The 576,716-nt window shown below is 40.4% G+C and overlaps 4 protein-coding genes and 1 pseudogene across 15 annotated transcripts; 3 read left to right on the forward strand and 2 right to left on the reverse strand.

Annotated features, from left to right (window-relative positions):
• Positions 1 to 395: 395 nt before the first annotated feature.
• On the reverse strand, positions 396 to 67,901 carry SPMIP2 (sperm microtubule inner protein 2; the record flags this gene model as incomplete). The annotated part of the gene is made up of 4 exons (XM_079770247.1): positions 396 to 591; positions 24,381 to 24,439; positions 36,756 to 36,988; positions 67,841 to 67,901. The coding sequence occupies 4 exons, from the start codon at positions 67,899 to 67,901 to the stop codon at positions 396 to 398; spliced, it is 549 nt and encodes a 182-aa protein (XP_079626373.1).
• A 3,450-nt stretch (positions 67,902 to 71,351) lies between these two features.
• On the forward strand, positions 71,352 to 95,911 carry LOC307099033 (large ribosomal subunit protein uL11-like; the record flags this gene model as incomplete). The annotated part of the gene is given in 7 exon segments (XM_079770248.1): positions 71,352 to 71,361; positions 75,301 to 75,362; positions 89,391 to 89,544; positions 90,561 to 90,638; positions 95,436 to 95,755; positions 95,758 to 95,774; positions 95,776 to 95,911. Coding segments are annotated over 7 exon segments (777 nt in total).
• A 32,254-nt stretch (positions 95,912 to 128,165) lies between these two features.
• Positions 128,166 to 373,594, forward strand: RAPGEF2 (Rap guanine nucleotide exchange factor 2). 11 transcript variants are annotated; one of them, XM_079771531.1, is made up of 31 exons: positions 128,166 to 129,076; positions 199,389 to 199,459; positions 204,593 to 204,649; positions 223,006 to 223,089; positions 258,064 to 258,139; positions 260,217 to 260,384; positions 262,749 to 262,766; positions 321,633 to 321,764; positions 329,687 to 329,864; positions 335,867 to 336,003; positions 336,867 to 337,025; positions 340,576 to 340,728; positions 340,983 to 341,147; positions 343,355 to 343,462; positions 343,552 to 343,755; positions 343,857 to 343,965; positions 344,684 to 344,930; positions 352,546 to 352,703; positions 353,331 to 353,571; positions 356,024 to 356,407; positions 358,132 to 358,343; positions 358,697 to 358,820; positions 359,431 to 359,454; positions 360,482 to 360,705; positions 362,192 to 362,389; positions 364,115 to 364,267; positions 365,125 to 365,247; positions 366,451 to 366,676; positions 367,238 to 367,797; positions 370,300 to 370,605; positions 371,491 to 373,594. In XM_079771531.1, the coding sequence occupies exons 1-31, from the start codon at positions 129,008 to 129,010 to the stop codon at positions 371,514 to 371,516; spliced, it is 5,094 nt and encodes a 1,697-aa protein (XP_079627657.1). In that variant the 5' UTR covers positions 128,166 to 129,007; the 3' UTR covers positions 371,517 to 373,594. The 11 variants fall into 11 exon arrangements, with proteins under 11 accessions (XP_079627657.1, XP_079627662.1, XP_079627661.1 ...); XM_079771536.1 differs by having other exon boundaries at positions 128,169 to 129,076; positions 365,125 to 365,199; XM_079771535.1 differs by lacking the exon at positions 359,431 to 359,454 and having other exon boundaries at positions 128,169 to 129,076.
• Positions 373,595 to 383,555: 9,961 nt separating this feature from the next.
• On the forward strand, positions 383,556 to 384,104 carry LOC307099123 (hemoglobin subunit alpha-like). The gene has a single exon (XM_079770313.1). The coding sequence runs from the start codon at positions 383,678 to 383,680 to the stop codon at positions 384,008 to 384,010; it is 333 nt and encodes a 110-aa protein (XP_079626439.1). The 5' UTR covers positions 383,556 to 383,677; the 3' UTR covers positions 384,011 to 384,104.
• Positions 384,105 to 439,208: 55,104 nt separating this feature from the next.
• Positions 439,209 to 440,163, reverse strand: LOC307100586 (glyceraldehyde-3-phosphate dehydrogenase-like; annotated as a pseudogene). Its single transcript has one exon. The product of its transcript is annotated as a glyceraldehyde-3-phosphate dehydrogenase-like (transcript).
• Positions 440,164 to 576,716: the final 136,553 nt, after the last annotated feature.

Genomic DNA, 576,716 nt, shown 5'->3' on the forward strand with positions numbered 1-576,716 from the left:
GTAGATTTGAACCTGGTATATGCTCACTCTGCTAGCCAGTCTGTAAGGGTTTTAAGAAGGTTTAAAGTTTTGCCTCTGTTACACAGACTGGGCGCTTTCTCGGGTTTTGGAAATCAAGGGGATGGCCTGTGTCCAGGTTAAACTAGATGATCCGTAAGCAGTCGTAAGGACTGAACCCCACAACCTCTTGTATTCTTCAGCTACAAAGTGGGAAGAATACCTACCTACCCACAGGGCAGATGCTACTGTGGAAATCCAATATCAATTACAAAATGTTTTGATAGGTTAAAAGCAGCTGGAAAACCTTAGTTGCTGTATTACTGTTGAATAGCATTCTCTAATTCGTAGACTGAAAGAGCCTGGTGTCTTCTATGATGAGTCATAAAAGCAAATGCTCATACCTCCTCCTTTCTCGGCGGCGTGGGCAGCTTCGGGGGTCTGGAGGCTCCAGGCAGTGCTGCCTTGTCCTGTCTGACGAGGGTGGCCCCTCTGGAATCTCTCCGGTCGGTGTTCTCAAAATCACCCATATTCCAGGCGATCTGCCCACGGCTGAATTTTCCTAGCATGTCCATAATAGAAGGTTTGGGTTGCCTGAAATAGGAACAAATTGGTTGGTTATCAAGTTGGAAGGACCTAGAAACAAGGCCACCAGTTTTCAGATAGTTGAGATTTGTCTGTTTCTCTTGGGATTTGAAGAGATTTCTAGCCACGGGCTTGGGAAAGCGAATGACCTGAGCCATCAGCAGGTGTCCTGAGACGTTCCCGGACCCCGCCCACTCCGCTCCACCGGAAACCCAGGGGCTGGAGATGGGGAGCCACCTCCCCAGATGGACATGTGTCTAGGAACCTGTGGGTGCATTTGCCCTGTGTCATGACTGCCCCTCATGTCCTGCAGGCCTGGCATGCAAGATGCTGAGAAGTGCAAGGTGAGATGCTCAGGCCGAGACTTCACGAGACCCACAAGTTCTGCAGGACATGGTCTGTTCATGCTGAGAGAGAGCTCAGGGAATTCAGGAAAATACCAGTTTCGTGATTCCAGAGTCTGCCCTTGGACAGTGTATTGGAAGAATGACCTAGGCGTTATTCTCTTTCCCCAGTGAAATCCTTGCCTAGCTCCCAACAGCCCTATATTAGCGTATTATCTAAGGACTGCCTTCGGGGGGGGGGGGAGGGGGGGGAGAGAAAAAGAATCGCAGGATAAGGATCTGCCATCTCACTTGGAAGGCTGTTTCACTCTAGAGAGCCCCATCCCTCCACTGGGTGCTCAGAGCCCCGTGGCCACTGCACACTTCCCTTCCTGGAATCTGAGTTTCATGGGTGCCCAAGTCCTTCGGACCAAGATTTGTGGCAGGTCTGCCTCACTCTCACCCATTCAAGAACATGCACATAACCATAGCTAATAGTACATGGCCGAGGAGGCAGCAATGTGGGGCAAAGTACCACTTATCTTAGAGCAAGCATGTCAAACTCAAAGGCTAACATGGGCGAAATAAACAAGGTTTTAAGTTTACGTGGGCCGCAAAAAAAAACAACAGCTTCAATTTTCATAGAAACGTAGGTTTATTTCAATAGAGACATGCTGAATACAAAGGGCTCAAATAAATGAGTAATCATTATCATAAAATAATAGAACATTTTAATAAAAATTAATATTTTTTCTTGAATGTTAACTTACCAGACACTGAATAACTGCACAAATTAATAAGCGTAACACAAACAAACCTATTTTTCTTGTTCTCCAAAAGCGAAATATTTCCTGTTGTGCACACCAAACAGGTCAGTGCAAGACTAATGACTAATGACGTGGCAATCGGCTGCTAAAATATTCGCTGCCAGTATTAGTGGAGAGAAATGTGCGCCTGTGTGTAAGTCGCATAAGGGAAATGAATGCAACACGATTATAGTAATCAGTCATTAGCGAACATTGTCATTCATTATTAATAATTATGTATAACAGGATATTGTAAAAATTAAGTTACGAAATTTTTATTAAAACGTTTCCTATGTACCGTTATATTGGCTGGGCCACAAAAATATGCATTATAGGCCACACACAGCCCGCGGGCCGTGAGTTTGACATACTTGCCTTAGAGTGTATGTACCAGTGGGAGACAGAAATAGACATGAGTAAGTCAAATGTTTGGGTAGTACCATGAAGAAAAATAAATCCAGGTAAGGAACAGAAAATGCGGGCATGCTATTTTTGTGAGGGGAGGCAGGAGCGGGGGAGGTAACACTAAGCAGAGGGCTCAGGGCAGAGAGAGGCCATCCATCCTCAAGGCGCACAGGGCAGACACTCCCGCCCCACTGGCGGGAATCACAGAGTGCCTGCGGGGAGAGAGCTGACCTCACTCTCCAGCACACCCTCCCTGACACCCCACAGAACGAAGTTCAAACTCTTCAGCTGAGCGCACAGGGGTGTTTATTGTTGCTATTTGCTTTTTGACTGTTTTCTCTCTCTTTTTTTTAAATGGTGTACCCACAGGGGCCTTTCTGGCCTGCCCTCCCGCCCTCCCTCCTCTCAGACACACACACACACACAGAGCTTCATTGTGCCCTTAGCCCCGCTGTGAGCTCTGGGAGCCACACTTTCAGACCTTCAGACTCTGCTTCAACCTTTCTTTCTGCTTGTAACCCCTCCCGCCTCCTTTCCTGGGCTTTAAGTCAGCTTTTCTGTGAAGACTTTCCCTATGCCTGTCAGGCAGCAATTTCTCTCCTTCCACATCACATGACATTTGAATTCTTTTGTAGAAACTCTTAGAATAGACTTAAATTCCCAGGGCAGCAGGCTCTTGCCTCCAAACCCAGTGCTCCTTAAAGGGCCCAGAACATGTCTCATTCATCATCGGCTCCAGTGCCCGTTACCCTGCCTGACACATAGCTGACACTCAACTAATCTGTGATGGATAGAGTAATGAGGAAGGGAGGGAGATCAGAATGAAATTTCTTTTTTTAATCAAAAACGATGATTTTTCAATAACAGTTTACATTCAATATTATTTTGTATTAGTTTCGGGTGTATAGCACAGTGGTTAGACAGTCATATTTTTGACTAAGTACTCTCCCCAGTATGTCCAGTACCACCTGGCATTACTTTCAAGGTGATCCCACCCCCCTCCACTCTCCTGCAGCCGCCTCCTCCCCTCCCACCAATGGCAGGTGTGCAGGAATGGATCCTACAGTCTGGTTTGTTATTTGCAGGTACAGATCAATAGCTAGGGATAATTTCAAGAAAGTTGAAAGGGCAAGATAGCTAATGGTTAGAATGTAGGGACGGGCATTATTTATAATTCTAATATATTAGCTTGATGAATGGTTCATAGGAAAACCATTTCATGCAAATGTGCTACATTTTCTTAAAAGTAATGTGTTACAGAAGCAATTATACTGAATAGTTTAGAAAAAAAAACACATTGCCTGTAGTTTGCCTTCATTTAAGCACTAAGATATTTTATAATCTTTTTTATTTTTTAAATTCAGACTACCCTGTGTCCCTGAATCTTGAATCACCAGGAGCCATGAAAGTTAAAAGTTAGTTGTAATTCAAAGATTTTAAGGGTCTTAAAGAAATAGTAGCCATGTTCACTATGGAGAATTACACACACTAGTTCTGATTTACAAAGGAGCCACAAAAGTCAAGAGAAGGAAACCAAGAAGCAGCAGGTTGGGGTCCAGCTGGAGCGTGAATGCCAGGCCATGGGTAATGGTTCGCTGTTAGTGACAAAGGCCCAACAGCCAGCACACACTCGTGCGACCCCCCAAAAAACAAACAAAGCAACCAAACATTCTTAGTGTAACATTCTTACTATTAACTTAAAGGGTCAGATCTTTTTCTTTTTGATAATTTCAAGCTTATACAACGTGCAAGCACAATACAATAGTGTTTTTTTTTTTCCTGAACCACTTGAAGGTATGTCATTGACATGATACCCATCATCCCCAAGTACTTGGGTATGGCATTCCTACAAACCAGGACCTGCTATACAACCTCAGTATAACCATCAAAATCAGAGGAACTCAGAATGTTCACTTGTTTGAATGACTATCATGTAAGCCTCAGACATGAGTCCCATTTTGCCAATTGTCCCAACAATGTCCGTTCTGTAAAAGGATCCAGCTGGGAAGCACCCGTTGCCTTTAGTTTTCTCCTCTCTTCAGTCTCCTTCAACCTGGAACCAAGTCTCAGTCCTCCTGTGACCGTCACACAGCCGTGAAGCTTTTAAGAGCACAGACCAGTTATTTTGTAGATGTCCCTCAATGTGGATTGATTTTGTTTCTCCTTGATTAGCTTCAGGTTAGACATCTCCGAGCAAGAATAACACAGAATGGCCATGGCGTGACTGTCCCAGGTCTGGTGAGGTTCCCGTGGGTCACTTGATTAAAGTAGTGTCTGCCAGGCCCCTCCCTTGTGAAATCACTTGTCCCTTTTGTTATTAGTATTTCGTCAGAAAATACTTTGACATTATGTAAGCTCTCATTCCACGTCAAACTTTCAACTTATTCATTTATTTTTTTTAAACTTTAAAAAACACATTTTATTGATTTCAGAAAGGAAGGGAGAGGGAGAGAGAGAGATAGAAACATCAATGATGAGAGAGAATCATTGATTGGCTGCCTCTTGCATGCCTCCTACTGGGGATCGAGTCCACAACCTGGGCATGTGCCCTTGACCGGGAGTCAAACCATGACTTCTTGGTTCATAGATCAATGCTCAACCACTGAGCCATGCTGGCTGGGCCATTTATTTCTTTACATCAATAGGATCTTGTGGTTTCTTATTTTATGCAATGGATTATAATCCATTTATAATGTTCATTTTCATGTTTAAATTGTCCTAGATTTGGCTGGTGAGAGCCCTTTCAATCTGGCTTCTGTGTCCTTTCGACATGTCCCTGACATTCTTTGAGCATTTCCTTAAATTTTTAGCACAAAAAAAGGTTCCAGGTTCATCATTCCCTGCCCTAGCCCTGGAATAATCCATTTCTTGAAGGAACCCTAGTTCCTTTTAGTGGAAAATGGTATTTAGAATTCAAGATCTGATTACGAGGGTTGTCACTGTCCTGCAGCCATCTCAGACAGCACTGCACAGGGTTCATCAGAGGGCTCATTCTCCCGCTCTCTCTCGTCATATTTGTAACTCTTTTCTACAGTAGGAAACCTGGCTCTCCTTCTCTGTATTTACTTATTTAACCAGTCTTTTTGTCTATAACCAATCTCCCATTTCCATCCCCCACCCCCATTATCTCTCATATTGCTTCATCTATATTTCTTTGGGGAAGAATCTTCTATTCCTTTTGTTTCTTTACCATTGGTATTCCCCAGAAATCCCCATGATTCTCATATCTTGGTACACTATCACCCATCTCCAGACCAGGCAGGGAATAGTATTTATACCTCAGGATCTAACCAATACCAACATACTGATGTTTAAAATCTTTACTTTTAGCTCCATAACCTACACATAAATTCCCAGCTTTTTTACTAAACCTAATACCAGGATATCTCATAGCTGACAATAACATCTAGCACTTATTCAGATACATGAGCTTCCAGATAATATGCTAGTTGCTTCATATGCATTACCTCTAATCATATATATATATATATATATATATATATATATATATATATATATATATATATGAGGCTAAGTGACCGACCGTCCATCCGACTGACTGAACGGCCAGTACATATGACACGCACTGGCAATTTAAAAACGTTGACTCACACATACGCAATACATATAAGGCTCTCGCTGGCGCCAATCACACTCGATGCCAGAATGTATCTGAAGACCAACTATTGGCACAGCATAACTCTGAAGCTGAAAGAAAGCGTCGTCATCGATATACTATTTTGACATGTAATTTTTTGCAGTAACGTAATTACCGCACGAATCTTTCTTCTAATTAAGTTCCTTTCAATGTGCACGAATCCGTGCACCAGGCCACAAGACTTCATAATAATCCCAGATGATAGGTATCATCTCCTAGTTTTTACATCTGAGATTAAATTGAGTAAGTCATTTATCCAAGATCAAACAGTTAAAAAGCAGTAGATCTGGGATTTGAACTCAGAGTTATCTGATTCTAAACTTATGCAAATACTTCATCTGTGAAATGGAGATCATAATATTATAACATCTACTCTTTAGGAGAACTAAATGAGTTAATACTTACAAAGCACTTAAAACAGTATCAGGGACATATTACAAATTCAGTAGATGTTGACTATGTTGTCCTCATAGGATGCTGCCTCTCAGTTCATCTCCACACACGTGCCCTGCTTCCTCTCCATCTGGCCCCAAATGCCCTCTCCTTCCTCTAGTTCATATTTTTGGACAATGACATAACCATACACCCAACCACTCAAGAGACATATCAGAATTGCTTTTGACTTTTACATCTGCTCCATTCCCCTACATAGAGTTGCTTGCCAAGTCTCGCTGAGTCTTTTTCCAAACTGTCTCACCGTCACAAATTTAGGCGCCCATCATTGCAAGTATCCCAGTGCCACTTAATGTGTCTTCCTTCCTTCAGTTTCTCCTTCCTCTGCTCCATCCACTCAGTAAACAGTCTTCTACGGCTGTTCCATGCCAGGTATTCTTTCTAACACAAGGTTTGAGTATATTACTTCCTTAATTAATTTTTTAAAAACAACAGTCCATTGCCTATAGACATTAGCACAAGATCTTTAGTATGGAATTTAAAACACTATACCATCTGTCCCCTGGACTGCAATTTCCCCCAGACCCCCCAAACCAATATCCTATGTGTTACCCATCAAACAATGAGCCATGAAGGTCCACTTCTCCATGTGATTTCTTTTGGCTTACGTGATGTGATTCTTAAGGCTGGAATTTCGTTCCTGGCCCCACCTCCAAGCTCTCCTTTTGCTTTCCCACTCAGCCTTAAAAATGGAACTCATGTTACCACAGAGCATTCCTGAATGGTGACCCGAGCTTCAACACGGGGCCACAACCATGACTGCGGCGTTCCCACAGAACATTGTTCCCACCTGTTACACTTGATGTTCTGTTGACTCTTGCCCGCAGTAAATCTGTGAGTAAAGGCAAGGTTCCATGTCTCAGTTTTTTCAGTGTCTAGCAGAGATCCTGAACATAGAACATGTTTTCAGTCGATTGTGCTTGCTTCTATGAAGACACAAAAATATGTTCTGTATTTATCCCCAGCGAAGGAGACTGTGAGTACACCTGATAGGGGATTTGGAGTGAAGTGGAACTGATTTCACATTCATACACTCTTTTGTTGTTTGAATTTTTAAAACTGTGAGCATGAATTATTTTTACCATAAAACATGTCCATATTTTCCTTTAAAAAAAACCTGTTGGTTATTTGGGCAGTGGCTGGAATTTTCCTAGCAGCCTGGACAGCCGAGAAATGGAGTGAGAAGATAAAACAGACTTCGGCACTAAGTTAGGACATGACTGGCTGGACCTTGCTTATGTAACTGTCTAAAGGCAATGGGACAAACTGGACTTTCATCTGGACACTGCTGCCAGGAAAAATACCGTGGACAGCTGACGAGGGGACTTGTTAGGGGGGTTGCTCTGCTTGGTCCTCGGGTGCCTGCCTTTCTGTGACTCAGTCTGGGCCTGCAGGAGACCCCGGGGCAGCCACTTTGATTTATGACCAAACAATTCAATGAACTCTCTGTATGGTGGCCAAAGAACCGGCGTGAATGAATGTTTACCTAAATCGATCAAAATAGCTGCTTATTCTGGAGATTGACCACCCAGCGTCAGTCTTGCCCAAGAACAAACCTTTTTCTTCTGTTTTGAGGTCTCCTGGGTTCCCTCTGGTTGACTAAAAATAGTTCTATTAAGTGGTAAAATTAATGTCTTTGGGATTCCAAAGTTAAAGAAACAAGTTGCTAACTGTGTGAGTTCCAGTGAGTCAGTCTGGATATATATATATATATATATACCAAAACCGTTCTTCACTTGAGTCTCAAATAGAGAAATATGAGGAACCTTCCCCTTAGGGCTTCAGCTTTTTTCTTGCAGCAACATAAAGTGATGTAACTCTGTGTATGTCTAGCCTGTGAAGAGAACTGTTACCGTGTCTATATTGTGACTTAAAAGCGTGACTACCTGTTTTCCCAGCCAGCTAGTTCCCTTAAATGTTTGCTTTCTCACAGGGTCATTGATTTCTACCCCTTCCATTTCCGGAAGTATTCAAAAGCCACTGATGGCCCATGGAAATTTTGGAGAAACACATTTAGAAACCCTTTGGCAGGATCTGTGCTTTCTGAGAGAACAGCCCTTCTCTCCCTGTCATTTTCTCTTTGGAACATTTGCAGGAAAACAAGGCTCCTGTTTTTTAAAGATCTTTCTGCATTTGTGGTGTAGTTAGTCTATACCTCAAGCCAGAATCTGCCAAGGAATGAAAGCCCTAATTGGGGCTTTAAAGATGTTTTGAATAGAATTTTTGTTTTCGGAATTGACTTTCTGCATAGATGGAGTGGGTGTTGCTATGACACAGGCAGGTGCAGAGGTGGTTTAACTTCAGAGACTCTGGCTGCCTGAGAAAATACTTCCTTCTACCCTCCTTTGCTGCTGCCTTTTATTCTACAACCAGACACCAGACTTCCAGTGCCCACAGGCAGGGAGTGTTACTATAAAGCATTATGACCTGGCCCTTTCTAGAGAACATATCTTGAAGGTACCACAAAGGAGGACCTGAGGAAATTGGGATACTGTAGGTCACTTTCAGCTATATCATCATTTAGTTAAACACAACCTTATTTCTTACACATTGATTTTCCTTCCCTCCCTGTCCTTATAAAATCATATGTGAGGAAGTTGTGTCTTATTTTCAAAAGATTTTCATCTTAATCCTCTGGGATAACACTTATTTGATTCTGAATCAATCGCTGTCATGGAGATGAATAAAAAAATGAAATTATCTTGATATTTCATACTTGGACAAACAAAATGAGTGCACAACTAAATTTAGCAGTTACCAGTAGAGAAAAAATCATAATGCTAATGGAATCTCTCCCAGGTTAGTTGTTGCTCAGGAGACTCTTGATGAATAGAAAGAGACAGAGGCTTATAAAAGTAAGCTAATTTTTAGTAATTCATATCCAAAGGAGTTTACACAGGTTTATCTAGAAGGCATGTGTCATGCTTTCTTGTTTAATTTTCAATTACCTCTGAGTTATAACTTAACCTGTTTAAGATAAAGGGCCAAAGTAATATCCAAGTGGGTGATTAGGACAATATTTGAGGAAATTTATAGCCTCAAAGATCCAGAAGTTATCTCTATTGTTGATCCTGTCTTTAGATAAGAGTCGTAGCCAGAGTGTACTGAGCAGACACCTGGTCTGTATGGGTTTGGTATCCCTGGGAGACCACACAGGAAGCCAGTAGTCTATGTAAGATGGACCCATGGCAGAAGGACCAAGATATTAGTATATGAATAAACAATTGCTCATTTACTGCTGTACCTATGAATCAGTGAAATGGCTACTGGGAGGTTATGTGATTGCAATAAACATCCAAGGTTAACCATTCATGATAAAATGTAGAAGATAAAACTTATACCTGCTTGAATTTTTTATTCTTGTTTATTAGTTCCCTCCTTTCCAAGAGAGCAAACGTGTCTTAAGTGGGTCTGTGTTATCTACAGGCACAAACTATTTTGCAGAAGTAGATAGGGTTATTTTAATTTATAAACACGACTGTGTGAGTCATCTTAGTATGAAACATTACTGTCTCAAGGGGGAAAAAAAAATGAAATCGCTTCCCAAAGAAGTGTTTGAGAAAACACAAGGGAAGTCTTCCCAAATTGCTAGTGTGGCTACTGCAGACAGAAGAACATTGCTTGAACGCTATTTTTAAAAGACAGAAAGAGATAACTACAAGCAAGACTATCTATTTTCCTTTTACATAGAAAAAGCCCAGCCCTGGATGCAGCTGGGCAAGACACTGAGAACTGGAAGCTTGGGGCGAGAAGACGCTGCCTGGTCTGGTGGTCCCTGTAGCTGAGTTCCTGCCATGGCAGCACGTGCCAGAGGGTCGATGAGGACTGACCTTCCACCAGTCTCCATCTCTCCTTTTTGGATCACCTATGGCTGGCACTGGGGCCCAGGATACACTGAGCTTGGCTGCTTTCATAAACATGTACTCTCAGCATCCCTTCTTTCTTCTGCACCACTCAAGCCACATCACGCTGCATCCCACCTGAAACTGATGCTGAAATGCCCTTGAGGCTCGCATAAGATGGACAGCCATTGCCAGTCAACTGATCCATGTCAATGTTTCTTCTCTCTCTCTCTCTCTCTCTCTCTCTCTCTCTCTCTCTCTCTCTCTCTCCCATCCTCCTTCCCAACAGTCAATAATAAATAAACAAACAAACAAATAACAAAATTAGGGAATAATATGGGGCCAGTGTACACTCATCTAATAGCTTATATTGTCCTTCCTGTCTAAGATTTCACCCTGGAATGGTAATCTTGAATCTCTACAGTATCCTTAATCACAAATGTCCTTAATCAGAAAGAAATGAGTCTCTTCTAGGTACTCAACTTGATTTCTTCGTAATGTAAGAAAATGTAGTCTTCCAATATAGAAAAGTGTTCTTGCCTATGAAGGGGAAGTGCTGTTGTTAACTATTTGTCCATCAGTTAGCTGGAAAATTCAACTCACCCTAGTCCCTGGAGCACACTCATTAAACAATGTTTACTTAAAACATTTCCTTTTTTGGGCCATTTTTATTTTTTAAAAACCTGGGCAGGTAATTAGTACATTTTTTATTTGCTTCATCTATGCTATTAATTATATAATATTGTATGCGGGTGTAACATTGTTCATTATCTTCAATTATAGATTCAAACCATGAAGTTTGATCATCACTACTCTCTTTGAGCCATTGTGCCTGTTTTAGAACATGCCCCCAAGTACGGAGTCCTTTGCTCTGTACACTGACTATTGCATAAAAACAAAATTCTCACACACACGCACGCACACACACACACACACACACACACACACACACACGAAAGAAATAAAAAGCTTGCTCTCGGGCTTTCTCTAGGAGAGCACCTAAGGTTTGTGTGGTTCTGGAGAATGACACACACCATATGCTTCAAACCTCAGGTCGTGATACTTTTGGTTCGACTTATTGCTTTTATTTCACAGGCAATTGAACCACTGTATTTGAAAGGCTTGTGTATTCTAGCACTACATTTAAGTAAAGAATTAATAGAAGCAAGCGAGATCTCACATTACCCGAAGTGAACACGTCTTTGTGACCTTGCCAAATTGTCTCCCCCGAGCTCCAGAATGGGGAAAGTGCTGTCCCTGCCACAGCCGCGTCACCAGCACTTGCCGGTTGCCCTTATGGGCGCCAGCTGGGCTTCCTGTGACGGGGGCTGTGCGATCTGAATCAAGCATGTCACCTTCCTCTAAGGAGGAACATACTCCACAAGGTTCCTGTTGCCAAGCGTCTGTCCACAATGTAGAAATACAGAAAGGTGTTTACTGACTTCCATTCAGTATTTTTTAATGACTGATATGAAGTGACTCTGGGACAGCTGTCCAAAATCTTGCCAGAAATGCAGTGTACCAGATGGCCTAGGGTCACCTATTAGGAATGTTGACTATAATTCCTGATGTTGTCAGAGATGGGAGAGAGTTTATATAAGCTATGCAGGAAGGACTGCCCATCTCCACAGCTCAGGGCTCCTGAGATAACAAGTCCAGGGCCTCTCTGCTGAGGGCCGCTTCCTGGGCGTCACTGGCTTATTTGCGTGAGTATCAGAAAACAACAGAAGGAAGGAAGGCGAGCTGTGTTGATTTATGTGGCTTGGCAGCAAGGCAGGTGGAGGTGAGTTGGGAGACTATCACAGTATTGAATCAATTTAGTTTGGGGACCAGCTTACCTATCCAAATGGAACATCTTGACCTTCATGAACTAAAGATAAAGCTGATAGTTTTCTTCAAGGTGACTTTGGAAATGTAAATATACCCAAAATAGTTTAAAGATTCCTAAGTACTCATCACCCAGCTTCAAACATTATCAATTTATAGCCAATCTTATTTCATTTCTATCCTGCTTTCTAATCCTCCTATCTTTCTGGTATAACTAAAAAATATAAAAATTCCCTTTTAACATAATCACAAGGCTATTTTTTCCTCCAAAAAATATAACAATTTTACCAAATATTCAGACTTCAAAATTCTAATTTTCTCATAAATGTTATGACTTTTGGCACTTTGTTTGTTAGAAACAGAATCCAAATAAGTTTCTCTTCTCCTTCTCCTCCCCACTCCTTCTCTTCCTCTTTTTCCTCCTCTTCCTTCTCCTTCTACTATTGGTTGAAGAAATAAATTTTGTTTCATAAAAATGTTGCTTCCATTTGTCCTATAAAATTTCCCACAATACATTTTTCTGACAGCATCTCCATGTTGTCATTTAGCATTTTCTGCTGTCTTCTGACTTCCTATGTATACATTGTTAGTTGGATTTAGAGGCCTGATCGAAGTAGGTTTTGGGGACAAGACTACTGTATAGTTGGCGAGGGCTGCCATAATGCAGCACCACGGACTGGTGGCTTCTACAACAGGAAGGTCTTTTCTCTCAGTTCTGGAGGCCAGCCGTCCAAGATCAAGGTGTCGGCAGGGTTGGTTTGTTCTGAGGCCTCTCTCCTTGTAGATGGCCATCTTCCCATGTGTCTTTCCATGGTCATTCCTGTGTGCTGGCCTGTGTTCCAATCTTCCCATAAGGAAGATTCCCACCAGTCATATTGGATTAAGGGCCACCTTAACGACCTCATTTTAATTACCTCTTCGAAGAACCTGTTTCCAAATACAGTCACATTCTGAGGTCCTAGGGGTTAGGACTTCAACTTATGAATTTGGGAGGACAACTCAGTCCATAACCACTACTTTCCAGGTGGTGGTGTGCTTTCATCAAGAGGCGCATACAGGGTGGGGCAAAGTAGGTTTACAGTTGTGAGAAGTGAAACACAGTTTATTCTTGTTTATTATTTATTAAGTATTGTATTATTTTCTATATGAACAACCGGAAACCTACTTTTGCCCCACCCTGTTCTGGTTTTGGCAGCCTTTGATGATTAGTACCTGGATTTATTAATTTATTAGCACTTGCAAAATGATGCTGTCCTAATTCCTTTATTCCTTCTTTATGTGTTAGCTGGATGACTTGATTTTTTTTTAAGTCCCCTCATCATCTATTAGGTTTGCAGTGGTGCCATTTGTAGTGGAAAGGCAGAATTAATGTTTGATTCTTTCCTTTTATTTACTCATTTTCAAAATAAGTTGATTCATGGGAATCCTCCAATGTGACCAGTTTGTTGTGGGTTTTCAGGTGACATCATGAACTCATGAATGTTCATGTATACGTATGTACAGGTAGATGAATCTGAGTCCATTGCAGTCACCACACCTTTCTTCAAGGTGCATATTTTGGGCAGGTGGGGGTCTCTACAAGTTTGGCTTCTAAGTCCCTTAGACAGGACTGTGGTGGTCTTGGCTGGCTTCCTCACCTCGTATGGCGGGGAGTACTAGGTCATATTTCCCATTTCCTTCTCCAAATACAGAATCAACCATTTCTCCAAGAAGCCTGATTCCTTTTGTGGAAAAGGTATTTGAAGAGTAGAACCAAGTAGTAGGGGGGCTCACAACTACTGAGTTGGTTCCCATGCCTAGGCCTTTATGGTGAATAGAGCTATGAAAATAGATACATAAATGCACACTATCATACACATATATACACATATATCTTCCAATCAAATTCAGGATTTGTTTTTTAGCTCTGTTATGTTAACATCTATATTTTCTTTCTCCCACTCTAAGAATCCTGTTACTCAACCAAACCAGGAATAATTGAATTCTAGTAATCACGTCATTGCCACATCACACCCAAGCAAAGCCAGAGTAACATTGCCAACACTTCCACCAAGCTCTTAGCAGTTGTTGTTATTCTTAGAATACACCCCACTAGAGGTTTATACTCAAATTTCTGTGCTTTAAAAATCTCTTCAAATAATTCCTTTCTGTGGGTTAAGTCATCAACCTGATACTCATTTTGTTTGTTTTTAAACTTTGTATTTACTTTAAGCTATTTTATAAATGAGAAGTCAGATATAAGGTACATCTCATAGGTAAGATGTGTCAAGCCAAGTGTGGAACCAGTAATGCTTTGCTATTTTTTTTTCTTGTTGTCATTATCATATACATCTAGCGTTGGGTGGTGTCATGGTAGGTTTGGAGCAGGTGCTGCCTGAATCCTGTCTTACTGAATAGCTGCGAGGAAGGACTCTAATTCTGGGAGAAACTGTCTTGAAGGCCTTATCTCTGCTCAGTGAAGAAAACATTTGTTCTGCCACCCACCATGTACCTCAACTTTGAATTTTAATGAGTTAGCCTTTAAGCTGCTAGCCAGAAAACAAGCTGCAAGGCTCTGTAGAAACCCTGCCATCTTTATACATCACGATAGAGGCTAGAAATGAAATGTTTTTATCAAATATGTGGTAATTGTGCTTCAAGGTAATTCATCTGAACGTGTGAAGTTCCATCTCTAAAATAAATACATAAGAGCATCTTGGAACCTAAATACAGCAACTCTAGAAGCTGACTCCTACCTGTCCTCCAAGCTCAGGGGACCATAGAGAGCTTTTCTGACCCCTTCTCCAAGTTTAGATTTCCAAATATATATTTCCATTGTGCCCACTAAAATACTCCCTGTTGTAACAGGCATTACACTTAGTGGTTACACTTTGTTAAATATCTAAACCCAGCATCAAGCAGAGTGCTAGACACAAATAGGTAATCAGTACATATTGGTTGACCACATATTTCCATCACTGCGTGCGTCCTGATATACCCTACTATAAGTATCTGTTTATCTGTCTCTTCCTCCCACTATCTGGTAAGCTCTGTGAGGGCAGGAACTGTGTCTTATTTCCTGGGTACTCCACTTCTCCGTAATCTGGATGGAATAAAGAACGAAAGTGATACCATTGAAAACTGAATTAGAATTATGAAGGATAAGTACAAGATGCTCTTGAGGCTCATATTATAAGTATGAGGCAACATCCTACATAATAAAATGGTAATATGTAAATTACCATCACTCCGCTACGCCCACGATTGGGCCAGCAGGAGGCGCAGGGGGCGGGACTCAGGGTGGCCGGGGTAGCTGATTGGGCCAGAAGGACGCTGAGCTCGCGGCGCCTCTGGCACCGCGAGCTCAGCGTCTGTACCATGGCTGCCGGAGGCTTTCGGAAGGCCTGGGGCGCCGGACAGGTCCCCCGCGATCAAAGGCCAAAGCGGGGGACCTGGCCGCCTGTCTGCTCCGGCGCAAGGCCTTTCGAAAGCCTCCGCAGCGCCGGAGGCTTTCGGAAGGCCTGGGGCGCCTGCGGACAGCCAGCCGGACAGGTCCCCCGCGATCAAAGGCCAAAGCGGGGGACCTGGCCGCCTGTCTGCTCCGGCGCAAGGCCTTTCGAAAGCCTCCGCAGCGCCGGAGGCTTTCGGAAGGCCTGGGGCGCCTGCGGACAGCAGGACAGGTCCCCCGCGATCAAAGGCCAAAGCGGGGGACCTGGCCGCCTGTCTGCTCCGGCGCAAGGCCTTTCGAAAGCCTCCGCAGCGCCGGAGGCTTTCGGAAGGCCTGGGGCGCCTGCGGACAGCCAGCCGGACAGGTCCCCCGCGATCAAAGGCCAAAGCGGGGGACCTGGCCGCCTGTCTGCTCCGGCGCAAGGCCTTTCGAAAGCCTCCGCAGCGCCGGAGGCTTTCGGAAGGCCTGGGGCGCCTGCGGACAGCCAGCCGGACAGGTCCCCCGCGATCAAAGGCCAAAGCGGGGGACCTGGCCGCCTGTCTGCTCCGGCGCAAGGCCTTTCGAAAGCCTCCGCAGCGCCGGAGGCTTTCGGAAGGCCTGGGGCACCGGCGGACAGCCCGCTGGTGCACCAGGTGCATGATTAAATCATGCACTGGGCCTCTAGTTAAAAGATAAAGTGATGACATACTTATAATCTCTCAACTGTGGTTTAATGCCACAGCCTGACCTCTGTATCCTCAGACCCTCTCTGTGTTGGATCCGTGCCGGGGACTTTACATAACGTTGACTTCATCCTCAAGACAACTCCAGGTGGTAGCTATTATCATTCTCCTTTTTACCCTTGGAACTGAGGTGCAGAGAGCATCTACATTTCATAAAATAAGGGGATTAACCCAATTAGGTCCAACTCTAAAGTCTTGCTTATAGGACCTTCCAGTTATGAAAATCTGAAATTATCAGCAGTCTTAAAAGAAACGTTAAAAAAAACACACACACAAAAAAAAAGCAGAAATGATAGTAACATGTAAAAATGGAATGGATGATTACGATGTTGTTGTTTCATCTGGCAATATAGATATAAGCTAAGTGATATGATTGACTTTTTGTTTGGTAATAAAAGAAAGTTTGAAATTACCATGACCAGGACATGTTTGTGGCTTTACAAAATTGAATAGATAATAGAGAAATAACAACAATCCAAATATTTGTAACAGGTTGTTTTGTTTGTTTGTTTGTTTTGCATTCTTTTCAGTACATGAAGTCCATTTGCCTGAGCCTAACAGCTTAGCCCCTCTGTTTATTTGTAGCTGGTGGTCATTGCAGCGTCTGCTTTGTCAGTAGCCCTAGTCTCCTGAAACAGCCTCTGAGAGCCACAGTTCTGATGTGTGAAATGCTGAGATGCTAGGCCAGTGGGTTGACAGTGCTTCTTTCTAACGCACTTTGATGTCCGTTTAGCTCATCAATTACATGAGAGTAATTTGCCGTGAAGGGCCACATTCTGAAATGAACTGAATTTTTCCCCATCTGGGCAAGTGACAGCCTGGTAAGTTTTCTTCTTAAGAATCCCAGCACTGTCCCTTCTTCAGCTACTTTTTCTCTCAAAAACAGTAGTTTTTCTCAAATGGTTGCATCTTATCCTTTTGTCCTAAGTTCTCCATCCTGAGATGAGCAATGTTCATTCATTCAACAACAAATACTGCTGTGCCTCCTGCAAGTAAATTATCAAGCATATGCTAGGCTGCTTCTGATAGGCTATAAGGAAGCAGGACCTGGGTCCGTCTGGTTCACTCCTGAAAACCCAGGCCTGGCATGGTGCCTGGCACATAGTTGGAAGTTGTGTATTTATCATAACTGGGCACCAACTACCTGTGTGGCACAGCAGCGACACGGGAGCTCTGCCTGACCCTACGGCACCCACAGCTTCTGGGAGCCCTCCTCCCTCCCCGCCCAGCTGAAGGGCAGAGGAGGCTGGGGGAAGGAAATGTGAAGATTGCTGTTAAGTTACAGACCTGAAGGGCCAAAGTAGGAACGGGTGCTGATGATCCAAAATTCCCAGAACTTTGCTACTTAATGCTCACGGAGATCCCTCCACTGTGCCAGGCGCTACGGCCTTCAAAATAGAAAGCTGTCAAGGTTGATGGCTGTTTTGAGGAAAACAGCTCCAAGAAAAACATGCATTTCTGTACCAATATATTTTAAATCGTGGCTGTCATTAAGTCTGTGCTGGTCTAACAACCTGGTTTGGCAGCAGTATTTCATTACGGAATAAAACAGGCCATTCTCTGGGCGCCGCCTAATGCGGGCCAAACACAAGCACACGTTCCACCTCTGCAGAAACAGAACGCCCTGTTCATTCAGGGCAATGACTAATTTTTTAATGCTTTAGGTCCTGGTTTTAAACAGAATGTTTTCAACTTAGGAGTCCTTCGCTACTAAAATCATAGTTGACTATTGCTATTTCTCCCATTTTATAAGTATTGTGTTTACCAAAATAAAACACTTGAACATTGTGCTTAAGGTAGTGCTAATTTTTTTTTCAAGTTTAATGTAATCATTTAGGCCCAGGTACATAATGCATGTAAGCAGTAATAAAATGCTTATAATACTTTTTAAAAATTCCCTTTCTCCCTGCTCCCTGGCCAATGTTCTCTTCCCCAAATGCAGCCACTTTTTAGCTTATTTGGTTCTTCTGGAACTTAACCCAAATCGGTACAGAACACGTGTTCACTCTGGAGTCCTCACTGGTCCCGCTCCTGTCGGAATCGGTAGTCCTCTAGTTCCCTGCGTGGTCACGTACCTGGTACTTTCCTTTAAGGCCATCTTGGGGATTCCCTTTGCCTGTCACGTGACTCCTGTTTCTTGGATCAATATTCCTTTCTCTTTCCTTTATTTATCCCCCCTTGTCTTGCTAGATAATATTCTCTAGTTGCTTCCTAGGGAAAAAAAAATGCTTTGAGGTGGTTTTCTTTTGTTTGTTTGTTTGTTTTGTTTTTTTAGCAAGTACATGTCTGAAAATGTCTTTTTTCTACCTTCCTGCTTGATTGTTTGGCTGGTTATAGAATTATAGGTTGAAAGTCACTTTCTGTCCGACGTGGGAGTCACTGCCTCACAGTCTCTAGAGTCTGGTATTGCTGTATATACAATGATTCCTGATCCTTTGTAAATATATCCTAGTTTTTCCCTGGAAGGCTTTAGAATTGTCTCTTCATCCCAGTATAATGAAGTTTCATTGTGACATAGCCTTGACAATTTAAGATTTTAAAATTTACTTTGGTGGAGGCTTTCAATCTGGAAATTCATGTTACTCCCTTCTGAGAAATCTTCTTGTATTATTGATTTCCTTCTGTTTCCTCTCATCTCTTACTAGTTAGAGATTAGACTAATTTAATTGTAATTGATTTTTTAATGTTCATATTTTTTCTTTTATTTTTTCCCATCACTTGGACTTTTTGTTCTACTTTGGGGAGATTAACTCAGATATATAGTATGAAATGTCTAACCTGTTTTGAATCTCTGTACTGATTTGTTTTAACTAAAAATACAATATGAATTTCAATAGATGCATTTTGCTACATTATTTTAGTGTACTTCACTTATTTAATTCATAGATAACATTTATCAATAGAGTGGCCTGATTTTCTCAGCATAGTTTCCTTGTGACCATTTCAATTATTGTCCTGTTTTGCTCTCCCAAGTGTCCTGTTTTGAGTGGTAAATGACATGGTCACACTATTTCCTGAGTACTGAGTATGCACAAAGTGCTTTTCTAAGTGCTGTATATATAACAACACGCCTATACAACAACCCAGCGGAGTAGATCCTGTTACCATCATTTTAAAGGTTGAGAAACTGAGGCATAAAATGCTTAAATAACTCCAAGATATCACAGCTAATAGGTAGTGACGCTGGGACTTAAACTCTTGCTCTTAATCTCTGTATAGTTACTGATTCATAACTGCTTACTATCCCCTATTTGAGGGGAGGGGTGGTAGGTTATTTCTGACTTTGTATTACTGCAAACACTTTGGAGCTTCCTTGGAGCTAAACTTTGTGCATCTCCTCTATTATTTCTTTGGGAAAGATAAATCCCCAGTGAAACCAGCTTTCTTGATTTAGCACTCTTCCAGCTATGCCATGTTGTGCACCTCGTGACAGTGGGTGCTCACTAACAAATCTTATGAATATGTCAAGGCAACTGGGAGAGCCAACACTCTAACATGAGCTGTGTCTCAGGCCCTGGCTGGGGTGGCTCAATTGGATGAACGTTGTCCCATGCACCGAGAGGTCACCAGCTGGATTCCTGGTCAGGGCACATGTCCACGTTGCAGGCTCCTTCCCCCGTAGGGGGCGTGTAGGAGGCAGCCGATTGAGGTTTCTCTCCCTTTCCCTTCCTCTCTGTCTCTCTAAAATCAATAAAAACATATTTTAAAAGAGCTGTGTCTCTGTGACTCTCGAGTAAGTGAGAAGTTGGGGGGGGGGGGGGGGGCGGCGCTGTGGTTAATTTGATCCTTTAATGCTCACGTGGCTCTTCCCCTCCATGGCTGACATCCAGTTTGGTTGTCCTTACCTGGGAGGTGACAGCCTCCTTCACACCCCCATCTAATGACAATGGAAGATTATGGGAACTTGAAGTTCCTTAAGACATCATTCTCAAGACAAATCTATAAGCCGGCAAATAAGTGGCAAATATTTCAAGCCCCCAGTTGGCAAAGAGGCAACTTGGTCGTGACATTAGGTCAGAGGCCTGTCGGCAGCTCCTTTATGGAATGCTGCTTACCCGTGAGTAATTCTGTCGGTTTCATAATCTCAGCAACTCTTTCATTTGCATGGATAAAATTTTCACTCAAGGAGACAGCCAGAGATTTTCCTAAAATTTTCTTTCTAAAACCAGCTTAACTTTGGTCTCTCCCAGGAAGTCATCACGACTTGAACTCCTCCAGCTTCTCCAGCCAGAACGATACCAACTTGGGCTGTTATGACGACAAGAAGGACTGGAGTTTGCAAATATGTATTGAATGCCCCATTTTGCCAAGCACTGTGTCAAGGGAAAAAGAAAAACAAGATACTTCCATGCCCCGCAATTTTCAGTAATGGTGTGTAACTTCCACCGCAGTCCTTACATCTTCAAACAAACAAAAAGCCTTGTCCATCCACTGCTGTACATTCTCTTATGGCCTCTTAATTGGACGGTAAACTGGTTGTCCATTTCCTATCTGTGCTTTTTATTCTTTTTGTTCAAATTAGAAATACTGTGTGTATAAATTGGAAAACACCAATCGCAAACAACTGTATGAAAATGAGTTAACCATCAAGTCACATATCTAGAGAAACTTCAGTTATTTAGCACAAGAGGATGTTTCAATTCAGAAGGAAATAAAAAGAGTTTACACACACACACAATTACTGCAATCATTCTCCATCAATGTACATTGTATGGAAATGTGCTGTTTGTGTCAGTCTGTCCTGAAAGTCTGGGAGCTACTTGAGAGTGAGGACTGTGCTTATTAATTTTTAAAATATTTTTATTGACTTCAGAGAGGAAGGGAGAGGGAGAGAGAGATAGAAACATCAATGATGAGAGAGGATCAAGCCTGCAACCAGGACATGTGCCCTGATGGGGAATCCAATCGTAACCTCCTGGTTCATAGGTCAATGCTCAACCCCTGAGCCACTCCCGCTGAGCTCCGCTTATTAATTTTTAATGTTCTGAGCACCTGGCTAGTAGCAGCTCTTCGTTTAACGTTTGTTGGAGTATACTTTTATTAGGATGCAATACATTGTATGGCACACCATTGATTTAGTAACAGGTTTACATGGGAGGAAAGAAAGAGGAGCCAGGTTTGTACACTACACTTATAAACTATTATAAAACACATCCTGATTTCAAGAAAGTTAAAATTTTTAAAGTACGTCTCAGAATGGAGGAAATCCTGTAATTGTCCTTTACTGGACTTCTAGTCTCAAAAATACTGAGGATTTTGCCTCCGTTATGTCAGCAGACAGAAATTCTTTAGCATTGGTTATATTGACTAAAATCATCCTAGTCTTCCTACAATGTTTTTTTTTTTCTGAGACCACATATTTGTCTGTTATTGTTTTCTTGAATTTCCTTTTCCTTCAAAATTCTTCAATGACTTTTTATAGCCTTCTGTTGTCTGAAGGGCCCCACTGTTAAGCTCCTTTTCTGCTTTAGTGGCCCTCATTCATCTTGTCCTCCGTGTGGGTACCCCTGCCCCCACCCAAGGCTCAGTCCCCATCTTTTCTCAGTCTTCACTAGTGGTACTCAACCCTGGATGTGCATCAGATTACCTGAGGAGCCCTTTAAAAACATCCAAGCCCAGATCCCAACCCGTGTTAATGGACTCAGTCTACTTGGAGTGAAATGTTAGTTCTGGGGCCCTGGGGCCCTTGGTCATGTAACTGAACCTCTGAAATCCAATTAAGATGATGTTAAAATCTGCTTCATCCGAGTAGTGAACACATTCTAACTCCCCATCATTATAGAAAACTTTTTCTATGTATGTAAAGCCCAAGTTTCTTTGAAAGCTCCATCAAATCCTTCGTCCTTCCCACAGCCCTCCGTAATCACTATTTATTTTGGCCCGTTTGCAAAGCACACTGAAAATGGAAGATGGGCCTGTTAAAAATGAAATAGTTTCCTAGTGCATCTTCTTATTACTGTTCTTGTCACCTTTCAATCCATTCTCCACAGAGGACTCCAATATTCTGGTGATCTTAGGAAAAAATTTGAATCATGTTGCTTCTTTTTTTGCATCTTCTAATAAATTATCTTTGTTCCTAGATTAAAATCCGAATTCTCTAATCTGGACACAAGATCCTGCAAAACCTGACCCTCGCCTTGCTATCCTCCCATTGGTTTCTGTCGTCAGCTGCACTGGTCCTAGTTTGATATGTTCTTTCCTACCTCGGGGCCTTGTGCATGTTGTTCCCTCTGCCAGGAAAGAGCTTATACTCACCTTTTCAAAGTCAGTTTAACAATTACTTCTTGGTGAGCACTTCTCCGATCCTCAGTCCAGGTAGATGTCCCTAGTAAAGCCTCTTTACACCCCATAAATAGCCTTTGTAATGAAATGTCTTATCATAAACTGGGTGGAATAGAGCAGAATATAAACTTTTTCTTGATCTACTGCTAACTAGTATGTTATTTGATTTGTTGCCACAAGCATGAATTACATTGTACTTAAAATTTTTCATTAAAAAGCATCAAACACAGAATAATGTTCCTAAGTCATTTAGTTGTTTAATGTCTCTCTCCTCCCCTAGCATACAAGTTCCAAGAAGGGCCTATACGGGGCCTGTTTTGTTCACCACTGTGTCCACGGGACCTAGCATTGATTCAAACACAGGAAGTGCTGAATTTAGTGAGTGATGGTTGTTGACTAAGAAAGTCAGAACATGAAAATTAACTGGGAGGCTAAGCACTAACCTTGCCCGGGAAAGAGACAGCCCTCAGTCACACTCAGAGAATGCAAGGGAGTGGGCACACCTGGGCCTGTCCTAGTCAGTAGCCTATTCAGGAGCATCTTCCCAGTCTTTTAAGCACTTGGATGTGTGGAAAGTCTCCAGAGGGAGGCAGCACTTTAGATGATTGACATCTGAACTAGTTACAAATAGGACCTGAGCCAGAGGCTACTGACTAGCCCAGGGGGTCATCAATACACTAAAAAAATTTTGGTTTTAACTTTTCTAGTTATAACTATCATTATTAATTTGTCACTCAACATATGCAAATTAGTTTTGTTATTTTTTTCATATCTATCTACCTATATATATCCAAATTTCCAATTGAATCTATAGTCCCCTAAGTACAAGGTCATTTTCATAAATGTTTTGAATCCTCATGACCTGGCACAATCTGTATCATATTCCCTGGAATGAATGCTGCCAACATTCTTTCATCCATGGGAAATGTTCCAAGCTTCAATATTTCTCAGATACTTTCTAACAAGTTTTTTATGTTTAAATAAATGCAGCACATTTTCACACTTATATCACCAATGCCTGTTGACGTTTCTTTGATTTTCAGTGGCCTTTAATGTGTTTTTTCAAGGGGGGGGGGGGAGTTGCTTGAAATCTTTTGTAGCACATTTGTAGGTAGATGCTTATAATATTATCTGAGCAAAGTGGGATATTTTAATGAGAACGTGTGTTTAACGTGCAATAAATTGTAACTATTTCCTTATGGTTTTAAACATAGGCTATGCTTCATGTATAAGTGATAGGAATTGCCTAATGAGATCTTTTGTGGTCCTGAGAGCGTGTTGTAGTAACTAGTAGACTTTTGACATAGGGGTGGAGGGTCTGTCTCTTTTTGGTTCAGTTTGTGTTGTTGTGTTATAGCAGAAAGAGCCTACAATCCGTTCATTTTGCACATACTAATGCTGTATCCTCCAACAGTGAAAAATGACGTGAATTAGGCTCCAGAAACCCTTGCCACCCAAAAGCTAAGGCCAACAAAGACATTACTAAATCCCAAGTCTTGTAGAGCCGTGCTGATGGATCCTTCCCCTCTTAGGAATCCGGATTATATGTTACATCCAGGTGACAAGCCTAGATGTACTCTTTCCCTGTAATTTAACATACCTTGAGCCAGACATGTTTAATTTAGGTTACAGGCAGCCTCGAGATAGCGTGAATTCAAGCCATTGTGTGACTTCAGTAGGATTCCATTTATTAACCAAGATTACCCACTATGATGGTTTCTAGGCCAACTGCATGACATGAGCTTTTCTTTTCTTCTTTTTTTTTTCCCCCCAAAACAATTATATTGTTGTTTTCCACTGAAAGTAGTATTTATATAGTAAAAGCTACCCTGCTCATCCAGTCCCGCTGGTTCTCTTTTTCTCCCCTATAGTCAATGCTGGCTTTGCCCATTTCCTCCTTTTAATTAAAATCTAAAGATAGTGAAAATTTTGTGCTTATTTGGAATAAAAAAGAAATGAAGCGGTAATATACTTAAAAGTTTTTTAAAAAGTAACGCTTTTATGAATTTAGGAAGGAAACGAATTAATTGAAAAATCATTCATATGTGCTTACCATGGGTTTTGGTATCTGTGGCTTATTGCTTCACTAGCAGCTCGTCTTTGTTCTTTATGCTGTAAAAGGAAGAAAGTTAATGTATCTGAATTCCAAGTTCAAAAGGCACCAACATGTTCCTAATCAAAAGAGAAGTGAGGGTAGGAAATTAAATAGGAAATGCTAAATTCAGGTACAAGAATATGGTGTTTTGATTTTTTTCATTTTTAATCTATTTATATAAAAGTACTGCACCATTCAAATTCTTTGAATAAGTACACATTGAAAACAAGTAAACTAAAATTATGACAATACCACTTTTTCTTTTTGAGAAGAAAACAGAGATCATCAGTTGTCTCATTCATAGTTGGGCATAATTTTCCCCAAAACAAAGTTAAATTTGCATTATAAATTATCAAAAGTATATTTTATTTCATTTTTTAATTAGTTTACCTTCAATATTATTTTGTATTAGTTTGAGGTGTACAACATAGTGGTTAGATAATAATATACTTTACAAAGTGTTCTCTCTGATATTCCCAGTACCTACCTGGCACCATACATAGTTATTACAATACTAGAGGCCCGGTGCATGAAAATTCATGCACTGGAGGGGGGTCCCTCAGCCTGGCCTGCCCCCTCTCACAGTCCAGGAGCCCTCATGGGCAGGAGGTGACCCGGCAATCAGGGGAAGGCGACGCCCCCATCACACCTCTGCTGCTGCCACTGCTGGCAGCACAAGCCTCGGCTCACCCTGGTTACCTGTGCCTCAGGCCAGCCCTGAGTGGCTGGGCAGCCGCCATCTGAGGCTTGCCTGCACCTCAGGCCTGCCCTGGGCGGCTGGGGGACTCCGGAGACAGGTGCAGCAAGGCCTGGCCAGGCAGGCCAGGCCCCACTGTAAACCTGCTGCCCCGGTGGGGCTGAGGGGACAGAGCACCGCCATCTTGTGACTGTGGGCGCCGCCATCTTTGAAGGCATGACAATCAATTAGCATATTCCCTCCTTATTGGCTGTGGGCGCCATCTTTTGCGATGGTGTGAGGTCAATTAGCATATCCCCTCATTAGATAGGATTATCGACTATATTTCCTATGCTGTACTTGACATCTCTGTGACTATTTTTAAGTGCCAAATTGTACGCCTTAATCCCTTTGCCTTTTTCATCTATCCCTTCAAACCCCTCCCATCTGGCAACCATCCATCTGTTCTCTGTATCTATGAGTCTGTTTCAATTTTGACTCTTGAACTGAGGAGAAAAAGGTACAAGTGAAATAAATATGATCCTATGTGATTTACTTTCTATCTCTGTAAAAGTATTGGGTAGCAAGAAGAGCGTCTTCAGTGATCTCTGGGCTCCTTTCTCTCTTTATGAGTCCGTGTCTAAATAAACAGGCTTTTGAAACTACTATTGGTCAGTTAGACTCAAAGAGTTGAGGTCTCTTCACTTTACCTTCACAGAATTAGAAAACGTGGTGGTAATATTGTAGGAAAGAGCTGAATTACACATAGATAGCTGTGGTTCAGTGTAGATCTGGAAACTCCTTTCAGAAAAGCATAATTTGATAAAATATTTGGCAGCTTAGAACCAGTTCTCACATTAAAAAAAAATCCCCTCACCCTCTCGAGTACACGGAAATTATCTATTATCACTGAATAAGTGACCTCTATATACTGCCTCCTTTTCCCCAGGCACCAGTCAGTGGATGGCACATCTTAGGCCTAAACTTGGGGGGTAGGGGTGTCACATTTACAATGACAAGGTTTTGGTCTGTAATCATTTCTAAGTTTTCCATACCTGGGGTGGGAAACAATGATATGGATTATCAAACATATTTCACTTCAGTTTGGAATGCATTTTTTTGTTTGTATTGATTTGGAGTGCTATATTCATACAAAGTAGCAAATCATATTATGATAATTTCAACATCAGAGGAATGACCTAGTACTTTTTAAAAAATCTTTCCTTTGCCCTGGCCAGGTGGCCCAGTTGGTTGGAGCATGGTCCCAAGCACCAAAGGTTAGGGGTTTGATTCCCTGTCAGGGCACATACCTGGGGGGTTGGATCCCTGGTGTGTGTGTGTGTGTGTGTGTGTATGTGTGTGTGTCCCTCCTTCCCTCCCTCCCCTCCCTCTCTAAATTCTTTCCCTTCCCTGCCCCCCCCCTCCCCCCTTCAAGCTTTGGTTTAGAATAACTTTCCTGATCAAGAGCTTCAGAGTTACTTGTTTTAGAAAAGCAGATCTGTGTACCTAAGTCATCTACTTGGGGATGAAGACCTGAAATCTTGATCACTTCTGGCTCTTTAATGTCCATGTGTAGAATAAATGAAGTGACAATTGAGATATTAATGCAGGGTTTCCCCACTATTCCACAGAAAATTTGAAAAGTCATCATCTGTATAATGGAAAGGTCATGGCATAATTTTATTTCTTCAATTGATTTCTGGCACATTGATTCCCTGAAAATTGACCTTATCAATAGACTTAAAAATAATTTTATTATCGCTTCTGGACAAATTTTCCAGGACTTGGATGATCTTCTGTGATCTTCATTCACATTTTTAATAACAAAAAAATTGCATCTTCTTAATCTGGAAAGACTTTTCTTAAAACAGAATAGCAGATCCCTCCCCCCCTCCCCATTTCTCCTATGTATTAGTGTATAACATCATAAAAATTTCGTTAATATATCTAATTTTGACTTTCCTTACTAGAAAGAACCACTTCCCATCTCTATAACTATGAGGTCTTTCTCTCCAGTAGAATGAATACAATGGCAATGCATTTTAAGAATGCATAGACACTAGGGTTTCTCTTCTCCATCCTCCTCTGTAACATAGAGCTCTTAGTACCAAACATTTGAGTGGAAAATCCCCTAAGGCTACCTTTTCTTATGCTAATAGGGTTTTTTCCTTCACTTACCTCAATTTGCAAAATATTACTGTTAACCCCTTAGGTGTCTTTCTTCCCACAGTCAGTGAGAAGCATTCTCTTTGTTGAAGCTGGATCACCAGCTTGCATAATGCTGCCTATTCTAGACTTGAACTGTTGAAGGAAGCAAGGGGGCAGAAAGGCCTTTGTGTGAATGGGGCATTTAAAGTATTCATTTTATATTCAGAGCATGAGTAGAAACAAAACAATTCTTTCTGAAAAATGTCAGTGGTTAAGGCATGGATTCTGAGATGCATTTTTCTTATTAAAAAGCAAAAAATGAACAATGCAGAGAGACTCATACTTCATTTTATGACATATTATATATGTGCACCAATATAAATTACATTCTGGTCTCTCTTTTTTTTTTAACTGCACTGTTTTTAAATAATTTGAAAACATACATCAACTTTCAGCACATAGACTAAACAATAGGTTTTGTGAGTTTGTTTTTTTGTGTGTGTGGAAATATCCAAATAATTAAAAAAATCCATGTAGGCAGGAAAATGGAGTGTATATAGGTATTAATGACACTAAATCCCATTTACTGAGACATTACACTAGATACTATGCTAAGTGCTTTACTCACATATCTCACTTAATCCATTTAACAATCCTCCAAGATATTATTATTATCCCTGGGGTAGACAAAATTCTAAGACAGATCCCCCAAGATTCTCACTCCTTGGTATACCTACCTTCTCTCAGGCATTCGACCAAATACTAATCCAGGAACTTTACTGCTGTGAAAGGATTTTGCAGATGTAATTAAGATCCCAAATCAGCAGACTAAGAAAGGGAGATTAACCCTCAGTGGGCCTAACTCTTACTGGCAAGGGAGATTTAGTGAGAGAGGGATTTCACATGAGGGAGATTTTTTTGTTGCTGATTTTAAAGATGGAGGAGGCCACGTGGTAACTTCTAGATGAAGAGAATGGCCACCCGCTGACTAACAGCCAGCAAAGAAATGGATCCTCAACCTACAGCCACAAAGAACTAAAATCTGCCACAACCACATGAACTTGGAAGAAACCGCTAGCCTCAGATGAGATCAGAGACATAATAACTAAAACCTTGATTTTAGCCTTGTGGGACCTGAGCAAAGAACCTGACCCTGCCTTCCCAGGACTTCTGACCTATAGAAAAGGTGTTGCTTTAAAGCAGCTAAATTTATGGTAAGAAAACTAATACAATCCCCATTTTATAGATGGGAAAACTGAGACATAAAAAACAGTAGGTAGACAGATAGCATGCAAAGAGAGAGAAGAGAAAATGAAAAGGTTTTCAACTGGCTACTTTCACTTATGTCACATTCAATTTTTCACTAAGGCCGTACACATAGATTTACCCTGAAAAGCATTATGCATACTAAGTTGCCTCACTTATGCTCAGAGAGAAGGCTAATACTTATTTTTTCTCTGTACTTCTCCAGGGACATAGATGTTTTCCTTATTCATATATTACTATGAATAATTATTATTCATAATAGTATTCCCATAATTCAAGATACACTAGGATTTTCTTTGAAAGCAAGATTAGAACTCATTCTGTGGGGAATTGTTAGGATTCGTAACCAATCGTTCTGCCAGGAGCCTTTATTCAGAACTTGTTGATGATCCCTACCAGAGTCTGAAATCTGAGAGGATTCAACTATTCAAGCTACTCAACAGCTTCCTAAGTCTCTATTTGTACTCAGTGCTCAGTTTCTGAAATGTAATCAAGTGCCTGTTTTGCAACTGCTCTCACCCTTGGAGTTTTCTAAGATGTTGGCACTATTGTTCATTCAAAGGTGAAAAAGTGTGCTTCTCCCAAGTTAATTGTCCAATTAGCCTCAGAATACAGAATTACACTAGGGGTGGCAGTTCAGGCATTGTGAACAGTAATAGTAGAACCAAGTTTCAATGAAAAATTACGTGGCAAATAGCTTTCAAATGACTACTGAATAAGCTAGGAGTAGAATAATAATGAATCTAAAATTAATTTAGATTACTTAAAAATTCATTACTTAAAAATTTGTTTACTTAAAAATTCATTTCTCCTCTTCTGCAACTTGGTCTCTTAACAATGACACTGTATGAGAAAAAAAGCAATCTCAATCTCTATCTCCCATCCTACATAATAAAAGGCTAATATGCAAATAGACAAAATGGCGGAACAACTGAACAACCAAACAAACAAACAACCAGTCACTATGACATGCACTGACCACCAGGAGGCATGTGCGAAAGATGGCGGGTGTTGGCAGCAGGCAGCAGAGCATGGAGCATGGCGGGCGTCGGCCGCGGGGGGGATGTTGGAGTAAGTGAGTGGGGGTGCCAGACCAAGGCGGGGCGCTGGTCGCTGTCATTGGGGCGAGCCTCCGGTGGTTACTGGAAATTCTTTGCTCCCTTGTGCCCTGGTTCCGCCCAGTGTTCGCACCTGCTGCTGGCACTGGAGCTGCCGCTCGCACCTGCTGCTGACTCCCGGCTCCAGCCCCAATCGCTAGCCGCTGTCAGCGAGTGAGAGCGGAGCTGGCACCATCAGTGCATGGGAGCAGGGATGCCAGCAGAGAGGGGACCGGGGGCTGCAGTGGGGGCGGCCAGGCAGGGACATGGAGGTTGGACCGAGACCTGCCCCTGTGCCCACCGCAGCCTCACGGCCCACAGTTCCTTTCAAGGTGCACGAATTCGTGCACTGGGCCCCTAGTATTTATCAATAATCGTCTATCAATAATTATTTATCAATAATTGTCAGTACAAAGTCAAATAAAACAGATCTGAACCTCAGTTTGCCTAAAGCCATTGGGGATGTGGCTGGGATTGTGCAGTCTAATTGCTAATAATAGTCACACTAAATACTTCAACAGCACAAAGAAACTCTCCTATGAATTCTTCCCCAACCGAAGGAACTCACATGAATTCCTACAGTACTTACTTTCAGTGCCATTTTTTGTGTGCCCAGAAACATGGCTGGGACGATACTGCAAGGGCCCCTATATTTAATAAACTGTTTCTCCCAAAGGTCTTAAAAAGCCAAGATAAATGCCAGATTTAGAAAACAGATGTTCTGGTATTTTAGGCACCTGTGCTTCAATCACGCCCAAGTTTTAAAATTCTTTGATAGTATATTTAAAGGGGCTGGGATACGGAGTCAAACCACAGGTTGATTAGAATCCATTCTAATTTATACAATTTTTTTCTTAGCCCTGAATCTCCCCTATCATCAGCAAATAATATTTGTTGAAAACCTATGGCATATGCTTAATTACTAACTTCAAGAAGTATAATTTTTAAAAAAGGTGAAGTTTACATTAAGACACAGACTCAAGATGTTACATCAAGCCCCACAAATGTTACTAACTACCATGACATATTTTTAACCTTCTTTCCTTAACTAAGGAATAAAATCACCCACTAGGTTCTAAATTGCATTGAGCTCCTTTTCCTTCCTTCTTCTTCTTTTTTTTTTTTTAATTGATTTTAGAGAGGAAGGGAAGAGAGAGAGATAGAAACATCAATGATGAGAAAGAATCACTGATCACTGCCTCCTGCACGCCCCCCACTGGGGATGGAGCTAGCAACTGGGGCACGTGCCCTGACTGGGAATCCAACCCTGACCTCCTGGTTCATAGGTCCATGCTCAACCTCTGAGCCATGCCGGCTGGGCCCTTTTCCTTCTTTCTTTTCCATGCTTCTACATCCTAACAACAGGTATGAAAATTAATAGGTATTTTCCCCCAATTTGCAAATAATTATCTATAAAGCAACCTCAACAAGTGAGAGGAAGCCCTTTGTTTAGCTGAGGAGCGGGGTCGCAGGGGCTGCGGCGCCCAGCGGGATGTGGAGGTGGCGGTGGCCCTGGCTACCCACAGAGGGGCTTCCCTTTGCAAACACATTCCTCACCGAGGGAGCGGCTCTGCACAGAGCGCTGGGAGCGCACACCAGGGGCACGCCTCCCTGGTGCTTTCCCGGTCTGCTAGAGAAAGGAAGCGTCAGACAGAAAGTTTATTTACAGGTGTTCAGACACAAGTAAAAGTTTATAAGGAAATGACTTCCTTCCATTTATTCGAGGAATCTTATAGAGTCAAGGTTTGTAAAAAGGGGAAAGTATAACGTCTGTGTATAAGGAGGTGCATGGTGCTAATATATTATTTTGAAGGGAAGGTTCTTTGGCCTCTGTAGGCGATGTTTCTCCCCACAGATGGTCAGCACGTGACACTTCCTTGCTGAAGGCTTCCGTGGCCTCAGAAAGTGCATTGCGCTATAGGCACTTCAGGAGGAAAGGTGCTGATGGAAGTATTTTTACATTAAGCCACAAACCAGTGCAAATAACTCTAAGAAGTATAAAGTGAGAACTGAACACACACCCATTGGGGGAGGAATAGCAACAACCCAAAGATGTGCCTAATTTTAGAAAAGCTATTTTCTATTTTGCTTGCATAACTCGGTTGAAAAAGAAAGCTTTATTTATCTTTTTTAAAGTTTTCTGGATTGAGCATACCATCTGGAGACTAGGACTGTGAGACTCAGAATTGGTGAATGTGATTCAACCAAATGAACCTATAGGTAAGTAAGAAATTTAGGGCAAAAGACACCCAGAAATTCTGAAATATGTGATTGGTGGTCTACATACCAGTCAACTCCACAATGGTAATATTTCTTTTTCCAGGTGAATTTGAAAATTGTCCCGGACACTGTCGTGTGAAGGTGGACAGTTTGGAAGACCGCACGGGGTCAGGCTGGGACAAGGAAAGAAGGTAATCTTTGGTAGGACCTCACTGTCTTCTCTATTTCTTCCCATAATGCCAAAGATTGTATTTGATCACCTGTTTTTGAAACATTACCAGGTGTTTATTAAATAAAAATTCAAAAATAACTGTTACTAAGCTATACCTTATTACATCAACTATGTGGGTGATATCTACTAGTAATTGATGTTAATATTATAAATGAAGTACATTGTGTACAAAGAATGCAGAATGGGAAGCTGGGAGAAAGTGGAGGGAACATGAAGAAAGGATGCATAACTTGTAAGAGAAGGCAATTGGAATTGAGCCCAGCCAATTAAAGAAAAATAATAACAAAACGTATACTCTATGCACATTCAGTCTGATGATCTGACTTCCTTTCCTGTCATTCATCTCATGTGCGCTGTATCTCCTCTAAGTCCTGAGTTCACAGCCTGAGTTCAATTCCTGGCTCCACCATTTACTGGCTGTGAGGCCTCAGGCAAGGGCCCTCACCTGTCAACACCTCAGTTTCCTCATCTGTAAAATGGAAATAATTACAGTGCCTTCCTCACGTAGTAAATATTTAGTCAATGGCAGCTTGTTTTATGTTTACTTTCTCTAAATAAATCACAGTGAGAAAAATGTCTGACGAAACAACCAGCTGAGGGTCCATTTATTCGACAGCCATCAAGAAACTCAACGTCAGACGTCTGTTCAAATGTCCATAAAACTGTCCCAAAGAAGCCTCTATATTTAATAACTGTGGAGCATGTGCCCAATTAAAAGTGAGGCAGAAGTTTCAAAGCCTCAAAGATTTTACTTTTATTATATTATACTGTACTGGTGGCCCGGTGCATGGATTCGTGCACATTGAAAGGAAATTAATTAGAAGAAAGATTTGTGCGGTAATTACATTACTGCAAAAAATTACGTGTCAAAATAGTATATATATTATTATAAAATTAAAACATGCATGCGATTGGCACCAGCGAGAGCTTTATATGTATTGTGCATGTGCGAACCATTGTTTATTTTTAAATTGCCAGTGCACATCATATGTACCTGCTGGTCGGTTGGTCAGACGGTTGGATGGACGGGTGGTCAGTCACTTAGCCTTTTATATATATAGATTACATGTAAATATGGTTATAAGTTCCCATAGTTCTCATAGTTCTCAGATTTTTCAAGTTGTTAGACTGTATAATGACATAGTGGTTGTAATATATGTCATGATTAATTGACTTAATATTGCCTTTGGATTCATACCTAGGAAGAGTTAACCATCAAATCCAGTATAATGTTGTTTCTGTGGAACATCAAATGGCTTAAATCATTAGGTCACAAGGTCAACGCACAGGAGCAGAAAGTGGACATGAGGAAGCCCACTGATTCTGTCCAGGTTTGGGTTAAAGAAAGGCCGGGAAAGAGAAGACGTGCCCGGCTAAGCAGCACTCAGAATTGTCCTCAATTTAGCATGGGGCTGAAACCAAAGGAAATGTTTCAAAGGTCTCCGCATATTCTTCCAGAAACAACATATATAGCTTGGCAGAGACCAATCCATTAAAAAAAAAAAGTACTGCTCTTAAATCTGAGATAATAACAAAAGCAGGGATCTTTGCTGGCTTACACCCACATGTATCATTATGGCGTTGTAACCCACACACGAGTGAGTAGGAAATAGCTAAACACAAAGGGATCCAGCAGAGAAACCCGATATTGTGATTTTTACTGACCTCCGCAATGTGGGGAAATTTTTCACGTGTCACTCAGCCTGGAAGTGATTATTTTTCCACCCAAATCCAGATGATCTGAACCCTCTGAGTGCCCCAAATAGGAGAGACCATCCCAGGTAGGAAGCAGCTGCCCCAGGCCGTGTTCCATGTGTCTACTGGAGGGGCGTGAGCTTTCCTAACTGTGAGCCTCCTGCAAACCTGGAGCAGTAAATTAGGAAGGGCAGCTGCGCATGCTATAGAAACCCACCAGATAAAGGTTTATGCCTAAAATCCGAGTTCCAGTGTTGCAGCGAGAGACACGGAGAAGTCTCTGAGGTTAGACTGAAGCAGTGCCCTCTTGACTGGGACTGCGGGTAAGGACGGCGGAGGGTGTGATAGAGGTCCATTAATAACAGAACCAGAGGACGAACAGGACATGGACCAAAACATTTCCTTAACTTACATCACATCAGGGAATTTACCCGCTCCTCTCATACAGTACTTGTAATTAGGAGCTTGTTTGCATGCATGGAGAGTGTATGTGTGTGTGTGTATTTATCAGCTCAAACATCAACTCACGCCAAGTCTAATTGATGGGAAGGAGCTGGATGAAGCACTGGGTGGATGAGGAACCCTAGTCTGAGGCTGGACTGGATGCCGAGGAGAAGTGTGTAGGGTACACTTGTAAGAGTAGCAGCCTTACATCAGAAAATTATATCGGTTCTTTGCTAATATGTATTATCATTCTAAATGAATTTTTTTGCTCTCATTATAAAGCTCTAAGTCCAAGGAACCCTCAGGGTTTAACATTGTTACCCAAAGGGCCTGGCTGGGTAGTTCAGTTGGTTAGAGCAGTGGTCGGCAAACTCATTAGTCAACAGAGCCAAATATCAACAGTACAACGATTGAAATTTCTTTTGAGAGCCAAATTTTTTTAACTTAAACTTCTTCTAACGCCCACTTCTTCAAAATAGACTCACCCAGGCCGTGGTATTTTGTGGAAGAGCCACACTCAAGGGGCCAAAGAGCCGCATGTGGCTCGCGAGCCGCAGTTTGCCGACCACTGCGTTAGAGAATCATCCCCATACACCAATGTTGTGGGTTTGATCCCCGGGCAGGGCACATACAAGAATGCATAAATAAGTGGAACAACAAATTGATGTGTAGGTGTTTCTCTCTCTCTCTCTCTCTCTCTTCCCCCCCCCTCCCTTCCTCTCTCTAAAAACCAATAATAAGAAAAGAAACAATTACTAACAAAATTCAAAATGCCAGGGCCAAGAAAGTGCAGAGATGAGAAGCAACAGCCCTGACAGCTTGTGTCGAACCAGACCAACTCCTGAGTGTGCCACGAGTTGGCAGAGAAAATGATCGTATGGCTCGCACTCAATCCCATGGGGGCTAAGAGGCCAGGGCTGCCAAGCAGAGGGTGACTCGGAGCCACCTGTGAAATCCGAATGGGATAAACGCCTCCTGGAAGGCGAAATCGTGGCTGACATCTCTGGTGGGCTCCCAGCTCGCTTCAAAGACCAGGCATGCTTGAAGGCACGCCATTTGAGCAGACCAATGTGTTCTTAAGTTAAAGATGAAAAAGGAAGAGAAGCTATACGCACTCAAGACAGGCAGACAGAGGGCTGTGCTCCAGAGCAAGGCGCCGGCCAAAGGGTACCCACACGGCAGTGACTGTTCGGGACGCTTCCAACCAGCTGCCTTGCCTTGGGGCTATACTCTCCTTGCTGGTGGCCAGTTTTGATATTTAATTAAATTTCGGATCTTTGTCTTTAGTGCCTAAGTGGAACAGGACACAGCTGAAAACCTGGGCATTCATTTCATCTCACTGGCACTAAGTAACATTAACCACAACCACCGCAGTACTGATAGCCGACAACCCAGTGCTAAGAGCTGAGATTTGGATGTCAACCACGTGCGATGCATCATGCTTAGTGCTTTCCTTGTGTTCTCACATTTAATACTCACAACGTAACAATAATAATAACAGCAAACACATAGAGCACACTGTTCCCAGCACTTTGCAAATATTAACTTGTTTACTGTGTACAACAGCCCAATAAGGTAAATAAGATTCATAATGAAACTGAAGCCAGAGAGAGGTTAAGGAACTAAGGCCACTCTCAGCTAGTAGGTGGCAGAACTAGAATCGGAATTCAGAGATTTTATGAAGCGGGCTCTCTAAACACTGCCATGAGGAGAGGAGGGGGCAGAGACACAGAGCGGTCAACTCCCCAGCCCAAGGTCACATGCCAGACCTACCTCAGGGTCAGCATTTGAACCCAGGTCTGTCTGATAGAGACTGAGCTCCCAATCACTCTCCTGTACTGCTGTGCAGGTTGGGCCAGAAAAGGGCTTTTCCTTTTGTTAAACTTGACCGTATGAGGCTGTACTCTATTGCCTTAAGATTCAAGGAAATCCAGTCATTGCCTAATTGATACAGTGCATGTTCCCTTTTCAGATAATGCAAAGGCCTGCTTGGGGGGGAAAAAAAAAGTCAGAATGCTTAAATTTTACTTCTAAAATCACCTGTGCTGTCTTCCTCCACAGAGGAGACTGTATGGGCTCTTCCCTGCATTTCAATCACCAAGAGGAATAGACAAGGTTTCTAAGGTCCCTCTGGACTTTTGACCTGAAGGCACTAGCCACACTGTGGCTTTCAGAGATCTGGGACTCATCTGTTCGCTGTCCATCCAGCCCAGCCTGCTTTTACACCACCCACTCGTAACAGAGTGCTGGGAGGGGCGGTGTGTGAATGCCGCAGCATGCATGTGAATCTGAAGCATCCCCAAGCCAAGCACCAGTGCGTTTGTGTTACCCACGGCTTCATTTTCTCCACACCTCTCCTCTCACGGTTTAAGGGGCCTAAGCGGGAAGGGTGGTAGCGAGTACATTTCTTCACACATTTACTTTTCTGCGAAACTCAAATGCCATTCTTTCTCCATCACAGACCAAGATCATGTCGTTTCCTATGGAAGCAAACCCGGGAAGCATTCAGATCAGGCAACAGTATGCTCTGAAGAACAGAAATTTAAGAGCAGTACCTTGATGTGAAAGCCACTCTCGCGCCTCGTTTTGTTGATAAAATCATACCCTGGTATTCCCCAGCCGACTTCACCAACATACACGTGCTTGTATCTGGCTGGCAAGCTGCCGCATGAGGCCGGCCTCCATAAGTAGCCGAGGTCTCCAGATTTCTCTAATGCCGGACGCAGTTCTCCTACATATGAGGTGTGCTGCTGAACTCTAGGTAGATAATCCTTTTTATAATCTGGGCCTTAAAAAGACAGAAAATAAATACTTAAAAAAATCTCCACACTTTATTCAAAGATGCTTTTGTTATCTTAAATGGTAGAAATAACAATAGCTAATAATTTTATCATGTTCTAGGTGTTATTATAGGCCATTTATGCGTGTTAATTCAATTAATCCTTATAATAACCGAATGAGGCAGGTGGTATATTTTCCCCAGGTGGTAGGTGGGGAAATGAGGCCCAGAAAGATGGGTTATTTGTCCAGTGTCACAGCTAACCAGCTCTTCATTCCCTGACAGGCGGTCCCACAAACCGAGCCTTTCATTGCCCCACTAAACGACTTTGCTTATAATCAACTTAATACAGACGCACTTTATACATTAAAAAACCTCACAAGGGGGTGTTGTATCTAGATAGGTAAAACCTGAAATAAGAATTAGAAAATCCCCCAAATATATCAGAAGTAATTGGAAAGTGGAGAAGACTGTCAGGTGAGAAGGACCACTTATGACAGGGGATGATCCAAGGCAGGGGTAAATGTTTTTTACCCCAGGGGTAAATGTTTTTTAAATACATTTTAAATCAATAAAAATGTATTTAAAAAACAAAATATTGGTTTGTTTGTTTTTTAAATACATTTTTATTGATTTCAGAGAGGAATAGGAGAAGGAGAGAAAGATGCAAACATCAATGTAGAGAGAGAATCATTGATCAGCTGCCTCCTGCAAGCTCCCTACTGGGGATCGAGCCTGCAACTTGGGCACGTGCCCTCACCAGGAATCAAACCGTGACCTCCTGGTTCATAGGTCAATGCTCAACCACTGAACCATACCAGCCGGGCTAAATATTGGTATTTTAAATGTAAGACAATGAATAAGAAGCAATCGATGAATTGTGAAAGTGGATGAAACAAGCAAAAAAAAAAAAAAAGGAGAGAAGGTCTGGGGAAATATAATGGAAATAAACTTGGTTGTGAAAGTTGATGATGTGAAAATACAAAGAGGAGCTAAGACTTTGGGGAAGAACGGTACTGACTACAAATAGGCAACGAGATGCTGGCCCAGGGAGAGTTTCAGAGGCCCCAGGACCAAAACGTGTGCAGGATTGTACGGGCAGAGCTGGGACTCAGAGGAGGAACTTCATTGCAAAGACCTCAGAGGCAGGAGCTTCTGTGGTCACACTGTGTGTCACCTGGACCCCTGCTGGCCCTGTGGCTTCCTTCACTTTGCTCTTGGATCAGCGAGCTCGGTATTTGCAGAGCACAGACGGGCTGGAGTCGACCAGGTACTCCGATGGGATGGTCCATGTCACAACAAGCCTGTGCTTGGAAGAGTAATCTAAGCGTTCCAAGGAAGTTGAAAACATTCTTCAGACACGATTTTGGCAGATGTTTTCACAGCTTCCTAATCTCCTTTGCTCCCCATGACGCATTGAGTATTTACTGTGGCTAATTTCCCTGGATGAATACATTGTGGCTTCCATTTTATTGGCTGCAGGCTTGCACTTTGGTGTAGCTGCTTTGGTAACGTATAGAATGGTCAGAGCATGGAAGTCTATTTTCTCTTGAGGTCTCACCTACAAGACTCCTGTCATAAGGGAATTTTTGCAATCTTTAATAGTATAAAATACAGAAAAACTGTGTCCATTTTGCTGGGATTTCAGTGTATGTTTTAGGCCAGTATTTTTCCAAATGTTTCATCAAACAATGCTCGCATGCTTGCACCTGAAAAATATGTATGGGTGGGATGAGGTGGGGTAGCTGGGGGTGCTGCATAATCAATTACATTTGGGAACACTGTTTGCTACCTTTGCCTTTTAGAGATTCGCAGCACATGAAAGTATATTAGAAGTTCTGAGAAATCCCATGATAAATAAACCTGTTTACAATTATGCAGTGCAGAGTTTCTCAATCTTATTTAAACATGGCACAGTTCCCCCCGCTGGATCATGGGGTCATGTGTACGAATCCCACAGACTTGGGGAAATACTGATCCTGTGTGTGATGTTCCCATCGTCCTTAAAATTTTGTCATCACCACACTCTACCACAAATGTTAGAGCAGATATGTATCTGCAGTTAGTTCCTTAGTTAGTCCATTCTGTGGACTGTAATACATGTTTTAGGAGAGCCACCACGCGACAGCTGAGTCAAAAGCACTGAGTTGTGGACAGCGGAATGAAAAGTGCTGGTGCTCGGCAAACAAAAAGTGTGTATTTCAGGGGTGGGACGTTAGGGGCGCTCCAATCAAGTTCTCTATGGCTTGGCCCAGCTGGTTTGGCTCAGGGGATAGAGCAGAGGTCTGCAAACTGAAGGGTCCTGGATTTGATTCCGGTCAAGGGCACATGCCTGGGTTGTGGGTTCAATCCCCAGTAGGGGGCATGAAAGAGGCAGCCGATCAACGATTCTCTCTCATTGTTGATGTTTCTCTCTCTCCCTCTCCCTTCCTCTCTGAAATCAATAAAAATATATTTTAAAAAAAGGTCCTCCATGGCTTTAGTCAAGTCACTGGACTTTTCTTTTTAAATGTATCTTTATTGCTGGAAGTATTACAGATGTCCTCTTTTTTTCCCATTGACCCCCTTCGCCCCAACCCCCCAGGCCTACCATACTATTGTCTGTGTCCATGGGTAATGCATATATGCATGTACATTCTTTGGTTAATCTCTTCCTGCCCCCAGCTCCACCCTTCCCTCTGAGATTCATCAGTCTGTTCCATGTTTCCACGCCTCTGGTTCTATTTTGTGCCTCCGTTTATTTTGTTCATTAGATTCCAAATGTAAGTGAGAGCATGTGAAACTTGTCTTTCTCTGACTGGCTTATTTCTCCAGGTCCCTCCGTGCTGTCTCAAAGGGTAAGAGATCCTTCTTTTATACAGCTGCACAGTATGGTCCCTGGACTTTTCTAAACCATCATTTCTTCATCTCTGCTTTAGAACTAGAGTGACGCGATGGGCATGACATAGAAGATTCCTGGGGAAACCTGGCCTGGCCACACAGCTGATTCAGGCACCTGCCGGTGAAGCAGCGGCAGCTGGATGCCATGATCTGAGATGGGCCCCACATTCCCAGCGGATCTATAGCCAGCCCAGTGTTCCCTAACCACCCAACCAGCCACACGCAGAAATGTGGTTTCCCTAATGAGACCGTCCCACAGGTGTTTGGCTTTAAATGGCCCGTTTCCCCTCCCCCAGGCCTCATCCTCCAGAGCCTACTAGACTCTATGCTGGATCTGATTCTTTTAAGTGCCCTCACCTGCTTAAAAGTAAAGCTTCCAATTCATGTTCAATCTATGTTCTCTTTATTTTCCCTTTAACAGTTATCCCTGTTCAACTACTGTTGTTACATCCCTTAGTGTGTTTCTGGTTAGTTGGGTTTTTTGTTGGTGTTGTTTTCCTATGGTAAGTATTCTTGGATCTTTCATCCTCTTCCCCAAAACTCCAGCCCTCGTTTTGCCAACGATGAAGTTGGCAGCTCCTGGGTTAACAAAACCCTCACCTGCCTGTCTTTGGGGTTCTCTTTCATGTTCAAGGGCTAACCTCTGGTGGGTTATTTGCGGCTGTAACGCTTAAATAGAACTGCCGACGCTGCTCACGCAGCCCTGACGCCTCTTCCACCGCGACGGCGGGGAAGGAGATGTGCTTCCATTAAAACCCGCACCAGGCGTCATGGTTCCACATCTCTCCATCTTCCCGCCCTGGAAAACGGCAGCTCCAAAGACGGTAGGAAGACCCCAGCTCGCCTCTCTCCTATGTGCCTGCCCAGCATTACTTGCTCACTTGTGTCTGAAATTCTAACGTTACAGTTAAGGATGTGGTTTTGAAGCTAAACTGCTGTGGGTTCACAGGCTGGCGTTGTCCTGTGTTGGCTTTGTGACCCGGGGAAAAAATGATCCAGCGTCTGAATTACAGGTCCCTCCTCTATAAAATGAGAAGAAGGAATCTGTCTTGCAGTGTCGTTGGAAGGAGGGGAGAGGATCAATTTTATGTCAAATTTTTTAAAAGGGTCAAATAAACATCAGGCAAAAACACTGCTATATACATTTGTTCTTCTTCCAAACAATAAACCTCCTGTGGACAATCGGAAAACATTAGGGACAGCTTCCAAGAAACTCAAACTGCCTCCAATAAGCTCATGGGATTATTGTGTTAAAAGGGTGTTTTAGAAAATAATTATGCATAGAATTATAAATTGGAATTGAGTTATAAAGAATTAGAGAATTCGCTTGATATGCATAGCTCAAATAATGATTCTACTAATATTGATGACACCCTACTGTGTGCCTGGGTCAGTGTGAAATGAACAGAGATTCATAAGGCGTGGCCTCTGTGTTTCTGATTTCTCATATGCTAGTGGCTGAATGTTTGTGTCCTCCCCCAAATCCATATGCTAACTCCTAAGGCCCCATGTGGTGTATTTGGAAGTACGGACTTTGGGAGATGATTAGGCCATGAGGGTGGAGCTCACACGCATGGGGTTAGTGCCCTTTTATAAAAGAGGCCGGGAGAGCGCCCTCACCGCTTCTGCCACGTGAGGTTATAGCGAAAAAACGGGCCGTCTCTGAACCAGGGAGCAGCCTCCCACCAGACACAGAATCTGCCCCTCACCAGATGTCTTGACTTGGGACTTCCCAGCCTCCAGAAGTATGAGCAATAAATTTCTGCTGTTTACAAGTCCCCCGACTATGGTATTTTATTATAGCAGCCCCGAATGGACTAGCACCGTGGTCGGCAAACTGCGGCTCGCGAGCCACATGCGGCTCTTTGGCCCCTTGGGTGTGGCTCTTCCACAAAATACCACGGCCTGGGCGAGTCTATTTTGAAGAAGTGGCGTTAGAAGAAGTGAAAGTTTAAAAAATGTGGCTCTCAAAAGAAATGTCAATCGTTGTACTGTTGATATTTGGCTCTGCTGACTAATGAGTTTGCCGACCACTGGACTAGCACATCATACAGTCTGAAGGAGACCACACTCACCTCCTCTAGGAAACAGTGTCTGCTCTCAAGACAGACATCGCTGTTCACTGAAACTTTGAAGTACAGTTTGACCTGACATGTGTGCGTGGGTTTCCGGGCTGTTTCATGAGTGTGCGTCTCGTCGCTGTGCTTGTCAAGCAACCTCTTACTCGTGCCCCTCAGAGACTTAAGCTCCCCTATTTGCTCTGTCACTTCCCCAGTAACTAGAGCAGCGCGATACTGTTAGCAAATGCTTGGTGAGGTTTGTTGAAAGAACAACTACTTTCTCACTGACGTTGCTGATGTAATCCAAAAAAAAAACCTCTGTATTTTTCCCAGTGAGAAAGAAGGCAGGATCCAAAGTTTTACCCACACCCCCGGACTTTTAAAAACAACACTGACAGACTCACCGCGACAAAACTCTGCATCCCTATGACTGTCCACGTGTCCCTCTCACCTGAAGGGGAAAACTAAATATATAATGAAAAACGGGTTTCAGTGTTCGGGGGTTTTTTTGGTTTGGAATTTCCGTACTATAAATGTGCATGAAATGGTCCGTTTTAGTATAAGAAACTCTTTACCATTCATGGAGACAGGCTCCAGACGTTCCCATGAAAAGGGATATTAATAAGATCTATGAATGTAGAACTAATAAAAACCCATTCCTGCAGGTAACAGGAAATCCTTCACAAAATGGATGAGATGAGGAAAATTATGTCACATAGTAAGATCTGAGGCAGGCGCGCCCGGGGCTGTTTCACTCCATAGGTCAGGGATGTCGTTAGAATCATGGGTTCTTCCCACCTCCGGGCGGCATCCTCAGGGCGCCAGGTCGCCCTGGCCGTCAGGCCGCTCCTCCTCAGGTGTCAGGAGGCTGTGGCAGCGTCAGGGACCACATGCAGGCGTCATCATGCCCGAGGGGGTGCCGGTTTCATCAGTGGAGCAGCTTTTCCTAGAAAACCCCAGTGGATTCCTCTCGTTTCCTCTCGTTGGCCAGCACTGAGTCATTCATGCTCCCTAAGGCGGCGCCCTGGCAGGAGGATGGGGATTTCAGTGACTGGCTTGGATGAATCAGGGTGTAATCCTGAGTCATGTGAGGCCAGGCTAGACACCCAAACAAAATGCAAGCTTTCTAGAAAGGAAGAAGCGGATTCTGGCCTCTGGGTTATCTGCTGCAAAGCATCAAGGGCAACACTTCTCATAGAGAAAAAAAATCTCAATCTCTCTCTCTCTCTCTCACACATACACACACAGTGCAACTTTTTATTGCTGTACAATCTCCTTTTAAGACGGCATGAGATTATTTTAAGTCACTGCCTCACTCTCCTGCGGTTCTTGATCACGTGCTAAGCTGTAATTTGGTGTTTATGCTCTCAGACTTGAGGATATGGCTTTATATGGAAACAAGACAGAGCAACTGAGGCAAGCCAGGGCGCCTTCAGGAAATGCAAGGGAGAGGGAGCAGTTGGTGGTGGTTCTCTTCAAGCCCTTTGATCCGAGCACACTTTTCTGTAAAGGGCCGAACAGTAAATGCTCTAGGCTTGCGGGCCGCGCTGTCTCTGTCTCAACTCCAATGCTGCCATCACAGCGCAAAAAAAGCCATTGACGATATGTGAACTATTGTGTGCCTATGTTCCAATAAAACTTTACTTATGAACACTAACATTAGAATTGTATACTATTTCACATGGCCACAGATAGTCTTTTAATTGTTCAACCACAGTGAGTGATCATTTTAGCTGCAGGAAACCAGGCATCATCGAACCAGATTTGGCCCACGGGCTGTAGTTTACTGACCACCACCCCCCCCAACCCCCGACCCCCCGGTCTAGAGTGTGTCTCATATTTGCCTTTTGTCCTCAATGAATATTTTATTTATTTTTACTATTTTTTAAAAATACAATCTTATTGATTTCAGAGAGAAAAGAAGGGGGATAAGAGAGAATCACTGATAGGCTGCCTCCTGCACACCCATCTCTGGGGATCAAGCCTGCAACCTGGGCATGTGCCCTGACTGGGAATCGAACCGTGACCTCCTGGTTCATAGGTCGACACTCAACCACTGAGCCACGCTGGCTGGGCCTTCATGAATATTTTAGATAGGAAGCTTCCTCTTCCCTATTTGTTAGAGTCAAATGGTTGACTACACCACTGCGAAGATAAGGTTTTCATTCATGCACTGGTATAACTGCATGAGAGAAGTCACTTTCTGTGTGCACAGCAGGTCCCAGCTGAGAGCGTTGCTTTATCTGACCTTGCTGATGTTCGTTTGGCCCCATCTCATCTCTGACTCTGTGATCATTGATTTTCTTATTATTGGAGTTGCATAAGTGGCCAGTGAGGAGAGGCAAATATATCAACCTGCCAGTACAAATAAAAAATAGAAAAGTGGGGTGGGACACTAAATTATACAGGCTTGCCTGGAAGAAATAACAGGTGAGAATGACACTGATTTTGCCTGTGCTGGAAGGAACTGAGAGGCAAAGCATTGCTCCATGAGTGCTCTGAGAAATGACAGTATTTACTGCTGAATCCAAAGAGAAGAGGGTGACTAAGAGAAGAGGGGGGAAATAGTGCTATGGGATGTCAAACACACTGTTGAGTTAATACCAGCTTTGCTTCAAAAAAGAGACGAGAAAAGAAATGTACCACTTTAAACATAGGCATTGACAGTAAGGCACATCACAATTATAGACCAAAGAAAATGTGTAATTTATTAAGAAAACACTTCTTAGCCTACTTGAAATATGGCCATTTCCTCCTCTGTTCCCCGGATAAACAGTACATTAGGGCAGGATTGTTTATTTCTAGACGGCAGGAAGTGACTTCAGTCTAGACCAGGGCCGTTTAGACGAGGAAGTGGTATTTCTCAACCTTGTAAATTATGTAATAAACAAGTAGAAATGGCTAAAGGTATGCTGTAAGAAAAACGTGTGAACATGCTATTTGGATTATTGAGAAACGTTTTATTGTAAAAAGCAAGGAAGTGGTAATCAACAGATAGGTACTATTTACAACAGAGAGGTATCTTTCATTATACCTTTACCCTTCTCTATGACACGGCTCCCAGACAGTTAAGAGAATAGAAATAAAGTGAGTCCTTGTTTATTCCAGGAATGGATTGCATTATGTGGCAACACTTTGCTATTACAATGGATTTGTGAACAGGTGAAAAATTAGATTCACAAAGCCACGGGAGCAGAGATTAAGAAATTATAAATTATTTAAAATTTCTTTTTGAGGACATATGTGAATCTCCTTACTTTAGGGATCTATTTTCCCATTCCTGTGAGCAAACATTTTCTTCTAGAATTAACGTGGTGTAATAAAAGGAGCACATAGGTGGGGAGAATGAATGGCAATTGGGATTTTAGTCTTGACCTTGCTGCCATTGGCTGAGAAGACTTGGAAAGTCATTTCATCTTCCTTGGTTCACCCCAATTCCTTCTTATTTCCCCCCAATAACTTTATTGAAGTGTAACTGTCATACAATAAACTGCATATATTTAAAGTGTACAATTTCTTAAGTTTTATGTATGTGTACACACATGAACAAGGTGACCAGATAAATAAAAAATATCCATTTAAATTTGAATTTTATGTAAACAATAATTTTTTAGTATAAGTATGTTTCAAACATTTCATAGAACATATTTACACTACAAATATTCTTTATATTAAAATTCAAATTTAATTGGGTGTTTTTTACTTGCTAAATCTAGCAATCCTATCCATGGAAATACCACCACAATCAAGATAAAGAACAAATCCATCGATTCCCTTTGTAAATCCTTCCTTTCCCACTCTCTGACCTTTCCCATACCCAGGCAACCACTTATCTGCTTTCTGTTACAATGTGATTAATTTGCACTTTCTAGAATTTTGTATAAATGACATCATACTGTGTTCTCTCTCTCTTGCCTAGCTTCTTACACGAAGCATAATTATTTTGAGATGATCCTTATTATAACATGTACCAACAGTTTTTTCTTGTTTATTACCGAATAGTATGGATGTGCAACAAGTTTGTTTTATCCATTTACCTGTTAATGGACTTTTGGGTTATTTTCAGTTTGGGGCTGTTACAGATAAAGCCACTATGAACATTTCTGTATAGGTCTTTGTATGGACAAATGCTTTCATTTCTCTTAGTTGAATACCTAGGAGTGGAATGGCTGGATCCTGTGGTGCGTGTATTAAGAAACTGTCTAATTGTTTTCCAAAGTGATGCTACGCTTTTTCACTCCCACCAGTATCTTCACGCTCTGGTTGCTCCACATGCTAATACTTGCTGATTTTTGCCATCTTAATAGGTGTGGAGTAGTATCTCATTGTGGTTTTAATTGGCACTCACTTCTCTAATGACTAATGATGTTGAGCATCTTGTGCTTATTTGCCATCTGTGTATCTTTGATGAAGCATCCAAATCTTTTGCTTATTTCTTAAATTGTGTTGTTTTCTCATTGAGAATTTTGAGAGTTATTTATATGCTCTGGATACAAGTCTTTTGTCAATACACACTTTGCAAATAGTTTCTTCTAGTCTTCCCTTTTGTTTTTATTCTCTTAGCAGTGTCTTACGGAGAGTAGAAATTTTTCATTTTGGTCAAGACCAATTTATAAAATTGTTCCTTTATAGATCATACTTTAGGTGTTGGGTCTGAAAAAGATACTTGTCTAACCTAAGGTCACGAAGATCTTCTTCTATGTTTTCCTTTAGAAGTTTTATATAGTTTTAGGTTTTTCACTTAGGTCTATGAACCATTTTAAGTTAATTTTTGTATCGGATGAGAGATATGGATTGAAGTTCAATTTTTGTGTGTATGGACAGCCAGTTGTTCTAGCACCACTTGTTACACTATTCTTTCTTCACTGAATTGCCTTTGCACCTGTTTTAGTGAATATATATGTATATATATGAATATATATCCCTAAATATATATATCATTAAATATATATGTCTGTAAATATCTCTCTCCCTCTCTCTCTCTCTCCCCCCCCTCTGTCTCTCTCTCATTCTCTCTCTCTCATACACACACACACACACACACACACACACACACACACACACACACACAGTGTTAGTTAACTGAGTCCCGTGTAAAAGGTATTTCTATCTATGGGCTGTAATCAGAAAAGTTTGAAAGCTACTGACATAATGGTCACCAGGATTACTTTTCCTCTCTCCTTTGGTCTCTTAATCATATTTGTCACTTCTATACATTCAGTCCTCCCCACTGTTTCGATGCCCACTGTCCTCTGAAACTTCATTTCCTGTGGAAGCACATTTATGACCACCCGAGGAAAGCAGTTCCCACTGCTTCTTCCATCTTCTCCTCTTCCTTTGCTACAAGGGAACAAAGGAAGAGGAGGTTTTATTTCTCCCCACCAACTTCATATCACTCTCCGTGTGATTCACACTCTGCCCTTCCTTCACTATTTCTTGTGGTTTGCAGCAAACCATTTCCTTTTTCATCTGTTTTGCCGTATTGGGAGGCATCGTGGTGTGGAGAAGAGATGGACCACACACTTCATCTAAATTCTATTTCATAATAGGTTTGTAACCTTCTTCACAATACTTCCTGTTTCTCAGGCTCAGTTCTTTATCTGGAAAATGAAACATCTTACCACCTCATACAATTGTTGAAAGAATTAAGAGATATATTGTATATAGCATATGTATATCATATCTAGACATGTACCTGGCACAAAACAGATGCCTAATGATAGTTATTATCAAATTATGTAACTTCTAACGCTTTCTGTTATTTCTGTCACCTTCTACCATGCCCATACCTTCTTCTATGCTAGTGCTATTGTAGCCTATACAATATTGGGCCTGAGGCGATTAGATGCAATGCCCTGAACAACTGTAGTGGAAATGTTTAAGGATGTTATGCAGGGAGTATCATGGTGCCAAACAGATGGAAATCGGATTTAATTTTACTTTAAATACAAAGATTCTTCTTCCACAAAAGAGAACCATTGTGAAAGTAGCCAGAAAAATACTCCTCTCTAAAGAGAACACAGCTACTAGAAATGCTAACCATTCAGCAAAGAGGTTTAAGGTAGTTTAAGTAGATCCCACCTCGTTATAAATAACTAGAGGCCCAGTGCACAAAATTCGTGCATGGGTAGGGTCCCTAGGCCTGGCTGGCGATCAGGGCCGATCAGGTTTCTCGCCTTCCCGCCTCCCTGCCTCCCTGCCTCCCTGCCTCTTCCTTCCCTCGTTCCCTCAGCACCCCGCCACTGCTGCTGGTCACCCGCCAAGTTCTGCGCCTCCCCTTAGTGGTCAGTGTATGTCATAACAAGTCATCGAACTCCTGTTCTCCCGGTCGAACTCCGGAGGGGACACTTTGTATATTAGCCTTTTATATATATATAGATTGAAATTCTGGAAGCTAATATGGTTGTTTCAGTTTTGCACTGTATTGCAACTTTAATAAATTTACTCATTTTTAAAAAAATATATTTTATTGATTTTCCACAGAGAGGAAGGAAGAGGGATAGAGAGCTAGAAACATCGATGAGAGAGAAACATCAACCAGCTGCCTCCTGCACATCCCCCACCGGGGATGTGCCTGCAACCAATGTACATGCCCTTGACCGGAATTGAACCTGGGACATTTCAGTCCGCAGACCGATGCTCTATCCACTGAGCCAAACCGGTTTCGGCAAATTTACTCATTTTTATAGTTGTTCTTCACCACCATTCGTTCATTATTATTTATCCTAACTAGAGGCCTGTTGCACGATATTCGTGCAAGAATAGGCCTTTCTTCCCCTGGCTTCACTCCCAGCTGCCTGGGAGCCGGCAAGTCCCCGCTCCCTGGCCGCCCGGGAGCCAGCACCTCCTCGCTCCTGGGCTGCCTGGAGCTGGCAAGTCCTCGCTTCTGTCTGGAGCACCACTCCAGTAGCTCCCTCCGCTGCCACCCATTCCCCTCATAGCAGGCTTCACTCCGCTCCGTGCCTGCATATGCAAATTAACCTCCATCTTTGTTGGGTTAATTTGCATACTCACTCTGATTGGCTGTGGGTGTAGCAGAGTGATGGTTAATTTGCATGTTTCTCTTTTATTAGGTAAGATTATAAGCAATGACCTGATATAGAAGCTATAGGTCAAGAGTGTTTGTTTGATATTCCATTCCTAGAAACTTAGGAATCCCATCAACTGGGGTTTTTAGATACTGGATGTTCCAATATAATATTAATATGAGCTTTAAACAAGTCTAAAGATGTACTCTCTATGCAGTAGTCACCAGCCACACATAGCTATTGAGTAGTTGTTATGTGATTAGTCCACATTGAAATGTGCTATAAAGTGAAACACATACCAGATTTCAAAGTCTTAGTACAAAAGAAATAATGTGTAACATTCTTTAATAACTTTTGGTATTAATTTCATATTGAAGTGACAATAATTTGGAGGTATTTTCATTTATTTCTGAAGTTTATTTTCAACTGTTTTAGTTTTTAAAATGTGGCTACTAGGAAATTATTAATTCTGTATGTGGTTTGCATTGTATTTCTACTGAACAGTACCGGCCGAGAGTTTGTAAACTAGTGAAATTCTATTTAGTACATACAACTCACGAAAGAGCCAGACAGAAGCAGTCTAGAAAGGTCCATTCAGTAGACCCAAATGAAACCAATTTGAGCAACTCTGTTTATGTAGGGAAATGCTCGTGGCTTTAACATGTGTATAAACATACCACGCCCTGTCACTGTGCTGTAATGTTGAACTTGTTACTCATCCCTGAAACCTGCCCCCAGGTTTCTGTAGCTAATTGCTCACAGTTGGATTCCTTTTAAAGTGAGATTTCACTCCCTACAGGATATGTTGCACATGCTGACATCCTGAGAGTTTCTAAGTTTTCACTCCACATAATGCTCATTTTAGGTCATATCGTGGCTTTGAACAAAACACAGAGCATGAAAGATGAATTACAGGCAATACTAAGTGGTGACAAGTAGAAATTCCCAGGATCAATACTAGTTGTGATCAAATAGTTACTAAAAAACATTAAAGACAGAAGTTTTTAAGTCAGAGCAATCATAGACTGATGACCTAATAATGATGTGTAAATAAAAAAATACGTAGTAGGTAGGTCAACCTCACGGAAAGATAGAAATTGGGGAGTCAGAATGGCAAACTATGATCTTATTCACCCACCAGAAAAGAGGGCTGCGGGGTCTTGAGAAGTGTAGCTCAACAGAAGAGAGTTAGGAGGGTCAGGCTATTGTGCTTGAATGCCATCAAGCCAATGGTTAGCATTGTTTTCCCTGGAATGCCAGTATTCTTCTGGTATTGTTTTGTCAATGTATTGATGCCAATTGGCATTTTCTTCTAATTATCATTAAAAATATATTTAAGACTATAGTGATTAGCCCAAGCTGGTTTGTCTCTGTAGAGTGTTGGCCCCCAGATTAAAGAGTACCAGGTTCAGTTTCGGTCAAGGGCCTTAGTTGCAGTCTCGATCTACAGCCCTAGTCCCAATCGATGTGTCTCTCTCACATTGATGTTTCTCTCTCTCTCTCTCTCCCCCTCCCTTCTACTGTCTCTAAAAATCAATGGAAAAAATATCCTTAGGTGAGGATTAACAAAAACAAAACAAGACTATAGTTATTATGTAATAATAATGTGGTTATTATTAGTAAACTGTCTTTGAGAAATGCTGTATGTGAGATTTCTAAGACATTTACATGTGAGATCACACGAAACATGGCTGCCTGATATTTCATAAATATTGATATGTAGATATCATATACCTGTTACTGTGACTCAGTTTTTCTCATCTATAAAATGAGGATAACAGTATCTAAGTGACATATTTTTATAAGAATGAAATGAGATAATTCATGTAAACTTAGAACAGTATCTGACATATTTTAAGCAGTAAATGCTAGATGGTGAAGATAATGAACTGATACGCACTTTTGTTTATTTTTTAATCTTTGATGCGCACTTTTTAAAAAATATATATTTCATTAATTTTTTATAGAGAGGAAGGGAGAAAGAGAGGGAGTTAGAAACATCGATCAGCTGCCTCCTGCACATCCCCTACTGGGGATGTGCCCGCAACCAAGGTACATGCCGTTGACCGGAATCAAACCTGGGACCCTTGAGTCCACAGGCCGACGCTCTATCCACCGAGCCAAACCGGTTAGGGCTGATACGCACTTTTAAAAAATATTTTTATTGATTTCAGGGAGGAAGGGAGAGGGTGAGAGAGATAGAAACATCGATGATGAAGAGAGAAACATTGATTGGCTGCCTCTTGCATGCCCTCTATTGGGGATCGAGCCCACAACTCAGGCATGTGCCCTTGACCGGAATCGAACCCAGGGCCTTCAGCCCACAGGCCAACACTCTATCCACTGAGCCAAACCGGCTAGGGCTTGATAATGCACTTTTAATGATCACTGGTTTATGTTCATTTTCATAATTTTAATACACATTTATGAAATGGATCAAATCTTGAATATTTCTTACAGCAAATGACTAATACATGAAACCATATTTCATTGTCTGCTTTAATCCATGCTTATTAAATCCTTTCAGCACATTATAATTGAAAAAATACTGCTGTGCTTATGTAGCCAGGATTCAAGAAATATTTATAAATCCATGAGTGAAGTGAATTTGAGCAATGTTGCATTAGACATTAGATCATCCAATATTTTCCTTCTGCTGTGAGTCTATAACAATGGTTTGGTAAATATTTAACACTGGAATTCAGAGGAAAAATATTATGGTGTTCGCATATACCAATATCTGTGGTGTAAATATTTCCACCATGACCAGTTTCAAACTACCAAGCTGATGTCACTGAATGCAGAGTTGAAAAGAGTTGCTAACAATCAGAAGGTACAAGCCAGCTCCTGCACACCAATCCTGTAGACACTAGCAATTCACTGATTATAACATGGCTTCTTATGCTGTGTTCATTCATTCATTATATCAGTGGTTCTCAAAGTGTGGTTCCGGACCAGCAACATAAGCATTTGAGAACTTATTCAAAATGCAAAATCTCTCGCCCCACCTCTTATCTCCTGAAACACAAACTCTGAAGGTGAGCCCAGCAATCTGTGCCTTAAACAATCCCTCCACGTGACTTTGACACATGATAAAGTTTGACACATGGCTTTATACCATCGCTATTGTTTCTAAAGAAGTAGAAGTGCCAAGTCACTTTTCTGACGTATGTTAATTAATATACCAAGACTAACCATGTTGGTGTTTTGATTCTTAAAAGCATCTAGTCTTCTGAAATTGTAACTCATATATCCTCAGAATCAAGAAAGGGTATCAAACTAGTACTCTTATGGGAAGATAGGAAGGTAATTTCATCTTCAAATATTTCCATGTTTCAGCTGCCAGTCAGAGGCTCTGAGGGCAGTGGTGTAGTGCTGCTGGTGGTGATTTCTGGTGGCTTCTGCAGTAGAGGCCACGGCCAAAATTCCTGTGCTAAAATAAATAGCTGCCCTGTTGTACTACTAGACATATTAATCCACTTGGGTTGCCAGTTGGTTGTTTGGAAATCACATGAAGACAGCCCTAAATCCAGTTACACTAACCACAGCATTGGCAGAAAGGACGCGTTTGCAGCATGTTCTGGGAGCTTGGGGTTGCTGCAGCCTCTGGTGGGGGGCAGGTACAACCTGTACCCTGGGTTCTCTCCCTCGGCTGGTGCTCATCCAACTGCCAAAATATTTCCAGCCACAGAAGCACATTCTATTTTTGGACAGGTCTAATTATTCTTCCATATGCTGAACTGAAATCTGCTTTGCGGTAGCAGTCACACATCCATCGGAATCCTAGCGGACAGTCCTCTCCTTGGTCAGCCGGGCCGATACTGGGAAAGGCTCACACTAAGCTCTTGGGTAAAGGAGGCGTCCTCTTCTTTTGGGTGCTCTTCGTGTAACTGATTCTCAGACTCTTCTCCATCCTGCCTCTCGATGCTCTTCCATGATTAACATCTACCCTTAAAGGGCCTCACTCAGAACCAAAAAGAAGGCTGCAATGTGGTCCAGGCAGGGCAGAGTCCGCTTGTTTGTGGACCACAGAGCTCTGTGATTATGTCAGCTATGTCGGAACCGTCTGGGCTCATCTTGAGTTTACAGTCAGCTACGACCTCCACACTAACCAGTCACACGAGTGTCTTCCCTACCCTTTACTCGTTCTGTTGATTTTTAACCCCAAGTGCAAGGTTCATATTTATTCCTGTTACATTCTAATCTTGTTAGGTTTAGCCCCTAATTCTAAAATATTATCTTTTACAATCCACATTGTCATTTAATTTTTACTCTCCCTCTCTCTCTTTCTCCTAGGACAACCCTAACCTAACGCTTATTAGGCCTTCTGCAAACCTAACAGCAAGCTTTCTCTTCCTCTATTCAAATATCGGAGAACAAACACAGCAAACTCCTGCTTCTCTCCCTCAATCAATTATTAAACATCAAAGCTGGAAACTAGAATAAAATGTCCGAGTGAAGTACCAGTTAAATATTGACTTTCACTTGCCAATTTTACTTCAGTCTGTCTTTCAGCTGAAGTGGCCTGAAAAACGAAAGTGCTACAATCACTGTAAATGATTCCTAGGGAACATTTAGAATACCCGACAGACATTAAATATTTGAAGTACATATCCCCTTTCTTAGATTGTGCGGGAGGAGGCAGTTTAAGAATAGTATAGAATAATTAAAAGATTTACTAGTTTTTCTGAATTAGTTGAAGTATTTGGAGAGTGTTGATACTTACTGAAAAATATTGCTACAAATTTTTTGAAATTTTTCCTCTGAGTTAATTATTTTTATGCTTATGAAAATTATTCCTCAATTGACTCCTTGAAGCTATAAAAATTGAAAATAATTAGAAGGATTTTAAAAAGATATCCTACTTAGCACAGATTTACTTGCATTTAGAGCTTACAGACTATGTGAAGAAACATTTCTAAACTCCACTTACGAGCTATAAGATTATGTAAAGTGTGGAGCTGAAATCAAATAACATCATGTTCACAAATGCCATAATTTAATTCAGGAGGGGGGGGGGGTCCCAAGATGCTATCTGATCTGATACTTTTGGACCAGATATCTTTAGATTAGAGACTATATTTTAGTTGACTCCGGTGAGGGCACTTCGGGGGAAGGGGAGGTGACCTTGTTATTTTCAATACGAAGAACCCTGGCTAACCTCGCACCACAGGATGCTGGAACAATTTTTTATGAAGTGATGCTCATACAAAATGGCACCAAATGATTCTGCTTATTTTGAATCCCCCCTCCCCCGGCCTCAAAAGTGGTATTGTGTACTGATGCATTCTTGCTTACAGAAAAGCAAATTAACTTTCCACATGTGAATAGGTGGTCAATGGTTCCAAATCTACAGTTGTGACTGAGTGATCACAGGTTTCTCACAGTAACCAAATATCAGATTAAACATTTTTCAAATGAGAGATACAGAAAAATTGGAACCCTTGTGCATTGTTGGTGGGAATATAAAATGGTGCAGCTGCTGTAGAAAATGGTGTGATGGTTCCTCAAGAAATTAGATATAGAATTACCGTAGGATCCAGCAATTCCACAGCAGCATTATTCGCAATAGCCAAAAGGTCAAACAACCCAAGCGTCCATTGATGGATGGGCAGATAAACAAAATGTGATATATATGGGTGTGTGTGTGTGTTAGGGCTTTTACTAGTATAACAAAATACTAGAGTTTCTGAAACAGCAGAAACCTCTTTTCTTATAATCCTGGAGGCTGGAAGTCCAAGACCAAAGTGTCTTCCAAGGCCAACATCTGGTGAGACCCCTCTGCTTCCCTCTGTGTCCTCACATGGCCTTTCCTCTGTGCATGCATGGGGAGAAAAAGAGCTCTGGTATTCCTCTTCCTTCTTCTTTTTTTTTTTAATATATTTTTATTGATTTCATAGAGAAAGGGAAAGATAGAAACATCAATGATGAGAGAGAATCATTGATTGGCTACCTCCTGCACGCCCCACACAGTGGATCGAGCCTGCAACCTGGGTATGTGCCCTTGACCAGAATCGAACCTGGGACCCTTTGTTCTGCAGGCCGATGCTCTACCCACTGAGCCAAACTGGCTAGGGCCCTCTTTCTTCTTATAAGGGCACCAGTTTCATGGGATTAGAGTCCCATCCCATGACCTTATTTAACCTTCATTACCTTCATGAAGGACCTGTCTCCAAATACAATTACATTGGGGATTGGGGCTTCAACATATGAAATTGTCAGGGGGAAGGGAGGACAAGTCAATCCATTAAAACATGCAATGAATCATTATTTATACAATGAATCATAAAAAGAAAGGAAATGGTGACACAAACTACAACAAGATGAAACTTGAGGACATCATGTTGAGTAAAATAAGCCAGTCACAAAAGGATTCCATTTATATGAGATGACTAAAGTGGTCAATTTTATTGGGACAGAAAGTAGAATGGTGGTTGCCAGGGGCTGGGAAAGGGGAAATGGAGAGTTAAGTGTTTAATGGACACAGAGTTTCAATTTTGTAAGATGGAAAAGTTCTGAAGATGGATGGTGGTGAGGGTTGCATCGAAATATAAATGTGCTTACTACTACAGGACTGTACGTTTTAAGTATTTACCATGTTAGGAAATCTCTCTTAGATTAAATCATTCCTGCTTTAGTAGGTAACCCCAAATGGCACTCCCTCTTGGTGGATCTATTCCTCTTGAAATATATTTAAATGCTTGATGTGCCATCGGTCTATCAACCAGCAGTCAGTACTTTGTTTTATGCTTTCTTTCTACATGGTCTTTCCAAATGTATGAGATGGGTATTTCATCTTCTACATCTACCTTTTTGTAGAATCTCCTAAGTTTTCACTTTGAATTGCAACTTAATTTTTCTCAAGTGCTGTCATCACAGTGATGGTAATAAAATCATATGTTTACTGAATTACAGGAAAATCAGTTTGGGGACTCCCAAGCCCTACAAGAATGTAAATAATTGAACAATATTATTAGATGTTAATTGGCTCTAAACGAGCAGAATTGGCAAGTCCCAGAGTTGTTCTGCCTTTGGTCTCTTTCCCTTCCTCGACCAATATGCAAATGCAGGGAAAGCCTGGGGCCTGGCACACAATAAATATTTGTGGAATAAGTGAATACGTGTGTGATATGCATGTGATAGAAAGAACTCCCTGATTGGAGGAAGGGAGAAATCCACTGTCTCATGTGAACCAATCAGGTGCAGACCTCTCAGCAAGTAGTATTATACTTCTGCAGGAATAATTCAGTTTGTGTTTTTTTAAAATATATTTTTATTGACTTCAGAGAAGAAGGGAGAAGGAGAGAGATAGAAACATCAATGCTGAGAGAGAATCATTAATCGGCTGTCTCCTGCACGCCCCACACTGGTGATCGAGCCGCAACCCAGGCATGTGTCAGGCTGATTCAGTTTTTTAAATACAGCTAATAATTTGTCACTTAGAAATACTTTTCTTTACAAGTGTAGCAAAGCATTTAGAATTGAAATTTAATTATTGCTTAGTCTTTTTTTTTTTTTAATCACAAGCCAGGAACAATAGTACAACTTTCGGGCATTTGTCTTTATGCCTTTGCAAATATTGTAATACAAAGGTGTCAAGATTTGCTAGCTCAACAGAAGGGAAATAGTTTGTTAGAAAGCAGAGAGTTGGAACAAAAAAATGCAATTTTTTATATTGCTTTGCAATTTATGCATAAATATGAATAACATATATTAAAATGCTGACAAAAGATTAAAACCTAAAATCTTGAGAAATTAAACTAATGATGATAGCTGTTTAAAAATTACCTAAGTGCTTACTACATGCTCAGTGTTAGGCTGATGAGGCAAAATGATCAGGCTTGATCCAGCCCTCAGAGAACTTATAATCTAGCTAAGAAAACTGTCCTACACACTGATCAGCTAGCCCAGAGCTGGGCAAGGCTGCCTTTCATTAAAAGAGAAATTCAAAGAAAGGTGTGATCGATGAGAATTAGTCGTGGAAAATGTGGGCCTTGTGCAGGACTTGGAGAGATCAATGAAGTCAACACACAGGTTTGAAAAATTAGAATTTGTAATTTAAAAAGTATAAGTCTACAATCAAATGCATGTGAAATGTGGGGATGGGACTTGGTTCAATTTCCCTGCTGTCTGTGTAAGAGAAATGGAATGTTAAGCAGATTTCCAATATCACTGCCAGTGTCCATTCGTCAGACCACTTCGACATGTGTAGTTTCATATGAAACATCTCACAGTTGTCCACCCTCTTCAAACACTGGCTATTGCTTGCAGCAGACGAAGAAATGAAAGCGATAAACATGGACCCATTAGCTGAACTCTCTTTAACCCACTTACTATTGCAGTGTCCACAAATTACAAAATGACATTATTTTGCTCCATCTGGTGCTAATTATTAGTGGGGAGAAATGCAACGACTTAACAATTACAGATCTTTTTCTAGTTTCTAATTTCTAGTTAATAAGAAAAGGGAGGGGATGAATTCTGTTATTTATTTATTTTCTCTCTTTTCCCTTCTCTCTTGGGGAGGAGGGCTTTCTAGATTGTCATCTTTTCTGAGTTATTTTCCTACGTTTTCTTCGGTAACCCCTTGTGGTTGCAGCCTACTTACTTCACACTTGTTTGTCACTTAAAAAGGCTAAAGTGGGGAGTCCTACTGTGCTCTCCATTTCTCGTTTTTCTTACAGCAGACTGCCTCCCACAGAGAGACGCTGTGAGCAGCAGCTGGGCCCCTGGAAGATGGAGGGGGTTAAATGCATTCCCTTTGAACCATCTGATTCCCTCCCATTGCTTCCCACAATGCATCTGCAATATCTTTACTTTTCTATTTCTACTAAAAAGCAAATCTCTGTCTTAAAAGAGCAGGAACATAAGCAAGCAGCGCCCTGGAAAGCCCTGTAGGAGCGTGGAGAGAGGAGCGCCTGGGTGCATAGAGTACAGGTTGGAGGAAGCAGGTGGAAAGAAGCTCCTTGTCTAAAATCTGTTTCTGGATGTTGCTCTCGGCAGTGCTCTATTAGTGGACAAACCATATGAAACATTGAGAAAGTAGTGTTGAATGAGAGAGGAAGATCTTGTGGAGGACTCCTTCTTCTTTCCAACAACACACTAATCTACTCCAGGGAAATAAATGAACAAAAATAGTGAACAATGATGTGTTCCTTCTGCATTGTCCTTTGTGCTGAGATCATTATTGACCCGGTTTAGAGATAAACATGTATCCAGAATGACTCTCTCGATAGCAGAATTATTGGTGAAACATCTAAATTGGTGCCTATAGATAGTACGATGAAGGAAAAGGCCTTAGACTGCAAACTTCTCAAGGAATTGTCAACCATTCAGCTCATTCACCCCTTCCCTCCACAAACGTTTTTTAGTGTACTCCACATTGGTGGCCCTTGGTGCCGTCTGCCTAGCCTTTGAAGCTGGAACCAGAAAGAAGGTGAGTCCCAGAAGTCCTGCTCCTCACCCCCAGCTGGAGCACCAAAATACCCAGCTTCACAAGAACAGCTCTGGCCACGGTATACCCAGCACTGAGCGGCGACCCCCACCAGGTCAGCAAAGTGATTCAGATGCTGGTACCAAGCAACACATCAAAGCAATGGGTCAAGGCCAAGTGGGGTTGTAAGATAAATGGCAACCTACAGGGATTAACTGGACCCAAATACGTCTCTTATGCCTCTAAGCCTCCAAATTCATTGATGCAAGTGAAAACTGGGCCTTTTTGTCACAGTGCTAAATACCTGGCCCAGAAATCAATGAAGCTGCCCAACCAGCATGGCTCAGTGGTTGAGTGTCAACCTATAAACCAAGAGGTCATGGTTTGATTCCCAGTCAGGCACATACCTGGGTTATAGTCTCCTATCTCCAGTGTAGGAGGCAGACGATCAATGATTTTCATTATTGATGTTTCTATCTCTCCTCCCTCTCCCTTCCTCTCTGAAACCAATAAAAATATATTTAAAAAAGAAAAAGAAATCAATGAAGCTGAAGAAGGAAGTATGGAATGCTCTGAAGGAGCTGCCCCATATCAATGAGGTGAGCCAACGTATCAGCAACAGTGGGCATGGGCTGCAACATCACCTGGTGTTGCACCCACCTTCTGAACATGGCAAAAATTTTTCCTTTACTTCACATCCGCCTTCCACATTGCACACAAATGTCTTTTGTGGCCCAGCCTACCCCAAAGCTATGCAGAGCAAAGCATTCTGGGAAATACAGTTCTAGCTTAGGTAAATTGATAACACAAACCCACCACATTTAGGTTGTGGCCACGAGTTCAGTGTAGCTAACATGTTATGGTGGTCCTCTTATTTGCACTTGACATGATTTATTTGACTCTAATATTAGGTAATACATATCAACTAATGATGGGAGCTAGACAAATACATGAACAGCTATCATTAAGCATGGCAAAAAAATAAAGTTAAAAACATAAAAAGGGAGAGATTTTATTTTTTTACCCCAAGCAAGTATAGTGGCCCAGAATGCTGGTCTTGCTCTCTTTGAAAAATTGGAGGCCATATTGAATTGCTGGAAAGATGTTGAGATAGATTCAGGGTCTTCTTCTTGGGTTTACAGTAGATGTGCTGATGCAACTGGCCTTTAGTCAAGGGGAACAGCAGTTCCAAGTCAGACAGAGGTAAACAGGCCAGTGATTGCCACCTGTCTATAACTGGGCAAGATTGCCTCAGAGTAGAGGTGGACATCTACCTGGCGATTCCTGTGGAATAGCCGGGACCTTTTCCTCTTTCTCTGATGGAGTGCGAAGGAGGACGTTGATGACATATACGTATATGAGGCAACTCTTGCCTGGTGTCCTGACATTATGAACACTTCCCATCCTGCTTTGTGCAGAACTCAGATGACAAATTCTATCTGCACCTTGACCCGGGGAGGCTGGCCTGGCAAGGGCAGCAACTAAGGGTCAGAGTTAGGGTGACCAACTCCTCCCAGTCTTCGCCCTGAAAGCTCAGTGTCCCGGGAAACTCCGTGTCCTCGGTAAACTGAGACAGTTGGTCTTCCTAAAAATGTGGGTGTGACTACAACACAAATTCTCAAGTGGGATAACAGGAGAAGCGAAAGCCAGAGAAGAGAGCAAAGTAAATGTACAAGGAGGCGACACTAGCCATCTGGCCTGCTGGATTTGCCGGGTCGGGGTTAGAGTGGGCACAGTAAACCAGCTCTGTACTGGGGCTGAATTTCAAAGCTCTGATCAAGATTCCCTAAATGTCTCCTTTGGTATCAGTTTTTTAAAAATGTAAACGAAGATCCACTAGGGTTTGTGATGATCTATGCACAGCTATTTTTGTGACAGTGGAAGAGAAGAGAATAGGGAGAGATTGGGAAGTGGGTTCAGGGGTTAAAGGTCTATATCAGTCCTTTGGTGAAGGGAGGAGATAGGAGATCCAAATACTTGTGATCCCTTTTGATGAATAGACTACAGGATGGCCATCACGGTAGACACTGTTGAAGCTGCCATAGGTAGGAGTCCCTTGCTCAAAATCTTATCTACTCCATTGTGTCTAGTTGAGATGTGAGAGAGTGAGTGCCGGCCAACTGAAGTAGCCCTGACCTTGGACCCTCTGCCCTGGGCCTGGCAGGGGTGTGGTGTCTTTCCCTTTCCATTTATCTGTGGCACTACCCTCTCCCACCTTCCGTGAACTCTGCTTTAAGAGATGGCCCCTTCTGTTCAATACGTAATTTGCCTTTGGGCACACTCTCAGCCCTCAAATGTATGTTTCAAAGTCAAAACCTTTTAAGCTAAGACACTGTCATCATGTCAGGTGATTCACAGTGGTGAGGTGAACACTCACATGGAGTTTCTGTCTGAGTTTGTTACATCATCACACAAAAATGGCTGCACAAACTCTCATCCAAATTTGGAGATAATGTTTGAGACAGCCCTCAGAGCCATGAACACTGTGACTGCAGCCAGATGAAAATGCTGTGGGCCAGGACGCCCCTGGTCCTCAAACCCCAAACCAGGAGTGCAGAGGCTTGCAGCCTTCCACGCTGGTTGTGAATGAGCTTCTCCTGGCCGCTGTCAGGGCTCAGAGCGCCCTGGGGGAGGAGCAGCAGGGAGTTGTTTATTTAACAATGATTAATGGGGTTCTTGACCTGTAGGTAGACTAATGTAAATAACTTCCTAGTGTATAGTCCTCACACAGAATAATCCGTACCTAGACAGTGTTTCCGCAGCACGCCCCTCCCTGGGAAGCAAAGGTGGAGTTATCACAGTATTGGGGATTTACTGCAAACTCTCATCTCAATATTTATCTTCTGAGTAATTATATGTCTCAGGTCAATGATAAGCAATCTTTTTTTTTTTTTTTTTTTGTATCTCTGAAGACAAGAGGCGTCGACATTCCTTAGGGCATTCCCACACGTCAAAGGGTGTGTGTGTGCGTGCATAGGCACATGCATACCGTGTGAAGGGTGGTGGTGGGGAAATGAGTGTGGCTCTAAGGTGTTCTAAGTGGCCACACAAGCCTCAGGAAAGGAAATGAATGAGATTTACCACGTCAGTTCCTAGTATTGTACAATAATAGGTTTGCTTTAAAAAAAAAATTCTTTATTTAGCCCACATGACTAGCATGTCTACTTTGTTCTGCTTCTGTTTTGTGAAAAGAGGGTGGTAATAGCTACTTAGCTTGTAAATTGGAGTTTGAAAGAGTCTGAAAAACCTCTAATAGAAAGAAATGTAGGAGGTATTATTTCCTTGCTATGAACAAAGAATTTGTTGGACGTGAGTGCTGTCAGCATTTATTCACTAATCTTCCTAAACTTCAGATAGCTTTGTTTGCATACGTTTTGACTACTTAGATTCCTAATTATCCTGTCATCATTGACATAATTCATTGGGATGAAATTTTTATTTCATTTTTATATAACCACTTACAGAATGATATAATGCACATGAATTTGAAGTATACAAATGTTTATATTCTTCTTTTTAAAATTGTGGGCTTCTAAATTACTTTTAAAATTCAGTGGCTGTGAGCTGAGACTTCTGATCTTCTAACTGGAGGCAAGTTAGACCTCACAGAGTAATAGGATTGGAGGGTGTGTGAGCTCCCAGGAGCAGAATGGGCAGTTCCTATTGCCCTGGGGCCTCCTATGTTCCCCTACTGGGTCACGTGGAATCCTGTGTCACTTTCTCTTGGTGTGCTTGTTTAACATGCAGGTTCTAGGGCCCCAGAAACTCCCAATTTTTGGGCATTCTGCATTCAAAAAAGTCTCCAGCCCTAGCCGGTTTGGCTCAGTGAATAGAGCGTTAGGGTCCTGGGTTCGATTCCTGTCAAGGGTGTATGTCCAGGTTTTAGGCTCAATACCCAGTAGGGGTTGTGCAGGAGGCAGCCAATCAATGATTCTCTCTCATCATTGATGTGTCTCTTTCTCTCTCCTGTCACTCTCCATAAGTGGTTCTTAAGCATATTAAATTTTGAGAATCAGTGCCCTAGATTTGGGATTGTGGTTAGCTAAGAGACCCCTTCAGGGAGATCTTAGTTTTATTGGCAGTAGAATGTGACCAAGAACCCCAAACTGGATTTGGCTCACATTTCATGGCTCACCGTGGATCTTTTTTCCTCGGTAGCCACCTCCCTCCCCCAATTATGCCCTGGTGAGTTTCCATCATTGTTTACTGAACTTGGGAGCTGCTGCATATTTACTCCAGCTGCTTAGGGTTCATGGCTCTGCCCTCTGGTGCTCCCACCTCCCTCCCCAAGGCAGGTCCCTTGGCAATGAGAATGAGGTTTAGGAATAAAGCAAATCTCCCTTCGCCTCTACCAGATTTCTTCAGGTGGTTCTAGGTCCTCGTCGGAGAAACTCCGTCCTCCTCAGACTCTGCTTGGAGAGGAGGTGGTAGGCCTCCGTGCGACATCAGAGCATGGTTACAGAGCAGGGGCAAGCAGTGTCCCTGTTTCTTCTCTTAAAATGACCGCCTCTCCTGCAATTCTGTAGTTTCCAGAAATTATTCCCTTTCTTTTAGAAACTGCTGCCCCACATAAATGATTTGACCAGATACGCGAGTTGCGGTCTATTCCTGTGACGTTATGCTTAGAGGTATGGATAACCTTCTATCTGCCTCAGACTTTTCCTGGAGCGTATTTCTCTTAAAGATGATACTTGTGGTCAAAGGGACCTTTTATTAAGCTCTGTGAAAGGTTCGCCCTTTTCTGAGATAAGTGCTGGCAATTGGGGTTAGCAAGACAGTGCCGCGTTTTATTTTTTATCACTTGTCGTGAGTGAAACAGACAAGGATCAGGCCCAGCAGGTGTCAAAGGTAAAGTGCTTCCTTGCTGGAGTTCAACACCTGCTTCCTCTCCTCTTACAGGAGACGGGGGACAGAAGGAGGAAACAAACACAAAATAAAGAGACAAATGTGATGTCTGTAGTGAAAGACTCCCCACAGGGGCACCCGATGCAGCTCTTTCTATTCTTCCTGACCATAGAATGGCATATCATTTCATCAACTGAGGTTACATGCATTCATGAGGTTTATAAGTAATATTCCAAAATCTGCCATTTCTACCATAATACCTTTTTCATGGAACTTTTTTCTTTAGTATTATTTAGGTCAGATTTATAGGAAAACCCAAAAGGCCAATAGTTAACAGGTAAAACAAATATATATCTTCGTGTGGGCTCTAATGATTAGAAACACCAGTGCTTCTGGGCCAATGACTTCATGGCCCGCCGTTTACTTATATTGCTAGTGTCAGATGATAATAGTTAACACATACATGGCGGCACTCACCACATGCCAGGTACTGTTCTAAGTATTCTGTGTACATTGACTCACTTGAAATTCCCAGAAACCCTATGAAGGGGGTATTATTGCTGTTGTACAAATGTTATAGCTGAGACACAGAGAGGAAACTATCTTGTCCAAGGTCACAGTAGTAAGTAGTGGAGCCAGATGAGTTTAGATCCTAGTTACTCAACGTGTGGTCCCTGGACCACAGCGTGGTAGAATTGCAGATTCCCAGGCTCCCAAGTCCAGACCAGCGGAACCAGCATCTGCATTTTAACAAGATTCCCCAGGTGATTAATATGCATATTGCAGTTTCAAAACTACTCGTTTAGATCATCTTATATTATTGCTCTCTGTACCCTTTAAAAGCTTGCTTAAAGCTTCAGACTTTGGGAATAAACTGTACTTGGTTGGTTTATTATGAAAAAATAGAATTTTAAGGGTGATTTTTGTGTTCTCTCCCAGCACCTCCCTCCTCCAGATAATGAGCTTCTCAAGGAAAAAATTAGTACAACTATTTAAGAAAAATAAAAGTTCAAAAAATGTTGTTAAATTCGTAGTCTATGCAGGCACCTTCATTTCATTAAATCATCATAGCAAACCTTATGGAATAGGTACTACTAGCCCCAAGTTACAGATGCGAAAACTGAGGTCAGAAAGGGTAAGAGGAAAAGCCAAAATTATGTCTTAAGTTTACCACCTTGGTTTCCTGAAATAGGATCTGCATGCTTGCTTCCGTTTCCTATAAGGTTGCACACTAAACAATCAACTAATCTTTGACAAAAGAATTAATTTTTTCAAGCATGGTTTCAATAGCAACATTTTTTTTTTTTGCTTAATACTGAATATTTCTTCCTGATCTGATTTAAAGAGGCTATATTAATGTAATCTATAAGGCATCAACTTTGGAAAGTTAAATCAAAATCCAGAAAGGCAAATAAGTCTTTCTTCCCATCTTAGTTTATATAATAAAGGCATTTATTATTCTAAACACACACACACACACACACACACACACACACACACAAAACAACACAGAAAAACTAGAGTATGAGACAAAGCTTGTCCTTAGAAGTTCTCTTGGTTTAGATGTTTTCAAAGCGGTAGCAGCAACTAATGATTTTTTCTTGCAAATCCCATTGGCGACGACTTAGATGACCAGCAGTTTAGGGAAGGATTGGCTTGGAACTGCTGTCCCTCAGGCAAATCACATTCTATGATTATAGAATAAAATGCAAATTAGCCAACCAAATGTTTCAGTGCCCTTAAAATGTGTAAGCTTTTGTCATAATTTCATTTTTAAAAATCTAAACTATTTGCTTCGTGAATTATAGTGGTAAGACTTACACTGAATTTGCAGTCAGGAATATTTTATTCTTTCTTCAAAAAGGAAACCACTGGCAGTTCAGTGTGAAGTCATTTTCTATTTTTAAAATAATTGAATTCGAGACATTACTATTAGTGTGGCAGTTTCACGGGGCAAAAAAATGAGATGAATAAATGGGTCTGAAACCCAGACTAATGGAGCAATGCTTTTCAAAATTACATACACATTTATGTAGTATTTCTCCTACCACTTATAGTTTCATTCATCATATTGCTTTCAGCCATGTCCTAGAGAGTATTTCCAATTCTAATACATTTCTAACAGAAATTGTGATCATTCCTTTATAAGGTAGAATTCTGCAATATTCCTGGTTTACATGAGCAGATTTTCTAGTAGATATAGGATGGCTGAGTAAATACATTCTTATTTTTATTTAGTCAGATACCTGGATGTAATACACATAAATACATCATATAAAAAGGGGGCAGGCAGAGGCTTACATCCTTCTGATCAAGGCTGTGTGATCCTGAGCAAGTCACTTAGCTCTCTGAACCTCAGCATTCCCAACCGAAAAATGATGGGTTAAATTAGATGATCTCTTATGGTGCCTTTTAAGTTGAATATCCCCTATTAATTATTCCATAAATCTCGTGGATTTGGACCAGAGTCACATTCCTAGGTATTTACCAGATTGATTTTGAAAACACAGCCACACAAAGTCAGCACACAAATGTTTATAGAGCTCTTTTTCAGAATTGCTAAAAACTGCAAGCTATCCAAACTTCCTTTCATAGGTGAATAGATAAACAAATTGTGGTACATCCAGACAATGAAACATTATTCAGTGATAAAAAGAAATGAAGCCACAAAAAGACATGCAGGAACATTAAATACATATTGGCAAGTGAAAGAAGCCAATCTGAAAAGGCTACATAGTATATGATTCCACCTCCACGACATTCAGGCAAAACTATAGAGACAGTGAAAAGATCAGTGGTGAGGACTTAAATAGATGCTTTTCGAAAGAGGACATACAGAAGGCCAAGAGACATATGAAAACTTGCTCAAAGTCACTAATCATCTGAGAGATGCAAATCAAAACAACAATGAGATACCATCTCACACCTGTCAGAATGGCTATCATCAACAAATGACAAGTGCTGGCAAGGATGCGGAGAAAAAGGAACCCTCGTGTACTGCTGGTGGGAATGCAGACTGGTGCAGCCACTGTGGAGAACAGTATGGAGTTTCCTCAAAAAATTAAAAATGAACTCCCATTTGACCCAGTGATCCCACTTCTAGGACTATATCCCAAGAAACTAGAAACACCAATCAGAAAGGATATATGCACCCCTATGTTCATAGCAGCACAATTTACAATAGCTAAGATTTGGAAATAGCCTAAGTGCCCATCAGCAGATGAGTGGATTAAAAAACAGTGGTGCCCTAACCGGTTTGGCTCAGTGGATAGAGTGTCAGCCTGCGGACTCAAGGGTCCCAGGTTCGATTCCGGTCAAGGGCATGTACCTTGGTTGTGGGCACATCCCCAGTAGGGAGTGTGCAGGAGGCAGCTGATCGATGTTTCTCTCTCATCGATGTTTCTAACTCTCTATCCCTCTCCCTTCCTCTCTGTAAAAAATCAATAAAATATATTTTAAAAAACACACAACGGTGGTACATCTACACAATCTCATTTAGGAGATTCCAGGAAAAAATTCAGTCTGTGACAAGAGAATCTAACTGTATTAAACAGCCTCACTGAAAGTGGGGAGAGGGGGAGGCGGGGAGAGGAGGTGACCTAAGTAACTTTGGAAATGAATAGAACCTGTATATTTTAAGCAAAGGGAACTGCAAGGAAGCACATTACTCCAGTTGATAAAGTTCTTTTTGTTTTGTTTGTTTGCTTGCTTGCTGGTCATGGAGTACAGGTTCACAATTCTGATACTTGTATACATGTACATGTAAACAAGTCAGTCAATGGCAAATAGCTGGGGCCAGATTTCTGATGACTGGAGTGGGAGTAGACACATAAGCAAGGGGATGTGCTTATAAAATATGCTCATTATTTAAACCTATAAAGGAAATAAGGTGAATTTTAGTTTCTTTCTTACAGACTTAGCACAACTAGTAGATTCTATTTAATTACATCTTATTCTAATTCTACACACATACACCACCCAAATCATTTTGAACAAGTTAAAGGAACAAAATGAAAGCCAACAATTTTAGTAGGTCAAATGCACACCCTGCTCAAAGTTTTGTCAAGCAGATATGTCAAATTTATGAAAGTACGTGAAGCTTAAATCAATAATAATTAAAATTTGATCAAGGTATACTTTTTATTAGCATCAAAGTAGTTCCTCTTACACAAAACAAACTTTATGGTATAAAATTTGTGAAAGCTTAGCTATAGTGAGAACTGGGATGCTACAGATCCATTTATGGAAGCACGGTGTTGATGCCCAGGCTGAGTGTGCACAATAAGAGTAGCAATATCATACAAAATAAATATATATAGAATGATTATGTCATTCTTTTTTATTTATTGGTTGATGAGAGAGAGAGGGGAGGAGAGAGAGAAACATCAGTTTGTTGTTCCACTTATTTATGCATTTATTGGTTGATTCTTATATGTGCCCTGACGGGGAATCAAACCCACAACCTTGGCATATCAATGACACTCTAACCCATTGAGCTACCTGATCAGGGCCAATTCTTGTATCCATTATGTGAGTATCATATATGAGCATCACATAGGTGAGGGATAAAGAAAGTTTAGATCTCCTTGTGAAAGCATACAGAAAATCTCTTTACCTGTAAAAATCATGCGTTTTCCCACTGTGGCAGAGATGGGCTCTCGATACGCAATAGACATTATGGCCACGGCCTGAACTGTGCCGCTGGATTTGGTTCCTCGGCTTCCTCAGACCAGTTTATCTGCACCAGCAAGACTCAAAGACTCTGTGGTCTTTACTCTTCCTGTCTATGGCCTCAACAGACTGGTTGCTAAGGACTCTTTATGACAGAGAGAGGGTGTTCCTTCCAACAGAGTTCAGTATTCCAACCTCTAAGAACGGACAGATGCAGTGGTAGCATTCCCAGGAATTGCATCCAATAATGTAGTATTTTCCTTATCTATCAATATCAAGTCAGAACAGACCTGCTCAGATACTAGATCTAGAACAGGCTTGTCACAGATGGCCTGGCAGGGTCAATCAACATTGCCCAAAGAATGTTCTGCAGAGGGGTGTTTTTGCAAAAAAAAAAAAAAAAAAAGCAAGCAAAAACCTCAAACCATGGTTAACTGCATTTGGAAAACTTGGAGTAGACAAAAATTTTTTTATGTTGACATTATTGCAGATGTCCCCCTACTTCTCCCCTTTGCCCATCTTCACCCGCCCCTGCCTCCCCTTCCTTTGGTCTTCACCAAACTATCCTATATAATAAAAGCCTAATATGCTAAGTGTCCTGTCGTCCGGTTGGCCATTCAATCAATCAAAGTGTAATATGCTAATGATATGCTAAGGCCACTCAACCACTTGCTATGATGTGCACTGACCACCAGGGGGCAGACAGTTGACTGGTCAACCAGTCACTATGATGTGCACTGACCACCAGGGGGAAGACAGTTGACTGGTCAACCAGTCACTATGATGTGCACTGACCACCAGGGGGAAGACACTCTGACTGGCAGGTGAGCTTGCTGCTGGGGTCCAGCTGATCAGGACTGAACGAGACCGGCTGGACATGCCCTGGAGCACTCCCAACGGTCCCTCCCTGGCTGGCCAACCTCCCACGTCCCTCCCTGGCCTCAATAGTGTATTGATTGGTTCCCTCGGCCTGGCCTGCACCCTCTCATAATCTGGGACCCCTCAGGGGATGTCAGAGAACAGGTTTCGGCTCAATCCCGCAGGCCAGGCAGAGGGACCTCACTGGTGCATGAATTCGTGCACTGGGCCTCTAGTTGTATATATATTTCTTTCCAATCTTAAATTCTAATACTTCCTTAAACACAATCTGTGCCCTGGTCATAAGCAATCTATTTATGGTCCCCATAATATGGGAAACTCTTTCATTCTTCTGAGCCTTTACACATGCCATTGGTTCTTCCTATAACTTTGTATGCAAATACTTCTTGTCCTCCGAGCCAGAGCCCACACCTCCTCTTCTAGGAAGATGCCTGCAGGCATAGCTAAGCATTTTTCTCCTTCACGCCCCTTTAATTTCTATGGTATATTGTGTATACCTATCTTTCTAACTCTTGCCACTTTGTTTTGTCTATTTTGTCTGCCTTCCCACTAGAATCTAATTTCCAGGAGTTTATGGAAAAAGCATTTTTATCCATACTTTAATTTTCAGAGACTGCTATGCAATAGATATTTAATAAATTTTTGTGAAATTAATGAATGAACAGCTAATTCCAGCCTGCCCAGAAATACACTGAGTGGCCAGATTATTACGATCTATGAACGCATAATAATCTGGCCACTCAGTGTACTTCTCTTGAGTACCTCATTTATTTGATATCAAAGATGCTATAAATCGTGCACCTGATCAGTTTTCCCCTTTGCACTGGCTGATAGAAAGCTCAGGGCAAATAGGTGGTTGATCTCCAGCAAAAGTCTAGAATACTTTTGGTACCCGTTTGAGATACAAATACACTGAGTGGCCATATTATTATGCGTTCAGAGATCATAATAATCTGGCCACTCAGTGTATAATGCTGATCACCTGATAATCCATGGAATATAAATTCTAATAGTAATTTCAAATCCAGCATTAAGTATATGGGGCTCTCTTTTGTTTGTTGAGAGAAATCAACATAAAACCCTGTGTTAACTATGGAGACGTTTGCTAGTGCAGTGGGCAGAGAGATGCACCACCGGTCCCCCTGCAAGGAAGGGCTGTATCTCAGCTGTGGGAAATGCTGTCAGCAGACGGCCTCCAGCTGTCAGCAAGTTCAAGGTCTATTTAAGCGGCAGGGAGCTGCCTCTTTTGTCTGAGGTCAAGCTCTATTAGCGGGCAGCCTGTGTCAGGGGCCTAAGGGAGGTGGGGCTGCAACAGCCAGTCATGTCCGCTGCTGCTTGGACAGTTATTTCCCTGGTGGGCGGAGGCTTGGCTGAGCCCTCATCACAGGTCAGCTTCTTCCGCTGCCCAATCCTGCTCCAGCCTCTTTCTGTTCACAGATGGAGATCCCAAATAAGCATCCTGCCCCGCAACTTCCAGAGAACTGACTTGCGACACAGACAGGAGTGCTTCTCGTTCCAGCCACTCGTCTTCTCACCAGAGTCCGTCTTTGGCTACTGATCTTCCTCAGTAGAAAACGCCTTCCTGGCATGTCCTTCGGTCATGACCTGCGTGCCACTTCTTTATCTCCACGTGGGCCTTCTGCAGCTTCGGAAGCTTGCCTGTTCTTTCTGAGGTGACCTAGTTCTGGTGACTATAGTCAAGGGGTCTCTATGGTCAGGTGAAAGCTTCTTTCTGAAAATGACCTATTTGTGTCCTTGGAACTGGCATGTCCCACAGCATCCAAGTTTGAAATCTCCTAGTGGAAGATGGGAACCTGCCCAGTGGGTACGTCATTTGAGGTTTTCATGATGCTGAAAAGAGAAAGGAAGGAAGAACCGGAATGAGGAAAATTAATTTTTTAGTTACAAAAGCAGAAAATAGAGGAGATCATGGTTTTTGGCTAGGGACCTCCCATGAATCTATCATGGGAAATGCAGGCTTCCGCTTTGCCTTAAAGACTGTTACAAATCTTACAATCCACTGCAGGCTTAGGGTCAGCAATTCTGGTGGCAAAAGACTGGAGGAAAGTAAAATAGAGGAGAAAAATCAGAGTTAGTTCTTCCTTATGAAATTATTCTGCCAACTCACTACATATTTAGGTTCAATTGTTTCATTTTTTAGAGATTTAAACAATTATTTTATTTTTAAAATACGTTTTTATTGATTTCAGAGAGGAAGGGAGAGGGGGAGAGAGATAGAAACATCAATGATGAGAGAGAATCATTGATCGGCTGCCTCCTGCATGCTCCACACTGGGGATCAAGCCTGCACCCCACAACCTGGGCATGTGTCCTGACCGGGGATCAAACTGTGATCTCCTAGTTTATAGGTTGATGCTCAACCACAGAACCACACCGGCCTGGCTAAACAATCCTATCTAATAATAGAGTAATATGCAAATTAGACGTCACTCCACGACAAAAATGGCAGCCCCCATACCCACAAGATGGCGGCGCCCAGTCCCCTCAGCTAGCGGGTCCTCGCCAGGGCGATCTGGAAGCCGCCTGGAGTTGGGGGAGGACCAGGGCCTGACGCCATGGCGATTGGTAAGCCCAGAAGCCTGCGGAGGACCAGGGCCCGTAGCCGTGGTGACCGGGAAGCCGCCTGGAGCTGGCAGAGGAGCTGGGCCTGTTACGGGCGATCTGGAAGCCGCCAGGAGCCGGCGGAGGACCAGGGCCGTCGCCGCAGCGATTGGGAAGCTGCCTGGAGCCTGCGGAGGACCAGGAAGCCGCCTGGAGCCTGCGGAGGACCAGGAAGCCGCCTGGAGCCTGCGGAGGACCAGGAAGCCGCCTGGAGCCTGCGGAGGACCAGGAAGCCGCCTGGAGCCTGCGCAGGACCAGGGCCGTCGCCGTGGCGATCGGAAAGCCGCCTGGAGCCTGCGGAGGACCAGGAAGCCGCCTGGAGCATGCGGAGGACCAGGGCCTGTGGCCTTGGCGATCAGGAAGCCGCCTGGAGCCTGCGGAGGACCAGGAAGCCGCCTGGAGCCTGTGGATGACCAGGAAGCCGCCTGGAGCCTGTGGAGGACCAGGAAGCCGCCTGGAGCCTGCGCAGGACCAGGGCCGTCGCCACGGCGATCGGAAAGCCGCCTGGAGCCTGCGGAGGACCAGGAAGCCGCCTGGAGCCTGCGGAGGACCAGGAAGCCGCCTGGAGCCTGCGGAGGACCAGGAAGCCGCCTGGAGCCTGCGGAGGACCAGGAAGCCCCCTGGAGCCTGCGCAGGACCAGGGCCTTCGCTGCAGCGATCGGAAAGCCGCCTGGAGCCTGCGGAGGACCAGGAAGCCGCCTGGAGCATGCGGAGGACCAGGGCCCGTTGCCACGGTGATCGGGAAGCTGCCTGGAGACTGCGGAGGACCAGGAAGCCGCCTGGAGCATGCGGAGGACCAGGGCCTGTGGCCATGGCAATCAGGAAGCCGCCTGGAGCCTGCGGAGGACCAGGAAGCCGCCTGGAGCCTGTGGAGGACCAGGAAGCCGCCTGGAGCCTGCGCAGGACCAGGGCCGTCGCCACGGCGATCGGAAAGCCGCCTGGAGCCTGCGGAGGACCAGGAAGCCGCCTGGAGCCTGCGGAGGACCAGGAAGCCGCCTGGAGCCTGCGGAGGACCAGGAAGCCGCCTGGAGCCTGCGGAGGACCAGGAAGCCGCCTGGAGCCTGTGGAGGACCAGGAAGCCGCATGGAGCCTGCGCAGGACCAGGGCCGTCACTGAGGCGATCGGAAAGCCGCCTGGAGCCTGCGGAGGACCAGGAAGCCGCCTGGAGCATGCGGAGGACCAGGGCCTGTGGCCGTGGCGATCAGGAAGCCGCCTGGAGCCTGCGGAGGACCAGGAAGCCGCCTGGAGCCTGCGCAGGACCAGGGCCGTCGCCGCGGCGATCGGAAAGCCGCCTGGAGCCTGTGGAGGACCAGGAAGCAGCCTGGAGCCTGTGGAGGACCAGGAAGCTGCCTGGAGCCTGTGCAGGACCAAGGCCGTCGCCGCGGCGATCGGAAAGCCGCCTGGAGCCTGTGGAGGACCAGGAAGCCGCCTGGAGCTGGTAGAGGAGCTGGGCCTGTTACGCGGCGATCTGGAAGCCACCAGGAGCCGGCGGAGGACCAGGGCCCATCGCCACTGCCATCGGGAAGCCCAGAAGCCTGCAGAGGAGCTGGGCCTGTTGCTCGGCGATCTGGAAGCCGCCAGGAGCCGGTGGAGGACCAGGGCTGTCGCCGCAGCGATCTGGAAGCCGCCAGGAGCCGGCGGAGGAGCAGGACCCCTCGCTGTGGTGATCAGAAGCCCAGGAGCCTGCAGAGGAGCTGGGCCCAGCGCGTGGCGATCTGGAAGCCGCCAGGAGCCAGCTGAGGAGCAGGGCATGGAGTCTTCCTGATTGTCGCTGAGGCGATCGGGAAGACTCCAGTGCCAGCAGAGCAGGGCATGGCGGCTTCCTGATCTCGGCAGCTGGGAAGCCGCCAGACCCTGCAAAGCCGGGCCTGGTGGCTTCCTTAGTGCGGCAGTGGCAGGGAAGTCCCCAGACATGGCAGACAGAGCCCAGACAGCAGGGCTTGAGGGCTTCCTTAGTGGGCAGTGGCGATGGGAACACCCCCAGGTCCCGCAGACAGAGCCTGGACAACAGGGCATGGGGGCTTCCTTAGTGTGTCCATGTCTGGGAAGCCCCTAGGCCGGGCAGACAGAGCACACTGCAGGGCATTGGGGCTTCCTTCACATGGCACATGGCGGCAGCAGGCAGAGAGTGACAGCAGGGCATGGGGGCTTCATCTCCATGGCTGCAGGGAAACCTTCAGGCCCCGGAGAGAGCAAAGAACCATGGGGAGTGGGCCTAAGCCATCAGTAGGATATCCTCTGAGAGCTCCTGGATTGTAGAGGGTGCAGGTTGGGCTGAGGGACCCCGTGCACGAATTTCGTGCACCGGGCCTCTAGTTATTTTATAATTAAGTAAAATATTTACATGGTTCCAAAGTAAAATCCTTAAAATCAGGGATATTTATTCAGAGAAGTCTAGTTTTCCTCCTTGTCATCTCCATCTTGTTAATTCGTTTTTCTTGTAGGAAAATTTGTAAAAACTATAAATATATATTTATAACCATACCCTCCCCTTTCTCAGAAAAACAGTAGCAAACTAAACACACGTTTTTTTCCAACTTGCTTTTCCACTTAACACTTTTGGCAATCACGCTAGGATATTACGTAAAGGTATTTTTCATTTTTTAAAATTGTTGACACTATTACAGATGTCTCCATCCTCCCCCCCACCTTTGCCCACTCCCACCCAGCCTCTGGCCCCTCCTCCCTCAGGCCATCACCAGACTGTGTCTATGGGTAACACATATATGTCCTTTGGCTAATCTTTTCGCCTTCTTTCATCCCATCCCCTCCACCCCTATCCCCACTGAGATCTGTCCATCTGTTCCATGTATCTATGCCTCTGGTTCTATTTTGTCCGTTTATTTTGTTCATTAGATTCCACATATGAGTGAGATCATATGGTATTTGTCTTTCTCTGACTGGCTTATTTCACTTAGCATAATAATCTCCAGGTTTATCCATGCTATTGCAAAAGGTAAGAGTTCCTTTTTTTATGGCTGCATAGTATCCCATGGTGTTAATGTACCACCGCTTTTTTATCCACCCATTTACTGATGGGCACTTGGGCTTTTTCCAGATCTTGGTTATTGTAAATAATGCTGTATATATTGTTTCTGATTGGTGTATTGGTAGTCTTAGGATAAATTCCAAGAAGTGGGATCAGTACTTCTCATTTTTTGTACAGCTTCAAAATACTCTCTTGTATGGAGTTATCAGAATTACTCAACTAGTCCTCTTATGGTCATACGGGCTGTTTCCAATCTTTTGCTATTACAAAAAGTGCTATAAAGTATAGCTTTCTGCACACATCTTCTCATATATTTTACAGTACAACTTTTTTTAAAACATATTTTTATTGATTTCAGAGAGGAAGGGAGAGGGAGAGAGAGATAGAAACATCAATGATGAGAATCATTGATTGGCTGCCTCCTGCACGCCCCCCACTGGGGATTGAGCCTGAAACCTGGGCATATGCCCTGACCAGGAATCAAACCAGTGACCTCTTGGTTCCTGGGTCGACACTCAACCGCTGAGCTACAGCCGGCGGGGCTACAGTACAACTTTGAGATACATTGCTAGATGTGCAACTGCCAGACCAAAAACGAAAAACATAAATAAAGTTGCTTGATGTTGCCAAATTCTCTATGCTGGTTGTGCCATCATGTATTCCAACTAGCAGTGTCTGAGAATGACTACTTCCCCATAGCCTCACCCAGCGTATGTTGTCAAACTTTTGCATTTATGTCACTTTGACGGGTAAGAAACAGTGACATAGTAATTCACATTTTTCTTGTTATCAGCAAGATTGAACACCTTTTCATATGTTTAAGGGCCACTTGCATTATTTTCTATCATATCTGATCATATCTCTTGTGTATTTTACTACAGGCCATTGGCCTTTTTCTGTTCTACTTTTAAAAGGATTAGCTAACATTCTAAAGAAGGACAACAGATGCATCAACAGAGAATTACAAGAAAATGTAGTGAGGACATTGATGGTTAGAGTAATACAGTTTTAAAAAATAAAACAGGCCCGGCTGGTGTGGCTCAGTGGTTGAGCATCTACCTATGATCCAGGAGGTCACGGTTTGATTCTCAGTCAGGGCACATGCCTAGGTTACAGGCTCAATCCCCAGGGAAAGCTGTGTAGGAGGCAGCCAATCAATGATTCTTTCTCATCATTGATGTATCAATCTCCCTCTCCCTCTTCCTTCTTCTCTGAAATCAATACAAATATATATATATATTTAAATACCAAATTTGTTCCTGGAGACATGGGAATGAAAGGAGGACGCCCTGAGTCAGCAGGAGCAGAGGGTGAGGGCTCACAGTGTGGTGAGGCAGGGTTTCCCAGAGGAAGTGCCATTTGAACTGTAGGCGAGGAATGGGAGGGGGCTGGAGGATGGGGTGGGCATGGAGGGTATTTTGGACAAAGGGGACGGCTTGAGAAAAAGGCTCAGAGGGGAAAAACAGCTAACAGAACTGTGCATAGCAAAAATACAAGTTCATCACTGCAGGAGGTCATAGTCATGGTCATGGCCAAGAGGGGGAGATGGGGCTGCAGAGCTCTCAAAGCCATTCCAGGGGCTTGGACTTGATTCTGTAGGCAATGAGGACCCTTGTGGGTGTTAAACAGGCAGAGTCTGGTCAGTCTTGGGTTTACATAGAAGATGCTTGACTGTGGGGAGAAGGAGCTTGCGGCAAAAAGCCTGGGGACAGGGCCCCAGGAGGCAGCTGTTGAAGTGGTTCAGGGAAGTGACAATGAGGACCTGAACTAAGGCAGAGATGACAGGAATGGAGCAGAGACGTTTGGGAAATGTGCTGAATAGAGGTTACAAGGGGTCAGATGACCTCCGTTTTCCTGCTTGGGTGACTGGCAAGTAGTAGTAGTACCACAAAATTAGACAGAGAAAACAAAAGTAAGAAAGAAAACCAAGGCCAATCAATAAAGCGAAGTGCGGATTTGTGTATGCTGCATGGCAGGCTACCAGGGCAGTTAAAATTCAGCCCAAATTATCTTAAAATGTTGTGACAGCTACTGAACTTGTTACAGGGGATTAAAGATGATTTCCTGTGGCCACCAGATGCATTTAAAATTTGCATGGACAAAATGCCTTTTGTTCATGAAACAATAGCAGCCTCCTCTGCTGAAATAGGGTTTGCTGCTTGGCACAAATGACATTTGGCTATTGTCTTGCTTCGCTAATTTAACAATGACTCCAGAGTTGATCACCACTTCCACAGTACAAGGTGGAGGCCAACGCAGCATCCCTGCAAAGCACATCCTGGTCCAACACTTAGGAAAGCATTAAGTTATACACTGTAATGACGTAAAAGCAATGGTAACTGGAAACTTGCGTTCAGCAGTGGTATATATCTCTAGGCAAATATAGGTCAGAATTTGCTAAAATTACACACTAGCGTTCAAATATCCTATTACTAAGCACACTTTCCAAACTGGGGAGCTTTGGCACCCCGGTACTAGTAAATCTTTCTTTATAAATTTCAGCACAAAATATTTTTTTAAATATGTTTATTGATTTCAGAGAGGAAGGGAGAGGAAGAAAGAGATAGAAACATCAGTGATGAGAGAGAATCATTGATCGGCTGCCTCCTGCACACCCCCTACTGGGGTTTGAACCCGAAACCCCAGCATGTGCCCTGACCGGGAATAAAACCGTGACCTCCTGGTTCATAGGTCAACACTCAACCAATGAGCCACACTAGCCGGGCACCTCCTATATTTCCGTTTTCAGGCAACAATCATGGAAAACACATGGAATGGAGTCACAGACTTGGCTTTAAATCTCAACCACTCTTATTGTGTAACACCGACAAGTTGATTTTTCTGTAAAATGAGAAGTGTTATGCCTACCTATAGGGCAAAGGAGATAATGTATATAAAATGCTTTTCACCGTACATGACACATAGTATCTGCTCAATAAATATTTGCTATAACATTAGTCTTGTCACCCCTCTCCTTCACCTTTGCCACTCCCCAATATTACCTTAGAAAACACACACACAATTAACCCAAATTTAAAGTGTGACCACCATGACCTTACTTTCTATATTTGGGTTTGCAAGGCCCAGCTCACAAAAGGGTCTATAGTCTTCCTCCTACTCATTTAGCTAGAATTCAGGTAAGTTGGCACCACAATTACAGTGGTGTTATTTCCCGCCCGTCCAGTCAACCCAACGTCCCACAGTTGCTTTTTCTATAAAAACACACAGTTTTTAAACAATGAAAACCACAGGACATTATCATTGCTATCTCCTAATTGCTAAACCATACATTAAGAAACAATAAATAATTAAAGCAAGTGTTTTAGCAACAATAATGGCCACATCTTCCAAATGTGCAAATAGTTATTGTTACCAGAGACTGAGCCCCTCGGGGTTTTTTCCCAGTGAGCCCCTCGGGGTTTTTTCCCAGTGAGCCCCTCGGGGTTTTTTCCCAGTGAGCCCCTCGGGGTTTTTTCCCAGTGAGCCCCTCGGGGTTTTTTCCCAGTGAGCCCCTCGGGGTTTTTCCCCAGCAATCTGATACAGGGAGAGGTTGCCTAAGGAGCTAACCAAAAGGTACAGGAGAGCAGGAAGCAGTCAGGACTACAAGCCACCCTCTTCCCTCCAACCCGGGGAGCTTTCCTCCCCCCTCTGGCTTACAAAAGAATCTGTCCCGTCTTTTTCTCATGCAGCGCTGAGGATACCAAAAGCCTTTGGAATTTGCTCTAATGTTTATGTGGTCTTCCTCTGCACACCGGCTTAATGTTCCGTGAAATCGTCTTCACTGAGCAATGGACAAATATAATTGCAGGCTTCCTATGTGCCAGACACCGTGCTGAACACTTCCCCGGAAGTTTTCTCATGATCTCCACAGTGATGCTATGGCACAGAATTACTCTCCCCTACTTGTTGATAAGCTCAGTGAGTTCCAGGGGCTAGTGTCACCGCTGTGCTTATTGTCCCCGAGTGACCAAGAATGTAGAATCCCAAGTCTGGTTAATTATTTCTGAGTTGTTATAGCTGAAACCTAAGTTTGATTATCAACAAACACATTTGTCAAAATGGTACTGTTGTTGTTAATCCTCACCCGAGGATATTTTTTCATTGATTTTTAGGGAGAGTGGAAGATAGAGGGAAAGACAGAGAGAAACATCGATGTGAGAGAAACACATCGATTGGTTACCTCCTGCACAAGCCCCGACCAGGGCCCGGGCCGGGGAGGAGCCTGCAACCAAGGTATGTGCCCTTGATCGGAATCAAACCCGGGACCTTGGTCCACAGGCTGATGCTCTATCCACTGAGCCAAACCAGCTAGGGAAAATGGTACTTTTAATAGGAGTGACATCCTCCCATGTGGTCACAGGTAGAAGCTATTCTCTGTTGTGCTATTGTAACTTCCCGGCCTGTGAACGCAGTGGTGCAACAGTAACATTCAATCCTCGGCTTTCTTACCGTAATACCCCTCCTACCTTTGAAATCAAAGAAAATCAATCTACTTCCAAATTTCTCCTTTTTTCTCTCCACCAACACGAATCTCTGGAAGTCCCACATGCTTCCTTTACTGCTATCCCATATACCAGTGGTGAGCAAACTCATTAGTCAACAGAGCCAAATATCAACAGTACAACGATTGAAATTTCTTTTGAGAGCCAAGTTTTTTAAACTTAAACTTCTTCTAATGCCAATTCTTCAAAATAGACTCGCCCAGGCCGTGGTATTTTGTGGAAGAGCCACACTCAAGGGGCCAAAGAGCCGCATGTGGCTTGCGAGCCGCAGTTTGCCAACCACAGCCATATACTGTTGCTCTTCACCTCCCTCCCCATTTTAACTTTAATTTTTCTATTACATTTGACATTCAATATTATATTCGTTTCAGGTGTACAGCATTGTGGTTAGACTTTTATATCTTACGAAGTGATCTCCCTGATAAGTCTAGTACCCACTTGGCCCCATACATAGTTATTATAATAGTACTGACTATGTTCCCTATGCTGTACTTGAATCCTCATGACGGTTCTGTAACTGCCAATTTATACTTCTTAATCCCTTTACCTTTTACATCCAGTCCCCCAAGTTTCCTCTCATCTGTCAACCCTCAGACCATTCTTTGTAACTATGAGTCTGTTTCTATTGTGTTTGTTTGTTTATTTAGTTTTTTTAGATTCCATGTATAAATGAAATCATATGGTATTTGTCTTTCTCTGTATGATTTATTTCACTTAGTATAATATCTGGTAGGTCCAACCATGCTGTTGCAAATGGTAAAATTTCATTCCTTTTTATGGCTGAGTAATGTTCCATTGTATATGTGTACCACTTCTATTTTATCCAGTTGTCTATTGATGGACATTTAGGTTGATTCCATATCTTGGCTATCCTATATAATAAAGAGATCGTATGCAAATTGACCCTCACACCCTCACAAGATGGCCGCCCCCACATTGTCATAAGATGGTCAGCAGGGGAGGGCTGTTGGGGGTGACCAGGCCTGCAGGGGAGAGCAGTTGGGGGGGACCAGGCCTGCAGGGGAGGGCAGTTGGGGGTGACCGGGCCTATAGGTGAGGGCAGTTGGGAGTGGTCAGGTCGGCAGGGGAGCAGTTAGGTGTCAATCAGGCTGGCAGGCAGAAGCGGGTTAGGGGCAATCAGGCAGCAGGCAGGTGAGCAGTTAGGAGCCAGCAGTCCCAGATTGTGAAAGGGGTGCAGGCTGGGCTGAGGGACAGCCCGCCCCCATGCACGAATTTCATGCACCAGGCCTCTAGTTGTAAATAATACCACAATGAACAAAGGGATGCATATATCTTTTTTAATTAGTGTTTTAGATTTCTTCAGATAAATACCCAGGAGTGGAATGGCTGGGTCATATGATAGTTCTATTTCAAATTTTTTTAGTAATCTCCATACTGTTCCCCAGTCTGGCTGCACCAATCTACATTCCCACCAGCAGTGCACGAGGGTTTCCTTTTCTCCACATCCTCACCAATAGTTGTGGTTTGCTGATTTATTGATGATGGCCATTCTGATAGGTGTGAGGTGATATCTCATTGTGATTTTAATTTGCAGTTCTCTGATGATTAGTGACTTTGAGTATCTTTACACACAGGCTCTTGCTCTTTAAGTTCTCACTTGGCTGTTGCTCAAGCCAGTGAAGTCCCTCTCCACGTTGGCCCCTAGCCAAAGAATTCAGGTAATCTCTGCTCCCGACTGCTTCTGGGCTCCCAGCTACCCCATTCTCTGTGCCACCATTCTGACTCAGACTCACACCAGGAAGAGAGATAAGAGATGACCCCTTGGAGGGCCACCAACAAGACAACACAATTTGTGTAACAGCTCTTTGGATGACTTAATGAGCATACTACTAACACACAGGGTCAACTAGACACCACTGATTTGCACACCCCTCTACGCTAACCCTCAGGTCTTTAGTTGAATACAATGCCCTTTGCCATACTTACCTTTTGCTCCTAATGAATGATCTCTGCTGCCTGGAGAAACCTACCTGTGGGAAATTTCTTTCATCACACCCTCCCTCCGCCCAGCGCCCTTTTCCTGTCCCTCACCCAGCTCACCAGACGCGCTTCAAGTTATTTTCTCTAGAAACTCCCAGGTCTCTCTGAAAACACGGGGTGTGGTGAGCTCCCGGGAGGAAGCAGAGAGGGAATGTTTCCCCGTGCACAGCCAGGAACCAGCCCTTCTTACTTCTCCGAGGAGATGTACTTTCATGATGGAATATAAATATTTACTTTCATTGTTTGTTCATTTATTTTGTTCTTTTGATTCCACATGTAAGTGAAGTCACATGGTGCTTGTCTCTCTCTATTTCACTTACGAAGTGGAGTGTCTTATATTCGTCTAGCTTCCCAAGATGAAGCATAATTTACAGTAGTTCCTCGTTGAAACGTTTCATGTCAATGTTAGACCTTTGACACTGAGAGAGAAGACAGAGCTTCTTACTATTGGCCAATCACTTGCCGAGCCATAGAAGGAGCATTCCAATCTATGGAAATTGATCCTCAAAGAGGGTCATTACAAACATTCATAAAAGTAGCTGTCACCTTTTACTTGAAATGAATCAGACACTAGTTTATAGTCTGGGTATTTGGTCTAGTCTTAAGAAAACACTTCACTTCTTTGTAAATTTATATTTTTTAGCAAATTCAGCAGGATTTCAATGGGAAAAATAACTTTTATTATATATTTTATGTGGTTTTTTAAAAAAAAACTTAATCTTTTTATTCAACTCTAATGCAACATTTAAAATGTGATTTCAAATGTCTGGGAACAGTTTGAGCTGAGGAGGGTGACATCCAGGAAAGAACACATGGCCCTGGCTGGCGTGGTTCCGTGGTTAGAGCATTGCCTGGCACACTCAGGTTTGATATCTGGTCAAGGGGACATACTTGGGTTGCAGGTTCGATCCCTGGCCCTGGTTGTTACACATGCAGGAGGCAACCAATTGATTTGTCTCTCTCACCTCTCTCTCTCTCTCTCTCCCCCCCCCTTCCCCCCCCCCTCCCCCCGCTTCCACTCTCTCTAAAAATCAATGGGGAAAATATCCTCAAGTGAGGATTAACAACAACAACAAAACAACAACAAAAAAGAAAGAACACAGGAATGTGTCTGGGACCTCAGTGTTGGGAGAAGTTAAGACCCCTCCCGAATCCCCACTACGACACAACCTGAATGAGAGAAGTTTAACCCAAACCAAGTTAAATTCTCCGAATCAAGGAAAATAAACGTTGTGGTGGAGAACGAATCGTGGACTAGAGGAAAAATAGCAAGATGTAAGAGAAGGGTTTGGGAGGCTGGGAGGCAGCGAGGGAGGGGCACACAGGACCCCGAGGAGGTGGATCACAGCAACTTCCCCAAGAAACTGGAGAAGGCTAATTGCAGGCAATGTCTAATTTTTAGTATTAAGTTGTTTGTTATCTGTGCTTTGCTGTATTCCATTTGGCAGCTTCTTGTTGGTGGCATTTGGGGGAGTTTAAGAAAGCGGGCAGGGCCTGTCGTAAAAGAAAACTGAGGGCAAGAAGAGCACCTCAGTGGCAGGTGGGGTGGGGAGGGGTGGGGGATGATTCCAGAGAGAACAGTGACAAAGGGAAGAATAAACCTGCCGGGGACCCTCCAAAATCCTAGAAGAGAGGATTTCCACAATCAGAGGGAGGGGAGTAGCACAAGGCATTTCATTAGGGGTATTGCAGTAACAGCTGAACCTTAGCTGGTTTTGCTCAGTGGATAGAGTATCAGCCTGTGGACTGAAAGGTCCCGGGTTCGATTCTGGTCAAGGGCACATACCTCAGTTGCAGGCTCCATCCTGGCCCTAGTTGGGTTGAGTGTGGGAAGCAACTAATTGATGTGCCCCTCTCACATCAATGTTTCTCTCTCAGTCTCTCCCCCTCCATTCCACTCTCTCTAAAAGATCAATGGAGCCCTAGCGGGTTTGGCTCAGTGGATAGACCGTCAGCCTGCGGACTGAAGGGTCCCAGGTTTGATTCCGGTCAAGGGCACATGCCCAGGTTGCAGGTTCGATCCCCAGTAGGAGGGGGCGTGCAGGAGGCAGCCCATCAATGATTCTCTCATCATTGATGTTTCTATCTCTCTCTTCCTCTCCCTTCCTCTCTGAAATCAATAAAAATGTATTTTTTAAAAAAAGATCAATGGAAAAATACCCTTTCGTGAGGATTAACAAAACAAACAACAACCAGCGGAGCCCAGAGGCTGAAAAGCCTGAGGATTTCAGGTACTGATATCTCACACCTACATGTAGCCATAGTCCAAATCAAAGGGTAGGCCAAAAATAACGAAAATATTTGAAAATAATGTTTTATTACTATAAAAAGTTTAAGTAATGAGGGCCGTGGTTGTTTAATCATTGGGGTGTGTAATCTCAACTTTATAAAATGTATGAAAGCTGGAGTATTTTTAAGTTGATGAAATCATAGCTACATTCCTTATTTTGGATGACTCACAGTTTCTTTATATAAGCTGAACATTGTTCTTACAGCAGCCAGCACTGGAGTTTCTCTTTGGTTGGAAACTTAATTATTTTTTGGTCATTTAAGGTGAAGAAGGAGAAGCCCTGAGGTATGGTCTAAAGGAGCCTATGAAACAGATAGTTTTAAATCATTCCACAAAAAAATAAAAGGAATGTGGGGGGTGGGAATGGCAATGAGAGAGGCAGGGCAGGAAGGAGGAAGTGATGTGGACTGAAGAACTTAGAAGGATGGAAGTGGACAGAAATGGTGTGTTAGTTCATCTGTTGCTGTATCACAAAATATCCCAAAACTTAGTGGCTGTTTCCTGCAGGCCCCCTACTGGGGATGGAGCCTGCAACTCAGCACGTGCCCTTGACTAGAATCGAACCCAAGACCCTTCAGTCCACAGGCTGATGCTCTCTCCACTGAGCCAAACCAGCTAGGGCTAATTGTGTATTTTTAAAATTACCTCTGATTTTCAGGGCAAAATTTAAACAATTTTAAATTCAAAAGATGTCATCTTGTCCCGTGGCTTGATTAATTATATTTTTTAATCAGCTAAAACTTATCCATTCCTAAGAAACCCGGTCTCCATTAGCCTCTATCTTGATCAGTTGTGTCCCAAAGCCACATTACAACAGATTCTTGGTCATCTGAATACCAAAATGCTCTTAGATAATTGGGGAAAAAAGACACACCAGCCGGGCCAGAGTGTTCAGTGGTTGAATGTTGACTTCAACTCCCCCTCAGGGCACATGCCCAGGTTGTGTGCTCCATCCCCAGTACGGGGTGTGCAGGAGGCAGCCAACCAATGATTCTCTCTCATCATTGATGTTTCTCTCTCTCTCTCCTTCTCCCTTCCTCTCTGAAATCAATAAATATATATTTTTAAAAAACCCCAAAACACCAGTGAGTAGAATTTCTTGCATCCACCAAACAAGCTCTCCAGGGGAAACACAGTAAAAAACAAACAAACAAACAAACAAACAAACAAACAACAACAACAAAAAAGCCACGAGGCTGGAACTCGATGTTGACATTATCCAAGCACAGTATGGCCTATCCTGCTCCCTGGTGTTCGGTGATGTTGTCCTCAGGTTTCCAAAGTTCTAAAATAAATTAATGTGCATAAGAAGAGGGGGTTTCAAACACGAGAACCATGCTATGATAGCACATCACAGAATCGCATTTACTAGAGCGAAGCACAAGGAGGGGGAAAAAAGTAAACCAGCTCCTCCTCCCAGCATTTAGAGGTGACACGCAGTGTGGGCCTGCTCACCGTCACCAGAGACTGTTCATTCTGCAAGCGGTTTTGGTAGCACACAAAGGCACTGTTTGCCCTTATCTAAGCCACCTGAACTAGCTCAAGTAACCACCGGGGATTCATTCTCGTCCCTCCTCCAGAGCAGGGGAGCTGAGAACAGACCTGGCCTCTGTTTCAGACGGAAGTCATCGACCCTTTCGTGCAACCACACGGGGCGGGAGGCGAGCCCTCCTGAGCCTGTGCCCATCCCCTGGCGCGGCCAGATTCTGAGCCCAGCGTGCGGGGGGCGCTGGAATGCTTGGCAAGCGTCCGCGCCGTGAAACGCGTCATTGTGCTGAGCATGTTCCCACGTCGGACTCTCAAAATGCTCAGTTCCCTGGAAAATGTTCCAAAGAAGTTTCACTGTATTAGGCTTTGTCTTCTCATCTTTCACAAAGGCCGTCGGCCCTCTGTTCAGACGGGGGTTGCCTTTCCATGGGCATTTCTGTTGGCCCCGAGCCACGGAGACGAGAGCCACAGTCACGGGGCCACGGAGGGGGAAGGCTGGGGGCGGGGGTAACGCGCCCCAGTGTTTGCCCCCACAGTCACCATGCGTATCTGTTAGTTTTTGAAGATATTGCCAAAGAAATTTGTTTACAGTGATCACTCATCGTTGTTTTTGAAAAGTGAAGTAATTGACCACATGATAAAGAGTTTGAAATTAGTTAATGTCAGAATATAAAGCATCAGCTTTTAGGTTGAAATCTACGATTTGAATTATTTAAAATACAGACGTCAAACTGTTTAATGTCAGATACGTGCATTATACTTAGAAACTACCAACCACTAAATTTTCACAGAAAGAAAATAAAAGAGCTTTCTGATTATTGTAAATTTACAAAAAAAAAAAAAAGATAGGGATTTCTGCAAAATCACTGTCAAGAAAAATAAAGTAACACCAATTGGTCACATTTCAGTGGATTCTGCCTTCAACGCAGATTAGCTTATTTCTTTTAATTTAAATAAATAAGAAGGCACAGCTAGGCCAATTAAGCATTTTGTTTTTCTTTCACTGCACAGAAATCTAAGTCATCTTTATTGATTTTCTGAAAGCAGCGCATTTAGCAGCTTTGAACATTATTGAGAGAATGTCAGAAAGAAGCTTGAAATGCATTAAAGATATCAAAATACTCAGAGGCTGATTAAAGGGTGGGGTGCCAGCCAAGAGATTTTATTTATTTATTTATTATTTTTTTTTTTAAACCAAGAGATTTTAAACACAGTCACTTGTTTGATCCCAAGGTAAGACTTTTGGTCAACTTTTTTTGAAGGTATTCTTTAGAGTGTTCTGAATTATTATGATTCTTTTGGGAGTGTTAGTCACTCATTCTCTTTTTTTTTTTTCTATGAGGTCAGGATCTACTTAAAACTTATTTAAAAGCCATACAAATTTTGTGTCTGGAAAATAGGGTTCTACTTCCACGGATATCCCAAATATAGACTGCATTATATCGCTGACGGTTAGCTGTCACGGAAGAGACAAAAGTAAATCTGATCGTGGAGAAGTCTTGGTAGGAAATGGGCATTGAGGTAAAGACAACTTTTGATTCTTAGAATTAAAAATTTTTAATAACTATAAGGTGATTTTCTCTCCACCTGAGGATATATTTAGAGAGAGAGAGAGAGAGAAACATTGATGTGAGAGAGAGACACCGATTGGTTGCATAGGTACACCAGGCCAGGAATTGAACCCCGGAAACTTTTGGAGTACAGGCCAATGCTTCAACCAACTGAGCCACCCAGCCAGGGTGATCTAAGGCGATCTTTTGATAACATATCAAGTAACTTGGACATTATTTTCAAAATTGCATCTTGCTAAAAGACACTCCTCAGTGTCAGCACAATTCTCTGGCCCTGTACTGCTTTTTTTTTTTTTTTTTTTTTTTTTTTTGCTTTTTTATTTGGACCCAGTTGGGGAAGCAGTGAAAATAAAGTTAACGTGGCATTGATCAAACCTCTCTTATTTTGAGAGCATCTGGATCTCATTCTTCTTACTGGGTAGTATTACCATTGTTCTGCTTTATTTTTTTTGACTGTTTGTGTGGAAGGATAACCCCAGCAGGCTTGACAAGTGGGAAGACAGGTGTGACTACCTGACTTTGGTGTTGGCCTGCTGAATTGAGTGGCAGAGAGAAATGCTAGTACTTTTTAATAAATATGTATGAAATACACGGCAGTATAATAATAATATTAAAAGGGGGATGGGGGAAAGGAGTGTGTTAGGAGAAAGGATTACTGTCTACAGTAATTGAATCCTCCAGCCTCAGAGAGCTGTAAGATTAGATAAATATAAACACTGTTTTATTGCTTAAAATCTTAAAGATACTTCTAAGAAAATGCTCTTCGTTTTATTTTCTTTACAGAAACATTAAAAAAAGTGGCCATACAACAGGGTAACAGAGAGTTTTAGTAAATGTGGTTTGAATTATGTTCAGATGAATACAAAGGGACATGTTTTCTGGAAGAAGTGTCTAAGATTTTTTTTTAATTGCTTAAAACGGTTTAAGATTTGATATAGGCTTTGTGGGGGAGCTTCAGTCTTCTTGCAAATCTAATACCGCTAGACTGTAAGCTGCTCAAAAGAAAATGTGGCATCCCTCCTCTCCCTGCTCCCCCGCCCCCCGTGCCTACTACTTTGTACACAATAGGAGCTGAGAAATACTGTTGCCTGAATTACTAATGCATAACAGTCAAAAGCACTTTCATTACCAAATGAGAGCATTTACACTACGGTTATCCCCCAAATCTCTTGCTGCTCATTTATGAAATCCTATCTGCCATGAGATGCAACATCTACTTAGAACAATGAAAACAGAATATCTTTCTTGTATTCCGTATTCTCCTTTCACCGTGGATTTGTTTCCATGATAGCAGACACATTTGCCTTGTTTCCATTACTCAGTACAGTAAAACTGTCTGGGTTTGTCAGGAGAGATGTGTATCCAGCTGTGCGCCGAAATACAGTACACGACTGGCATGCTTGTCGCAGTTGCTCTGTGGCCTATTACTCTCTATTGCATTACTGTGTGATATTTACTATGCGTGCCATCAGCTCCATTCTTTCCTCTCCTTCGTGGGCGGTGCCTGTGCCTGGTGCTTCCAAATCCTTCCTTGCTCCCCCTTTCTGACCCCTGTGCCCCCCAGCTATCTCCTATCTAGCTCATCCCAGTCTAGGATGCTAAACAAACAAACAAACAAACCAAGTTTCCCTTGCCGGCACTTACTGGTAATGTCCAAAGTCCCAAAAGAAAGTGAGAATGACTCAGATGAAGGGAGATAGACAAAAGAGAGGAGGAATCCAGGGACAGATATTCCGATCAGGTGAGTCTCACGGGGAGAGAGGATGAGGAAGGGGGTACAGGCATGATCGCATCTCCTTTGTACTTTCTCTGCGAATAACCCTGGGAGGAGCCAGGTACACAGACGGCAGGCTGAGGTCTCACAGCGGTGGCCAGTGGGTTAGTGTGCACACTGTTGTGATTGCTTTTCCTTTTCAAATGCACCACTATGAAAACAGCAGACTGCGTGTACAAATGTCAATGTCCAGCTACTCTTGAAAAGCTGGGAGACCTGGCCTCACCTTCCTGCATGGCAGCGGTTGGCTGGAGCTGAGCAGAGCTTCCTGCACCCCATGGTTTAAGGAGACCCTGAAACACACACACACACACACACACACACACACACACACACACACACACAACTCTTGCACACAATAACAGATTTATTTACCCAGATGTCACAGACTGAGGTTACCCAGTTGTGCAGATAAAACAGACTTAAAGTGGCGAAAAGTTTTGGATTTAGAACTCGGCTCCTCCACTCACTTCATTACCGTCTAGAGCAGTGGTCGGCAAACTCATTAGTCAACAGAGCGGCAAACTGTGGCTTGGGAGCCGCATGTGGCTCTCGAGCCGCAGTTTGCCAACCACTGGTCTAGAGGTGAGCCTCGCTCTGCCCTTCTGTAGATGGGGAGGGGATGCTGCTCTCTGCCCTCACCGGGTCGTCATGGGGATCCAGCATGGATGGACCTGGAGAGCGTTATGCTGAGTGAAATATGTCAGAGAAACACAAATACCATATGATTTCACTTATATGTGGAATCTAATGAACAAAATAAACAAGCAAACAAAATGGAAGTAGATTCATAGATACAGAAAACAGACTGACAGCTATTAGAGGGGAGGAGGTTGAGGGATAGGGTGTAAAAGGTGAAGGGATTAAGCAAAAAACAAACAACAACAAAACCATCTTATAGACACAGACAACAGTGTGGTGATTACCAGAGGGAGAGGGGTGTGGGAGGAGGTAGAAGAGGGTAAAAGGAGGTATAAATGGGGATGGAGGAAGACTTGACTTGGGGTGGTGAACACACAATACCGAATACAGATGATGTATTATAAAATAGTACACCCAAAACCTATATAATTTTATTAACCAATGTCACCCCAATAAATGTAATAAAAATTTAAAAATATTTTACTTTAAAATAATGATTTAACTGAAAGTACTGAGTACCCACTCTGTTGCATGTTTTTGTTGATCATTCCTTTGGGTTGTGTTATTCACTCTGTGAAATATTTTAGAATACAAATAGGCGTGGGTGTAATATGGCAATTTAGGTATGCATAATGGCACCTGGGAGAACAGAAGATGGCTATGGCCAGTTCAGGGTCCTTCAGGACCCGGCACCTCACATTCTGGGGTTCCTTTACCCCACATCTTCCTGCTTCAGGTTGCCTCCAAGGACCTAGTGTGGCTCCTGGAAGTTCAAGGTGTCGTCTGTTTTCGAGTTCCTCTTCACTCCCCACCATTTAAGCCATTCCGGGAAGATATGGAGCACAGTGCTCCCACTCCTGGGACCCACTCCCAGCAGACTGAAGCCTTAGGTGACACAGGACAAGCCACAGAGATTTTCTTTTCCTTCCTTCCTCCCTCCTTCCCTCTCTCCCTCCCTCCCTCCCTCCCTCCCTCCCTCCCTCCCTCCCTCCCTTCCTCCCTCCCTCCCTTCCTCCTCCCTTCCTCCTTTTCTTCTCTTCAGTTAGAAATGAATCTATACTTTAGCAGTCCCTATTCCAGTTTATCATCATTTCAGCTCAACTCTGTCTTTAAAATTCCTATAATAATAATCTTCCCTCCCATGCTCATCCCTCCCCCGAGTTACATGGGTGCAGGACACGCAGCCCTGACTCCTAACAATTCCGAGAAGCCGGGATCCTGGGCCCGTGTTCTCACAAGCCCGTCTGGCGGCCCCTGGCCCCTCTCCCTCCGCAGCACGCTCACAGCTTCCCTGCCACCTCCTGTGCTAACACCTCTCTCCAGGCCACGTCCCTCCCAGAACACAGACGCAGGCTCCCTCCTGTCCTCCCTGCCCTGCGCACAGAAAGCTGCCGGGTCCCACATTCTTTCCTGGAGGGCGGGCAGCTACAGAAGAACATTGCACACGTGATGGAAAACCACGGGAGACTCAAGGTTTAAAAGCCTTGTTTGCAGAGGAGCGAGGCCGCCTGCCTGCCTTCCTGCCTGCCTCTGCCGTCCAGCTGAGTTGCTGAATCTTGGAGCCCGTCTTGCCTCCTTGTGTAGGAACTGATGTCTGTCAGGGTCTCATTCCCCATCCCCTCCCACCCTGCCCTCCCCACGCACACGGAACATGCTTCAAACGCGATCATCTCTACAGCCTGCACTCGGCTCCCACTGGAATCGGCTTTTTAATCCTTGAGGACAGCATTGAGCACCAGGCTAAGGCATCTCCGTGTGGCCTGTTCCCCTGGCCCAAGGCTTCCACCAGAAACCCTGCCTCTCAGAGCCCCGCCCCGACGCTGTGAGTTCGCCTGAAGACCACATTGAAAGCCACCAAAGACACTGAGGTCTAGGGTCAAAGCATTTGGGTGCTTTTCTATTTCAGGAGAGATCCTGAGGGTGCCTTGGACCTCCTTAACGGAGGGCGCATTCTCAGGAAAGAAGGGCAGAATTCAGTTCGGAGGTAAGCAGGCTTTGACCCCCTACTGTATGTGTATCGGTGGTGTGGCCTTCGGGACAAAGGACAGAACATGGGGTGCTCTCTGGTGCTCCGACCACACTCCCTGACTCTCTCCTTTTCTTCTCCCTTTTGAGAATTTCCAAATGACGCAGGAAAGCGAACCATGTGAGTGAAACACAGCATCCGGAAGCTTTAGTGTTTGTGGTGTCTGTTGCCACAAAGAATGAAAAAAAATAAAATCTTGAAGGCTGATATTTATATGGTGAGTGTGGATAGCAATTATGTTCTGCTCAGGTTCTGAATTTCCAGGTGGATAGTAGAGGAGTGTGGGTGTGGGTGTGGGTGTGGGTGGGGGGGGTCCTAACCTCCCCCAGCCCCCGCCCCCCAGGACTGCATTTTTCAAGCAAAGAATAAAGGAAGCTTTTTTCTTTCTTTTTTTGCAAAGGTTGGCTTCCAGCTCCCATTGTAAATTTATGCCCCTGACATCCAACAATACGTTATCCGCACCTGTGTCAGACAGGGGAGGAGCGGCTTGTCTCCGCTTAGGCTTCACCAGGCTCACAGTGATAACCAATTTTTCCAACACCCGCCCCCTCCCCATTCCTCATTTCCTTGTTCGCTCCCAGAGGTATGTTGTATTTCATTTTAAAGTGCTTAGAGACTACAGCAATATGCGCTATATAAATAATAAATGGAATGCAATCGAATTGGAAAAAGTCTTGGACCCCTGATTTTGGCTTACCTCCCAAAACAGACAGATTGTAGACATGCAAAAGCTGCTTCTTGGACAGGCTGGGGTTTATTTTTCTCTCCCTTTCTGAGGACCGTCGTTTCATATACTTGCGGGGATCCTGGTGTGCCTGCTTGGAGGTTAGGGGAAGTTCAGAGCCTCCCATCTCCATTGTTCACGGTGGATGTGCTCAGCGTGGAGTTTCCCTGCCGATGGGATACAATGAATAAAGTCAGGGAAGGGAGAGCAGGGGGAAAGGGCGGCGTCTAATAGGGTGGGATCAGACAAAACCAACAACAAGCAGGTGCTGACTTTGTACCAGGCATTGTGCTTGGGATACAAAGAACACCGAGAAACCAGCTCCGTTCCCAAAAGACAAGCGAGGCGCCACGCACAGTTATCACAGGCAGCCACGTATGATCGATGCTCGGAGGGAGGCGGTGGCCCGGGGGGAGGCGGAGTCCATTTCACTCTGGAAAGGCTGCCTACTTGGGTCTTGGATCGGATTTTGGAGCCGTGAGGACAAGCACTTGATGGAGAAAATAGAGTAAGCGGAGGTATAGAAACAGAAAAGCAGCAGTGGGTGTGGGGAACCCATGGCGGGGCATAAAGAGGCTGAGCCCAGGCTGAAGAGCAATGAAAGGAAGGGCGTCACTTCAGGAGGTCCTTCCTTCCGGACGCTTCCTAACGAATCCTCGCCTCATCGGCTACACAGCCTCGTGAGATGGATACTCTCATTCTCACTGTGCACAGAAGCAAACCCGAGGGTGACGTATTAGCACAGGATGGGACTTGAACCCGGGCCTTGTGAGTCTGCAGCCAGGGCTCGGTTACTGCTGTCCACACGCCCTTCCCATTGCCTCAGAGCCAGGACTCAGGGTTTGGGACTTGCTTATGGACAGTAGGAGCCACTGAAGACTCTTTCAGGAAGGGAGAAAGAGAGCCAGGTCAGAAAAGAGAATCTTCTTTAAAACGTTCAATTCCTACCTGTATGAAAGGGCCTCAGAGCAAGGGGTGCGGATGGGGCAGTCGGCAGGCAAGGGGCAGTGCTCATTTCCCGACTGCCCTGTTAATATATCTGATCCACTTAACAATCTGATAGAAGATTCCAGACCATTCTCTAGTAACCTGACGTTAGTCAAATGTTTAAAGTAACCTGGTGTGTGCAGCAGCGGAGGTGATTTCCCCCCCTCTTTCTTTGGTTTTCAGAGGCTGAGTCGTATTAAAGGCACCTCTTCCAAACTTAGTGCAAATTAAAGTCACTGAAACATCCAGAGCCAGAGCACTCGTGTGAGCCTGGTGATGGAGGAGCTGGGGGAATCACTGGGAAAAGTAATTTGAAATTAGAGACCACGTCCTACAAATATTAATTTTTGGAAATTTGGAAACCTGTGTAACCCAACGTGTTTATTTTCTCATTATGTAATAATAGAAAGTAAACAAAAATTGTTGTATTCCCTTAATAAAATGTTATATATTTGTTAAAATAGAAGATATCAGCACCGGATCAGATTATGGAAATATTTATAATGTAATGTTACATGAAAAAAAATGAGTATATGATTATAGTTTTTTAAAAATCTGTATATGTATTAGTAACTACAGGATAAAATAGAAAAAAATGGTTATTGTATTGACTTGCACTTTTTTTTTCTCTAAAATTCTGGTTCTCTTGTTTTGAACATTTTCTAAGGGTATTATTTTCTAAATGTCATGGTTGTAGACAGAGGCAATGAGGGTGAAAGGGGACAGGAAACCCATTACTAAGAGCAGTAATATCAAACCGCAATCAATGCCTTTTACTCTGAGTACTAGCAAAGGAAATGCAGTTGTTTGTTTTATCAAACCAGAAATGCTTGGTATTGAATGCAGGGAACATATAGAACCTCTTTTTTTAAATGTATGCTTTGTAGCTATCATCAGGAAAACATTCCCTTTATTTTTTTCAGTTGCAGATGTCTTCATCTGTCTGAATAGGTTTATTAAGGGCAGCTCTGCCTAAAGGCAAAGAAATGGATAAGAACGTTAAAGTCTCTTTTAGGGGTACAATTGTATGACTATCACCCTAGACATTCACAGCTATTACAGAATAAAGAAAATAAATAGCCGTAAAGGAAGTAATGGAAGCATGGCTAAGAGTGCTTTATCTCTGGTTAAAAACATGATTATAATATGGAGAGAAATACGCCTTTTTTCATTTTTACTGGTACATTATAAAAATGTAATAATGTAAGAATAACTGAAATAATAACGAACAATATTTTACAAGGTACTTTCATACCCATTACCTTTACAGTTTTATATAAAGTACCATATTGGTCCACAAATGACTATAATGCCCTTAATTTGCCTTCCCACTTTAATTTTAGGATAACCATTATTATGAAAATACAATAGTTTAAAAAAATCTAAGTGTAGATGTCATTGTGATAGGTACTTTCCAGAATAATATATCTTGAACATAGATCTAACCTGTGAGAGTTTATGTTCTAAAATGGATAGCGTGGATGGAGACGTATATCAGAGGACAGACAGCTCAGTAAGATGAAGGACAAAGAGAGGAAAGACAAAGGCATGGCTTGGAGAGAATTGCCCGTAGACACATAAGAGTCGCAAATACAATACAGGTTCTCACTTCCCTATGCTTTAGAGTTCTGTGAAAGGCTGGCTGTTGAGTCTATTCTTTTTTTTTTTTTTTTTTTTTTCAATCCTTACCCAAGGATATTTTTTCCATTGATTTTAGAGAGAGTGGAAGAGAGAGGGAAAGACAGAGCAAAATATCGATGTGAGAGAAACACATTGATTGATTGCCTCCTGCACGTGCCCCATCCAGGGCCCGGGGAGGAGCCTGCAGCTAAGGTATGTGCCGTTGACAGGAATGGAGCCCGGGACCCTTCAGTCCGTGGGCTGAATGCTGTATCCACTGAGCCAAACCGGCTGGGGTTGGTTGAGATTATTCTTTGGCACAGACCCCAGAAAACAAGTTTTCCTGATTCCACATCCTAAAACATGAATGTGAATCTAAGAATAATAAAATATGGGGTCAAATATTTGTAACATACGGTAGACGTTGATAAGAGCTGATTTTTAAATGCAGATGAGTTTTGTGAACAAACATTGGGGCGTGGATAATGTCTGAGCAGAGAGGGGAGACCATCACTGGGTTAAATAATGAGACATAGAGGACTGGCTTCCAAGAGATGGGCAGGGGGCAGACGTGGTGGGTTCTTCCCGCTAAGGGTATACAGATGCTGTGTGCCTGGCGCTAGAAGCTGACCTCAGAGACTCTTTGGGGTGAGAGCAAGCACCAAGAGCACGCATGAGAGTGTTCTCCAGACATGCCGAGGCCCAGTGCAGATCCGAGGGGAGACAGCAGGGGCCCCCGGGTGCCCAGGCACAGCACAGTGAATCCTGCCATGGGTGGGCTGTGCAGACTCCTGCCAGACCTAACCGTTGAGCTCAGGGCGCCCACCAGCTTTGGGCGGGCCAAGTTAATATCCGGAAGGAATCACGTATGTTCTGAAGTTGCCTTGAGAGGGACCAAGACAGATTTCTAATTTTTCCAGCCAGGCCAGAGAAGGGAATAAACTCGGGAGGGGGGACTCTAGTGAGGAGTCCAATGACCAGGATGGGACCAAAAAGGACACCAATTCAGAGGCTGTATGGGGCGAATAGGGCACTGCTTCCCAGTCAGTGCCACACGGGATTCCCACTGATTCCCACTGGGGATCTCCGTCCTTGCTGCCCACGTCAGAACCGGAGCGCAGCTGAGCCTCCCGTGGTGTCAGGGGACCCGCACCGGGCAGGTGAAATCCACTCTCAGAGGAGCTGGAACCCGAAGCCCCAAGATTGGACCTGGGGGCTGAGTAGGAAGGGATCGCATTCTCCCAGACATTGGGAGAGACCTAAGAGTAATGGTGGTTTAAAGGGGGAATAGTGGGTGGAGATGGCGTAGAATAGGAAGGTAAAGCATGTTCTGGCTTTTTCGGCTTTCAGCTCAGAAGAGGCTTAGGTGCAACTTTCTTCGGTCGTCCAAAATCTGGGTTCATCCGAAACCACCTTCCTCAAAGTCCTATACCTGAGGTGCACTGGTGGGGAAGTGGGTGCCACGTCTGCCCTGGCCCCCAAGATCGGCCCCCTGGGCCTGTCTCCAAAAAAGGCTGGAGATGACGTTGCCAAAGCAACCGGTGATTGGAGGGGTCTGAGGATTACAGTGAAACTGACCATTCGGAACAGACAGGCCCAGGGGGAGGCAGTGCCCTCTGCCTCTGCCCTGATCACCAAAGCTCTCAAAGGACCGCCAAGAGACAGGAAGAAGCAAAATAAGACAAAACAAAACATTAAGCACAGTGGAAATATCACTTTTGATGAGATTGTCAGCATTGCCCGATAGATGCAGCAATGACCTTCAGCTAGAGAACTCTCCGGAAGCATTAAAGTGATGCTGGGGACTGCCCAGTCTGTGGGCTGCAATGTTGATGGCCACCACCCTCATGACATCATGGATGACATCAATAGTGGTGCGGTGGAATGCCCAGCTAGTTAATAAGAACTACAAAGGAGCCCTAACCGGTTTGGCTCAGTGGATAGAGCGTCGGCCTGCGAACTCAAGGGTCCCAGGTTCGATTCCGGTCAAGGGCATGTACCTTGGTTGCAGGCACATCCCCAGTAGGGGGTGTGCAAGAGGCAGCTGACCGATGTTTCTAACTCTCTATCCCTCTCTCTTCCTCTCTGTAAAAAAATCAATAAAATATTTTTTTTTTAAAAAAAAAGAACTACAAAGGAAAATGTTGCAATTGAAGATCATTTGACGATTAAAAAAAAAAGGGGGTGCATTTTCTGAATAGTTGTATCTAGAAGGAGCTGCTAACACGTGAATGTCTGAGGGTCTCTGGAAGAGCGGAGAGGTGGACCTGCAGTCACCCTGGGACTCAGTCCTGTGCAAAGCAAACCAACAGCATCACCTCTCCCTGTGACATTCCTAACCACAGGCAAACTCTACTCCCAAGGCCCTTTCATAGAGTCGTATCAAGTGCCTAGAAAGCATGGGTTCCATGGATTTGAAACTAACATAATTGACTTTTGTTGCTACATTAAAGTAATTTAATTTGTTTAACATTTTCCCTTATTAATAAGCCACTATTTTAAAATACCTACTACATGCTCATCATTATGATAGGATAGGGGGTTTACCCATATATAAAAGACTTCACTCTCCCCCTTTTTCAGGCAAGGAAATCGACACTCAGAAAGATTAAGTGAGGCTCAAACCCAGGTCTGGTGCCTGGGTCTCAAACCCAAGTTTTCGCACCGTTCCCCCACCCTTTTACTTTTATTGTGTAAAGTGTGATGTCTCAACTGACTCTCTCAGCTGGTCTTGAAAATTGCTCTTGCTACGGGTCCATTTATCTCTAGTTCATTCACACTGATTGCGCTTTTAAATCCTCTGTACCCAAAACAAGTCAATAAAAATTTGATTTAAGTGTATCTACTTATGACTCAACCCCACAAAGATAATTGCAGAATAAGATGGTAGGGTGGCTTTGCAAAGCATAGTTTCAGTGCTTTTGTTTTCAAGATCAACAAAAGGGAAGATACTGAGCAAAAACAGGAGGCGTGCAGCTTGTACTGAAAGCCAGACTGACTCAGTGGGTTATTTAGCTTCTTTGTGTCCCCAAAATAATGAAACTTACCTTGAAGATAGTGGTATTTTCCTTGTCTTTTTTTCAGTGAAGTTTATTCCTTACGCTTTCATTTTCATTTGCTTATTTATGCACATACTTGCAGGGATAATGTCAAAAGATAGCTATAAGAGTGTCAACTTTAATATTTGAAATGTATTATTAATAAGAGTTGATGTATAAATAATGAATAGCGCAATGAACAATGAATATTTTTGAATCAGCAAAATCGGTTGAGCAGTGGTCAGAGCAGAGTGTCTGATGCCTGGTGTGCCATGGGCTGCATTCTCCAAATTTTAGCAAAGCCAAGGATCATGTGGAACCAGAAAAACATATCCGGGAACTTTGAAACATTACTAATGAATTGTCTGCAAAGTCTTTCTGAAAAAGCAAAAACAACTTGTAGGGAAGTTAAAGGAACCTATTAGTGGCCTCATTGCTATTCTCTCTCAATGATCAGTTTAGTATTGAAAAGAAATTCCTCCCTTACATCTTCTATTTTAATTTGCAAAATGACAAGTCAAGTAGGCTAGAAATTACTAAGGAAAATCATACTGCTGATGCCAGTGAGCGTCTTGGAATTCTTTGTTGTTTGTTGTTTGAAAGAAATACAGATGAATAATAAATATTGTTTTTCTTTTATCTTACTCAAAAACGAGGCTGCCAGGACTGTTTAAAAAATCATTGTTGGCTTTCATATTAATTTCTTCATATATATATTGCTTAGCTCTCAAATTACATTAATGTAACACAACATTGAGTTTTCTATTTGGTTCTATACCTTTGCATTAATAATGCATGCAGTTATTTGCAAAGAAAATTTTACATTCCTAGGGAGATGTATTTGGTTAAGGGACTTTAGAGTGTTTCAACTTATACCTAGCCACATACACTTTAAGGCTACCTCTGTGCTAAAATGCTCATTAATCCATAGCTCTGAGCATTTGCATTTTTATTATGGAAGGGCCCTGAGCAAAGGTGCCTTGCTCGTTACTCTCTAGAAGGATTTCCTTTTAAGCCTTTGCCTTAGTCTTTTCAAAATACCATAACAAAATAGCATAGGTCGTGTGGCTTATAAATGGCAGACATTTATTTCTCTGGAGCCTGGGGAGTCCAAGATCAAGGCATTGGCAGATTCAGGGTCTGGTGAGGAGCCCACTTCCTGGTTCCTAGAGGGCCATCTTCTCACAGTGTCCTCGCGTGGTAGAAGGGGCCAGGGGTCTCTCTGGGGTCTCTTTTGTAACGGCACTAATTTCATTCATGAAGGCTCCAACCTCATCATATAATCACCTCCAAATGCCCCACCTCCAAATACCCCCACGTTGGGAATTAGGTTTCAATGTATAAATCTGAGGGGAGAGGGGACACAAACATTCAGTCCATAGCAAACTCATAGCTGATTTTGTGTATTTCACAATGACTAGAGGCCCATTTTGAAGCACCTATTTTGGAGAGGGAGGGGCGGGGTGGAATCTACTTTCTAGCTTCAAAGTAAATGACCTGGATATCTCTAGATGAGTTCATCATAACCTGTTTCATACCATGAAGGAGAATGTCTTTTCATAGTAAATAAAACTGAGATTTTTGATGTGTTTATTTCTTCAGTCAATTTTTTTTAAAGCTGTTTTTCTCTATAGTACATGAGTTTCATAACAATTGAGGACGTTTGTGTTTTGGAGACTGGAAGTATTCGAGCACTATATTGCTTTCCTCTTTCTTTTGGCACGGTTGGAAGTGAAATCATACCATGTTAATTATGTGTTTAGAAGTCATTTAAAATGTATAACCAAAGGGGGCTTGTACTCCTATATTCATTACAATCAGGTAGGTTCTAATTGAAAATAAGTCTGAGATTTTAAGGAAGGAAACTTTTGACTGATTAAAACACTGTAAAATATAGAAAACTCACTGGGAAGTTGATTTGTGTTACCTTCTGTGAGTTCCATTGGATAGTAAAAATATCATATAAGAAAAGATTGCTTGAAAACAAAGGTAATGTAAATAATTTATTGGAGAAATAAGTCATTGCTTTCCTTCGAGAGGAAAAATGCCACATCTGAGTAAACAAGATGCAGACAAGGCCTTCAGAGCAGTTGAACACCACTTGTCTGATCAGAATAACAGTGAACCGGATTATTCCTATGACAGTTGTTCTCTCCTCTCCCTCTTCCTCCAATTACGTTGCTATTTCTAGGCTCCACCACATCTCCCAGCCCTCACAATTAGAAACGACATCCTACCTTTCCCCAAATCTGAATATCTCCTTCTCCTCACACAACGTTTTCCAGCTAGCCTTTGCCTTCTTAATGTCTACCAAATGAGTATACTCTGACAAATTATTTATAGCAATCTGATAACCTTCTAGGACACTTGTGGAGGCGTGGTTAAAAATGAGACCAGTGATTCAACAATTGAAAATTACTAAATGGTTTCTCAAGGGAAACTGTTGACAACTGCTTTAAGTTTTATTTGGGATGATTCCTTCCCTCATAACCCTGAGAGTCTTGAAGATCATAAGGAACAAGTGACTGTAAATCTTTTATAGCATCTTTACGTGTTTTGCTGCTCTTCTGAACGTAAGGTAGGTGCCATGGAAACAATGACAATGGCTAAACTCAGCTAGAAATACTTGCTGTTATATATGCCACGTGTCAGACATGGTTCTTTCCTTCCTTCAAAGCAGGAGGGAGGAAATCTGAAGAGTGAGTAACATTCTAATGACACTGTAATTCATTCATGTTCATTGCAAGGGCCATGTCTTGAGATTTTGCTATTTGTTGGACCTTATTGCCTTCATTTATAAAACATATATATGTTTATTGATTTCAGGGAGGAAGGGAGAGGGAGAGAGATAGAAACATCAATGATGAGACAGAATCATCCATCAGCTGCCTCCTGCATGCCCCCGCCCCTCAGCGATTGAGCCCACAACCAGGCATGTGCCCTGACCAGGAATCCAACTGTGACCTCCTGGTTCATAGGTAGACGCTCAACCACTGAGCCGCTCCGGTTGGGCTGCCTTCATTTTTAACACAAGGAAATGGAGGTTATGAGAAGTTAAAGAACTTTGATAAGGGTCACTTAGATAAGATCCAAATTGGGGCAAGTCTGATATCAGACTCCTCTGCTATGTGTCCCTCAATCATTAGTGGCTCTGTGTGTATCTTTACTACCCTCATTGCCCACTTCTTTCTCAATAATCCTCAGTGGTTTCCACCTTTTTTATTTCACAGAAATGGTCTTATTTAATCCTAAAATTGTTTTAGCAAAATTTGTAATTTTTCAGTTCTCGAAATTCTAGTTACATTTTACACAACTTCCAATTCCCAGAAATGTGACATATTACATAAGTTGAGAAATTGTTGCCATAAAACACCTATTATTGCTGAAAAGAAATAATTAATACACAGCTGATTTGTAAGTGATATCTGCAGGAGATAAAAATAAATAGTGTAGCAGCTGTAGGTGCTACAATCCAGGGAAATGTGGTGTGGCAGGAATGTGTGCTTTCCTACATCTAGGAGTTGGGATTTAAATGTGCTCAGGGTATGAGACCTTAGGCTGTGAGCTCATGCAAAATGCAGAGTTAAAATCAGTAAATCTGCACGAATTCAGGACCCTCAAAAAGCTTTGTCTGTAGTAAAAGTATGAACTATTTTTAAAAAGCCACCTTCCCTGTAGCACATGGAGTCAACAAAGAAGCTTGTCAGTTTGGATTCTAAGTGGAAGGAAATAGTCTCCCCTGAGAATCTGTAACCTTATCCAGTTCTTACTCTGGTTTGGAATTTGAATTTATACCAGGGTTTGGAACCATTTTCCTTAAAGGAAATGTAAATATTACCAGCTTTAAGGGCCACACAGTCTCCATTGTAGCTATTCAACTCTGCCATTGTAGAATGAAAGCTGCTGTAGATAATATGTAAACAAATGGGTGTGTTTGTGTTTCAATAAAACTTTATTTACAGGCCGTGGGGGAGGACGAAGAGGGTAAACGGGGTCAAATACATGGTGACAGAAGGAGACTAGTTTTGGGTGGTGAGCATACAATAGACTATACAAATGTATTATAAAGTGTACAAGTAAAATTTATATAATGTTATTAACCAGTGTTACCCCAACAAATTTAACAATCCAATTAAAAAGAGAGCAAAGGACCTAAACAGATACTTCTCCAAAGAGGACATACAGATGGCCAATCAACATATGGAAAAAATGCTCAAAGTCATTAATCATCAGAAAAATGCAAATTAAAACCACAGTGAGATACCACCTCACACCTGTCAGAAAGGCCATCATTAATTTTTTAATCTTTTTTATTTTAATTAATTAATTTTTAAAAATCTTTATTGTTGAAAGTATTACATATGTCCCCCTTTTTCCCCCATTGACCCCTTCTAGCCTTCCCCTACCCACCCCAGGGCTTCACCACCCTATTGTCTGTGTCATGGTTTATGCATATACGCATACAAGTTCTTTGGTTGATCTCTTCCCAACCACCCACCCATCTATGCCTAATAAAAAAATGTAAACTTTATTTACAAAAGGGGAGGTGGTTTGCTGAATGCTAATTTAAATGTCTGTCTGGTCCAAGAGCCTACAAGTCAAAACTCTGATATAAAAATTGGTCCTGTCCAGTGATAACTCTAAGGCTCCTGGACAAAGCAAACATACTGCTCTGAAAGGATCACCTATTCACTCAGGCTGAGGGATGCCCTCACTGAAGATGAACACACACTCCTGGATACAAAGCCTGCAAGGAAACAGTTCACCATGTCTGAGAGTCTGCAGGCACAATAAATAGGAGGATTAGGTTTCCTGAGACCTTCAGATAACAGAACTATTAGATAAGGACTATAAAATAAATAAAATGTGAGTAAGGGCATAAAGGATTCTAAAATATGATAAAATAATAAGAGTCTAGAAAAAACCAACATATTGATTAGAAAAATAATTAAATGTAACTTCTATAAATGAAAAGCAACAGTCATTGAAATGAAATATAAATAGAAAAGTTAAAAAACAGAAGAGAGCCTTAATAAACTCTAAGTTATGTCTGAGAAAATTACTTGAAGAGATGGAATATATAAAAGAGAGGTACATTGGGATGGAGAAGAAAATACCTAATTTACTACTACCCTTATACAACTTATGGGTCTCTTGAGAAAGAGAATCAAGACAATGGGAGAAATGTAATAATGGAAGATATAATATTGGAAAAATGTTTAGAATTGCCAAAAGATGTAGTTCTCAGATTCATGATTCCCAGTGAGACCTAAGCAGAATAGTTTAAAAGCGATTAGTGAAAAAAGACCAATTACTGACAAATGAGTGATCAATTCTTTGGAATGACTCCAGACTCCTTAACAGTAAAAACAGAAGCAAAGGCAGTGGAAATAATTTTAAAGTACTGAGAGAAAAATCCATGTCAGAATTATGTATGCAGTTAGATAATCATTTGAGGGTGAAAAAAAATTAATGTTTTAGACCACCACTTCATAATACTTATTATTTTATCCTTCTTAAAGCTCTCTCTTCCTCTTTCCTCTACCTTCCTGATTATCCATTTCTTCTTAGTGATGATGTCTCTGTTCTTTTCCACCAAACTGTGAACATTTCAAGAAAACTTCTTGGCTCTCTGCCCTTCTTCGTCATTTGCCCTCAAGTCTTCACGTCTGTGTGACTTGTAGATTCATGTTTCCTTTGCCCATATGTCACCAAAATTCCAGTCCTGGGTCATAAGGCAACAGGAAATGTCCAGTTCATTGTGTGACTGAAAGTGTTTCAAGTAGCATTTACCATCTCTCCATGTTGCCACCAGTGGCTAAGTTAGGTCTCTTTTCCCATGTCTCTATGTCTTTCAATGCCATCATCAATTCCCAGTTACCTACCGTTAAAACGTGGGAGCTATTGCCCCTCTTCCCCTCCATTCTCATAGCTGATCTGTTACTACAACTTCTTATATTTATTCAAAACATTAATTTGTTCTTATTATAACACCACCTTAATTTAGGTATTTTGTTTCTATATTCATGAAGTGGTCAATAGCTTCCCCAAGGATCTCCCGATCCTGGTCTTTACCTCTTCTGATCTAAACCAAAGACTAGTGCCAGGTGACAGCTACTTTCTTCTTGGTAATCACCTCCCTTGGTCTCCATGCTTCATAAGTAAGTATCCAGCTTTATCACATCGACATTGAAATGTCCTGATGTCCTGGACCTGTAGTTTGAACTCACTTTATCAGTTTCATAATTCCCCTTAGATACTTCTGCATCTTATTTGGGACCATTTTGTGTTTCCTTCCTTAACTATGTTTTTGTTTCATGTCTTATATCTCGTGACCTCAGAACCTTGTTTTCATTTTGTCAAGACTGAAACGATATTGTATAACTGTCTGTATGAGCCCTCCTAAATAATAATATACATATACTGTATAGTAGCATGGGGCTTTATAGGGACTGTGTGTGTGTGTGTGTGTGTGTGTGTGTTCCACATCTTTACCTAAATAGAAAGTCTGAACTGGAAGGATGGCTCTAACAGGGAGGACTTCAGAAAAACTGGCAGACCAAGGGAAGGGATGTCCTGAAAAAGAGGGAGCCTTTGTGGCCCCTCAGATCAGATCGCTGAGGCTGCTGTTTCCCAACTCGATTAAAGTTCCTTAATAATTAAAAAGAATAGCAACACTGTCCTTCACCACTTTTGCATCTCCTTCCTCTTCTCTATAGCTAAGTCTGGATACATAGAAGGTGCTTAATAAATGCTGGTTGAATAAATGACTAAGTATCATTTGTGAGTATCATAGCACAACTTGGTGAATCTTCCAACTGAACTGAGGTAGAGCCTTTGGGAGTCACCGCGTCAGGGTTAATCATGAAACACCTCTGAGCAGACCTTTGGTATCCTGGGTTACCTCTTAGGTTGGTCTCTCCCAGAATACATTTCCTTTTAATAAAAAAAATGACATCCTAGCTCTGAGATGCTTTCAAAATTAGGCAACGGCAGAGGTCTTTAGGAAGTGTGGATTTATATTTGTAACTTATTTCCCATCAAACGTGATATACCTTGATGTGATATTAGCCCTTTTCTCATACTCTTTAGCAGCTCATTTTTATCAGTGTAAAGCATATGTATTTTTTTCTTCAGTTTTTAAATTTTTTTTCTGTGAAGCAAATACCTGAGATGCTTAATACAAAATGTAACTTTTTGACTAGCCATTTAGATATGGTCTTCATTTTGTTAGACGCTGATGTTAGCAAGGGTGGCTTCCATCTGTCTCTCACGGTCTACTGGAAGCTTTGGAACCACAGTCGCAGAGATTGCCTAGTTGGTGCCACAGAGAACAAAGCCTGCGAGGTTTTAAGCACCATTACTCTCCAAAAAAGGCAATGACTGCTAGCCTCCTTCAAGTACCAGTGAAGAGATGGTGCTTTAAAACAACAACCACCATTAATCATGACGGAAGGACTCAGATGGGAGAAAGGACAGATGGTTCTCTTCACAAACTACCCCTAACCTGAATTGCCAGTGCCCGACCATCGGTAGAACGTTTGTATGAACACCGAGAGAGAAAAAATATATCAGAGAGAAACATCTACAATGGTTTTTGCCATCAAATTTTTAGATGAGCCGAAACCGGTTTGGCTCAGTGGATAGAGCGTCGGCCTGTGGACTCAAGGGTCCCAGGTTCGATTCCGGTCAAGGGCATGTACCTTGGTTGCAGGCACATCCCCAGTAGGGGGTGTGCAAGAGGCAGCTGATCAATGTTTCTCTATCATCGATGTTTCTCTCTATCCCTTTCTCTTCCTCTCTGTAAAAAAATAAATAAATAAAAATAAATAAATTTAGGGTAAATAAAAAAAAATTTTAGATGAACGTAATGATGAATACATTTATAACACAGTGAATACTGTGACGTTAGAAAAAAAATTTGGCATAATAAACAGCAACAGTCAAGTATTTAATTGATTCAAAGGTAATATAGACATTGGCAAAGGCTCAAATGTAAGCATGTTTAAGTTATTTTTAAGGTTCACTCTAGTATTACCATCATATTGCCACATGTAATGCCTCTTCCACAATAACCTTGTGTGGCTTTAATAGTTCACTAAGACGTGCCCAGCTGGTGTGGCTCAGTGGTTGAGCGTCGATCTATGAACCAGGAGGTCACAGTTTGACTCCCAGTCAGGGCACATGCCTGGGTTTCAGGCTCGATCCCCAGTCTATCAATGATTCTCTCTCATCATTGATGGTTCTCTCACTCCCTCGTTCTTCCTCTCTGAAATCAATAAAAAATATATATATATATATTTTTTTTTTTTAAATACGGTAGTTCACTAAGCCTTGGCCTACATGGGGAAAACTTTTCTGAACGGTGATTAAGCTTTAATGCCACATGATCCCTGGACATTTTCAAATGTAAAGATGCACATAGGGTTTGGGAGAATCTTAAATTATTAATGTCAACCAAGACATCGATAGGTGAATATTTTGCTAACTTTGTCGCTATTTCTTAGCTTTATATGTAAGTCTCATTAGGTGGCCAAGAGTAGGGCAATGTGTAATGTAATACAGTGTATGAGAAAGGGTGCCCTCACCCCAGGACAAGCTTTTTATCACTTAAATGTGTGCATTCTCGCATATTCAGAATTTCCAGTATTGGAAAGGTAAGAGTGATGGATGGCTCTGTGCGTCAAAGAATACACATTTATGTGGCGACGATTGCTTTTTATGAAGGCTGTAGAAGGGAGAGTTGCCAAGTGAGGGCTCATCTCTTCAGAACTCTGCATGATGTGCTACAACCATTCATCCCGGCCCCGGGCCAAGCCGCGGTGGTCAGCAGTGATGACGAGCGCTGCTGGCAACAGGGTTTTCGGAAAGAACAATCACTACAGGCTCCGTTTGTTGGCCCGTGGACGGATTCCAAGAAACATTTTGGTCTCTGGATGATCAAAGCACGGTCTGATAGGCTAAGAATGCAATCATTGATATAATTAACTAATAATGTTTCAGCAAAAAAAAAAGTTATTAGTGACCACTTACTAACTCATTTGCATGCTATGTTTTTTTTGGGGGGAGGAAAAGAAAGGCTTTTGAGACTTTTTAAAAAAAATACATTTTTATTGATTTCAGAGAGGAAGTGAGAAGGAGAGAGAGATGATAGAAACATCAATGATGAGAGAGCATCATGGATCGGCTGCCTCCTGCACGCCCCCTACTGGGGATCGAGTCCACAACCCAGGCATGTGCCCTTGACCAGAATCGAACCTGGGACCCTCAGTCCACAGGCCGACGCTCTATCCATTGAGCCAAACCAGCTAGGGCAGAGACTTTTTTTTTTTAATGTTAGAGTTATTTCTGGCTTGAGTTGTTGAGATAACATAAAGGGATTGTGCGCAGGTACCTAGTGCTCAGAGAATCCTGTGAGGTGGCTGGTAGAACCAGTGTGCGGTTCCTGGCACCTCACCTCAGTCGCCCGGAGTGACCTTCCCCTGAGGCCCTAAGGCAGACAAAGGGCAGAGGGAGGGGCGTAGCCTGGGACTTGGAGATTCCATTATTTGCCAGAAAGAAAGAAAGAGAGAGAGAGAGAGAGAGAGAGAGAGAGAGAGAGAGAGAGAGAGAGAGAGAGAGAGAGAGAGAGAGAGGAGAGAGAGAAAGAAAGAAAGAAAGAAAGAAAGAAAGAAAGAAAGAAAGAAAGAAAGAAAGAAAGAAAGAAAGAAGATTCAAAACACCTGTTACCTCTCATGCTCACAAAGCAACACAGCTATTTCTATTAAACTAAACCAAACACAGCAGCAGGGACCAACTTACCTGAAAGAAAATGAAGCAAGTGCCTGGGCGCAGGCCCTTTCCCAAGCCCTGAAAACCGACTCATGAAGATCCCTAAAACGTGAGGCACTGCTTCCTGTTCACAGCAGTTTCCCGGCAATTCCTTCTTCTTTTGTCACCATGAGGGACGAGATTCCTTTCCTTTGTTGGCCCAGTAGGAGAGAAGACTAGAAGATTCCACCCCTACTTTCCATACTGTGGGTTGAGGTGAATGGTGGCTTGGGAACTAGGGGGACACCCCAGCATCCTGGGCTGCAGGTTGCCATGTTTTCCCTCAGGAACAGCAGGGAACTAGAGTTCTTTGGTGCGGCTCCGGCTCCGTGGTTAGTAGGCTTACAAGGCCTGCTAGAAACCCAACCACCACGTAAACATTTTTTAAATTTATTTTTTAATTATAGTTGACATGCAATATGGTATTAGTCGGGTGTACAACACTGTGATTAGACATTTGTAGAACTTACAATGTGATCACCACAATAAATCCAGTACCCATCTGACACGTAGTTATTACAATATTATTGACTATCTTCCCTATGCTGTATTTTACATCCTGTGACAATTTCTATAACTTGCAGTTTGCACTTCTTAATCCTCTTAACTTTTTCACTCACCATTTTTAACATTGTTTCCCTAAGAATAGTTCCCTCTAAGTTCCAAATGGATTCACAAATATTTATTTTGAGAGTAAAAAACAGCAGTTGGTAGATTGAGGACAACTTGCATTTGAATGTCTCCCTTGTTCATCCTCTCCTTGGGGAATATTTGTCTAATATTCCCCAATTATTGACTATATTCCCTATGCTGTATTTTGCATCCCGTGACTATTTTTTATAACTCGCAGTTTGTACTTTTGAATCCCCTTAACTTTCTTGCTCACCATTTTTAACATTGTTTCCCTAAGAATAGTTCCCTCTAAGTTCCAAACGAATTCACAAATGTTTGTTTTGAGAGTAAGAAACAGCAGTTGGTAGATTACAGACAACTTAAATTTGGATGTCTCCCTTGCTCATCCTCTCCTTGGGGAATACTTTTCTAATATTTACCTAATATTTCCCAACCCTCCTTAGTGGGCATTTCTTGTGTGTGTGCTTGTGTTTTTTTTTTTCTTTTCTCTTATGGAATTTTAATTAATGTTCATTGTTAATTTTATAAATTCCTATTTCAGGGTCCCAAATTCTTCAGAGAACCATTGTACTAGTAATGGTATAAAAGTTCTAAAACTGAAGTTAGAATTTTAGTGGAAAGATGTGCTTTGGTAAGTACAACAAAAGGTGGTGAGTTGTGAGTTATGTTGGCTTACTACTTCTAAATGTATGAAGGTCCACTCTTATTAATACTTATGGACCATTTCCTATCTTTATAAGGGCTTTGTTAGTCTCACAATGGTGCTGCTAGGGAAGTTAATATACAGCAAGTTATTGTGATGGAGTACACGCCCCATTTGTCTTTTGTGCTGCCTTTGTGCTTTGCTGGAATACACACAATGTCACACTTACGGAGAGAAGGTACATTGTTTCGGAAAAAATAAATTTTCTTCTCCTATACTACCTAATATTCCTTCAAGATCTCTTTAATCAAAAGTAAATAAGTAAGTAAGTAAAATTCCACAATGGGTAGTAAAACCAAGACACTAGTATTAATCATTCATATATAATCAAACTTGAAAATTTTAAAATGAAAGCTCTCCCCTCTTTGCTCACCCCATTGCCATCCCCCCCCCACCCCCAGTTCAGTCATTTTCCCTCTGGGAAATAATCTGGACTAAGAATATGTCCAAAATATGTCCTTAAGCAAATTGAATTTCAGAAGAGGCTTTCTGAAGCCTCTTGGTAATAAAAAGCCCCATTGATGTTGATGTCTATGTGGATCAGGGTGTTTCTAGTGCATTTCTCGCCAGCATCACCGAATTCTTCAAGAAAAATTGGATTCAAATGTGAGCAACACATCAGTTGGCAAAGTTTTTGCCATTGTTTTAATCAATACTTTTTAAAATATTGCATGCAACAGAAACTCCAATTAGAGCAAAGAAATAGGAGACGCAGTGTATTTGTTCTCGTAGCTGTGAAGTCAATTGTCAAAGAGAGCGGCACGGACCAGGGGCTTGGAGTTTGGAAGTGAATGTGATGACCCCAGGAACCTCTTCTTAGTATCATCTTTCTTTCATTTATTCCCTCTTGTCTCTGCTCACTTTCATTCTACAGAACGTGGTACTTGAGAACAGGGAACATGGCCATAGAGAGCCCCATGGTTACTTTCAATGGTTCTTAGTTCAAGAACTATTCAAGAGGCCAAACTTTCCCTCTCATTTGGAAAGATCTGGGTGAAGAATCCATATCCTCTGGCTTAGATTGCAGCTTCACCACGTGGATTAATCATTATTCCGAGGTGGGGGGCAGTATTGATGCATTTGGACCAGCATAGTCCTGCGGTGGTTACTGCAGTAAGGCAGTGTGGAGTGGATGTATATTTTACAATCCCAACAGCAGAAGGAAGTTCACTAGAAAAAGGAGCCTATTAAAGCTGGGAGGCAGATGCAAATACTATTTACACAATCTATTACATCATTACTACTAAGAACATAGATATCAATTAGAGGGTCGGGACAAGTAACATAGACACTCATATTGGGTAATTGGACTATTTACAAAGGTGAGAGGAGGATACTGGGAAACCACAGTGATGCAATTCTCTGGGACTCTTAAGAGCAAGGGCCTTACCCATCTTGAGCCCACTTCCTCTCACAGTGACCTTTTTAGGGAAGGATATGGGGAATAAATACTCCCATGTCTTGTTGTCCCCTATCTCCCATCTCCTGCTGATGTACCTACTGGCTGAGCCTATCTAGAAGCCAGTGAACAAGGGAGTCCATCGATGTAATCTTTACAGGTCAGCCTATCCTTTCAGAGCCCAGAGTGGAAAAGGGTAGAAATCTAGAGGGACAAACAGAAAATTTCCAGCACAGCCTTACATATTCTCTCTCTCTCTCTCTCTCTCTCTCTCTCTCTCTCTCTCTCTCTCTCTTTCTCTCTCAATCTCTCTCTCTCTCTTTCTCTCTCAATCTCTCTCTCTCTCACTGATAGGAACACCATGCAATTGAATATCCAATAAGTAATATATATAGATATGTACCCTATACTATATAATAATTATAATATATTACCACATATATTGCTTGGAAGAAATTCAAAGAGACCGTATGGTGTAATGAAAGCTTTTAGAGGCAGGCCAACTTGCATTTGAGTCCTCTGCTCTAATTTTGGTCACTTCAATTTTGTATAGGCCAACACTGGGTAGGCCAAAGCAGTTCTATCTGCAGACTAGACGAGTCAAAGCCCAATGTTCTGCAACCTCCACTATACATAAATCAGCCACATTCAAATGATTAGATCCAATTAAAATAGTGATATCATGTTGATCAAGCAGAATCTCATTTGACTCATTTATTTTTAAAGTTCTAAAATCTTTTTGGGTGTGTTGTAATGAGTTTGGGTTTTCGGTTATGAAATTCCAATGAGTACTGGACTGGATAATCCTAAAAATTCTCTTAACTATTGGTAACAGAAAATAACCCTGGTTAGTGAGACTAATTTTTTTCATGTAGGCTAGAAAGTTTTGCCAATAGCTAGGCCTTTAAATTATTAGTTGATTTCCAGTTTCTTTAAAGGAGGCCATGATGATGATGATCATGATCATGATGATGATGATAATGATGATGATGACATTTATGGGACTCTGTACTATGTCTTCACACATATTAATTCATCCAACAACTATGACTCAGGTACTATTATCCCCATTTACAGGTAAATAACCTGCAGTTCAGAGGAGGTTAATAAAACAAGATCACACTTCTAATAAGAATTAAGACCATTTTCAGATTCTGGTCTGTCTGGTTCCAATTCTTGTCCTGATGGCTACAGAGTATTGACTCCCAACAGATTGCTCTTCTGACCTATTGTTTTAATTCTGGATGACTGATTTCACAGTCATTTCTGGTTATTTTTATAAATTTTCTATTTCTATTAGTTAAAAAATATATAATATCTCATTACTAAAATTTAATGGAACAACTACTGTATCAAAAAAAAAGTTTCTTTTAAAATAAACATTTTTACTCACAAATTGAATATCTCATTATTTAAAACATGAGAAAAGCTGGGGTGAAATCCAGATGTCCATAAGAAAAAGCTGTCATAGAAACAATAATAAATACTTCAAACAGTTTTTCTTTTAATGAGTTTTTCTCTTAGGAGAGTGTTTGGTAGGGAAAGGGAGTTGTTTCTTTGGTTTTTGACCCAAAGTTTGAGTTTTGTAACAGTTTTTCTAAATTATCCTCATTATTTCATAAGCTTAAACACTATTTCAATTGAGCTATATTAAGAATGTATGATCAAAATATTTTTCACAGTTTAAAAATTTATCTAAAAATAATTCCCTACATTAAAACACACCTCATTATACTCAGAAGACCAAAGTTCACTGCATGACTCATTGAAGACTTTGCATTCAAACATGATATGAAGAGGTCTTTAATTACAGAGACAAAACCTCTTCAGTAACTGAGTGACGGTGATTAACATCTGGGAGGGAAAAAAACCCGGAGGCTCTGATTTAATGGAGCAAAGTATCACCCTCTCAAGCAAACTACTTAAACGTGGACATGCAAAACGGTGCTATCGTGGGGGCTAGCAGGTGGCACTTTCATATGTCTGTTCATTTAGTTAAGAGGGGGTGTAATCAGGACTCGCCAGTCCATAATAAATGACAAAGAAATACAGTCAAGGTGTCTCTAAAAATAGTATTTGAAACGGAGGGGAAAAGGCAGAGGCCTGGTGAGACAGGTATTTCCAAGTTAAATCTAACCTTTTTTATTTTTATTTTTTGTTTGTTATTATTTCAAAATTTAACCAGTAAGAAGAGGGGGGAAGGAGAATAAACAGCGTAGGAATCATCGTTGTTAACGAAGTTTTCACTGTTGCTTCTTGATCCCTGTGCAGCCAGGAGCACCAAGCGGCTCTGAAATCCCAGGACAGTGCCTGGCCTGTAGCAGGTCCCCCCAAACTATCTGTAAATACATGAACTTACTATCCGGAGCAATCAGCAGGAGTCCAGAGGAGAACAGGATGACACTGGCTTTGCATCAACTATTTGATTTTCAGGGCGAGGGGAGTGGGCAGTGCCCACGGGTGTGGGAATGGCCCTGTCCCCATTGCAGATAGCGCACCAGCTGAGAATCATGGGGGTTTCGGGACTTATTTGTGGTGGAAGTATTTCCTCCGGGCAGCACTTTTCGTCTTAGGCTGATTGAATTTTTGAGGACTTTTCCTAAGCCTGGTATTAGTTAGCAGAGAATGGATAGATGAGGGTGAGGGGGCAACGAAAGCTTGTGGGTTGTATGCGTAGGACACCAAAGGAAAGACTGGAAGTAAAAAAAACAAACTTTCTCACTTTCCCTGTGGGGATGGAGCTGCTCATAACACAACACAAACAAGACTTAGTGACTAGTTCAGTATTACTAATTGAAAAACCAGTGTGTTATCTAAAATCCAGCTGGAGACACTAAAACATTGATGTCGACTCAAGAAGACGGGATTTTTGTGGTTGCTGTTTGGTTGGCAAATTGGTTGGTTTTACCAGCCAGAGCTCTACCATGTATTTAAAGCACAATTTTTGGAATACTGACTTTCATCTTAGGTTCTCTTTTAGGTTGGTGTTCTATACAAGTAACTGCATGAAAATTGTCCCTCTTTCTATGTCTATCTACCTACCTATACTTCCTTTTTTTAAAGAACAAAATTGGCATATCATTGTAAATTCAGGTTTGGAGCCTACTTTTTTCTCACTAAATATAATGTGAGCATTTACTGATGTTACTAAATAATCTTGAAAATGTGCTTTTAATTGCTGCATAGTATTCTATTGCTTTAGCACAATTTATGTATAAACCCTTTGTTATTGAATGTTTAGATTGTCACCACTCTAAAAATTATTGTAAACAGTGATGCAAATAAATCTTGATTATTTACTTATAATCAATTTCTGGAAATGAAATGATGACTCAAGAAGGGTGTGGAGCCCTGGCTGGTTTGGCTCAGTGGATAGAGCATCAGCCTGCAGACTCAAGGGTCCCAGGTTCGATTCCGGTCAAGGGCATGTACCTTGGTTGCGGGCACATCCCCAGTAGGGGGTGTGCAGGAGGCAGCGGATCGATGTTTCTCTCTCATCGATGTTTCTAACGCTCTATCCCTCTCTGTAAAAAATCAATAAAATATATTTTTAAAAAAAAGAAGGGTGTGGAATTTAAGGTCCATATAGTGTTGGAATCTTGATTTTCCCATCCTTTCTTGTCAAATCCCCATTGAGACTCAACCCTTGGTTATTTAATGCACCTGGTTTACTGAGCGTTCTTTTGTAGCTGAGGAGAAGAAAAACATAAAGAAAAAAATCAAGCCGAAGAAAGGATAACCTAAATCTGACAATTTACCTTTTCTTTTTTTTAAAATATATTTTATTGATTTTTTACAGAGAGGAAGAGAGAGGGATAGAGAGTTAGAAACATCGATGAGAGAGAATCATCGATCAGCTGCCTCCTGCACACCCCCTACTGGGGATGTGCCCGCAACCAAGGTACATGCCCCTGACCGGAATCGAACCCGGGACCTTTCAGTCCACAGGCCGACGCTCCATCCACTGAGCCAAACCGGTCCTGGCGACAATTTACCTTTTCTTTGTATGTTTGTGTGTGTGTGTGTGTGTGTGTGTGTGTGTGTGTGTGTGTGTTTGTGTGAGAGAGAGAGAGAGAGAGAGAGAGAGAGAGAGAGAGAGAGAGAGAGGTGTTTTGTTTTGTGTTTGTACCTGAGTGAATGGTCAGAGAGTTGACCAAATATGAGCTCGGCAAACACGAAGGGTCTCAAGACTGGAAGTGGGAAGTCAGGAACGATATTGGGTGACAAGCTGTAAGTGCTAAAACATTAGCTGCAAATAATGTACAGTTGTAGTCAAAATTTTTTAAGTACATTTTTATAAATGTAACTAATCTCACTATAATCAGAAAACTAGGTTGCAGGAACAGTTCTGACTCAAATTGGCAGGTAAACAATCCCTTCAATTCCATAGCTTACGGTAAGTGTTTTCTACATATGAAATGAAACTTGTGGCTCTGCCTGCCCCAACCCCTTCCGTTTGTCTTAGTACCTGACAGCATAATCAGTGATGGATTTCTTGACTCCTGGTATTTTAAGTTAGATTTATATTTCTATTTAAAGGTAGCCTTTTGGGAGTTTATTAATCATCTGGAGGATAGATTCAAAATGGTGCCATTTTCTTCTTTAAATTGTGTGCTTAACTCTTGTCAGTGCTAATCATACTATGTGTGCACATCAAAGTAAAGCTATGAATGTATGACTAGGCCATGCCTTCGGAGATAAAATGGTACAGACTTTTCAGATACCTTCAGAAATTGCCTTATTTCTTTCATATTTCATTAATTCACTTGAGTCCCTCTTGTATCCTAAATTTTTGTATAATTTTTGAGGTTAAAATGCTATGTTGTACTAGAAATCATCTTTTCTGAAGATTCAATAGGCTTTGTTTAAGACTATAGTTTTGATGCCCTGGTCAGTGTGGCTCAGTTGGTTGAGCGTCATCCCATGCAGCACCGGTTTGATGCCCGGTCAGGGCACATGCCCAGCTTTCAGGCATGATCCCCAAGGGTCATGCAGAAGGCAGCCTATCAACGATTCTCTCTTATCATTGATGATTTTCTCTTTCCCTCTCCCTTCCTCTCTGAAATCAATAAAAATGTATTTTAAAAAATAAAACCATAGCTTTGAGGAGCAGTCATATTTGGGAAACATGTCAGTTTGCCATACACATCATCATCCTTCTCAATTCTGGAAAAAGTATGAAAACCAGGACAAGTTTGTTTTAATTAATATTCTCATAAATCTCTCCAGAGTGCAGTGCAATTTCCATTAATTTTAAAGAGCTTTTGGAACCACAGGGGATAGCGTCCCCCAGTTTAATTGCATAGTTACAAGTAAGTGCAGTAAATGTTAGTATGGTGTTTTGATTTCAGGGAAAGTTGAAATGACTCAAAGCTTCTTGGTTGAAAAACTAAGGATTGGGTCTTGCGTACATGTCTTTTATGAATCAGTTAGCTGTCTACAAATGTAAGAACACACACGGCGAGGAATTGTCTTGTGTGTGAAATGAGGAGGTGTGCCAAGAGCAGAGGTACAATTACACAAGTTAGTGAACTATCTCTATAGAGTGTAGAGCAATCAGTTCGTTTGAAATTATATGTAGGACAAAGCTATCAAATGTATTTTGTGTTACAAAACTTCCTCACAGAAACCAGAACAATATTTGACAGCTGAGTGTTAAATAGGGCTGAGATGACCCTGTATATACTAGGCAACAATCCACCACTTACCCTGTTATATAAAAATTATATTTAGTTTTTTAAAAAAGCATACATTTGGCCCTAGCCGGTTTGGCTCAGTGGATAGAGTGTTGGCCTGCAGACTGAAGGGTCCCGGGACCGATTCAGGTCAAGGGCACATGCTAGGGTTGTGGGCTCAATCCCCAGTAGGGGGCATGCAGGAGGCAGCCAATCAACGATCCCCCTCTCATCCTTGATGTTTCTATCTCTCTCCCTCTGCCTTCCTCTCTGAAATCAATAAAGATATATATATTTAAAGGCCATTGATCTTCTGGAATATTTAAAAAATAAATGCATACATTTTAACTTAGGCACTTTTTGTGTGTGTGGCTGATATCACCCTCCTATTGTGGTCCTTGAAGACAAGAAAAAATAACTCACATCACAGTCACATCACATAGTTGTTCCTGGTTAAGTCAGGTGCCCCAAATCATCCTGGACTGCCTTTCCTGTCACAGCCAACCAGGCCTGGATACAGACCCTTAGAAATCCTAAACATTGAAAAAATCATGGTGCCCCACCCCCACGTGAGATTCTAAATAAACACTAATTTGTAAGATAGTGTCGAACCAATTCTGATTTTTCTTTTAACATTGTCTCCTTTTTATTCTCTTTCTTTGTTCTTTTCTCCCTCCCTTCCTTTCCATTGAATCCTTTCAAATCTTTTTATTTTTAAATGCCCCTGCTGTGCTGATGCCCTAAATATTTGTTTAGTTTGTCTATTTGGTTACTCAACACCTCCTATTAATGGGCACATCTCTAAATGTCCTAAGTTTGCTACAACCCATCTCTAGTATGCAGCCCAAAAAGATACGTCTAAATTTCTCTGCCCAGTCAATTCATGATGGTGAGTCCACCGTGGCTCCTTTCTCCAAAAGTGAAAAGAGCCCGGCCTGCGTGCTCAGTGGCTGAGCATCGACCTATGAACCAGGAGGTCACCTTTTGATTCCCTGTCAGGGCACGTGCCCAGGTTGTAGGATGGACCCCCAGAGTGGGGCGTGCAGGAGGCAGTCAATCAATGATTCTCTGTCATCATTGCTATTTCTATCTCATCCTTCCTTTCTGAAATCAATAAAAATATATTTAAAAGAAATTCCTATGCTTCAAGTGCAATTAAAAAAAAAAAGTGAAAAGAAACCAAGTGAGATGCATAACCCTGACTGGAATCACCACCATCATTGAAAAGCTATTTTAGGACAACTGAGTGACTGAATTTTAGATATTATTGAATTAATTTTCTTAGGAATTACACTGGTATTGTGATTATGCAGGAAATGTTCTCATCAGTGGGAAGGAAATGGGTGCTGAAACATTTAGAGGTTCAGTGTCATGATGTTTGTAGCTTACAAATTGCTCAGCAAAAAAGAAAAATGTGTGTTATGTGTGAGCATATATAGAGACAAAGAGAAAGAGATGGAGACAGACATAGGGAGAGATTACAGATGTGGCAAAAATGTGTTGAAGTATGTTCTAGTTTTTCAACTTTTTGTAAGGCACCCCCCGCCGCAAATTACCAAAACTAGAATACCAAGTATCAAAACAACCATAATTGATATTATACAGAGCTTAAGATGTTTGGGTTTGTTCATGGTCTGTAATGAGATTTTTGGGAGGCTACAGTTTTGATTTATTAGAGTCACCAAAGCTGAATTTTTAAAGATCACACTTTTAGTCTTTTAATTTAGATAAATGGACTTAGGCACCTACATACAAACACACAAAGCCCTGAGTTCAACCAACCCAAGAGGTCATTGGCCGAATGCCCACCGCTTTCTGAGGAAGTCCAGTCCTGTAAAAGCCAACTGGTTTCTACTGATGAATTTCTTCTCCAACATCGGCTTTCTATCAGACTAGAACCTGTTAGGAATCAATAAAGCAATATTTATTTTACTCCCCTAATCAATAAAATACACTTTCTTCCTTTACGTATCCAATTACTAAGATTTACTGTCTACTCAGTGCCAGGGCTCGTGTTAAGCTTGGAAGGCAGACAAAGTAAAATACATGGGCCCTGTCCTCAAGGAGTTCAGAGTCATTGGAGAGGCAGACATTTGAGCTATGATTAGAGTAGAATATAGAAGTACTACAAAATGGTTCGTGTAAGCTGCTATGAGGGCATTGAGCAAAACGCACAATTCACCTGGTAGGGGAGGGAGGAGGTGAGGCATCAGGGAATAATGAAACAATAAGAAGTAATAATGGTAACAGTAATAATAGAGGTCATATGCCAGGTGAGTCCTAAATATAACAGCTGTCCTTATGGAGGGGAAGGGAGGGTGGTCAGTTGGTGGAGGCCAATCCAAATTACCAGTAGGGAACGTACAGGACATATCAATACAAATCTTGGGTAAAAAATATTAGCAAGTCCACCTGGGAAGAACATTTTCGACATTGCCACTAGCTCCCTTCCCACATGCCCCCCATAGGTTATCCAGATAATATTGTCTCCATGTTAATGGGCCCTAAGGCTCACCGGAGGTATGTGAGTTGCCTCTGGACAAGCAGCTGGAATGTGACCAGATAGAATCAAGGTCACCACTCAGGTATCTCTTGTTCCATCTAGTTATGCAGCATCGTCTGCCCACAGACCTTTGCTGGGGAAGGTCTTGAGGGAGGAGTAGGAATTTCACAGATAAACCACATAGAGAAGAGAATTCTATGCAAGGCACGACAGAATTAGAGAGTTTTGCAAATCCTCGTAGGCCCGGTGGTTACCATGATTGGCGTAGCAGCTATGTGGGTGGGAAGTGGAAGGAGAGAAAGCTAGATAGGCATATCTGGGCCAGAACACTTAGGACTCTTCAATATATTGCAGAGGGGCCTGCACTTCACCGAGGGCTGGGAAGCCACTGGAGGACTTCAGGCTTTGGAATTAAATAATAGCTTTGCTTTTTCAAAAGATCACTCTGTGCAAAGGCCCTGGCAGTTTCTAACAGGAGAGGAGCCAGCCTGGGGTGAGGGCCAGGCACCCACCAGTGGTGGCGCCTGCGCTTTGACTAGAGGCCTCTGGCAGGAGAAAGAGGCCTGACCCTTTGCCTGCATGCTCTACACTACTTATCTTCTTTCAACACGACGTCCTTCCATCCTGATCGTAAAAATCATCCTGTCAACATGTTCTTTTAAAAAATCTTTTGTAAATGGCACCCAGGGAAGCAGCGTTTCCCTTTGCTACTTCTATGGGGACACTCCGAAGTGTCCATGCACAGGAGAGAGGGGTCAGGGGAAAGAGTGCCTAAACTAGGCCAATGGCAATAGAGGGTGTGGAAAGGATTGGATGTACGATTTGACATAACTTCATGATGATTGAACTTAGATGTATCCCTAAGGACTTCATTTGTGTTTGTTGGAGATGTTGGTTTTGAGGTGTCTGGGTACATCTGCGTGCAGACGACCTGCAGGCAAGCGTGGAGGTTGGAATGTTGTCTGGGCTGGAATTCAGGGTAAGTATAATTACATTATTCAGGAAATGTCACATTTCTTAGGGATAGACAATAGGGCTGAGGATTAAAAGTCACCTTCATTACCAACAAATGGTTAATCCGGGCACTTGATGTTCTAAGTTTAAGAAATAAGTCAAGGAAGACCTGAGAACCTCCACAATGAGGGCTGAACACATGCACTTGGGCATCAGAGTATGTGTGTAAATCCTGGCTCTGGGACCTCCCTAAGTCTCTGTTCCCCTAATTGTAAAATATGGGTAGTATAGTATAGTATAGTATAGTATAGTATAGTATAGTATAGTATAGTATGCATTTCAGAGGGCTGTTGGAAGACTAAGACAGGGAAACTGGAGACACAGAACAGTGCTTGGCATATAGGGAGCACTCAATACCTTTTAGCCACTGATACTAGTTACATGAATAGATTGCCAGGAGCCTGTTGTAGGAACGCTTTAGGAAACACTTTAGTCTGTAAGAGCCCTGGCACTGTTTGGTAATGACTTGATTTTCACAAGAAAAGATAGTATTCACTGATTGTGATCATTTTTCTTGCATAGGATATGCCTGGGTCTTGGTGCCCCCTTCCAAAGATAAACTACATGAAAGAAAGAATATGTAACATCTGAAATTCCCTGCTGAAAATTTTCTTTTATAAACCATTCCTGCTTACAATTTCCTTTTTAATCCTTACCCAAGGATATGCTTATGTTGATTTGATTTTTTATTTTTATTTTTTGAGAGAGAGAGAGAGGGAAACATCAATGTGAGAGAGAAACATTCATTGGTTGCCTCCAGTATGCAACCTGGGTACATGCCCTGACCAGAATCGAACCTTCTGGACAGCCTGCTGTGCTGCTGTGTTCACAGCTCCCCGCCGTTTTAGATGGAAGTTGTGCTGCACTGAAGAAAGCAGGTCTTGAAAGTGTTTTTTCTTTTCTTTTTTTAAAGGCTCGCCATAAAGATAAATGAGGGGAAGAAAGGCTTCAGGTGGTTTTGCACCGATTCCACTTGGTTAGTTACTTGTATTGTCACACTGCAGCCAGCCTGGGGAGGGGAATGTGGACAGGTGCCTGGAGCTTCATTCTGTGGCCCGTGGCCAGCCAGGGGGAAGCAGATTGATGGGGTTTTAAAATCTGATAAAAATCTGGAAGTTGCCAGTGTTACATACCACTGTGGATATTATCTATGTATGTCGTAATTACATGGGATCCCTCTGGTTCATTTAGTTTTATGCTACATTTATTAGGCTTAGTCTTTTGAGTATCTTGTGTACACTTACACATATTTATATTTGGAATCAACAATTCTGACACTTAAAAAAAATGGGACAATAGAACAAAAATTAATATATGGCAACGATCCCTTGCTTTTGGAAATGGACATAAACCTGCCAATAGACTCCATATTTGGAAGAGTAAATTCTAGTTTTTCATTTATTTGATAAAGGTGGAGCCACCACCAGGCCCAGCGTGACAGAGACAAGCAGTGCCTGTCCTGCCCTGGGAAACAGTAGAGGTTCTCCCGGGATCGCCAGCTGGACCCAGTGCGGCTCTCAGCATCAGGAAGATGCTGCTCACCCGCACGTGGGAACCACTGGCCCAGGTGGAAAATTATTTGCCTTTGAGGCTCTTGGCTATTTACCATAAAGCAATAGAAGCTTATTTTAGTTCTCCAAGTTCAAAATCTATACCAATAAAAGGGCAATATGCTAATTAGACCAGACGTCCTTCCAGACAAAGCCATGGTGGCGGGGCCAAGGCAGAGGCAGTTAGGGTGATCAGGCCGTCAGGGGAGAGCAGTTAGGGGGACCAGACTGGCAGACAGGCGAGCAGTTAGGAGCCAGTGGTGCCGGATTGTGAGAGGGATGTTCGACTGCTGTGGGATCAGGCCTAAACTCTCAGTTGGACATCCCCTGAGGGGTCCTGGGTTAGAGAGGGTGCAGGCCAGGCTGAGGGACAACCCCCCCTCCTATGCATGAATTTCGTGCACCAGGCCTCTAGTTCTGTATATAAAGTTAATTAGGCAAATCTATTTTTAATCTAAAATCTTTCTTTCCTAGAGACTTGAAGGGCCCTATACATATTGTCGGAAGGTATTCCTTTCAGGGAGAAGGAAGAGATGAGAAAGAGTATTTCCTTTTATAAATCCTGTTTTGAGTCATGGTCATATTATTCATCCAGCAAGGAAGAGATAGCTAACAACATTTTAGAAAGCTAGAAACAAATCTGTCTTAGCTCAAAGATGTTAAGTTCTTTCTCAAAGGGCACAGAGCTCATGTACAGCAGAATAGGCTTTCAAATTCGGGGCTGTCTAACAGTGGATTCCAAGGTTTTTCCACCCCATGGCTTATATCATACATTCCACTACACTCTTATAAAGCTGCATTTATGGACTCCACTGAAAATACTGGCCCCCCCCACCCCACCCCACAGCAAGGTGATATAAAGTTGTTAATCCAATCACCTGTATGCTCTGTCTCTTTTGTGTCTGTGAGGCACCTGGCCAGGTCAGGGTGGAGTACTGTGGGTTTATGTGGGTCTTTAACTTAATTATCTCTGGATTCTTCCAGGCACTATGACAACACAGGCTCATTCCTTGTAGGTGAGATAAGCGTACGGTGGAATGGAACAGTTTCAAATGTCTTACCAGCACTTAGCACTGGTCATAATTTTTATGTGATAAGTAAAATGTTAGTGTAAGAAAAACACTGCAGATGGGCAGGACCAGTTGTGATACGCCTCTCAAGGGCTCGGAGAGTTCTATTTTCTTCTGAGCCGTATCTCCTGCATTGTCTTTCCCGGGAACCACTGGCCAGATCTATGCAGTATGGGCTTTAAAAATCTATGCTTTTCTCCTTTCGGCCTCTACATGGATACATTTTGCCATTTTTATATTTCAGGTTTCCTTCTTCAACTTCCATAAAAGCCAAGTGCTTTTCTCCTGTGAGTCGCCTCCTTTAAATCTTTGTGTTACAACACCAAGGACTATCTGATAGTTAAAACTAAAATAACAATACAACAAAACAGCCTCATTTTCTAAGTGCAGGTTTCCCATGCCCTTGTTGGCCCTTCACTTCCTTTGCCTAAGTTAGATGTGTAAGCTCAACGCACAGGCACTTTGTTTATGTACATCTGGTGCCTAGCACTAGTCTTGGATTTAACAAACATTAAATAATCGTGACTTCAGAATGATTATTTGTATTGGCATTTTAAAAAATCACAGCTGGCCAAGAATACAGCCCTTTTCACTCAAGTGCCCTTGTCTGGTTTTGACGCTCCTGGAGCCGACAGCTGTATTATAGCACACGTACGTTTCCCCTGGAAGGTCACGTGGAGACCAGAGCTGGCAATAACTGTGGCCGCTCTCTCTCTCTGGAACACATTTACAAATTCTGCTCGGCATACCAGCTTGCTTGTGGATGTAATTTCAGTTGCGTATAGGTAATGACCTTAACCTAAGTAGAGAACCCCAGATACAATTTTATACAATGCTCCATTATGGTAGAATTGTCTCACTGGGTTAACTTTGGATGTTTGTAATAGAAGGTTGTTTTTTTTTTTTTAATTTTTACATTATTAACTTCAGCATTCATGACCTGCAGTATGGACTTTAAAAATCTATGCATTATGTACTCATTGATTGTCTAGTGGCATGTACATTGTTAAGTTTTAAAGTGAAGTCCTTAATTGTACCTCTTTTCAGGTTTAAAAAATATTAGTCTGTGTATCTTCCCTAAACCCCTTTAAATTGGCGGACTGATTTTGGACTACAATTTTACAGGGCAACTCATAAAAATAAGTGCCAAACACTGGCAAAAAATAGAAGGAATTGACGTGGATCAAAAGTTTAACAGTGCATTTCCTTTTAGAAATGTCAGCATCCACTTTCTGACAATCCTATCAAATAAAGAGGGAATATGCTAATTGACCATCACACCCTCACAAAAGATGGTGGCGCCCATAGCCAATAAGGAGGGAATATGCTAATTGACTGCCACACCCTCAACAATGGCGGAGCCCACAGCCACCAGATGGTGGCATCCAGTCCCATCAGCCCTGCCGAGGTGGCAGGCGTGCGGCACGGCCAGGCCCACCCCCAGGCAGGTCCAGCCGTGCCGTGCGCCCGCCTCCGGAGTCCCCCAGTCCCTTCAGCCCCCCAGTCCTCTAGGGCCAGCCTGAGGTGTGGGCAAGCCTCGGATGGCAGCTGCCCAGCCACCCAGGGCCACCCAAAGCTCAGGTAACCAGGGCTGGCAGAGGCTTGCGCGGCCGGCAGTGGCAGCAGCAGAGGTGTGATGGGGTGTCGCCTTCCCCTGATCGCCAGGTCATCTCCCGCCCCTGAGGGCTCCCGGATTGTGAGAGGGGGCAGGCCGGGCTGAGGGACCACCCCCTCCAGTGCATGAATTTTCATGCACCAGGCCTCTAGTAAGGAAATAAAGAAGGTTGTTCTCTCCACTGGTCCAATATTTCAAATGTGAACAAATCAATGCAAGAAAGTAGTTATGTCAGTGTGAGGGATAAAATAATGTAATTAGATAGAACAGTTTTACTTATTAGTTTAAATATTTTTGGATTTACGTATTTATTTAAATTGTATGTTGACGGCAGAACCAAGGTTAACAATATTGATACATGAGAGAAGAAAAAAGGAAGGTCTTAGAACCAGTCCTAAAACACCTAAGCATTTACATGACATCTACATTAATGTCTTTCTAACTTACGTGGCAGCATCCTCAGAATGGAATTTATTATGATTTATGTAAAATCAAACCTAAAAGTCTGATTCTAATTGTGCTTTTGATGCACTGCATCTAAGTGGTTCCATGAGCTCTCTCTTATGAACACACTGTATCTCTCTCCCTGGGTGCCTGTCACTGGATTCTCCACGGGACTCTCATGAATGCTATTTGCAGGTGAATACATTATTTCCTAGCAGAGTGTGCTCACTGAGAACGATACAATGTCTAAACGACAGCCACTCTCCTCAGATTCTTACTGCCCTGACCACCAGGGTAGAGGTTGCTGCAAGACGATGGGAAAAAATGTGTTGTGAGGAGGGGAGATAGGTGAGGGGTGTCTTTAATAGAATTCAACCTTGCCCACTCTAGAGCTTGTCTTGAGAGGGTTGGAAGGACCTGAGAAAATGGTAACCAGAGGAAGTGCTTGTCTTAGCAGAGCAGGGCAGCTTCCTGGTGCTCTCTCTCGCCCTCGCTATTGTCCCAGGCAGGGTGAGTAAATGAAGCAAGTGCTGGCACGTGGAACCAGCTCCCACAAGGCCAGGGAAGGGACCATGTTTGTCTTATTGACCATTGGTATTCCAAGCAGCAAGATCAGTACCTGGCACACAGCACATAATAAATATTTATTGACTGATTGAACAGTAGACACTCAAGGTGAGTTTTGTGTGTGTGTGTGAACAAAATGATCCTCTCTCTCTAGTTAGATAGATAAATAGACAGATAGATATAGATATATCAATCACTAATCTTGTGTCATAGTTGGACTCGTGGGAATTTAAAAAAATTATTTTAACAGAGTTTTAAAGATGACTCTAAACATCTAATTTACATGATATATTTAGGAATGTATTAGATTTTACGCTTGGAAAGACCCGGGCTTTTAAAGTTACAAGTAGAATGGTATTTAGGCCAGGACTTAAAATGTATTTCTAGACTTAAAACCCTATGTTCTATGTACCCTCTAAGAATTCTCTAGATAATATGATGGTTGTAGAGACAGAACAAAGAAACTCTCATTTTTAAACCTGCCTTTATGATACAGCACAAGAGATGGTTTACCTGGATGATGGCTAGACAGTTTATTTCAGATGAATTGGCAAATTCTGTGTCTCATTCTGTCGTCCATGTTATACCAAGCACCCTGTTGGTGCTCCAATGGTAATAAAACAGCAATGCATGCCCATATCAGATGTCCTAGATGTTCAATGGTGATTAGCATTATTAACATATGCAGATAAGTAGATTATACATAGGGGGGAGATTAGCTTTAATTGAAGTTAAATGATAGCTTAGAGGTGAGTTAGTCATTTTGTTGGTGGATCAGATACTATTATGCCTTACCTGAGGTCATTGGTGCAATTTAGTATCACAGGAGAGCATTCAGAAGAAAAGAGCTGGGTTGGCATCTGCAATTCATAACTTTCTGGCGGTGGGAACTGGGGTTCCTGCCTGTTGCCCACGCTTTGAAGGGCCCTGCCCTAGCTTTACCCTTCCACACGCCTCAAGGAGTTCCCAACTGTCTGAGCACCTGGAACCCTGGAACTTACTGTCCTGTCACTGGGAGGCCTGATCTTCCAAGGCTGCAGGACTCACCAGTGGGTGGCTTTTGGGAGGGGTCTGATGGAGTTTCAATGTGCCGACTGGGGTGTCCTCATGGGTGTGAGCCTTTTTGTGATATGGGATGGAGCTGAGATGGGAAGGACACCGGGTGCGAGTTTCAGGCCGGAAGCCAGTACTCCCTGCAGCACCATGTTCCGGTTAACGCATAGCTTTAAGTATGTGTGATAGGGTATATGGATCTCCATTTGTTAGCTTGTCCCAGGCCCTTCGAAAGTTAAAGGCAGGCCTGGAACGAGGGCAAGTCAGGCCGCCTATTTTAGTCTCAGTTTCCTCATCTGTAAACAAGATAATAACTGTTCCACGAAGGAACAGGATGATGAGAATGATCTTAAAAATAACTACCATTTGTTGAGTGCATACAATGGTTCAAGCACTATGCGGGGCACTTTGCATACATTATACTAGAGTCTTACAAATCTTCAGGGCATGCAGTTCTTGTGCATTTTTTAATAGAACAGAAAACAGGCTCAGGAGGGTTTCTCTCCCAGCCCGCCCCCCTCCCCCCCCCTCCCCACCACTGCCAGGGACACAAATGAGATAATATATGTAACAATCTCATACACACAATGTAATACCATAGTTATTCATTCATTTACACTGTGTCTTTGGAAATAGCAGTGAATAAAAGGAACAAGAATCATTGACTTCGGCAGCATACATTATAGTGGAGGAAGACAAACAATAAATAAAACAAATTATATAATATGTTAAGATGCTGGCAAGGAAAGGAAGAGAACTAAGGCACATGTTACAGGGAAAAGGACACTTGAATAAAGACGTGAAGGAGGTGAGGAAACAACATCCTAGGTTTTGTTCTGTCTTGGGTGGGTTGGGGGGAGCGCGGAGATCATTCCAGTGGGAGAGGACCAGCAAAGGGGAAGGCCATGAGACGGGAGCTTGCTCATTGTGTTTCAGAAACAGCACGGAGCCCAATGGGGCTGGGAAAAACGAGTAAGGGACACAGCAGTAGGAGATGGTCAGAGAGAGAAGGGGTCCATAGGTATTTAGGCCATAGTAAGGACTCTGGCTTTTCGCTTAAATGAGATGGGGAGCTAGTGGATTCTTTATTTTTATTCTTTTTTTTTTTAAGCAGAGGAGTGACTTGAGCTGGACTGAAAAGACTCAAAGTATACTGCTGGAGGCAAGCACCAAAAGAGGGAGATCAGGTAGGTGGTTATTGCAAAGTATAGGCACAAGTTGATGCTGACCAGGGTCATGGCAGCAGAGGTGGTAGGTGGAGGTTGGATTCCAGATATGGTACTTTGAAGGTTGAGCCGACAGGTTTACTGACCCTGTGGGGTGTAAGGGAAAGGAAGGAGTCAAGGAAGACTCCAGTGTTTTTCAGCTGGGCAACTGGAGGGGTGTAGATGGCACTGACTGGAATGGGAAGGCTGTGGGAGGGCGCATTGGGGCAGGTAATCTGGAGCCTGGTTTGCACATGTTAATTCCGAGACGTCCATTAGACATCAGATGGAGGTGTCGGGTATTATTTTTTCACCTCATTGGATTTGATTTTCTTCCTCTCTCCGGACAGTGCTATAATGACACTTATATTCATGTTCTTTGCTCTCAAGGTGGTGGTCCACGTCATGGAGAATTGGATGCTAGGGTTCAACCAAGGGGTGAAAGAAATAAGGGGAAGCAGTTTCAGGAAGAGGAACACAAAAGGGTCCAGAGATACAACTTTAACTTGGATCCAGTCTCACAGGCTTGCACACAGCCCCTTCTCTCATTAGCAGCCACACAATTTGTTCAATGCCACACCGGTCACTTAAGGACCCCCGAATGTTTGCTCAAGAGTTTAAAATAAACTAGATGTTAGAAAGGTATGTTTGAAAATTCGAAAACAGTTCTATATATTAGGTCATAAGAGTAACAATCCTCCTCTAAGTATAGCCTCCACCGAGACATCGGAACATGAACTTGTTGGGAAAGGAGGAGGTGGGGAGACAGATAAAAATAAAACCCCAGGACCAGACCAGCAGAGCGGTTGCTGGTGCTTGGCTGACCTCACACACCTTGACCTGGCTCAGGAAGGGAGAGGGAGGGGGACAAGAAGCGGCAGGAGTGGTAACATCTTAAAGGGCTAGGTTTCGGCGTTCTCTGCTACCAAGCGAGTCCCACTCGAAACTATGGATCAAGACGTTTGCTCTGCCTAAGGCAAAGCCCGATTGGTCCATGTCTCCGATTATGCCACAAAACCTTCCAGGTCTTCACCAACACCTTTACATCTGGCATGTTTGCGTGTCTGGGGTGGTGTTGGGTCTAGTGTTGATCCTGGCACGTTTCCATCTCCTTAATTTCGTGGTCGTTAAAAGTGTCTGACGGTGCCAGAACGAACGCCTTCCCTGCAGCAAGTGACAAATAAACAAAATCAATCCTTAGAGGATTTATCGCCTCGGGAGCGGCTAAGGCGCCAACCCCTGGGCTCAAAATGATGGCCCAGTGCGGGGGACCAGGACACCGGGATCCGGGCCACCTCCTCGGGGCCAGGGGGTGCGGGGCTGTGACCAGCTCCTCCGAGGGCGCGGCGACCCGCGCGCGGGCCCCGGCTCTGGGCTCACCTGGCCGAAGCCAAGAAGGTGAGGCTGCGGAGCGAGGGCGCGGCCGGCGGGCGGGCGGGCGGGCGGGCGCCGAAACCGCGAGGGGGCGGGCCCCGGCGCCACGGGCCGCCCCGCCCCGCGATGATGCAGCGCCCGCCGACTCGCCGCCTCGCTGTCACTCACGCCTCACCATGGTTGCAGCACAAAGCAACAAGCCCGGGAGGCCGCTTCCTCCCTGAGGAGCGGCTCGGGCGGCCGGAGGAGACGCCGGGAGGAGGAAGAGGCGGAGGAAGAGGAGGGGAATCGCCGCTTCCCAAACACTCTCCGCGGGGGCTGTGCGCGGCTCGCGGCTCTCCGCCCTCGGACGCCCGCCGCCGGGAGTCGGACCTGGGCCGCCCGCGGTCCCCCCCCCGCACCCGCTCCCCAGCCCCGCCCGGACCTGGAACAAAGTTGCTGAGAGCGACTGGGCCGGAGGGCTGCAGCCCGGGCCGGGCGCTCTGGCCGCGGCGGCGCCGGCGCCTGGGAAGCTCCGCTCCGGGCGCGCGGATGGGGGGAGGCGGCGGCGGCGGAGCGCACGGCGGCGGCCGGAGCTACGGAGGCGGCGGCGGCGGCGCGGCGGCCCGAGGGGATGCAGCAGCAATCGGGAGGGACGGCCGAGCCCAATAGACGATCCGGAGCGGCTGGGACCGCGGCCGAGGCGATCGGGCTTCGCGGCGCCCGGACCTGAGCCAGCCTTCCCCGCGGCGCCCCGGTGCCCGAGGACTGGGGGCGCGGGCGATCGGAGCGTTTCCCGGGGCCCCTGAGAGGAGGGGGCGACCCTCCGCGCGGGCGGGGAGAAGAGGCCCCGCCTGCACGCAGCCCTACCCCTCCTCACCGTCGCCCGCACCTCCCTAAAAATAACTCCGGCTCGCCGGGGCCAGGAGGAGCCGCCACTGTCCCCCCAACGGAGCCGGGGAGGCGTGTCCAGCCAGGGCCCGGAGGGAGCCGGGCGCGCCAGGAAGCCTTTCCCGGCCCAGCGGCCAGGAATAGGAGGAAGGGGACTTCCCGGCCGCCGATCCGGCCGCCGATCGAGCCGCAGCGCCCCTCCGGGCGGCGGGACTCCGGAGCTGCGCGCCGCCGGCGCCCCTCGCGCGGCCTCGCTCTCCCGCCAGGTCTCCTGCGCGCCTGTCCCGCGCTCCGGGCCCCCGGGCCCCGCCGAGCCGCCCCCCTACGGGCCCCGCCGCCGCCGCGGTTTGGCTTATTAGCCGCGGGCGGGCGGCCGGGCGGGCGGAGCGCGCAGGGCGGAGGCAGCGGCTGCGCTGGGCTGGGAGGAGGCCGACCCGGGTGCGGAGCGGCCCCGGCCCGGGCCGCGGGGAGAGATGGCTTCCTACGTGGATAACAGCTTCCGCCAAGCGGTGATGAAGAACCCCGCGGAGAGGACCTCCCAGGTGAGACCCGTCGGGACTTGGCCGCATTGGTGCCTCTTAGGCTGCGCCCTCCCCGCCCCCCTCCCCCCTCCTGACCCGGTTCGCCCCGCGCATCCCACTTCTCCCGATGGGACCGCCAACTTCCAGTGACATCCCATCTCCGAGTCTTTCCCCCTGGTCATCCTGGGTTTGTTTTTCCGCCTCCTGGATTAGTCTCCTTTTCGTTGCCCTCCCCATTCCTGACCTTCCCCCCTACGCGTGCCCAGCGGAGGGAATTGGCTAATTAGCTTCCCCTCTCCCCAGCCGCACACCCGGCCCCGTGAATCTTGGGGGGCCTTGGGGAGAGGAGGTGGTCCCCTCCCCTGGGTTGGCCACTCTGGCCGCGGGCCCCTTCCTTCTCCTGCATGTGGCCCCTTCTGCCTTTGGAGTTGGGAGGTGTTTGAAGAGGTGTTGCAGGAAACTTGTGTCTGCGAAAGACTCTCCGTGTTGGCCTTCTTCTAACGTAAAACATTGAGGTGTTTGTGTGTTTATTATTTTGCTCTTGTGAAAAAGGGATGCAGCTTTCCAATGAAAGGGGGAAAAAAGTTGGGCAGCTAAGGTTCGTGCTTTTAGTTTAAAATGCAGACCTTCGCGCAGGGCAGGCGTTTCAAACCCACCCCCGGGAAGGGCACCGTGCGGATTCCTTTGGTGTTGCACAACCTTGTCAAAATTAGATAAGTTTGTTAACCTTTATGCGTTCGTTTACCTTCAGGCTTATTTTCCTCTTCCTTGAACTGGAGGAATTGCCGTTGGCATCGGATTTGGTCGTTTCAAGTTGGACTAGCGAGGGGAAATTTTATAAAAATGTGGTGGTTTGATTTTTTTTTTTTTTGCTCTTAGTTGCTGACTAGAGAATGACGCATATTCCTAAGCGTTAGGATGGTGACTACAGGATATCTCGTTGCCAACCCTCTTAAGACAAATAAGCCCTTCTGATCCTTGGGACCATCAGACATGTAGGATCTAATTCTTGAAAGAGTTGCTGCGCTTGTTAAGTGTTGGATGCCATCTGTTCAAATCCAAATGCTCTTTCTCTGACGTTGATTATTATTACTTAATGTGGGGGAGAACGGAGTCAAACAGAATCTTCCATTGGCTGCCTTGGGACAAGGCCCAGCAATGGCACCTGGTACCGTTTTTTTGATTTTCCTTGACGGAGCCATCACACCTGGGGGAATCATAGATGGCACGTATTTTCCAGATGTGTCGTGTGCCTTCCTTATCCACGATTAGCTTTAAAATCGACCACCGAATCAGTCTCCTGAAAATGTGCGTTCCCGGTTAGTGTGGTGGAAGAGGCACATTTCAATGAAAGAATCCCATTTTGAAGTGCCAAGTGAAAGCACACATGCTGGGGATATTAGAACCTAGCAAGGCAGGTCAGAAAATGATATCAGAGGCCTTTAATGGAAATTAGAGATGGGGGAAGTGGTGTTGCCTTTTGTCGATTAATTAGAATAGCAATGATTGGAAACCTACTGGGGGGGGGGGGTCTATTTCACCAAACAAGACTGTAGGAGACAAAACCTTCACTGTGACAGCATGTGGATTGTGCCAAGTCAATGAACTGTTAAACTTTCCTGTTGCTGTGCCAGTTGTGTAGAATAAAAACGGACTCGGCATAGAACTTGGCCTGAGTCAGAAGTGGGCCAGTGACTACTGACACCACAGGATGACAGTTTCATTGACAGTTGGAAAGCCGCACATTGCCCCCACCCGACCTTCATGGACAAAAGTAAACAGAGGGAAAGCTACCAAACGTTTTGTACATTATTTTTTTTTTAAATCCATTTTTTTCTTTTATTTCAAAGAAAAGGGAGAGGGAGAGAGAGATAGAAACATCAATGGTGAGAGAGAATCACTGATTGGCTGCCTCTTGCACACCCCCTGCTGGGGACCAAGTCTGCAGCCCCGGCATGTGCCCTTGACTGGAATTGAACCCAGACCCTTCAGTTCGCAGGACGACCCTCTAGCCACTGAGCCAAACCAGCTAGGGCCGTTTTGTACATTCTTCAGTGTCAGCCCTATTAACCTTGATGTTCATTGGGTTATTACTAATGCAAACCCTCACCCTTATCTGTGTTGTTTTAAAGAGAAAGTAGGTTTGAATGTGAATGTTTTCCAACTTCACCTGGCTTGACATTTGAAATGGACTCAGGTTAAAAAAAAAAAGGATAAAGTTTTAGTTGAAGGTGCTTTTTCTATGGAGTGCCTTGTTAATGCCAGGGCTGGGAGTTTTTCTGTACTGTCTTTTTCATGGATGCTTGAGAGTTAGAATTTTGTGATGTAAGAAAAGCACACATTAAAAGGCTTGATATCACGAACAGAAGGATATGAACTAGGACAGTTTTGCTGTCATGCTTCCTTCTGTTTCTCAGGATAGACTCGGTAAAGGCGTTCGTATGATTCTCATTACAGGCAAAAGGAAGGGGCTTCAAAAGAAAAGAATACAGAAAAATATAGAAATAATTTTTGTTAAATTCGTTTTTTTCCTTTTTTTTTTTTTTTAAAACCCCAGCAATCCAGTTTTCCTCCAAAACTTGGTGAAGACATACATAGTTTTGTATTTAGGTTAATCCGTTGCCTAGAAGTCATGGTGATGTTGCTAGTGTCACCTAAGTAGTTAGCTAGAAGAGAATCTGTGCGTGGTGAGAACCCCAGTGGAAACACGGGACTTGGACAATTAGGGAGCCTTTCAGGCCCACCTGGAACATAGGAACACATTTTATTTAGGCATGTCATTAGAGAGGAGGAATGGTAAGGAGAAATGGAAAAATTGCCACCTGACCTTTCAGCGACATCATGAATGTCGCTGTCACTGTTTCACCTGATATTCTGAGAGGAGGAAAAAAGTCGCCTTGTTAATCCAAGTGGGTCCCATATTGTGTGTCTGGAAACCTCGCTAAGTTCTAGTCAATGGGGCGCTGTGTTCTGAATAACAAACCTTCTTGTACATGATGAACACTATAAGCATTCTACTGGTACTTTTCAGTGCACCTCTGTTGAAAAACAGGGCTCTTAAGTAATTGCTTTATTAAACTATTTGGGTTTATGTCTTTAATCACTTAAATGGGAAGCGTGATCACCAAAGCAATTTAGTGAAGTAAAAGACGTAAATAAATTACAAACAGCTTTATCCCTCAAGGCTTCAAACAATAAAATGATTTTTCTAAACCATTTTATTAAGTTGTTGAGTTCAGACCCCTTGAAATTGCTTCTGTAGAGTGTTTAAACACATAATGTTTTCAGTTTTTCAGGTGAAACATCTATTGTGTAATTGTTTCCTCTTACTTTAAAGACCTAATTTATTGTGTTTTTAGCTAGCTGTAAAAGTTACTTTTAAAATTGGTGAATGTAAAATGGCTTTACCTTATCCCCTTCTAGTTAATTTTACTTTGTCCTTACCTATTGGTAAACATTTTTTGTTTTGGCTATTGTACCTTTTGATTTAATTGGTAACGCATGAATTTGTGAACTGGGAGTTTCTAACAGTCCAAGAAAGACTTAATTCCTTGCAGAGTCATTCAGTAGAATACATGTTAAGTTGTAATGAGAGGGCTGAAAAATACCTTTAGCACAGAGAACTTTAAATTATGAGAATCTGCACAAAAGAGTTTTTATGGTAAATATTTAACTTTCAAATCTAGTGGGAAAATTGTGTCTGTTATATTCACATTTTCTATTTGAGTTTCTTTTTTTAATCATTGTTTGTGAGCAGTCTCCTATTTTCATTTGACAACTTATACTTTCATTATAGTTTTGCTCATTTTGGGGTTCTTGTAATATATATTTGCTTCTTAAGCAGTTTTGTTCATAAAACACAACTAAATGATCTGTGAGCAATTTTTGAAAAGCATGTCTCCTGAAATTATGCCTTTTTGGTCACAAGTATTAAGTTTACATAACAATGATATTTGAATTTGTAGGTTAACAACACTACATATTTATAACTGAAATACTGATTTCAAATTGTATTGGCATGTGACTGTGAACAGTGAGAACTTAAATTTATGGTAAAAAAATTATTGACTTTTTTCCTTCTATATTAGTCTCCTTCAAATAACCTTTTAAGCATTTAGTAATTAACAGTTCCATAATTAGCTTTGCATATCTTGGCTGAGGTTCAACAAGAATCTCTCCCAACTGCAGTGCTGTATGGAGAGACTGGATTAACGCAGTCCTTCCCAGACCTTGGGCTTTCACAAAACACTTAAAAAGCAAGAAAGGATCCCTGGCGGTGTGGCTCAGTTGGTTGGAACATCCCACCAAAAGGTGGCAGGTTCTAGTCCAGGTCAGGGCACATACCCAGATTTCGGGTTCAGTCCCAGTAGGGGTGTGTGCAGGAGGCAATTGATTTATGTTTCTCTCTCTCTCCAATCAATCAGTCAATCAATCAAAATTTAAAAAAGGAAGGACATTAAATAAGAAAAACATAAAACAAAAACAGCTATAATCTATCATTGCCATTTAATAAGAAAGGTAGGACTCACTGTCACTTCAAAGCTCAGTTTCTGAAGTCAGATTTTCTTTGCTTCATAAGAAAATGCACTGGGTTTCTTCTTCTTTTTTTTTAAATTTACTGTTGGCTTGAAGAAAAACTTTATCTGGGTGGATTTTGGGCGTGAGTCACATGATTACAATAAGATCTGCCTTTGGTGATATTCGAAATTCAAGTAAAGTAGTGTGACAAAGTAATCGTGGCATATGCCTCAAATACAAATTAACTCTGAAATAAAGAACTTTTAAAACCACAGAAAGACAGTGCTTCTTGAGTCATTTGAAAACTTACTTTTTAAGGAATTGTAATTACCTGAAGTAACTTTGGTCTAGAAGACTTAAAGAGATAAAAATGTGGACACTGGTGATAGTTCCTTGATACCTGCATTTTATGAGCTATTCCTTCTCACCCCATTTTGGTAGCAGTTTCCTCATCTGTAAAATGGGGATAATAGCTTCCTGAGGTTGTTTAGTGAATGAAGTCAAAGAAAGTCATTTATGTCCTGCCCTAACCAGTTTGGCTCAGTGGATAGAGCGTCAGCCTGCTGACTGAAGGGTCCCAGGTTCGATTCTGGTCAAGGTCATGTACCTTGGTTGCTGGCACATCCCCAGTAGGGAGTGTGTAGGAGGCAGCTGAATCCATGTTTCTCTCTCATTGATGTTTCTAACTCTTTATCCCTTTCCCTCTCCATTCCTCTCTGTAAAAAAAAAAAATCAATAAAATATATATTTTTTAAAAAAGTACATTTACTATTTAGTGCAATGTCTAATGATGGTCCTTTCATATTGCAGCACATTTTAATGCAATACCTATTATTTTCCAAGCCTCGGGAACTCAAAAGATGAAATGAGACTTATGTCCCGCAAGTAATTCACCAATCTATTGTATCCTGTAAGTAGGATGTGATTCATGAGTGCTGTAACAGCTGTCCTCTGCCAACACGGGAGAGGCGGTGGTCTTCCTACGTGAGTTAGGTGGACTGAGGCTTGGGTGAGTAGGAACTCACCTACTAGCGGACTAGGAGACATGAGGAAGAGTCCAGACTGACACACTGCCATGAAAGTAGCACACATGATTGTAAGAAAATATATGCAGACCTTCGTGCTTGGAGCCAGTGAGTAGGGGGTGGGGAGTGACTCCACTGGAGCGTAGAAGCTTGTGGTTTGGAGGCGAGTGAGAAGAGCCCAGGAGATGTCTGTCTGTCCTTTAGGCTTGCGGTGGTTGGGCGCCTGAGTTACACAGTGGAGACCGACCAGAAATATGCAGTAGACTCTGCTGGACAGGCTGGCGGGATGTGTGCACGTTTATGTCAGCTGCTCATTGCACCCAACTACGCTCACATTATGCCAGTACATTTCAGTCATGGCAAATGACAGTGATGGATATTTCCTAGTTTGTTGGGGGAAAACCCCAGGTTGTTGCATATAATTTTCTTGTGTGTGTGTGTGTGTGTGTGTGTGTGTGTGTGTGTGTGTTTTAATTTACACTATTTTTTTCCTTAAACTTTGGTATCTTCTATGTGTTCAGTTTGGAATCTAATATGAAATGTCTGATTTATCCTATCATTGCTAAATACATGACTTTTTCTTAACCTGTAAGGATAACGTGACTCCAAAGCATTCTACCTGGGAAGAGTCGAGGAGTGTCTGAATTTAAGCAGGGAAAAAGTGAATTCGTCTATCCTAATAAAAGGGTAATATGCTAATTCGACCGGATGTCTTCCAGACATCCTTCTGGATGTCCTTCTGGACAAAACCACGGTGGCGGGGGCTGAGGCAGACGTGGTTAGGGACAATCAGGCCAGCAGGAGAGAGCAGTTCGGGATGATCAGGTTGGCAGGGAGATCAGTTAGGGGCAATCAGGCTGGCAGGGGAGGGCAGTTAGGGGTGATCAGGTAGGCAGGAGGTGAGTGGTTAGGAGCCAGTGGTCCCGGATTGTGAGCAGGATCGGGCCTAAACCCACAGTTGGTCATCCCCCGAGGGGTCCAAGATTGGAGAGGGTGCAGACCGGGCTGAGGGACCCCCCCCCCCACTTGCATGAATTTCGTGCACCGGGCCTCTAGTTTATAATAACAATTCGCAATTGACTTGGGATGTAATGATTGTAGTGAGTCTGAGAACAGGTCCTTATTCTTCCCCTACACTGTTCTTTATTTAGATAGATGAATGTTAAATTAGGAAGGAGAAGCAGTTTGAGTACATATAATTGTAGCTTTGTTAGAGCTTTTGAATACATATAGTTAAAATGTCAGCCTTTGTAGGGGGGAATGATAATCTGATTGCCACGTTATTTTGGTTTAGGATTTTTAACTTTTCAGGAAAAATAAAAAACACCTTTATTCTCACATGCTAATTAACCACTTCTTACTGAACCTTATGAAGTATGTGTTTCCTGCTGAATTCAGGTACTTCCTTTTCTTCTTCAGTCAGTGAAACAATTTATCTTTAGTGTGGCTGTGGTGGGTGGGGTAGTTTTGGTGGAGCAGAAAGTTTAGCTTTTGCATTTTAAATTCTCTTGGCTCTATCATTTCTGTGTTTTCACATTCGTTAATCATAAGATGTGTGATTGATGTCAGTGACTTGAAGGAGAAACTTGGTTTCGCCATTGGAACTAAAACCCTCCCTCTTGCTGTAATTTCTCATTGCTTGTGCAAGTTGGAAATCATAGATTGTGGAGGTTTAGAATTTCTCAGAAATTTAATATGAGCTACATGAATTGAAATACCATAACATCTGGCCCTTGGCACCTTTCTGCTCTCTATTCTAGCTGGTAGTATTTGTTCCCACCTAACATAAAAGCTGAGAAAGGAAAAGACCCTAAAGAAGAATTAGCCATTAGATGTTTTTCTGCTGAGGCCTGATTTTAACTTTCCTAGAAGCTAAACTAGCAATCAGTGGATCTAGGGGTTGGGGCACTGTGCTGTTTATCTGACTTCTGAGTATTCACTGCAGAGTTAAAACTCATTACTCACTTTAAAAAATAAACTTTTTAGGTTGAGATAATTGTGGATTCACATGCAGTGTGAAGAAAGAATGCAGATATTACTAATATCTTGCAAAACTATATAGTACAATGTCACAACCAGGATATTGACATTGATAGTCAGGATACACAACAATTCCATCACCACAAGAATGTCTCTTGCCCTTTTATAGCCACAGTTACTCCCCACCCTGCCTCTGGCAAAGGTTAATGTGTTCTTCACTGTTATAATTTGATCATTTCAAGAATGTTATGTAAATGGAATCCTACAGTATTTGACCTTTAAGGATTGGCTTTTTCTCACTCAGCATAAGTAAGTCTCATTACCTTTTGGCTAAAATGAATTTTTGTCACTGAGTGGTTTGGGTTTATGTTCCTGAAATACCAATAATATGTGGGGATTGTGGGTTAGGGGGTGTGTGTGAAGATGAGATGGATTTAAATAGTGACAATGGTGAGAAAATTCTGTAATAATGTATATAAAATAAAGACCAAAGTTCATGAAATCTTGGCTAAGCAAGAGGTATAATAATAGTACAATTGTTTGGGATATTTCAATATGTACATTTTTTTTCCATAATGGAAGTGATAAGAATAATCTTAGCCATCAGTGATTCCTCATTCAGAGAAATTACTTGACCTTCCCCCACTGAAGTGACATTTTTTACAAGTCAGAAGGAAATCTAATAGATGCATGTACAAATGCATTCCAGTGGCCAAATTGAGGACAATTTGAGCAACAAGGTAAATAATGGATTATAACCTCTAGGGAAAAAGTATTTCTTGAGCTCATACTAATATAAGCAAATAAGGGAATAAATAAATAGTTGGGGGAGAAGTTCCTTGTTATAGTAGAATTCCAAGAAAAAGTGCAGAAGGAGCCCTGGTTGGTGTGGCTCAGTTGGTTGGAGCATCGTCCCATGCACCGAAGGGTCTGGGGTTCAAGTTCCAGACAGGGCACATGCCTAGGTTTCAGGTTCGTTTGATCCCTAGTTGGGGAGTGTGCAGGAGGCAACCATGTTTCTCTTACATGAATGTTTCTCTCTCACATGAATGTTTCTCTCCCTCTCCCTTCCTTTCTCTCTCAAATCAATTTTTAAAAGTGTGGAAGGAATGATGGAAATAGAAAATTATCAGTAGGCAAGCATCATAGCATAATTGTTACAAGCCAGAGTCATCGATGGATGCCAAAATTAGTAGGTGAAAGTATGATGAAAAACATGCTATCAAATACCAGAAATACTTGCATAATCTCAAAGTATTTTTGCCACAAGATTAATTAATTATAAAAGGAAGTAAATACTTTTATAGTGAAGAAAACTGGCAGACACCAAATTAACCAGGTGATCATGGTTACATCACCAATAATAAGACATAACAACATCATGATTCTCTGAGAAGGGCACATCTGTGGTCGGATTCTTACTAAAAAAAAACTCTGATCTAAGTGTTGTAAAACATTAGACAAACTCAAATTTAAGGACATTATATAAAGTAACTGTCAAAAGTGTCCAGGGTATGAAAGGAAATACTAAAGAACTGTTACAGGTTGGAAGAGACTAAGGAAACGTGATAACCAAATGAAATGTGGGAAGCTGGAGACCAGAAATAAGTTATTAGGACAAGTGGTGAAATTTGAGACACACACACCCCACACCAATAAATAGACAAGAGGACTAAAACAATAACTTAACTATTTATTCATCTTTATTCCTACCTGAATTTTGTAGAAATTTACAAGATAGAGTATATTTTACTACTTTTGAATATTTCATGATTTCAAATTTAAGTAAACTAGAAGATTTGGTATAAGAAAAAATGTGTAGGAAATAATGTACCTCATGTACATTAAACAAAATGGAAAATAAATTGTGGTAGCAGCTTAAGGAAGTCAATCCAGGTGAAATTAAGGTTGTAGGTCCCACCACACCCCCCTTTTCCTTTCCTGTGAATTAAAAAATTTTTTTAAATTGTTTTTTTTGGTAGGTGTGAGAATGGAAGGGGGAAAGGGAGTGCCAAAGGTATTTAAAAAGTCTAGTCAGAGACACAGCTATAGCTGTAGATGATACAACACTAGTCTAAATGGAGTGTGTTCAGTGCTTTCATTTAGACTTTTAAGGTCTTTTTATGTTAGGATTCAAAAAGGGGGGGAAAAAGAAATTTCTTTTAAAATCAGCTCAAGGTAGAAGTATTTCCACAAACCTGCCCTCCCCCTCCCCCCCAATGTAAATACTTAGCATTTCAATCCTGGAGCACCGCCCCCGCCGCTCAGCCCCCCTCCAGTTAGCCACCCACCTTCTCTTGTGGGAAACACTGGGGAATGCATTCTGTTTTTGTGGCCTTTGTACTGTTTTGGTGTAACTGAAATTGGTGCTGGAAGATGGATTAAAGCATGTGGGACCTAATGTTTGAGATCACTACAAATAAACTATAAGCCAAGGAGGTATTTACTGTTTTCAATTATAAAGATATAAAGCCATTTCTTTTCTTTGTTTTAAGAGAATTTGTCCCCCTCCTGTTTGATGCTTTCAGGAATAAATTGTGTTTGAGGAAACAAGTGAACAAGAAAAGACCTGGCCAGGCTTTGAAGCAACTAAATCTTATAAAATAAGAAATGTGAAAATGGTTAGGTGTAGACTAAACCTGTTTAACATTTGTCTAGTTCTGTATATAAGGAACAATTTGAATCCTTCAAGGCAATAAGTTTCTGCTTTCTTCCGGTGCATAATCCTTACATTATGTAGTCTTGCAAACTCCGTTTCCTTTTAAGCACACTCAAATTCATTAGAATAAGCTTGGTCAAATTGTTAGAAATATTTGGCTGAGTTACATTTTTTAGCCATTAAGAAACTGCTTGATCAAACATACACTTCCAAACAACAGTTTAAAAAATTGAAATGCAGTGGCATAAAATGTGAAGAATTTGCCTGCATTTCAGTTTTGTTTCCGATCTTTATTCATGTCTGATCCCCCTACTTTTTAAAAAATCCTCATCAAGGATATGTTTATTGATTTTAGAGAAAGCGGGAGAGAAAGAGGGAGGTAAAGAAAAGGAGGGAGAGAGAGAACCATTCATCAGTTGCCTCCTGACTGGGAATCGAACCCACAATTTAGGTATTTGCCATGACCTGGGAATCAAACCCAGGACCTTTTGGTTTATGAGGTTACACTCCAGCCAGCTGAGCCACACTGGTCCAGGGCTGATCCCCTACTTTTATAGAGCTGGAAGAAATTGAGGAGCAAGCTTTATGGGCAAATGTTATCTTCATGCCTGCTCTGCTCCTTGGATTTGAGATACCACAAACTTTTTTTAGACACAATGTATGCAGTTCTTTATTCCCAAATGAGAACCTCCAAACCCTAATCATCATCTGAGACTCAAGTTGGAATGGTGGGAATTCCTGTCTTGATCCCCTCCCCTCCCCCGGGCTCTGGTATGGTTTAAGTCTACATCACACAGAGAAGCTCTATGGGAGGCAACATGGTAAAATTACATTACATGTCCTTGTTCCCACTTTATATATCCTGGGATGGCTGTTTTCCTTTGTAGTTACACATTTATATCTTTAATGGTTTTCACAGAATAGTTCTTTTGAGTTTATTTAGTGTATTTCCTTCATGTAACCTAGTGTTTATGACCCTGGACTTTGGTGTCAAACAAACTGCTTTTTGGTCCTGAGCAGGTAACCTGGATTCCATGGACCGTTATAATTTCAAAAAACACTGGGCTCAGCTATTGATTTGTTACAGATTTACTTTGCCAACTAAGCATGTTAAAGTGAACGTAAACTTGCTCTTCATTATTCTCACTTCATGACATTTTAATATCATAAAATTAGAAGGGTCATGATCTCAACAAACTTAGCTATGTTTTACCATATTATTCTGTTTTTGTCAAGGATTGATGAAAATTTTACCATGGGTGGGTATGGTAATATTACCAACATTCTATGGTTTGAAGATTACATACATTCATGTACCTTAAAGTTCTTTAACAGTCTCTGGCATGGAGTGTTTAATAAATATTTGTTATTATTACTGTTATCTTTTATTTAGCATAAATATGTATACCATTTGTTATTATATTATTAATATTGCTGTTACTATTATTACTATTAATAGTTGCTATTTATTTGCTCTCTGCTGTTATTTGTTTCCTTAGATAATTTTACATCATTAGTGTATCTTATAACTAATTCACCAAAGTGATATATAACACAATTCAAGTCAATAGGCTTGATTCATAGCATACATTGTATTAGGATCGCATTAGTCTGCAAGTTACCCAAAACTGCACATATAACAGGCTTAACTAAGGACTTATTTTCTCAAACAAGAAAGGCATTAAGCCAAACAAAAACAAAAACAAAAAATACCTCAAAAAAAAAAAAACAAAAACAAAACTCATAGACACAGACAACAGTATGGTGATTACCAGAGGGGAAGCCCTCTTAGGTTAGGTACTTGTTATCAGTCAGAACTATATCACATGGATACTTCTAGTTACCAAGGAGGCTGGGAATTTGAGTATTTTGCTTGTAAGCCTGTATATTACAGAAGGGCAAGAAATAAAGAGATTAAGGTTAATGAGTGATATGCCCTGATAGTAGTTGTCCAACTTACTTTGCATAGAAAATAGATGATTGTAATAAGTTTATGCAGTGATTCTCAGGAGACCTCTTTGAAAGTCTTACTGGATTGTAGAGCTACATTACTGTAGCTAAATTATGGAGTCATATAGATACATTCAACTTCTTGGTTCATTTATTAAGTATATGGTTATTTTCTGAACTGCAGCCTCTTACTCGAAAATAAAGATAAAAATACCAGTGGGTGAGCATTATTATAAGTGTAAATGAAACACTGAATCTAATTTTTAAATAAAATTATTTTTAAATGGTAACTATTGATTGAAATATTGATTTAAAATACAATGTAGGCTTACATTTTCTAAATTCATTTGGTTTTGATTTATTCTGTGTTTAAAATTCTAGAAATTTTATTTCATTTTTAAAATGTGTTCCATTTGTGTGTTCTCATATTTCTACTTGTAGTAATACTTTGTCATTTTTCTAGGACTTTCAAGTTTCAATTTGTCATCACTCCCCAAAGATGAATCATCACTTTTTATAAATAAATATATATTTGTATATAAAGTATTTATAAAAGATAACTGTTTAAATAGTTTTCTGTAATTCGTTGAGTTCATATTTATATCATAAACTCATTCTTATGTCTTTAAGAAAAATGTTTTCATATTGAATGTTATACAAGAGTAGCTGTAATACTAAAACTTTAAGTATGTACTGTGTTCTGCCTTAGAGCAATTGTGTTTAGTTTTGGCGTTTTAGGATAGCATTCAAGCTTTATATATATATATATATATATATATATATATATACTGCTCTTAATGTGTGGTGGGGTCAGTTAGACAATTTGCTGTCAGAAGTTAATGGCTAGAAATGTTATTGGAAAAAGTTGAGGGTATTTGTCATTTAAAAAATTTCTTTGTTTTCATAAGTTGTTTGTGGGGGTGTATTTAATACATGCCTGAGTTTGTAGTTTAAGTTAGGATCCTAAGTTAGGACACTCCTTAGCATAGAATAGGAGCTAAAAATGTTCATTAATGACTTGATGTTTCTTTCCTGAGAGCCTGAGATATTGAGGAAAAGTAATTATATCCTTTTATATTAATAGCAAATTGAATAAAAGCTGAAAAGGAGTTAAGTTTCAGCAGCACATAAGTCCTTCTTTATAGAAACATAACTTTGTGGAACAAACATTTTTAGTATCAGGCAGTTGTCTCCCTATAAATTTAATCACTTTGGTGTTTACATTTTGAGCTGTCATGTACATGGTATTTCACTGGTATTTAAAATCTTCCTCTGGGCTCCTATAACATTTTTATTCTATTTTGCAGATTTTTATTACTTTGAGATTTTGACTATCTTCAAGGACAGTAATTTAAGTCAAACTAAATTTTAAAATTAAACTCAATGCTAGAATCTAGAACTAACTTGCTGATGAACTTTTACTATGTAGAGGTCCTAGCTTTGACCCATTTTAAGTAGATATGATCACTTGTTTCTTAAAAAATGTATTTTCATTGATTTCAGAGAGGAAAAGAGAGGAGAGAGAGAGATAGAAACATCAATGATGAGAGATTATCATTGATCAGCTGCCTCCCGAATGCCCCACACAGGGAATCAAGCCAGCAACTTGGTTATGTGCCCTGACTGGGAATTGAACTGTGACCTCCTGGTTCACGGGTTGACGTGAAACCACTGAGCCATGCTGGCTGGGCATGACCACTTACTTGTTTTTTAATTGTATAATGATTAACATGCAAATACGTTAACTTTTTAAGGCTGGTGTCAGAAATAGATTACATATGCACCATTGAAATATTATTTAATGATTATATATAAAACTTTAGAAAACAGTAAGCTGTAGTAAAACATATTTAAGCTTTTTTTTTTTTTAAATAGATTTTTTAGCAAGAAACATCTTAAGTACATATATAAAGTAACTCGGCAATGTAGCAGGATACAAAATTAACACCCAGAAATCTATGGCCTTTTTATACACCAATAATGAACTCTCAGAAAGAGAAACGAAAAAAACAATCCCATTTACCATTAACCAAAAAAATTAAGATACTTAGGAATAAACTTAACTAAAGAGGTAAAAGACCTGTTCTCGGAAAACTACAGGACATTGAAAAAAGAGATAGGGGAAGACATAAACAAATGGAAGAACATACCATGTTCATGGATTGGTAGAATCAACATCATTAAAATGTCCATTGTCTTCTACTTTTCACCTGTTTTATTTTTTAATTTTGATTTCTAACTGCTTTTCTTTATTGAAGGAGAGACAGTGTGATTTCTGGAGTCTCCCAAAGGCCCCTAATCCATAGAATGCTTCCCTCACCTTTTCACGATGCCTGTAGGACGCTGAGGAAGACAGATACAGCAACATTGGTTCTTGGTATTGAATGGACCTTGGAGATCAGCTGGCCAGTGGATTTCACATTGTTTCACGGACCTGTAACTGGCCCCAGAAGGTTCCCAGGGCCCTTTAGGGCGGCGTGGACAGCTAGCCTGGCCTGCACACTTTTATCTTTATTAGCAAAAGGAGATTCACCACTAAAACATGGTGAAAATCCCTGATCTAGTTTGGACTCCTGAGTAGAGGAAGTAAGTACCAAAAGTAGTGAAGTGAATTTCTTCATGACACAGAGACATAGCCAGCAAACTTGAAAATTTAATCCCCTGCCTACACAGAGGTGAGCATGCTTGGCCCACAGCCTGTCGTTTGTGTATAAAATTTTATTGGAGCACAGCCAGCCTTCGGCCTTACGTATTGTTGGTGGCTGCTTTCACATGACAGACTCTGAATTGAGTTGACAGAGACAGCCTGGCCTGAAAAGCCCCAAAACAGTTGCTGTCTAGCTCTTTTCCAGAAAAAGTTTGTTCTTTCCTTAGACTCGAGTCTCTGTAAAAATGCAAGTACCTCTGGGAGAGTGTGGGTGTGGGGCGATTATTCAGTGCTGTTACCAGTTACACCTCAGAAGAGTGGAGAGTGACGCAACTTTGCTAGGAAAGCATATTTTATAATTTTGAGGGACTGAGTCTGTTAATAATATAACATTGTCATGAGTAAAAAATGTGTATTTTTAACAATATTCCTTAAACTTGTGTTGTGTTTTCTCAGTCAAGTATTAGATTAATGCAGAGTTATTTTAGAGTTGTTTATAATGTAGTTCTGAACAGATTTGGTTAGTTAACTTTCTTGAATGGTTTGCTCTGTACAGTTTAGACAACTTCAAAGACAGAAGATGGGATGGAAAATGGATATCATATTTTTCAAAACATTAAGTCACCCGACCATTATTTTTCTTTCTCACTCAGTGTTATTCTAACTCTGGTTTTATTTTTGTGTAAAATTATTTTTAGGAAATGTCAGAAGTAAGTTGTTTAAACTCTTGAAGTGATTATAATTAGGAATATTATAGTTGGTATTACTAGCCAACTTACAAATGAAAACTTGAGGAGTTTTTTGAGGTGTAAACCCTCATTGTAAATTAATTTTCTTGGCATGTGGCACATGTCTTTAATCTTATTTATTTCAAGGCCAGATAACTTGATGAAAGTTGTAGGTTGTTTTTTTGGTTTCACAGAAAACAAATTCATTACCTTAGAAATAAACACTGTGGTATTCTTGAATTAAATTGATGTGTTCAATAATATAGGAAATGAAAATATTGATTTTTCAATTCTATTAATCCATGAGTTTTATGTTCTACTTAAATAACTGTAGATAAATAAATTATTTTAGTCCTTAATTTTGCCAATAATAACATTAAAAACTTAGGAAACATTCAAATTAAATATTTAAAAAGTTATTTGGTGGGATAAATTTACTCATTGATCTTAGCAAGAGAGTTTCTCCTTTTGTGATGGGATGCTTAATTAGGTATTTCTCTTTTGTTACACTGAAAGTGTGAATTTTCTCATTTTGCATATCTATACTAATAATAGAGGAATATGCAAATTGGCCAGGATGCCGTCATGTAACGGCCAATCAGGACGGAGGCGGGGCTGCAGCAGAGAGCTCTCAGCATGCCTGTGCTGGGGGTCCGAAGGGAGTGGAGAGGAAGGGAGAGCAGATAGGCAGTTAGGGGGATCAGGCCAGGAGGGGAGCGCAGATAGGCACTTAGGGAGATCAGGCTGGCAGTGGAGAGCAGTTAGGCAGTTAGGGGGATCAGGCCGGCAGGGGAGCAGTTAGGGGCATCAGGTAGGAAGCGGAGAGCAGTTAGGCAGTTAGGGGGATCAGGCTGGCAGGGGAGCAGTTAGGCAGTTAGGGGGATCAGGCCAGCAGGGGAGCAGTTAAGGGCATCAGGTAGGCAGGGGAGAGCAGTTAGGCTGTTAGGGGGATTAGGCCAGGTGGGGAGAGCAGTTAGGGGGATCCAGGCCGGCAGGAGAGCAGTTAGGGGCTTCAGGCAGGCAGGCAGGTGAGCGGTTAGGAGCCAGTGGTTCCAGATTGGAGAGGGTGCAGGCTGGGCTGAGGGACCTACCCTCCCCCCATGCAGGAATTTCGTGCACTGGGCCTCTAGTATTCTATAATATTTTATAAGAAGTATCTTGCTATCTGCTCCTGTGGTTAAAAAAATGTGTGTTTCACTGTTTTCTGATTGGCTTGCTGGCTTGAAAAGTTTAACCATGCCAGATTAAGAATTTCTAATTTATTTAATGTTCAGTGGGGGCTTTTGAATACAGGCATTAAAAGTCAGCATAGTGCTTGAGGACAGATAATTGAGCAGTCCTGGGATGAACAGGAAGGTTGTGGAGGCTTTTGGAATGCTTAGTCTGGGTACATTGGACTAGCAGTTACTCAGAGATGGGTAAGAAACAGGTCTGCATTCCTTTGAATTGAAACAGACAAACGTTGGAGGAAGAGGAACCAGTGATGGTTCAGGACTGTCTCTAGTTAATGACTTTGAATTATTCTGTCTATTGTGACTATTCTGAATAATAAGTTACAGTGTGAGAGCCGGATACGTGACCATTTTTCTATTTTACGTTAAGAGTAGGATGTTAAGAATAATGTCTTAACAGTTAGTTTCCATTGGCTGTAGACTGGGACGATAAAGTAAATGAGGCAACTTGCTTTCTCAGGAAAATCAAAGAGGAGTTTGAAGGAGGGGGAGTATGGGTAGGAATTATAGGTTCTTACTGTTTTATCCCCTTTTGGGGGTGGGGGACGCATTTAACACATAAAGAATAATACTTGTAACCACAAAGAACAATCATCTTTCATTATCTTGCTGGTAAACTGGTCCTGTGTTTGAATTGATTTTTATAAAAAGCTAACCCTAGAGTTTGGGAAAGAAAACATTAGTTCATTTTTCTTTGTAGTCCTCTTTTTCTATTCTCACTGATATCGTTCTTGGGGCTTTATCATTGTCCCGTAAGTGAGGCTTTTCCTTTTTTCCCTTTTTACCCATTTAATGCTGACCGTTCTCCCTCACACCTATCCTGGTCATTTTTTAAGTACTAATTTAAATGTTCATATAAAGCCTTTTCTGGTCAGTTGGGCTAGAGGTTGAATTTTTCTTTATGGATTTTTTACTGTTTTTAGCTTGTGTATCTCTTGAAGGGATTTCTCCTGTGGTAATTATTTCATAACTAGTGGCCCGGTGCATGAAATTTGTGCATGGGGGGGGTCCCTCAGCCCAGCCTGCACCCTCTCCAATTGGACATCCCTCTCGCAATCTGGGACTGCTGGCTCCTAACCGTTCACCTGCCTGCCTGCCTGATCACCCCTCACTGCCTCTGCCTGCCTGCCTGATTGACCCTAACCCCTCTGCCTGCCTGCCTGATCACCCCTAACTTCCCTCCCCTGCCGGCCTGATCTTGCCCCAGCTGCTCTCCCTTGCCGGCCTGGTTGCCCCCAACTGCCCTCCCCTGCTGGCCTGATCTTGCCCCCAACTGCCCTCCCCTGCCGACCTGATCTCGTCCCCAACTGCCCTCCCCTTCCGGCCTGGTCGCCCCCAGCTGCCCTCCCCTGCTTGCCTGATCTCGCCCCCAACTGCCCTCCCCTGCTGGTCTGATCTCACCCCCAACTGCCCTCCCCTGCTGGTCTGAACTCGCCCCCAACTGCCCTCCCCTGCCAGCCTGATTGCTCCTAACAGCCTCTGCCTTGGCCCCCACCACCATGGCTTCATCTGGAAGGAAGTCAGATGTCCGGAAGATGGCCGGTCGACCCGGTCTAATTAGCATATTACCCTTTTAGTAGTATAGATAGATTATATAGGATAGGATTGCTTAAATGGGGGGAAACCCTTTTTCATCAGGAGGAGATGCTCTTGGCAGACAAAAATACATAATCCCTATATCTGGACTGATAGCCAGCCATATGCACTATACTGCCAAACCGGTCATTAAAAACTTGAACTGCTTTTTTACACCTTACACCAAACAGCTGTTGCCCTTAAAACCCCTCCTCAGCCCCCACCTTAGGTTCTGCCTTTGCAGTTCATCCAGATTAGGTTCTGATTGGTTGCTTTCTGTGCCAGTCAGTGTCAAAAGCTCTGCCTCCTAGGCAGCCATTGGCTCCTCACAGTTCACCCAGATTTGTTTCTGATTGGTCAGTTTCTATGCCAGTCAGCGTCTCCGGGCCTATCTCCAGGCCTGATCAGAGAGGAGGGGCTGATTAGCAGCCCCGCGGAGGCCTGGAGAGAAAGAGAGGCATGGCTACTGGCCAGGCCCGGAGAGAAAGAGAGAGGCATGGGCTGATCAACAGCTGCCATGGAAGCTATGGATCAGACCCTGTTTGTCTCTCCAGGCCTCTCTTCGGGCCTGATCCTCAGCCCCCTCGGCAGTCAGTGCTGGGTAGCTGCGCCCACACCGGCAGCAGTCAGTGCTGGGTCGCTATGGCAACCCAGCACTGACTGCAGGACCGACATCCGGTCAGTCGAGCCTTCGGTCGTTTTGGATGTTACGGACCCTGGGTTTTTATATATTAGGATTATTAGGTGTACATATCTTAGCTCCTAATTTAAAGTGCAGAAGTCTTGGAAGGTGAAATTGTCTTATCGACATTTATGTTTCCATGGTGTGTTATAATATGTCAGCATTCTGTAAATATTTTAATGTATAAAGTGTTTGTCAGACATTCTGATAGTAATTCAATAAGCCATACTGATGGGATACAACCGAGTTTGATACAATTTTAAAATTTAACTCTTAGGAAAAGTTAAATTATTTGGTTGTAACATAATTTAGGCTTGTGATTATTTTAAGACTGAGCCAAAATTGATTCTTAGAATTGCCTAGTTAGGTGATAGTGATTCAAATTTTGCTTAGTCACCATGACTTGGGTCAGTCACAGAAGCAAATCGAAAGTAAAGACCTGAATCCTAGGCATAGCATTATGAATTCCTAAGCTCTGGACTTCAATTTGTTGCCTTGGATTATATTTGGGTATGTATACATTTGCTTTCACTGGATTCTGACCTCTTTGTTTTCTACATCTACCTTGCAACCTTTTTAAAGTTAGGTTAGCAATATTTTAAATTGAAGGTTCAACTCTTGTAAGATCCAAAAAGAAGAAAATTGAGACCAATAATGCCTTAACTTCTTTTGCATCAGTGTCATGCTAATGATGTCATTTATTTTGGGGTCTTGGATTCTAATAAGGAAGAGTAGCCAGAGGAGAGGGACTGGTGTTATACCCCTTATTCTCTGTGTGACTTCGGCCACTGTCATTGGGCCTTATTTTTCTGGTCTGTGAAATAGGGCACACTGTCAGCCTTACCTGTTTTCCAGGGTGGTTATAAGGCTTAGATGAGCATAATGTATGAGAAAGTACATCGTGGATGGAGAACTCTAGTGTAAGGTATTACTATCATCGACACATTTAAAGTGTTAGTGCCATAGAAATTGTGAGTCATTTATAAAGATAATAGACTAAGATACTTATACTTGGCTAGTAGCCTCTATAGAAGTAGGTCTCTTTGTGGTGTAAGGCAGTAAGGCCATGTTTTAAAATTAGTTCTTTATTTGGTTGTCCAGGTTAATACTTTTCTGGATCATTTTAGAAGCATAGGCTTCATGTTGAGTCTGGTAAAGACCTTTACTTAAAGCTTTTTCAAACTTCAAAGTACCATTGTGTAAAAACTCGTCTACACCAATGTGTTTCAAAGAGTTTCAGTCACTAAGTAAAAAAGCTGAACCCCCAGTTCCTCACATTCAAAAGTGCTCAAAAGTGGCAAAGCCTTTCCATATGTATCACATGTTTATATGTTCTACTTAATGTGTTTATCAGAATCCATATTTTTAGAATAAAAGTTCTATAATTATATGCTATGAATGGGTATAGTTTTCTTTTCTTTTTTGATTATTGAAACCTGTCATGATTTTGCATTTAAATTTGGATGCTGTGTAAACCTAGACATATACCCAGAAACTTGCATTCAAGTGTTAATAGGAATAAGAATATGTCATAGAAACCTCATGATGTTTTTTGAAGAATTTGAAGAGGAATTTGAATTTCATAATAAATGCTCCACATTGAAAGATGCAACATTAAATGAATCTTTATAGTATGCCTCTAATCATCCATCAATAGGAGTTACATTGATAATGCAGCCCTTTTGGAAGTGACATATTAGCTGGTTTAGGTTGCTTGCCAGTGTCATAATACATAACACTTTGTGTTGTTTGTTGCTCCTTTTGTATTTTGGGAGAACATAACTCAGAAGACGGTTATGTGCCAGAAAGTCAACTAGGTGTTTTCTCCTATTTTTATTTAAGTTCGTTTTTTTTAATCAACTCAGTGAAGCAGGAGGTGCTGTCTTCAGTTTACCAGTGAAGAAACTGAGTGACAGGGAGATTAAGTACTATGCTTAAGGAATTACATCACTCTAATTTATGTCTATGTATTTCCCACTACTCTGAGCTCCCTCTACAGTAAGATTGGTATAAATTACCTGTATTGTTGTTAATAAGGACTTTTACAAAATGAAGTTCTGACTTTCTTAGGATTTTTTTCTTTATTCCAAATGTCTCACTCAGTTTCTTACACTTTCGAGATGAGCTTCAGGTTTAAAGTCTAATTTTAGTAAAGTTTTATTTTTAAAACAATTGGAGTTAGCAGAGTGGGGCTGGAATGTCTACTTTTAAGTTAGATCCCGGTGCTTATTAGCAACTAGATTACTTTTAATAAATGTTAGCTATTAGTATTTTAACTGTACTTTTTCGGTAGCCTGTCTTAATCTTCAGGTTTATCTGAAAATAATACTTTTACATAATGGTTTTAATAGCATCTAATATGTATGGATTGTTGATTTTGTAACTAGACACTGTGTTAAGGATGCAAATATATTATCTGGATATCTTATTATTTGCTATTTGTTTTTGATTTGTAGTTTTTTGTTTTTGTAGGTTTAAAAAAATAATCAACTACAGTATTAAAGATTTTTGCCAGTTGAAGAGGAATTCTGTTAGAATACTTTGGTTTTTGGAATGGACAAACTGATACCTTTCAAATTGTTCTGCATTTGGGAAAGTAACCAGTTATTCTCAGTAGTAGCACAGCCAGGCATCTGCTGGTTTGTAGGAAACACAGAATTGTTATATCTCTTTATTTCCATTGCTCATGAAACCTCAACATGGAGTTACTTCAATGCTTAGTCTTTCTGTGTAGGAACACTGCTGAGAACCTTGGTTTTCAGAACTGACTGAAAAAGACAGGGCACAGGTTTGGGAGGTTGCTACCAGGGACCAGATTTGAATGGTTATAGTATAATATAATCTTTGTATAATCTTTGCAGCTGGCTGCTTGGAGGGCAAAGCATTCCTGGCACTTTTGCTTTTGTAACTGTGGCCATGAGGATGCCTCAGCTTTTTCAGTGAACTTTGTTGTCTGGCCACACTCTTCAGCAAGGGGCTCTTTGGACTAGACTTTGGCCAGATTTCAGAAACATTTATCCAACTATGCTAAGAGTTAATTCCTGTCTTGCACAGAGCTACTATTTAACTTATCTAGCGAGCTCTGACACCATTTTATGATTGTACTTCACAGTCTCAACTGCAGAATGAAATGCAGACTGTTAGATTTTGGAATGTGAGATCTTATGGAGTCTTAAGTGCTTCTGAAATACTAAAATAACCCGTCCAGATGCTTTGGTTGTGCTGGGTGTGCATCTGTGTTTAAATGATGTCTTTGAGTTGTGAGGTTGCAGAGGACTTGTGTCACCTTGTGTCTGTGACGGGAAGTCTTACTTCCTTCTCTTTGGCCCTTACAAGGCATCCTATATAATAAAAGGGTAATATGCAAATCGACTGAACGGTGGAACGACCGGTTGCTATGACACACACTGAGCAGGCAGGCAGGTGAGTGGTTAGGGGTGATGAGGCAGGCACGTAGAGTGGTTAGGGGTGATGAGGCAGGCAGGCGTGTGGTTAGTGGTGATGAGGCAGGCAGGCAGGTAGAGCGGTTAGGGGTGATGAGGCAGGCAGGCGAGTGGTTAGGGGCGATGAGGCAGGCAGGCAGAGCGGTTAAGGGCAATGAGGTAGTCAGGCAGAGTAGTTAGGGGCGATCAGGCAGGCAGGCAGGCGAGTGGTTAGGAGCAAGCAGGCAGGCGAGTGGTTAGGAGCCAGCAGTCCCAGGTTGCAAGAGGGATGTCCGACTGTTGGTTTAGGCCCGATCCCTGGGCGATCAGGGCCTAAAATGGCAGTCGGACATCCTTCGAGGGGTCCCAGATTGCGAGAGTGCGTAGGCCAGGCTGAGGAACGCCCCCTCCTGCACGAATTTCGTGCACTGGGCCTCTAGTCCTATATAATAAAAGGCTAAAATACAAGTAGACCGAACGTCAGAACAACCGAACAACTGGTCTCTATGATGTGTGCTGATCACCAGGGGGCGCGCGCGTGGAACATGGCGGGCATTGGCAGCAGGTGTTAGAGCACGGAACATGGCGGGTGCTGGCTGTGGCAGGATGGTGGAGCAGGTGAGCGGGGGTGCCAGACCAAGGCGGGTGCTGGTCACTGTCATCGGGGCGAGCCTCTGGTGGTTACTGAAAATTCTTTGCTCCTGCGTGCCACGGTCCCGCCCAGCGCTCGCACCCGCTGCTGGCGCTCAGCCCCAGTCCCGATTGCTCGGCGCCCTCAGCGGGTGCAAGTGGCGGCTGCCGGCCCCGATCGTCCCTGAGAGCTTCTCCACCTCTCCCTGCTCCTGAGGGGCGATTGGGGCAGCAGCTGCAGCTTGCACCTGCTGATGGCGCTGGCCCCAATTGCTCTGCGCCATCAGTGGGTGCGAGTGGGGTGGTGCCGTCAGCATGTGGGAGCAGCAGGGGTGGGAGCGGGGCTGCCGGCAGACGGGACTGGGGGCGCAGACGGGACCGGGGGCCACAGCGGGAGAATGGGCCAAGACCCACCCCTGCGCTCACTGCAGCCTACAGCCCACAGTTCCTTTCAAGGTGCATGAATTCGTGCACTGGGCCCCTAGTAGAACATGTTACTTGAGAGATGGAAGAGCACAGCCCGCCAGGACAGAAAGATGGAGGGCTTTCAAAGGTGTAACATGTGCTTGGCTTTTTCAATCTGAGTTTTCTCATTTACATCTCCTTTCAAAAAAAATTATGCCTTTTCATTCTTAAACATTCTTTGTTCTCTATTTCTTATACTCATCCTTTTCTTCTATTTTTGGGCGTCCTGGGGTCAGAAAGAAAGGTTAAGTACATAGTTTCCTATGTGGATTGCTCATTTTATCCTGGTAATTGAAAGTTAACTGGCATTGTAAGTGTACGTGATCATGTCTTTTGTCTCTGGACTGTTTCCAGTGTTCCAAAAATGTTCATAATTTTTACTTCAACTATGTATTTTAAAGGTTCGTGTTTTAAATATTATTTACTTAGGTTTTGTTTTTTTTTGCATGGTTCACACATAAAAAAAAGTATAGAGCAGAGAGTCTTATTTCCTCCTCTGTGCACATCTGCCTAATTCCCAACCCCCTAATGATAGTGGGTGATTTTAGTTGCTTGTTTATTCTTCCAAAGATTAAAAACATCCATATATAGACCCACAGAAAATATATCCCCCCACTTTCAAAATTATATCTATATACCTGCCCCTTGCTTATTTATTTAACATAAGATGTAATTTGGGGATCTTTCTAGGACAGTACATGAAGAGCTCCCTTGTGTGGTGATGGTGTGTGTGTGTGTGTGTGTGTGTGTTGTGTGTTTAACCATCACAGAGTGTTCACAGTGCTACAGTGAATATCCCTTACATACGTAATCTGGTAAATTTCTGTTAGGCCAAAGGGTGCTTGAATCTCTAAATTCAGTAACTATTGTAGTAGCAGTTTGCACTACTACCAGCACTGTCTTAGGAATTAAAAAAAAAAAAAATCAAGTTGCAATTAAGTTGGATGCAACTTTTTCAAAAGTCATATATTTATACAGAGTAGATTTTTAAGTGTAAAATTCTATGTGTAGTCAGTCATAGCTGCCACCCCAATCAAAACAAAGACATTTTCATCACCTTTCTTGTAGTCTGTCCCCTCTGATGAGCCCTGCCTCAGGCAACCATTGATGTGATTTCTGGTCTTATAGTTTTGCCTTTTCCAGAATGTCCTTTCACATCGAGTCATATAGTGTGCATCCTTTTGTGTACCTGTCACAACCATGGCATACTTGTCAACACTAAGAAGTAAATATTAAAACAATACCACTTACTAAACTAGAGACTTTATTTGCATCTTACCAATTTTTCCACTAATGTCTTTTTCCTGCTCAGAATACAGTCCAGGTTACCACATTGCATGTAGCATTTTGAAAAATTTGTTTTTTTCTTGAGTTGTGAGAGTTCTTTTTTTTTAAAATATATATATTTTATTGATATTTTACAGAGAGGAAGGGAGAGGGATAGAGAGTTAGAAACATCGATGAGAGAGAAACATCGACCAGCTGCCTCCTGCACACCCCCTACTGGGGATATGCCCGCAACCAAGGTACATGCCCTTGACCGGAATCGAACTTGGGACCTCTCAGTCCACAGGCCGACGCTCTATCCACTGAGCCAAACCAGTCAGGGCAGTTGTGAGAGTTCTTTATGTATTCTGGACACAAGTCCTTTATCTGATTGAATGCCACTTTGTAGCTTGAATGTTTCTATATAAAATTTTTACTTGTAGCAGAATCATTACTTATTCTAATGTTTGCCTAAATGCAAATATATATATACTTGATGCTGATTTAATTTACATAACATTAGAGGTATGTAGCTTCCCCACTTATATAACAAGTGGATATGTTCTAAAAATTGTGAAAAAAATTTGTATTTCTTTTCAGATTCCACTATAATTTGTAGATATGTTCTCAGAAAAATATTTTCTTTTTTAATCCTTATCCAAAGATAGGATTTTTCATTGATGAGAGAGAGAGGGAGAGGGAGAGGGAAACCTCGATCAGTTGCCTCCTGTAATTGTTCCAACTGGGGATTGAACCCCCAACCTAGGTATGTGCCCTGACCTGGAATTGAACCCACATTCTTTTGGTGCACAGGACAATGCTCCAGTCAATGGAGCCACACCAGCCAGGGCAGAGAAAATATTACCTATGTGATGTGAATCATTTTTTGACAAACATTGGATGTAGCCACGTAGAAAGCCTTTAAGGGTCTAGGAGGCTGGCCCAAGAACCTTTTGCATTGAAGCAGATGGTTTCTTAATTTTTTTTTTTTCTTTTACAGTGAACCTCACTGCAGAAATTTTTGTACTTTACCAGATATCAGTAAACATTCACTGCTTCTGTGAGTCCTTATAATAGGATTTAATTAATTTGACAAATATATACAAGGGTCTCCTGTGTACCACTCACTATTTTAGGCATTGAGGATACAGCTGTGAACAACAAAGTCCTTGCTTAGTCCATGGAGCTTACATTCTAGTGAGGGGTGACACACAAACAAGAAAACAAATAGCTTGTTAGATGTTGATAAATATTATAGAAAAATATTAAGTTGAGACAGACCCCGTTTGGAAGGCTCACGGATAATGAAGTGGTACTTGAGGGATTGAATGAAGCGGTGGAGCCAGCTTTGTGGTGAACAGAGGAGGAAACGTCACCGACTTTCTAGGTGGGTCTGTCTGGGCTTGGCTGGAGCAGTTAGGACGTGGCAGATGGAAGGTGTTGATACCAGAGGGTTAGCAGGAGAGGCCCAGTTAAGGAGGGACTTGGGCATTTATTCTGAGGGTGGTGGGGAACCATTGGAGGGATTTGCGTAGAGGTGTGGTAAGATCACTCTGATGAGAACAGTCCATGGAGGGGAGAGGGGAGAAGCAGGGAGACTGATCAGGGCGGCTAATGTAGACAGCTCATTGTGACAGCAGGTGGTGGGAGGGGAAAACAGTCACATGTTGGATGTATCATAAAAGTAGAGCAGACAAGATATGTTAGCTATGGGTATGAAAGGTAGAGGACTCGGGGATGACTCCAAGGTTTCTGGAAGGATGAGGATGATACGTTTTGGAGAAGAGGACTTCGGGAAGATCGGGCTCCATTAAACAGGGATGGCTGGGTGGTGCTGGTGGTTGAGAGTGAGGAGAAGTTCAGTTTCAGAACAAATAGAGTTTGCGATGCCTGTTTATCATCAAGTGAGGAGTTTGGAGTTCACGGGGCTAGAGTTTTAAGGCTATGATGCTTTTTCATTCACACCTGGCATCTCTTAAGTGGAAATCTCAATATTGTTTTCTGTAATGACATATTTTACTCTAATAGTTTCTGGTATTTGATGTATGTATTATTTTCTATCAAATAAACTTTAATAAAATGTAACTTTATGAGTAGTAAAGAGGTTTGATCACCCTTTGTAAGCAGCAATTTCGGGAAATGTGTAGACATTAGAAAGCAGAGCATGCTGCTGAACTGGAGCAGCTGAACTTGACACTGCCCCTCATAACCTCTGTTCCTGACCATCATCAGACCTGCTGTCCTCAATGGCCATTAACAGCCATTACTTCCTAATGCTCAGACTGTATAGGAAGTTACATTTATATGCATTGTAGGTTATTTTTAATCAGAAAAAGGGTGTTGGTAGTAACTGGATTTGGCTCTGTTAGGTGGGCTTAGAGTTCCATTTGAGTATATTATTTCCCTGTGCTTTTGAAACTTACTTTGGCCTAACTCTGTGGTTGGCAAACTGTGGCTCGCGAGCCACATGCAGCTCTTTGGCCCCTTGAGTGTGGCTCTTCCACAAAATACCACGGCCTGGGCGAGTCTATTTTGAAGAAGTGGCGTTAGAAGAAGTTTAAGTTTTAAAAATTTGGCTCTCAAAAGAAATTTCAATGTTGTACTGTTGATATTTGGCTCTGTTGACTGAGTTTGCCGACCACTGGCCTAACTTGACTGGGTTTAAGAAACTCACTGTATTCATCTATTCAGGCTGCCATAACAAGGTAACGTAGGCTGAATGGCTTAAGCAATGGGAATTTATTTTCTCGCAGTTCTGGAGGCTAGAAGTTTAAGATCAAGGTTCTGACTGACTCAGTTTCTGGCGAGGGCTCACTTCCTGGCTTGCCGAAGGCCACCTTCCTGTTGTTCTCACAAGGGCGTTCCTCTGTACCAATGCAGAGAGAAGGGGAGAGAGCGCTGGTGTCCCTCCCCCATTTATAAGGACACCTATTCCATTGGACCAAGGCCCTACCCTCATGACCTCATCTACCCTTGATTGCCTCCTAATGGCTCCATCTTCACATACCACAGTGGGGGTTAGGGCTTCCCCATAGGAATAGTTTTGTTTGTAGCATTTACCATTTATAGCATCTTTAAGTACTGGGATTATTTTGCATTTCTACTGAGTGTGACTTTAAGAAAGAACACATCTCTAGGTATTTATAGCTGAGGAATCACTCTAGGTAATGAAAGTGAGTTTGTGAAAAATAAATGGAAAAATAATACAAAGATTTAATTTTACTGAGAAGGGTAATTTAAACTTCTGAAATGCCTACATTTCATGTAGAATATTTAAATACATGTGACTTATTAGCTACAAAGCACAAAGAATAACAATCATACATGTAAAAAAATGTCTCTTCATCCTGGTGGAATGATTTAGTGAATGAAAAAATTGTTCATTTGTAATTAGCATTCAAATAATGTGCTAGGGTTCTTAAATTCTTTTCTTAAGTAGGGTAAATGTGCCCACATATAGATTTAATTGCATTATTAATTTGCTTAACGTTTTCATGGTGTAGTCGACTTTTGCACAGACTGAATTACTAATTAGTGGAACCTTAATGAATATGGTTTAATTTTACCACATAATGTGGCCTGAGACATCATCATTCATGAGCTTTCCCTAGGGAGGTATTGGACTAAGAGGCATCTCCACAGAGATACTACATTGGTGTCTGCTTCTTCCGACCCTGACCCTCCTGAAGGGACCTGCGATTGGGAATAGATGGAGACACACACACACACACTCTCACACTCACACACTCACACACACACACACACACACACACACACACGCATCTAAAAGCGTTGATACAGAATTCCCTTCTTTTTGATAAAAAGCAGACAAGGATAGCATTCATATTTTTGTGTCTCCATGTTACCCAGCTAAAAATAACCAAGACTGTGATACAGATAGTTTGGTTATAGTTTTCACTGCCACATTGCATAAAATTTTATCTCCTTTCAGCTTTTGAAATTTAGGCACGTATGGGTAAAAGTCAGTTCAAACTTTAGCATGTAGGGTAAGCCTTGTCAAAAGATCACTTTGTTCAAATGAACAGATGTCAGTACACCACTAACCGCGCTCCTTCCTGTGACGAGTTAGTTAACTTGACTTTTGGGACAGCAGTTGCCAACCTTTCGGACCTCGCGGACGACCAGTTGGCGACTGCTGATTTGGGAAGTATTGTAGAAAGATTTATATGCAGGAACGGTGTTGGGGGAATTCTCCCCCTCCCCAGCTCTATTGTTTTTTGAAATGATGAAAACAAGAGAATTTTGAATTTATATTTTGAGTTTGGCTGATGGAAAGGATCAAGAAAATGCAGTGTAATAATTGTATACCATATCTTTGTCTACTACATGCTGTTTCACTGTTTGGAGTGTAAAATTGATCTCTGAGACCCTTTGAGCCAAAAATAACAGGACCGGGGCTTCAGTCCTGTGGTCCTAGATTAGAGTTAGTCCATGCCCACTGAAAGGACACCCAACATAGCAGCCACCTGAAGGGGATTTCCGGACAGGAATGAATTGAAATAGCGGAGAAGTCACTTTTCCATGAAATAGGGTCTCAGGCAATTTGGTGCATCTGGCTAAGGTTTTGAGTGAATGTGGGAATTGCAGCATGGGCCATAACAGTGTGAAATTCTAGGAGGCACGCTCCTGCGTCCCGGAGGCACATGCGAGGTATTTTGAGCACTCCACTGTGCTGCTAGGTGCATTGGGGAACACAGGTGAGTAAGACATAGTGCAGGGAATTCCCAGCCCAGTGAGGCGGTGCTCATCTGAGGAGCATTCATACAGCGGTGTGGAAGTGTGTGATGAGGTGGTGTGGAAAAGAGTGAAAGGAGCTGTAATGTGTAGGTGTCAAATGATAGACTCCATCCATAGCTGTTTCTATTGAAAGGATCGTTGGTTCCCAAGCAGCCTCTCCTCTATACTTTCTTCATCTCATTTCATGTTATAATTATTCTTAGGGCTTTGAGCAGAGCATCCTACACAGTGTAAAGCAGGCATTTAAAGCAGAGAATAAAAGAAAGGAGATTCTGAGACATTTTGAGCAGTGTTTCCTGTGCTGTCACATACACCCGAAGTATACAGAACACTTTCATCTGTTTCTTAAAGGCTATTTTGGTGATTTGGGATATTAAGTTCAAAATTATTTGAAAGTAATCTTTTGTTAACTAGGATTTGTTAAAAGATTTTTCTTTGTTCAATCTTAGCAAGTGGACAGTGGACAAAGCAGGCAGTTTTTGTTTTTTGTTTTTCTTTGTTTTTGCTAAGGCACAAACAACTTTGCATCCTACTGATTAAATAGAAAATCCCTAAGTAAATGTCTGTTCTAAAAATAGATTCCTTCAGGTTTGTTGGTTTTTGTCACACCAGGGGTGGAGTCATTAAACAGGAAGAAGGAAATCCAGTAAACAGGAATTGCGTGCTGAGCTATTTCTTTTGGAAGGGAAATGGAGGCCCATGCTCTGAGAATGTCAGCGGAATATTTCACCATTATGAGTACCTTTTTAAGAGTGTTGGGCTTAATAGCATGCCAGTGGTCTTTTCTTCCATTACCACTGCGGATGATGAATGACCTTCACTAGGACTGCATGTTGTGCTTAAAGATTTGAAAGTGAATCTAATTGTATTTTCACAGATTAATCCATTGTGGTGTTTAGCCTCAATGTTTTCAGTGCTTTATACTCTAAGGATTTTTTTCCATGTTAGGTAAAGATCGTTTTAGTATAACCTAGACTATTTTGGTATAGCCCCGTGTGTGTGTGTGTGTGCGCGCGCGTGTGTGTGTGTGTGTGTGTGTGTGTGTATTCAAGAAATTGAGAAGATGCCAGATATTTACTTCTTTAAAAATTTTTTTAAAATTTATTTTTTCAGTTATCATTGACATACAATATATTAAGTTAGTTTCAGGTGTACAATATAGTGACTAGATATGTATCCAGGTATTATATTTAAAAGCACAACCCCTTTCTAGAAATCCAGCAGGTAAACAGCAAATGAACCTCAATGTACCTTCCTCTTTTAGAGCAGTTGTTTTTGGAAGCTATATGTTAATTCCATAACATTATTATTTCTTAAAGTATTTTGTGGGATGTTTCCTTTGTAATGCCAAGTGTCCAGTTGTGCAGTGACAGCTTTAAGTGTTATAAGTGTCAGAAGATTCAGGCTTTTCTAATTATGGGGCATGGCGGGGAGGAAAGGGTTTCGGTGATAATTTTCTCGTCTACCAAGGAGTAGAAAACAAAATCAAGGAGACTAGCATGTTATTTAGCAGGTGGGTGCTGGGAGGAGAGAATTTAACACTGACAATGCCAATTTAATGTCTGATCTTACAAGCAGTGATGTTGAATCTATTTTGTACCTCATTTTCCCTAGAAATACTAGTACATATTAAAAAAAAATACACTTTAGAACCGAATCTAAAACAATGTAAGTGAAAGAAAGCCTCCCTTCTGTATACCACCATCCCAAAGTCTCTAATAAGATTTTTGTACACTTGGAAACAAAGTTTTATCATCCTATCAGTATATTGAGATTTAAAAAAATTAATTTAAGCAAGTGGAGTCATTTTGTACATGTAGTTCTTGCCTTTTCATTATTCCCGTGAGGGGATCCGAGGTCAGCCTCATCCTGTCCAGAGGGTGCACAGTATTCCTGGGCTTCATCGTCATGGATCTCAGTTGTCCCCTAAGGGTGGACATTCATGGTAGTTGTGGATTCCATGTCCCTTTACAAATAGTTCTGTGGTGAATATCATTAAATGTGTGTGTATGTGTGTTTTTGGATATTTTTTGTGTGTGAATAGATACATAGATTAGATTACTGGCAGTAGAATTACCAAGTCTCTCTCTCTATATATAAATATATAAATTTAACATTTTGACAGCTATTGGCAAATGGCTCATTGAAAAAGTTGTGCCAATTTATATTTTCACCACCAGTGTGTAAAAATCCACGCCAGTGATAGCTTTCATTAAACGTTTACAATTTTGCCAATCTGAGAAATGAAAAATTGTGTTTAGATAACAATTCTTTGATTTTGGGTGAGGTTGAACATATTTTCATATGTTTACTGGCTAGTGTTGGAGGGTATTTCAGCCAGTTTTACCTACTTAGCAACAAGACATGCTTGATATTAAGTGGCGACAGACTCCACAAAGCGGGGACCCTGAGAGCCCAGCACCTCGGTAACGTTAAGTGCTCATCTCAGTGCATCCGTGTTGTGTGGGGCATGTGTCCAGAGCGGAAGAATTCCCAGTGCTTTCTGAGTACATATGACCAGATGTCCTTCCATGTTGTGTGCATCTAAGATGATAGGAATAGCAACTTTATAGCAAAGATTGTTATCTAGGACGCTTGGAACAAAGACTTAATTTGCATGTTTATTTTTCTTTCTTGACTCTGAAAGTAAAAGAAGAGGTATCTGAATGATACTCAGAACATTAAAAATCATGGTAATATTTTGTTTTATTTTTCCCTTTATTGTTGTCATCCGAAGTTAATGGATTTATAGCTCCGACAAAATGAGAAACATTTTTCTCATATATAATAAATCCAGATTGATTTCTGACAAAACCAATAAACAATTTGTTTGCAGTATTTGAACATGAATTACAGGACGGAAAAATTCTACGGGTACATTGGCAAGTGGATGGCACCAGATGATCCAATATTTCATTTCTGTGCCTACATTTCATAAGTCAGTTTCACACAACAGCTGCTATGGAGGAAGGGTTGATTTGCCAGAATACGTCATAGTTTATTTTATGTTATTTAAAAAAAATAACACACATAGAAAATAATATGAAATGCATGTAGGCACAAAAGAGTAAACCAAGCAAGTTTATTGCTAACGAAGTAAAAAAGATCACTTAAAACATAGAGTTCTACAAAGAGCCCTCTTTTCGTGTTTCAGCGTTTTAAATTATAGAAAGCAATGGTTAATTTTTAAAGTCTTCTAGCTTAGAAGCACTCACAAGCTAATATCAAGCATGTGTTGGATCCTTTCTGTGTAAAACATTTCACCTACATTATGTAAAGAACATACTATCCCATTTTTCAGAAGAGGCTTTGGAAGTGCAGTGGCTTGTCAGGGCCGATGCCGATGGTAAGGGGTAGACCTGGTGTTGGAATTCAGGGACTTTGCTTCTGGAACTTGTACTCTTAAGCACTGTGTTAGATTGCATCCACGTAATCAAGACGAATGCATGTCATTTCCTGTTTATTTAAAACATTAAAAATAATTTTAATCCTTGGATACTTTTCAAGGATTAAGGAGACATTCTTACTCTTGGTTCCTATCTTAATCTTCCCTTGCTGGAGTCTCAAAGGTTATGTGAGAACACTCACTGTAAAGGGAAACCTGTAAAAGTGAGAGACATAAACATACATGCTTGGAATCTTTGTTTTCTCCATCTTCTTCCATACTCATAGAAAAAATATTTTTGTGCACAAAATATTCCACTGGGCCCATACAAATTAATTAATAAAAGAAGGATTTGTAAAAACCGTATGATATAATAGTTTTTCTCGACGGAGGACTTGGATTAAGTTTTACAAATTTTTTACACCTGCAAGGATATACATATAATGCTCTAGATAAGAGCTTTTATCAAATGTTACATGTTTTTAAGTTGATATTTGATGGGGAGTGAGTTGTATGGAGTATGTATTTCTGGCCTTTTTTTGTTTTTCTTTAGATGGGCAGGGTACCTTTTGGGGAAGTGTTTTCTCTGACTCTGAACAAAGGCCTCCTTTTTTGACAGACCATGCTGTTGCCATGGAGACCTTAGGTTCTATAAATGTAGCTTCCAGTAACAGACAAGCATATGACATTGGGCTGTGTCTCTGTGTATACTGTGACAGCATAGTGAAGCCTCGATGTGTGTGTATAGTCAGTTTGTTCACCGAAGTTATTTTTTTACAGGAGCCAGAAGCCTGTTTATTTTTTTGCAGTCTCCTTTTTTCATATTCTTTCCTGTGTGTGTGTGTGTGTGTGTGTGTGTGTGTGTGACATAGGAACAACAGGACAGTATAGAGAAAGACCTTTCCTTTTTTCCTTCTCTAGTCTCATACTCCTTGCTCTCACCCAGTACCAATCACTGTTGAGAATTTGGTGGATGTCCTTGCAATATGTTTTTATTCTTTTATTCTTTGTGTCTTCATAAACCATAGTTTTGTGTTTTAAAAGTTCATTTAAATCCTATAATGCTGCTTATGTCATTCTGAAACTTGCCTTTTTCTCAGCCATATTTTTTGAGGTCTCTTCATGTTGATGTATATTGGGTTTGTTTATTTTAGTTGGTATATAGCATTCCCTTGCATCACAGTTAATCTAGTCCCTTAGTAATGGATGTTTAGAATGTTACTCGTTGTATTTCTCTGTAATGCTTCAATTTCATTTCTTCCTATCCTTTCCATGTCATTGAGTATAGGAACTCAAATACTTGATTTGGCAAAAGCTATCTTTACTTTGTTCTCCTATTCTTTCCAGTAGTCTCAGTTCATTTTATCCTATCAAATAAAAGAGAAACATGCAAATTGACCGTACCTCCACTATCCCCCACAAGCCACACCCACCAACCAATCAGGAGCGAGTATGCAAACTAACCCAGCCAAGATGGCAGTTAATTTGCATATCCAGGCACAGAGCGAAGACTGAAGACAGTGTAGAAGGAAGCCAAGCACTATAGAAGGGAGCGAAGCTGCGGAAAAGCAAGCAAGCGGGCGGTGGAGAAGGGAGGGAAGCAGGTAGGGTGGCGGAGACTGCCGCAGGAAGCCCTATTCTTGCAGTAATCTTCCTGCAAAGGGCCTCTAGTTAATAATAAAAGTATTTTAGGTATCCTTTAGTCATTCCTTCTCTCCAGATATTCAACCTAGGAGAGTTGAACTGTGATACATATTACTCAGGTACTTATAGCCTGGTCAGGTTCCAGGATGTCTTGATTATCTTTTCAAGTTGTAGGTATACAGTTTTCAGAAGAGTACAAGTAACAACATTGTGATTGCAAGAATCTGCTTGTCACATCTTGGTGGGTCTAGGATTTATAGAGAAAGCAAAGCTATAAGCTCTCAAATACTTTTGATCAAGTTTCACGGATGGTTTTACTTATTACACAACTTGCTTTCATATTTTTTATTTCCTTATTATCACAATACTGTCCAGAAAGTACTGCTGAGGACTCAGTATTTGCCCAGTGTTTACAATTGTCAAAATACAGGCTGTATATAGATCAGTGCTGTCTGATAGAAATACAGTGCAAGCCACGCATGTAATTTTAAATTTTCTAGTAGCCACATTAAAAAAAAAAAGTAAAATGAAACAGGTGTAATGAGTTTTATGTCACAAATTATTATATTGCTTATTGAATTGGAAAATTCAGAAAATTACTTATTTGATGTTGAAAAACAGCCTTTCAATCACATTTACATGTAATAGTACTTATGCAGATGGATTTTATTGAATTCTAGGGCTATCTTTAAGGTAGGTGGTTGGGTGAGATTCAGTACAGAAGAATAGATGTTGAAAATTGTCAATGCTAGTTCCTTATATTTATTTTCAGGAAAGCTTTTATTTTGAATTAGGCAGTGTTGTGACCTCTTAATAAAGAGATAGTCAAAATATCAGATGATTTGCTAGTTTTGGAGGTTGCATATAATGTTGTTTCAAATGACTTTTTCTTATTTTAATTTTGCCTCTAAATACTCTGAAGTACTTATAATACATATGGTGGTTCATATTTACTAACCACCTATGAAATGCCTACTCTTTTCATTGAAAATATAATTTCACTGTGATTTTTTTTATGGTTTTTCTTATAAACCACTCTTAGGCTTGTTAGAAATAAGGCGAGCCCCAAGTCAGGGGTTCTGGTAGAATACAAAACATACCCGGGAGCCAGGCAGCCAGGCAAACATATTTACTTCTGAGTAGAAGGGAGCACACACATGGTCTGGAAGCGCGTGCACACCGAGCAGGCGGGCTGCTTGGCTTTATAATCCCTGATGCTCATGACCTGTCTCTTGCTCTTGATTGGAGCACAGTCTTTTGCAATTGGCTAATTGAAAGGGAGAGGTTGGCCTTTACTGTTTCAAGATGGTGGCCCCCAGGGGAGCTGCAAGCCATGTGGTCAACATGGCGGCTGCCAAGTCACGCAGTCCAAAATGGCGGCTGTCTAAACTGTTCTTTGACGGAAAAGATGATTTGTTTATTCTCACAGGTTTGACTGTACTTAGGCACTGGGTGCAGGAGGCAATCTTGATTTCATATTACATTTTCTCAGGAGGAGAATGTACATCTTTCTGCTTATTTGTTGTGTTCTGGTGGGACTTGGACAAACAGGCCCAGAAGAAACAAAAGTAAACCTAATTTGTAAGAATAGATTGCTTTATGTTATGCACATTTTCTCTATAGTATATTTTGTGAAATGTTGACATTTTACAAAATGTTTATTGCTATGTCTCTTGAAATTATTTTTTGGATCCAAATTAAACTTGGGTTAAACAGATTTATTTACTACAGCATTTTTGGAGGCCTCGATTTTTAAATCTGCATCATGCCTGAACTATCTATCCACTGAGTAAGAAGTAAAATTGGCTCTTAAACTGTACTGTGGACACTTTAAGATAGCAAATTTAGTTAAATTTTTAGTTTTAGTTTTTCTTTTTCTTCTTTGTCCTCCTGTTCCCCATTCATAACGCCTTCTACTTTTTTTTAAATTAGAGACTATTTCATGTAAATGATGAAAAAGAACTAGAGAATTACCTGTTTTATTTTCCTAAATAGATAATTTATATGTGCATTAGTAATTTTGAGTGCTCAAAAATGGCTTTAAGTATTAAATGTTAGACTGTTCAGTTTTGCGTAAGCATTTCATAAAATTGTTTAGGATTGGGTAGGTTTGCTTCTTGTTTGTTTTAGACTAATAATAATCTGAAATTCATAGGGGACAGGTTGTTATCACAAACAGATGTGACTTAGGACATAATTTTGAATCTTTATAAAATGTTGTGGCATTAACACTATTCTAAAAAAATAGTTGGGCACAGGTAAAAAGTTGGATCTAGAAAATTGCCCCTGTAATCTTTTACTTAGAATATATATATATATATATATATATATATATATATATATATATATATTTGAAAATTCTAGAAGCTTCATCAGGTAATATTAATTTACATGATTATTAGTTATGTTGTTACTGTTATTATATTATATTAATTTATCTTGTTACTTATGGTACTTATAATCTATTAAATCATGGAGAGCACTGAATTAGCGAACCATGAGCCATTTCTCCTAGGGCATATACAAAGTTAGGTTCCTGCAAACCTCTGGTCACAACCATTTTGTCAACAAATCAATATATAACTTCGTTTTCTGTGTAAAGATACCTCATTTAATATACATGGGTGGGTAAAAGTTGGTTTACAGGTGTGAGTACACAAAACAGTTTATTCTTGTATTGTATTCTTATTTATAATTTGTACAACTGTAAACCTACTTTTGCCCACCCTGTATATTGTTGCTTCATTAGCATTGAACTCATGAACAGCACTAGAACCCATACCTGAAGGAAGAGTATCTTCTAGTGACAGGTGCATTTTCTCCCTAAGTTACATTACAGCTTTCTTGTGTTTGGGAACATTAGCCAGTACTTATGCTTGGGGGGCCTTTGTAAACAGTGAAATCACCAACACGAAGTACAAAAATTTGAAAAACGTGACACGAAGTCTACCTCAAGAAGGACTGGTTTACATAGAAGAGCTGACACAAGAAGGCTGAGGAGTGCCCTAGTTCCCCCAAGGCGGGGCTGGTGAGATCGTGCCTATAGGATGACACGTTTTCCACCACTCTGTGCATGTCCCTGAATGACCTTGGGAGTAAGTGCCTTGAGTATTGAATTTTGGGGTTACAAACAAATTTTAGCAAGTAGGTGAATTCACAAATACGGAATCCACACATAATGATGATCAACTGAATATGGATTGTTTTGGGATCAGGTGTTGAGCCAGAAGGTTCCAGGTAACTCAGGCTCCTGTGTAGTTGACTGTTCCACCTTCCTTTCCTCCTTGTTATTCACTGTCGGTGTGAGGCATGTGCTTTTTGCCGCTGACCTAGTGAATAAGAAATATAGGATGTGATCAAGTAAGGAAATCTGAGTAGTGGATGGAACTTAGGGCTTGGCTACAAAAATTTTGCTCCTGATTTTGCCCCAAATTGTTGGATAAATCAGAGATCTCTATTGTGCTTTCCTAGTCCCTGTACTTTAGGGGATAGTGGACGTTATGATGGAGATCATAAATACTGGTTTCAAAGGTAGACCAGAGCAGAGCCACACAAGTCTGTAACATACAGATTGTACTTACAGTTCTGCCATCCAGTTGAATGGCCCTTTTTTCTTCCCCTTTGTGGTCTCACAGTTGCTCACAGCTGCAGTCAAAGATAATGGCTTATCTCAGAGTCTAATTCAGTTTGGCGCTGGTCATCTGAATTCGTATGACATTGAAAAGATGACTTAAATGCAGTCAGATGATCAGTTTTGAGCAGAGCTTGTTAAACTGATTTTTAAGGAGGTTTTTAAATTATTATTTTTTATTTTCAAATTGATTTTATGTGGGAACTAAGTTTTGCAGGATATTAGAAAACATGTATTAAGCACCTGTTTTGCACAAGGTCCTGTGTTAGTCAGTGGAGAATGAATCTGAATAAGTAAGACCTGCTGTTTCCTGTTTTAGGGAGCCCACAATCTGATACAAGATGAAAAATATTAAACACAAAGAAACAAAAAGCAAAATTATTGTGGGCTTTCGGGAGCAAATTATTTTGATTAGCAAATATGGTGCTTGGGGAAGGGGTAGTAAGAGGTTGGTCAAAGCCAATATCAGTTATTACTTTATGGTGCGTGCGTGCGTGTGTGTGTGTGTGTGCGTGTGTGTGTGTGTGTGTGTGTGTTGTCTGTGTTAAAAGTCTGGTGTTATCAAAGGTTTTTAAGTGTTTCATTTTGGAAAAATAACAGTTGTGTGAAATTGATAGGACAGGAAAAGATTGATGGTAGGGAGACAAATTACTGCCTCTACATGTGGATGAAAGCCTTAAAATAGATGTTGGACGGTGGTAGCGGAAAGGAGCAAGAATGAGTAGGGTCGCGATCATGGATGTGGTTAAGAAGAAAGGGGAAAGTAGGTGGTTTAGGCTTTCAGTCCTTTGGAATGATGAATGTTCCTTCTTTCCAGTCTAAATCATTGCCAAGGTTGAATCCAAATTCAGAGATTCAGAGGAAGCATGCCATTGCTGAACCTTTGGAGTTTTTTTGCATTGTTATTATTTTTTAACTGTGATGCTTTTTTTTTCTTAGATCTATCCTCATGCATATAGTTTTTTTTTTTTTCAAAAATAAAATTTTTACTTCAGAATGATTTTAGATTATATACATTGCAAAGAGAGTATAGAGAGTCCATATATATCTCTCACTGGGTTTCTCCTACAGTTAACATCTGACATTACCATGATTCATTGGTAAAAACAAAGAAAGCAGTACTACAGTAATGTTCAGTAAACTCTTGACTTTATTCGTATTCTTCTAGTTTTTCCACGAATACGTCTTTCTGTTCCAGAATATCCCGTCCAGGCTATCAAGTTGCATGCAGTCATCACGCCTCCGTCTCTTCTGACCTGTATTACTCAGTCTTCCCTTGTTTTTTTATGGCTTTGATGGTTGGGAGGGACAGACTTAATGATGAGTTATTTTGTAGAATGTTCCTCAATGGGGGTTTGATGTTTTTCTCATAGTGAGACGGTGGGTGTGAGTTTCTGGAGGAAGCCCACAAAGTGTTACATAATATCAGGGTCACGTGTAACCTGGGTCACGCTGCTCAGGTAGTGTTTGTCAGGTTTCTCTGTGAGGTTCTGTTATCCCCTCCCTCCTCTTGCAGACTCTAGTCTGTGGAAGCACAGCTTTAAACCCAGTCCACACTCAGGGGATGGGATGGGGAGATTTAAGTCTCACCTCATCTATAAATCATTTGAAATTCCTCTCTAAAAAAAAGATTACCCGTTCTCCCTCATTTATTCAATCAAGTATTTATAACACGATGGATTCAGGCACATCAATTTTATAATTTGGGTTATAGTTTAATGGGACGTTATTTTATTGTTCAGGTTTTTCCATCTTTGGGCATTGCCACTTGATGTGCCTCATCTTTCTTTTTCCCCTTAAACACTTTCTTACTTTCTGATATGACTAAATTCTTCAGCTTCCTCTGGATTTTCCTCACCCTGGTTCTAGAATTAGCCATTTCTCTATGCACCCCTGGTGTATTTGATTGGAAAATGATAGTAGAAACCAAGATCTAGGTTGTTGGATGTGCTCATTGCTGCAAGGTTATTCCCTCTTCTGGGCCCTCTCATTGGACAGAGCTAGGATATAAGTGCATATATTCCTCTGACTGGTTTGGCTCAGTGGATAGAGCGTTGGTCTGCGGACTGTGAAGGGTCCCAGGTTCGATTCCGGTCAAGGGCATGTACCTTGGTTGCCGGCACATTCCCAGTAGGGAGTGTGCAGGAAGTGGCTGATCGGTGTTTCTCTCCCATCGATGTTTCTAACTCTCTATCCCTCTCCCTTCCTGTCTGTAAAAAATCAATAAAATATATTAAAAAAAAAAAGTGCATATATGTTTGGGGTAGGGCAAAAGGAGGTTTACAGTTGTTTGTATGGGAAATAATATAATAATTAATAAATAATACAAAATTAAACTCAGTTTTGCATACTCATAACTGATAACCTACTTTTGCCCCATCCTGTGTACACACACACACACACACACACACACACACACACACTGATACACATAGCAAGGGATTTATTAATAAGGGAAAGTTAGGGAAACTGAGAAATTACCATATGGCCTCATGTGTTGATAAATAATTTTGTAAGTGTTATATAGCTTAAATATGTTCTTGGCTCAAATTGTCTTTCTTTTAGCTTTTAAATTTGGGGGTTTTGCTGCCATACCTAGTTTGTTAGGGAATATTCAAGTGCTTGCTATATACCACTCTGATTATTCACACTTTTACATTGGTGAATTACTATATCCTTTCCATAATCTGCCATTAACAATTACATTGCTAGCCTTTATTAGCATTAAAATTGCATGGCTCAGTGGACATGAGCTGACTTAGATGAGAATTTTGGAACTAGATTGACCCTAGAGATCATCTGGTTCAGTAGTGGGGTTTTTTATTGTACATTGGAAACATCTGGACAGATTTACTCATGCTGGAGTCTCACCCCAGAGATTCGATTTAATTGATTTGGATTGTGGCCTGGGCACTGGACGTCTTAAAAAGTTTTCCTAGTTTATACTGAAGTACAGTCAAAATTGAAAACCACTGTTACAGTTTTTCATTCTGTGGATAACATAAAATAAGACCCACTCTTACCAAATATTTTCTATTTTGAGGATCCAAAATCTTAACAAAATTGGTGCATTCAGTATAGCCCTTAAAGTAGTAGACTCTTAAAAGCATTTTGGTGGTATAAATAATTTAGAAGCGTAACTCAAGATGAAAGTCTATTTTCTCCTTTCAACTGAACTATCAGTGGTTTTCTAAGGTGCCAACTTTGCATATCAGCACAGGAGTGGCTGGATTTTCCCGGGGTATGTAGCATGTCCTTCTCTGCCTCTCTTGTGTCCCCAGCCCTCAATTTTAAAAACAATTTCCTGAATTGGATCTTTGTTGATTCTTTGAGAGAATGTCCACTCTGTGGAAGTTATATATTTAATTCTTTTTTTTATTCAAAATTCATTCTTCTTATTTTTTTTACAGTATACAAATTAAATCTATTGTAGATACAAAATAATTAGCCATTTACATGCAGTCAACATTAATATTTCAAGAAAAATGATTTTAAATATAATGTTACATGTAATAAACATTCATATTTCAAGAAAAATATTTTAAATATAATAATATTACCAAAACTGTACTAACATAGTATAAAAATCACAAAAATTGTAGGAGATATTAAAAATCTGCAAATAACAGATTACTTCTATTTTATTCTAAAATATATTTTTTTCTCTGGCTTTATTTTTGTTCATCAGTTTATGTTGTTCCTTAAATTCTATATAATTCTTATAGGCTGTTCAAGGAAGGCTACTATGCAAATTTGTGAGTAGTGGAGTAATGGATTTTTAAAGTAAAGCTGTGAATTAGTTAATCTTACATTAGAAGGAAGCCCATCTCTGCAGCCTCCTTTTCAATTTTTTTCTATGGTTCTTTTGTCAATCCCACCACCTTTGTAGATCAGACGGCCAGTAGTAGACTTGCTGAAATCTACATGTCCAGTGATGACGATGTCGATATGAGTCTTTTCCTTTCCCATTTTCGCTTTGATTTAGTGGTGGTTTTCATGATGCCTGTGTTCTGGAGGTAGACCCGTTGTGGAAAAGCTAACTTGCTTAATTTCTGTAGGCTCTAGTTTGCTTATAAAATGAAGAGTTGGACAGATGCTTCCTAAGGACTTTTCCAGCTCTAGTATTTTATGATCCAATAACCATTAATATGACAGTATAATTTTAAATAAGTGATTTTATTTCCTGAAATTCCAGAGGGGAGAGTATGCTCTTAGCGGGTTAGTTAGGAGGTTGTGGAGCTGGAGTCAGAACTAGACAAGCAAGTGAGACTCAGTGCTTTAGTGAAATGGCAAGAAAATTTACTAGGTAGATAGGATTTGGAAAGGACACTAATAGAGGTTTATTCTCTCCTTGAATACTCCTAAGAAATAAAGAAAGCATATTATATTATTGCCCAACTATTATTTTCTTAGGTGTGTTTTCATCTTTTGAAATCCTTTCCCTCATAAAGTTGGCTCTGTAATTTGAAAAATACATACTCCTAGTATCATTGAACTCAGGTTACAATCATGCTCTTATGTAATCTCTCATTCCACTCATGTTACCTTTGTTTCTCCCCCTTTTTTTTTTTTTCTGTGTTTTTAATTTAGATTACCTTACAGACTGGTGACTACATTTAGCATTTAAGAAAGATCAAGCGATTGGTGATAGATGTTTGGCTAGGTTAATGTACTTGAAGATTAGTAAAATGAACTGTCTCTGGAAATAGGTAGGAGTTAGTGACTGACTAAGGAGATTCTAGAATGTAGAAACCCTTGACTTAATCATTTTTAGAAAACACATTTGGAACCAAAGATGCAGAAGGAATCAGTGACTTGCTCAGAACCTCAAGATTTGATTCCAGGTCTCAGTAATTTCCTTTCCATGTCACTACATGCCTTTGTAAGAATTCTATACTAGACTGAGTGGGTGAAGAAAGATGTTCTGTTGAGATAGTACAGGTAATTGTTATGAGGATAATCCATGTACCATAGGTACAATTCTGTTTGCCTAGGAAGCCAATAATTTTATAACCTATTAGAAATATATAGCACTTTAGCTTTTGAGTAGCTTACATATTCATTTGAAGCAATGATTTTCAGGGATGAAACATTGAGTAATGATATTTGGAATTCAGAAAATTCTATAACTTCCATAATAAAAGCCACAGAAATTACCATGGGGAAACATTTAGCTGGTGTGGGTACAGTAATTCTCAAATTGGGGAGAGGGGACAACCTTATACTATGGTAGAGAGACAGTGAGATTTTAAAGTTTTCCAAAAGTGTAGATGGGTGGGAAAAAGTTGAAAAACTTAGCATTTAAAGCCGATATGGAATTCCAGTTGAGCAGTTTTAGTTTTTCATTTTAATAGTCTCTGACACATTTTTTAAAAATTTCCTCTTCTGTGTTTTGACAAGATCTAAACGGATTAGAAAATCGAATTTCTGTTTAGGCATTTCTTCTTCCCTTTGGACTTGAACAAAGGTGGGAATGTTCAATAATATAATTCTGGCTTGAGAAGGAGATAATGGGCGTCTTTGTGAGAAAAGTTTCCGTGTAATGAAACATATGTGATGTTATCTGTTTCTCTAGTAGGGCCATTACTGGGCATATTTTTCATTGTTTTCTATCTGAATTGACTCTATTTAGAACAGGAGGAACTCCTGGAATTAATGTGGGTGATATTGCGAAAGATGGGACAATTCTCAAGTGTGTCTTTTGATTCCTTCTTAAGGAATAACACAACATTCCCTGTCTCTTGGCAGATCTGTGCCATTTAATTAGTAAGTACATCCTTAGGCTTCAAGGTGAACTCATTTTTAAGAGAGCAACATGATTGATCTGAAAAACAACGTACAGTAAATAAGTACTTTGAAAATGGTCACCTTTTATATACTTGCTTTGAAACTCTTGAGAAAAGTGTTTAATTAAAATATAAAGATTCATTGCCCTTTGCGACACATTGGATGGATCTTAAGAGTATTATGCGAAGTGAAAGAAGTCAGATGGGAAAGGACAAAACCATATCTTTTCACTCATATGGGGAATAGAAAACAAAAATAACAAATGAACTAACAAAGCAAAACCATAGATACAGACAATAGAACAGTGGTTATCAGAGAGGAAGGGAATTAGAAAAATTGGATAAAGGGGGTAAATATATATGGTAATGGAAGGAAACTAGACTTTGGGTTGGGAGCACTCAACAGATGCCAAATTATAATGTATAGCTGAAATTTGTATAATGTTATTAACCACTGTTACCTATTACTTCAAGAAGTTTAATTAAAAAAATTTAGATTTTTCAGGCAGTCAAAAATTTATTTCATCAAGTTGAATTATTTTTTGGTTTATGATGTCTCCTTTCTGGCTCTACTCAACTCTTCTCAAGATTCTAACCTAAAATGAAGTCATCATTCAAATTCAATTATTGGATTCAATAATGTCAAACTCAGTCCTGACTGGGTGGCTCAGTTGGTTGGAGTGTCATCCCCCTGCACCAAAAAGGTTGCGGGTTCGATTCCTGGTCAGGGCACATAACTAGATTGTGGGTTCGATCCCCTGTTCGGGGTGCATACAGGAGGCAACTGATTAATGCTACTTTCTCCTCTTCCCTCCCTCCCTCTCTCCCTCTCTAAAATCAATAAACATATCCTCAGGTGAGAATTAAAATAACAATAATGTCAAACTCATAAAAACCACCTTTACAAATTGTTGTCTTCTAACATAATATAAAAATGCAAAAGTAGGCAGAATAATTGTAGGCTTGCTTATTTAGGTTATCACTGCTCTCTATGGATAAAGTTAGTGGAGTACTAAGTCAAGCTGAAATGTTGATTGTATTTTTTGTAAATATAAATTATAATTATTAATAATAAAGTGTAGATAACTCAGGCAGAAAGCATTCTAAGCTTGAAATTTGGGCATGCATAGAATTAAAAAAAACAAACACAACATATACATTGGCAAAAGGCACCAGGATATCCTTGACCAACCAGATGGGATAGATAAATGATTTAAAGAGGCAATTCCTTTTAATGTTCTGGGGAAGGAGTATGTGTGCACCTAACTGAAAACATAAGATCTGTTTTTACCAGCCAGGATCCTGGATTAGCAGAGCTTTGGAGGAAAGGACTAAAATTTATTCTGGGTGTTCTATTCTGGAGATACTTTGTTTATCATAGTAGGTTAAGAAGGCTAGATTATCGCTTTCTTTTATAAGCTGTGTGAATTTGGGCGTTATAACTTGTCTGAACTTTCTCATCTATAAAACAGGATACTGAATAATTTTGATTCATAAGACTTTTCTGAGGATTGAAAATGATCCCTTTCAAACAGGTGGCTTTAATGAGTTTGACACTACTGAATCTAATAATCGAATGTACATAATGGCTACATTTCAGGTTAGAATCTTGGGAAGAGTTGGGAAAAAGAAATTATAAACAAAAAATAATTCAAATTGATAGAAATTATTGGTGGATTAAAAACAATAGGAGGGGGTGCAGGAGTGGGGTGGAAAGGGTCAATGGGAGGAAAAAAAGAGGACATCTGTAATACTTTCAACAGTAAAGATAAATTTTTAAAAAGACAAAAACTCCCACAACAATAGTTAGAATAGCTTAGAATAGTATCTAGTATAAGGTAGTGCTCAAATATATTCATGTTTAAAAATTTATGGTACAAGTATTTCTTATTTAATTATAATGGTATAACTATGAAATTATTATCACCCCCTTTTTATAAATGAGACTCAAGACTACTTTAATCCAAGTTTTTAAATCTCTGGCCACCACTACTCAATATGCTTATGTATCTGTTTTCCTAAAAGGACTAACAAATACATACATTTATTACAGAAATTTAAGTAGGAGCTTGCTATAATCAATCATCCAATCATTAAGATGTCTTCTGTTAACATTTTCAGTTTAACTGGTTTATGGCATCCTTGGTTAGTTATGTTACTGTATGATAGCTATAAAGCTAACTTGCTGTAAAGAAAAACTATGATTTTTATATCCTGTCTGGAATATCAAAATTCTAGTATCGCTATGACATCTAAACACTATGAGGAAGTACAGTGGTAATTAAGTGCTTTTGCAGATTGACAGGAAGCCAATAATTCCTTCAAATGTTCCCTTATTTTCCTATGTTTCCCAAACTCATCTGATTATATTAATTACTTAGGGGTGTGGGAGGCATAGATTCTGCTTATAATACATACTAGAGGCCCGTTGCACGAAGATTCGTGCAATAGGCCTTCCTTCCCCTGGCTGCTGGCACCGGTTTTCCTCCAGCACCCGGGACCCAGGCCTTCGCTCCGGCTGCGGCAGAGAAGCCAAGCCTCTTCAGTCTTTGCTCCGTGCCTGCATATGCAAATTAACCCATCTTTTTTGGTTAATTTGCATGCTCCTTATTGGCTGGTGGGTGTCGTGGAGGTACAGTCAATTTGCATCTTTCTCTTTTATTAGTGTAGATCTATTCCTAGGTCTCCAGAGTTAATGATTTATTTATTTTTATTTTTTAAAATTACTTTATTGATTAAGGTATCACATATTTGTCATCACCCCCCCCCCCCCATTTCCATCCCAACCCCCCCCCCCCCCCCACATGCATGCCCCCATTCCCCTGTTGTCCGTGATCACTGGTTAGGCTCATATGCAAGCACACAAGTCCTTTGGTTGATCTATCTCCCTTGTCCCCACCCTCCCCTACCTACCCTCTGAGGTCTGACAGTCTGATCAATGCTGTTCTTGTTCTTCAGTCTATGTTGTTCATCTTTTCCCCTAGATGAGTGAGCTCGTGTGATACTAGGAATACACTTATAGGAACCGAAAATGAGACAAGCAATAATGGTTATGCTGAGAGACAAATGAATCAGTCTATAGTGAGTTTCTTTCTGGGCCAACAGTTCTTTTGAGTCCCGATTTCTATGTCCAACAGTTGTTTATGTGTACATAACAGAAATGATATTTCAGTTCTGGATGGTGGACAAATGGTGGTAATGCAGGTCCGACCCTCTCTGGTTTGGTCCTGGGCAATCTGCAGTGACGCATATCTGCTGACTGCTAGTATGGCAAGGCATGGTCAGCGTCTTCCATCCCTGGACTGTTTCTCTTCTGACTTCATGGCTGGAGCACTCCTGTCAATTCCTCTCTGTTGCAGGAATCCACATGGTCTCGGAGTTGTTTTCTGAAAATATACAAACATATTCTCGACCAAAAGTTAATAAAGGAATATTTTCTATAAATTTGACTTGCGATCCTTTTTCATTTTTTTCCCCAAACGATTTTCCTTTGGCTTGTTTTGACACCATGTATGTTTTACCTGGGTGTCTTGCTGTTAGCATTACAAATGAAAGTTAATTTTCTAAAGTAAAAATTTTCTAGATGTAATTTATTTACAGGATATTTTTCCTTACATGATATTCTTCTACTATCCCCCCTTTTTTGGTTTAAATATTGGGAGGCTTTTGGAAATTTTATTCTGTAATCTTGATAGCTTTTAAATTTTACTTTTTTGCACTAAAATGTGACTGCTTTAGGTTCATTATATGTTACGCAATTTTACCATGAGATGAACTACCAATGAAAATTTTAGTTAACACTTTAGGAACAGCTTTTTTGTCCAGTACAATTGATTTTTCTAGAGTATTTGCTTATTTTGATTGGCCAATTTAAATTAGTCTGAAAACTTGACTACTATTTTACTGTCAAATTTAATACTCGAACAACCATCTTGTTTTACCCTGTAATTATTAGTGGAGAGGATTATTTGCCTTCTTGAGTAGGCCCTAAGCATTCCTGGTGCTAGGCTGGATTTAGATATCCTAAACCCCAGTTCCCCGGATCATGGGTGCAAGACATCTCCATCAAGTCTTGTTGCAGTGAGAGGGCATCTTCTGTCGGCCAAGTCTCTGTTACCTGGGTCCTGATTTGAGCTGGGCATGTGAAGCTGAGCAGCCCAGAGTTAATGATTTAATACAGCTAGAGAGGGGCTCAGGAATATGTATTATTTACAAAGCTCATCCTGTGATCCTGATGCTCACTTAAGTTAGAACCATTTCCCCACTTGCCATGTAGCTTGATTCAGTGGCTGTTCACATTATTTGGCTGGTCAAGATTCTTTATTCAAGGTGAGGAAAAGATAATGCCCTATTGTACCTTCACAAGGAACTTCACGATCTATAAAAGTCAGTAAACACACAGACTCCATTAACCATGTGGTTGGGACTGCAGCTTTGCCCTTTGTTGCAAGGATCCCTCTCACTCAGATGGTTGTAGAGGAGTGACCCTTAATGAAACTGTGATGTGATAGCAATAAAAATGCTGGCCTAGAGGGTGGACCAGATCAGTGGCAATAAAAGAAAAAAAAAATCAACAGGGTTATTATACAGCTTGTGGGAGAGGTAGGAGCCTTAATGTTTTCATTCATTATTACTGATACTCCTAAGTTATGTGTTTATTGTACTCATCCGTTATTGCCATTACTCCTAAATGTTATTGCTGACTGATGTGTTTATTGTATTCTTTACTTTCCAGTTTGGGAATTATTAGCCTGTGACCCTTTAAAGTGCTTTCTAGGGTTTCAAAGTCATGTCTTTGACTTAACTTGACTATACCTGTTATCCAAGATGAAGAAGTGGCATTTTTTTTTTTTTTTTTTTAAAGAAGAACAGGTTTTACAAGACTACAAGTTTTGTTGCTCTTGGTATCTATAACCTGTTGGTGAAAAGCAATTCTTCACTAAGGACGTTCTTCAGGATGAAGGGAAAACGTAAGAGATAACAATGTTATTATTTGTATTACAGTGGCTTTCCTTGTCCTTTAAAATGAACTGGAGTTTGGGGTATGAAATGAGGCAGGTGGCAGCGCCAGCAAAGCATAATGAAATGTCTGTGGTAATATTAGCACGTAGTCCCTGTGGCTCTACCATTCAAAATGCTGATTTTCCCCAATTAGTTGTTCTCTCAATTTGTTTATCCAGCATTTCAGGGTTACACTGAAAATTGATAATATTTTCTTTTTAAAGGAGGCAAGTAGGAACCGGAAGGTTTTAATAAATTTTGTTCTTAGAAATGTCGGCATTGCACTTCTTAAAAAAATGTATTTTTATTGATTTCAGAGAGGAAGGGAGAGGGAGAGAGAGAGATAGAAACATTAATGATGAGAGAGAATCATTGATTGGCTGGCCCCTGCATGCCCCCCACTGGGGATGGAGCCTGCAACCTGGGCATGTGCCCTCGACTGGAATCGAACATGGGACCCTTCAGTCCACAGGCTGACGCTCTATCCACTGAGCCACACCGGCTAGGGCTGCATTGCACTTTTGCTTCTTCTCCCCACCCTCCCAACCCAACAATCACTTCTAGGAATTGCAGTTCAGTGATCTTTTATCTTTCATTGCTTTTCTTATCTGTGAAAACATTATTACTTAGGTGTAAATATAGATTAAAAAAAATTATATTTGAACAAAAAGCAAAGGAAGGCATGTAACTGTCCTTTGGTTCTCTTTCTTGACTCTCCAGTCTTCCGTGGGGGCGGTACCTCCACCATCTTTATTGAAGACTAGAGGCCCGGTGCATGAAATTTGTGCATTGGAGGGGAGTGTCCCTCAGCCCAGCCTGCACCCTCTCCAATCTGGGATATCCCTCTCACAATCCAGGACTGCTGGCTCCCAACCGCTTGCCTGCCTGCCTGCCTGATTGCCCCTAACCGCTTCTGCCTGCCAGCCTGATCACCCCCTAACCACTCCCCTGCCAGCCTGATTGACACCTAACTGCTCCCTTGCTGGCCCGATTGCCCCCAACTGCCCTCCCTGCTGTCCCAGTTGCCCCCAACTGCCCTCCCCTCCCGGCCTGGTCACCCCTACCTGCCCTCCCCTGCAGGCCTGGTCACCCCCAACTGTCCTCCCCTGCAGGCCTGGTCCCCCCAACTGGCATCCCCTGCCGGCCTGGTCGCCCCTAACTGCCCTCCCCTGCAGGCCTGGTCACCCCCAACTGCCCTCCCTTGCCGGCCTGGTCGCCCCTAACTGCCTTCCCCTGCTGGCCTGGTTGCCCCTAACTGCCCTCCCCTGCTGGCCATCTTGTGGTGGCCATCTTATGACCACATGGGGGCGGCGATCTTGTGTGAGGGCATGCCGGTCAATTTGCATATCACCTCTTTATTATATAGGATACTTAAAAGATGATCAGAAATCACTCAACAGATTCCTACCTAAATCTCTCTGCTTTTAAGTAGTAGATGCCTGTTATTTACAGTGTCTTGTTGAACATGTTATGCAAACGCTCTCTTCTTTGTGGGGAGGAAGAAGAAAGTAATTTCCAATAGCAATCCTTCATGGTTGGCAAAAAAGAAAAGAAAGTAGAGTTTACTAGTCATTCAGGAGAGCGTCCAAGGTATCTTGAAAACCATACGTAACTGAGTCTTTTGCTCATTTTGTACCATTCAATCTTATCAAAAAGGATGAAATTTTACTAGCAGCACTTTCTATATTGGACCTGGGAACCTGAAGGAAGCAGAAGTTGTCATCGGCCACCTTGCTGGAATCCCTTACTCAAGTCTCAGTCTTATTTGGCATTATGGAGTCTAATTCTCCCCCACCCCCTTAAATTGGAAACAATAGCAATAGCTCTATAATAGCTGCTGTGTACATGCTTTATATAGCTTATCTAATTTGATCTTGCTAGCAGCATTGTAAAGTGTAGGCATTATCCTCAGTTAAACTTGGAAATGTTAACTGTCCCACATCTCACAGCAATAAATAGCAAAGTCAGAATGGACAACTAGGTTCTGCTGCCAAAATACTTCCTCTTAATCATTATCCTGGCCCACCTCTGTCATTTGCAGTGACAATTTACAGTATCTCCTTCAACCTTTGGCTTTCTGGATCATGCCACTATTTATCTTTTGCATCCTACTTCCATTTTACAAGCAAGAGTGTGTAAATTCAAATTCCACTGTGGCAAAAATGGCAGGGCATTATTATTATTATTATTTGGCAGGGCATTATTATTATTATTCTCGGGAAAAATGTGTTGCCTGAGTGTGTGTAGACAAAATTAGTTTATTTATTTCCTTTTCTTTGATTTTTGTCTCATGCTGAGGTCAGGCTATGGGTATTTTCAAGAAAACTGAGCATTAGTGGTCTTGGCCAAGAAGTCAATTAAAAAAATAGTTCAGAATCGAGTTTGACCACTGAAAAATGATCTGAATATATTATGGCAAACTAAATTTGAGGCATTGTATGTTCTTGTCTTCTAAGTTTCAACTACCTGCCTTGGCTCAGTTGGTTGGGGCATCGTTACATACACCAAAAGGTGGTGGGTTTGGTTCCCGGTCAGGGCATATGCTTAGGTTGGGGGTTTGACTGCTGGTTGGGGCGTGAATGGGAGGCAACAGATCAAGGTGTCTCTCACTCCCTTCCTCTCTTTCTAAGATCAGTAAACCTATCCTTGGGTGAGGATTTAAAAAAAAAAAAATCAACCGTCTGTTATTTAAAAGGATATATACATTGGCTAGGCCTTGGTAGATCCACCCATTTATCAGCTCATTCATTGCTTTCTGTGATTTGTTTTGCTCTTTTGTTATGGACTTTCTTATGATTCAAACAGTTTTCCTCCTTTTAAGAAAATTAGCATAACATAAAATTTTTACAACTTAAACTCTTCATTAGCTGTGTGGAAGTAATTTTAATTGACGGTGTGAACAATAGCTTCTCAGTTTGTGTGACAGCATCCTATTCATAGGGGGAAGCGGCTGCATCCTTTTTCTTAACTTAGGAAGAAGGCATGCTACTGTATTGTCCTCCCATCATCAGGTGAATGCTCCTGTGGGAAAATGCGAGACAATTATGACATAGGTATTATTGATCTCCCTCTAACCAGGCTTTTAGTAATCCAAGAGGAAGGAGTATTCATTTGAACTCTCATACCTCAGTATGAAATGTGGCATTGGCTTCATGTTAATTGGATACTTACACTTTTTAGTTTAGCAGGATTTTTTTTTTCCATCAAGAAACTACCTTTGTTCAACATCCCATTAGTATTCTAGCTGTGCAAAGGCTTTGGAAGTCTTTTGTTATGTCAGATATAATGGACACATGTCTGTGTATCATCATTTTAAAAAATTATTTATTTTATGAAATAGATCTTTTACCTATTGATACTTCTTCCCTGTCAATAACTGATAGTTGTTCTCCTATAGAAAATGTTAACAATAGCTAATATCTAGCAAGTTCAATCCTCTCTCAAACCCGATGAAGAACATATGTTTATCCTCATTTTACAGAAGAGGAAAGTTAAGGAAATTGCCCAAGGTCTCAGACCTAGTAAATGGTAGAACTAAGCCTCAAAATCTCTCTCTGATTTTAAAGACCCACGCATAACACAAGAATATTCTTGGTAGTTTTGGAACTATGGCTTGGAAGTGTTTGTTTCATTTATTTCAGTTTCAATAGCACACATGTAAAGAAAGTCTACTTCAAAGTTGATTACATTACAGCTCAAAGAGCTTAGACTAGAGTCAGATGTATATCCTTAATATGATAATGTAATTTATTTTTTTCTATATGTAACAGGCTGTATGGGTGAACATCTGGTACTTTTGTGCTTTAAAGTAATGACTCCAAAAGTAAGTGGACTTGATTTTAGTGAATTTGTAATGCACTCTCTATGTAAGTAATCCAGTAAATCCCCATTTTCCCTCCTCTTTCACAGTGATGCTTTTTGAATGCAAGGCAGTTCTTATTCACGTAGAGTTTACTTATCCATATTGAGCTTTCAAAGGTAAAAATACTATAACAATTTCTTCTATCATTTGTCCTATGCTACATTTTTAGTCTTGCATATTCCTTGTGATTACATATTTGGAACCAATTAGAAATTAAAGTTCTTTAAAGCTGTAGGTTTTGAATTCATAATAGCTTTTGATCAAAGATATGTGATTGCATTGAGGGGAAAAAAACATGGGAAGAGGGAAGAAAAGGATAGCAATTTGAACGAGGACATTCTTTAATATACATAATTTTAAAAATCTAGGATATAATCATAAAAAAGTGGATTGCTATGTAGCATTCTAAATATTTTGAGATAGATATGTTAATTCGTTTTTCTAAATTGATTACTCAGTATGAATTTTAAAAATTCTGTTACTAAAATGGAATTTTTGTTGTTGTTAGTCCTCACTTGAGGATATTTTTTCCATTGATTTTTAGAGAGAGTGGAAGGGAGAGAGGGAGGTGGGGAGAGGAGAGAGAGGGAGGTGGGGAGAGAAGGAGAGAGAGGGAGGTGGGGAGAGAAGAAGAGAGAGGGAGGTGGGGAGAGAAGGAGAGAGAGAAGCACTGATGTGAGACAGACACATCAATTGGTTGCCTCCCCCCTATCAGGGGTGGGAATGAACTGCACTTTGGGTACATGCCCTTAACTGGGAATTGGGAATTGAACCTGAGACCCTTTGGTGTGAGGGCCGATGCTATACCACTGAGCAACACCAGCCAGGGTTAAAACAATTTTAAAATGAATTTCTTCTGTGATACTGGGTTCAGAAAGCAGGTGGTTAAAAGAGATCTGAACTGTATTTGGAGGTAGTTTTCTTTTAAAACAGTTAAATTATATTTTCAGAAATTAGCATCATACATAAGTTGTAGTTCCCCTATAGTTTTTCTTTCTGTAAAAGATGTTCATTGCATTAAAGAAACAATTTAGATTGTGATGACAATTGGGATAGTTTGTTAATTCTAGCCATACATAATTGCTTGTCTTCATCCATATTGAACTTGATCCCTGGTGTGCAGGTTTGATGAATAAATTAAGAATGGCGACACCTTTCAAGAATCTAATGGTTGCTTAGTAGAGGCAGTTAAGACCTTTTTTTGAGAGCTATGGCAGTTTAGATTATCTCACAGATATGTCCTAAATTTGTATAATCTTTTTAAAGCATGCATTATAAATTTCTGGGGAGAAGACCTTCAGAATGTAAGCCTCCATTCTGCTCGTTTAAATGCTGTCTCTAACAAATTTTTAAGTGTTTATTAAAAATCTGGGAGTCTATGTATATTGAAAAAATTCATCTGTGATAACTGTCATAATTGTTATTAGAAAATAACTTTCCACCTCCAGAGAAGCATGCTCAAGTCTTCATACTTAATGTTCAGTTTGTTATGCACATTAATGAACCTGGACTAGAGGCCCTCTGTAAACTGACCCACGTCTGTAAATGATGTCTCCCCACTAGCAATACCGCACCTATGGGTTTTGCTGGTGTTGTCTCATGTACTCCTCACAACAACCATATGGGTTGAACATTGGTTTTCTCACCATTTTTCAAATAGAATTGATTTTCAGGTTAAGTAACTTTATGTTGGTTTGTATCAAGGCATGCAGTCTCCTATACATTACAAATTAGTTTTTGATTGATATGTTACGATTGGACTTAATTTTAGCTTTCTGGAAAGGTGATTGTTGAAAGGTTATCGATGAAACAAAAGCAAGACTAGTTGTAAGTTTTTATAAAGTATGACTTTAGTTTTAAGTTTGATGATTAGATAAGTACAGCATGTACACCACCAGTAACTTTTTCTTTGTTAAAGTGGAGGAAAAGGGTGAGGGAGACGGGGAGGGGAGAGGAGAATACCTATTTGATCTACTGTAGCATATATGTAATCTTGCTCATTATGGAGTCTGATTTTGTGTGTGGGTGGGTCGAAGGAGCAATTTTAAAACTACCTGTGATTTCTCTTCTTTTGATAATTATTAGATACTAGAGGCTCGATGCACGAAGATTTGTGCAAGAATGGGCCTTCCTTCCCCTGGCTGTGGCACCGCCTTCGCTCTGACCAGAGCCGTTTTTCCACCTTCCCATGCTGCCCAGAGGCCCGGAGCGGCTGGGGTGGTGCGGAATGCCTGTGTTGTCACAATGGCGCGTCCCGCCCCGCCCTCGGCCACTTGGCACCTGCATATGCAAATTAACCCACCGCCTTTGTTGGGTTATTTGCATACTCACTCCTGATTGGCTGGTGGGCGTCGCAAAGGTACAGTCAATTAGCATGTTACTCTTTTATTAGGTAGATAAAGTATTACATATGCGATTGTTGTGGAAATTAAAGATAATAGATGTAGAGCATCCAGCACAGTGCCTGGCATATAAATAGGTAGTTGTTATTGTTTACAAATAAGTTACCCTTCCAACCCTGGCCAGGTATACCCCAAGGTTTGTGGGTTTGATCCGTGGTAATGAGCATATAAGAAGCAACCAATGAAAGTATAAATAAGTGGGACAACAAATCATTGTTTCTATCTCTCCCTTTCTCTCTTGCTTTCTCTCTCTCTGAAATAAAATTATAAAAATAAGTTCTCCTTCATATAACATATACAATACAGTAAAATGGCTTAAATAATGTCTTGAAACAATAGGTTTGAAAGCAATATTTTTGTTTGATAATTTATATTACTAAGCTATTGAGACATGGCATCTTTACAAAAATAATAAATAGAATCTAATATCAAAATAATAAACTGAATACCAGATCATAAAAATACAGGTGTTCATTGTATTTTGTGACTTGGTCCAGTTTGCTATTTTTGTTTTTGTCTTAAAGATAACAAAGCTCCAAGGCTGTGAAATATTACAAAAACACACAGTATGGCACAAAAAAACAAAATATACTCCTCTGAAAATCTTTGTTATGATGTACTCCTGCTGAAAATCTCTAATATTGGAATATATTCTGCAAACTTAAAAAAAGATCTAACACAAAGAGCCTTTTATGTTTCTTGAAGGATTTTTTTTTTTCTTGGGGAGTTGAGAGGGGGGAAACGGTCTGTGGAATAAGTTTATTTAATATGACATCGGTTGAATAAAGCCAGCTGTGTGTAATTATGTCTGATATTTGATTTCCAGCTGTTTTGTTGAACTGTTATTGGCTCTCAAGGTATTTGGATATTAATTAAATGATAACTTATTATAAATGAGTCTTGTTTAAAGTAATGTTGCCTCAAACAGAACATTTAAAAACGGGCCATGTGGTCTCAAGTTTTAATTCTTTCCGATGCAACTGTTATTTTAAAGTCAGTACAAATATGGTTCCTCTCTGGGAGCATCTGGTCTTTATTGAGCATTGCCTTTATTGACTTGTTCCCACAGATATTTCACATACATATTAAAGAATACCAACAGTAAAAACGAATGTATAATAGGTTCCTTATGAAAGATGCATTAATAAATGCCTAGGAGGCCAGAGGAGGGGCGAGTTGGTGGAGGGGTCTGTGGTCTGAAGGGAGCTGCCCATCGGATGGATCTGTGCGAGGCAGGAGGAAGCGTGCTGGGAGGCAGAGGCCTTTGGGGTGGGGCCTGGAGCCCAGGAACCCTGGGAGCAGGCTGGCCTGGGACCTCAGGCTGTAGCAGTGGAAATTGGGTGATTGGTGGAAGTTTTTCACTACGCAGGGGGACAGCCTAAACACTTGGGGATTCCTTATTTTGCTTATGTTAGGTCTGATAAAATGGGAGAGGACCCCGAAACTGTTCATGCCACTGGAAATAGAATGAAAAAAAAAATAGGACAGGATACTCCACAGGATTTAAAAATGAAATTGAATACATGTAAAAAGAGGAAACGAGCTGCTATCAGAACAAGTTGAAGATAACGGTTGGGTTTTCACTGGAATCGCTGGGGCATTAGTGCCAGTGACAGCAGAAGAGGAACCTGGAAGTAGAACTAGTGTTTTTTTGGGGAAATTTAGCGTGAATTTTAGTTACCCTTTGAAGCGATGCTGGTAATTGCGGGAATTTGGAAGACAAGTCAGGGTCTAGGAGTCACGGGTCAAGGTGGGCCGAGAGTAGATGTGATTTCTAAGGGAAAGGATCCTTAAGAAGAGTGAGGCTTGGGCTACTCTTGGAGAGAGCTGGTGCCGCCCGCTGAGCCCTTGAAGAGGCCTGAGGACCTAGGGGAGGGATTGGTCAGTGCTGGCCACCTTTCTGGACATTGCGTACTCTCATTCCCTTCTTGTTATTGTACCTTCTTCCTGCTTATTATTGACAAACTTTTAAAAATACTTGTTCAATCTTTCTGTCTCTCTAGATGTAATATCCACTGGACTGCAATATCTGCGAGAATAGGGGTTTTTGTCTGTTTTGTATACCAGTGCATCAGGGCAAAGATCAGATTCCGAAAGGTTATACAATAACTGGGTAGTTGGGGAAATGGACCAAAAGGGCGAACCTCTCATTCCAGAAGCTTGGCCAAGAAATACAGCTGTTTAGGAAGGGTCAAGTAAAGGTTTTCCAAGGCAGGAGACTTGTCCATTTCTAAGAAGAGAATTGAAAAGGATACAGAGAACACAACGTTAGTAGTTCAAAAATCTGGGTGTGTGTTATTAGCTCATATGTATTTCTGTAGGCTTGAGACTGATTTCAGAAAAGGCATGCAAAAAGATAAGGTAAAAAAACTAAGTTCTCATTCTTGTTTTTCTCTGTGCTTTTTTTATTTGTAAGAATTTAGTTTTTGCTTAGGGTACTACTATTAAAGGCAGAATCAGTGTGTGTGTTTTTGGGGAGCGGTTTCGAAGAGGAGTTTACTGGTCTGTTTTTGCACTTAATCTTCTAGTCGCAGGTTAATTGGTTTCTTTGGGCAATACCTGTGTATTGGGTGGAATCCTCACTGACGCAAGGGTTTGCAGAGGTTGCATGTGGGTCATTTCAATGGCACCTGATGTTGACTTTCATGCATTAAACAATGCTTTGGTTCCAGAAGGATAAGAAGTGTAACAGTAGTATTTGTCTGCCATATATTCGAGGGTTTAAATGACACGGGAACAAGAGTGTAATGTAGTAGATTTAGTTCCATAATTATCTGTTGTTTCATTTTTATTTACTAACATTTTCCTACTAAAATGAAGATCAGCTATAACGAAATGAAGTTTATTTAAAACAAGGCAAGGCTTATAAATCTAGCTAAGTGTTATCCTTAAAATTTGTCACGTTTCCAAGTAATACAGTTTTCTATAAAAACTCTGGTGCTGTCACCGAAAATCTTTTTAAGACTGTATCCTGGTGTTATCATCAGAGTTGCTTAGTGAATACCACGAGGAAGTTACCTCTTTACTTCCTATAATTGTATGTTATTTTTGAGCCTAATTGAACTTAAATAACCAACTTGTTCATTAGGCTTAGTTCTGGGTGAGTGCTGGATGTTTTCAAAAGCCAAATCTCCCAGAATTACTACTAAGGATAACATTCAAAAGAATGTGCTTACAGATATTCTTAAAGCAAGCAGCTTATGCATTACATTTAGCAGGGAGAACATTACTGTCAATAACAGTGAATGCCCTGTGGATAGAGAGGAAGAGATTATGTCCTCTGCCTTCCCCTTTTCTTTCTCTTTGTCTATCCCCCCCGCCACCCCAAGTTCATTGCAGAGTTGACTTTTAGCTTTTTAAAAAAATATATATATTTTTTTATTGATTTCAGAGAGGAAGGGAGAGGGGGAGAGAGAAACATCAGTGCTGAGAGAATCATTGATCGGCTGCCTCCAGCATGCCCCCTCTTGGAAATCGAGCCTGCTGCCTCGTCATGTGACCTCCTGGTTCATGGGTCAATGCTCAAATCACTGAGCCACGCAGGCCGGGGCAACTTTTGTCTTTGACAGCAGACTAGGTGCAGGGCCGTGGAAGGCCGGGTCCCACACAGGCTCAGTTCTGCTAAGTGGGTTTTCATCCCCAGAGGCACACAGGTTTACTTGTGCTTTTTATCGGAAGCCATTGCTGTATATTTTATTATTGAGCTGTAATAAGTTAAATAACTTGATAAAAATACACGTTGGAGATTATATCATTTCTGTAAAAGGACTTGGTGCTACGTATAGGATCTAATCACATTTCCTTATGGGGAGTAAATACTGAAGAACGGTTTGTCAGATGAAGGTGTGAGGTTATAGGTATTTATGATTTCTGGTTTAATCAGTTTGCTTAATTTGTAGTCTGAGGGGAGAAGAATACATGTGATGTGATTTAGAAGTTCTGATGTTGACTGGTAGCGGTGGCAGAGTGGTAGAGAGCACCCGTTAAACTTGGGAATAAGAAGCCTTTTGTCTGCTGATCCCTGCGACTTATAATTGGATTTCTATCTTGCATTGTAGCCTTTCGTGAGGGTGTTTTATCTACCCTAACAGACTCGGTTTCTCTGAGGACCGGGATTGTGTTGTTCCAATCTCGTGTCTCCAGGGTGGCCTCCTAGCACAGGGCTCTGCCCAGAGCAAGTATTTAATATGTTGGCTTTACCTGTGACATGGGAGTGCAGGGAGGGGATGACAGCTGAACAGATTGAAATGTGGGACTGAGTAGAAGTCTTCATTAAAAATAAGAGCCCTGTAGATGGCATAGAGGGGATAAAAGGGGAGGAATACATCTAAACAAGTAAGTAAGTAAGTAAATAAACAAATAAAACCAGAAAAAATTTACAATAATACATATAGAAAAAAAAATAGGCCTGTTTAACATTCTTCATTACATTTCTTTTTCCTCTTCATTACTTTTCAAATCCTGCCATTCTTTATTCCTTAGGCCCTCTACTGTTAGAGCATTGTATTTTACTATAAAACCAAAATTATCTAAGTAAGAAAACAAAACTGAAAAACGAAAATGCGATTTTGTTGCAGATGAGCAAACAGCTGCAGGGCGGCTGAGTGGCTTGACAGGGACGCAGCCCTGGGAAATGGCAGTGCGGTTCGCTGGCCTCAGACTCTCCGCCCGGCAGTGGCTGGCAGGCAGATACTGCACCGGGGAGGGGCCCGCCCGGCAGGGCTGGCGCTGATTACCTAGCCAGCCCAGAACATCTTGCCACATTTTCTGCAAAATTTACATTCCGTTCCCAGAGCGCAGAATTCCACCAGAAGTTTCTAATGTTAGAGATCTCTTTAATGAAAATTTATTGAAAAATCCCTTTTGGGAAGGGTCGAAATACCTGGAATGCTTTTCTCTGGGAAGTTTTGAGAATAGAACTGTAAGGAAGAGCTGAATAATTTTGGAAACTTGCAATCACTTTCTCCCCCTCCTCGCCCGCCCCTCCCCCCTCCTGCATTGATAAGATTGCCTTAGTGGGTGTCCCGATGTTTTGGATTTCATCGAGTAAGACTACTGACCTCCCTGCCACCATTCAAAAACCAAGATATGATCGTAATTTGGGCAGTTTAAAAAGATTTTTTTTTTCTATTAATGACTCGAGATAAAACAGTGACCTTACTATCATCTAGTAACAATATGATTTCAAAGCATGACATACAAGCAAAAAACAACAACAAACAAACAAAACCCCAGCTGGTTTTAATCCCCCCGGTAAAGGAGAGCCCTTTACATGGCACACATTTAGCTGACCAGGAACTCTTACCACACTGGCTTTATGTCCCATTTTGCCACACTCGGGTGGAAAGTCTCCCACGGACCGACGTATGGAAACCCCTCACTGGTCATCTTTGGAGTTTGTCCTTTCCCACGGAAAGGGGATCCCACCCACGGCCTCCTTTCCTTCCTCCTGTGCGGCTCCTCCAGTTCTAGGATGTGGTCGCTGAGATGCCAACCCAGCTGCCCTTTGTAACCCTGGCTCTGAAGCAGCAAGCGTTTTTAAGGGATGGACGCGTATTTTAGGAATCGTGGTGGTGGGATGCACCTTCCCACGGTTCTTCTCATCTCCCTCTGTGGTTGTGGTGGCCTCTCTACAGCAGCCGACTTCCCAGGGTGGTCATCTCCCAGGGCTCTCTGCATCCTTGTGATTTCTGGAGAATCTTGGTAATCAGTGATGCTGAGGGCTCTGGGGTGGGGGGTGGTGGTGATGTCAGAGGATTGTTGTTAGGAAGGGCAAAGGTCTAGTTATTTCTGAGTGTAATGGGCCCCGGCACATAGATCTCATGTACACGTGCACTGATTTAAGCTGTCATGCATGCCTGGTGCATCCTGTACAGTCAGGGGAGGCAAAACAGGTACAGTAAGTAAGTAAGTAAGTAAGTAAGTAAGTAAAGATGTTCGATTTTAGCTTCAAAGGAGAGTTCAAAACATGATGGGAAGGTGGGATGCTTCAGAAACTGCCCTGCTATTCTTTCTAATGGAGCACTTGATTGTAATTGTATACGTAGCCCCTAATCCTTCTCTACAGTCTGAGGACGCACTTCTTGCTCTATAACTGCCCCCCGCCCCCCCATCCCCCAAGTATGTATCTGTTTGGATGGTTCAACGTCCCCTCCTATGGACAGATTGGAAAGAGAGAAATTTTGAGCAGCACCTAAAATTTCTTTAGCATTTAGTTCCTCTCCGACTAACAGCGCTGGAAGGCTTTAATTACACGTGTAGAATATTTTCATTTGGCCCTTCCTCCAGAGAAATAGAAACGTTTGAGAATAAGCAGCACCATTGGCGGTTGACTCCCTGGTAAAACATTCAGGATGGGAAAAACAGATGTCATATTATTTTGGTCTTTTGTCCTAGAAAAATGGCAGCAATGAAGTGTTCTATATTTAAAACCTGCTTCTATTCAGAATCACTTCCTTTTCACTGAGGCAGTCAAGAGCCGTGTCCTCAGTGACCTGCTCCGAGTTGCCTTTGTTACGTTAGGACTGTCTACGCTCCACCCCTGGAGGAGGACTGACATTTGTGCAGTGAATGGTTCAGAATAAGAACTGTTAACTGAGCCCTGGAATCAGGCCGGCGTTTGAAACGTGAGGCATCCTGAGGGTGACTTGTGTAGACTCCAGGGCCCCTGGTTGTAGAGACGGAGTGCAGTGGTGAGCGTGGCAGCCCCGTCTGCCCACCCGGACTCGGCGAGACTTCCACAGGCTCAGCCCGAGCCAGGCTGGCTGTGGGGAATGTGTTGAATACCAAGCCAAAGGGGAGGGAATATGACTGGGTTGATTATTTTTTTTTTTTAAATCGGAACGAAAGATAGTTCAAGAATCATTTGATGAGAGCAGTGTGTGTGTGTTCCTAGTCAGATGTTTAAAGGTTAAGTTAAAACGTAGCCACGCACTGCCTGCTAACTTCTCGATAGAGAGGAAAAACAAGGCTAGCGTTAAATTTCCTGCACACCATTTCCTCGTGAGTTAATCCTTGCATGTGAAATTAAGATTCGGCGACAGTTTCCAATTGGAGCGATTACGATAAGTTGGTTATTTTAAAATGAAGACATTTTGATAAGTTGGTTCTTGCTTCCTCGGAGGTGTGGGTTCTAAGGAGACTGGTGGGGGCCTGGGGATCAAGCATTGTTCTGAAGGGGACATGCTTATGCTGACTCTCCAAAACAGGAATTAGGGGCTGATTTACACACTCGGATATTTTTCTTATTTGTGCACAGGGTGAGTTTCTAGTTACAACTGACGTGTTGATTTTTCTGAGAAACTGTAATCTTCACCAATGAAAGGATCTGCTTAGATAATTGTTTTTCTCAGGACATGACCAGGCACACGGGGTAAGGTGCATCCGAAGTTGCTAAACATAGCATGGCTCACTCAGGAATCCTAAGAAATTCCCTGTACCATCTTCATTTAACTTGTGCGTTTTCTTCAGTAAGAGCTAAACTCTTTGCGAATGAGGATTACAGGCGGCACTTCATCTGTCTTTGAGAATTTATGAAGTCCTTTCTACCTTCTTCAACCCATGTCCCCCGAAACGTGACTGCTCTCAGGGTGTCCCAACACCAACTTGACGTGGAGGAGGCATGGGCCCAGAGTATGCTGTTTAAGGCAGATGTCTTTTGACCTAGAAAGGACAAAATTACTTTGTAATTTTCATGGTTAATTTAAGAGGTAATTACTTTATAATTGCTTTTGTCTCAAGTTTAGGGACTGTCCCAAATCCCCCCACCCCGTTTTTTTATATCCTCACCCAAGGATTTAAAAAAAAAAATCCATTGTTGTGGTTGTTTGTTTTGTTTTTTTAGAGACAGTGGAAGGGAGGAAGGAAGGGAAAGAGAGAGAGAGAAAAAAATCCGATGTGAGAGAGACACATTGATTGGTTGCCTCATGCACAGGGCCCTAATCTGGGCCCAGGGATCGAACCTGCAACACAGGTACGTGACCTTGACCGGGAATTGAACCTGTGACCCAGGGGTGCTTGGTCTTTCGCTCCAACCACTGGGAAAGACCGGGCAGGGCAAAGCTCCCTTTTTTAAAAAAAGATAACGAATGCCTTTTCTTGTGGAAAATTTGAGGAAATTTCAGGCAAACAGAATAGCTGGAATCTACCTTTCAGTTCTGGAATTCCCAATCCATGGGCCTTGCTGAGATGCAGTGGGTAAGAACCTGAGGCTGAAGACCTGTCCAGGCTGCGTCATAGATGACAACTAATGGGATCACCAGGCTTTCCTGGATTTGACATGTGACTTTGAATATCACAACTCTGGGGATTGTTTTTCTCTTGGTGTAAATTAGTAAACTCCGGAACAGTCTTCATAGGATTTAGGATTGAAATCATACATTGGAGAGTTTTACTGAAAATCATATACTCCTCCAGGGTTCTTTTCTTACGTTTCCTGATGTATGCGAAGAGCCCCCTGGGCATGAGGGACTGGGATGGCACACAACACCCCAGCAGTGTAGTGATTTGACATTTTGGTTTTAAATGCTCTGGAGCTTTACAGAGACGTGTGAGGTGTGGAGGCTGGTTTAAAACAAGGATGGTAGAAATTAAACAATTTTAATGGGGGAGCTGATGGACTTGTCTGCTCTCTCCTGTCCCCCTTCATTAGGGGCAGGAAAAGACTCATCATATTCCCTGAGATGATCTTAAGGAATACGATTTAAAGACCCAGATATCTTAAGTATTTATAATGGAAAAATGTATCTATGAGACCCAATGACTTGAGTTTGCTAGTCCCAGGAAAGGACTGTTGGCCTGGTCTGCCACCTTGTGGCCATTTACAGAATTGTCTTACCCTATACAGGTATGAGTTTCTTCTCACAGCTCTGAACACCAAGATTGAAAACACATTTCCTCCCCTCCCTCCCTCCCTCCCTCCCTCCCTCCCTGTGATTCTCAGGAGTTTTCACTTTAAGTTTGTGCATACCACCACCCCTGGGAACGTTGCCCTTCTCTTTCTTTGCATGCAGTGCATCCCCTGTGGAGCTTCAGAAGCAGGTGTTTTGCTGGCGGTGGCAAAGGGCACCAGGTGTCACACTGTAGGGTTGGACTGGACCTGGGTTCAGCAACGGTGCGCAAGTTCTGTCTAGGATCGAATTCAGAGCCAAGACTCAAACGATAAGAGAAAGCTTATTTAGAAAGTCCCAGAGGTGGAAGAAGTGAGCAGTAGAAGAAATGGGCTGAGGAAACAAGTTACTGAGGCAAAAGAAGGGCCCTTGGAGCTTAGGAGAGAGGAAGGTGATGGTGATGGTAATGACCCTGGGGGGGGGGGTAAGAAGAGGGGGAGGGGAAAGGCTTGGGTAGGGCTGTGCTTCTGGGATCCTAAAGGCTTTTATGGGTGGGGGTTTAAGGGAGGGTGTTAATAGGATATTGATCAGCTTTCCAGGTGTGTCCTTTCATGGTCATGGTCTCCACTGATTGGTCACCGCCAGGGTCATTAGTCAACTTGGTCCTGAGGTCGGCCCTGGTGTCTCTTGTCTGGTTTTGCTGCTTTTCTGGTCCTGGAGCTGAAACAGAACTGAGGCCTCCATGTTTTTGATGCAGCTCAGAACCTCATTGTCCTGAGGGCTTAATGTTTAAGGGCAATTCTCTGGCCCGCTTTTCGGTCCCCCAAGATTGTCTACCACATGGCGAGCAACGTGCCAGGGGGAAGGGAAGGTCGGGGCGGGTCCGAGTGAGAAGAAAGGTCAGAGGATCTAAACCACATGACCAGCCGAATGGTAGGGGAGGAAAGGTCACCCCGGGGGCGAAGTCCTTGTTTTCCCAGTTCCCATTGCAAGTCATGGGGGCTTTCCGCGCTGGTGACCTTCTGCACCTGGCTCGGTGTCCTTGCTCTGCTCTTGCCTGCCTAACTGCCTAACCTCAGTTGGATGTGATATTCTTGAAACGATGCCAACAGATAATGTGCTCTGGAGGCAATAGGCACCCACTGCCCACCAAACCTGACAGGATTGCTAAAGCAGATAATCTAGGCGCCCTTTATATGTTTTATATAGATAATTCATTTAACTTCTTTGGATAGAGATAGTTACATCTGAAAAGGATGGATTAATTTAAAGATTAATACATTCCTGATGTATATACATTTCAGGAATGTTTTAAGTCTGTATTCTTTTTGGTATTACTCTGTGCTTGTATTAATATCTCATAGATAGTAATAAGATCAACTACCATTTTTTCGAGGGTCTGTATATGCCATGTGTTGTTATGAAACTGTATATCATTTTAGCCACGCAGCCTAGCTGAGTATATTACGCACCGTGATTGGCAAGTATAGTTTCCGTAACACAAGCAGGTCACACCTCTCCGCAGGGATGGGGATGAGGGTGTAAGCTGTGCCCCATTTGACACCAAAGCTCATAGTCTTCCCATTATCCTTCTTAGGATAGTTGTTTTATATGTTTTAGTGTAGAAAAATGTGGATCTCCCAAATAGAACTTAACCTCCGCGGATACAACGTAGCTTGCAGACTCCTGCCTCCTCCCCCGATTGGCTGCAGACAGGAGTTTGAGTCTTGGCTATTCTAGCTTTTCACCCCCTTTTACATAATGTTCAAGACATAGCTCTCTGCGTTGCTTGCTGGTGATACTTGGTCAAGGGGGATAAATGAGTGTATTTGTTTGTCTTTGCAAGAGAGCATCAGTTGGCATCAGTACCGTTCCTGGTCCCGAGACTGCTGTACTTCAGAAAAATCTTTCTCCTCATGTTTAAGCCCAAAGGCACTTACCACTAGAGTTTCCTTCCGCCTGCTAATTGTACCACAGTCTTGGCCTTACTCTCTTTGATGATTGAAATACAATCTTTTTAAACGAATGAATCTTTTTTTTTTAATGTATCTTGTAACTGGAACACTGTACCTTTTGTCCACTTTACTTCTGATTATAGTTTACGCACAGAGCTTCATTTCTAAAACAGAAAAACTAGGTATATTTTTTTCTCCAAGTACAGGGCACTGTTTGCCGAGGCCGTAGAGAGAGGGTGTGTGTGTGGGGGGGTGTGTGCCGGCTCCAGTTGTGGGAACACTTGGCTCCTCTCTGCTCTCCAGCCATCAGAATACACTGTGCTGTGGTTGGCGAATCCCCGATGCTGGTGAACAAGTGAAATTAAAAGCTCGTTGTAAGTGAATTATAAGTTTGGTATGAGGCCTGTTACCTTCTGAATGAGTCTCCGAGGAGACATTAGGCGTGGGAGGAAGAGCTCATGATGCAGAGAACATTCCCTCCGACTTGTATATGCGTGCGGAGTGCACAGACCTGGGCAGGAGGGTTAGTTAGGCTGTGAGCGATCACGCTCCTAACTAACAGAGGGGACGGATGCTTTTGGATTCTCATACATGGTTTACATTTGGGACCAAAAACAGGTCTTTTTTTTTTTTTTTTTTTCATGGAAAACTGCATTTGGCCTGCCAATATCTTTGTCTACTGGGCTCCATTGTTTTTGATAACTTTAATCTGCTTTCAAGTAGCATCTGTTTTTGAAAAAAAGGATGTCCTTCCTAGGCTAGAAGGAAAGGCTTATTGTTCCAAAAAAACACCACTTCCTGAGGAGAGCAACGTGTTCCTGTTTGTACTGAAGGCTAGAGAATTATTCGGGGGAACATAGCTCACATCTTTTAAGGGTTATTTAAAATTGTAATGGCCACGTGAGCTCCATTTGTCTTGGGAGGTGCGGTGGGAGGTTGGAGAGTTCTCCGTTTGCATAGCATCGTTTCCTGACAGGTGGAAGTTGGAACGCGGGAGGTGATGTAGCTCTCCAGTGGGCTTTTATCTCTCTACAGCCAAGACAGGGGAAACATAACTTCACTCTGCGAATGCCTCTGGTCGGTGCAGAGGGAAAAATCAGGATCCAAGAATATAACTTCCTGAAGGCCGTGCGTTTCTTTGTTCGGCGTAAGAGCGAGAACTCTTCTTCTGTTTTATGTAGTTTTCATGGCAGGTTACCCATTTCCAGCGGCTCTGGAGAGCAGGGCTTCCTCCGCGCCTCACGCTTTGGCCTGCTTGTTTCCTAGCTGGGCAGAGGCAGTTCTGTACCAGCGTGTGGATTACTTCAATACAGGCCAACCACTGGGGGCAACGAGGGTTGAGACATCTGTGTGAAAGGGGGGGGGGGGTGGTAGTTCCCCGCCTTGCAGGGCTCTCATGCCCTCACATCTCCCCCCATGCACTGCTGATCTTGGTTGCGCTGCCTTCGATCTCATACTCCTTAGAGATTTGTTTGGGAAACCCAAAATGGGGTCAAGTCTGAACTCGTTGTCTTACAAAACCGAAGAATGGATTCATGGACAAAAATGGTGGGAAGAAAACAAAATTTATTGGGGGGAAAAACAAAGCTTAGGGGGGGGCATATACAGCCCCAAATGGGTTACCGCTTAAGCTCTTTGTCTAGGGCCGTGGTCGGCAAAGTGCGGCTCGCGAGCCACATGCGGCTCTTTGGCCCCTTGAGTGTGGCTCTTCCACAAAATACCACGGCCTGGGCGAGTCTATTTTGAAGAAGTGGCGTTAGAAGAAGTTTAAGTTTAAAAAATTTGGCTCTCAAAAGAAATTTCAATCGTTGTACTGTTGATATTTGGCTCTGTTGACTAATGAGCTTGCCGACCACTGATTTAGGGAATATTCATATCCAATTATATCAAAGTTCAAGTTCCCGCCTATGGGAGGACCTGATTGAGGACTGCTACTTTAGGTCCAAGGTAACATCACTGTTCCCACCTAGCCGGGTCAAGGGTCAAGTCTTCCCCCTCCCCCGCCCCACCCGGTTCCTGCCCAGTTAGTTCTAGGTCTTTTGATTGCCTCCATGTCTGACTTCTCTTCCCCTGCCTCCATGTGGTCCCTGTCCCTGACTGCCTACCTAGCCCTCTTTTTCTGTCTCTTCATTTGGACTATGGAAATGCAAACACTGGCGGATGGTTCCTCTATGGAAGATTCAAGGGCCCCCACTGACCACCCACATCCACCCACATCCACATTGGTGTTCAGATTGTCTTCTTTTAATTTTTAGACCAGGGCACGAGGCCCCAGAACGAGGTTTATGGTGATGGGAGGCTGCTGGGCACCCTGGGAGAGGGTAGAAAAACTAATCAGAAGATTCAAAAGGCTGTATTCGCCTGTTTCAAGAAGTTGCCCAGTTCACCTTGGCCCTGGGAAAGGAGAGGCAACCTGGTCTTCCTTTTTGCCTTCCATTGCTATTTATTTTACTGGTAATCCCTAATCCTTGGTAAACCTAGTACTTGGCTACTGGGCTCTTGAGTGTGGACGAAAAGCTTAGCCACAGAGTCCTCCTTCCTGTAGTTTGCATTTCATTTATTCACATCCAGTCAGATTTCTTTCATTCCTCGGAGGCTGAGAGCAGAGGTTTCCTGATGCCTTTTCCATAGCATCTCTGCTCTTCCTACTTCTCCCAAATCTGTGATGGCCACGTTCCTGCTGCACAGTGAAACATGACATTTATGTGCTTGTTCTCTGCCATCTGGATACCAATCTCTCAGCATCCCTTCTGTTAGTTACAGTTAAGAGATCTCAAGTTTAGATAGAATCTGCCTGTAAAGTCATCTCATTCGAGTTAGATAATATTGCCTTCCGTGCAACCGATTCCTGTAGAATAATGACTTCTCCTCTGGTTTATAAGCTCTCTGTGGCATAGGCCATTTAAAACAAGTTTCTCTAAGGGTACACTCTGGAGATAACTGTTAAATTCCTGTAGCAAGTTTATGTCTAGTTAAACATCTAAAATCCTCACATGAAACAGTGGCAGGGATTTCCCTAGTTGCGTATTGCTTGCGTGGCCATATTTAAACCTACCCACCCCTACTCCCCAAACATCATGATTATGATGTGACTGTTTTAATTTATGCAGCTATAGACATGTAGATGGAAAAACTACTTTTCAAACTTGGCCATGCAGTAATGGTATGATGCAGTCTCTTTCCTTCACAGTCTTAGTTTTATAATATAGGCTTCTTGACCTTATGTCAGTTATTTATAGGTGGCAAGACACCATTATTCTACACATTCTTATTAACTAAGAAACAATCTTTTGCATTTGCAAGTTATAATTATACACATTGTTTTAAGATAAAGGTATAATGGTGGTAGTTACTGTTCACAGATATAATCTATATAGTTACACAAATTATACATTCAGACTAAGTTCACGCATATAATACTGACACATGTAACAGCTGTGACTTAACTTATATAGAAGGGTAACTCCTATACAACTATGGAATTCCATAATGTTGAGAAATAACAGACTAATGCCATGGCCCATGTGGTTCAGTGGTTAGAGTGTTGGCCCAAGTACTGTAGGGTCTCGGGTCCTATTCTCGGTCAAGGGATGCACCTCGGTTGCAGGCTCTATTTCTGGCCCTGGTTGGGGGCGTGCAGGAGGCAACTAATCGATGTGTCTCTTTCACATTGATGTTTCTATCTCTCCCTCTCCCTTTCTCTCTGAAATCAATTAAAAAATACATACACACACATGTGTGTGTGTGTATGTGTGTGTGTGTGTGTGTGTGTGTGTGTGTGTATATATATATATATACATATATATATATATATATATATATATATATATATATATATGCTTTTGTATATATCCCAAAGGCAGTTGTAATGGATGGCATTTGTGCAGCTTTTCTCTTAATAATGCTTATTTTTTTAAAGTTTTTTTAAAAATTTTTATTATTTTTTTAATCAGAGAGGAAGGGAGAGGGAGAGATAGAAACATCAATGATGAGAGAATCATTGATCTGCTGCCTCCTCCATGCCCCCCCCCCCCCCCTCAATTGGGGATTGAGCCCGCAACCTGGGCATGTGCCCTTAACCAGAATCGAACCCAGGACCTTTCAGTCCGCAGACCGATGCTTCATCCACTGAGCCAGACTGGCTAGGGCAATAATGCTTATTTTTAATGTCTTAAGAAAACTTGTATTTTTTTTTAAAAAAACAAACCTGTCTTTAACTTGGTCTATAAATATAGTGACTTAGTTAGGAAGCCTTTTTTCCTGGCAAGTCTAATGATTTCTATCCTTTTTTTTTCCATACAGGATCTGGAAATAGTGTATTCCTATTTACATGGTATGGAAGCCTTATCAAACCTGAGGGAACACCAACTTAGGTAAGTCATTTTAATATTAATTACAATAGGATGCTAGAATTTTATGTGATCGTTTATTATAGTTAAGAAGTAGGATTAAAGATAACTTACTTATGAAAACCCTGCCTCTTTGAGCTTCTGTACTTGGCTTTATACGTTTTAGAAATTGAATTCAGTTTTATGCATATAATAATTTTTTGTACATTTGTGCCATAGTGATACCCTCTCTCCCTTCTACCCCTCTCCCTGCACCCTCTCACCTGAATAATAAACACTACTTGGTGAATATACCAAAAGGAGCATTATTTGCCATCCTGGCAAGTAAAAACCTACATCTTAGCACTCAAGAAACGAGAATGTTTTTAAGTATTCAAAGAATGGTTAGGTTTGTTATTTTAGTATGTTTTAGGCCTTTCTACTATATTTATTGCATTAAATTGGCATACCCCTTTCTGGGAAACATAGCCTATACCATAGTTATTTTTATATGGCCCACTCATAAATATTTCATCACTTCTATTGCACAGCTATTACCTTACCGATGGTCACCTGGCTTCATATTAAAAGATTAAAACATCTTATATAATTCAGTGAGTTCTTTTTCTTTCTCCATAATCAGAACAGAAAATAAAGGACCTTGGGAAGATGGATCACACACATCTAGGACATAGTGGGAAGGTTTTGTTTCCTCTAGCTGGTTGTGAAACCAGCAGTTTTTAATTATGAAAGGAGTACTTTTTCTATATAGTTCCCCTTTAATCTTTAAACACTAATTAATTTGTGAGCATGTAAATTTCATATTTAGTTGTTAATTGAAAAATGTGTCAAGAGGATTGACTACTTCTAAAATTAAAATTTTAATGAAAATCGTTTAAATTAAAGTAGATTGCAGGTTAAGTGTTTAAAAATTCAGTCAAGTTTTATTAGAAAGGGCAAAACCACCGGGAATTTAGAAGATGGCTCAAATTAAAGCAAGAATAATTTTTAAAGTGTGTAACTTTCATTACATATTTTTTGATACCAACTATTCTAAGAAATAAAATTAGCACCAACTGTCAATTTAATCAAAGGCAGTTAATCTTCAGATGCAGATGAATGAATTAATATGGAAATACAAATATTTGTTCTCGTGCGTATAAAAGCACACATGGATAATTAGATGTAATGATTATACTGTATGTACAGTATATGTAGTTATTGAATTATTTAGATACTAGGAATTCTATGCAATAGAAAAGGAAAAATTTTAATATTTACAGGAATGTTCAAAATTACAAAAGTAGACGTAATAACACAGTGAAGTTCCATCTACTTATTAACCAGCTTTAGAACAAAACCAGCTTTAGAATCAATTTCCTGCTATTTCAAAGGTAAATTTTGATTAGAAATAACTGATGAACTCAAGGGTATAGTTTAGTTTATTTATACCTTAGGCTTAGAAAGTCTGTTTTGGAGACTATACAGTTTTGTTTGTTGACATGAATTTACAGGGAGGAGGAGCCTTTAAGATGTTTATCTTATTTTGCTTATGTTAAAAAGTCATTTGTTTCTCTCATTTGTGGAAAACATCAGCGGAAACTATCTTAAGTCCGTTTTTAGAGCAAGAGCAGAATACCCAAATGAAAAATTAAAAAATGAGGTTCACATAAACTCAGTAATTTGGATAAACTGCTTTATAATAATAACCATTTCTGGGAAAAATACATCGTATTTAGATAAGTTCCTTTGAGTTTTTTAAATAAAAGTTTTACCCCTAGGATTAAATAGAGAACAGTTAAGACTTCTACATAATACAGTTTTCCAATTTTAGGGGGGGAAAGCAGCTCTTAATCAGGATTTTCAGTCTGTTTATTCAGTAACAGGCAGAAGAACAATGTTAGACTTCAGCTGGGGGGTGGGGAGGACACGACACAGGCTTTTATTGGAAAGCCTCAGCTTTGTGCACTATTGTGGCCCATTCACATGTCAGCAATCGATTCGGAGCAGTTGATTGACTGTGTTTCTATACGATCACACACTATGCAATGTGAAGGTTTTCAGATCTTCACTTAAAAATTATATATTTTTCCAACACAACATTATTTTTAAAATATTTACCCTCTTAACCCATGTGGATTAGAAGCAACATGTTGGCCAAAGGGGAAGAGGATACAATAGTTAGGAGTGGAGACCAAAATTTCTAAAAAGCAGAGTAAGTGTCTGGGGCCAGTAAGTGTTGGAAACAAGAGCCTGCTGAACTATATGCAGATAGTCTTCAGCGTTATGGTGGAGTGTAATTCATACTATATGGGAACTTTTAGATGATCACAAAACAACTAAATTAGGGTTAGTATATTCTTTAGGAATTTAGTAAAGATCAACATGCTTTTAATAAAACATTCCCTAACAGTATTTAAAGATAAAACAACTTTTGGTACTTCTTTCATTTAGTAGAACATTGTCATATAGGAGATTTTATTATGCTTTTTCTTTTATGGAACCAGTTAAATTTATTTATCCAGTCAACTGTTATTCCTTGTGTGCCTACTGTATGTTAGACACTGATGTAGGCCATGGAGGTACAGCATGTAGTAGGCCAAACTGCTGCTTTTGTGGAGCTCACTGGTACATTCCTAGTGGGGCAGACAAGATTTAGGGGATGGATCAATGTTGCTTTGTTCAGATGTGCTGGGCCTGGTAAGAATGGGTGCTGTGTAACCAAAAGGAGGTGGTAACATTGAGCCGGGCAGATGGGCAAAGGGCTCTGCAGTGTAGATGGGTCTCAGATGCTCTGTTATGGGAACAGGTTTCAGGTACGAGAAGACAGGTGTGGTGGCAAAGTAAGATTGACTAAGTGATTATAGTAAGTATAGGCCCTTGTATTCAAGATTTAGGAGTTCGTATTTTGTCCTAAAAGTGGTGGAAATTAAGAGCAGAGGTCTGAGCAGATCTGACTTAACATCTGCAAAGATCTGTCTGGAAGTTATGTGGAAAATGGGACAATAGGTTGCAAAAGTAGAAGCAAAAAAAATCTTCATTTGTAGTCCTGGGAATAGATAATAGTGGGATAATTGTGCCTCATGCTAGGTTTTCACAGGGGAGATGGTGAACTTGGTCACTGTGGGAGGGTATATTTTGGAAACACATGCTGGCAGAAAGATGGGATGTGAAGAAAACAGAGGAGTCAAGGATGAGGGCTTCAGGTTTCGGGACTAAACAATTGGGTACTGATTGTGAGAAAGCAGATTTTAAGGGAAGAAGTTCAACATCTATTTTGACATTTTGAACATGAAATGTTCATGTCACAGCCGAGTGCCTATCTTGGTGAGAGATTCGGTTTGGGGCATTGCTGTGAAAGTCATCAGTTTATAGATTAAATTTGGAATCACAGACTGGATGAGATGACGTGGTGCAGAGGAGAGGAGGGCTGAAGGGCCCTGGAGGTGATAGATAACCTTTAGAAGTCGGGTAGAGGGGTGGAGCGGGGGGCACATCCAAAGGAGACAGAAAAAGTGACTAATGAATTATAAGAAAAACCTGGAGACGGAGGACAGGAAGCCTGGAGAAGATACTGAGAAGATACTGCTGTAAGGAAAAAGGAGTCATCGGTGCTGCCGAGAAGTGGAATTAAGATAAGGACAGAAAGGATTTAGATAGCACAGAGGGTGCTGATAACGTTTTAGAGCCTTTTCTTTGGAGTTTCAGGAACCAAATGGTGGGGGAGTGGGAAGAGGGTGAGAAAAGGGAGTCGTGTATAGGCAGCTCTAAAAGGAGAATTTCTGTCATGGGGAAAGCAAAATGTGGATAATAGCTGGAGTAGGATGCGGGGTCAAGGGAGGTGTCCCCCTCCCATACACAGTAGATGATGCTAAGATGTGTTTCTATGTTGAAGGAGGTGATTCAGGAGAAAGGGAGAAATAGGTGGTGATGGAGGAGAAGGAGGTGAGCTTTCAGGAGGGCAGGGCCTTACGGAGGAGAAGGGATGAGATCCAGTGAAGAGGTTGGGGCAAGGGCCCTTCTTTCATTCCAGCAGGAAACAAGGCAGAGCCTGCTACTTGATTCAAGACCAGCTATTTTGAGACCCATCACTGGTGACTGTCATCCTTTCCTATGAGGAGTTCATGTGGTTCTGTCCATGAAAGAAAACTGTATGTTCAATGGTGTGTGTTCAAGATTGGATGCTACCTGTTGGAGTTGTGCCATTCAGCTTGAATGTTTGGAGTACGGGATTGAGGGGATCTCTAAAATAGGGTGGTGGTAGCAGAAAGAACAAGGAAAAACAGTACCCAGGAGAGTTGTTTTCAAGGGAAAGATCAAGAGCATGTGGTGTTTATTGGATTAGCAAACAGAGGAAAGGAAGATGGGTGGGGGTGGAGCCCAGTGTTTCATGGACTGGATACTAGTAGCCTCACTGACCAGAGGAGGTGTTGAAATAGTCACTTATGTAGACAACTTTTCTATGTACTAGATCCTCCACAAGATGACATGACAACATCACTCTATTCTCCTTTGCATTTCTCTGTTTTGGGGAAATTTTACTTGGGCTTAATATAATAGTATGCTTTTTGAAGATGCTGCTCTTGAGGTACTTTTGAACATTTAAACATTTATTCATGTTTTCCATAATTTACATAATTTTTTTCCTCAGGGATGAGTCAGCTGAAACAACAGTTCTTCAGAAGTTGTAAAGCCTCCATTTAGTCATTAGTCATAAAAATACTGAGTTAATAAAAGCCTACTTTTGTCTGAAATGCCATACTGTTAAAGTAACATTAATGTTGAGCTGTGAATGATGCCATCACTTTTAAAATTACTAGGTTTTCCTTTCTAAGGTTCCTTCTCATTTTCGGTTTACTTTGGAGAACACGAATCTGTCTAAATGTCATTTACAAAGTATAAAAAACACATACAAGTTTGTTCCCTATAAAATAAATGTGACAAAGTTGACATCTAACAAAATGGTTTTTTTCTCCTAGCATCTCTTTACCAGATTTCATTTTATTTTATTTTGTTAAGCTCGACACCAAAAATACTCTTCTTGAGGCTAGTAAGTGACTGTGACAAGCTATAAGTAATCTTACCTTTCTAGGCTACATGGCTCATTTGTGCTTTTAAACTATTGGTGTGATATTTTTCATGACAGATGTTGAGCTCATGTCTTTATTTCTTTTACAGGTTAATGTGTGAAACTGTGAGATATGAAAGACACGAAGCAAATGAAGTTTTATACTAGTAGGTGTTTCCTTTCCCTTTGTATAACGTATAATGCAATAACTAAAGACTTTCCTTAAAGAATCAAAGAAGTAGTATTACCAGCTTGTTGTGTCAGCATTACCTTATTTTTGCATTAACTTGTTTTTCATAGTGTAGAAATGTGAAATATTTCAGCTCTTTCTGACAAAGTATATGTTTACAGTTCTTTGCTGATAACTTCACATCTGTAGCTGTACCTCTCATGTGTGATTCAGAAGTATTCTTTCACATTATGCAGTATTTTGATATTTTTATCATTTTGAAATAAGAAGTATGGTAGTCTTTTTAACAGAACAAAATACATATTCCTACAACTACACCAGATGAGATGGAAAGGTAGCATAAATATCATATTTTCGCTTATAATCTTTCAGAAACAGAAAAATAAGTTGCCCACATCTCTTTAGGCATAGTTTCTTCTTTAAGTAATATTGATTTTTTTCAAGATGTATAACATAGTTTTTGAAAATAATCACAACTCATTTTTTAAAGAATGTGATAAACATACAGTGGGTAAATATTATGTTAGTGTATGTAAACTGTGACTTACCAGACATCTTATTTTGTTAATAATGTTTGCCATGACTGATGGTTGTTCTGTTGACTTTCCTTCCTGTTTTCCAAAGCAGTTATTAAATAATTACTTTCCATGCCTATTTTAGGGAGTATTTATTGAAGTAAATAAAACACAGCTTCTGCCATTAAGGAAGCCATAATCTCTTGAGGGAAGTAGAAGTAGAATAAAAGGGAATCAACAACAACAAAAACTAGCCAAGATGACTGAGGATACAGGCATGTACGAAGGGCTGAGGGAAGTGCAAGGGAAGGCTTGGGGGAATGGGGAGCGTCTCAGAGAGGTGGCCCTTTGAACTGACCTCAAGAGTGTGGCCACTGCTCTAGAGAGACTTTCTTGGCGGAAGAAGCAGTATATACAGTCACACAGAGAAGAGAAGGGCCTGGCTGGATGCTTTGAACATTGTGGCAGGATTACGATGACTGGCACTCGGTGGGGTCAGGATCTGAGTCAAGAGAAGAGGCAGCCCAGTCATACTTGCTTGTGAATGTGTAATTTAAAAAAAAAAGGGGGGGTCTTGATTCTTTAGGCAACTGAAAATGAGTATTTTCCCCCCTCTTACAACATGTTATTGTGGGAAGTTACAAATGTTCCCAATATTGGAGACAATAGCATAACAGAACCCCATGTACTCAGCGTCCAACGTTGTCAATTGATAGCCAGTTATGTTTCATCTTTTTACTCCCCCTCTCCCACAACTGGATTATTTTGAAGAAAATCTAGACATAGCAATTCATTCATATTTATTTTGATACATATCTTTATAAAGACTTTTAAAAAACTTGACCACAATATTATTTTCAAGCTTAAAAAAATAATTCTTTATGTCATGAAAATACTCCAATTTCTTTGTCTCAGAAAATTTTTTCAATGGTTTATTTATTTGAATAAGATCTGAATAAGGTCCATCCATTGTGATATCTTCTTAAAGTCTCCTTTTATTTTATTTTTAAAAAATTTATCTTTAATAAAGTCTCTCTTAATCTGTAGCTTGGTGGCCAGTTTTCCAGCAGCAAAATAATGTGGCCCAACACCTTCCAACCCCACTCATCCCCTCAAGGATACAATCTTATCTGTGCCTGTTTGAAAACGGGAAGGGTGGATTAGGTTGAGTGATGGGCAGGGCAGTCAGTAAGGAGACAGTTATGTAACCTGAGGTCACAAGTGCTTGCACTGACTCAAAGACTGAAGGAATGGGGATGACAGGGTGGATTAAAAAAAAAAATGTACAGGTGGATACCATCTAGGATGATTCACAGGTTCTAACTTAGGAAATTTAACCATCATTCTAGGGGATTTTTAGCAGGAAGTTGTAAATATCCTTCTAGGGCTTAAAAGAACAGACACCAAATATATAAGAATAGTAAATAACCAAGACATAATTAATGAGAGGACTAACACCAAGGGCAAATGCTTTTTAACGTTGAAGAAATTAAGCTGTAAATAACTTAGAATATTTGCTTCCTTTAGGAGCAAGTAAAAGCTATCAGTGGAATGGGGTGTACAGATGTCAGGGTTGGAAATCTCTTATGAGTATTATTGACATGTATTGAAACAATCTAGTGGTAGTAAGCATCAACTTTCTGTTCTTTTGTCCTTCCCTCTGAAACATGGTTTTGGTGGTATTGATGATGATGTAGTAACAAACATTTTACAAGCACTTCCTATGCCCTGCGTATTCTAGTAAGTGCTTTAGGTGCGATCATTTACCCACTCCTTATAGCTGTCTTGTGAGGTGGATATCATCACCCCAGTTTTACACATGAAGGGGCTGAGGCTTTGAGAGGATGAGGAACTTGCCCAAAGTCTCACTGCTCCAAGTCGGACCTGGCTTTGAGCCCAGACATGGTGATTCTGCAGCCTTAGCGGTTACCCCACTCACCAGCATTTTCTAGCCTTTTCCATGTCACCATAAAAATGGCACCAGAAAACAAGATGGTAGATCTTGAGAACATCATGCTAAGTGAAATAAGTCAGACAGAAAATGTTAAGAACCATATGATTTCACTCACATATAGGATATAAAACTGAAAGCAACAAATGAACAAACAAGAAAAATGAACAAAAACTCATAGGCACAGACAGCAGTATGGTGGTTCAGAGGGAAGGGGGATGGGGGTTAGTAAAAGGTAAAGGGGGTCAAATATGGTGACAGAAGATGATTTGACTTTGGGTGGTGGGCACGCAGTGCAGTATACAGATCATGTATCATAGACATTTATACTTGATACCTATGTCCTCTTATTAAACAAACAGCTAGAGGACCGGTGCATGAAAATTCATGCACTGGAGGGGGGGTCCCTCAGCCCGGCCTGCCCCCTCTCACAGTCCAGGAGCCTTCAGGGGCCGGAGGCGACCCGGCGATCAGGAGAAGGTGACGCCCCATCACACCTCTGCTACTGCCACTGCCGGCAGCACAAGCCTTGGCCGGCCCTGGTTACCTGAGCCTTGGGCTGGCCCTGGGTGGCCGGGCAGCCGCCATCCGAGGCTTGCCTGCGCCTCGGGCCAGCCCTGGGGGGCTGAGGGGACTGGGCGCCGCCATCTTGTGGCTGTGGGTGCCACCATCTTTGAGGACGGGATGTCAATTAGCATATTCCCTCCTTATTGGCTGTGGGCACTGCCATCTTTGAGGGCGGGGCAGGCAATTAACATATCCCCCTCTTATTGGCTGTGGGCGCTGCCATCTTTGTGATGGTGTGAGGGTCAATTAGCATATTCCCTCTTTATTAGATTGGATGTCACCCCAATAAATTTAGTTAAGAAATAGGAAAATTTAAAAAAAAAAAGCCAATTCTTGTATACCTGTTGAGATAAGCACATTATCTTTCCCTACTGCTAGCCTCCCCAGTGGGGGAGGGGCAACTGAAACCCAGCAACAGCTCTGCCTTCATTATCCTGACTCCCTGGCAGCTTTTATTTATTATCCATTTAACTTGAAGGTAGATTACTGTGTCTTTAAATATACCTAGGTGTGTTTTTCTTTAAAGTCAGTTTAGACAGTGAATATGAGCTATGCTGATGATGCAAAGCCATGTTTTAGATAATCCTGAATTGAAGGCACTTAGGCAAGAGTGTGAGGCGAGAGTTGATTGTAACAATTGCTCATTTTTGACTAGTTAGAATTAAGTGACATGTTAGTAAGCAATGAAAAGTCTGTGGGTGTTCAGTTGGTCATGACTTCATAAGGCCAAAAATTCAGAGACTAATTGTAGATTGACTTAATCAGATTCCCAGTATTTGGCCAATCTTGTGATGAAAGGTAATTGTATCATTTTTTTCTGTGATCCTTGAACCAACACGTTTCTGCCCTTACCGATTTGTGTAGGTGCAGTTTTGAAAATGAAAGAACCCTTGTATTTGTGGTGTATATAAATCTGTGATAACTAATACCACCCCTCTTTTTGAGACCTGTTGTTATTACCTCACGGGGAAATGACTTGTCTGTTCTTGTTCTCCTTGAGCTTAAAGAACATTGTGAATATCAAAGACGTCAGACTTTGGTTTTACGACCAAGAGATGATTACTCATTTTCCTTATTGTGCTGGTGACTTCTAAGTCTATGGTTTTAATAATTTCACCAGGTAAATATAATATCCTTTTGATCTACCTCTGTGCCTCACTTTTCTCATCTATAAAATGGAAACAATAATAATAGTGCCTACTTTCAGTGTTGATGTGAGGATAAGATGAAATGCTTTGCATGAAATATTTAGAACAGTACATACATAGAATGTGCACAAAACATTAGCTGCCAGCATCATTGTCATCGTCATCCTTCTGATAACTTACATTTTGGTCTCTCAGCTTTTTTTGACTGCTTTAAACTTTTGTTAGGAAGGAATTATGGTAGTGAGGCTCTAACTCCCATAGTGTTACTGTTTTAACAAAAATCAACAGGATGATAAAAATGCCACTTTAAATTGGTTCCGATAAAATTGGATTTTTAAAAATTTAGAATCGCCCATTTAGAACCTAGTGGTATTTGTTTGCACTAGAAAGTTACATAAAATTAGTGGGACTTTACACAATGGACAAGAAAATGAAGTAATTTCTCTCTTCCTTCACTTATCTACTATATGCTAGCTGTTTTGCAGGCTTGGCAATACTGTGGTGGATAATGTCAATTCCTAACCTGAGGGACCTTAAGACCTCTTTATTTAATAATTTAATCTGAAATGAGTCCCCCCCCTTTTTTGGGGGGGGGGGGTAATCCTCACCCGAGGATATTTTTCCATTGTTTTTAGAGAGAGTGGAAGGGAGCGGGGAGAGAGAGAGAGTAACATCATTGTGAGAGAGACACATTGATTGGTTGCCTCCCGCACATGCCCCAACCAGGGCTGGGATGGAGCCTGCAATCGAGGAATAGTCCATGGGCTGACGTTCTTACCACTGAGCGGCCGGTTAGGGCCCCTATCCCCCCACCCCCCGCTGGTGTTGCATACTGGTTGAATGTCAACCCACGAGCCAAGAGTTCTTCGGTTCTATTCACTGTCAGGCACATGCCTGGGTTACGGCTTGAGCTCCAGTAGGGGATGTGCAGGATGTTTTTATCTCTCTGTCCCCCTCTCCCTTCCTTTTATCTATCTCCCTCTCCCTCTAAAAAATCAATAAACACATTTATATATATAATAAAGTGCTAAAACCTTTGGTTCAGAAATTCAACCATTAAAAAATGTTAGGTGTATACCCACACTGCAAATATGAGTGACTCTGTACCTAAATGCCCATTTCCCACATATACTGTGTCTGCCTGAATGCTTTGGTTTTCTAGAGTTTTCATGGCAGTTTGTTAAGTACCGTATTTTCCAGCGTATAAGACGACCCCCAACTTTTCCAGTTAAAATGTAGAGTTTGGGATATACCCGCCCTATAAGATGACACCGGGCGTATAAGACGACCCCCGACTTTTGAGAAGATTTTCCTGGGTTAAAAAGTCGTTTTATACGCTGGAAAATACGGTACTTTACGTCTGTTTATTGCAGGAGAGGGAATTATTCCTGCATTAGAAAGAAAAAGCTGCATTTGAGACCTATTGAGTCTTAAAGCATTTTCATTTAAATCTAAATGTGCAGTTTAGGACCTCAAGCCTCAGCTGCACTCTCATTGCTTTAGCAGTCTTTTCGCTGTTGACTTGGTTTCCTGGTTTCACAGCAGCTTTTCCCAAATCACTTTTCTGCAGATCCACCAACCCAGCGCCGTGGGCTTCATGCTCTCCCACTTGTCCTCCCGCCAACTCTGTCCCATATTCACTTTCTGTTCACAGTCTTGTTCATCTGCAGCTGCATTTGCCCCAGCAAAGCGGGGGTGGGGGGTGGGGGGAAGAGATACAAATAACGATTAAACTTTTTGATAAATCTGGTAACAGAAACAGTGTATTTGAGAAAAGGATTAAAATCATTAGTGCCTGAAAAGCCATCTGCAAAGTGGAAGTTCTTTTTTTAAACGATGGAACACTTTGTTCATAGGAAATCCTACTCAGTTCAGCATAGTCTCTCTTATGGTGGAAAAAGGGCTGGACAGCTGAAGTCTCGAGGGGCTTGCAAAGTGCGCATTGAAACTTCCGATCTGAAGTGCTGGACTCCTGAAAGGACAGAGGGTAATGTGTTGTAAATGAGGAAAGTCATTTTCACTTTGGTTTTTGGCATAACCGTATATTGGAGAGTACACGTCTAAGCCAGTCTGAAGAGTATAATGACAGTAGAGGTGAGCAAAAGCGAGGGCTTCAATGAGAGGGGCTTTGAGGAGCACCGACCGAATGTGATAGTAGGTTGTGGGGAGAGGGAGAAACTCAGGGGGGCTTTCTGTGTCCTGGTCCTAACCCTTTGGTTGGATGATGTTGCTGGGACAGGGTATACAAGAAAAGAAACAGCTGTTATTCTAGTTTGGGTCACTGTGGCTGACCCTCTGGGAATCCTTGCTAGTTGTCTCCACTGAGTTCTTGGAAATTGTGATAGTCTTCATTTTATTTCCCTTTCCGGCTTTTTTTTTTTTAGCTCAAGATGTGGGGCCAGTAGCCCTAGCGTGGTATGAATTCTGTCTCCATTTCTCCCTGATGCCAGCAGCGTTCTTTGCTTTGAATATGAGATAGCATCCTGGGTAGCAGAATGCAACCGTTCTTTCTAAAATATCCCCCCACAATCAGTGTTGATGTTACATGTAGTCTCGGTTGTACCTGATCCCCTCTGTGACCCGTGTATCAACCCCCTCTCTGTGAATGGTCTTCCTTACCATTGTGTCTGGACATGTCACTGGTGTCTTATCACCCATTCTTATTGATCATGGGATTGTCGACTTTGTGCTTCTCTGTTTTATTGGTCTTGTTATTGTTGCCCCTGTTAAGCATCGTACAGGTGCCTCTTCACTCCTGGGTCGCTCTGGCCTGTGCTAATGCCATATTGCACTTGCTGTGCCGAAGGAGGAGGATTCCCATCCTGTCCTTCCAATGCCCTCCTCTTGCCATACTTTGTTGGGATAAACTCAGAAAAGCACTAACTCCCGGTCCCAAATTGTTTGGATTGTACCTGGGTACTATTCTTTCTGTTCCTATTTGTTTTCCCACCCCCGACTCCCAAACACTCAGATGTATGTATTTGTGGCTTGTAGGAAGCCCATTATGCGAGCTCCGAATCTTCTGCCCACAGCCATCTCCCCCACTCCCGACACTGTGCATATAATCGTTGCTTTTGCTTTCATTAGCATTTATTTTATGCCGGATTTACTCCCGGCCATACGTTGTTGTTTCTTCGGTTTCTTCTGGGATATCTTTTTCTTCTGTGCAGCCTCCTCTTCTGGCTTAGGAACCATCTGCTTCTTTTCAGTAGGATCATCTCCGTGTGGCAGGGGGAGCTCCTGTAGGGTTAATGCTCCCATGAGCTCTGTAAGTTCTGCACAGCATCTTGGGGAGCTTTGCTCACCTGGATGTGCTCAGTGACCAGAGACTCTACATCTAAACCCTTAAGCTCTGCATTACTCTGTGTTTTTAAGCATGTGCAGCAAAAATTCAGCACTCTTTTTGGGCCACCGATCTTGTGTCCTGCCCCATTGTTTTTAGCCTGGGCACACCTACCAACTCCACCCCTGTAACAACGAATGGCACGCAGTGCTTCCCGAAGTGACGTCCTTCAGGTTCTTGGTGGCTTTTCGGATATTCACACCCTTGATGGCCTGGGCAGTTTCATGAGTGTTCTCAAAATGAACACAGCCCTAGCTGGTTTGGCTCAGTGGATAGAGCGTCGGGCTGTGGACTGAAGGGTTCTGGGTTCGATTCCTGTCAAGGGCACATGCCTGGGTTGCAAGCTCAATCCAGTAGTGGGGCGTGCAGGAGGCAGGCGATCAATGATTCTCTCTCATCATTGATGTTTCTCTCCCTTTCCCTTCCTCTCTGAAATCAATAAATAATATATTTAAAAAAAATGAACACAAAGATCTGAACTCTTGTTTTGCATGATTTTGTGTGTTTTTTCAGGGTCAAGTGAGTTGCAAACAATTTTCAGAGGTCACCTGAGGCCACCTACAGGAAGAGCATGCCACTCCCATTTTGTTAGTCTTTTCTTAGCCCCCTGGCCTTCAATGCCATATGCAGCCTTTTTGGCTGATTGGGCTTCTCTTAAGTTTTCTCATTGTAGTAACAGCTGAAGGAAGTGGCTTTTTCAGGTTATTTTTTTGCCCTCTAATAAGCGCCTTTGCTGATTTAATCAGTTTTCTTTTGATTTATTAACTTATAATTCTTTCAGCCGCTTTGTCAGCTTGTAAGCTTGATCACTTGTATTAGCTTCCTGCTTTACAGATAGGGAATGTGGAGCGGCGCACACAGCTCTGTCACAGGGAGACCACACCACCTTGTGGACTTATAGGATATTACTGTGGACGTTTTATAAGCCCAGCTTCATTTCTCCAGTTACTGGTATATTGAAACTCACATCTTTGTCTTGAAGACCTCTTAGCACTGTATCTGAGTTGGTGTCTATTCAATTATTCATTCCTTCGTTAAGAAAAAGCTAAATGCCAGTCGGGCCTCCTATAGTGGATGTGTTGGGGGTACTGATGAGCTAGAGAAGTTTAAAAGCTAATGGGGGAAGACTCCTAAAATAAATCATTAGGAGACTCTGGCAGCTGCTTAAGAGAATGTGCAGAGTGCGCTGGGGACCCACGAGGAAAGTGACTCACTTTACTTGGACGATACTGAAACACTTCTCAGGGGAAGTGTTAGTTAACCCGAAATTCAAAGGATGAGTAATAAGTTTATTAGACAAAGGGTACTATTTAGAAGCTGGAACAGCGGGTTTATTCAAAGGCCCGGAGGCACAGGTAGGAAGAAAGTGTAGAATAGCTGAACGGGGTGAAGTTTGCGGCATAGGATATGTTGGGGTTTGGAGCAGAAAGTAAAGTTGTAGGTTGGCCCTTTCAGGGAATGTTGTACGAGAGGAAAAGAGATGAGGAGAACTGGTATTTTTTATGTACCGGTGGATGCAAAGTATCCATATATATTGTTTCATTAAGTCAAAATATTGAAGAACAAACATATTGATATCCCCATTTTACAGTTGAATAACAAGCATCTCAGAATTTAACGTCATCAAGATTCATGACTAGTATGAGAGGATATATGTTCCCAAACCTTCGCTCTTTGCATGGCAACATATTGCTTACCTTACATGCTAAGCAAGGGGTTTGGACTGTCTCCTGTTAAGGACCCTTAGGCCATAGGAGACGCATGTCATGATCCGACTTACCTGAGTAAACGCTAACTGAGACAGTGTCCAGTTTCTATGAGGCGTAGCACACATTTCCTATCTAAAAGAATGTTCAGTATTATAAAATAGAATAGATTAACCTTTTGCACTTGGATGTCGAGTGTGACTTGACACAGAGATTAAAATTACTCTTTGAATGTATCAATAATTTGAAATATAAAAAAAATCCAAATAAGTTTGTATGAAAAGAAACTCCAGTTTTTTATTCTACTGCCGCGCTTTGTAAAATCTGGGGTATTTAAAAAATTAAATCCCGAGTAGAATAAAGGAATCGAGAAAAAAGCAAGCGAGTGCAAAGGGTTAAATGGGGTAAGTCTTTTGTAGTTTGGAAAACGGCGATTGAGAAGATTTTATTAAATGAATAGGGCTTGAGCCATTCGCACGAGGTAGCGATTTTCAATCTTTTTCATCTCATGGCACACATAAACTAATTACTTAAATTTTGTGGCACACCAAAAAATATATCACAGTTTTTGCTGTTCTGACAAAAAAAAAAAAAAGATATAATTTTGATTGTTCACACCAAATGGCTATTGTTGTGTTGGCTGTTGACATTTAAAAAATTTTTTTAATAACATTTTTAGTGATTTCAGAGAAGGAAAGAAAGGAGGGAGAGAAATATAGAAACATCAGTAATGGGAGAGAATCATTGATTGGCTGCCTCTTGCATCTCCCCTGCTGGGGATTGAGCCCCAAACCTGGGCATGTGTTCTGACCGGGAATCAAACCATGATCTCCTGGTTCATAGGTCAGTGCTCAACCACTAGCCACGCTAGCTGGGCTCATTCTTTTAAAATGTGACAATCTAGCCCTAGCCTGTTTCGCTCAGTGGATAGAGCGCCGGCCTGCAGATGGAAGGGTCTCAGGTTCGATTCTGGTCAAGGGCACATGCGTGGGTTGCAGGCTCGATCCCCAGTAGTAGGGGATGTGCAAGAGTCAGCTGATCAATGATTCTCTCTCATCATTGATGTTTCTATCTCTCTCTCCCTCTTCCTTCCTTTCTGAAATCAATAAAAATATATTCTTTAAAAAATGGACAATCTAAGGGAAAAGAGGTCAGTGCCCCTGACTAAGTAGTCAGCTATTGCATATTTTAAAAAATCTTGTGGCACACCATTTGAAAATCACTGCCATAAGGTATAATGTGATGTAGGAGGTGGAGAGAGGCAAACATCTTAGGCAGATGGGCAGTTTGCGGAAGGAACAGACAGGAGAGCAGCAGGTCAGCAGTGGTGGGTTTGACTTTGGAGGAGCAGAAGGAAGTAATGTAGGAAAAGAGTGGGGCGGCATTGTTTGCCTCTTCCCCATTATTCCAAGTATTCCAAGTCATGTAGACTTGGAATGATGGACAACAGGGATCATTCGCTTGTGATCGCTCCAGGGTCCTGTCCGATTATGGCCGGAAGGTGGATTGAGCATTTTGTGATGGTCTGTTTATATTTTGTCTGCTTGTTTTGTTTGGCTTTACTCATTCCTCCCTGTTGATGACAATTAAAAAAAAAAAAAATAGGAGCCTTTCTGAGTGCCTTGTCATACACCTGGGCTTTTATGACTTTCATTTTGTCACTGTAGCATGGGATGTATTGGAATCAAATCAGTTGTCCATTATAATTCTTAGCTTGGTCTAAAAATTGTAGGTCTTTTCTATGTGTCCATTTTTGCTGATCAGAGAGACTTGCAAAGTGCTGCTTTGCTATGTGTACTTTTTTAATCTTTAGGTTTCTCTTTTCTACCTATTACTGGTGGTATAAGACTAAGGCTGTTTGGAAATGCTCAGTCAGGGTTATTCCAAGATTTAACTTTTGCCATTTCAACAGCCAATGAAGGGACTCTGTAGCTCATCATTTTAAAACATAAAGCAGGTATTTGAGAAAAATTGAAGTAACCTTAGTGAATTAAACACATGCAACTAATTGCATAGATAATGATAAAATTGTAAGTTTCTTTTTCTGCTATTTGTTCTTGTTTGAGGTTGGATATTGAGACAGTTTTTCTCAAGGTTTTCCAGACTTGATAAGTCCATACATAAAGTCAACTGAGATATTTGTTTAAGAGGTATGGTGATGGCTCTCCCACCTAGTGATCAGAAACTGGGGAGGAGGGCCCCCGCACGGGCGTTGGGTGGGATGGATAGATCCTAGGAACATACATTTTTAAGTCTCATCCCAGGTAATTCATATGCACATTGAAGCTTGAGAACCACTGGACAGAATAAAATGTCAGTATTAGTCCTAGATAATGATGATAATATTAACTAATAATAATAATTATTATTACAACCTTTTGTTAGATTCACTGCCAGTGTTTGCAAGCAGGATCTCATTTATTTTGCTTTCCCTTTGAGTGTCGAAAAGCTTGATGCTGGTGCTGCTGCCAAGTACTGTCCTTAGAACTTTTTTTTCATCTTTTATTTTTTTCAAAAAAAGAAACCCACCCTGAATAATCATCATTTCACACATACAAAGTTCCTCTAAAGCCCCTCAGGTGACAGCCGCACTGCGGGGAGGGAGTATTTGTGGACCTTGAAGGGAAGTAGGTTATACCCCATACTGAAATGCTGCCTGCCTGAGGCATAATTGAAAGCGGAAAAAAGTGCGTGGGCTTAGTACAGTGATTGCTAATAAAGCCAAGAGAATTTTCTGGACAGTTAAAACTAGTAATAAGTAAGACAGTTCGTGGTGGCGTGTCATAGCAAGGACTTTTCAGGACAGAAACCAGGCGTGAGTTCAGTGGGGGATGAGTAGGAGGAGAGGAGGACTGCTAGTTGACAGCTATTCCAGAACATCTTTAAACAAGAGTGTTTTTATAGTCTTCTAATCTGGTTTTGTAAAACTTGAATCTTTAAAAGAGACAAGACAGTAGTACAGGAATTTACAATGATCTTATCTGGCCTAGGAAATGCTCACTGAATTTAATAAATGTTTGTTGACGGAGAGGTCATTCTCTGCAAATGCCTACTCAAGCAATTATCGCTCTGATGAGTTAAAGTTTGAATTTTTTGGGAAAAAGTAGAGAAACTATCATCCATAGGTAAATAAAATTATAGTAAGTGGGAGATATTGAGACGACCAGTTTCTTATCTTGACTTCCTTCAATCTTTCCCAATATCAAATTTTCCTGATATTGTTGGGGTGGTGGGAACAATACCACGTATTAGACCAGTAGGGTCAGACTGGACCTACCAGTTGGTACTTGAGTTCTGACTAGGAGAGAATTCAGATCCAAGACTCAAGCTATAAGAGAACATTTATTTAGAAAATCACAGAGGTAGAAGAAGTAATTCCTAGAAGAAATGGGCTTAGGAAACAAGTTATAGAGGCAAAGGAAGGCCCTTGGAGCTTAGAAGTGAGGAAGGTCTAGGTGAGGCATGTGGGGGTAGGGGGAGGAGGAAGGGAAAGGCGTGGATGTGCTCCTGGGAGGGAGAGCCTGCTGGGTCCTCTGTCCTAAGGGTGAAATTTTAGGGGAGGGCAGGGGAATATCTATAGAATATTCAGCAGTTTTCCAGGTCTGGCCTTTTAGGGTCTAGGTCTCCACTAATTAATTGGTCACTGCCAGGGCAGGGGGTCATTATTCATTGTAGCTGGTCCTGATTATCTGGTTTTGCTGCTTTTCTGGGCCTGGAGCTGAAGTACAACTAAATGAGGCCTAGATGTTATCCCTAGAAAGGAAAGATCAGGGGGTCTGACCCAATGATGAGTGATATGTTAGGGGAGGAAAGGTCAGCCTGGGGACTGGAACCCACCCTGCAATTGTCCTTTACTAGGCACTCAGGGCTTTCCGCCCTGGTGACCTTTTGTACCTGGCCCATCGTCCTTGCTCTGCTCATGTCTGTCTAACTGCCTACCACAATATGAAGAGTCAACCCTAATTACAAGGTAATAAATGAGTATTCAGGTACCATAATATTTGCTGTCACAGTGCTTTATCCACTTTAAACATTGGTTGCCTTTTACCTCATTGGTTTTTATTTTTAGAATATATTTTTATTGATTTCAGAGCAGAAGGGAGAGAGAGAGAATGAGAGAGAGAAATATCAATGAGGAGAGAGAATCATTGACTGGCTGCACGCCCCACACTGGGGATCAAACTAGCAATCGAACCATGACCTCCTGGTTCATAGGTCGACGGTCAACCACTGAGCCAGGCAGGGCAGGTATTTTATGATCAGTGCCAGGAAAGTTGATTTATAAGGATTTTTTAAATCCTTAGTAATTTTGCCTTCAAAATGGATAAATTACGTAATAACTGTAGTGAATGTTTGTTATAGTCTCTATGTCACATTTAATCTAGACCTTGGTGACATTTATTGTACTTTTTAAATGTGATTGAAATCTATAGAATAGTTATTTGCATTTAATGAGCATTGCTCATTTAATCCTTACAGCAGCTCTCTGTAACTTGCTCAAGCCCACAGATAAGGGCAATCTGCCTTAACTTCCTTGTTTTCTCTATTTCATTTCTGTTGACCAACCTTTGGTGATAAGATGATCATTGTAAGAGCAGATTAAAATAACTATAAAATAAATCCTTTTTTCTTTTTATTCCAATGTCATTACTTACTTGAAAAAATTTAAACTGTTCTTGCAACTGGCAAAACACATTTTTACTTGACATAAATCAGTATTAATAATAATGCTGTCATCTTACGTTAAGAACGACAATTTTCCTCCACCCCTCAAACTAGGTAAATGATTGTTCATTACAAAAGCTAATGATTAAAAGCTGAGGAGAAGGGGTATAAATAATTGTTTTTGAAGTACTTTGCATTTTCATTTGAGAAATCATTTTACTTTTATGGCTTCCTTGGAACAACACTCTTATTTGACAATTTTTAAAAATGTTTTCTTGAGGCCGTCAGTAGTTATGAAATTGGTTAAGAGTGGACTTGGGAGAAACAGTGATCAACTGCTGATTTGCTTTGGAGGCAAATAGCAAAATGAAAATGATTAGGTGATAGTGATTGGTGTTTTAAATAACTTAGGTATTTAGAATTGTAAATAGAATTGAATGTCCTTGGAAAACTTTTGAAATCTATTTACAAAGGAAAAAAAGGACTTGGCAGAGACTTTGCAATACTTCCATGTGATTCGCTGGGATCTGAGAGAAATATATGTACGTAATTGAAAACGAAAATAATTTTTAATAAAGAAATAAAGAAATGGGGTGTGCTTTGCCCTTCCTTCCCACCCGTTCCTCCTGCTGGAATGTGGAGATGGTGGTGAGATTTGGAGCTGCCACCTCAGCATATGGGATGGAAGCCACGGGTTGGGAATGAGGGAGCCACACAATAGAAAGGGCCTGGGTCTCTATACCAGGATGCCACCGTATCCCCCTGGGGCTGGCGGTGCTCGGCCTGTTCTGTGTGAGAGAGAAATGAACTTCCTTCTCGGTTAAGCCATTGCTATGCTTAGCTTTTTGTTTTAACAGTAGCAGAGCCTGTTAATAAACTTGACTCTATAAAATAAAATAACCTAACACATGGCAAAAAGCACAGCAAACAAAGTCGAAGCATAAGCCACACACTGGGGGAAATGGCACTCATGTTTGCAAAAGGCTGATGTTACTGAGTTTTAATAAATGTTTCCAGATAAGAAAAAATTAACACACCTGAATAGGAAGTCAGCTAGAAGTTACAAACTGATTTCACAGGAAAATAAATAGATATGGCTCACAAAATAAGAAAAAAGAGTGCTCTTATAACAATAAGAAAAAGAAATGAAAAGTGAAATTACACTAAGATATTGTTATCGAACAGAAAGAGTTTGTCCACCCAGCGCTAGCAGAGCCAAACACTGAATGCCGAGGGTTGCAGTGGGGGAAATATTGGCTGTTTTATGATGAATGGCACCACCCAGGAGAATGGGAAGCTAATGCTCAAAAGCCCTAACACCCTGATGGTATGTAGGTTATAGATTATGAGGCCAAAATTACAAACCACCATTGGTGTGGGGCTCGGGGTCGGGCCGGGAGCTGATTGGTAGGAGGTGAGGTGCAGATAATAAAGCATTTCTTCAGGTCTTGAGACAGCTCTGAGGTCTTTTCCAGTATCCCTCTGTCTGGTTTCATGGGATTGTTCCACCTTAGGGCTCAGGAGCTGAAACATAACTTAGGGCAAGACGTTATCTTTAGCCTGCCAGAGGTCCAGGGTGCGTGGCCGTTCGTGAGGTCCGGGACCAGACCATTAGTCAGGTCCGGCTACTGTCTTCCGCTGCCTCAGGGATTATCTGGGGGAAGGGAGGCCAGGGCTCTGAGGGGTATATCCAGAGTGGGACAAAAATAGGTTTACAGTAGTGAGTACTCGAAACAGAGCTGATTCTTGTATTATTATTTATGCATTATTGCATTACTTTCCATATGAACAACTATAAGCCCACTTTTCCCCCACCCTGTATGTGTATGTAGAGAGAGATGAGGTCTAGAGCTAGGATTTAAAGCTAAATCCAATCAAAGTTATAAGGACCCTTGGTTTCAATATCCTTTTCATCAAGCAGATGGGCAAAACCCCAAAAGTTTAATTGAAAGCCTCTGTGGTGGAAAGCCCTGAGGCTTGCCCTCGCCCGCTGTGCTTCAGCCTCACCGCACTGGCCTCCCTGCTGGGCAGTGTGAGCTGGTGGCCTCTGCCCTTCCACTGGAGACCCTCCTGCCCTGGGCCTGGAATGCCGGTTCCTTCGCGATCCTTCCACTTGGCTAATGCATCTCCTTTGCTCAACTGCTCTTCTCACAGAGCTTGCCCTGACCACCCATCTAAAACTGTAATATGCCACCCCCTTTTCCTTACTCTATGCTATTTTTCCCTTTAGAGCACTGACTTAAAATGTTTTCAGTTTATTATTTTTTTATTATTAACTAGAGGCCCCATGCACGAAATTTGTGCAAGAGTAGGCCTTCCTTTCCCCGGCTGCCAGCACCGGCTTCCCTCTGGCACCTGGGACACGGGCTTCCCTCACAGTCCGGGCTTCGTCCGGAAGGTCGTCCAGAAGGGCGTCTGGTCTAATTAGCATATTACGCTTTTATTATTATAGATGATCTGTATTGTTCCACCAGAATATAAGCTCCATGCAAACAGGGATCATTTTTGTTGTTGTTCTCTGAAGTATTCTAAACGACTTGTATAGCCCTCATCATAAAATTGTTCAACATTTGTTAAATAAATGTAACACAGAATAGAAAAGATAGTCAATAATCTCTATATATAATATGCAAATTGTCCCCTTGGGAGTTTGACTGGGAGACCGGGAGTTTGATCGCTCGCTATGACATACGCTGATCACCGGGGGGCAGCGCGGAATGAAGGAATGCCCCGGCCAGCAGCTGGAAGGCCCTGATTGGCCCTGATCTCTGGCCAAGCCTTAGGGACCCTACCTGTGCACGAATTTCATGCACTGGACCTCTAGTATTATAATAACTATGTATGGTGCCAGGTGGGTACTAGATATATCAGGTGGAACACTTTGTAAAGGATATGATTTTCTAACCACTACGCTGTGTACTTGAAACCCATACAAAATAATACTGAGTGTAAACTGTAATTGAAAGGTAAAATTTAAAAAATAAAAAAAAAGAAAGTCATCTGTTGTCAGCTATCCTCCAGAGATAATAAATGTATGTTGTTTTAAACTGTTAAAAAATGTAACAAGCTGCCCCAGCAGGTTTTGCTCAGTGGATAGAGCCCTGGCCTGCGGACTGAAGGGTCCCAGCTTTGATTCCGGTCAAAGGCACATGCCTGTGTTGTGGGCTCAATCCCCAGTAGGGGGCATGCAAGAGGCAGCCAATCAATGATTCCCTCTCATCATTGATGTTTCTATCTCTCTCTCTCCCTCTCCCTTCCTCTCTGAAATAAATAAAAATGTATTTTTTATTGATTGATTGATTGATTGATTGATTAAGGTATTACATATGTGTCCTTATCCTCCATTGTCCCCTCACCTTTCCTTCATATCCTCCTCATACCCTCACCACCCTGGTGTCTGTGTCCATTGGTTAGGCTTATATGCATGCATACAAGTCCTTTGGTTGATCTCTTCCCCTTACCCCCACCCTCCCCTACCTACCCACTGAGGTTTGACGGTCTGATCGATGCTTCTCTGTCTCTGGATCTGTTTTTGTTCATCAGTTTATGTTGTTTATTATATTCCACAAATGAGTGAGAACATGTGAAATGTAACAAGCTGTAATAGTAAGGCTGTGGTGAAGCAAGTAGGCAAATAAATTGTTAATCACCTATGGAGGACACTATAACAAGATTTATCAGAATGACAGGGTATGTACCCTTTGGCCCAACAGTTGCACTTCTAGTTACTGGTTACAGTTACTACTGTATATACAAAATTACTCATTGTGGTTTTTATGTTTTTGAAAATAATTGCATGCTATTAAAAACAACTGAAATGATTGAGTAAGGGGTTACTTATGTCAAGTATGGTGTGTTCACAAGACAGCGATCTGATGCCAAGATCTCTAAGGTTTAGCACAAAGGAAAGAACACTGTAGAGTATACTGTCTTCTGTAAAAAGGAAATAAACGATGGTGGAGGGAATACGAATAGGTGTCCATTTTGATGTGCATATGCATGAAGAAGTTCTGAAAGAATATCCAAGAGGTGTGGTGGAGAAATGGGGGAGGTTGGTAGACAGGGAAAGGGTTGGGAAGACCAAGTTTTACTGTTTACGTCTTTATATTTTTTGTTTTATGAAGCAACAGAAAGTATTTTCAGTTTAAAAAGTTAAACTAAAAAAATAAAACTGGGAATGGTCAGTGTTATGCATCAAAGGAACATTTAAAATATTTAAATATACTGACAAATATACTTAGCTTATTTGGGCGATAGAAAATAATTTTAAAAATGATTTCAATTGTCAAATAATGGTATTTTTATGGACATGTTTTATACTATTTCATTGTCCTTTATGATTCTGAAAGTAATATGGGTACAACACTTTGTGCTGTGTATGTTTTGATTTTTTTGTTGTTATGGATAATCATCTGATTCTATTCTCTTTTCTTTTCAGTCCTGATGATATTGGGACCTGCTGGTATATCCTTCTCTCTGGTTCCGTGTTCATTAAGGAATCCATGTTTCTTCCAAGAAGCAGGTATCGTATAGACAATCGCTAATAGGTTATCCATGGAGCTTGAAATCCTCTGGCAGGATTGAGTTGTTTTGTAGAATTATTTTCTCTTCCTATTTCCTCCTCTGAAACAAAGCAAGTCAGTGCCTTGGGGTGTTAAATGCATAAATCTTTAAGAAAGGACTGTTTTATGCTGTAAACACTGTTCCAATCTCTTTAACAAAGGGCAGGAACAAAAGACATGCTGGTGACATGTCCATTTGTTACATGAACATGTCAGGCTAATTTAGGACATGTGTGTTCATAGAGAATAAAATCTGCCTCTATTACAGGCAATCTCATAAGCATCCAAAGAGAGGAAAAGAAAGTTCATTGAGACCACATGGGACTAGAAATGGAAAGCCAGGAACTGTGGTTGACTTTTCTGCCTCTCAGGACCATATGGTCTCTCAATTTTGCATCTGTCTGTGGACTAGCTTCCCGCTCTCTAAGGCTATTAATGTCTTTCTCCCTGTGACTTTGGCTTGTATGTGCCAACTGTTGATTTATGACCTTATGTCCCTACTGTTTACACCATTTGACTGTAGTGCCTGTGTCTTTTCTTTGGATTCTTCAGGCTACCGTCTGATTGGCTTGGCATGGGGCCGATGTGTTCCAGTTCCAATCAGCTATGGCCAAAGAGAGTTAGGACTCATCTGTTATAAATATGGCAGTGTATTTCCAGGTTCCCTGAGTGAGGGTATCAGCTACGAAGTTTCAGTAGTTGTGTTTTCCAATTGTGTATTTTTCAGAAATACATATTTTTATTTTGACTCAAGACTCTAAAAAATTTTAACTGCTTAAGTATCTGTCAAATTATTAAATATTTTATTTAAATGACTAAATATATTAAAGATGAGTGCTCTCCCTCCTTACCTTCTATCACCCAACCTAATGTTAAAATATGTTCTCGATAAATGGGTCAAGGACATGTTAAGAATTTATTTTAAAGACGTAAACCAATTTTTATAAAAAGAGTCAGTGAGATGGGGAGAGGTAATGTGGTCCTGGATGTGGTAAGAGAAGGAACGGAGATGGGTGGTTGGCGGCCAGCATGGTCGTGAGACAGTGCCAGGGACACATTGCGTCTCATGAAACACAATCTCTGGTGCAATCCCGATGCCTGTTCGCCCTTCCACTTCTCGGAGATCAGATTGGCAGGCGTTATTCCCTTTGGAACATGGCCCCATGGGAGTGGGAAGCTCAATCAACTGTTTGTTGTTCTTATAGTAGCAATAGTTATCGTAATAGTATTTGCGTTGGTGGTGGCAATAGTACTACTAGAAGAAGCAATAGTTGTTGTAATAAAAGGATGAAGGAAAAATAGCTTAGTCTTTGGGAGTGCTTTCTATTTGCCAGGCACCATTTTAAATGTTTTATATATATTGAATCGTTTAATTTCACAACTGCCCTTTGAGGTAAATACCATTTTTACCTGCATTTTATGACTGAAGAAACTCGGGTAGTGTGGAATTCCTAGAATTCTGCCTGGGAAGCTTGCAGTGACCCTCTGAAACAGTTCCTGTAATTCTAGAATTCTCGTTCCCAGAGGAATGGAGAATTGAATAGCAACCCTTTTCTACTCCTTCAAACACAGGACCTGCTGTTTGGTTCCTAACTTGGAGGAAGGAGTAGGAAAAGAATATTTAAGGATTGGCATATTTTAAAAATTAATGTAAAATGTAATAATAATTATATAAATATAAATTATCACAGATAAAGAGAAGGAAAAGCGTCACTTCAAATCTCTCATCCAAGATAATCAGCCTTTAATATCTCAGTGTTTTTCCATCTTGTCTTGCATGTACATGTTGCACATGCTAAAGAACATACCTTATAAATAATTTAATGTCTTTTTTATTTCAATTAATTTGTATATGCATTGCCTCATAACATTAAAAACTCTTTGCAAAGACTTACTCTTTATGCATTTTAATATCTATTTAAGGTTCAGTTATTTGAACTTTGCACAAGTTAGTGAAGGGTAAATTATGCTCTAATGAATGTGATTTGAAATTGATGCATCTTAAAGAGAACAGAGCTAGTGGCTCCTCATCATCTTGTTGCAAGGTCTGTTGTACAAACTCAGTCTGCAGCCCACGGCGCTAGCACCCTGGAGGAGTCTGAGGTGGTCTTCCTGAACTACCAGCCATCCTCAGCTCATCAAGCAACAGCTCGTTCTAACGTGTGGAACGGGAACCTAATGTTCAGAAAGCTGTTGTTCTAAAGGAGAGAGGACTTGCAGTTCAGACCTATTTCATGAACACATGTTTTGGACTCTATGTCTAATTATTTTAAAAGATGACATAAGTCACTCTTCCCCTGGCTGCATGTCAAATGCTTGCAAGTCAGTACGTTAATGGGATGAGGGAAGGAATGGTGTTTCAGGCTGAGTGACGAGCTAGGACTATATATAGGTTATTCCCTCATGTTGCACCTGGTGACATTTGCTCTTTCCAAGTTGTTTGTTTCCTTTGGAGATGTTGCCTTCGGAAGAGTGCAGAGACTCTTTTAATGTGAAAGAGTCTCTACGTGGCGCTTTGCTACAAGTTGACATTAGTGGGTCATATATATTTCTCTCTCCAGAAAATATTGAGGTTTGATTAAAGTATAATATGGCTTAGGTGTTAGTAATAGTCTGCTGGTTTTATAAAATCACGAATTCACAGATGATTCTTCACATTTACCATGATTTTATGTTAGCCTAGTAATTGGTTATCAGTTTATATGGTAAGTAATTTGATCATTCTCTTTAAATTTTGACTTATTTTGACAGGTAACTTACCCTTCCTTACTAGTTAGTTATAAATCAAAGTACTTTGAACAACAGTTTCATATTTTTTAACTATTTCTCATGAAATTGCTTTGAGACCGATAGCATCACTTGAGAAGGGAGTTACACATGGCAGAAAATCTGTCATTTGGCTTCCAGATTTTGTTAGCTGTATTGAATTCCTCAATTGCCATTTAAGTCAGCCTTTTATGTTTTTTATTATTTAAAAATTTATTCATTTTCTCTTTAAACAAGAGAAAAGTTGTTTTGGTTGATTATTTTTACTTTGGTTGTTCAGACATGAATGTTATTATTCCTTGATGAGGTTTATAACATTTATGGAGCTTCTGACTTCCTGTGTGACTTCCAGTGACAGCTTCCTCACTCTTCCTCACTCTAAGCAATTCCAGTGATACAAATGTTGTTTTTGTGATTTTTCTTGTAAATCGAATTGATTTATCAAGTTTTGAAACATTGGTATTTGTACAAGTGGCTATAATATGGTGTTACATGTTATGTCGCTCTAAGATAGAGCTAAACTCTTTATTTGGAATATGATTTTTATTCTTGCGGCAGTTTATGATTTATAGTTCTCATTTTCTTAAAGTCTTACTTAAAAGTAAACTCAGTTTCTTCGTATGATCAGAAAGACAGTGGGCAAAGGTAATTTAGGAATGCAGCAAAGGTTGTTCTGATTCTCATTTAGGAACATGCCAGAGGGGACATTGGCCAGAGAGGAATATCCAAATGGTGTGAACTCTGTGTTTTCCCTGTAGGCAAAGCAGTGCGGTCACTAAGTTGTGCAAGCTGTGCGCTGCACGATTCTATGACATGCTATTGACACCCATAGTCATGGTAGGTTGATATATTAGGACAGTGACAGGCAGAAAGTAGTGAAGTATCTTGAAAAGGTAATTTTTTCAAAGGCATCATTTGCAATAGCAGTGGGGCTGGAAAGCAGTAGATGAAAATAATCTTATAGAAAGTTGCAGGTTTGGAAATGGTTTTCTTAATGTACTTTTGGTTTGTTCTGCACAAGGGCAGGAAAATATTAATAATGTTTATTGCCCTACTGCGGTCTAAATCAGTGTATTTAAGGCACTGCAATAAAAATGGTTATATACTTCAAAATTTCTCACTTCTAAAACTGCCTGGCTCTTTAAATGTTGAAGCCTATTTTATAGTAAAGTCACAATATAATAACTTGGACTAGTGTTACTTTTTGGCCGCTGTCTTCTTTGAAAGGTTGAGAATTCTAGTTTAGATATTAAAGATAGGCTTAAGGCTTAGACTGTGTTTCTAAACTTTCAACTTGGTGTTTGGATTATTTGTTAGAGAAGGGAATCGTTTACCTTGGTTGTATATTAACTCATAGAGTTAGGATCTTTTTCTACTAATATAGAAATCGTTTTTACATCTATTTGCAAAAAACACAATACACTGGATATTAATGACAGGAAGTGCCTTGGCTGGTTTGGCTCAGTGATTAGAGCGTCATCCCTCGGACCGAAGGGTCGCAGGTCCGATTCCTGGTCAAGGGCACGTAGGTGCAGGTTCCCCAGCCCTGGTAGGGGTGCCTGTGGGAGACAACCAATTGATGTGTCTCTCTCTCATATCGATGTTTCTCTCTCTCTCCCCCTCCTCCCTCCCTTCCACTCTCTTTCTAGAAATCAATGGGGAAAAAATATCCTCGGGTGAGGATTAAAATTAAGACAATAAAATCAATAAAGACACGAAGCATTATTGTTATACAGATACTTCTTTGAATCTCTGTTGGTCACAATCCTGGAAAATAATCACTCATTAAAATGTGGAGCCTGGTTTTCTCAATTGAATCAATTTTACCATAGAGGCTGCCCAGAATGGTCCTTTTAATAGGAATTGTCTTACGCACCATATTTAAATCATAAACAATATTTTTATTGCTCTGACAGTAAAAAACATTCTGTGTGTTTCACAAATAGAGCAATTGGTAAACAAGCTCTTCACTTCTTATCAGTGTGGGGCCAGGGTAGGGGCAGTAAGGTTGAAGGGAAAGATAAGCCCGGCTGGCCGTAAGTCTTGGAAATTGGGAGATACCAAGAGAAGGGTTGTAATTAAGCGTGGGAGCCAGAGGGATTAGGGACAAACACCTCTAGGGAGGGCTGGGGCCTCCAGTGCATGACGTGAGGGTCCAGCTGCCAGGTTATGTCAGGGGCAGACGGTACAGATGTCCTGAGAAATGATGTCTCTATCTGGCCAGCACTGTCCATTGAAACTGCTGAAATGCCACCAGAAGTTAGGATTGGTTCATGGGTCCCTTTAATGTATATGGATTCTTCTGTCTCATTCTTTTTTTTTTTTTTTTTTTTTTTTTTTTATTTGATTTAAATTTTTTTTTTTTCAATTTTTTTATTAAGGTATTATATGTGTACATATCTTACCATTGCCCTCCCCACACCCCCCTCCCATATATGCCCCCACCCCCCAGAGTTTTGCATCCATTGGTTATGCTTATATGCATGCATACAAGTCCTTTGATTGATCTCTTATCTCCCCCACCTCTCCCTAACCTTCCCCTTGTAATTTGACAGTCTGTTTGATGCTTTACTGTCTCTGTATCTATCTTTTTGTTCAAGATTATAATGTTCTTTATTATCCATAAATGAGTGAGATCATGTGGTATTTTTCTTTCATTGACTGACTTATTTCACTTAACATAATGTTCTCCAATTCCTCCCAGGTTGCTGCAAATGATGAGAATTCCTTCTTTTTTATGGCAGCATAGTATTCCATTGTGTAGATGTACCACAGTTTTCTGATCCAGTCATCTGCTGACGGGCACCTAGGCTGTTTCCAAATCTTAGCTATGGTGGATTGTGCTGCTATGAACATAGGGGTGCATATATCCTTTCTAATTGGTGTTTCTAGTTTCTTCGGATATATTCCCAGGAGTGGGATTACTGGGTCAAATGGGAGTTCCATTTTCAGTTTTTTGAGGAAACTCCATACTGTTCTCCACAGTGGCTGCACCAGTCTGCAATCCCACCAGCAGTGCACGAGGGTTCCTTTTTCTCCGCATCCTCGCCAACACTTGTCGTTTGTTGATTTGTTGATGATAGCCATTCTGACAGGTGTGAGATGGTACCGCATTGTTGTTTTGATTTGCATCTCTCGGATAATTAGTGACGTTGAGCATGTTTTCATGTGTCTCTTGGCCTTCCTTCTGTCTTCTTTTGAAAAGATTCTATTTAGGTCTGTTGCCCATTTTTTTATTGGATCATTTATCTTCCTTTTATTAAGTTGTATAAGCTGCCTGTAGATGTTGGAGATTAAACCTTTATCAGTGATGCCATTTGCAAATATGTTCTCCCATGCAGTGGGCCTTCTTGTTGTTTTGTTGATGGTTTCTTTTGCTGTGAAAAAGCTTTTTATTTTGATGTAGTCCCATTTGTTAATTTTCTCTTTAGCTTCCATTGCCCTAGGGTCAGTGTCAGTGAAGAATTTCTTTTGGCATATGTCTGACATTTTGCTGCCTGTGGATTGCTCTAGTATTTTTATGGTTTCCCGTCTTATGTTTAAGTCCTGTATCCATTTTGAGTTTATTTTTGTGTATGGTGTAAGTTGGTGATCAAGCTTCATTTTTTTGCATGTATCTGTCCAATTTTCCCAACACCATTTATTGAAGAGACTGTCTTTATTCCATTGTATGTTCATGCCTCCTTTGTCAAATATTAATTGAGCATAGTGGTTTGGGTCAATATCTGGATTCTCTATTCTGTTCCATTGATCTATATGTCTGTTCTTGTGCCAGTACCAGGCTGTTTTGAGAACAGTGGCTTTGTAATACAGCTTGAAATCTGGTATTGAGATCCCTCCTACTTTATTCTTCTTTCTCAGGATTGCTGTGGCTATTCGGGGTCTTTTTTTATTCCAGATGAATTTTTGGAGAGTTCTTTCAAGGTCTGTGAAATATGCCATTGGTATTTTAATGGGGAGTGCATTGAATCTATAGATTGCTTTGGGTAGTATGGACATTTTAATGATGTTGATTCTACCAATCCATGAACATGGTATGTTCTTCCATCTGTTTACGTCTTCCTCTATCTCTTTTTTCAGTGTCCTGTAGTTTTCCGTGTATAGGTCTTTTACCTCCTTAGTTAAGTTTATTCCTAGGTATCTTAATTTTTTTGGTGCAATGGTAAATGGGATTGCCTTTTTAGTCTCTCTGTCTGTAAGTTCACTATTGGTGTATAGAAAGGCCATAGATTTCTTGGCGTTAATTTTGTATCCTGCTACATTGCCGAATTCATTTATTAAGTCTATTAGTTTTTTGACGGAGTCTTTCGGATTTTTTATGTACAATATCATGTCGTCTGCAAATAAAGACAGCTTTACTTGTTCTTTTCCAATTTGGATGCCTTTTATTTCTTCTTCTTGTCTAATTGCAATGGCTAATACTTCCAGTACTATGTCAAACAGGAGTGGTGAGAGTGGGCATCCCTGTCTTGTTCCTGTTCTTATGGGAAATGTTTTTAGTTTTTGTCCATTGAGTATGATGTTTGCTGTGGGTTTATCATATATAGCTTTTATTATGTTGAGGTATGAGCCATCTATTCCCACCTTGTTGAGAGTTTTTATCAAGAAAGGGTGTTGGATTTTGTCAAATGCTTTTTCTGCATCAATTGATATGACTATGTGATTTTTATCTTTCAATTTGTTTATGTGATGTATCACATTTATTGATTTGCGGATATTGTACCATCCTTGCATTCCTGGGATAAATCCTACTTGGTCATGGTGTATGATCTTTCTGATGTACTGCTGGAGCCGATTTGCTAGAATTTTGTTGAGGATTTTGGCATCTATGTTCATGAGGGATATTGGTCTGTAATTCTCTTTCATTGTGTTGTCTTTATCTGGTTTTGGTATTAGGGTGATGCTGGCTTCATAGAAGGAGCTTGGAAGTGTTCCTTCCACTTGAATTTTTTGGAATAGTCTGAGGAGGATAGGTTTTAGTTCTTCCTTGAATGTTTGGTAAAACTCTCCTGTGAAGCCATCAGGCCCCGGGCTTTTGTTTGTCGGAAGCTTTTTGATGACTGCTTCAATTTCGTCCATAGTTATTGGCCTATTGAGCTGTTTAGATTCTTCTTGATTGATTTTTGGAAGGTTATATTTTTCTAGGAATATGTCCATTTCCTCCAGGTTGTCCAGTTTGTTGGAATAGAGTTGTTCGTAGTATTTTGTAACAATCCTTTGTATCTCAGCGGGGTCTGTTGTTATTTCACCTCTTTCATTTCTGATTTTGTTTATTTGGGTCCTCTCTCTTTGCTTCTTGGTGAGCCTGGCTAGAGGTCCATCAATCTTGTTTATCCTTTCAAAGAACCAGCTCTTGGTTTTGTTGATCTTATGTATTGTTTCTTTGGTCTCTATGTCATTTATCTCCGCTCTGATCTTTGTTATTTCCTTCCTTCTGGTTACACTGGGCTTTTCTTGCTGCTCTTTTTCTAGCTCTTTGAGTTGTAGGGTTAAGTAATTTATTACCATTGTTTCTTGTTTTTTGCAATAGGCCTGTAGAGCTATGAACTTCCCTCTCAAGACTGCTTTCGCTGTGTCCCATAGATTTTGGATTGTTGTGTTTTCATTGTCATTTGTTGCCATGATGTTTTTTATTTCTTCCTTGATCTCTCTGGTGACCCAGTCCTTGTTTAATAGCATGCTGTTTAGTCTCCATGTGTTTGATTTCTTTGGATTGTATTTATTGTAGTTGATTTCCAGTTTTATGCCACTGTGATCTGAGAAGATGCTTGATATAATTTCTATCTTCTTGAATTTGAAGAGACTTTGCCTGTGACCCAGCATATGGTCTATCTTTGAAAATGACCCATGTGCACTTGAGAAGAATGTATATTCTGTGGCTTTGGGGTGAAATGTTCTGGAGATGTCAATTAATTCCATCTGGTCTAGTGAGTCATTTAGGATTGCTGTTTCTTTGCTGATTTTTTGTTTAGAGGATTTGTCCAGTGGTGATAGTGGGGTATTAAAGTCTCCTACTATGATTGTGTTGCTATTAATCTCTCCCTTGATATCCTCCAGGAGTTTTTTTATGTATTTGGGTGCTCCTATATTGGGAGCGTATATGTTTACCAGAATTATTTCTTCTTGTTGGATTTCTCCCTTTAGTATTATGAAGTGGCCTTCCTTATCTCTTGTTATGGCATTTACTTTGAGGTCTATTTTGTCAGATATAAGTATTGCTACCCCAGCTTTTTTTTCATTTCCATTTGCCTGAAAGATATTTTTCCATCCCTTCACTTTCAATCTGTGTGAGTCTCTTGTTCTGAGGTGGGTCTCTTGTAGACAGCATATATATGGGTCATGTTTTTTTATCCATTCAGCTACTCGATGTCTTTTGATTGGAGCATTTAGTCCGTTTACATTTAAAGTTATTACTGAAAGGTATTTGTTTGCAGTCATATCTATTTTTGTGTCTGTATTTCTTCTTACCTGTTTATTTCTTCTTTTTACAGTATTCCCTTTAGCAATTCTTGCATTGCTGGTTTGGTGGTGATAAACTCCCTGAGGCTTTTTTTGTCTGCAAAGCTCCTGATTTCCCCTTCAATTTTGATTGATAGTCTTGCTGGATATAGTATTCTTGGATTCAGTCCTTTGCTTTGCAACACTTTGTATACCTCCTTCCATTCACTTCTAGCTTGTTGTGTTTCTGATGAGTAATCATTTGACAATCTGATGGGTGTTCCTTTGTAGGTAACTCTCTGTCTCTCTCTTGCCGCCTTTAGGATTCTCTCTTTATCATTTATATTTGCCATTGAAATTATGACATGTCTTGGCGTGGGTCTTTTGGGGTTGATCCTGCTTGGGACTCTCTTTACTTGCGTAACTTTTATCTTTCCCATATCCGGGAAGTTTTCTGTCATTATTTCTTCAAATAGATTTTCTAATCCCTGCTGCTCTTCTTGTCCTTCTGGCAGCCCTATTATACGCATGTTACTTCGTTTCATGTTGTCCCGAAGTTCCCTTAGGCTTTCCTCCTGCTTTTTAATTTTTTTCTCCAATTGCTGTTCAGCTTGAGCTTGTTTCTGTACCTGATCTTCTAACTCACTAATTCGGTCCTCTGCTTCTTGTAGTCTACTGTTGAAACTTTCCATGGTGTTTTTGATTGTAGCTATATCACTTTTCATTTCTTCCTGATTCTTGCATAAGTTGTTGATTTTCTCATCCATCCGATGTATAAATTCCATGACCATTACTCTGAATTCCTTTTCGGTCATGTTGCAAGCTTCATTTTCACTAATTTCCTTTCTTGGCGACTCCACATTTTCTTTCCTCTGTGAGTTATTTCGTTTCCCCATTCTGGCTATTACCAGAAAGCTCAAGCTTCTGTTTGCGTGGACCTGGGCCGTGTGCTGTGGGGACTTCGCTCCACCCTAGTTTCACTGAAGTGCTCTGACACTAGGACGTGTGGCTGTCTTTGGTTGGTGGGAACCAGACTTGCCCAGGATCAGTGTCCCCAGTGTTCTGTGTGGTCTCGTGTGCACATTTAGAATCAGGGGCCCTGTCTGCACCACACTGTTGGTATGTGCCGAGAATGAGATCCTTAGCATGTGCCAGGAGTCAGAGTTTCCCTGTGTCTGCACCAAGACTCGAGTGTCAAAGTCTCTGTTGCCTTGTGCGGTTTCTCGTTGAGAATCAGGGTCCCTGTGTGTGCACGCACCAACAATTGGGGTCGCTGGCTCTTAGTGTGAATGCGCTGTGAGTCAGGGATCCCAGGCAGCTGTGTCCGGCGTGCCAAATTCCCTGAAGTGGAGCTGCGTCCTGTGTGTGCTCTCTCTGCTGAGCCAAACCGGCTAGAGCGCACTTTCTTAAAAACCTGAAGGTGAGCCGGCTCAGTGCACTCTCCCAAAGTCCCAGAAGGGGGGCGGAGTCCGTCCTGCGCGCCAAATTCCCCAAAGGGAAGCCCCTCTGTGCAGGCTCTTAAGAATCTCCGAAGGGGGAGCTGTGACCCGCGAGCCAAATTCCCCCAAATTCCCCGAAGGGGAGCCCTCTGTGCGCACTGACAGATTTCCCCGACGGGGAGCTGCTTCTGTCCCGTGCGCGAGCGCGCGCCAAATTCCCTAAGAGGGAGCGCGTCCCTGCGCAAAGCTCGGCAGCTTGGGCCGGGGGCGGGTCTATCAGTTACTATGGCGCTGTCTGGTCTGTGCGCGCTGTGTGCGCTCCTGTGAGCAGCTAGGGCGAAGGGCGCGTCTATCAGTTACTATGGCGCTTTCCGCGCACTGTGGGCGCTCAGCAGCTTGGGGGAGGGGCAGGTCTATCAGTTACTATGGCGCTATCAGCGCCTGCGAGGAGGGGGATAGGCTCTTTGACTCACGGAAATCTGCCGGGAAGTCTGGATTCTTGTTGTTTGTTTGTCTGAAGCTGTGATAGCAGTTCTCTGTCCCCGGTGGCTGCAGGGTCCTGGTTTGTGTCAGAAGCCAGGATCTGAGTCTCAGGCAGCTCTGTTTCTCAAGATGGCGTGGTCTCTGCGTCCGCACCAGCCGCCGAGAAGTGTCCGCTTTGTGCGCGGGGCTCCGCCGTCTAGGGCTGCCCTGTTCGGGAGCCCCTTGGAAGACCTGCAGAATCTAACTGACCCTATCTCATACACACACACACACCACACACATCTACACTCTCCTCTATGGGTTCCTCACTCACACTCTCTCTCTCCCTACCTTCCTGCCGGTCGCCATCTTTCCGAGTCTTCTGTCTCATTCTAAAATAGATTTGGTAGAGTTCAAATTTTGAGGCATATTTCCATCTTATTTGAAACATTGATTGAAACTTGTATTAAGTCCTCCTTACTGTTGGTATCTGCAGTACGTTTTGGAGTATACAAAGGAAGCAAGATGGTCTACTCCATGGCGTCATGTAGCTTAATTTCTGGTTGGGGAGAGGAGGCAGTTTTATGTGAAACATGAAAAAAATTGCCCAGTTTTATGTGAAACATGAAAAAAAATTGATATGGCGAAGACTACTAAGTATGCAAAACCCCTTCAAAGATAGGGGTATTTTAATGTATGTGGGTGGTAATTAAGAGTGGCTTTAACTTAGGGAAGTGAATTTTGAGGGGATTTTATGATTTAGATTGCTGGGCAGTGGTTGGAGGTGAAATCTGAGTGTAGTCAAGAGCATGAGTAATGGCACAGAGATAGGATTGAGAGCCGGAGTGAAGGCACAAGAATAGCATCGAATTACCTAGAATAGAAATGCATTTTAGGGCATAAAATAGTTGGGAAGGCATTAGTGATTTTGGCATTAACGAGAAGTCTAGTTTACAAAGCTGCATAACTTGGCCAACTGTTGGTGAATTAAGTCTCAGGTAACGGCAGGAAGTTGAGAAATGCGCACATCATTTATTTGTACTATGTTGACAGTGCCCATTTGTAATTAGTGCTTCTCTTTCATTGAGACCAAATATATCCACAATTTAAAAATTAAAATTTTGCTATGGTCTTCTCCAAGATCATATTTTAAATTAGAGCTGGCAGCTTTCATGAAGATAAGTGGGAAAACAAGACATTTAACTAATCAGTTCTGAGAGGCTGAAATACTATTCTCATTATGATTCACATGACAAACAATGAGCTACTTGAGTTTAAAAAGCACAGGCCTACTTTATGCTTGCCAGTGCTACATGGTAAGTTAATTGATTGTGCTGAGAACTTGGTGTTTTTTATAGTAATGAAAAAGAGAGAAACAATGTGCCAATAATTCTGTATGCAGTAGAGACTGAAGACACATTACATAGTATTTCTTATTTTATGTGAAGAGATATGTAGGATTAGAAAATCATACTCTTTAAAGGGTATAAATTTGTTATGTCATGTGACACCTTTTTGGAGAAGGGAGTGTGGCATTTTAAAAATAACTCATTAGTGAATTAAGTGATGGAAAGGCGGGTAACTTTACTGGACATTAAATTTATCCAAAAGGTATGAAGAAAAATGAGATCAGAGTTCTGAAAATGGTATATTAGAGGTAAGATTGACCTTCAGGTGTTGGCAAAATCACAGCAATGGGAGCGCAGATTAAGCATGGAAGGGAAAGAGTGGTTATTGAAGAAGGAATGGGAAAAATAAAATAAAATAAACCCTCAAAAGAAAAACGATAAATCATCTTAAACTGTCCTCATTGAGTTTTACAAATGATGTTTTGGTCTTATATACTTTCTCTCCTGCCATGGGAAGAAACAGGATTAAATGAGGTGCTGCATAAGTTAAGAAGTTTTCTTTTATAGCCAGCATTGTTAGAAGCTGCTTATTTCTTTAAATGAAAAATGTGTCCCTTCCCTTCCAAGAGAAAACATAAGACCTTGTTAAATTTATATTTGGAATGACCTAAAGTTAGTGGATGATGGCAGAATTAGTAAGCACTGACAAGTTGTATAAGAACTCATTATCTCAGGCATTGTCTTATACTACCCATTATCACATTATTTTGTAGAAGCAGTTGTTTGGGGTCCTGTATATAGTTGGCCAGCTAATGACAATAGTCAGTAAATAGAAATGTTACTTCTATTTTTACTTAAAAATGTTCAACTTGATTTATACATATGAACATCTATATCGTAAAAAGCCTGTGGTCGTGACGCCATCATGGTGTCACGACCATACCAGACTCACCAGGAGGTGCATTGATGGGTCCCGTGGCAGGTGGGACTTTTGGAGCATTGCGGGCCGTCGGCAGCGTCCACAGAACGTGCGAGGCTTTGCTGGGCGGTGGACATGGCCCTGAGGGCAGGTTAGGCCTAGGGGACCCTACACATGCATAATTTAATTGTGCACTGGGCCTCTAGTTTATGAATAACAATATATAGTTGAATTGAAATATATATATACACACACACACATATATATATAAATAAATATGGATGTGTGTGTGTCTTCTACAGTTATTTCCCCCCACATCTACTCCAGCGGCAGTTTTAAAAAAAACCTGACATATCTGTATCAAGAGTGCTAAAGTATTCTACTTCATAGGTTAAGTAATTACTAAGTTAGAGATAGTTATCAAGAATGAATGGTAATTGTGTTGTCCTTTTAAAATATTAATGTGTAAAACCTAATCACCACAAGAAATAGTATCCCAAAAAACTTCATATCTTAAGAGAATTGTTTACCAAAAGGATTATCAAAAAAGTGATGAGTAAAATGACTAGAGCTAATTTCTAGAATTAAACATTACCTTCTTAGGCTATGAGTTGTCTTTTCAAGAGAGTCATCAGCTTGATGCCTAATTAATATTAATGAGCCCTTCTCTCCCGACCTGTCTTCTGAATTGCTCACCTGCAGTTCTTTATATGCGGGTCCTTGTCTTACTCATTTACCCTACAAATGTTAAGTGCCTTTCATGTGCTGGCCTAGAATATGATGCAGCTTGTGTGTCTTCAGAGCCAAGAGATAAAGTGCTGCTTTGAGAAGGAAGAGGGGTCATTTGTCTGGTGCTGCAGGATATGCAATAAGGTGGAAATAGAGACATCACTTTGGTTGAGGAGACAATGGGAAGATAAGGAACTGGCCAAAGAGAAATTTCATCAAAAGGAGGAATTTTATTGTGAAGAGAAGCAGGGAAACAGGGGTGGTGGCTGGGAGCTGTGAAATCAAGAGGAATTTGTTTCTTTACAATTAGAAGATGCTAGTGCGCATTTGTATGTTGGCGGAGATTTAAGAAGAGTAAATAGATAGGATAGGAAAGAGCGGAGGTCATTGCAGGTGTGGATGAAACCCACAAGGTGGAGAGCACCACCCTTTTCACACAGGTTTAGGATAAAAGGCATAGGTCCGTATATGTGGGAGTTCAGTGGTGGGTATTGAGGAGTTTGAAAGAGAGAGAGAGAGAGAAATTGTGAAACAAAGGTAATGCTGAGTGCCCACTTGATATTTGTGGTCATAGGTTTATTTACTTTTTCTTCTTTTTTCTATCAACTTTCAGCTGTTTAGGGGCAAGCATGGAGAAGGTGGGTGGTTGGGTGGTGCTGGAGTTTGTACTTTGCCTGTTGCATACACTAAAGGGAGAGGAGGGTGTAGGAGTTAAGGGTGTATGTGGAACACTTGTATCTCTGTGTGAATTTGCTCCAGGTCCCTTGCACTCTAGATACCATATCTGGGATGCAACAAACGCCTGCAATTCTGCTTGACCACCTGCTTTCCCTATCTCTAATGCCTTCAATAGCCTGCTTGTCACTTACTGTAGAAATTTCTGTGAGTCTCAGTTCTGACCTCACTTTTGTCCCCTGACATTTTTTTTTTTTTTAAAGTAAATAACACTTCAGAGTTAGACTTGACAGTATGGATCAGATCAAATGCCTCAATCCACACTCCACTGCCTTTGTTCAGGTGTCACCTGCTTTATTTAAGTAGCTCCCCATATGCCTTCAATCCTCCATAGTGTCACCATGTCATTGTTAAAAAGCACAGACATTTTCTTGTTGATCCCTTGTATAATGAGCTCAGATGACTTATGCTAACATATTCCCTTTTAGGAATAATTATGTGGTAGTCCATGATTTATTGGATGTCAGGTTAATGGAGAGAAGAAGAATCAGGGAAAAGAATGAGGCCGCAACATAATGGAAGAAGGAGTCTGGGGCAAGTTCCTGAGAAGCTGGGACTAATCCATCTGTGCAGGAGTGCAGTGAGGGGGGAAGGGCAGTTGGCATATTGTTGGATGTTATTTTGCTTACTGTATCAATTACAGCTAGTTTTGGTTGCATAGACACAGCAGGAGCTAATTGTTCTCTCGTGTAAAAGAACCCTGAAGGTAGTTGGTCCAGGATGGTCTGGTGGCTCCACAGTATGAAAAGTTTTACAGGCTTCCATATTTCCGCCAGCTCATAGCTTCCGTCTTCAGGTCGTGGGTTCATAGTGCAGGATGGCTACCCACCTCCAGCTATGGTGTCTGCGGGGGAAGCCAGAAGCAGGAAGAAAAGTTAACTTCCATCCAGATCAGATTTTTTTGAAACATCCCTTTTTATAGCTCATTGTCCAGAATGTAGTGTACAATTCAGGCCACCCAGGAGCCTAAGATATGTAGTGTTTTATTCCGAGATGCAATGTGCTGCACTAAAAATAGTAATATAAAAATACCCTTCTAAGGAGAATAGACAACCAGTAGCCTCTGTTACACTTGCTCTTTAGTTTTCCCTCACGTTCTCTTCGTTTAATTGCCTTTTTTAAAAATTTTTATCGCCAGATCATTCTTCTCCTTAGCCCTAGGCTCACACTCTATGAGCTTAGCCACACTCCTTCAGGTCTTGCATCATCCATAATTCCTACTTGTCCTACCTAAAGTTGACTCAAGTCCAGGTATTCCCACGACACATATGAGGTAAAGATATATATTAAAGATTTTTAAGGATATGCTGGGAGGGAGTGCCAAATAAGGCAAATAAAATGATGAAACCTGTGAACTTGGTTTGACTTGAGTTGATGTATTAAAGGGAGAGTTTAGTTCCACTTTACATAAATATAATCTGTGTTAAATTTTAGATAAGATAGGTAAATTAAAGGAGTAGAGTTAAATATGTAAATGATAAAGTGGAGTATACTAAAATGTTCCCCCTTTGGGGATTAGTTGTACTTTCTGCTCCAGTTTGAAATGCCTTCATCCTGGAAAGCTAAAGTGATTTTTAAGCATTTTTTTAGACCACCCCTGCCCTTTTAAATCATATTCTGATGTGATACCTGATGCACAGAGCAAAACGGTTCTCTGGAGAGGGAATTCAGTTGCTGGATCAAGTTGGGAATTTGGTTGCTATAACTACAACTTCACAGATGTGCTGTACGTATAAATGCAAGCTCTCGTAGTCCTTGGAATACTGGCTTTGGTAGTGTCTCAACAAATTAAGTACGTAGCCTTACAGAGAGGGACTCTGCTGTTTTTTTGTGTGTGGTCGATGTGATATCTCAGGTCATCTTATGCTTGAGGGGTCTTCGGTAAGGGAATTTGTCATTGATGATCCTTGGTGTATGTGAGTATGTGAGTTCACCCTAGGAATCCTTATTTGCAGTGATATTGGGTTTCTCTTGCAGAAGTAAATTTTATACACTGAGTGGCCAGATTATTATGATCTCTGAACACATAATAATCTGGCCACTCAGTGTATTTCATAAAGGTTTCAAAGTCTGATGTGTGTGTCAGTAAAATACAGTATTTCTCAGTAAAGTGTTTGAATTGCTTATCTGCTGTTAGCTGTAAAGGAATTCACTACCCTTGCTTGTGCCAGTTATTTTGGAGGTGGGTATGGGTTGGAGAGATCTGTGAGTTACTGTCTTACCCTATGAATTCAAAGTCTCTTACATATATAGCAACTAAATTTGTTTTTGTTTAAAGGCACACTTTCAGTACTGAGAACACTGACAAAATAACAAGAGGAAAGATATTAAGAGAAAGATTAATATGTGAAGGAAATTATATGTGGTAAAATCAGAATGTCTTTATAAAACTAAAATTTCGAATTAATCATAGTTCAGGGATCCTTTTTTATTTTTATCATTAAGTTATATATATATATATATATATATATATATATATATATATATATATACACACACACACATATAAAATCATATAAATGTATTTATATAAAATTAAATGTATGTTAAAGCCAACAAAATTATATATTTGAATGTTAAAGAAAATAAATTTATTGTATATTATTTTTCTGACTATTTTTTGTATGTACTGAATATTATTTAAGAGTACTTGAGTAAAAATAGTTGAAATAAATAATGTGAAATAATAGCTTAGACATGCATATTAATTTCTTGTGTTAAAATTTAAATATAATGTGGGTTTTAAAACTATCAGCTTAATATTTATTACTGATTAGAATATGAACTATAAGTCTAACATATTAAAAGTTACTGGTTTCCTTAGATATTTCTGACTTTTGCCACACATTTATGGTTTCATAGGGGTTAGGTGTTTTTGCAATTAATTTTATTTTTTTATCGATGGCTTACTTTATGTTTTAAAACTATAAACTTCTTAGTGTGTTAGTTTCATTAAGATAACTTTGTCATACCCTGGCCTGCGTGGCTCAGGGTTGACCTATGAACCAGGAGGTCATGGTTCGATTCCTGGTCAGGGCACATGCCTGGGTTGTGAGCTCGATCCCCAGTAAGTGGCGTGCAGGACTGGGTGAAAAAGGTGAAGAAGAGATTGAGGAGTACAGATTGATAGTTACAGAATACTCATGATGATTGATATAAAGTACAGCATAGGAAATATAGTTAATAATATTGTAATAACTATGTATGGCGCCAGGTGGCTACTAAAATACCAAGGGGATCACTTGACAGTTGTCTAACCACTATGCTATACGCCTGAAACTAATAGAAAATAATATTGAATGTAAAGTATAATTTTTAAAAAGTTGAACTTATAAAAAGGTTTTATTACTTAATTGAATATTGTTATATAAATAAAATATTAGGGCATTGGTCAAAATCTTCCAAATACTTTTCTATTTTTTTAAATTGTTTTTTGGATGAACACACAATGTAATATACACATGATGTATTAGATAATTGTATACCTGAAACCTATATAATTTTATTAACCAATTTCACCCAATAAATTTTATAAAAAGTAAAAATAAATAAAATTATGTTTTGGTTTATTAAGGTGAATTTAGAAAACCATCATTAAATATTTCTACTTAATTCAGTTTTACAAATAGGAAAATTTTAAGTTGAGAGTATTTCATTTCATCAGTGTAAATCACATGTATTCCAGGATTTGTATAGGCATATACAGTACATTTAACGAAGAAGCTTGGCAGTGTCCTTTCCTCTTGAATTTTTTGGAATAGTTTGAGAAGGATAGGTGCTAATTCTTTGAGTGTTTGCTAAATTTACCCATGAAGCCACCTGGCCCAGGACTTGGGTTTGTTGGAAGTTTTTTAATTACTACTTCAGTTTTGCTAGTTGTAATCAGTCTGTTCAGAATTTCTGTTTCTTCTTGATCCAATTTTGGAAGATTGCATATTTCTAAGAATTAATCCATTTCTTTGAGATTGTCTAATTTGTTGGCATATAGTTGTTCATATTTTCTTATAATTCTTTGTATTTCTGTGGTGTCCGTTGTTACTTTTATTTCTGATTTTATTTATTTGGGGCCTCTCTCTTTGTTTTTTGATGAATCTGGTTAAAGGTTTATCAGTCTTGTTGATCTTTACAAAGAACCACTTCTTGGTTTCAGTGATCTTCCGTATAATCTCTTTAGACTATTTCATTTATCTCTACTCTGATCTTTATTATTTCCTTCCTTCTACTCACTTGGGCTTTTTTTGTTCTTTTTCTAGTTCTTTTAGGTGAAAGGTGAGATTGTTTATTTGAGATTTTTGTTTGTTTCTTTCTTGAGGTAGGCCTGTAGTGCTATGTATTTTCCTTAGGAATGCTTTCACTGTGTCCCATAGATTTTGTGTTTTGTGTTTTCATTTTCATTTGTCTCACGGTGTCTTTTGATTTTTCCCTTGATCTCATTGTTAACACATTCATTGTTTAGTAAAATGTTATTTATCCTCCATGTGTCTGTGTGTTTTTCAGTTTGTTTGTTTTGTTTTGTTTCCTTGTAATTGATTTCTAGTTTCATACCACTGTGGTTGGAGAAGATTCTTGATATGATTTCAGTCTTTTTAAATTTATTGAGACTTATTTTGTGTCTTAATATGTGGTCTATCCTAGAAAATGTTCTATGTGCACTTGTGAAAAGAATGTGTATTCTGGTGCTTTGGGGTGAAATGCTCTGAAAATACCAATTAAATTTATCTTGTCTAGGGTGTTAAGACTGCTGTTTCCTTGTTGATTTTCTGTCTAGATATATCCATTAACATCTATAAAATATTAAAATCTCTCACTTTATGTCCATCAAGATTTGCTTTATACATTTAGGTACCTCCTATTTAGATTCATAATTGCTTATAAGGGTTATATACTCTTGTTTGATTCCTTTATCATTATATAATGTCCTTCTTTGTCTCTTATCAAAGTCTGCTTTAAAGTCTGTTTTTTCTGATATATATTTTGCTACCCCAGCTTTTTCCTTTTTCTCCTCCCAGTACATCTTTATTGATTTCAGGGAGGAAGAGAGAGAGAGAGAGAGGCAAGGAAAGGGGAGGAGAGGGTAGGGAAGGGGGGGAGAGGAAGGAAGGAAAAGAGAGGGAAACCTCAGTGATGAGAGAGAATCATTGATCGGCTGCCTCCTGCACGATTAGGGGATTAAGCCCACAACCTGGGCATGTGCCCTGACTGGGAATCGAACTGTGACCTTTTGGTTCACAGGTTGACACTCAACCACTGAATCACTGCGGCTGTTTTTGTGGTGGTTTTTTTTGTTTTGTTTTTTAATTACATGAAATATCTGTTTCCATCTTTAGTCTCTGTATGTCTTTTGTTCTGAGATGGGCCTATTGTAGACAGTATACATATACGTCTTGTATTCTTATTCATTTAGCTACCCTATGTCTTTTGATTGGAGCACTTAATCTATTTACACTGAAAGTAATTATTGATAAGTTTGTATTTATTGCCATTTTATTCTTTATAACTATGTTCCTCTATTTTTTCTTTCACTTAAAAAAATATTGTTTTATTTATTTCAGCGAGGAAGGGAGAGGGAGAGAGAGAAACATCAATAATGAGAAAGAATCATTGATCATCGGCCTCCTGCACACCCCACATTGGGGATCGAGCCCACAACCCGGGCATATGCCTTGACCAGGAATCGAACCGTGACCTCCTGGTTCATAGGTTGACATTCAACCACTGAGCCACACCAACAGGGCTGCTACCTTGTCTTCTATATCACTAATGCTATGGGTACACCAATTCCAGCCACCACCCACTTAGTGACTGCAAACCTTTGTGGTGGGGCAGGATTTCAGGGTGCAATTTGGGTGAGTGAAGGAAAAATGGCACCTTCCCTAGAGATAAACAGTTCATTTTCTCCCCAATTCTGTCCAAACTTCCTCAATAGCCTTCCTAGAAAGTTTGTATCATAGGCCCAAGCTGGCCACAGCTGGCCACAGCTGCTGACAATTCTGCAGGGTGCAATCTTGGCAGGGTGGGCATTGGGTGGGTGGGGCTAGTGGATCTTCCCTTCAGGAGGCACTGGTCAGGCACTAGGCTGGGAGGGATAGCCCTCGCCCCAGAGCAACACCACTCAGTTTCTGACACCCCCTGAGTCACTTGGACCTCTACTCCACGGGCCAGGCAGCTGACTCTTCCCCAGGGCATGAGCTCAGCAGGGTGAAGCAACAGAGAGGGGGAGTTGGGCTATTGCATTTCCCCAGGCTGGTGCCACATGGAGGGGAGTGCTTGTTCCAGGAAACACGGTTTCTGTGTGCAGTGTGGGAGACTCAGCGCAGGGAGTCTGGGGGCTGTCCCTTTAGTTCTCTCTCCAAGCCACACACTCCATTATCTCTCCTCACATGACTTCAGTTTGCTCTGAGTGGCCTTCCTCCTGCTGGAGTCCTTTAAGAGGGCGCCTGGGTTTCTACCAGACTCCCATCTCTCCCTAATGGACAGATGTTATGTGGACACCTCTTTCCAGCTCTGGTGCGTTGGGCTTGGGAGTCCAGCATGTGGGTGCGGGCTAGCCCTTTTCATCTTTGCCCTGCTTTACCAATCTTGATGTGGCTTCTTCTCTAAATTCTTGGTTATAAGATTTCTGTCCACCTAGTCTCCAGTTGGTTATTCAGGTTGATTGCTCTATATTTTAGTTGTAATTACAGTTTGGTCCTGGGAGGAGGTGAGTGTAACTTCCACCTACTTTTCCATCTTGAATCCCTCTCTGCCTTTTTCTTAATTATGCCTTTTAAGAGTAAAAACTTTGCATCTTAATGAAGGTCCATTATGTTAACGTATTCTTTTATAGTTTGTACTTTTGGTGTCCTCTTTAAGAAATTTTTTCATAACCTTATGTCAAAGGCTTTCTCACGTTTTTCTAGAAATTTAATAATTTTAGCTTTTCCATTTAGGTATGAGATCCATTTTGATTTAATTTCATGTATAATATAAGTTAAGGGTTAAGGTTTATGTTTTTACATACAGATATTTAGTTGTTTCAGGACCATTTATTGAAAATAATATTTATTCATTAATGTGCCTGGGTACATTTGTTAAAAATCAATTTACCATAGTTGTTTAGGTCTATTTCTGGAATCTTTCTTCTGTTCTAAATTGCTCCACATGTCGTACCTAATACCGCATTGTCTTCATTTGTGTTACTTTATAGTAACTTCTGAAATTATGTAGTTACATCCGCATCTTTGTTCTTTATAAAAATGGTTTTAACTTTTCTATATCTTAGCCTTTCATTTTAAAATCAGCCCATCATTGCCAAATGTTGTTAGGATTTGATTGGAATTGCACTGGATTTATAGATCAATTTGGGAAGGTCTACTATTTTAACAATATTGAGCCCTCCAAACCATGAACCTGGTATAATTTATTTGTCTTATATAATTTCCTTTTGCAGATTAGCATTGCTTTGTAGTTGTTAGTGTACAAGTCATGCACACCCTTTATCAAATTTATTCCTCAGTATTTTATTTTTTATGATAAATAGTAGGTTTTTATTTCCTCTATAAGGGAAGAGCTGAAGCAGAGGTTAAACAATATGCCAGTGTTATGTATTGGTAGAATTAGAAGGAAAAATTACCTACAAAACAATTACCCTACAAAACAAAATGAAACAAGATAAGTATGGCTTCTGAGTAATGTCCATGTTTCATTCAGATGCTTTAAATAAATTGACATTTGTTACTTGATATCTTTGTAAGAAATTATATATGTATGTGAGTGTATGCTTTTCCTTTCTTGGAAATGTGGTTTTTATTAACTTTCAAATTTTATTAATGCAGTATTAGTCAAGTAGACTGAATTATTCAGGTTCACCCTTAGAAAGATATGCCAAGTTTTTTGGGAGGCCGGTGGCTTAGTTTTGGTGCCATTCATATGACTTTAAAGAATATCAGACTTTTGGTTGGCATTCTTGAGATCCTGTTTGATTCTTGAGATCAGTTCAGGTTCTTTCTGATTTAGGGCTAACCTCAACAATTCATTTGAATTCATCCACCATTTTTCTCATTGACAAGTTACATAGATCTTTTTGGTCATTTTTAGATAATATTTTAGAGCTAAGCTTCTTTGTCTCTTCAACACATACGCGATGAGCTGTGCACAATGCAAAGTGAACATTTAACAAAGGCATTTTTGGATAAAGGCGTGTGTCTACACGCTGAAGGGGAAAGCTGTTATGGACCATAACTTTTATACAAGCTGATCAGCTGCCATCTGTGTGCAAAGCACTGTGATCAGCAGAGACCTGCTTGTGCCACTGTGTAGACTGATAGCAGCGGATCAATTTAGCTGAGCTGTTCTCTCGCAGTGTGGTCACGAGGACATAGACACTACCAAAGGGTAGTCCTCGTCCACCACTGTCCTTTGCTGGTTCATATTGTGGCAAGGGAGAAAAACTGCTTGCTCTCTTCACCCCAGCTCAGCTGTGAGGTAAGCTCCACCTTTTTACTCTTGAATGGAAAGACAGAGGCAAAGCAGCTTCTTGCAACTTTTCCCCGTGTTGTTTTGATATAAATTTATGCTAGTCTTTTCCATGACAATCCCTCAAGCCAGGTATACAATTCAGCGTTCCTTTGGTGGAGAGCCATGTGTGTAGCACAGCTTGGGTAAATTTCAATAACAAAATTGCACTGCAGAGCACATCTAAGGATTTGACCTTGAAGACTCATAGGAGAGTAGACATTGCAGATTTTCCTACTTGCCCTTGACTTACAAGAGAGTAGATAATGAATTAATAGAAATTGATAAAGAGCGTCTGTCAGGCAGCCGCTGAGGTCATGAGGCTGGTATGCGGAAGCAGTGCCCATACAACATGCGTGACACAGAACTGCAGCCAGGAGGGGTGGGTGGGTCATCGAAGCAGGAAATTGGCCGTCAGAAGGAATGTTGGCTCTCTGCTCAAGCTCCAGCCGCCGCGTGGACTCACTGAGAGAAAATACACTGGGAAATGGGGAGTGCTCATTGCTGCAGAGAAAAGAGCTCATGGAAGGTGGCAGTGCCATTGCTGCAAAGATACTATTGAAGACAGTGCAGGTTAGATTTTTTTTTAAAGGAATTAAAATGTTAATAGCATAAATATCAAATGTTTAGTACTTCTGTGGTTACATAGACAGCAGGCTACCGAGACTTGAACAGAGGGGGAAAACACAGCTATGAGGCCCTCGCTTGTGATTTTTTTCCGTGTGCTCTGTTTTTATAAGCAAAGGTTAGATGTTGAGATTCACTGAGCAGCGGAACAAACTCCCGTTAATTTGTGCAGGGTGATGATTGTTAAAATATTTCTAAATGAGCCTTGAGACAAATTTAGGGAAGCTTAATTGTATGCTTAGTTTTCCCCAGTAGTTACTACTGAAATAGGAGCCTGTTAAAGACCATGCTTTATAAACAGTTTGTAATTTACACACACAACTTATATGTGTGCTTGGTGTGTATATGTTTTTGTTTTAAATAGCTGTTTTCTTTTTTGTTGTTGAACAAATGAGTGAGGATAAAATATTACAAAAAGATTAAATGCATTTTTACATTGTCTTTCAAACCACTTTTTTCTTATACTTCTATTAAAATTTATTCCTGTATATTCTACTGATTTTTGAGAATGGAATGAATGGCACCAGCAGTTTCTTGTTAGATTGTTTTTCTTAAAGTTAATTGCTCCTCTGCTATCTAAAGACAATGTCATGAATATTGTTTGTAAGTCCAAAATAAATACATAGATTTTGGTTTAGGAGCATCGTTACAGTCGTTTGATCAGATTTTAAAGGAAGAAAGTAAAATTTAGTAACTGCTTATCATTTCCTAGAAATGAAAGTATGAACCATTCATATCTAGAGTACTACATTTTTAATCATTTTGTGCATTAGGATTGCCTGCCAGTATAATCTCAGTATGGTTGCTGTGTAATCCCCCACAGGTTATAGCCTGGCATGAATAAGTTTACATTCCAGTACTGAGGCATTGCATTCCATGGGGCAGTTCTGACGCACAACAAGAATGTGGAGGCCCATACAAAGGGCGCGTTTAGGGACCCTGATAGAAGAGGCTTCTGTGCTCAGCGACTGCCTTTCGTAGAAACTCACGTTGGTAGAAAGTGCTCTTGAATCAACTTGGGTGGGGATCATGTGGCAACAGAAACTTAGAACAGGATGGCCTGACCAGAGCAAGAGCCTGCAACACCCTGTGTGGTGTGTCACTACCTATGGGTATCTATGAAAACTAGGTAAGACTTTATATTATCAAACGTCTGTGCTTCCTTGTTGTGTGCCTTGAACTTGAAAGAATGTTTACCAGGCTATTCGGTGTTTTCTTCTGCACATTTTTGATATTATAAAGTCATTCATTTTTCTACCTGTGAACATGTTGAACTTATTTCAATTTTAGGAGCAATTTGTAATTCTTAATTTGTACTGTACAAAAAGTTTAGCAAAAGTTATGTAACGGGAATGCAAATCTGGATTGTTAAACTGCTTTTTGAGGAAGAGTTCCTAAATTAGTTGTGCTGAGGGAATCTGAGCATTTAGGAATACTCTGCTTGTTACCCTGCAAGAGGTCTTTTCATTAATCATTTGCTGTGAGGTGGTTTTTATTTATTTATTTTTATTTTTTTAAATATCTCAGAGAACCGATAGATTGGACCAGAGTGAATCTGCATCACTTTTAGTTGTCACTTTTGGTTGTTTAAATGTAAGATTATAAGGACACTGAAATCCATTGAGGTTAAATAGTTGAGAGGCAGGCTTCACAGTGTATTTACACAGAACAATTTAGAAGGATTTAAAGGTAGTCTGTAATAATTAAATGTTCATGCAGTCTAGAACCAGAAGACTGTCAGCATTCTTAAATACATATACCATACTTCTCTGTCTCTCCCTCTCTCTCTCACTCTCTGATTTTATAGCCTCTGATGAAAGGCTGGTATCTAGTATAGAAAGGGCTCATAGGCTTTTATGCTAAGTCTTTCAAACCACTTTCCTAACAGGCCAAGTCTCATTAGTAACTGTTACCTACATCTTGCTTGTTTTTGAAAGACAATTATTCATATATGTGTATTCATATTTGTGTCTTGTACAATAGATAAGTATGCACATGTAGAAGGACGGAAATGATTAGAAGACTGCGATTAATTTGAAAAATATTTTAATTCAAGATTTAAAAAGAAGCTATGTCACTTTAAAAATTAAGGAGTTTAAACTTTAAAAATATCTTTGTTTATCTTGGTATGTGGTATTATGAGTGGCATTTCAAAGAAGCAGATGTTCCTCTGGTTGAAGTTCTGGCAGCAGCTGCCGAACAGGCTAGGCTTTTATAGATTTGGCATTCAGATCTTTGACGAGTCCAGGGTAACCCTCAGGTTCTTGGTGGTCATTTGTACTTTTGCTGCATTTGAATTGCCTTCTAAATTCCAAAAGCTGATTTCTGTTTCTCACTCAACTAGCTAGTGTGTGAGCCTAGCCAACCTCTGAGAATCCACCATCCAGCAGAGCCCTGTTCCCCACTTGTCATTGGGTTGGTGCTGTTTGGGTAAATGTGGTCACTATGGAGTATTCCTGAGAAGGCCCTGGAATTACTCCGCATAAATGTGAAGCTTCAAAGACTAGAGATTATGTTACTGAATGTGGAAAAGGGCTATAGAAGAAAGCAAGAGAAAGGGTAAGACCAATAACAGACTCCTGCGCTTACAGAGTCTGGCATTTCGGGCATCTGCTTTAACCTAAGGCTTTTAGGTAGGTTGGCTTAGTTTCTCCAGTTGTGAAATGAGAATTGACCTGGAGGGGCAGTTCTCATGGGAAGAATAGGATCCATATTATAATCACTGGAGGCCTTTTTCTAAATCCAGAATGTTTCAGGACCTTTGAGTAGCACATTGGATGATGGCGTACTTTCAGGTGTAAAACTGAAGGGAAAAAATACAGAAAGACATTTTACTATATAATTTTTAAAGTTTTTTTCTCCATTTTGAAATTCTATAAATTCATTTTGGCTTTGTGATACAATTGTAGGAGAAAATATGACATTGTTTTTATTAAACTCAGGATGCTAACTGTTCTGCCTGTTATCAGAGCTTCTTATGTACTTATCTTCCACAGAGTACAAACTACTTAAGAGTAAGGACTAGCCCAGCCAATGTGTCAGTGGTTCAGCTGTGACCTAGGAACGGTTTGATTCCTGGTCAGAGCACAGGCCCGAGTTGCGGGCTCGATCCCCAGTAGGGGCCATGCAGGAGCAGCGGATCAATGATTCTCATCATTGATATTTCATCTCTCCCTGTTCCTTCCTCTGAAATCAATAAAAATATATTCTTTAAAAAAGAATAGGGACTATATTTAGTGAGTTTCTTTTAAGCTCTGTATTGATTACAGAGTTTATATTGATTGTATAATGTGTCCAGTGATTATTTGGAAGAGGACTAGGAACAAAATGTTCTCTCTGTTTCCACATATATGTAGAGATAGGGCGAAGGTGAGGGTGGCCTCTAATTTATGGTCAAGGATAAAATGAGATTAATGCTGGGTAACAGAGAAATGGCTGTCTTCCTAACTCTGGTTTAAAATATTTCAGTATTATTTGTTTAGTTTTTCTCATCTCTTCCTAGTTTTTTGAACTACAGCTACTATTACTTCATTGCTTAATTAATGTAGAGAAGAGCTTGGTCCCAGGTTTATCAGTGGTATAATTCAGTCACAAACTTCATTCTTCCTCTGTCCCTAATGGTTTGTTGTTCTTTGGTTAAAGTGGAGTTTCAACTTTTTCTTATTCAAGTCCTGAAATTTTGCTAAGAAACCCAGAGCCATTAATACAAACAAAAATTCTCTTGATAAGTTGGTCTTTTAAAATCACCACCCTTGGGAGGAGATTTTAGTGTTGTTGCTTTCTTAATCGTTTATTGATGAGAGAGAAAGAGAGAGAGAGAGAGAGAGAGAGAGAGAGAGAGAGAGAGAGAGAGAGAGAGAGAGAGAGAGAGATAGATATGAGAGAAATATCGATTGTTTTTCTCCCGTACGCTCCACGACCAGAGATCGAACTTGCAACCTGGGCATGGGCCCTGACCAGGAGTCGAACTGTGATTTCCTGGTTCATGGGTCAGCGTTCACCCACTGAGTCATACTAGCCAGGCTACTACTATCTTTCTTTATGAACTTGTCTATTCTAGATATTTCATATGACTGTAATCATATAGTATTTGTCCTTTTGTGACTGGCTTATTGCAATTAGCATAATGCTTTCAAGGCTTATCCATGTTGTAGCATATGTCAGAACTCCAGTCCACTCTGTGGCTAATATTCCATTGTATATATGTATGTATGTGTATGTATGTGTACGTGTGTGTGTGTGTGTGTGTGTATGTATGTATGTATATCACACTTTGTTAATACATTCATCTGTTGATGGACCCTTGAATTGTTTCTACTTTGTGGCTATTGTGAATAATGCTGCAGTGAACATTGGTGTGCAAATATCTGTTTGACTTCCTGTTTTCAGTGTTTTATTATTTATGTAGCAGTGGACTTGAGGGATCTTTATGGAAATTCTAGGTTCAACTTTTAGAGGAAGTGCCAAACTGTTTTCCACAGTGACTACACCATTTTATACTCCCACCAGCAAAGTTTAAGTGTTACAATTTATTTGCATTCTCTTTATCACTGGTTATTATTAGTTTTTAATTGATAGCCGTTCTAATATCTCATTTACATCTATTATCAGTTGTGAAATAGTATCTCATTGTGGTTTGGATTTGCTTTTCCTTAATGACTAAGGATGTTGAAATTTTCATGTACTTTCTTAAAATTTTTATTTTTCAATGACAGTTTACATTAAATATATGTTGTATTAGGCAGTCATATACTTTACAAAGTGATCCCCCCGATATTTCAAGTACACCTGGCACTACACATAGTTATTACAGTATTATTGACTATATTTCCTGTGTTGTACTTTACATCTCTGTGACTATTTTCTAAGTACCAATTAGTACTTCTTAATCCCTTTACCCTCCCCCCCATTCCCCTCCCTTCTCACAACCATCAGTCTCTTCTCTGTGTCTGTAAGTCTGTTTCTATTCAACATTTCATTTTTTTAAATTATTGATTTTGAGAGAGAGAAAGAGAGATGAGAGAGAAATATTGCCTCTTGCACACACCCCTACCTCAGATTGAACCCACAACCTTGGTATGTGCCCTGACAAAAAATTGAACCCACCACCTTTTGGTATATGGGATGACACTCCAACCAACTGAGCCACATAGCCAGGGCTCAACTTTTCATATTCCTATTTGCTAGTTGTATATTGTCTTATTCAAGTTCTTTGCCCGCTTTTTAATTGGGTTGTTTGTCATTTTGTTGTTGCGTGCTAGGAGTTCTTTATATATTCAGGACATTAAACCCTCCTCAGATATATTATTTGCAAATATTTTCTCTCTTTTTTTAGATTGTCCTTTTAGTTTCTTGATAATGTTCTTTTTATGCACAGAAGTTTTTTTAAGTTTGAAGTTAAGTTTATTTTTATTTTTTGCTTTTGGTGTCATGTCTAAGAATCCATTGTCAAATCCAAGGTCACCAGTGTATTTATCCTTATGGTTTTTTTCTAAGGGTTTTAAGGTTTGGGCTCTTTTATTTAGGTAAGTGATCCATTTTGAGTTAATTTTTTGTTTATGGTGAGAGATAGGAGTCCAACTTTATGTGCAAATACAGTTGTCCCATACATAGTTGAAGAATTTTTTTTTTTGCCTTAGTTGGTTTGCTCAGTGGTTAGAGCACTGGCCCTCAGACTGAGAGGTCTTGGGTTCGATTCTGGTCAGAGGCTGGTCGGGGCTCAACGAATTGATGTGTCTGTCCCCCTTCCTTCTTCTCTCTCTGGAAATCAATGGAGAAAGTATCCTTAAGTGAGGATTAGCAAAAAAAAAAAAAAAAAAAGAAAGGAAGAAAAGAAGCTTTTCTTCCCTCATTGAATGAACGTCACACCTTTATCAAAATTCATTGGCCGTAGATATATGGGTTTATTTGTGGACTTTTAATTTAATTTTATTTTTTCTGTCCTTGTGCCAGTACCACACTGTTTTGATTACTGCAGCTTTGCAGTAAGTTTCAAAATCAAGAAGGTTGAGGCCTGTGACTTTGTTCTTTTTCAAAATTCTTTGGCTAATTAGGGCCTCTTGCAGTTCCATATGAATCTGGAGATCAGCATTTCCATTGTGCAAAAAAGGCTTTTGGAACTTTAATAGGGATTGCATTGAATCTGTTAGATCACTTTGCATAGTTTCTTATAAGACGTAATAACAGAAAGGAGTGCATTTGATGGGACTAACTGTGTGTTTCTGACAGTGGCACCAAGGAATATTTGTATGTTTGAGTATGGGTAGATGTATATAGATATTTGTATGTTTGTTTGAGTATGGATAGCTGTATATAGATATTTTAAAAAGAATTTTTCAGATATGCTAAGTATGATTCTGTTTTTGATTTTCATAAAAACAGAATTTTGGAGCAGGGAAGGACTTAAGTTAGGGCCTACTCTAACCTGATAATCTCAATAATGAGTAAAATGTAGAATGTGAGATCACATATTGGCTTGCTAGAGATCACAGTGATACAGTAAAATATTGACTCTCCTGTTCTCTTCATCTTACATGACTTTTTCACCATAAAGTTTGATGCATTAAATGTCACTATTATAAAGAGGATTGCAAACAGAACAAGAATATCCATAGGAATCACTCAAAATGTCTAACTTGGAAAAATTGCTTGATCAAATAGTTCTTTGGAATAATTTTTTCTCATATTTTTTATATTTTTCTCAAAGATAGTTTATTAAAAATGGCTACTAAAGTGTTGACTGGAGGGAAGGAAGGGAGGAATTTGGGAGTAGTGAATGGCAGGGATGGGAGGTGCAGTAGTAGAACAAGTCAGGATTACCTAGCTTGGCAGGATTTTCTCTTCATGGTTTTAGTCATCATAGAGCTGGGCCAGAGAGAATCAACCTGCTCTGGTGTTAAGATGGGAGTTCTCACAGATAGCGCAAAGGTGCTATGTCTGAGTTCACTAGTGCAAAGTTTTCAGGAAGAATGGGCAGTTAATATGCGTATCCACTTAATTACTTCTATAGTAAGGAAGAAGAGTTTAAGTTGAATACCGTTTTCTTTAAAATTTAAGCATGAATTGATTTGAAATTTTAGAGAAGTAAATACACTTTTTAGGTGCAAGAAATTTTAACCTAAGCCGCTTAAGTTACAGAAGAGAATTACATACACTCTATACTTGTTTGGATTTTTCATAATTTTCCATTGATTCTATTCCCATTCCTATTATAATATTCTAAAGCTTCGCCTAACTGGGAATGATTTAAAACAGCCTAACTTAGAACATATTTATACTGACTCTCTTTTACTTGCATTATTAATTGTGCTGGAATTTTCCAGATAAATATAGGGTATCTCAAAAAATGTATACATATACTCTGAATAATTTTAAAGGCAGTGTTTATTTTTTAATCTAATTTTTAAAAATCTTTATTGTTGAGTATTACAGATGTCCATACCCCCCTCCCCACATTGCCTTCCTCCACCTGGATCCCCACCCCAGACCCCTTCACCACCCTATTGTCTGTATCCATGGGTAATGCATATATGAATATAAATTCTTTGGTTAATTTCTTCCCATCCCACCACCTCTTCCCTCTGAGATTCTTCAGTCTGTTCTGTGTTTCCATGCCTCTGGTTCGATTTTATTCAATTCAGTTTATTTTGTTCATTAGATTCCTTGTTTGTTTATTTTGATTTTTAGGTTTCAATTGTTGATAGATATGTATTTATTGCCATTTTATTGTTCATATTTTTTATCCTTTTTTTTTTTCTCTTCTTCTTCTTGAAGAAGACCCTTCAACAATTCATGTAATACTGGTTTGAGGTTCCCTGGTGGTCTGGTGGTTAGAATTCAGTGTTCTCATGTAATACTGGTTTGGTGGTGATGAACTCCTTAGCTTTTTCTTGTCTGTGAAGTTCTGACCTTCAATTCTAAATGATAGCTTTGCTGGGTAGAGTATTCTTGGTTGTAGGTCCTTGGCTTTCATTACTTTGAATATTTCTTGTCACTCCCTTCTGGCCTGCATAGTTTCTGTTGAGAAATCAGCTGACATATGTATGGATACTCCCTTGTAGGTAACTAACTGCTTTTCTCTTGCTGCTTTTAAGATTCTTTCTTGCCGAAACCGGTTTGGCTCAGTGGATAGAGCGTCAGCCTGGAGACTCAAGGGTCCCAGGTTCGATTCTGGTCAAGGGCATGTACCTTGGTTGCGGGCACATCCCCAGTAGGGGGTGTGCAAGAGGCAGCTGATGGATGTTTCTCTCTCATCGATGTTTCTAACTCTCTATCCCTCTCTCTTCCTCTCTGTAAAAAATCAATAAAATATATTTTTTTTAAAAAAAGATTCTTTCTTGTCTTTAACCTTTGGCATTTTAATTATGATGTGTCTTGGTGTAGGCCTCTTTGCTTTCCTCTTGTGTGGAACTCTCTGCACTTCCTGGACTTGTAATTCTATTTCTTTTACCAGATAGGGGAACTTTTCTGTCATAATTTCTTCAAGTATGTTTTTAATTTCTTCCTCCCTCTCTTCTCCTTTCAGCACCGCCATGATGTGAATATTGGTACGCTTGAAGTTGTTCCAGAGGCTCCTTACACTGTCTTCATATTTTTGGATTCTTTTTCTTTTTGCTCTTCTGATTGGGTGTTTTTTGCTTCCTAAATTCTAAATCACTGATTTGATTCTCAGTGTCCTCTACTGTTGGTTCCCTGTGAATTATTCTTCATTTCAGTTAGTGTAGCCTTCATTTCTGACTGGTCCTTTTATGTTGTTGATGTTTTCACTAATTTCCTTAATTCTCACTAAGTTCCTTGAGCATCCTTATAACCATTGTTTTGAACTCTGTATCTAGTACTTTGCTTGCTCCCATTTCATTTAGTTCTTTTTCTGGGGATTTCTTCTGTTCTTTCATTTGTGGCATGTTTCTTTGTCTTCACATTTTGGCTGCTTCCCTTTGTTTGTTGCTATGTTTTAGGTAGAGCTGCTAAGTCTTCTGAAATTGGTAGAGTAGCCGTATGTAGTAGGTGTCCTGTAGGGCCCAGTGGCTCAGCCTCTCCAGTCACCTGAGCTGGGCATTCTGGGAGTGCCCTTATGTGCACTGTCTTGTAATTGAGCCTTGATTGCTGTTAGCGTCACTGGGAGGACTTGACTCCCAGGCCAATTGGCTTTGAGGACCAACTGTAACTACAGGGGAAGAGCTGCTGTGTAGGAGCTGACCCCATGGAGCAGGACTTGCTTCAGTGGGTCTTTAGTGCTCACCAATTCCATCCCTTGAGTGTATTGCTAGTGGATGTGGTAGAGTTGTAATCTGCTATGGTATGAAGCTGTTAACCAGGCGCACTTGCTCCTGGGAGGTACAAAGTCAGCCACTGCCTGTGCCTTGTCAGGGGTCACCCAGCACGAGCTACAGAGTGATCTTAAGATGGCAGTTACTTGTATTGGGCTTGGAGGTGCCCAGGAGAGACCAAGCTGTGAACCTTGGCAAGCTGCTGCAAGTGCCAGGTCTGGGTCCAGTTATCTAGAGGTATGGGGCACACTGAGTTCAGCTCCTACTTGTTTGAGAGCTTTTAGGAAAGTCTAAAGCCTGATCCAGGATGGGCCATTCATATGGAAAAGACACTGCAAACAGCTTGGGTGGGGCTGCAAATAATGTGGGCCAGGTTGATGGAGACTCAAATATGGTGCCTGCCACTCAGCTCTGGGAGTGGGGGGAGGGTCTCAGCAGAGGAACAGTGACCTCTCTGCCAGCACTTTTGTCTGGAAGAAAGTTGCTCCCCTGTTTCCACCCTGATGTCAGATAATTTTGTTCCTCCCTGTATGTCCCTGGATCCAGTGCTGGAGCTCAGAGGGAGTGAATCTAAGTTAAGTCTGTGCACGAGCCCTTTAAGAGGAACTGCCTGGGTCTCTGGCTGCCTCTGTGTCACTCACCTACAGTCCCTGCTGGTTTTTCCAGCCCAAACTTACAGGGGACTTCTCTTACCAGCTCTGGAAGCCTGGGCTAGGGGTCTGGTATGGGGCAGATACCTTCCTTGCTCCTCAGGGGAGGCCTTCTCAGCCAAGATAACCCTCCCGATTAAAAACACGCCACACGTGGGTGTCAGACCAGCCGTTCCACTCCTCCACCCCTCCTACCAGTCTTAATTATTTAATTCTCTAGTTCAGTGGTCGGCAAACTCATTAGTCAACAGAGCCAAATATCAATAGTACGATTGAAATTTCTTTTGAGAGCCACATTTTTTAAACTTCTTCTAACGCCACTTCTTCAAAATAGACTCGCCCAGGCTGTGGTATTTTGTGGAAGAGCCACACTCAAGGGGCCAAAGAGCCGCATGTGGCTCACGAGCCGCAGTTTGCCGACCACGGCTCTAGTTGTAGGGCTTCCATTCAGCCAGATTTCAGGCAGTTCTGAATAATGGTTGCTCTGTATTTTAGTTGTAATTTTGATGTGTTTATGGGAGAATGCGAGTACCATGTTTATTATGCCACTGTCTTGATTCCTCTGTAAGGCAGTGTTTATTAAAATAACATTTCAATTTCAAAATTGAGCTATCAGTCTGACTAGTGTGGCTCAGTGGTTGAGCACTGACCTATGAACCAGGAGGTCACGGTTCAATTCCTGGTCAGGGTACATGCCCAGGTTGTGGGCTCAGTCCCCAGTAGGGGGTGTGCAGGAGGCAGCTGACCAATGATTCTCTCTCATTGCTGTTTCTATCTTTGTTTCCCTTTCTCTCTGAAAGCAATAAATATTTTTTTAAAGTGTCATTTTTAAAAAATTGAGCTATCCGCTGTTAAAGTGTGAATACATTTTTTGGGACACCCTGTATATGTCTGAAATTTAACAATTTGAATTGTTCCTTGTCATTCTGTGTAAATAATGATTAAAGATAGTTAATCTTTCTCCAATGTGTATTTCTTGTATTGTTTCTAGTTTTTATTAATCTTGAGGGTTGGCTTAAATTTTATATTTTTAAATCTTTTTTTATTTTATTTTCTAGTTTTGGCAAGCGTTCTGCAGGAAGCTTTAGGCGTGGCTGTGAATGCATTGTTTTAGAGCCTTCTGAAATGATCGTGGTAAGAATATTCTTCTGAAGACATTCTTTCCCCCTTTAAAAAGTTATACAATTAAATTACTTTCACAAACTACTTATAATAGTGTATTACATACTTTATAAGTGTGGATATATTTATTGTATAACTTTTATTATAAGTTTGAGTTCATAATCATAATTATTTACAGGATTCGATTAAATGAAAAAGATAGAAAATTTAAAGGGCATAAGTGCCTAAATGTTTGCTGATTGAACTTTGTAGATCAATCTATGATAATACCATGTAATTAAGATTTGGAGAGAATCTCTTTGAATTACAGGATTTTAGCTCTCCAAATATTGTTCAAAATGAGTGAGATACTTACCAGTAAAATGAATCACAGTGATATGTATTCAGACAACAATTACCATAAGGAAATCACTTCAATTTTTTAAACTAATTAAAATAAAAATGGGGTACTAGTTTGCTGGTTAAGCAGTCTGTCAAAATCTTAATCTCTCATTAGCCGAACTGTGTGATTTAAAAACTATATTTAGATAAGTCATATACATAATAATAATGCTAAATAGATATTAGTAATGTTTTTTAAAAATATTTTTTATTGATTTCTTAGAGAGAGCAAGGAAGAGGGGGAGAGGGAGAAACATCGATGTGAGAGCAGAACATTGATTGGCTGCCTCTTGCACACCCCCTACCAGGGATTGAGCCTGCAACCCAGGCATGTGCCTTGACCAGGAATCGAACCAGCAACCTTGTGGTGAATGGGACAACACCCAACCAACTGAACTGCGCTGGCCAGGGCAGCAACATTTTTTGATGCTTTATAAAACACCTGTCACATTCGTCCTTAATATATAAAAGTGATTGTAAAGTAGCTTACTATGTATCCCTTTTTTTAAAAAATCAGCAACTAAAATAGAATGATGGCAGGAATTCCCAGTGTAGACATTCAGTTGATGTGATAATCCAGTTATTCCTCATCCAGCATCCTTCACCAGGAAAACCTAGTAATATAGGTTATTTTGGAAGTTTTTAATTCACATTTAATAAAGTATTTGGTAGACTACCACTCTATTTAGAGATAACAATAGGGTTTTCCCCTACAATGCAGGAAAATTCCATCAGAAATGAGAACTTCCTTGTCAAAGCTAGCGAACACTTTTGGTAAAATTTCACAAAATTTACTCTTAAGTGAGGAAGTGGCATGGTGGTGACTAAAGATTTAGGATCGAAAAAAATGTAGGCCGATAAATAGAACCTTGCTGAAACAGATCTTTAAAAGGTTTTAGATACTTCCTAGAAATTTTGACCTCCATTAGTGCTATTTTGGGGTTTCTCTGAAGGCTTTTTGATCTTCAGCATTTCCTTTAGAATTTTATACTTTCTGATAGTATACAAACTACCGGGTTGCCAGTGTGAGAATAGTTTTAGCATTGAAATATGCCTCTAGTATATTGAGTAACCACATTTTGTTATATCAGTATGATGAGGATTAACTTAATGTAGCATATTCTCTATTAGTCCATTCACCAGAGTTTCTGAAATGTTTGAAATGAGGATTTTTTTTTAAACAACACTATATAAAAAAAAGAAACTGAATCCACAGAATGAGAGTAGGAAGAGGAACCCTTAGGGAATCTACCAAAGCCATTCTGCTAGCAGTTCTATTTCAGTCATTTTGGATTTGGGGGTTTTTACAGATTTACTCATATCCATCAGCGTTTTTGTGCTTTAGTTGACAATGGGGCAGTTGCTTTCATAATGTGTGGTAATATATCCTGTGGTTCTTTCACTACTAGATCAGTACAAAGACTAACTGAAAATATCTTTCCTTTTCAAAGTACAGGAAATTCAAGAATTGCCCATGTTGTCCCTAAGTGGAACTGAAAATGCCTCTTTGTAAAAGAAAAGTTACTCAAAACCAATCCGTTCCAGAGAAGTTCCAAAACACTTAAGAATCTGTTTAGATAGTTTGGCTACAAATATCTTTGCAAAATGAATGAATGTGGACTATTTGTACGTTTTATTCTACATATAATCTTGATTTAGAATATCATGTTTGAAGAAATGAAATTTTTTGGGCTTTTTTTCCCTTCAGGTGGACTATATGGATGAAAATGAAGAATATTTTCAGCGTCAAGCTTCTCATCGACAGTCTCGAAGGAGATTTAGAAAGATTAACCAGAAAGGTGAAAGACAAACAATTATTGACACTGTGGATCCTTATCCTGTGGGCAAACCACCGTTGCCTAGAGGCTATCATACGGTAAGTCACACATGTATGATATATTTATTTATCTTTCGTTTTTTGTTTGGAGTGTTGTACAAAGACAAAACTTTTAATTTTCTATTTAAACTTCCTATTTTTGATGAATAATTCTATACTTAAATTGCAGTTTTTGCTGGAAACACACATAATGTGAATAGTTTTAAAGAGCATTGAAATAAGACATCAAAAGACATTGTTTAGCCTTTTTATTGCTTAAAATGTTCTCTGAAGATCAGTTTTGTGATCAGCATGTATAATTGTGACTGGGATATTTTAAGTTCTTATCTTAATCTAAAATTTTAGCCATCCCACATCTTAATGACCGCTATCATAGCTTTTTTTAATTCAAAAAGTAGCTATATAAAGATGGTCTGAAGTATTTCTAATAGGTTCAAAGATCCTCTTAAATGCTTGATTATCATTTATTTATAAATATTTGATAAGGAAGCTATTTTTTGTTTGAGAAAACCAAGACACAGATGAGTGGTTTGTACTAGACCACAATAGAGGCAATTTTAGAACCTTTTTTATTTTATTTTTTTTTGCCTGGCTGTACTATGCCATATTTCTCCTGATAGCCAATCTAAAATATTTGCAAATATACTTAAGGATTTATATTTTCAAAAAGAAAGTAGCTTGAATTCTTATATATGTCATAATATGGCCAAAGATGTGTTATCTATATATGTAATGCCATTAAATGAATAGTCATTTATATTAATTTTAAAATAAGAATATGAAAAAAATAAAAATAGATAATTGACAACATTACATTTCACCTTTTTCTAACCTGTCTTTTTCTTTCTTTTTACAAAAAACTATAAGTGCAAAAGGTGTGGGAAAATGTATTTAGACAAAATTATGTATTTAATTTTTAGTAACTTTAAGTGATATATTTTAAACCCACACTTCATATGTTCTGTTTGTGAGAGCTCTTTGTATTTGAATATTTAAGCACTTTTGATCACCAGCTACCCTCCTACTTCTCTCACTACCCATGTACTATTTTAATTTAACATGAATTTTAGAGTTGAATCCTTTCATTGAGCTCATTTGGGTTGCTTTTTGCTCATCATAAAGACAGCTTTGTTTATTGAAGAGACTTGGTATATTAAAAAAAAATTATAAAAGGTTTTTTGTTTCCATTGTCTATAAAAGAAGGTAGTATTTTTAGTGTTGATGGAACATCATGGAAGAAGGAAATATAGATTAAAAATAGTTGTACATATTAATAGTATAATATATTTTAGCCATGTACTAATATTAATCTTATTCTTTCTGCTTTAGAATTATTTTTCCATATCAGATTCCATACTAAGATAGTTAGTGGGAGTATCAATTAATTAAAATTTAGTGTTAAACCTGATTGGTTTAAAAATTTTTAAGTATGTTTTTATTGATTTTAGAGGGATTAGAGAGAGAGGAAGGGAGAGAGAAAACATCGATGAGAAAGAAACATCGGTCAGCTGCCTCCTGCACGCCCCTTACTGGGAATAGAGCCGGAAACCCAGGCATGTGCCCAGACCGAGAATCAAACTGGTGACCTCTTGGTGCTTAGGATGATGCTCAATCCACTGAGCCACACCAGCAGGGCCTGATTCAATCACTTTCCCTTTATCACTGCCCTTTTTTCAACTAATTTTTAAAAATATGTAGTGTTGTGTGTGTTTTTATTACAAGATTAATTTTTTAAAGTTATTTTGATTTAAAAAATGTTGTACCTGGTCAACAGGTACTTTTGTTAGAGAAAATTCGTACTAGGATGAAACATTTAACTTGATTGCTAATGGATCATGTACTTGTTTACTAATATGTGAAATGTTGCTATTAATTTTACTAAATGAGTTCAGATGGGCCACAACATGGCTTTAATTGAAAATATTGGACCCTGTTTTGTGTGTGTGTGTGTGTGTGTGTGTGCAAATTGTGTTTTAATTATATAATATTCATTGATTTACCGAATATATTTTAATTTAAGGAAACAATTTTGTATATATGATACCACAAAATAAAAAGAATAAAGTAAAAATAATTATTCTTTATTAGCTCTAAGTCATATTTACTTATTCTTAACAGAAATATTTCTCTCTGAAAGAAGCCTGGTAGGGTAGGACTGAGGGTGCAAAGTTTATTTAAAGGATGCATGATCATACTTCACAGGTGGTTTTAAATGATTGCAAGTGCATTTCAAGTGCATGGCTGAAGAACAGAGAGGATGTTATACATATAGCCAATTCTATATGGTCATTCTTAACCTAATATTAACATTATCTTCATTTTGGCAGATGTACTATAGCATGTCTGATAATGTTCATCTTTTCCTTTCCTCCTCTATGGCACTCATTTCATTTTGGCTCAAAGGAATGCACTAAATCTCAGGTATTGTAATTTGTGTGTGGTCTCCTAACACTAACCTAATTTTATTTGTAAATTTGCACTGTAAATAATGAGTTTATAATATTGATATGTTTTGCTTAGTCTCATTTGTATTTTCCCCTGAATTAGTAAAATCTCTTAAAAATCTGAAACTACCAGTGGCTTAGGTGATGGCACAGGCTGCATTATTTGTGCAGATCTGGGGATGAATTGCCCACTTTCTTTGAAGGAAGAATAAAAGTACACCCTACTTATTTTTAAGAATGAGTGAGGCACTGTTCTTCACCAATCCTCTTTACAAATAAAAACGTGAAAAGAGAAAGACAGACAGACATAATAGACGTTTATTTGCTTTTTGTGTGAAAGCTTAGGTAAAATTTCCTTAGAAATTTTATTTTAAATGTTATAAATGAAAGCTTTAAATTTTGGGAATCTCAATGTGAGAGCATTTTGAGAGACCACTGGTAAAATGACAGAATAAAGGCTGAGTCAAAAGGGAAATAAGAATTAAAAATTGCTTATGTTTTCTTACTTACACTTTATTTTTAACCAGATTTCATGCTTTTATTTCATTCTATATTTTAATCAAGAGGCCTATAATAATACCTTTGCTCATTTTCATGCCAGTACATGACTAATTTATGATTTTCAGTGATACTCTTTTGAAATTATGGGTCAAATTTTGGGTTTATCAGGAAATTTGGAATCAAGGAATTAAAAATGATTTATCTCTGGAAACTAATTGATTTAAGGAACTAGTAAAATTTTATGGTTGAGGTTTCTTAATACACAGGGAAAAGGTTGTAAATAATATAATTCACATTAGAAGTCTATCATCAATATAATATCTTTGGCTATTATTATAACCTTGCCTGATAGCATGAAATATTTATATAATTTTTAAAATTAAAATGAGGCAATTATTTTATGTTCCATACAAAAAAATACATACATATTAAAATGCCACAGGAAGCATGATTGCTATATTATATTTTAGAAGCACTGCTAATTTTAAAAGGATGTGGTAAATCCAAAAAGAATTGATAAAATTTTAAAATTTTGTATAAAAAATTTTAAAAATACACCAGTGTTTTGAGCTTTTACATGGTAAAGGTATACTTTAAAAAATATATATAACAACATTTTAAAAGATATATCAGTGTGTAATTAATCCTCCTTTTTTTAATGTGAAAAATTATCAGTCTAATTCCTATTGAGAACTAGGAATTGAATTAAAATGTGCACTGAATTTTGATGTATACTTTACGTACACTTTAAAAAATTTGACTTGTTGCAGTAGTTTAAAACAGATTATAATAATTTGATTCAGAAACATGAATACCCATGTAGTCCATGTATAGTGTTATCAGGACATTTTTTTCAAGGCAAGTGTGTGAGGTTTGCCGAAAGAAAAAATATTTTAAAATGCAGTGAGAAGAGAAGATTGGAGATGGCTTTTATTAGCATTTCCTTACATTTTGATTATATTCTTAACTAATTTTGGCAACAACATGGTCATAATTGAAAATATTGGATCCTGTTTTTTGAAGGTGCATCTGAGGCTGTATTTAAGACAGCCAGAAAATGGGATGTGGCATGAATTGTCAGTCTTTGAGTGAGTAAAGATGTAGAGGCAAGTGGTAGGTAGGTTCCTGGAAGAGGCTGGAAGATTTGGAGATTGACAGGGCTTCGGACAGGTTTACCTTGTCTCCAGGTTTAGAATAGGGTGGGTGGCGGGGGGGTAAGTTTTTTTATTTTACCCATAATGAAGGCCCTCTCTGCATTCATGGGTAATTGATTCTCTAAGTTTATGTGGGAAGGGAAGTCTGAGTTCCATGTAAAAATGGACAGGAGAGGTGGTAGGACTTAAGGGGAAGAAGGACTGGAGTCATGGAGAAGCCGGTACATGCCTGTTCTGTCATCTTTTTTATTTTTCCTTTATTTTAATGAAAAAAACAGCTCTACCATCTTCTGAGTTTGGAAAGAGCAAAAATGATACAGCGATATTAGGCTGAAGGCTGAAGAAAAGTTGTCCTGGCTACACTGTGGAGGTTATGTACCAATGGACATTTCAAACATTTTCAGCCTTTTTAAGGCTGGTTGCATAATTAAAATGCTCTTCACACTTGGAAGTTATGATTGACTTTTCACTCCCACTCCTACTCCCCCAGAAAAGTGAGGCTCTGTCCATTGTGTACAAATTTGAACTATGAAGATTTGAACACAGTGTAACAAAATTTTAATTTTTGAAATAATCAAAACCCCTTGGGCCATCATATAAAAAGATATGTCCCACACATTTTATTTGTAGTCCTTTACTACAATATGAATATATACTTCAGAGTACTGTTTAATAATTATGTATTGAGTCTTTTAGTAGATTAGGCTTAGTTTAAAGTTCTTAGTACAGGTGTACAAAAGTAACAAAAATACTGTATAAAATTAATATAATGTAAGTTGTATTAAATGTAATATTACAATATTATTTGAATTATTTATTATTATAGTCAGTGATAATACAATATTTATAAAATGTGGCAATCCATGTAATATGATTGATTCTTATATGAGGCTTATGAAAATAAGTCCCAGTTTTTATAAGGTTATTCTTTATAATAATTTAAGACAAGTCCTTTTTCTTATCACCTTTATATAGTTATTCCTAGATTATATCTTATTGATCTTTGAAGTCGTCTTTTTTTTTTTAAGAGGTAGATTTAAGTTGGTTTCATCCTCAGTTAAGGACTTCTTGATAGTTTTGATTAGTTTAAAAAATTGTTTAGTTATTGAAACATGAAAAATTACAGTGTAATTATACACTTTTACTTGAAACTAAACTTTTTGACTTTTGCTATTGTTTTTGAATTAGAAATAGGTAATAACTATACTCATATCATGACTTTGCTTTGCCACTTATTATTTATTTGATTTTTACTGAGGTCTTGGTTCAGTCTAATTTGCTTTTTAACAGAAAGAGAATGTGCTTTGCATAATATATCAATGACTTGTATATCTACTAAATTTCTTGAATATTAAGGTCATAGAATTTTAATTTATAACAATCGATTTATATCCACCTGACTAATTTATTCATGTGATATTTTAAAACCTGTTTATATGCATATACAGAAATTATTCAAATATAGACAGTCTATTAATTTCAGTACTTTGATTCTTCTTTAAATTTATCTATTTCTTAATTGAACCTAAACCTTTGTCTTAAATATTGTCATCGATGCCTGTTTGCGAAATATAACAGGATGGAGTTAAAGAAAATTTGTGTGTTCTATTTCTTACAGAGAGGAAAACTTAGTTAGTATTTTCACTTACATTTTTTGTTCATTTAACAAATATTTATTGAATACCTACCTTGTTTTAGGTCTGTGCCATAAAGGGTCTCTGGGGCTATAAAGGTTGACAGGACACACAGAATCTTGCTCTTAGTGACTTTATAATCTCACAGGGAATACAGACAAGTAGAATATAGGGAACTACATTATCAGATACAGGGAACTCTAGGTACTTAGGGGCACATAGACAGGGTGCCTTGAGGAATCAGGCATGGTTTGAATGGCTTTAATATTTTGGCTCAAAGAAAAATATTTTTAATCCAAAAAGCCCAATAGAAATGTGCAGACTGAGTCAGGGAATGAAAAATGGAAAGGAGTGTGTGTGCAGAGTGTTAGAGAAGAGTGACATACACACACTCACACACACCAAAAAAAAAAAAAATCACAAATTTTGTTAGATACTATTTATCATATTCGTGCCTGATGTTTTATTTGCATAAGAGAGTTTTTTTAAAGAGGAGTGCCCAAAGTATCCTTTGCTTTTTCACGCTCATTATTAGCAGGTTTCCTGGTTCCTCTTCACTTTAGATCATGTTGCATTTTAAAATCCTGCAGAAAGCTCCCTGTGGAAAGGTCTTTGAACAATAGGTGGACATAACAATCCTGTGCCATATGTGCTGCAATTTCTGGCAAAATGCAGCGTGTTAACACTGCTGCCGTGGTCTCTATCTCCTGGCTTTGGAGGGGGGGCTGTTTCTCTTCCTTGCAGTCATAATCAGGTATTTATGCTGATTTAATTTACACAGATTGGAAAATTACAATATAGAGGATGTATAGAAATTGAAATGTAAATCAGGAAACAGTTTAAAGAATAAAACGATTTCTCTCGCTCTATTAACAACATGCATTGCAAATTCATGCAAGGCAGTTGAGAATAGTATGCACTGTGCTGTTTACCCAAGTTTCAGCTTCTGTTAGAGGATGTCTATTTTTATGTATTACATCATCTCTGCTGCAGAACTACCGTGCCCACTGGGATTTACTGTTCTTTCATTCCCTTTTGAAAGAAAGCTTGTATTGATGTCATAATTGGACCCATCTTTTGGTTGCACTTGGAAATTGAAAGTAATAAGGGTGGGTGTTGTGTAGCAAGTCATGCAATATTTCAAGCAATTTATTTGTCAAAAAGATCACTGCCACTTTGTCCTGCCTCTAATTATGAGCACTGGTGGCTCTCTGTGCCTGTATACGTCTTAAATATACTTGGCTAAAAATTTAGCAAAGATCCTTTTCATCTTCGACTGTTTCATTTCTTATCATGTGATTTATGTTTGGTCATGAGATTTATCAGTGCTCTTTGCTGATTTGAAAAATGTCTCTTTTCTTTGGAAAAATCTACTTCGATACTAAGACCTACTTGCTGCCAGTGCTGAATTGATCTTTTTTATGATTTAAGTTATCAGTTGTATTGAGTGTCTAGAAATGTTCTCTTTTGATTTTGAATCCAGTGTTAAAACATTAACTTGCAATTCTTTTCTGTTAGCTAGAAGATATTGTTGGCCTGTGAAAGAAGCTCTAGCCTTTTATTCAGTATGTAGGTGTTAGGTTTAAATTACTTGCGAAAGGAAATTTTAATTATTTAAATTAAAATAATTTCAAAATGCCTACTATATGTTACACATATTTGTGTACATAAAATTTCCCCCTTATTTTCTCAAGAAATTAGTCATTATCCATATTTCAGTAGTAAATATTTTTCCTTTTTTTTAAAAAAAAACACCTAATTAGGAACCAGTCCATACTTGAAAAAAAAATAGCTTTATTGAGTTACAGTTCAGCTATTTAAAGTGCATAATCAATTATTTTTTTATTTTTTTGGTAAAAAATATAGCATTAAATGTACCATCTTAACTGTTTCTAAGTTTACAGTTCAGGATTGTAAAGACCATCAGTAGTAAACTTTTGACTGACTTGAATACAGTGATTCACAGATATGCCTAGCATCCCATGTGATTGTTTAGGTCAGACATAGGCTGAAAAATAACTTTAAGATATTTTGGGGGGAAATAATTGTACAATCTATTGGAAAACAAAAAGCCTTGCCAAATAATGGCTTATATTAAAGCAAGTTCTTATGGACTTAGTATGGGATCAGGTGGCTTTTTAAAAAAAAATTTAATTTTCCTTTTCCCCTTTTAAGTGGAATGATCATAGGGATAGTTGAATGTAATGTGGTATTTGGAACTACTAGTCTGGAGGAGAAATGATGTGGTAGTGGAGTGGGCCAGATCTGAAATGTGAATTATTGGTTGAGATAAATTTTGGGGGGCAGGGTAAGTCAGAAGGGAAGAAATTGAGGATGAAAAAGAAAATAATTCACATTGTCTTGGTTTTTTTACTCAGATGTCTATGAGACTAGCAATAATATTTGGTCACCTGTGGTTTTGGAGTAACCTAGAAGGCATTTGGTAGTGTTAGACAATAAAGTTAAAATCTCAAATTGTAACATTTTTCTTTCACTAATTATTAGTATACTTTTTACTTTCCATCCATTTCTTTATATGTATTTTTATGAACCTTATAAAAGCTGTATTTTTATGAACCTTATAAAAGTTGTTTGAATCATCAGGAATTTTGGAATACTCAGAAAACTTTTAGAAAAAGATCATGTTGCCATTTGCTAATTTGTGAAATAAGCATATATATCCTCAGCCAAATGGATGTAGGGAATACTTGGGTATCATTGATATTCTTGATGGTATTGATGCCCTTGACAATCGGCATTATTGATGAGCACTTGATACCTTCAGTCTTTTTTTCTCCTTGGGACAAATGTTTGCCTGACTTTTGGTCAGTCTAACTTTAGTTAGACTGGAACAGTGTGAACAGTTAACATTCTGCAAGTGGATTAAGTCTTTAGAGGGTTCAGCTGAAGTAGTATTTTATGTAAATATAGGACTTTGTCTTAATGGAATCTAAATATAACTGAGGATTCTTTAAAAGAGCTAAGCCCTGGCCAGGTGGTTCAGTTGGTTGGAGCATCGTTCTGTCCACCAAAAAAGTTTGGGGGTTCAATTCCCAGTCAGGACACATACCTAGGTTGCAGGTTTGATCCCAGTTGGGCTGTGTAAGGGAGGCAACTGATCAATGTTTATCTCTCACCTCTCTCTCTGTCTCTCTCTCTCTCAAACTTAATAAAAAAACAAACATATCTTCAGGTGAGGGTTTAAAAAAATGAACTAAGAGGCTGATTATTTTCCTAGTTCATCTCTTAGAACACCAGTTGTCAAACTTTTTTTTTCCTCTCAGAACTCCTTAAAACTTTTTGAAGACCCCAACAAACTTCTGTTTATGTGAGTTATCTATATCAGTATTTGCCATATTAGAAATTAAAACTGAAAAATAAAAAATACATATTAATTAAAAATAATAAACCCAGTATACATTAATATAAGGGTTTTAATGGAAATGACTATTTTATAAAACAAAAATTATAAGAAGAGTGGTATTGTTTTATACTTGGCAAATCCTATCTAATAAAGAGGGAATATGCTAATTGATCCTCACGCTGTCGCAAAGATGGTGACACCCACAGCCAATAAGGAGGGAATATGCTAATTGACTGTCCTGCCCTCAAAGATGGTGGCGCTCACAGTGAATAAGGCTGTGACTCAGGTAACCAGGGCTGGCCAAGGCTTGCACTGCCGGCAGTGGCAGCAGCAGAGGTGTGATGGGGCGTCGCCTTCCCCTGATCACTGGGTGGACTCCCGCCCCTGAGGGCTTCTGGACTGTGAGAGGGCTGGGCTGAGAGACCCTCCCCCCCTCCAGTGCATGAATTTTCATGCACCGGGCCTCTAGTATATTTAATATTTGGCTTAATAGAAGACAGTTGGATTCTCATATCTACTTCTACTTCAATCTGTTATGATATGCTCTTCTGGTTGAAGTATGTAAGGTATATGAAGAAAATCTGGCCGCCCACAGGTAGTTGGAAAAAGGAGAAGTATTTTAACAGTTTTTCAAGTAATATTACTAATATACTATACCAAAAGTTGACAAGTCACAGTTTCTTAAAGGTCTGCTTGCAATGAGGAACATATAACTATGTCAGTGAAGTTTTCTTACTTTCTTTTATTAAAAATCATTAGTTTTACATGTTGAATGACTTTACTCCATGCATGATTTGGAAATATCATGCATTGCTCACTGAGTTAAGCAGTCTTCCAAATTTTGGCATCTTATACAACATTAAAAAAAAATCACATTTGATAAGTCACTACCAGTCTTATTAAGAGGCCTTAATTTTGGGGAAGCTGTCAAGGTCATGGTGTTCCAAAAGTCTAATTTTTACTTGAAATCTGAAATTTTATCATTGACAGAGTACTATCAGCTGTTTTCCTTGCAGTGACAAGCTCAACTTGTTCATTTTCAAGAAAATACCTGCCAAATACCCAAGTCTGAATAACATCATTTGTCCATTATTTGTTCCTTCGAGTAAAAATAGTGTTCCATGAAAAAACAAGCGCAGGGGTCCTTCTGAGCGCAGGGCCCTGTGTGGCTACATAAAGCACAGGCCTGTGGCATTGGCCCTGACTTGGTTTTCCTGTCTTATTTCTCTCCTTACTTCCATTTTCTTCTTGATGCTTAATTCCCTTTTAGGTTCTAGAAGAAAATGGAAAGTTCCCAAGCTAACTTGGGATGGAATCAGAAGAAATTGAAAATGCTTTACATTAAATAATTGTGTTTTAAGTATATTAATTGTATGGGATGCTTACCAACAATCCATGGTTGTAGTTACAGTAGTGAGCTTCCAAGATTTTTTTACTTAATTGATTTAGTATTTCTCATTTAGAGCATTTTTCTCTTCAGGAATTTTCTTTTTGAAGTCCCTTTCTGGCCACCCCCTCCCCCCCCGCCCCCCAAAAAAGTTGTCTATCTCCCCTTCCCTGTTAAGATAATTAGCCATTATGCAGAATTTTAAAATATTTAAAAATTATATATGCAAATGCTTGGTATGAAAGTATGCTACTATCAGACTGGAAATGTCCCTGCTCCCCAAATTTGAAATGGTGTGTTTCTCTTGATGAAAGAGAAATGTCCACATGAATATTCTTCGGGGTTAGTGATCACTGTAGCTTCCTGCATTATTTTTAAGAGAAATTTCTGCGTTAAATAATTGTCTAATTTTCTCCCCTACTATATTTTTACCTCTATTGTAAATACCATGCTTCCTAGTTGTTTGCATATGATATTAATATCTTATTAGTTTTGGTCTTTGTCTTTTATCTTAAAAGTTCATTGGATTGAATGGTCCGTATATTTTTAAATTTTGGTCCAACAGATTATTATTTTGCTTTATGTCCTTGAAATAACATTTATTTTCTACAAAATACAAGCCATCAAGAAAAATGGATTTTGTTACACATTTGCTCTGAGGTAATCTTTTAGTAATTATTTCACATGGTGAACAATACATTTGCTTATGTCATACACACTGTTGAACTCACCAGGGTGGTTTCTGAAGTTCATCCCTGATTCCTTTTTTCTGTACTATCCATCTCAGTCTTGGGGTCAAGTGTAGAATGAATGAGTGAATGCCTTATTCTGTTTAGTGCTTCATTATAGGCTTATGGTTGTGTGTTAATCCTGTGAATTGCTACTTTATGGCACAACCAGGAGATATAATCTTCCATGAATATGACCCATCTGACCACTTGTGAGCAATTCTAACAATTGTAATTGTTGGATATATAATTAAATATTCTAGTAGTATCTTTTAAAATATCAGCATGGTAGTAATTAAAAATTTCTAAGTGCAATTAAAATATAAATAGGTAAATATTCTGTTTGCATTTTTTACAGCTTTTAAGGAGAGGGACAACTTAGATGTATGGGTTGAGCTTTGTTTATTCATTTATTTATAAGGAAGACTGAACGTTGTCATCTTAAGCTCATGTGGTCCTATTGATAGGCTGGCTTCTTTTTCAAGAGAACATTTAAAGAATTTCTGTGGCATCTAAAATATTTTCTATTTTGAGACAATCTTCTAATTCCAGGCAAATTTACTTGGAAGCATTTCCTGTCTGGAAAATATTTAATTATATCAGAGGGGCAGTCAGAATTCTGTTCCTGGTGGCGAACGTTGATTGCCACTTCCATTTATAAATTCTGTCATTTTCTTTTAGGATGAACATTCTTGAACCATCATGAAAACTTATATGTTTTGATATCTATTTGGAGACATTAGGTGTTTTGTTTTTTTAAGTATTAGATTTTAATAATGGAAACATGTTTGTTAAAAATTAAATTTCTGAAGAGTCAATAGAGTCTTTGAAAGCTGACAGTATATTGTATGCCAATCTATACATTTTGTGAGCATATAATAGATGCTCAGCAGTATCTAGATTATATGTTGATGTCTTTGGATCAAACTCTCAGAATTGGCATTAGTTTATATTTCTATGAATGGCATTATAGATCCATCTGCATTAACAGTTCTATACAAGCATATTGGCACAAGAATATCAATACCAGACATCTGTAGAACATTAACTAATGGTTTGCCCAAACCTTGAATGCAACTGCCTTTTTAGAGTATCTTAGAAGAATAGAATTGATCCTTATTGAATGCTTATGATATATACCAGTCAGCTAGGTGTTTTCTCATATGTTTTGTCAATTAAACTTCCCTGCAGTTCTAAACTCTAGGTAATGGTATCTCTATTATTAGGAGGTAAGAATGCTAAGGTCAAAAAGATGAACTAACATGTTCAATTTTCATGGTTACTCAGGTAGAGTCAAACATGGACATAGGTCTTTTCACATTCCTGATACATAAAATTATTTTAGATGCCTACTATTTAAGAACCTTGAAAAGAAATAGAATAGAGCATAGTCTGTCCAATATGAAGAATAATTACTGAGTTCATTTGCAATTATGGTAGGCTTTGTTTGATTAATCAATTTTTTGTTGCAATTAAGTGTTTTTCCATTTTGAACGATGTATCTCTCGTTAATCAAGCCCAGAAATTTTTTCATTTTAACCTTTCTAGTTTTATTCCTATACAGACATAGGTTTTCACTGGTAAGTAGTACCATTTCATAACAAATTAGTGTGTTTTAAAAGTTAGATTCACTAATATTATAAGTAATAAAAGCCAAATCTCGCTAAAAGATCTTTTCTAAAGTATGACTTTTTAATGAACCAAAACTACTTGCAGATATCTAAAAGTAGTCATAGTTTTCAGAGGTGAAAAACCACCATCATAAAATTGCTTGCTTCTGCACCAGAAAATATTGGAAGTGTTTTGGTAATATTTAAGAATATTGAAAACATATATTAAATAATTTCAAGAGGTTTTAAAAACTCTCTATAAAATGGAATACCTAGTTATGCACAATTTTTAATAATTCAAATTATTGGTAGCATTAAGAAAATTATTTTTTACTTACCTTAAGTTTGACAAATTTGGAAAGTAAGGACGTTAAAAAGAAAACCTCTAAACTATTGTCTAATTGTCTCTATAATTTTTTCAAGAGTAAGAGCATTTTAATATTACCCTCTGACTGCCTAAGTAGGAAGACAAAAGTCTCAGCATAAAGGATAATTTCTACCAGGAAATTTTACCCCAAGATAGATTAATTTCCATTCATGTGAACTTACTTTTACTATAATTCTATATCATATTATTCCTTCTACTGCCATTTTACAAGCAGCTAATGTTTGGTAACAGCCGTGTTAGATAAGATAACTTTAAGAACTTGAAAAGATTTTAGGAATCTCCCAGCCAAACTATTTAATTAAATTTATTTTTTCCTTATAATCACTAACATTCAGTCTCTGCTTTTAAATTACAGTTGGACTGCCCTAGCCGGCTTGGCTCAGTGGATAGAGCGTCAGCCTGGGGACTGAAGGGTCCCAGGTTTGATTCCAGCCAAGGACACATACCTCGGTTGCAGGCTCCTGGCCCTGGTCCTGGGCATGTAGGAGGCAACCAATCAATGTGTCCCTCTCACATGGGTGTTTCTCTCTCTCTCCCTTCCACTCTCTCTAAATATCAATGAAAAAAATATCGTTGGGTGAGGATTAAAAAAAGAAAAATTACAGTTGGACTGATATTTGCAGGCTAGTCCTTAATATCATGTCAAAATTGTACCTGGTTGCCTGGTACAAAGTAAGGGTTTAGTAAATCATAGCAGTTATTATTTATTGTAGAAAAAGGCTAATCATGAAGAAAGTTTTCCTTATGTTTAGCTGAAACCTTTCTGTAATTTTAGTTCATGGTTCTGGATATGTTCTAAAGCAACATGAATGAATATTCATATTACATTTCATATAACTGTGCTTCAGATATTTAAAGAGATCCTACTCCATTAAGCCTTTTCTCTGGATTAAACATTCCTGCCTTTAAAAAAAAACACAACATATTTTTATTGATTTCAGAGAGAAACATCAATTGGCTGCTTCCTGCATTCCCTTTCCCCCACTGGAGATCAAGCTTGCAACCCAGGCATGTGCCGGGAATCGAACCATAACCCCCTGGTTTATAGGTCAATGCTCAACCATTGAGCCACTTCCTGACTTCTTGTAGCTTTCCTAAGCACTTTATCTTATCATTTAGGTTTCCTGCTGTTTGAATACTACAGTTACTGATTATCTCCCCTAAGTCTTGATGTCAAGGGGAGATAATGAGTAATAAAGTCTAGAACTGGTTGCTGTAACTTACATAAGGTCCTACAGGGCAGATTACAGTAGAACTCCCTGTCTTCCTTGCTATGGATATTTTAGCTGATAATGTAACTCCAGATGATATTAGAGTTTTAAAGCATTGTGCATTGGCTCATAAGGAACTTTGGCCAGTTCAGTTTTACAGGTAACTCTTCCCATCTACCTTTCCCCATGAACTGCTCCTCCAGTTTGACTTCCCCTATCCAAAACTCCTAATTTTGTCAGTAAACGAATTGGACATCATTTATGGTTACACAGTTATCCTATGTGTGTGTCCTCACCCTAAGGCTGGTATGATAATACTTGACCAGTTAGTTTTGAAAAGTTTTAAGTGCAATTACTTAGGCATTCATTCTTTGAACCATTACTGTCTGTTAATTACTAGAGATACGCATAACTTACCATTGACAGTATTAGATAAATAAAATGTTGTATGGTCCCTGCCTTCAGCTAGCTTATATTCCAGTTTGTGTTCAATATTCCTCTTTTTTGTTCAATAAAAATAGAGCAATAATTGGCCTTGGCTGGGTGGTTCAGTTGGATAGAGCATCATCTTGATACTCCCAAGGTTTTGGAATTGATCCCTGGTCAGGGTACATACAAGAACCAACCAGTGATGCATAAATAAGTGGCACAAATTGATGTTTCTCCTCCCTCCCTCCCCCACTCTCAAATCAATTAATAAATAAAAAATAGAGCCATAATTAACAATTCATTGTTTGTGCAAACATATTAATCATAAGGGGATATGTTACATGCTAAATTAGTAATAAAAATAGTAATTGCTGTTTACATTTGGAGTGTTGCCTTAAGAAATACTATGGTAAGGAGCCTATTTTGAAGCCCTTGTCCCTAGAAAAAGCAGTATGATTGGCAACTCATGTACAAGTTCTCTCCACCTCTGCAACCTTGAGCACTTCAAGATGAGGTCTGCTCTTTTCTTAAATAGGTCCTAGGAAATGATGTAAGCTTTGTTAAATGAGCTATTAAAGTCTGCTCAGTTCTTAAAAATTGTATTTTTAAAAGGCCCATTCTTTATGTTGGAATTTCTCAGACTTACAGGCTTCTTTATTTTTTTTTTCTTCACATCTTCATCTCATACAATGTTTGATTTTTTTTCTCTTTTAATATTATATATAAAAACAGAGTGGGGCAAAAGTAGATTACAGTTGGTCAAATGGAAAATAATACATTAATTAATAAATAATAACACAAAAATAAACTCTTTTTTCGCATACTGGCAACTACAAACCTACTTTGCCCCTGTATCGAGTGTATTTATTATGAATAGGTTATTGCATTATTTTTCCAACTCTGAATCAGATACAACATAAACAGTTTGTTAGAAACTTGCATTAAAGAAGAATAGTTTCAATATTTATTTGGAACATATTTTTGGAGTATTTCTGGGTGATCTTTCTTGGACTCTCAATTAGATCTAAGTGCTAATTCAAGTAACAGGTTTCCTGTACTAGTATTTCTAAAGCCAGTGTTTTAATTCAACTCAGATAATTCTTCAGTAATTATTATGTGCCAGTCTTTCATTTTATTTAATAATTAAGTTATTTTTTAACAATGTACCTGAATTACCATTTTATTTGGTCAAAATAGAAAAAACTAAAACTTTAGCCGGATTTCTTCTATGATTGCTTTGGATGGATATGTGTGGAAGACCTGTCAGAATTGCACCCAAGGTTGGAATACATTATGTGAATATAGGATTGAATTACACATATAAAGAATTTGTCAGATAAGCAACTTTTTTTTTTTTTAGAAAAAATTATAATACTAATGGGATATTTCGTTTAGAAAAAGAGAACTAAAACTTCTGACCAAACCTAATACAGTAACTTAATTTTGCATTTGCTTAGTGCTTAATTGGTTTGGTGTATTCATATAGAAAATAGCATTTTTTTAAATGTCATTTCTTTGGTGAACAATAAAACATTAGGAATCAAAATTGTAAAATTTTTGTTTCTGGATGTCAAGGAATAAATTGTTTCTGCCTCTCCCACAGATTTTCTCCAACCTCTATAGCTTTTCCTTTGGGATAAGGGGAAGAGGGAAGAAATCAATATATAGTGGATAAGTGAAGTAAATTATATTAGCAACCTGGAGTTCTGTTTTATATTCTTCTAAATTGCTAACTCTGTAAACTTATATACTTAATTTTCCTATGAAAGATGAATACATTACTTTATTGCTTCCCTTGGGTTTTGACCATGTTTAATTACATGTTTGCAGAGCACATTAAAATCTATGGGTAAACACTATAGATATTACAAATAAATATCATAAATAAATGAACACATTAATATTAAGTGTGATTCATTATTACTGAGAAGAATGGACCGTTTTTTTTCAAGTTCACAGTAATTAAAAATGGAATAATTTAGGTGATGAAATATGTGAATAGAATGGCATTAAATTTATCACGGAAAGGTTTTGCATTAAGCAGTTTCCCAAACTCTGTATGTAATCTCTATCTTTTGAATCATTGTTGCCGATAATTAGAAGTCATTAGTTGTTCATGAGACGGGGGCAGAAAGTTGTTACATGGCCCTTTTTCTAGCTGGGTCTATTTAATGCTACTTGCTAAATCTAGGTAGTTAACAAATGGGATAAATATAACTCATCAAATTAAGGCTATTTTAGGTAAGCGTGATTTATTTATTGTTTGTGTAAAATCTGTAATAAGGGATTCTCTTAAATCTTCAGTTTATATTTCATTTCTTAAGAAATGTGTGGCATATTATGTACAATCTGGCGTAATTGTGCTTCAGTGTACAAGGTAGTATGGATAGTAAAATTTCAGTGTTACAATCATGAGTTTTAAGATATGTAGGTTGTAGGCATGAAGCCAGGTTGTGAGAGAAATCACACCTAGTCTTAGCACAGAAAAGCATCCGTGCCTGAGGAAGTGTGATTTCCTGACTTCATCTGCCAGGTTCCCATTCGGGTAGTTTCCTCCTTGAGAGAAGTGGCACGTTTTCTCCAGAGAGAGGCAGGCAATGGGAAACCTTCCCTGGCACCCGCAGCATGGGGGTAATTTGATGTAAACGAGGAGAGGAGTTTTTGTTATTTGGGCTAAATGGGTGAAAGTTGTAGAACTTGATTATTTAGTTCTTGAGTTGCCGTTTACTTTTTTTTTATATTGTGGTAAAATATAGGTAATGTTTAAATTGGTCATTTTAACCACTTTTTAAGTGTACAATTCAGTAGTATTAAGTACATTCACATTGTGATGCAACCATTGCCACCATCATCTTCAGAATTTTTTTCATCCTCTCAAACTGGAAGTTCATTCTCATTATTATTTACCCCTCACCCCTCAGCCCCTGACAAAACCAACATTTGTTTCTCTCTATTCACTTGATGACTCTAGGTACTTCATTTAAATGGAATTGTACAGTATTTGTCCTTTTGTGACTTGATTATTTCACTCAGCATAGTGTCTTCAAGGTTGATCCATGGAGCTTGTACAGAATTTTATAACTTTTTAAGACTGAATAATATTCCATACTATGTATATACCACATTTTGTTTAAACATTCATAGATGGACATGAGGTTGCTTCTCTCTTTTGACACCATTTATTTAAAAAAAACACAACTATTTTTAGAGCAGTTTTAGGTTTATAACAAAATTGAGGGTAAGATACAGATACTTTCCATATTCCCCCACACATGCATAGCCTCCCCTAATATCAGCATCACTCACCAGAATTATATATATATATATATATATATATATATATATATATATATATATATTTTTTTTTTTTTTTTTTTTTTAAACCAAGGAAGAACCTACATTGACATTTCATAGTCACTCAAAGTCCCTGCTTTACCTTACGGTTCATTCTTGGTGTTGTACATTCTGTGGGTTTGGACAAATGTGTATGGCTATAAGTGCATCGTTATAGTATCATACAGAGTATTTTCTCTGCCCTAAAAACCCTCTGTGCTCCATCTATTTATCTCCCATCAATTGGCTTTTTTCACTTAGAGTTACGCATTTATAAGGTTTCTCTGTGCCTTTTCATGGCTTGATGACTCTATTTTTAGTGCTGAACAATATTCCATTGTCTTGATGTACCACAGTTTATCCATTAACCTACCAAAAGACCTCTTGGTAGCTTCCAAGTTTTGGCAATTATGAATAAAAGTTTATGAAATTATGAATATAAATAATGAATATAAACATTATAATTATAAATATTCATATGCAGGTTTTATGTGGACATACGCTTTTAACTCATTTGGGTAAATACCAAGGAGTATAATTGCTGGATTATATGGTGCTATGTTTAGTTTTATAAAAAACCACCACCCGCTCTTCCAATGAATGGGAGTTCCTTTTGCTCCACATCCTCACCAGCATCTGGTGTTTCAGTGTTTTGGACTTTGACCATTTTAATAGTCATATTGTGGTATCTTATTGTTGTTTTAACCATGTTTAATTACATGTTTGCAGAGCACATTGAAATCTATGGGTAAACACTATAGATATAGTAATAATAAGTGTGATTCATTATTACTGTGAAAAGATGCTGGGCATCTTTTCATATGCTTAATTACCATTCATATATTTTCTCCAATGACATATCTATTAACGTCTTTGGCCCATTTTTAAATTGTTTTTGTCTTATTGTTCAGTTTGAAGTGTTCTTTCTATATTTTTGATGAGTCCTTTATCAGAAGTGTCTTTTGCATATATTTTTTCTTAGTCTATGGCTTGTCTTCTGATTTTCTTAAAATAATCTTTCACAGATCCAGATGTCTTTAATTTTAATGAGGTCTAGCTTATCAATGATTTTTTCATGGATCCTGTCTTTGCTGTTGTATCTAAAAAGGCATTACCATACCCAAGTTCTTCTGGGGTTTTTTTTCTCCTGCTATCCCGTTATTGTGTGGATTTTATAGTTTTGCATTTTACATTTAGGTCTGTGATCCATTTTGAGTTAATTTTTGTGACAGGTATAAGGTTTGTGTCTTTTTTTTTTTTTTCTTTTGCTAGTTGATGTCTAATTGTTCCAGTACCATTTGTTGAGGAGACTATCTTTACTGTATTATATTGCCTTTTCTCCTTTGTCAAAGATCAGTGCCATTTGCTTTGAAATAATTTGTCTATTAAAGAAAAGTATTTGAAATTTTGATAGGAACTAGTTTACAAGATCAGATATGATCTTGCTAATGTCCATCCCCAGTCAGTGGAGATTTTATTCATTCAAGAAAATGTGAGTGCCTACGATATAAACCATGCTAGGTACAGGGGCTCACAAACACAGTACCAACCATCATGGAGATTAGAGTGTAGTAGGGGAAGCAGACACTACTTCTTAAATAATTTCATGATTAAATATAAAATCACAACTCTTATAAGCCCTACAGGGAAGTGATACGCAATATCTAGATAACTTTGAGGGCATTTCACCAGTATATATATATATTTTTAAAATATATTTTATTGATATTTTACAGAGAGGAAGAGAGAGGGATAGAAAGTTGGAAACATCGATGAGAGAGAATCATCGATCAGCTGCCTCTTGCACACCCCCTCCTGGGGATGTGCCCGCAACCAAGGTACATGCCCTTGACCGGAATCGAACCTGGGACCCTTGAGTCCGCAGGCCGACGCTCTATCCACTGAGCCAAACCGGTTTCGGCTCACCAGTATATTTTTAAGGGTGGAGTAGGAGTCAATCTGGAAAGGGAGGGTGAAGGAGAGCTTTAGGCAGAGAGAGGAATCAACATGTGAAAAGGTCCTCTTGCTCATTCTAGGAAGCCTGAGCAGCCCAGGTGACTTAGAGGCCGTGAGCGTGGTGTAAGTGTTGAAAACATACATCTTGCAGACCATAATAAGAGTTTTAGTCTATACTGAGAGCATGTGTTTTAATTTGAAAAAGGGTCTTAATGGATTCAATCAAAATGATAATATTTTGGTTTTTAAAAGACCCCAGGAGGTACTTTGTTAAACTGGTTGGGTGAGTGGGGTTAGAATTCAATCAAGACAGTTCAGTAAAGAAACGTTTGGAATTTTCCAGGCAAAATTAATGATTGGCATGGGATGGTAGCAGAGGTCAAAAGGAATCTAAATTTGAGACAAGGTGGAGAATTTAGTTAATGGATATTGTGATGGATTGGACATGGAGAAAGGTGGTGAGGCTAACGCCTAGATGTATAAATTGTATAACAGAACCCTGATGGTCCTTCATCTGCGGTGTGCGTGGAGTGAGGAAATGGTGGAAGTCAAAGTAGGTAATTCTTGAGAGATTTGGTTGTGAAGTGGGGAAGAGATTAGACTGTAGCCATGGGAGCATGTAGGATTCATAGAAGGTTTCTGGATTTTGTTTTGTTTTTGAGTTGAGAGATGCCTGAACATATTTAAAAGCCAGTGCAGATCATCTCTAGTTAAGGGGGAGACATTGAATATATGTGGAGAAAGAGGGAAGATGGGTAATGTTAGAAGTCTATGAAAGGGGTCTGTTGGAGATGGATGGGGAGAAAGATCCAGCATAGTGGTGTGGAGGGAATGGTTGCCTTTAAATATGAGGGGTAAAGCAGAGAGACTAAGATGGGTGCAGTGTTAGGTAGGTAGGCAAGAAACACAGATTAGCAAATCCTGATAATTCCAAAGTTGATTATTAAAGTTGCTAGATTTTTCATACCTATGTTCTATTATGTATACCATTCATAGATTTGACTGTAAGAAAGTGACCCATGCTTCAGAGTTAAAATGTCCTTATTCCTTGTCATGTTATGATGTCTTTCAAGTAACTCACATAGGTGATATGAAGAGTTTATGATATAATTAAATTAAATTGGAGCTCTTTTTTAAAAACCCCAAGTGGGTTTATTTTGATATTATTTGCAAGGCACTGTGTGTGTGTGTGTGTGTGTGTGTGTGTGTGTGTGTGTGAAAAATCACATCTTCTAAATTTATATAAAGCATATTAAATGTGCATTTTGTAAATTTTTAATAGATACTTGTTTCCTGTAGCACAGTGATACCTTAGGGTGGGGAAGAGGTCGCTCCCATTCCTTTATCTTCACCTTGGTGCAAAATCATGTTTTAGTTCAAAGCTGTTCAAGTAAGTCCTTGCTCCGTTTTCCCACCCTGTCTTCAGTGATATTATTTGGAGTCAGCAATCAATGGATTCCATCCCTCTGAGACTTTGCTTAACCTACAGCCGCTGATATAACACAGGCAAGAGCTTGTTACTTTATCTGAATTGTCCATCGCTACCTTAATGAGTGAAATGGTTAAGTAGAGGAGGGGGCGAGCCTTAAGGAATGTGCGTTCCATTTGAGCTGAATATTTCAGTGTATATAGGGAGAGGGAGGGTGAGAGAGAAATCTACTTACATCACTAGAACTGCATTGAGTGTGAGCCTTGCAGGTTAAGAGACAGACTACAGTGTCTTGCTTTCTGCAGGAAGCAGCAATGCCGTTTGTTTCCTAAGAGGAATTTTTTATTTAGGAAAGGAAGCTTTCTCTCTACCCAGGAAATGGCTTTCCTTGTGCGTTGCTATGCCAACTGCCTGCAGCCATGGTCCTCCAAAGTAAGCACAATAATGTAATTATATTGGTGTGTTGCATTCAGACTCATGATTCTCGAGATTGTGTGTGTGTGTGCATGTGCTGTGTGTGTGTTAGTGACTCTGTTGCTAGCAGTCATGCTTGTGTTGTGAGAGACAGACATCATTAAATTAAATGTCCATCAGTGTCATGCTGCTAAGATTAATTGTGCAAACTTGGTTAGTGGAGTGGGACAGAGATCACTGGTCACCACTGTCAGCATCATTAGCAGCTAGGGAGGAGGTCCCGATTCACACGCTCTGCCCTGCTTTTTCTTTCTCTCTTTTTCTCTTCTCCTTTTTTGTTGGTTGAAGGGGTTCGTCTGTGTGATTGCAAATGAAACAAGAGTATTAACAATGCTTGGCTGAATGCTAGAGACCGGTTCTCATACCACCCTGACTGCTATAATTCTGTATTAAGCCTTTTCTAGGGGAGTCTGTGTGCAGTCAGCCATTTTAGCTTTTTTTTTTTTTTTTTTTCTTCTTTCCTCCTTTTCTTTTGCCTCTCGTTCTTCAGTCTCGGAAATGATCTTCTCTGGGAAGACTGAGAGCTGTCTAAGGTTTCCTCAGCCTTGTCAGAGCCTAAGATGGTTAGAGTTCCGATGTTATAAAAATGGACACCGTGGCTCGGATTCCTTTTCTGGTCTACAAGTGTGAGGGTTTTTTTAAGCTTGCCAGTAGTGACACTTTAAGCTGCCGCATGGTTTCCTCCCCCCTCTTTTTTTTTTTTTTCCTTTTCCTTTTCTTTTTCTCCTTTCTTTTAATTTAATGCTGTAGAGGGTGACTTGCCATCCATGAGAGATTGGTACATGATGTGTAAATGCAGTTCAGCATATGTTTCTTCATTATGAAACCACTAGCAATCCCAGCTAACCATGGAGTTATGGGCCAGCAGGAGAAACACTCAGTAAGTATCGCAAACGCTGCTTGTGCTTCGGGAGCACGTCATAGAGAACTGCTTTAAAATGGGAATTATTGCTACTTCTCCTCAGGGAAAACAGGTTTTTTAGAGGGTATGATAGTCCGCTTGGAGGCGGGAGGGTAAGTTACAACTGGCTTGTTCTTCCAATTTTTGTCATGATTTAAAAAAAATATTTTTTAAAACAAGACCAACCTATTTGTTTAAAACAGAATTAGGAACATTGAGGAATATTGGACAGCTGATTTTTAGGATCAAAAACTACAGCTTGACATTTCCTCTTTAACTTAATACTCGAGTAGGTTTTTTTTCATTGAATTTAATGAGAGATCATGAAAAAGGTTATTGGGAACCGGTGTCTGTCGAAAGGAATTCACATGGAGGTTTGAATGAGGGAGGGAGAGCTTTGCTTATTGATTTGCTAATCAAATGATTGGTGGGACTCCTTTGACTTCTTAACCTGTTTTAATAGGAGATGAACACACAGAATTTTTTTTTTTTTTAACGCCACAAGTACTGCTTTTGTATAATTGATCCCATGAGTCGGCTATGCATTTGTCATGCTGGAAGCCCACAGGCAGCTACTGCTGTTGGTGAGAAGCACTTTCTATGGCTGACACCACGTCTCAGCCTCCTGTTCCAGGAATGTGAGTTCTCACGGTGCTACTTTTATGTCCGTGGTGGAAGTTCCTGCCATCATGCTCATGCATATGTTTTATATGTGTGTACATCTTTAGATCCCCAAAATGAAAGTGCATAAATTTGGGCAGCATACTAGTATATTGTAGTAGCCTAAGTATTTTTGAAATGTCTGTTTTCACACCCTAGAATCTAGGTGGCATTATATTAGGGTATAGGATTGATCTTTCACATATTCCAAAAAGGGTGAAATGTTAAACTCAAAAATGGAGATAAATCGCCGGGGCTTCAGAAACTTATAGACAGAAAGCCATGAGTTTGGGAGTATAAGATGCTTAGGTTTATGTGTATAATTTGGTCTTGTTCATCATTAGGAACACAACGATTACCTAAACCCAAGAGATTTGCAAGTGACTCCATGGGCATGATCTCACTTTTCTGATGAACCCCAGGATGTTCTTAAGTCAGTGGTTGTGTTGAAAGCGTGTTATGATGCTGCGCCGAGAGCCCAGCCCCCTCATAATGAGATCCTGTGGTACCTCACTAATTAAATCTCTTCGGATCAAATGCAAAAAAAGACCAGCCTTCTACTTAATTCCTCTAATAGGAAAGGTTGTTACAGAGAAGTTCCACTAGCGTTCGATTTTATTAAGAGGGTCTTTGAAGTGATGCTGCTCTGTAGTCATGGTTTTTTTCAGGGTGAAGTGAAAGTATTACTTAAACTATACTTGAGGACCCTTAGAAGCAAGTTTAAATCACAGGGGTTTTGTTTACCTTTTTCCATATATCATTTCTCAAGATGGAGGGAGGGAGTATTTATTAATAACACTGTAATTTTCACGAACAAAGAATTGTTAAAACTGGTAGGGGAGGAAAAAGTATTACTAGATATGTGAAAACAAGCACTTGGCACAGATAATCCTAAATAAGCATGTTTGTTTGTATTTTACTGAAATTTAGGGAAATGCTGTGACTTTTATGGCCCCTAGCCATAAAAATAGCCGCGAATCAAGCAATTTCTGGAAAGCACATAAGTGGTGTTTCTCGTGTACTTTCGTTACAAATTGAAGTACTAGAATTTCCCACCTCAGACCATCATATGCAGCAGAGTGGGCAGCTTATGATATCAAGATCTTGCTATATACTTGTTGATGAGTCCTTTGGTTATCTAGACTTTGCTGTTTCATGCGCGACCTTTAGGATTTTAATTATATGCAAGGAGTTGAATAGGAGGATAATTACTCTGGCTCTCACATAATAGGTGACTCAGAAAACAGTTGTAGAGCAAAAAGGAGAGAAAATGCCCTCTTTTGACCTATAAGGCTTTATGAACATAATGTCAGAGCTAATTTTGAATGAGTAAAATTTAGCAAATTCAGAAGTACTTCCGTGTTTGCTTCTTCAAAATGTTTGTGACTTTTTTTAAGTGGCTTTGTTTCTTTGACTACAGAAGGGAGTGAAATACTGAAAAGGAAAAAGAAAGACATTAAATTGGGGGCACAAGTAGTAAACTCAGTTATTTTACTTAGTTAGAATCTTCAGATTCTGGGCTTTTTCTTCTTTATTCATTTTCTATGTGGCTCAGTGCATTTCTCAGTTGCCGGCACATGGTAGGTATACAATAAATAATCTAGAATTTCTCTTTTATTGCATTTTTGGATTAATGAAGTCTCATTTAACCCTTTAAAGTAGTAAATTTTAAATATTTTATCATTTCTCCTCCCCCTCCCCATTCTATTTGGTCAGTTGATAATACTGAGATGAATGTTGTGTCGCCCAACACTCAGCCAGCACTGGGCTTTATTCTTATAGTCATGTAGTGCCTTCAGTTAGTCCTCAGAGGAACCTTGTGATTTTGTGAATTTTTAAAATAAAAGGAGATTATTAACACCGAAAAAAAAAAGTAATACTGCATTTTCCAAAAGAAGAATGTTAATAGATGTTACATGAAAAAAGTTGTCCAGGCTCAGTAAGTTGGGGAAAACTTTGGGATAACATTACAGGTGTTATCGCTCTATTTATCAACCGTTCTGTTTTTTACCTGCCTCTCCTCTTTTTGGCCTGCCTCAGATTATCTAATGGGAATAGCATTCCTTATGCATGCTTTTGAAAATTCTGCAGTAGAGGATGACTTTGAAACTTTGTAAATTAAAAAAAAAAAGAATCATTTAAAATAAATCAACTTGATACTATCAAACTGATCATTTATTTTCTAGTTGTATTTTTTTTTTTTAGAAACTATGGGTATATGTAGTATGCTACATTTATTACAATAAAACCTCAGTCATAATTAGATAGTAAACTTTAAAAGCGGTTGATATAAGGAAATGCTTACTTAAATGTAGGAAATTAATAGCAATAGCTATCACTTCTTGAGCACCTATTATATGACAGGCACTATATTACATATTATCTGACTTAATAGTTACAACAACCTTTTAAAGAAAGGTTTTTTTTTATCAACTTTTTGGAGATAATGAAACTGAGGCTTAGCAAGATTTAAAAAGTGTATATATTTAAAGACTGGTAAGTGGTGGAGCCATCATCATTGGAATCTAAGTTTGTCTGATTTAACAGTCTTTCTTTAACCATGAACCTATTCTATCTCCTTATATAGACAAATTTAGTCTAAATTAGATGTGTAGATTTAGCAGGGGTGGGGAACCTTTTTTCTGCCAAGGGCCATTTGGATATTTATAACATTATTCGAGGGCCATACAAAATTATCAACTTAAAAATTAGCCTGCTATATTTGGTCAACTATTTAATTAACTCACCTCTAATGCCTTGGCAGGGCCAGGCCAAATGATTTCATGGGCCTTATACTGCCCTCAGGCCTGATGTTCCCCACCCCTGATTTAGAGTTATGAGAGCTGGTATTAACTCTCGTAACTCTCAGTGAAACACATGGTTTGCAAAAAAAAAATACTTTTCTCCTGCTACTGTTTTTCCTGGCATGTGTGACATTCCAAGCATTGAATATAAAAGAGCAATAATATGATCAAAATTATTTTATAAAACTTATAAAAATAGTTTTATAAAACTACATATTGACATACAATTAATAATGCATCTATCCTTTTTTTTCCAGAAACACAATTTTTCTTTATTAACAATTTTTAAAAAATCGTTTTGCCTCCACACAAAAAAGAGGTTTTCAGATATTTATCATTAAGCTTAAGCTTAGTAAAGTTTTGTAAATCCTAATTGGGTTTCCCATAACTTTAAATCTAGTAAAAAAAAACATTGCAGATGTTTGCTTTCTAGTTCTATATGCTTTTCTTTTAATGTCTTGCTAAGTATGAAGAGTTCATACCAATTAGTAGCTAATATCTCAAGTCATAATAGACACTGCATAAGGGTCATCATTAATGATTGTGGGATAAGGCCTTATTTTAACTAAATTTAAAAATAATTTTCATATTTTTTATTAATTGACATTCTGATAGAGAACTCTTCAGTGACTTTAACCCTGTAATATGACTGATGAAGAGCTTGTCTAAGTGGGAGAGACGTGTCTGCCTGTTCTGCCATTTTTTTTTTCATTGCTTACTTGGGCTGTGTTATTTATATTAATTTCAATCTGTTTCTTTCTTTTTGATATTATCTTGAGACTTGAATTGGCATGATCAGGAATAGATGCCATTCAGCCCAATTCCTTCCTCCTCCTCCTTTTTTGTGTTTGGCCCTATCATATACCTTGTCATTTTTTCTGCTTAATTCTTTAAATATAAACTCAATGCCTCAGCTTGCTCTGTTGCCTTTGTCATTTCTGACAGTCTGACCTTGGTCCCTTGTACTCTATTGGAAGCACGGAGTGTTGATATTTTGTCTCCCGTTTCTGCTTTAGTGAAGTCTGCCTCTCTCTTGGAGCCCAATTCATGATCACCTTTCTGAAGTCCATACTGCACATGGCTTATTTGTAGCCATAAATATCAATTCCATTATTTCATAAGCCTCTTAATAAAGAAGGATGTAATATAGCTTAGCCATATGTCAACATTTCTGTTGATCACAAAGGCCCTCTTATTATCTATATTTTCTCCCTTCTGAATTAATTTCCCCCCGATTATGATTTTTTTATTTTAAGATGATCTGATTGCAAGCACTTTAGGCCCACTTTCCTGTTTTCCAGCTTGCAGTGCTCTTTGCTTAAGTTTCACTTGCTCCTTGTCTCTTCATATTCTGCTTTCTCTGAATAATGATTTATTGGCACTTAATATGCAATGCTCAGTTTTCTTAGTTCTTTTAATTGGTGCTTGTATATTGGTTTGGTCTCTGCAGTTAGGTGAGAAATCATACCTTGAGTGAATTCTCCCCCTTCTTCATGTTATATATTTAGGATATGATTGGGATTCAAAACTGTTTGTCAACTGTTTAAGAAATACCGTACAGACAAGGAGTTTCTAGGATGGAAGAATAGCACGTGAGGGTCCAAGGCAGGAAGGTGTAGAAGGACAGGAGGAATCAGAAGGTCATGAGGAAAAAGTAGTGAGCTAATCACTGTTGGAATGATTTGTTAGGGAGAGCAGGTTGATCCAGGTGATGGGGAGGAAGGTGTTAGGTTACCTGACAAATTAATTTCCACATTTCGGGATCCAGCAAAGGTGTGTAATAACCTCCTCTCGTCTTCCACCCTCTTACTTCCTTCCCTTTCTATCTTTAGCTAGAATGGATTTAAGAAAACTCAATTTTTAAAACATTGCTTTTATCTACCATGACAATTTGACCTTGTCTGTAAACATTGGGTACAGTGAATCTTTACTATAATTTGATTGATTCATTTTCCTTAGCGATGTAGAAAATAGCACCAAGATTAATTATAGATGTTAAGTTATTCCTCTTTTGGTTAAGACTCCACCTTTTTTGTATCTGATCTTTATTTTGTTTATAATGACTTATGTATTTCCTGAGATGAAATAAACTTATCTCTTGGGGAAGTTTTTCCACTGTGCTAGCTAGCAGAAAGGCCGGAGAGGAAGCAATATCCTGTTGTTTTATTCAAGGACAAGGTCATCTTGCCTTGGATTTGGGCCAAGAAACCCTAGCAACAAATAATAGTTCTTTTTACCCTGTTAGAAGGGAAGAAATACATTTCAGAAACTTTTTAATGTATTGTGTACACATATGTATAGAAAAAAGCTCTATCTCATTGTAAGACCTATTGAAGAAAAGATCTTTTAGTTAAAAGAAGAGGTGTACTTCCCATTTTTTGCTTTGAAATATTGTTTAGTAATTGTTTAAAACAGAACTGTATAAAAATAATATCAATAAGGTTAGTGAGAAAAGAATGATCAACTTAAAAAAAGAGTGCTCAAAATGCATCATTAGAAACTCAAATTATTTTTTCTCCTTTAGCTGTTTAACTATTATAAGAGCATCAATCATTTTTCTTTCATTTAAAATATAATATTTTATATGTTTGAAATACTGACTTTTAATTTGCACCAAAGTAAATGCTCTGTAAAGTTGATCATATTGATGTAATTATCCCTGAAATATAACCTGAAATTACTCTAGTCCATTTCCTTGGTTTTAGGCCTGACCACACTCTTAAATATTTTATTCAGGTATTCTATTTAGCAATGTTTCCAGTGTGATGGTCAGTTTTCTTCATTTTTCTGTGTTTAATAAGCATGTAAAAATTTTTTTATTTAATTTAAATTCTTAATTTTTGTTTGTAAATTTTTGAAAACTTTTTCTACTTAGATCAAATGACCATTTTATCATCCATATATTCTATTTGGATTATGGTTTGTGTATGAACTTTTAAAAAAAAGATTTTAAAAAGAAAATAAAAATTAGTGCTTTTGCTATCCATAGAGATATGGGAGAGAGGAGAGAGAGAGAGAGAGAGAGAGAGAGAGAGAGAGAGAGAGAGAGAGAGAGAGAGATTTAAATGAAAGTTTGTAAATGAGTCCTTAAGGTCTTATTTTTCTTTATCATTAAGAAGTGGTCTTTATTTTTGAAGTCCTGACACATGCTTGTGATCAGTGCTATTTACAGTATTAAAATGCCAAGTCTATTAGTACACTTACTAGGTATACCAGTTAACAATGCGGATTTTGTAATCAAAGAAAACACGATAATTTCAAGAGAAACATCAAAAGTGCTTTATTCAAAGTAATGTCCATCGCTAGCTACACATTTTCCCCATCTTTAGGTAATTTGTGGATACTGTCCCAATAGAACTTATCTTGTTTTGAGGCAGACCACTCAGAGACCCAATTTTCCACTTCTTTGTACGTTTTGAAGTGCTGCTCAGAAAGTGCGTGTGCCATCAATCGGAACAAGTGGTCATCTGAAGGAGCAAGGTCTGGGGAATACAGCGGGTGGGTTAATACTTCCCAGGCAAGATCTTTTAACGTGTCTTTAACTGGTTTTGAAGTGTGTGATGGTGCGTTATCATGAAGCAAAATTACTTTGCAGAGTCTTCTGGTCCATTCTGGTCGTTTCACAATCAAAGCATGATTCAAATTGAGTATTTGTTGTCGGTAGCGATCAGTATTAACGGTTTCACCTGGTTTTAGAAGCTTATACTACACCACACCTTCCTGATCCCACCAAATGCAAAGCATTGTCTTCTTTCCAAATTGATTTGGCCTTGCAGTCGATGTTGATGGTTGGCCTGGATCAACCCGTGATTTTGTGCATTTGGGATTCTCAAAATAAATCCACTTTTCATCGCCAGTCACAATTTGATGCAAAAAAGACTTTCTTTCGTGCAGTTGAAGCAACATTTTACTGATGACTTTTCGGTTTCCTATTTGTCTTTCGTTCAGTTGATGTGGCACCCATTTTCCTTCCTTTGAAATCTTTCCCATTGCTTGTAAACGATCGGAAACAGTTTGCTGAGCAACGTTTAAACTTTCTGCAAGTTGTTTTGAGTTTGACATGCATCTTCATCCAATAATACTTGTAATTGTTGGTCTTCAAACTTTTTTGGTTGACCTGGAGGTTCTTTGTCTTTCACATCAAAATCATCACTTTTAAAGCATTTAAACCAGCGTTCACAAGTATCTTGAGATGGAACATGTTCACCATAAGCTTCCCGAAGTATTCAGCAGCACTTTTCTTCAAAATAAAATAAGGAATTATACCTTCCCACAAATGCTCTTTTTTTGGCACAAAATTCGACATTTTTTAAGCGTAAAAATATCTATGATGTTAACACCTTCAGCACATTTGACATGAAGTTTGAAGCTTGTTGTCAATACAACAAAATAGCATACATATCAAATCGCATATATATCAACATATGTGCAACTCCATCTATTGAAAAAAATCCGCATTATTAACTGGTACACCTAGTAGGTGTTACACAGAACAGTTAAATAGTATAATGCCTGTTCTTGGAACATAGATAAGACACTTGTACAAAGACATACAAGAGATCATAAATACATTTATACTCTAAAGAGCATTAAGAAATTATACTAGCAAAGCAATTCTCACAGAAGCAACATGTCCCTCCATAGATGCATTACACAGCTAGTCCTCTTAAACCCTTGGTTCCTGCCCCTGCCTTTCCAGTTGGTACAGAAACACCCTTGCAATGGGGTGTTTGTCAGTTGTCAACCTCTGCCATTTTCTTATTGATTGAACCTCTGGCATAGACCTTTTATGTTAGTTATGTTGTATTCTCTTTCTCGTATAGGGTGTCCCCCAAAATGTATACACATATTTTGAATAATTATAAAGGCAGCATTTATTAAAATATACTTCATTTTCAAAGTTGAGCTATCAGCTATTAAAGAGTGTTTACATTTTGGGGGGCACCCTGAATAAGTGTACATATATAGTGTGTATATGACATATAATGATTGATTTTAATTGTTATATTATCTTTCTCATAGATATATACATACATACATACATAGTATATGTATATGATTGATCTTATTTAATTGCAGTCTATGATCTGTGTGATGTCTGCATAACTTATCAGTTAAAACTTAATCGGTTTATTTTGTACATTAAGTCCATATAAATATTCTTTAATATATTTACAGTGACTTCAATCATTCTTTAAATCTTTCATTCCATATTAGTACACCAGATCCTCTTTTATAATTTACTTCACATGTTTATTATAAAGGATGTTCTTAGAGACATCTTAGTCATGGATTAACCTTACATTTATTGATTGATCGACTGATAGTCTGAAAAACATCTTTAAGTTACTAAGGTGTATATTCTCCTTTAGTGAACTCGAGGGAAATATGTTATTGGTTTATAATATTGACTTGGTTTGATTATTAAATGAAACATACTCTACCCCAGTATCTATGCATGCATTCCATGCATATGTGTGCATTTGTGTAAATATAATTAATCCATAATCTCATTTTCATTCTAGGTATGGCGGTTAAGCTAGAATTTAACATTTTGCATAGTTTATTATTAGTAAAGGCTAATTTTCAGGAACATATGCCCTATCTCTTGTGATAAATGGTATTTTCTTACTGCTCTCTATTAGAGATTTAAAAATACAAATTACGATGGGGGTGCCTTATTTGGGTTATTTCCAAAAGGTCAACATTTCACTAATTTTAAGTGCTAGCATAACAACTTCACACCTTTTATAATAAAAAAGATGATGAAACATAGCTGTAAAAAATGTAGAATTGTAACCTTTTGATTGCCTCCATTTTCCTAGGAAAAAAGAATGGGTGCAATCAGATGTTGTTGCTTTTTTAAGTATTTTTAAGAAGTGAAAGCACTCTTTTATTTTTCTCAGTAATCAAGAAAAATTTGGAATTAAGTGGGAGTATTTTGACATGTAGTTTTTCTGGATTTTATGGTACCTTTAATATTAGTGAAAAAGAAGATTGCTTAGAGTTTTCATTAAGGATTAGAAGGATTCTATCGTCACTGGGCCGATAGAGGTTGGTTTGGTGGGGGTGGGGGAAGGCTAGCAGAAATTGAGTGATAAGTACAATTTACACCCCAGGATTCCAGTGATTGAGAATGTGAAGGATGAAATTACTTTATCTTCGTGGATAATTAATCTTACAATTATTTATTTCCCTCTAAAAGTATACTTTTTTCATTTTAAATGGCAATTAAAAATATGAATATGTTCTATAATACATTTATATTACATTAACATATAAGGCTTCCTGCTTTTTGAAATTAATTCCACTTGTGCAAACAATCAAATGTCAAAATCATACTATGTTATACTTTAGGGATAACATATTCCTAAATAAAAGTAATTTAAAATTATTTTCTTTAGAAGATAGCCTTTGAATAGCTAACCTAATTATCAATGCTTGTTTTGGTTTGTATTATGGTTATTTGGGTGGCAGTTTGGTCTACGGCTTGTCTGTGTTTTCAGTTTTGTGCATGATTCATAATTTTAAAATGCATAACTATATGTTCATTGAACAAAGATAGAAAACAGATAAAGACAAGGGCAGAAAAATAATCACAATTTTACTACCTAGATAAAACCATTGGTACATATCCTCTTATTATAGAAATGTTGTTTATATTATGCATATAAAATCTGGTAATGATAATTGTTCTAGATTTTATTCGCCACAATATATGCTGAAGATATATTTATGGACAACTGATTTAAGAGAAATGTAACTATTATGACACTTCTATCATAAGCTGATTTTTCTACTTTATACTTTTAAAGTTTAAAGTAAAGCATAATATGTATGTATTAGATATATATGTATTGTAAATATTGAGAGAAAAAAGTTATACGTAAGAGCTTCTTCAGCTAGTGTAAGAATTCCATCCCAAATGTGGGATAGTAAGAATGCAATGTGATTTTTTTTTTTTAATTTTTAATGATTTCGGAGAGGAAGGGAGAGGGAGAGATAGAAGCATTAATGATGAGAGAGAATCATTGATCAGCTGTCTCTTGCACGCCCCCTACTGGGGATCGAGCCCACAACCCGAGCATGTGCCCTTTACCAGAATGGGACCCGGGACCCTTCAGTCCACAGACCTACGCTCTAGCCACTGAGCCAAACCAGTTAGGGCTGCAATGTGATTTAGTAAAGCTTACTATATCCATACCATTCATTGTACTTTTCTGGAAGTTTATGCAAAGTTTTAAGATATAAGAAATGAACATTAAAGTGTTAAAAGAAAAAGAAATGAACTTTCGAATAGCTTAGACAAGGAAAATATAAACACCTCTGACATTTCTATTCTCTTTCCACTGTATATTGTGTCTTTTATTACTGAAATCTTTTGTATTCCTTTTTAGTTGTGCATATTCCCAGATTTTTTTTACCTTTCATTACCCTATTTTTAATTGGGCCCTGCCTCCTCCCCGCCATTAGCAACCTAATATAGATAAGATTTAAAGCATGTCTGCTGAAGAACAAATGTCCAAAAGTTGACAAACAGTCCTTGCTGGTGTGCCTCAGGGATTAAAGCGTTGGCCTGCACACGGGAAGGTTGGGTCTCGAGTTCGATTCCAAGGGTACAGTCAAGGGCGTGTACATGGGATTCAGGTTCAATTCTGGCCCAATTGGGGAGTGTTCAGAATGCAACCCTCTCCCTCCCCCTCCCTCTTCCTCTCTCTAAAAACCAATGGTAAAAAATATCCTCCGGTGAGGATTAACAACAACAACAAAAAGTTGATAGACAGTAGTGGTATTAATGAAAAGTTCATTTTGTTCTAGAAAAAGAGATATGGATGACGCAAATATATCTGTAGAGTTTTTTTCCCCCTCAGAGCAAGACTACTTAAGCTCTATCTTTGAATAGAAGAGGAGACTATAAAGGTTGTAGTTCTTATTTAATAAAAGTGTGTTCAGTGTTAGCTGAATAAAATGTGAAAATAAACAGTACTTACTAAATTTTTGGCTAGTCAGAAAAGAAGCAAATCTATATTTAAATTAAAACATGGATTAGCCCTCTAGCTGGTTTGGCTCAGTGGATAGAGCGTCAGCCTTCGGACTGAAGGGTCCCGGGTTTGATTCTGGTCAAGGTCACATGCCCAGGTTGTGGGCTCGATCCCCAGTAGGGAGCATGTAGGAGGCAGCCAATCACTTATTCTCTCTCATCATTGATGTTTCTATCTCTCTCTCCCTCTCCCTTCCTCTCTCTGAAATCAATAAAAATACCAAAGAAAACCAAACACATGGATTAAAAGAAATAAATTTTTACATAAGAACACCATCAACTAGTGCAGAAGCATTTCCAAACCATTGTAAAAAGTGAACCATACCTTGGGATAAAAAAAAAAGGCACCAATGTTATTTACATAACTGTTGTGGTGCTTTTCCATCTGAGAAGTTATGTTTTGAAATTATGTGTTCTGCTTATTTGCCTTTTGAGAAGAGAAAATTAATAACGAAACCATATATCATGACTGTTTTCTTGAGGGTTTTATTCAGATTTCCATAAAAGAGGTTTGAAAACTTTGCATCTGGTTGGAGTAGCATATATTTACATGCTGGGTAAGCAGTATGGACAAAAAATACATAGGAGTGCACAGGCAGGATTGTCACATGTAATTTGATTAGTCCACAGAGAAGGAAGTAAGTCTTGAGCTGTGCCTCAAATCAGCAAGATGTGAAGAAAAAAGGAAATGGGAGAAATTTTTGCAAGGCAAACAGAATGAGCTAAAGCATTGAATTAAAAGTGTTAATGTACATTGAGTAGATCAGCTGGGCTGAGGTGGAGGGCAGCTGGAGGAACACAGGTTGAAGAGAGAGGGGTTAGGCTGTAGAACTTTTGAATGTTAGGTCAAAGAGTTTTGACCTATTACTGTGGATTCAGGTAATAATTCGAAAGTTATTAATGGTAAAATAAAGTGAAATAAAAGTGTGATGTGACCAGGGTACTGTTGTGGGATTGTAATGTTCATGAGTTAGATTTCTGAAGCACAAGGATTTGTTTAGGTCTTCATTTAGGGTGGCTAGCAGTCAAACCATCTCTCTCTCTCTCTCTCTCTCTCTCTCTCTCTCTCTCATCCTCACCTGAGGATATGTTTATTGATTTTTAGGGAGAGAGAGAAGCATCAGTGTGGGAGGAAAACATCGATAGTTGCCTCCCATATGCACCCCGACCAGGGATGAAACCCACAACTTTTTTGGTGTGAGGCTCCAACCATCTGAGCCACCTGGTCAAGACAAACCATCTCTTTTGATCTGGACACACTAGTAGCTGAATGAATCATTTCTCACTTCTAACTATATTATGTGAGCAGATGAGAAGGATCAAGAGTTCCTGGGGATATTGTTCTTGAAAATTTAACTATGTATTTTAATGAAAATATCATTTTTCACTAAATCTAAGACCATTGATTGAGTCACCTTACTTTAAATAACCCAGTATTTTCTTTCATTGATTGCAAGATGGATCCCAATTTCAAAGATGTTAAAAGAGAAATTGTGGATCTTAGAAACAATGAAATGTGGTGTTAGCCACATTAATATATTCGTGTGTTTAATACAATGACATTTGTCTGTGACAGTAATAGTAGTGTGGTGTGTAAATAGTTATGGAACTAGATATACTATGTTTTGCCAGTTTTCTTACCACAAAATTACTTATTTAAAGAAAATGTGTTTTATATTTGGTCTTGGTTATATATGAATAAGACTGCCTGTATCTTAAAGTTGCTCACAGAATAGTAGCAGGAGAGAGACCTGCTGACATATGCACGAAGTGTTATGTATGGGGTCTAGTAGAGGAATGTTCAGGGGCAGCTGGGGCCCACCAGGTGGCTATGGGTGCACAATAGAGAACAAGGGCATTTCAGACAGATGGACTTTGGAGGTTTTAAGCAACACACCAGAGTCATCCAGAAGAGCTAGAATATAGGGTTTAAAGAAACCCAGGGTGAAATAGAGTTGAAGATGCCCTACTCCTATATTGGTTTCAGTGCTGTACTATTGTAATTTATATGCTGTTATTTTCCTGCCCCCAAAGAAATTGGAAACAATATATTGAAATAACGACCTAGGTAGCCACAGGAACTCAATGGGGGGTGGTGAGTGGGGTGGGGATTGGATCTTTCTTAGAAAAAGAAACTACTGCTAGTAACTATAAAAATCTCCTAACTTGGGAAATAGTTTGTACATGTGATAATGAAAACTGTATGACCACTTGTAACCTTTTTGAAGAAAGTTACTTAAATAGAAGGTAGTAGTAGGAACCGTAGCCTAGTGGTTTGTCACAGGAGGCTCCAGAGCAGGAACTTGGATTTATATTCTGGCTTCCTATGTTCTAGGCCGGGGGTGGGGAACCTTTTTTCTGCCAAGGGCCATACAAAATTATCAACCTAAAAATTAGCCTGCTATATTTGGTCAACTATTTAATTAACTCACCCCTAATGCCTTGGCAGGGCCAGGCCAAATGATTTTGTGGGCCGGACATGCCCCAGTCCTGTAATCTAGGCAGTGTTTAAACTCTTTCAGATATTAACACACTTAATCCTCACTCCTCACAATATAAGTATGCTGTCCTCTTTTTATACATTAAAAAACAATCAAAACAGAGAGAGGTAAAGCAACTTTCCCATAGTTACACAACTGACACATGCTGGAGCCACTGGCAGTCTTTTCTTGTGTATACACACACACACACACACACACACACACACACACACACTCACACACACGCATGCGCACACACACACGTGCACATGCAGATCTATTTTTGGAAGTTGTGTGAAGTATCTTAACTGCTCCTAGTACATTGTTGCACTGATGGACCAATTTCTTGTTTTCTATATGTCCCATGGATTATACTACGTGTTCTGATTAATAATGAGGATTTTGTAATGAAAGAAAACATGATAATTTCAAGAGAAACATCAAAAGTGCTTTATTCAAAGTAATGTCCATCACTAGATACACATTTTTCCCCATCTTTCAGGTAATTTGTAAATACCATCCCAATAGAACCTTTCTTGTTTTGAGGCAAACCATTCAGAGACCCAATTTTCCACTTCTTCATACGTTTTGAAGTGCTGCTCAGAAAGTGCGTGTGCCATCTATCGGAACAAGTGGTAATCTGAAGGAGCAAAGTCTGGTGAATACGGCGGGTGGATTAATACTTCCCAGGCAAGATCTTTTAACGTGTCTTTAACTGGTTTTGAAGTGTGTGATGGTGTGTCATCATGAAGCAAAATTACTTTGCCGTGTCTTCTGGCCCATTCTGGTCATTCTACAATCAAAGTGTGGTTCAAATTGACCTGGATGTTCTTTGTCTTTCACATCAAAATCATCACTTTAAAAGCATTTAAACCAGTGTTCACCAGTATCTTGAGATGGAGCACGTTCACCATAAGTTTCCCAAAGTATACAATAACTTTCAGCAGCACTTTTCTTCAAAATAAAGTAAGGAATGAAAACTTCCCGCAAATGCTCTTTTTTTTTGGGGGGGGGGCACGAAATTTGGCATTTTTAAGTGTAAAAATATCTATGATGTTCACACCTTCAGAAAATTGGACATATGACGTTTTGAAGCTTGCTGTCATTACAACAAAATAGCATACATACCAAATCGCATATATATCAACATATGTGCAGCTCCATCTATTGAAAAAAATCCGCATTATTAACCGGTACACCTAGCAATTCTCATAAAAAAAAAGATTGAGAACAGGTTATTCTGCCCCCTACATCCAGAGGTGATTTTCTTTAGTATAAGTTTCAAAGGGATTTCACTTGCGTGATGTAGTAACTGCTATCTCTATCATAAAAGGGACAGTAACTTTACCTTGATCTTGAAAGGAAATAAAAGCAATATATTTTATCCCCTTTTAAGCTTGGCCAGAATTGCAAAACTATAGTTTTGTATTGAGTAATACTCTTTAACACTTTACATGAAAGTTTTCTCTTGTTAATTGAACCTTTTATGGGGAGGGCACCATGTTTACCGGAGATTTCCCATCTGTGTGGTTCTCCAGAGGTCTTTCTTATTGCCCTGTTTCTAGACTTGAATATAGAAAAGAATCCTGTTTCTGACTTATTGTTTGGATGATATAAGAGCTCTCTTAATTTGTTTTCCGTTAGATAAGTAATTTATAAAGGGCTAATATTAGCACATAGCCAAATAGAGTTTTGTCAGACAGACAGACTTAGCAACATTGTCTTAGCCATTTAAAATACAGAAAAATGAGTAATCATTAGGCCCATCTTTATCACCATTTCTTTAACCTTCAGCACTATAACAGGACTATGGAATATAATTATACCTTTTTAAAATACACTTTAACCTGGCCACGGCAGAGAGACCTGACATTCAATGATCATGGTCTATGCCTTAAGAACAGTCTTTTCTTGGTGGTGCTAATGGCCCTAGGCTCCCTCAGGCCGGATGATGGGCAGGGCATTGTAGTCGGCAGGATTAGAGAACCTCTTTGAAGGCTCTGTATCAAGTACTGGCTTTGTCAGCCATGGGAGTATACGTTACTCACCGCCCGCCCCCTCCCCCCACCATTTTGTTCCTGCCTTTAAGTGTTATTCAAAGATGCTATGGAAAAGGATATTGCCTTCAATTGGTTGTACTAAAGTTAATGAGTGGCTTTGAAATGTTACCCTGAACCTGAGAGCAAACCAGTGATGTAGCTTCTTAACAGTGCTCATTGCATATCATCCTCAAGCATGCTCATAGGGATATTTAAAGCAAAATCCTCTTTATTTCTTCTGTGAAGCTTTCCCTATAGTAATAGAAAAGAACTATTCCAACTAGGTTTGTTGCGTAGTAACACAATGCAATACTTTATGTACAAGGAACTTGCTTTGGACTAGCTGTGTAACTGTTAGGCAAATCATGTAACTTCTTGAAGTTTGTTTTCTCACTTCAAGGTCCAGATCATGAATACAATACCGATCTTCCTCACGATACTCTTTTGAACACTGTTAATAATTACAGTAGTAGTTACAATAATTTTACTAAGTGCTTTACGTATATTATTTTTCTTTAATCATCAAAACAATACAAGGAGCGAAGTGTGAGATTCTCTGTTTTACAGATTAAAAACTTGAGGTTTAAATAAGGAAATATAAAGAGTTAACGTTTCAGTCTTTTTGCAAACTGTGAAGCCTTGGTGAATGTCAGTTATCGATATTAAATGATATGCTCTAGAGCAGCGGTCGCCAACCTTTCAGACCTCATGGACCACCAGTGGTCTGCGGACTACTTACTAGTTGGCAACCGCTGCTCTAGAGTCTTGGCATGTGGATTGGAATGCTAGCTCTTCTTTTATAGCTCTGTGACATTAAGCGGGCTACTTCAGTGTCCTGTTTCCATTGTCAAGTGCAGTTAACCATGTGTGCTTCATAAGGGTTACATGTCTGGCACAGGGCCCAGCACACAGTGGCATCCATGAGTTCGATTCCTGCTTTTCCAGCTAGAAAAATTTTTTTTCCCTTTCTTGGTTTTTAAATAGGATGTTGACACTGATTCAGAGCTTTATTTTTCTTTATCTAATTTTAACATGATTCTCTATGGGACATCATAGGTCAATTGTGATTTGCTTTAAGGTCCTTCATTAGCGACTTTTTTACAAATTGGTACTGGTTTCCAAAATAGCTCATAAAAGATCATAGTTGCTATAAAAAATCTCTGTTAAATTTTCCCTAAGTACTTTAAAAATTTCCTCCACTTATTAAGTGATTTTGTGCAAGCAGAGCTGCTTAGTAAGACCTGTCTTTGTAGTCATTTCGCGTGCGCGCGTGTGTGTGAGTGTGTGTGTGTGTGTTTGCAAGGAGGTATTTTTAGATAGTTTAGCTGAACAGCAATCTGACGTCTTTAGAGGAGACATCAGTTCATTATGTGGATACAAATTCTATGCTTTCGGCTTTTATACAGCAAGTCAATATAAATCTGTTCTTGCCTTTTCTAACGAAAGAGACTATATCATGGTATGTATTCTGTTTCTTCCTAAGGCTGGCCTTTCCAGTTAACCTTTGCTTAGAGAAATGATCAAGGTAGAAATGGCTGTATTTGCTTACAACTTAATATAGATTTATAGAAGCATGGAATTTTGGGTCATATTTAAATATGCCATTATACATTATGCCACACAGTGTTTTTCTATTGCAATGTGATTCAGGGGATTTAAAATAGTCATGTGGTTTATAAATGCTGCTTTCTTTTAAGTAGAACAATTTAAAGGCCAGGATGTGGGAGTTCTATACCTCTTAACTGTACGTCTTGCTTTGTCGGTCAAAAAAAATGCCTTTGCTTTATGAAAGGTAATTTAATGCTGAGCATGTACGAGGGGCATGGTTATTTGCTTTCTGGTTGCTCTAAACACAGTGTTGCATATAAAGTTATGATAATATTTTCTTTTATCTGGTTCTGTTCACTTCTTGAAAATCTGGGGGGGGGGAGCTCTTAAAGCTTAAGCAAATTAATGTTAGTTGTTTGTGACACTTGTTCTCACAAAAGGATGCCTTTGGTTAAAAATAAACACAGAACTTATACATGTGTTTTTCTGATTTTACTAGAGCCCTTTTTGGGAAACTATTCATATAGAAGTTCAAAATATTTTTAAAATTAATTTCAAATACATGTTCTTTATTCATTTTCCAAAATTCAAATTTTATATCTACTTCATCTCAAAATGTCGAAGCTTGAGTGAAAACTTTTGTTATTCATTCAGATGTGTTATCTGCATGGTGTGAAGCATCCATGACTTTAAGCAGGTAACTTCAAATGTCCTGAACCATTTTTTCTGGTCTGTTAAGTGCTGTTAATGATGCGTGCATCATTCATTGGTCGGTTGTAGGGGTGACATGTGGTTTCTAATTTTTAATTCAGTTATTTGATATTATGTGAACCAATTGGAATTTTAGTGATATTTTAATTATTGCAGTGGAATTCCTCATATTTTAATTTATCTTTGTAAACATATAACATTATCGTAGGGAAGTAAGTTACTTAACCTAAAGAAAGACATGATCTCGGAGAGTCAGGTTAATTATGGGCATCTCTCTGAAGATGTGGAGATATTTCATTCTGTAAGCAAAAAAGCAATATGTTTTACATATATATGTATATAAACATATATACGTATGTATGGAAGGGTGAGACAGGACATTTTGTAGTATGAGAAACAAAAGAAATCTTAAAGATATTTTTTTTAAAAACAAACAAAACCTTCTTGTTCTTAAAAATTAGTGTGTTATGTAATCATTTAAGAATTTAGCTGAAGCCTAATATTAAGTGACTCAGATTCTTAGCTTCTTAATGATGCTTCTTTACAGTGAAATTCAAGCAGTTGCCAGATTCTTAAGCCATGAGTTCATCCTCTCTCCTTGCAAAATTTGCATGCAATAAAAATTGAGAATCTGTGCCAAAAGAGGTGTTAGTGCTGAAATTCTTATATGCTAAGTGTAACGTATTTTATGTTAGGCTGTTTCTCAGTGAAATCATCTGTATTTCAATTTAAGAAAGGTGACCAACTTTAGCCTAAAGTGGCGTAAACGCTCCAAATATCTGGCTTTATTGGCTCCCTACTTCTCACAGCACCTCCGCCAGATAGCCATTGTAGTTTCAGAATTGTTTTCCTCAAGTCAATCGAGAAAGGCACCTACCTTTTCCCAACCTGGAATGTACTAACCATTTCAATAAGCATGCTATCATATAAGCCAGGTGTTCTCTTGTCTAACCACTGACTTGGAGGGAGACACAGACAAACTTCTTGCGTACTTAGCCCTGAGGAAGTCTTCAGGTATTATTGTGAAATTGAATGCTTCAAGAAGTTTTCCTGAGATATGAGGTGATTCTAACAAGCCTGGAGAATGCCCAGTGGAAATATTTAAGGTGTTGTTAATGTTTGCTTCCCTGCCCCCAAAACACACACACACACACACACACACCCTCACGCATGCGTGCGCCAGGCAGGCATTTGCATTGAGATAAACGAAGCAGTGTCCTCCTGGGATATGTATGTAGTGCCTGACTTCTTAGGAGTTTATTCAAATTGACACCCTATCCCCTTTTCCTGATTAAAGGTCATTGCCTCTTTTTGCTGTTGTTCAGTTCACTTCAAAATATCTCAGAGATTTGAACCATTATTGACTGGAATATATAATTCTTGACAACTGTGTAATTTATCACCTTTTCCCTCCTTTCAATTTGTAAGTCCGTTACTCACTTTAGAATTAAAGATGTCTTAATTTACTCTCTCTGCATTGACTAGAGATTATTTTCTACCCCTATTATGCTTCATTTCTTATTCTCCAGTTTTCCATTTTCCATTGGAATACATTTCTCATTCCCCAGTTTTCCATAGTTGGGAGAGAATACATTAGAATAAGCCTGTTCAGTCTTGAAGATATGCCTATAGGGGTTGACAAAAGTAGGATTACAGTTGTTCATATGTAAAATTATTCAATAATTAATAAATAATAATACAAGAATCAACTCTTGTTTCACATACTCACAACTGTAAAACCTCCCTTTGCCTACCCCTGTTTATCTACTTTGATAGAAAGATATCTAGTTTATAAACATCAGAGAATAGCAGGTGTCAGACCATGACTTTCACTGGAGGATACATAAAAGAAATCAGAGTTTATGTCTGATTTGCTTGATGTATTTTGTTATTGGTATCTTGGTTGCTCTTTAGTTTTTCTTGATTTTAATCTAAGTGAGTTCTTTGAAATAAGATATGAAAAGGAGATTTTTATCTCAGGAGATATCTTAATTCTGTTGATAAAATTGAAAGCATTGAAAAACAGACTTTATTTATGAAGGCCATTAAGTCAAATGACAAACACATAGCCAAGTTCATATCTCACTTGAACTTTTATTAGGTTTATACATTTGGAGGAGGCACTAGCAACTTCTCATGTTGTTTAAAAGAGTCCATAAGCAAAATCTAGATGTTTAATCTAATTTTATTTTAAGTTTTAGTGTATAATGCATTTCTATTTTACACTTCTGTGGGCTTTTTCTTTTTGCTTATATTAAGGGCTTTGCTCAAAAGGGAGATAAAACTTGAGGCCTTCTACCTCTTGTTACCCTATCTGTTTATTGATTTTAAGAGTTCCCACCCCATCACAGTGTGGTTCGAAATATCCTCTTCCTCACCATCATAATCATCTTGATCATCATTTATTATTATTTTTGTACATATTAGCATGTAAACACTTAATGAGCAGGTGAACAGTTTACTAAATTTTGCCCTGAAAACCAGACATTCATTGGTTGATTATAATAAAATTTAAGACTGTATGTTTATTCACTGCCCACTACATATATTGATGTGAATATTGTCACTTCAGATTTGACATGACCAAAATATAACTCCTGAGTGTTCTTCCAGTCACCACCAAAGAAAAAAACCCAACCAACCAAGCAGGCAACAAACTCTTATGGTTCTCCAATCTTCCTTGCCTATCATAATTGGCATTATCATCTATTCAGAAGAAACCCAAAACCTATGAGTTATCTTTGGTTCTTCAGGTTGCCCCAAACGCCATATTCTTCAGCAAATCTTATTTGTTCTACCCTCCTTATCATGAATTCATGATCTTCTCTCCATCTCCATTATTACCACCCTGGTCCAGCCTACCATCATGTACTCACTTGGACTATCCCAATTGACTCCCAGTGTTCCACTTATTTCTAAACTTGCCTTTCACACCCTTTTTCACAAAGCAGCCTGACTTATCTTAGAAAATGTGACTTGGACCATATCATTTCTGTGCTTTTAAAACTCTTCAGTAACTCTCCACTGACGTGGAGTAAAACCTACACTCCCTACAAAGCTATGCGTGAAATAGCTCAGACTTGCTCTTCTTACCTCACCTTGTACAACTTTTCTTCTTATCTGCTCTACTTCAGATGCCTTGGCCTTTTGTTTATTTAACAGACCAAGGTCTGAAGTCTTTCCTGCAGTTGTTTCTTTTGACCAAACTCAATCTCCTGTGATCTTCATCTGGCTGGCTCCTTTACTCTCAGATCCCAGGGATAGGAAGGTTTCCTGGCTGGCCAGCCCAAAGTAGCCACTCAGGGAGTTCTATTGCACCATATTATTTAAATTCTCCACCTAGCATTTACTATTATGTTTTTGTTATTGTTGTTCATGTTTTTACAGCTTATTTATTATGTCTCTCCCCATTGAACTGTAAGGCCTATAACAGTAGGGAAGTCATATGTAAGATTCAATACTCTATCTGGAATATCTAGGATGTGTTAAAGTCATGAATGTGTGAGAGCTAAATCAATAAAAAGTTTAAAAATACAGATATAGGCAGATGTCATTAAGTTCAGAGTTAGTAAGTAATTGTTTCACCTTGGGAAGATCCCTCTTATCCCCCATGGCTAGATAAACTTCGATGACACTGAATATGGTATAAAGACTGAAGGCAGTAAGGAGCCTTGGACATCAACCACTGAATATTTACATTAGGATTAACATTGTTAACTATCAGAATTTTGTTATAATGAGTCATGGAATTCTTTAACATTTAAAATATGGAAATGGCTATTATTAAGCAGCAAGCTTTCTGGTGCGAGCTGCTTTGGAATTTTGGATGATACAAAGTTTTAGACATTGAGACATTCTGTTTAGAAAGAATATTAATATGGATTATATTGAAGAGCAAACTATCTTTTTTATATCCTTCAATGTAATTAAATGCCATAAACTAGGTAAAGGTACTTGTGTGTGTCCTTCCATGAGAATTTGACCATCCAGCATTTTGAGAATGATAATGCTTTTCTAACAGCAATCATTGTCTTACTGTACATGTATCATGAAATTGAGGTTAAAATTAATCCTGTGTTAATTTTGGCTTATACAACATAATAAATCATTACTAAATAATTCTGAATGATAATTTAAAGTTACATTGAAATCCAAGTTTCTCTTTAAATATTTTTTTTCAGAATAGTTGTTTAAATTATTAATGATATAATTTACATTACAGAAAGTTTGGAAGCTATTCAAGTTAATTTTTTTTCTATTCATAAAGGATTCTGGATTCTAGTTTTAGCAGTGCCATAGCTAGTTCACCTTTCTGGACATAAGTTCCTAAAACTGTGAAATGAGGAGATTATGCTGAATGAATTCCTAAAAATCTCTCTAGGTATCTCATTGTACTTTTATATAAAAACTTGCATTTGTATAATACTTTATATTACTAGATTTCTTTCACATTTGTCCTCCATTCTCTTTTTAAAAATATATTTTATTGATTTCAGAGAGGAAGGGAGAGGGAGAGAGAGATAGAAACATCAATGATGAGAGAGAATCATTGATTGGCTGCCTCCTGCACTCCCCCCACTGGGGCTCGAGCCTGCAACCCATGCATGTGCCCTTGGTCGGAATCAAACCTGGGACCCTTCACTTTGCAGGCCGACGCTCTATCCATTGAGCCAAACCAGCTAGGGCTTGTCCTCCATTCTTAACAACTATCTTGTGATAAGGTTAGTAGGACCGACCTTATTATGTCTATTCTATACTGGTGAGGAAATTGAGCTGCAAGAAATTAAAATGATTTTCTTGATTCACACAGCTTGGAACTAGCCATGTATTCTTTATATCTTATTATAATCTCTGACCTCCTAATGCTAATCTGTGGTTAGGTTCTTGGTCAAAATAAGTATTTATTTTGTTAAGATACTTAATAAATTACCACTCTGTAATAACTTGAGTATTTGTATAATCTGACCCCTTGATCCTTGGGAATTTTGTTAGGCACACACATTACTCATAGAAGGCCAAAGCTAATTACTAAAGTATTGTAGGAATCAGTGACAGATAACTAATCACCTTTATGGGACTTTAGGTAGATGGGATTTTTAAATTTTGGAAATATAATAGTCTTACAGAAGCAAGACAAGGATAGTGCAGTAGCATAAGAATGAAGTGGGATAATCTTTGCCAATCCCATATTAGAGTGTCCTCACCTGTAATGTGAGCTTAGTTAATTTTGTAAGTTCTCGCTTTTGCTGAAGGTGAATTGAAGCTATGTAACTTCTAGGTTATGGCATTTAAACTGTTTCTATCTAAAGACATTTTCAAGTTATTAGTGCATGTGTGTGTGCACACATTTGCACAGGCATACACTATGTGACACAACAGATTATATTAAACCAGTCATAAGATTCCCTAAGTGTATATTAATGCTATTCTATTACCCCGATTTAACTTATGTAATTAACATGCATACACATATGCACTTAACGGAAAAGTTCAGAAAAAATAGTTGGCGTTTGAGGAAAGTAAAAGCTTAATAGAGTGATAGAATACTAAATATTGGTGTAACTTTAGGAAGAATGTGCTTTCTAAGAGAGTTGCTCAATGATTATGTAAATAAATCTTTGCAGATGACTGAGAAGGTCATGAAAAATGCTGGAGCATTGGCAGAAGTGAGGGTATTAGGAAGGAGTCTTCTTATGAGGTAATGTGTGCTTGATTGTGTCTTAGTAATTCAAGCTTTCATTTGATGATGCAGTGTCTAAGGTTTACCAGTCTAAACAAAATAAACAAACAAAAAGGAAAGATGAAGGAAAAAGAAAAATGTATAAGACTTCTTGCCATTTATGCAGTATGTTTGCTGCTGGCCCTGGGCCGTGAGTGAAGCACCACAAATGTTTGGTCAGTTCTCCCACAGTACCCTCCAGACAAGCTAAAGCGATAAAATTATCTGGTGTGCCAGGGTTGACAAAGAAAGCCCTTGAAAGTAAACGCTAAATTAAATGTCTGATCTTTTAAGGCCTTGGAAATAAATGCTAAAAATGAATATCTTTATCGTTGAAGTAAAAGGAAAAACTGACATACTAGACGTAAAATTAATAGCTATTACTTTTGTTAGTAACTTAAGAGGGATAACATATGATTATATTTTGATTTGAAGATTATTGTCTAAGTTGTAATACTCATCACGAGAAAAGTAGATGTGTGGAGTGTTTTAATAAAATCTAGAAATGAACCATTAGAGATGGGATCTGAGATATCTTAGAATTCAGGTAGTTTCCTGTGTGTGTGTGTGTGTGTGTGCGCACGTGCGCGAGCGAGATATAGAAGAGGATTAGTGTGAGATTTTCAGTAATAAAGCTTTATAGCCAATGTACCCATAAATGATAACTTATAATAGACACAGCTTCACAGTTGAGTCACTACCCATGGTACATCCATCAAGACAAGCTATGATATCCAGTTGACAGTGTCTTGATACAAGTTGTAATAAACATCATTTTCTGTTTAAGTTATGTGGAATTATTCTTAATTGTTTATCAAAAAGTAATATATGTTCATATTAAAAAATTTCAGAAAAATGTTTTAAATTCATGATGCATGCATTGTTAATGCTCAAACCCATCCAAATAGCTTCCCATCTCATTCAGAATGAAGTCCAAAGTCATTACCACAGCCTTCCTCCATGATTTCACCATAGAATATCTCTCTGTCCTCATTCCTTCTGGTCTTCTCAGAGCTTGTGCTGACCTCCTAGCTATTCCCAAAACATGCCAAGGCCGCCCCTAATCGTTGGCTTTTGCTCTTGATGTCCTTGCATATGAAATGCCTATTTCCCCACTATGTATCTGCAGGGTTCAGCCATTTACTCCATTAAAGTCTTTACTCAAATGTTAGCTTAGCAGTGAGACTATCTACCCTCTATATCCCATATTCTACTTTATTAATTTTCAAATTACTTATTTCTATGTGACATATTATTATTTGTTTAATGCTCTTCCCCCTCCCCGCCCCAACTTTGTACTGTCACACACAAATACTAAGACATAAAGTCTATGAAATCAAGAATTTTAATACATTCAAACTTCTTCCTAGGGAAATTAAGTTTCATTAATTCATATTTTTAAAAAGACAACAGCATAAATTTCAATAAAAGTTTTTTGGTTTTTGTTTTCTCAAGCAGTCTGTTCAATGAATATTTCAGTACTCAAAAATCAGTTGACTAAGTTAGGTGGCTTCTACACTTAGTTTTCTATTTAACCTACTAAGCAGTACTTTTTGAGAACAAATAATTATTTGGAAGCCTTATATTTTCATCATATAATATTCGTATCATGAAATTTGAGTGGATATTAGGGCTCTTCAACTCAAAGGGCACTGAACAACTTTGAATATATTTTATACTACACTTTGGTTCATAAAACGTTTAGTAATTATATTCCTTTGGCTTAATGATATACTAGACAAATGTCAGTTTTACACAGACATATATAAATATAACATATGCTTTATAAATATATGAAATGTGATATATGTTATATGTAAAGTATGTGTGTGTATACATATGCATATATATATATATGATGTGTGTGTGTGTGTGTGTGTCCAGTAAATACGGTATGATTAGAACTATCCCTTTAGAAAATAATTGAGTATAAAAACAATTTTCTCACCTCAATATCACCTCTTAGGTCACAACAGTCTTTTTCAGTCCTTGTCCAATGAAGTACATATCACTATTTGACTGTTTTCTTTATTTTCCTTTTATTATTTGTCTCCACCCACTAGTTGTAAGATCCATGAGACCAGGGAGTTTCTCTTACTGCTATACTAGTATAGGTCTGATTGAATAAGTAAAGGAACTCAATGCTCATTTTACCCAAATTGCACACAGTACCATGAGGTCAGGATGTTAATCTGAGTCCTACCTACCTTTCCCTAAGCAATTTAGAATTTCACTATGGAAGATTTTTCACAAATAGGTCACAAAAGTTATTACAGTAATTGTATGAGTTAAGATAATGCTAGCTGATGTACCAAATAAACAAACAAAAACACACACAAAATACATAGTTCTTCAAACACAATAGAAGTTTATATCTTTTTTGCATAAAATCCAAAACTAGCACTTGGTCACTTAGTGGACAGTGATTCAGGGATCCAGGCCTCTCCATTTTGTGGCTCAGCTGCCTAACATTCAATGCAAATCTCCCTTGTCTTCCAACAGAGACTGTCTCAATAATAGGAGATAGGTCATAGCAGGTCTTGTTGGAAGCTTTTCATAAATGAAGTGTGGAAATGGCATATGTCACTTAAGTGTTCACACTCCAAAGCCTTGAGCTCAATTATATTGACACTAGAGGCCCGGTGCATGAAATTCGTGCATGGGCAGGGTCCCTACACCTGGTGGGCAATCAGGGCCGATCTGTGGGACAACTGGTGGGGCAACCCTGGCACCGCCCGCTCACTGACCCCACTGCCGCCGGTTAGCTCCCTCTGCGGGGTGATGGGGGAGGGAGGGACCCTGGCACCCACCTTGGTGGGCCTGGGGACTGTGGGCTGGGGGCAGCTCTTGGTTGAGCGTCTGCCCCCTGGTGGTCAGTGCACGTCATAGCGACCAGTTTTTCTGCCATTCGATCAATTTGCATATTAGGTTTTTATTATATAGGAAGTATGTAACAGTAAGGGAGGCTGGGAAATGTAGTCCAGCCCTGTTCCATGGCTTGCCACTCTCCTCTGTTTTGTGGTATTTTATTGTGTAGAGACTGAGGTATACTAGTATTTGCCTTTGGGCATAAGGTAGCTTTTATAATTTCTAAAGAATTCAAAAGTACTTGTGTGTTACTGTTTTTAATTCCGTGTGAGGCTTTCTTCCCAAACCAACTGTTTATTTTTTGTTCTAAAAGAAAACACCTTCGGATCCTCCATGGATTCCATAGGAATCTTTTTTTCTTTGACTTTAACCACTTACTTCCCTAACTCCATATTCCCCTGAGCATTTGTACAGCTGGGATAACTAAGCACAGTCCCTTTGGAGCTCATCAAAGTTGTTGTCTAATTGGTCATAGTACTGTCTTCTGGTATTGCCAGCAACTCCCTTACCTCCCCAGGGACAGCTACATCATAGCACCAATCTCACTTGGTCCTGGAAAACAAGAGACTGAGAACTCAAATTTTAGTATCATAAATTTTGCTAAAAAATATGTATTTATGGTGTCCATTTTTGCATTAGGAAATTAAGCTACTGTTATTATTAGTGTGATGTTTCTTTACAGTGCATACTGTTTAAATAAGGGGGAAGACATGTGCACAGATTGGGTTAGAACATAACCCCAGACAATAAATATCTAGAGTCAGGGTGCAGAGTAAAAAGGGGGTAGATTTTTTAGCCAGCTGTTGGAGTTTCCATTTCTTCCGCAGTTAGGGCAGCATTTGGGCTCTTTATAAGTAGAGCAAACAGATGTCAGATGTTCAGCACATTGCTTGTTACATAGTACCTGTCCCCCAGATAATGGCAGTAATTATTACTAACATATAGAGAAAATGCACAAAAGCATTTAGAATTTAAATAAGTGAAATGCGAAGATGATTTTTAAATTACCTGACTCAGTGCCAACAGTTGCCATGCATTTTATTGAAAGTTTCTTGGACTGACTGATTCAGAATTTTTTTTTGGAATCCCTTGGAGAAATGTGTGCTTTTCAGATCAGTGGTTATTGATGGCCGCAAATAAATTGAAAAGGAAAAAGGGATTATGTGCTGTGTGTGTTTGGGGTGAGATGGAGTAGCTGTCACTTGAAAACCATCATAAAACTGTGTTTCTTAACAGGCAACAGGGCATTTCATTTGGCCATGTGTACATGATCATTAATCAATGACCTCAGTATTTCTGTGGAAAATTATATAAAGTTTGTCTTATTTTAGGTTCCACGTAAACATTTTTATTTTGGAAAAAAACACACATAACTGTTTTTCAGATGACAAACTTTCAGTGGTTCCGATATTTAATTATAAAACTGCTCTCACTATGCCAGGTGTCTCTCCGTGGGGTGATAAAATTAGTTGATTTTAGTTTATATTGTAACTAGCTCCGTGTATGTGTATGCATAATTCATCTTTCTGTTTTAATAAAAAAAATACTCTGCGATAAGGAACATAAAGCAGAGAGGACTTCAAGCAGTGCTAGCTTGGAATGCTTGTAGGGTCACAGGATGGAACGCGTATAAAGAGGTTAAAGAAGTTTTATGGCTTCCACGGATTTAATAATGCTTCCTGGATATGTGACCCCAACATTGCCAGTACCTCAATATTGCTGTAACTTCTCAGGATTTTTTCATACAGGAAATAGTGGTTTTGTAAAGAATCTGCAAGACAGATGCAGAATTGTCTTTACTGATGCTACACAGTATCATATATCAATTCAAAAAAATGATGTATCTCTAATAATTGAGAAAGAATCAACACACCTGGATGCCTCTAAAAGTGGCTTCATGACGTCAGACACATTGATGATGGTGATGCGGATTATAAAGTTTTAATAAACTTGTTTTAGTAAATTAGTACTTGAAATTTGTGTAAGCAGCTATATTAATACATTGATATAAGCAGCCATTGGACCATTTCATCAATACCCATGAGACTTTTCAAGTAAACGAATAGATTGTAAATGTGTTACAGTTGCATGCTTACGTGTGTGTGTGTTTTGGAGCCAGACATCCAGGGCTGGAATCTAGCTCTGCCACCTTTTGGCTGCATGGTCTCCTTGCACATCACTTAACTTTTCTGTGTCTTAGTTCCCTCCTGTCCAAAATGGTCATAATTGATACGATTGTTATAAGAATTAAACGAGCTAATATATCCACAGGTGCTTAGAACAGGGCCTGGCACGTAGTAACATACACAGGTGATCTTATGTCCTTCTCTTTGAGAAAAATCGGTCATAGCCTTACATTTTGGAATATATGGTACTTAAATCAGATCATACACTTTCTCAACATACTAAATGAATCTACTTTTCTGTTTTAAGTAACATTTGTGTTGACTTCCTTTTAGTCAGTGCTTTCTTTCAATATCCCATAGAAAAGGCCTTCTAACACTACTTTCTTGAAAACATCAATTTTTTAACTGATAGCCTTTCAATCAATTTATTAGTTTTGATTGTGTATTTTCCTCAACAGGAGACTTGGGTGTTCTATGTATATTCAAATGTCCCCATTTCGTAAATGTAGGAATTAAATTTTAGATGCATTATAATTTGTCTAACCATATCCGTAAACCACACCTAATAGCCAATAAAGTTTGATTTATTTGTTACTAACCCTAAAAAATACCATGAGGGTGACCTTTTTGCCCTGGGGAGAAGGCTAGGTCACTACCACATTTCAGTAGCTATTTCTGACACATAAAGAACGATGGACAGAAAACCCTGTGCAAAATTCATGTAGATGAGCTATATGTTAATATCAAATCATCTCTGTTACAGCTCCATCTAAAACATTTAAAAAAATATATTTTCATTGATTTCAGAGAGGAAGGGAGAGGGAGAGATAGAAACATCAACAATGAGAGAAAAATTATTGATCGAGAGAAAAATCATTGATGGGCTGCCTCCTGCACACCCCACAGCTCCTGCACACCCCACATTGGGGATTGATCCTGCAACCTGGGCATAGGCCCAGACTGGGAATCGAACCATGACCTCCTGGTTCATAGGTTGATGCTCAACCACTGAGCCATGCCAGCCGGGCTAAACGATTATTTTTAAGGTACGAAAGTAGCCGGGAATTTTTGAAGTGAAGCATGCTCTCACTTGCACTTTCTACCTGCACAGGGATGTTGCTGTTCAGACTGTCCTCCAACAGCACGTGTGCCCAGGATGGCTAGAATGAACAGCTGTGGTTAAACCACATCGAGTTGGCAGCATATGCCTGGGCCTAGTACATGACTATTTTTGAAGCTTTTGCAGTAAAACATGATAAGACTGTACACACAAAAGCAAAACTCTCCAAGGTGTTACCACTTTGAGAGTATTCTTAGCTATGAAAATTTCAAATTTACCAAAGGAATTGCATTCTGAGCAAATCAGGACAACGAGGTTGTTTACTTTGGAAATTTAGTATAGTCTCCTAAGCAATGAGCTCCTCCATATAAATATATGATTTATTTAAAATGTAATATATAAACTTTTGGGAGGGATGTATATAAATAAACTGATATAAGTATAGTGTTAGGAATGACAGTGTCAAAAATAAGTTAGTTTTTGCCCTAGCTGGTTTGGCTCAGTGGTTAGAGTGTCGGCCCTCGGACTAAGGGTTGCGGGTTCTATTCCAGTAACCAATCGATGTGTCTCTCTCACATCAGTGTTTCTCTGTCTCTCCCTGTTCCTTCTACTCTCTCTAAAAATCAATGGAAAAACTATCCTTGGGTGAGAATTAACAAAAATAAGTAAATAAATAAAATAAGTTAGGTGTTTTTTTTTTCCATTGAATTTGAAAAACATAAGATGACTGGACAAGTGACAGGGAATGAAAAAGAAGAGAGAGTCATCTATAAGGTCATTTCTATAGGTTATAATGATTAATGATTAATCATTTGGTCATTATATTATATTATATTTATTTTATGGAAGAAACTAAGGTGCAAAGAAGTTAATTAACTAGTTCAAGGTTAATTTGACTTAGGAGGAAGTTGGCCAGAAGTTAACTCCATATATGTCCAAAATGAGGCGTATGTCTTTCGAGGCTGGCAGGAAGCTGGGAAAGTGTTAAATTCTTACAAAAATTGTTAATTTTTGGCAGGTTTCTTTAGTAGATATAAAGCAAACTTTTGTAGAACCATTTCTGTAAAGCTTAGTCATATCAACATTTTTAAATGTCTACATGAATTTTAATGAGAAATATTATTAGATTTCTCAGTTTATTAAGTTATCTCATGGCACTTTTGGCAAAACTTTGTTTCTTGCCTTTATATATATTTATACACAAAAGAAATTGTATGTAGTGCAAAAATCTTTCTCTCTGCTTTATGGAACACTGATGAATGCAGTCCTCAAGGATGAATATTTGATCTAGAGCATATCTTAAGAAGGTATAAGAGAAACATAAATTATTTCTGATGAATAGTATTCAGGAGTCCAAATGTTTACTTTGTCTGGTGTTCTTAAAGAAATATTTTGATTTAAAGAAATAAAGGTTGACCATCCTACCTAATAATAGACAAATATGCAAATTGACCGTACCTTTGCTATGCCCGCGATTGGCCAGGAGGCGCGGTGGGGCGGGACTCGGGGTGGCCGGTGTAGCCAATTGGGCCTGCGGGACGCTGAGCTCGCGACACCAGCGGCGGCTCGAGCTCAGCGTCTGCGCCATGGCTGTGCTGCGGCACAGAAGGGGCCTCTGGGGCAGCGAGCTCACGTCCCACCGTGGACCATCAAAAGCGGGGGAGCTGGGTGCCTGTCCGCTCAGGCACCAGGCCTTTCAGAAGCCTTTGCCGCGCTGGAGGCTTCTGAAAGGCCTGGTGCACCAGCAGACAGGCACCCAGCTCCCCCGCAATCAAAAGCAAAAGCGTGGGAGCTGGGTGCCTGTCCGCTGGTGCACCAGGTCTTTCAGAAGTCTTCGCCGCGCTGGAGGCTTCTGAAAGGCCTGGTGCACCAACGGACAGGCACCCAGCTCCCCCGTGATCGAAAGCGAAAGCGTGTAGGGGACCCTACACGTGCATGATTCAGTCATGCACTGGGCCTCTAGTCCTATATAATAAAAGGCTAATATGCAAATTGACTGAACGGCAGAACAACTGGTCGCTATGATGTGCACTGACCACCAGGGGGCAGATGCTCAACGCAGGAACTGCCCCCTGGTGGGTCAGTGTGCTCCCACAGGGTGAGTGCCGCTCAGCCAGAAGCTGTGAGCCCTGGCAGGAGCCTCCCCTGCCTTCACAGCAGCACTAAGTTGGGTATTCCCCCGAGGACTCCCTAGACTGCGAGAGGGCGTAGGCTGGGCTGAGGCTCCACCCCCACCCCCGCCCCGCCAAGTGCACGAATTTTGTGCACCAGGCCTCTAGTATTATATGTAAAATGGCTTTTTAAATGAGCTACTAAATAAAAATCCTGCCTTTTCAAGCTATATGTAGGAACAGCTCAGTGTTAGAACTAGTAGTATCTACAAAGATCAGTAGTAAAAGCAAAAGTGGTGTGAGTGGGTGTGTGTATGTGTGTGTATACACTCAGAAAGAAAATGTGAACTACTTTTAAAATATAACTTGAGTTCTGAAATGGGAATGAGAATAGGGTCTGTGGCTGGGTGACTTTGGCCTAAACTCCTTTCTGGGAGTAACTCAATAACCCACTGGCATCTCGTCTGAGATTCCAGCTACAGGAATTCTAGAGCTGGAAAGGACCGGTGTCTTACACAGAGTCTAGCAAATGATAATTTATAGCCAACACACTTCTGTGGTGATTCCTGTGTGCCAGGCCCTACTCCAAGTGCTTAGGCTCAGTCTTTCATTTAATCCTCACAACAGATTTTCAATAAATGATGAGTGAATGGAAAATGTAGGAGACTATTTTCACTAACACCTCAAAGAAAAATAGGAAATTTCTTGCAGAGCTAGAAAACATGAGCATAAAGAGCACTCACCAAACTCCAGTGATGATATGGGGAAAAGAATGTTCATTTGGGTAAATTCTTAGTTTTTAGACACTAAGTGTGGTATTTAATTTACCTTACGTAGTGTTCATCAGTGTTAACTGCCAGGGATGATTGCATAGATTCCAGCAATCACCCCAAACCTTGTGAGTTTTGTTGTAACTATTTCTCGAAATAAAGTGATTCTAAGGTTGAGAAAATTTTCAGTTAAATAAATTTCAACTGATGGTTGCAGTATTTTTTTGTTTTGTTTTTAACTATTGCATTTTTCAGCATTGTGATAATAATGCACTATGGAACATGAAACTTACATTTCTATTACATGTCCAATAACATACTGACTCTTCCTCACTGAGCTTGAAAACATGACCATAAAATCTTTGGGGGAAGAAGGGCAGCCACGCTAGTCTCTACCACCAGTTCAACAAAGTATTTACTTAGTGGTATCAGAAACATCGAGGCATCCACACTCATGGTACTTCTGTTCAAAATAGAGTTTATTGATTAGCTAGTAATTTTATAAATGCTAATCATTAATTAATAAATCAAAGATTATCAAATGCCTGTTCGTATATGAGACTTACGTCTTTTGTGTAGTACTTCTTTAAATCTAATTGTTGTAGCATTCCTGTTTCTCCCCAAAAAGATAGCAAAACAAGATATTGTAAAATTAGTACCCAGATTTACAAAACTATGATTAATTTTAAGTTTTATATAACTTTATGCATTTAAGAATCTGATTTAAATATTACTATTGTTGTTTGTTATGTAGTTAGTAGTGTTTATGGTTAAACAATGATTTAGTCATTTGCCTAACAGTAGTTTATTATAGTTGTGATAAGTACTGTATTTTTCAAACCTAGGTTGCTTTATCCAGGAAAAATTTAATGAAATATTAGAATGAAAATATTTAAGTAAAAAATATAAGATCTCTTGGCTGTGAAATATATTGATGTTAAGACAAAAATGTATAAAATGGCCCAGCCAGTGTGTCTCAGTGGTTGACCATCCACCTATAAACCAGGAGGTCATGGTTCAATTCCTGGTCAGCACATGTAGAAACCTTGATCCCCAATAGGGGGGCATGCAGCAAGCAGCTGATAGATGATTCTTTCTCATCTTTGATGTTTCTGTTTCTCTTTCTCTTCCTGCCTTTCTGAAGTCAATAAAAACATAAATTTTTAAAAATGTTTCAATTTCGCCCTAACTGGTTTGGCTCAGTGGATAGAGTGTCAGCCTGTGGACTGAAGGGTCCCAGGTTCGATTCCGGTCAAGGGTATGTACCCTGGTTGCAGGCATATCCCCAGTAGGAGGTGTGCAGGAGGCAGCTGATTGATGTTTCTCTCTCATCGATGTTTCTAATTCTCTATCCCTTTCCCTTCCTCTCTGTAAAAAATCAATAAAATATATTTAAAAAAAATAAAAAATAAAAATGTTTTAATTTTCCCTTTAATTATTTAATTATTATTTAATACTAGAGGCCCGGTGCACGAAATTTGTGCACGTGGGGGGGGGGGTCCCCTCAGCCCAGCCTGCACCCTCTCCAATCTGGGACCCCTCGGGAGATGTCCGACTGCCAGTTTAGGCCCAATCCCCAGGCAGTCGGACATCCCTCTCACAATCCTGGACTGCTGGCTCCTAATCGCTCACCTGCCTGCCTGCCTGGTCGCCTCTAACTGCCGGTTCCCCCCCCCCCCCCCCCCCCCCCCGCTGGCCTGATCGCCCCTAACTTCTCCCCTTCCGGCATGGTCACCCCTAACTGCCCCCTCCCTGCTGGCCTGGTCGCTGCTAACTGCCCCCCACCCCTGCCAGCCTGGTCACCTCTTACTGCCCCCCCCCACACTTGCCTGGTCGCCCCAACTGGCCCCTTCTGCTGGCCTGGTTGCCCCTAACTGCTCCCCCCACCGGCTGGGTTGCCCCAACTGACCCCCTGCTGGCCTGGTCATCCCTAACTGCCCCCCCCAGCCGGTCTGGTCACCCCCAACTGCCCCCCTCTGCCAGGCGGTTGCCTCTAACTGCCCCCTCCACACACTGGCTGGGTTGCCCCCAACTGCCCCTCTGCTAGCCTGGTCGCCCCCAACTGCCCCCCTGACCAGCCTGGTTGCCCCTCATGGTCCCCCCGCTGGCCTGGTTGCCCCATGCAGCCTGCTGTTCAGTAGTTTGGTCGTCCTTCACTAACCACCCTGCTGGCCTGGTTGCCCTATGCAGCTTGCTGTTCAATCGTTTGGTCATCCCTCACTAACCCCCCTGCCGGCCTGTCATAGGCAGCCATCTTGTGAGGGTGTGATGGTCAATTTGCATATTACCCCTTTATTATATAGGATGATTTAGGTAATTGCTATATATAATACCAGTTTCAAAAATTTTTTAACAAATTTATTCTTATAAATGGTATCTAGAGTCAGATAATTCACGGCCTCATTTTAATCTGAAATTTGATATACTGCTAGTAATTTAAATAGGCACTGGGTCAAGCCTAGAAAAGTGTGGAATAGTTAAGTTACATTGTCGTTGGCATGTTGTGCTCCCTCTCCCCTCCTTTTTGGTATATTTTACTCAGACCATCAGTTACTGCCTCCCTAGGTTCTGTGTTACCTGTTGCCCTCAGGTTAAACATGGGTGCCTGTGCTAGCGTTTGCCCCTGACTCCCAGTCCCTATGCAGCCCATTTGCCTCTTGGACCCATTTTCCCTTGGCGTGGGTTCCATGCCACCTCTTTTCTATTAGTGTTGTGGCTGGGCCACGTCAGTGCATTTCAGGCTCTTTTCCCTAATGGAAACAACCTCCAAGTTTCCCCCATTCAGTAACCTTGGCTGATGTGTACTGTCAATGAAATTTAATAATTATACTGTTATTCCAATTTATGGGAAATTTTTTAAGTTTTTGTAAACATAGCATCTGCTTACTCAAAGTTTAATGTAGTATCGTTTCAAAGAACATAGGAGGTATTGGGGAAATAAAATCCATGTTTGAAAAATGGATTTATTTTTTCCCTCTTATGCGTAAAACCTATTTCAATGACTTTTTGGATAGTAGAAATTACATTTGGAATTAGGAATGCCTTATTCACCTTGATATTCCCTGTTCTTAACCAAGTGTCTGACATAGCAGGTACTCAGTAAGTATTTATAAAATTAGAATTGAAATCTTAACAGTGAAAATATTTCTTCTTTTATTTTAAACAGTCTTTATGGTTCTTAGCTTAACATAGCTATGTAATTCTGGTATTTGTGGTTGGAAATAGGCATAGAGAAGTAGATTGTGGTCTATATAAAGGCTGGATCCATGTCCCTCTATTAGATTTAGAGCTCTTATAACTGCTGTTGCCTTTCACGGAGGGAATTCTTAGGAAAGATGAGTGGCTGATGGATACTTAACCGAACAGTCCTATGAGACTTGAATAAATACTTATTTAGTGACTGAAAATTCATTAGATAGTTACATCTTCATTTGATATTTTTAAGTTAATTTTTAAAAATCATACTATGTGGCACATATCTACCTGACTCGTGTCTATAAAAGATAATCAGTAGAAAGCATTTTGGTGTTCCGTAATTGCATGTATCGATTGATGCCTTTTAAAATCATTGAGCCATGGAGTAATGTTCCCCAGTTGCCTTCTGCAGTGAGTGACTGGATTAGATGCAAATGTAGGTAGAAAGATGAAGGCTTTTTATCCTGGCTTTGAACACATTGTTTTAATATCTGATATTTATTGCTGAGCTACATGTAAAATCATAATCATTAATGCATCTCTGCAAATTTCTATTTTCGAATATTTCTGTAGAAATACTGCAAATATTTCACTAGCCCACATTGTGAATAAAACATATACATTCTTAATTTAGAGGTATATGCCTACCTATTCCTTATAGGAAAATTGTTATTCTCCTAAACTTTATCTGACATTTTACAACATCTTTATTTATTTGGGAAAAAAAAAAACACTCTTAGTGATATACATCATGTTTGTAATGACTTACACATTTCAATAAATGTCTTACTTCTCTGAGCTTCTCCAACAAATGTGTTTTTATCCATTTACTTGGCATATCATCATATGTCCCCAAAGAAATTCATATTTAAATCTTTCCTTTGGATACCTTGTCTCTCATGAAGTTCAAAAATACTCTGTATAGACTATACTAACTGTTACTATCTTAATCTTTTTATTGGGTCGTGTCTGAATGATTGTGGGATGTAAATACATTTTGCCTTTTTGTTTGGGACTTGAAGGTGTCAAACCCATTGGTCATTGTTGTAAACCTGAATCACCTCCCTTGTGTGGTTTATTCTAAACTGTGGAATGGCATCATATTTTTTGAGGGGGAGAAGAGATGAGGTCAAAGGAAAAGAAGGGAATGTTGTTATTTTATTTTGACAGTTAGTTTGTATGTTTATTAATATTCAACAGCTAAATAGGACCAATATGCAGGCAGGAAAGAGAATGTTATTAGGACTGCATGATGTTAAAGTTAGCATATATTTTTAAATGCCATGTGTATTCTTGGCCAGTAGTATTATAAGTATTGTAAGTGTGGTATCATAGATAGCATCTTTTTTTTTTAATTTAAAAGAATTAGTAATAACTTGTAAGAGCACAAGATACTTAAGGGTAGTATTTTCTTTGTGTCTCATTCACTGACTAACACGTAGTAAGAGGAAGAGGGCTCCGGAAATACTTGCTCATTAGGCAAATGTATGAGTGTTTTTGTTTTCAGTGCATTTTCTCAGTTATATGGGAGAGTGGTGGAAGCACTTGAGGGATGCTTAGTGAATCTGTTCAACATTTATTTATGGTTTAAACATGAACAAGTAGAAAATTGATATTTATGTGTATTTGTATAGATAAGTAAATGTTGTCCATAACTTTTTCACTTCTAAGTTCTTTGAGAGCATTCTTTTCTGACTTCTCCATAGAGACTAGCAGTTACTTGTATAATAATATACTTCATCAATTCTAAGATGCTTCATTTTTTAAATCTTCAAATATTATTGGAGGCTATAAAAAACCTTCAGTCTTTTTTCTTATTTAAGCTGTCTCTTGTCACAAAGTTGCATTTGTGATGGCTAACAAGTAGTAGTAGTAGTAGACTAATTTGCTCTTGGTGTGTAATTTGACATTTTTATTTTAATTCATTAAATTAAATGCTTACCTGACTTCATCTTAAATCACCACACCCACCTATTTGCACGTTGAATTTGGAATTATTTGAGGTTCATTGACTGCCCATGAACTTTCAAATTTTCTTTTATGATTTTTGGTCAATAGAACAATCTTCAGTAATTTCTGAATTTTAAAAAATGAAGAATCTTTCCTAATAATATATTTGGCTAAATAATGTACAGTATAATATCATTTTTAAATGTCTTTTTGGAATTCTTGATTCAAATTGTAATCCTGGTTTTTTCTGCTCCTTCCATAGCTTCCTGCAGATTTCACAAAACTACACCTTACTGATAGCCTCCACCCACAGGTGACCCACGTTTCTTCTAGCCACTCAGGATGTAGTATCACTAGTGATTCTGGAAGCAGCAGTCTTTCTGATATCTACCAGGTAAGAAGGTGTTTTTCTTGTCATTTCCTTCATTTTCATGCATTCCAAGGAGCTTTATGATTATCCATTGATAGAACCTATAAAGTAACTATATGTGTTCATATTGTGTGCATCCACAAACGTAAAGTGTTAATGTTTATGCTTCATACAGACATACAGTATAGTATGTTGTAGTTTGTTTTAAGAAGTAGAACTACTATGTAATTGTATTTGCCTCTGCTATTACCAGTTATCAGAATTTTTAATGGAAATTTTTACAATGGAAATGTTCCTCTTGACTTTAAATATTAATTTGAGTATAGGTGTATTAGGTTTGTGACTTTTTAAACTAAAATTGTAAGGGATGACTGCATAATTATGCTCTCATAGTGAGTTTTTCTTATTGAAGTCTTGGGCATGACAAAAAAGGAAGAGATTATTAAGATTAGATCATTGTTTTCTTACCTATAGATATAGTTACATGTTCAAAATAAATTTTTATGATACCAATGAATAGAAAAGAAACTGGAACTATGTAATTTAAAAAATGTTTTAAAAGCAAAATAATTTAAATTTTATTTAATTGTTAATAATTAATTGAGTTAGAAAATGCAAATTTAGGAAAAGTGACTGAAATATACAAAAAAAAGCCCTTTGGGTGGGGTCTTTATATATTGCTAATATGGAATTTTGGATTGTTTGAAACAAAAATAAAATAATACATACTTTACAAAGTGTAGTTCTTGGCTTCTTAGGAATTGTGATATAAGACTGATAAAAGTACTTTTTTAAAGAAACATAGTTTTTAGGGTCATTGATGTATTTAGGCAGTGCTAAGTCTCTATTTTTAAAAAAAACACCAAAAGTAACTCAACAATTAGAATACCATTAGGGCAAAACATATTTAAGTCCTAAATTGAATAGATCTTAGAAAATTAATATTCTTTTAAGGAGGTAATGTGTTAGGTACACACTTTTCTATAATTCAAGGGTATTGTAGAAAGCTTACAAATGCAAGTATTTGAAGATTCTTGACTGATTAAGAATTTCTCTTACTTTGTAATAAGAAATATAACTAATCTGGCTCTTCAAAGTAACTTTTCAAATGTCTGCTTTAATGAATTGTTAGCTTGTATTTAAATCTTTAGGAAGTAATCCCATTTTCAAATGTTAGAGGAGGAAAAGGTGGGGGATCAGGGTAAATTTACTCTCCCTCCCATCCCTACCCCCATATTGCCTATTTTTAGAAGTTGATATATTTTAACAGTTATTCAAGAGTGTCACTAAAGTACAGCTTTTACTTATACTGTAAAGTAAAAGCTGTACTTTAGTTGATATTAATTGTCTTCTAAACTTAGAGATGATTATACATTTTAAATATCTATAGTGGGAAACAGCTTGAGGTTGTAGAAGTTACCACAGCTTTCTTCAAATATATACAGACAAAACTAAATTGATTAAAAAAAAAAAAGAAGTAACTTGTGTATATAATTTATTAAGACATATTTGGAGGGGAATGCTTGTTTTTTGTGCTCTTACCTTGAGTAGGCTGGGGCAATTCCATGAGAAAAATCTTGATGGTACTTCTGCTATACTGAGCTACCACCAGAAGGTCTGGGTATCCGGAATGTGGGTGAGAACTCCAGATTGCCTTGATGTGGTTGGAGCTTGCAGCCCGCAGTCTGACTTTATCTTGGGGTGTAAATGGAAAAGAGGATCCCCATGTATTTGATTCATTTTAGTTGAGTTTAAAGGCTATTCATTTCAAACTTGATGGCAGGTATGTCGCCTGTAAGATTATATATCCTTCATAAGGATATAAATCCATAGAGGTACCTAGATTTAGTTATTGGCTATTCACAACTAAACATTGAATAGAGACCCCCAATAGACCCCATCTATCATCTTTAAGTCAGAAATTCTAAAGCTGAGAAGAAACCTGACAAATGCACCTGGCTTAGTAACCAGTCTTGTATTTGAATTCTCTACTACTTTCCTGTCAATCAAGCGTCCAGTTGATTCTTGAACAATTCCAGGGATGGGCAGCTATCTCTAATGGCAGCCCATTTGATCTTTGTACAATTCTGACTTAGGAGAAAGCTGTCACGTTAAAGTGAGTATGAATATTCATGAGATGGACACAGAGAGGCTGAAATTGAATGCTGTGTACAAGAGAGGAAAGTGGAGAATAATTTTTCTGAGAGGTTGGGAGGAGAAGAATTCAAGAGCACAGTGGAATAACTAGCTGTAAGAAAAGAAACCCTTTTTTGTTTTAAAAGGGACATACCATGGTGGGTTTGGAGTGGGAAGTTTGGAAAGAGGTTCTGTCTGATGGCTTCTATTATTCTCTTGAAGAATTGAGTTCAGTTGTTGGGGTGAGAGGTTTGGCTGATAGAGAGATTTAAGGGGAGAGAAGTTTTGAAATAGCAGTTTCAGAGAGTAGGAAAGCAAATTGACCAGGGCAGTGCAGCTCAATTGAGTTGGTGCCCTTAAATACAGAACGAATTTCCTCTGCCCTTTTAAGTAATGTTCTCCACACAAAGAAAGCAAAGATTTGGCTTCACTTGTGACTGACGTTTTGTTATATGAGTGTAATACGAAGACGGATGGAGCAACATGCCAGGCTCTTCCTAGATGCAAAGCTTTGTTTTTGCCTTCTGACTGGCATGATTTCTCCTAACGTGATCCTTTTTTTTTTGTCTTCTATTTTAAGTACTATTTTTTCAGGGTTTTTTTATTTTTTTATTTTTTATTTAATTCCCCTCTAAAAAGTAGGTCCTATATTTTGGTTCCTTCCTGGTTAGTTCTTTTATTTAGATTTTTAATTGAAAGTATTACTACTTTCTGTCTTCCTACAAGAATGACAGCCTCAAGAAGTCGGGACTTCTCTGTTTTGTCTCTGTTTTCTCTCTAGAGCCTAGTATACTGCCAGAAAATCATGGCCATGCAGTGCAGATGCGTTTAATGAATGTGATTGAAATATTAAACTAGGAAATATTAGCTGAAGGTGTGAGAGCTAGAGATAGGAAGTAATAGAGTCTTGAAGATCATGCTTCAGTTTTTTAAAGAAAGGTTACCTTGAAAGCAGGTGGAAGCAGATGGAAGATGGATGGAAGCAAAACAAGTAGGTGGCTGTTGGTAATAGAAGGCAGAAATGGCTAAGTTGGTGATATGAGACAATACAGTTTCCAGCCTTGATAAGGTCCCAGCTAAATGGTGTGATTAGCAGAGCAATGACTTAGGTGGACTGGAAATAGTTGTACAGAAATAGATCAATAGAACAGAGAGTTCAAGCAAAACGGAATTGGTGTGTAAGGATTGTAGTAATAGAGGAAACCTCTCAAATCAATGAAAAAAGTTTTGGATTTTTCAATAAATGGTCTTTGGGGTGGAGGGGTCATTTTATAATCTCACTTTATACCATAATTAAGATTAAATTCCAAGAATTATCAAATTCTTAATGGTATAATGAATGGTCAGAAATTAATAATTATAAGATCAACTGAGACCTGTAAAGTCAGACTATAACTAACTCACTTATACAAATTAATAAGAAAAATACTCAGCTCATAATATAACAATATTCAAAGGGCAAGAGTAGGTAATTTGCAGAAGAGAACACGCAAATATCTATACCTTCAAACATTAGTAATTGAGTATATGAGGATGTAAATATGAAACTTTTCTATCAAATTAGCAGACTTTCTTATAATAAATATTTATAGATAGACATTCTTATACCTATTAGGATTGTTAATTTTTGGAAAGAAACCTAACAATTTACATTAAGAGCTTTAAAGAATTATTCTTTTCTTTTAGGTATACATATATTTTTAAACCCTATATTGAAATAAAAATGTTGGTGGTATAAGATTAGGAACAGTATAAATTATGATACACAAACTAGATTAATGCAAGCATTATATTTATTTTGAAATGTATTTTCATACTTTGTATGTATTGGTTTTGTCTGCAGTTCCTACTCACTTTGGTCTCAGTTAAATTAGTATCAGCACTAGCATTCACTATAACTTTCTAGCCTAAATTTATATCTAGCCTAAATTTAGGTACTGTTTGAGTTAAATATGTATGTTTGAAATTCTGCACAAAATTTATTTAAATCAAGAATTCTATTAAACAACCCTCTTAAACATGGGTATCCATGTGTGGGATATTTAATGAGCAAAAAGTTTTTTCATAAATGATTTTTAAGTACTTAATGTAAAACATGTATAGTAGTTTTTATTTTTCTTTAATTCTCAACAGAGTACATGCTGGGAGAGAGAGGAACATTGTTGTGATAGAGAAACATCTATCAGTTGCCTTTCTGGAAGCTCCCCTACTGGGATCAAACCAACAACCATTCAATGAATAGGATGATGTTCAACCAACTGAGCCACTCCAGCCAGGCACTAGTTATTTTTATTTTAGTTAAATTAAACTTCACTAAAGCTGTATGGCATGTAATATTTCCTCAGTTTGTTCTTTTTCTTGATAACCTTTAAAAATGAAAAGTAGCCCTAGCCAGTTTGGCTCAGTGGTTAGAGTGTTGGCCTGCGGACTAAAGGGTCCCAGGTTCGATTCTGGCCAAGGGCACATGCCTGGGTTGTGGACTCGATCCCCCCCAGTAGAGGGCGTGTAGGAGGCAGCCAATCAATGATTCTCATCATTGATGTTTCTATCTCTATATCCCTCTCCCTTCCTCACTGAAATCAATAAAAATATATTTAAAAAAATAAAATAAAAATATCTAAAGCAACTTTAAAAAATGCAAAGTAAATTGGTAAATTGGTTTTAAGAACTATATTTTAATAACAATATATTTTGATTTACATAAATCATAGAGCTTTCAGTATTGATCTGATAATGTTAATAGATTTTTGAGATTATGACTATAGCTATAATGTGCATCTAAATTTATATTAGGTTACATATTTGAAAGATAAATTAATTTAGGACAGAAGTTATTTGCCTAACTAAAATATATAAGCCTTTCTTCTTGCTCCTGAGACAAATATAATCAGATACCTTTGAAATATATGCAATTATTTAGAATTGCATGTCATTATTTAGAATAAAAGACCTTAACGACAAGTATTAATCTTAGTAATATTATAGAGAAACTAGAAATTAGCAAATGATTTATGTTTATATGTAAATATATATTTTAAACGTTTCGTGTTTTATGACGTAACAAAGCAGAAAACGTTTTATTGCTTTATTATGTTTTAACTTATTTTCTTTATGAAGACATTCTTTTGAGAAAACTGGGCAAAGTATTATAGTGCAAAGTATTTATTTAGTAGTTTGTATTGGTTAGACCAGATTTTGAGTTCCGGCACAGTTGCTGGATTTATTTTGTTTTAATTTATTTTGAACAGTTTAGTTAATTTTCTTTAGTGTTTTTTCATCTAAAAAATAGGAGCAATCTGCCCTGGCCAGTGTTGCTCAGTTGGTTGGAGCATGTACTGAAGGGTGTCAGGTTCAATTCCCAGTCAGGACACATGCCCGGTTTGTGGTTTTGATCCCCTGAGGCAACCGATCTCTCTCTCTCTCCCCCTCTCTCCCTCTGCCTTCCTCTCTCTCTAACATCAATTTTTAAAAGACATATCCTTGGGTGAGGATTAAAAATAATAGGGGCAATCTAATTTGCTGAATAGCTATGAAGATTATTTTCTATTAAAAACATCAAATATTCTAGATACATGGTAGTCATGCAATATAGAATCACTGTTTTTATCATTATTTTATGAGCCATTGATCCAGAATATAATGGATGCAGTTAGCCTGAGAAAAATTTTTTCACAGTATGTAAGGGGTTAGGGTTCTACCAGAGTTTTGTGGGTTTTGGGTTGTGTGTTTTTTTGTCTTTTTTTTTTACGAATTCTGCTAATACAAATTGTGCGAGGATCATAGCAGGGATGGGGAGAGGTAAAGGTATGCAACTACTGATATGAAAAATGTCCCCATGAAGAAGGAACTTTTTATGTAGCCTATGTAATTGGCTTTCTTTTCCCTATTTGATCCAGCAGTCCTGTGAATGGCAAGATCTAACTCCAGTTTGCTGATAATAAAATTGCTTTCATAGAGGCTAAGGGACTTTGCTAAAGTCACGTAGTGAATGGTAGAACTGATTGAACTATTAAACTATGAGTTTGTATATTGATTCAGCAAAAAATAAAATTCAGTAACTACTAGGTTCCAGGCATTCCTCTTAAGTTGAGTACCCTTCTGTAGACCAGTTAGTGTTCATTAAACTTTAACTTCACTCTGTCTCCAAACATCTCATTGCTCATGAAAAAGTGATATTATGAAATTAGTAGGTTCCTGGCAAGTTATTGATTTAACTTCAAACATATTATTAAAGGGAATTCTGTAGTATTTTTAAATAAAATAAATATTTATTTAAATAAAATAAAAATCATCTTCAGGTTTAGTGAATGTTATTTTAAGCATAGTTTCTTAAAGAATAGGATACACATAACAGAAAACAAGTAATGATCATTAACACGAATGGGGTGAGGGTTCAGTTTTGGAGGGATTGATCCAATTCACAGTTGAGTCTTTTTTATTCTATTTAAGACAAATATAATTCATTTAAATAATAAGATTTCTCTGAGATTGTATTCATTTATTTTTCATCTCTTATCATATGTTAGATGTTTACAAATTAAAGAAAAACCTTGTTATATAACTATGGTATTTAAAAGAGTTTTCTGTTTTTATTTCTTTCTTCATTAGTGTCCCTTCCTCACCCTGAGCTAATATTAAAGAATGTGTATATAGCCGAAACCGGTTTAGCTCAGTGGATAGAGCGTCGGCCTGCGGACTGAAGGGTCCCAGGTTCGATTCCGGTTAAGGGCATGTACCTTGGTTGCGGGCACATCCCCAGTGCGGGGTGTGCAGAAGGCAGCTGATCGATGTTGCTCTCTCATCGATGTTTCTAGCTCTCTATTCCTCTCCTTTCCTCTCTGTAAAATATCAATAAAATATATTTTTTTTTAAAAAGAAAGAATGTGTATATAGAGGACTGATTGTAAATTTGAAAGTATAAGGTGATGAGTAATCATCTTCAATGTAGAGATGAAACAGGTAAAAATGTAGTCAGAACAAGCATTAGCAAATTGTCACATTTCTAGACGTCAGACATAAGGTGCCAATAGCAACAATGCTGGCTTAGATTCTCTGCTCACAGCCTTGGCATACTATATCACAACAAGCTCTACTTCATTTCATTCTAGAATTTAGAAACAATTCTGTGGATTCTGAATTTAAATTAGGCGGTTTGTTTCTGAGCGTGCCACAGTTGATTCTCTCTGCCTCGGCCACAGGCCTTATTGCTCTCCCAACTGGAGCCCCTCTGCTCATGATGGTGTTTGTTAGGTGGTATTTATTAAGGCCTTGCTTGCAGAGCTGTCCTGCAGACATTTTCAATGATCCTATATTCATTAGGTATTCTGTCTTCAGTTATTTTCCCACTAGGTTTTTCTTATAATGTACATATGTATTTTAGTTCAGGTAAATGGTACCTAACAAAGTGAAAATGTGATTAAAATTCTTTTTGTTAAACTTTAGAAAATGTTAACATGAGCGTAAGTCATTCTCTCTTTTAAAAATGGATTGAAAACATAAAACTATTTTTTTCTTCTTTACTGTGTTTTAAATATCATGATAGCTTGGATAAGAAATTAAAAATATAGAGAAAATTATTAATCCCAACAAAAAATTTAATAGGGAATAAAGTCACTCATTTTGTTGAAATAATTATTTTACATAGTGCTGGGTACATAACTACTTGTTGATGTTGATACATGTAACTTTGTTACAGAAAAATTGATATAATAAACATTTTAATATTTTAAACTAGATTTGTTCTTGTTTCTTTTGGGTACAAAAGATTTACTTAAAACAGTTAAAAAATTGTCTTTTTGCTCTGTGTTTAGGCCACAGAAAGTGAGGCTGGTGATATGGACCTGAGTGGGTTGCCAGAAACAGCAGTGGATTCTGAGGATGACGACGATGAAGAAGACATTGAAAGGGCATCGGATCCTCTGATGAGCAGGGACATTGTGCGAGACTGCCTGGAGAAGGACCCCATTGACAGGACAGACGATGACATTGGTAAGTTTGGAGGAGAAAAGGAATCTGAGAGCAATTTAAAGTCTTTAGAAGTGAAATTACCCGATAGAACAGAACCCAAGAATAGCAGGCTTGAAAAGCCATTAATTTTATCAGTTTCCTTGTGTAAACAGTAGCATTTCTTGAAAGCATATTTTTGTAATCAATTTTGCTCAGTCAATTTCTTTAAGAACCTACAAATAAAACTTTCAAATAAAACAAACTTTCCACATAAGCCTTTTCTTAGCTTACTTTATGACAAAAAAATTAAAAGTCTTGCAAAATAACATTAGTTCTATTAGTTTTCTTGTGAGCACTGTTCCTATTAAGCTCATGGTTTCTGTATGTAAACACTAGTCAAGTGGCACTTGGGGAAATTGTCCTGTCGAGGACTTTGCTTCTACTCTGATTCCATATGACTGAGTGGAAGAAGACAGCAGAATGTCAAGTTGCAGCATATGAGCTGTGGGAGTTGTCTTTTTTTAAACACACCCTAAGGTTAAAAAGCTAAGTAGTTTAAATCCACTCTCCCTTTCCTTGAGGTACCCTTTCCCCACCTTTCCCATCAGGCCACAGTGGATTGTGTGATAATGGTTTAGTGTTTTGAGTGCGCCTTCTGCACTCTGACTTCTCAGCCTACTGGAGTGAGAGCAACTTCTCTTGGAGTCTTCTCTCCACCACAGGTCTAGAATCTGTAACCATACTTACCTGAGCCCGAATTATCTGTTCTATCACTCCCCCAACTCATTTTGCGCCAGTACGTATTTGAAGAGAAAGTCAAGGAACTGAATCTATTGAGGTTGCTTAGAAGACAGTATAGGCATAACTTGAGTGGCTTGTTGCATGTGTGTTTGAGGGAGACAAACATTATGTCTGAAAAACAGTTTTTATCATTCAAACTATATGCTTAGGCAAGGAAATTAAAGATGAAAAAGCAAAACCTGGGATTAGATATTAAAATATAATAAAGCCACTTATAGGGCTTGCTAGCTGCTTCTAGATGAATATCATATGGTGATAACCATTGGATTAGATTGAGCACCTTCTATGTATGTACTGAGCATTTTTCTAGGTGTTGGCCTCAGTGGGTAGGAAGGCGGATGAGGTCCTTGCTCCATTGCAGTCTGAAGAATAAAGTGGAATTCGGGGGGTAATGGAGGTGGGGGAGTATAATGAACAGGAGCCTGTTTTAGGAAGGTGGAGCCAGTAATTCCCTTTAAAGGGCTCAGAATTGAAGAAAGTGGCCTCTAATATGAAATGAGTTCTGCATTAACCTTTTCTGGATAATTATCGCCTATATCTTTGCTGGAGTAAGGGATTTGACTGCTTCTCAAATACACACCTCTAGTTCCTTCTCATTTTAGCCCATTTCCTTCTCTACATTCACCACTCCTCGTTCCAAAGGTGCTGGTAGTGTCTAAGTCTTTTGAGGGCCCTGCAGCATACAATGGAGTGGTTTTGTTTTACCCCCTGAAAACATAGGGCTTTGCTTTCTTTGATACCACATGTTCATCTGATTTCCAGGGTCCAAAATTATGTTTCACTCTCCTCTTCTCTTTGTCTTTGCCAACTTCTTTTTAAAAATCTCCTTATTGTAGTTTTAATGAGACAATAAAACTGAAGTGTGTTCAACTTGCTGTTATATTCCAGAATCCTTGCTCATAGCATGTTTTAAATTAGATTGAACGGCTGCTTGTGAACAGACTGATGTGGAAGTTACCCTTTTGTGAGCTAATGTATCTTCTCTTTTTGAAGATGTTCGTTTTAGTATAGTTATGGAAGAAAATGATGACTAGTGTCAAAATATATGTAGCATGTCATTCTTAAAAATGTAAGGCTTTTACTTTATATCTGAGGTTTTTCTCCTAGCATTTCTGGAAAGCAAGAACTAGGCTGATTCCTACAAAATAATGTACTTGTTGATATAATCTCTACAGTGAATAACATTTCCTTGAATACCAATTCTCTTGCAAGCAGCAATGATTTTGATGCTTGCTCTTATCAAATATACTTTCATTATCATTAAAGATAAGGCCTAATGAATGTTGTTTGGTCCACAGGGGATCTTAGATCTTGTATCTATCTCCTCAAAATAAAACCACACATGAGAATTCTTTAGCCTTATCATTTGCTGTTACTGTTGTTAAATCTAGCTCATCTTCCAGTATTTAGTTAAAACAAGCATCTTTCATATGAACTACAAAATTATACAAATCTGGATAATTGATATTTTCTCTAAATGCCTCTCTTCCTATCCACACAAGAAAAGAAGGGATGGTGTATAGTTGGGGGGGAGAGGGGGGAGTATTGAATCAAATTAAATTGCTAATATTTTATCATATTTTTAAAACTGCAAGAATTACAATTTCCTCTTTGGGTTACCCTAGATTCTTAGGTGTACCTTTGTTTCATTACTTTGAAGGAAGGGACTTGATTCATTTTTAGTTTCCCAACTCATAATTTGTAGGTAGCCAATGATTGAATGATTTTAATTTAATCTTTTGTTTTGAGGCCTTGACACATTAAGGTAGGAAAAGGACTTCCCTTTCAAAGAATTTCTTTTTCCCCCATCATGTACCACCAAAAACTCCATAGATTTTTTTAAAAAAAAACATTAATATTGTTTCTTACATAAAATTAAGCCAAAGCAAATAAGGTAAGCTAATTTTCTGAATTGACTTCAGTTTCTGATCTTGTAAGTTGATTATTTGGTTTTCCACTGTGTCACATTTACTAGGAAAAAAAGTTTTTTTAAATGGCTAATATTTTTCATAAACAGCAATATTCCCTTCCATTAATGAATCTTTAATAGTCTTAAAAACTCTTAGATGCCATCGGGTTAACCATTTATTTGTTTTTTGTTTTTCAACTGAGCCTGAAGAATTATGGACATTTTCTATTATTAGATATTTTCTTCCTCCTTTATTATTTATCCTTAGTATATGTGATGCACACATATTTTCCATCATGTTGTATTTTTTTAATGTTAGTCACTACTCATATATCACAAATTGATTTTATTATCTACTAATGGAGTAGGAATCTGCCAAAAAGCAAGAAAAAATGTCTGTGCAAGGCACTTAAATCATTATAGCAAGTATTAGTGATTATATTTTATACTTCATATTTGGATACTTCAAATTGTCCCATCATACTTGTGTTGGTAATTTGACTTTTATTATTGTCTAAACATTATATTAAGTTGAAAATATTTCTGGCGACTTCCAGTCTCATATTTTTCTTAAGACCATGAATCTTTGGCTTTTACTCAAGGAAAATGGGCCCTAGCCAGTTTGGCTTAGTGGATAGAGCGTCAGCCTGAGGACTGAAGGGTCCCGGGTTCGATTCTGGTCAGGGGCACATGCCTGGGTTGCAGGCTTGATCCCCAGTAGGGGGCATGCAGGAGGCAGCCAGTCAATGATTTTCTCTCATCATTGATGTTTCTATCTTTCTCTCCCTCTCCCTTCCTCTCTGAAATCAATAAAAATATATATTTTTAAAAATGGGTGGTCTATAGATGATACTTTCATACCTTATGATGAGGAGTTGGGGGTGGGAGCTGAAGAAACAGGCTGGAAACAGCAGAGCTGTAATGTGTTAGTCAGAGGACCACGACTTGTTCATTTGCCTTTATGTTTTAAACCAAAAGGTCAGTGTATTTGTAAAACAATGATTCCTACCTCGCATATGTAATAAATATGGGTCATTTCTTACAGTGGTTTCAAAATTGCTTTATTGCTGTCCCCAAGAATAAATAACACAAACACACCTACTCATCCTTTCTGTAAGTTATGTGCTTTAATGCTCTTTCTTCTTCACTTAAAAAACAACAACAGCCGGTTGCAATAGTAAAATAAATTCTTGACACATCAGTCAGTCTGGGTCAAGTTGAAGAACACTGTCCTGTTGGACAGAGTCCCTGGGTACCACCTATGATTATTATGCGCCTGATTACCAAAGCCACCCTATGTAATGAAACGTCTTACACAGGAGGAATGACGTAGGGTCTAATCAGAGCAGACATTACCCAACTGAACTAGAGAAAATCACCCAGTCTGACCTTCTGGAAATGTAATATACATTCATATGTAGAATATATCTTTCTATTCTACATTGTTTTTGCAATTAACAAACTATATACAGCAACATAAAATTTGTCATAAGATAGAAGGAATATTCAAGGGGAGAATTTCATTACGTGGGAAACAAACAAAAAAAATATCGTGGAATTTTTACTTAGCTAAAAATTTGAAAGATAAGACTATAATAAAGACATTAGTAGCTGTTTTCATTTATTAAATACTAGAGGCCTGATGCACAAAAATTCGTGCAAGAGTAGGCCTTCCATCCCCCAGCTGCTGGCACGGCTTCCCTCCAGCACCTGGGACCCAGGCTGCCGGGACCCGGGCTTCCCTCTGGCCACCGGCAGGCACCCGGGACCCAGGCCGGCTTCTGTTGGGCCGCCCGTGGGCACCCGAGACCCAGGCGGGCTTCCCTCGGGTCACCCATGGGCACCCGGGACCCGGCGGGCTTCCCTCGGGTCACCCATGGGCACCCGGGACCCGGCGGGCTTCCCTCCTGCCCTGGCTTTGTCAGGAAGGACATCTGAATGACATCTGGGAGACATCCAGTCTAATTAGCGTATTACCCTTTTATAATTATAGATTTACTCTGTGTTAAGGACTTAACCTTTATTGCATTTGATCCTCACAAGTGTCCAATAAAGACGTGTATTATTTTTTAACAAATGAGAGAAATATGCCTTAATGGAATTACATAAATATTCCCAAAATAATATAACTAGTAAGTATTCAAATGATGTCTGACACACACCTTCTGCTCTTCATCACTACCTGTGATGTCCAGCGTGAACTCTTGAGGCAAATGTTCCTGAATCATGTTACTGCCACCACCTAATTATATGGCTTTGAGTCTCTGTTTCCTCCCTGTGAGATTTTTAAAAAACACAAGCCTGGCTGGTATGGCTCAATGGTTGAGCGTGGTCCTATGAACCAGGAGATCACGGTTCGATTCCCGGTCAGGGCACATGCCCTGGTTGCAGGCTGGGTCCTCTCTCATCAAGGATTCTCTCTCATTATTGATGTTTCCTTCTCTCTCTCTCCCTCTCCCTTCCTCTCTCTGAAATCAATAAAAACATATTTTAAAAAACAATAAGAACAAAAACAGCAACAATCGTGTACCTCATAGAGCCATATTGAAGAGTAAGGAAAGAATTTAGTAAGTAATTATTAAAGCTGCCTAATAATACAGAAAATTAAAAATCGAGACCACAGGACTTGAAAAGACGGTGAAGTCATCCATCTCACCAACAGCTAGAACAAAGTAGTAGTGCTCTTCCACAGTATCGCCAGTTGAGTGGTCAAACGTGTCTTTCTTTTTTGTCCATCTGTGGGATAAGGAATGATACATTGTCACTTACATGTTACAATATAAAGTTTTAATTGACCAGTTTTCATAGATTTGTCTGATCCATTGAAAACACCCCCATCCTTGGTTTCTAAATCCTGGAATATCTTTAGATTGAAGGCAGCTATTTCTGCTCACTGTTTTGGGCATCCACTTGCCCAAAAGGCACTGGAGTGGACTGAAATGGACTTCAATGGCTTTCGGAGAATTCTCAGAGCTCTATTTCATTTCAGCTTATCATTTCACCCCTTAATAAGCCTTAATAAAATCACAGCTCATTTTCAATAGAAATTTCTCATTTGAAGTCTATTAATTTAGTCATTCCCATTAGAATTTGAATTACAGTGTATACTATTGGTCCTGACACAACAAGGAAATGACACTATTTTCATAATGACAGAAATCTTTGTAGACCTGCAAGAAAGCCAACTTGTACTAAAGATACTTAAAGTAATTACATTTTTTCAATGGGTCGAATCTTAGGTCATTTAAAAATAAAGAATCCTAGAGCATTCTTTTTGATTGCTTGTTTTTAAAAAAACAATGTAATTTTTACACTGAGTATCTTTCCTTTTCAGAACAACTCTTGGAATTTATGCACCAGTTGCCTGCTTTTGCCAATATGACAATGTCAGTGAGACGGGAACTCTGTGCTGTGATGGTATTTGCAGTGGTGGAAAGAGCTGGGACCATAGTGTTAAATGATGGTGAAGAGGTTAGTAAATATTTCTTCCACTTAAAAAGTTTCTGTTTGAGGCTCTGTCAATACAGCAAATGAACAAAAAGCCAGTTCTTACTTTTTCCCCCTTAAAAACCAATAAACAAGTTTGAGTAAGTCAAGAGTTATGATATGCTCGTTATTATGTCAAAGTAGTCCAAATCCATTGTTTTATTTTCAGTTATTTACAATATTTCAAATGATATTGATAAAGATACTGTTATGTGTTAACTTTACAGATGTTACAACTTAAATGTTTATAATATTCCTTTTGTCAGAAGAAACTAATGTTCTTATTCAAGCAGTGGTGATCACTTTTTCTTATTTACTACATGTGTTATGGGGAACAGAAGAAATTTTCCCCTTGTATCTTTTTTTTTTTTTAATATATTTTTATTTATTTCAGAGAGGAAGGGAGAGAGAGAGAGATAGAAACATCAGTGATGAGAGAGAATCATTGATTGACTGCCTCCTGCACGGCCCCTACTGGGGATAGAGCACGCAACCTGGGCATGTGCCCTTGACCGGAATGGAACCTGGGACCTTTCAGCCCACAGACAGACGCTCTATCCACTGAGCCAAACCGGCTAGGGCCCCTTATGTCTTTTTAGAGAATAATATGCAAAGTCATATTGAGAGAGCAGAATGACATACACCCTGTGCTAGATATAAAAATATGTACTACATACATGGCTATGCTTTGTTCCTTGTTCTGTGAATTTGGTTAAACCGTTAACTTTATTTATTTGTTCCATCTTTAGAATGAAAAGTCTGCTAAATCATGTGTAGGGAGTATTCTGTCTTTTACAACTGCATGATCATGATGTTATTCTCTGTTTTGTATTTATTTTTTGAACTAGCTGGATTCCTGGTCAGTGATTCTCAATGGTTCTGTAGAAGTGACTTACCCAGATGGCAAAGCAGAAATATTATGTATGGGAAATAGTTTTGGTGTCTCTCCCACCATGGACAAAGAATATATGAAAGGAGTAATGAGAACAAAGGTGGATGACTGCCAGGTATAAAATAGCATTTTTTAAAAGTTTATTTTATGCTTAATAAAGAACATATATCTGTAGTTGTGGTAAGACTTTTATGCCTAAATAAATAGGTCAGCTTTTAGATTTATAAGTAAGATTTTAAAGTAGAACTGATAATTGTAGTGCTTTTAGTGTTATCCTGCCCCAGGAAATTAAAAATAAATCTCTCTTAAAGTTATTTGAACTACACAAAAACTAAGTGTTCTAGAAATATGTCCTCTTAAAAAGAGTGTTCTATACAGATGGTATTTTAAATTTTTCCATTAATAATTGATAATCTATTCAATTCATCAAAATATATGGGAGTAAAACTCACATTCTAAAAATAAATTGTATAAATAGATTAATAAAGATGATCTGGTACAGTTATACAGTGTTTTTATTTAATATAAACAAGATAAGGAATTAATTTTAGAAGTCGTGAAAATTAATCTTAGTATGACTCAGTAGAAAGACTTGCTAGTAAAAATTAATTGCTGACATAAGGAAAATACTTAATAGCTAACATGTCAGTGCTGAGACTATGTTAATATTCATTATTTAAAAACATTTAATTAAAGACTAGAGAAAATATTAAGACCAAATGTGAAAATTAATTTGATTAATATAAATTGTGATGTCATGTGCCCAAGAGAAAATAATACTGTAACATAAACTGCCATTGGCCTTTTATAAGCAAAATCTTGTTTGGGTTTTTATTTTATATCATAGTGCCAAGATCATAACGCATACTTTTATGTGTCAACAGCTGTCTGAAAGTATAAACCTCACCAAAACAATTCACAAATTGAATTTATTATACCAGTTAAAATTCTATTTTACCTGAATTTCTCACTAGATCTGTAAACTTCTTAAAGCAAAAATAAATCTAATAAAAATGTAGATAAATGTTTTCATCTTAAATTTCTTTTTAGATACCAGCTCTGTATGGCCATATTAGAAATTCAGTTTGGGATTTTTCTTTTTTTATGGCATTTTAGTTTGCTGAAGAAATGCCCAAACTAGAAGCAATGTTCTCTCTCACTTTCCTGCATGTGAATGAGGAAGCTTGAAGCTCAGTTGTCACTGGCATGCATCCTAGAGTCATGAGGAACTTGCTTTAGATTGAAGTCCAAACTTTAGATAGAGAGACCAAAAGAGCCTGAGTCCTTCATAATATACACTGAGTGGCCAGATTATTATGATCTCTGAACGTATAATAATCTGGACACTCAGTACATATATATATTTTAGAGGCCCGGTGCATGAATTTGTGCATGGGTGGGGTCCGGCCAGTCTGGACAGGGGGAGGGGACAATGGGCGGTTGGCTGGCCTGCCTGCTGGTCAAACTCCTGGTCGAGGGGACAATTTGCATATTAGCCTTTTATTATATAGGATATACACTGAGTGGCCAGATTATTATGCGTTCAGAGATCATAATAATCTGACCACTCCGTGTATTTGGTTCATTGAGTCAGTCAGTGCTAAGCCCACCCTTAGCTTTGGATTTAATGCAGATGTGAATCCTTATGCATAAGTTTGAATCACATATTCTGATAGTTGCAGACAAAAGCATATGGAATAAACTGGAGAATGTCATTTATATCTCTAAAGCAAAAAAATAAAAAATGCCCAAACTGTCTGTCTAGACATTGAGAATTTTAAATCAAACTTATTTTAATTTTCTTAAATTCTTAGTCATGAAGATTAATTTTAGTACATTTCTCTTCAAAATACTTTTTTTTTCTCTGCCTACTTAGTCATTTTAACTCAGGAATATATTTCTTTTTTAGGAGATGAATGAGAAAATGATAGAATTATGTTCTCTAAAACTAAGTATAAGAAAGAACACGGTTATTTGAAGATAGGGGAAACAATTTTTCTTCCTTGAAAAAGTTTTAAAAAATAAAAATATTTTTGAGACCAAAGATTAAGCACCATATATGGGGTTAGTGTAATGGAAATGTTTTGGTTTTTTTTTAAGGAATTTTTTAAAATGAATTAAACTATGTATAATTACTTACAAGGAAAGCCTATATCTTTTGAATTTTAACTTTTGATTCTAAAATCTTAATAGAAAAATTAGTGATATCATCCAACTCAGTGGAAGAAACAGTTTTGTAATACACTATTTCTCGTATGTGAACTGCTCCTGCAACTTAAAAAAAAAAAAGGAAAATATAGAAAAGTATATTAAAAAATGAATGTCAGTTATAATTTGCACTGCTTACAAATAATTAACATTTTGTTATATTTCCTTCTAAGATCTTGATATGCATATACAATGTTTCTAAATTGGCAAGCATGTAATTATGGGACTTTGGGTAAATTAGCAGCCGATGCTGCAGTTGTGTCCTCGTCTGTACAATGGAGATAATCGTAGTGCCTTCTTTATGGGATGATTTGGGGGATAAATTGAGGAAGTCCTGTAAGGTTACTGCAAAATACTGAGAAGGAGGATGCCATTATAAATATTACAATATTTGATTTTTCACCTTAAAAATATTTAATGTAGTATCATGAACATTAAGCCAGAACTCTAAATGTCCTATGAAAATATGATTTTGGATGGCTTTCATATTTTATCTTATGTATGCTATAATTTAACCATCCCCCTTCTTTTTCATCTTTTCACATTAAAAGAGAAAAAGAAATGTTCATGCTTTTTTATCCCAAAATGATTTCTTAAATAAGAAATCATTCAAAATTCAGATGCAACTGTGGCCTTGGTTAATTTGTGTTATAGTTGATTTCTATAATTCGTTCTTAACTTTCCTTAAAACTGCAAAGAAATGTAAGTAAGTGCTTTGCCCTAAGCCCTGACATTTTATATATATATATATATATATATATATATATATATATATATATATATATATATATATATATATGGGTCATGCAGGAGTAATGGCTTGGTGTGTATTGTTAACTTTTTCTTTAAGAGCAGGGATCACCCTTAACACCTGTTACAAGGAATAATGATTTAAGCTTAACAAGTATATGGCTTGTTTTGTGGACTTTTTTTTTTTAATAGACTTTCTAAAATGATTTATCAATATAATTAGCAAATTTTTAATATCTATTCCACATATCCATGTATGGAATTTCAGTGTCTTTTTATTAAAACCATCTTTATTTTAAAATCTTGCTTTTAAGATTTTTCCAAACTTTTAAAACCCACTAAATGGTGATTATGTTTTTATGTCTGTCCTCTTAAGATTCCACTCCCCTCCACTAATGCTTTTTTAATTGTCAAAGAAGAGGCATGAGAAAGGACTCCTAATTTTATCATCTGATTTTTTAAATTGTTAGTGTTTTTAATATAAACTGCACATAAATATTCTAAAAAAATGAAACTTTTCTTGAACAAGGAAGAACTACATTAAAAAGTAGAGCACTCTGATTAAGGTTCATTACTGCACTCATTAGAAAGTATGGGAAAGACATAGAAAAATGTCAGAGTTAAATAATTAAAATACTGAGTTATTAGTACTGCTAAGTCTCTTGCAAGCACTTTATCATTAACACGTGACTTATATTTTATTCTAGTTTGTCTGCATAGCCCAGCAAGATTATTGCCGTATTCTCAACCAAGTAGAGAAGAACATGCAAAAAGTGGAGGAAGAAGGAGAAATTGTTATGGTGAAAGAACACCGAGAACTTGATCGAACTGGAACAAGAAAGGGACACATCGTCATCAAGGTAAAACAAATATGGTTCTATTTTATTGGCAGTATCAGGTGTGACAACTTTAGATTCCTCCACTCAATTTTTAGGCATAGTTTTTCTTAAAAGTTATCACTTGTAAAAAGTCTTTATATTTCCTGATGAACAGCAGTTTTGTTAATTATATATGTCACTACCCAGTTTGTCTTATATTGAAGATTTGAGTATTTCAGGGTACAGGACAGATGCTGTTTCTGCAGCATAGTGATTAAGCCTTTTGTTTGTTACAGGGCACCTCAGAAAGATTAACAATGCATTTGGTGGAAGAGCATTCGGTGGTGGATCCAACGTTCATAGAAGACTTCCTATTGACCTACAGGACTTTTCTTTCTAGCCCAATGGAAGTGGGCAAAAAGTTATTGGAGTGGTTTAATGACCCGAGCCTCAGGGATAAGGTTGGAAAATATATTCTAGTTTGACTTTTAAGTATGAAATATTCATGTATAAACAAGTATACTTTAGTATATTCGTCGTGCCAATTACGTTCAAGTTATTTTAATGGAATAAGAGAGTGTACTTTTTAAGCAAAAGTGATACAAATGTTAGTTCTTGTTATAGGTTGCTAGGTTCAGTCCTAGAAATTATCATTTTTATGCAAATGTTAGTCAATTACTGACAGATGTTTAAGTTTTAGTTCTTTTAGCACAACCCCCAAACATCTGGGTTCCATAGGAATCTGTATCATCTAGGTAGAGGGTCAGTGTACACCAGATAAAAGAAAAGTTACAGTTTTTAAATTGGCACCATAGCAGCATTGCATGACAACCATTGCTGGCTGGTAGGTCTCAGTAATATAATTCTAAACAGCCCCTCTTCAGCATCTCTTTGCGAGCCGTGTCAAGGCTAGATTGGATGGTAAACTACATACTCTCATGAAGTTTGAGGGTTCATCATAGTCTGTACTTCTCCTTTCCGTGTGCAGTGTGATTTACGTGAGACAGACTTGGGAGAGGCAGGGTGGGGAAATCCAGAACAGGAGAAAAGCCCAAGCTCTAGTGCTGGTCCTGCTACTCACTAACTGTGTGGCCTTAGGGAAATCATTTGGACGGTATTGCTTTTCAGTTCATGTTCTGAGAGCCACAGGCCTAGATCTCAGCCAGGCTCGTCAGCTGTAAAAACTTGATTTGAGTAGTATTGCCTCTGTCATTTACCTTATATGCCATCTCACCCTCCTGACACTCATTTATTTACTTGTAAAATGAATAATCAACATCCGTTTGGGACTGTTGTGAAAATGAGTAATAGAAAATAAAGTTCTTTATGTAGTACCTTGCTCAGAGCCAGCACATCCTAAAAGTTGCTTGCTGTTGGTGGTAGTTTTCACTGTATGATTTATGAATCTCGTTTTTCTAATGTGTAATATGGCTAGTGGACTTTCAAGTTGGCTTCTCAGCTGCAAAATTATAATTTTATAGGAAAGTCAAGAGTTAGATATCATTTTAAGGGCAATCATCTTATATGTTTCCTACATTTGAAAAATTGGGCAGTAGTTATGGTAAATGACATAAAATTAATGTAAATATCAAGATTTGACTCATGAGTGATTAGGTTTATACTATAATTTATCACAGTATATTAACAATAAATAGTATTTTAAACTATGGTTAAAAATGAACTATATACCATCGTCTCTTTTTCTTTACTGGTAGAATAGCTTGCTTAATTTTTTTCATTTTAAGAGGTTAATATTTGAAAACAATTTTATAGAAAATTTATTTTATCTTTTATTCAAATTTAGAAATTAAACTCATATAAGAGAAAACAAGTAGTTTTATATTTAAAGTTTGCAATTATCTCACTTCATTTAGTAAAATTTTAATGAGAAATTAAATCACTTCATTTAGTAAAATTTTAATGAGAATTAACTTTATGCCAAGCATTGTTATAAGTATTAAGGATGCCCTTAGAACATAACAAAGTTGTACTCATGGAACTTACAGTCTAATGAATATTACATAGTTCTTGCTGGGTACAAAAAAAAATCCATAACTGAGAGTGTATATATTGGCCTGTATGAAGGTGTTAGGCTGTGTGAAAACATATGTGTAGGGTGAGAAAAGGCTATTCATTTTTCCTGAAGAATACGGGTGTTAAGAGGTTTCTAAATCTTAATGTTAACAAGTAATATGTAACTCCCTGTAACTCCCAGCTAGCTTTTTCCTTTTATAACTTGTTCCCTTGAAGATCTTTCTAGGCTTAATATTGTTCATTCCTTGTGTCTATCCTGCCCTCTACCTTTATTTTTTTTTTAATTTCTGTCTTCTTTATCTTGTATTCATTTATTTTGGTTTTACTATAGCTTTGTTTTTATGGTAATCTGTTGCAAATATATTTTGAGAATAAGTAAGATGTAAGTGTATTACCATCCTTCACAGAGTCAAGAACCTTCTTGGCAAAAACAATCTTGAGTCAATATTCAGAGTATAAATTTTTAGAAGGTCATTTCCTTATGAATAAAATCATTGCTGAGGCTTTTTATACTTAGTTTATTTTCTTATTTGTTATTACTAGGTTGTTTGAATGTTTTATTTGAAATCACTTTAATTGCAAATTTTTAGCACTGAATTTTTAGAAAACCTATTGAAAACAATTAATTTTTCAGGTTACACGGGTAGTATTATTGTGGGTAAATAATCACTTCAATGACTTTGAAGGAGATCCTGCGATGACTCGATTTCTAGAAGAATTTGAAAATAATCTGGAAAGAGAGGTAATAGTTGTGATTATTTTAAAAACCATCGGTTTTAAGTTCATTTTATTCAGCCTGTCTTTGAAACCACTCTTTCTGAACTCTTACAGAAAATGGGTGGACATCTAAGGCTGTTAAATATTGCATGTGCAGCTAAAGCAAAAAGGAGATTGATGACATTAACAAAACCATCCCGAGAAGCTCCTTTGCCTTTTATCTTACTTGGAGGCTCAGAGAAGGGATTTGGGATCTTTGTGGACAGTGTCGATTCAGGTAGCAAAGCAACTGAAGCCGGCTTGAAACGAGGGGATCAGGTATGATATTTCTAAATCCAGATTTCAAGGGTGAATATTGGTGTCTTTTTTTCTTCAGTTTATTGGGATATTGATAATTAATTTTATAATTTTATGTTTAGATACTAGAAGTAAATGGTCAAAACTTTGAAAATATTCAGCTGTCAAAAGCCATGGAAATTCTTAGAAATAACACACATTTATCCATCACTGTGAAAACCAATTTATTTGGTAAGTATTTTTGCATACTTTCATTTTTCTCCTTTTGATCTTTATAAACTTAATCATAAAATTAAGTTTATAAGTTACATTTTAAACATTATAGGAATAAAAACATTTATAGTAAGATTCATAGATTTATAATTAATTATGTAAGTATGTAGTTAGACCTAAATCAGAATCTACTGATGTGATGACCATAAAAATTATGTCTTATCAATGTGTTTATTCATAAATGTTTTGAATACCTATACATTTAAATAATATACTACTTTAGCCCTGGATGGTATGGCTCAGTTGGTTGGGCATTGTCCCATATACCAAAAGGTTGCTGGTTCAATTCCCAGTCAAGGCACATGCCTGGGTTTCAGGCTTGATTCCCTGATAGGGGACGTGCAGGAGGCAAGTGATCAATGTTGCTCCCACACAGGGATGTTTCTCTCTCTTTCCCTCTCCCTTCCTCTCTCTCTCAAAATCAATTTTAAAAATCTTTAAAAAAAAAAAAGTTACTTTATTTTAACTTATCCTGAGTGGGAATGAGAGAGCAACATTATAAAGCAGATTCCTGTTGTCATTCATTCATTGGAGTAGAGTTTTCCTATAAGATTACAGTTTTGATAGCTGAAGTCTATACTACTCATCTATTTCCAAGTTCTACAGTTGCCTTTGAATTGCTCCAATTTCTTATAATGGGTGTTCTGTGGTGTTTTGTTTTTTTTTTCCATTTTAGTATTTAAAGAACTTTTGACAAGATTGTCAGAAGAGAAAAGAAATGGTGCCCCTCACCTTCCTAAAATTGGAGACATCAAAAAGGCCAGTCGCTACTCCATTCCAGATCTTGCTGTAGATGTGGAACAGGTGATAGGACTTGAAAAGGTAAATAAAAAAAGTAAAGCCAATACCGTTGGAGGAAGGAACAAGCTAAAGAAGATACTCGACAAGACTCGGATCAGTATCTTGCCACAGAAACCATATAAGTAAGTGTCTGTGTAAATTTTGTGTCCATTATTTTTTGTTATAATAATATGCAATGGTAATGATGTAATTAATATTTGCACGAGTCTGAAAAAAGGTTTTAAGCTTTTTCGCCTGAGCTATCTTAGAAGAAATCTTGAACAATCAATTTGTTTTAATAATGTTTTTGCCATTTACTTGCCCATCCCAATCTTCATTAGAGAGAGCTATAGCACTTCCTCATTTGAACTATTTTTTTTATTTCTCATTTAGTCTTTAAAAATATAATGTTGCATTTGCTCCCATCTTACCTTATAATAGAGAAACATGCAAATTGACCGCACCTCCGCTATGCCCCCGATTGGGCCAGCGGAGGCTGAGGGCGGGACTCCGGGTGGCCTGTCAACCGTTGATAAAATTAAGATGGCGGTGCCCAGTGGCCGCGCCCATGGCGCCGCTCCCCGGGGTGCCTGGGGCGATCAGCACCCCGGGGGGGCGTGGCCGGGCCCATGGCGCCGCTCCCCGGGGTGCCTGGGGCGATCGGCACCCCGGGGGGGCGTGGCCGGGCCCATGCCGCCGCTCCCCGGGGTGCCTGGGGCGATCGGCACCCCGGGGGGGCGTGGCCGGGCCCATGGCGCCACTCCCCGGGGTGCCTGGGGCGATCGGCACCCCGGGGGGCGTGGCCGGGCCCATGCCGCCGCTCCCCGGGGTGCCTGGGGCGATCGGCACCCGGGGGGGGGGGGGGGGGGCGTGACCGGGCTGGGAGGTGCTGGGGACCCCATGCTACCATCCCCTCCCAGAAGCAGCCCCCGGTGTCAGGCTGGGAGGTGTCTGTCCCCCACACCGCCATCCCCTCCCAGAGGCAGCCCGGGGTGTCTGGATAGGAGGCGCCCAGGACCCCACGCCGCCATCCCCTCCCAGAGGCAGCCCGGGGTGTCTGGATAGGAGGCTCCCAGGACCCCACACTGCCATCCCCTCCCAGAGGCAGCCCGGGGTGTCCAGCTGGGAGGCGCCCGTGAACCCACACCGCCAACCCCTCCCAGAGGCAGCCCGGGGTGTCTGGATAGGAGGCGCCCAGGACCTCACACTGCCATCCCCTCCCAGAGGCAGCCCGGGGTGTCTGGCTGGGAGGCCCCCGTGACCCCACACCGCCAACCCCTCCCAGAGGCAGCCCGGGGTGTCTGGATGGGAGGCATCCGCGCCCCCACGCCGCCAACCCCTCCCAGAGGCAGCCCGGGGTGTCTGGATAGGAGGCGCCCAGGACCTCACACTGCCATCCCCTCCCAGAGGCAGCCCGGGGTGTCTGGCTGGGAGGCCCCCGTGACCCCACACCGCCAACCCCTCCCAGAGGCAGCCCGGGGTGTCTGGATGGGAGGCATCCGCGCCCCCACGCCGCCAACCCCTCCCAGAGGCAGCCCGGGGTGTCTGGATAGGAGGCGCCCAGGACCCCACGCCGCCAACCCCTCCCAGAGGCAGCCCGGGGTGTCTGGATAGGAGGCGCCCAGGACCCCACACTGCCATCCCCTCCCAGAGGCAGCCCGGGGTGTCTGGCTGGGAGGCCCCCGTGACCCCACGCCGCCAACCCCTCCCAGAGGCAGCCCGGGGTGTCCAGCTGGGAGGCGCCCGTGAACCCACACCGCCAACCCCTCCCAGAGGCAGCCCGGGGTGTCCGGCTGGGAGGCATCCGCGACCCCACACTGCCAACCGCTCCCAGAGGCCGCACGGGGTGTCTGTATGGCAGGCGCCCGAGCTCCCACGCCGCCAACCCCTCCCAGAGGCAGCCCGGGGTGTCTGGATGGGAGGCATCCGCGCCCCCACGCCGCCATCCCCTCCCAGAGGCAGCCCGGGGTGTCTGGATAGGAGGCGCCCAGGACCCCACACTGCCATCCCCTCCCAGAGGCAGCCCGGGGTGTCCGGCTGGGATGCACCCGCGACCCCACGCCGCCAACCCCTCCCAGAGGCAGCCCGGGGTGTCTGGATTGGAGGTGCCCGCGACCCCACACTGCCATCCCCTCCCAGAGGCAGCCCGGGGTGTCTGGATAGGAGGCGCCCAGGACCCCACGCCGCCAACCCCTCCCAGAGGCAGCCCAGGGTGTCTGGATAGGAGGCGCCCAGGACCCCACACTGCCATCCCCTCCCAGAGGCAGCCCGGGGTGTCTGGATAGGAGGCGCCCAGGACCCCACGCCGCCAACCCCTCCCAGAGGCAGCCCGGGGTGTCTGGATAGGAGGCGCCCAGGACCCCACACTGCCATCCCCTCCCAGAGGCAGCCCGGGGTGTCCGGCTGGGAGGCCCCCGTGACCCCACGCCGCCAACCCCTCCCAGAGGCAGCCCAGGGTGTCCGGCTGGGAGGCGCCCGTGACCCCACGCCGCCAACCCCCAGAGGCAGCCTGGGGTGTCTGGATGGGAGGCGCCCTCAACCCCACGCTGCCATCCCCTCCCAGAGGCAGCCTGGGGTGTCTGGATGGGAGGCACCCTCAACCCCACGCTGCCATCCCCTCCGAGAGGCGGCCGGGGGTGTCTGGATGGGAGGCGCCCGAGACCCCATGCCACCAACCCCTCCCAGAGGCAGCCCTAGGTGTCTGGCTGGGAGGCACCCGCGCCCCCAGGGAGCGAGTCAAGTACTGATGATTCAACCAAAGGCAAAGTTTAGAGAAAGAGAGGATAGAAAAGGAATAGAAGGAGAAAAGTAAGAAAGGACAAAAGATGAAACATCAAGAAAAAGAAAGAGAAGAAAAAAAGGAAGAAACAACCACAGGATATCACCTTTCCAAGTCTCATGAAATTCCTGTTTAAGGAGTTTATTTTATGACTCTTTTAGTTTGGGTTTACATTTTTACTGTTTTGTCAAGACCACAGCAGGTACACTGTCCAATATGTTTTTTTTAAATAAATTTTATTGATTTTTTTACAGAGAGGAAGGGAAAAGGATAGAGGCTAGAAACATCTATGAGAGAGAAACATCGATCAGCTGCCTCCTGCAGTATGTGCCCCCAACCAAGGTACATGCCCTTGACTGGAATCGAACCCGGGACCCTGAGTCTGCAGGCCAACACTCCATCCACTGAGCCAAACCAGTTAGAGCTGTCCAATATGTTAAAGAAAAAACCCTATCTAATAAAGAGAGAATATGCAGGGGAGGGCATTTGGGGGTGACCGGGCTGTCAGGGGAGACCAGTTGGAGATGATCTGGCTGGCAGGGGAGCAGTTAGGCGTCGATCAAGCTGGCAGGGGAGTGGTTAGGGCAGTGATGGCGAACCTATGACACACGTGTCAGCACTGACACGCGTAGCCATTTCTGATGACACGCGGCAGCATGCCGAGGATGAAACATTTGCTGCTCCTGAGGATGAAACATTTGCGACTAGAGTCTTGGAGTTAGTTTTTTCCTCAAAGTGACACACTACCCGAGTTATGCTCAGCTTTTTGGCGAAGTTTGACACACCAAGCTCAAAAGGTTGCCCATCACTGGGTTAGGGGGTGATCAGGCTGGCAGGCAGAAGTGGTTAAGGGCAATCAGGCAGGCAGGCGAGCAGTTGGGAGCCAGCAGTCCCAGATTGTGAAAGGGATGTCTGACTGCCTCTTTAGGCCCGATCCCTGTCGGGCCTAAAGAGGCAGTCAGACATCCCCCGAGGGGTCCCAGATTGGAGACTGTGCAGGTTGGGCTGAGGGACACCCTCCCCCAGTGCACGAATTTCGTGCACCGGGCCTCTAGTATTCTCTATAATTGAGAAATGGGGTTTTTTTTTTTTGCTACCATTTCTTTGTTTCTGAGTGTCTTCTCTACCATCAGCATCTCCTCTTTGCCAACCAAATCTTTGCTTCTTCCCATTGCTGCTATTCATCCTTGCCATTCTCTTCTTTCCTTTCTTTTCTGTTTGCAGTTATTTAACCATTGCCAGTATATCACCAACCAAACACAGAATCCTTTTCTTCTTCCCAGTGTTCTCTACAGTCAGAATGTCAGGTGTATCTTGAATTTCTCAGATCTCTTCTTGGCTGTTTATTCATGCCAGGAGCTCAGACTAGACAAAGTTGTTGGTTTCACTTTTTTTTTTTTTTTTTTTTTTTTTTAGCTTTGCTTGTTTGCTTGGTTATTTCTTTGTTTTAGCTTCTTCTTAGTCTAAGGATGTTTTATATAACTGTTACCATCAGTCAAAAAGTTTTTAATGTTAAATAACATTGGTGCACCAAATTATTTATTATATATTCCTCAAACTATAGTGGTATAAGAGATAACTTAAAAACATGTTCTTTTCTTTCATTTATAATTAAAGGAGCAGTAGTTACAGAGATTTAGGACTATATCAAGCATTTCAACTTGTATTGTCCCCATTGAATTATGATGATTGATGTTTTTGTATCAGCTACAAAAGGCTTCTGTAAAAGAGTCTTAAGGATAAGCAATGAGTAAGATGGTTTTATATATAGACTTGAGAGTGTATTTATATTAAGTTTCCAAGTGGCCGTGGATTAGGTCTGCGTTACAGAAAACAGAAGTCGATTTTGAAAGTGACCCTTCTTGATTAAGCACAGAAAGGCATGCATATAAAGACTAAAAGTATTAATGTTCTGTGAAACATTCAAACCTTCACATTGTTAGTAGGATTATTGGCAGCACAATAATAATAAAAGACCTCAGAGTAATCTTTGACCATGAGTTAAATATGAACCTAAAAAAAAATCAAATGTCAGTGTGACCCTGGCAAGTATTAATAGAAATGTGACATGTAAGAACTGGGATGCAATCCATTCACAGTATAGGATGTTAACAAGGTACACAGTATGAAAGTACTATGTATAATTTTGTTCTCTGTGAACTTAGAAAGGTACTCAAAAGCTAGAGAAGGGGAAAGAAAGACAATAATGAGAGGTATTGAATTTAGAACACTGAGGAAGCATCTTGGTTTGCAGTTTTAAAAAAAGTATGTATCATTTATGTATTTTATTATGTAAAAATTATTTGCTATAATTTATATTGCAATGCAGTAGAAGGAAATAATTAAAAGACTCCGTAAAATGTAGGATCTATATCAGGGGTCCTCAAACTTTTTAAACAGGGGCCAGTTCACTGTCCCTCAGACCGTTGGAGGGCCGGACTATAGTTTAAAAAAAACTATGAACAAATTCCTATGCACACTGCACATATCTTATTTTGAAATAAAAAAAAAAAAAACGGCAAAAACACCTGCATGTGGCCCGTGGGCCATAGTTTGAGGACGCCTGATCTATATATTGGTCTGATAGACTTGAGTTAATACTGGTAACTACTAAAACTTTTCTCTCCTAGAAATCAGCATGTGTTTGCAAAGATTTCTTTGTTTTTTTACAAAGGCACTAAACTAGTCAATTAGAGAAATCTTCTAGATATGTCATTTTGTTTTGTCCCCCCCCCCCTCTCAAACATTATAAATATTATGGAAACTAAGATGCTGAATGATGGCAGACTGCCAAGGATAGGCATGAGATTGATGTAAATAGAGGGGAAAGGAAGGGATGAGGCAAGAGGATTGTAGGATTCAGAACTGTATGTCAGGAAAGTAGTGAGATACTGATGAACCCAGAGAAAAGAGGGAGTAAGTCAATAATCTAAAATCAACAAAGGCCAAAAACCAATTTCAGTAACAGTGACAGAGTTGGAATGGTTGAACAATACGAAGATGTGTTCAAAAACATTTCTGAATTGTCTTGAATATAAAGCAGTTTCAATCCTGGAGCATCCCCATGTCTGTGGATAATAGAGATACAGGCAAGAGGAGAGAGTTAGATCATATTAGGTGTTAAAATGCTGAAGGAGACATTTCTTAAGAGGGCATCTCTTCTGGGTGTGCCTGGAGTATACTAATATTTACAGCCATTTGTGCCGGGGTGGCCCAGTCAGCTATATCTTTGGCCTGAGCCCATAGTAGTTATCTCAGCTCATGTATTACATCTAATATTTTTGGCAGTAAAAATTGGCTTGTATGGTTGAATATTAAAACTTGACTAACAATGTAAAAGTTTGGATGTTTCACAGAACATTAACACTTTTAGTCTTTATATGCATGCCTCTATGTGCTTAATAAATAGAAATTTTGGCATGGACTTAACCTATAAATTTGAAAGAACTTACACTAAAATTATCTTTAATTTTTTTTTTCAACAGAAAGCTCTTGTCCTTGCTTATTTACCTTTATAATGTCTATTTTACCAAGGGAGAGGAAAGAAGGGAGGGAGGGAGGGAGGGAGGGAGGGAGGGAGGGAGGGAGGGAGGGAGGGAGGGAGGGAGGGAGGGAGGGAGGGAAGGAAGGAGGGAATGCTACGGGGTATCTTTTTAGCAGAACCATTAAAAATAGTTGGTATTATGGTCAAGCTCTAATGTCTGAAAACCTAACTGACGCTAATTGCCTTAATTTTATTTATGACATTCCAACCTTAATATAATTTTCTTTTTTCTTCTTTCAAGATATTTATAGAAACTAGATAGAGTTCTAACCATTTGCTTGTGATATAGTTGTTTTTTTGTGTGTGTGTGTGCATATTGTTGTATTTTGATGTTTTAAAAACAGTTGACTCTTCAAATCTATAAATATTCTTTATTATTAAATCATGTTTCAAATCTTTGTTTCTAAAGTTGTCCACAGTAGCAGGTATTTTATAAATGGAAATAAATTTGTAGCTATGCATAAGCATTATTTCTCTGGGAACTTAAATGTGTAACTAGAAAATTTGAGTAGAGAATTAAAAGTGAGTCACTGGATTTTCATTGCCTCTTCTTTGATGCCAAGAAATGTCACTCTGCACCGCTGCTTTCTTATGCTCTGTGTGATTAAGAAATAATGTCTGTGTCAGGGTTCATTTACATTTGACTCCGTAGTGATCTCATTTCTCTGAAACACTGAAGAATGAAATTGGGACAGTTTGGATTTTTTCCCCTCTATTCATTTCACTCAGTTTCTTCAGTTCTTAAAGATCAGATTATAAAACAATTTATCATTCTGATGCGGAAGCCATCAGCTGAGTGAGAACTCAGTGTGTTTTTTATATGTTTTTTAATGTACTTTTTAAAAAGTCTGTTTCCGCCCTGACCCTTGTGGCTCCCCGTGTGGCTCAGTTGGTTGAGCATCATCCCTTGCACCAAAAGGTCACCACTGGTTCGGGTCCCGGTCAAGGCACATGCCTGGGTTGTGGGTTTGATCCCAGGTCAGAGTGCAGGCGGGAGGCAACCAATCGATGTTTTTCTCACACAGAGATGTTTCTCTCTCTCCCCACCCTCTCCCTTCCTCTCCCTCCAAAACCAATAAAAACACTTAAAATAATAATAATAAAAAAGTCTGTTTCCATCAGAAACCAGAGCTTATCTTTTCTTGAAAGTATTTCTGTACTGAGAAACTACTATTTGTTATGATTCGTCTTATTTAAAAGACATAGGTTTCAGAGAAACACACTATACACTTAAGAAACAGCAAAACAAATGGAGTTGGATACAGTCTTAAGCAGTAGCTACTTTTGCAGTTCTCAACCAAATTCATCAATATTTTTACATTAACTGCATGTTCTATGAGATGTGATTTACTTACGGTCTGTGTCTGTTATGTCTTGATGAGTTAAACATTCTACCTGGTTGACTGCTTGTTTTCTATTTTTCCTGTGTGTTCAGTGATATTGGGATTGGTCAGTCTCAAGACGACAGCATCGTGGGATTAAGGCAGACAAAGCATATCCCAACCGCATTGCCCGTCAGTGGCACCTTGTCATCCAGCAACCCTGACTTACTGCAGTCACACCATCGCATTTTAGACTTCAGTACTACTCCTGGTGAGCACTGCCCGTGCTGCTTTTGTTTAATTGCAACAATCTCTTTTCTTCTAATGCATTGGTGGTAGCGCTGTACGTATCTCTCTTGGTTTGCCACTGGATTTATCAGATGCTTAGTCAGGGTGCACCTTCGAACAATTGGAACCAGCTCTTTTTTGTTCTTCAGACTACTTTGATACGGCTGTGGGCAAGTTAATCTCTCTGCAATTTGTTTTCTCTTTCCTAAAATGAAGGTGATACATACCATGCAGGCATTACTAGGTCATATGAAGTAAATAGAATACAAGGCCTATTTTAGGTCAGCTTAATAATGAGCTTTTCAGTATATAATACAGATGAATTTTAGATTTAATTTTTTTTTTACTTTTTGCTATGAACTGATGAGTTTGCATTTGTCTGTAGATCATGTGTTTATCTATAGGGGAAAATGCGTCCTTGCAGATTATCAGCATGTGGACTGGTTGCATGTTTGAAGAAGAGTTATAGTAAACGAGAGGGGAAATTTTAGCATTCTCTTTAATAAAGAGGTGTTGTTTTTTTTTTAATTTTTTTTCAGATTACTTCACTTAATTGTATTACCATATATTAACATCCTTTCTATTTACATATGGCTTTTCTGTCCCCCAGACTTGCCAGATCAAGTGTTAAGGGTCTTCAAAGCTGATCAGCAAAGCCGATACATCATGATCAGTAAGGACACCACGGCGAAGGAAGTGGTCATTCAGGCCATCAGGGAGTTCGCTGTGACTGCCACTCCTGATCAATATTCGCTGTGTGAGGTCTCCGTCACACCTGAGGGAGTCATCAAACAGAGAAGGCTTCCAGATCAGCTTTCCAAACTTGCTGATAGAATACAGCTGAGTGGAAGGTATTCAATATCTATATTTTTGGGTTTGTTTACCCGCCCCTTCAAACCCACATCAAAGTCTAAGAGATGTACATTTTCAAAGGGTTTTTAAAATGAGTAAGGACCTCCCAGCCATCTCAGTGGTTGACCGTTGACCTATGAACCAAGGCGGTCACAGTTCAGTTCCGGTCGGGGGGCATGCAGGACGCAGCCAATCAATGATTCTCTCTCTTCACTGATGTTTCTGTTCCTCTCCCCTCTCCCTTCCTCTCTCTGAAATCAATAAAAACATACTTTTTTCAAAAAAAACCTTTCTTTAAAAAAGGGGGAGGGTAAGTATCCATGCAGATTAAGAAGTTTTCCCCCTTCATCGGGAATTGCTTTATCAAAGTAAATGCACATAGTAGAGTTTGACCCTCACAGGGATCTCTGAAGGACTTGTTCAAAGCAAGGGCACTGTGGCCTGCATGTCGTTAACTGTACACCAGTGTGCAGGCAGTAACTTCTGATGCTCGCTCTTTAGGGCCCTGGGCTGGCAGAATGGTAAAGAAAGCCTGATGTAGAGTCACAGATCTCACTTATTCTTGGAAATGCGCGTTCACAAAAATGCTTTCTCATAACATTCTATTGTCATTTGCTCCTGCCTATGTGCCTCTTGTAGGAGTTCATTTATGTAGGCGGAGACATCTATGACAATGTAATTGAATTGGCTCATGCTGTGTATTGTATGTTATACTGTGAAAAACACTTCTTAACTCTGGCACCAAACTTTAGTTGCTGCAAGCTTGGTCCGCTGCTGAATAAGTGCTTATGTAACACATGCAGTTTGCAAGAAAACATTGTACATGATTTTGTCAGTCCTTTGAATGGTATTTCTATTGATAGATATATGTAATTTGTATTCTCAAAGCATAGATTAGTAAAAAGTTGAAAAAGTAGTTAAGTTTTGACTCTCATTTAATGACTAGATTCTGCACTGACTGAAAATTACGTGGTTCCAAAGATCACATTTTTTTCCATGTTACTCACCATATGCAGTGTTTCATTGTACTTGAATTTTTCATGCATCTAAACCCTGATAAGATTCATTCAAAACTCGTTTTCTTGCTGACACCTATAACCTTCCACTTTTCTTCACTTTTACTTCATTGCCAACCCTGCCACTAACAGGTAGTTTCTTTTATTTGGAGGTCGGTTTTTTCTCATTATTATTTCAATGTACGTTGATATATCTATAACCACGATGGAGTGCTACAAATCCCCATTGAGGTGAAGGTTCATGATTCACATTCATTATTCAGGAAAGTTAGAGATGGAGAGATGTCATGGGCTTCATCAGTAGCTAAAATCAGCATGTCAGTGGCCCAGGGTGTGTGTTCTTTGCCATGTTTGCTTGGCAAAATATGCAAAAGACCAGTTTGGCAGAACTCCCTCTGTACTCATTCTGTTGCTTCTTTTATGAAATTGGACTTAGGGAAAGCATCTGTTTAAAAAAAAAAAATCAAACATCTGGATTCTATTTTCAACAAGTTGCTTACAAAGCAAAAGGAGCACTATCTCTGAGTTCCTGTCTCTGCAACCGGTATTAATTAGTCATTGATCTTTGGTAGCCTCTGTTTCCTCATATGAAAAATAGGAGTAATGTCTGCCCTACTTACTGGTAGGGTTTTTGTGAAAATCCGATATTTAACAGTTAAAATCTTGTTTTAGTTTTGTTCTACTCGTTGGATCAAATAGGGGGGAAATAGCTTATAGATTTTTTTTTATTTTTTTTTTTTGGTATTTGAATAACTAAACTGGGATTGATTCAATATGAACCTATCAATAGCCACAGATTCTCTCTGGGAAAGTAGAACCATGACCTGTGTCTGATCTTCCCGCTTCCTCCTTAGAGCCTATTTCTTTATTTAAACTGAAAATTTTAGTTTAATTATTTTCTGTCATTTTTAGCAAAAAAAAAAGTAAAATAATGTAGAAATCAAGGAAGGACAAAAGAAAAAGGAATTACAACTGGTGCACACAAAAGTCCATGTGATTTGTTAATTTTCATCAGTGACTTCTGAATAGGTGGTTCTATGATCTGGTGACTGAGGCAGCAACTACATTCTTTTTTTTTTGTCCTCACCAAGGATATGTTTTTATTGATTTTCAGAGAGAGAGAGAGAGAGAAAGAAACATTGATGTGAGAGAAACCTCGATTGGTTGCCTCCTATATACGCCCAGGCTGCAAACGAACCCACAACTTAGGTATGTACCCTGACCAGCAATCAAACCCACAACCTTTTGGTGTACAGGACGACACTCCAACCAACTGAGCCATCTGGCCAGGGCAGCAGCTACATTCTTATAGTCAAATAATTCTTCCATCATTCGATTCGGTGTTCTTTCAAATGTTCTATAAAAAATAGCAATGTTCTTTTAAGGAATATCATGAGACTGTTGCTTAGGCTTTGAATTCTATGTTTTTTTATAGATATTACTTGAAAAACAACATGGAAACAGAAACCCTTTGTTCAGATGAAGATGCTCAGGAGTTGTTGAGAGAGAGTCAAATTTCCCTACTGCAGCTCAGTACTGTGGAAGTTGCCACACAACTCTCCATGCGAAATTTTGAACTCTTCCGCAACATTGAACCTACTGAATACATAGATGATTTATTTAAACTGAAATCAAAAACCAGCTGTGCCAACCTGAAGAAATTTGAAGAAGTCATTAACCAGGAAACATTTTGGGTAGCGTCTGAAATTCTGAGAGAGACAAACCAGCTGAAGAGGATGAAGATCATTAAGCATTTCATCAAGATAGCACTCCACTGTAGGGAATGCAAGAATTTTAACTCAATGTTTGCAATCATCAGGTAAGAGAACATATTTGTCTTAAGATTCAATTCACTTTGCAGGTTAGAAATATGTATCAAACCAGGAACACCATATAATTTGTCTAAGTGTAGTCATTTTAATTGAATTATACTGAACAATTCTTTTTCTTGGAATCCTGATCCTGATCTTTAATTTTAAAAATCTCCTATATGCTGATTTGGAGCCCAGAAAATTTATATCCACTTTTTTTTTTTTTTTTTTTTTTAGCTCTGTAACCTTGGGAAAATTACTTGAACTTCTCTGAACATCAGTTTATTTCTCTGTAAAATAACAATTTGCTAAAGAGTTATGGAACAGATTAAATGATATACAGTAGTCCCCCTTATCCATGGGGAATACGTTCCAAGACCCCCAGTAGATGCCTGAAACCATAGCTCGTTCCAAACCCTACATATGTTTTTTTCCTGTACATATATACCGATGATAAAGTTTAATTTATAAATTAGGCAAACTAAGAGGTTAACAACAATAACTAATAATAAAATAGGACAATTATAACAGTGCTAGAGGCCCGGTGCACGAATTCGTGCACACATGGGGTCCAGCCGGCCTGCCCTGATGGGAGCTGTTTGGGCAAGGCCTGGGGCGGGGCAGGGACTGCGGGAGGTTGGCCAGCAGACCCCGCCCCCGATCGGGGCTTGGGGGGGCTGACCAGAGGGAGGGTCCGCCCCCCAATCGGGCCGGTTGGCTGGCCACAGTGCACGTCATAGCGACTGGTTGTTCCGGTTCTAGTCATTCCAGTGGTTCCAGCGTTCCAGTCCCTTGGCTTTTATATATATCGATACTGTAATAAAGTTATTGAATAGCTGTGAGGACATTAATAAGTGAAATAAGGGTTACCTAACACAAGCACTTCGATGCTGCAACAGTTGATCTGATAACCCGGAGGGCTGCTAAGTGATTAGCAGGCAAGGGGCGTATACAACATGGCAGGCTGGACAAAGGGATGATTCACATTCCAAAGAGACAGAGCCGGAATTCATCAGATTTTATTATGCTGCTCAGAACAGGGTGCAATTTAAAACTTATTAATTGTTTATTTCTTGGATTATTTCATTGAGTATTTTTGTACTGTAGTTAGCCACAGGTAACTGAAACCATGGAAAGCAAAACAGTGGGTAAGGGGTGGACTGCTGTAATGTATGTGGAATTCCATCAGCCAGCACAATGAAGATGCCCAGGAAATGTTCATTATTTTTCCCTTTTGATTGCTTAGATTGAGGCTGGAGGAAACTAGAAGCTGAAGCAGTTTATATTGATGTTGATGGTGATTATTAAATTAGTCATTTTCTCTGTCTAGGAGTTTGATCATATTCTCATTATTATTATGGCTTTTGTTTTACTTTATTACTGTTAAGATGTTTGGCCAGTCTGTTATGTGCCAAGCACTGCTCTATGTATAGAGATAAACAAGGAAACAAAATTCTGTCCTCATGATACTTTCATTTTAGTGGTTTTGCTCATAGTAAACGGATCAGGAGGGTACAAAGGGAAGAAGAGTAAAACAAAATCCCCTGATGCTTCCATCTTCCATTCTCATCACCTGGAGTTAGTAATAGTTTCTTATGAGTTTTTCTGTAAATTGTTATCTAGGATACACACAAAGGTGCTATATGCTAATCAACAATGCACTGTTTCACTTCCTTCATTTCATAAGGATGAGTCATTTAATTTTCTACCACTTTTCCTTTTTCCCTCTTAGTGGCCTAAACCTGGCACCAGTAGCAAGACTGCGAACCACCTGGGAAAAACTTCCCAATAAGTATGAAAAGCTATTTCAGGATCTCCAAGACCTATTCGATCCTTCCAGAAACATGGCAAAATATCGCAATGTCCTCAATAGTCAAAACCTACAACCTCCCATAATCCCTCTATTCCCAGTTATCAAGAAGGATCTCACGTTTCTTCATGAAGGTAAATGCAAAGTAGAGGATTTCTTCCTTCACTTGTGGAAGCATAGAATAAACGTCAGGGATTAAGAAGTACAAACTGGTGGCTACAAAATAGCCAAGGGGATGTTAGTACAGCCTAGGGATTGTAGTCAGTAATATTGTAGCATATGTCTGTGGTGCCAAATGGGCACTAAAGTTCTCGGGAGGATCACTTTTTAAATCTATAATCGTCTAACCACTACGCTGTATACCTGAAACTATAATAAAATAATATTGAATGTCAACTGTAATTGAAAAATATAATTTAGGAAATAGAATTGTTTTAAAAAGGGAATAAATGCCAGTGATTCCCTTTTTCTCCTTTGCCAATTGTAGGAAATGACTCAAAAGTCGATGGACTGGTTAATTTTGAGAAACTAAGGATGATTGCAAAAGAAATTCGTCATGTTGGCCGAATGGCTTCGGTTAACATGGACCCTGCCCTCATGTTCAGGACTCGGTGAGTATGTCAACTTCAGTGGCACGTGTGGGATTAGAGAAGGTTGAGTTTAGCTAATAAATGAGGGAAATTTGAATTATTTATATTTGTAGCTTGGCAGAAATTCTCTTAGGTCATGCAAAGAATCTCCACTGAGCTCTAATGTGGAATAAATATCTTATTCTGTATCAAGAGTATAAACAGTTTGTCCTTCAAACATTTTTCATCTAATATGAGGCACAATTATTTGTTCCTTATTTTTCAGAACAATTACTTGTAGAGATAAATTTCATAATTGGTAGTATGAACTAAAATATGTAAAGAACCCAAACAGCATTATTTCAATATGCACACGATGGATTTAGCTGTCAGCATAGTAAAAAATGATTAATCCTATGAAAGAGAGAACAGGAGTCAGTCTCCTTTTAAAACAAAAAATTTAAATACATGTGTCTTTTGAGCCACATAAATATTTCTGGTCAAGCTGTGTGTGTGAGGTGATTATGCAGTTTAATGTTTGTGGGCTTCTTATACTGCTTATTCAGAAGTCTAGTCCTTTCTTTCTGAGCTTGTGATCTTTCTGTCTCTCTTTCTACACCCATGCTTCAATCTCCATGGCTCTCACTTACAGGAAGAAGAAATGGAGGAGTCTGGGGTAAGTGGTGGAGACTTGCATACCCACACCCAGTTCTTATTCTGCTCATTGCATTGTTTTCTTACCTGCTGTATTTCCTGATGCTTTGCATTTTTGCATTTTTTTCTTAACCCTCTTGCTCTAGCCGCATTTCAGTTGGCAAACTGATTTCCAGTTTAATCTGTTGGGGCTTTTGCTTTTGAGGTCATGATCCATGAGAGCTGTGAAATGATTGATGATTGTTCCGGGGACTGTAGGTCAGACATACTTGGAAGCTTTCAGAAAGATTTTACATTAATATAATTTCAGTGTTTTGAAATAGGAAAAGCCTAAAGTGGGAAGGGGGGTGGAGGGAATGTGAGATGGAAAAATTGTGCAATTTTAATTCCATTGCACCGATACTTGAGAAGTAAATATATGTAATATAAACGCTGCCCCTAGGTGTTAAAACTAAATTTTTTACAGCTCAACTAACTACTGTTTTCATTCTATAAACCAACTCTTTTGAAAAATAATTCTTAACAATTCATGTGCTAGTTTCTGTACATATGTTTACATTTGCATGACCATTTTATTAACAATTTGACCATATTACTTTAGAAACTCACTACATTTAACCCAAGGAATAAGAAAATAATTGTAAACATTTAGCTAATTTTTTAAAATCTATGTAAAACATCCTCTTTAGGAGAAATAAATTTAATGTAAATCCCAATTATAGCTGTGTTCTTGCATGAGCTTTTACATATAATTATATTATTATTATTTGCTGGCTTCTATGAGAGGACTGCCTTGAATGAAAAGTAGAATTTCCTAGTTGGCACAGAACAGTCACCAAACCATATATATGTATGTGTGCAGGATTCTTTTTTAACTTTAAAAAAAATGTAATTCCTATTATTCTATATTCCTTTGTAACAGCTTACTTACCAGAATAAAGCATGTGACCTTTTGAACATAGAGTATTTTTCTAAGTCTTGGCACGTTTCAAAGAGATAAAGTAATCCCATGCTAGAGTGAGCTGCATATCTACCTTTTCATCTTCCAGGTCCCTCAGCCAGGGTAGTACAAACGCAACGGTGCTAGACGTTGCTCAGACAGGTGGGCATAAAAAGCGGGTACGTCGTAGTTCCTTTCTCAATGCCAAAAAGCTTTACGAAGATGCCCAAATGGCTCGAAAAGTGAAGCAGTACCTGTCCAATTTGGAGCTAGAAATGGATGAGGAGAGTCTTCAGACGTTATCCCTGCAGTGTGAGCCAGCAACCAACACATGTGAGTGTTCCCTTCAAGTGGCTGTGGGATCTGGGGGGATGCAGGCGTGTTTCCTGTGCTATGGTCCAGGTGGTGACAGAGTAGGGCTTAATGCACTGGGGGAAGTAGCACCCTGGACACCTTAAATGCTACTCTTGATTACCATGCAGCGCTGCCCTAGGCTAGGCCTCATGTTCAACTGGGTTAATGTGGGGAGGATGACACCGGAGACTTATTTAGGGTGCCTGTTGTGTTGGTTTCATCCCAACACAGCCAGTATGCAGGCAGGGGCCGCGTGTGTGATGTGCCTCCCATTTGCATCCCTTATATTCTCACATAGATACCTCCAAAGTGAAGGACAACCTGAGAGGGGTGAGGGCCCCACCAGGTCAGAGCAGGGCCCAACTAGGTATGCTGGCTGCCCTTTGTCCCCTCAGCCCAGAAAGAACCGGGCATTACGTTCAGCTACCACGGAAAGCAGTAATTCTGCTAATTCTGCTACACAGCGAAGCACAGCTCAGACTAATGTGAGGCGTCCCAGCTGTTAAAAACCTGGCCAGGCTAGAAACGGGGGCACTTTGCTCTTCATTTGCATCTGAATCTGTAAGACAGAGGCATTTTCTATTTAGGATATGGCTGGGTCTTGTATGGGCAAGTTTGAAAGCACCTTCTGTAGAATATAAATGTTATATTTATATTGAGAAAACTCAAGTTCTTAGCTTTACCCCTAACATTATAGAAGCTCTGTGCGTCATGATGAAGCGCTTGTCCTCTGAGGTCAGATGAGTCTGAGTTCACGTCCTGTTCCTCGGCCCAGCAAGGTCACCTTAGGCAAGCTACTTGAGCTCCCTAGTCCTTAGCTCCCTTATGTGTACATTGCAGGAAGTATGCATATGTAATTGAGTTGGTTTTAATATTAACATGATACATACAGCATTTAATTGCCCTAATAAATTGGTTTGCTTTCTATCTGTTATGGAATTATACACTTAGTATAACACTCAAGCAGTATCGGCTGCTCTTAGTTGACATAACTCTACCCCTTAGAAGAAAGAATTTGATAGTAAGAAGATATATTTATTAAGTAAAAACTAAGCTTATATATGCCAAAGGCTTTCGGACACCATTTTAGAAAAATAATTTCTATCAGTTTTCCTGTCGTGGTTTCTATGATATACTTGTGTTATTTTATATGCACACACACGATGTGTTAAGCTATCCATATTTTTCTATTTTTATTTTTAATGTTGTCTTTAATAGTATAATCACCTTTGTGATAGCTAGTTTCTTAAGGTAAATACCTTTGTCCCTGTCATGCCTTTAATACTTTCTATAACTAGGGTTCTTCCCCTACCCCCTTTCTGTCCTTTGTGTAGGCAACAGGAAAAAAAGATAACGTTTTACTATTCTCCCTGCGGAAAATGCTCATGCAGTTCTAAAATTATCTTGTATGTAGCTATTAACTTCTTACATTTCTTGTTCTATTTTCAAACCAAACAATTATCAGTGCCTAAGAATCCTGGTGACAAGAAGCCTGTCAAAACTGAGACCTCCCCAGTGGCTCCGAGGGCAGGGTCACAGCAGAAAGCACAGCCGCAGCCCCAGCAGCCGCAGCCACCACATAAAGTCAACCAAGGACTGCAGGTTCCCGTGTCCCTTTATCCTTCCCGAAAGAAAGTGCCCGTCAAGGATCTCCCCCCCTTCGGTAGGTGATAAACTCATGTCCCCTTGCGGTGCTACTCACTGTCACGTTTTTTCAGGTTAGGGGGAAATGCTTGTCTTGGATCACTTTGTCTAATACTCTTGAGTCTCCCCCTGATTATTATCTCTTAATAAAGCATTGGTGTTTAGCCAAAACCGGTTTGGCTCAGTGGACAGAGCGTCGGCCTGCGGACTGAAGGGTCCCAGGTTCGATTCCGGTCAAGGGCATGTACCTTGGTTGCGGGCACATCCCCAGTAGGGGGTGTGCAGTAGGCAGCTGATCGATGTTTCTCTCTCATCGATGTTTCTGGCTCTCTGTCCCTCTCCCTTCCTCTCTGTAAAAAATCAATAAAATAAAAAAAATAAAAAGCATTGGTGTTTAGTAGGTTAAACTTGGAGTCAGTGGGAGGTACTGATTTTACAGAGTATCTCATTTAATCGTGCTCTTCACTCAGGAGGGTGTCCTTTGCTCATGGTGTCTACTCAGCAAGCTCAAAAATATCTCCATACAGCCAAATTATTTTATGACTAAATATATGAATGAAAGAAAACAATGTTAATAAAAGGAATTTTTTTTTTCCAAAAAAAAAGGATAGCACCCAGCCTGTATGGCTCAGCGGTTGAGTATCGACCCAGGAACCAAAAAGTCACTGTTCAGTTCCTGGTCAGGGCACATGCCCAGGTTGCAGGCTTGATACCCAGTGTGGGACATGCAGGAAGCTGCTGATCAATGAGTCTCTTGCATCATTTATATGCCTATCTCCCTCTCCCTTCAATAAAAATCAATAAAAATAGATATTTTTTAAAAATCTTGCTTTCAAGGTGATTTTTTAAAAGATTGTATTAAAACAACATCAAACACATGAGTTAAAATGAAGGATTAGATCTTTGTTAAATTTCATTGCTTCTTTTTTAATGAATTCTGTTAAGAACATTAAAACTAGCATTTTAGTTTCAGTATATAATGCTTTCCCAAATATCTTTTTGTTGTTCAAAGTAAGGTAATTGAGAATGCCTCATAATATTTACTTCGTAAAACATTTTAATGTGACTCTATTTCTAAATTTTTTCCTTTCTTTAAATCACCTTATATTGGCATATATTACCCTTTTTTCCCCACCAACCCTCATTTTACTTGCTCACACTTGACAGTAGATCACTCCCTTCTGACTGACTGTCAACCTTCCTCTATGGTCTTTTACCTACTTTTTTGGGTTGTCTTCTCCATTCTCTTTCATCTATTTACTTGAGCAAATATTAACTGAATGGAATTCCTTAGAGCTATTTTATTTGCTTTTCTTACTGCTTCCTTTTAGCTCTTGACTCTTGACTTTTCTCCCATCATTCCACTTCACTGAGCTCTGACATATCCAATAACATCAAAATACCTGTCTCCAGCTCACACCTGACTTCTTAGTATTAAATATTCTTTTTTTTATTGTCTAACATATTGTTGAATAACGATGGTGATTGCATTAAGATTTAGACCCAAAAACAGTCCATCTCTAGACTCTGGCAGATGTCAATCAGAAACCAAACGAGGGCTACCTTATGCCTTCTATAAGCTTGCTGTCTATACTGTGAAGAGTACAAAGACCATTGAAATTGTGAATAGCTTGAATCTAAATGTAATATTAAATCTTAACACAGAAAAAGTTTTTTAGTTATTAATGTTATTTCTTTTCAGTCTTGAAAATACATATTTGTTTGTTTGATTTTTCTCTTAAAGGCATAAACTCTCCACAAGCTTTAAAGAAAATACTTTCTTTGTCTGAAGAAGGAAGTCTGGAACGACACAAGAAACAAGCAGAAGATACGATATCAAATGCATCTTCACAGCTTTCTTCTCCTCCCACTTCTCCACAAAGTTCTCCAAGGAAAGGTAGATTAAATTACTTCTTATTTCCTTTATAGCAATCTATACATTTCAGCTCTAATAGATTTCAGAGTTATATATTAGGTCATTTTTTACATTGTAGAGTCATCTAAAATGATCTAATATATAACAACCAATGGGTTTTTTCTTCTCAGTTTACAAATTTGGAAGACTTCTTGGTATGTTTACTCTTATAGTAAGTAGCGTTAAACTTACACTAGTAACTACATAAAGCCTTCAGAAAATAAATTTAAATTTTTTCTTGGCTGTGATTGTGGAAATAATTCTTTTTATACTAAAAGTTGTTCTAACTTAAATATGATTATATAACAATTACAGAGTAGAAAGCTTTAAAAACATAAGAAAAACTAATACCTTCCTGATTTATTTTTTCATTGTATTAACACGGGTCTTGATTACCTACTTTGTTGCTACCTCTTTTTATTTTTAAAAAGATTAGCTTTTAGGCAGTCAGTCTCTTCTTAAGTCGATGCTTTCTTATATTAGAATAATAGATCTGCCGCAAAAGCCCCCAGGTTACTTTCTCTCTACTTTTTTTTTTCCTTCTCGTATGTATCAAAACTCACACTGAACAATGAATTCTGGGTTGCAAAAGAGGCTCTATTTTTAGCAATTGTCTACCCTTTCATTGAATGGGTATAAACTAGTAGTAAATGGCTAAGAGAGTTTTCCCTAGAAGGAGACCAAGAAGATTAATAAATTGTGAGATTTCACTGACTTGACCAATACCTCTTCTGCTTTACTTTATAGATATTTCAGACATCTGTGCATTTTGTGTGGGCATCAGCCTCTGCTGTTCTTGTTAAACGGATCTCTGAATTCTTTTCTCGTCCCGTTGTCAGGTGGCAGTGGCAATCAGCTGAGATCTTTTGGCTCCGGGCAGTTGGACTTAACCAGTTCCTCCTCTTCTCTTGGAAGTGAGAACAGTAACAAGAATAACAATGCACCACGGACCTATGGGATAGGTGGGGTTTATAGAACCAAAGACGGGTGGGAAAGAGGAGTCATCTCAGTAAAGGAAAATGGGAGCATTCCTCTAAATGTCAAGCGCTCCAGCTGAGGGATTATTTTCTAGAGATTTTTTTTTTTTTTTTAAGCAGACTGTTTAGGGAAGGTTTTAGGTCTTGTCTGTCAGCACTTTAGTGTGGTTTATAAAAAGACATTTCCTAGATGAACACATTAAATCTTATCAAGACCTGTGCAACCTTTAAAAAATAAATCAGGAATTAACAAGTTACTCAAAGGATGGGGAAGTACTATTTAGAGAATAAATGAGCAACATTGAGGTGCCCTAGATTTTAACTTTTTTATCAGGTAAGTGGCATTGAAAAATGGCATTGCATACATAAGATCATGTAAAGTCAATATTTTAAGTAATATGAGATCCTTAGTGATGTTGTAAAAGAAAGGAGTACTGAGAAAGAAGATTTGGGTTTGTTTGTTTTTTATTAAAAATATCATCAAGATACTTTTTGTAACTTTCAAAATTATTTTTAGCAACAAAGGGAAGTTAAGGGTTGTTCAGGTCAAAAAACAGACATCTGTTTAGACATTTTAAAGTGATGGTCTAGGGAGAAAATGGAGATTTGTACATTACATCTTCTAAAACTACTGGCTTTTATGCGATTTGTCCAATATATTGTTAATCTTAAAAAACCAAATGACAGAAACCCAAAGATTTTTTTCAGGTTTTATTGCTTTTTCTTATTTACCAGCTTAAAATTATAAATATTTCCTGTTGAATTATTCTATGCCATAAAGTTCTAAAAATTGGAAACAAGATTACTGACTTTGCAGTTTGCAAAAAATATACTTTAAAATCTGATCATGGTTATTCTTCATGGTCTTTTATATAGACTAACAATAGTTGAACTTGTATTTAAGGGAGCTAAGAATAGTTGATCAGCACCATGATTTCTGCATTACTTCCTGGCTCATATAGCAGTATTTTCTTTTTTCCTCTCTAAACTTTCAGTAAGCAAGTCAAGCTTTATTTGAGTTTAAATTGACTTTGTCTTAGTCACCTGTTCTCCAAGTAAAATGCATTTTTCCCCACTCTAGTGGTGATAGCTTTGGCTTGCATTTGGTATTTGCTTCTCTTTGGAAGACTTCAGATTTATGCTGTAAACCTATAGCGTCTAATTACTGTGGTTGTATTTCCCCTGCAGGCTATACTCTGGCTCCCAGTGGTACTGTGGATAATTTTTCAGATTCTGGTCACAGTGAGATTTCTTCACGATCCAGTATTGTCAGCAATTCTTCCTTTGACTCGGTGCCCGTCTCGCTGCATGATGAGAGGCGCCAGAGGCATTCTGTCAGCATCGTGGAAACAAACCTAGGCGTGGGCAGGATGGAGAGGAGGACCATGATTGAGCCCGATCAATACAGCTTAGGGTAGACGCCTTTTCTTCAGTGTTCCTTTACATCCTGTCTTTCATCTTTTAAAAACAAGTCCTTTTTCTAGATGTGTATTTCCATTTGTTTTGCATAATGCCTAAGAACTTTTCTCCCATCCCAGTTACTAATTTTCACAGTATCTGGATTAGTAAGTACCATGTTATTTCTGCTGTGCTTTTCAGAGTTAGCTTTATTCTTATTGGAACATAGTGGTTCTGTGCTGAAGGCAGAGGGTGACTTTCCGATGTATCTCAATTCTTTTGTAGGAGCTTTCCTCTTGATATAATCAGATTATATTGAGCCTTTTGAGGAATATGTTCCTTTATTATAAGCAAGTACTTGCTCTTTCCCGCTATATTTATTTGATGGTGATGACAAGGTGAGAAAATTGGGCATGGCAGAAATGTCCCCATTATAGTGCATAGCAATTCAGTGGTGCTTTCATCTTCTGCCTGGGATGAAAGAAAGCCCCTTTCTAGGAAAAGGTATTTTGGTCTTATCATAGATGTATCAGTTAACAGTCTTGCTTTTGCTTTCTCGTGTCTTTTGACCACTTAGGTCCTACGCACCAATGTCTGAGAGTCGGGGCTTATATGCCACAGCAACAGTAATTTCTTCTCCAAGCACAGAGGAGCTTTCCCAAGACCAGGGGGATCGCGCTTCACTCGATGCTGCCGACAGTGGCCGTGGGAGCTGGACCTCATGCTCAAGTGGTTCCCATGATAATATCCAGACCATCCAGCACCAGAGAAGCTGGGAAACGCTTCCGTTCGGGCACACTCACTTCGATTATTCAGGGGATCCTGCAGGTATCTGGGCCTCAAGCAGCCATATGGACCAAATGATGTTTTCTGATCATAGCACAAAGTATAACCGGCAGAATCAAAGTAGAGAGAGTCTTGAACAAGCCCAATCCCGGGCAAGCTGGGCCTCTTCCACGGGCTACTGGGGAGAAGACTCAGAAGGGGACACAGGCACAATAAAGCGGAGGGGTGGCAAAGATGTCTCCATTGAAGCTGAGAGCAGCAGCATGCCGCCTGTGACCACGGAAGAAACCAAGCCTGTCCCCATGCCTGCCCACATAGCTGTGACACCAACTACTGCAAAGGGACTTATTGGTAAGCTTATTGGGGAGCTTGTCCTGTCTGGATCGTGGCTTTAATCTAACTTATTTCAAAAGTAAAATCGTGTTTGTGGTTCTTTTCCTTATTTTCCTCATTGCTGTATAGGGGTTGAAATGAATAGTGGTTAAGAGCGTAGGTCCTGTGGTCGGGTACATATCTGTATTTTCTAGCACAGTGTACAATCAGTCCTTGGCTAACAAAATCTGTAGGTTATCGTATGGTTATATTCTGGTCTCATATTGATCTTTTTATCTGAAAATTATCAAGAAGGATGGCCATTCTCTGTAGAGGAAGAATTTTTATTTAATTGAAGCTTTTAAATATTTTATTATTCTGTTTTGTTCCCTTGAATTGTAATTAAAACTTTATACTTTGCATATTTAGAAATCTTCTATTGATTTTGTTATGCAGACAAATGGTTTCTGTGCTAAACAAATTCTCCCTGTGCTTTATGGAACCAAGGAAAGGGTGCTAAGAGATAACGTAATGAGGAAGAGCTTAGGAGTCAGGCGGATTGGGGTTGGAATCACTGTTTTGCTCCTTTTCTAGCTTTGTGGCATTGGGCGACGCACTGGACTCTGTCTGTTTCCTCATCTGTAAAATGAGTTTAGTAATTTCTACGAATACAGTTGGTGTGAGGATTAAAGGAATTCTCTGTGAAGCACTTAGAACAGCTCCCAGATAATAATTGATAAATGCATGGAAGATGCTGTTGTTTTGCTATTGCTATTTCTTTTGTGAAGTTGTATCCGGATGAATTTTTCTGTGGCATATTTAATGTCTATAGAATTGAAGTGTAAAAACACATTATAGACTATAGAATGAGAGCCCAGCCATTGCTGCTTAGTGGTTGTGCATTGGCCCATGCACCAGTAGGTTGCCATTTCGACTCCTGGTCAGGACACATGCCTGGGATGCGGGCTCCATCGCCTGTGGAGGGGTGGTGTGCAGGAGGCAGCCAGTTGATGTTTTTCTGTCATTGATGTTTCTATATCCCTCTCCTTCCCTCTCTCTGAAACCAATAAAAACATATGTTTTTTTAAAAAAAAAAAAAGAATATAGAGTGAGAAATTCTGGAGTGTAATCATTACAGACATCATTTTTATTTGTTGGGAAATTGTAATTATTTATCATGTAAATAGTCATGAGGAGATGTCAAACTTAATATCCTTTCCAGATGAATAAGGAGATAACTATTAATACCTATTCTTAGGTTGCAAATTTTAAAGCACTTTCTTTTAATAAATTAATACTCAGACTTATTGATGCAAAGGAAAGAAGAATGTTTTAGTTCCTAACAGTTGAGCCTAGAAAGTTCAAGAAAATAAACCTTTGCCTGGCTGGTGTTGCTCAGTGGTTGAGCATTGACCTATGAACTAGGGGGCCACAGTTGGATTCCCAGTTAGGGCACTTGGCCAGGGTGCTGGCTCGATCCCCTGTGAGTGGCATGCAAGAGGCAGCTGATCAATGATTCTCTCTCATCATTGATGCTTCTGTCTCTCGCTCCCTTTTCGTTCCTCTTTGAAATCAATAAAAATAAAATTTTCAATGGAAAATAAAACTTTGATTTTACTTGCCTTTACAGATTTCTTGTTCTAGGTTATGAACATTAATAATATTAATAATAGGGTTTTAAGAGGAATACATACCTTACACATAGTTTTAGCGTTTTTAAATTTGCATCATTTTTGGTGCCACTTTCCCAATTTTTTTTTTAAAGCAAAGAACTTTTTTTTTTTTTAATTGACCATTAGCATTTCTAAGTCGAAGAAGCTGATCTGACAGTTGTCGAGAGCAGTGGCCCTGGTTCAACAGGTAGATGTAGCTGCCAAGCGACACTGGGTTTTGCTTTGAGAGATGCTTCTAAGTGCCCGTAGCTCCTGGCTGCCACTGCTGACCAACTAGATGAGTGTAAAATAAGCGTGATGGGACTCTAGTTAGAAAAGCATTTAAATTCACTGTGTTTCAAAGTGGGCCCAAGACCTGAAGTAATGTGGAATTGATGCTCTGCCTGAGGAGGAAAATGCCCGGCAGAGAGGGTTTGCCTGGGGTAGGGAGAGAGGAAGGAACTTGCACCAGGCACGGTGTGCCAACATGTTGCAGGCATAGTACTGGGTACCTTTTATGTTCTCTCCTTGCTTCATCTCCACAGTAAACCCAAGTGTTAGGTGTTAATCTTATTATTCTTTTATAGTTTAGACAAGTTTTGAAGCAGTTCATTTAAAGTTAAAGGAACTGAACCTGCCTAGTAGCTTCTCTCACCCATTATTTGGCCACACAGAGATAACCATTGTGAATGTTTGGTTTAGTCAACATCCATTCCCCTGCCTCCCATGTCCCCCACCTCTATATCTGTCTCATATCACACAGAATCACATTTGCTGTTGTAGTGTGTGTGTGCTCTTAATAATTATTTTATCGGTTTTTATGGGCATTGGTGCATGAAGTATTCTTCCACAGCACTTTTTAATGGCTGGTGCCTTGTCTTCACTACAGCGCGGAAGGAGGGCAGGTATCGAGAGCCCCCGCCCACTCCTCCAGGCTACATCGGGATCCCCATCACTGACTTCCCAGAAGGGCATTCCCATCCGACCAGGAAACCTCCAGACTACAACGTGGCGCTTCAGAGATCTCGGATGGTCGCCCGCCCCTCGGAGGCAGCCGGGCCCTCCCCCGCCCCGCAGCCACAGGCGCATCCCGGGGCTGGCAGGCCCGTGAACAAGCCGCAGTGGCATAAACCCAATGAGTGCGACCCGCGCCTCGCCCCCTATCAGTCTCAAGGGTTTTCTACCGAGGAGGACGGTACATACTCATTCTTAAAACCGTAAAGTTAGATGTGTTCGCTTGTGTTGCCTGTAAGCTTGCCAAGGCATTTGTGCTTTCTTAACACTGTGATCACTTGTGTCTTCAGCCATAGCCTGCACATTTTATAGTGAAGAGTTCCAAACTTAGGGTTAAGCTTTTGACCACTCTGTGTGTGTGTGTGTGTTTTCTAAAGGGCTCAAGAAATACCAAAGATAGCAGAATTTGGTCAATTGAATAAAGTGTGTACATGGCTGCGTTTTTCTCCTAATTCTCAGTGTTCTGTGGAAAGATTGTACTTGGACTTTTAATGAGTTCTAAATGACAGTCTGAGAAATACAATTCTCTATACCTCTTTTGCCTGCCTTCTACAATCCTTCCTCTAGCTATATTGAGGAGGAGGAGGGAGATCACGCACCCGATCTCCTTTCTTTTTTTAAGTTTTGATTTGAACATGTTTTGGTATACAAATAATCGTTATAGAAAAAAGCAAAACAGGATCAATGAAAATTACTTAGAATCCTGTCACTTGCAGATAACCGCTGTTAACATTTTGTTTTATATCCCTCTAGACTTTTTTATGTAGGTGTGTATTATTTAAAAAGCCACATGCTGTTCTAAAACTTGTGTCAGTGAACTCATTATTAAATAGACTCATTGTCTATACTGTGTGTATATATTTAAATTGGCTTCATATATACCTTATTTTAAAGTGTTTATTATTAATAATCATCACCTAGAGAAAAAGGCAAGGATTTTAAGTGAGGTGTACTAAAAAGGAGAGCTAAGGTATTTTTCCTAAGCACGTCAGCTAACATATCTTCTCAGCACCAGCAGGACTTACTTGCTCATCACTTTCTCTCTCTTTCCTTGTTGTGTTTGCAGAAGATGAACAAGTATCTGCTGTTTGAGGCACAGGCTTTTCTGGATCCAGAGTGAGCCACCCGCAAGGAGAGCACAAGAAGACGTCCCTAGCATCCGGGCCTTGGAACTCACATTCTGAGGATGGTGGACCAGTTTGCCTCCTTCCCTGCCTTAAAAGCAGCATGGGGCTTCTTCTCCCCTTCTTCCTTTCCCCTTTGCATGTGAAATACTGTGAAGAAATTGCCCTGGCACTTTTCAGACTTTGTTGCTTGAAATGCACAGTGCAGCAATCTTCAAGTCCCCACTGTTGCTGCCTGCCACGTCACACAGTATCATTCCACATTCCAAGATCACCACCACAAGAGGATGCACCCCGGCTGCACTTCTCAATGCCTGGAAAGATTGTTTTTAAATCTTCCTTTTAGATCTCAATCCAGTCCTAGCACTTGGTCTCATTGGGATAATGAGAAAAGCTAGCCATCGAACTTCTCGGGGCCTTGAACCCACCAAGGAAGACAAAGAGAAACAATGAAATCCTTTGAGGACAGTGCTTGTCCACTTGTTTACAATGTCCTCCTTTTTTTTTTTTTTTTTTTTTAATGAATTTAAAGATTGTGTTCAGAGAGTCAATGTTATATCCACTTAATAATTACAGTATTATTTTGAACCTTTAAGTAGGGTTGCCAGCCAGGGTTTCTAAAAAAAACAAAAAACATAAAAAACCAAATATGCCGGACAGGGTGTGGCCACAGCAAGAAGAAGGGAAGACCTGGCGTGGGGCCCTGTCTTCCCGTGTCCTTCAGGCCTCCCCCGTGAAGTGCCCTATCCTGGAGAAGTATAAACTGTTAGCCAATCACTCAGATACCAAGACACCCCTCCACTCCTTCCCCAGTGGGCGGGGTTCTCCTGTCAAACTGTTTGCACATGGCCAGGGGAGGGAAATAGGACTCTTGGGTCCTGTGTCTGAGCCTTATGGAGTGCAGGACAGTGTCGTTTGAGGGTGTGTCCTGCTCCATTGACATGGATGGCAACCCCCCGCCCCCCCCCCCCTTTTTTTTTTTAAGTTATGTTTCTTTTATTTTTGTTCATTTAGTTTTAGGGATTTTTTTGTTTTTTGTTTTTTCAAGAGAAATGTTTATAACTGGATAGCATTGCAGTGAAAGCAGCTTGGGATGTTGGAGCTAATGCCAGCTGTTAGTACTGCTCTTTCAAGACAGCCTCCCTTTACTGAATTGGCATTAGGGACTAAACAAGCCTTGACCGTGATCAAAGATCAAAAGATCCCAAACCTGGTGGGAGATGCCAGCCTTCGCCAGGGGGCGGTTAGTCGCCGAAGACTAACCTGGAAGTGGCTTAATGGACGCACGATGGATAGAGAAGGCCTAAGTGTAGCAACCACCTGCTCACAGCTGCTATTAACCCTATAATGACTGAAATGACCCCTCCACTCTATTTTTGTGTTGTTTTTGCACAGACTCCGGAAAAGTGAAGGCTGCCAATCCGAGTAGTACTCAAATGTGAGGAACTGCTGGTCTTGGATTTTTTTTCCATTAAATTCAGCTGATCATATTGATCAGTAGAGAAACGTAAATAGCTTCAAATTTTAAAAAGAGTCAAAATGCAGTGTTTTTTCACTGTATCAAACAATGTCAGTGCTTTATTTAATAATTCTCTTGTCTCATGGCATTTGTCTACTTGCTTATATATTACATTGTCAATTAAGCATTTGTAATTTTACATGTAATATGCATTCTTTGCCAGTTTTATTATATAGGCTATGGACCTCATGTGCATATAGAAAGACAGAAATCTAACTCTACCACAAGTTGCACAAATGTTATCTAAGCATTAAGTAAGCGTAGAACATAGGACTGCTAATCTCAGTTCGCTCTGTGATGTCACGTGCAGAATGTACAATTAACTGGTGATTTCCTCATACTTTTGATACTACTTGTACCTGTATGTCTTTTAGAAAGACATTGGTGGAGTCTGTATCCCTTTTGTATTTTTAATACAATAATTGTACATATTGGTTATATTTTTGTTGAAGATGGTAGAAATGTACTATGTTTATGCTTCTACATCCAGTTTGTATAAGCTGGAAAATAAATAAATATAACATAAAGCCTTGTCTATATTCTTAATGAATCGTGCATGCTTTTTATTGTCAAAGTGCAAGAAAGCCCTTGGGTCTCACAGTAGGGGCAAATCCTTGGGAAGCTGAGGAGACCTGGCCTGTGTAGCCCCAAACTGTCCAATAGCCTGTTCTCTTAGAAAAGAAAAGAAATTAATATCATTAATGTTAACACAGGCCAAGCCATGTTTAGAATTTACAGTTTTTCTTGAGATTCAGTGAAAAATGCAGATGGTATCACTATATATATCTACAGAGCATTTGTCTCTTCTCTACCTTTTCCAATAAAAATAGCTGTGGGACCTAATATTTTGTCCCCAGTATACATACTGAGAAAGGACCTCAGAAAACTTAAACAGGAGTTCAAGATCATAACCACCAATACTACAATTTAGCTAATGATTTGGGACTTCTATTGGGCACATAAAATATTGTTCCGTCTCTGAGTTCTCAGGGGTGGTAAGTATGAATACTATTTCAGTCTATCAGAAGGGCACCTATATTTAAACAAGTAAAAGTTTGTTAAGCAGCAACCTATTGAAATACACTTTGAAATCAAGGACTCATTTTTTAGCCTTGAGCAGACCTAAGGTTGGAGTGGAACATATAGGAGCACAGGCACCAAACAGGAGAAAATGGGTGACCCCTAAAAAGGGGTCAGGAATTGGCTCCTGATACTAATGTGGCCACTGGCCAAACCTAAAAATCGTTCTGAGGCATTTGTGCTAGCTGACTTGGTGAGTAAATTTTGAAAATCTGGCCATCAAGACAATTCGAGGATTAAAACCAGTGGCTTCAACCATACCTTTGTGTAAATGCAGCTACTGTGTGTATGTATGTGTTGTGTGCTCTCCTCTATCATCTTTTCAACTTAAAAGCCATTCCCCAGGAACACGCCTAACAAAACAAGAACCTATGCTCTTTAATGCAATGCCCTATTCAAGTTTCTGCCGTTCAAAAAGCTTAATTTTCTCAAGTCTGTTAGGAAAAATATTAATCTGATGTTCTGAACAATAACCTCTTTGCCATCACTTTTTGTATTCTGTGCTGAAAACAAAAAAATGACAAATTGGCATGATTACTATTCCCCTTTGAGGTTTTAGATTACCTTTAAGTAGCAAAAGACTTGTCTTGTTTCAGGGTTTCAAGAAATATGTGCTCATCAGATGTAATCAATAGCAGTGACAGTTTAATCTATGTCATGTTAATAGCAGAACTTTGCCAAGTTTTTTGGGAATGTTGTAGAAAGTATTGGCAAACATCTGAGGCTTCCTCCCTAATCAATAAGGCCAGCTAAACCATGTCTGTTTTCATACATACAGTTTAAAGGCCTTCAAATATTTCCTCAGCTGTGATCCTTTTCCCTCTATAAAGATGTATAGAGTTTATGCTCATCTATGCTTTAATATAATTCATCTCCAGTTCATGGATAATATCTTTCAAAATATTCTTGGATGATGCAAGCTGCTGAGAATGTGTGTATTAACACACTTGTTAGGTCTGTGTACTAGTGTATTTCTCAGTGCATTATTACACTTTTATATGTGCCAAAGAAACATAGGCAGCTCTCTGAGTCCTTGAGTCCATAATATTATTCAGGCCCAACTGGTGTGGCTCAGTGGTTGAGTGTCAACCTATGAACCAGGAGGTCATGGTTGGATTCCCAGTTGCGCAGGCCACATGCCCAGGTTGTGGGCTCGATCCCCAGTATGGGGCATACAGGAGGCAGCCAATCAATGATTCTCATCATTGATGTTTCTATCTCCCTCCCTCTCTGAAATCAATACAAATATACTTTAAAAAAAAATAGTTTATTCAAAGAATAAAGGAAGTGCAGCCACTGAAGGGTCAAGTTTTGGATTAGAGAGGCAAATGATTTTGTGAATATTCACTAAGAATGTCAACAAGAGAGGTTGGAAAAGGGCAATAATTTAATGGAAATGAGTAGGGCAGAGTGCAACAGAGGCGACATGATACTTCTAAGGACCGTAAAGTGAATGAGAATTTACCCAGTTTAGAGTGAGAGCAAACATTCAATGGAACTGAAAAATAATGTTAGTGCACTTCTTTCTCAACATTCACATTTTAGCCAAATACTAGGCAAGCACAGTAAAATGTCTGCCTATGTTTGAAATTATACTTATCACCCAGTTAGTTTTTACAATGTCATGGCTACATAACAGGAAAATTTATAGAGGTGATCAAAACATTGCATGCAAGGTTAAAGAATCTTAGAAAAGGCTTTATTTCATGGGCAACCAATAAGGTCATAACAATTTTCATTATGAGGGAAATCACCTAAGCATGGAATATAATATTAGAAGTAAATTTTAGAATCAAATCACCAATTTTATAGAAGAGAGATAATAATGAAATAAATTTAGTCCAGGGTATTCAACAGCAAAAAAGTAACAGTATATCAGAATATTTGAGTTTAAATTTACGTAGATTGGAACATTTCAAATAAAACTACAAAAATTGATTTAGGCTCAAGACAGTGTCAAGTGTAACATTATGATGAAAATATGTCTAATACTTCCAGATTTAGTTTAATGAACTAATTTTGTTCATATTGTGCACTTACTATGAATAAGCACTTTTCTAGATGCTGGATATTTACAGATTACCCTCTAGTAAACCAAGGTAACTTCAAATTACAGTCTTCTTTTGGCCGAGTGTCTCATTTCTCAGGCTCTAGGGAAAACTTACTGAGTGGCCCTAAGATGATAATATCTTATCCAGCAGCCTTGTTTACAGCTGGATCAAAGGAGATACCTGGCCCAAGAGTAGCCAATGTAGGCTTGCCAGCAATCTATAAGAGGGTCCTAGACTGAGCACGGAGGCTTTAGAAGTTCAACCAACTTGATTGAGCTCATCACATCCTCTGGGGATTTTCTGTAAATGCAAAGAAGAGCGGAAGCAGTACTCAATGAAGTCAATATGTAGAAGTCATGAGTATGCAGAAGTTATGAACAAGAGGAGGTCTGTGAAGTCAAGAAAATGATTGATCAAAAGTAGGAGTAGTGTTCAAATCTGAGTGGAACAGACACCTATTTCTTAGGGAGCAACCAAAAGAGATGTCCTTATTGTACCTGAATAAATTCCCAGTCTCAGAACAACTCGCTGTGAATTCTTCTTATTCTTCTTGAAACCAGGATGGAGAGCCATTTCTGTTCTTTGTGTATTCTCTCTTGATAACCACTCTGTTCTCAGCACCTGGAACAGTGCCTGGAATATTATAAAGGTTTTCATAAATGAATAGCTTATCAAGTACCCTAGAAGGCCCAAATTACACAGATAAATTGGACAATCAAAATCAGCCAACATGCATTTGTTGAAGGACATCTATAACTGCCCAGTACTGATGAGACTTCATTAGCTTTATTGACAATATAATTATCACTATAATGAGAGAAAAATCAATAAAAGAAATGCCTTTTTGTTATATTTCCTGGCATTTAGTAGAAAAAAATAAAAAGGACTCTATTATATTCACTTTTTTTTGCTAAAAGAATAACTATGATTATTCAGATTTGAGTATATGGCAAACTATTTTTTTTTAATTAAAATGCTGACATATATGGTTAGAGCAGAGCCCTTGGGAAACAGAAAAAACCCACTGCTTTGGAATTGTAGGAATGGCATTGAGATTTTTCCCATTCATAAAAGGTAATGTGTCCAATGTATTGAATACTTATGATAACCGCAAAAGATTGTCTCTTTTCTCTGATTTTGGTAGTTACCAGATAAGCTTATTTAACAATAAGTACATAAATTTTGAAGATTAAAGTACATAATTTTGCACATGATAGCTGAATCCAGAGTTTATCTGGTTTGTGCTCAGAGTGGTTTACCTCTTTGATTTCAAGTGTCTTTTAAGGTCAGTCAAGTATGATTGTACCTAAGAAATTGAAATGTTTTCTTTTACTCCCATAGAGTATGAGATCCTCAGAGTTCCGCCAAATGAGAGGGTCTTTATTGGAATAGTGGGATAAGTTCAACAAGCTCACTTCACTTGAAATTTCCTTTGTTCAGGGGGAAGCAAATTATCCATGGATTTACATAAATATCTCTATTAAGAGACAAAATATTAATAAATGCTTAATTTTTTCTTCTTCTTCTCTAGACCCAGAAAGGGACCCAGAATTTATCAGCCTTACACAGTATCCGCCTTGACTTTTGATTTAATCTGACCAGTTACTCTAAGTGAGACTCCCCTTCCTTCCTTGTGGCGCTACCGGAAGCTGGCCCTTTTCCCTCTTTACAGTGATCAAGGACTCCCAGTTGGAGGTCACGTTAGAGCAGCTGATTCTTTGAGGAACTAATTCTCTCATGACTGTGGAATGCCACTGCCCTCCAGCCTCTAAATGCTGGGAAGGCTTGGCTGTGTCTATAAATCAAGCTTGGTCCACCCAGACAGGAAGACTCCACCCATGGTGACAGCCACACGAAGGCATTTGGTGAGTGTAAAGCTTGAAGCTTCCAAGCTTCCATGAGCTTTGAGTGATTTTCAAACCACCACATTTTAAATGTGTTTGGGGGACAAATTAGGATAGAAATCAATAATATCTATTATGGAGTTTTTTTCCTCTCCTTTGAATATTTTATTAATTTATTTCTACCATAAAATAGTTTCTTCTTTTCACCATTGTCTTCCCTACTCCACTTGTTCATGGATTTCCTATGCTATGCCACTGATGTCAGCCATGGCATCATTCTATCTAGTTTCATGCCGGGGTTCTTGTTTCAGCATTAAGAAGGGTTCAGCAATCTGGAGAAAGGCAGTGCATAGATTAAGTAGGAGTCCAAAGATGAAAGATTGGGGGTCAGAGGAGCCTGGCTGAAGGAGCTAAGTTCTTCTTGTCTCAGGACCCCTTGCTTTTTATTAACACAAATTGTCCTAAGGCAAGGTGGAGAAACACTTCAAAGGGTAGGGTTTCCATACAGAAGCATTGTCAGAATGGGGAATAGCCTATGGCTGTTCAGGTCTTTGGCCAGTAGGAGGCAAAAACATGTAGATTAAGATGCCCTGAGCTGTCTGGCAGCAAACAATCATCTTATTCAGGTTTGGGGCAAATGCCTTTAGCCATTCCAACAGGTGACAACATATGTGACTCAGCCCTTGTTGAGTCCCCAAGTTCCATCAACCTTTTGATGAAACTCTTGCAATTATGACATGCTGGAATTAGCTTCTGGCAGTTTCATGAGGGTGTGGTCTATAGGGTCCTTCTGCTTCATGGGCCTGGGGCTGAAACACAACTGAAGTCAAGATGTTATCATTAATTTGACCAAAATTCTGTTCCTTTGATCAACAGATCTAAGGCTTTTTTTTTTTTAAGTAAGTTTGATGCTGACCAGAACCTGATGTCTTAAGGCAAGCATGTCAAACTCGTGGCCCATAGGCCTCATGCCTCATTTATTTGGCCCGTGTTAGCCTTTGAGTTTGACATGCTTGTCCTAAGGGCTTCAAAGGTGAAGGAAAGAAAGGAGGCAAGTGAATCATTGGTGCCAGTAGACTGGACAAGGCCAGTATGAGTCAAGAAGACTGAAAGGAGAAAGGGTCACTTAAAGAAATGGAGCTGGCCTGGCCAATGTGGCTCAATGGTTGAGTATTGACCCATGAACCAGGAATTCACCAGATGAATTCCTAGTCAGGGCACATGCCCAGATTGTAGGCTCCATTCCCACTAGGGGCATGCAGGAGGCAGCCGATCAATGTTCTCTCATTGATGTTTCTATCTATACCTCTCCCTGTCTCTCTAAAAAATTCAATGAAAACATATTTAATAAACAAACAAATAAATAAAATAAAAGGAAAGGAAAGCCTCAGATCTGTTGATCACAGAAACAGAGTTTCAGTCAAGCTAAAGATAACATCTTGCTTCAGTCCCAGACCCAATAAAGCTAAAGAACCCTACAGACCACACCCTCATGAAACCAGACAGAACAATGCCATGGCTGACATCAGAACCTGATACAATGATCAACTACTCCGTCCCCTGGCTCCAAGCAATCAGGGAGCCCATACCCCAACTCCTTTAGCCACCATGAATAATATTTTCCCCTATATAACTAACCCATCCCCTGGAAGCCATTGAGGAGCCAGGTCTTTGAGCATTAGCTCACCTAATGACTTCAGGCTTGACACCATTTTCTCAATTACTAAACCTCTACTTTCTTGGCTGCAAACTCTATTTGCGTTTGATTGGGTTTTCATACACGCAGGCAAACGGACCTCTTTGGTCTGGTACCATGCTCAAGATCTGAATCTTGTCTGTTTCTTCAATCTCTCCTCTTACTCTGTCTACACAAACACTATTTTTCTTTTTTTTTTTCTTTTTTAAACATATGTTTTTATTGATTTTAGAGAGAGAGGAAGAAAGAGGGATAGAAAGATGGAAACATTGATGAGAGAAAAACATCAATCGGCTGCCTCGTGCACGACCCCTACTAGGGATTGAGCCCACAACCCAGACATGTGCCCTGACTGGGAATCGAAACAATGACCTTTTGGTTCATGGGTCCATGCTCAACCACTGAGCCACACTGGCCAGGCTATTTGTCTTTTCTTTTTCTTTTTCCAATGCTCTGAATTATTTTAGACAGCTGTGGTTTTTTATACGTTGTTCTATTTTTTCCAAAATCCTTCCCCCATGCTGCCAACAAACTCTAACCTACGGTGAAGCTTCAGTAATTTCACTTTTGGGAAAAGAAAAAAGCTTATAGAATAAAATGACTAAATTTTGTTCACAAAGATAACAAATACAAGTTTGGACTTTAAATATTCTGCCCGTATTTCTTATCATTTGTTCCTCAAAAATCTTTATGAAGTATATACGGTGGGTATTGGTTTCTATGGTTGAGTATACTGAGTAGAGGCAGCAGCCAGTGGTGGTAGAAATAGGAGAAGGTATTGGAAAACTCCAGCAGGCGCCATTCAGGTTGTATTCTATAGAAAGGATGCCTGGGGTCCTGCAGCAAGTACATTTGCCTTTATTTCATATACATCACTTTCAGAGTTCACAGCATGGGATGTCTTTCACTATGCAGATTTTTGACTCTTCTTTTTTTAAGCTGTCAGGACCACTAATTCTGAATAATAGACAACTAAAAAGTTTTATGCTGGAAGAAAGTTAGTTGTATTTTTTTTTTTTTCTCACCTTCTTCACTCACAAATGCACCCAGGTCAAAAGTTTAGGGAAACTTGGTATAAAATAGCATCCCTGTTTTGTTATGGTAATTTTTTATTTCTAAATACAGAAGTGATTTAATAGTAAAATCCTGTTGGTCCAATTAGAGGTCATGGGAATGACTCTATCTGAATGTAAAACAAAACAAAACAAAACAAAAAAACCTGGTTTTAAGTTATGAGATGGCCAAGGTTTTCAGAGATCAGAGTTAGAGAAGCAGTTTATGACCTTTATCTAAACTTGAGCTGAAAAGGTGATCTACATTTCCAAAGGCACTAAGGGTTCCAATTTGAATTTCTGTGGTGACATTTGGAAAGATTGATCACTCTATTCTGGAAGAAGATGAAAGAATGTGGGTGAGAGGTTATGAGCAGGCAGCACTGCCAGTGGGAGCTGCCAATCAACTAGAATAGCCCCAAGAATTCTCTTTATTTTTCCAGATGCAATATTTAACTAATTTTTGTTGACATTTGGTCAACAAAAATTTAAAAGTTCATGTGTCTACTGTCCTACTCCAGCTACCAAGATTGGTTAAAATGGGAAAGATTTCTATTGTAAACTGCTTTTCTTCAGGTTTCGGGAACAATTAAAAATTTTAATGAAAGCTTTCTGATGAAAGCTACAGGATAAAATTAATTTCAAATTTCTGAAACCTTATTTTGTTTTACTTCATAATGTTCCACATCACAATGTTTCCGAAGGCAGTGATGTATTTCCCAAGCAGTTTAATGAATATAACATGTCAAAAGTAAACTGATCCGGGAGGATGATAATAACAATACCGTAGTGTAGTCAGGCCTACAGCCTCTCCCATTGAATAGCATAATCTTGAGGAAATAATTAGGTACAGCTGCTTTTTTAAAAGATACAATTTAAGAAAATTTGGATATTTAGGAACTGAAAATAAATTAATAAGGCAAGTTAATCCTTCAGAATTATGTTTGATAATGCTGAAAATTAGACTTTCTTCAGTTAAAAAATATATATATTAGAGGAGACCTCTAGTGTTTACAGTAGCTTACTGCAGCTTCATCTAAAAAACATGTATTTCTTCTACTAAGTACAACTAAAACCCCTGACAGTATATGTAAAACAAATACAAGACAACTTTGAAAGGTAGGGAGAAGAAGGCAGGCTGGTTAGGGACCTCAGGACTACAGGTGATACGTTCCCTGGGGGTTTTGTTTGTTTTGTTTTTGCCTCACAAATCCCAGACTTGGAGCTAAAAAAGCTGACAAGCCAGAAATGCCAGTGAATGTGGACCAAGCCAAACAAACCTGCTCCCTAGCCGAGAACCAAGAAACGGGCAGCTAGCAACACAGAAACTGTTAGACACTAACTGCTCTGCTCTAGTGAAACACCCCAGAAAACGGTGTAGCACCGCCTACCCAGGCCAGCAAACGCTGAATTGGGAAGCCTAGATTCCCAGGCTGTAATGGTGGTGACACCAACTTCCCCTCAAAAACCTTGTGGACAAAAGGGGCCACATGCTGACCTGACAAGCTCAGGGGAGGTCTGCATAGCAGTCTTGCAAACTCAAAGACCTAAAATAACCACAAAGGATGGTCTGAAATTGAATTTTAACTAAAAGCAGTTGTGGTGAGTGGTCACCTCCTAGGCTGGTATCTTCACTGACAAGGTCAACCTTTACCTTAACTGAGCCTACCTTTCTTTTTGCATCTATGATAACATATCCTTGAAATGTCTGGGTAACTTGTAACTTCCCTTTTTCGGGACCCCTTAGGGCACAACCTAATGTGCCTGGGATCCAGGACAGAGACCACAAATTCCTTCAATGTTATCATGTTAATTGTTCCTGCACCCACCTAAGTATGTGTCTGTCATTTTACTTTTTATCCAATCCCAGGGATTTCCCCACTTTGCTTTTTCCCACCTCTCTAATCTATCACCAATGGATTTCATGTAACCCACCTACATCACCTCCTTTGATTGCAATGTATAAAAATAGAGGAAAACCCGCCATTCTCCGGAGCATTATCTCAATCCACTGAGGTTCTGCTTCCCAGCAATTGTTGACAGTTTGGCTCAAATAAACTCACAAAATTTTTTTACAGATTTGAATGTTTTTTATGTTAACAACCTCCACTGGGCTAGAGAGAGCTGAGGAGGAAGCTGGGACTTCGTCCCCCCAGGCAGTATCAATGGAGACCAGGTAGCTTTCCACACCTGCTCAGCAGTGACGACACCAATCCTTCCCCGTGATGTCAGTGGAGGCCATGAGGGAAGTGGGAACAAGGCCCCTCTGCCGCTCCCCGCCCAGGAGGTAGCAGTGATGGCTGACCACCGAGCAGGAACTCCCATTCCATCTAACAGTGCTGAGTAGTCCCTCCCCTCCAATGTCAATGAAGGTCGAGTGGGAACCTCAAATTCTACCCCATCCAATTAAAAACCTGTATTTCAAAATGTGGACTGACCTACCCATAATTTTTAATAGAGCTGGGACCTCTGCAAGACTCCTACAACTATAATTTCTCATAGAAATTAAGAACACTATAAATCATCTTATCTGTTACTTTCTATTGGAGATAAGAGATAATCATGAGGCTGTAACCTGGGATGAAAGGCTTAGAACAGAGGGACAAGGCTAAGTCCAAATTAGGAGCAGAAAATAAGGGGAGTAACTAAAGAGGCTTCTAAGAGCAATAAGAGCATTAAAGTCCAGAAATACAGCCAGCTTCAGAACCAGCAAATTGGAGTTCACAAAATGCATCTAAAACCGTGACAAGAGACCCTTCTGGTCCTCACACAGACTCAGAAAGAAGCAACCAGGGTGCTGTCTCCCGCTGACAAGAGCAACGTCAAGGCCGCCTGGGACAAGGTTGGCGGCAATGCTGGCGACTATGGCGCAGAGGCCCTGGAGAGGATGTTCCTGAGCTTCCCCACCACCAAGACCTACTTCCCCCACTTCGACCTGGCCCACGGCTCTGCCCAGGTCAAAGGCCACGGCAAGAAGGTTGGCGACGCCCTGGGTAACGCCGTGGCCCACATGGATGACCTGCCTAGCGCCCTGTCCGCCCTGAGCGACCTGCACGCCTACAAGCTGCGTGTGGACCCCGTCAACTTCAAGCTCCTGAGCCACTGCCTGCTGGTGACTCTGGCATGCCACAACCCCGTCGAGTTCACCCCGGCCGTCCACGCCTCCCTGGACAAGTTCCTGGCCTCCGTGAGCACCGTGCTGGTCTCCAAGTACCGTTAAGCTGGAGCCGCGGCCATCCCTACCCTGGGGCGGTGCCCCTTGGTGCTCCTCCCCAGCACATCCTGATCTTTGAATAAAGTCTGAGTGGGCTGCAGCCAAAAATAAAAATAAAAAAATAAAACCGTGGCAAGAGTTGAATGAGGCCCTAAGCCTGGTAACATGAAGCAGTTTGAGGAGGCATTCTGGGCCCTCATGATCATGGAACCTTTGATTCTTTTTTATTTTTAACACTAGTGGCCCGGTGCACGAAATTCATGCACATTAAAAGGGAATTAATTGGAGGAAATATTTTAATATTGCTATTTGTCCTTTCTCTATAATAGAAGTGTCAAAGATGAAAGAAAATTAATAAAATGTATATGAAAATCTTCCTCCTCTCAGAGTCTGGGGCATGCTGCAGGACCCAGAGTCAAGTCCCCGTCCACCCACATATGCCTCAAAATTGTGCAAGACCCAGACCCAGCTGGCCCCACCCCCATTGAGCAAGATCCAGACCCGTCTGGCCCCACCCCAATCAAGCCCTGCCGGGTGGGGGGCGCAGCCTCAGTTCCCCCAGCACACGTCAGGCGGGGAGTGTAGCCTCAGGTCCCTGGCGCATCCTCAGGTCCCCCGGCCTGGCGCTGGGGCAGGGGGCGCGGCCTGAGATCCCCCGTCAAACCCCACCGGGCATGGGGAGCGGCCTGAGGTCCCCTGCCCCGGTGCCACGCAGCCTCAGGTCCCTGCTGATTGTTTGTTACGGGAACCCCGCCCCTGCTGTGGGCGCAGCCATCTTGTGATGGTGTGAGGGTTAATTTGCATATTACCTCTTTATTATATAGGATGTTTTTGTTTATTTTATAGAGAGGAAGGTAATGGGAGAGAGATTGAAACATTGGTGAAAGAGAAGCATTGATTTGCTGCCTCCTGCCCACCCCCTACTGGGGGACAACCACAAACCCAGGCATGTGCCTGACCAGGAATGGAACCAGCGACCTCCTGGTGCATGGGTTGATGCTCAACCACTGAGCCACTCCGGCTGGGCAGATCCTTTGATTCTTGACCCAACACAGCTCTAGAATGATCCAGGCCAGACTAGAATGTATGTACCAAATCCTATTTGCCCAGAGCCCAGACTGTCACAGCTTCCCACTAGAAATAGCAAACCAGCTGTCAAATGGTAAATTCGCTCAAAAAGTTTACCCTGGCCCTGGCCATTTTTGTTCGGTGGTTAGAGTGTTGACCTGCATACTGAAGGGTCATGGGTTCGATTCTGGTCAAGGGTACATACCTGGGTTGCAGGCTCAATCCCTGGCCTCTGGTTGGGGCTCACGCAGGCAGCAACCAATCGATGTGTCTCACTTTGATGTTTCTCTCTCTCTCTCTCTCTCTCTCTCTCTCTCTCTCTCTCTCTCTCTGTCTTTCCCCCTTACTTCCACTCTCTCTAGAAAAATCAGTGTCAAAAATATCCTCTGGTGAGGATTAACAACAACAACAAAAAGTTCACCCTGGAGATTTAGGGACACAACATCTATTGTACAGGAGTTTCTCTCTCAGCAGAGGCAGTCTTTTGCTTGCTGTAGACTCTGAAAGTTACTTTGATTTTCTAGTCTAACTAAATAACACCTTTTGTCAACCAGAACTGCACAGCATTATGTGTATTGCAGCCCATAGAAATCTTTCTACGCCATGAATGTACTAAAAGTGCTTTTAGTACATTTAAACAGTATCTTAAATCCCGAATCAATGTGTCTACATAGCCTACATGAGAGTGGGTGTATATTGAGCCTTTTCTGTGTGCTAGGCACTGGTCTAAGCATGCCTTATTTAGTGATAGGTTTTGTCCCAACCCTATAAGGTAGAAAATATTATTCTCAGCATTCTTCAGATAAGTAAGTTGAGGCACAGGGAGGTAAGCCACTTGCTGCTGTTGCAGTTAGAAAGCTGCAGAGCTGGACGGTGAACCCAGCCAGGCCAGCTCCAGAGGCTGTGCTCTGAATCACTGCTCTGTGCATGATTAGACAGTGAGCGCTTGAATTGTGGTGTGCAGGAAGGTTACATGAATGGTTTTCCTTGAAATTGCCTGGGCATCCATGATTTCTGGGCAACAGTGAAGTCTTAAAGGAGACTCAGTTTGGAAGTTGTTTTTCCTTATAAGAAGCAGATGACTATAAATCCCCCTCTACTGTGAGCCCACAGGTTTCGCCCAGAGGGAGCAGCAGAGAGGGCTGGACCACAAGGGCTGGGAGTTGTAGAAACGGGATGGGCATCTGTGCTGTGGAATATCCTTGTCCCCTTCCTCACCTCTCCCAGGCTTCTGAATATTTTGTTTTTCTCTGCCATTCCTTACCCTTTTGGAATTGTTTTAAGTTGGCTGGCTGGGTTTCCCCATCTTGAGTGTTGTGGTCAGTGGAACTGGACTGACGAGCAGTAGGAGAAATGGTAACAACTGATTCAGAGAAGCTAAACCTCTTCATATAAACAGAGGCTGGGAGAAGGAGGGGATCTGAGCAGTTTACAGAGGGAGAAAAGTTAGGGAGAGAGAGAGAGAGAGAGAGAGAGAGAGAGAGAGAGAGAGAGAGAGAGGTTTCTTTTTTAAAATACATTTTTAATATGTTTTTATTGATTTTTTTTAGAGAGAGAGGAAAGGAGAAGGTAGAGAGATAGAAACATAAATGGTGAGAGAAACATCATCGATGGGCTGCTTTCTGCATGCCCCCACTGTGGATCAAGCCCAAAACCTGGGCATGTGCCCTGACCAGGAATCAAACCATCGACCTCTTGGTTCCTGGGTCGAAGCTCAACCAGTGAGCTACACAGGCCAGGCTGTTTCTATGAATTTATTTTTTCTTTTCCTTTAAATTTTTTGGGGTGACATTGGTCAACATGAACATATAGGTTTCAGGGGTGGGTTTCTATGTTATAAGATCTGTATTAGTATATTGCACTGTGTGCTCACCACCCAAAGTTAAATCTTCTCCTATCACCATATATTAGGACCCTTTTCTCTCCCCCAACCCCCATCCCCTTCCCTCTGGCTATGAATATAAACTGGGATATCCTTCAATATTACTCAATATACTTCAGAAAAATTGGAATTTCTTTTAAAAATTATTTTGCTTTGCCCTGACTGGTTTGGCTCAGTGGATAGAGCGTCAGCCTGCAGACTCAAGGGTCCCAGGTTCCATTCTGGTCAAGGGTATGTACCTTGGTTGTGGGCACATCCCCAGTGGGGGTGTGCAGGAGGCAGCTGATCGATGTTTCTCTCTCATCAATGTTTCTGACTCTCTCTCCCTCTCTTTCTCTCTGTAAAAAATCAATAAAATATATTTAAAAAATTATTTTGCTTCCTAGATGGGTTGTCTATGAATGCAACTCTGAACTACATAGGTCCCTTGTTTGTTCATGGTTTCACACACTTTGATGGAGAAGAACCAACCCCAAAGGCAGACCAGTAGTTGCAGACATTTTACAGAATGTTTTCAAGGAAAAAAACTTTAAAAAATTTAGATGATAAAAAGAATAAATACCTTGCATTTAAAATTTCAACTTGATGCAAGTGTAAGGTAAAAAGTAGAGGCTTCTAAAATTAGAAAGAACCAGAAGAACCCCCAAAACAAGAAAGAAAATATCTTTAATCAGAAAAGAGTAAAATACTTTTGTGTTATGAATTGACCAGCTCCTCAGAGAAATTATAATATCAAAATCTGTTTATTATTTATTGTTCGTCCCATGTGGTGGAGTTAATTGCATCTCATGATGTAGGTCTAGAAATTTTGTTAACTTTTCAGTTGTTCAACAATGTCCTGATTTAAATAACCCCTTTTGTTATTCTCACAATTATTCCCACTGGGCAAATTGGATCCCCACTAAAAGTCGCATAAGCCAGGCCAGCATGGCTCAGTGGTTGAGCGTCAACCTATGAACCAGGAAATCAAGGTCAGGGCACTTGCCGGGTTTCAGGCTGGATCCCGTGTGAGGCTTGCAGGAGGCAGTCAATCAATGATTCTCTCTCATCATTGATGTTTCTAGCTCTCTCTTCCTCTCCCTTCCTCTCCTTTATATAAGGAAAAGTATAAATAATAATAATAAATAAAAAATAAAAGTTGCAATGAAATTTCAGCACTCTACATAGAAAAATCAGGTAAGCAGTACCCCCTGCAGGCTGGTTCCTTAATTCAGCATATACTTCACTGATTATACCACTTGTTACAAAGAAAGTGAGAAAATAAGATTATAATTTTAAAATATAAATTAAAATAGCAATTTGAAATGCGTGTAAATTGTGATTTTTCAGATTCCTTTATCCATGAAATCATTTATTCCCTATTTCTCTAGGTCAGTGGTCAGCAAACTCATTAGTCAACAGAGCCAAATACCAACAGTACAACGATTGAAATTTCTTTTGAGAGCCAAAATTTTTAAACTTAAACTTCTTCTAACGCCACTTCTTCAAAAGAGACTCGCCCAGGCCATGGTATTTTGTGGAAGAGCCACACTCAAGGGGCCAAAGAGCCGCATGTGGCTCACGAGCTGTAGTTTGCCGACCACGGCTCTAGGTCATCTTATCCAAATAAGAAAAATTAAAATCAGACTAAGAATATATGTATACTCTTGGATAAAGAAAGAATACCTTTTCTAAAAAATAAGTTTTTTACTTCAAGCATCCAAGGACTAGATTGTGAAAATAAACTTTAAAAGGCTTTAAAAGTTATGAAATTGAAAGCTTTATTGGTTCCTTTTTAGTTTTGAAAATCAAGAAACTTTAGTTCAGTTACTCTTATCATTCTGTGTTTTACTGGAAATGAGAATATAGTGCTCTAAACATCATGTTTTTATTGTCATCATTTAACCTTTTGAACAATTGAATTACTTGTCTCCTATAAATTTCCACAGGGGTAACAGATCTGACTGTGGGTTCACATTTTTGTGGTGTGGTATTTTTGTGATCCTAGATATTTAGTCATTTTTACAGGAAAATAATCCTCTCATGATTCAGCCCTGAGCATGAGAAAAGCTCATTTCTCCCCTGAATCTAGTGTTACCTGAGACTCCACAAACAACCCATTCATACTGTAGCTCAAGGACAGAGCTTTTAAAAAGCAATGGTAATTTTGCCCTGGTCAGTGTGGCTCAGTTGGTTGAGCATCATCTCAGTGTGCAGGAGGCAGCCGTTCAACATTTCTCTCTCCCTCTCTCTCTAAAATTAATATGTTTTAAAAAAGCAATGGTGCCGAAACCGGTTTGGCTCAGTGGATAGAGCGTCGGTCTGTGGACTGAAAGGTCCCAGGTTCGATTCTGGTCGAGGGCATGTACATTGGTTGTAGGCACATCCTCAGTAGGGGGTGTGCAGGAGGCAGCTGGTTGATGTTTCTCTCTCATCAATGTTTCTAGCTCTCTATCCCTCTCTCTTCCTCTCTGTAAAAAATCAATAAATATATATATATATATATATATTTTTTTAAATTAAAAAAAAAAAGCAATGGTAATTTTGTCTTTAGAGACTTTGTCTGGATATACCATTAGAAGCTCCAGGTAAAAATCACTACTTGGGTTCGACACAGGTGTAGTGAACATGTTAATTTTGTTTGGCCTTATCCATTTCTCCATTGTCTATTAATTGCATCTTTATTTGCATGAGGGAGTCCCTCCTTCTCTGCTCTGTGGCCTGGATCATAGGCTCACCCTAGGCTTCAAGGAGAGCGTCTGACTCAGCCTGGCCAATCAGAGCACCAGATCCCTTTAGTGACAGGAACTGGGCCAGGGACGTACTCGTGTCCTCGCTTGGGTCAAGAAGAATCCTGTCTGAGACTTTTGCTGGAACTTTCAGGAAAGAGGCATGCCTTCTTCGGTGAGAGTTTTCAACTTGATAGATTGGAAGCCAGGAACTTTTTGGTTTTTGCAAATACTTAGAAGCATTAGTTTTTGCCTGAGAAAAACCTGACCCAGAAGAAAGCAAATCAAAGAGATGAAGCAAGTAAAAATGCCTGAAGATGTAATTGAGTACTCGCCCCACTGTGCCTGAGCCCATTCATACCCCCTTGACAGTTATATGAGCCAATACATTATTATTATTACTAGAGGCCCAGTGCATGAAATTCATGCACCAGGAGGGGGAGTTCTCTCAGCCCGGCCTGCGTCCTCTTGCAATCCGGGACCCCTCAGGGGATATGGGACCTAAACTGGCAGTCGGACATCCCTCTCACAATATGAGATGCTGCATGCACCAGTGACCATACTTTTCATACAGGTGAAAGGCATCTTGCTGTTGTGTGGGCAGCTACATTTCTTTGCCCTGATTATAAAAAGTAGTACATAACATGATCCTTCTGAGGCAGTAGTCCATTTTCCCCATCTTATGGGTGGAAAAACTGAAGCAGAGAGAAGTTAAGTAATTGGCTTTGTCACATAGTTATAAGTGTCAGAATCAGGGCTGACCACAAAATGTGCAAGCCAGAGTCCATGCATGTCATCATTGCATCATCCTGTTTTTTCAGTGTTAGAGTAGCCTTGCCAGGTTTTAATTTTTAAATCTAAGAGATGTTCCCAATATATAGGGTAGGGTCCCTAGGCCTGGCCAGTGATCAGGGCTATCTGCAGGGCAACTGGTGGGCAGGGCGATCTGGGGGGGGAAGGGGAGGCCGCTGGCACCCGCCTTGGCTGGCGGCCTGGTGCTGCCCGCTGGCTGGCCCCACCCCCAATCGCCCGCTGCCAGTTGACTCCCTCTCAGGGGAGGGGAGCAGATGCTCAATGCAGGAGCTGCTTCCGACTGGTCAGTGCGCATCTGCCCCCAGCGACCAGCATTCCACCATTGGGTCAATTTGCATATTAAGGTTTTATTATATAGGATTTAAATTTAAGCTAGTTTAAGCTGAGTTACACTGGCAACTGAAAGAGTTCTGATTAACACAATTAGTTTTCTGTGAATTAGAACTATTGGCCATGACAAGGAATGACATGTTGTTAGGAGGTCTTGTGGTCCTAGAGGACAGTAGCTGAAAAAATCAGAATAAAAGTCAGAATTTTAAATTAGCTATTAAATTAGTGCAGGCTGCCAGACAGAGAAAACTCAATTGAATCATATTGTGATGTATAAAACAAGATACTGTTTTTTAAAAAAAAAAATAGTGCAGGTTGGTCTACATTGTTCAAAATGAATAAAAGTCAGCCTGGCCGTTATGGCTCAGTGGTTGAGCATTGACCCATGAACCAAGAGGTCACCAGTTAGATTCCCGGTCAGGGCACATGCCCAGGTTGCAGGCTTGATCCCCAGTGGGATCAAGTAGGGGGCATGCAGGAGGCAGCCAATCAATGATTCTCTCTCAACATTGGTGTTTCTATCTCTCTCTCCCTCTCCCTTCCTCTTTCTCTAAAAAATAAAAACATATTTTTTAAAAAATGAATAAAAAGATATTTACTCCCTCACCCCCAGAACCTGTGAATGTTACTTTATATAAAAAAAGGAACTTCACAGAGGGATTACATTAACAGTTTGAGAAGGGGAGATTATACCGGATTATCTGGATGGGCTCAAATGTAATCACCCGGGTCCTTATAAGAGGGATACTAGAAAGTCAAAGGAGGAGAAAGATGATGTGAAGACAGAAGCAGAGTGTGGAGTGATGGCTAGGCACGAAGGAATGCCAAGGCAACCCCGAGGAGCAGGAAGAGGCAAGGGGCACATCTCCCCCGGGCCCTCCCGAGGAGCCAGCCTGTCCATGTGAGATGGGCTTTACACTTCTGACCTCCCGGCCTGTAACAGTGTTACTGGGGAATCAAACTTCTGTTGCTCGTAGGAGCGAGGTTCCTGGGGTGCCGCTGAAATAAGAATTTTCAGAAGCCCACTCAGGAGAATGAGGTGTGGAAAAAGGCTTTATTTGTGTGGAGTTTACATTTTTTGGGCTCCAAAGTCCCACCCGCCTTGAGCCAGTCCTGAAAGAGGTGCACCTGGAGTTCCAGTGGAGACAAAAGCAAGGCCAGTGTCCAGAGCTTCCGCTCCGTGTGCAGCTGGTGTCGTTCAGCACTCGGGTTAAAGTTCATTAGTCTGCCCTAACCGGTTTGGCTCAGTGGATAGAGCGTCAGCCTGTGGACTGAAGGGTCCCAGGTTCGATTCCGGTCAAGGACATGTACCTTGGTTTGCGGGCACATCCCCAGTGGAGGTGTGCAGGAGGAGGCTGATCGATGTTTCTAACTCTCTATCCCTCTCCCTTCCTCTCTGTAAAAAATCAATAAAATATATATTTTTAAAAAGTCCATTAGTCCATCGTGTGGAGTCCCACGTGACCAAGAGCTGCATGGGTGCAGGGGAGCGCATCCCCCCTAACAGGAGACACAGGAACCCTGCACCCCAGTGAGAGAGAGAGAGAGAGAGAGAGAGAGAGAGAGAGAGAGAGAGAGGAGAGCAGAAAGGCTCCTTTGTTTAGAAGTTTAAATATTCAGGTGGTTTTGGGTGCTTACAGTGGTCACGCCCATCCTGACCACTAATTTGTTTCCAGCTGTAACTGGCAGACAGGTAGGCAACTTCCTGTTACTCAGACCTCACAGGGCATGTGTCTAAACTGCCTTTGTCCAGTCAGTCCCTTTCCCCATCCATCAGTGGGGAACAGGCTTGGAGAGTGTTAAATGCAGCTTTTTGGCAAAGCTGTGTAAGCAGCATGCCTATGTTATCTACTCTTCCCTTTCCTCCTTTCCTGTTAAATAATGACCAGGTTATTACAATGGTATCAATAGAATAAATTTCTGTTGTCTTAATTGGTTACAGCAGCATTAGGGAACTAATATACATGACAAGTTAAATGGATTTTTTTGAAATGGACCACACATATTGAAAAATATTTTGCCTCAAACTACTGGCAGCTGTAAAAGAGAAAAAGATCGCCTAATATACCTGGACCTCATTCTCTTAGCTAATTTAAAAAAAAATGTTTTTAATTAGGGTTAAAGATGGGGATTTCCCAGTAAACTGGGTTACTTAGAAGGATCATCAGGGTCAGATTATATCACTGTGCTCAGGACTCCAACACCCAAGAGAGCGTGTGAGAGGCCCCAGGAAGCTGGGGTGATTCTCTGCCAACTTGAAACGTGGGGAGACAAGAAGTTAAACTTTCCCTCGGGAGACAGTGTGTCAGGCAGGATACTATTTCCTGTCGGTTGAAATATCTTTTTATAGCTGGGAAAAACTTGGGAAAATCAACTGGTGAGCCATGGAGAATGACTTCTTCTGTTTATTTACTTTGACTTTTTGAAATGTTCTTGGACTTCTCTCTGGGGAAAACAGACCTAAGGACAATTAAAGATGTACCAAGTGGCCTCTGCAAGGAGCTAGCGTTGCCTGTCGCTGCTTCGAGATCAGCTCTGAGAGGGAGGAAGGGAGTCGAGACTGCTGAGCGCCTCCAGCCTGTGCTCCCACCAAGGCAGGCCGTGTGTCTCTTGCACGTTTGTGTCGTGGGTGAGTTCACCTGAAACCTTCCCACAAAGATGATAACATATACGTTCACCTCAACTTTAACTTAGATACCATGTCCTGTGTTGGTTAAGTGCCATTTTGTTTAAAGAAACAGATCCTGAATACACAGCTGGAGACCCAGACGGGCTCACCATGAGAATTTAGGCCTGTTGGCGACCTTGGTGCGGGCTACTCTTTGCTTTAAGCTCTTCTGGAGAGACAAGGACTAGCTGAACTGATACCTAGAATTAGCCTTAGCACGATAACTCTTGATCAAATTTAGAGACAAGATTCTTTCCTTTCCAGGCCGGCATGGCTCAGTGGTTGAGTATCAACCTATGAACCAGGGGGTCACAGTTTGATTCCCAGTCAGGGCACACGCTCAGGTTGTGGGCTCAATCCCCAGCAGGCAGCGTGCAGGAGGCAGGCGATCGATGATTCTCTCTCATCATTGATGTTTCTGTCTCTCTCTCCCTCTCCCTTCCTCTCTGAAACCAATAAAGATATATTTTAAAAAGAAAGAAAGATTCTTTTCTTAACCTCACAAGCTATGAACCACCAGAAGGAGCAGATACTTGCCTGGAGGTGGGAAGTCCAAGTGAACCAACTTTATTCATGGATTAAATATATTGGAGGAGCATAATGGTTTTAGGTATTTAACTTTCTGGTGTCACTGGAAGATTTTTTTTTTTTTCTTTCTGACTTGGGTTCCTCAAGGTTGGGCAATGATGGTAGATCTAGGGATGAAGGGTTCAGAGAGGACCACCTTATACTGAAAGATGAACTGAGATGAAAAGCTAAGCAGTTGCAAGGAATAAACCAGGAGTAGCTTGAAGCTATTCTTAGACCCTCAAAAAACAGCAAACAATAAAGATTTCTCCATAGAAATAGCGAATAGTTCCTGGGTGCTTACTCTGAAGCAGAGACAGTCATGCTTTACACGTTGTAACCCCCACAGCAACCCCATGCTATTGTTTTTTCCATTTCCCAGATGGAAAATTGGACGCATGGGGAATCTAAATGCACCCAGCCAGTGGGCGGGGAACCAGGATTTCACTCAGGCCAAGTAGCTCTAGAGCCACAAGGAGAAGAATGGGAGAGGAATAAAAGGCGCCACGCAAACACAGATAATGATGCCTCCAAGCAAAAGGCAGTTTGCTTGCTGAGACATATTCCCTTCTCTGGGCATGAGCTTCCTTGAATGAAAGGTGGAGGCGGGCCACGGTGACTCAGCCCCTGCTTGGGCAGCCCACTCCCTGGACGTGGAGTCTGTCCTGCCAGCGCAGGTGTGAGGGAGTGTGTGCTCGGGGGATGCTGAGGGGGAAGATGCTGGAGATGGGACATGTCCCTGAGGCTAACTCTCAGGAGATTCTGGTCCCTTTCTGCCAGACGGGGGGTAGTTTGACTTCCTGGGCTGGGGATTGTGGTTTTGTCTGCAGTCAAACCAACTTGAATTAATTTGGCAAGTGTCAGTTGTTTTTCCTCTGGACTGTGTCAAATGCTATTCTGAGCTTAGACTCACTAGTGAAACCCTCTCACAGGCTTTAAAAAAGATAAGATGGAGGCAATGTTTCACATGAAGAGGAGATTGGATGAGGCAGATTTTAAAAAAAATACATTTTATTGATTTTTTTTCCGGGAGGAAGGGAGAGGGATAGAGGGTTAGAAACATCGATCAGCTGCCTCCTGCACAACCCCTACTGGGATGTGCCCGCAACCAAGGTACATGCCTTTGACTGGAATCAAAACTGGGACCCTTCAGTCCGTAGTCCGACACTCTATCCACTGAGCCAAACCAGTTAGGCCCAGATTTCTTTTTTTAATCACAGGGTGGTTTCCCCTAAGGAGTGAATGCCTCTTTCACAGCGTGGGGACCTGCCCAAGGGTGTTGGTGTCCCTCGTTAGGGCACCAAGTGCCGGGGTTCTTTTCCCCACCTTACAAAGGGTTCAGCATTCTGGAGAAAGGGGCTGCGCGTAGATGATTAAAGAGTCCGAGGACGAAAGGTATTTTTGAGAGGCATTGGGGGTCAGAGGAGCTTCAGCTAAGGGAGCTGAAGACTCTTCCTTGACCAAGGACCCTGCTTTTATTCACATGATTTATCCTAAGGCAAGGTGGAAATATACACTTCAAAGGGCAAGGTATCAAAGGGTAGAGAACAGAAGCATTATCAGTTTGGGGAATAGCCTACAGCTGTTCAGGTGTTTGGCCAACAGGAGGCAATAACATGCCCTGAGATGTCTGGCAGCTAACAATAATCCTATTCAGGTTTGGGGGAAGTGCCTTAGCCATTTCCAACAGGTAAACTACATATGTGGCTCACCCTTGTTGAGCCTCCCAAGTCCCATCAACCTTTTGACGGAACTCTTGTAATTATTACGTGCTGGAATTGGTTCTCGGCACAAGAGATGTGTGCCCTGGAGGAGGTTCCTATGAGTGTGGCTATCTGACTGCTCACCCTCTTGGCCTCACATCCTTCATAACTGGAGCTGCCCAGCTAGAGTGGCTCAGTGGTTGAGCGTCGACCTGTGAACCAGGAGGTCACTGTTAGATTCCCAATCAGGGCACATGCCCAGGCTGTGGGCTCGATCCCCAGTGTAGGGTGCGCAGAAGTCAGCTGATCAATGACTCTCTCTCATCATTGATGTTTGTCTCTCCCTTCCTCTCTGAAATCAATAAAAATGTATTTTTTAAAAAAAGGAGAAGAAGAACTGGAGCTGGACACTGGTTTCACCTTCCCTTTGAGAATCTGGATCCTCTACACTTCTAAACTTCTGCAAAATAGCTTGGAGTAAAATGAAGACTTTGGAGGTGTCACTGAGTTGTTAGGTCCCTGGATGTGACTTTGCATGGCAGCCAAGTCATCCCTTAGAGGACAAGCTAGCTTAGCACTTATCCAAGTGCTATCTGGAGGCTAGGAGCAGCCCAGTCCTTTGAGAGAACATGAATGGAAAAAGTGATGCTGCGGGGGGGCTTATTTTCTCATATGAGGACACAGGAAACAAGGCTTTTATACACATGATTCTCTGGGGCAAGCTAGGGAGACCCCACTGGGATACCAATGGCCTGGTGTGTCAGCCTGAGGAGAGGTCACTGGGTCCGATAGGTGTGTGCCGAGCAGGGCACCGTGCTGGGGGCGGCAGAGCACTTGGGGGGCGTTCAGCTCTCAGGGTCTGACAGTCACCGTGAAAGGGGCTGCAGGAAGGGGCTCCCAGTCCACAGAGCACAGGTGAATTTAGAGTCTATAAACACAAAGGGGACAAGGAGCGTCTGAACCTTCCTGTCCCTCACCCATCCCTCTGACTCCCTCCACCCTCCTCTTCCCGTCCTGCCTTCTTCCTTGTCTTGCCTTCTCCCCACTCCTTCTTTTGTCTGCTCTGTTGATATTGTTGTCTTTTTAAATTTTTATTGTCATATCCTTTATTTTTATTATTTTTAATGTATTTTTATTGATTTCAGAGAGGAAGGGGGAGAGAGAGAGATAGATAGATAGATAGAAACATTTTTTAGTTAAGGGGCATCAATTTTACTATTCTGTGCTGTTTTTCTCAGGTAAAATACTGCTTTGTTCAAAGGAACAAATCCTGCTCAGTCCCCTGACACTGCCATGTTGCCTCTGTTTTCACGCTTTAGAGCGGGCAACAGGCCAGGGCAGGAATGTGGAGGGTCTCTGACCCCACAGCCTGACCCCAGAGCCAGCAGGACTTAAGGGAGCACCACAATGATCCAAGGCCTTCAATACAATAGCCCAATGTCTAGCCTTGGTTAATACAACCTGAAATCAGCACAGCCTTCACCTACAGGTCCTTCATAACCCACCACTCCGCCCCTCACCCTTCCCCCTCGCTTTGTCTTCATGATAGATTGCTTAGGAGACCATCCCCAAAGGAGGCTATAATGAGAACTGATTATCCACATCCCCACAGGAGACCACAGGGACAAATCTTCCCGCCATTTCTGCTCCTGCTTGCCTCAGTCACTTCCAACAGTCCACATCTTCAAGGTCATCCTTTATAGTCTGACTCTTATTCCCATAAAGTTCCAGACATTCTCTCATGTGACTCGTGCTCCCATCCCCTGCTGACCCTCCAGCCATTCCACAACCCTCTGAACTCAGAGTCTGTCACCAGTAACTTACCTATCTTTATCTTATCTGTGAACATTTCCTTCACCTCCTGGCTCTAACTCTGAGCTGTTACCATCCCTAAAACGTAATTGTGCTCAAGGAAGATTTCCCAGAGTTTTCCTCATAACAACTTATTTATTTTTACATTGGATCATTGGTCACCATGTTGTGTTGTGGAAAGTCATGAGCTCTGCCAATTGTGACCATGGACCTGAGTCTTGGATCTGCTGCTCAAATGCCACATGACCTCGGCCAGTTACTAATCATCTCTCAGATTCATTTTCTTATCTTTAAAAATGGAATAGTATCTACAAACAATAGTATCTACTTCACAAGGATATTAGGATAATCGCCTAGCATTACCTGTAGGGATAATTGTTTGAAAAAGTTTAAAGCAGTGGGGAAATGTTTGCTGTTACTAATATGTGTCTGGAATAAAGAAGGAGCTTAATATATCTATTTTAATGACTAATGCATAAAATCATATTTATTTTATTTCCCTGTAGGTGAAGGACCTGTAGGTGAAGGCTGTGCTGATTTCAGGTTGTATTAACCAAGGCTACATTGGGCTATTGTATTGAAGGCCTTTATTCTTTGTCTATTTTCACTGCTGTTCAGTTCTACAGTGCCATTTAAATTTTTGTTGTTGTTGCTGTTAATCCTCACACAAGGATATTTTTCCCATTGGTATTTTTTTAAGGGGGAGGGAGAGACACAGAGAGAGAAACATCTATGTAAGAGAGACACCTTGATTGGTTGTTTCCCGCATGTGCCTCGACCCAGGGCCAGGGATTGAGCCTGAAACCGAGGTATGTGCCCTTGACCAGAATCAAACCCATGACCCTTCAGTCCGTGGACCTATGCTCTAGTCACTGAGCAAAACTGTTTCGGGCTACAGTACCATTTTAAATGATCCAGAGCTAAACTTCAGGTGAGGGGAAATACTGATTTTGCAGAAGACCTGTAAGTTCTCTAAGTAACAGATACAAAACAGAGATTATGTATATATATGTGTATGTACAGATATATGTATATATTTATATAGACACACATATACATATCCTCGTTTGCATTTTACTCAATTTTCACTGATTTAAAATGCATTAAAACTGTCTATCCCTTTCTGTCTGTTCATCCATCCATCCATCCATCTTAAACCCATGGATAATTAAATGGAGATAATAACTGAAAAACAAAATAGAAAAAAGAACAAAAACTTAATTTGACCAAAATGAACAGCTCTTAATGTGTTTGTGCTGGAATTTCAATTTCACTACAGGGGCTCAAGAAATGGACTACATCATTGTATTCAGTTTGCTTTTACTATTAGCAAAGATCTCATGATGCAGCCTGCATTTCCCCCACCCTTCCTTGTTTATTTTACGGCTCTTTTCTTTGATTTGCTTTTGTTTTGTAAGCTTGTTGTATTCCATCACTCTGACAGAGAGCATAAGCCACCATTTGTTAAAAATTTGTGCTGGTTATTTTGACAAATGTAAGTCACTTCCCCTGAACTTCCTTATACACACAGTTACTCTCCAGAAGGACCTCAAATTTGTATTTGGTTCAAAGTAGCTGGGACCCCAAATCACTAAGTTATTGTGACTCACTCTGAGCAGATGTAAAATTGGCTTTTCAGTTTTACCTGCAAGTCACAGCAGTTTCCAGCATCACTGGAAAAAAAAACAAAAAACCAAGGAGCTGAAGTGGACCCCCCCAGGACACAGACACACATACTATCTAAAAACCAGAAGGCTCTTCACAGCCTCCACACAACAACACTGAGCGGCCACACAGGGCCTGTCTGGGGATGCACACCAAATAAAGATCCAGCCAGTGCACTTTGGAGACAGACATGGTAAAATGCTGAAATCACATTCTGTCTCCAGTCTTGAGATTGACCTAAATAGGATGCAATCCTTTGCAAGAAGGTAGGGATTCTGGACCCACCAGTAATAAATCAGGTTTGAACTGCCTCTCCCGAAACAGTGTTTCTGCGTTCACGGATGAGATACCTGCTACTGAATGAGCTGCGGTGGATGGCGTGCATGCACTGAACACCCCTGGCTTCATTTCACTCACTTCCCTTTGCAGCTGAGCATATGCATACTGTTTGTCAAGTGGGGGAAATACAGCCTACCTCTGTATTCTCGTCTTCAGTAAGGCAGGAGCTAAAGCTTCCTTTCTTGATGGGCCGGGGTGTCCGCGGGTAGAGAAATGGATACTTAACTGTGTATTTGCAATGATAGCCCTTTGGGGATATCTTTAAACACCACTGGGAAATTTGGAGAATTTTCTCTGTCTCAAAAGTCCTTGGGTTATATAAATGTTCGTCTTATGGGCCATATTTAGAGTGCACATGCTCCCCCCCCCCAAAAAAAAAGGAGAATGAATGGGAGGCCTTCATTGCAGAACTATGAAGACCTCATATCTGTTGCTGCCAGTTTCATATTCTGTCATGCTGTCTTCTTTGGGACGCAAGTGCTATAGAGGAGGTAGACATCTGGTCCCTGTGATCATGACAGATGAAAACCGAGTACTATGCACACAGACATGATGCATTTCTAAACCACAAAGGCAAGAACTTGGTCTTGATCAGGAAGATCTGGGCTGAGATTGAATTGATGGCAAAAGCTCTGAATAGACAAGGGCTGATATTTTAAGACATTATTTATTCATCAAATCCACAAATACTCACTGAGTGTCTACCTTGTGCCAAGGCACTAGACTTGGGGGGTTGGGGGGGGGGCAAGCAGACAAGTTTCCTGCTTTCGTAAAGATTACAAAATATTTATTTAAATCAGGTATATCAAAGGTGATATTCTTGCTTCCTTACTACTATTAGTCTATTAAACATAATACAAATCTAGAGATCATAATGGTGGGCTGCCTATTAGTTATATTTTTAAATCTTAATAACATTTAGGTGACTGTTGAGACTTAGATACAAAGTGTTAATTTGTAAGCAACTGTTAACCAATTAACTAATTTCTTGGGATTTCTAATGAGGTGGAAGCCTATGGTTATTGATGATTTTTTTTAAAAGCATAATTTTAGTGAACCATTGTTATATATAGCTATTAATATACAGCACTTTATTAATTATTCATAGTTAAACCAAAGCTTATAATGCTTAATTTCTTTGCAGGAAATGCACTTGTGGTTCAAAATCTTTTTAAAATGACATGGGGTACAAGTCAATAGACAAGCAAAACATGACTACATCTGCCCCTTCTCTTTCATTTCTCCTACTTTCTAATCTGCTGATTCTCTAGATTTCTAATGTGATTTCTCTCATTCATTCTCTACAACAAATGTTTTTAATTGCTATGCCAAGTCCATATCCATATCCCATCTTCTAAGCAAACATTAGTCTTCTTTCATTTACTCAGTTTCCAGAACTGAATTTGTGCAGATGGTCTGGAATAAGTAGCTCAGGTGGCTCACAGAATTCAATACTAAGGGGATTATGGGAGTCTTATGTCTGTATTGGCCAGAAAGCTTTGCAAAGAGACATAATTAGTAATCACTGGTTTGGCAGAAATTAAGAAAATGAATTCAGAATTTAAAATAAGACTTTGTCATTTACTAAGAATTGCACTGCAGGGAGGAAAGAAAGGGTTGCTTGCTAGTCAGTAGCTGGGTGAACATCACATCCCAGTTTCTTCACACATCAAAATGACGGGCTTTCCTTTATATACAGGTACAACCTGAGACCCACTCTGAGAATTGTCTTGTCATCAATAGGGTGAAGGGGCCTCTTAATGCATCGGTAGAAGAGATGCCTTGTGAAACTTAGCATTCCAGGGGAACGTGAACTTACAAATCTGAGTTAACAGATTTCAAGAAGTCTATTTGGGAGAGTTATTAGTAATGGCTATTTGAAAGATATGACAGGTTGTTGTTGTTTTTGGTAAATAGCAAAGTGTAATGATATCTCACTGTAATTTCAACTTTACTGCATGCCGTGTCTTATTATTATGAAAGGTTTAATTTCTTCATCACTAGGTTTTTGGGAAAAAATCACCTAGTTGTGCTTGATATTTGGAATAACAAATATCAGCGTCCCGTGTTTCTCTAGTCCTCCAAGCTTCTGTGAATTACCTTTTCCTGCAGTACTTAAATAAAAAGATCTTGAGCCTTCTTCTAGAGACAAAACTCACATGTGAGCTTGACAGGGGACACATAGCGAAGAAGCATACCCACGTCAGCTGGTGGAACAGCACGCATTGGGCAAGAATCAAGGAGGCAGGAGCAGTGCAATGTCCATCATGGCTCATTGTAATCTAGGGCAATGCAAGGAGATCTAGCAAGTCAGGATGGGAAAGGGGCCTCATCCTTTGGACTCAAGCTTATGAAGCTGCATGATTAGGGAAGCACCAGCCCCTCCCCTGTTGTGACCAGGGCACTCATATAGTAGCAATCTAATGAGCCAGAATCTTAGGGCCAGCCCTATCCCGAGCACTCAGTGTTTATGACTGGGGAGGCGCTAGCCTTTGCTCTGGTATGGCCAAGAGCCTTGTAGTTCAAGACTTGCAATTACAACTGTATAATGTGATCAGAGAGCAGCAGGATTTGCCACATTGGCTTTTATGGTTGGAGGAACACCTGCTCTATGCTGGCATGGTTGAGAGGCTGGGGTTCAAGTGTGTTATTGGAGAAAATTGATTGCCTTCATCACAGGGCTATTGCTGGAAGCCAACTCCCTCTCTGAGGCCAGCTGCAGGAATCAATTTGGGCAATCCTAATCTTATGAGTAGAAGATATTTGGTCTGCAATTTGGTGAAAAGCATTGTGAAGTAATGAGAATTTTGCATTTGTTCAGTACCTCTTGCTCTACCCACATACACTGAGTGGCCAGATTATTATGATCTCTGAACGCACAGTAATCTGGCCACTCGGTGTATATCCTATATAATAAAAGGCTAATATGCAAATTGTCCCCTCAAACAGGAGTTTGACCAGCAGGCAGGCCGGCCAACCACCCATGTCCCCTCCCCCTGGCCAGGCTGGCTGGACCCCACCCACGCACGAATTCACGCACCGGGCCTCTAATATATATATATATATATATATATATATATATATATATATATATATATATACTGAGTGGCCAGATTATTATGTGTTCAGAGATCATAATAATCTGTCCACTCAGTGTATAACAGAAAATGCTTGTAATATGACTAAGGTTTTGTTGATGGAATATGAGTGGAAATTGTGTTTCACACTTGCTGGTATAGGTCTTAGGATATTGGGCTTGTTATTTCCCCTTCCCACCAGATTTTGGAACCAGGTTATGGCCACCACTCAATTTTGATCAAACAGGTGACAACAAAGCCGTACGGAACAACAAGATTAAAGGAACTTGGGTCCATGAGTAGCCATCTAGAAGAGGGTGCCCTGCTTAACTGGTACTATTACCTGGCAGGGAAATAACGTTCAGTGTTCTTCAGCTCACCATACTTTTGGGTCTCTCTTAAGACAATGTTGCCTCCATGCCAGTTAATTATACATTGTTTGACAACACTGAGATAGTGAGACACTAGATAGTGCAGGCTGAAGATGTAGTATTTGTTTACATCTTGGCCCAATATTGCTAAAACTTCTACCTGGAAGATGCACTAAGGGAAGTGGTTGGAAATAACAAAATATGAGTATGTTTTAGAGTAGCCTAGCACTGATAGCAATTCCTTTCTTCTATCCATGTTTTAGATTCTCTTGGAAACTCAATAATGAGTTCAGGCAAGAATGAACTAGTTTGTAATCACAGATGTAAAAGAATAAAAAGAGTCCATATATTTGGCACCTTTTAAAGTTAGAAAGGCCAACTTATTTTGAACTCCTTAAAGTTTTTCTTGAAACCTATTAATATTTTTCTGTAAAACAAAGGTAGGCAAGTCTGTGGCAAAGACTAGATTAGGGTGTGGCTTTCCTACCCAAACCTATTGTTTCATGTGGCCTCAAGGTCATCTTCATTAAAATGAAGAAAAGAGGCCAGGGTTGAGCTCAGAGGTTAAGAAATAAAGCAGGTTAAAGAAATATGTCTGGAGAAGAATGTTGGATGTGGATACTGGCACATGGAACACACTATTAAAAATACACCAGAAACCTACTAAGATTTTGAGGGAATTGTAGTGCCAAAGAAATGACATGCCTAGCTTGTAAAATCTTGTTATTGTTCAACCCCAAACCACTTCCTAAGTAGGGTATACTTTCTAACACCTACTTCAGATTTAACTCTTATGGTAATAGACAAGAAAGAGCCTCCTGTAATGCAAAGTTGAGTCCATGGAGAACTTTGGAGTTATTTCTAGAGAGTAAATTGGGCGAACTAGACAACTTACTTCACTACTATGGTAAGGTTTTATGATTTTCTGCCCAACAAGATTTGATAATTTCTGTGCACTAGTGACTTCTGTGTGCTTCCTATTCTTTCTTTTCCCAAGTGGGAATTTTACCATGGTTATCTTGTTTCTGCTTATCATTTCATATTGGATGTAAGAGTGGTAGGTCAGAAAGATTGATCATATTGAAAAAATCTTTTGGAGGGTGGGAGCAGACTGGGAGAGGTCAATAGGGGAAAAAGGAGACATACGTAATACTTTCAACAATAAATAATTTAATTAAAAATAATAAAAGAACATGCTTATTATCCCCCTCCCCTGGAAAAAAAAATTTGGTTTATGAGTACCTACACCAGTGATGGCGAACCTACGACACGCGTGTCAGCACTGACACGCGTAGCCATTTCTGATGACACGCGGCTGCTGAGGCAGCCGCATGCCGAGGATGAATCATTTGCTGCTCCTGAGGATGAAACATTTGCGACTAGAGTCTTGGAGTTCCAAGACTCTAGTCGCAAATGTTTCATCCTCCCCTATTAGACACTCTGTGCCGGAGGTCTGTAGGCCAAAACAACAGAAGTCTGGCACAGAGCGTCTAGTTCTGGGACTTCCGGTTAAGCTGGGATCTTTGCCCTCACTTCCGCCGGCAGAGCAGGGAGCAGTGGAACACAGCGGGGGACGCATCTCTGGGGGCCCTGCCATTACCAGTAACCAAATAACAGTTAACCACAGCAACCATTATCTACTGTTCTGGGGTGTCATGGATTTCTAATCCATCATTACTGAGATAAGTGATGGGGAGGCTGGGAGAGGCGAGGGTTTGTGGCGTGCTATGGGTACTATTTCCCGCCATTAGAAATAGCGGCAGCCATTTTAATTCACATAAGGAACACCATCTTGCTCCAAGTGCAGACTCCATTTCACCACTATTACTGTTGTGCAGCCTTATTAACCCCTATTTCTGCTTATTAACCCTGCCCTTTCCTAAAAGACAGTTATATGCACCATTTTGTGGTTAGTTAGGCTAGTTAACCCCTAATTGCCTGCAGGCCTAACAAGCTATCTATAATTCTATCTTCTGTCATTGCCCCCCTGATGGAGAACCCAAAAAATAAAAAACTAAGGTTAAGTAAAGGAAGTGGTAGTAGCAGTGGCCGACCCTTTCAAGAGACATGGACTGAGATGTATGGCTTTATAGAAAAAAATGGTAGATCATTTTGCGTTCTATGTACTGAAATGGTAGTAAGCAGAACGTGGAATATAAATAGACATTTTGAAACTAATCATTCCCAGCTCTTGGAAAAAAGTGAGGATGAAAGGAAGGAATAAATTTCCAGGCAGCTACACCTTTATAAGAGCCAATCTAATTCCATCCTTAAATTTATGAAAGGCTCTACAAATTTAACATCTGCAAGTTTGAGCATTGCTCATTCTATAGCTCAGCATGGAAAAGCGCTCAGTGAGGGAGAATTTATTAAAGAAACTCTCCTAAGATGTGCACCACTTCTATTTCATGATATGCAGAATAAAGATGCAATTATTAAGAGAATATCTGAGTTGCCACTCAGTAGAAATATCATAAAAGACCGAATAATGAGACTGAACACAAACGTACAACATCAATTAAAGAGAGACATAAGGAAGTGTAAATATTTTTCGATCTCTCTTGATGAAACTACTGATGTCACATCACATGCTCAGTTGGCCATTATTGGTCAATATTCTGATGGTCTCACAATGAGAGAAGAGTTGATAAAGTTAGTATCAGTGTCAACAAGTAAGTCAGGAAGTGAAATATGTAAGGTTGTTATATAAACATTTCGTGACCTAAGCATTGATATCTCTAAAGTTGTGTCAGTGACGACAGATGGGGCCCCAAATATGGGGGAAAAAGTCGGATTTGTCAAATTGTTTACAGAAGCTATTGGACATCCAATTGTGCCTTTTCATTGTATTATCCATCAGGAGGCTTTATGTGCCAAGGCAGGATTCACCGACTTAAACGACTTAATGTCAGTTATTACAAAAATAGTTAATTTAATAGCTGCTCGCCCCCTTCACAAGCGAGAATTTTCGGCACTTTTACTGGAGGTTGATTCCACCTACAGTGGACTGCTGATGTACAATAATGTAAGATGGCTGAGCTGAGGCAAAGTTCTTGAGCGCTTTGTGGAGTGCTTTGAAGAAATTAAGGTATTTCTTGACGATAAGGATCTGGGAAACTTTCCTCAGCTTAATGATGATAAGTGGGTCAACACCCTGATGTTTTTTACAGATCTCTCTGTTCATATTAATGAAGTGAACTTAAAGTTACAAGGTTTTGGCAAAAGTATTGACGTTATGTTTGGATACATAAAAGCTTTTGAAAGTAAAGTTAAAATTTTCAAGCGAGATGTAGAAACTAAAACTTATAAGTATTTTCCTCAAGTAACAAAGTATTTTGAGAAGGCCAGTGCAGCTGTACAAAATGAAATGGGACTCTTGCATATGAAGTACCACCATGTTTTAGACTTGTTACTTGACCAGTTTAGTGATAGATTTAGTCAATTTAGAAGTCTAGAACAGACCATGAAAATAATTAAGTATTCTGATGTAGTAGTCCACAGTAGTTTGGAATTAAATGGTTTCCAATGGATGCAAATTGATGATTTGGAGATGCAACTTGCAGAATTTCAAGACAGTATCTGGGCTCAGGTGTTTGTCAACTTGAGGTGAAAGCTTGAGAACCTGGAAAGGTGTCGCTTGGAGAATCAAGAGGAGTGCCACTATGAACAGGAAATTTGGAGTGCCTGGAACCAACTACCAGACACTTTTAGCACCCTGAAAAATATAGCAATGGCTTTACTCACAATTTTTCCCTCTACATACTTTTGTGAGGCCTTATTCTCAGCATTAAATAATATCAAAACCAACAAAAGAAACAGATTGACAGATGAAGTTAGTAGCGCTTGCTTGGGCCTGAAGTGTACAAAATACCAACCTTCAATTGAAGATTTAGCCAATGAAATTCAGCAACAAAAAAGTCACTAATAGGCAGGTTAGTTAAAGAATTCCCCCTCCCCCTCACTTATCTTAGTTCACGGCACCCCACACAAGCTAAATAATATCAAGACCAACAAAAGAAACCAAATGATGGATGAACAAAGAAGTCACTAAGCAGGTAAGTTAAATATTTAGTTTTTGGTTTATTAAATACAATTATATATAACAATTATACATTTATGTTATTTAAACTATAAATATCGCGAAATAATGTTTTTTCCTCAAAGTGACACACTACCCGAGTTATGCTCAGTTTTTTGGCGAAGTTTGACACACCAAGCTCAAAAAGTTGCCCATCACTGACCTACACTAAAAAGGTCCCTTAGAAAATGACCTATAGTTCCTAAGTTGAAAATGACTTTGAGCTGGATTCAGTAACTGGATGGGACTTTGTGTTTCTTCTTTGAGAAAAGGCTGTGTTCTACTTCTTGGAATGAAGATGCACATGGAGGTGAGCTCTGTCACAGACTACCATCTGTCAGCCAACATCGATGATCCACTTCTCCATAGTGTGAAAAGTTAACCTAAGTGGAGCCATTTTCAAGTAGAGCCAGAGCAGCCATCCCAGAGGAGCTGCCTTGAATGTCTTCTTCCTTGAAATTTTGAAATGTTTGAACTGGGCCAAATAACCTTTGGACTGGGCCAAACCAACATTATCTTACAAACAACTATTTGTAAAGCTAACAGGGAAGCTGACATCCTGACCACAATACTGATGATTATGGAAATTACTTAGAATCAGTAACCAGCCTTGTATATTGCTAAAGAGTAACCTAGCACTGATAGTAATTCCTTTCTTCTATTCATGTAATCACTTCCCGACCTTTTCTCATGAAACCCCCTTGCTATCACCTCATAATCAGGACATAATTTGGGTTTCTGTCTGAATCTATGCCTTTGCATTATGATTCTTTTTTTTCTTTTCTTCAAATAAATGCTTGTATCCTCTCACCTTGACTTTTTATTTTCAGGCTAATGACAGGTGTGATAGAACTCACGGCTGGCCTGTTAGGTCACATTTCCCAGCCTTCCTTGCAGTTAACAATGACCAAAGGAATGTGAGCGGTTTTGGTCAGGATCTCCTCTATGCTCTGTTTCTCTGCCATTTGCTGGCATCTAGCTGAAGGTTGGTTCAGCTTTGACTATGCAGATGATGACAGTGACCTAAGGGATGATAGAGCAACAAGATTGAAAAAATCAAGTCGCTAAAGAATTCTCCCCAAACTGGACTGCTCACATTGGGGCCATTACATGAGAAAATAAATGAACTTAGTTCACTTTAAGCCAATGCACTATTGGATTCTTTGTTAGAGCAGCTTAGCTCTCGCTCCAACAAAAACAGCCTCTTTATTTTATTCCCCCTGCAGGGTAGCAGAATATGCCAACCCAGAACATGCCACTTTGACATAAGAATTCTTTGGAGTTGAAGGCAATAGAGAAGCAGATCTAAGAAAAGCTCTCCTTCTTTCCCCAATTTGCCTAAAAGCAGGAAATAAATTTGTCAAGTTGCTACACCTTCACCCCCCTCCACTACCACCACCAAGAAGCACACAAGTTAATTAATCACTGGAGATGATTCTAGACCCTTATCAGCCTAGAGATGGGCATCAGAGGAATCTATATAGCAAACTTGTCAATAACTAGCCTTGTCTTCCATTAGTTTATATACCTACGTCTCCATAATTTGTCACCCAAGAATTTCAAAGTCATTTTCCTTTGTCTTGTCACTTCCCTAACAAGTTATTTTTCTTTTGTTAAGATGCTATGTAAGCCCAAATTCCATCCACTCATTTTTCAGTGCTCCCATGAGTCTTGTTTCTCTCTCATTAATCTGTCCTCGACCAGTCTAATTTATAGCGCCCCAATCCGAAGAACTAAAAGGTAGAGAGAAAAAGATTACTTTCCACCCTAGACTGTCATATGCCTTTCATACAAGGAACTTGAGTTTATTAGCATTTCACTGAAGGAGATATGGGAACCCTGGCAGAGTGTAACTTCATACTAAAGGATTAGCACAGCATGTGGTTTAAACAGAATGTTAGATTCTTTTTCTCTAATGTCCCTTGCCCAGGACTCTCATAGTGACTTCTCCTTGGCGCTCTTGACTTAGTCCCAGCCTCCTACTATAAACGATAATCTCTTAATTTCCAAGTTCAATACCTCAGAACTCATATTTGGTGCTACTTTAGAGTTCTCGACCCTCTTGACTATCTGAAACTTTCCACTCTACCGTTTGTGATATTTTGCCCTTGTCGCAAAACTACATAGCAGTCTCTTGCTAGCCTTTCTGTCCACTCCTTCAATGAAAACTGAGCATTTTCTCAGTTGCAATCCTGGCTAATCACTAAACAATTAGATTATGATCTCAATGCAGTGGTTAAAAAGCATTGATTTAATAGAGCAACCGTTAGCTGACTCCCCTAAGTATGAGTGCGATATGTGGGAAGTGGTTATTTTCTCACTGCATACCTGTCTAACATGGCTCACAATGTAGCCACAGTCCTTTTCTTTCTTTCTTTCTTTTTTTTTTCCCCTTAAGGCTTTGTTGGCAGTTCCTTTAATGCCAGGCACTTGTGCTAAAAATAGCTGTTCCATTTTCTTGTGACTCCACCCAGGTTAGTCTGCCTGCTTGCCTGCTTCCCAGGAGGCCAGAGCCGCAGTAAGGTTTTGTTAGCCAGTCTTTGTATTATTGCTGCTCCCCCTCCGACTACAGATGACCCGCATGGCATTTCCTCTGCGGGGCTGTGTGCGGTGCCCCTGAATAGCTCTGGGTGGGGTAGATGCCCGCAGCAGCATTCAGCTGCAGCTGTGGGCACTCCAAAGGAGTGTGTATCAGCGTAAACATTGCAAGTGGAAAGGTCACTGCTTAGGGAAGTCGTTTCATTTAATCTTTTAAAAAGATGAAGAGACCCTGAGAGAGATCAGTGTGCAGCACCAGGTGAAAGGGAAGCCGGAACAATGGGAGGTCATCAGACAAAGAAACAGGAAGAAGTTTGAAAGGAATTTGTGGTCCTGACTCTAAGATGGCCTTTGAAAATAATTCCATAGTGCAGATGTCGAGGCATGGCTTACAGTTGCTAGGTCCATTCAGTGTGGTGGTGGTGTTTCTTCTCTCCCCTGCTTATCCTCCCAGCCCCTACTCCACCCCATTATTAAAGCGAGGGTATCACCCTTGCAATGAATGATGTCTAGATTTGAGGGAAGCACAGGTTCACCAAGGTAGACTCGCCACAGTCCAGAGTTTCCCCTACCTTGTGAATTAACAATCCTAATTTGCACCCTAGCTGGTTTGGCTTAGTGCCGTGGTCGGCAAACTGCGGTTTGCAAGCCACATGCGGCTCTTTGGCCCCTTGAGTGTGGCTCTTCCACAAAATACCACGGCCTGGGCGAGTCTATTTTGAAGGAGTGGCATTAGAAGAAGTTTAAGTTTAAAAAATTTGGCTCTCAAAAGAAATTTCTATCGTTGTACTGTTGATATTTGGCTCTGTTGACTAATGAGTTTGCCGACCACTGGCTTAGTGTATAGAGCATTGGCCCAAGGACGGTAGGGATCTGGGCTCAATTACAGTCAAGGTCACATACCTCAGTTGCAAACTTATCCCATTGTTTCTCTCTCTCTCTGTCTCTCCCCATCCCTTCCACTTTCTCTGAAATCAATGGAAAAATATCCTTGGGTGAGGGTTAACAAAAAAGAAGTAAAAATAAAGTTTGTTCATTGTTAAAAAAAAAAAAATCCTAATTTGCAGATGTGCGGGTGATCTGGCTGCCACATCTGCCACCCTTTGATCACCAGGGTTGATTGGAGCGGGTGTCAGGTGTCCCCCTCCTCCCTCACTGATCCATGTGCGTCCCTCCCGACGCTGCACCTTCTCCCCAGAGGAGAGGACCAGTCTTTGGTCAAAGGCATACCAACAGCTGCACTCCCCTGCTAGAACCTCCAGCGAGCTCTCAAGAATCCTAATTTGCAAGCCCACAGAAGGACATTGTCTAAGGAAAAGTCTGATATTTACTTGGATTACAAAGACTGAAGTATAAATTTAGATTGTCCATTGAAGAAATGTAACACACAATGGGAGAAATGGCGGAATATCGATGTCTGTTCCCTTCCTAAAACTGGATTCTTGGAAGCCTCTTTTAAAAAAAATATATATTTTATTGATTTTTTTTTACAGAGAGAAAGGGAGAGGGATAGAAAGTTAGAAACATTGATCAGCTGCCTCCTGCACACTCCCTACTGGGGATGTGCCCTCAACCAAGGTACATGCCCTTGACTTGAATCGAACCTGGGACCCTTTGAGTCCGCAGGCCGATGCTCTATCCACTGAGCCAAATCGGTTAGGGCGGAAGCCTCTTTTTAATTAAAAGAGTACTTGGGGGAATTTCCAGGTAACTTGAAAAGTCCATCTCCATAATATAGTCTTGTCAACAGGCCCATAATATAATATTCATTGGTCTGTGTGATTTTTCCTTTTTTTAATCTTCTTTCAACAGGTACCTCAAAATAGAGAGAGAAAAAGGTCATATACCTAGGAGTGAAACTGATGGGTTATGAGGTATACTTATATTCAGGCTCAGTGTATATAGAGTATTTTATTTTTTATATATATATTTTATTGATTTCTTACAGAGAGGGAGGGAGAGGGATAGAGAGTTAGGAACATCGATGAGAGAGAAACATCGATCAGCTGCCTCCTGCACACCCCTTACTGGGGATGTGCCCGCAACCAAGGTACATGCCCTTGACTGGAATCGAACCTGGGACCCTTCAGACCGCAGGCCGACGCTCTATCCACTGAGCCACACCGGTTAGGGCTAGAGTATTTTCTTTAAATGAATATCAGACCAAATGACTCACCTGTTGAAACCCTCACTGGCTGTTTCTTTTATAGTTTGAATAAACTGTGCTTCAAATTATAGGGCCCTGTAGGACCAGCCTGTGTTGAATTCTCTAGCTTCATCGCATGCTACTGTTTCTCTGGACTCAGTCATGTTTGATCCCATTCATTTATTTTTCTGAATGTAGGTCTCCTGCTTTTCTCTCTGTTTTGCATATTCTTACTGTCCAACGCCCTTGCCCTTCACACCCACCACTCACACAGTTCAGCTCCTCATCAGTAAATGTCACCTTCTTGGAGAAGCCTTCTCTGATTGTGGTTATCTAAGTAAGTGCCTCCATTTTATCTAAGTAAGTATTTCCATTTTATTTTCAGTAATTCTATCAAATTTCTCCATAGCAAATATGACAAATGTGAAAGTATATACTAATTTTATTTCTTGTTCATCTGTGTTGTCTTCTAGCATTGGGTACTTTAAAAAATATCCATGAGGCCCTAGCCAGTTTTGCTCAGTGGATAGAGCGTCGGCCTGTGGATCGAAGGGTCCTGGGTTCAATTCTAGTCAAGGGCACGTACCTTGGTTTCAAGCTTCTCCCTGGCCCAGGCCCTTGTCAGGGCTTGTGCAGGAGGCAACCAATTGATGTGTTTCTCTCACACTGATATTTCTCTGTCTATCCCTCTCTCTTCCATTTTCTAAATATCAATGGAAAAATATTCTCAGGTGAGGATTAAAAAGAATATATCCATGAGTATGCGCCTCTCCCAAATAGCTTTATATAATTGGTTTGGTGGGGATCCTGGCCTTTGTACTTTTTAAAAGCCTCTCAAGCTAATTATTGTATTACTAGAGGCCCAGTGCACAAAATTCGTGCATGAGGGAGGCAGTGTCCCTTAGTCCGCCCTGCACCCTTTCCAATCCAGGACCCCTTGGGGATGTTCAACTGCTGGTTTAGGCCCGATCCTTCAGGGACATCCCTCTCGCAATCTGGGACTGCTGGCTCCTAACTGCTCACCTGCCTGCCTGCCTGCCTGATCACCCCTAATCACTCTGCCTGCCTGCCTGATGCCCCTAACTGTTCCCCCGCCTGCCCGATTGCCCCTAACCACCTCTGCTTGTCTGTCTGATCTCCCCTAACCACCTCTGCCTGCCTGCCTGATTGCCCTAACTGATCTCCCCTGCCAGCCTGATCCCCCTAACTGCTCTCCCCTGCCAGCCTGATCCCTCTAACTGCTCTCCCTTGCCAGCCTGATCCCCCTAACTGCTGGCCTGATCCCCCAAACTGCTCTCCCCTGCTGACCTGATTGCCTCGGCCCTGCCACTATGTCTTTGTCTGGAAGGACGTCCAGCAGGTTGTCTGGAAGATGTCCAGTCTAATTAGCATATTACCCTTTTATTAGTATAGATAATATATGCAATAAGTCACATGCATATCATTATAAATAAATATTGGAGGTGTGATATAACAAATTTTATTGATGTATGTATACAATCCAACATATTTAGAGACCACTGGACCAGCCCATACAACACCTCATTTTACATGTTAGGGGACTATGTTACAGAGAATCACTGAATTATGTTCACTGTTACTGCTATAGCTGGGGCCATTACAATTTCCAATGCCACTGATCTTCTGCTGCAATGCAAATTCTGGGTGCTGCATATTCTAAATATTTGTGTACATCCCTCTCCCTCACTGAATGATAACAACTGGGTCTGTGTCCTCTTCATCATTTCATTCTCCATAGTACTTGTCACATATAGTTCTTTGCTTATAGCAGACCATCAATAAATGTGTTGAGAGCAAATAATGTAACCATTTAGATCATTTATGTGAAGCATAAAGTAAGCTTCACTGAACAGTCTCTGGCTTTTTATAGCTTGAGTACTGACATTTCATTATTTCAGAATTTTTATTTTTACACAAAAAAAGAGTTGAATCAATCTTAAAGCCCCAGAGCCAAAGAAGTCAGAGGATCCTTGAAGGCACAGTACACTTTCTGGAGATTTAATTCAGTAACAGCAGAGATTATTTTGGCCTATGTTTGGACATATTGTTGGCCAGTGTCAGAAAATAGAGTCTCCTCAATTAGGAAGAATTCTGGTTATTTCAAGTACTTAGAGGCATCACTTGATTCACAGTATTTGACTCAAATGTAAACAAGAATCATTATAGGATGAAGTAGTTTCTGATGATTTGTATTTATGAAGAAAACAATAAATCTGAACACTCAAAATTCTGTCTTAAATTATTGAGGTAGTTCTGGCTATAGGATTTTTTTTTATCTGGGCTCTTTATCAAGAGAGTGAAAATATAATTGTCAATAAAATTTTAAAAAATTGTGGTTGGGAGTATACAGTAAGCTACCTTTTCTTAACCGGTATAGACCTTGTATTTCTAAGAAGAGTCCCCAGTAAATTTTTATCTGACAAGAATAAGGTCTATTAGAAAATAGAGGGTTAGGTGGAAACAATTAAAATAGCATTAAAATAGTTTTTTAAATGTCAATTATATCTGAATTTTAAAAATTTTGTTTTGTTAATCGTCACCCGAGGATATTTTTCCATCAATGTTTAGAGACAGTGGAAAGGAAGTGGGGAGACACAGAGAGAGAAACATCAATGTGAGAGAGACACATCGATTGGTTGTCTCCTGCAGCTGCTCTGAACAGGCTGGGATCGGGACTGCAACTGAGGTACATGCCCTTGACTGGAATCAAACATGGGACTATTTGGTCCTTGGGCTGACGCTCTGTCCACCGAACCATACAGGCTAGGGCTAAAAAAGTTTTTTTTTCTGTTTTTTGTTTTGTTAAAGTCACAATAAATAAAAAATTCAAGAAAACTGTTTCATCAGCATAACAATCTGTTCCAGAATTATTTTTTATTTATTTATTTATTTTTTTACAGATCCTGCCTCATATTTATTTGTACAAATAGCACAGGAGGGCACCAGCTCCATGTACACAGCAGCCCAGGGGTCACACCAGTCCTTTCATTCTCACATTGGCAGACAGATACCTCTACTATGGAGCCTTCATAGGGGCACGGCACCTTTGGGAGCCTGAGCCTGAGCCTGCACCTGAGCTGTAGCCACAGTCATAGATGCAGCCTGGAGCTTGGTTTGAGCCTTGGCCTTGGACTTTGGCTGGCAGAGCCTGAGATCCTTGGCGATGTGGGCACAAGCACGTTTTCCAAGCTTGGGGTGAGCGATGTAGGCAAGTCGACAGAGCTTGCAGTTTCCATCTTTTTAGGATCTTGGTCTTGACCTCCTTGGGCTTCACGAGGGCCATGATAGCCTTGGTGTGTGCGCTCATGGCCTTGGTGTTGTTGGCCTGCATCTTCTTCAGGCCCTTCTTCTTGTGCTTCTTGGCAAAGTGCGTGTTCCTCGGGAACTTGGTGTCTTCCCCCTTAAGAGATTCGTATCTTTGTGATGGGGTTTCTTGATGCTGGTGATGTGTGGCATGGATTCGGCCATATCTGCAGCGAAGCCCGCAGCTCTCGAAGCGCCTGCGACCAGAAGAGAAAGAGCCAGAAGCATCCTCTTTAATTGAACAGGAAACATTGCTGTTGGCTTGATGATCTGCTGAGGATATAGATTTTGTTTTATGTGTAATGTGCATTCATTAACATTTTCCAAGCCAGTCCCCACTGGCTTGAAATGTAATGTCTTGTGCTCTGGGGTTCTTGTTTTGTTCTTGTAGGTCTTGGCAAAATGCTAAACTCCTCACCAATTATTGTGGTGCTCAAGGGCATGCTTTCCTGGTTTGAATTTCTGGCCATGCATTGAGAGAGTTACTATAAACAAATCTCCCCACACCACTACACAGACTTGCCCTCCTGAGAAGCAGGGGTGGGGTTGGGGAACACTGTTCACTGATGAGCAGCTTTAAACATGTGGGATGACAAGATCAAACCAACTGCCTCAAAGCCACTGCTGGAAAGGAATTATGATATTCAGATATCTCCCTTTCTACTTTTAAGGTTCTTGAGGGCAGTATTTTGTTAATATATATTTTTATTGACTTCAGAGAGGAAGAGAGAGAGAGAGAAACATCAATGATGAGAGAGAATCATTAATCGGCTGACTCCTATTCACCCCCCACTAGGGATCGAGCCCGCAACCTGGGCATGTGTCCTGACCGGGAATTGAACCGTGACCTCCTGGTTCATAGGTCAATGCTCAACCACTGAGCCATGCTGGCTGGACAGAGGCAGTATTTTTAAAAAATCTTTATGTTCCTAGCACTTGTCAGAGTATTCAGTGACTACTTACTGTTTATTATGCAATTTTTATGAATTATGAATGTGACATTCTGGGGTTTATTATATAGGAACTAGTGGCCCGGTGCATGAAATTTGTGCATGGAGGGGGGCGTTCCCTTAGCCCAGATTGCACCTTTTCCAATAGGGGACCCCTTGGGGGATGTCTGACTGCCGGTTTAGGCCCGATCCCTGTGGGACTGCTGGCTCCTAACTGCTCACCTGCCTGACTGCCTGATCACCCCTACTGCCTCTGCCTGCTTGCCTGATTGCCCCTAACTGCCCTCCCTTGCTGGCCTGATCTCTCCCCCAACGGCCCTCCCTGCCAGCCTGATCTTGCTCCCAACTGCCCTCCTCTGCTGGCCAATTTGGTTCTGAATGGTCGGTTTCTATGCTAGTCAGCAACAAAAGCTCCACCTCCTAAGCAGCCATTGGCTCCTCACAGTTGACCCAGATTTGGTTCTAATTGGTCAGTTTCTATGCCAGTCAGAGCCAAAAGCTCCTCATCCTAGGCAGTCATTGGCTTCTCACAGTTGACCCAGATTTTTTTTTTTTTTTTGGCAGGGGAGGGTGGGCTGTTTATTAAGTGGTTATTACAGGGGTCAGACCACATAAGTGGTGTCAGCCCCAGGAATGTGACCTGTCAATGTTGATCACAAAGCCCCCAAGGCTGATCCTGGTGAGCTCCAAGGTCAGAAATGAAACTGAAAGGCCTCAGTCACATGCTGCTTCCAGGTGTCCAGGCTGGGCAGCAAGGAGATGCCCATGATGTGCTAGGTCTCCCCATCGGACACCACTGAGGTCTGGTAGGACAGCAGCTGCACACCTGCCTCTGCCAGGAGCACAATCATGGTAGGCAGCATGGCAGGGTTGGAGGGCTGAGCCTGGAAGGGGAGCAGGGGCAGACCCCTGCGGAGAGGCACTTCTGGTCTGAAGGCAGCTCCGTTGAGTGCCTGCAGCACAGGTGTGGTGCCCTGGACAAAGCCCACAGCCTGGTAGGGCCATGCTCAGGAGGCCTTCCTCGCATCCTTGCTTTCCTGGCACAGTGGGGTTATGGAAGGTGGTTACATTGAGGCCAGCCTCCTTCACCAGCAGCTTGGCATTCACCAAGTTCACATCCACATGATTAGAAGCGTCTTTGAGGACACCGACAATGACTGTGGGGCTCAGGCAGTTCCCGGCATTCTTCAGGGATAAGTCCAGCATTACCCCCTGGATGGTCCCTTTGGGAGACCCTGCCCAGGCTCGCATCAGAGTCCCCAGAGCTTCTGCCAGACCGATCCAAGGTTTGGTGTGTGGATGGAAGGCGCTGGTAAGGGCCTGGGCATTCAGGACCCCCACGAGGGCTCTCCCCTTTACCATGTCCACGAACTGGACAGCAATCTCCTCCCCCTAAATATTTTCCAAGGCAGATATTAAATCACCAAGTATCCTAAATGACATCAATCTTTTTTCAAATCCCTCTTTTTTTTTTATCTTCACCTGAGGATATTTTTTCCATTGATTTTTAGACAGAGTGGAAGGGAGGGGGAGAGATACATAGAAACATTGATGTAAGAGACACATCAATTGGTTGCCTCCCATACCTGCAACCAATGTACGTGTCCTTGACAGGAATTGAACCCGCGGCCCTTCAGTCCACAGACCAACACTCTATCCACTGAGCCAAGAGGGCTCAAATCCCCCTTGACTTGAGGTGAAAGGGGGAGTTCTGAGGGTAACAACCCATCCTAGTTTGATCCGTGACCTCCTGGTTCTCCTGGTTTATAGATTGATGCCTAACCACTGAGCCACTGTGGCCAGGATCATTATTATTGTTATTATTATTATTTTTTTATTGATTTAAGTATTACAGATGTCTCATTTTTCCTCATTGGCCTCTCCCCGGCCACTCCCCCCTCCCCCAACACATGCCCTCAACATTATTTTTTAATGGTTCCAAATTATTCCATTTTATAGACTGGCAGGTGTGATTCAGTTGGTTGAGCATTGTCCCATGCATCAAGAGATTGCTGGCTCAATTCCCAGTCAGGGCACATGCCTGGGATGCAGGCTTGATCCCCAGTAGGGGGGCATGCAGGAGGAAGCTGATCATCGATGTTTCTATCTCTCTTCCTTTCCTTCTAAAAAGTAAATTTAAAAAATATTCCATTTTATGGATATACCTGAAATTATCGAACATGGTACCTATTGACAAGTACATAGGATGATTCTAATCTTTTCTTGTTATAAGCTGCACTATAGTAAAGAAGCTTGTATCTTGACCTTTTCCCATATTTGTGAACATATTTTATTAAAAATCACAAGTAGACTTGGTGGATGAGAGGGGTGTGTTTTTAAATAGTCTACATATTTTTAAATCACCCTCTACAAAAATTATACCAATTTAACTGCCACTATTAATTTCCTGTGCTCTTGTCCACATATTGTCAATTTCTTTTTTCTCTTTACCAAGATGACAGGTGAACAAGTAATACCATGAAAGAGATCTATGAGTGAGGATGAACATTTTATTAACTCGTATTGTTGTTATAAGAAATCACCACAAATTTAGTGGTTTTAACAACACATACAATTTATGATCTCCATTTCCATGGGTCATAAGTTCAGAGTCTCACCAGGCTGAATTGAGGTGTCTACTGAGCTATGTTTTCATCTGGAAGTTCAACTGGGAAGGGTTTGCTTCCAAGCTTGCTTTGGTTGCAAAATTGGTTCCTTGCAGTTGGAGGACTGAGGTCATCATTTTCTTGCTGCCTGTCAGCTGGGAGCCCCCCTCGGGTTGTAGAATCCCCTGCCATTCCATTCCAGGTGGGCTGTGACGTGACAGCTTACTTCTTCAAAGTTGGCAAGAGGCTCTCTCACTGCAGTCTGCTAAGATAGAGTCATGCATAACATAATGTAATCAAGGGAGGGACTACCCCTTTATCTTCGCTTTGTAATGTAACCTACTTAAGGAGTGACTATGCCATGGAATTCACAGTGCCCACTCACACTCGACAGGAGGGGTTTATTTAGGTTGTGCACACCAAAGGGCAGGAATCTGGAGTCATTTTAGAATTCTAGGTATCAAAAGCATTTTTTTCCCATAAGTTTAAATGGCATGTGCATTTTCTTTCTGTGAACTGTCTTTTGATGTTTTTTGCTTATTTTTACATATTCTGAAAACAGCAAGATTGCATAAATGATTACACAAGAAGTGAAGTGAAGGGAAAGAAATCCACTGGACAAGTGTTTCCCCTTCAGAGAAAGGCGAGGTGGGTGGCAAAAGACTTCCTTCTCTGAGACCAAGCCCGTGCCTCTGAGGCCCTCCTCTCACTGAGGAGGGGCTCTGAAGCCTAGTTCCTGTGTTTCCCAATCAAGATCTTGGGGGGGGGGGGCGGGGGGAGGAGTGGATTAAGCAGATCCACTTCAATACTAATTTAATATCAGAAGTCTGATTGCTAGCTGGATCGATCCTTACCTACTACTTCGTGGAGAACTGAGTTCTGTAACGTGTTTACTTTAGGCCTACCTTGATAATCCAGGGCAATCTTTCTACTTTTTAGGTTGGCTAATTAGCAACCTTAATTCTAGATGTTGCCTTAATTTTCCTTTTGTCATGTAATGTAATTTATTCTCAGGTTCTTGGGATTGGAACATGTACATCTTTGGGTGTGTGTGTGTGGGGGGCATTATTCTGCCTGCACTAGATGCTATGATTAGCTTAATTTGGTTAACATGCCCTCCACAATGACTAGTGGGAGTAGATATAGGACCTGTAGCCCCCACCAGAATTCTTACAATTTAGTTAAGTCACTCATGCAATATATTTCTTGTTGGAAGTTAATAAATTAAGTTTACATGTGATCCTGGACTTCCAGCCTCCAGAACCATGAGAAATAAATGTTTGTTGTTTATGAACTGGACAGTTTATGGAATTTGTTTTAGCAGCTGAAGTGGACTAAGATAGCCACTTTGTACTAAATATTGAACTAAACACTTTACATGATCTCATAACGTTTTAGGGTTAGTTCTAGAAGAGTGATGGGCAACCTTTTGAGCTTGGTGTGTCAAACTTCGCCAAAAAACTGAGCATAACTCGGGTAGTGTGTCACTTTGAGGAAAAAACATTATTTCGCGATATTTATAGTTTAAATAACATAAATGTATAATTGTTACATATAATTGTATTTAATAAACCTCAGCGGCTGCGTGTCATCAGAAATGGCTATGCGTGTCAGTGCTGACATGTGTGGCATAGGTTCGCCATCACTGTTCTAGAAGGTTCATAATGGATGATGTTACTACAACAACCATGATGATAATGAAAATAGTAGCTAATATTTATTGAAGATCTTCTATATGCCAGGAATTATGCTAAGCACTTTTTACACATTATCTCATTAAATCACCCAACAATCTAAGGTAAAGACTGTTATATGTTAGGACTGTTGAATTTTACAGTTTTTTTTTTTTTTCATTAAGAGAGGTTAAACAATTTGCTCTGTTTGAAAGCAAAGAGAAATCCTATATAATAAAGAGCTAATATGCTAATTAGACCAGGTGGTAGAATGACCCATGGTGGCAGGAGAGGGGGCGGTGTGGTCCTGGCGCCTCCACAGAGGCGGGGTGGGGTGCGACCAGGGTGCCTCAACCTCCCACAGCCCATCCCCCAGCCGGCCCGGCCCCGATCAGCCCTCCCTCCCCCAGTGGGCAGGGACAGCGCTAAAGAGCACTGAGCCTGGTTTCTGGTTGAGCAGTTAGCGCCCCCCCCCCGCCCCTCCCGCTGCTGGCTTAGGCCTCCTCCCCACGGAGAGCAGGCCTAAGCCATCAGTCGGACATCCCCCAAGGGCTCCCAGACTGCAAGAGGGCGCAGGCTGAACTGAGGGACCCCCCCCCCCGAGTGCACAATTTTTGTGCACCAGGCCTCTAGTATAAGAATAAGAAATCAGAATGCTCTAGAAAGTTGAGGAGATTACACATCTAAATATTTGAACACGTGGTTTGTATTATAAACTGCTATACAAATGAAAGACTGGGTTTTATCTAACCTGACAGTGTTCTGTACTGAAGGTAGTCGGAGACCAGCAGGCAAGGAACAAAGTCTGCCCTATCCCACTGGATGCTGCTGGCAGCAAATGCTTCAGCCATCTGCCTTGGCAATGCCAGGCTGATCCCTAGCCCAGAGACCTGTGCAGATAACATAGAGGAAGGGAAAGCAGCACCTCCAAACACATAATCCCCAGGTCCTGAAGGGAGACCAAAATGTTTTTGTTTGTTTGTTTGTTTTCCCTGAAAGCAATAAGGCATCCCTCCCCACCTCCAGAAATGAGAGCTATCTGAATTTAAATGAAACTTCCCAGTTCAGTCTCATGCATTGGTCAAGTTCAGAATCTGTCATGCTAAGATCACTGTCTTCCACGGGTCCTGCTTGAGGCTCCCTCTTCTGCAGAGAGGCTGAGGAAGTCATGGATAGGAAAGCACTTTAGAAACGAAAGCACAGTGCGGATGAGACGTGGATTTGTACAGCTACTATTATTTGTCCCTTGTGGCTTGGGAACCTCCACAAATATTTTGCTTTAGCAGATGGTGAAGATTTTATGAGTAAATAATGCAACTAGGAAAGGCACCCTCCGACTATGCCACTTTCCTTTGCAAAATATCCCTGTATTGCCTGACTGGCGTGCTCAGTGGTTGAGCTCAGTGGTTGTGTTGAGTTCTGAACCAGGAGGTCACGGTTCAATTCCTGGTCAGGGCACATACCCGGGTTGTGAGCTTAATATCCAGTGGGGGGCATGCAGGAGGCAGCTGATCAATGATTCTCTCTCACCATTGATGTTTCTCTCTCTCTCTCTCTCTCTCTCTCTCTCTCTCTCTCTCTCTCCCTTCCTCTCTGAAATCAATAAAAATATATATATATTTAAATCCCAGTATTTCTGCAGTGCTTACAGAATCAAGCCCAAAATCCATGAGCCACCATTCAAGGCCCATTAATATAAAACCTAACCATCCGTGTCAGCCACTGCAGTCTCCTAGAGACACGTGCAGCTGGGAAGTGGTGGTGGGGTTCATTCACATCCCCCCATTGACCAATGGGGGACCAGAATCACATTTCCAATTCCACAAGATAACTACCGACCTAAGATGCATTTTGTTCCTCAGACTCAGCAATGAGTTGCATGTAGCAATGGCCAACTCAGAAACATCCTTGTACCGGCTCTCCTTCCCTCTCTGCTTCCCTGCTCTTGTCCCTCACTTCTGCTCCCGAATAAAGTAATAAAAAGTGCACAGGGACTTCCTGCCTCAGGCTCTGCTTTCTGGAGAACCCCGTTAAGACACTCCTCATTTCCACCTGTTGAAAAGCAAACAAATAAAAACAAACCATCATCATTAATTTGATCATCTTATAACATCGTTTTTCTGAGACCGAGTAAGTAAGAGAAGGTCTCAGGGTCCACACTGGCTTTGAATCCTTGCTCCACCCGTTAGTTACTAGCTGTGCAACCTTGAGTAAGTTGCTATGGTAGATGCTATGGAGCAACTTGTTCAAAAGTCATTCCGCCCTCCTTCTAGCTGGATAGTGGAGGCTAATATCTACATCCTCTAAACGACGATGCGGCTGACATTCTGGATGTGAGTTAGATGTACTTGTGTTAGATTTGAAAGGCAGAACCGAATCGAAGATCATTTTCCTCCTCCTTCCTGGCTTTTCTGACTGGTGAGCAAGACAGCAACCGTGTTTCCACGACTACACTCCCTCATCCTGGATGTTGCGAGGCTGTTGCAATGACAGAATGGTTTGACCGTTTGCTCTCCATATCCCTCCAGGTCGGAGTAAAAGGAGCAAGGAGCTATTTTCAGTTGGTGAAAGACGATCGGTTCAATGACCCGTGTACGTAAAGGTAGAACTTTCAGAACAACAGCTTTCAAGGAAAAACAGCTGAATTGGCCCTAAGACGGAAGTAATTGCAAAAACAAATAGGAGAGCAACTTACCTTTTTTTGAAATAATGCTTCTCCTTGCTGGAGGACTTACTTAGAACCTAATCTTAACTCTGCCATCTGTCACTGTGTGATGGCAGGTAAAACACTGGGACTCTCTCAGCCTCTGCTCCACATCTGTAACATGTAAATGTGATCCCCGCCCAGTGTGAGGCCCTGGGTGTGAAGGCATCTGTAGGCTGTCTGCTGCCTGTGTCTTTGGCCAGGTGTTTGTCCATCCCTGTGTCTGTTGTCAGTGGATCCATGTGGATCTATATGTGTGTATCCGAATGTATCCTTTGTGTCTGTAGATAGGTTCACTGTGTCTGTGTGAGTTTTTATTGACATGTGACTGCTCATGAGTATGTTTGTGTGCACTTGTGCTGGTGGGTATATGTATATCTATCTAAGCTATGCAAGTGTGTGCTATGTACGTGATAATGTGGGTGCTTGCCCATGTACTATCTGAATGCAGGTATGCACATGCATATGTCTTTGCCTGTGTCTCAATACTTGAGTGATTTCAGGTGAGTACCTCAAATGTATGGGCTCAGCCTTCCTATACACATGCACAGAGCACCCTCTAGTGCTCAACAGGAGGAAGTGCCTTGCCCACTGCAGCATAGCAGGGCCTGAATTGCCTTCAATAAAGCTGGTATGTGGCTTGGTCCCGTATCTTCGAGGCCAAGTTTCCAGGACTGTCCTTGAGAGGCAGAGGAGGATCATGGACTCTGGAGTTGGGAACCCATGTAACAGAGAACTCTGCGCAGGCTCCAACCTACAGGAAGCTGCTTAATGGTGAGGGGTGAAAAGAGGCCTCCACTGATGGTGGGAACAGGATCAGCAGGGAGTGGGTGGGACATGGGGGAGAGGACTCATTACATGGCATTTCTACCTGGGGAGTCAGCAGGTGGAGAGGAAGGTTACTGGGACATAACCAGGTTGCAGGGGTTAGGAACCTACCTTGTGGCCTCTCATTTGAGGGTGTCTGCACCTGAGAAGCTGACCACAGAATATACCACCTTCCCGTACAGCTCTGCATGCAGAATGCGGGGACCCACAGCATCTAGAGCATGCAGGTGCTGTGTATGGGATGTTTACTCCATGCCAGGCACTGCGCAAAACTCTTTTTTTAAAATTTAATTTTATTGCCTTTATTGGGGCAATACTGGTTAATAACATTATATAGGTCTCAGGGGTACAATTCTATAGCACACCATTTGTATATTGTATTGTGTGTTTACCCCCCCAAGTCAAGTTTCCTTCCATCACCATTTATTCTCCCTTTACCCTCTCCTACCTTCCCCCACCCCCCTTTCCCTCAGGTAATCACCATACTGTTGTCTGTTAGGTTTTTTCCTTAGTCCCTTCACCTTTTTCACCCAGCTCCCTCTCCCTTCCCCCCTGACAGCTGTCAATCTCTTTTCTATATCTATAAATCTGTCTCCACGTTGTTAGTTTATTTTGTTCATTAGATTCCACACATAAGTGAAATCATATGGCACTTGTCTTTGCGTGACTTATTTCACTTACCATAACACTTTCCAGGTACATCCATGCTGTTGCAAAGGTAAGATTTCCTTCTTTTCTACAGCCAAGTAGTATTCCATTGTCTAAATTTACCACAGCGTTGTTATTCACTCTCCTACTGATGGGCCCTTGGGCTGCTTCCAAATCTATTGTAAATAATGCTGCAGTGAACATAGCCTTTATTCCTTCAAACGAGTGTTTTGGTTTTCTTCGGGTTCCCAGAAGCGAATGGCTGGGTCATAAGGCAGGTCCATTTTTAATTTTTTGAGGGGTTGTGTGTTGCTTGTTGTAGATGCTCAAATTTATGTTTCAGAACATCCGCTTTCAAGGAACAACAGCCGAATTGGCCCTAAGACTGAAGTAATAGCAAAAGCAAATGAGAGCAACACATCCCTTTTTGAAATAAATCCCGCTACAACAGCAGGGATGGACCTGGAGAGCAAGCATCCCACCAGGTGAAATAAGCCGGCCAGAGAAAGACAGGCACCACCCAACCCCGCTCATGTGGAATCTAATGAACAAAACAAGCCAACAAACAAAATTAAAAATTAAAAACCCATCAGGCTAGGCCGCCTGGAGCCCGCGCAGCTGTGAGGGGCCCTGTCTCGCCCCCGCATGTGCTGGGCGCCGGCCGCCTGGCTGCCTGAGGTGCCCAGGGTGGAGGTAGCAGTAATGCCGTCGCTGGCAAGCCACCTGCAGCGGGATGACGGTCTCAGAGGGTCCCGGACGTCAGCCACAGCCTCCGACTCCAGTGAGGGTGTCTGTGGGAGACACAGGCGGCTCCTTAAAGAGGTTGCAGAACTGGAAGCTAACTTACCTTGTGTAGGAAATGCGCCTCTGTGATTCCTCTCCAGCAGGGCCGGCGTTTGATGGAAACGGTTGGTGAATTCCCCCGGGGCAAACAGAATGCAGGGAGGAGGGAAGAGGATGTAAGAGCAACTGTGCATGTGGGCCAGCATCAAGGTGGAACACTCCCCCCCCCCCCCGTCCCCCCCCCAGCGCCTGCCTCAGCCAGACAGGGGGAGGTGGAGGCAACTAGAAAAGGCCTCAGCCCAATTTTTTTAAATGGCCCAATGGGAGCCACAAGACCTAGGTGATGTATGAGGAAACAGGTGACCCCATAGTCCTCAGCCAATGAGGAGCCGGAGGAGGGACTGGCTAAATGGGCTGTGATCGCTGGCCCAGGTGTGCCTGTGCCACCCGGGGGATACCTGCTCTCCAGACTGTATTGAAAGTCCCGTTTTCGCCATACTTCTGTCTCTGAGCACGTTATTTGAACACGGACAGGTGAGCATTTCTCACACCTTGTACATGTGACACAGTGCATTTTCCTGATCCAAACAAGCTCATTGCTTTCAGCCAGTTGTAAAACTTAATGCTTTATTTTTTTTCCCCTGTTAAAAACACACACACACACAGCCCATTAGACTCTTTCTATTCGAGCCCATATTGTATTTCCTCCCTCCCTAGATGAGGCTTACTACCAGCGTGGACAATTTCAGTTTGAAACGGAAGTTCCTGATGCGTACAGCACGGTGCCTCCCAAGGTGAGATGCTTGACCAGGGCCTGGCACCCCAACATCACCCAGACGGCGAGATACGTGGGAGTTTACTGAGCACAGTGGCTCCTCGGCAGGCACTGGCTGGGCTCCCACGAGGACAGTGAAGGGTGTTGTTTGGGGATTAAACTCTGTGTGTACTGATCTGAACTTCGATGACGCCCTGAATATCGAGGCTGCAGAGCATCGTCTAGGAAGAAGGAGGACTTCCCGAATCCAGGGGAGACCACACTAAGCGGTAGGCAGGTGATAGGCGGGGAGCCTGTCCCCGGGACTCCGCCCCAGTCCTCGCTCCCTCAGACCCAGAGTCTGCTGGGTCCAGAGACCTGTCCTGTGGAGGAACTTCTTCACGACTGCCCATGGTAGACGGAGCGTTCCACATAAATACAGCAAGAACATGTGTCTGGCTGGTTAGCATGGCTCGGTGGTTGAGCATCGACCAATAAACCAGGAGGTCATGGTTTGATTCCTGGTCAGGGCACATGCCCCGGTTGTGGGCTCAATCCCCAGTAGAGGGCGTGCAGGAGGCAGCTGGTCAATGATTCTCTCTCATCATTGATGTTTCTATCTCTCTCTCCCTCTCTCTTCCTCTCTCTGAAATCAATAGAAACATATTTTTTAAAAAAGAAAAGATAATGTGTTTGGGCTCTAAAGAGTTGTCTGCTTACCTTAGCATGTTTATTTTTGTGAACCTGTGCTGGGTAGGCGGAGGAGATGCCGAGAAGTTGTAATGAACTCAGAAGGAGCCTGCTTCCTCCCTTCTCCCAAAGCCCTTCCCTGCACAACAAAGCCCCTGACCTGCGGGGAGCCGGCAGGTGGTCCTCAGAGCCCGCTGCAAGCTGTGATTGGATGCACAGTCTCTTAGCTCCTCCCACAAACCTGGGCCCTGCCTCAGATTGCAGTCATTCACTATAGATCTCTACTGAAATGCGTATTTACTGTGAGCATATTTTGGAAGAGAATTGTAATTTGTAAAACTTAATGCTTTATTTATTTTTTTTCTGTTAAAAAACACACACACAGCCCATTAGGCTCTTTCCATTCGAGCCCATATTGTATTCCCCCCCTTATTATTGTCCCGCCATAGTTGGGCCCCTGTAGCTGCCTCTCCTCTCCCTACAGTGCCTCAGCAGGGCGCTGCCTGTCACCATGGTAGTGGCCTCTCCAGATAATGTCTTCCTCTGGCGATAGTGTCTGCCTCTGGGGATAGGGCCTGGCCCAGTAGCTGCCTCTGTGGGTGGTAGCTGCCTGTTGTTGCAATATTGCTGGGCCGGATAGCTGCCTGCACAGTGTGCCTTCCTTACGCTGATTTTAAAAAAAAAATGTTTAAAAATTAACCACAAATATTTGTCAGAGGATTATTTGTAAATCTGCAACTAATCCTAATACAGAATGTAAATTAAAAGCCAGCTCTTGACATTTCCATTTCCAGTAGCTTAGCAAGAATGGATATTCTGAAATACACTCCCAGGTCAAAACACGTAAATGTTAAATAAATGAGGGTAAACATACTGAGTGTAGAAGAAAGTAAGGGAAGTCCTTAATCCTATATAATAAAAGGCTAATATGCAAATTGACCCAACGGCGGAACAACTGGTCGCTATGACGTGCACTGACCACCAGGGGGCAGATGCTCAATGCAGGAGCTGCCCCCTGGTGGTCAGTGCACTCCTATAGGGGAGCGCCGCTCAGCCAGAAACCAGCTTACTGCTGGCGAGTGCAGCGGTGGTGGCGGGAGCCTTTCCCGCCTCTGCGGCAGAGCTAAGGATGTACGACTGACAGCTTAGGCCCACCCCCCAGGGGGAGCTGGACATCCCCTGAGGGCTCCCAGACTGCAAGAGGGCGCAGGCCAGGCTGAAGGACCCTTCTCCCCACCCCCCACCCCCGAGTGCATGAATTTTGTGCACTGGGCCTCTAGTGAATAAATAAGTAGATAAATAACAACAACAACAAAAATCGTCCACCTTCAGGCACTCTCCCTCCTGGAAGCATGCCTTTCTCTTCCTTCCCTTCGCCCCCCCTCCCGCCCCAGGCAGGTTACCACTAGCGTCCTCACTCCCAAGCTCCAAGGGCCCTTCCCTTACCCCTAGAACTTGTTTCCTAAGCCCATTTCTTCTAGGAATTACTTCTTCTACCTCTGATTCACCCAATAAATGTTCTCTTACAGTTTGGGTCTTGCTCTGGATTCTTTCCTAGCCGGAACACAAGTACCGAGGTTGCTGGACCCAGGTTTGGTCTGACCCCACTGGTCTAACACCTGGTGTCATTCTTGCTGCCTACAACATATTTGATGCCATGACTCAGAATGTTTTATCACTGGTTACAAGCCCTACTTGCACTCAGGGAATACCACCTCTAGACACCATCATCGCCACCTCCTTCTGTGCCCAGACCTCATTGTCCTTCTGACAGAGAGCAAGGATCTTTTGTCTCTGAAGAAAAACATCACCCTTCTCCGCAGGAAGCAGCTACAGAAGAGACCCTGTGCCCTTTTTCTCTGAAAGATTTCAGAGCCAAGATCCTTGAGGGAGGGATGTTGTAGGCAGTTGGGCAGACATGAGCAGAGCAAGGACAATGGGCCAGGGACAGAAGGTCATCGGGGTGGAAAGCCCCAGGTGCCGAGCAATGGACAATCAATTGTAGCGTGGAGCTCATGCCCAGCGTGACTTTCCTCCCCTGGCATATCACTGGTCATGAGGTTTGGACCCCCCTGATCTTTCCTCCCTAGAGATAACATTTAGGTCGAAGTTGTATTTCAGCTCCAGGCCCAGCTAAGCAACCAAATCAGCTATGGCTGAGGTCAGGACCAGCTGCAATAAATAATGATCCCCTGCCGGTCGATCAATCAGTGGAGACCGCAACCCTGAAAGAACACACCTGGGAAGCTGCTGAATGTTCTATTAAGATCCTCTCCTGGGACCTCTCCTAAAATCTTCACCCTTAAAAGCCCTTAGGACTAGAACCCAGTACACGCTCCCTCCTGGGAGCACGCTGTGCCTTTCCCTTCCCTTCCTCCCCGCTCCCAGCCCCAGGCAGGTTACCACTGGCTTCCTCACTCCCAAGCTCCAAGGTCCCTTCCTTTACCCTAGAACTTGTTTTTAAGCCCTTTTCTTCTAGGAATTACTTTTCCTACCTCTGTAATTTACCCGATAAATGTTCTCTTACACACAAAAACATCATCGCTGTTCAGAAACAAAACAAAACAGAACTGAAAACATTGTGCGTTGACCTGAGCTAGGCCTCTCACTCAGAGACCTAGAACTTTGCTGGTTAAAAGCTCCAAAGGAATAGAATTTTAAACTGACAAAGTGAGTGAGTTGAATCTGAGATTTCCCCCTCCCCTGACCCACATCAACCAGATCTTTAGTTAAAAAGAAGAGTCCATGGCCTGGCCCAAGGTGTGATTCTGTTGGTCTGACCACCTTCCCACGCACAGAAGGATGGCGGCTCCTGGGTTCAGTTTCCTGCCAGGGCACATACCCATGTGGGTTTGCTCCTTCCTGTTCAGGTCCTGATCACGTTTTCTCTTTCCCTTCCTCTCTCTAAAGTAAAAAAAAATATATATATATATATATAGTTTAAAGAAAATTAAAAAGTTGAATTTAGAAGAATCTGCATGCGGGTCAAGTGAACCAGCAAGAGAGAAAACCAGTCTCTCTCTGCTGATATTGATTTTAAACAAATCATAATATAATAGTCTTCAGAAAAAAAGACATCGGTAATACTTTCAACAATAAAGATAAATGAAAAAAAAGTCTTATGTAGTGTTTTGCACCACAATGTCACTCTCATGTAGTCCTAGGATTTGCATTTCAGCATAGTTCCAGGCTAAGAACGTCAGTGTGAGAAAGTAAGTTGAAATGTTTTCAGATTGGCAGGTACTCCCTAGCCCAGTGATGGGCAACCTTTGAGCTTGGTGTGTCAAACTTCGCCAAAAAACTGAGCATAACTCGGGTAGTGTGTCACTTTGAGGAAGAAACGTTATTTCACAAATGTTTCATCCTCAGGAGCAGCAAATGTTTCATCCTCGGCATGCGGCCGCCTCAGCGGCCGCGTGTCATCAGAAATGGCTACGTGTGTCAGTGCTGACAGGCGTGTTATAGGTTCGCCATCACTGCCCTAGCCCTTGGCAGAAAGCAAGGCAAAACATTTCAATTCAGGCAATTCGGGATTCCCAAATTTAAACATCTTCCAAATTGGAGCTCATGAAAAAAATATAGCAAATCTTAGGATGTGTGAGGAAACAATCCAACATGAGCAAGAGTCACATTGTGTAGACTAAGACACAGGCAAAGACGACAGATATTGAAATTACAAGAATGTATACAAAGCATGTGTGCTAAAAGGATTTCACATTAAATTCCATTAATACAGAAGCTCATAGCTAAAGCTAGATAAACCACAGTTAAAGTAGAAGAACAAAGTGTGGTGACTTGGTATAAATCTGAGGTACATGAAACCATGTGTTACTGGAGTAAGAGTAGAGACAGATTTATTTACAGAACAGAATAGTCTATAAACAGATCCATACATTTATATGGAACCCTGATAATATAATATAGTTGAATTGCATATTTATGGATAATTTAAAATGGTCCTCAGTTAATCATCAATATGGAAAACAATTAGCTCTCTCTCTATCTTACACCATGAACAAACATAATTTTCATGTGGATTAAAAATAAATATGAAAAACAAAACTTTAAAAATTAAGAAAGAAAATGAAGGACCATCCTATGTCCTCAGGATATTGAGGAATTTAAAAGAGCAATCTAACAAAAGGGATAAACCATAAAGAAAAGATTAGTAAACATCCTATATAATAAAGAGGTAATATGCAAACTGACCATCATGTCCTCACAAGATGGCTGCCTATGACCAGGCCGGCAGGGAGGTTAGTGAGGGACAACCAAACGACTGAACAGAGCATCGCCTAGGGACGACCAGGCTGGCAGGGGGGTGGGGCATGAGGGGAGACCAGGCCAGCAGGGGGGCAGTTGGGGGCAACCAGGCCAGAAAGGGGGGGGGCAGTTGGGGGCAACCAGGCCAGAGGGGGGGGGCAGTTGGGGGCAACCAGGCAGGTGGGGGGGCAGTTAGGGGAGACCAGGCTGGCAGAGGGGGCAGTTGGGGGTAACCAGGCCAGCAGGGGAGGCAGTTGGGGGCAACCATGCTGGCAGGGGGGGGGGGCAGTTGGGGACGATTAGGCTGGCAGGGTGGGCAGTGAAGGGCAACTAGGCCAGTGGGGTGGACAGTTAGGGGTGACCAGGCCAGCAGAGGGGGGCAGTTGGGGACAACCTGACCAGCAGGGGTGGCAGTTAGAGGCAACCAGGCCAGCAGGGGAGGCAGTGAGGGGCGACCAGGCAGGCAGGCATGTGAGCGATTAGGAGCCAGCAGTCCAGGATTGTGAGAGGGATATCTGACTGCCGGTTTAGGCCTGATCCGGCTGTCGGACATCCCCCGAGGTGTCCTGGATTGGAGAGGGTGTAGGCTGGGCTGAGGGGACCCCCTCCCCCTCCATGCATGAATTTCATGCACTGGGCCTCTAGTAATATAATAAAACAAAATAAATACTGTATTCATCAAAACTCATTATCAAAAGTATGAAAAAATACATGAAATAGCCAATTTGGTGTTTACCCCTGGGGTGGGAGAAGGTTGGTGATCATAAATGCCCAGGGATTTGCCATACTGTGTTAGTTATGTTTTATTTCTTAAATTAAGTAGGGCACATAGGTGTTCTCTTTATACCTATTTTATTACATATTTATTTATACATATTAAATACTGAATTATAAATAAACATGTATATCTCAAAAGTAAACGGGCCCTCAACCTAAGAATGTACTCTGACTGGGAATCCACCTGTGACCCCTCGGTGCAACGGACGACGGTTTAACCACTGAACCATAGCCATCAAGTACTAACTACCCTTTTAGTAGCAAGTAAGTTTGTTCTGTATCTGCTCCTTTATGGCTCACACTCCCCCTCTGGTGGTAAGTCCCTGAAACTGCAGATTATTTCTCTCTTCAGTCTTTGTTGCAGTGAGGAGTCAAATTACTGCCGACTTCCAGCTCCACATTGTGCTCTTCGTAAACTTTCCACTCAGAGGGACCTGCTACTCTCAAAGTAAAATGATACACACATCACACGCAACAAATCCTTTAATAGGTCCCTTCCCCCTGGGCACCTGAACAATCAAAGCGGCTTTGCCCGGTTAGTGTACTAAGTGAGAATGTGGGATGGGGGAAATTGCAATACAGCCCAGGTTTATTTTGGACAATGATAATTTAAGAGGAGAGTAATTTGGAGAAATATTTGAAAGGACATGTAGAACATTGTGCACTTAGATGCTATTAGCATTAAAATTATTCTGACATTAATCAATTACTTTGCTGGAGTTCTTAACCTAATTTTTTCCCCCCTGACTTTTAAGCCTGTTCTTCTGTCTCATTTTCCCTCTGTGATAATAGACAACAGATGCCCATCACTATTTGCATATTGTTTTTTCACATGCTGATATTGTTTACTAAATTTTTCTATTCCTGACATCTTTGAGAGTTCTTACTAAGTATATTAATCATAAGATGTATTTCTAGTGCTTTTATCTCATTCACTCATTTCACTTAACTCTTAGTTATTTAACTTTTTAATCAAGTAAAGGCTAGATACTCAGCCATTTATTACACTAAGATATTCTTAATGTCTGTTTCTTTTCTAAACAAAGTATCACAATATAGCACCCCTTGCATTTTTAAAACTTAAACTCTGTCGGGCCAGTGGGCTCAGTGGCTGAGGATCAACCTATGAACCAGAAGGTCATGGTTTGATTCTCGGTCAGGACACATGCCTGGGTTGTAGGTTCAATCCCAATAGGGGGCGTGTGCAGGAGGCAGCCGATCAATGATGTTTCTCTTTCATCATTGATGTTTCTCTCTTTCCCTCTCCTTTTCTCTCTGAAATCAATAAAAATATATTTAAAAACAATTAAAAAAAACCTTAAACCCTATTATCCTAAATACAAATTGGGGTGTAAATATTATACATGTAAGGACAGTTTATCCTAGAAGAAATTGATCTGTCCCAGATGTCTGGTTTGCTGCTTACCAGTAATCTTCCTGTCAGCCTAAGTAAGCCTTTTATCAGTTCAGAATCCGTTCACAGTTTTTTCATTCCGGAGCCCTTGAGAGGAAAATACTGGGCTGATAATAAAACAAACAACAACAACAACAAAAACCCCCCAAAAAACATTGTGATAGCTTTTCTCCCTTTGTGAAAACAGGAGACATTATATACATCTTAAGCATATACATACTGAGAATCTTGACATTTGAAATGTGATGTGAAAAGTCATTTGCAAAAAATAAAAATAAAAAAAATCAGGTCTGAGTAAATGGGGAAATTGAGAGGGAAATACTCAATGTGTTACCAGGAGTCAGAGGGTCGTGCAAATAAGATTGAATGTCAGGGAAAGGGTTGTGGAACAGGGAGACTTCCAATATCTACATTATGTAATATTTAAACAGTTGATCTATAAATATTTGGGGTACTTTTGGCATATTTTACTTTTCAATCATTGTAAGAAAGGAATAAAAATAATATTCCAAGGTCCAGGTGCCTTCTCTGTTATGTTGGCGGAGTTCTATGGGGACTCTCAGAGGATGTGACCTCGACTTGACCCATTAGCTGGACTCATGCCATCCATCAGAGGCTCCTCCTCCTCCCCTTGGAATGCGCTTTCCGCTGGCCTTCCCTGTGCTAGGAGTTCCCTCAGGGACACACAGCCTAGAGAGAGCAAGATATTGCTAAGAACATCTGGATGGTATGTGCAACTGAACCTAGTTAAGGCCTCTATAACTTGTTAAGAATCTGGTTGGGCAGATACGGAGATCTAGTCTTATTGCATCCCAAGACAAGCCTTGTAAGTATCCTTGCTTTTGACCTCTATGTAGGGTGTGGTGGCCTGTATGTTAGATGCATGTGGACACTGGTTATGAAGACGCCCCGCCTACGCCAGCTGGTCCAATGCACTTGTTTGAGAAACTACGCCTGTCACACTGCGGCAAAGAAGGGAAATGAACCTCTGATGCAGTGGGCTGGCCTGTAACAGCAAGAAAAAGGAAATGTCACCCGGGCCCCCTCCACCACCATCAAATAGTCTCTCTAATTTTGGCTTAGCTGACTTCTCATATTCAGGTCTCAGTTTAAATGCTTCTCTTTCTCAGAAGACTGGTCAGTTCTTCCTCCCTCCCAGTCTAAATCAGGTCGATAGCCTGCTCCCCATCCCAGTACTTACTGTTTTCATAGTACTGCCGGTGGTTTGAATATGGATGCTCATTTGACTTTCACAGATTATAAGCTTCCTGAAGGAAGAGCCTGCATCTATTTCATTTCCCACCATATTCCTCACCCAGCACTATGCCTGGCACATAGCAGTGCTCAGTAATATGTTGCATAAATGAAGAGTAGCTGTGTCTATGAGACTGTTGAATACTCCATGAGTGTAGTTCCATATTTCACCACCCTAAGTGCCTCTTTTGAAACGCTCATCTGAATCCATTTTGCAATTATATCATTATGCTTTCTAAGAGAGAAACGTATTGCCTGTCTCTAGCAGTGATGTATGCTTTGTGGTAGGTGTACATCAAAGGCTTCCCTAAGAATCTAAAATATGACACGGGGACAGAGGCATTGTGCTGAGATAATACCTACAATAGATATTTGCTGACAGGCTCATGTTTTTAAGCAGTCCCTTTCATCTTATTGTTTCCCTGCTCAAGAATGTACAATGCCTTTCTCTTGAGCAATTATATTGTCACTAGAGGCCCGGATTCGTGCACCGGTGGGGTTCCTCGGCTTGGCTTGCAGAGATTGGGTTGAAACCGGCTCTCCGACATCCCCCTGAGGGGTCCCGGATTGTGAGAGGGTGGTTCTCGGGTGATGCACCCCAGAATCGGGCTCCCTCCTCTCTGGTTCTGGGTGCATCACCCAAGAACCGCTGCTGCCAAGTGAACGCAGCTCGGCAGCTCCTGCGTTGAGCATCTGCTCCCTGGTGGTCAGTGTGCATCATAGCTACTGGCCAGTCGGCCGGTCAGCTGGTCGCTTAGGCTTTTATATCCTATATAATAAAGAGGTAATATGCAAATTGATCCTCATGCCCTCACAAGATGGCTGCCTACGACCAGGCCGGCAGGGAGGTTAGTGAGGGACAACCAAACGACTGAACAGCAGGCTGTGTGGGGAGACCAGGCCAGCAGGGAAGCTGTGAGGGGCGACCAGGCTATCGGGGGGAGGGGGAGCAGCCGGGATCGGGCCTAAACCAGCAGTCGGACATCCCCCAAGAGGTCCCAGATTGGAGAGGGTGCAGGCTGGGCTGAAGGGACACCCCACTCCTGTGCACGCATTTCATGCACCGGGCCTCTAGTATATAGATAAGATTGCAAAGTGGTTGACGGTGTAAACTTTTCAGCTAATTCATTTCTTTCTTTTAGTGAGTGAGGGTTTGAGGCACTGAGAGGTCCGGGGCTGATCTAAAGCCGGAGCTCAGTGGTGGAGCACCTCACCTTTGCTTGCTCTCTAAGTTGTCCATAGTCTGATACCGCTCTTCTGCCTAATCTTAGCTTTCAACATGCCCCCTGTGAACTGGCCGGCCTGATTTCTCAAGTGCAATAGTGACTCTCACATGCATGTTACCGATCGTGGTTAGGTTTTTGTTTTATCTGCGGTAACTTCCTGTCTGGGCTTTCTTTACGGCCTTTCCTTGTGGTCATTATAAACTTCTGGAAGTGGAGGTCTGGCCATGTCCCTTCCTTGCTGGAAAGCATAGACGTTGTCTAGCCCAGAGTACTTAATCAGGTACATTTGTTTTGCATGAGGTCATCTTACAAGTTTTCTCTTTTTATTTTCTCTTATTCCCTTTTAAACACTTTTTACTGTAGCCAAGCTAAAACGATACTCTGTTTGGCATGCTTGCCCTGAGTCACATTATTCTAAAAGATGTATTCTCTCTTTAAAAATATATTTTTTAATTGATCTCAGAGAGGAAGGGAGAAGGAGTGAGAGATAGAAACATCAATGATGAGAGAGAATCATTGATCAGCTGCCTGCTGCATGCCCCACCCTGGGCATCGAGCTCACAACCTGAGCATGTGCCCTGACCAGGAATCGAACCATGACCTCCTGGTTCACAGATCGATGCTCAACCACTGAGTTGCACTGGCCAGGCTATGTATTCCCTTTCTCATTGATTCCCTAAGTCAGGAATTCCTGGCAAGCCCCACTCTATCTACTCTTCAATGTCTTTTTCATGCCCAAATCCTACTCCTTCACAATGGTCAGTTCATTTAGGAGTTTTGGAGAGTTGATCCTTTAGCATATTGGCTTTTTGGTAAACTGGTCTCTTTTCTCTTATTCTCCATCAAGCCTGAATTTATCATCTGTATATCCAGATATAGTTTCTCTAATCTGAATTCTTATTGCATTGTCTCTGTTGTCTTATGTTCCTATGAGGATGTAAACTCATTTAAGGATCAGTATTTAATTCATATTTCTGTCTCTTCCCATTGAGTGTCCTCCAGTACCTTGTGCATAGCTGATACTCAACGAATACTTATTGAACAGAGCTATTGAATGAGTAAAATGGGTGCTCAAATATTTTGTCAAATATATATATATTTTATTTTGTCAAATATTTCTTGGGCATATGCTTGAAGAGTACACCATTTGATTGTTCTTAGCTCATGTACTTGTTTAGTGACATAGAAAAGAATTCAGTGAGGCAAAACTGTTTGATTTTCAGGCTGACCAACAGTAGCTTTGGTGTTATCCAAATGAAGCTGAATGTGGGGTGGGAGAAAGAGAGGAAAAAGTGGATAAAATCTTGCCTTTTATGACACCGTATGTCTTATTGGGGTTGGATCTTAGGAGTTCTGTTTCTCTAGGACTGAGAAATAGCCTCATCAGCAGTGTTTCTCTTCTGTGCTGGGACTGTTTCACCTCTACCCATCTGTGTTCTGCCTAAACCAGGGGTGGGGAACATTCAGCCTTTGAACTCATTTGGTCTCGCCCTGCCAAGGCATTAGGGGTGAGTTAATTAAATGTTTGACCAAAATAGCAGGCTAATTTTTAAAAATATACTTTTTATTGATTTCAGAGAGGAAGAGAGAGGGAGAGAGAGATAGAAGCATCAGTGATGAGAATCATTGATCAGCTGCCTCCTGTACGCCCCCTACTGGTGAGAGAGTCCTCAACCCAGGCATGTGCCCTGATAGGGAATCAAACCGTGATCTCCTGGTTCATAGATTGATGCTCAACCACTGAGCCACATAGACCAGGCTAGCAAGCTAATTTTTAAGTTGACAATTTTGTATGGCCCGCAAATGATGTTATAAATATTCAAATGACCCTTGGCAGAAAAACGGGTCCCCACCCCTAGCCTATACTCACTACAAAAATTTCATTTCTGGCCCTGGCTGGTGTGGCTCAATTTGTTGGTCACTTTCCCCTGCACTGAAAGTTTGCCAGTTTAATTCAGGGCACCATTTCTCTCTCTTTCTCCCTCTTCCTTCTTCTCTCTCATATACATATATATTTCATTTCTATGCTGTCAGTAGTTTTCTTTTTTATAGTCCTTAATGGCTACCAAAGCATTTTTTTTCCTGAGGAATTTCACAGACAGGGAAGAGAGCAGTGTCATTGGGTGAGTTACTAAATCTCCCTAGTTCTGTATAATAAAGTCATTACTGCTCATAGCAATCACAATGAGTTTCATCTACATTTATTAAATGTGATAATGTCTTGGAATTTCTGTGTGAGGTATAACTGTTGTTTTGCTACGGAGTCAAAAGCTTAGTATATTTGTATGATTCTCAGGCTGACCAACAGTAGCTTTGGTGTTATCCAAATGAGGCTGAATGTGGGATGGGAGAAAGAGAGAAAAAAGTGGGTAAAAATCTGTGTGCTAACTCTTTGCAATAGAATTGCACTTCTATTTTTGTATCTTATTTCTATTGGGACAAATCTTGTATGTTACCCATCAAGTAACTCACATTATGAAATAAAATATTTAAATGCTTCCCAAATTTATCACACATGAGTGCTTTTTCCTCTAAGGAACTGCTGGCTGTGTAATGAGAATTGAGTTTACCTGGAAGCAGTAGTTCTCAATCTTCACTGGATATTAGAATCACCTGGAGAGTTTTTTAAAAAAAATCTCAATATCCATACTGTACCCTGAGCAAGTTAAATGGCTCCAATTAATAGAATCTCTATTAATGCCAGTGAACAGCCAAATACTGAGCATCATTGCACTAAAATGTACTCTGGTCAGGACATTTTTGGGTGTTTTTTTTTCCCAGTGAAGGTTCTCTTTTGGTGACGACTGCTTGCTTTAACCCTTTGCACTCGCTTGCTTTTTTCTCGATTCCTTTATTCTACTCGGGATTTAATTTTTTAAATACCCCAGATTTTACAAAGCGCGGCAGTAGAATAAAAAACTTGAAGTTTCTTTTCATACAAACTTATTTATTTGGATTTTTTTAGATTTCAAATTATTGATACATTCAAAGAGTATAAAAAAGAGCTGCTACCGATGCTAACCGTGTCGAGTCACACTCGACATCCAAGTGCAAAAGGTTAAAATTCTTTATTACTTTGCTTCATGTATAAACAGAAATCACACCCCAGGTTTTTCAAACAGCTTTATTAAAGTATAATTGCTATGCAAAAACACTGCACTTATATAATACGTAGCATTTGAAGAGTTTTGACGTATCACTCACCTAGGAACCAGAACCACAATCAAAGTAAGAAACAATCATAATCTCCAGAAATTTCCCCCAGTCCCTTTTGTTTTTTTGGTAGTAAGAACATTTAACATGAGACTTACTCTCTTAGCATTTTTTTTTTATTTTACTGGATACAGTGAACATTAATGATGGTGCATAACAAGGTAGGGCTCCCTAAGCCCCTCCCCTTCTTCAGGGGATCTAGGGTAGAAACTGTGGAGGTCAGGTGATTCTGTGTGTGTGTGGGGGGGCTGATTTGGGGCAAGGGCTCTCCAGCATCTGAGGAGAGTCCTTTTTCATCCTCTTGCTGGAGCTGGTGGTGGTCCAGGGGGCTCTTACTCCTTGGAGGCTGTGTGGACCTAAAGGTCCACCACCCTGTTGCTGTAGCCAAATTCATTGTCATACCAGGAAACTAGCTTGACAAAGTGGTCATTGAGGGTGATGCCAGCCCCAGCATTGAAGGTGCAGGAGTGGGTGTCACTGTTAAAGTCGCAGGAGACAACATGGTCCTTAGTATAGCCCAGGGGGCCCTTGAGGGGGCCCTCTGATGCCTGCTTCACTATCTTCTTGAGGTCATCGTATTTGGCAGCTTTCTCCAGGCGTCAGGTCAGATCTACAACCCACACAATGGGGACATGGAAGGCCATGCCAGTGAGCTTCCCATTCAGCCCAGGGATGACCTTGCCCACAGCCTTGGCAGTGCCAGTCAAAGCAAGGAGGATGTTCTTGGGAGCCCCTCAGCTATCACACGACAGCTTCCCGGGGGGGTCATCCACGGTCTTCTGGGTGGCCGTGATGGCATGGACTGTGGTCATGAGTCCCTCCATGATGCCCAAGTTGTCATGGATGACCTTGGCCAGGGGGCAAAGCAGTTGGTGGTGCAGGAGGCATTGCTGACAATCTTGAGGGAGTTGTCATACTTGTCATGGTTCACACCCATCACAAACATGGAGGCATTTATAGAAGGGACAGAGATGATGACCATCTTGTTCCACCCATCAAATGATGCCCAGTCTTATCCATAGTAGTGAGGATGCCATTTGATGTTGGTGGGACCTCACTCCTGGATGATGGATATGGTCTCTCCATTGATGACAAGCTTCCCGTTCTCAGCCTTGACTGTGCCTTTGAACTTGCCATGAGTAGAATCATACTGGAACATGTAGACCATGTAGTTGAGGTCAATGAAGGGGTCATTGATGGTGGTATTATCTGCTTTGCCAGAGTTAAAAGCAGCTCTGGTGACCAGTACCCGATACTGCCAAATCCATTCACTCCGACCTTCACCATTGTGTCTCAGGGTTGCAGCTGGCTCTTCGCAGGAAGATGTGGCTGGCTGTCTAACAGGAGAAACAGAGAGCAATAAAATTTTTTAAGTGCACAATACAGTATTGTTAACTACAGGCACTATGTTGTACATCAGAGCTATAAAACTTAAGCATTTGTGTAACTAAAACATTATACCCATTGAAAACAACTCCCCATTTTCCTCTTTCTCCAGTTCCTGATAATCACCATTCCATTCTCTGATTAATGATCTTTGATTAGTTTATAGCTCATATAAGTGAAATCATGCAATGTTTGTCCTTTCCCACCCTCATTTTAAAATCATTTCTATTTTCAATTATAGGTGACATACATTATTACATTAGTTTTTAGATATTACAGTGATTAGATATTACATAACTTACTAAGTGATGATCCTGATAAATCTGACACTGTACATAGTTATGAGAATACTAGAGGCCCAGAAAATCCATGCACTGGAGGGGGGTCACTCAGCCTGGCCTGCCCCTCTCACAGTCCAGGAGACCTCAGGGGCAGGAGGCAACCCGGTGATCAGGGGAAGGCGATGCCCCATTACACCTCTGCTGCTGCCACTGCCAGCAGCGCAAGCCTCAGCCAGCCCTGGTTACCTGAACCTTGGGCAGCCCTGAGCAGCTGGGCAGCTGCCATCTGAGGCTTGCCTGTGCCTCAGGCCAGCCCTGGGCGGCTGGACAGCCACCATCCGAGGCTTGCCTGGGCCTCGGGCCAGCCCTGGGCGGCTGGACAGCCGCCATCCGAGGCTTGCCTGTGCCTCGAGCTGGCCCTGGGTGGCTGGAGGGCTGAGGGGACTGGGGAACTCTGGAGCCAGGTGCGTGGAGCGACCGAGTCCGCCAGCCACCCCTGCAGGGCTGAGGGAACTGGATGCCACCATCTTGTGGCTGTGGGCGCCAGCATCTTTGAGGATATGGCAGTCAATTAGCATATTCCCTCCTTATTGGCTGTGGGCGCCACCATCTTTGAGGGTGTGACAGTCAATTAGCATATTCCCTCCTTATTGGCTGTGGGCGCCACCATCTTTGCGACGGCGTGAAGGTCAATGAGCATATTCCCTCTTTTTTTAAAAAAAATATATTTTATTGATTTTTACAGAGAGGAAGGGAGAGGGATAGAGAGTTAGAAACATTGATGAGAGAGAAACATCGATCAGCTGCCTCCTACACACCCCCGACTGGGGATGTACCCGCAACCAAGGTACATGCCCTTGACTGAAATCGAACCTGGGACCCTTGAGTCCGCAGGCCAATGCTCTATCCACTGAGCCAAACCGGTTAGGGCCATATTCCCTCTTTATTAGGTAGGATTATTGTCTATATTCCCTATGCTGTACTTTACATCCCCATGACTATTCTGTAACAGCCAGTTTGTACTTTTTATTCCCTTCACTTTTTTCATCCATCTTTCAATCCCCCTCCCATCTTTTCTGACTAGCTTATTTTACTTAGCAAAATGGCCTCAAGTTTCATCCATGTTGTTGCATATGGATGAATAATATTCTATATATATATATATATATGTATATAGGTATATATATATATACAGTATATATATGAATATATATATGAATCCCACTTGGCTGTGGTGTATGATGCTTTTAACATGCTGTTTGCTTTAGTCTGCTAGTACTTTGTTGAGGATTTTCACATCTATATTCATCATGGATATTGGCCTGGAGTTTTCTTTTGGTATCTTTGTCTAACTTTGGTATCAGGGTAATACTGGCCTCATGTAATGAGTTTGGCAGTGTTCCCTCCTCTTCCATTTTTTGGAAGAGTTTGAGCAGTATTGGTTTATTTCTTCTTTAAATGTTTGGTAAAATTTACCGGTGAAGCTCTCTGGTCCTTGGCTATCTCTGATGGAAGGTTTTTGATTACTGATCCAATCTCATTACTCATTACTGATTTGTTCATGCTTTCTGTTTCTTCATGTTTTGGTCTTGGTAGGTTGTATGTTTCTAGTAATTTGTGCATTCCTTCTAGGTTATCGACTTTGTTGGCATATAATTGTTGGTAGTGTTCTTTTATCATCCTTTTTATTTCATGTTATCAGTTGTAATGTCTCCTAGGCTTTATGCCGAGTGTTCCCCAATACAATTATAAAAGAAGATCTTATCTGATTGGTATTATAATGTGTGAATCTATTCCTTAAGGTGGTAGGTAACATGACCCAGTGGAACTCTGGGAGTCAGAGCTTCTCAGATCCATCAGTGCTTGCTCACTATCAACCAGGGCCAAATTGCAGCAATCACCCAAAACTTTCAAATGAGGAAACTCATTTGAGAATTTAATTATTTCCAAAAGCTCATGTTCAAATACTTGAGTCATTAACTTATAAACTCAAGCGGGGAACAAATTATAGGGCAGGATAATCAATAGTTAAGAGCCTATGGCTTATTGTCCATCTACCTGGATTTGAAACCTGGTTCAACCAATTACTGGCCTCTGACTATCAATTAACTACTGTTAGAAATGGGTTTTCCAGAAGCAGACATTGAGAAGTTGGGTGAGCAGGATATTTAGGGATCAACATATGTGACAGGAAGGGGAAGGAAGCGAAGCAAGATTGGGAGAGGGAGACATCAAATTCATGCAGGCTCCCCCTCCCACTGGGAAATTCTGGAGCATAAAGTCAGAGCTTTCCCCTGGTGCAGTGGTCGGCAAACTGCGGCTCGCAAGCCACATACGGCTCTTTGGCCCCTTGAGTTTTCAGCAAAGGCCAGCTTAGGAGTACCCTAATTAAGTTAATAACAATGTACCTACCTACCTATATAGTTTAAGTTTAAAAATTTGGCTCTCAAAAGAAATTTCAATCGTTGTACTGTTGATATTTGACTCTGTTGACTAATGAGTTTGTCGACCACTGCCCTGGTGGGATCAGGCCTTTACACCCTTCTGTGATTACTTGATATGGGCTCCCCTGGAAGGATGTGTCTTCGGGTAGGTTGGTTCTTTGCAGCTGAAGAAAACCCTGAAGTTGCTGACAGCTGGAGAAACAAAGCCTTCCTTGAAGAAGCATCTTAGTGGTACATTTTTACCAGAGCTACCAGACCCTTGCATGCCTCATTTGCTAAGAGGAAATAATAGAATTTACAGGATGTTGTGATGGGTAAATAGATTATTATACATAAAGTACTTAGGTGGGGGGATAAAAAGTATTCTCTTGATATTTATGACTGATGATGATAATGGTCACAGTGCTATAGAATTTTTGAGCTCTAATGAGAGTTGGAGTTCATCTAATTAAGTCTTTTTAAGATTTCAGCACATATCAGAATCTCTTGGAGGACTTGTTAAAATACAGATTGCTATGCTGTGCCCCCAGAGTCTCTGATTCAGTAGGTCTTGGATGGAGCTTGAGAATTTGTATTTCTAATAAGTTCCCAAGTGATGCTGATGTGGCTGGTTTTGGTGACACACTTTGAGAACCACTGAACTAAACATTTTCTGTTTCAATTGAGGGCCACACAAGTAATGATTGGCCAATGTCCTGTAGTTAGATTATAAGAGAAGGGGAATTCTATCTAGAATCAATAACCTAGTCTGCTGCCCTTTCCGCTGTCCTAGCATCTACAGTTATCAGTGCAGCATCGAAATGACTTCCTCTTCTGAGCTGCTACCATCCGCCGAAGATACAAATGTTCTGTTTGTATTAAGACTTTTCAAATGTGACTAATAACACGTGTAACACCTGAATCAGTACATTTGTTTCATAAATTCCTTCAGGTAATTACTTTTATAGAACAATTCCTGGTGGTACATTTTCCTTTTCCAGCACTCCTGGGGATATCTGAAATGGAAGACAGGCATTTTATTTCTTTTTTTTTTTTTTTGCTATCAAGTTTAATTAAGAAGTTTAATTAAGAGAAAATGCTATGTAGCATACATCAAACTTTAATGTAGTTTGCAAATGGAAGTCGTGAGAGTTCCGGGATCACCAGAGACTGGTGCTCATTCATATCACCTGCAGATATTGGAGTGCTGTTCCTTTCCCAGCACGGAGGCATTGGGACCTGCCTGCTTCTGGATTTATCCTCCCAACTTCCTCAGTTCTCCCCAGCAGATGTGACTTCCATCTCACCTCACGGCCCCACACACCTGGCCCACATACACTCCAAATCCTCTTCCCAGAGGTCAGCTGCACTCTCGTTCTCTCTCCTAGGCTCATCTTCGCAAGCAACAGGAACTAAGTCTTGGGTATAAACAACTGCATTTGCTACATTGTTATCTCCTCTGTCTGTTGACCAACAGCAAACCTCTTACTTGTTTAGGCTGCAATCTGACTGTCTGCTGGGATGCCGTGTGGGCCTTGCAATCCTGCACCCCCTTGTCATTCTGCATCCCGGAGCTGGGCTGATTCTGCCAGTAGGAGGGGAATGGGATCATTTTCTGAGGATGTCATCCTATTTTTGCTTTTACATCCCGAGTGTCAAAGACCTCTTTTCATTTCTTCCCAGAGGGTCACTTTCACTTTACTTATTTACTTGTTTGTTTTATGTTAAATATATATTTTTATTGATTTCAGAGAGGAAGGGAGAGGAGAGAGAGATAGAAATATCAACGATGAGAGAGGATCATCGATCAGCTGCCTCCTGCACACCCCACACTGCGGATTGAGCTAGAAACCCAGGCAGGCATGTGCCCTGACTGGGAATTGAACCGGTGACCTCTCAGTGCATGGGACAACGCTCAACCACTTAGTCACGCCGGCTGGCTCCTTCACTTCTTTTAGTCACTCTTTCCTGACCTCTCTCCAAGGATCTCATGCAATAGCATAGTCCGCCCCTGTAGCTTCATTATATAACATAACATGGGTCTTCCCAGTGAGCATGAAAGGAATGAACATATATTTTACTATTCAGCTTCTTATTTGAAGTAGAGCAGCTAACTGAGGAATCAGAAGTCAAAATATTAAAATGTGCTGGAGAGAAGAATATTAGGGTCCCCACGGCTGTGGAAGAATACCAGTGACTTAAGCTTCAATAGACTCCTCCTTTCTCCCCCTGCCTCACCATATATATAAAGAAATGGCAATAGGACTGGCTGAAGAATGTGCCAGGCCCAGTGCACAATGAAAATGCAGAGCCCTTATTCAAAAGTTATCAAGGACTTAAGACAGTGGAAGCAGAGTATTAGACTAAGCGCGGCGCACTTCTGCACACGGGGCCTGTGCCACTGTCCTAGTCCCGGGTGACAGTCAGCCTGTGACCATGTGTGCCATTGGCTTCGGGGCCAAAGACTTCAGGTTAACTTCCCTTTTCTGATTCGTGTGTGATATTTCTGCTTCTCACCCCACTTGCCTTGACTTTGGAGAACAGAGTGCTACTTTGGTGACTGGTCTTAAATTGCAGCCCAAAAGGCCTTGAGGGCAGAATGTTCATCTGTAGCATCATAATTATTCTGCAAGGGTAACAGTTGGAAACAAACCCCCAGGAATTAACAGTGAAAAGATAGTATAGGCCAGTGGTCGGCAAACTCATTAGTCAACAGAGCCAAATATCAACAGTACAACGATTGAAATTTCTTTTGAGAGCCAAATTTTTTAAACGTAAACTTCTTCTAACACCACTTCTTCAAAACAGACTCACCCAGGCCGTGGTATTTTGGGGAAGAGCCACACTCAAGGGGCCAAAGAGCCGCATGTGGCTCGCGAGCCGCAGTTTGCTGACCACGGGTATAGGCTTATTAAGACAAAGGTCTGCTCGGACTCCATCTACCTAAAGCATGTAAAGGGATTTTTAAGTTCACTTTCCCCCCCTTTTTATTGAATTTGTTGGGGTGACACTGCTTAACAAAATTATACAGGTTTCAAGTGCACAATTCTACAGCGCATCATCTGTACACTGTATTGTGTGTTCACCACTCCAAGTCAAGTTTCCATCCATCACCATTTATGCACCCTTTACCCTACTCTAGCTCCCCTCCCTCCCCCCTCTCCCCAGCAATCACCACACTGTTGTCTGTGTTCATGTTTTTTTTTTTCTTTTTTGCTCAATCCTTCCAACCCCCTACCCAGAACCCCGTCTCCCCCACAGCTGTCTGCCTGCTCTCTCTCTCTGAGTCCGTCTCTATTTTGCTTGTTAGTTCATTTTGTTCATTGGATTCCACATATGAGGGAAATCATATGGTGCTTGTCTTTCTCTGACTGACTGCTTTCACTTAGCACAATGCTCTCCAGGTCCATCCATGCTGTCACAAAGTTAAGTTTACTTTTGAGCTGAGTTCACTGGGAAGACATCAAGATCAGGATTGAAGGACTGATCCTATAAACGCAGCTGTGAACTAGATATAACTTTGAGCTGCTGTCCTGGGGTCCCGTACAGTGTGCCTCTTGAGTCAGCACAAACTGAACAGCATTCTTATCTCAAAAACTTAAAGCAATTGGTGCAAAAGCTTTATGTCATTTCTCTCTCTCTCTCTTTTTTTTAAAATTTGTTTTTATTGATTTCAGAGAGGAATGGAGAGGGAGTGAGAGATAGAAACATCAATGACGAGAAAGAATAATTGATTGGCTGCCTCCTGCACATCCCATACTAGGAATTGAGCCCACAACCTGGGCATGTACCCTGACTAGGAATCGAACCATGACCTCCTGGTTCATATGTCAGTGCTCAACCACTGAGCCATTCGGCCGGGATTTATGTCAGTTCTTTAGTAAAGCACATTGGAAATTCCCGAAGACAAGGGGAGAGGGAGGAACCATCCAGGTGATATGAATGGCAGATGGTGAGCATCCGCTTGCTCTCAGAGTGTCCAGGAGAGGCTGGATGCTGGTGTTTCTGAGACAGGTTCCTAAAGTTGAGCAGAGAAAAAAGAAATACAAAAACTGCTGATACAAGGCTGACTCAGTGGTTAAATGCTGCAGTGCTTTGCTCTAGGACCTTCAGGATGTGTAGGTAGGAAACAATATCTCACTGTGTTTTATAAAATGGTAAAGTTAATTTACCTGAGATAGTATATCTTGACTCCATTATCCCACCCAGTCATGTTTGTTGTCACTTTTTTTTTTCATAAGTAAAAAGCAGTCCATAGACGGTATGGATGGTATGGATGTTCCTTACCCTCCTAATTTTAAGAATATATTTGTATTGATTTCAGAGAAGAAGGGTGAGGGAGAGAGAAATAGAAACATCAATGATGAGAGAGAATCATTGATCGCCTGCCTCTTACATGCCCCCCACTGGGGATCGAGCCTGAAACTTGGGCATGTGCCCAGACTGGGAATCAAACCATGATCTCCTAGTCCAAAGGTTAATGCTCAACTACTGATCCACACTGGCCGGGCTACCCTGCTAATTTTAAAATAATTTAAAAAACTGTTTGATAGACACATATGTCATACCTTAATTAATAAAGAAAAAAATGAAAAAAAACTGATAGAAAGAAGACTATGTATAGAGCTGAGTCAAGTGTTTCACAAGCTACTTACTGAAATAGAACTTCGAGTTTATTGTTTTTATAAATATACAAATAGGAAGGAAGGAATAAAAAGCATGGCATAATAGTTGGTTTGCCCATCTGAAATATTCTTATTCTACTGAGTTATCCCAATCTTCCAGAATGAAAAACATGGAAAGGACGACCCAAGACATCCATGGAGGAGTTGGATAGAGAGGCTCAGAATGGAAGGTTCTCGACAATCAAAGGCAGCTCTCAAAAACAAAGTTTCTTCAGAGCAAAAAATTCCTCCACTACTTTTCTTTTTACCTCTAACATGGTTTCTTTCCTCAGCGGGCCCTCATTATTATTGGTTGAATGAATGAAAATAGACTTTGGAGTATTTGAATTGAATTACAATGTACTCTGGCTCCCAATGCTTCAACAGCTAAAATATACTAGTATAGCTGGCTCCCACGTGAGGACTATGAGGGCCAAAGCACTCCATAACCAGTTACTCTGGCCAACGTTGTCCGTCTATTTGCAATTTCAGTTCATAGATCACGCTTTAATTGCTGCAGTTTAGAGACTGTCCCTACCATCTCAGCAAAGTTCACAGCCATGGGTAACCTGTACAAACAGAGCTGAGACAGCAGAGTGAGTATCCAGAAAGGAGGGGGACATAAAATGCTGGAGTTTTTCTTAAAAATGATATGTGGCATCATCGTTGTGCAATGGGTTGTGCTATATCATAGCAGTTGCTTTATTCTAGTACTTCTATGGTTATCCTCTAGATTTAAATCTAGATTGAAATTTTGCTTTAAAGAGTGAAGTTGGGATCCAGCATTATTTTATAGCAGTTGCTTTGTTGTGCTTGCACCACTGTGCTGTATTCGGTGTACAGGGTCTAATTGTTTTGACCTTTAAATCACAACTCCTTCTGTAATTAATGCCTGCATCCACTGTATCTCCTGTTTCAGCTGCTTTGATTGCAGTGATTGCCAATTAATCAAGGTAGATATCCCATAGTTCCCTGAATCCCCTATACTTTAAAGGTTTTATTTCCTCATCAATCTTATCCTCTTTGTTCTAGTCTCAGGAGATAAGATGTCCTTTCTAATGTTTAAGGCCAGTCTGCTTTTTTGACACCTTCTTCTCCATGAACTTCCTCCACAAAGCATTTTTTCTTTTGTCTGTATCCTCAACTTTATCCTGGCTGGTGGCTTTTTTCTACCAAGGCTACAAACCTGGTATTGGTGATAGGTTCCATTACTTTATTCAAGGGCAGATGAGAGTTTGCTCTTTCCCTTTAACTCAAGTTCAGGAGCAGGGTGGCTTTGCCTTCTACACAACCAATGCCTCGTCAGAGAACCCAGGGAAACCTTATTTAGGGGTTAATGCTTAAAGAGAATCTTGGGCAGTTGAAGCAAAAAAATTGACTACATAGTGTAGACTGGATGTACATCAGCCTTGCAAATCAAAAGGTTTCACAACTATTTTCTCTTAAATGAGTTTTAGGATTATAACCACAGAAACTCGATTTCTTTATTTGTTTTTAAAAAATATTTTTATTGATTTCAGAGAGGAAGGGAGAGGAAGAGAGGGATAGAAACATCAATGATGAGAGAGAACCATTGTTCGGCTGCCTCCTGTAGGCCCCCTGCTGGGGATGGAGCCCGAAACCCGGGCATGTGCCCTGCCAGGAATTGAACCATGATCTGATTCATAGGTCAATGCTCTACCACTGAGCCACACCGGTTGGGTAAAAACTCAATTTCTTTAACACGACTCTTTCTCCTTTCTGTCTGTTCAGTCCCTTCCTTAATCATTAAGCCCTTAGCTTAGGACATCAGATTTTGATCAGTATCAACCTGTCTTAATAACAATGCCATGGCTGACATCAGGATACTTATACAGTGATCAACTACTCTCTACCCTGGCCCCAAACAATCAGTAGAGCCCACAACCCTGACGCCTTTAGCCGTCGTGATGAATGATGTTCCCCCTATGTAGCCCATCCCCCGGGAGCGATTGGGAAGTCAGGTCTGTTAGCACTCACTTACCTGTGACTCTTGGCTTGGAGCCATTTCCTCAAAGAATAAACTTCTACTTCTTTTGCTGTAAACTCCTGTTTGCATTTGATTGGGCTTTGATGTGTGCAGGTGAACAGATCCTTCTAGTCCAGTATCAGGATCTTATTTTGAATTTATTGGAATTCTAGGACAGGGAAAACTAATCAGCTAAACAAATCCATGGTGAGAAAACCCCAGAACATGGATTTCCTCCTGGGAGGGAGAGTTGATGCAGAAGGGGCATGATGGAACTTTCTAGGGTACTGATAATGTTCTACCATATATCTTGCTGGGGTTTGGGTCACACAGATATAAGTATAACCTTTTATATTTACCCATATAGTTGCCATCTCTGATGCTCTTTAATTCTTTCTGAAGATCCAAGTTTTAGTCTGGTATCATTTCCCTCTACCTGAATAAAAATGGAAAACAGTTCTTATAGAGGAGTTCTACTGGCAATTACTTCTTTTAGTATTATTTAAAAAACTAGAGGTCCAGTGCATGATTAAATCATGCACGTGTAGGGTCCCCTAGGTCTAACCTGCCATCCTGGTGCCAGAGCGGACAGGCACCCAGCTCCCATGCTTTTGCTTTCAATCGCGGGGGAGCTGGGTGCCTGTTCGCTGGTGCACCAGGCCTTTCAGAAGCCTCTGGCACGGGGGAGGCTTCTGAAAGGCCTGGTGCCAGAGCGGACAGGCACCCAGCTCCCCCGCTTTTGATGGTCCAAGGCGGGACGTGGGCTTGCTGCCCCAGAGGCCCCTTCTGTGCCGCAGCACAGCCATGGCACAAACGCTGAGCTCGCGCTGCCTCTGGTGACGCGAGCTCAGAGTCCTGCTGGCCCAATCAGCCACCCCGGCCACCCCGAGTCCCGCCCCCCCCGCACCTCCTGGCCAATCGTGGGCATAACGAAGGTACGGTCAATTTGCATATTTATCTATTATTAGGTAGGACTAGAGGCCCGGTGCACAAAATTTATGCACCGAGGGGGGGGTTCCCTCAGCCCAGCCTGCACCCTTTCCAATTAGGGACCCCTTGGGGGATTGGGCCTAAACCGGCAGTCGGACATCCCTCTCGCAATCTGGGATCGCTGGCTCCTAACTGCTCACCTGCCTGCCTGCCTGATCGCCCCTAACTGCCCTCTCCTGCCAGCCTTGTTGCCCCCAACTGCCCTCCCCTGTCGGCCTAATCTCACCTCCAACTGCCCTCCCCTCCCGACCTGGTTGCCCCCAACTGCCCTCCCCTGCTGGCCTGATCTCGCCCCCAACAGCCCTCCCCTGCTGGCCTAATTTCGCCCCCAACTGCCCTCCCCTGCCAGCCTGGTTGCCCCCAACTGCCCTCCCCTGCCGGCCTGATCTCACCCCCAACTGCCCTCCCCTCCCGGCCTGGTTGCCCCCAACTGCCCTCCCCTGCTGGCCAATTTGGTTCTGATTGGTCGGTTTCTATGCCAGTCAGCATCAAAAGCTCCGCCTCCTAGGCAGCCATTGGCTCCCCACAGCACCCAGATTTGGTTCTGATTGGTCGGTTTCTATACCAGGCAGTGTCAAAAGCTCCACCTCCTAGGAAGCCATTGGCTCCCGACAGCACCCACATTTGGTTCTGATTGGTCAGTGTCTATGCCAGTCAGCGTCAGAAGCTCTGCCTCCTAGGTAGCCATTGGTTCTTCACAGCACCCACATTTAGTTCTGATTGGTCGGTTCCTATGCCAGTCAGTGTCTGGGCCTATCAATGGGTCCTGATCAGAAAGGTGGGGCTGATCAGCAGTCCTGGTGAAGGCCTGGAAAGAAATGGAGACATGGCTGCTGGCCAGACAGAGAAGCAAGTGCTGATCAAAAGCTGCCACAGAGGCAACGGATCAGTCCCTGCTTCTCTCTTCAGGCCTCTCTCTGGCCCGGATTCACAGCCCCCTCAGCAGTCAGTGCTGGGGCACTGCACCTGCAATGGAAGCAGTCAAGCAGTCCTGACTGCAGGACTGATTTCCAGTTGGTCGAGCCTTGGTCGTTACTGGTTGTCGACCCAGGGTTTTTATATATTAGGATATGAAACCCTGGCCAATGTGGCTCAGTTCTTTTGAGTGTTCTTCAGTGCACCAAAATGTTGCTGGTTCAATTCCTGCTCAGGGCACATGCCTGAGTTGTGGGTTAACCCCTGGTGGGTAGGGGAGACAACTGATCAATGTTTCTCTCTTACATGGATGTTTCTTGGTCTCTTTCTCTCCCTCTCCCTTCCTTTCTCTGTCTAAAATCAATAAAAAACAAACAGACAAACAAAAGAAAATGTCCTTATTTAATTTTCATGTCTGAAGAAGATATAGATTCCTTAGTTGAAAGTGTTTTTCTTTCAGCACTTAAAAGAAAATGTCCCACCTGGCAGGTGTGGCTCAGTGGTTGAGTGTTGACCCATGAACCAAGAGGTCACTGGTCAGGGCATATGCTGGGTTTGCAGGCCCAATCCCCAGTAGGAGGCATGCAGGAAGCAGCTGATCATGTTTCTCTTTCATCGATGTTTCTATCTCATCCCTTTTCCTTCCTCTCTAAAAATCAATAAAAACATATTAAAACATTAAAAGATGTCCCATAACTTTTGTCATTGCTCATAAATTTTTAATTATTATTCTCCTGTATGTAGGATATCATTTTCTTTTGACTGGTAATGTTATAGGCCCATGGTCGGCAAACTGCGCTCAAGAGCCACATGCGGCTCTTTGGCCCCTTGAGTGGGGCTCTTCCACAAAATACCACAGCCTGGGCGAGTCTATTTTGAAGAAGTGGCGTTAGAAGAAGTTTAAGTTTAAAAAATTTGGCTCTCAGAAGAAATTTCAATCGTTGTACTGTTGATATTTGGCTCTGTTGACTAATGAGTTTGCTGACCACTGTTATAGGCAGTTAGACAGACATGAGCAGAGCAAGGATGATGGGCCAGGTACAGAAGATCACCAGAGTGGAAAAGCCCCAGGTGCCTAGCAATGGACCATCAATTGCTGAAGGTGACTTTTCCTCTCCTCCCATATCGCTGGTCATGCTGTTTGGACCCCCTGACCTTTCCTCCCTAGAGATAACATCGAGGCCTCAGTTGTATGTCAGCTCCAGGCCCAGAGAAACAGCAAAACCAGCTTCAGGACCAGCTGCATTGAATAATGACCTCCTGCCCTGGTGCCAGCCCGTCGGCGGAGACCAAAGACCTGAAAGGACACACCTGGAAAACTGCTGAAAATTCCACTGAGCTCTTCCCCTGGACCTCCCTAAAATCTCTGCCCTTAAACCCTTAGGACGGAGGACCCAGTGAGCTCTCCCTCCCGGGGAGCACTTCCCTCACCCCTCCCATCCCAGACATGTGACCATTAGCTTCCTCACTCCCAAGCTCCAAGGGTCCTTCCTCTACCGCTGTGATTTGTTTCCTGAGCCCATTTGTTCTAGGAATGACTTCTCTTACCTCTGTGATTTGACAAATAAATGTTCTCTTGCAGTTTGGGCCTTGCTCTGAATTCTTTCCTGCCAGAACCCAAGTACCGAGGTTGCTGAACCCAGGTTTGGTCTGATGCCCACCGGCCAGACACCTCGCGCAGTTCCCGCCGCCTACAACAGTAACAAGATTTCCTTTAGCTTTATTATCAGCAGTTTGACTATAATATGCCTAGTCATGGTTTTCGTTGTATACATCCTGCTTTTTACTAAGCTTCATGAATATGAAAATGTTATGTCTTTCACTAAATTTGAGAAGTTACGGGGCATTGTTTCTTCAAATAAGTTGTATGCCTCATATTCTCTGACCTCTCCTTCTTGAATTTTGTTCTTGTCTGTTGGACACTTATGACTGTCCTCAGGTTTTTCAAGGTCTGTTCATTTTCCCGCCAATCTTTTCTCTGTGTTCTACAAATCTACATTGATCTATCTTCAAGTTACTCTCCATTCCTCCCCCCCCCACCCCCGCCATCATTATTTCCATTCTATTGTTAAGCCAAAACAGTAAATTTTATTCTTTGATTTTAGAATTCCCATTTGGTTCTTTTTTATTTATATTTCATTGTTGAGATTTCACTTGGTGCCATCTTCATCCTGCTCATAAGTTAAAAGCTATTAAAAGTGTATACATATGCCGAAACCGGTTTGGCTCAGTGGATAGAGCGTCGGCCTGCGGACTCAAGGGTCCCAGGTTCGATTCCGGTCAAGGGCATTTACCTTGGTTGCGGGCACATCCCCAGTAGGGGGTGTGCAGGAGGCAGCTGATCGATGTTTCTCTCTCATCGATGTTTCTAACTCTCTATCCCTCTCTCTTCCTCTCTGTAAAAAATCAATTAAAAAAATAAATAAAAGTGTATACATACTCTGTCAGGCTCGTGTAGCTCAGTGGTTGAGCATCTACCTATGAACCAGGCAGTTGCGATTTGATTCCCAGTCAGGGCACATGCTCGGATTGTGGGCTCTATCCCCAGTGGGGGGCGTGCCGAAGGCCACCAATTGATGATTCTCTCTCATTGATGTTTCTATCTCTCTCTTCCTCTCTGGAGTCAATAAAAATATGTTTTTAAAAAGCATAAATATCCTGTGCTGGTTTCTTCTACCAACTTTTGTCTTCCCTCCAGAATTTGCCTGCTTTTTCTACTCTTCAGTGTCTTCAGGTTATTATTTTACTTTCCTTTGCCCATCCTCTCTAATAATAGACAAATATGCAAATTGACCATACCTCCGACACACCCACAAGCCACGCCCACCATCCAATCAGAGCGAGTATGCAAATTAACCCAAACCAAGATGGCTACAGCCACAGAGAGCAAGGTTTCCTAGGTAACAGAGGAAGCCAAGCTTTCTGCCTGCCCTAGCCAGGCCTAAGCCTCCACTCAAGCTACAAAGTTTCAATTATAGAAGGTAAACAAATTCAAACAAATGGCAGCAGAATGGAGCTTGAGAGTGTAGGTCAGGGTTGCCGCCGGCAACAGGGGAAGCAAAGCTTTCCGCACACCCTGGCTGGGCCCACCCGCTTAAGGCAACAAAGTTTCAATTATAACCCCAACATAAATGGTTGCCGGCCGGCCTTGGAGGGAGCCCCAGGCTTGGCTCCGCTCCAGGCTACAAAGTTTCAATTGTAGAAGGAAAATAAATTCCAGATATCAGGGCCTCCGCTTGGGTCGCCAGGGGGCGTGGCCGGCCTGCAAACCACCACAGGCCCCTCACTCAGGCTGCCCCACACGCCAAGGGAAACTCCACCTGATCCGGGACGCCCTTCAGGGCAAACCAGCTGGCCCCCACCCCTGTACCAGGCCTCTATCCTATCTAATAAAAGAGTAATATACAGATTGATCATCAATGCAACACACAATATAGCTGCCCCCATGTGGTCAAAGATCCTGCCCCCATGTGGACACAAGATGGCCAGCAGGAGAGGGCAGTTGGGAGGCACCCGGCCTGCAAGGGAGGGCAGTTGAGAGGGACCAAGCCTGCAAGGGAGGGCAGTTGGATGTGATCAACCCTGCAGGAGAGGGCAGTTAGGGGTGACCAGGCCGGCAGAGGAGGGAAGTTGGGGGCAAACAGGCTGGCAGCAGAGTGGTTTAGGGGGTGATCAGGCTGGCAGGCAGAAGCGGTTAGGGGCAATCAGGAAGGCAGGCAGGCAAGCAGTTGGGAGCCAGCAGTCCTGGATTGTGAGAGGGATGTCCGACTGCCCGTTTAGGCCCGATCCCACCGGGATAGGGCCTAAACGGGCAGTCGGACATCCCTCAAGGGGTCCCATATTGGAGAGGGTACAGGCTGGGCTGAGGGACAACCCCCCTCCGTGCACGAATTTCGTGCACCGGGCCTCTAGTAGTTAATAGCTGATATGTAGAAGGTCAAATCAAGTAGGAGCTTATTTAGCTGTAGATGCTGTTTTATTTTGGAAAATGTATGGTAACCATAATCCTTTTACAGTTTAGGGTATTTAAAGTCTTAGTCAGCTTTGTTTACACTGCTTATTCAATAAATATGTTCAAATAAATTTTTATTGAGTGAATAAATGAATCAAACATTTGGTCTGATTGCTTTTACACTGACATAGAAGGTTGTTTGAATTAATTAGATATATTGGCTCTTTTACTTTTGGTATTCTGTTAACCCAGTTTATGGACTTGGAGAGAGGAAGCAGTGATTTCTCTTTATCTGCATGGTTTTTGCTTGGTGGACTATTGCTTTACTTAAATTAGCATTTCTTGAGAATACCTGCCATTGTTTCTCAGCAGTAAAAATCAATCAGCCAGATGAAAAAATACCTTTAGTTTTAGAACAATAAGATAAACACTCTTTATTTGTCATTATTCTTAAGAAACAGACTGTGAGCAGGTCACTTGGGTAAATAAGATTGCTCTAGCTTCTAATAAACTAATAGAAAATGCTCTGTAGAAAAACAACCACAGTAACTTAAGTGTTGTAAGGGACATGAAATATGAACAACCAACAGTCTATAATTATAAGAAACTAATTTGATTGCTTTTTTCAAAAATAATTCAATTACTGAAGTGGTAGTCAAAAGAAATAGAACAGATGTTTGATCCAGTAACTCATAAAATATTTTACTTAGCTACATATGAATGAATTAAAATTGATTTTATAAAATGTCAATTCAGGAGCAGCAATGCTATGTAATTGAACCCAAAATTACCCAGAAGATTTATTTTTGAACAACACTATGTAATTTAGAGTTGAGGAAGTTTATGAAAACTTGGAGAAAGGGATTAGTAACAAAATTTGAAAACCATGTATTAGTTATGGGAATATTTAAAATCTAAGAATTTAATGTTTTAAAATATTTGTTTAATATTTACTCAATAGACCATATGATTAAGTAGACAGAGGTAGGGAGAGACTGAAGAAATGGGTAAGGGGCCTATGGTGATTTTAAAATATGTCCACAAGTTCTTTTATCAGAGGGTAAAGGTCAACCTCCCCCAACCTTGAATATTGATTGAGTGAGTTCTTAACAAGAAAATGTAGCAGAAATTATGATGTGTAATGTCTGAGGCCAAGTCATAAAAGACATAACTGCTTCCACCTTACTTTGCTTGGATCATTCCCCCCAAGGAGAATCCAGCCACCATGGCAGTAGGACACTCAAGGGGTCCTACCGAGAAATCCGTGCATGAGGAACTGAAGCCTCCTGCCAACAGATGTACTAACAACAGATGTACTAAGGTTAGCACAGATGTACGAACCTTTTGTGAGGCTCAGTCAACTTTCAGATAACTTCAGATGACTGCAGCTCCAGGTGACAACGTAACTAAAAACTCATGAAAAACCCTGGACCACAACCATCCTGCTAAGGCACTCTTGAATTCCTGACCCATAGAAACTGTAGAATAATAAAATATTGGTGTTTTATTTTATTTACTTTTTATTTAAAAAAAATTTTTTTTATTGGTTGTTTTTAGATAGAGAGGGAGAGAGAAACATTGATGTGAGAGTGAAACATGGATTGGCTGCCTCCTGCATGCCCTCTACCAGGGATTGAGCCCACAACCCAGGCATGTGCCCCCACCAGGAATCGAACTGGCAATCTTTTGGTGCACTGGATGATGCCCAGCTAACTGAGCCACACCAGCCAGGGTAATATTGGTGTTTTAAACAACTAAGTTTTGAGTTAATGATGCAACAGGAAGCCACAAAAGTCTAGTTCAGTGGTTGGCAAACTCATTAGTCAACAGAGCCAAATATCAACAGTACAACGATTGAAATTTCTTTTGAGAGCCAAATTTTTTAAACTTAAACTTCTTCTAATGCCACTTCTTCAAAATAGACTCGCCCAGGGCGTGATATTTTGTGGAAGAGCCCCACTCAAGGGGCCAAAGAGCTGCATGTGGCTCACGAGCTGCTGTTTGCCGACCACTGGTCTAGTTAATGTTTAATTTCAATTTTTACTTAGAAATGGCATGGAAACTTAGTTATGTTTAATTAGATATTTACTACCTCTTAGGTTTGGAGGCCAGTTTCCTCAAATGACAGCAAAGACTCTCCTTGTATCTCTCTGACACAGATATTGTGTGTGTGTTGGAGGGTGGTGTGGGGGTGGTAAATTGGGAGAACTAAAGTAAGGCAGATATAGAGAATAATTTTCAAGTTCATATCTAAAGTATCCATTCTATCAATTTGAAATTTATTTGGATTTGAGTTGCAGTTAAAAAACTGAATACTCTTGGTAATCAATTTATGTATATCAAATCATCTTGTAGTATACTTTAAATATATGCAATAATATTTGTTGATTATTTTTCAATATTTAAAAAATTTCCCATGGGAAGATAAATTTCATCAGTCATTCGCATTTCACTGTAGATTATTAGGATAGATCCTTACATTGTCTAGCCCATGTTTAAAATATGGTGAAATAGGACACTTGGGGAAGACAGACTTGGAGCATAGGCAAGGTAAGTTAAGCAGGCTGGGAAGGGCCCTGAGTGGATTTGGGAAGCCAAAAAGCAATTTGAATATGAAGGGAACTAAGGCACTTTTACTTCAAAAATCATATAAAAAGAAAGTAGGATAGAAAAAGGATTGGGGCCAAAGATCATTATATACTACTAGTGGCCTGGTGCATGAAATTTGTGCACAGGAGGGGGGTGTCCCTCAGCCCAGCCTGCACCCTCTCCAATCTGGGTCCCTGGCAGTCGGACATCCCTCTCACAATCCGGGACCACTGGCTCCTAACCACTCGCCTGCTTGCCTGCCTGATCGCCCCTAACTTCCCCCCTTCCAGTCTAATCACCCCTAACTGCCCCCCCTCCACCCCTGCTGGCCTGATCACCCCCAACTCCTCCCTCTGCTGGCCTGCTTGCCCCCAACTGGCCCCTCCTGCTGGCCTGCTTGCCCCCAACTGGCCTGCTTGCCCCCAACTGTCCCCCTCTCCCCACTGCAGACCTGCTCGCCCCCAACTGTCTCCCTCCCCCCCAGCAGGCCTGCTCACCCCTAACCGCCTCTGCCTTGGCCCCACCACCATGGCTTTGTCCAGAAGGATGTCCGGAAGGTCTCTTGGAAGGTCTCCCAGTCTAATTAGCATATTACCCTTTTATTAGTATAGATTCTGAAATTTGTACTTTGAAGTCTGTCATGGTTATTCTTAGAACACTACCAAAAATCTTCTTGGTGCCCTCTTTGGCATATTCTGAAAAATGGTAAGTCCAATGCCTGCCTTACTGTACTTGCATGATACATGGGTCACAGTGTATGAAATACGTACACATGCATTGGTGGAGTTGGGCCACGCTGATGCAGCTAACATCCCGCCCGAACCCTGTTCCCTTCTGTGCCTTTCTCATCATAGCAGTGCAGTCATGTTCTGCCTGGTGTGATAATGATTTCTCCATATGTGCTTTCTTCCTCCCAGACTGTAAGCCAGCTAGCAGTTGGGGTCCCGTCTTATCCATTTTGGTGCTCCTTGTTGAACATATTGGTATAAATATTTGTGGAATTATGTAGAAGATGGAAAATCAAATTTATCACTTCGTTGAGTAGTATTAAGCCCAGATGGCTTTATTTAAAGAACGAGATTTTAGAAATATCTAATATTTGCTCAAGCTATATATTTATTGAGTTTTAAGCCCTAAAGGGTGTTTCCTCACTCATACATAAGGTGAGGATGGTGTGTTGAATTTGGGAGGCCTAGTTAGGAAAATTAGATGGTATTGGAAGAAGAAGAAAATACAGAAGGGAAGGAATAGGTCCAGCCATGACATTGTTCCTGGGAAGAAGAATTATAAGAGATCTAAGAGGAAGAGAAAGAGAGAGAGAGAGAAGAAAGGATATACAAGAGATACACTATCCTATCTAATAAAGAGGGACTAAGCAAATTGACCATCACATCATAACAAGATGGCTGCGCCCACATTGGAGGCAGGGATTTCGTAACGCAGGATGGCTGCGCCACAGCAGAGGCGGAGACCCTGTAACACAAGATGGCTGTACCCACAGCGGAGGCCGAGTTCCTGTAATGAGCCTTAACGAGCAATCAGCTGCGTGGTGCTGGGCTGGGGCAGGGGACCTGAGGCTGTACCCCCCCACCTGGTGGGACTTGACAGGGGACCTCAGGCCATGCCCCCTGCCCTGGTGCCAGGCCAGGGGACCTAAGGCCGTGTCCCCCACCCCGGTGCCAGGCTGGGGGACCTCAGGCCACACCCCCCACCCAGCAGGGCTTGACGGGGGACCTCAGGCCATGTCCCTCGCCTGGCGGAGCTTTACGGGGGACCTCAGGCCATGCCACCTGCCCTGGTGGGGCTTGACAGGGACCTCAAGGTGTGCCCCCTACCCTGGCACCAGGCTGGGGGACCTGAGGTTGCACCCCCTGCCTGGCGGGGCTTGACAGGGGACCTCAAGGCATGCCCCTCAGCCTGGGCTAGGGGACCTCAGGCCGCACCCCCCGCCCCGGTGCCAGGCCAGGTGACCTGAGGCTGTGCCCCCACCCGGCGGGGTTTGACAGGGGTGGGGCCAGCTGGGTCTGGATCTAGCCCAATGGGGGTGAGGCCAGCCGGGTCTGGATCTTGCGCGATTTTGAGGCGCACATGGGTGGGCAGGGACTTGACTCTGGTTCCCGTGGCGTGCCCCAGACTCTGACAGGAGGAAGATTTTCATATACATTTTACTAATTTTCTTTAATCTCTGACACTTCTATCATAGAGAAAGGGCAAATAGCAATATTAAAATATTTCCTCTTATTAATTCCCTTTTAATGTGCACAAATTTCATGCACTGGGTCACTAGTAGTTAATAATACTGAATACTCACAACTATAAACCTACTTTTGTGCACCCCTGTATGGAATCATCATGTGTACATGTGAAACCAATATAATGTTATATGTCAATGATATCTCAATTAAAAAAGACAGAGAGGGGGCAACTGGAGAAAAAAAAAAGTGAAGAAAATGAGTGGAATATTGTGAAAGGTGAAATGGGTAATTAAGGGCTAGAGTAGAGATGCTATCAGAACAGTCAGGACGTAAAACCCAGGGCTGTTCCGATGAATGGATTTGTCAATGATTTTATTTCGTTCTGTGCTCAGTTGTGTGTTTGGGTTACAGGGACTTGAGATGGAAACTAGATTAATAAAGTAAGGCTCACCTTTAGGATACACATGCACTGGAACAAAGAAGCAAGGACCAAAGCCACCCTGATAGTCAGCAACCCCCCTCCCTTGACTTGCAAGGCCTCTGTCCACTTCTCTCTGATCATTAGGCCAGACCAGTGGTCGGCAAACTCATTAGTCAACAGAGCCAAATATCAACAGTACAACGATTGAAATTTCTTTTGAGAGCCAAAATTTTTAAACATAAACTTCTTCTAACACCACTTCTTCAAAATAGACTCGCCCAGGCCATGGTATTTTGTGGAAGAGCCACACTCAAGGGGCCAAAGAGCCGCATGTGGCTCTCGAGCCGCAGTTTGCTGACCACTGGGCCAGACCAATCAGGCTCCCTGGTCCATAACCTGAAGGGAGCTGTCACACAACGAGTCTGTGTGGGCTGGCTTTGCTAACCACCATCTTCTGATTGGATAGAGCGGGCGTCCTCAAACTACGGCCCGCGGGCCACATGAGTGTGTTTTTGCTGTTTTGTTTTTTTACTTCAAAATAAGATATGTGCAGTGTGCATAGGAATTTGTTCATTGTTTTTTTTAAACTATAGTCTGGCCTTCCAACGGTCTGAGGGACAGTGAACTGGCCCCCTGTTTAAAAAGTTTGAGGACCCCTGGGATAGAGAGTCCTAGTGGCTTGGACAGTTGCCCTTGCTTGTGCCAGTCATCCATTCCGTGCCAATCCCTGTGCAAAGAAAAGCCTGGGTGGCTTTCTTGTGTGAGCAAAGAACCATGGTGGATGGAAATAGCACCATGATTAAAATATCCAATTTAAATACAAATGATAAATTAAAAGGAATAGAAAATAAGTCTCTGAATCATATTTATAGACAGCCCACAACATTTAACACAAAGATCCAAACTTGTCTATATATATATGCATGTGTGTATATATATATATATATATGGTCGACAGGTCACTATGACGTGCACTGACCACCAGGGGGCAGATGTTCAATGCAGGAGTTGCCCCCTGGTGGTCAGTGTGCTCCCATAGCCAACCTCCCGTGGTCCCTCTCCCTGGCTGGCCAGCCCCAATTGGCGCGATCGCTGGTCAGGCCGAGAGACCTTACCCATGCATGAATTCGTGCACCGGACCTCTGCTATCTTTATAATCACAAGGAAGGCATTTGATATATGTTTTTGAAAAAGATGTTTTCCTCTTATTACTTCTCTCTGAGACCCCTATGCTATTTTATAAACCCATCTTTAACTTGTTTCAGATTTTCTGCTGTACTCTACACCTTATACCATACGTGCTGGGTGATTTTTCTGCTTTTAAACATGCCCTCTTCTCTTGGAAACAAATGGGGGTATTCACAGCTCGTTGGAAATAAAACGTTGGCAGCCTTTTCTGACTCCATGGGTGGGTGTGCAGAGATGGAGAATTCCACACCTGACATCTACTTCCTTTAATACCCTGCAGGGCATTTGCCCACTATCTCTCAAAACTCCTTCAAAATCACTTCAAAGCACTTCAGACATGTTAGGGTCAGTAAATGCTCCCACAGCATAAATAGTGGTTTCAGTCAAACTGTTGGACTGTGTCTTAGGGGAAGACAAATATTAACGTCTTTTTCCTCATAACTTACAAACAAAACTTTATTAAGGAAACAGGTGAGTCATAGAAACATATTTCTCTGGAGTGCTTTTGTTGTGTTCCCGGTAGTAAATATCTCTGATACTCTAGTTGCTCGTAAAATAAAAATCTAAGTAGATGATGGTGTTTATATCCTGAGTGCTAAGGGCTTCTTCGCGGCACCTCCCCAGGCACTGTGGACTCATTGAGTTTTCGGTTTTTCTTGTGTTCTTACCAGCTGATGAGAGGGTTCTTCTTCTCGTGGTCCCAGGGGCCACTGACAGCTGCTTGTGGGAAGCCACTGTGTGACAGGCTCAAGAAGATCCAGCCAAGGGCAGGCCTGAATGATAGAGGACTGCAATTTGCATTTGCTGTGTGCCTTGCCTCAGGTGCCTGGCGTGATGTCTCAATGCCAGCGGCTCTTGAAAAGCAAAAGGCAGCCACAGGCAAACAGGAGAAACAGAGCAAATCTGTTCAATGCAAAGGTGTTTACTCTGCATCCTAGCCGTAGAAATGCGCAAATCCCACCAGGGGAACAGAAGGGAGCATATAGGAACATATTGTGAGCCGAGCAGACAGGGTAGTGATTTTCAAAAATCTGCCGTAACCTTCTGGTTCAGTTTCTGTTTCCCCGAGGGCAAGGGAGTAAGGTTTGATATTTTTCCTTATGTAGGAAGTCGCATCTGGATAAAGCATACCTTGGCTCCATGGGTGAATATTTGAAGAGGTTTATGTTTCCGGGGGGAGGGGGGGGATAATTTTGGAGACCAAGATGTATTGATTGCTGATGGAAGGTGATGCTTAGTCGGTATTGAGGCAATTTATGCACCTGCTAGAACAGGATTACTGTTTGATGACACTTAACTGATTGTTTGACATTCGAGAAAGGGAGTGCATAGTGACTAAGGGCACAGCCTTGGCAGCCAGACTACCCGGGTTTTGATCCCTGCTCCGTTGCCTACGACGGTGGTGACCTTGGACAAGTTATTTACTCTCTTTGTGCTTCAATTCCTCATCTTTGAAATCAGATAATAAGAGTATCTACTTCTTAACCCTTTGCACTCGCTTGCTTTTTTCATCGAGCTGCTGCCGATGCTAACCGTGTCGAGTCACACTCGACATCCGAGTGCAAAAGGTTAAGGTTGCTGTAAGAATGAAAAGAGTCAAGATTATAAAGGACTCAGAAGGTTTCCGGTCTGTATAAGCATTTGTTACACGCACACATGTGAACACACAGAGACTTGATTTTATTCTGTCATTAGCTGACGTTTGTGACCCAGACAAGCCCCCTGATCTCCGTAGCTACACGTCAGTCCTTTATCTGTAAAGCAAGGAGGGAGGACTGGGCTTCATTCTGGTTGGACAAGTCTATGACTCCCTGTCCCCATGTTCGGAATTGGTAGCACAGACATGAAGGACACTGTGGGAATCATAACCAGAGTCCACGCTGACTCATCTGGAACAATGGGTGGCCATCATTCCAGTGTCTTCCCATTTTCCTGGTATTTGAAAGCATGGGATGACCTGTGGGCAATCTTGATTCAGGAGCTTAACTAGACAGATCTCTGCCAGATTGAGAAAACAAAAAACAATAAGCAAAACCCAGGGAAGTTGGCAAGAGCCAGAAGATACCTTTCCATTAAAAATGAAAACTTGGCCGAAACCGGTTTGGCTCAGCGGATAGAGTGTTGGTCTGCAGACTGAAAGGTCCCAGGTTCGATTCCGGTCAAGGGCATGTACATTGGTTGCGGGTACATCCCCGATGGGGGGTGTGCAGGAGGCAGCTGGTCGATGGTTCTCTCTCATCGATGTTTCTAGCTCTCTATCCCTCTACCTTCCTCTCTGTAAAAAATCAATAAAATAAATTTTTAAAAAAAGAAAACTTGATGCAGACTGTGTAAAGGCTGGCTAGAGCTAAGATTAGGAAATATCTAACCCTTAATCAGAAGAAAGAAGGAGCCGAGGATTTAAAAACAGCAGGGTGCTCAGTCACTGTCCAGGCTGAGTTCAGTGTGTAGGTGAGAGGCAGGTTGTTAAGTAAACCTTTCACCGCCACCTTCAGGGCAGGAACTCTGAAATGAAGCTGTTGAGCAAGATTTAAGATAAATAAATAAATAAAGATTTTACTTAAGATATATTCTACAATATTTGGAAAATATTTACTTCTTGTGAAATTAGAGAAAGTTTACATTTTCAAGGTGGATGGAAAGAGAGATGTAGTGAGAAGACCATACCAGGTCACTGAAAAAAGAATGAGGTACTTTATAATGTATAACAGATCAACGCTGAGTATCTTTGGGATTCTTATACTATTACATTTGTTTTTCATTCTCCCTTTATTTCTCAGTGGTAATCAGAGGTGTGTTTTGAGTATGACCTTCGCTCTTGTTAGTGGCTTTGAACTCTTTGCAGAGAAAAGAACGTTGCTGAAAAGAGCCGTGAATACACGAGACGTCAGTGCAGCTTTGCAAATATTTTCTCAAAGACTCAGGGTCATTGCAGTATTGGAAAACGGAAAAGAGGAACAGTTAAAAGAACATCAACAAAAAACTGAAAACTTCAAAGAGGAAATACACAGAGAAGCAGAAATATTCACTTAAATTAATGTCTACTGAAAGAGTCAAGCTGTTATAAGAACCACATAAAGTACAAAGACCTTTGAGAAAGGAAAAGGCAGGCCCATAAATAAAAAGGACAGTTGTGTTGAGACTTCCCATAGATAACGCTGTGAGTTGACTGTTTTCTAAAAAGGCTGATTTGAAAAACCTAGGCAAGGTCTTTACTGTTAGGAAGCCATGAAGACCTTTCTCAAAAGCCTGGGATATTGTATTCAGTTTGAGGCATTTCACTGTCAGGAAGATGAAGGCACACAGAGATGGGAATTCAGAGGGAAAAAAAACACCCCGCAAAACAAAAGTATCTCAGAGTCTATGGAGGATTGACTTTTCAAGAGAAAGTACGAATAAATAGAATAAATAATAGCTTGGTTTGCAAAGTTCAAAGAGAGGGAGGTGATATGTTGTATGTGCCTAAAATTTGACAGAGCTAAATCACAAGTAACAGGCAGTGCTTCATTTAAATCCCATGAACTTAGTTTCCAATGTAATTCTACAGTTCATGTTATGGACATTTATTTATCAGTGTGTGTTGAGTATATAGAACATGTGTAGATACACACACGCCCCCCCCCACACACACACTCACACTCACACACACACTCACACTCACACTCATAGCCAATAAATACCCAAACTTCTTTTCCTTTTTTCTGCACTTTCTTCTTGAGTTCATGACCTCTGGGACTACGCAGATGACGATACCTATATTTTCTCTAAAGAGATCTGAGGACCCACACACAATGGCTGAACAGAAGACTGCCCATCTCAGCTCTGGCTAAAGTGAGCTACCGTTATTATCCATTAGAGTATACAAACAATCATTTGCAAGGCTGTTTGTTTAACAGTGAATTAGTGACAGGTGGCAGGGATTGCTAGTCTTTATAGTACTAAAGGAATTAGGTAGATGCTATCATTTTACTCTCACCCTAAGACACTAACATCCACTGAAATAAATTATTTAACACACATGAATAGGTAAGAGGCTAAAATATATAGATTTAATATTGTTGCAGCTGAGATATGACTATTTTCACCTATTTTCTATTTATTACCCATTCTTTTTCCCACCCTATTTCAAGCCTTTTACACAGTAGGTGCACTAAACAAACATGTATTCAATAGATAAATGCTGATAGTGTGGCCCAGGGAGGATAGGCGGTTGATGGCTAAAGTGGTGGGATTTTTAAAATATATTTTTATCTATTTCAGAGAGGAAGAGAGAGGGAGAGAGATAGAAACACCAATGATGAGAATCACTGATAGGCTTGCCTTCTGCACACCCCCCACTGGGGATCGAGCCTGCAACCCGGGCATGTGCCCTTGCCTGGAACTGAACCTGGGACCCTTCAGTCCACAAGCTGACGCTCTATCCACTGAGGCAAACCAGCTAGGGCGGTGGGATGTTTTTAACGTTATTTAAGTCTTTTCTGGCCGTGTAAGCCATGGATTACCTTGGCTATGGTTGGGTAGCTATGTATGTTCAATCAATGAGATTGCTGGGCCAAGGAGTTAAGCAAATGTTTTGTGCTGCCAGCTGGGCTTCAAAATGTGGCAGTCCCTGCATTTTCAGCCGACCAGTATTTTTCAAGAAAATATAAAAATTGTCATTGTCTCTCTGTCACCATGAGATCACTGAATCATTAAGACTCACCAGCACAGACTGTAGCAAAACATGTTTTCCTTTGCAATGAATTTAATCATTTTACTGGGAGCAGTTTTCAAAAACTCTGAGTTTAATGCAATAAAAATGACATTTAACGCACAACAGGTATTAATAGAAGCTATCACAACTAAGTAAAGGTGAATTGAATCTGGGGAAGTGGCAGTTACAGTCTGATGACTGGAATTAAATGTGGAAAGCCATGAGAATATTAGAAAAGGCAGTAATACCTGCTAGTGGCCAGCAGGGGTCACCCAATATCAAGAGAACAAACAGGAGGCTCGCGCTTTCTCAGCGCTGAAACTCCGAACGAAAAATGCTCCCACAGGAGGTGTCAGGATGCCCTACGGAGACGCACACAGAATCTACTAATAATCCTAACTGCAAACTGAAAAACAGCGATTTCCTGATCAGTAACAACGTTTTTTGCTGGGTGTGGGGGAAAACCTCAAGGCCAACTCAGGGGCCCTGCCACCTACCTATAGGAGAGCAAAGAATAATGAGTCAGTCGGGGCTGGAAGAGAAGACAGTAGAAGATACCTAAGGGGAAGAAACTCGCTGTTGGGTTCAACTGGTATTTATCGACCTTTAGAGACCCAGAACAGAAAGCCCAGCCTCCAGGCAGGTTTCCTTTGCCATGTTCAAGTACAGCACTTTAAAAACGGTTCCTGACCCCTTATGTTTAAAAAGTTTTTGTAAAATGCATTTTTTTAAACATAAAAAAGAAGTTCAGGTCACTGGGATTTTTTTTTTTTTTAAATATATTGATATTTTACAGAGAGGAACGGAGAAGGAGAGGGAGAGGGATAGAGAGTTAGAAACATCGATGAGAGAGAAACATCGATCAGTTGCCTCCTGCACACTCCCTACTGGGGATGTGCCTGCAACCAAGGTACATGCCCTTGACCGGAATCAAACCTGGGACCCTTCAGTCCACAGGCCGACGCTCTATCCACTGAGCCAAATCGGTTAGGGCATCACTGGAATTTTTAATAACGAGTCTTCTATTATTTTTTTTTTTTTGCAGCTACCCTATACTTCCCTTTCTCTTCAATGCCTGCCATAAAAAAAAGTGTGTCCCCATCCATTCTTTGTCTATGCATTCCTGAATCATTTTCTGAAAGGATCTTCAAGAGGATGGATTAGTAATAAAGGTAACAGCTAACGTGAGTGAGAAAGTACTGTGTTACGCTCTCCCTTGAGCTCTTGTGTGTGTCTGATAAGCCTTAACGAGGCTCATTCACATGGACACCGTTTTAAGGATGGTGAAACTGTTCTGCACAGAGAGCTAAAGCAGAGGCCAGGTTCGCCTGATGCATATTTTTAACACCTGTGCCATTCGACTGTAAATCTCAGGCCAGAGGAGACAAAGGAACATTAAAATCCAACCATTCCACGGACTCCTAGATACAGAGAAACGACTGATGGTTGCCAGAAGGCAGGGAGGTTGGGGGTCTGGTGAAAAAGGTGAAGGGATTAAGAAGTACTATGGTAATTGATTGTTACAAAATAGTCACAGGGCTGTGAAGTACAGCATAGAGAGTGAGTCAATAATATTGTAATAACTATGTATGGGGCCAGGTGAGTACTGGGGATATCAAGGAGAGTACTTTGTAAAGTCCTATCTAAGAAAAGAGTAATATGCAAATTAACCGTTACTCTGTCACAAAGATGGCGGTGCCCATAGCCACAAGATGGTGATGCCCAGTCCCCTCGCCCCGCCGCTGGAGTGTTTGGGCCTGTCAGCCTGGATCGGGGTTGCGGGGACCAAGCAGAGAGGCAGGATCCACCCACTCGTGAGGCAGATCCAGCCTCACTGCTCCCCAGCCTCTAGAAGTGTCCTGGCCTGTCTGGGCCAGGGGTCTCGGCAGGCTTCTCTCCCTTTTCTGCTTCGCTCAGTCTGCAGGAAGCCCTGTTCTTACGGGAATAGGCTCGAGGAAGCCCTATTCTTGCAGGAATCTTCCTGCAACGGGCCTCTAGTACTGTATATGATTGTCTAACCACTATGCTGTGCACCTGAAACTAATACAAAACAGTGTTGAATGTAAACTGTAATTGAAAAATAAAATTTAAAAATTTAACTGTTCCATCCACCTGTCTGATGCTCAAAGGTTTCTATGGCATTTCTCTCAGATGGTCACCATGCTATGGTTACACATTTCCGTGATGGGGGACCCATGGGTCAGTCCATTCTGTCTTTGGACTACTCTGACTGTAAGAGGGGGCTGCCCTTTAGTCAGCTGCAAAAATCTCAGCTCCCAGAGAGTCAATAAAAGAAGACTGATTTCTCTTCTCACTTCCTACATCTCAAGTGTGTTCTTCTGAATTTCCCATGTACACTCAAGGGAGCTCCAGGGAGACAGACCCATAGGAGATATATACATACATGGAGGTTTATTATGAGAGGCTGAGAAGTTCTATGAGCTGTCATCTGCAAGCATTGGAACCAGGAAAACTGGTCATGTAGCTCAGTCTGAGTCTGAAGGCCTGAGAACCAGGGGAGCAGAGGGGGTCAGTCCCAGTCCGAGTCCAAAGGCCCAAGAATCCGGAGCCGATGGTGTAAGTCCTGGAGTCTGAAGGCTAACGTCTAAGGGCAGGAGAAGAGGGTGCCTCAGAGACAGCGACTTGGTTTTTCTTGCGTACTTTGGCCCTAAGCAGGCCCTCAATAGGTTAGATGATGCCCACCTGCACTGGTGAGGGCCATGTTTTCTCAGTGCACCGACTCAAATGCTCATCTCTGGAGGCACTTTCACACACGCACCAGAAAGAGTGTTTTAACAATTATCTAAGCAACCCTAAGCCCAGCCAAATTGACACATAACATTGACCATCACACCACGAGACTTCTTGTTGTTAAAGGCATTAAGATCTCTCAGATGTCTTTATTTTATTTTTTAAACATCATTTTCAATCCTTTCTCTGGCTGAATTAACCACATGTGTCCATGTTCTTCCTAACCGGTGGTGCTCAGAGTGCAATGAGGCCAGCATGCAGCAGGTCTATCATCTCTGCTTAATTTAAAAAAACAAATTTATTGGTTTCAGGGAGGAAGGGAGAGGGGTGAGAGATAGAAACATCAATGATGAGAGAGAATAATTGATCGGTTGCATCCTGCATGCTCCATTCTGGGGATCAAGTCCGTAACCCGGGCATGTAGCCTGACCGGGAATTGAACCGTGACCTGGTTCATAGGTCGATGCTCAACCACTGAGCACACCAGCTGGGCTATTGTCTCTGCTTTTAAGATACTATGTTTCTAATGCTGCCTGTTTTCTAAGAAACACTCAAATTGCCATCCCCCCCCCCCCCCCCCGTTTCTTGTGTATTTTCTCTTCACTTCCCAGAAATGATGTTTTTTACTGGGTCCTTATAACCAGATTAAAAAATGCACAACGACAGGATGAAAAATTATTTAGTGATGGCATGTAACAAACAGCAAAAATGTTTTAGTAAACATTAGGCTAGTGGCAGACAATGGCAGGATTCAACTTCCAAAGCAACATTAATTGACTTTTCTGATAGCATCATGTGCTAACGGTGCTTTACAAATTATGGTGAACACATTAGGATGGATTGAAGTGATGAAGTTGTTGTTGTGTTCATCCACAGTCTAGGAATTTAGCATTAAATCCCTGGCCAGTTATCTCTATTATTTTATAAAAAGTTATAGCTAAGAAGCTTGTGATATATATACATTATAAAAAATAACATGCTAAAGCCATTGCCTCCTTAGGAACAATTAACAAGTACAATTAAAAAAACTACTCAGCTATTCCTAGAGAGTGTTTTGAATAAGACTGAAAACAGGATTAAACAGGATGTTATGCAAAAAGGTGACTGAATAATGCTTCTTTTTTCTTTCTAAGGGACTGAGAGTATTATATGCAAACAATCTGAACTAAGGTTATATAAGATGTCAATTCAAAATTATTAAGTCACTTTATAGGTATTAAAAAAACACCTTTCACTATCTTAACATTCCTAGATTTCATAAGTGGACAAAATCTATTTGCACATGGTTGCATTCAGATAACATTAATTTTTAATGGCAAGATAGAAGCAACAATTAGCTTGTTTTGAAAATTACCACTTTATTCTTTCCCATTATTGAATAATCTCTATTGGAAATAGAGTCTTCAAGAAGATTTCCTGTCTGAGTTCATGAATGGTCATAAAATCGAAGCTCTGAGCTTGATCTTTATTCCTCTTACTGACCTAAGGCAAATTAGACCCTTTTCAGGACATGAATTGAAAAATATTGAGGCAATGCTTGGAGGACTGATTATAGAGTTCAACTCATGGAGTAAAATAAGATAGAGAATACAAAGGCAGGCAAATGTAGGTTTACAGTTGTTTGTATGGAAAATACTACAACAATTAATAAATAATACAAGCATAAACTCTGTTTCACATACTCACAACTGTACACCTACTTTTGCCCACCCCTGTATTGCAAAATGATCACAAGTCTAGTTAACATCCATCACCACACATAAATTTCTTTTTCTTATGATGAACTTAAAGACCCTTTTTTTAAAAGAAACTTTAAGTAGCACATTTTTCAATCAAGACTTGACCATCAATATTGCACAGTCTTTTTTGAGTTTTTGAGCGACTTTCATGCCAAAGTCCATCAACATCACCAGGAGCACAATGTTTTCCCAGCAACAATAATAAGCCCAACACGGCAGATGGTTGTTTTCCTTCTCCTCTACGCCATTTAACTCCTTCTTTGCCTTCTGGGACCTCCCACGCTCTCAGCACTAGGGCCTGACACTGAGCCTGGTGTCCCCACACTGCTCTCCTGCCTTACTGTCTTGGAAAATCCCAGACTCGTGTGTTTTGCTCACACCCATTCAAAGTTAACTCTCCTGTCAGCCAGCTGCCAGGTGGGAAGGAGAGCTAGGCTCAACTTCCCAGCTGATACTGCTTTATATTTATGCCGTATTAAGTCCGTCGCTGGCTGATGACAGAGTCACTTTTACCTGAACCTGTGTTTGCTTATCTGTAAAATTAAGTGATTGGAGTAGATTGGGGACATAAATTTGAATACTTACAGAGGCTGGGAGTGTAACACGATGATTGAAGCAAACTACAGTGTTTACGTAGCCCTAGCTGGTTTGGCTGAGTGGATAGAACGTTGGCCTGCGAATCAACGGGCCTGTACCGTTGGCCTGTGAATCAAAGGGCCTGTACCTGGGTTGCAGGCTCCTCCAGCCCCGGGCCCTGGTCAGGCCTCATGTAGGAGGCAACCAATCAACGTGCTTCTCTCACATCGATGTTGCTCTGTCTTTCCCTCTCTCTTCCACTCTCCCTAAAAATCAATGGAAAAATATACTCGGGTGAGGATTAACAACAAAAAAAATAAATAATGTGTTAGGTAGTCGGATGGGGTGGTTTCCCGGAGGACTTAGCGAGCTCCTGTCCCAGGTGAAAGGAATAGCCTATATTCAGCTTCTGAAAACTGATGTCCTGCAGGCTCAGTGTTGCCAGATCTTCCAAAAAATTTTAAGATGGCTTGGAAAGGAAGATTCTTAATGTAATTACCCAATTTCAAAAATGTGGCAATGTAACTTACTCAAACTTTTTAAACTTATGAGCCAGCATTGTGTGAGGTAAACAAAACACGTTTGCTGGCCTGCAAACCACCCTCTAGATTAGACAGTCTCTGAGGCTTTTCCAGGCTCTTTAACTGTGGGAAAAATCTAAGATGTCTTCTCCTTCAGGACTTAATCTCTAAAATTGTGGAAATCTAGACTCCAGGGCACACCAGAGGTAAACATAAGTTGACACCCATAGGTTACTCAGAGTGTCTTTCAAATTTCAGGAAGTAATATTTTAGTGCAGTCAGCCCTCAGTATCCATGGGGGATCAGTTCCATGACCCCTGAGAGTACCACAATCCGGGGATGTTCAAGCTCCTTAAATAAAACGATATAGCATTTGCATTTATTTATTATTATTTTTCTTTAAAATATATTTTATTGATTTTTTACAGAGAGGAAGGGAGAGAGATAGAGAGTTAGAAACATCGATGAGAGAGAAACATCGATCAGCTGCCTCCTGCACACCTCCTACTGGGGATGTGCCCGCAACCAAGGTACATGCCCTTGACCGGAATCGAACCTGGGACCTTTCAGTCCGCAGGCCGACAATCTATCCACTGAACCAAACCGGTTAGGGCAGCATTTGCATTTAAATTATGTACATCCTCCCATATACTTTAATCATCTCTAGATTAATTATAGTACTTAATGCAATGTAAATCTATACACATAGTTGTCATACTGTATTGTTTAGGGAATAATGACAAGAAGTAAAGTCTGCACATGTACAGACACCAGCATGGTAGGAGTAACTACATAGTACACACCAGTAACATAGCTCTCTTTAAGAAAAAAAAGTGTGTGGTGTGTGTGTGTGTGTGTGTGTGTGTGTGTGTATATATATATGTATATATATATATATATATATATATATATATATATATATATATATAATTATTATTATTAATTTCAGAGAGACGAAGGGAGAGGGAGAGATAGAAACAACAATGATAAAAGAGAATCATAGGTTGGTTGCCTCCTGCACACCCCCTACTGGGGATTAAGCCTGCAACTCAGGTATGTACCCTGACTGGGAATTGAGTCGTGACCTCCTGGTTCATGGGTCAACACTCAGCCAATGAGCCACACTGGCCAGGTCCAACACAGCTTTCTTTTGTCGAATATTTTTTATCCGCAGTTAGTTGAATCCACGAATGCAGAACCTGTGGAAATGGAGGGCTGACAGTGTATATGATTAACCTCATTTTTGTTGACCTTATAACACATCAGGTTTGAAGCTGTCCAATGTGGTGAAAGATGAAAGTGGTGATTTCTCAGAATAAATGAATCATTTACCCCAATTTAAATGGAGGTTAGCCATATTAAAATTAATGTCATTAGGGTGATGTCATATTAAAATAATGTGCAAATAGATTTTTCCCCCAGTTATGAAACTAGAAGGGTTATTTTTTAAAATACCAATCATTCATTATTTCTCACTGTTCTCTGGGTTAGCTGGGATGTTCTTCTAGTCTGGGCCTATGTGGCTAATCTCTGTGGTGAGATGGTGGCTTGGCAGAGGTTGGCTGGTCCAAGGTGGCCTCACTCTCATACCTTGTATGGAGTAGGCTGTTTGGTCAAAGGAGCCTTGGCTAGAGGACCTGCCTCTGCTCCATGTGACCTCTCATCCTCCCATAGGCTCATCCAGGCTTCTTCACGTATATTTATACATGATGGAATCACTATGCTGTAGACCTAAAATGAATGCAATGTCATATATCAATTATATCTCAATAGAAAACACTTCCTAGAAATTTCTCACCCACTATATCTAGTTATTAGCTAAGTTCTATCTCACAAGTAGCTCTTGAGTCCCTCATCTTTGTCCAATTTATTCCTACTGTCACCACTTGAGTTGTGATCACCCTAATTTCTCCAGCTTCTGAACTGGTCTCCAAGTTTCTGGTGGGGCCTCATTAAGCCTGCATTGCTTGGATCCTCCCATGCCTATAAAGCAGGAGAGGAGCTATTGCCCCAGCACACGGATCAGTCGTTACTTCAGAGCTGCCCCGTGATTACACCTGTGTGGGACCTGATTGTTGTTATATGATTTGTGGGCAATTTATCAGGATGTGCTGGTGACTTTTTCGGGAATTATACTTGGAATCCAGATGTTGAATCCAGGTACCAAAGTTTGCTAATGGTGGGTGATCTTTGCAACCATAAAAGTTAATTCTGCTAGAGCTGTGGTTGGCAAACTGAGGCTCGCGAGCCACATGCGGCTCTTTGGCCCCTTGAGTGTGGCTCTTCCGCAAAATACCACGGCCTGGGCGAGTCTATTTTGAAGAAGTGGTGTTAGAAGAAGTTTAAGTTTAAAAAATTTGGCTCTCAGAAGAAATTTCAATCATTGTACTCTTGATATTTGGCTCTGTTGACTAATGAGTTTGCCGACCACTGTGCTAGAGTATGAAGTTGTTGTGGTTGGGGAATATGAAGTTGGTAAACCCCTGCTTAGTATGCCCTCCAGGCTTGGCAGATAGATGTCAACCATTGCCACCAACCAGGGCCATTTCCATTAAAAAATGGGAGGCTCACTGAACATTCCACAGCCTAATGCCCTCAGATGTCAATGTTGGAAATGTATTCCTTGAGTTTATTAGAGCAAAAAATAATATATGCATGTGAGAATCCCCAGTTTCAGCAAATCTCACACTTAGTCCTTGTATATACTAATTCACTGCTTTTGACTTTCTCCCAGCCAAGTCCTTCTCCACACAGCCAACAGAATAATGTTTTAACCACCAAATGTAATTATGACATTATTTTAAAAATGGAGACCTTTGATCTTAGGATAAATTCCATGCTCCTCACTTTCTTAGTGTTCAAGCTTCTTTTCCACTTCCTTCTCCCTCACACTTTAAAATTCAGCTATAAAAATTGTTTTTAATTACTGGAATAAGCTTTGATCTCTCCATCCTCTTGAAATTTTCCCATGCTGTGTTTTCTCTGCCTGGTATACATGTTTCCAACTGTTATGGAAAATATGTTGAAACCCTAACCCCCAATGGGATGGTATTTGGAGGTGGGGTTTTGGGGAGGTCAATAGGGTTAGATTAGGCCATGAGAGTAGAATCCTCACTAAGGCGTTAGTGCTCATATAAGAGGAAGAAGACACAGGAGATCTTTCTTTCTCTGAGGCAGCCACCAAGGAAGGCCACGTGAGAACATAACCGGAAGAGAGTCCTCACCAAGAAACAGCCTCCAGAACTCTAAGGAATGTTTATTGTTGACGTCATCCAATCTATGGTATTTTGTTAGAGCAGCCTGAACAGACTAAGACACCAACCATAGCTGTCTGCCCAATTCTTGTCCATCGTTTAGGTTTTATCTTACAGGTTGCTTCCCTGAGAGGTTTTTATTTCCTCCCATGTCTGAGTTGGTTGTTCTTCCTAAGTGTCTCCATAACACCGTGTACCTCACTTTCATGCGGTTACTATGCCATGTTGTAAAGTCCTATTTACTGTTCTCTATCTTCTACTTGACCCTAAACTCTGTGAGGGCAGGGATTGTGTCTGGCTTGGTCACAGTTTTATCCTTAGCTTTAGCAGGGGGTAATAAATATTAATAAATTAATAAATATTGACTGGATGAATGAATACCTTAGGCAGTAAGAAGATGTAGAAGTATTTTAAGAAATCAACTAAGCAAATAAAAAAACCCCACCCTTTTAAGCTATATTTATATTTTAAACCCTAGTGGTAGTTGCATTCTTACATCTTTAAAGATAACTTGTACATGGCCATGGTCAGGTAGAGAAATTGATTGGTGAATCTGTCATGACCAATCTAATTCATTTGAATTTTGTCTTTATTTCCTGCAACCTTTAAACCCCCGTAGTTTAAGAGCTCAGTAATAGAAGGACCTTATAGATGGCGTCTCCCAACAACTACATTTCTGTATACATTAGGCACTTACCCTTTGCAAGCTTAGAGATTCTTAGGGTCTGCAAGTGATTATATTAACCCAAACTATAATACTTTCCTTTGGCATAAATAAAGTCAAGAAGTTAATAAGAGGCCAAAGGCCCTAACAGCCGTTTCAGTACAATTTGGGTGAATGCAGATGAAATTACAGAGTCACATTTTATTTGTTGGATTCTGTCCCAATTACATGCTTAGTCACATCAGAGAGTTCAGAAATGGGGTGGGAGGGAGGAAACACAGTTCTAAGTAGTTATTCCAAGACTGGGTGGGCTTTCATTTGCTCTGACCAACATACAGATGAACCTGGACCTCTGTTTAGCTATGGGCCTTACTGTGCTTATCATCAAAAGGTATTTATTTAATAAACATAAAGAAGCATGAGCATTCTGTGGGACAAGAAAGGACACTGACTTGAGAACTGATATGATGCCCTGGCCAGGTACCTCAGTTGGTTAGAGCATCCTCCAGATATGCCAAGGTTGCAGGTTTGATCCCTGATCAGGGTACATACAAGAATCAACAAATGAATGTATAAATAAGTGGAATAACATTGATGTTTCTCTACCCCCCCCTCAAATTATTAAAAAAATTGATATGACAACTGTGCCATCTTGGATAATTGGGAATAGCCTAGGTTTCCTTAACTATGAAATAAAATTATGATACTTCCTTCAGTAGGGAAAATAACATTTATTTATGTGTTATAACTGTGTGGGGTACTTTACATATATTAACTCATTTAATTCTTACAATTCACATTTAAATTTGGCTCTCTTAAGAGACTGAAATTTATAGAACCCAAGAAACTTATTAAAAACTAGAGGCCCAGTGCATGATTGAATCATGCACGTCAGGGTCCCGATGGACTCACCATCATGTATCCCAGCAGGCCAGGCGGCACCTCCACCTCCTTGCCCCTCAGACTGAGGCCCTTCGAGTCCATCGGGACCCTGACAGATGGCCGGGGTGAAAAAGCGCCCCACAGGGGCGGGCCGGTTAACCCGGACTTCACAGGGCAGGAGGTGCAGCGTGTGCGCAGAGTGACGGGGCGTAGGTGGATGCGGTGCTTCTCCATGTCTTCCTCGTCGCTGCTCTCCATCCTCTGCCGGGTTTCCGTGGCTCGCTGACTGAGGCCAGAGCTCGCTCCCCCACTTTTGATGATCCGCGGCCGCTGAGGGGGGCTACCCTGCTGTTGAGAGGCGCAGGGGGTGGGACCCCCTCAGCAGCCTGGATCTGGCCGTTGAGAGGCACAGGGGGCGGGAGTCCCGCCCCCTGTACCTCTCTACAGCAGCGTAGCCCCGCTCAGTGGCAGCGGATCCGTGCCTCTCAATGGCCGGATAGGCCACCCTAAGTCCCGCCCCCCAGCCTCCGCCGCCCAATCGTGGGCGTAGCGGAGTGATGGTAATTTACATGGTACGCTATTATTAGATAGGATAGCAATTATTGCCTTGGTCTGTGTTGCTCAATAGTTAGAGTGTTGGCCCAAGCACTGAAGGGTCCTGGGTTCAATTCCCAATCAAGGGCATGTACTAGTCCCTGGGTTGCAGGTTTGCTCCCTGTCCCTGGTCAGGGTGTGTACTCTCTTTGAAAAAACAATAATAAAAAAAAATCCTCAGGTGAGGATTAACAACAACAACAAAAGCAATTATTTTCACTTATTGAGTGCCTCAGGGGTGTCAGGCTCTCTCTGTACCTTATGTTATTATTTCCTCATGGCTACCCTGCAAGTCACATTATTCTTTTCCAGATCTCTAAGTGAGGCCCCTGTGGCTCAGAGAGATCAGTGACTCATCAAGATCACATAGCCAGTAAGAATGGGAGCAATAAGACTTGAACTCATGTGTCTTCAACTCTTAAATCCACATTCTTGCTGTTAAAATAGAGCGGCCTTGTGAGATTGTCTTCCTATTAAGTCCTATTGGTTCTAATTCTACTTGACTAAATCCAAGATGGATTTGCTTGATAATGATTCTATTCAATCTACGGGAATAAAAAGTGTCCCAGAGAAAAGCATGCTTCAAAAAGCACAGCTTGCCATGTGTGCAAAGGAGAAGCTATGTGAGAAGAAAGCCAATTGGTGAGGGCTTCCGAAGACACAGCGAGAGAAACAATTTCTAATCTAGAGATGTGATGTATTGGCCACAGTGTGAATGGGCATGTGCGTGCGGAGGGGAGGGGGGAGGCTTACATCGTGCAGGTCTGGAGCTATTGTCTGTTAAGTAGAAAGAGCAGAGACTGCTGCTCACACTGGCGTTTTCTCTGATGCGAATGCGGATGAGTGAGGGTGCGCAGGGGAAATGGGGAGCAGGGCACCCGCACACTCCTGGGCACCGCCCTGTGGATTCTTTCCCTGGCCTTGTAATTGGGAAGGGATTGCTTTGGGTAATATATTGGGAGCGGGAGGGCGGCAGAACCTTTACCTTTGGGTTGAGTCTGGACTCCGCAGTTGGTGCTGCTGAATTGCTCCTGATGTCAGTCTATGTTTCCCAGGCTAGAGAGCCCACCACAGCCCCGACTCCGCTTCTCTTCTTGTTGTGTAACCCCAAGCAAGTCGTTCCACCCCACTGAACCCTGGAGATAAGAGGGGTCACCCCCCTCCCAGGGATCCCGTAAGGAAGGGACAATAAACATGCCGACCAGCTTACAGAAATGCTAAGTAATGTCGCTCATCCTCCCGTGGCCTACCCAGTCGGCTCACTCTCTCCCGAGTCCCATGAATGCAATGCCCCAGGATAGGATGTTCTTCCAGAGACACAATGTAAACCACAAAGCAGATCGTGTTGGGGGGCTGGTTCCAAGAAGGGCAGACAAATGGAAAGAGATAAAGCTGAACATTCATCATTAAATGCCGTCTCGTAGGCTCCAGAATTTGCAGCGCATAATTCATGGCGCTTCAGAGCTTTTCTGTTTAAAAGCCACCTCCTTAGCGTGCAAATCCTTACCTGCGCTTATCTTTCTAAACAAAACTCGATTCTGAACTCCAGAATAGCAGTCCTGCCTATTTCTGTAAGAAAAATTGCGCTGGAAGTGCCGAGAAAAGATAGTGGCTGTTTGGGCCCAACCTTCCTGCGTGCTTGGTTCCGCACAGAATTGCTCAACTGTTGGCAGCGGTCTGTGAAGCTGGGGTCTCCAGTGGATTTGAAAGCTGCTGGAAAGCATTGAGACGCCTACTCGGCAGAAGGGAGACAGCCATGCTTGCTGCGGGGGGATTTGTGGTTCGAGCTGCTGGCTCTTCCTTACACTGGTCACACTCACCGGGGCTCTGGACAATGAGGCGTGCACTTCTGAGTTATGAGGTTATGTGTGGATGGAGGAAAAAAAAAAGCCGCCTCTAGTGGGATTCTGTTAACATCAGCCTTCCATACACAAATGGTGAATGGTTGCAACCAAAATACGCTTTCATCATTCCTTCATTTAATAATATGTCTCATTAACTTTAAAAAAATATATTTTTATTGATTTCAGAGAGGAAGGGAGAGGGAGAGAGAGATAGAAACATCAATGATGAGAGAGAATCATTGATTGGCTGCCTCCTTCATGCCCCCTACTGGGGATCAATCCTGAAACCCAGGCATGTGCCCTTGACCAGAATGGAACCCAGGATCCTTCAGCCCGCAGGCTGACGCTCTATCCACTGAACCAGCGGGGGGCATTAACTTTTAGGATATAGTTAACTATTTCAGTTGACTAGAGGATGAATGATTAGCTATTTTAAGATTAGGATGGGGACAGACATTATCTTTGCTTTAAAGATGGGACTCCTTGGACTGATCTCCAAAGCTAGAGCGTTGCTGCTTCCAGAAACTTCCTCGTCCTGGTTTCCATGACACTCCACTCTCCTGATCTTTTGTCTACTTCCTTGGCTATTTCTTGTCATTTTCTTTCCTCTGGTAAACCCCTAAATTTTGGATTGTGCCTGCTCCTTGATCCTCTGCTCTTTCTGGACCTTCTACTATTACATATTGGGAGATGAGTAAATATTGATAACTCTTAAATTTATATATCGACCTCTGACCTCTGCCTGGATTTTCAGAGTCATATATCCAACTGTCCACCTGATTCTCCAGGTGGATATTGAAGAGGAACTTTCAAATTAGCATGCCCAGAACTGAATTTTTGTTTTCTCTTTTCCTACAGCTGCTTCTCTCTGTCTCTCCTGTCTTCCTTAGTGGCAACACCATTCATCTGGTTGTTCAGGCCAAACACTTAACATGCTGGATGGCTCTCTTTTCTTTGTGTTCCTTGTCCAGCTCATTAACATGTTCTCCAAGTTGGAATCCCAGTACTCACCATTTACACTAGCCCAGTGGTGGGCAAACTCATTAGTCAACAGAGCCAAATATCAACAATACAATGATTGAAATTTCTTTTGAGAGCCAAATTTTTAAAACTTAAACTATATAGGTAGGTACATTGTTATTAACTTAATTAGGGTACTCCTAAGCTGGCCTTTGCTAAAAACTCAAGGGTCCAAAGAGCCGCATGTGGCTCGCGAGCCACAGTTTGCCGACTATTGCATTAGCCTATTTCAAAGCACACTTATTTCTCATTTGGGCGATCTTGCCATAGCCTCTCAAATGATACCCCTCAACCAGCCTTGTCTGCTATAGTTTGTTCTGTATGTCACACCAAGTAGAATTTATGTTTATGATTCATTTATGTTTCAGAGAAGTGACCGACTTGTGTTAGATCATACAGGCATAATGATGGAAGAAGGGCCTGAACCCAGTTCTTCATAGTCCTAAAGAGTTAACTTTTGAATGGCATTAATCCCATTACCTAATCATTTAAATTAGAGTATTAAATTTTAGATTCTATTACTAATCCTATATAATAAAAGGCTAATATGCAAATCGATCACATGGTGGAAAGACCTGGGCACTGACCACTAGGGGGCAGACGCTCAATGCAGGCGCTGCCCCCTGGTGGTCAGTGCACTCCCACAGGGGGAGCGTTGCTCAGCCAGAAGCTCTGAGCCAGGCTTATGGCTAGCGAGTGCAGCAGCGGTGGTGGGAATGGGAACCTTTTCCACCTCGTGGCAATGCTAAGGATGTCTGACTTACGGCTTAGGCTTGCTCCCCATGGGAAGCGGGCCTAAACCATCAGTAGGACATCCCCTGAAGGCTCCTGGACTGCGAGAGGGCACAGGCCAGGATGAGGGACAGCCCTCCCCCCCCCCTCAACCTGAGTGCATAAATTTCGTGCACTGGGCCTCTAGTAATTATATAGTCCTGTGTGCTGGGCACAATTCCAAGAGCTTTACATGGTTTGAACTCAATGAACCCAGTACTATTATTCTTGCTGGCTACTATGAGGAAACGGAGGCATAGAACTGTTAAGTGACTTGCCCAAAGTTATACAGCCAGTAGGCAGCAGCGTCAGGATTCAAACCCAGGCATCATACTCTAGATTTGTGCCCTTAACTGCTCTGTTGTAATGACCCTCAACCAAAGCGAAGCCATGTGATTAATCCAACATGACCCATTAGTCTGTCTAGGAACATTTATTTTTCCTTTTGGATGTCGGCTATTTTGTCTGTTAAGGAAATTCACTATGAGAACAAAATGTAGCCATGACTTTACCAGTTGTTTCCCAGGTACAGCTAAGAGGAGAATCTTAGTCACTTTTAGATTTTTTAAAAAATATATTTTATTGATTTTTTACAGAGAGGAAGGGAGAGAGAGAGAGAGAGAGAGAGAGAGAGAGAGAGAGAGTTAGAAACATCGATGAGAGAGAAACATCGACCAGCTGCCTCCTGCACACCCTCTACTGGGGATGTGCCCGCAACCAAGGTACATGCCCTTGACCGGAATCGAACCTGGGACCTTTCAGTCCGCAGGCCGACGCTCTATCCACTGAGCCAAACTGGTTTCGGCTTTTTTTTTTCTCTGTACATGTGATTTGGGGCCCACACTTTTGAGCTTTAGATGCTATTTACCCCAGGGGCAGGCTCAAGTGAACTCCCAAATTGCCTCAGATACTTTCTACTTGGTAACATTTTCCCAAAGGCTCTGCCCTGAAAGCTGCTATGTGAAATGGCAAATTCTGTCCTGTCCCAAAGGGATTGCTTGCAGTTTTAAAAAATGTTCGGCCTCTCTCTTACACATAAGCCGTGCTTTGTAGATTTACTTAGTCAAGGAAAACTTCAAAAAGGATCAGTGATTTGAACTGAGCCTTGACAAATGGGAAGAATGTTGAATATTGAAAAGAGGAGGTTTGGCTCATGCCAGCTTCACATATACGAACAACAGGCCTGTTTGCCAATCATTTTATCAACTGGGATGCTAACCTCGATGTGTTCCAAAGGTAGCACATGGTATAGTTAACCTGGGTGATCTGTAATGTAACATCACCCCAAACCAGACTTTTGCTCTCTTTCACTCCCGATGGCCCTCCCACCTCCTCCATCTTTGTGAATGATTCTTTGTTGATAAGGGGACTCATTATCATTATTGATTAAACTTGGCCATCTCAGTTGGATGTCAGTGAATACCTTGCTCATTTTAATCTGTCTCCAGGCCATGCTTTATGCTTACTATGTTTTCATTTGTCCCTAGATTGTGTTTGCTTGTCGTTGATATCAAGATTGAGTGCTCCCTTGGGGCGTTTTGTTTGGAGATGTATGATGGTCTTGGACGATAAGCTTGGAATCTTGAAAACAGAACTTCTTGGCACAACTCTGTGCCTGGTGCCTGCAACTAGATTCATAAACCAACACAGGGAATAAATTTCTATAGTAAAACCTTTAGTATGCTTACATCTGTAACTCAGCGGCGATTCTTTTCCTTACCTGCAACTTGAACATTTTTCTTTCCCTGTAGTGCTCTATTGTCTATCGACCTCTAAAAATACCAACTTTGTTAGATTTTTGGTGAGTTCAAAATTTTACCCTATGCTGTGAGGATGATGCTATTTGGGGGTAAAATTTAATTTTGAAGTGATTTTACATTTACAGAAAAGTTGCAAGCATAGAAAAACAGACCCCTGTGTACACATCGCCCAGATACCCCAATTGTTATCATTTTACTGCATTTGCTTTACATGACGATAATTTGAAATGACCACTTTCAAATTCTCTGTATTCTAGGTCATTCCCTAACTCTGTAGAGCATAGAAATGAAAATGTCTCTTTGGATGCCAATGAGAAGAGGATTAGAGATGTGACTGGATAATTATTATTAGGAGGGGACGTAGGGAGGGGATAGCTATTAGGGGAAACATGTAGTTTATAATAATGGGGTCTCAGGTGTGCTACGGCCCTTCAGCAGGTAATCTAGAATGCACAGTGACACTAGTTTCTTCTGAGGTGCTCAGAATGTCTTATTTTCCAAAAAAAACTCCAATGTCCGGTATCCCTTACCAATTGCTGACAAATAACAGTATTTCTATTTAGGTCGCTAACAGCGATGTAGAAAATAAAGTCAAGTGCAAAGAAATTACCCCTTTGGTACACCTCATGAACTGTGTAGGCCTTTCCGGGGTCTCCCTTCACCTGACAGGGCTCGTGGCCCGGGAAATTGTGGGTGAAGCTGCACACTGCCAGGCCTTCCCCTGGTGTGCAGCGATCCTGATGGGCACAGCCCCCGGCTTTCCTGCCTGGCCCTGGAGGGAAAAGAGTAATGTGATTTGAATTGGCAAAAAAACCCATGATTTTCACTTTAAAAGGAATCTTTTATTCTTGAGCCTAAGCCAATTGAAATACCCTGAGCCTGAGCTTTTTTATTCAGACAAGAACAATGAGATCAATTTTCAACAGAAAATGAGGAAAGGGGAGAGAGATGGCAGCCGGGGTAATAGGCTATAAAGAACCAAGTTTGAAATTAAATATTATGGCTTAAATAGTCCTGTAATTCAAGCCACCCTTCTCCCCACACTCCCACCCCGAATCTTGCATTAAAAAAATAAAACTGAAAAACTCCTCACTGCAAAATGGAAGACAATCTTTTTCTAATAGAAGAAAATGCTCTCTGCAACATGAATTTGAGCTGCAGTGATTTGATTTCTATGGAGATAAAGAGGCAAAGAAGTTAGTGCAGTTTGGAAGGGAATGTAAATGCGGCGCTAAGGAGCGAGGAGGAAAACTTCACGCATGCCGGCTTGTTAGAATTTGCTGTATTTTATCCTGTTTTCACTGAGCAGCAGACGGGTAGCAGGGAGCTTTTTATTTAATTTTTAGGGCAATTAGGGGAAGGAAACCCAGGCTGAGTGACTTTAGACTGCTCATTACCTTCTGCCTGGCAGAAGGAGAGTGCATATTTTAAATGTTAAGATCAGATTATTTATAAGTTTCACTTTGAAATTCAAGGGCATGGAAGGAAGGATAACTTGATTAACAGAGGAAACAGCCTTCTGTACACAGCTGGTTTCATCTCCGTAATAGGTCAGAGTCTGAAGAGCAGCATTTCTTAGTCTCTTCCTGGAAATAACAAATTCTAGAGAACCAATGAGGTTAAAAAAAACATACACTTTTAGATATTCCCCCTCGCCCCCCGCCCAAATCTTTTAACTAACGTTGTGATGGGAGTACGTATTCGTAGGAGACCTTGTTTGACTATATTATAATGACAATTTTATTTTTATTATTGATTTCAGAGAGGGAGAGAGAGATAGTGATGAGAGAGAATCATTGATCAGCTGCCTCCTGCACACCCCACACTGGGGATCGAGCCTGCAACCTGGACATGTGCCCTGACTGGGAATGAACCGTGACCTCTTGGTTCCTGGGTCGATGTTCAACCACTGAGCCACACTGGCGGAGCATGACAATTTTTAATTCCACACCTTTCCTGGAATGAATCACTAACTCCCCTAGAAGTAGCTGGAAGCCTCTGATATCGGTAATTTCAATATCACATGTCACAAGACGTCTTAGATCAGTGGTCGGCAAACTGCGGCTCGCGAGCCACATGCGGCGCTTTGGCCCCTTGAGTGTGGCTCTTCCACAAAATACCACGGCCTGGGCAAGTCTATTTTGAAGAAGTGGCATTAGAAGAAGTTTAAGTTTAAAAAATTTGGCTCTCAAAAGAAATTTCAATCGTTGTACTGTTGATATTTGACTCTGTTGACTAATGAGTTTGCCGACCACTGTCTTAGATTGTTCTGTAAAATGAATGCATCTAGATGTAAGAGAATTCGTGGTCATTTCACTTTCTGGCAGTAACGGCCGACTATCTTCTTGATCAGAGTGTAACGGCTAACCGAATTTTCTAAAAGTAATTGTTGAATGTCCTGCCTTGAAAATTTATGTGGTTTCCTTTGTGGGGTTGTCTAAAGGCCTTTATTCTTCAAAGGTCTTTTAGGTACAAGCAATGAAAATTAGCACAGCCCAGTTTAAGCAACAGAAAGACTTTGGAGTAGCCCAGAACAGAGTAAAGGACAGACCAGCCTAGCCCTGGGGAGGACAGGGACCAGGGCCCTCAGGGACCTGGTAGCAGGGTTACATCGCCCTTCTCTTCGAGGGCTGGTGATCATGCAACTATCTCTGATTCAGGTCCTGTGTCTAATTCCTCATCTCGGTTCCTCCAGCTTTGCTCAGATGTTCCCCTGAGGGTCTATCAGCCCTGGATGGGGGCGGGGAAGAGTCACAGACCCACGGGCGGCGGCTGCTCATTGCTCCCACGTGTGGAGGTTCTTACAGAGGGTGGAAGCCTCGGAAAGCCCCTTCAGAGTTGTCTATTATAGCCGACGAGGCTTTGTGTGGAGAACAAACACTTCGTTATTTAAAATCCCAGCAGACTGTAGCTGCTTCCGAATCCCAAGGAAGTGGCAGAACTTCTCTTTGGAAAAGACGAGCTGTTTGGCTGTGAAAAAAAGATAAGCTTCAGGGAATGGCTTGGAAAGCATAGGAATGAGAGAAAGAACTGCACTGCCTTTATCACTAAAACAAGAATTTGGAGCTTGCCAAGGAATGGACAAGAGAAGAGGAACGCAGGTATAATGGGGAAGCTAAGAACTTCCCCGGAGTATACAGTGAGCATGGCCAGTGGGCACGGTGGAAGGGGACTTACAGTATGCCTAGCTGATACACATATTTTAGTGCTGTGACATAGCGCTCCTGTCTCTCCCCAAACCTTAGTGGACATCTGCCTAGTCTTCAGTTTACTGATATTTTAGGCAGTGAAGGAAATGGTAGTTAAAGCAGTGTGAAGGATTGAGTGAAATAATCCCTTTAACATGACTAATGGAACTCACAAGGAACTCTAAGCCAGAGCCAAGCAGGAGAAAGATAAATGGCTCCCCGCCCCTCTTCTGAGGAATTTCAACAGAGGTGGGGGGTGGGGGGGTGGGGGACAGCTACTTTTCCTCCTTGGGTGGGACAGGAGCTCAGACTACACTCATTTAAATTTCAAGAGAAGCTAACTCCAGCAGAATTTGGAGATATTATATGATGAAACAATAAGAAGGTGGTCACCTGGAGGGATTCTTAAATTGTCCTTCAAAGGATTCTTTTGAACATAAAACAATCTTATAGCTTCATTTCTCTTCAAAGAAACATGGCATACCTATTGAATGTATTAGAGTGAAGGTGGGGCTCTGGTAAAACTTCAGAATGTGCACTTCTAGCAGGAAAATAGTTCATTGTGAAGAATCTTCACTGTGTATTTCTAGGGTTGCTGTTTTAACACCGAATGTCTCTTTCTGTGTAGTAGGAGGGAACAGAGGTGTGAGTTCCACTGGTCCTCTGGCTATCATCCCCGTGCTGGACATAAACTCAGAGCAGAAGTCAAATAGTCCTGGAGAAGATTCAAGTTAGTAAGTGATTCTGAAAAATGTTTTGGTTCTTCAATTTTCCATTTTTCATTCTATGGAAGACATTGATTTTTTTTTAGGTGCCATTTTTAAAGGTGCTAAGAGAACCAAGGTAATGACTTCCTGTTACTGATGTCTTCATTCATTCACTCATTCTTTACAAAGCACATATTCATTGCATATAATGCTTTAGAAAGATGCTGGGTACTGAATGCATAAAATAGGGGATATTTAAACAAGGTATTAAAACACTGAGATGAATGCCAATAGAAGGTCATAAAAGGGCACATGGAAAACAACCACATAAACTTGTCATGCCTAACATTGAGGAAGGATAAGGTGGAGAAAGAGGAGATCATTTGTCTACACTTCACCCCTTCTTTCTTACCACTTATCAGAAAAGATATCCCTATTTCTTACTGCTTCCAGGCCCTTATATAACTTTTTAAAAGACACGGTTTTTGTTATGGAAGTCTAATTTTCATTGCTAATTTTCATTGCTTGTACCTAAAAGACCTTTGAAAAATAAAGACCTTTAGACAACCCCACAAAGGAAACCACATAAATTTTCAAGGCAGGACATTCAACAATTACTTTTAGAAAATTCGGTTAGCCGTTACACTCTGATCAAGAAGATAGTCGGCCGTTACTGCCAGAAAGTGAAATGATCACGAATTCTCTTACATCTAGATGCATTCCAATTTTATTCCAGCATTAGGCTTTTGTGGACGAGCTTTAGGGCCCTGACCACCAGACATAGCATTGCCTCACTAGAAATTCTTTTGTTTGTTTTAGTTTCAAATGAACCTTTTAAGTAGAATTTATTTCAAATTGGAATGGTTTGTATTGATGATAACATGTTAAATATGAATTACTGCCTATTAGGATAAATTTTAAGAACAAGATTATAGAAGTATAATTGTAGCTATGAAAAAAATACTGTTTCTACCCCTAACTTGAGAAGCCTGCAATATCTCAATCAATAATTTGAATTATCTTTCTACAAGTTACTTTAATTCCTTGTGTATATTTTAGGCAGAGAAACTTGATGTTTAAAAATTTTTTAAGCCCTAACCGGCTTGGCTCAGTGGATAGAGCATTGGCCTGCGGACTCAAGGGTCCCAGGTTGGATTCTGGTCAAGGTTATGTACCTTGGTTGCGGGCACATCCCCAGTGGGGGGTGTGCAGGAGGGCAGCTGATTGATGTTTCTCTCTCATTGATGTTTCTAACTCTCTCTCCCTCTCTCTCTCCAAAAAATCAATAAAAATATATTTTTTTAAAAAAATCTTTTTTATTGATTATTTTTACAGAGAAGAAGGGAGAGGAAGAGATAGACACATTGATGAGAGGGAAACAGTGATCAGCTGCCTCCTGCACCACCCCCTACTGGGGATAGCTCCAGAAACATGGGCATGTGCACTGACCGGAAATTGAAACTCTTGGTACATGAGACGATGCTCAACCAACACCAGCAGGACAAAACTTGGCATTTTTAAATTCAACATTGAATGTTGGTTTTTAAAGTCTACCCATTGTCCAACAACAAAACAACAAACAACCTGGTTCAAAATGAGCAGGGACTTGAAATAGACATTCCTCCAAGGAAGCTATGCAAATGACCGATAAGCACATGGAAAGATGCTCAATATCACTTATCACCAGGGAAATGAACATCAAAACCACAACGAGATCCCACTTCACAGCCTTTAGGATAGCTACTATCAGAAAAAACAGAAAACAACCAGAAAATAATAGGTATTGCCGAGGATGTGGAGAAATGGGTGCGGATGTGAACTAGCACAACCGCTGGGGGAAAACAGTGCAACCGTTTCTCACAAAAATAAAAATAGAATCACCATCTGATTGAACAATTCTACCTCTGGTGTGTACCTAAAGGCCTGGAAGCAAGGTTTCAAAGAGATTTGCGCACCCATGTTCACAGCAGCATTGTTTACAATAGCTAGAATGTGGAAGCAACTCGAGTGTCTATTGATGGATAAATGGATAAGCAAAATGTGCTACATGCACACAATGAATTATTTTTCAGCCTTAAAAAGGAAGGAAATTCTGACATATGCTACAACATGGATGAACCTTGAGGACATTATTATAAGTGTAATAAGATAGTCACAAAAAAACAAATACTATATGATTGCATTAAAAGAAGGTAACTAGAATAGTTAAAATCACAGAGACAGAAAGTAGAATAGTGTTTTACAGGGGCTGTTGGAAGTGGTGTGGGGAGTTAGGTATTATGGGGAGAGTTTAAGTTTTGAGAGACAAAAAGAGTTTTGGAGGTGGATGGTGGTGATGGTTGCACAACACTCGGAATGTACTTAACACCAATGAACTGTACATTTAAAAATGAATAAGATGGTACATTTTATGTTATGTATTTTACCATATTAAAATTCTTTTAAAAAGAGGAAAAAAATGTTTACCAATTATTTTTCTGAATTGGTGAACTCTTGTTTGGGAGCAATCATAAGTCTGTCATTGTGCTTCCAAATGCTTACACCCAGAAGAGCACAGTGTCATTTCTCTGGCATACCTGCCACATATGCGTGACCTGGTTCTGGTCAGGTGGAAACTGGATAGAGCCAGGTTTAGGGTCATCTTATAGAATGAAAGAATTTTACTCTTTAAGATCCTCAAGAAATAAGAGACAGGAAAAGACTAAGAACTCTAGACTGAAGGACACTAAGAAGACAAATAAAAAGCAATGTGTGTCTTCAGGTAGGAACCTAGACTAGAAAGAAAAAGAGCCATTATTAAGACAGATGGCAAAATTTACATGGTGTCTATGAGTCGGATGGTAGTGTTGTATCAAGGTATATTTCCTGACTGATGGAAGTGTATGGCAGTAATACAGGAGAGTATCCATATTTGGGGAGGAGGAGGAACACACTGGTTCAAAATGGGCAGAGACTTGAAATAGACATTTAATCAAGAGAGAGAAGTGGAGCAAATGTGGTCAAATTTAACAATTAGGGAATCTGTGTGAAGGACACACAAGGTCTCTTTGTTCTCATAACTTTTCTCTTGGTTACAAACTGTTTCAAAATAAAAATCTATAATAATAAAAGCATAATATGCTAATTAGAGTGGACAGTCAAACAACCTTCCGGATGTCCTTCTGAACTAAGCCGCCATGGTGGGGGCTGAGGCAGAAGCAGTTAGGGGTGATCAGGCAGGCAGGCGAGCCTTTAGGGGCGATCAGGCAGGCAGGTGAGTGGTTAGGGGCGATCAGGCAGGCAGGCAAGCGATTAGGAGCCAGCAGTCCCAGATTGCGAGAGGGATGTCTGACTTCAGGCCGGGCTGTAGGCCACCCGCACCCCCCCAATGCATGAATTTCATGCACTGGGCCTCTAGTAAATAAATAAAAGGAGAGAGACTCTGTCTCAGCTAATTTCTGCTCCTTCCACTTTTCCTCATTGGACAATGGCAGGAGGGGGTGGCTGGTTCAGGACACATGGTTGCTCTGGTTGTGGTCAGTGTGGCCAGGGGAGAGGACCATCATCAGATATGAAGGTTTGTTTAAGTTTCCCTGGTAAAACCTAGGAAAGGAGGGGTCGGGGGGAGGCACTCTGAAGAGTTTTCACTATGTTTCTGTACAAAGAACTTGACATCTTTCTTTTCATCAAAACTACAAACATTTCTGTTTAAGGGCACTTACCATTTCAGTGTTGTGCTTTCTTGCCTATCAGATTTTATGTTCAGGCAGATCCTTCCTTGGATATCAGTTAAACTGCATACTGCGTGATCTACTTATTGTTAAGTTCCTTTTTATAAATAGGTGTACATTTACCCAACTAGTGGGAATGTTGTGATGAGTAAATAAGCAATAGAAGTAAAGTACTCAGCTCAATGCCTGGTGAAAATCAAGCTCTCAGTAAATCATAAGGCTGATGGCTTATTGTAGTTTTCATTTTCATTGCTTGCCATTCTTCAGTCTGAGAGATTTCCCCCCCACAAAATTAATTGTATTTGAGTGGTAAACCTTTGGCACTCCTTTCAAGGAGAGAGATTTGCTTTGGAAACTGACAGCCAGTTTTTTTTCAACTCCATGCTCTTAGGTCTGTAGTCAATGTTTTTCAATTTGAAGGGGTTAAATGAGGACACCCAAATATTGTTAGTGTAGTATATAGTCCCAAGCTTTTTGGTTCTATTTGCTCAAGTGCTTTATGATTTATTTATTTTTAGTCCCAACTCAGCCTTATGAAGTGAATGATTCTTTTTATTTTTATTTCATAGATGGTTTTTAATTAGCTAAAGTGAATTCATACAACCTTATGAAGGTCAGTGATAGTGCTTAAATTCAATTTCTTCAAATCCTAGAATTCTACCTGGTCCTCTGGGCCTTGCCATTTTTCTTGATTTCTGTGTTTTTGACATAATTATAGATGCAAGCTATTGTCAAAAGGAAATCACAAAAAAGCCTTATGACTTTTTAATGAAAGAAATTAAATTAAGCAATACCTCATCAGCTCAGCATTAAATTACATTGATTTATGTTTTTAAGTTTTAATTTATGAATGACACTTTCTTAAGTTTTTCCCATGTGTTCCATATTTTTTCCTCTTAAAATTCATTAAGCATCAGACCACTAAAATCATTTTAATATTTAATATTTAACTTCTTATGAACTGACTACTTACAAAAGAGTTATGAAATCTTTTTCTAGGCAAGACTTTCTGCTTTCAGGACAAGGTCAAAATCTATACTACTTTCACCTTTTATTGAAGGAAATGAAAGAATTACAGAGGTAATCCTTTGGAAATGCTGCTAGTACTACGTAATGCTAAGAAATTTCCATCAGGTCTTACTGTTATTCTGTTTTAATTTTTTATTGTAGTAAAATATACATAACTTAAAGTTTACCATCTTAGTTTTTAAAGGTACAGTTCAGAGCTATTAAATACATTCATAGTGTGCAAATATCATTATCATCCATCTTCAGAACTCTCTTCATCATGCAAAACTGAAACTCTTTAGAAATTAAACAATAACTCCTATTCACCTTCCCTGAAAACCACTATTTTACTTTGTCTACTCTAGGTACTTCATATTAATGGAATCACACAATATTTGTCTTTTTGTGATTGGCTTATTTCACTTAGCATAATGTTCTTAAGATTCCATGTAATAACATATACAAGAATTTCCTTCCTTTTTAAGGTGAATAATATTTCCTTGTATGTGTATATCACATTTTGCTTATTTATTCATCCATTGACACTTGAGTTGCTTCCACGTTTTAGCTATTGTGACTAAAGTTGCTATGAACATGGGTGAACAAACTAGAGACAGGTAGTTTTTGCTTCACTCTTTTAGAATGCCTGTTTGGCAGTAGCTCCCACTGGGCCTAATACTTGCCATTTATGGACTAACCAAGTAAACTGAATACATCAGCTAGGTCTCAGTAGAAAACAAATTTAACTTACGTGATGCAAGATATTTTAATGGAGAGAACCCGTACAGAAATGTGTATATTTGGGCATAAGGGGCTTAAGGGAACTTATTAATAAGGAATGTGAAATATTCAGACATTAGCAACAACAGGAAGCAGTTAGCTTCCTGAATAGGCAAGGAGAGGAAATTGGGTTAACAGAGCCCAGTGAGAGTTGGAGTTTTAAAAGAAAAGGATCCACAGATAGTGGCCATGGAAGGATGCAGCCACTGCCTAGAAGTAATCCAGAGGGTAGTTATGGGGACAAAATACCTCAACCTCTTTTTTCTTTTGCTCTCCAATTTATTGCCAATAAATTCCATTGGTTGAGCCCAATCAGAAGTCAGCTAGCAAGAGATAGCTGTCCAGGGTGATGCAACTCTGTTCTGGTGAGTCTCCTGGGGAAGCACCAGGGCAAAGAAGGACAAAGAATAAATGAGGGTGGATTCTCCCTTCGATAAGCAATTTTAAATATTAGAAATTATAGGTAGGGATAGCTGATTTACTCTTCTCTTACAATTGAAGAAGTTCATTTAATATTTTCTTCTCTCTGCCATGATGCAAAGGAGAGGAAGCATACATTGTTTCTGAACTTTGTTTTCCACAGCAATGGGCCTTTAGAAACTAGGTCAGAATATCGAATGGCTGGAAATGGGTCATTTAACACTCTCTGCTAAAAGACATGACCATTTAAAATGTACTTATATCCAACCCACTCTCCAAAGAGACTTGAAGGCTGCTCGGCATAGGCTGTAGTTGCAGCTTCTGTCTGTAGAGAGTGTTCGTATGTGAATGAGGAGAAATGCTGACTGAGGAGAGAAAAGTCAGCTGAAACTAAAGGGAATCTGTTAAAGTGATGAAAAATGTCCTGTATGGGCTTTTAGACACATTGCATGACCATGTGGGTAAAATTAGAGATGGAAGAAGCTTCTGCAAAGCAGATGTGATTGAATACAATTATTTTGTGATATGCAAAAATGCAAAACAGGCGGTGTATAAATGTGTATGTTTCTTGGAGAGGAGTATCATTGGAAGGCAGATTAACAATACTGAAGGCATGCCTGGTCGGCTTGGCTCAGTGGTTCAGCATCGACCTATGAACCAGGAGGTCATGGTTTGATTCTCGGTTGGGGCACATGCCCAGGTTTCCGCTTGATCCCTGGCCCTCTTATCATTGATGTTTCTGTCTCTCTCTCCTTTTCTCTTCCTCTCTGAAATCAATAGAAATATATGGGGAAAAAACCCACTAAAACAATACTGAAGGCAACATACAGAGTGTAACAATACCTAACAGTTTCCCATTATCTAGGAGGATAAGTGATACTCTAAAGAAACCCATAGTGGAAGAATTTCTATATTCATAGAAACTTGCACTATTTCTTTTTAGCTTTTTTTTTTTTTCATCTTTTAGAACCTCCATCAATATCTCATCACTTCTTCAATTATCCAGGAAGGCAGGAACAGAGTATAGGCTATTACATGGCTGGTTTTGCACATAGGAATGAGAGAGAGATAGGTTTAAATTCTGATCCAACAGAAGTGTCTGCCTCTAAGTTCAGTGCTGAATAAGTAGATCTTGCTGCCTTTCATTGCACCTGTACTACATCTGCCCTTTCGATGTAAACATGTGGGCCTATCACGTCTTCCCAACACAATTTTCCACGGGTGACCCCATTTCAAAGCAATGTTTATTTAGCAAAGGTAGTGTACCCTGACAAGGTTTTCTAAGTAATTCAAGGATGATTTTTATCAACAAAGAACGAAATGTTGGTCTCCATGTGTAAAAAAAAATGAGTAGTCAATGCCTGTCTTTAAATAGACAAAAAATGCCTTCATCAAAGGGTATACTATGTAACTAAAATTTAGAAATCAATTAGTAGAATTTTCATAATGCCATTACCTGTTGCATAAGATGACAAATAATCACAAAAGCCATTCATGATGTCAATTGTTCTACAGCTTAGAATTCTAAGCCTACTGGAGATGGGATATTGAGAAACAAGGGCCCAGCTGTATTTATACGATCAGTGAGCATTTCAACAATTTGTGAATCTGTCCTTAAAACTAGTATGCTATCAAATTATTCCTGCTCACTTACGAAGTTAAAATAAAAATAAAAAGTGAAATGAGAAAGAGGAAAGAAGTGCCGGGAATTAGGAAACCTTGCTAGTTGACTCTGCCGCTAACAACCCGTGTGACTACTTAGAACTAGGTTGACTAGAAAATTTTGGTGATTCTGTGACAACAAAGAAATAGAATTAAACCCTTAATGCTTGTCTTAATCAAATGAAGGATTCTTTGACATTCTTAGATATATAAATTAACTAGTGGCCTGGTGCACAAAATTCGTGCACAGGGGGGGGGGCGAGGTTCCCTCAGCCCAGCCTGCACCCTCTCCAATTGGACACCCCTCTCGGAATCTGGGACTGCTGGCTCCTAACCGCTCACCTGTCTGCCTGCCTGATCACCACTAACTGCCTCTGCCTGCCTGCCTGATCACCCCTAACTGCCCTCCCTTGTCGGCCTGATCTCACCCCCAACGGCCCTCCCCTGCTGGCCTGATTTTGCCCCCAACTGCCCTCCCCTGCCAGCCTGATCTTGCCCCCAACTGCCCTCCCCTGCTGGCCTGATCGCCCCTAATGGCCTCTGCCTCAGCCCTTACCACCATGGCTTTGTCTGGAAGAAAGTCGGACATTTGAAAGATGGCCGGTTGACCCGGTCTAATTAGCATATTAGTAGTATAGATTGATTATATAGGATAGGATTGCTTAAATAGGAGGGAAAAGCCTTTTTCATCAGGAGAAGATGCTCTTGGCAGACAAAAACACATAATCCCTATATTTGGACTGATAGCCAGCCATATGCTCTATACTGCCAAACTGGTCATTAAAAAATTGAACCGCTTTCTTACACCTTACACCAAACAGCTGTTGCCCTTAAAACCCCTCCTCAGCCCCCACCTTAGGTTCTGCCTTCACAGTTCACCCAGATTAGGTTTTGATTGGTTGGTTTCTATGCCAGTCAGCGTCAAAAGCTCCACCTCCCAGGCAGCCATTGGCTCCTTGCACTTCACCCAGATTTGGTTCTGATTGTTGGTTTCTATGCCAGTCAGCATCAAAAGCTCCACGGCAGCCATTGGCTCCTCACACTTCACCCAGATTTGGTTCTGATTGGTCAGTTTCTATGCCAGTCAGCATCTCTGGGCCTATCAATGGGGCCTGATCAGAGAGGCAGGGCTGATCAGCAGCCCCAGTGGAGGCCCAAGAGAAAGAGAGGCACGGCTGCTGGCCAGGCCCGGAGCGAAAGAGAGGCAAGTGCTGATCAACAGTTGCCACGGAGGCTACGGATCAGACCCTGCTTCTCTCTCCAGGCCTCTCTTTGGGCCTGATCTGCAGCCCCCTCAGTAGTCAGTGCTGCGTTGGGGCACCCGCAGCAGCAGCAGTCAGTGCTGGGTCACCACGGCAACCCGGCACTGACTTCCGGTCGGTTGAGCCTTCAGACGTTTTGGATGTTACGGACCCTGGGTTTTATATATTAGGATAAGCAATTTTGAACTCTTTATCTAGCATGACTTTTAAAAATGGATTGTAGGAAAAAGTCAACCCTTAAACAAGTCAAATTTTACATAAATAATTGTGCACTTTGTCCTAATATGAATTTCTTTAGTCCTTTTATTTTTTTATTTATTTTATTTTTTAATATATTTTATTGATTTTCTACAGAGAGGAAGGGAGAGGGATAGAGAGCCAGAAACATCGATGAGAGAGAAACATCGACCAGCTGCCTCCTGCACACCCACCACTGGGGATGTGCCCGCAACCAATGTACATGTCCTTGACCGGAATCGAACCTGGGACCCCTCAGTCCGCAGACCGACGCTCTATCCACTGAGCCAAACCGGTTTCGGCTCTTTAGTCCTTTTAACATTTGAAAATTTTAAGAACTTCATGCTTGTTGCTTTTGGGGCTTTGATTATACTTTTTCTCTCTGTGTCTCCTGCTTTCACCTGGATAAATCATACTCATTCTAAATCCCCTCTAAAACTGGATTAAGTAAGCATAAATGAACCCTCATAATGTGTAGGCAGTATGTCTGTGTCAGGTTAGGCTAGTTTTGTAGTAGTAATAAAATTATCCCAAATGCTCAGCAGGTTTAACTCAATAAGCACTTAATTCTCACACTACACATTCAATGCTGGTTCACAGACAATTTCTGCTCCTTGCAACTACTCAGGGACTTGGCAAGGAATCTTTACTTAATATACACATTCACAATCTCCATGTGGTGAATCATATCCTGGCTTCAAAGTCTCCAATGGAAAGAACGCGTCACTGCTATTTGCATATCATGGTCTAAAGCAAGGACGGCAACCACTCTTTCCAATTCAGTATTTGTTCAACAGTGCTAGTGAGTACCAAATGTCATGGTGACATCCAACAACTTGGGCTGAAATTTTATCTCTGATCCTTGCTGGCTGTAACTTTCAGCAAATTATTTACTCTTTCTTTTGTCTCAGTTTCTCATCTGTAAAATGGTGCTTATAATAGAAAAACCTCATTGAGTTTTGAAAATTAAAAGTTAATTCATGCAAAACACTTAAAACAGTGCTTGAGAGTACATTAAATTAATAGTAGCTATCCTCTTACCTCATGTTTAGCTTTTGCCGCATTTTAATACAACTTTTGTTTACCTGATCATCCTACAGGAGTGCGTCTCCTAGTTCAGTGGTCGGCAAACTGCGGCTTGAGAGCCACATGAGGCTCGTGAGCCGCGGTTTGCCGCTCTGTTGACTAATGAGTTTGCCGACCACTGACCTAAACTCTCGATTCCAATAATTACAGGCTGTTTTTGTTCCTTGTGATTAAGCCCCTATCCATCGGTCGGCAAACTCATTAGTCAACAAAGCGGCAAACCGAGGCTGGCGAGCCGCATGTGGCTCGTGAGCCAAAGTTTGTGGACCACTGTCCTAGTTAATGGGAACTTCTTTGTTGAGTGTTGTAACTTGAGAGCTTGCCGAGTAAGAACACAATTGGTATTTTATTCTCTTTGAGCTTTCAGATGCCTGTACTTGCTCTTTCAGATCAGCTATTCCAGAGTATTTAGCTTCCTTACATATTCAACCAACTGCAGAGTGCCTATCCACTAAGATAATTTGGTTTAGGTGGGAAATTTGAGGACATAACCAACTACTTTCTACCTGTTTATCTTTTTGTTCCCCTAGGACATCGGAGGGGCTTGCGAAAGAAGAAAAAATACTCCTAACACTCAGTGAGTGCTTCATTAAACACTGAATAGTTCCATAACTCTAAAAATGGGAAGTATTTTCTTCCTCCAAATGTTTTCAGTAAACTTTCATGAGCCATATATGAATTACATAGAGTTTAAATGACATGTGGGTAACAAGAACATATCAAACTTCAATACAGTTTCTCTCACCATTTGATTTGGCAAGGCGAGGAAAAATAGGTTACTTAAAAACTGTCAGAATTGCAGCACAGGGGTGTTGACAGCTGTGGAGAAAAGTTGAATAACATGGTGCTGAAAAGGTCAATGTTTCTTGTTGATATTGGTTGGTGAAACGGAAGGGCCTTTGGGATTGCCAAGTGCCCCCTGCAGGGACGCACACAGCAGCGGAAGTTTCAGGGGCCAGACTTTCTGAGACGAGGAGCAGGGCTTGTTTTTTCACGGTAGTTCTGAACTCAGTCATTCAGGAACTCTTTTGAATCATTTTCCCCCAAAAGGCTCAAGTAAAAACTGTAAATTAATAAAACTGGGTAATAGGAAGTTTGGCAGGAGGCATGGGAATCATTCTGTGCCTTTTAACTGAGTTTAATATTGTGTTTGGAGAGAAAATAAAAATACAAGAAAACAAGAGAAAAGACTTTTGGCCAAATAATAAAATAAAATAAAATAAATAAACACTTTTTTTTTCCTCATTACGAACTCCATCATTGTGGATCACCTCCCTTTAAAATGCCTTTCTCTTTCCTAAGTCTCATGGTTTTTGAGGGTGGCTCTCTATATATTTCAATTAAAATGATTGGTTATTGTCAAAGAATTTCAGTGTTTGAAGCAAAAATTAAATAATTCTAATATTAAGATGAAAGCCAGTTAGTTAATAAGAAAATATGTTTTTTTTGGCCAATAATCCTTTCTGATATATGCTATTTCACAGAGCTTTGCATCCCAGGAGTTAAGAACATTTTGTAGGATATATCATTATTCCTAGTAAAATAGTCATCCACACAGTGTTCTTTTCCTTAAACAGATATGGATATTTATACTTCAGGCCATCAACATTGTGATGAATAAAAAGTCATCTATATTTTCCATTAGAAAAAGACCTAGAGGTTATAAGATTGTGAATTAAATCACTCTTTAAACCTTTTCTTCAGATGTTAGTACTGTGCAGACTTAGATTAGAAAATAATTTTCATGTTGTAGGCCAGTGGCAGACCAGGGCTACTCTAAAACATAGCTTATTATGGTGGTAGCGGGAAGATTAACCAGTGAGTTGAGTCACCAGCTCTCCCTCGGGTTTTCTGCCTTTCTTGACATTCTCAGAGCCATATAAGCTGTCTCCAGGCTGCAGGGAATTATAACTGCTGAATTCTTAAGTTGTCAGTTTTATTATACTAATAAATAGTATCATGTAACAATTAGTGTCATGTAATAATTAGTATCATGTAATAATTAGTATCATGTAATAATTATCAATCACTTATCATGTTCCTGGTACTTTTCTAATCACTTTACATATGTTGCCTCACAGAACACTGAAGTCAACATTATGAGGTACTTTTGTCCCTATTTTATTTCATTTTTTTGTTAATCCTCACCCAATGATATTTTCCCATTGATTTTTAAAGAGAGTGGAAGAGAGAGGGAAAGACAGAGAGAAACATGGATGTGAGAGAAACACATCAATTATTTGCCTCCTGCATGCACCCTAATCAGGGCCCGGGCTGGGGAGGAGCCTGCTACTGAGCTATGTGCCCTTGACTGGAATTGAACCTGGGACCTTTCGGTCTGCAGGCTGATGCTCTATCCACTGAGCTAAAGGTGCTAGGGCATGTCCCTATTTTACAGATGAGTTAACCTGATGAAGGCTACAGAGGGTTTTTCTAAACATGCCAAAATCGCTGTGTGTGTAGATGGTGGAGCAAGTTTAAAATCCAAGCAACCTTGTTCCAGAGCTGTTGACTTTTAGATTCTAACCCATGCTGTCAGGCTTGGCCTCCTGATTTTCAGGTACATGAATGAACTAGTAAAAAACTTATTTTGAATTCTAAAAATGTATTTATTTCCAACACTTATTAATATAGCAACTAACTATTAATAATATATACATATATTTTTTCACCTTTTTTCTTCTCACCTGAGGATATTTTTCCATTGATATTTATTTAAAATACATGTTTTTACTGATTTTAAGATAGAGGGAAGGGAGAGGGAGAGAGAGATAAAAATATTGGTGAAATACACCTATCAGCTGCCTCCTACATGCCCCATCCTGGGGATTGAGCCCACAACCTGGGCATGTGTCCAACTGGAATCTAACCTAGGAACTCTTCGTCCATGGGATGACACTCAACCCACTGAGCAGCACCAGCTGGGCTTTCCATTGATTTTTAGAGAGAGTGGAAAGGAGGAGGAGGAGGAGAGAGAAACATTGATGTGAAAGAGACACATAGATTGGTTGCCTCCCATATGCACCTGGGTTGGAGCCTGCAATCAAGGCAAGTGCCCTTGACTAGAATGAAAACCGGGACCCTTCATTACCTGGGCAGATACTCTATCCACTGATCCAAGCTGGCTAGGGCAACACACACACACACACACACACACACACACACACACACACACTAGAGGCCCGGTGCATGAAATTTGTGCATGGGTGTGTGTGTCCCTCAGCCCAGCCTGCACCCTCTCCAATCTGGGACCCCCTCGAGGGATGTCTGGCTGCCCTTTTAGGCCCGATCCCGGTAGGATCGGGCCTAAAAGGGCAGCCAGACATCCCTCTCACAATCCAGGACTGCTGGCTCCCAACTACTTGCCTGCCTGCCTTCCTGATTGCCACTAACCGCTTCTGCCTGCCAGCCTGATCACCCCCTAACCACTCCCCTGCCAGCCTTATTGATGCCTAACTGCTCCCCTGTCAGCCTGATTGCCCCTAACTGCCCTCCCCTGCAGGCCTGGTTACCCCTAACTTCCCTCCCCTATAGACCTGGTCACCCCTAACTGCCCTCCCCTGCAGGCCTGGTCCCCCCCAACTGCCCTTCCCTGCAGGCCTGGTCCCTCCCAACTGTCCTCCCCTGCTGGCCTGATTGCCCACAACTTCCCTCCCCTGTAGGCCTGATCCCTCCCAGGTGCCCTCCCCTGCTGGCCATCTTGTGGCAGCCATCTTGTGTCCACATGGAGGCAGCCATCTTTGACCACATGGGGGCAACCATCTTGTGTGTTGGAGTGGTGGTCAATTTGCATATTACTCTTTTATTAGATAGGATAGAGCAGTGGTCAGCAAACTCATTAATCAATAAAGCGGCAAACCGCGGCTCATGAGCCGCATGTGGCTCACAAGTCATAGTTTGCCGACCACTGGGATAGAGGCCTGGTGCACAGGTGGGGGCCAGCTGGTTTACCCTGAAGGGTGTACTGGATCAGGGTGGGGGTTCCCTTGGGGTGTGGGACAGCCTGGGCAAGGGTCCTGTGGTGGTTTGGAGGCAGGCCACACCCCCCAGCGACCCAAACGGAGGCCCTGGGATCTGGGATTTATTTATCTTCTATAATTGAAACTTTGTAGCCTTGAGCGGAGGCCAGGGTCGGCCAGGAAGTTTGGCTTCCTCCATCGCCAGGGAAACCCAAGCCTCCTGCTTGCTCTGTAGCCGCAGCCATCTGGTTGGGTTAATTTGCATACTCACTCCTGATTGGCTGGTGGGCAAGGCTTGTGGGTGTAGTGGAGGTATGGTCAATTTGCATATTATTCTTTTATTAGATAGGATATGTTTAAGCAGGAAGCCTCACTAGCTTGAAGAAAAGTCCTTATTATAGCAGAAATTAAGTGTTTTTCCACTGAAGGGAAAATTTGTTATTTCACAGAGAATAGAATGGTGGTTGCCAGGGGTTGGTTGTGGGTAAAATGGAGAGGTATAGGTCAAAGGGTATATATATATATAAACAAAGTATAGTTCTGATGATGTAATGTACAACATGGCAACTTTAGCTGACAGTGCATTATTGTGTGCTTGAAAATTTCTGAGAGTAAATCTTAAGTGTTCTCATCACACACACAGACACATACAAAAACGGAGTGAACTATGTGAGGTGGTGGATGTGTTAATTGTCTTGATTTGGAAATCATTCCACAATGTATGTGAATATCAAATCATCACACTGTACTCTTCAAATATATACAATTACATTTGTCAATTAACCTTGTAAAGTTAGAAAAAATTGCTATTTTTGTCTATTCCTTCCTCCACCTTACCTCAAGTCTGTTTTCTATATATAAAAATGTTTTGATACATTGCATATTTTTAATTAATGTTTTGTTTTGTAAAAACAAATATTAAAATCCTTTAATTCTTAGCATTAAAATAATACAAAGTTGAAGGTGATTTATATTTATCTATATCAGGTAGCAATTTGTTGCTTCATTGATTTCTTCTTAGAAACTACATAGGAATATACTATCAGTTAGTTTTGATTTACATTTTATGAAATGAGAATAAGAATGGAGTTCAGAATTTAAGTTTCTCTAAATATCAGTGGCTTTCTATCACATTTGAAATATGAAAAACATAAAATGACATTGCAAAATTCTCTTTTGTTTTCAAATAAAGTGCTCAACAGTAGATCAAGAAAAACTTAAATATGCTAATTTATTGAAAAATATTTGCCTAATTTATTTTGCTGGTTAAGAGTTAATAGAATGCATGATATCTGATTCTCTGTATTTCTAAGATGGAAGAGGATTATTACAGGCCTGAGTGAAAGAGATGAGAATCTGGGTAAAGAGGCTAAACAATTATTTTTCTCAAAATTAGGATAGGAAAAACACTGAAGTAAAAATGTGCATTAAATCAGCACTTGCTTTCTGCAGTCAAACGTGTAATCACATCTCTTTGCTTTTCCGTCTGTAACATTCCAGGCAGGTGGCATGCTAGCTGATGTTTGTTATAATTACACTGCATCTCACCACCTGAGTAGAAATGTTGCATGTGAATCTCTCAATGTAAAACAACTGCCCATCAAGACATACATATAAAGGTAGAGACGTGAACAGAGCATTATCTATATTACTAACAGTGATTAGATAAAATTTGAAAGATTAACAGTACTGTTCCCTTTCCCTTAACCCTCTCTCTGGACAAGAGGAGAGTAGATGTTCAAGGTCACTGTCATTCATTTTTCACAGTCCCAGGGACCTTTGAATGATTCAACATAACCACATGGCCATACCATTTTAAAGGACATTAACATTCCTATTAAGCTCTCGAGAATTTTGACCTTTCTTAAATGTCAGAGAAGGGATATTCTGCAGATACATTGTGATCAACTGGATGCATAATATACCAACTATTTGGGCTCCTCTGTCTACCTCAGACCCCATGGGAGGTAATGGATTTAATGAAATGCTGTTTTCTATTATGCGAAAGTATTTGTTAATTTGCTTAGCGACTCTCTTGACACAGAAAGTGCTGCAAGATCTGACACTGGTGATCACAGAATTGTATTCATTTGAATCAGTCACCACATTTTACAAATGAGACAACTGAGGCTCAGAGAAATAAGACGATCTGCCCAAGTCAGCCAGTCAGTTAGGAGCAGAGCTGGGAATAGAATCCAGGTCTTCTGACATCCAGCCTGATATTCTCTCTATTTTATCACGCTGAACTGCATTTTCTTTCCTCGGACGTTTCTGTCCTTTTATACAATTCACTCTATGCTGAAGTTCCAAGCAGAGGAATTGAGTTTTTCATTATAATTTTAATAAGGTGCCACAAAACATGAAATTCATATTTGAATCCATTTTCTTTCTTAGACCATAAAGAGTGCTGAAGAGTAAAGACAAAAATCTGACCACATAAATTACCATCGTGTCTGGATTTCCCAATTTAGATGGTTATATACTTGTTACTATAAATCCAAACACCTCTCTGACTGTGTCTTTTTAAGGTTTACAATCCTATATACAGCTAATTATCGGCCCTGCCAACTCTTTGACTAATTTTGTTTTCTTCTGGTTCAAATACCCCTGACTTAAGCCCTAGAAATCTATTTGGATTCCTTGAAGAATAGCAAAATATCTGTCAAATCAAGAAGACAGAGAATGTAGTGTGTGTATGTGTGTGTGTGTGTGTGTGTGTATTTTTTTCCCTTCACAAAAACCCCCATAAAATTTGTTCTTTTTTCTCCACAAAAATCCCCAAAGCATTACCATTTTCTCAGTGTTGATTCTCCTGTGCTAAAATTGCTGGTTTCCTACACATAAAAGGCTGGGTAGAGTTATCTTTGGCCATCTCTGATATGGTTGGCACTCGCTGAGATTAAGTAAAAAAAAATCCATTGCCTAAAAGATGACATTTAAGAAAAAGCTGTCCTAAACCAAATAGGAAACAACGTGAAGTCATATTTATTCCTTCTTAAAATTAGCTGGAATCCTTGTAAGCTGCACTTTAATCTCAACGAACACACTTGTCATGTTATCTATGAAGCTAATTTTAACTTCAAATGTATATGGCATTTTAGAGTTTTGAGAAAGTGCTTTTATCTGATTTGAATGTATTATACCGAGTGAAATACCATTGTTTGGATAGCATGCCAGTTTCCTCGTTATCAATAGGAATTTTGCACTGAAATGGCAGTACCCCATCTTCTGCTGCTGGCAACCTCCCTCTTTTCACTGTCAGCTCTGCAAACCACTTTCCCTTTTGCCCAAATCCCCTGCTGGGTCTAATCTTCTTACCAAGGCACAGCTCTGTTTATTTATTTATGACCACCCCCTTTCCCTACGCTGTTTAGAGAACTTTATATTATTATTGAAATAAATGGTTACAGCTGAAAGGGTCACTGGGCCCAGCCCTTTTATGTCATAAGTGAGGACTGGGCGTGTAAGTAGCCGAGTTTAGAACTTCTTAATGACATTGGTGGAAACAGACTGATGTTTCCTCACAGTAACTGTCTGCTTGCCCAGCTTTTCCTCTTCCTCTCTCTTTGATGGGCTGCAAAACTTCACTCAGATTTGGTATGATAAACTTTTTTTAAAAACATTTAATTTAGTGGGAAACTCAACATATTTGGTTGGTTATTGTAAAGCAAGATGGCTATGTAATCCCCAGAAAGTCCCAAAGTACCCAGAATCTGCAATTGTCAGACATTTCTTTGAAGTTGGTTCATTGCATCTTTTTGTTTTGGCAGAGTCTGTGGCTCACATGATACCCCGGTCATGTTTCACTGAGGGCTCAGCTTGAATCTGATGTTCACACACTGATGGGGGTGCCTGGAGGTCTGGTGGGAGGAACTCCTGGGAGGATGTTCAATAGGAGAGTAAGGAGCATTTTCGATGAAGAGAGAGTAAAACATAGAAGCTGGATCCATAAGAATGTCTCAGTGGAGGATGAGGGATGGAAATGGGGTAGGCAGTGATGAGAACAGCCTGGGTTCTCTCACTGGTTATTGTCCTCTAGCCAGGCCACATGGACCAATGAATAAACTCCAGGGAGAGAGGGACTTAAAAAAGTTAAACAAAAAATTAAACCAGAAAAAGCGACTTTAACTAAAATCTATGAGACATTTGGTGTGTAAAGTAACATATTTTTGGTACTTATGTTAAAACTGGAACTACACAAAAAAGGACGAGAAAGCGTCTTTTAGCTTCCATATGGAATTCAGCATTGCTTAAATTAACAGAGGCTTTCAGGAAACCCAAATGCTCTGATATCAATGTGATCTATTATTTGACTTTTCCCCAGGATTGGCCGCAAACTCACCCATGTTCTTGAGTCAGGAAGGTTAGAGAAAGTTTGGAGAGTGAAGGGTTTATTGGAACAAGAGACGGAACAATTTGGGGGCCAAGGACTTTTGCGGAAGGTCTGGGCAAAAATAATCGTGCTTTGACATTCTTCTTGGAGAATGTGCCACTAAAAGAGGGTAAAGACAGCCCTTCCTCTTCACCACTGATTGCCACTCAACCTGTGTAGTTTGAGGCTTTGCTGTCAGCAAGGGTGATGCTCAGTGCTACCTGCTGGAAAGTGGCAGCCATACCTGGCAGACAGCGTGGGAGTCACAGGGCAGACCAGCAAAGAAAGAGGTGACCTTTGGAAGCTATTCACAGTGGAGGTAACATCATGCCTGGTGGGAGTAAGGGCACCAAGAAGATGTGCTATTGGTACCCAGGGGGTGCTCATCAGAGTCTCTGCAAACTCCGTGAGACCCTGGCATGGGATCTCGCAAAGATACTTGGGAGAAAACTCAGGGTCTGCTGATGTTCTGTGCGAGCAGGTAAAGGAAAACCCGTGGAAACCCGAGTTTTGTTTGCTCTCTACTTCTCAGATTTTTAAAAATCCTACTTGAGTGGCCTATTTTGGGGGTTGGAAGCACCTCTGTTTATTTGTAATTGCAAATTTATAAATCAAAAAACACTTTTATGAACACTTGCATTTTCATGAATGGTTGCCATGTATTATCATTTTCTTAGTTCTCCTTAAAATAATTATATCCTCTGAATGAACAAATTACATGTGAATTGCTCCATATGTCCGTTTGAATAGTATAGAGTTTGTATATTTTCTTCTTTGTAACATTGCATATCCAGAGGTGTTTTGTTTGTTTTTTAATAAACTCAGTTTTCAAACATTTCATTGTCTCTGCTGAAATAACGAACAGCAGAAGAGTAATGAGGGAAACAGAATGAGTTCATCAGTGCCCTTTCAGTGTCCGTGTCTATCTTTTCTTACGATCTTGTGTCCTTGGTCAAACCAAGTCTCCAGATGGCAGTGTTGTCAGAAAGATCGAGAAAAATAGATGACCCAAATATATTTTTATATCTGTGTTTCAGTTTATAAATCACTAGTTTTGTTTCTGAAATGTTTTTCAGGTCAAAGCAGTTTTAAGATCCCTCTTCAGCAGTTACTTGCCATTCTTGACCTATTCTTCCTATTTTCTGTGTATTAGATACTTTTTCAGTCTGGGATTTATAGTTCCCAGTGCAATACCAAGAGTTAGTTGAGAATCCACTTTTCATTCCCTGGTAAAGTGGCTCTCAGCAACAACAAAAGTTCTATTTTACTTTACAAAATTCCCAATCAACATAAAGCACTATTATCCACACAATCACATACATATGTAGACCCACAATAGTGTGTGTGTGTGTTTAAACCTTGATAAGAACACGGGACATGAAATCTATCCTCTGAACAACATTTTAAAGGTACAATACAGTATTGTTAACTGTGGGCACAATCTTGTACAGCAGATCCCTAGAACTCAATCTAGTGTCTACCTTCTCCTTTAAGACTATTTCTGAATTCTTCTCCAGAACTTATTTATCAGGGCATACTCTTCACTTTGCAGTAACCTCGGCATACATCAAGTGTAAAGGTTTGTAAGCAGAAGTGTGCTCTTCCGTAAAAGTAGCCAAACATCATGTGCTTTCTTTCCATGCAAATGAATGGTACATCTCTGTTCTTCAATTATTTCTTTGGGTCAGGGTGAGCTTTTGTACATGGGAGGACAAGAGAGCAAATGTGTTCAGGTTTTTAGAATTCTGCAGAATGTATTCACTCCTGTTTCTTACAAATAGGATCTCCATTAGCATGACAAACGAAGAGCTAAATGCCATATTTTTTTGTTGAATAAGTGATTTAGACAGTTGTATTTATAAATGACCTTGGTGTACTACAAGGTTCTCCCTCCAAATCACCTTCCCTGGGTCAAAGCTCATCCTACTTTAACCTGGCCTCCTTTTTTAACAATAACTTGTGTGTTAAGGCATTGGTACAAGGTCTCCTGGAGGCCCCTGTCAAAATGTGCATGCTGCCTAGCAGGGACAGGAGGGCTGTCTCATTAGCATAGGCTGGCAAGCTGCCACCTTCAGTCATTTAACATCTAGTAATTGAGCTCTTTTTATGTGCAAGGCAGTGTAGTCAAATAAGGAGAAAGGTGGGTCCCTGAGGACAAAAAGGATGGTTAATATTTGATGGCTATGAAGTGGGGGGTGGGGGGGGGGGGGTGGGGAGGAGGGAGAAGGGGGAACCTGAGGCAGGGGGAAAATGGAAGATTTCAGGGCACAGGGAAAGCTCAATGGATTATTGCAACGGGGCTCACATACAGTGGTGGGTGTAAGTGGGAAGTAGAGGGTGTGTGCTGTGGGCCAAAAAGGGGCCACACACTAAACCTGACAAGCTCTGGGGAGGCCTGCCTGGTGGCCTTGCCAACTCAGAGACCAAAAGTAACCTCACAGGATGGTCTGAAATTAAAACTTTCTACCTAAAAGCCATGTCCTAGGCCGCATCTTCCTTGACAAGGGTCAATCTTTACTTTAACTGAGCCTGCCTATTGTCTTTTTACATCTAAGATAACATGTCTTTAGAATGTCTGAATAATCCCTTTTCGCAGACCCCTCAGGGCACACTCTTCCATCAGAGCACAAGACCAAGGAATCATTATAATCTCATTCTCCTGCATACCATCTCTAAGTGCTATAAATGTTAACTGTTAACTACCCTACACCCACCAAGGTAAAATTTGTCTCTTCATTTTATTCTTTATCTAATCCAAGAGATTTCCCCATTTTGCTTTCTTCCACCTCCCATATCTATCACCAGTGAATTTCCTATAACCCTCCGTATGCCCCCTCCTTTGATTGTAATGTAAAAAATAAGGTGCAAAACTGCCATTCTCTAGAGCATTTTCTCAATTCGTTGAGATTTTGCTTCCTGACGAATATCGTCAGTTTGGCTTAAACAAACTCACAAAAATTCCTACAAGTTTGGACGTTTCTTACATTGACAGTACAAATAATATTAACATGGAGGCAAGGCCTTCCAAATCCTACCTTCTCACTGATAGAAGGAAGTCAGTTCCACTATAGCACCATTACCTCTGTAGCTTACTAAGAACAATCACCAGTCAGCTGCTAGATGTCAGTCCTCCGCACTAGTGCATGTTGTGGCACAGTGAAGGGATTTGCCAGGAAACATGATCTCCTGGAGCAGTTTTAGGTTTTCAATAACTAGCTTGCCTCGAGCCCACTGATTTCTTCCTCAAACTCTGCCAAGGAAGTTCTGGTAATTGTACCTCAATTAATGTGAGTCACTGTTTTTTCAAAGCTTCTAGGAACAAACCAAGCAAAATATATTAGGACTGGCTGCAGGTTCCTTTATTGGGAACTATTCAGGCCAATAATCTCTCTTTTCCAGTCCAATATATTCAATATCCATTTCTGGGCACATTCTTTCCATTCCTTCCCGAACCTGTTAGCCAGGTTCTGTATTTCCTTTCTTTTCCTCCCTTTGGACAGGCAGTACTTTGCCAATAAGATCGTGCTTCTCTAGTAGACAGAAGGGAGGGATGGGCCCGATTTGAGAGGCAAGTACAATTTTGCAAAGCATTTGTCTCCATTGAGGTTTTTGCACAGTCGTCAGGCAAGAGAAAGCTGCTGTTCTTCAGCAGAAGAATTGGGGCACTTTTTCAGGCCCAAGGTTTAGGGTATTTGGAGTTCAATGTGTGTGCGGTCGAGGTGTCTCTGTCTCAAATCTCAGGATCTCAGTCCTTCTCTATCAGGATCCTACCTTTCGCATAAAATAAATCAGCCTTCTTTGCAGCATTGCTGTTCTCACTCTCAAGCCCTGGTCCTGGTCATCAGCAAGGTCTTGCCTGCAGCTACAGATGATGATGTTCTCTGAGGGAAATGCACTACATGAGGCAATAACAAGTATACATGCCTTGATATAGGAGTATGTGTGATGAGTTCAGGTAACAGTTAGAAATCTAGTGTAAGAATTGGAATGGCGTGGACCAGGAGAAAAGTTAAAATTAGATCAGTTTTGACCAAAGGGAAATATGGGCAACTGAATAACCAGGGTCTTGGAGATCTCTGTAAGGACTCTGTTTTTTTATTCCAAGATGAGTAGTCATGGGACAATTTGAAAGAGAGAAATGCCATGATTGGACTCACGTTTTAAAAGGCTCACTTGTATTGCTTTGTGATAAAGGGTCTCCAGGAGCAAAGGCAGAAATGTGGCTGGTCAGGGAGCTTGTTGCAATAATCACAATAAGACAAGGGTGACTGTAATGGAAAACAGGTCAGATTTTGGAAGAAAATAGTAATAGGATTAAAGATGTTTTTATTGACTTTAGAGAGGAAGGGAGAGGGAGAAAGAGATAGAAACATCAACGATGAGAATCATTGATCAGTTGCCTCCGGCATGCCGCACATGGGGAATGAGACTCCTTGACTGGGAATTGAACCGTACCTCCGGGTTCATAGGTTGATGCTCAACGACTGAATCATGTTGGCCGTATAGTAATAGGATTTTTGATAAATTATATGGATTAGATATGGAGCTTATAATTTGACTGGTAGGACATTTTATCTTTAAAAAATATATATTTTTATTGATTTCAGAGGGGAAGGAAGAGGGAGATAGTGATAGAAACATCAATGATGAGAGAGAATCATTGGCTGCCTCCTGCACGCCCCCCTACAGGGGATTAAGCTCAAAACCCAGGCAAGTGTCCTGACTGGGAATTGAACCACGACCTCCTTGTTCATAGGTCAACATTCAACCACTGAGCAACACCTGTTGGGCCATTTTATCTTTTTAGAAATTAATTGCTAATGCATATTTCATCTAATGTTCTATCATGGTTTCTAATGTTAGGGAAGAAAACTTTCATTAAAGGTAATCAGAGAGGAATGCTAAAACTACAGTAATTTCATTGGATTACTGATAGCTCATAGTAACAAGCAAATAAGCATAGTTTCAGTTATAGTGAGAGCTACACAAAAAGACATCCCTAGTTCTGATGAGCTATTGGATCCTTCACAATGATGAAGATATAAGCTTAATATGTGGTATGTCATAATATATCTGCATATATGAAAAAGCTATGGAAAACACACATGTACACACACACACACACACACATACACACACACACACACACACCACTCTAAGTGATTTTACCAGACACTAAGTACAGTAAGGATTCAGAAATAAGATAAAATCAATCTGGGTTAAAGTGAGTCTTTGAAAGCTTTACCCCTGAAGTATTTTAGAGTAGGCCTGATGTGAATGATTGAACAGTAATGAAATAAGTATTAATGAATTTTCTTAAGATAAACATTTGTATAAAAGGTGCTAGTTTTATAGTTTATCTGCTTTGGTTGGCGGACAGTTTGAAAATTTAATAAGTGGAAGAAAATGCACAGGAACACAACATTTTTATGTGCAATTTAAGGAGGTCATAGATATTCAGAAGCTGAAGGGTCCATGGGACCCAGATTGCAAACTGCTCAGTGTGTTTTAAGCACTTTCATTTGGCTATCGGATAGCAACTATGCTTTAATATCCCCTTTCTCCTGAAATGTTTCCACCAAATTCGCCAGAAGCCTTATCAAAATTAGAACATCATAGACCCAACCGAAAGTTACTAAAGAGATTGACACCGTGGTGGAGAGTGAAAAGTAGACCTCTAACTGCCTTCATTTTTGAGCAGTAAAGGAAGGAAAAGATGCTGTGGTATTTCTAAACACTCGGTTAGGTCCCAGTATAGAACGAATAGGCATGCAGAGGATGTTGACCACATCGTTATCCACGCATAGATGCAGTTTTTCAGTGAAATATGTTTACCTGAGAGTGGAGATGAGCAAGGACATTTGAGGCAAGCCAAGGAAAGATCCATCAGCTACAATTTTAAGGAATAAGCTAAAAAATGAAACTCAGCTTTTCTGTACCCTAGAATTCTGCCAGTAATCACTAAAGGCATCATGATATGGACTGTGAGGGCAGCGAGCCATTGTTGTTGTTTTTTTTTTTCTAGTAAATTACATATTACCTCCGAGCTATTTATTTATTTACCTATTTCAGGCTCATTAAAATGCACCCTTTGTAGAGCTCTCTGGGAACAGGTACAAAATAATGTCTTGGTAAGCTATGTGCTCTGGAAACCGTGCAAGCAAGTAGATTCAGGCGGAATTGACACAGCCGAACTGGTAGCTGTCAGTGAAGTGCGGGCTGACCTCCAAGGGTGTAAGTGTCACTGTAGCAAAGTACTTTGTGAGCAGAGTGAGATGAACAGCAATTATCTCTTTCAGAATAGCAATCTCGGGGATAGTCATTTTCTCTCTGTGATTTCTGGGTTGAAAACGGTACTACACACTTCAGGGAGACGCCTTGAGTTTTATGTAGTACATTATACTTCTGCATGGCGCCCTCTATAGGTATCCATATGGCAACCAGGTGAAACTGGTCTGAGCCAAGACAAAGGAGCAGACTGCATTGATTTGACTATGATCTTAAAAACAAGAGGAAAAAAAAGTACCCCATTGACTTGACCTTAAAAACAGAGGCAGTGCCAACATTTACCCTGGCACATAAAATGGTGAAAAGGGATGGTTTGGAGAATCAGGCAAGTCTATGTTCTGGTTTGGGCTCTGCACTTTACTAGTTCCTTACTAGCATTCATTTCTTGAGTATTCATATCTTTAGCTCACAAATGAAGATAATACCATTTTATTCCTAAGGTGGTTTTAAGGATAAAGCAGATAGTTCCTATATAAAGCTCTTAGCTCATTGCCTAACACATAGCAAGCTCTCGATATATATGTCTTTTCTTGTCAATTTGATGGTGGACTTACCTCACTTTGGGGACCCTGCAGATCCTCTCTCCTAAGGTTCTCTCTCTTTCTGGCTATGGCTAAGGCAGCTTGGGACTTCCACTCTCTGGATGCATGTCATTCCCGCTGCTGTTATAGGTGAGAGGAGATCCGTGGCTTCATTGCCAGGAAGGACTTCATGGAAGCAGGAGTGTTTCCAACCTAGTCTCTCAATTTGCAACTTGGATCAACTTCTCCCATGAAAATGGCACTATCAACATTTTGGTACAGGCTTTTCAGACTTAGTTTCTACGTATAAATAAATTTAGAAAATCATGATTATGCCATCTATACTGGTTAGGAACCTGCTTCTTTTCATTTAAAAATTGATTGTGAGCATTTTCCAATGTAATGAAGTAGTCTTTCAGCATAATTTAAAATGAGTTGTCCTATTGTATTTTTTTTCTGAAAATGGAGACATCTTTATTTTAAAGTAGAATATGATAAGCATTTTTAACTGCTCTTAAAAATTTCATTTTATATCTTTCAAGATGCTTCTTCAAGTATATATTCCATAAATGTAGTTACACTACACGTTTTAATCCATAACCTGCTTTTTAAATGCAACAATATATTATGGATATATTTTCCATTTCAATATAAAGTCTACCTTTAAAAAAGAGGTAAAAAAAAGCAAAAAAAAAAAAAAGAGAGAGAGGTAAAAAGTACTTTACTATGTGGATATATTGTTATTTACTCAATCTCTTATCACTGGATACTTTGATTATATAAAGTGTTAGGATACAAAATAAAATTAAAAAATAAAGTGTTAGGATACAACATTCAATGAACATCTGTATATAGCATATTTGTACACTCATAGTCTTATTTCCTCAAGATAAATAATGAGAGATGGAATTTCAGGATCAAATTATATGCACATTTTGAGTGTTGTTACACATAGCCCTCCAGAAATGTTGAATATTTTACATTCCCTTTCAAAATGCATGAGCTATCCCATTTCCTCGTAGCGTTGCCAGCACTAGACTAGAGTTTTTCATTTTTATTTTTAATTCCTTGCTAAATTAAAATATCTTTGTAAGCTGTCCTAAATCCTTATTGGAATTCAAAAGTATACAAACATTTGGCAAAATGGTGCAACTGATTAATCCTGCTATACAGATTCTCCTTTCTCTACCGCAGCCATGTTACTCCCAAAGGGAAATGTTTTCTATGTTCCTGACCACTGACAAACATATCAGGCTTGTAAACTTTTCTGACATAATGGCTGAATTTCTCAGTAAATATTTATTCTATATCTGTAACCCCATAGCAGACAACTTAGGAACCTGCTTCCATTAAATATGTGTGACCCATTTTAACATTTTAGGAGAAGTAAGAAATTGTCTCAGTGGGTTCACTTTCAAGGACTTTAACTGAAGACTTTCAGACAACTTGAGGGCTCAGTTATTCCTTTCAGACATGCTATGCAAGATGCATTTCTTTTGTCTGCTACTGTACTTATCTTGAGACCTCATTATCTGGAAATGTACCATGGCTCTGTGGCTTGAAGTCCTGAGGGAAATGTTTTCACCCACTATAATATCAGCCTCTCAGTTTTGAAAGTGGAATGTGAATCACAAATTTATACTCTACTCTCCAATTTGTAAAAAGATAGTGCATAGATAAAATGAAAAAAAAAAAAAAGTAAGTGGATGAAACAGCTCTTGTCCTTGTCTCCAGCACGCTAAGAGTTTGCATGAGGCTATCGCCGCTGCTCGAAAGATCGACATGTTTAAATTACGGGAAACTCTGTTCATTAGAAAGAGTATTTTAAGAATTCTATCAGATGAGTACAGGGAGAATATGAAAATGCTCGAAAAGTGCCTGCAGAAGATATCGTTTGATGACATACAAGTGTCAGCACTCAATTAAAGAGCTACTCCAGCCATTACGGGATATGAACCAACTGTGTCACTTGGCAGATCCCCGAGCATATGCTGGTTAAAGTGCTTCCCCTCCTCCCCTCCCTCTTTTCCTTTCTCCCTTTGTTGGAGTAAATTTATGTATGTCAGTTATGGCATGCTATTGAAACTTTTTAAATTTTTCCACATTTTGGAAGAGCTGTAAGAACAATTTTCCTTTCACAGCTGACATGTGGGGAGTCTTTAATATAATGGCCAAAAAAAAAAAAAAAAAAGCAAAAAGAAGAAAAGGAGGTAAAAGAAGCTATTCTAACATCATACAGCGATTTCAGCATACTAGTATATAATATATTTAATGGTTGAGGATTTATGGGTTGAAAAACAATGTACTTACTAGAAGGCTGTCCTTTAGATAAAAATGAGGGGAGATTTTAATAAGAGCCTCTATAAAGGAAAAGAAACTTGGTGGATGTAAGGATAATATGCAGAGCAAAAAATATCATCATTGAGTGGGAGAATACATCGAAAGAAGTTGGAGAAAAATAGCTTAAGCTTGCTAGTTTTTAGAAAGGAGCTTTGGAGAGGGTAGGGACCAGTGCAGTGATAATGTATTCCCCAGAAGACTAGTTCTTCTTTAATATGATAGTAGAGATGGTTGACCTATCATTCATTTTTTTCAGAGACATTCCAGTATCCATTTGGTGTGAGGGTCCTCCCCTTGTGGAAAACGATAAGCCATGTGCCACAAGGCTATTCATGTGAAGGGGCTCACTCATTCAACACGTTCACTTCCTTCCAAATAAACCTTCACTAATCAATCAAACAAACACAAATCTACCAAGTCGAACTCAAGAACACCCATAGAACCTGGCAAATAAGCACTAAGCAGTTTATACATGAGTTGTTTTCTGACCTACATCACCCAAGCAAGCCCTCTGCTCCTCTGAGGAGGTGACAGCTAATTCAGTTCTGCCAGCGGAGCACTGTGAGCTGTGGGGCTGTTGGAACAGCTGTGGAAAATGGCTAAGACAGTGATTCTTAAAATCTGTTTGGGAGATTAAACAGGGATTTCACACAGTATTTCAAGCATTTGTAAGCAATTTCTCTTTGGATGGTTTTCAACCTTTTTTCCCCCCGACCTTATGATAATTCGGCTGTAGAATATCTCTACAGAATAAAAACAAGTTTCTGGGACACAGACTCAATTCTGAACTAAAACTGTGTTTCAGGGCTGTTTCTAAACTCATAGATGACAACCCACACCTGCATCTTTTTCCTTTCCACCTCATTCTAATTCACAGACATCTTGGCTGAAGAAGTATTTTATCAGTTCTTTCTCTTGGAATCCCAGTGCTTGGAATCCCAATGGAGAGGATGTGCAGAGCGGGAATAATGACTGATAATAGTTTCCACGAGGAGGACAAATTTAAGACTCCTTAACTAGAACTGTACAATGACACTTTGAGATGTACTGTTACATCAGTTATCAGTCACAATGGATTCATGTAAGCTCTGTAGATAGCTAAGGTAGGCGAAAGATCAGCAGATAATTATTTGACCTCACTTGAGAATGAATGTTTCATCCAAAATTCCATTCCTTTCTTGTCAATGATTGAACAAATCAGGTATGCAGACATTTTAATGTCTCTCATATTCTTCTTCTTTTAAAAAAATCTCTTTGGTCATAGCTATGTAGGTCAAGATTAACTATTGTGATTTGCCCATTTCTAGAGAAATATTTGTTGGATGCTCTTTGAATTTTAGAGGGTCTATCTAACAAAAATATTGAGTTCCTTCCATGTGTCAGGCCTCTGTTTCTAGTCCATTCCCAAATAAGGATATGTTTGGTTGTTCACCAGTGAAGTCATTTGGGTGATTCACCAGTGAAACTCCCCTTATCCACAGGGGATATGTTCTAGAACTCCAGTGGATGCCTGAAACTACAAATAGTACCAAACCCTCTATGTACTACTAGAGGCCCGGTGCACGAATTCATACATGGGTACCTGCAGTCCAGTGTCGCCTGCAGCTCCTACCTGCCACTCCCACTCATCCCAGCCCCACTGCACCTGCCGTGGGTTCACGCCCAATCAGTCCCAATGGATGGAGAGAGGCTTGCACTGCTGCAGCAGCGTTCACCAGCTGTGAGCCCTGTGTCTCGCGCCCTCCCAAGGGGAGTGGCCTGCGGGATTGGGCTGAAACTGGCTCCCCGACATCCCCTGAGGGATCCTGGATTTTGAGAGGGCACAGGCCAGGCCAAGGGACCTCACCAGTGCACGATTGGGCCAGGGAGAGACCGTGGGAGGGCTCCATGACGTGTCCAGACCTGTCTCTCCCAGTCCTGATCGGGGCTGGCTGGGAGGGACATGAGAGGTTGGCCAGCTGGGGAGGGAGGGCTCCCGGGTGTGTCCAACCCATCTCGCTCAGTCCTGATCGTCCAGACCCCAGCAGCAAGCTAACCTACCAGTCAGACAGTCTGCCCCTTGGTGGTCAGTGCATGCACATCATAGTGACTGGTCGACCAGTCGACTGTCTGCCCCATGGTGGTCAGTGCATGTCATACAAGTGGTTGAGCAGCCTTAGCATATCGTTAGCATATTACACTTTGATTGGTTGAACAGTTGACCAGTCACCAGACGACCAGACACTTAGCATATTAGGCTTTTATTATATAGGATATTTTTCCTATACATACATAACTGTGATAAACTTTAGTTCATAAATTAGGCACATTAAGAGATTAACAACAATAACTAGTAATAAAGTAGGACACTTATAACAATACCTATAATAATAAAAGCACAATATGCTAATTAGACTGGATGTCTTTCCAGACGACCTTTTGGTGAAGCCGGGTCTGCGAGGGAAGCCTGGGTCCCAGGTGCCAGAAGGAAGCCAGTGCCGGCAGCCAGGGGAAGGAAGGCCTACTCTTGTATAAATGTTATGCATCGAGCCTCTAGTACTGTAATGAAAGTTATGAAATTGTGGTCTCTCTCTCTCTCTCAATATATCTTATTATACTGTACTCATCCTTCTTGCGATGATGTAAAATGATACATGATGAGATAAAGTGAGGTGGATGACATAGGCATTGTGATGTAGCATTAAGCTGCTATTGACCTTCAGACAACAAGGGTTATTTGAACATAAGCACTGTGACACTGTGACAGTTGATATGATAACCAAGATGGTTAATAAATGACTAAACAGTGGATAGCATATACATCATGAGTACAAAGGGATTTTTTTATGTCTTGGGTGGGGTGGAGCAGGATGGTGTGATATTTCATTGCACTACTCAGAAAGGTTCACAATTTAAAACTTACAAATGATTTATTTCTGAAATTTTCCATTTAATATTTTCAGCTCACCATTGACCATAGGTAACCTGAAACCCTGGAAAGCAGAACCACAGAGAAGGTGGTGATAGAAGGACTGCTATACTTAGATCATGCTATAGTTTGAAGATATAAGTGAAGTTCATTAGTTCTAGAAGATGAAGAGATTTTTTTTCTTTCCAATTATCCAGAGTGGAGTTTCAGTGGGTTGCCATTATGAGGAGTCAAAAGAAAGTCATTTGAACAATATATTATTGCTTATAAAAAGTTCAAATCTATTCTAGCTCCACTTTTGGCATTTTTTAGCTCTTTTAAATGCTGCATTTAAAATCTCATTTTTATTCAACAGTTTCAAAAGAAAATTTGTTTCATAGTCACAATTTTTCTACTTCTTTTTTTTTTAAAAAAAAACTTGTGTATACATGCATGTGGTTACATCTAACATCGAAAGAAAACCTCTTATCTACACAGATTATTTCTCTAAAGGCTTCCCTGAGCACCTCAAATTATATTCATAATGGTTGCTCAAAGTGACACATGGCTGTACTTCTTTGAAGTATAGAATTACACTCAGCTGCCTTCATGCTGTGCAATCCAAAATAATTACTGTCAACGTCCAACTTCTACCTTTTAAGGCCCTGAGGTAGCAGAGAATTCATGAGGGAAATAAGTTAAGTGTGCAACCTGGTTCAAAGCCTCTCTTCCTTTTTTTTTTTTTTTTTAAGAGCTAGTGTAAAACTTCCCTAAACAACTATTATTTATACATAAAAAGCTTCAGCATTTTTATCTCAAACTGGATCCTATAAAATATTCTGAGATTGAAATGTGTTTGAAGACAACACCTGGGGCCTTTTCAGTAATTCAGAATTATTTTCTGCCTCTTTTTTATATTTGGGATGTTTGCTTATATGATTTAATATAGAAAAGTGAACTTTTAAAATACATGAACATGAACTTATATATATGCCTAAACTGTATGAATATGTGAAGTAGATGGTTGATGTTGAGGATTCTTACATTTTATTCCTCATTTTTCAGTTTACTTGGCATGTGGAAAAAACTATGGTGATAATATCTGGTATAATATCTAAAACTTATTAAACTAGAAAGGAAAAAAATTGAAGAAGTTCAAGTTACTCTTAAAAAAATATATGTTTTTATTGATTTCAGAGAGGAAGGGAGAGGGAGAGAGAGATAGAAACATCAATGATGAGAGAGAATCATTGATTGGCTGCCTCCTGCACACCCATACTGGGGATCAAGCCTGCAACCCTGGGCATGTGTCCTTGGCTGGAACGAACCTGGGACCCTTCATTCCTCAGGCCAACACTCTACCCACTGAGCCAACCGGCTAGGGCTCAAGTTACTCTGTTGACCTTAAATATCCTTACAATGTACATAGAATATTTTGAATAAACATATTGCACACTTAACTTTTGAATTTCTTGATTGAAAATTTTCAAATTATTTCTAAATTAAATATTCAAAAAACATTTAAACTAAAATTTATTTTGAGTAGATAGAAAACATACTACTTCTCTAAGGTTTTTGAGTTCTCAGAAATATATTTAGTATTAGTATTAAATAATTTATTTAGATTTTATTAATTTAGATTTATGATAAGAATATAACTTGGTTTAAAGTTTACTTTTATATTATGAGGGAAAAAAGGATGTGGGGTATGGTGAAAAAAGTAATCAATTGTTTACAATCAATAGTATTGCAAAAGGAATATTTACTCTTTTTTTTTGGAAAGTATAAACTCCATTAATTACTTTAGAAATATTGATTTACAAATAACATAATTATGTGTAAACTTGGATAGACCACACTTTTAAACCTGATTGAAATTATTTTTCATCTTTAATATGATTTCTAACAGACTATGTTATCTAATTTTTCACCTGAAAAAAACAACTGCCATATATATTCCAAGTTATTAATAATTCTGAAGCTACCTTCTCCCCCTTTTGGAATGAATAAGAATTAAAAAAATAGTAAATTTTGTTTTTTATAGAAAAGAAAATAGATATATATATATGCATTGATACATATTGGAATATAGAGAAAAGCATAAAAAAAGGAAATTGTTTGTAAGCCTTTGAGAAACATTGTTAATACCAGAATGTATTACATTTCAACTTTTTCTGTACATATTTACATTTACATATGGAGAAAACATATTTCACACATACAAAATCAGGATTATATTGTTTATCCAGTTTGAATATAAATATTTAGTGATTAAAAACTCTTTGGAAACATATTTTTATGGGCTGCATAATATTCCACAGTATAAATATTCCATAATTTTTCTGTTTTCCTACTTTTTAATACTTAGTATGTTTCAGATTTTTATAGTTATTTTAAAATCAGGCTGATCTGAATAACTTCACAAATAAATCTTCAAATGCATCTTAGATTATTTTATTAGGAGAGAGTCCTAGAAATGGGTTTACTGGTCAGAGTATGAATATTTTAAAGCTCCTACTACATACTATAAAACTCTTCCTAGAAAAATTATACACACACACACACACACACACACACACATATATTACCATTCAGATGGCAATATAGTGAACTGCAAATTTCATCATAATGACTCAATATTGAATATTAGTATTTAAAAAATACTGTTAACTTGATAGGCAATGGTAGTATATTTTAATTTGCCTTTCTTGGTTTGTCATGAAGTTGAATTCCTCAAAATATGAACTCACAGTGGTGATTAAAAGGGCATTTAAACTGTTTATAGCTAAAGCACATGGAATGAATAGTTAAAAGACCAGTGTACCTACAGGAATCGTGTACCTGGTTGTTACCCCTCATCCATACCAACTGAGTGACCTTTTATGTCATTCCCTCTCTATAGTTTGCACATCTGTCAAGCATAAATAAGATTTGTTCTCCTGCCGAAACCGGTTTGGCTCAGTGGATAGAGCATCGGCCTGCGGACTAAAAGGTCCCAGGTTCGATTCCGGTCAAGGGCATGTACCTTGGTTGCGGGCACATCCCCAGTGGGGGGTGTGCAAGAGGCAGCTGATGGATGTTTCTCTCTCATCCATGTTTCTAACTCTCTATCCCTCTCACTTCCTCTCTGTGAAAAATCAATAAAATATATTATATTAAAAAAAAAAAAAGATTTGTTCTCCTAACTGTCTTATAAGAATGTACAAGAGATCAAATGAAATAATGGCTATGTGTTATTACAATGACTCACTGCACATCTGAGTTTGGATCCTAACTCTAATACTTAATCCTATATAATATAAGGCTAATATGTTAAGTGTCCGGTCGTCCATTCAACCAATCAAAGCGTAATATGCTAATGATATGCTAAGACTGCTCAACCGCTTGCTATGACGTGCACTGACGACTGGGGGCAGATGCTCTGACTGAAAGGTTAGCTTGCTGCTGGGGTCTGGCCAATCAGGACTGAGCGAGATGGGCTGGACAGGCCTTGGAGTCCTCCCATGGTCCCTCCCCAGCTGGCCAACCTCCTGTGTCCCTCCCCAGCCCCGATTGTGCACCGGTGGAGTCCCTCAGCCTGGCCTGCACCCTCTCACAATCTGGGACCCTTTGGGGGATGTCAGAGAGCCAGTTTCGGCTAAGAAACCCCGCTGATGCACAAATTCATGCACTGGGCCTCTAGTATCTTTATAATACTCTCAGCTTCAGTTTTCTCTTACTTAAAATGGGGGTAATCATTGTGTATTTCTAAAAAGAATTGAGTGAAGCAATATTTATAGTGCTCAGTAGGGGATTTGACACTTATTAACACTCAGTAAACATAAATTATTATTAGTAGTAGCATGTGAAAATAATCTATATTAATAAAAGGGTAATATGCTAATTAAATCAGACATCTTCCAGACTTCCTTCTAGACAAAGCCACGGTGGCAGGGGCCCAGGCAGAGGCAGTTAGGGGCAATCAGGCTGGCAGGGGAGGGCAGTTAGGGGCTACCAATGCCGGCAGGGGAGGGTGGTTAGGGGCAATCAGGCTGGCAGGCAGAGGGGTTAGAGGCGATCAGGCAGGCAGGCAGAGGTGGTTAAGGGTGATTAGGCATGAGGGCAGAGGGGTTAGGGGCAATCAGGCCAGCAGGCAGAGTGGTTAGGGGCAATCAGGCAGGCAGGCAGGTGAGCAGTTAGGAGCCAGCGGTCCCGGATTGCAAGAGGGATGTCCAACTGCCGGTTGGGATCGGGCCTAAACTGGCAATCAGATATCCCCCGAGGGGTTCCTGTATTGGAGAGGATGCAGGCTGAGCTGAGGGACCCCCTCCCAGGCACGAATTTCATGCACCAGGCCTCTAGTATAATATATAAAGCACTTCATGAGTGTAAGATTTTATTAGTTTATCATTCAGATAATAAGTCAATTATCCAATTTGCTGACTTCTTTGGCATTGCTTTACATAGGCATTTTTGAATGTTTTTATTAATAAAATTTGTTTTGAAAATAATCATGAATATAAAAATCACAGTACCGCCCTAACCGGCTTGGCTCAGTGGATAGAGTGTCAGCCTTCGGACTGAAGGGTCCCAGGTTCAATTCCAGCCAAGGGCACATGCCTGGGTTGCGGGCTCGGTCCCCAGTGGGGGGCGTGCAGGAGGCAGCTGATCGATGATTCTCATCATTGATGTTTCTACCTCTCTCTCTCCTTCTCCCTTCCTCTCTGAAATCAATAAAGAAATATATAAAAAAAATCACAGTACCAAAGTACATTTTGTTGAAATGCATATTACTATTAGAATAATATTTATATTGAATGTGCCTGATCATGTTTTCCTTTTCTTCTCTGAAAATCTGTAAATTTTTAAAGGGAGTTGGTGAAAACTCTCTTTTTTTAAAGTGATTTTTTTTATCCTCACCCAAGGATATGTTTATATATTTTTATTGATTCTAGAAAGAGAGGAAAAGGGGCGGGGGAGAGAGAGAGAAACATCGATGTGAGAGAAACATCTAATGGTTTCCTCCCACACATGCCCAGACAGGAATAATTTTTTTTCTTTGAGTTTACAACCATGAACAATGTTAACTGGACCCCTGCCATAAAACTGAACTCAAAGAAATTTGAATTGCTGAAGTAATTATTCACAGAAATCAGTAACACTGAACAACAGTAGAGAACATTTGCATTTTATTTATGGGTTGGGCATTAGTTCTTTCCAAGGAAAAGTAGAAACAACATTCTGATTGATCTTTGGTCCCCAAGTTCTAAAGGCAGGAACACAAATGATTGCTATTAACATAGCCTTGGGGAAGAAGGAAGAAAGAAATGAATGTTGAGTTTCCAAAATTGCTCTGTCTGCACTGATATTCTGGAAAGCAAGAAAAAAGAATGGAGGGGACGGTACAAATCCCCATCTCACTCTCCTTCCCCCGCCTCTACACAGTGCCTCTTCTGCTACTTTCATTTGGCCCCAAGGTTTTGGAGAGATCAATTCGGATACTTTGCAGGGAAGGAAATAAGATAGGAACTTGTACTTTGGTGGAGCTGCTTGGAATATTGAGCAGTTTTTGGCATAGCTTGATGGCAGAGGCCAGGTAATACTCTCCAGGAAGAGAATTGCTACTTAGTTTGAAGCTCATGGGGGGAAAAACACTAAATGAAAGCAGGAAGGAAAATGAGTGGAGGTTTTTCCTCCTCCCTGCCTCTCACGTTGGCAAATAGGATGGTGAGTTGAGAATGCAGGAGCCCAGAAGAAACACTTTACTCTGATGAAAACTGATTCCCACCCCATCATCACTTCAGCAGAGGGCAATGAAAATGCCTCTGCTTCTATTTTAAATCAGAATGTGTTCTTTAGGGTAATATTTGCTTTCTTTGCTGTTTTATTTGATGGCTGCAGTGCTGACATGGAAACACAATGGTTACTAAAATATTCACTGCAAAGAGCTGGTATGAAACAGTCTCATATACTGGGGCTCTTTTACTCATCTGGATTAACCTTTCTCCAGCAATCACAGCGTTGTAAACACCCCTCAGCATTAAATAAAAAACAGCAGCATGCAGGTTTAAAAGATTGCTTCAGCTTTCTTTTTTTTTTTTTTTTTTCTGGTCCAATGCGTGAATTGTTTTATTTATCAGTTTCTGCATCCCTCCTGCTGTTTAACAATCATGCAAAGCTGAAAGCTTTGCCTTTACTTTTACTCTCCTGTTTAATGAAGTCCGTGTTGAAATACCCACTCCCCTCATTTTTCCCCCTTAAAGGTCAAGGCTTGAATCAGAAACAAATTTGGAAGGTCAGTGTTCAAATGTTAGTGCTTTAGCCTGCAGAGTGCCAAGAAAACCCAGAGGACCATCACATAGAGAGAGGCAGGAATTAAGTCAGGCTTGGTTAAAAAAACTTTTATGTATTAATGGAACAATGTGGCTGAGAATTTAAACTCATAAAAGTCAAGAAAGTCAAAATTATTGTCCTCCCAGCTATTGTTATTCATTCCTTGCACACAGGATAGTATTTTATGTACTATATTTGCTGTTATCTTTACGCCGTTATATAGAATATGCCAATTTATAGTTACTAGGGGAAGCATAATTTTTCATTTCCCATTTTCCTGCATTCTAATTCTTCAGCACAACTGGCATTAGCATTCCTTTGCTTTCCCCTAATTTTGTGTTTTGAAGAAAAAAAAAAAGTGAGCTGACCATGTATTTCCTTGTCTTAACTGTTCACTGTCTTTTGGGACTTATTATGTTTTTGCGGGTCAGCTTACAAAGGTACCGAGAACATTTCCTTTTTTGAGAGAAGAGTTCTCTTCACTTTGCAGAAGCATTCTCAAAATCCGGCAATCCTGGGTGGAAGAGGCAGACAGTAACTTGGTGGAGTTCTCCAGGGTCCTGACGCTTTATCCTTGTACTGTTCATAGCTTTGTCTACATGCTTTATACCTATTTCAGCAGATGCTGTAAGATTTTAAAATAAGAACATCCAGTAAGTATCAGATTGCAGGTCTGTGCAATATCTCAGGAGCAAAATATTTAAGAGAAAATAACCAGTTTTTACTAGATCGGATATGCTATTTTCACAGGAGAAAGTGCTTCAGAATGCTTGGTACAGATATCTTAAGCAATCTGCCTTAATTAAACCGGGTAGTTGATAGGTGCTTAGACACAAAAGGTTATTCAAAGTCAGTTGCAGGCTCCATTTATGCAGCATGATGTCACCAGGAGTGGAAGGAGTTTGGGAGTCGGAGGGATCTGAATGTGATACTGATAATAATTGCACCTCCTCATAGAACTGTGTAAAGATTGAGTAATTTATGAAAATTACCTGCCACGTGACAGGTTCTCAGAAATGTATAACATCGTGATTAGGAGCAAAGTTACTGAAGCCAGACAGCCTGGGTTTGAATTCAGGCTATGCCACTCAGCTGTGTGACCTTAGGCCTGTTAGTTGATCTCTTGTTTCACTTTTCTTATCTGTAAAATAGGAATGATTGTAATCCTGACATCACGAAGTTCTTGTGACAATTAAGTGAGTTAATTAATGCATATTGTTTAGGACAGTGCCTGGCATATATTAAGCACTTATGTTTATGTCACCTAATAATATCATCCTAGATGTGTAGTGTTCTACTGCCTCACAATCAAAATTAATTTGAGAGATTTCTCCCTTGTTAAATATTTTGCAGATTTCCCAAGTTGCCTAGTTTGTTTTCCAGCACTCAAAAATTTCCCCTATAATAAAATTCACTTTCAACTTATTTCTAATATCTGGTAAAACTGATGGATAGTTGTTTCTAGTTAAAGTTCCAAACAGATGCAAACTTTGCCTGTTAATATTTAAAGCCATCTTAGGTGAAATGCCCCAGTCACCATTACTGTGCTTTTAACCCAAATTTTAAACCGATTTTTTCCTTTCTCTAATATTCATAAATTATTAAATTTATTAGAATCAAATTTTGATTTAACTTATTTAAATCACAACTTTAAATAAATTACTCTCAAATGAAAGGGCATTTCCAACATAACAATTCACATTTAAAATTTTGTTTAAATCAATGATTTTTGGTGAAGATGTTATAATTAATAAATTATAAAAGCCATTCATAGTGGAGATACTCTTGGGTATTGATACCTTATTACCCCTGATGAATACTTTATCTGTATTTTTAAGAATGGCTGGGGGATAGATTTTAGGGTAGCATACATTAAATTGGAACTAAATTCCTGGAGTCTAAATTGTGATGACATTTTTTTTTTTTATCCTTAAAGAAAGTAACAAAGGAGCACACAGGATCAAGGATAAGTGTACACAGGCAGGAGACATTCGCCATGAAAGATGTTTCATCTTCAAGACACTCACATTTTCAACTAATCCAAAGGAGCTCTGAAATTCACCTATAACAGCCAGACAGCAATGGCTTGAGCAGGGCTACACAGGAGCCCCGGAGGTGGTTCAGAATGCTGGTTAGAATATTATCATCTTTTTCAAGGTGAGTCCTGGTTCCCATGGAAATTGACAAGTGTGCACTGTAAGCCAAGCATTTAGAAACCTTAAAAAAAGGGCAAAAAAAAAATAGAAAAATGGAAGATCTGAAAGAAAATCTAGTGACCTCAAGGGAAGCCAAGCAATATGCATGTAAACAAACTACATAAACTTCCTCACAAATTTATTTTATGCTTAGAGTAGTTACCCAACATCTCCATTGCTGCTGCTTTTATGCAAAAAAAAAAAAAAAATAACAAAATATAACTTGCTTAGCTTGTCTCCTCTTTAGTGGAATTTTCCCCCCTTCAAACTGAAAGGAGAGCGATCTCTCACTTCCCTCATTTCCCTTAATTGCAGTCAGAGAGGTCATTGACTTTTTGTGTGTGCGCCTCTCAGTCTGTTTTGGGAGCCACAGAATGAAATGAATAGAAACACTTGTGAGTTCCTTCTTAGGACATCAAACGCTCCACTTTCTTCATTGATTGTGCTAACTCTTCTATATTTTGATATAAGGGAAAGACCTTGTCTCTAAAGGGTTTATGATCGTCTCTTCTCTTTTATTGTTGAGCAGCGGGGAGATATACTAAAATTTCCCCTAGGAAAAGTGTGCTATAAATCCATGGTGGAGAAGGTAGGGGCTCTGAAGGAGCAAAGCTCTTAAACCATTATTTTCACTCTGGCCATTGTCCATAAGAAATGTGAAACAAGAAGAAAAGCAAGCCAAGTTAAAGTGAACTTAGAGTCATAGCCACTGACATGCGGCTTCTGTGATTTAGAGTAGAGTCGTGTCAAGACCAGTCTTGAAATAGGAAAGATGGAGGACAGGCACTTTTATGTTGTCTGTAATTGGACAAGTGAAGACAATGATTTGTTGAAGGTGATGCTAATGAGAACAAAGCAATGTCAAACTGTGTGCTGGGAGAAAAAAAAGTAAAATAAAAAAGAATGGAAAAGGGACATTTGTGCCCAGCTTCAGTTTATGAGGAAAAAGATCTGGTGCCAGAGGAAAATTTTTTGTGAGCACAAAAATGTAAATGTGGTGAATTATCTCTCTGGTTTAGTTTTAATTTTTATTGGTATTTCCTCTCTGGTGTAAGCTAAATATGTTATGTTTCACTAAACCTACTCTTGGCTGGTCCTGCATGGCCAGTACAGGTGATATTTTAAAAACTACTTATTTTCAATTATGATAACATACATCTCGCAGTCATGTTGGACTGGAGATAACTTTATGTTTCAAAAATAGCCAAGCAGGCCCTGGCCAGAGTGGCTCAATTGGTTGGGCGTTGTCCCATGGACCAAAATGTTGCTGGTTCAGCCCAGCCAGTGTGGGTCAGTGGTTGAGCATTAACCTATGAACCAGAAGGTCAAGGTTCGATTCCCGGTCAGGGCACATGCCTGGACTGCAGGCTTGATCCCCAGTGTGGGGCGTGCAGGAGGCAGCTGATCAATGATTCTCTCTCATCATGGATGTTTCTCTCTCTCGCTCTTCCTCTCTGAAATCAATAAAAATAAATTTTAAAAAATGTGGCTGGTTGAATTACTGGTGAGGGCACATGTCCGGGCTGTAGGCTTGGTCCCCTGTGGGGAGCATGCAGGAGGCAGCCGATCTATGTTCCCCTCTTACATTGATGTTTCTCTTTCTCTCTCTCCCTTCCTCTTTCTCTAAAAATCAATAAAAAGATTTTTTAAATAGCCAAGCAGTTTAGTGATCATTTTTAGTAATTATTAGGTTCGCATTTTATTTCTCACCCTCCAAGACACCCTTCATCTCTGAACCATGCTCAGTATTGAAATAATCATGCACCTGCCTCATTCGCATTTGCCTTTGCTGCCAATTTCTGCCTCTTCCTGTGCATTCCATTTCCTCCATGGCTTAACCTTGGGGAAGAGTCCATGGCTCTTGTGTTAGGACTGACCATTTTTCTCTTGCCAATAATAAAAGAGCTTTCATATTTAAAACAAACACCCCCCCCCAAAACAACAACCAAAGAAACAAAAAACAACCCATGAAAATCAAACATAAAAAGAACAGAAAAAACCCACACCTAAGACTATTTAATTTCATGTCAAATCTCTAACCTGATATTAAAAAGTGTTTTTATTTTATGCCCATAATTTTCTAAGTGGCCCCATTTATAAAGTTCTGTGCCAGAGCCAGACCATGTCAGACAAGGCCTTCTTACTTGAGAAATACGGGAATCACGTTCCAAGAAGGCTTACAACTTAATATTGAGCAGGCCTAGGCTAATTCCATGTAGACCTTGGACAAAGGTTGTAAGTTTGTATATATATATCCTATATAATAAGAGAGGAATATGCTAATTATCCATTACACCCTGAGGCTTAACGACCGACTGAATAAAAACCGGATCATGGATCTGCAGGAGGGTGGGGCAGTGAACTACAAGCGGGGGTGGGGGGGTGGGGGGAGGAGCTGAGAGCTACATGAGGGGGCAGGGCAGCAAGCTATGGGGGAGGAGGGGAGAGAGGGGTGGGGGGAGCTACAGGAGGGCAGGGCAGCGGGTGGAGAGCTACGGGAGGGTGGCAGCGACCTATTGGCACACGGATTTGTGCGCAGACTAATATATATATATATATATATATATATATATATAATATTTAAATATAAAAGAGGAAGGAAGAGGGAGAGAGAGATAGAAATATCAATGATGAGAAAGAATCATTGATCAGCTGCCTCCTGCATGCACCCTACTGGGGATAGAGCCTAAAACCTAGGCATGTGTCCTGTCTGTGAATCAAACTGTGACCTCCTGGTTCATAGGTCTATGCTCAACCACTGAGCCATGCTGGCTGGTCTTTACCTATATTTTTTAGATAAATTGTCTCATTCTGTGAAGGAGAACGAGGCATGGAGTGGGGAAACTGCCAAGAAAGCATTTGGAGTCTGCAGCAAGGAGAATTTCCATGAGCAACTCTAATAGCTGCTCTCAGAAAGGCATCCCTAATTTTCCCCCCCTAAATAATTCTGATTATCTTTGTTTCATTGTGATATGAGTTAAAGAGACTTAAATAAGTGACAGTCACAGACAATCTACATGCCTTATTTTAAGCAAGAGCTTTATCTACTTGCTTCCTTCTTTTAATTATTAAAATTAGTTATTTTCTGTATAAGTAGTAATTATATGCTTTAAAATTTAAAAATACAAAGGATATTCATCACAGAGTCTCCCTCCCACTCTGTCCCTCAAGTACACAATTCTCATTGCAGCATACTAATATTACCAGTTTCTTATGTGTCCTTTATTTTGGGGTAATTTTATTATTTAATATTCTTTCTGCCCCTATTTTTACACAAATTCATGCATACTATTTCTACACATACTGCTCTACACTTTGCTTTTTTATTTTTTTAACCTAACGTTGTATCTTGAAGGTCAATTTATTTTAATATATAAAGAGCTACTTCATTCTTTTTTAAAAATGACTACATTGTATTCTCTTACATATATTCCTTAATTTAAAAAATTTATTGTATGTGAATATTTAGGTTATTTGTTCATTTTGCTCTTATAAAAATGTTATAATAAATATCTTTTCCTAAGTGTATGAGTAATTTATAGGATATAGTCCCAGAAGTGGAATTTCTGGGTGTATATATTTATAAATTTGCTGGATATTGACAAATTAACTTCCATATTAGTTTTGAAATTGTATACTCACCAGCACTGCATGAGAGTGTCTGTTGCTCTAAGACATCAACTATAGTATCATATTAAACTTCCGGGTCCTTGCCAGTCTGACAATGAACACTGATGTCTTGGTACCATGGTATTTCTCCTACCATGAATGAGCTTGGACATTATCTCATTCCTATAGTAGTCATACTTATTTCTTTAAAGTGAATTATATGCTCATATTCCTTGCCATTTTTCTAATGTGCTTTAAGACTTTTAAAACTGATTTGTAGAAACTATTTATATATTAAATGGGAGAGAAGCACTTTATGACATGGTTGTCTTTTTCCTCCAGTTTGTAATGTACTTTGACTTTGCTCATTGAATTTTGCCATGCAGAAATGTTTGGTATATAGTTAGTTAAATTTACCCACATTTTAATCTTAGGACTTCTGAGTTTTTAAATCAGGATCCGAAAGGCCTTCCCCTGCTGAAATTATGGTAAATTCTCCAGTGATGTCTAGTAATTTACAGTCACTTCCTCCGTTTAGAAACACACACACACACACACATACACCCCATTACCTAATCATCCTAAAGGTGGTCAAGGTAGGAATACCAAAAGGAAAATGCCTAGACACAACGGAAAACAGACACTGATGCTTGGCTCTAAAGGGCTTCTCTTAGAATCTGCTTTGCAAGGTTATCTGGTGCAAACAGGGTTCTGCCCCTACTCTCCTCACCTACTGCTCTTGAAGTGGAAGGCGTCTGAGGTTGACAAAGATGTTATGCAGGCATAATTGAGGATAATGTCTCCCTGCTGCCCATGGATATTACTAGAATGAGAACTTCATATTAGTTTGTGCAGTGCTGTAGAAAGCAATCGGAGGCACATACACTGTGGAATAGAACTGATATCATTAACTTTTAAGGTTAAATGCCTTCTCAGTGAGTTACCTATGCAAGTAAATGAAATCAAACATTTAATGTTAGCTATGCAGGTTATCTCATTTATGAAGGTTAAATAGCAGAATTTCAATGTAAGTTTTTAGCTTTGCAATGATAGAGCTCTGGAAAGAGTTCCTGTTGTATATACCCTTCTAAATTGCTTGAGGAAAGCAACTATGCATATTAATGTCTTACTATCTCACTTTTCAATGTGGTAATGAAATACCTGCAGGTGGAAAGTAATATAAATTAACTACTTAGATTAGTTAAAAACTAAAACAAAAAAGAGTAACCCTTCTTTGTAACTAGTTTGTGCAGTGCTGTAGAAAGCAATCGGAGGCACATTCACTATGGAGTAGATCTGATATCATTAACCTGAAGGTTAAATGCCTTTTCAGCGAGTTACCTATGCAAGTAAATGAAATCAAACACTTAATGTTAGCAACATACTTGACAAAGCAACATACTTGACAAAGGGAATCCTAAATACTGATTGCTTAAAGAATAACAACAACAAAAAAAGTAAAATAATTTTTTTTCTAAATAATCGATTTTTCAGAGCTTGAGATAGTTTTATTTTAATCATCGCAAATATTTACATTGCTAAGATTGCATAGTCATGATGAAATAGACGATACCCTGTTTCCAAAGTTGCCATTTTTATTGTAGAAGTTTTACGCCTTTCAAACACCACACTCATGAAATGTGGAGACTCTTTTCTGGGCAAAGATTTTCTAATTCAATAAGGAAAACAAAATGTCATCACAGTCTACCAAATCAGCCCGCCTGTCTGGGCTGAGTGAAATGCCAGTGGGTTCATGAGACTGTGGATAGGGAGGTAATTCAGGTAGCCCTGAGCCGAAGAGGGGCCTTTCTTTGTAGGCTCTTCCAGATGAAAAGAAATAGAATTGTGCATTGTCTTAACTGGTGGCTATTTTTTTTTTTTAAAAAAAGGAATTCAGGGAAGTAAGGAAATAGGAAATGATGTTCATAGCTACAGAGAGGTTGGACAATTTTCTGGGAATTAGCAGGTCAATAAGGATGTAGCATCATTCTAGCATCCAGATAATGAGAGAAGTGAGAGCAAGGTGAGCTGTGACAGTTGTAGGAGGCAGTGCTGGGGGCTTCCACTAGAATGGTGACAGTGGGCAGAGGGAAGTGGACAGAGGGAAGGCACGCCTTTTAAGCACGAGGGAACAGGCTACGGTCACACTCAGGTTCCTTGATAGGTGGTGGAAAGGACTGGAAGGTGTTATTGATGGCTTATTCAGCATGCTAACATAACCTGTGTCTCTCAATGGGCATTGCACTGAGGCCAGGAAATCTAAGTACAGTGTTAATTATCGATTAACCACAGGAATCAGCTGTTCAGTATGAATTCTGTACACTGTGCTTTTCACCCATATCTGTGGGGCCTGCATTTTGGTGTTATTCATGAGCGCAATGGAGCTCAGGCTCAGGTTTCCTTCGAGGGATTGTAGAAAACGGTTGGAGAGATGTAGAAGGTGGCACAAGCATAATGACTCAATATTTCCCCACTGTGAAAATATTGCAGAATAAATGTTAATCTGACTTAATATTGCATAGGTTCATTTTTTTCCTGTGAAACCTAAGGTTACCTGTAGAAAAGTTCAGTATCATGTATTAAACAGATGTAGTTTTGTTCCCAGTATCACTTGTACATGGCTTTCAGCCACAGACCTGAAATTTTCTGAGACTTCAGTGTGTATTTTTTCTTTACTGTCTAGATTCATGTACATGAGTGAAACATTTAAAAACCGTACTTTGACCTCTTCAAAAAGAAAGTTCATTAAAATACCAAGTTATAACCCCTACAAAGTTTAACATAATAATCTCTAAAAATAACAGCCAAAAGCAAGAATTTACTGTTAGACAAGAGGAAATTAAATTGAGAGAAATCTCTAAATTTACTGCATAAAAATGGAATCTATCTTCCATAGACTCTTTTTAAACTTAAGGGTTAATCAACTATTAACATTTTCTACTTATTTTATGTTATGCATGTACGTTACTGCCACATGTTTTAGAATTATAAAATAAGCATATAAATAACTTCTAATGTGAGCAAAAACCTTTTATTAGATTAGCTGATGACAGGAACAAGTTTTGTTAAAAGGGCAAAGGAGTTACATGAATTTTATGTGACTTAATCAGCCAGATTTCTAGGTGTGACTTTTAAGATGCATTATCATTATTCCAGCTGAATTTAATTCCTAATTCCTGTTTGCATCTAGGAGACTAATAGCAATATGCCACTTTATGGAGAGAGAAAAATATTCTCTCCATCCCCTCTTTCCAATTTCCTTCCTTAGGAAATTTAAGGCTGGTCAATGGCAAAGTCAGAGCTAGATATTTTTCTAGTTCGGGTACAGAAAAAAATAACTTTAAGTGTGGTATAAAGATGTATTAGTCAAGGCCATATATATGGTCATTTGTTACTAATTTGCCTTCTGACATACCTAAATTTTCATTATTTATGATAAATCTGCTAGGGCTAAGGGCCATTTGCAGGCATTCAGCCCTGGCAATGTGATGTGCATATGTAGGTGGAAGAGCTTGTTTTGATAGTGGTCTAAGCCAAAGACCCCTTTCGCAGAGAACTATCCTATCTTCCTGCTCATAGGTATGGGCCACAGCAATCCTCTTCATATCATGTGGTTCCTTCCCTTTGCAAGGCCACAGAACAGTAGTGCATTGCACATCAAAGTGGGCAAGTCAATTCACTCTTAAAAACAAAAATAGTCTGTAGGAAAAAGGAGAGAGGGAGGCGAAGAGAGAGAGAGAGAAGGGAAGGGAAAGGAAGGAAGGGAAGGGAAGGGAAGGGAAGAGAAGGGAAGGGAAGGGCAGGGAAGGGAAGGGAAAGGAAGGGAAGAGGAGAGGAGAGGAGAGGAGAGAAGAGGAGAGGAGAGGAGAGGAGAGGAGAGGAGAGGAGAGGGGAGGAGAGGAGAGAAGAGAAGAGAAGAGAAGAGAAGAGAAGAGAAGAGAAGAGAAGAGAAGAGAAGAGAAGAGAAGAGAAGAGAAGAGAAGAGAAGAGAAGAGAAGAGAAGAGAAGAGAAGGGAAGAGAAAAGGTGTTTGCTTTCTGAATCCTCCCCAGGTCATGGATCTTGTTCTTCATGAGGCTTGGTTACACTAAGTCCGCTTATTTAAAAAAGTCCTCCTTTATGTGTGAGCTAATTTGAGTGGATTTATGTTCTTTGAAACCAAAAGGAACTTGATTAAGACAAAGGAAATGGTGACAGGGTAGTTAGCATCCCTTTTCTGGCATCCATCCCTTCTTAGTAAGTTAAGTCAAACATAAAGCAGTAAAAGTATGGTTGTATCAGTTCAAGGTTATATTAAGGAATTTTAATATTGACAAAGACCCTCTCCTTTGACCAAACTTCAATCAGGCTTCTAAAACTTGAGTCTTCTTCTGACTAGGCCCTGAATTTGGGCTCTGTCCTTGGACAGCTTAGTTCAGTTTGAGCAAGAATCCTGCTAATTCAGTTCATTGAAAATTCCTCACTTTCCACATCTGATCAAATTCTTCATCCCCTACCCTTTATGTTTTATCGTTTCTGACCTGCCTTCAGCAAGAATCCCTCTCACCTTGATATTTACCCTGAGTAATTTTCCATCCACTGACCCCCACCTTGATTCTTGGCTATAAATCTCCTCTTGTCCTTGTCTATTCAGAGTTGAGACTAATCTCTAGTCTCTCTTAAATACAGTCTTCCTTATGGTCCTTAACAAGTATCTGAGTAAGTTTTTCTTTAACAATATACTAAATATGTTAAGAAACACCCAAACCTGCAGAGAATATTTATGAGTTTATTTGAGCTAAACTGACAATTGCTGGAAAGCAAAATTTCAACAAATTGAGAAAATGCTCTGGAGAATGGTAGTTTTACAGCTTATTTTGTACATTGCAATTAAAGGAGTAGGAGTAAGGAGGGTTATGTGAAATCCATTTGTGGTAAATGAGGAATATGAGAGAAAGCAAAGCGAGGAAATCTCTGAGATTGGATAAAAGTGAAACAGAGAGACAAGTACTTCTTTTACATTGACAAGTATAGGATAGTTAACATTTAACATTTACAGTACATAGAGATGGTGCTTGGAAAACAAGATTACAATGAGGGGTTCTGTGGTCTTATGCTCTGATGGGAGGTTGTACTCTGAGGGATTCTAGAAAAAGGGGATTACTCTGACATTCCATTATTTTAGATGCAAAAAGACAATAGGCAGGCTCACTTAAGGTAAAGATTGACCTATGTCAAGGAAGCCAGAGGCCTAGGACTATCCACTTTTAGTTAGGAAATTTTATGTTCAGACCATCCTATGTGGGTACTTTTGGTCTCTGAGTTTGTAAGGCCCACTATGCAGGCCTCCTCTGAGTGTGTCAGGTGCAGTGTGTAGCCCCCTTTTGGCCCACAATACATGCATAGAATTGAGGAGTTCAGAACAGGCCTCCCCAGGATGTGCTACTTTGGCATGTGGATTATTTTGAGCTGAAGGCCATGGAGATCCTGTGGGCTCAGGAGAAACTTTTACCTCTTGCTTAAAGAATTCAAATTAGAGGCCTTGACCATAATAACAGAGATGACTTTTTATGACCTATCTATAGGGCAAAGCACACGGCTAATTACTGAGCATCTGCTCTTCTTATCATCCCGCAGTGACCTTCCCTCCCTCTGAAGCCTCAGGGCCTTCCCTCATCCATAGCTCAGAATGTCATCAGTACCGCATGTTCCCCTCCTGTCTCTCACTCTCCCATGTATGTGGGGTTCATACATATGTGTATAATTAAATTTGGTTACATTCTCTTGTTAATCTGTCTCACATAGATTTAATTATTATACCAGCAGAAAAAACCTTGAAGGGTAATGCTTCTTCCTCGCCCCCAGAATCTTATCCATCTGAAACTTCTTCAGGAAGACAGCCCTTTATTTTATTTTTAAAAATATATTTTTATTGATTTTAGAGAGGAAGGGAGAGGGAGAAAGAGATAGACATATTAATGATGAGAGGGAATCATTGATCGGCTGCCTCCTGCCTAGCCCCCCCCCCTCCCCCCATTGGGGATCGAGCACACTACCCAGGCATGTGCCCTGACCAGGAATTGAACCATAGGTGATGCTTAACCACTGAGCCATGCTGGCTGGGCAGGTAGACAGTCTTTTAAAGAAATGGGGTTCCAACAAATCTCTGAAAAGCAGTGTTTGATCCTTTGAGGGTGATCCTGACATAAGAGGGTGAGACACCTTTTAATGCCAAAGAATAGGTGAGATATCAAGGCAGGAAATGGATAAATAGGAGCTATTGATGGTAAAGATTAGGAATCTCACCGTCACAACCTGATAGAAAACTTGGTAACCTCCAAATTAATTTTTGAATGAAATGAGAAAAAAATGCCATTGAGCATTTACCACACTGTATCACCAAATCCTTTCTGAGGCTTTATTTTCCTGAGTAACCAAAGCCAGGATCTGTGACACGTGTCAGAAAATGCTTTAAGTGATGTAGCTTTCTTCCCTTGTGGGCTGTGGTAATAGGATCCAAAACATTGTTTAGATGATATTATGTGCTATTATCCCCCCAAATGATGCTAAAGTGAATTCATTAATTTTTAATCTGAAAATACTTTAATTAATTCAGAATGTGAAAGGTTAGTTTGAAAATAAGGTATGATACAAAGGGGATGGCAGGCGCCCTGGTGTGCAGCAGATTGCCTCTGATCTTTTGCAATCCAAGTGAGAGGTTGTTGTTCTGTTATGGATGAAAAGGCTCATTATCTCAAAGATAATTGCCCAGATGCCATACCAGTGAGGTCACACTAAGCAGGGCTGTGGTTTCTGAACCTAATACTTGAGCTAATTAACAGTTAAAGTTGTTGTAGGAAACCATTTTTTAATGTACTCTAGAGAAGATGTAATAAATACTTCCTTTAACTAAAAGGTTTAACCGTTTACAGAGACTGGATGGAGCTACACTGTGAATTTGCAATGATTAGGGAGAAAGGAAATTTGTTTTTCTTCATTCTAGTGTGTAGTTACATGTTTTCTATATTGTTCCAAATGTGCAAATAATAGCTTTTAAAGAAAGTCATGCAACATAAGAAGATAAGTAGTAAAGTATTTAATAACTTTAGATTTAATTATATATATATTTAAGCTAAGCTTTTATGTTTCAAGTTTTGTGAATACCATTGAAAGGTTAAAGTCCTAGACATTGAAATTTTCTGGAAAATAAGCTTATAAAAAACTGTAATATAGTGGGTAAAGGCAGGGCTGAAGAAAAACATAAGTGAGAATCTGACCTCTTAGTTCTGTCTGCTATTCTTCAAAGTAAATGCTATGCTTGCTTGGATTATGAATCACATAATGACTGCAGGTGGTGCTATCTGAATTGAAATTGAATTTTATAGATAGTCACAAGCTCTTTTTCTATTAGAAAACCTCTAATACTTTATTATTTATTGATTTCAGAGAGGAAGGGAGAGAGAGATAGAAACATCAATGAGAATCATTGATCAGCTGCCTCCTGCACGCTCCCTACTGGTGATCGAGTCCTCAACCCGGGCATGTGCCCTAATGGGGAATCGAACCATGACCTCCTGGTTCATAGGTCAGTGCTCAACCACTGAGCCACACTGGCCAGTCAACTAATACTTTAATTCAAAACTAAGTGAATTGCATGCAGATTATCTGATTTGTGATAAAGATCAAAGGTGACCATTTCCATGACTTCACATCTAATTTTGTCCTATTCCATCTTTGTACAAATGTGTAGAGTGACCAATTAGGGGCAACAATAGCTACAGTAAAATCCAAGTGTGAACTTTTGAGTATTAGCAGATTGACACAAGGAGGAAAAATTCTGACAGGGTCTACTGTGGGATATGGAATAAACTAGAACACAAAATGAGATCCCTTAGCCTCAGAGAATTGGCACACTGAAGGAAGTTTTTAAATAGGTATAAGGAACCTTTCTTCAAGCTGTGATTGGTTTTAAGGCTTTATTGATTTTTCCTTTGTGAGGTGGGTTGGAACTTCCGTACTGAAATTGTAGAGAACTTTTGTAGTTTATGCCGGTGGTCTTGATCCGGCATCAAGAAGGGCTCAAAAATCTGGAGAAGGGGCTGTGCGTAAATTAATCAAGAGTCCAGAGATGAAACATAATTTTGAAAGGCATCATGGGGAGTCAGAGAAGACTTAGCTAAAGGAACTAAGTTCTCTTTGTCTCAGGACCCCTTGCTATTTATTAACACAATTTTTCCAAAGGCAAGGTGGAGATATACACATCAAAGGGTTTGTATACACAATCCATTGTCAGATTGTAGAATTACCTCCTGCTGTTCAGGTGTTTGGCCAGCAGGAGGCAATAACATGTAGATTAAGATGCCCTCAGCTGTCTGGCAGCAAGCAATCATTTAATGCATCCTTTTCAGATTTGGGAAAATGCCCTCAGCCATCTCCAGATGATTCAGCCCTGCTGACATGCTGGAATTGGCTTCGGCAGTTTACTTATATAAATAATTGTAAATGATTTTTGAAATACAGTGCAGATTTAGTTCGCCACACTTGAGTGTTTTTGGAAGAGCTTGCATGTAATTGATGCCATTGTAATAACCTGATTATTATTTAACAGGGAAGGAGTAAAGGGAAGACTAGAAAATATAGGCATGACATTTATACAGCTTTGCTAATTTAACATTTCCCAAGCCTGTTCCCCACAGGAAAGGACTAGACCAAGGCCATTTGGATGCATGCCCAGTAAGGTCTGTGTGATGTGGGAAGGTGCCTTCCTGTCTGTCAATCACATCTAGGAAGGGAGTCAGTGGCCAGACTAGGTGTGGCCACTGCAAACCCACAAAACCTGAATGTTTAAACTCTCGCTCTCTCTCTCTTCTCTTGCCTGCTTGCCAGGCTCCTGACTCCTGTTGCAAGGCGGTATGCTCCCCTGCACCCACATGGCCCACAGCTATGTGGAACTCCACACAATGGACGAATGGACCTTAACCTGAGTGCTGGACCCAGCTGCAACATGGAGCGGAAGCTCTGGACACTGGCCTTGCTTTTGTCTCTACTGAGCCCCAGCTGCACCTTTTTCAGGACTGGCTCTTAAGGGGGACGGAACTTTGGAACCCAAGGAACGTAACTCCACACAAACAAAGCCATTTACCACATCTCATTCTCCCATGGGGGCTTCTGAAAATTCTTGTTTCAGTGGTACCCCAAGAGCCTCAACCCCATTCCCACGAGTGAGGGAGGAATTTGATTCTCTGGTAACATAGTGACTGCCCTGTGTCCAAAGTCCTTCTCCTTTCCTTTTGAATGACAGACCCCCACTTGCACGGCACAATGAGTTAATAACAGTGCTCCATTTCTTAGGCCACAGCCATTGACTTAGGGAGCTACCAAGCTTTTTTTGTTGTTGTTTTGTTTTTTGGATGGGAGTGACAGATCCATTTTCTCTCCTTTGTGGGCTTGTAAGCTTTGGCTTGTAGAGCTGGTACAGCAATGTCACACTTCACTAGGAAAGAGCCCGAGAGAGTGAAGCTGATGCCCAGGGAGTCTTCACACCTTTTCATTTCCTAGCTCTACTCCCTTAGGTCATTAGGGCTGCCCTGGTTTCCCATAGCACTGCTCATTCTGTGGCTACCACTGGAATGATGGGGTTCAGGACACATTACTGCAAAATCCGGCACCTTGACATATTGCATATCTCTAGCTGAAGGCATTTGAGAAATGACAGGTGCAGGAAGGACTTTCTGACCTTCCCCTGAAGCAGGTCATGAAACCCTCAGGTGAGAGGTGCCCTCCCTGCACCAGAGGAGAGGAGCAACCTTATTTCTAAAGAAGAGAAGAAACCGAGAGGGATCTGATGGACTTATAAATAAGTTTCTCCCCGTTTGCTACACTTAGCTCACTTTTATCCTATCATATCTTCCCAGGCCTTCCCACTCTTTATTAAAGCTAACCTCAAAACACGCAAGTTGAACTGTTTGTTCAGTCTTTATTTCCAGTGAAGGTTTCCATGTCATGTAAAAGTATATTAAATAAATGGCTTTGCATCTTTTCCTTTTATATTAAATAAATTTGTATGCTGTCACTCTTTTGTTACAGGATTCCCAGCGGAGAATTTGAAAGATAGAAGTTGTGCAGTTCCCCTGCCCCCACGGCCCTTTTCTTTTTAATGGGTTTGTCTTGGGTTCTGTTAATGGCAAAATACCAAGGTGAATCACCCAATGCCTTATTTCACCAGAGAGATAGAACCTATTAAGAGGACCAGAACGCACCACGCCAAAAGGTGCCCCTTTGGCATATATATTGCTTTGAGCTGAAAGCAATTAAGACCAGCAGACTTAGGAAAAGCTTTTTACCTTCCCCTTAATGGCCTAAAAAGAATTTAGACAGGGGGCCCACACCAGGAAGAAAGCTAATAGCAGAGAGACCTTTTATATCAGCAAAACTTATCTGCATGGCATGGCAAACATTTGTCCATCAAATATTTGCAGATTGTCTTCTCCCCTTCTGAAGCCCCAGCCTCCTCCCCCTTCTCCTTAGCTCAGGACAGTATATAAACCGCAATGGCCTGAGTGCCTAGGAGTCTCATGTCTTTGTGGGGGTCTGTTCGTACATAATTAAATGTGTTATTCTTTGTTAATTTCTCTTATGTCAAGTTAATTATTAGGCCAGCCATGAACCTGGAAGGGAAGAAAGGAATTAAAAATTTTTTTTTCTTTTTTGCCCAGTACCATTCAAAGGGAACCCCTCAACTTGCTGTCCCTTATCTGTACCTGGAACCGTCCTTGTTTTCATGTATTAGGAAAATTTTTCAATGAGGCACTGCAATTTAAGGTAATGCTTTTCTCCCTGCCTATTCTATTTAGTAACACAAAATGAATGTCTACTTCAGGAACACAGAATAGAAATGACTGCTGTGATCATTCTAAAACTGAAATATCTTCCAGGAAGAAATATTTTTAACAATTATGTCTAATTATACTTAGGAAATAAAGCGGTCCTTAGAATTTATGAATCAATAAATGACCTTTCTGTTTCCTAAGCATGGTTTCCCTCTCAGAGTTCTGTTAAATAGAAGAATAAATCTATTTATTATTGAATTTAAAAATATTTTTAAAATTTTAATTAAAAAGGGCTTCACATTACAAAACAAAACACCCCTGAAAACAATATCAAAAGCCAAACAATGGAAAAACTACGTACAGAAAGAATAAGTCTTCCTCCCAACTCAGAACACAGACTCACTTCCCTTCGGCAAAGATTCATGTTTATTTTTCCACCTTGGATGAAAGAGGAGATCATGTCATATACTGAACAAATATTTACTGAGCGCTCTTTGTGTGCCATGCATTATGCTTGGTGATGTTGGCAATGTGGATATGAAAAAGGCCACTAAAGAATCTGCCCTCATCGAATCTCTGGGGCAAGTGGGAAAAGAGGGATAGTGATTAAATAAGCTTTTTCTTAAAGGTGAGTCATGTTAGGGTAGGGGAAGTGTGGGGGACTTACTGGTGAGCATCCGCAGAGGTACCTAACTGCACCTAGAGCAGAGGTGGGGAGCCTTTTTTCTGCCAAGGGCCATTTGGATATTTATAACATCATTCACTTCATATAAATTTATGCTGCTACGAAGAAAACTCCTAGATTTATTGAATTTTGAGTCCCGCCTGTGGTTTCCTTGGGCGGGGCCAGACCAGATAATTTTGTGGGCTTTATATATGGCCCCAGGACCAGATATTCCCCACCCCTGACCTAGAGGGTTGCAAAAGGCCTTCCTAAGAAAATAATATGTACACTAAGAGCTGGGGAAAAAAGACAATGGCTTTAACAGATTCCGTCATCTATTTTAGGTTATTGAAGGCAGAGAGAATGTTATGTGGTCATGTCCAATTTAAGCAGTTCCTATGTTTTAGCACTTGTTTCTGTCAGATGTATCTGTGAGCACATTTAGCATTATGAGGATTTAAAGTGAATTAGTTTTTTTTGTTTGTTTCTTTTTTTTAAGGCGTTTGTTTTCAGAAATAAAAAAGGTTTAATTTGGGGTTAAAAATAAATTGTTGTAAAAAAACTAAAATAAAGGTAGATAAATATATGTGTGACTTCTAAAATATGAGAAAATAATACAAAACAAAGCCAAATGAACTCCAACTTCAATATGAAGGATTTAGATGGAACATTATTGAGAACTTCCAGGAAGTTCTTTGATTATTCCTTCAACCCATGTTATGGTAGGACTACCACAGGGCAAATGTATGTGAGGAATTTAGGATTTGTTGCCGATTTCTCATAATTCTTTGAATAATTAGAACCTTACCCACTGTTAAAATCTTCAACCTCTCTCATGAAATGCTGGTTGGGCTGGGATTTTTAGAGAGCAAGGTCTAGGCTTTTTGTCAAGAAGTCCAAGGGCAATCACAGAAGTGCTAAATGTTTAGCTGAAGAGCAAGATATTTATGATGGTGCCTAAGTGTTTTGTCTTGATGGTGGTGTGTACTGGGTTGTAAATTTTAGGAAATCACTCAGATAAGGAACACCTAATTATTGGCAGGGAACTTCCTGTTACCTCCACTACCACTCTGTGTATGCATTTACCATTTCTAGTCTACATCGTCACAGTAAATGCCTGTTTTTATTTCCTTTAATCTCTCTGACTATGTATTCCACTCTGGTGCCCAGGTGACCTTTTATTTTTTATTGAATTTATTGGGGTGGCATTAGTTAATATAATTATATAGGTTTCAGGCATACAATTCTATAATTCATCATCTGCATACTGTATTGTATGTTCACCACCCTAAGTCAAGTCTCCTTCTATCACAATTTATCCTCATTTACCCTCTTCCACCTCCCTCCTTTATCTCTGGTAATTACCATACTGTTGTCTGTACCTATGAGTTTGTTTGTTTGTTTGTTTGTTTGCTTAATCCCCTCTCCTTTTCCACCCATCTTTGTAATACCCCTCCCCTCTGACAGCTGTCAGTCTGTTCTCTATAACCTTTTAAAAGGAAAGATCTGGCCATGTCTTGCTCTTGCTTAAGAATTCTCAATCCATTGCCTTGAGGGTTACAATCAGACTTACAAACAAGGTGCATCATCATTTGACTCATTTCTTGAAAGTTTTTACCTTGCAACGGATTAATGCTTAATTTGTACTTAGCCAGATGGATTACTCACAGTTCCATGAAGATCATATGCATCCATAGGCCTGTCCTTTCTTTTTCACTTTGCTGACCCAGCCACCCTGTTGTCAGGCACTGTGTCTTGTTCATCGTTACAGGCGCAGAGCTTAATTAATGTAATTTCTGGACAATGGAAGGCATATGGTAGGTGCAGATCATCAGAAACAAGTTTTATTTTTTGACACTGCTCATCTGGTTAATGTTTTTGAAAAATAACCTGCTTTCTTGCATTTGTTTGCTTCTATTTGAAAGGATACTTTTCATAACTTTGTTACCCCAAATATTCTGAGATCTATACTTGAGAATTACGGTTCAAACATTAGTAGAGTGCAAATGGTACAGTTCACCGGTTAAGAAGATGTTTATTGGAACCAGAGCATTTTAGTTTGAATCCTTCATCTTTAATTTGTTAACTGTGTGACTTTGAACAAGAGAACTTCTCTAACGCCTTCATTTTCCCATCTGTAAAATAGCAATACCTATCACAAAGGGTTGTTAGGGGATCAATTGGGATCATCCTTGTTAAGCACCTAGGGTATCTGGAAAAGAGGATGCATTTATTCAATGTTAGGTATTATTACTCTGAGGTCTGCCTTTTCTTTCTTGGGGTCTGCTGGCAGTCTTTGGAACTAGATGGGAGCAGAAGGCTTGGAGCTGAGAGCTGAGGGCAGGGGGATTGAAAGATGATGAAGCCATGACCCTCTCTCACCAAATTACAAAGCAAAGATTAGTAGTTCCCATTGGAAGGGAGAGACAACGTATTTTAAGCATCTAGAAGAGGCAGAGATTACTTTAATCAGAGAAGGGATTTTCAACCTTGACACCTGAGTTGATGCTTTGTTGTCGGGGGCTGGCTTGTACATTATGACATGTTTAGCAGTGTTTCTGGCCTCTACTCACTGGATGCATGCAGCTCATTCCTGGTTATGAAAACCAAAAATGTTTCCAGACATTGCCAATTACCCAGTGGGGGACAAAATTGCTTCTGTTGAGAACCACTGTAGTCGGGGGGGATGTGGGAAAACTTGGCCTGGAAAAGCAGGGGGTTGTGGGGTCAGGCCAAATGTGGAGGCAATTTTCAAATGAATATCAAAGATTACAAGAGGCTTTGAAAACTCACCTTTGGAAAATCTTAAAAAAATTTGATGGATCTTTATCTGTCTAAAATGATTTAGATGTTGAGTTTAAGGAGGAACGATTACCAGGACTTATTATTAACATTTGCCACTCCCAGATGGTGATCGGTCATCTGGTGTATTCTCTATGCATCAGAAGACTAAACACTCGTGGCAGGCATGAAGATGCAAGACACGGCTTCTGACCCTAAGGAGCTTGTTTATCATAAACTCTTTAAAGGGATAGGTTATATTTTATGACACACGTTTACAAGACATTAAAAAGCACTAGGGAGTTAGATGTGACTGCAGTTAAACAATAATTCAAGACAATAAGAAAGGCACTCTCATATGATTACTAACACAATTTTCTAGGAATTTAGGGAAGGAAGGAATCATTAGGCTCAGTAGTAGAGGAAAGCTTTGCTCAGAGTGATGTATAAACAGAGCCTGGAAAATGGGTGAGAGTCAGATGAGAAAGATGGCAGGTATTTCAGGCCAGTGAGTCCTGAACAGAGATGGAGGTAAAGTGAACAGGAAGGTTTAGCAGAGAACAATCTGGGCTAGAATTGAGGGTTTGGTGAAGACTAGGAGATGGGGCTAAAGAGATATTTGGAATTTGTTTGTGGAAGGCCACGTACTCCCATTTATGCAGACATTAGTGAAATGCTGTTTGGGGCCTTTGGCTGGATGTCTTAGTCACCTGCCATAGCTACGTTAGGAGCTTTGGACAGGACTGAAAGGGACACACTAAGTGCTGATGTAGGCTGTGCCACAGTGCTTTCTCCAAGGTGTGTGGTCTGAGGAACGTGCTTAGTTTGGTCCTGGGTGCTCTTTTCTGAAACTGTGGCTTTCAAAGCATCATGTCTCCCATGCATTTAAGAAAAGTTTCAACTTTCAAAGCTGTAACATTTCTCTGTTTTCTCAGATTTTCATTGCTCTGGTCATATGAATTATGGTAAAGGTTTTCTCTTTTCTTAACAGCTTCCAAGAGTTCCAGGTCACTTTGGGGGTCACGGTAATAAATTGAAGAGGACAACTAAACATGACATCACACAGGGCTAAGTGCCATGGAAACGATCACACCCTGTTTCCTACAATATATTGATAGAGGTGCTAGACTGCGGCAACCACCAGCAAATCAAATCAACAAATGAAGACATAACACTAACAGGTAACCACATTGTCCACTGGCAAGCAAAATCCTTTCTTTCAAATTTAAGTCAAATTAATTTCTTCCATTCCAAAAAAGTGAAGACAATGCCAAATTAAAAAGCCTGAAAACACATTTAAAGAAATATATTTTTAAAATCTTGCACAGGTTTTTTGCCCTGTCATCATTTGAACAAAATGTTCTATATAGCACATGTTCTAACTTTGAATGTTTCTTGTCCAGTGTTTTCTCATTTGGAATGTTGAAATTAACTCTTATATTCCCACAGAGATAGACATGAAACACCTGTGGACTCTGCGAGCATGTATATCTATTCATGTGCTTGAAAAAAACAGGAGAATGAGGGAAACAGAAAATATTTTTTCTACACTCAGAGACCGATTCGTGCCCAGAGATATGTTGAAACCTCTTAACTGAAAATTGCAATAATTTCATTGGTAATTTAGAATTAAATTTCACATTCTGGGATTCAATTTCCAGCAAGTAAAAAGGTGTCACATTTACAGTAATATTTAAATCTTGATGGTTTGCACTTGAAGAGAAGGTTATCAGTCTTTTCCTCCCAGGAAATCTGCCTCTTTAAATGCTAAAAATAAATCCTCATCTATGTTGTCCAATGGTTATCATCATCAACTGAAGATTTGAGTAACATCATTTTCCTGCTGGGAGGAGGGAGCCCACAAGGAGGGAAGGTTTTCACATTTTCTCAGAACCAAAGACGGCAGCGTTGGATTCCACCAGCTCTGCCTACTGCTGGTCTCAGCGTCCTTCTTCTGTACTGACCGCTGGTACTGGGCAGCCTGTAGGGCACTGCCTGGCTGCTGCTTGTTCTGGGAATGCTGCGCATGAGCATTCATACCTGCCCGTGCTACTGCTGACTTCCTCCAGGCCACCCACTTTCATTACTGGACAAAGGCCTGGGTTTGCTGCTTACTTCCTCTGGACAATCAGCTCCTGCCATTCTTCTCCTTCTCTGGCCAGTAGGAAAGCACCTACTGCCTTTCAGGCGAGCCTTGGAGAAAGCATTCGCTGCTATACCTTTAGGGGCTGGCTGAACCAAGGGATGGTCCAATATATTGAATACAAGCCTGATGTTCATTCTTGATTATTCATTTTCCCTGAGAAACAAACATCATTTTCTGTCTCAGAGCTCACTTTTCCTTGAGGATGCCCAGTCTATCAGACACATGAGCACATATCTAAACTCCTGCTCATTTAATTCCTGCCTTCTATCCTATTTCTCTTACCCCTAATTTAATTAGAGGTGTGATTAAGATCAGTTTTCATGGTTTCTTTACACTTGAGATGGTTATTTTCCACAAAATGGTATGACATTTGGGAGCACTGTCTACACAAACACATGAAAAAGCTAAAGTCAAAGGCTGTCTGACTCAGGTGAGATAACTAGATACACTGATGAAAGATGCTTATGAAGGGATTACATTTTATGGTCTGTGAATCTCTAAGGCTCAAAATTTGTAGATAAACCTTTAAACAGTTAAACTACTGCTGGTTGAATAGAAATCTCAAAAACTTCCCTTTAATTCTCAAGATACTTGTAATCATGGGTGTGTAACAGCTTATCTCAGTCCTCCAGCTCAGGAATTGATAAAGAGGTGATAAGAGTTGTGATATAGGGAAAGTTGTGATGAAGGGAAAGTGTGGAGAAACTCTTGACCCAGGGCTGTGTTCATAACAAGTTTTCTGTAACTATTGGTGGATGATGATGATGACCAAAAGGGTCTTAATGTTTCCTTCAGTTCGACTACTAGTAAACTCTAGACAAGCTTCTTCAAATAGCTCAAGAAAAGGAGGGGGGAAAAAAAGGTTAATTATATTTTCCCTGAATTTTGACTTGTAAAAGAATAGTAGGGATAAATATAACATTACTCTGGACTTTTTGAAAGCTACTTTCAGTTGGGCTATATACACATATTAGTTTATACTCACATAGTGCCACCTAAGTACTAGGCATCATCCCAGAAAAAAAACAGATGGGATGTAAAAATTTTCCTTCCAGGAGCAGGGGTCCTGTTCTTCAGAGATGATTATGATATATACAAAACACTATGTCTTCAAGTGTAGTCCAAGGTTCAACTGCATTCAGGGTCACCACATTAGACACTATTCCTTGGAGTTGGGGCCTAGGTATCTGCATTTTAAAGAAGGTCCTGCCCATCCAAAATGATTTTGTCCACACATGTTTGAGTAATTTTTCTCTGTGTAATAGAGGGTATGTATGATAGTATGGCTGAAAAAAAATAAAAGTGGTTCTATAAAAAGTAACCTCACAGGGTGATCTGATCATAAATTCTTAACTGGGCCTGTTATGGTGGATAGTCGTGCCCTAGGCCTATAAACTTCTACAGTGAAAGGTTTAAAGTCAGCCCTCTCATTGTTCTTGTGCATCTAGGTTAACACACCTTGGAAATACCTGAAGTAATAACTCTCAAAGGTGGTATTAACCCTCAAAAAAGCACATAATTTTGTTAACTATCCTGTAATTCAATCCCCACCTTGTTTTCTCCAATCTTCCTTACGTTCCCTCTTTAATTTCAAATGCATAAAAGAAGCTGCAAAACTGTTACTCTGGGAAGCATTTGAGACCTTGCTCCCTGGCATATGTTGTCAGTTTGGCTCAGATAAACTCTTATAAAAATTGTCTACAGGCTTAGATGTTTCTTACATTCACCGTAGAAAGGAGTGGAGGGAAGAGTGAGGGGAGAAAGAGCAAAAACAGAGTAGGTAATTAAGACAGTGAGGTGAGAATTAGAAAAAATAGAGAAGCTAGTGGAGACTTTCTTTTAGTGAAATGTTTATTGTGTTGTGTTAATCTGGGTTTTCAAGAGAAAGAAAACCAATAGGATATATCTCCATGTATCTATGTATATGTCTATCAAGAAAGGGAGGGGGGAGAGAGAGAGAGAGAGAGAGGGAAGGAGAGAGAGAGAGAAATTGGCTCATGTGATGTTGTAGGCTGAGAAGGCCAAGCTATAGTCGGCAAGCTGGTGATCCAGGGGAGCAGATGGTACAGTGCCATTCCAAATCTGAGGACCTGAGAACCAGAGGAGCCAATGGTATAAATTTTAGTCTGAGTTTGAGTCTAAAGTCAGAAGACCAACGTCCCAGCTTGAAAACAGTCAGGCAGAGAGAGAGAGAGAAATCTTTCTTTCTTGGCCTTTGATTCAATTGGGTCCTCAAAGGATTGAATGAGGCCCACTTCATTGGGGAGGGCCATCTGCTTTACTCAGTATATTGACTCAAAGGTTCATCTCATCCAGAAACACCCTCACAGACATATTCAGAATGACATTTAACCAAATCCCTGGGCACCCATGGCCCAGCTGAGTTGGCACACAAAGTTAATCATCACAGGTGTGATGATGCCTCATTTGCTCTCCTGAATTCTTGGTCTTCAGTAAAATGCCACAGTTCTCTGTGGGTTGTGTGCTAATACTTCTTGAAAAGTCAGTGAAGCTGTGTTTTGATCAGGTTGCAGAAATGCCAAAACTTCTACCTCCGTGTCCTGGAGGAGTTCAATTGGCCTCTAAGTTGTATGTTGTGTATGAATTTTGAAAAAATAAATTATTTGATATGATCAACTAATATTTATTCAGTGCTTACAACATGATTTATTAAGTAAGTGTGATTAAAATACACAAACATCATGTTTTCCTGCTCTCAGAGAGTTTATAATCTTGTAGGAAAGACAAATCTCTTACTAGGAAATACTGCAGAGTTAGAGGTAAAAATAAAAATAAATACTTATCACTGTATTTAGGAATAATGAGAGGCCAAAGAAAGATTATCAATGATAAAAACATAAATATTTGTTGAGTAGTTGGCCTCTACAACGGTCATGTCATGAATTGGATGATATTAGGAGGTTATTTCCACTAGTCTACAGATTTTGGTACGTTTTCATATAAAAAATTGCACAATAATAAATTTTCTGCTGTAGATCAAGGAATCACATTTGACAACAATTGTAAAAGGGTCAGTTTGTGATTCAAATACCCAGTCCCCCTTCTTGTTCCTTTTACCTCATAACAGACCCTCTCCCCCACTTTCATTGGTTCAGTGCCCCAATTCTTGCCCGTTTCCCTTGCTTTTTAAATTTTGAGTTCTTTTAATGTGATGGGTGCTAAATTATATTTTACTGCAAATACATTCCAGTGACTGCACTTCACTGGAAACCATTTAACTGAGCACAGAAGACCATGTTGGGGTGGGAGAGAAATGGAATGACAAGGAAAGGTTTGAGGATGAGATGCCTCTTGTCTCTCTTTCTTTTACTCCAGTCAGAGACTTTCCAAAGAGAATGTTGGTTATTCCTTGACTAATGTTAAGAAAAATTGCACTAGATGGAGTTAAATAGACAAGTAAGACTCTATTCAAGACCCTTGAAATAGGAGTCAAGACTATTGCAATAGGGAGAAAGATTGAACTCAATGCTGACTACAACAAGGACAGCTGTAGATTTATAGTGAGTGAGCAGAGTGAGGGAGTCACTGGATGGGAATTACTAAGAGGAACTTGGTTACAAATCAAAGGTGGGGAAAGAGGTTCTTGATCAGATATTAAGGGTTGAAAAGATTCTTGCTAACCTGGTTTAGCAGGATTCTTCTAAAACTAGGCTCAGTTGACCAAGGACAAATCCTGGTTTAGAAGAGGGCTCAGAGAAGCATGACTAAGGTTTAGTTAAAAAAGGGATGTTTAGTCAACAACTAGAGGTTTTTTATGAATACAGCTGAAAGGTGTGAGGAAAATTAATGATATGACTTCCTGATGTTGTCAGCCAAAAAAATTGGTGTTTGAAGTTTTCCTATTCCTTCTCTCTTTTATTTTTATTTTATTTTTTGTTAATCCTTACCTGAGGATATTTTTTTTATTGATTTTTAGAGAGAGTGGCAGGTAGTCAGAGAGACACACACAGAGAGAGAAACATCATTGATTGGTTGCCTCCTGCATGCACCCCGACCAGGGCTGGGATGAAGCCTGCAACCCAGGTATGTGCCCTTGACCAGGATTGAAACCGGGACTCTTCAGTGGGCCGACACTCTATCCAGAGCCAAACAGGCCCTATTCCTTCTCTTTTATACTGTAAGTCACAATACCTATCACTACTATAGTTCCAGGTATGCCACTAAGCACTTTTCATGTGCTAGTGCATTTTAACCTCACAACTTTCCTGTCGAGGTAATTCCTGCAACTATCCCTTTGCTACATATGAGACAAAAATGAAGCATAGTGAGGTGAAGTGAATGATCCATGGTCACAGCTGAGAGGAGAGATTCAAACAGCAGGAGCTGTGCTCTTCTAAGCTACACTGCATTATTGTGAAGGTCACCCTCAGTCAAAGGCAGGTCCCCCCTCCCACCCACCTCAGTCTCTCTTAGATCCCTTCTTTCTCTTCTCTATGGGGGAGATTCCCTGATTCAGTCTATTCTTCCACCTGAATCTGGATCTCCTCTGTCTTTTCTCAACATCTGTTAAGTCTGCTGAGCCGACCTGAACTCTACGTACTTGAAAATGCTATTCAGGTATCCCACAGGAAAGCATGATGAGGAGAAAGCTTCTCTCTCAAGTGGGAAAGCAAGGAGGCATCATGACTGCATTCCTGGCTTTGAGCATATAGCTATTAATGTGTGGGAAGATAGGTTAACATTGAGGGATTAATAATACTGAGCAACCAATAATAAACAGGGGGGGGGGATTATTAAAATTTGGATTGTCATAGAAGGCAATCCCAAATTCCAAATTGATTACTATGTTTGCTCCACTCTGTACATAAAGAATCATGATCAAGGAGGAGAAACCCCAGACTCTGTTTTGCAAATAATTAAATAGACAATTGTCAAGCTCTCATGTTCACTCAAACTAGCAAAGTATTGCCCCAGCACAGAAGGTGTAAAAGCTTTTTTAAAACTTTAATGATAACATACTTTAATTTGTTCCTTTTGTAATATAACTGCCTTGAATTGATAATATTAGGTTGAGTTAAGTGACTGAACCAAAACATGTATGCTCAGATTAAGCTTTATTTGAATCTCAGACATATAAGATTAAATCCCATTTGTGTCATTTTGAAAGTATTTACTCTCTCCTTTTCTTCTTGCATTTCTGAAGAACAGCCAAGAAATGGCTTAAATTTGCTCACCTGAAAAGCTGGGTTACAACCTGGAGACAAACTATTTGCTGAAATCATCATTTGCAAAAATATGCTGCTCCTTAGCTGGGCAAACATATTCTTGTGATGATGGAAAGCAGGTGTGACACAGCTGGAAGGCGAGGGTTGCCATGGTCACCGTAAAAGCCTTCACACACCTCAGAGGCTTGGAGTATTGGCCCCCAGGACACGTGTAATGTCTGATTCCTTCAGTAGCCACGGTGGATAACATTCCCTAGGGAAGTTTGAGTGCTCACCATTATGAGGTGCTTTCACTCCTTCATGGATTCCAGTTTGATTTGACAAAATAATCCTTGAGCTTTCGATTTTACCCTTGTATTTTAAAGTCAGAGCAACTGACGTGGGTTACGAATACTTGCGGTGTCTGCATTTTGAATACATTAGCGCTCTCACTTACTTCTTCAGAGGGCCAGGGTGTCAACACGGCTGTATTTTTTTAGCTTGTGTGAGTCTCTGATTCCGAGCAGTCTATTTTACTTTTCTGTGCCTCATTTTCACTTTTCAAAAGTGAAAGGATAATAATAGTACCTCCCTCTTGGAGGGTTTTCAGGAGGATTCAATGAGATAACACAGGTGAAGCATTTGGAACTATGCCTGGTACAGTCCTCAGTAAATGTTAGTTAATCTATTTTCTAACATGAGCAACAAAATTGAGCTATTACCGTCCACACGGAGAACCTCAGTTCCAAAAATGTTTAATTACAAAGTTTCAGAGATTTTAAAATAGATTGAACTCAGCTGAAAGTGTGTTTTTATATATGTGTGTGCATACGTTGGATGCTGGGAGAGGGTAAGTGAAGTAGAAATTCAGACATTCACCCTGTACCTCCGTGGTACTGAGGATAAGATAACAGTAAAGCCACAGCTAAGGATTACTAGGTTCCTTCACAAGTTTGTTTTATTTTTTATTTTTGGTAAGTTCTAATTCTAGAGTTAGAGTTATTTTTTGATTATGTTCCAGTGCAAGAAGGGGATGAAATGAGGCTGTCCTTCGGGAAGGCACAAGTTTGGTGCTGTATTTATGCTCTTATAAAGTTATCTAAGAAGAGTTTAGTTTCTTTGGCCCATTTTCCCATGTGGATTCTGCAAAGAGATGTACATGAGCAGGACCAGCACAATATAGCTTATTAAGGACCTCAGTTGTTGATTCTTGATACTATGAGGAGACTAAGAGCCTCCCCTGAATTCTGTGGTAGGACTTCGGGTGAGGGGCAGGGGCACTCACCAACAATCTCTCTCCTTCTCAAGGGAGATTAGATCTACCAAGCCAAGGACTTGCTCCTTTCCCTCCACATCCTGTTTCAGATAAGAAGCAGTGGCTGGAGCATAATCATTAGTAGGCTTGAAAGTGATCCACTAAATGATCTTTCAGAGATCAGTGGGAACATGCAAATGTTGCAACAAAACCCAGAGCTGACAGGCCATTTTAGCTCTAAATGTGATCATTAGTCATTATGGTTTGAAGTCTTCACAGGGGTAAAAAGTGCCCGCTGATTAAAATGTGTAGCAAGAACTGTTTTTGTCATTGAGATTTTGCCATCCACTACCTGTACAGTTCTTGGTAAAATAACTTTATATATTCTTATAGACATAACATTTCAGTCCTAGTTAAAAAAAAAAAGAGCATTTTCATGGATTTACTGATGGATAATGGACATACAATAAACTGTTCATATTAAAAAGTAAAAAAAAAAATTGATGAATTTTGACATTTGTGAGAGCATCAGTACAATTAAAATAATGATTATATCAGTCATCTTGAAGTTGTCTTGTGCCCTTGTGATTCCTCCCTCCCTCCCAACACTCCACTATCCCCAAGGCAACCACTGACTTGTTTCCTGTCATTATAGATTGGCTAGAACTTTTTATTTTTTATTTTTGACTTTTATATAAATGGAGTCACATAGTAGGTACTCTACTTTGGCTTTGTTCAATCAGTGTAATTATTTTGAGATTCCTAGATGTTGCATATATCACTAGTTTATTTCTTTTTATCACTGAGCAGTGTTTCATTGTATGGATATATACATCTGTCTATTCATTTACCTTTTGATGGGGGACATTTAATTTGTTTTGGGTTTGGGGCTAATACAGATAAAAGTTCTAAGTAAATTTATGTACAAGTCTTTGTGTGGACATATACTTTCATTTATTTGTGTGAAAACCTAGGAGTAGAAGGTTGAATCAAATGGTGGGGTTATGTTTAACTTTTTAAAGTAACTGCCCACAGTTTTCAAAACTGGCTAAATCATTTACATTCCCAAAAGAGGCATGAGAGTCCCATTTCTTCATAGACTTGCTCACACTTGCTATCCTCAGTCTTTTTAATTTTAGCCCTTCTAGTGGATGTGTACTGGTATCTCATTGTGGTTTTTATTTGTTTTCCCTAAATAATAAAGATGTTGACTTTTTTCATGTGTAAATAAATATATGTATTTTTTGTCAAATCTTCTGCCTATTTTTTATAATTGTTTGCCTTCTTATTACTGAGTCTTAAAAAGTTATATAATCCATATATCAGTTCTTTTATTGGATAAATGCTTTGCAAATATTGTCTCCAACTCTGTTCCTTGACCTTTTCTTCTTTTAACAATATCTGATGAAGAACAAAAGTTTTAAATTTTAATTTATTGATTGTTTTCTTTAATGTCTTTTTATATACTATTGAAAACATCATTGTGAAACCTAAGATTACTAAGACTTTTCTCCTATGCTTTCTTCTAAAAATTTAATAATTTTTGCTCTTATATTTCAGTCTATGATTAACATTTTTTTTTTTTGTTGTTTTTAAATATGGTGTCAGGGAATGATTGAGGCTTTTCTCCTTTTTTTTTTAAATAAGGTTTATCCAATTGTTTTTTGTTGAAAGGATTATTATTTCCCCATTGAATTGCTTTGGCACCTTTGTTAAAATCAATTTACCATATGTGTGTAGGTCTATTTCTGGACTCTATTTGGTTGCATTGAATTGCATGTCTATCTTTCTGCCAATATCACACTTTCTTGATTAATGCAGTTTTGTGATATATTTTGAAATCAAGAGTATAATTTCTCCAACTTTGTTCTTTTTTTTTAGAAGTCATTTTTGCTTTTTAGGTCTTACGCATTTACATATAAACATTAGAGACAGGTAATCAACTTCTATTAAAACCCTGCTGGAATTTTGTTTGAGATTGAATTGAATTTATATATCAAGTCAGGAAGAATGCAATCTTAACTATAATTGATGTGACCCCCGAATATGGTATGCTTCTTCTATTTAAATCTTTAAATTTTCTTTCATCAGTGTTTAAAAGTTTTCAGTGTATAGTTATTACACACATTTGTCACATTTGGCCCTACATCTTTCAATTTTTTTCATGCTATTGTAAATGGTATAGTTAAAAAATTTAATTTATGATCGTTCTTTCCTGGTTTGTAAAACTATAATTGATTTTTGTGTACCAATTTTGTAAAATATATACTCCTGTTATTAGTTCTAAGATTATTACAGATTCCTTTTCTACATAGATGATAGTATCAGCTGCAAATAAAGACACTCTTCTTTTTATTCCCCCAATCTTATTTTTTTATTTTTTATTTTCTTTAATGCACTGGCTAGGACTGCCTGTACAATGTTGAATAAAATGGTCAGGGTGATTTAATGAATTTTATGTTGTCTAGCTTTGGCATTTTTGTATTTTTTTACATATTTTTTGAAGTTAGTTCTATGTTTCATCTACGTTCCTTGAAAACAGCAGAGTAACCTTTAGCTCAGAGCTAATTTGACTCTACTGTTGAAATAATCCTTTTCTGAGTATATAACCTGTTGCCTCATGCATAGAGGGGTTTCAACACTCTAGCTGTTGGGAGGATAAATTACTCCCAGCTCACTGTGATCTCTGGAATTGCTTCACCAGTCTCAGGTAATTACTTCACATGCATGTTCTAAAAAGCTAAAGACTCAGGAGAAATTCCTTGCATATTTTCAGAATTCTATCTCTCTCTCTAGCACTCTCCTGTCTGTTTGAGATCCCCAAATTCTCAATTCTGTCTCCTCAACTCAGAAACACTTTCAGGGTCTGTTTGGGTTCTACCACTCTGCCCTGGGGCAATTTTTTTTTGTTTCCTTTTCCTCAGGAATCACTGTCCTGAGATGACTTTTATACAACGTCTGAAAACTTGTTTCATATTTTTAGTTCATTTTAAATTGTTTAATTGTTCCTGTTATCCCATCATGGTCAGAAGCAAAAGTCTTAGGTGTATTTTGTTTATAAAATTTGTCAAGTTTATCAGGACTCATGCAGTTGACTCACTCAGTCTCATTCTGAAATAGAAACCTCATTCAAATTCCTGAAATAGCTAAAATATGAAAGAGTTGTCCTAGCCAGTTTTCTCAGTGGTTAGAGCATCAGCCCTCGGAGTGAGGAGTCATGGGTTTGATTCCGGTCAAGGGCACGTACCACGGTTGCAGGCTCTATCCGGGGCCCTAGTCAGGGCAAGTGCAGGAGGTAACCAAGATGTGTCTCTCTCACATAGATGTTTCTCTCTCTGTCTCTCCTCTTCCCTTCCACTTCTCTAAATATCAATGGAAAAATATCCTCGGGTGAGGATTAACTAAAAATAAAAATAAAACAAAACATGAAAGAATGAAAAGTAAAAGGTAGATAGTAATATAGAAAGGTTTAAACAGTGTGATAAAAACACACATCCTCTTTCCATCTTATATCTGCCAGCTTTGTTATGTCTGCTTGGCTTTATTTTCAAGAAACCTCTTTCCGCAGATTGAAAATATGGCAGCTTCAATATTATGTGAGACTTAGAATGCTGACCTCAGAAGAAGGGTGAACATCTTTCCTAATAACTCTGGCAACATTATTTGAGGGGATTCTGATTGGCCCAGTTTAACGTACACAGGCAACTCTGAAGCGATTGCTCCAGTCAAGGTATAGCATATTCTGACTTGCTGGGCTGGTTGGGCCTCCTTGCCAAGGGCATCGAAGTCAACTATACCAGGAATGTCATGGATTACACCGGATTATTTAGAGTGGAGAAGGAGCGAGTCCACAAAGCAAGGGAATTTGGGGAAATACAAACTGAATGTCCACTATATTTAGCTGATGATGTTGTTTAAAGGGCATGTATTAGTTATCTATCTCTGCATAGCAAATTACTCCAAAATGAATCACCTTAAAACAAAGAATACTATTTATCACATCAGAGATTCTGTGAGTCAGGGATTTTAAAGTCAGAACCATTCTTAGCTAGATGGTTCTGGCTCAGGGCCTCTCTTAAAGTTGCAGTAAGTTTTGGGCAGGGCTGCTGTCATCTGAGAGCTCGACAGGGGTGAGTGGGGGGTGGGGTCTACTTCCAAACTCACTCCCTGGCTTATTGGCAAGCTTCAGGTCTTTGCTGGCTGTTGGCTGGAGATCTCAGTTCCTCACCATGGAGGGCTTTCTATAAGCTGCCCGAGACCTCTCATTCCACGACAGCTGCATCCCCCGAGAGTGAATGATCTAAAGGAGATTTTCCTTTTACCAGGCTTTTAATAACCTTTATCACAAATGATATGACATGAATTCTGCCATATTCACTCAAAGGGAAAGAGTTAAGTTTTATCTATTGAAGGGAGAAATATATATATATATAAAAGGTGTGGACATATTTTTAAAACCACCACAGGACTTTTATAAGTAGAACTTACAAACTACAATAATCACAAGGACTTAGGTTTTTTATTTTATTTCAGTTGTTTTGTTTCAATTTTACCTGGCTTGTGGGCTAAAAAAAAAAAAAAAAAAAGAATTATATTACTATCTCAAAAAGACAATCATACTGAGCTTTGGAAATACCTATAATATAATATAATATATATACATATATTTTTTGTTATAGAGGAAATAATTAGTTGATTGTCTGGTTTACTTTTAGGAATCTTTAGGAATGAAAAAATGTCTAAAGATATACTGGTAGACTGTATTTCAAACATTTGAAGCATTGTATACAAATTCAGAAAACCTTATAGAATAAAAAGCTTGCAATCTATTGTCTTCAGAGACTTAATATAAGCTAGTGTCTGTAAGCTTCAATTGAAGTTACTGCCAAGTTCACGACAATGTGAAGGAGATGAATTATGCATATGATACCTTGTATTCCATTTAAAGTTGTGGCCTGTAGACACCCACTTGGTTATATTTTGCAAATAATTTTCTACCTTGTGTAGACATTTCTAAAAGTGTGGCAATATCTTTAGTAAGGTAATAATAGGACAATTAATTAAAGTCACTATTTGCTATTTTAGTTGTTTCAAATTCCTAACAGGTACCTTGACAGAAACCTGTTACCTTTTCTCAAACTTAACATGTTCACTATAAGAAAGAGGCAGAACATATTTTAAAACAATTTTCCTTTCACTTGCCTTAATTCTAATTTTTCTTCATTTCAACATGGAAATTTGATGAAAAAGTATCACATGAACAATAGCTGTGAGCATTTGTTCAACTTTAAACCTGAGATTTCTTTTTAAACCTGCTCTTATCAAAGATATAGAAAACTAATTCTAATAGTTCATAAGCTTATATGAAAAGTTAGCTTCTTTCCCATCCTGGGCTCCTAGCGTTTCTGTTCTCTTGCCCAGAAAGAACAGTTCCCACTGTTCCTGTGTACTCTGCGCATTCAGAGTGATGTGTATGCATCTCTGTGTGTGAGAGTATGTGTGTTGGGTTGTGTGTGTGTGTCTGTATGCATGCATATGTACACTGTTTCCCTTTTCATTAAATCAGTGGTTCTGTAGGTTTAGCATGCCTCACAATCACCCGGAGAGCTTGTTCAAACACAGTTGGCTTAAATGTACTACCCTCCAGAGTTTCTGATTCACTAGGATAGGACTGACACTTGAGAATTTGCCTTCTAACAAGTTCCAAGGCTATGCCGACGATGCTGGTCTGGGTATCACACTTCTAGAATCACTGAATTATGCAAATGTCAGTAACTTGTTTTGTCCCTTAACTCCTGAGGATTTGTTAATGCCAGTGTGTTTGAATCTGCACCATTCTCTTTCCCACACTTGAGCTCTATGTGGCTAATTTGTCCCTATTGATGGATGCTTCATTGTTTCTAATGTTTGAGGTTTTAGTGAGAGCAGGTAAATTGGTCAATATTCAATTTTCCCAAATGGACAATTAGCCTAATATACAGTTCACAAATTGATTCACAAAAAAACAAATTAAAGGAAAGTTCAATTTGTAGAATACCTAATTTGATAAATTTATCAATTATAGTCCTACCAGAAATGTTTTGATAGCTTTAAAAGAAACAATTTAACAGACTTATGAGAATGCTCCATTTTGATTACTGGTGACATAGACTTTTCTTAAAATGAACTAAAGTTAGATTAAGGTTACTGATAAAATTGGCTAGACTCCTACCCTTTATGTTGCTATCTTGGCTTCTACTGCACATGTGCCCAGCAAAGCACTTGCCTCTTTACTGGTTCTGTAGCTTCCAGACTTAATTAGGCTTAGCCAGTTTGGCTCCTTTCTCTTTTGTTAATATCTACTTATCTGCCTACTGTAACAGTTTCTCACTGCCTTCAACATTTACTGTGATGTTTTGGCATCAGTATATTTGGGCTTATCCTGTATGAGGTTTTTGTAGAATCTTGAATCTGCAGTTTATCTTTTTAGTTTTTGGCCAAACTTGCAAAGTTCTCAGCCATTATTTCTTTGAGCCATATATTTTTAGTCATATCCTCTTTCTTCCTAGACTCTGATAACACATTAGATCTTTTGCTAGATTTTTGTTTTTAGTCTATTAGTTATTCCGATTGAATAGTCTCTACTGTTTGATTTCCTAGTTCTTTCCCCTGTTGTTTCTATTTTTCTATTGATACCATATACTGACCTTTTTATTTAGGTTATTGTATTTTTTCAGTTCTAACTGGTTATTCCTTATATATTTTATTTCTTTGCTGAGGCTTTATATGTCTTTACTGAGGTTTTTCTATGTTTTCTTTGTTTCCACAATTGCTACTGAAGCATTCTTTTCATGACTGCCTTAAAATCTTTGTCAGATAATTCTAGCAACTCTGTCATCTTGGTCTTGGCATCTATTGATTCTTTTTTCATTCAATTTGAGATCTTTCTGGTTCTTGGTATAAGAAGTGACTTTTGATCGACATCTGGACACTTCTGTATTATGTTGTGAGACCATATCTTACTTAAAACTCTTTTAGCTGGATTTATGTGACACCATTCTAGCAAGAGGAGGTCTGCCTTGCTGCTACTGCCCGATGGAAAAGTAGCAGCACAAGTTCCTTAAAACAGTTGCCGTGGTGACACATGGTGGGGTCCTTATTACTTCTTGGCGGGCCTGGGAGCTGGGAGTTCCAGTTCCCCATGTGGTCATCGCCCACATGCAGGGGGCAGGCTTGTGACTGGCTGGCAGAGATGCAAGTCTTGGCTCCCTCCTTGGCCATCTCTGAAACCATCCTGGCAGGAACGGGGTTGGGTGCCTTATTGTATCTTACAAGGATGGAGGTCTAGGCTCCTCACCTGCTCTAGGCTCCCTTGCTGGCATGATTGGGCTGGAACCAAAAGTTTGTTTTTCTCCTGTGGCATTGAGAGTGAAGAAATTATTTTCTAAAAGTTTTCTGCCTTACTAGGCTGCCCTTTTCTGGTTCCTTTTATTGGGGCTTCTTTTTATGTGTCCGTTGGTATTTCCAGTTCGCCATGTCTTTCAGTTCCAAGTCTGGGATATACCAGTATGTACCAATAAGATAACCTAAGGGGGTCGCCCCGGAGTCTTTCTGTGGGTCCTGTGGGTGCCGGGCAGTCTCCTTTTCAGTTTCTACTCTTCAGACTCTTCTTACATTTGCTTTATATATAATCTAGGGTTTTGAGTTGTCCTTTTTGAAAGGAATAAGAAGTATGTCTACTTTCTCTTCCTAGAAGAGAAGTCTCATTTGTTTGTTAACTTCTTTATTCAATAATGTTATATCTTTACTCTTTTCTTACATTCTAAATTGGCATACTATTTCTAATGATAGACTTTCAAGAATAAAATATATTCCATTATGATAAAATTATGTGAGGGAGGTGGAATAGAATTGAGTTCAAAGAGCAAAAGGCCAGATGTTAAGTTGACTGTTCAATAAAAGATTGATTATGCATTTAAAAATAAGTGGTGGTTGGAAAAAATGTATTATTATATTTATGTTCTTCAGACACATTTTAAAAAGATAGATTTAACAGGTTTTTTTTTTTGTTGTTGTTTGTAATCCTCACCCGAGGATACTTTCCATTGATTTTTAGAAAGAGTCGAAAGGAGAGAGAGGGACACAGAGAAAGAAACATTGATGTGAGAGAGACACATCAATTGGTTGCCTCCTGCACGCATCCCAATGGGGGCTTGGGATTGAGCCTGCAACAGAGATGCCCATGACTGGAATAGAATCTAAAGCCCTTCAGTCCATGGGTCAACACTGTAACCACTCAGTCAAGCCACCAGGGCTAACAGTTTTATTTAATCTTGTTATATTTATATTAAACTGGAAATCACATTTTTTTGAACTACAAAAACTTCTGATTAATGATGCTAATCAACTTAAAAATGGGCAAGGGGATATAGAGTTTTCAAAACTGTTAAGGGACTGTGTCAACAGAAAAGGTTGAGTCTGTTGCTCTGGGACATGTGCCTCCATCTGAGATTGCTTGATTATATGTGTGAATAGCTCCAGAGAATGTGAGATGATTTTCCTAAGTGGTTATGACTGTTTACATTCCCATCAGCAGTGCATGATAATGTCATTGCCAGCACTGATATTATCAGATAAATAAATTTTTGTTACTATGATCAGAATAAAATGCTGTTTTAATTTGCCTTTTCCTGATTGTTGATGAGGTTGAGCATCTTTTAACTTGTTTATTTCCATATTTATTTTCTCTTCATTTAAGTGGCTGGCAATGCCAAGACTTAAGTTTCCCCCAAATTTTCTACTGGGTGAATTATACTTTCCCATTGACTTGGAGGCATTCTTTATGTATTTACTAATCTTATGTCAGTTATGTGGTAAATTTACCGTAACTTCTCAAAGCTTGTAGGTTATATATTCACTCTTGTTATGGTGTTGTTGATAAACATATGATTTCAATGTTAATGAAGCCATATGTATTAGCCTTTTTTTCCTTTAAAGTTTGCATTTTTTTGTCTTTCCCCTCTTTTTATTGTTTAGTTCCTCTGATCTTATTCTTTTTAAAAGTGCTTAAATGACAGTAGCCTTTTTGTTTGAAGACAGTTTTTCTTATCTCTAGTACTGGTTATTATTATTTAAATATTACTAATCTTTTAATGACTAGAGTTTTTAAGTTTCACTATTACAAAGTAAATAGTATAGAGGAGGAACCAGCATGTAATCTGGGCTATCAGGAAATCTCCCTGGATCTCAATAAAGTTCTAAAGGACAAAAAAACGTGTGTGTGTGTGTGTGTGTGTGTGTGTGTGTGTGTGTGTGTGTGTGTGTTTATCCTTGTCTTATCTTTATCTGACCAAGACTGGGACTGTAGGTGTACTTACCTACTCATGGTTTCTATCTTGCCACAGTAATTATAAAGACCGTGTCTATGTATTTATTCAGTTATCTTTGTTTCCCTTGCAAATTCCTAATTTCAAATAATGTAGCAAAACTCTCCTGCAACTGGTTCCATTCACTCTTATAGATATTTCAAACTAGGGGTAGTGTTTTGATTGCCCTGTCTCTCCTTGAGATCAATGGTAAGCAGCTTGTCTTCTTATTTTTCCTTCACCTTGGCCCAATTCTCACTCCATTTACTAGCCCTTTTCATTTATTTTGAGGTAGATGTCAAAGGTATTTATTAGTATCAGTGAAGACAATTTCCATTTTACTTCCTTGCCCTCCTTGCTTTTTGGTTGATTTTAGCTAACAGGTTTTTGCCCATCCAATTTGAAATCTCAGCTTAATGTTTGAAGATACTGAAACATTTATATAACAGGTTTTATCTTTGATCAATATTGAACTCTGAAGACTATTTGCATGGAAAGAAAACTATATATATATATATATATAGATTTCAGAGAGGAAGGGAGAGGGAGAGAGAGATAGAAACATCAATGATGAGTGAGAATCATTGAACGACTGCCTCCTGCACACCCCACACTGGGAATCAGCCCACAACCCGGGCATGTGCCCTGATGGTAATTGAACCGTGACCTCCTGGTTCACAGGTCAATGCTCAACCACTGAGCGACACCGGCCAGGCAAGAAACCCTTTAATATTACACAGACCTCAGAAAACAGACCACATGATGCAATCAAGAGTATAAGATAAAGAAGTGTTTCAATTATAAAGTGTCTTGGCAAGAAGGTATACTGGTATATTATATTTTTGAATTCTTGAATATGTCCTAATGCATTTATTCAAATATACAGTAGAAAAAATCTAATATAATTTATTATCTCATTTTTTTGTTTGTGGTAGTGTGAAACAAGGAGAAGGTATTAAGTGTACTAGTACATCATATGTTTAGCACTGAACATAAGTCAGTCAGAAATTAACTTTTTAGCACTAAGAAGAATTATTAACTTTGGCTAACACATATTGAGAACTTCAAAAGAGCAACTAGAGATCACCTTTTAATATTTTGAAATGTTTAACTTGAAATCTATCATGAGTATGAATCAAACAGCAGATGTAGGTTAATCCATGAATATGCTACCTCACTGCAAACTCCTATTTAAAACTAGAGGCCCCAGATTGCGCGAGGGTGCAGGCCAGGCCGAGGGACCCCACCGGTGCACGATCAGGCTGGGGAGGGACCATGGGAGGGCTCCAGGGTGTGTCTTGCCCAGTCCCAATCAACCGGACCCCAGCAGCAAGCTAACCTACCAATCAGAGCGTCTGCCCCCTGGTGGTCACTGTGCGTCATAGCGACAGGTCGAATGGTGGAACAAATAGTTGGACACTTAGCATATTAGGCTTTTATTATATAGGACGCTACTCATTCTAAGGAGATATAATTCTAGGAAAGGGGGATTTGAGGGAATCTGGCTCTTTTTCTCTTTCTGAGTCCTGGATTAAAAAATACTGCTCAGTCTCTTGGTCAATTTTTTTAGGACTGGCAGATGCTCCTAGAACAAATCCTCCCTGAAGGTAGGGTTTCCGTTCTCTGGATTTCTGTACTGTCCTGTATCTCAGTTCAGGTAACTTTTTTTCACTCTCTTTTTAGTTCTTGGATGCTCCCTCCCACCCATACTTTTCCAGCTTTTTCCTTGTCTTCTGTGGGTGTAGGGGGTTAATCTGAATTATCTTGCTTAACAATACTGGCTATCATAGTCCTGCTGTAGTTCATAAGTTTTAGCATTTTAATAGCTGTTTTAATGACACAAATATCCTAAGGGCTGTCCTAATGATACCACGTGGTGGAGATTCCAATCATACTGGTATACTATGAAAAACTGCATGGCACCATTATTCTTTGCCAAACATGCAATGGCCAAAATACATTCAGAAGTATTTTTAAAGATAAATTATAAAGTCTTAGACTCAAACTCTGATTGTGATATCTATAAAGTTATCTTTATTTTAGAATATTCTATTGTTGGGCAATAAAATTTATTTTATTTATTTCAACTACAATTTCTTTCCCTCTCTTTCTTCCTTTCTTCCTTCCTTCCTTCCTTCCTTCCTTCCTTCCTTCCTTCCTTCCTTCCTTCCTTCCTTCCTTCCTTCCTTTCTTTCTTTCTTTCTTTCTTTCTTTCTTTTCTTCCTAAATTTCTATTATTAAACCAATGGTGTCCATTGCTATTGAAGGTGTCTTAGAATAGAGAATATACTGTATTTGCACATCTGGCTTAACATTTGTCCTTTCTGTAATGTGTTGAATATTCAACTGAAGCTTTTAGATAAGTTGCTGATTATTGTTATCAGAGACATAATGTCTTCAGTGGTAGCTGTGTAATGGAGCCTTAAAATTAAACTATTTCTGCCGAAACCGGTTTGGCTCAGTGGATAGAGCGTCGGCCTGCGGACTCAGGGGTCCCAGGTTCGATTCCGGTCAGGGGCATGTACCTTGGTTGCGGGCACATCCCCAGTGGGGGGTGTGCAGGAGGCAGCTGATTGATGTTTCTGACTCTCTATCTCTCTCTCTTCCTCTCTGTAAAAAATCAATAAAATATATATTTAAAAAAAAATTATACTATTTCTAATGATGAAGTCTCCCAAAAAATTCTTGAACTAATCTTCTTTCCAGTCAGCAATAATTTATTTCAAAATAGATTATTTACTTTAAAATACTGTAAAATAAAAATCTCTAAAAATTATACATAGGCTTAACAAAAGGTACAAAAGTTAATTATGATTTAACAAATATTTATTAATTATTAAAATGTTAGGTACTGGGTATTTGCAATAAATAAAACAAAGCTTATCCTAGCTTTTATATTTTTTATATAACTTAGTTGTAATTTCACAGTTCCTGATAAAACTTTATCAATTTTTTTAAATCCTCATGGGAGGATATGTTTTTGTTGATTTTAGAGAGAGAGAAAGGGGGGAGAGAGAGAGAGAGAGAGAGAGAGGGAGAGAGAGGGAGAGAGGGAGAGGAAGAGAGGGAGAGAGAGAGGGGTAGAGAGAGAGAGAGAGAGAGAGATGTGAGAGCAAAATATCCATGGGTTGGTTGCCTCCCAAACACACCTAGCCAAACACACCCAGACCAGTGACTGAACTCTTCCCCCACCCTTGTTCCAACCTGGAATTGAACCTGAAACCTAGGTATGTGCCCTGGCTGAAAATCGAACATGCAACCTTTTGGTGTCTGAGACCTGCTCCAACCAACTGCTCACCCAGCCAGGGCAAAGCTTTATCAATTTTTATCAAGCCCAATTAACTTAATGAAACATTGGATTTCTTAAAACGCTATAATAAGTTTCTCTTTGGACTTAAAAAAATTGGTACTTAAAAATAGTATCTGAAAGCCTAAGCTCATGATGAAAGTTAATTGGTTTCGTCACTGAAGAATAGAACAGCTTAAATTGGTACAGAGTTGCCTGCTTTAGGTTCTGAAACTCATGATGTTGAACTAGTTATATTCTTGCTTTTATATTAAGTTAAGGCTGTTCTGTCCTTTATGCAGCCACCAGGAAACAGATCTTTATTAATTCTAATTTTGGGGAGCTGGGGAGGACAGGGGACAAGAGGCAGATCTATTTGAGGAGGCAGGATGAAGTAGTGAAAATAGCATACACATGGAGTCAGGGAAGGATTAGAATCCGTGCCCTGCCACTTACTGAAGGAATTAGAAGACGTTATTTAAACTCTCAGAGCATCAGTTTATTTGTCTATAATTGAAGAATTGGATACTCTATTGGATTTCGAGAGCACTAAATATAAAATACATGGATATCTTGCACACAGTAGTTGTTATAAATGTGATACAGCCATGCCCTCCTTCTGAGACCCTTAGACCCAAGGTGGTGCCAAATCACAAGTTCCAAACAGAACATGGAGAAAAGTTGCTTCTTCCTTCCTCTCATCTTAAAGCCTCTTTTCTAGGCTTTTCCATTATGGGTAACAGACAAAAGACTTGGCCGCACTCTCCACCCAGTAAAAACATAAAAGTCATCTAGTTGTAAATTAAATGATAAACCTGCTTCTCCCTAGGACATGAAACATGCGGATAGGAGGTCAAATTTATCCCGCTATGAAAAGAATAATAATAGCTTCTGGCTGTTTAAGATGAAAGGATACAGTTGCTGTGACATTTAATCTGATAATAAAAGGCTGTGGGTAACTCTTACGGGAGTCAGGCAAATGATGCAGACAAGGAAAAGCTCTGTTTGGTCATAACAGTTCAAGGTTGAGTAACCTTATACGGCTGTAGCAAGAGCTAGTTCATCACAATTCAACTAAACAAATAGTCTGTAAGTGAAAGTTGATGTAATTGGTGATTTTACATTCAAATATATAATACAGATAGGTGGGAAAGAGATGGCTATTATATCATATTTTGCTGTGGGAAAACTGCGCTTGAACAAGTTGTTCTCAATCTGAGCCCTGCATGTCATGCTGGTTTATCTAATTTCAAGTGAAATTACTGACCCAAATTTGTTGGAGGAAATTATTTTCCACACCATGAAATCGTTTCAGACTATTGCTCAAATAAACTCAAACACGGTAAATCTTTTTCAAAAGGACTGCACGGGTACTGAAGAACAAATTAATATTTCTTCTAGCCTCTGTAAGTGGAAATATATTAAATCCCTTAATGGATTTAACTTTAAATATAATTTGATTACACTTATAAGTAACAGTTTAATAAAAGAGGTCAACTTAGTTCTTATGAGAGTTAAATGATGGAGGTTAAAAAGCCATTAGATAATTTTGACAAGTGTTTGCAGTGAAATTATTTAAAAATATATATTTTTAATATATATTTTTAAAATAATTTAAAAAATATATATTAAAGGAAGAGGGAGAGAGAAAAACATCAATGATGAGAGAGAATCATTGATCTGCTGCTTCCATCCCCCACACTGGGGATCAAGCCCACAACCCGGGCATGTGCCTGACTGGGAATTGAACTGTAACCTCCTGGTTCATAGGTCAACACTTAGCCACTGAGCCATGTGGGCTGGGCAATGGAGTGAAATTCTTATTGTTCTTTTTTGCCTTTGGTCTGATTCTGCTGATAACCTTTCCTGTGACTAAAAATGGTACTAGAGTAAAATCTTGCTATCATATGCTCTTATATTACTAGTAAAAATCAGTAAACCCCATATAGATTATTGATTTAAAAAATATATTTTATTGATTTTTTACAGAGAAAAAGGGAGAGGGGTAGGGAGTTAGAAATATTGATGAGAGAGAAACATTGATCAGCTGCCTCCTGCACACCCCCTACTGGGGATATGCCCGCAACCAAGGTGCATGTCCTTGACCAGAATCGAACCTGGGACCTCTTAGTCCACAGGCTGATGCTCTATCCACTGAGCCAAACCAGTCAGGGCTAGATTATTGATTTTAAAATCTGATGGCTATGAGTTTAAATTTAGGTTCCACTATTCACTAGTTGTGTTATATTAAGGTATTTTCTTTTCTGAGTTAACCATGGTTATTTCAGGGATTTTATTTGGGTCAGAGTAATATTTTTAAATATTTTACAGAGATATAAATACAAACATATAATAAACATTGACATGAAAATGGGGTAGTGCTATACACGCAGTTTTTTAAATATATTTTTATTGATTTCAGAGAGGAAGGGAGAGAGAGAGATAGAAACATCAATGATGAGAGAGAATCATTGATTGGCTGCCTCCTGCACGCTGCACACTGGGAATCAAGCCTACAACCCAGGCATTTGCCCTGACCAGAAATCGAACCATGACCTCCTGGTTCATAGGTCAATGCTCAACCACTGAGCCACGCCAGCAGGGCTATATATGCAGATTTTGTATTCTGCTTTTTTCATAATAATACCTATAAACATGTATTTCACTAAATATTTTCCTATTACATTGTTTTTATTTTATTTTATTTTTAATTGCAGTTTACATTCAATATTGTTTTGTATTAGTTTCAGGTGTACAGCATAGTGGTTAGACAACCATATACTTTACAGTGTTCCCTTAATATTTCCAGGACCCACCAGAAACCATACATAATTATTACAATATTTTTGACTGTATTCCTAAATCCCCTATGCTGTACTTTACATACCTGTGACTATTTTGTAACTACCAATTTATATTCCTTAATCCCTTCACCTTTTTTACATAGTCCCCAACCCTCCTCCCCTCTGGCAACCATTATCAGTCTGTTCCCTGTGTCTATGAGTCTGTTTCAGTTTTGTTCATTCATTTATTTTGTTCTTTAGATGCTACATATAAATGAAATCATGGTATTTGTCTTCTTCTGACTGATTTATTTCACTAGTGTAATACCCTCTACGTCCATCCATGTTGTTGAAAATGGCAAGATGTCATTTTTTTTTTATGGCGAGTAATATTCCATTGTGTATATCTACCACCACTTTTTTTATCCACTTGTCTATTGATGAGTACTTGGGTTGCTTCCATATCTTGGCTATTGTAAATAATGTTGCAATGAACATAGGGGTGCACATATTCTTTTGTCTATTGCATTTTTTAATGGCTGAATAATGTTTTAACACTGTGTAGATATGCCATAATTTACTTGGCTGATTCCTTATTTGGGGGCATCTAGATAATTTTATTCTTTCTTTTTTTCCCTCAGCTTTATTGAGATATAATTGACATATAATATTGTGTAAGTTTAAGGTGTACACGTGTTGGTTTTATATATGTGTATGTCGCAAAAATGATTAGCACAATAAGATTAGTTAGCACATTTGTCACCTCACCTAGATACTTTTTTTTTTGGTGGTGGTGAGAACTTTTAAAATACACTCTCTAAGCAATTAAAAAAAAACCAAAAAACCCTTACCCAAGGATTTTTTTTTATTGATTTTTAGAGAGAGTGGAAAGACAGAGAGAAATACACATTGATTGGTTGCCTCTTGCACGACCCTCTTCCCTCCCCTGGAGGAGCCTGCAACCAAGGTACATGCCCTTGACCGAAATTGAACCCAGGACCCTTCAGTCCGAAGGCCGACACTCTATCCACTCTCTCAGCAATTTTTAAATATATAATACAGTTCTGTTTCTCTGGATAACCTTGACTAATACAGTATGTTTTTGTGGAAGTATTAGATTACATTATAAACTCTTTGCATTCCCAGGTCTTAAGCTCAGCCCCATAAATATGAGCTGAAAACATTTTTTGACACTATCAGATTTTTTTCTAATTGGATAAAAGCCATCCTGGAGTTTAACTTTATACTATCTCTCACTGTGTATTTGTTGAATATGTAATGTCAATAAGCTTTGTAAGCATCCTTAAGCATATTAGAAGTGAATGTTTACATTCTAGACAACTGATGTCTGGTGGGAAATCATATCTATTCAATAAAGCCAGGAATTTCATTAAGCAATCTTCTGTTAGTTCAGTTCTAGTCACATTATTACTTGAAAGTAACAGAGCAAGGATTTCTTTAGAAACAGTCTGACGGTGTTAAGTATTTTATGTGATTTGGAGTGCCTTCTCTCAGGCCAGATTAACAAGTTTTGTGTTGGGAAATCAAAATCTATGTGGTACTCATAGAACTGCTGCTTTGGATATTTAACTTGTTATGCATATGGAGGTCATTGCCACGCTTGAGGCATTTTAGGTCAAATTCTTTGTTTCAAATCTTAAAAATGAGGCGCATTGACATTCATAGCTGTAATGAATGAAATGAGGCAGATGAATCGTGACTGGTCCAATTGCAGTGAAATATTTATGCCCTTTGGAAGTCTCAATTAGAATGTTGCTTTTTTTTCTCTTCCTCAGTGTTTCAGAAAATAAAAGAAAAAAGAAAAAAGAAAAGAATAGGGCAGCTAGAAGATTTTATGGTGTAGAAAAGAAGCCAAAGGCACCTGAGAGGGCACTTGGACGTCTGATGACGGTATCTCCTGCTCCGAGGGGACCCTTTGCCTTTGCGGGCAGAGCTGCTGTGGCAGATGCCCCGCTCTTTGCAGAGGCCATCTGCAGTGAGGGAGGAAATTTAGAGGAGATTATTTCCTGCGGTGTGGCCAACGGAGAGTTTATAACAAAAGGCTAGTGCTGTCATGCATGGCTTGGAACATGACAATGGCAATTGTTCTTATGGTGATTATAAACTATTCTTGCTGAATCTAAATGGTCCAGCCAACGGGGGAAGGTTTTTCATTCTTGGACTCTGTCCACTTTTCCTGCTCTGTGGGAAAGCAGTTGTTCACTTTTTTTTTTTTTTTTGTTCTCTTTCTGTTCTGTCCTGGCAGCCTATAAAATTGAAGTTATTAAACCTCACAGTTTAGCTAATGCTTCCAGTTGAGCCTGGGGAAGAAACCAGGAAGCAGGAAAGTGACTTCTTAAGCAGATTTAAAGAGGGGAGGAGCGCCCTTAACAGATGGCAGTTTGACTCATGGAAAAGTCAATTGCTTCCTTTCATTTCCAGCAGGTATTGAGAAGAGGGACACACGGTTCACAGAGCAGCCTGGATAAACTGCAACGGAGTACAGGAAGAGGGAACAAGGAACTTCTGAGTCTAGTCTGATCAAAAGGTGTTTGAGGATGGCTTAGGATTGGAACACTTCAAAAGTGTGATGTGAGCTCGTCTGTCCACTTCCAGCCTCCAATGCCTATTCTTGGATAAGCTTTCAAATGCAGAGCAAAAATGAGAACTGGCTTTCCCATGAAATGCCCTGCTATTTCTCGTCTTTCATTAAGATGGGGCCTGAGAGCACCGAGAGAGGCAAAACATAATGATGACGTTAAGCTGATCTTTTGTGGAGCTGCAGTTCTTATTAAATTTCTGACACTTAAGCGTAGGTAGGGCAGTTTAAAACAAGTATTTCAAATGGCAGCCTCACTTCTCCTTACTGAACTCATTTGCTGATTATCTCACTCTGGTTTGGAGTTTTCTAAACGAATGATAAAGAACGAATGGGGGAGTACAAGAATAAAATACCTGTGCTGTAGCCTTAATGTTGTGAGCCTGCGATGTCCTACTCAACAGACAAGGAGGAAGAAGAGAGCTTTCTATCTGGTGACCTTTCGAAGCTCACCAGTGTGTAATATATTTTCATCACATTGAAAGCATCTGACAATAGAAATGTGATATGCAGTTCCTTCCTTCCTTTCTTTTTTTAATTGGCTGAGGTATATCATTCTGCTGTGTCTTGACCTTGAATAGAATACACTTGAAGTATTTTAAAGCCAGAACAGATGGAAGGGTTTCAGCTAAACTGGGTAAAACCAAAATGGTTTTTTTTGGTCTCTTAATTAAACATGTTCACACTAAAAGGGGAAGAGACAATTATAAAAATAAATAAAAATGCATTAATACAATAAAATACAGATGGTTGAATAGAGCAGCAACTGTACATTGTAGTCAAATTCCTATTTAAAAATATTACTTGAGAATTAAGACAAATATAGAACTAGCTGCATTAAGTTCAGAGATTTATGTTTCATTCTGAGCCATTGACAAACTTGTTCATAATTCATTTTCACTGAACAGCAGGTTGACTCAAATTTTATGATGGGACTCATCCATAGTTTTGATGATAAAGGTGCATAGGTGAAGCAAATTCTTAAACCTCATATATCTTGTTCTTTTTGAGGCACAAAGGTCAAGTACATGGCCTGTGGCATGAAGCAGCCTGCTGAGAGCTTCCACTATGATGTTTAGGTTGGAGAACTTCAAAATGTGTGTGTGTGTGTGTGTGTGTGTGTGTGTGTGTGTGTGTAGATAATGAAAATATATTTCTTAAGGTCAACTTAGTTTTTAGACTCTTAGTCAACTTTTGATTAAATTTAACACCTGGAAAAAGCTAAACAAAAAGTTTTTTTTTTTTTTAAACCAAGAGCTTTTCTAGGTCATAATAGAGACCCATATGCCATAACTCATCACTGAATTTTAATATTTTGTGAAATATCTATACAAAAAAAGTCACTGAAATGCCATTTAGTTTTCAAAAGCTCAGGTCCTCTTACCTGAGGATAAAAATGTTTTGAATCTTGTAATGCAGCATGTTTATTTCTTGAGCTAATGTGTTCTATTCTTGATAAAAAACATAGTTGGAACTTGAGCTCTAAAGAATAAAGAAAAGTGCTTATTCGTCTTCAGCACGGAAAAACACTTCTCAAATCTGACAAATCTGACTTTTACTTATAAAGATTGATGTAACTCATCTGTATTTCAACACCTTTGTCTTTTGCAAGTGTCAAATGGAATACTGATGACTATTTTACTGGGAAATGACTACTGTACTGCATATCTGGATTAATTATGAAGTTTACTTCTTTGAGTCTTCATTTTCAAATCTATTAAGTGGGAGCAATAATAGTAAAACTTGATGGAGTACTGCAAGAGTTAAATAATCCATGTAAAGCACTTAGCTCAGTGCCTGAGAAATAGAACATGTTCCCAGTCACAGTTGTTTTGCTGCCCTTGTTCTATTTATTTTATTTTAGCTTTAATATCCTTGTAACAAGTGATAGTGTGAATAATGATGCTATTTCATTTCTATGATGAAGAAAGCTGTATGTGGCCTGGCTGGCATGGCTAAGTGGTTGAGTGTCAACCTATGAACCAGGAGGTATGGTTAAATTCCCAGTCAGGGCACATGCCTGGATTGCAGGCTTGATCCCTAGTGTAGGGCATGCAGGAGGCAGCCAATCAATGATTCTCTCTAATCATTGATGTTTCTATCTCTCTCTCCCTCTCCTTTCCTCTCTGAAATCAACAACAAAAATATATAAAAAAAAGCTGTATGTGTAATACTTTATTCTTCAGAGCCTTCATTCAAAGATACTGTTTTGTGTGACCACTGTTCTAGAGCAGGGGTGGGGAACCTTTTTTCTTCCAAGGACCATTTGGATATTAACAGCATCATTAGCTTAATATAATTTACTTAATATAAATTTATGTTGCTATGAAAAAAGCTCCCCAGATTTATTGAATATGAGTCCTTCCTGAGGTTGCCTTGGCAGAGCCAGACTAAATGATTTCTCTGGCCTTATATGGTTGTTCCCACCCCTGTGATGCTGTAAGGAACAAGAAGGAGGTTGTCTCTAAATAAGAATGCATAGGGAAGTTTCCTTGGAGGAGATAATGTTTAGTTGAGTTCTGGTAGACAAGTAGGCACTGAGGAAGTTAAATGAAAATGTAGGGAAGATAGTTTGAGGCAGATGGAATGTGACAGACAAGGACTTAAGGACTGGAAGTATGGGGTGGAGTTGAGAAGTAATGTCTTTCCTACTTTACCATCATTTAACTAATGCAAAGAATAATAAAATTTAGAGGTAGTAGACCAATGTGATTAGCTGGAAAGACAGAAAAGTAATTATTGAGATACTGAGTTATTTAAATGCTATTTCTTCTTTAGGAGATAATGCCACATTTCTCCTTCAGACAGAAAAAAAATTAGTGTGTGGCTCATTATTATTTGTTGGAATATAAGGCTTCCTTAATGTTTTTTTTTTTAAAAAATATATTTTATTGATTTTTTTACAGAGAGGAAGAGAGAGGGATAGAGAGTCAGAAACAATGATGAGAGAGAATCATCGATCAGCTGCCTCCTGCACACCCCCCACTGGGGATATGCCCGCAACCAAGGTACATGCCCTTGACCGGAATCAAACCCGGGACCCTTGAGTCCTCAGGCCGACGCTCTATCCACTGAGCCAAACCGGTTTCGGCGGCTTCCTTAATGTTTAATATTAAATTTGTGGAGTATCAGGTCTTTGTATGTTTACCTTTTTTCTTTTGTTTTGTCTTAGCAATTGCTCAATAAGTGGTCAGAGGTATACATATAGCAAATGCATTTATTTCTCATGTACTGGTATCAGATAGGGTAGAACAGGCTATTCTGGTCTTTGCTGGGATCTGTCACATGTTCAGGAGTTAATGCAGGCTGGTCTTAGCTAATGTGATTGAGGAAACTTGCGTTCTACAACATGGGCTTCTCATCACCGAACAGGATAAATTGGGGATGTTCTTTGACAAAAGCAGAGTACAAGAGAAGGGACAAGCTATTCATCCAAGGACATTTCAAGAGAAGGGACAAGCTATTCATCCAAGGACATATCATACATACAAATAATTATGGACAGAGTGAAATATAAGTAATAGACAAAGATGTTATAAAAACTTGGGACCATTTGACTGCATGATTCTTTTCTTTACATTTTATAAAGGATAAACTACATTGGTTATTATGTGTACACGGAAGTGTGAACCTTGAACCACACAGGAGTTAGAGCACGGACCTCCTTACACAGTCAAAAATCTGCATATAACTTTTGACTCCCCCAAAACTTAACTACGAATAGCCTACTGTTGACCAGAAGCCTTACTGATAACATACTAGTAAACAGTAGATTAGCACGTATTTTGTATGTTATAAGTTTATATGCTGTATTCCACCAAGAAAGTAAGCTAGAGAAAATAAAATGTTATTTAAAAAATACATTTCCAGTATTTATTAAAAAAATCTGCTAATAAGGGGATACCACACATTAAACCATATTGTTTTAGGGTCAACTATAATTGCCTTTAAAAGACATAAAATGTGGAAAATTTTACTACTGCCAATTTACATTTATGATATAATTGATTTGCTAACATGCTAAATTTAAATCAGTAATACTTTTATTCCAATTACTTATAGGAATTTTGAACATCTATTATGAAATAGCAAAAATTGCATATATCTATTTGTATGTATGCATATTTTGTTGTTAAGGTTATTAGAACTTATGGAAATAACACATTTGATATAGGTAACTTTGTTTGTTCATTATTTATTTATGTATAGTACTTGTTTGATATTAATACTTGTTTAAATGAACAAACTACACTAGATCTGGCCTTAGACTGTTATAAGATTTTTTTTGTTGTTCATAAAATTGATTGTACAGTTCTTCTCTGAGAAATCAATCATTATGAGCAGTAATGTTTCTTGATTTTTGATCATTTTTTCTTTATGTAAATAATAGGTAGACATTTTTACTTTAAATTACTTTGGGTTTTTATTTTCTTATTGGCACTGCTACTTTAGGCTAACACTTTCCTTGCCAAAGTGCAATCCTCTGATGGCTCAAAGAGGGATATTCTATGACAGGTCACCACCCTGCATGTAAATGGTTTCCCGCTCTTAAATGGGAGACAGGTGTTTGGATTACCTCCCACTAAAGTCTGATTCTGCTTCAAAGATAAGCGGGCAGCACACATCACCACCTCTAAGCAAGGCCTTGTATGTGCTCAGTGTCTCAGGACAGAATCCTTCTTCCTCCCATTTCCTATAATCACAATTTTGCAATAATAATTGATATTAAATATCATAAAGGTTTCTGGCAGGAGACTGAGATAACCTTTAATTGAACATCTGGTACATGTAGGTAGTGTTTGTTAATATATATTTTATTAACACCTCAAACATAAGCCAAGGTATTATTTATGCCAATATTAGAGCACTGGTATAAGATCTGTTTTGCTAATATGATTCACAGTCTATTTTTATTTAAATGTAAATATAAATTGAAATTACACAAAGTGGCTTTAAGCTAGTTAATCTAAATATAAGGATAAGGTTTCCAGAGACTATGGGAATATCGCTAAGCATTCTTTATTACATATATTAAACATTCTTTGGGGATCAGGATTACAAAGTTACATTTAGGAACATGCTTAAAAGCAGAGAAGATAAATCTAAATGATAAGTGATAAACGTAAATGCAGATTTATTAATTTAATGTATCTCTCATTAGTTAAAATATGAAAATAAAAAGCAGTATAAAGACTTTTTTTTCTGGTTGAGAGAAATCTAAGGGAAGTGGAGTTTTGGGTTCGTTAGACCTTCTCCTGAGAAGTCCAACTAAGCCAATTTGAAGGCTGTAAAGGCAAATTTGCTGATTAGTATAAAGGATTAGAAATTCAAATTATTAATATGCTTTTTTATTCAAATATGCTCAAAGGAAAACTGCTTAGCAATCTCCTAAGACTTGGAAAAATGATACAAGGAGAGAGATTAGAGCTACTGGAACATTTGTCCAAAGGTGGTTGGATTCCTCTGCTTGACAATGAAATCTGGATACATGGTAGTTAATTTGCTTCTTGTAAAAAAAAAAAAAAAGAGTTATAATCCACTTAGTTTTTATTTCCCACTTATTTAGTAATTTATTAAATATATTTTTATTGATTTCAGAGAGAGGAAGGAAGAGAGAGATAGAAACACCAATGATGATAAAGAGTCATTGTTTGGCTGCCTCCTGCATGCCCCACACTGGGGATGGAGCCCGCAACCTGGGCATGTGACCTGACTGGGAATCGAACTGGTGACCTCCTGGTTCATAGGTCGATGTTCAACCACTGAGTCATGCCAGCTGGGCCTGACCCATTTAAACAAATGTAATTATGCCCCTTTCAATTTTCTAGAATAACCTATTTATAATTTATGAGCATTTATTTCAATGAAGTTCATTTTTCCCCCTCCAATTATCAAAATCATATTTTTGGAGGGAAATAAATATCAGGGGGAAAAAAGGAAAACAATTTTAACCCACGAATACTTCTTCCCTCAGAGATTATCACTGTCTGGTAACAAGTTGGTATGTTTCGTGCCACTTTCTTTAGCATGATTGAAATTGTCCTAGAGTTAGATGTTTTTATCATGCTTTTCCGTCATAACATTGTATCAAAAATCTTCTCATGGTATTTTCAACACACCAAAGATTATATATCTACATGTCTATATCTATGTGTATATAACATTCTAAGTGTAGATGAGCCTTTATGTTGGGCCACTCAAATTTGATTAAAAATTTTGGGATTTGGTCATCATTTATTTTCTTAAGTAGCTAATTGGGTGCCCTTACTTTATGCAATTTCAAGTTATTTAAAAATTTTTGTTAAAGTAAAAATTTAAACTCCCATGCATTCTATCCTGAGGTCTCACTTCTGAAAACCTTTATTTTAGTCAAGCGTATACTACACACATGGCTTTCCTTTAACTAG

This window comes from Cnephaeus nilssonii (genome assembly GCF_951640355.1).
Source record: "Cnephaeus nilssonii genome assembly, chromosome: 5".
NCBI lineage: Eukaryota > Metazoa > Chordata > Mammalia > Chiroptera > Vespertilionidae > Cnephaeus > Cnephaeus nilssonii.

What these genes read in the sequence shown, in the direction of transcription:
- LOC307099123 (XM_079770313.1), top strand. Translation starts at nt 383,678, where the DNA reads ATGTTCCTGAGCTTCCCCACCACCAAGACCTACTTCCCCCACTTCGAC.
- RAPGEF2 (XM_079771531.1), top strand. Translation starts at nt 129,008, where the DNA reads ATGGCTTCCTACGTGGATAACAGCTTCCGCCAAGCGGTGATGAAGAAC. An exon ending in CAAAGGTGGATGACTGCCAG is followed by an intron (nt 337,026 to 340,575) that starts GTATAAAATAGC and finishes ATTTTATTCTAG; the next exon opens with TTTGTCTGCATAGCCCAGCA. An exon ending in TCTCACGTTTCTTCATGAAG is followed by an intron (nt 358,344 to 358,696) that starts GTAAATGCAAAG and finishes TGCCAATTGTAG; the next exon opens with GAAATGACTCAAAAGTCGAT.